Genomic DNA, 526,057 nt, shown 5'->3' with positions numbered 1-526,057 from the left:
CTGAGGCCAGGGCTTTTTTATTTTTTGGGGGGCAGCCCAAATTTTTTTTTTTTTTTTTTTTTGGTTGACAAAGCAACTATTCACCATTAAATTGTCTTCTCCAGCTTTGTTCATTAATAGTATCAGTACAGTATCTGCTTTTCCTATCCTCTTTTTGGAAACAACTTGTTCCTTAGCAGATTTTTTTTCTTTGTTTCACCCTTTCTCATAACTGCGTTCAAACCCCAGAAATATTTCCAGGTCTGAGTCCGTGACTATAGTGGGAAGTCCAGCTCAGAAACCTGCCTGGACAGGCTGCTTATTTGGGCTCACAACAAAGAAAAAAAACTCTGCTGCTACTTGCAGTGGTGACAATCAGCACACAGCACATCCCCAATAGGTGGTGCTGCATCTTTTTGATAGTTTTTAATTGCTGTAGTGTTTGCACTGATCACCTACAAAAGTAAGTCCTGCTTAAGTCCTGCTCGAGTCCTTCACCTTTTTTCTGATCTTGTTTTATATTTTCATTATGCAAAGCAAAAATATATTTTATTATGAAAAGGACATAGAGTATGTGACAAATCTAGTGTGCACACTCCAAAATAACAGCTTAAAAGTCCGGCCAGTTGAGAGCTGGAATAATGTAAGCTTGAATTCCCTTACAGTCAAGAATCAGATTTACATCTTTCTTCTCTGAGTAACATTTTTTGCCATTGGATCATTATTATAAATGACTATCAGGCATTATAAACTGTTTTTTTAATTAATTTGGTTTAAAAAGAGAAGGGTTGTGCTTAGTGAGGTCAAAATATGTTCTCTCATCAAAAAAAAGCCATATATTCTGCCACTAGCTTACTTGTATATAAAATATTTACCCCCAGTTACCTCTGTTTATATAAACGATTCTTAAAAGCCATTCATAAACACCACCTTACTTCAAAAATATTAGAAAATGCAAGGTTTTCCTCAAACCAGTAATTCCTTCTTTGGGAAATACCAGTTCTAGGAAATTTCGACTTGAAATCTAGCAGTTATGATAGGGTATCTATCATAACCGGTATCTGCCAGTCAAATTTTTCTCTAAAGAAACCTGATTTTGAGCATTTCAGCAATTCTTAATAATACTTTGTAATTGTTAATATTAGTTTATTAAGAGCATGTTGAAAAGAATGCTTTTATAGAGCTTTCAAACCAATCTAACCCCGAATCTTTTCAAAAATAGAGGGGGTTTTGTGTGTAAGGGGGAGTGAGAGGGTTGTTTTTTGGTTTTGTTTTTTTGGGGGATGGGGGCGAAATTGCTCATTAACACATCATTAGGTTTCAGTGTGCCCCAAAACATCATTTGGCAGTGACAGAAAGCATGAGAAGTAATGCAAATGACCTGTGTATGCCGTTACTACAAGAACAGGGGAAGACCAGAGCCGTAACTCTCCCCAGTAACCCAGAAATCTTGTAGAGAGTGTACAGTAGCATGAGAACAGCCTGCAGGAACACCAGGACTTCTACATGAAAAAAAAAAAAAAAACAAAACTGTTTAAATAAAGCTATTTAACTGATTTACTATTTAACTGATTGTGCAAGCCCGCAGTCATGTATACACAGCGATAAGCCCTTTTGCTTATGAAGTTTGAAACCCACAGAAACGAGCTCGAAATCAATACAAGTATGCTGCACTCTAGCCTGTTCCAGATATTCATTGCTGTTCTCCGGATCTATATTTTCCAGAGAATGTCTGAAATCGATTGCAGTGTTCTTCAGAACCCACAAGTAGCATTGGGTATGTCTTTAATGTCTTGTGCAACCTCCCCTAAACGTCAGCTATCTTCTGTTCCTTGGTGGCTTGTTAATTTCCAACTAATTGAAGAGTACCAAAACGAACTCTGTATTTTTTATTTATTTTTACTTTTGGCAGCTGGGTGAGGTATCAGATGAAGTTGCATGTCGGCACATCCTTTCAGCAATGACCGTTGTTTTCAGTCAGGTATTTCACAAGCAGAACGACGTGGAAAGGTGAGATGGGATTATCGGTGTTTGTGTGTCTGTTTGTTTTTTGTCCATCACAGAGGTGGTTCTTTTCCTGGAAGTCTGGATTGAACTCATTCCACACGCCTACCAACATGAGGAGCTCTTCCTTCAGGTGGAAATACCATAAGAAATACCACATCCTGCAGTGGGGGGCTCCAAGGTCCTGTTTCCCAAATCCTCTTAACCTCATATATAGCCCTCTTAACCTAAAATCTGCGTGTTGTGTGCTAGAATTTGTATAAAATGAGAGCTGTTTCTCACAAAATATCTTTAAGTGCAGTCTTGTGACTGAAATATTTGTTGTAATTTTTGACTGAAGTATATATAAGCTTTGATATTTTTTTTTTGAGTACTAATGGACCCGGTATTAAAATGCTTGACATGCTATTAGTGATGTATGCTAACTACCACATCACATCAGGTGCCAGGGATTAAAAGTCACAGATTTTGAAATGCCTTCATTACTTGTGATGGATTATTTTCATCTTGTATTCCCTGTGTAGCAAACATAAGCCGTGTTATTTCTCTTGCTAGAACAGTAAACAAACTGCTCATATGATGGTAGCCCTACTACATTTTTCCCCCAGCTCTTTCACGTCTAATTTTTAAACCTGAGTAGGCAAAGGTAGGTGCCAAGACAGGCATGTAGCTACATCATCCAGCTGGTGCTGGTGTGAGGCAGTAAATCTAGACTTAGCTGGGTGAGATGAGGTGGTGGGTACTGGATGCCAACTTCTCCATGATCACCACTTTCAACGGGCTTTTCTAGAAACCTATCTGTGGATTTTTATGTTCTCTTGTACTTAAATGCAGGAGGTCTAACAGGCACACAGGTATGCATAATGTTAGCGGGAGTTATCCTCCTAATCAGATTGGAGAGATTGATTTAAATATAGTATCAAAAACTCAGATGCTGCTATAGGGACTGCATGATTTCCCGCTGCCACCTCAGCATTTAGTACTGTCTGATACAGCAGAAAGGCCAAGGTTGCCTCAGATAACTCTCTTCTGAGTCTGGTTTGGGGGGATTTTGTTTCCTCTTTTCAGCCTTGACTAACCTTACTTAGCATAAACCAAGAAATCATGGGTGTTTGTACAAAAATGTTAAAGAACTCTTCACAGAGGGGATAGCAGCAACCCCTTTGCCAGCTGCCTTGGCAGACCATCTTCAAAGTCTTTCTTTATACTTGTGCTCCAGCCACTTGGCTTTTCTCTAGAAATGAATTTGACCTGTCATTTTGTCCTTTATTTGTTCATAATTGCTGGTAAACCTTAACTTTCCAGTAACATGAGGAGCCTGGAATGCAGACAAATCCAAAATCACTCCAGTGGAAACTAGTGGTGACAAGGCTTTCAGGAACAGTACACTTGCAGTGACAGATGAGCAGTTAACAGCAACCCCTGACCCAAAGGGGAGAGTAAATATCTAGCTGATGTCAATTTGGAATAGCTAAATGCTTCTATTATCACTTCATATACAAACTGATGAAGGAGGATATTAAATGGTTTGAATAACCAAGCAGCACGTTCACCGTGTCCCCTAGCACGTACAATTAACTGAAGGAATTTAGTTGACTTTGAAGGGGCTTGACTGTTCTGGGATGATTTTTTTTTTTTAAAAAAGTCACCCTCATCTAAATGGCGCCGCTGGAGGAAAGTATGGATCATAGCTGATGTAATGTAATTAATGTTTTCTGGTGGAAGTGAGCTCATGCTTTAACTCAGTCTCCTTAGCAGGTTTGTTTTTTATTTTTTTTTATTTTTTTCCTATTTTCTCCTCCTGAAGTGAAGAACCCATGAGGTAATTACCAATTAGTCCTGAAAACTCCTCCAGGAGACACCACAGACCATCTCCTGGGCCTCAGTGCATCACACTGACCAACATTATGCCTCCTTCACGTTATTTCAGTTGCTACTTTGCATCCTCCTGTACCAAACCTCATGTATGGATGGCCAGGAATTATCTTTGTGTAAGACAGAGAGGTACCACAACACAACCGGGATTCCTGGACGGGACAAAAAGTGGATGTGGCTTGGAGGTGTGAGGGAAATGAGGTGATCTAAGGTTTTCACAGCAGAGAGGGAGCCTGAAGCAATTTGCATTTTCCAAAGTCCTCTAGCAGCCACCCTACACTTTTATTTCAGCACAACTGCCGACACCACACCTGCCTAAAACAGAAGCTGAGGCAAAACACCCTTTTGTTTCGCCTCAGCGGCTGGCTGCGACCCTTAGAAACGCTTCTCCCCCATACGCTCCGCGCCTGCTCGGCCACACCGGCAGGCGAAGAGCAAAGCCCGGCGGTATGGCTGAGGAAGAAATCGGTCAGGGGAGAGGAAGAGGAGGAGGAAGAAGATGAGGAGGAGGGGAAGCGGCTGCCATTGGCAGCACACAGCCGGCCCCACAGCCGGGGCAGCGGGGCCCCTCAGGCGGCGCCCGCCCCGCTTCCCGCTCGCCGCGGGGGCTGAGGGAGGGAGGCGGGCAGCAGGCGGGGCGCCCCTTCCCCGTGACCCCACAGCTCCTCCCTTCTCCCCGCTCCTCAGGGCCGCCGAGTAACCTGGTTTTAACGCGGGCCCTCCTCCTTTTTTTTTTTTTTTTTTTTTTCCCTTTTTCTTTTCCTCCTCCCTTTCCCCCCCCCCCCCCCTCCTCCTTCTCCTCCAGCGTTAAGCGCGGCTCGGGCTGCTCCCTTTCCCTCCCTTTCCCTCCCCTCGCAGCCGCCTCACACGGAGACATGTACCCGGGAGCCACCTCCGCCGGACCCGGTGAGGCTCCGACCGCTTTCGCCTCCACTCTCGGGGGCTTTCTGGGGCTTTCAGCTCGGGCTCGCTGCGTGCCTGAGGGACGGGGACGAAGGGGGGAAAGGAGGGGACGGCTGAGGGGAGGCGACCGCCGGCGCACGAGGCGCCCTGAGGCGCCCTAAGGCGCTCCCCCGCTTCGTATTTTACCCCCAGACGGGGCCGTTTTGGAGCCTTTAGGCCCTGTTGGAGCCTCTGAGGCCGTGGGGAAGGAAGGGGCAAAGCCTCGGTGCTGTCCTGAGGCCCCGGGAGGGGCGGCTCGGTCCCCCCCCGCCCTCCCCTCACGGCCGCCGTGAGGCGAGGGGGCGGCGGGGAGCCCCCCGGCTCCGTGTCGGGGTCGTTCCCCGGGCTGGGTGAGCTCCTTTTCGCCTTCTTTCCCCTCTCCAGGCCGGCTGTGCTGCCAGCTCAGCCTCCTGCTGGCAGCTCTGGGGTCTCCATTTCCTTCCCTCCCCGCTCCCGGCAGCGGGCCGCATCCTCCTGGCCTGCCCCGGGGCTGAAGGAGGTCGGGGGGAGCCCGCTTGTCACGGGCCCTGCCTCGTTTTTGGGGGTTTTAGGTGTTGGGAAAAGCTGCCCAGACCCTACCCAGGCATCAGGTAGGGCTGGAAGAGGTTATCGGCTTCCTTAGGTGTCCTCAGGCTCCGTCGTGTAACGAGTACCAGGAGCTGGAAGATGAACGTGGGCAAAAGAAAGGTTGCCAGCTCCCTCAAGGACCCCCGATATTATTTAGGGAAACTATATTAATATCATAGAAGTGCGTATTGTTACTACAGGACAATGCTTTTTCTGATTCTGGGCTGTTTCTGTGAGGCAGTTTCTATTTTCATGTAGGAACTGGAGTGTTTGGACGGCTGGTGCCTCATAGCTGCGTGGTGTGTTTTTTTTTTTTTTTTTTCTTTTTCCTAGAAAAGTTTCAGAACAAGTCGAACTTCCTGTACTTTAATTTACTGTTCCTGACAGCTTTGCATAAAATCTCTCGCCCTTATTCCTGAATTCCTTAGCGAGGAGCAGCGCGGCGAGGTACGGGACCTGTAGCTGAGGTGGCTCCTGCTTCCCACGAACCATTCCCATCCCGGCACCCACGGCTGGCTGCTGCCTTCTTTTTTTTCTTTGCTTTCCCCTTGAGGGGCCAGGAATCAAGAAGGGCAGCCAGGAGGAGGATTGCTGCTGTGCTAGGAAAAGCAGAGGAGCTGTACTTCTCGCTTTTCTCCCTCCGGTGCTGAAGGCCTTTACTAGAAGCCCTGGGAAGATGGGGCTCTGCAGCTGAGTGGGGTTCAAGGCTTTGCCTTTCGCACGCTTTCGTTCCAATAACTGTGAGGAAACGTTGATTTAATCATTTCCTTTGTTTCCAGCGTCAGGTTCTCTTGTTTCCACGGTTGGCGTACAGGTATTCGTGGAGCTCAGGCTGTGCTGTTGTTGCTAAGGCTGCTCGCCTCCTGTCAATACATCTTGTTCAAAATTGGGAGAGCCAAATTATTGAAAATACTGCCAGTGTGTGGAGTGAGAGTAGTTTTACTACTAGTGTGGGGGATAATTGCTGGAGGTGACTTAGAAATTAAACTGATACTCACATCTTAAAGAAAAGACACAGCACTGAGGAAGGCTCCAGGGTGGAAGCCTTTTGCAGCTGCACTCCCTAAAAGTTCCCTAACCCTAAATATTGGGGGGTTTGAGGGGAACTTGGTGTGCTGACTGTGCGGAGGGTGGAGCGGAGTGCAGGCACCGCGGCCAGGCTCGGTGATAAGATGGGACCTCGAAGGTACATCAGAACCGATAAGCTGCCTGTTTGCTAGCCTGGGCCAACGGCCTGCCATGGTTTTTGAGAAAATGCTGCCCTTTTGGTGAACTTTGCCCATTATCATAGCATAATGATACCGAAACACACCTCCAGCCTAAAAGCTACGTGTATCCAAGGTGTAACCATGCGTCGCTGAGCTTGTGCTTTAAGTTTTTCCAGTCTATACCTTTAAAAGCAAATTGAGAACATTTCACACCAACCAAGGGTATGCGTGTCAGTCAATCTCCACCTAAAGATAAAAAATAGATTTGTTTAAGGGAGAGGGGATGTTGGGGAAGATACCTCCTGATGAATTGGGCATCACTCCCAATTACTTGAACCCTTAATGCAACAAGGTGGAAGTCCCTCTGTCTTCCTTCCTTTGCTCTCTGATCCTCCTGCTCTCCCTTTCACTCAGAGTGGTCTTTCCCCAGCACTGGATTTGGTGTGTAAGGGTATTTTCCTCGTAGTAGAAGATCCCTTTCTGAGCCTTGGGCTTTTGATGCCACAAATGCTGCACTTTTACTGAGTTGTGGGCTCAGTAAAAGTCTCAGAGGCTCAGCCCTTTCCCCTGTTCAGAGCTGGGCAGCAGCAGCGTCTGTCCTGGGGTACGAGCTGCGAGCTCTTCACACCATCAGGGTCTCTGCTTCCTTCCCCAGCCAGGCTTCCAGCAGTCCCAAATACCTTCCTGCTGGCAGGCAGGGCATTCAGCTAGCACTTTATTTGTGAAGAGAGCAGCGAAGAGGCGTGGAAACGGGGCCTGTCAGCAGGATGCTTGGCCGTCCTGCGCGAGGTGTGCCGTGCGGTCTGCTGCTGCCAGTGAAAGTTCCCTTCCACATGCTCAGCTGCTACCTGAGCGCGCGCTGAGATCCGCCTCAGAGGAATGAGCACGGGCTGTGGTTTGCAAACACGCACAGAGACGCGGCTGCTGTGAGTGCACGAGAGCTCCAGCCCCTGCGTGGCTGTCAGCACATCCTCGACGCCGTGTAAATGCTCCATTCATGCGCCTCCTCGCTTAGATCTTGCTGCCCTTTGCTCCTCTCCAGCCTGTGGATACATCCGAGCTGCTTCACTGCTCCAGCTCCACTTGCCAAAACAGGCTGCCACCACCCCCGTTCTGTCACCTTGGCCCCCTTGAGCTGGCTCCATTTGCCCGGGGTTTGCTATTTTCATCTTCATTCTTTCTTTATTATTATTTTTTTTTTTCTCCTGGAAATGGTAGAAAGCAAGCTGGGAAGGCCGCATCTGACTAATTTCACAAAATTGCTGTTGAACGTGGAAACTTTGTTCAAACACGCTGTTACGCTGGGGGAAGATACTTTTAGTACGAGAGCAGGATATCCCAAAATCACTTCTTCCATGCTTAGCAAAGCTGTGATCCCTCTTCCTTTTCCCTAAGTATTGACTTCTTGACTTAGTATTTAATTTGCTGTGTTTTTCAATCCCTACACTTTGTTGCCTTCAAGAAACTTAAAAGTAAGAAACGTGAAAGCATGGGTGGGATTTTTGCTTTGCTTCTTTAACACAAGAAACTTGATAGTCTTACATCTCGGGACATCTTTTCCAGGATGGAAAGGTGTAGAAGTGGTATAAAAAGAGACTGTTTGGGGCTGGAAGGGACCCTTAAGGATCATGTACCCCATGATCATCAACCCCTCTGCCTTGGGCAGGGTCATCACAATAAAAACTCTGTCTTTCTATCAATTTGGCTTGAAGAAGTGGTTAAAACTTCCATAAACTTCTGTAACTTCCACTGCAGAGCATTTCTCTGTTTCTAATTTCTCTCCTTTGCGTGCTGCAGGTGCCTTTCTGAGTCTTTGCAAGGATGTTTGATTTTGTCTGCTACCTGACATCCTAATTTGTTGTCGAAGCAGCAGTTGTCTGAAAAAGTGACTTTGTAAAGGGGGTTTTGGTTTCCATGTGAAACACAGACTCTGCTTCTTGTGCTCGAAACTACTTGGGAGTTCTCTGTAGCAAAGCAGTGAAACTCAGGCTATTTTATCAGTTGCTGTTTGGCTGAAAGTTCCCTCTTTAAAAGCTGTTAATAGACTTTTGAAACTTTTAAAATCTTTCTTGAGTTTCAATGCATGTGTACTCGCTTTTAACCTCCCGATATTTTCTTGACAACATGCCGTGGTTGCACATTCTCTCTCTTTAGTCCTAAAACATGCAGGGAAGGGTGTGCTCCCCCCCACACCGGGTGCTGGAAGTGGCAGCATCTTCACCTGGAGGATCTGAACTCCACCTGCATCCTCCCAGCGCATGCCCCGAGGGCAGCAAGAACGCCCGGCACCTCCTGTCGCTGCTCTTTGCGTTTTGGAAAGGTTTTTTGGGTCCTGCTCTGCATGTGCCAACTCGGCTGGTGGCACAGGGTTGTGTGGTTTCCTCGGCTTTGTTTGGACAGCGAGCTGTGTTGAAATCCATTGTAAGCATACATAAAAGAGGCAATAATTTAACGTGCACCTTCAGCTCTCCCTTTTTGCGTGAGATTTCTTCCTTCAGCTTAAATCCCTTTTGTCAGCCGTACCCACAAATCACAGTGAGGTTTTTTCAGGAGCAGTGTCACCACGCTGGGGTGTTTTCCTAAAGAAGACAACTCCTTACTACATTGGCTGAGCCTGCTGCGTAATCATAAGGGATCTTAAAGATGTGACAGTGATGAGGTGCAAAGCCAAGCGATGAAGGAAACCTTCTTTTCTGTAGCGAGCCAAGGTACACAAAAGATTCACGATGCGGAAAGTGGAAGTTGTTTGTCAGCGGTGGTTCTCTCCTTGGCTGTGCAGAAACGTGAGGTTCAGTACCCTCGTCAAGCAGTCTAGCAGGGAGTGTCCGTTCCCAAAAATATCCCTTCTGAGTTCTTCTGGCCCCCCAAAAGTTGTGGGGATCGGGCAGTAAACGTCTCCGTGTTAACTTGGCGTCGCAAACGGCCGCGGTTCGTGCTAATTAGCAACTTTGCATGCGTAACGAGAGTCATCTCGGGGTGAGCGAAGCATGTGCCGACAAATAGCTTTGCAAAACTTGCCAGACTCGTCACAAAGGGTGTCGTGGCTTCTTGCCGGCCTTCCTGCAGCTTTTAGCGGGGTGCTTGGTCTTAGTTTGTAGTTCCAGAGTTTGTAGTGCTCAAACGACCTGAAAACGCTGCTCGTTTTTAAATTTGATCCTTGCCTTCAGCGATGATTAAGAAAAGTCAGCCCTGAGCAGCTTGCTTTTGGGAAGTTAAGAAAGAAATCAGCTGATGGAAAATATGATGTGCGTTTAACTGTAGTGTCAGTGGGCAGGGACCTGCTCTGTGTGTCACTGAGTGAATTTCCCTTGCTGCTCTGCTTCCTTTCTGATGTCCACGCAGAGCAGCCAGCTGCTACGAAAAGTATGGCCTGTCCATAAAAAGTGCTGCACTTTTAAACTTAACACAAGGTGTTTTTTTGTTCTTTTCCCATTTATGTTAGTACCCAGGGATGGGCTGAAACGTTTCCTTGGCAGCTTTATGCTCGCAAGATGGGGAAAGTAAAAGACAGACCCGAGTAGTGCAGTCCCCAGGAGTGTCACACAAGTCCAGCCTTTCCCAGGTCTTACACCAGAGCAGTAATTCGTTAGCGTGATGATTTTTTTAGTAGCCATTTCTAAGAAGTAGAGCTTGAAAAGACCTTTTAGAAGCGTTCAGGAAGTGTTGTTGTGACCCCGGGGCAGGGCTGATGCCCCTATTTTTGTACACACGGGGCTGTTTCGGTAGGTGGTGCCTCACAGCGCGCTCAGTGAGCCTCAGAGGTTCAGCAGAGGCTCGGAATAAAATTCTCCTGTGAGCATTTTGACAAATTTGCGTGGTCTCTCTCTTTCCTTGCATTAAGGAAAAGCATTTCTTGTAGATACCCTCACAGCATTGCTGCAGCCGAGAAGCCAAGTGCTACCTGGTGACATGACTCTTTTTTTTTTTTTTAAACTGTGGGACTTTACAAAGTGACACAGCCAAGGCAGAAGCAACCCATTGGCTCGGTGTGCTAATGACATAATTAAGTCACTCATTAAGTTGGCTTTCCCCCTCTCTCTCTCTCTGCTGCCGTTAGTGCTGTCTTTCGGATTCAGTTCTCATTGAGCTTTCCACAGGGCTGCCAAATCTTGGTCGCTTTTGGGTTGTGAAAGTGATTTTTAACCACAGCGCCTGTGAGAGCACTTCATTCTCTCTCCCCTTGCCGTTTGCTTCCCCTTTTCTGTTTTTGCCAGCGCTTCTCAGCTGCGTTTCGGCCCTGCTGCAGCTTTCAGTCGTCGTGCAGCCTTCACCAAACAGCCTCCCGAGAAACAAAGCTCCTCACTGCTGAAAGCAGGTCTAAAAGCTGTCTGTGCAAGCCAGTAAGTTTACCTACACCCCAAACTAATCCTGCAGTGCTGGGGAAAGAAACAGTCGGGCTGACACTGGCGTGGGAGGCTACACGAGGCACTGCGGGGCAAGCTGATCCAAACTGAAACCAAAGCTCCCTCGTTCGTTGCCTCCACCTTCTGCCCCGGGAAGTTCTTCCTGCTCTGCTCCTCTCCAGGAACGTGCACGACAACGCAGCCTTTGGGATCCCGGGCAGCTCGGCCCCGCAGAGCTTTCTGTCCTAGCAGGGCTTTTTTTTTTTTTTGCGCCTCTAATTAACACGAGAAAATGAAATCTGAATTTTAATTTAGCTCTAGGAAGCGTGCGGATGTGCCAATCTCGATTTATTTAAAACAAGCCAATTGGAGAAGAATTCCCAAGAAGGGAGGTTTCGCTGGCTTAGCTGGATCAATCTAGGAATTGTTTGAAGTTAAACTTGTCATGCAGATGAACGAGGCTTTAAAACTTAATTATTTCTGGGGCCTTGGTGTGTACTTTTTGAAACTGGCTCAGCAAGCGGTTGCTATTAAAGGACAGGCAGCTGCTCATGCAGAGGGTGAACTCCTATCAAAATATTTCTTGGTTCTTGGCTTCTCTTATCCTTTGATAATGAACTTATTTCATTGTCCTTTCATACGACAGGGGGATTGCAGTGAATGCTCCCTTTTTTGCTGTTTTTTTAATATATTTATTTTTCTCTGCTGGTTGTCCTCTCCTGCCCTCAATCGTTTCTGAAATCTTTGTTTGCTCCCATGTGGAGGACAAATCTGAGCGGGGGGGTCTCTTGTTTGTGTGATTTGTGACTTATTTTTTGAACTGCTGGTGAAATGTGAGGTTTCTCAAGCAATCGGATGTCTCACCTTCAGCTCTTCGGGCTTTCTAGCTTCCTCATTAGAAATATTTATGAGACATAGGTTAAAAAAAAAAAATCAGCCCAAACCCACCAGCCCTCCAAACCCCAAACAAAACAAAAACAGACTTGGAGACGCTCAGATGCAGGTAGGAAAGCCAGGACGGAATGGATGTCGTGGTGAACCAAATGCGTTTCTTTCGGGGGATTGCTTCATCCTGTAGTGCTGGCACACTCGGGAACGATTCGCACTGATTCAGGCTGAGTCAGGGTGTGTTCCTCAGAAAGTGAGAGCTTCGCTCAGAAGGAGGAACCTTCAAAAGGAGTTCCCGCTGGGGCGAGGAAGTTGGAGCTCGGTTGTTTGGATTTTGCTGTGTGATTAGAGTACAGTAGTGGTATTTTTTTTTCCCCAAGTGTTTCTGATTTGCAAATCTGTAGTCATGTAAAACTTCAGTGGAGGTATCGGCTTCCTGCTGGCATTTACACCTTTTCTGTTTTCACTTTTACACTTCTTTTTATATTTATAGATCCCTTAGAAGAAAAGGACAGCCCCCAGATGAAAATTTATAGGACTGGGTGTGACGTTGAGTAAGGTTTTCCTAGTGACACTGCAGGAAGAACTGAATAACTTAATTTTTCTGCGGGGATTTGATCTCTCTGTAGTAAAATGCCGTTATTTACGGTCTCCTCCCCTGCTTTTGCTGTCATGGCTGGGGTGGCGTGGTGCCACGGCCGAGCCTGAATTCGTATTGACTGCTTGGAGAACCCGAGCTGCTTACAGGAGGCAGGTGGAGGGAAAGCAAGCTGTAACGGGGTGTGTGTGGGGGGGAATATCACAGAGGCATCCTGCTGGAAGCCTACACTCCTGTCATATCGCAATTATTCTGTTCGTACAAACCTGTATTTTACCACTCGTCCCAGCAGCGCCGAAAACCACAGCCCTATCTCTCCAAACCGCATCGCATGCTGCTGGATCTCCTAGTAGGGATGCTCCCGCAGCTGCTTTCACTACCAAAAATGATAAATCAGTTGTGAATTTTCTACTTCCAAACCGAGACACGAGTTGTTTTTTGTTTTTTGTTTTTTTTTTTTTAAAAAGATTAATCTGGTGTGGGTCTGGGCGAAGATTTCTTTTCCGAGCAAAGTGTGTCTGCTTCTGAGTTAGAGCTTAACAGCTGAGCTTTGTGAAGTAAAAAGATTTTTAGGCATGAGACTAACTCAAAATTCCGATTTGTAGACTTCAGGCAAAACTACTGCTATTCAAAGCGTGGGGTGGGTGTGAATGTACTCGCAAAAGGACAGAGCAAATGTGTCCATCCCGGTCTGTTTCTCTAATAAGCTGAGGACAAATCACTTCTGTGTTTCATTAAGTTGCACACAATGTGGATTACACTGGGGACGGAGGTTTGGGGCCTCCGTGGCACCAGTCTCCAGCTGGTGAGGCACAGCTCGCCAGAAACACATGCCAGGGGCAGAAGCCCGAGCCTTTAGAGCTTGTTGGGCTCTGTGGTGCTCGTGTGCGTGCGGGAACCGATGCCTCTGATAACACGCAGCAGGAGGGAAGGAGCCAGGATAACCATGGGTCTGGATCTGTAAGTGTTTACTCCAGGCAAAAATCATACAGCAGCGGGCTTGAGAATTAACATAGTTCGAATTCTTTCGTGGTAAGTGACAATTATCGCATAAAAATCGTGTTTAGATTAAGTCTGCTGAACGTAAGGAGATTACAGGTTTGCAGGCGATGCTGTTTACCTGAATTTAGTAAAAAAAAAAAAAAAAAAAGTGTTTACCACTCTTTACCTGAATACTGGATTTCATGTGACAGCACTAAGAAATTAGAAGCAACGTGGCCTGGTGGTGGCCCTGAAGATCCCACTAATGTTGTACGAGGGCCTTAAAACATGCCTGTGGTGGTTTTAAGTTTCTTCACGGCTTGGGTCCAAGTGGAGATGGAGACGTGGTGGGACGAGCAGGTGCTGGAGAGGAGCTCAGGAGCAGACTGGATGGGACCCGAGTGACCAAACTGGAGAGCGTTTTAGGAGCCGTTCCAGGCAATAATGATTTAAAAACTGGATTATACCTGGCTAGGAAACGCGAGGAGAATACAGGAGGTGAATTACTGGGAGGCTTGCCTCCTCTCCACTCTTCCCCCCTTCTTTTTTTTTTTCCTGAGGAGATCTCTAGCAATCTGTTTGCCCTCCACCCACTTGAATGCTTGCCCAGTTTGCTATATAGGTAGGACAAGAAGTGGTTAAAGGAGCTGCCCGAAGCAGCCCTGGACGTGCTTTATTTGCATAAACGGGTAGGAAGAATTGGTTTCTACCCTTTGCACCTTACCTCTTCCCATTCCTTCCAGATGCTTATCGGGTTGTTTGCCCCGTTGAGCCCCACAGAGTGCTGTTTTCCAGAGGAGGGATCAGCAGAAAACCTCAGGAGATCTCGGGGCAGTCCCACCTTCGTGTGGGGCCTTTCAGGAGGTGATGTTTAAGATAAAGCTGTCGCAGCTCCTGGATTCAAACCCACCTGCACCACCTCCTCCTTCCCTCCAGCACCTTCCTCGTGGTTTGCTGAATTAATCTTATTCCTAGGGATGAGGTTAAGCCCGTTACCTTTCCTCGGTGCCTGAAATCTACTCCAAGAGCCCTGTGCCTTGAGTGAGGAGCTTTCTGGACGCCAAGAGGCACTCGGTGAGGAGCAGAGACAGTCGTGTAGATTCCTCTGCCCTCGTAGTATCAAGGGACCGTGAGCTGCAGCTTGGAGTTCTCCTTATCTCCTAGAAAACACCGCCAGCCTCTTCCCTATCTGCGGCTAGCGGTTCTTAACAGACAGTTTGAAAGTTGAGCTTCTCTCCAAAACACGGACCGTGGAAAAACCTGAAGGTGGTCCTAAGTGTTTTTAGTTAGTTTGGGGCGGAAAAAGGGAAAAGCCAAAGCCCCTCTGACACACAAAAATGGCAGAATTTGATTCAAGAAGCAGTATTTGCAGTTGTTTTGGGGTCTGTGCTGCCTGCGGTGTGGGGTGGACGAGCAGGGCACATCAGGTGCTGCAGGGGAAGCGGAATTAACATTAAATTGCAATTCTTTATGCAGGCTTGAAGTTTGGACTTCTTTTAAGACTTGGGTGTCAAGTAATTAGTCCATCTGATATCCTTAAAAAGTGTTTGTTGTGCCTCTTCTGTTAGCACAGAGAGAATTTATTCTGTCTTCAGGTTAAGCTTTGTTGCCTGTAGCTTGCTTTGTTTCAAGTCCTGCTTAAGATGAGTCAAACTGCACCAGAAAATGTTTTTGAAGGGCTTAAAGCATCCTCTTCAAACGGCAGCTTCAACATCTGCAAACGCCCGTCCTGATGATCCAGAGGAACTGCCTCGATGTCTGCTATCAGCGACTTGGACCCAAAGCAGAGCTGCCAAACGAGGGGCTGTATTTTTAGAAGAATAGTTTAAAAGACTTCCTATCGACTAATGTGGGCTACGGGAGACAGATGCTAAAACATTTGTGAGTTGTGCAAACATCACCTGACTATTAAAGATGTGTCAGGGCTTGCTACGCCGGGAAACTTATTGATATAATTACCCTGGTCTAATTACGCTCAGACGATCTCCTGTGTCGACAAGCCCTCGGATGCAACCAGCTCGGCCCCTTCTTATTTAGTAACTCGTTAGGCTCTGATATTATTACCAGGGCCTAATTAGCTGCCGAAAATCTGTGATATCCAAGCTTGGTGCTGACCTGCGACACCTCCAGGTACTGAGCAGCCCGGCAGCGAAGCTTTACAGCATTGGGAAGTATGAAGGACGGCGCTGGAAGCCTGCAAAGTGGTTAGAAATGAATGAAACAGCCCCAAAAACGCAGTTACACAACCGGCTGGATGTCAGAGCCACGTTGAGACGCGCGGCTCATTCACACCTTTCATGTGCTGGGAGTGTCTTGGCCAGGTGGCTCCCTGAGTCACTCTTATCTCGGGGTTGATCGGCGTTGTTTGGATGCAGAGGGAGCTGCACGCAGGCGGCCTGGCTTTGCAGGCAGGTTGTACATTTCAAAAACACCTAATTTATGCTAAAGTAGCATTTCTGGGCTCGTTTCCCTGTCGGTGTGTAGCTCCTCTGCTCCTCCTTCCTCTTCCTCCTCTTCTCTTTTCCCAGAGCAATGCTCTTTGAGGTTTACTTCCCTTCACAAGGATGGTATTTTTCTAATACCTGGCTTTTCCCAGATGTCTTTCTTTTTGAGAAATCACATTTCTTACGAGCGATAACTCTGAACATTCGGTCTATGTAAACTGGGTGAATTATAAAAGGAAGCGACTTCATGATTTAAAAAATAAGCCTGAAGATGCTCTGTGTGGGCACCTCGCTATTGAATCTCCAGCGTACCTTGCTCCAAACCCTTAAAACAGAGCTCTGCGTTTTTGTGAGGGCCTCAAGCCTCATATCAAGGCTCAAACACCCTCGGTATTCGGGGTTTTGTGCAGTGAGGAGCTTCTGATAGATATCGCGTGGATGTTTCACCTTTAATAACTCATCTTCCAGTTTGTTCTCCCCCTGACAGCGCTTTAAGAGTAAGGTCCAGGTATCCACATGGAGTTTTTGAAATGCTGTCTCTGAAGGCAGCGTCCGTGCTTGCGAAGGAGCCTCTGGAAAAGCAGGGACGGAGGAAAATAACAAGGAAAAAACCACGGGGGTGTTTGGAGAGCTGCCAGCAGCGGCCCTTCGGGCCCTGGCGGGTGGGTGCAGGGAATTGTTCGGGAGCTGGGCAGTGTGTTGGGACAGCTTTGAACACAGCAGCTACGTCTTGTGGGTTTTCTTCAACAAAAAAAAGAGTGACAATGCTCTGAACTCAGCGTGCTGTGCCTCTGAACCTCACAGATGGTTGCTGTAACGCGTTTCCCACAAGATATCTTGCTTTTTCTCAGCAGTCTTAGTCTGAGGTGGTGGTCCCTACAATGAGTTCATGCCACCAGTTGTCATTTTTGGTTTAACTTGGGTTTTCCCCTGCAGTTAGGTTCACATCCCTCAGTCCTCCAGCTGCAGCGTGTGCAGCGACGTAGGCTGCCTGCTTATCGGGTCAGCGCTGCTGTTTAATAAACAGGACTTATCTCCTTCAAGCACCACCCTGCCCTAAATAAGTTTGCTTGGTGAGCTGAGCCAGAAATAGCTTTTTTTCTTTTTTAATTGGATCATTTCAAAAAATAAAAATAAAAAGGTTTAAAAATACGTGGTGCAGGTGTGCTGTCAAACTGCCTCCCCGTCTTGCCCAGCAGCGTGCTACTTTGCAGAGAGGTGAAAAATGCTGCATCAAACCTGGCCCAGAAAAAAAGGAAGGGCAGGGAAATAAGGCTGGAAAATACCTGGGAAATAGATAAAATGTCAGAAAGCATAAAAATGGGGGGTGAAGAGAAGGGAAATGCTTCGTATGGATGGGATAACAGTTGAACAGGTACTAGTGGTAAGGCAATCCATGATCCAGCTAGGATGGAGTGCGGATAAAAAGAGCAGAAATGTTCAAAGGCAAACGCCAGGAGCCTGGACAGAACATGGAAACATTTTTGGAGTGGCTGGTGCTATGGGAATGATAGGGAACAACCCCAAAAATACAGAATCGTGTCAGTGCCCGGCCGCTGTGGTTGAACGGGGATGTTAGAGAAAAGTGGAAATGAAAATAAGGGCTTTAAGACGACAATAAAAGCAATAAAATGGCTTGTTGAGTAATAGAAAGCTTTGAAACGTTGCAGCTCTAAATGTTTGTGGGAGCAGCTTTCTCACCTGGTCCTGCAGAGGAGGGGCAATGACAGAGCAGCCTGGTGCCACGGTAAGGGGCAGCTTGGCCACATCTAGCCAGGTTTAAATCTGAAACCACAACCAGTGCTGAGTCTAAAAGGCCGTGAGGATAACCTGACCAGGATGAAATCAGCCAGAAGCAAGAGGATATTGCTGAGCATTACCCTTCTGGAAGCACTTTCCAGCAGAGAAGGTGACAGCCATGTGGATGAAGGAGGTTCTGTGTTGAAGACTGAGCTGGGTGATCCCAGAGCCCCACCTGGGTGCCCACATGTAGCGAGGAGCCCGCTGGGCTCGTTCACACCTGAGCATTTTGCAGCGAGCTACTGCTGCTTTAGACCTCTGGCAAGCTGAGCACTGCTGTCTGAGGAGCTTTGGATGCTCAAATTGCTCTCTCAGATCCTTTCTGGTGGATTTTTCATGGAATTCCTAGGTTAAAGCAAGCAGCTATTGCGCTTTGGCTGTGCCTTGCCCGATCTATAGCAGCCGGCTGTTGGTTGAGCTCAGCCGGAGGCTGTTTGCTCTGTTTGCTCTCTGCATCAAGGAAACAGCAGGGCATAGCTGAATTCTAACGCGCCGTGTTTGCCAGGGAGCAGAGATGTGCAGGAAGGGCTCCTGGGCTTCATTCCTGCTCCTGGCAGGCTGCGGTGATCAGAGCAAAATGCACACAGCTGAAATACGCCTGTGGTATTTGCTTTACGTGCGTACAAGCCTTTCAAATAACGACTTCAAAGGTGGCTTAAGTAGTGTAAACTCCATCCTACAGGTGTTTGCTCAAATAAAAGCGGGTAGGTGATTTGCTTCTGTATCTCTTTTGAAACTGAGACCTTCCCTGCAAGAAAGTGATGCTCTACTTCTCGCTTTTCCGGCAGTGCGTGCTTAGCATCTCAAAATCCTGTCCAGGGTAGGGAAATGCAACTAGTTGTAAGGTTTTTGGTCAGTAATCATGACTAGGAAATACAGCAAATAACGAACCAGCATTGGAAGAAGAGACTTACGGACTCCTGTTAGCGTGGTTTTTTTGTTGTTGTTCTTAGTTTGGGTTACAGGTTTGAATGTGCTCTACTTCAGTGGTCAACTAGGCTGTAAATTTGCTCAAAAGGCAGTTGAATGTAGCTCACGTGGCTAATTTTTTCTAATTTTTTCTTCCTTTTTTTTTTTCTCAGTGCTCGCACCTCCTCCACCAATGCCACCACCAATCCAGGGATATGCCTTCAAACCTCCTCCTCGCCCAGATTTCGGCTCTTCTGGGAGAACAATCAAACTGCAGGCCAACTTCTTTGAAATGGACATTCCCAAAATTGATATCTACCATTATGAGTTGGACATAAAGCCAGAAAAATGCCCTAGAAGAGTTAACAGGTAAATGGCGTGCTTTGCTTTTCCTCTTTTTGTTTACATTCCTGCGGTGATTTGAAAATGCTGGAGCCGTGTGCTGGGTTTTGTGGACAGCTCAGAGGAGTTTTTCTATCTATTCGTTATCTGCACTGATAGCTTCTGGCTTGGCACGTTCATCACCAGGAGTTATTTCTGAGAGTTTTTCTTCCTTTCTTACCAACTCAGTGCCAGTGGTCCCTTATTTTGATGCAGCTTGTCAGCTTGTGATTAAAGCCACTGTGTTAACTCTAGAGAGGTCAGGTCAGTATAAATTAATTTGATAAATACAATTTTTGGTGTTGCTTGGTTCAGTATTGGGATGCAGCTGGCTGGCAAGCTCTTCAGCAGGGAGTTGGTGTTGCCAGCTTGTTTTCTTACCTTCCCCTATGGAAAAAGAGAGGTAAAACCCATTTGTTTGTGCTGCTGCAAGAGGATCGTGGAGGGACTGAGTTAGGTAAGAAATTATCCTTCATCAGGAGATTCTATATAAGGGAAAGATATGCTCCTGCAACAGATAGCGAGATGAAAACAGGCATCAGTTGGCCAAGGAACCAGGCAATTAGGTCCCGCGTTTTGCATGTGTGCCCTATTAGTCACAGTGTGGCAACCTCGTTAACTTGGAGAAGAGTGGCGTTGCCAGAAGTGAAACTGAGAGCAAGACTTGGCAGCGACTGGAAACCACAAGTGTCTTCAGCGTAACTACCTACACGTCTTGACTGCAGGGGATCGGAATGGCGTGTTTATATATTCAGGAGCAGAAACTTTCCGTATGAAAAAAAGGTCACATGGGTGGAATATGCAGTCGGGAGCGAAGTGTGGAGTCAAAAAAAAAAAAAAAAAAAAAAAAAAAAGCCACCTGAAAGCCAAAGTTCTCCTACCGTGAAGTAATAAACTGGAGCGTGCTACCCATTGTTACCCTGATGAGGCCACTAATGGTAGGATGTCCGTAAAGCAGCACTGCTAAGCTTTGCTGTTCTATTTTTTTTCCTATGGCTAGCTGTTTAATCTTGAAGCTAGTTGAGAATTGGGTTTAGTTTTGAAAGCAAACGCTGCTTGGTAAACTCTCTTCAGGAGCAGGTACAAAAGTGCATGGACAAAATGCCTTTTGCATTAAGCAGGGGTGTCCTAAATGCATTTCATGATGCTACAGTGTGCGTTTCTGGTGCGGTGTGGGAAGAGTACAAATGGGATTCCCTTGATGAAGGGTGTGTTTTACTTCTTTGAGCACTTATTCGTGCTTTGTTACCCTGTAGATGTACATGCCTTTGCCCATGCCTGGGTTTTTGTTAGCTAGAACCTTCTAATCCTACACGTATACCTGTGTTGGTGTATGTATTTGGGTATATACGTAGGGTTGTGTGGGATGCACGTATAGTTCAGGACTAAATTGTACTTTTTTTTTTTTTTTTTTTTTTACAAGTGCATTAATACATATATTTATAGTAAATAGCTTCTTTATAATCTCCAGCAAAGATAGGAGGACATCTTACTTTCATTTACACCTCTCCCTCATCTGTCCTGGCTTCCTTCTTCAGTTTCCTTCTAGGATTTGCTGTGGCTTGGCCTGTGACTGTGCAGATACGTGTCCAGATCTATTTTGGCTGACAGTCAGGACGGGCAATGTGGCATCAGGTTCTGCACTGTGGATGCCCTCAGTTTAAGTTTTGAGGATAGCTGGGATTGTACAAAGCTCAAAATGAGCTCCACTTCTGGTCAGCGGCCTCAAATTCTTGCATGCACGCATGGTCTTTGCGGGATAGTAGTCCCAAGGGGCTGAAGTTGGAGAATGAGTAAATAACTCTTCTTTTAACTTCAGATGGAGAAAACACTTTCACTTTTCATTTAGATGTCTCAGCCCACAGCTGAGAAACACGGTTGCTAAATGTGGTTTGAAGTTTGAAAGCCTTAATTAAGCTTCGTTCATGTTCATAGAGTAGTTTACAACCAAAACTTGCTTAGTAAGAGAATGGATTTTTTGTTACTTGAAACATTTAACTTAAGGTTGAAATATATTTCCTTCCTCCCATCCTTGAAGTATGTACTTGTCCAGTCAGATACTGCAGATCCAAGGCAGAAATTACTGGGCCAAGTTTCATTCCCACTTCTCACAAGGTCAGACAAGTTTCTTTTAATGAACTTGTGTTGTCCTAAAGCCTTGGGACAAAGCAAAGAAATCGTCAGCTAAAAGTTTTCATTGGCTACAGCACTTGGATGAACTCAGCGTTTCTTCTCAGAGCTTTGTGCCGCTCCAGTATCCAAGTAGGCTAATTACCTTTCCAAGAAATGGTGTATAAAATAGCTGCCTGAGCAAGTTGACAGTGGTACTGCAGAAACAGCATCCCGTGGCTTTCCTTTCTGTGTCAGCTCCACTTCTCTGTGCCCTTTTGCTCGCAGCCATACATCAAGGATCTTCCAGGGATGTCTTTTTGGGACGTTTGGACCAAAGGCTTTTGGCATCAGAGGGCGGTGTTATTCCAACAAGCTGCTGGTGCACTGCACGGCCAGCGTGTAAACCACAGTGGCTGGACAAAAACTTGAGGTGGTTGCTTCATTCCTGCAAGCTATGCTTTATGAATGAAGATAGATTTTTAAAACGTGTGAGTCCCCGTGAATGCGAGTTTTGTTGCTTTTGTGGGGAAAAAAAATGCATTTAAGACATCTTTTGTAGTGTTAGGCAAAAAGCTTGTGTGCTGCTGTCATCGTAGGAGCATCGTGCTGGTGCAGCACCAAGGCTGCAAGGTTTAGTGGTGGTTCTTTGGCCCACCATCCTCTGGTGACATGCTGAAAGAGATCTGTAGGACAGGGGAGCAGAAGCCCCGGAGAGTGCCATGCATCTGCTGTTCAGAGCCTGAGATAGCTTTGCCAGTTCTAGTGAATCACAGAAAACAGGAAGGAAAGCTTCAATCTGAAAACGCTAAAAATAGCTGCTTTGAGAAAACAGTTCAGGCTGCGGAAAGGTTGCTTTCGGGCAGGTCAGTGAAACAAATCGTAGCTTTAATGCTCAGCAGTGGGCATCCCTTTCGTTTTCTTCATGCTTCCGCTCATAAATGGTAGCGTTCACTTGCTGCTTAACGTGAAAAGTTTAAAAAGTTGAATTAACGTCATCTTTTTGTGTTTCCAGGGAAATAGTGGAGCATATGGTTCAGCACTTTAAAACACAGATCTTTGGGGATCGCAAGCCAGTGTTTGATGGAAGAAAAAACCTTTATACAGCTATGCCGCTTCCCATTGGAAGAGATAAAGTAAGTTTTAAAGAGAAGAGTTTCCAGAGGGTGGTTCTAATGTAATATTTGCAGAACCTTTCTAATAACTGATAGCAGCTATTTTGTGTGTGTGTGAGTGCGTTCTGCTGCCTTTGGAGGCCACTTTACTCAGGGTATGGCTTCGCAGAATGGTTTGGGTTGGAAGGGACCTTGAGGATCATCTAATTCCACCTCCCTGCAGGGACAGGGACACCTCCCAGCAGCCCAGCTTGCCCAAAGCCCCATCCAGCCTGGCCCTGAGCACCTCCAGGGATGGGGCATCCACAGCTTCTCTGGGCAGCCTGTGCCAGGGCCTCACCACCCTCTGAGTGAAGAATTTCTTTCTTATATCTAATCTACATCTCCCCTCTTGTAGTTTAAAACCCTTTCCCTTCATCCTGTCATTATCTGCCCGAGCAAAATTTGCCGTCCATTTTTTTTGTAATAACTTTTTAAGTATTGAGAAGCTGCAGTAAGGTCACCTCAGAGCTTTCTCTTCTCCAGGCTGAACATCCCCAGCTCTCTCAGCCTTTTATTGGCTCATTTATGTCATCAAAGCCTACCAAGAGCTGATTATTATTATCCACTAATTGGAAGAAACGCCTGCACCACTTGGTTGGCACTATGGAACCTCTTCTCTCGTCTTTTGTGATGAGAGAGCCAAATTGGCTTTAATTGCCCAGGCAAAGACCTGCTAGCTGAGCACTGGGGCAGGCAAAGAGCGTTTGTGTGTCCTGTTTGCCAGCTGTGTCCTGGGGAAAGTGACCTCTTCAGTCACTCCGGCTGTCGTGGCCGAGTGTACTCGCATCGTTAGGCAGAAAGGAGCATATTGGAGCACGCTGACACACAAACCCTGTAAAATAATTTAGTCTACGCTTGCTGTGGTCTAATATCAGATTGAATTTTCCGTGACCTTTTTTATTTCTATGCTAAATGCTTGAGGACGGAGTCATGCTCGTTACTTGTTTCTGCTGCGGTAGTTTCTGGAGGCCATTCCAGCCTTCTGCTGTGGGTGCAAGGTGAGGCATGTGCAATTAGGGACAAAGCCTGTTCTGTCCTGTTGACTGCAACGAAAGGAGACAAAGTGAAATGCAAATGAATTTAGAGAGGGATACGGAAACTTGCTGCGTGCTCCAGCTGGGAGAACAGCTCAGGTCTCCCTAAATCTGGGAAATGTGCTGTTTAGCAGTTAGACTGACCTTCTGTGTCTCCTGCTGTGTGCCTGGGCAGTGCAGGACGTGGCTGAGGTTCTACCCAAATCAAGCTCTTGTTCTCCTAGCTGCAATTTATATTTCCCCGAAGCGTGCTTAAGTGAGTACAATTCAGTAAAGGTCAGCCTCTGCTCCAGGCTTAATTACTTTTCATTAACTGATATATCTAGGAAAACCATAAAGGAATTACTTAAGATTATTAGAGACTTTTTTGACTTTCACATATGGTGTCCAAGTTCCTACAGGTTTGCCCAAGATTGCAAAGTCTTTGCCAAAGCTGGAATGATCTTTGGTGTGTGTCTATGGGGGAGGTAAAACAGGTCCTCTGGCCACACGGGCTGAGCTTATAACTACAATACCAGCTGAGCTGTGCATGAGTAACTCTACATTTTATGACAAGCGTGAAGTTTGGCATTTAAAAAGGAAAAGTAAATGAAAAATGGTCCATCTGCGGAGGATAAAGGAACGTGGGATCAAAGTAATCCTCTGATCTAGTGTGAGCGTGTGAGATGCAAGATGACTTCAGTCGGAGTAACTGGCTGGGATGACCTCCAGCTGCTCTGCTCCTCTTTGTTGTGTGGCTGAGAGTTGTGCTCAGGAAGCAGCCACTACTCGAGATGCTTTGGGATTTTCGAACCCACTTGTGCTAGATCATAGATCTAGCAGAGAAGAGGTGTTAATCTCCAAAAAAAACAAAAAAACAAACAAACAAACAAAAAAACAACCCAAAGATGGTTTAGGTCTCTTTATTTGTGTGAGTGACTCACATTTAGGCTCACTTCTAACAAACTGCTCTTTTTCCCTTTTTCCCATCAGGTACAGGCCTTATGCAGTTATTAAAGTTATTACCCTGGAGGAAAGAGCTAATAGAGATAAACCTTCAGCTGCTTTAAATCAGGTGTTGGGAAATTTAGCTTAATGAGGGACATTTTTTACATGGATTCTTAATTGGTTTAAGCATGGTTTAAACCAGTATAAAGCTTGTAGGTATTCAGACTTCCTCCAGGGCAATGAGATTAGCTTTCTTTTGGCTGTTCTGTACAGAACAAATGTAGCAAGTTTACAACATGTTTGATTACGTTTAGGATCATATTGAAAAAATTCACGAACATACAGTGATTAATAGATGGCCCTTCATCTAAATGAGAGAATACCTCGATTATCTTTTGATGTATGTCAGTAACGGAAGAATTTCTGCTAATCAGAAGTCTGACACTAACTTCCCATCATCTTTCACCAGTTGCTCCTCAACTTAATTTACTCTGTTCTCATCTCTTGTTAGTGGTGTTTTTCTCACCTTTTTTTTTTTTTTTTTTCCCCTTGCTGATAACGTGCTTCTCTCATAACTTCCTCATGTACAGACTTTTCTGCTTGGCCTTTATGATAATTAAACCTGTTTTCATTCATTCCTTACACCATGTTTTCATTCTTCCTTCATTTCTTTAGACCTTTCAGGACAAGTAGGGAATAGGTAAGTGCTAACAGAGTATTTTCTGAGTTTTTACTTACACTTCTTGCTTCTGAATGTGTATAGGACACCATCAAGGTGTAAAAATCTGAATTGGGTCCTGCCATAGGGTTCTGATAGTGAGCCCAGTTCACCTCTAACTTCTTGCTTTTGTTCTTTTGAAGTATTGCTAACAACACTATGTGATAGCTGACCTCTTTTGTACATCCTTAGCTTGAATTTTCCAGCTGAGGCCCTGGCAGGTAGGCACACACAAATTTGACTGGAAACTGCGTATCGGTTTTCCTTTGAATCTATGGGAAGGAAAAGCTCTAGATTAAGAGAGCGATTATACATCATATACTCAAAGCATGACAAAACAATCATAGTGATGCAAGTTTTAAGGAAAAGAGAACTGAGAATTCCCCATGATTGTGTGGTTAGGTTTTAAGAGAGCAGCAACAGCACCAAAATTAAATACTGATAGGCCATTTTGTATGCATGAATCAGATGAGAACCTCAGCTACAAGCCCTGTTCTTTTTAAGAACGACTTTCCATTTTTCCCCATCACTACAGTAACGTCCCTTTCATTTGGGTTCCTAGCTGTCAGGTGATGTTAACTGCTAAACTGCAGCACAATGTCTCGAGCAGGACAGGTTAGTGATCGAGACTGTGAATTTTTATTTTCAGGCAGATTATGTTTGGAGAAACTGCAGGCAATCAGCTGTTAAATTCAGCTTTACAATTTAGTAAGTTATTTAGCAAAATTCTCATGTCAAACTACTATTTTGAATTTCCCTACATGAAGTACTACTCCTCTACTATGAAATACTACTCTGCCATAGCTTTTTATTCAGTTGAGATATTAGAGGAAGAAACCCTGGAAAGCTGGATTTAAACTTGCTTATTTGAGCAAAGACTCTTAATTCAACTGTTTTGAAGAGGGTTTAGATCTGACAGCAGGAACTGGACTAAATTCAGCAGTGCAAATTCACTGTTAGAGCTAAACTACGCGTGGTGGGTGTTTGGCTCAGCTGCTGCTCTGATCACTGGTAGGTTTGTCAAAGGTAGCTGAGCATATCTCTGTGTTGGGGTGTTATTACCAAAAAAAAAAAAAAAAAAAAAGGGTAAAATTCTTTCAAATTACAGATTACCTACTTTTAAAATTAAAACCAGGGAGTAGGACAGATACAAGGTTGTGGTCTGGTCATTGGCATAGAAATTCTTCAGTCCTGTGATTTTTATTTCCACCAGGGACACGGATACCTCAACACAAGTAGTCCAATTCTTTATCCTTTTCCATTTCATGGTGGTTTGGGAGCTTTGTAAACTGAAATCGGGGAGGGAAAAATAGATATATATCTAGATTAATGTACCAAAAACACTAATAATCACATTAGTTATGTTTTAACAGTGTCAGGAATAACAGAAATGATGGAACTTTATTTGGAGGAGAGAGAAGTTTAAAAGAGAAATGCATCTCATCAGTCTTCTATCTACTCTAACTGGTGTTGAAGACCTTTTGATGGCACAGTTTTTACTTTAAAAACAAGCAAAAAGTTTTTATAGAGAGCTTCCAGCCTGTGTCAGGTGAAAACCTGTGCCTTTGTATGCATTTTTCATGGAATAAACAGTCTTGGCCAGATTCAGACCAAGGGATCTCTGCTTTCCATTGCTCTCTCGTGTGTGGCTCCTTCCTGTACGTGACTCTTCTGGTGAATGGTGTTTGTACTAAAGGGGAGACGAGGCTGCAATTTTAATTGTCATTGTCTACTGTAAATTGTCAACTTGGTGTTTGGCTTGTAGGGAGGCTTATTATTTGGGCTTTATCATTGCTTCCTATTTTTTGACTGCAGAAGTTGACTGCTGTGAAAGATCAGCTGGTTGCATACATTAGCTCATTGTTACCCGTGTATTGTCTTCAGCAGCCCGCTAATTACAGTTTGTCTGTAAGTGGATGCCTTCTGTATTCAAAAAATAAACTCCCTAGGACAGGAAAATGCAACGTGTTTGTAACCAGCACAAAGGATATTCTTCTGATCGTGTTATTTCTTGTAGCCATTCCCACAAGTCTGAATAATTTCAGACAAGCCTTAATCTTTGTTGGTTTAAGAACCGTGCTCAGACTTTGTCTTTTACTAAAGATGAGAAAACAGCGGTACCAAATACTCCACAGCTAGAGTAATTCACGATAATGTAGTTTGGTTTGGGATGTAAAATTCAAAGTAGGGCCTAACACAGCGAAGAAACGTGCCTGTTTCCCACATGCTAATATCACCAGGATAAGGATTTGTACCTGAACTATGTGAATCCTGGCAGGTAATTGCAGACCACGTTTTATTTTGGGCATGCAGAAGCTGACGGGCATGTTGCTGCATTAGTTTGTGTTGGGTATCTGAAACAGGGTTATCAGATCTTCACGGGGACCTCCCTGTTTGTACACAAACACTTCCAAAATACAATTTTGTCTCGGAGGGAGATAGATGGCAGCTGGGAAGCCTGCCAGTTTTCTGAAATATATCTTCAGAAAAATCTGGCTGTAAAAAGAGGCTGTAGCTAATATATGTTGTTGCTTCATCATTGCTCTTTGTCTTCTCCCATGTTTTACAGCATTTTTCAGCGTGGTCCCTTCTAAGTCCCTCTCAGTTTTCCCTCTCAATAGAAAGAATCATCTTGGTTTGTTGTTTGGCATTGTTGCAGGTGGAGCTGGAGGTCACGCTGCCGGGAGAAGGCAAGGACAGGATATTTAAGGTGGCAATCAAGTGGATGTCCTGTGTGAGCTTGCAGGCTTTACATGATGCTCTTTCTGGCCGGCTTCCGAGCGTCCCGTTTGAAACCATCCAGGCTCTGGATGTGGTGATGAGGCACTTGCCTTCCATGAGGTAAGCAGCAGACATTGGCACGGCTCAGGAAATTTGCCTTACTGCTTAGGAAATGGCCTTATGGCATAAGAAATTTGTCTGAATCGCTGTAGCAGCTGTTTTGAGTAGGTGGACACAGATCAACCCAAATAATGGCTACCAAGTAGATTGTGGGGCCAGGTAAGAGGCAGTATGGGACTTTTCTGCTCATCGGGTGAAGGGAATAGCCTCAAGCCTGGATACAAATCCCTTTCCTCTCTGATTTTCATCCTCATTCCCTGCTGGTGTGCTCGCACCAGTGTGCCCTCCCATCTCAGCAGCCCCCTGTTTCTCTGGGGGCTTCAGAGAAGGAAACCCCCCGAGATGAAAGTCCTTGGAGGCTGGGAGACGTGGAAGGGCAGTTTTAAAACTTGTTGCCCTATTCCTGTGTTTTCTTTGGCAGATGTTAATTGCTAATTTTGTATATTACCGTGCTAGAGAGACGTTAGTGTCACACAGTACAGCTATTTTTATAGGAGAAAAAAAATATCCTTCAAAATCCTTTTTCCCAAGCCAGTGGGATCTATGGCATTTGTAGTTAACCCGAGATGCTGCGTTTCTTTAAATCTGCTGCCACGAAAAGACTCGCTTAACAACGCTGTTCAAATTAAATTCAGCTGGGAAGTAAAGAACAAAGCTTAATAGGGCTGAACTTTCCCATTTTAAAGGACTAAACAGACAATGAGAATTAAATTTATGCAAATATCTTTAAGCAGCCTTATATTGCATTGACTTTATCCTCACATTAGGGATAAAAAAAAAATAAATCACTTCAGTCAGCTTTTACAGTAAATAAAGCAGCCAAGACTAGTTTTTCATGCACCTCTCTTCAGAGAAGCATATTAGCACTGCTTTTGATTAGTTTGATATTAAATATATAGTACTGAATTGCCAGTGCAGTGATTTTGAGGCAGCTGAAAGATATGTCAGAAATACTTAGATCAGTCGTTCACCTGCACAAAGTTTCCATGGGTTTTAGAGGAAGCCATGCACAAGTACAGGGAGAGATTATTACGGTGCTGTTTTAATTGGAGAGGTCTTTAATTATTCTCTTACTGAAGCGTGGCTGAATGGTTAATAGGGTACCAGAAAGTTATTAATGCTTCGTGGGTTGAATTAGTGGGTATGTAAAGGCAGTATACTGAAAATAAATGTAAAAACCAACCTGACTACTAGTGCCCAATTATTTAATGTAACTAGATGGGTTTTAAGAAGTATAACCTAGAGTCCTGAAAGGGATTTCAGATTATTGTTTGAAACACTCGTATTTCTATGCTTTCGAGTACGAATTTATATTAGGTGTGTCCTTATTACTATTTTTTTTCCTTCTGCTTTAATTTTACGACCTGAATTTCTTTTCTTTTCTTTCAGATATACTCCTGTGGGGCGATCTTTTTTTACAGCATCAGAAGGGTGCTCAAATCCATTAGGCGGTGGCAGAGAGGTTTGGTTTGGATTCCATCAATCAGTCAGACCTTCCTTATGGAAAATGATGTTAAATATTGATGGTAGGTTCTGCACAAATTCCTTCTTTCTCCTATCCTCTCTTTCAGTGGAAAGGCCAAAATCGAATTCCCTCTGCTGGATTTCTTTTAAAATGTCCTCAGTACTTTTGTAATAAATCTTTACTGTTTTTGTCTACAGTATCTGCAACTGCATTTTACAAAGCACAGCCAGTTATTGAGTTTGTATGTGAAGTTTTGGACTTCAAAAGTATTGAAGAACAACAAAAACCTCTGACAGATTCCCAAAGGGTAAAGTTTACCAAAGAAATAAAAGGTAATAATTACATATTACTGCTTTATTCTGTCTGCTGATGTATTATCAACACATATTCAAAAGATTTTCCTTAGCTGTTGACTATTTGGGAGACAGATTATCATAAGGAACAGTGGATGTGCTTTTTGAGCAAACTAAGAGGCAAGAAACATTTTATTGCTTGCATATATTTCAAGACTTTGACAGAGTTCCTTGAACTACAAGCAAAATTGTGTCAGTTCAGAAAAGTCTATGGCTTCAGACATGATTCACTAGTATGAAAGGTTAAGTGAGTTTTTTGTTTCATTTATTTTTGAAGCAGGAACATTGAGAACTTGGGTACATAGAAGTAAATTATCATACATTTGAGAATATTCCGTAACTGTACATGCAAGTACATTTAGCCTGTGGCAGATAGAGTAATTTCAATTAGCTTTGCCCTTAATGAAAGTGCTGCAGTGAATCCATGAAGATGATAGATTTTAGTCTCTAAGTGTTGGGATAAACTCTGATCTTAACAGCAGATGGATCGTAACTTAATTACTGGGATCAGTTACTGGCTCGTATAAGCTTTTCCTCCTTTAAGTGTAGATTCTCTTGACATACCTTCCTTTTATCGTGCCTCACCGCCACCCAGTCACTTGATCAAGTTTCAGGTCAAAGTTACTCATGCATGCGGATGTCTGAGAGCATCTCAGTGCAGAGGAACTGAGATCCTTTCAGCTTGTGCAGCAGCATCCCTTGTTCTGTCAGTCTCTTTAGAAAAAAGTTATCTTAAATGAATTTTGCTTTTTCACCCTGTATTTAGAATTTGAATATTACTTTATGCTTTGCTCTTCTTAAAATAGTTGCATCTCTAGAGTAAATGCAAGTTACAATTAGACATGTGGAAGTGTTGCATTATTTTCTGTCTCTAATCCAGTCATTTCAAGTTGTTTGTAAAGACTGGGATTTCATTTCTTTTTTTAATTACTCAGTCTTTTTTTTTTTTTTTTTTGAGATTACTGCTGTAAAGATTTTCATATTCCAGCTTTTACTAATGCATTGACAACGTGTTTTTGCATACTTAAGTATAGTTTGTATGTATAATTTCCTGGAAGTATGCTAGTTATTCAAATACGGAAAGACTGAATCAAAGAGGAGAGGGGAATCGTGTTGTTTGAGTCCATACCCAGAATGTTTCTTCTGGAGAATCAGGGTCACTCTGTTGTGGTTTAACCTGGCAGGCGCTAAGCACCACGCAGCTGTTCCTTCCCTCCCTCTCACGTGGGATGGAGGAGAGAACTGGAAAAAAGCAACTCTGTGTAGACCTGTGGCTTGAGATAAAGGCAGTTTAATATGAAAGAAAAGGGAGGAGAAAAAAGAATAAACAAAACAAGTGACACATAACATACACCACCTGCAGACCCATGCACAGACCCTCCCTGAGCAGCAGCAGCCCTCCACGCCAGCCATCTCCCCCCCCAGCGTGACGCTGTGTGGTGTGGGACATCCTTTTGGTCAGCCTGGGCCAGTTGTCCTGCTTCTGTCCCCTCCCAGCTCCCTGTGCACCCCCAGCCCCTTGCTGGCAGGGAGTGTGAGAAGCTGAAAAGTCCTTGACTTGTTAGTGTGAGCACTGCTCTGTGATAACTAAACTGAGTTATCAGCATTATTCCCATCCTAAATCCAAAACACAGCACTGTACCAGGCACTACGAAGAAAACACCATCTCTAGGACACCTTCCTTCGTGATAAAAAGTAACTTTAGACAAGAAAAACAAGCTGCATAGATCTCTTCCGTGGTGAAAGCAGCTTTAGGTCTTCCTCATTCCTACAAAATCATCTTGAAAACATGTATTTCCCAATGAGAGGTTTGCAAGAAAAGTATAAATAAATCGAGTTTGTACCATTTGTAAGTGTTTTGGAAGAATAGCTTGCAATTCAGCATCTGGTTATTACTGTTATTCTTTTCCATGGGATTTGCGGTCTTCAGGAAGTAACAGTTACCTCAGATTTGTAGCTAAACTAGTTGTAAATTGAGGTATCGCAGTCAGTTGATCTTTTGATTAAAATACTGCGATGCAGACTTCACAGATCCTTTTGAAAACTTGCTATTTATTGATGGTTTCATAATAGATAGCACTTGGAGCCCCAGCAAATTACGTGGGAAGATGAGTTTGTTTGGCAAGTGAGTGCCTTTGACAGATAGGGGGAATGTGCAGTGTTGCTCAGCAGCAGCATGAGTTTATACACGTGTGCAGATACTGATGGAATTTGTATTTACAGCCCCCTCTTTCCTATTCCCACACATCCAACTTCCTAACTGTGACAGTCCACCTACACTTCTTTCTGTCTGAACATGCAAGTAATAAAAAAAAAAGTGCTGTATCCAAGCTTATGTTTGATTGTAGTGGTAGATCCAAAATACTTCTGTACAGGTAGCAAATGTTTGTCTTCACTGAGAATAAAGCCCAGCAGCCTCATTCTCATGGGCTCCTGGAGGCTGCATAGGGGCCTTTTGTTTCCAGATTCATCAGGTCTGCGTTGGAGGTCTCACAGACACTGTGTGTTTAGACAGAGTATAAACAAGCCTTTCATTTCATGCCCTTTCTGTCCTTCCACCACCATCCCTGGCTTCCTTAGAAGTACAGAATTAGAATTAATTATGTCCAGCTTTGTCTTTCAACTCTTGGGGCTGTAAGGTTTTGCCTTGTACCTAAAAGTCTATGTTGAACTTTGGCTGAAGGTCAGGGGTTTTGAACTGTAAGACTGGAAATTGTTTGAGTTCTACCTTAGATACCTTTCAAAGCTCTAAGAACACGCTAACGACTGAACTTTACTACACAACATAGTCTTGTTTGGTAGCTGGGGGGGCTGACACCTTGTTTTTAAAGAAATGATGAGACGTGTTTTCCAATTTTTAGGTCTGAAGGTGGAGATAACACACTGTGGACAAATGAAAAGAAAATACAGAGTGTGCAACGTCACCAGACGACCAGCAAGTCACCAAACGTAAAGTATTTTGCTTCTTAAGCAGATGTTTAATTTTATGCTGGAAGAGGGCCTGGACTTCCTTGCTAAGCTAGGAAAAGTCTTGCAAAATGGCACTTCTCTTTGCTCAATACATTTAAAATACACCTTAAAGTATTTTCACAATTATGTTGTTCCTTTTGCTCTATCTGTGCTTTATTTCTTTTTCCTTCATGGATTTCTTCAGCATTAGAACCGAACACCCTATGGGTAGCATAATGTTTCCCAGAGCTGTTAAGCAGAGGAGCGAAGGCAACTGGGATAAGGTTCCTAATCCTGCTTATTGCCAATCCATTTTTAGCCTGGAAAAATATTCATTAATAATCACTGTTGAAGGTTTTGCAGAGAGCTTAAACAGGCAGGTATTTTACCCGTTTTTAAGACAGCAGTCTGAGAAACAAAGCTGATACCAGCTTTTTTAACAAGAAAGTAACTCACTGATATTTAAATACAGTATTTAATTGACTTCATTTCCTACTCTTTCAATGACACGTTATATTAATGAAAGGACTGCTTGTGCCAGCTTGATATAACTGTATGCAAATGAGTGCATATGTGGTAATCTATTTGGAATACAAAGAGAGAAGTGCATTTGTGGAAACAATAGTTGGTTTTGTGCCTCACAGTAAGCTTACAATCGTCTGTGCATGGAACATCCTGAAATGCAGAACTGCAGGTATCACAAGCAGAAAATGTTAGCTTTTGCCTATAAGTACCCATTCTTAGGAAACAGTCTGCCTTTAGTTATCAAAAAAGTTATAGAAACAGCTTTCTGTTGAAAGCCACGTGGTAGTGGCTGTGATGGACTCCTAATTGCAGAAGTGCACTCACATCGTTTAAACAAGATAGTTTAAATCTCCAGCAAGTGTAACTTGTGCCAAGAAGTGTATTGAGCAAGTGTGGGAAAGTAGTTTATGGGAAATAACAGCTTGTTTTCATGTTTGATTTCCAATAGATTCCCGCTTCAGCAGGAGAATGGACAAACAGTTGAATGCACTGTAGCTCAGTATTTTAAGGACAGGCACAAATTAGTTTTGCGCTATCCTCACCTCCCATGTTTACAAGTTGGACAGGAGCAGAAGCACACGTACCTTCCTCTGGAGGCAAGTAAACCTTTAGATATTACTCTATTCTGGGAGTTGGGGAAGGCGGGCAGAGGGGAAAAAAGGAAGAACTGCTGTCAAAATTATGAGTAGCCAACTTAAAAATGTTCTTTATTTATTTTTTTTTTCCTGCTGCTTTACACACAGTTGCATCTTGTTTTTTAACTAGCTTTGTGTGCGGGTGTTTTAGGTGTGCAACATAGTGGCAGGACAAAGATGCATAAAAAAGCTCACCGACAATCAAACTTCCACTATGATTCGAGCAACTGCCAGATCAGCACCTGACCGTCAGGAAGAGATTAGCAAATTGGTAAGTGTTCTGTCAAAAATGAGTCAAGTGTAGCAGAGGATTTACTTTTTCTCTTACAATTAGCAGGTACTAAGTTGCTTGCATGCTGCACACAGGTTGTAACCTTGTTTTTCTAAAACTGTCTTTATTAACCACTATGAACTGCATTCTCTCACAAGGTTTAAGGGTTGTTGTTGGGTTTTACTACTTTACTGAATTTGGAGGCATCCACGTATCCAAGAAGAATTAACTGAGGTTCTGAATGCTTGACTTCACCTATATATAGGGGATATATGCCCAAATACAGTTACCTCAGAAATGTTATCACCTTTCCTAAAAAGGACCTCTTTTTCTTCAAGTAATATCTCAGTCCTTTTAATTTCAGATGCGGAGTGCAAGTTTCAATACTGACCCTTATGTTCGTGAGTTTGGGATAATGGTCAAGGACGAAATGACAGATGTGACTGGTAGAGTCCTGCAGCCTCCATCAATCCTCTACGGAGGCAGGGTACGTTGAACACACGCTGTACAATTACCTGTGGTTGCTTTGATTACTGGCTGTGATAATTTTTGTAATATGCTCGCTTGCAATGAATGACGTTGGGTGTAACGGGATAAAGCCATCATATGTAGCACTTAAATATTTTAATTTTAGAAATCCTTCAATTCAGTGGCCATGTTATGTGTGACAATGCTTTCTTCAGCGCTCCTTTTTTATATCTGAAAGCAAAGCTAGGGTAAAATGCCTTTCTATAAACCAGAGGAAGATGTTTGCAAGCTGCTTTTTTCTTTGACACACTGTTTTATTGCGTGTTGCAAGAAGAAACCTGCACACAGTGGTTCAAACTGCAGTGCATTGAAAAGAAGAGAGATAAGGAATGGTAATAACTGAAGTTATTTTTGTCTCCCTCACTAAAGCTAAGCTTCTGGGTGGTTTTGAGTGTTCTGGGTGAAGCAGCCATGCTTAGAACAGCTATATTAAGGTATACTCTGTCTCTCAGCACATTACTCTCTAGAGACTCCTCTTCCTGTCACAGTATTTATTTGCAGGTTTTTCTTTACAGTGGGTTTTCAGATGTCTGACATAGTCATCCTACTTCATTGTCTTTAAAAAAAAAAAAAAAAAAAAAAAAACCTTAAAAGTAGTATTTTCTATCAATGACACAGCATCTTGTTTTTCTGCAAGATGAAAGCCTTGATGTTTAGGATGACTTAATTTGTGGAGGCTTCTGATGAACCTTTTCTACATCATGCATCACCGGCTGAAGACAATTCTGTACCAGTGCACAACTCACTGTTAACTGCCATAAACCTGCAAGGGGCAGGGATCTCATGTCTTAAATTGTGATTCTGTCTTCTGCCTAATGCTCTTCAGTCAAAATCAGCCAGATTAGCTCAAACCTTCCTCCAGTGTCAGGTTAAGGTAACCCAGCTGCCATTGCCTGATCTTGACGAGGGAGAGTGCTCTTAGGAACTATTCTGGTGCAGGAACAGAGGGGGAAGACAATGGCAGCTGGGGGAGGTGCTGCTTTCAGCAAACCCAACTCTTTGCAAAATGAATCATCAAATTTGTGTCTGTGTCTTGAAGATTTTTGGCCTCGTCTGCTCAATGAGAAGGCAGACGTCGTGATAACTTGTCTAAAACATCTACTACAGACTGACACTTATTAAGGTAATTCATGTAGCCAGAATAAGTTTGTTGTCCTGTATCCATTATCCTCCATCCTTAATGGAGATAATCCATCACAGTAATACCCACTTGATGGGAGAAAATGGTTGCAGAGGTCAGAGTTCAGTAACCAGTCATCGTTTGTCATCTCTTTTGGGTCTTTTCTGGAGTTGAGTTGACACTGAACCACTATTTGCCTCTACTTAGTGATAAAATGCTGATAGCACTTGGATCGAGTCATTCTTGGAAAGTTCACCCAGCAATTGTGAAGTTCCTGCAGAAAAAAAAAAAAGTTCCTGTAGAAATGTACATTCCTGTTGATTTATATACCACCTGATAGCATCTGTCTTAACATCCGTGTATAATTTCTGTCTGCGGCTGATTTATGTAACCAAAGAAAACCATAAACAGGAGAAATGAACAATGCCTGCTTGATTTTTTTTACAAGCTTTCCTTTTCACCAGCCTGGCCAGCTGTCTTGTTAAAGTGATAGAATGATCTTTATAAGGTAGGATAGGTGTAAACAGTAGAGAAAGACCTCGGACTATAAATAATCTGCTGGTTGGAGAGAAGCACAAACGTAACTGATCTTTGTTAGCATGAATCATTCTGTGCATTAGTGTTACTTTACTTTTTTCTTTCCTCTTCCAGAATAAAGCAATTGCTACGCCAGTTCAAGGAGTCTGGGACATGAGGAATAAACAGTTTCACACTGGAATTGAAATAAAGGTTTGGGCAATCGCTTGCTTTGCTCCCCAGCGCCAATGCACTGAAGTTCATCTTAAGTAAGTGATAAGTAAGCATAAGATGATGATTTTATTGCTTACATGTATGGAAATATCATAATTTAATTAGAATATATGGTTTGTTTAACGCATGGCAGTACATCTTTAACAGTGCTTTTGAAGTTCCTCTTAGTGTTTTGAGTGATGCCATCATGATTTCAATGTTGGCATGATGAAATCCTCAAAATCAGACTAAGCAAAACCACCTAACACTGAATGACAAAGTTCCTACCACAATGAGGCCTTAAGTCTGAGTTTCGGATGATCCAAGTGATGTTATGAAGGATGTTCAGCACCAAGTATTTGGCAGGACTGAAAGCTAGCTTGTATTTTTCTTAGTTCTTTTCCTCCTTATATGGAATGGAGTAATTTATGCAGAACTTACTCAAAGGAATATTTTCAGAAGTAATCCAACTTCCTCCAGCTTTCTGCCCAGATGCAGGAGTACAGCAGTGTACAAGTTACTGTAGTCACAAGTTCAGTAGGACTTGCAGTTATTTTATTGACTTTCAACATTAGAATTAATTTCTTGGATGTCGTTTCCCTACCTTTTGTCACAAACAAATGGAAGACTTGTTAAAAGTGACCTCAGCCTTTCTCAGATCAAGGAGAAAGTGTGCGTGCCTGTGTAGGTGGATTTGCCTAAATCTTTTTGTACACAGTTGCTTGCCCTTCGTGCACGGGCAAGTGTGGCTCTTAGCTGCCCTGGCAGGTGACTCAGCTGCTCTTTGTCAGGTGAATGCAGGGCCGTGGTTATTCATCGCAGCGGTATTCCCATAACAAGCTTCTGGTAGATAATTTGCCAAATAGCTTGGGAACCTTTCCCTAATAAGTGGTGAGAAAACAGTGGAAATGTTACCTTTTAGTTCACATCCTATTTTTTAAAGCTAAGGACTTGTTTTTTTCCAGGTGTTTGACAGGAATTAATCTGCCAGCAGATTTTCCCTTACACATGTTGCTTCTAGTGGAACTCCGGCATAGGAGAACTCAGTTTTTGGGAGGGTATGAGACAGATTAGAGGGATTGTCGGGTTATTAAGATTATTACAGTTCAGATGGGGTTTGTCCTTGTAGTGAAAGGAATTTCCTTCATACTGGGAAAGTGGCTGCATCCAGCTGCACCTTGTTGCATCTTGTTACATCCTCAGTTAACTGGAACTCAACTGCTGTAGATCCATCAGAAAAAAAACCTTAAAAAACCTTAAGTCTTCAAAATCATCCTGCTTTTGGGGATGTTGAGTGCACCTTTCGTCTCAGGCACTGTACCTACAGACAGAATCCTAAAATGAAAGGCTCAAAACCTGCAGCAGTGCAGACTTGCATGTTCTGCCACTGACTCTCTCTGCTTAGAGTGGCAAATACTCGTTTTGCCAGGGAAAATGCTTAACGTGCATGTTTTCTGCAAGAAGTCACAAGCTGCAGGGCTGAACCTCACGCTCCTTTATGATTCACGAGAACAGCAACGGGGTTGGAAAAAATCTTCGTGCCCTCTGTGGGCAAGAGAGTGCTACGTGGCGCCTCTTGGTGAAGGGGAGCAACTTGTTACGCACCTCTGGAGACATCCACTCCAAAATAATAAAGGTGGTACCAAGCTCTCTGCTCTACAGATCCGCACTGTGGCACCTCACTGCCTGCTCATCTTGCCTGTGTGGGACTTACAGGCATCTAAGTTGGACAAGCTTGGACTTTGAACACGATTTCCAGACTCAGTGTGCTTTATAAACCTCCATCATGCCACACTGAAGTGCTTTCTGTTGTCTTGCTCGCAAGAGGCGCAGTAAAAAACCTGGAGAAGGTTTGTCTGCACCTCCAGGGTACACATTTTCTCTGGTGATCTAGCAAGGTGATTTTTTGTGTGTTACTACTGATGTTAGATTAATTCTCTGAGATGCAATTGCTGCTAATTTCTGTTGGTCATTTTTCTTACCAGGACCAAAAAACAAGTTCCTGTAACTTTTATAGTGATAAACACGAGTCTGGTGTAGCGGGCTATCCAAGCTATCATCCCTGTAGTTTGTTTTGCAAAAAGAAGCTCATACTCTTTCTCCCACAGAAAGATCAAATACAGTAGAATAACTCCTTTGCTTTGAAAGTCAAATTTTCAGCAATGGCATCGTCTACACAGTGTGTTTCCTTATCTTCTCCTACCTTCCCTTCAGTGACTACCTAGGCACAATAAATTGAAGATGTGCTTGGGATAAATTCCCAACTATTTTGGGCAGTAAAGCACTGCAAGTCTAGAGACCACTCCAGCAAAAATAACAACAAAAATCTGATTTTTGTTCTTTTCTTTTTCTGAGAATCTAATGTATTTCCATCCTTGTAGGTCCTTCACGGAACAGCTGAGGAAGATTTCCAGAGATGCAGGAATGCCAATCCAAGGGCAGCCGTGCTTCTGTAAATATGCCCAGGGAGCCGACAGTGTGGAGCCCATGTTCAGACATCTCAAGAACACTTACACCGGCCTGCAGCTTGTTGTGGTGATTTTGCCAGGAAAGACACCAGTCTATGGTCAGTAAGCCAAACCCACCAGCATGTTCTAGTCACAATTTCATGCATTTTTTTTTCGAATTATTTGAAAAACAAATTAATTCTGGTTCAGTTGTATAAATTCAATTTAGAAATAGCCTATGAATTAAATTTATTTCTCTTCTTGTGCTGCATGATGCTTTGTATTAATACCTTAACGTATGTTCGTATTTCTGACTATGCTTTTAATTCGCTTTTGCATGTTTGTCCTGTTGGTTGCATTTGTGAGTGAGAAAGGTAAAATCGGGGCTTTTCAGAAATTGATTGAAGTGTTATGTTGTGGATTAAAATGAACTTACTGTAATTGGTGTCCTAAAAGTCCCAAGAGGTTGAAGTAACGAGCTCAGAAGCTGTGTAGCTTTTAGGACTTCTTTGCTTACTCATGCCATCAGCCTTTGGCAAAAGAAGTTGAATGAAGTAGAAAATTTCTGCCTGTGGATTTTTCCCGTTTCAATTTTTAACTCCTGAATCACGAGGGCACAAATGTCTGGAATTACACGGGTGGAAAAAGTCAGCAACTTCAACTGATTTTGACAACAGATTGACAAATAGAGCATTTTACTTAACACACAGACATAAGTTTTAATGTTTGAGACAAACCATACACCTCGTCTTTACCTAGCTCTTCCTAAACACAGGACTGCTCTTTTTCCTGTCCTGCCTTCCTCCTTTTCTCACTTAACCCTGCCTAATTGCAGCACCATCCACTGTTTTTCTCCCATAGGTTCCAGGACTCTTTTTCTCACAGCCCCGATCTACCAAGCAGCTGTGGGTTTGTTTTCCCCATCCCATCTCTCACCGATTTAATACAGTAGAAAATAGGTTCCTAATTCTTTTCCCAAGATTATCTGATATAAACTCAAAAGTGAGAGAGTTAAGAACAAGCCTCCACAAAACAACACGTTTTTTTTTTTCTCCTTTTTAGTTCAGCCTTGCAAAGAAAGCTGTCTGTCTCTAGGTTGTTCGGTACAAATCCAGTGCAAAATGACATCTTGCAGTTTTCCTGCTTGGCATGAAGAGGGGATTCTTTCCTCCCTCTGACTACTGAGAGGATGTGGTATCTCTCTCATCTGCTTTCCTTCTCATTATCTTCAATTATGGTTCTCTCTGCGCCCTCTAATTACCTCTCATTTTCTCCCTGTGCTCTTCCATCCTCTTGCACGTCTATACACACACTCTTGTCTCTTCTCCTTCTCTCCCCCTGCTCCTCAGAAAGTCTCTTTCCCTCTCCTGATGCCAAATGGTGTTGCATCTTCTCCAAGAGTAGTATTGATTCTATTCCTTTGGGATAAATGGATATCTGCTGTCTTGGAGCCTACATTTCTTCTCCTGAGTGTAAGATTATACACTTCCCTTAAAGCTTTTAAGTTTCAGTTTTGCTGTTAACAATGGGATTCATTTTAACCTTTGAGGAGTGTGGCTCTTAATGAGTTATTTTGGAGTTTTTATGGGCCATCCTTTGCTAAAGTGGCTGCTTTTTATGCAAGTCAGGGCAAAAGATGATAAACTGGAAGGACATGACCATGATTTTCTCAATATTATTTAGCACACTAATACTAATTTTGTGTTACTAGTCCAGTCTTTAATAATAAAATGTGCATCATCCTAATATTATCCCTGTTACCTGACTTCATTAGCCAAAGATTCTTCGATGCTGCTAAAACACTGTAATTCTGAAATTACAATTAGTCTAATTTAAAGTAATTGGTAGTTAAAATTAGCCAGCAGTGCCTTTAGTGATGTCTAGGACTGAGGTACTGTGTTGGGAACTGATGGAAGCGGTAGAGAACTGGGAAGAGGATTTCTGGAGAGCAGGGTTGGGTCAGGGAACTTTTTCTTTCTTCTCCGTAAACAATCATTTTACTAAAACTCCAGGTGTCACTGACTCAATGTCTCCTACATTTATTTGATCTGTGATACACAAAATATATATATATAATTTTTTTTCTTTGTTTTGCAGCGGAGGTGAAGCGTGTTGGTGACACCGTGCTGGGAATGGCCACGCAGTGTGTTCAGATGAAGAACGTGCAGAGAACAACACCACAAACTCTGTCCAACCTCTGCTTAAAAATCAACGTCAAATTAGGAGGTGTAAATAACATTTTACTGCCACAGGGAAGGTAAGGCATCCTTCACAGAGGAAGAGGGTATAGTATGGTAAAAGAACATGCATGGTATAAGATAACTAAGTAACTAAGTGCTTTTTTTGATAGTCAATCACATTGTAATTTAAGTGAGTCTTTAGTCAGACTATATCTTTTGGCTTCAAATGCAGTTTTGCACGAGCTGGGTTACAAACTGTAGAGGAATACATTTTCCAGCTGAAATTTATTAAAAAAAAAAAGCTCTTACTGCAATCTGGCCATTGAAATACACAGCTTCCACTTCAATGGAGAAAAAAAAAATAAAATTTTGTTTGTTTTGAGTTTTCAAACAAATAGAAAACATCTTAAATAATAGCACCTTTTCCTTTATAGATTAGCTGTGGTGAAGATTCTTTATTTTGTTGTACATCTCAACTTCAACAGATATTTTTAAAAAAAAAAAAAAAAAAAAAAAAGAAGCTGGGGGCACAGAACTAATTTATTTCCAGGTTTACCTTGCAATTTCTTATTAGTATTACAGTGAGAAGCTTTAGTTCTACATACACACACAGACACTATTACTAAGAGTATCTTTAATCAAAATGAACAGTTGGGTTTCTACATCAGTGAAAACATGGCATTTTTACACACATTGCATTTCAAGTTATAGAGAGCCCATGGAGCAGCCTGCTACACCATTCTTGGACTCCTGTATCAAAGAAGCAAACACTGTTTTGCGTAGATAAGCAAATTTTCACTTGATATTTAGGCTAGTCAGAGGGCAGCTGCAGAAAAATAATCCAAAAAGTATCTGTTGGGAGGGAGAAGGGGGCACATTATGAGAAGGGATGGGATGTATGTTTTGTTTATCTTGTCAAATTCTGTTTATTGCACTAAATGTATGAAGCCTTGGCAGTGTGCACTCTGTCAACCAGTATTAAAGCAACAGAAAATCTTTGTATTATGGAGACTGCATTTAAAAAGGCACAGTGGTTTTTAGAGCAGAGTTAAGATACTGCAGTGGAAACAAGACAGAAAGAGCTGCACACCATGTAAGCAGGCTTCATAAACAGAAATACTATGTTAAGTGCATGTGTTAACAGCAATGAAAAGGGCAGAAAGTTGAATTCTGCTCCTCGTACCAATAAACTATGCATTCATGAAAATGGAGTTAAGGGGAAAAGGCAGAGCAGCAGAACTGCACAGAGTGCCTAATGCTCCAGAAAAGTACTTTTTTGGGGGTATTTGGAACAGAACGCTTCCGTCATTATTTTCTGTTGGTTGCAGGGCAGGACTAGAACAGTTATTTCTATAAAAGAACAATTCTCTAATTGCATTACAAGTTATATTGTTATAATTGCCTTCAAATTCATTTTTAGAGGAGGTCTGAGAACAGTTGAGTCTATCAACTTACCTAACCATCCCTTCATACATCACGAACACCAGAAATACCAGTGGCCTAAAATCTCCCGTTTAAAATCCTTTTGTTGAGGAATAGAGCTGAAGCTTCACATTTCGAGCACAGTGTTTTGGAGTTTTACTTCTGAGGCAGTAGACTAATATCTTAAGGGTTTAATTAATCTTTGAAGCACAGCTTACCAAATCTAGTTCTAAAGCAGTAACTGATTGCACTGATAAGGAAAAATGTGGTTGTCTTTTCATTTGGAAACAAAATCATAATCATAAACATAATCAAAATCATAACAAAATCATGTGTGCAGTTTAATTTTATCAGATGCTATTTGATGCTGAAGAAGCAACTTTTGATCCTTCTGTGTGGTTTAATTAATAGAGGCGGTGACTCTACGAGTTAGAAGAATCCTTTTTTCTCATTTTTAGTGAAAATGAACTATCAGTTATAAAGTACTATCAGTACTTTGTACGTAGCATGAGAGCCCTGATCAGGACAAAGTACTGTCTCATTGCTTGTGACCATCTCTGATTAAGTTGAAATTGTTGGCTAATTCATGGCAAGAGAATAGAGAGCTATTTAGCTGGCTTCTAATGTGCTTTATTAGGCATAAGCCATGCTGCTTTTATAAACTTGCTTTCTCTTTACCAGACCACCAGTATTTCAACAGCCTGTCATATTCCTTGGTGCAGATGTAACTCATCCTCCAGCTGGGGATGGAAAAAAGCCTTCCATTGCTGCAGTGAGTAAACTGTGTAGTTATCTTTAACCCCTGCTTTCTCCCACTGCTCAGTTCTGAAGCATTTATTACTTGCAATTCTTTTGCGGTCTATTTCTTCTGATTGCCTAGTTACGGTATTACAAATTATTTCTCTGCAGAACTTAATGAAACTTTGGAGAGAAGTCTGATACTAATTACTTCAATGTGTGTATTGCTTTGTAAAATGCCCGAGATGCTAATGCACAGAGGAGCTTTTCTATTAGCTGATATTTATCAACCTGTAATAAGCTGGTGTGTGTCTAAATCTGCTTCTTCAGATCTTTTTAACCTGCAGTTAAGAATGTTAAAAATGTATCCATTGTTGAATAGGAATTTGAGATCTTCACTTATGTTTTTCTGGGGGGATTCGAGCTTTCTGATGACACATACTGTGCCGTAATCTCAAGTATTCTTAAATAATTCAAGTAATCTTAAGTATAGGGAATGGCATGATTTGCATTATGTCCAACACCTGTAATAGATGCTCTGGCTTCATTAATAATGAGAATCTTTGCAGGCCGTATGTGCAATATTCATCTTAACTCTGGTGCTAAATAAACAAATACCTGTTTTAAAAAGCTGCACATGTGTCCTGGAAAGCCAGGTGGAGATGTGTTGGGATTTTTGATGTGTAGAGTTCTTGTTTGTTTATTTCTAAGTCCAATGGCAATTTTAAAAATAACGAACTTTGAGGTTTAATAAACAGAAAATTGCCTGTTTAAAAAAGCAGTTCAGTTATTTTCATCAATTACCTTTATTAAACTGCTTTTAAGTTTGGTATGATACTAAGCCTTTTTTCCCCAGGTTGTAGGAAGCATGGATGCTCACCCTAATCGATACTGTGCCACTGTTCGGGTCCAGCAGCACCGCCAAGAAATCATCCAAGATTTGGCTGCCATGGTCAGGGAGTTGCTTATCCAGTTCTACAAATCAACCAGATTTAAACCAACTCGTATCATTTTCTACAGAGATGGCGTTTCCGAGGGGCAGTTTCAACAGGTTACATTTTTCATTTTGAGGTTTTTATTCTGTTGGTTTCTGGTGGTAAATGTAGTTTTGTGTGGATGGAGCTATGAAAAGTAGTGTACCCTCAACAAATCTGTTACATTCTGAGCAAGAGGAGCAGGGAAAATGATTTCAGTTGTTTTAGGAACTTTTTTTTTAAATACCTGATCACCTTAACGTACTTAACTTTGCAAAAATATAAGCAATAAAGTATAGTTTTAGAACTCAAGTCTGTTCGACATCTGTGACCTACTCAAGATACGTTAGTCAATTTGGATCACATAGAATGTGAACAGTAATGAAAAACTGAAGTGTAAGCTCATTTTCCTACTTCTAACCAGGTGTAATAGTCTCCATTTTCACACTGTCATTTCTCATTTGTTCTGTTTAAAACTCAACAAATGTATTTATTTTGTTCGCTTACAAATGCCATGCTTTATTAAATATTTTTATTTATATCTTAAAGATATTAAATATGCTTTCCTTTCCAATATTCTTACATGTAAATTTAAAGATAGAGGACTTGATCTACTTCTCAAAATCAAAGGGGAAGGGAGGAAAGGTCACTTAGTAAACATCAATTAATAAAACTCCTCTTTTATTTTTTTTTCCATTTTTTCATTGAGATTTCAGTTTATAGTTACCATAAATCCCAAATTGTTTTTCACTTACTGCATTTATCTTTGTTTTTGTTGATCCCTTTAGCTTTGCTTTACACAGCTGGAAAAGCGTACACAGTTGAGCAATTCTGGATTTTTATCCCTTGTACTAGCCTAAAAAATAATTAGGCTGTTGTATGTTCAACAGCCTAATTAAATGTTCATTTGTCTTTGGCAGTTGAAAAGATTTTGACACACAGCTTTATTAGCCCAAGCCTCATGCTTGGAGCTGAACAAATATGGAACCAGCTCCAGCCTGGCTCAGGGAACTGGTGATCTAATTTGTTCTCATTAAGTGGAGAAATTGAGGTTTGATCCTGAAAGCTTTGACATCTCATTGCTCTGAGTGACAGTGCAAGAAGGAACACGATAAAAGAGTCATCTCTAAGCTGTCGTTCATATTTATCACGTATCTTTATGCTTCTGACTCAGGTTCTCCATCATGAATTGCTGGCTATCAGAGAAGCATGCATTAAACTAGAAAAGGATTACCAGCCTGGAATTACATTCATAGTTGTGCAGAAAAGGCATCACACCAGACTCTTCTGTACAGATAAAAATGAACGGGTACGTTCTGACTGTGACCAACGAGTATCTAGCACGCAGCCAAACTGCTCAGGTGCTATAGGAAAAACCTGCTTTGTTTAAAGAGCTACATCATGTATTGGGTGAAATATTGTGCCTGGAAAGGAAAGCCTCTGGGTTTTATCCCATATCATAATTGGCAAGAAGATTTTATGAAAGAGCAACAGTGTGCATCCTTGAATAAGTCTTTACATCATCTTTTAAAGTTAATCAAATTGTTCCTGTTTCTTTTCAGTTTTTCTCCTATCTGGAGATCCATAAGGGTTGAGGTTGACTCAAGTAGTGTCAGGCTTCTAATGTAGATACCTAACTCTGAAATAGTTCAGGTACTTTTTTTTTTTTTTTTTTGGTAAGCAGAGGTCTGTTGGATATTTCCAACACAGTTTAAGGTGTGCTTCCTCCTAAAGTAGTGTTAGCAAGCTCACTGATTTGATTCCTGTTGACTGTAGAGTGACTCTTAGGTAGCCAGCTGGGATGTAGACATGGAAACTATTAGGTGAGATGAACTCTTTTCCTTTAATGATACGTGTAAGATCTCTTAGGTATCTAATCTCTTGGGTATCTGGAATTTGGTGTGGGCATATGGAGTGTCATAACACGTTATATGTAGCAGCGTACATTTGTAGGTGTTATTTCTGGAAATGGAGAATTCTGAACCCCAAACCTCTTTTTCACAGACAGGGCTTTTCTTGTGTTTGTTTTCCGGCTGTCAAGCTTCTCTGCCTAAGCAGAGAATTACTTCTAAGGCTGACATGCAGCTGGTTTTATATTAATAGTGTGATGTGGTTGCCCTTAAACTGCTTTTAAAGAGTATTTCTAAGTTCTGCTTTCAAGTAGAATATTTTTAAGGGGAGGTGAGGCCTGTCTTACAACCATGGGTTGTCCTCTTTCAGGTACAAACAAGAAAAGTCACAGAGAAATAATCTCTTCTGGAATGGGAAGGTGAAAAGAGTGAAAAATCAGTTGTGGGAAAGTCTTTTTGCATTAATCAGAAAAGCTAATTATTATACAGAAATCCAAAGGTTTTGCAGCTCATCTCTTCTTTTTTCCCCCACTTTTTACATTTTTTTTTAAATGTTTTCTTCTTCCTTACTATACAGCTGAAGAGAAAAAAAAAAAAGTTTGTGCACCTTAATATATTTGCATTTACTGTTCACGCAGGTTGGAAAAAGTGGAAACATTCCAGCTGGCACCACAGTGGACACAAAAATCACCCATCCATCAGAGTTTGACTTCTACCTGTGTAGTCATGCTGGTATTCAGGTACAGCACTTCGTGTGGGATGAGAACTTCAGTGCTAACACTGGCTGTTGGTATTTTATGTGCTCTTTACTCCAGAGACAAAGGACACGACCTCATTCTACGTGTTTCTGCTTTTTCCTGTGCTGTCTGTAATGCTCTTCCATCACTGTTAACATCTAGAAGAAATAATGAACCCAAACACCCAGGAAGCACACGGTGTGCAGTTAGTTTAATGTGCTTCTCTCCTGCCAGCGTGCTGCTTTGAATGGTGGTGAGGTAGTTGGGCTGTTTTTCCTAGCTGCCTCTTATGTTAAATTCTCTTGAAACACGCACAGGAAATCTCCGGTACGTTCAGACAGCACCATTATAGTTTCACTTTTTCTTGTGATTTCTTCTGAACCAGAAGTGGAAACTATTAATCAACAACAGCACTGGAAGTTTAATACTCTTCTAAATTCAGTACTCCCTAAAAAGAAGTGCATGCAGTGAAGGCATGAGTTAGGTTACTGTTAGTTGTGAATGTTTTGCATAAAGCTACTTTGCCTGGCTTCTTTGTAAGATTGTAAGTTTCACGAGGTCAAAGTGCACTTCGGTGTGATTATTTAATATTAGTAACGTGGATGAAATTCTAGAAAATGCAATCCTCTCCAAAAATGCGAAGGGATTTGCTACACAAGGAGCAAGGAGGGAAGTTCTTTGCCTTTTGAAAGGAAAAATTTGCCGAAGTCTAGAATTTCACACGTAATTTTGGGGAAGTAGCAGGTTGTATTGCAGTTCACCCGCAGAGATTTGAAGAGATGTTCCCGAAGTGCTTAAATCCTGTGTGATCTGCCTGCAGGGAACAAGCAGACCTTCGCATTACCACGTCCTCTGGGATGACAATCGTTTCTCTTCAGATGAGCTGCAGATTCTCACCTACCAGTTGTGTCATACGTACGTACGCTGCACCCGCTCGGTTTCCATCCCTGCGCCTGCCTATTACGCGCACCTGGTTGCCTTCCGAGCCAGGTACCATCTGGTGGATAAAGAACACGATAGGTGAGTCGCACGGTTTGAGATCGCTACCCAATTTCCCAGGAAGGGAAACGGGCTTGTTAATTCTGGGATCGGTGGCATCCTCGCTTAGCGGTTTGAGGGCGAGTTTGTTGGCTTTTTTCCCCAGTGAATTACGTTGTGGGTGGGGAAAAAACTGAGGACAAACAAAAACAAAACAACAACAAAACAACCAACCAAAAAAAAAAACAACAACCCACAAACCAAAAATAAACAAAAGAACCAAAGCCAGCAAACAGGAGATCTTCCTGTATGCTTCTGTGCTGTTTTTTCAGAACTTCAATAGTATTTTAAGGGCAATGAACTGTTCAGAAGAAATAAATGACGTGAAAACCTTACGTGTGAGGAGAGGCAGATTAAATAGGGTTTCTTTTCGCCCTCCCTTTTACCCCCCCCTCCCTTCTCTTTCAGTGCTGAAGGCAGCCACACTTCGGGTCAGAGTAATGGCAGAGATCATCAAGCACTTGCTAAAGCAGTTCAAGTTCATCAGGACACGTTGCGCACTATGTACTTTGCTTGACATGTTTTAATGTTTAGCGACTCAGTACAATAGAGAGTTGGATTCACATGAGACCAGCTGCACTTAGACCAACAGTTGCCCAAGCTACAGTGACAGCCAGCCATGAGGGACGCCTCTTAATTTCTTTCCCATTTGCAAAGAAAGCCTTCCGTCCAGAATTTCAGACTTGATTGTGAACTACGTTCTTGTACCAAACCCCACGATTGTTGGAAATGTGGTTTGCCAAAATCTCTAAGCTGTCTGTTATAAAACAGACCCATATTTTATAATTGAACCAAGAGCTGTGATCTCAGGGCTTAGGGAAAAACAAAACAAAGAAACAAAACACCGACCTCTTCGTTCAGTTTGCTATTCATTTAACTGCTTTTAATAATTTGGAGAGATCTAATTCATACTCAAGTTGGTGGGCAAAAATGCTGTGAATTAGCTTTTAATACAAAGAAAAAGCAAAGCGTTTTTTGGCTCTTTATGAAGCCTCGATTATTCTAGATGCATTTACAAAATGTTTATTTTCAAAAGAGTGACAAAATCCTGGTTTTCAACTGTCTTACAAAGATTGTTCTCTCTGTGTCTAAGGGCAAATGTATTTTCTGAAGCTTGTTTCTTGAATGTTTTTTATTGTGCTGCATTTAAAAATGTTTTTTCATAGACTAAAGAAGAATTTAAAAAAAAAAAAAAAAAAAAAAGAAAGAAACAAACTCGTACCTAAACTTTTAATAGGTCCAGTTAGATTGGCAAGAGAAGACGTGCCATTTTTGAGAAACAAAAATTGTAAAGGATTTTTTTAATCACACTGACAGCTAACTTTAGAATTTGTCATACAGGACTGTGACACTTACTTTCCAAAGTCTCTAAGGAATACGGGTCTGTGGTGATAAAATACAGTACAATCCTCTTTCACTGTTATGTTTGAATTAATGTAAATTTTATATATGTTTCACAGTATTAATGTGATAGACTAGATGCTATTATTTATTTTTATTTACTAAGGAGTGCTCATTATGCTTCTGTTAACATATCAAGAATGCTTTGGATTTAGAAATTAAAACCTTCTCGTGAGGACATTACTCTTCAAATGCAAAAAAAAAAAAAAATATGCAACTGACTTTGTGAGAGCTCAGAGATACGTGCAGTGTGTGTTGTGGAGCTTGTAATGTGTAGAAGGGCTTTTCGAGCGTGCACACAGCAGAGCAGGGTTTACCTGTGCCGTTCAGAGACGCACACGAGACCAACATTCTGTATTTTCAAGCACAAAACACTTGTTTTTTTTTTATTTATGTGTTGGTTACTGGCAAAGCGGGCGCTCTGGGAGAGGAGAGTGGTTCAGTGTTGGTGATTTAGACAGAAGTCAGAGAATCTATGCAGTAAAGATAAATCTTAGGAAACTGAAGTTTACTTGTGAAGGGAGGGGAAAGCTCTCTTCATTATGCATAAGGTCAATGGTAAATGTGAGAGTTTTGCCATTCTCTTTGGAGAAGCATTAATTAAAGCTGATAATTGTTAGACAAACGCTTCTGTTAGTTTGCACACTGGGTTCAGAAGAAAACCATAATCCATATGGAAACCATTGCACTAATTACGATGCCACAAGCAGGTTTAGGAGGAAATGGTAAAAGCCCAGGAAATGTTGATGTTGACTTGATTTTGTTCGTTGTCATAGGATAACTTAAATACAGTGGTAAGAGGCAGGTTGTGAAAATGTCCTTCTCTTCCATTTTGCGTTGTCTTTTCCCCTTTTCTCTTAGCAGAAGCTCAGTCACTGCTCTGAGTCCGTTTACCTCTAGCCACTGAGGCGGGCGCGTAGCTTTAACCCCCGCGGAGCTCTGTGCCATATAGCAGAGGGACTAAACCTGGTTGCTGTCGAATAAGCTAAGAAAATGCCCGAGCTGTGCTGCAAAAAGAGCTGTAGGTACATAACTTCGTGCACCTCGTAGCAGTGTGTTGATTTTCGGTGGTGTTTAGGTGAAATAACGCAAATCCTAGTAACAGAGGAGTGGTGTTTGTGGTGTTCTCATTCCTTGATTGGGCTGCTGGGTCGGATTTTCTTCTTGGTCAGTTTTGTAAACCTAGATTTTTGTTTTTTTTAAATGACGCTGGTGTAACAGAAAGCAAGTTCCAGGTCGCATCATCTGTCTTCCTGTTTCCCAGCCAGGTTGCACATACCTCCCTCACAAGCGCTGCTAAGCTGCAGAAGCTTTTCCGTAAGGGACACGTTGCACTTCTCCGTCTGCTTGCTTGAGAAGTTTCAGATTTCAGCCAAGGTTTGAATTCGGCAGAGTTTTATATCAGAATTATTTTTGTACGGATTATTCTTAACAAATAGGAGAGATGGAACACTTTTAAATAAAGCGCCAGTTATTTTTGTTTGCTGTTCTTCCTGCAGAGACCTCTTGGATGTGAATCTCATCCTCCTCTTCCCTCTCCCTGCAGATCTGGAATAAAGGACTTGATCCAAGGACTTTACGGTGGTCAGGTCAGGCTAAGAGGGCAGAATCTGTCTTCACCCCCAAATCTTATTTCTGAAGCAGACTGGGGGGCTTGCCTGCACCCTATTTAGGATGCATTCTTTGGGCTGTTGCAGAAGGGCTATCAGGCAGACCCTGTAATCTCAGTGTAGCTCTCATCTCTGCATCCTCTTGGAAAGACCAGGAATTTTGTGTAGCTTTCCTTCCTGGAGTGTGAAGAACTTGGGATGGTTGCGTGCATTTCAGGCTCGGCACATTTCTACCTTGCACAGGTTTTTAAGCCTCCGGTGCCACGAAGTCGACAGCTTGACTTCTCCCTCCTTTCCCCGGCTGCCCCTGCCCCAGTGGTGAATTAATGACTAATTTAGAGTGTTTTTTCTAAAAACTTTTTGATGAAGTATTATATTTGGAAAAGCAGCGTGCTGTAAGCCCAGGAGCTATTTTCTGGCAATATTTGTCATACTCAAAACCTCTCCTGCCCCTCACAAAAAGGGAAGGGGGCGGACAGACACCTAAACCCCTACATTTATTTTTATTTTTTTAACCCCTTTCTCCTGTTTTGTGTTTTGTAAGAGCAGCAATATCTCAGGTAAACGCAACGCTGAAGACGTCTCCATCTCTCACGTACTCCTGCTGCCGAAGTCGTGGCTGAGGCGGGCAGTTATAACCACTAAGTCACTGTGCAGCTCAGGCCAGCAATAACCCAAAGTGTTTTCCCCCCTGGCAGCTGTTCTCCGAGGCCGTGCAGAGCAGTTGTGTGACTGCAGTTGCAAAAGAGCACTGGGCAGGACCTCTTCCATTGCATTTGCTCCCCGTTATGTCCCTGGCAGTGACCTTTTGCTGTTGGTGCAGCCTGTCCAGGTGCTCAGCGGGCTGAAAGCTGATCCTGATGGCACCCTGGTGAGGAAAATATCTCCTTCCCCTTCCAGGCATCGGCGCCGTTAGGGACAAAGTGACGGGTGGCAGTCCTGCAGTATTTATTTTGGTGCAGCTCATCTTTAAAAGAGGGTGCTGAGGAGGTGAAGAGGTATTATGAATGAGTTGCCCGCTACGGATTGCTTTGCTGGCTTTGTACTGAAATGGTAACACTATAGAAAGAGAAACAGCCAAATACTGGAGCAGGTTGTGGATCTCTGTCCTTGGGAGGGCTTCGATCTGCTGGGCCTGCTTTGGGCAGGGGCCTTGGCATCTCCAAAGAGCCCTCCCAAAGCGTGTGGTTCTGTGACAATCACAACGTAGTAACAAAGACTAAAATACTTTAAAACTCCTCTCTTTTAATGTGCTAGCTGTAATGCAGTATTACCTGGTGTGAGAAACTTCTGCTCCCTTGGCTCCATCAGATAACGTCCGCTCTGCCTCTTCTTCAGTCAGTCCTTAGGAGCAGATGTCCCACTGTGAAATGTAGGAAGGAGGGGGATTTAGTAGGGGGATTTCTCTCAGCCTTACATCAGTTTGGCCTTCCAGATAGCCCTATGCAACCGTACCTGCTGGTATGGCCGCGTGCACTGATCACTTCTTTTTATTAGGACTCCTCCTCCTGGCTTGCTTCGAGTTAGGCTGCTTCAGTGTTTGGCTTGCTGACTTAAAATCAACGATCTTCCACGTTGCAGAAGCTTTGGCATATTAATTTCCTTGGGTTTAGATCTGGCAGGTGGGAAAGGTTTGGGATTAGTCGTTGACCTAAGCTGTTAGGGAAGGTTTTGTGTGTTAACCTGCTGCAGCCAGCGTGGAAAACCTACAGGTACCTAAGTTAAAAGCAAGAAATCCGTACTACACCTTTCTGATCTTCATCCAGGCATTACGTTCCCTGATTATTAAAGCCAAAATGTTGCTAAGCTTTAGTTTGAAATCCAACTATCAATAACTCCCTGCAGCCTCTGTCCATTTTTAACATCTCTTGTCCAGGCATTAATAGACCACTTGTAAAACTAAGACCATGGAGGTGCAAATGGGGACATAGTTGCCTCTTGATGTCACCCAGTTATCATTTCTGGTGGCACAGGTAGCCCACAGGGGATTGTTTTTTCTTTTAAATACCTTTTACACCCAAAAAAGGAATGTAAAAAAGTTTCTTGTTCTGATTTTCACACTCAATACCAATGTAGGAAAATAACTTTTTTCCCTACCTTTTAATACTCTCCTCCTACAGTAGCATCTGTTTTTATTTTATGTTGTTTTTATTTTTTATGTTTTATTTTGTGTGGCTTTCTCTCTCCCTAATACAGGACAGTACTATGTTTTTTTTAAACTTTTACATACATTTGGCCACATGCTTCTTGTTGCATATGTGCAGTCTTAAGGAAAACTTCAAGTAGAAGGTAATTGCACTGATTGTTTTTAAACTCCCTTTTTACTGTAAGACTTTTTTTTTTCCTCCCATCTGCTGTAGCTCTTTAAAGATACTGTAAATAGTGCTACGGACAGCAAAGCCTGCAGTGCTGTGGATGCCCTTCCTTGCTCTTACGTTGTAGGAATACTGCCATGTTTTACAGTGTTGAGCTATGAGCTTTGGTTCTAAACGTTGTCGTGCTTCGTTTGCGTTAGGGTGTGAATCCGAGGCCACAGTTGCTTTGTTAGGGGGCGTTTGCCAATCCTCGGTAGCAATTAGCTGATTAATTAATGCAGTGTCTGTACTCTCAGCTCCAGTTGTCCTGCTGCGTCTTCCCGGCTTCCTTCAGCGTTTGATTCCCGTGTCGTGTTGAGGAGAACATGGTCTGCGAGGCAGAATTAGCAGGGTAACAGGGATTTGGGCTGGGATTTCTGGATATAAAACCCAAATTTTTGTCTCTGGCGGGTCAGTGACCGGGGCTGCATCCCTCCGAGGTGTTGCGTTGAATCCCAAGGAGCTGGGGCTCATCGTGTGTGTGGCACAGAACCAGTTTTATCTCCTTTTGTGTGTTTCAGTGGCTGCTGCTTTGTTATTTCCTTGCCTGCAGCGTTCAGATGAATGTAACGGCTCGGCCAAATCACTACGGAAGGTGGTTGTTAGTTAGCGAGCAGATGCAGTTCAAGGCTACCTCCTCAATTCCTCCACAGATAAATGAATTTCTGAAGTGAGCCTACTACTCAGCAGCCAAAACGCTCCCTGAGGAACTCTTATTTTTGCTGTTTCGTGCTGGAGAACCAGCGGTGCCATACTGTGATCCCAAACATCTCCTTTTCGCTCCTCTTGTCTTCCAAAGGCATTGGCGTGGCTTAAGGTGGTGTTGAGCTTTCAGAAAGAGCCCGGCACATCACGCCTGGCACGTTTCTTCTTGTGCAGGGTCATCTGATAGAAGCAACTCGGTGTCACCTCCCCATTCACTTGCTGGGTTTGGACACTCTTGCTTCCAAACGAAGCCTCTTCTCGTCTTTCAGCTGTTGGCCAACAGATGTCACGCTTTCACTGCAAGTGACATCAAGGTGCTTGAAATATATTTTGAGTCTGAAGTAAAAAAAAATAAATACGTTTTGTTACCTGCCATTTCATCACCTTTAATCTTTGGCCATAGACACTAACGAAGCCTGTTGGTGGTGGGGATGAAGTTGTGGCTTTTGGGAAGAATTCTTGCTGAGCGATGGCGAGTGACGGAATAAATAAGCTCGGTAATGATTGAACAGGGTAAAATCCTGAACATTTTGTTCAGTTCTTCATTCTAACTTCACAACCCCCCCCCCAAAAAAGCATGAAGAATAGGATTTTGCTCTAGGATAAATAGCTGCTTTTGGAAAATATTTCACTACACCCTGGTTTTGTGGATCCATAGACACTATTGACGTTGCTGTGGCCTGGAAGAGGTTTCCCTGTGCAGGCAGGGGATTGTGAGCACATCCCCTTAACATGATGAGGGAGGCCAGGTGAACCATTTCTACCAGAAATCTGCCAAATACGCACTCGTTGAGGTGACAGTAAGCTTTAGTTTTCCTTCTGGCTTCCCTGCAGATTCTGCTGGCAACTTCCAGCCCCTTCCCCCTTAACGGGAAGGCTGGCGGGCAGTTCCCAAAAGCTGCCTTCTGCTCTCAGCATCGCAGAGCACCTCGGATTTGGTCTGGATGTGTTGCTGGACCAGGTTGCTTTAGTTTTGCTCTATTTTTTTCTCCCTTTAAGACCTGAAATACCTGCTGGAATAGCTCCTCTGCCCAGCAGCAGCAGTTACAGATACAGCTAACCTAGGAACGAGCCTAATAATTGTCCCTGAAGCATTAATTTAAACATTTCCAACCATTTTATGCCTGCCTGTGCTTGGCAAGCAGGAATTGTGAAAAGGTCAGCAAGCAACCTTGGGAGTTCCTACTCCCCTGCCCACTCCTCTTTGTCTTGACTTTGTTAGCTTACATTTCCTAGCAGGAAAATAAAAAACCCCACACTGTGTAATCGGGATCCTATTCTTTTCCTATCAGCTTTTCCTGTTTCTGCACCAAGGGAGGAAGCTCCCCTCTTAGCATAAATAAAACTGCCTGGTTTTGCTTGGTCCATGCTGGGTGGGCACCCCAAAATCTCACCTCTGTGGCTGACACTTGATCGTGATTGACCCTAATTTTTTGACCCTCTTTGACCCTGATTGACCCTAATTCTCACTTTCTCCTGTGACTGACCCCTTGAACTCCTCATCTCATTTACACGTGACAATTTTGCCGTCTTATTTTGATGTAAATAACGCGTCTCTAATTACCTGGCCAACTTGAATCCTCAACTGATCTGAAATTGCCTCTCAGTGTTCAATCCCCAGAATGTCTCCAGCTTAAGTGAAGGTTGTTGTGTTTTCCCCATCCTTTGCTGTCGAGCTTGGGGCAGCAAAAACAGTGGTTTTTTGATTTTATGGGGCTGAAGGGTAAGATAATGGATGGATTTGCAGATGGCAGATATACTTAAGGGGTGATTACTAGCGAGCACCTGGGAAAGCCGTGCTTTTTTTATAGGGAAATGCAAAATCAAAAATAGAGTGCTCAGACACAAAGGTGTGAAGGCAGAGCTTTTTGGGGAACAATAAGCACAATCTCACTGGCTTCCGTAGCCCTTTGTTAGTCTGTACAATCCCAAAACCTCCAATTTTCGGGGCAGTTTGTAAATAGAGACCTCATCCCAGGCATCTGTGAGGCCAGGTGGTTGACTTGGACACGGAAGGGTGAGGTGGAAAAGAGAATGTATTGATTAAATCCCCCCCTCTTTTTTTTTCCCTTAAGTTTGGTACATTGCAGGTTTAACTGACATCTATTAAAACCCCTTTCCTGGAAGATTTTCGTTTCTTTATTTTTATAAAATAACTCAAAACCAACCAAAAAAGGAACTCGGAAGTTTCCCGTTGGACGTGCTCCCTTGAATCCGAATGCTTTTATGACCGTGTAAAGTTTACTATTTTTGAAAGAAGAAGAAAAAACAAAAAAAAAAAAAGAAAAAACTAAGATGTTAAGGGCCTCATTTCAAGTGGTACTAAGTATTTGTTGGCTAGCTTGCGTGTTGCATCCATATTAAAACGTCTCGTGCTTGCGGTGTGTAAATGATGTAGCACTGTTGGGGTAAGCACTTGTCACACACTGCCCCCTTGACTGAGTTTTAAACGCATCAGAGGCATTGTAGGGTTGCTGGTGTGGCTGAAGTGGTGCTTTACGTTCCCCAGAGCCGGCGGGGTTTTGTGTAGATGTGTTGGGGAGACGCGTTGGCCGTGGCTCGGTGTTGGCGTGACGCTGCGTGGCGGCGCCGCTTTGAATTAAGCCTTAACAAAAAAAAAAAATAAAAGGATAAATTCATCAGATTTTCTCAGAGCAGGCAAAAATACTGTTTAACCAGAGTAGGATCTTCCTCGAAAGCTAAACTCGGATAAAGGAAGGCTCATCTGAGAAGGAAAGGGAAAAACCTGTAGATCTCTATACTGTGACCGAGCTCCTCGGGCGCTGGCGTTGCCCTACAGGAGCCGGGCTCTCTGCGTTTCTCGGGCAGTCTGCCCCAAAAACGGGCTTTCTGAAATCTCAGCTCCTTGTGTTAGGCGTCTCCTCCTCCCTCCCCCTGCTAGGAAATCTCTGCCCGAAGGAGGATTGCTGAAATTTTGCAGTGAAAAGGGACAAAACCAACCCAAATCCAACCGTTCTCGAGATCCGTGCTTGCTTCAGGTAGTGCCATCGCTTGCGCTTCTCCGGCTGACATCTGATCCTTCCAACGTTAGGGGACAGGGGGCAAATCACGTGGCGGGTTGGGGACCCAGCTTTCTTTTTCGATTTGGATCTACCTCATTTCAACAGTTGGGTGCTATGAACTCAAATTGTCGACGAGATTGGCAAAAAAAAAAAAAAAAAAAAAAAAAAAAAAAGGCGACCAAACTGCGCGTGCCGGCCGACCTCGGGGCGGAGGCGGTCGTCTGCAAACCAAAACCTTTTGGGTTTCTTCTTCGGAAACAACAACGTTGTCGTTCAGTTTTTATTCTTTGTGCCTTTGTGTTTCTTCCCAGTGCGTAACAATCAAAAGTCATTGCTCTTGATCGAAAACAGCAGACGAATTTTAACCGCAGAGCTTAAAAAAAAAAAAAATAGAAGAGAAAAGCAGCATATTTTTAGCAAATTGGAGAATATTTTTCAGTGTATCGAACCGTAAAGTGTACAGTATCAGAGCAGAACTAGGCAAAGAGAAATACCCAATAAAAAAGTTTTTGAAATTAATAATTCCCACCCGAGATATATACATTTATATCTCTATATATGCATATATATCATAGGTGCATATACAGCATGTAGCTGTGTGGGTACCTCTGTGTGCATATATATAAAAAATATGAGTATATATAAAAAAATGAAGGGATCCATGGGTAAGGGGAAGGGAATAAAATGTAATTTGACTTTTCCACACAGTTTTATATCTAACAGTTTACAATTATGTATAAGTTTTTCTACTATGTAAGCCTTTTTTACTTAAAAAATAATCCTTTTGGGGAAATTTAAGTTGTGATATACTATCATTTTTTGAAGTTTAAAAAAAAAATAAAATAAAAAATCGACTTTCTACCAATACTTAATACAGAGGGGGAAATCTTTTTTTTCTGTAGAATTGTATTTAGTTTAAATATTAAAGGCAAATCTATGTATGGAACTGTACAAGTGCTGACAGGCCGGGCTGGCAGGACTTCAAAGCTGTTTCCTACGGCTTTCGGCTGCAGAGAGACTCAAACAAAAGGAAGATGCCTCTGTTAAATGTTTTTATAAAACTGCTCCATCAGGTCTATACTTAAGCTATATTTTCTAAAGCCTCTACTCATCCTTTAATATGCTGCAGATAAATTATCAGCATGGTTGCACTTTCTCAGTAATAATGTATGCCCTGCAATTGGCTCGAGATAAGGACTTTAGTTTTTTAACAAAACCGATAGTACTTTGGGCAGAAGGTAATATTTATATAGGTACCTCAAGAAAAAATAAATAAAAAAAAAAAAAGAGCCTGAATATGCTGCATTTTGTTCCTTTCACATTTTTCATGTAGCATTTGTTTGCTTTTAATTTTTTGTATTTTTATTTTTTAGTAGATTTCTAGCTACCTGTTTTGCTTCGGGGGACCCCGGTAGCATTTTTTTTAGAGCGGTGTTTTCTGTCGAGCTCGTAGGGTGTAGCGTCCGTCCTTGGTTTCATGCAGGAGCTCGGGGGGGGGGTTGCCCTGCATCGTGTACGCAATGGGGTGGGGGGGGGACCACGAGGAAATTCGCTTTCCGTAGACTTCAGGAAAAGGATTTTATCCCCCGAAAACAGACAATAGGTGTTCCTAGCTTGTACCGCTTTCGGGACTCTTTTCTCAAGTAGGGTTGGGGAGAGGGGCAGCGTGTTGGGAAAAAGCCAAAGGGACCAAATTTCCCCTGTTGGTCGATGTTTTGGGGGTGCCGAGCTGCCCGAATTAAGGCTTGGTGAGCATCGGGCCCTGGCATGGAGCAGGATCCCACCAGAGGTTCTTCCACCTCTGCCTTTCCCAGCCAGGGGAACCCGAAAAACGTGCAAAGAGGGGGAACTGCTGTTGAGAACCATTGAAGGAAGCTTCAAAGGCTGTGAAGTGGAGCATTTATTGTCGTGTTTTTAAGCTTCGGTGGGTCCTTTTCCAAGTTTGTTTTACAGCTTGCAAGGTAAAATAGTTTTGCACTACTTTTGCAATAAACTCATGAAAAAAACCTAACAGTTTCTGTTCTGGTTTCTTACTGTATATATACAACTAATACTAAAGATCTAGCATAGTGTTTCTCACCTCAAAACATAAGACTCGTAACAAGCTCAGAATGCTGTAATTCCTGACAAAATAATGATGTGAATGATATTTTATAAAGTTATTTTGTATGGTGTCAATTTTGTTTTGCCTCATAGTATGTCAATAAAATAAAATTCCTCATCTTTACGGGCTTGTTTGCTGTCTTTCTTCGATTTGACTTGTTTTTTTCCAGTTACTTGTGCACTGTGAAATCTAAAACTATCGATTGCTGCAGTCTGTAGCTCAGATAAAAGTCCTGGTGGCAGAACCAAGGTGATGTCCTCTGTCAAATCATGATTCAGGTTTAAATGTGCTGGTTTTGGGCTGTTTTTTTTGTGAAAAATACAGCTGCCAGCACACAGCCCTCTGTGCTGAGGCTGTTTCGGAGCTCTCCATACCCCCCATCGTGGCCCACCTGAGGTAAATGTGGCTCTTTAAGACAACTCAGGTGTTTTTTGGGGTTCCCTAGTGATACATCTCATTGCCCTCTACCTAGTTCATGCTGTAGAACGACCATTCTGGTTTGTTCTAGGCTTTGATCTTTTAGAGTAAGAACATTTCTTTTGTGGCTCAGCAGCTTCTCTTCTGCCAGGCTCTGAGCTTAGCTGTCTAACCCCCAATTTTGCACTCTTTGTGCCCTTACTTTTCCTTTCTGGAAGGAAGGAGGGTGAGCACACAAGGCTTGCGTGTTACTCATACACACAACAGAAGCTGGAAAGGACCATAGAAAGTTTCTGCATCAACTGTCACTTTTCATAAAAAAAAAATGTTTATTTCAAAGTCGCATATAAAGTTGTACACAGGAAAGTTACCTTTATAGTGTAAAAAAAAGTAATACTCCAGCTCTCACTTAAATGGTGAATGGTTCACTCAACAACCCACCTTTACCAGGCCTCAAACAACACGCGTTTTGTCAGACACCACAGACACACTGCAGATGTGGAGAGCTGGGTACAGAGCAAGGTTCTCCATGTACATATTTACATCATTTTCTAACGTTATCTATCTATTTTGTTACCACCACAGCCACCGAACCACACCAGCTCTCAGAAGGGCTCTCATCCTCTCCCCGTTTCTGCACGGGGACACTCCCAGGGGCTGCGTTGCAGTTTTACACAACACTTTTCAGAGAAGGCCAGGACAGCAGACAGTAAGATACTGTGTAAAACACCTCCCCTCCCCTCATTTTCCCACTCTGAGGAGAAAGAAACCAGGGTAGAGCCCCCTCCTAGAGAGCTGAAACAGCTTTTGGACTGAAAGCTGCCCTGAAGGACTTGTAAATTTGGTAAGGATTGTCTGAAGAAGTCCCATTGCGAATCACCTCAGTGAGTGATGTCAGATTTACATGAGCACTGCTCTCCCCACCGAGTTTTCCGAGGGAAGAATTCCATTCTTCAGCAAGGACCAAAGTTCAATTTCTTTTCAACTTCTTAAAGCAAAAGCAAATGGCTCAGTATATAAATACATCCAGCTTCTGGAATCTCAGTCACAAAAATAACATCCTTTATACAACAGAGAACGGACCGGCTACGAAGTAGCTCTCCTCTAGCCTTAAGATCCAACATCTTCACCCACAGCTTCGTCTTCATCATCTTCCTCCTCATCCTCCTCTTCGCCTTCCCCCACTTCTCCGTCTCGCTTCTCTTTTTCGAGCATTTTTAGGTATTTGCTAGCTAGGATCTTCTTTGGCAGGATATCTGGAAGGCAGAATTGCTTCTGTTAGAGTCAGTTTGAAACCTCAGTTGGCTCATTCCTAATGTTGCATTCATACCATTACTGAAACACCCTAAAAAAGGCTTTTTTTGATTGTTTTACATTATTATTTAATAACCAGATTAATTAGTCTGACAGGTATAATAAAATCAGTCTATACAGCTGTACTAAAAGAAGGGAATTACCCACGTGCGGTACAACAAATGTTATTTGTTTGATGTACAATGGAGTGCTCAGTTACTCAGCCACCTCTGATGGATTCAGTAGGACAACGATCTTATGTCCTATAAAAACAGGTTGTCTCCATTCAGGACAATAAAAAGGGCCCTGAGAAAGCCCAGCCTAACAATGTCTCGTTCTCACTTCATATCCTATGCTGATAACTTTTCTGAGCCAATTGTTACAACAAAATTACCAGTTTGAAGCATGCACACGCGTGTATACCTTGTATATACAGATTAAAACAGGGAGAGGAAGCATACGATGAATCACTCTGAGAAACAGGACTCACCGATTTAAAGGTATAATTTGTGAGCCATGTAATTTGTACCCAAGACGTGCACTGATCTTGTTTTATAGGCTGAGCGCTTTCAAATGTATTTGTGGAAGGCTTATGGCAATATGCTGAGCACTAATTAGCCGTGTATAAATTGGAAACACCACAAAAATCTCTACTGCCAAAGAAGGGTTGTCAGTGACGCAGCTTTTGAGTTCCATTTTAACGTTATATAAAAGATTAACAACCAAGCAGGAGGGTTGTGCTCTCACTGAGTTGTTTTATGAGGGCAAGGCTTCATTTTTTCCAGTTTGATTGGATTTACTGTCACTCCATAGATACCTGCAAGGAACTGGAAGGTTTCACACTCTTCTGCAGTATGAGACAAGTCACTGTAAGTCAGAGCATTCTTCTCCTTGCCTCGGCCATGTTTATAGGAGTACGATGCCAAATATTGGACAAAAAGCTCCTAAAGAGTTAAAGCAAATAGTAAGAACTCAGGTACAGAGCTGGCAGCAGTTCTCTTTAATCCCCAAAGGTAAAACCACCACATTTAACTGTACACATACAGGGCACCCTGTGCAGAGACCCACTCATTTGAGAAGGGCTTGATACACTTCAGAAAGTCAGGATATGGACTCATAGAATCATTAAGGTTGGAAAAGAACTCTAAGATCATCTGGTCCAACCATCATTGTATCACCAATATCACCACTAAACCATGTCCCTAAGCACCAGGCCCAACCTCTCCTCAAACACCCCCAGGGACAGTGACTCCACCACCTCCCTGGGCAACCCATCCCAGTGCCTGACTGCTCTTGCTGAGCAGAAATGTCTCCTCATTTCCAACCTGAACCTCCCCTGGCACAACTTGAGGCCATTCCCTCGGGTCCTATCACTGGTTACCTGTGAGAAGAGGCCAACCCCCAGCTCCCCACACCTTCCTTTCAGGCAGAGAGCAATGAGGTCTGCCCTGAGCCTCCTCTTTAGACTGAACACCCCCAGTTCCTCACAGGACTTGTGCTCCAGGCCCTTCCCCATCTTTGTAGCCCTTCTCTGGCCACTTTCCAGGGCCTCGATGTCCTTCTTGTAGTGAGGGGCCCAAACTGATCCCAGCACTCGAGGTGCGGCCTCATCAGAGCAGAGCACAGGGGGGCAATCACCTCCCTGCTCCTGCTGCCTGCACTATGAGCTCCCCCAAAGCTAATTAGACCCTGCTGACCGGGCAGGAGGCAGCAGCAGCCCCCAGAGCCCCGGGGCTGACCCCGAGCGGCCCCTCAGCGCCTCGCCTCATGGAGGAGGAGGAGGAGCAGCGGGCCCGGGAGAGCACAGAGAGGGGGCAGCCGGTACCGTGGCCTTGGCGGTGAGGAAGAGCGCGTCCTGGTTGATGCTGGAGACCTCCGGGGAGCTCTTCATGATCACTCGGATGCGGGACAGGGGCAGCGACACCAGCCGGTGCTCCCCACCGCCGCCGCTCAACCTGGCCGCCATCTTATGCCCGCCCCGGCCGGCCCGCCGAAGAAATGGGCGGCCGCCGCCGCGCGGCCCGCTGGGAGTTGTAGTTTCCCGCGGGCAGCGGGGGAGCGGCGCGGCGCCGGCAGCGGGCGCCGGCGGGACTACAACTCCCGTGAGGCCGCGCTGCTCTGCCCGCCCGCTCGCCCGGCGGCGGGAGGACTACAAGTCCCGTGGTGCACCGCGGGCTGCCCGCGGCGCTGAGGAGATGGCGGCGCCTCTCTGAGGCGGCCCGGGGATGGCGGACACCCCCGCGGCTCCCTCAGTGATTTGGGCGGGTTGCTCCGGGCCTAAACTGGCCACAGCACGGGCAGGAGCAGCCCCAGAACTTCCCCTTTATCAACTTCCCGTTGTGGGCCGCAGTACAAGCGTGGGGAAGCTGTGTTTAATGGCAAATAGGCTCATCCTGTGTGTAACCCAATTACAGGCCGGTGGCTACAGAGTTATTAACTTAAACCGTAATTACAAGCCGCTAAACACCTCTTTAGCTGCTGGTGTACGGTGGTAGGGAATGCTGTCTGGTGATCCCAACACCTGTCAGAGCTACGTTGGGGTGCGGAGGGCACCCAGACTCCACTACCTCATTATGGGACAGTGGCTTAATTAATATTATTAACACGTTCCCCACATGCACAGCATTCACCCTTATTTTTCCTGAGTGACCCGAAAGTTCTGTTTCTGATGCCATTGGAGCCAGGAGTCCCCATGGAAAAGAGCTGCTGTGCTCCCACTGAGTGGCAGAGCACTTGGTTTCATTAACGGCTTTAATTAAGGGTTTCCAGTGTGCTTCACAATTGGTTTGCCTGATCACTTGTGGTGAGAAATCTGCAAAGACCACTAATTTGATCTCTACTTAGCATGAGAGGGATCCGTGGGAGCTTGTCCATAGCATGCAGTAACAGTTCACGTTACAGAAAGGGATGCACCTGCAAAGTATCACATGAAATGGAAAATACAGGGGATTTTTTAACTCAGTATTATGAGCTGATAGAGAATTTGGCAAATACACAAGGACAGGGCTTTCATACAGATGACACTGGATTATTAAAGGAAGGGAGCACCTTCAGCAGCTGCCAGCACCTCAGATGTGCTTCTTGGCACTGGTTCCAGCACTACTGTGTCTGGAGACAACTTTTACAGCTACTCAGTACTGACACTCAAAATCCCTTAGACTGCATAATTACTTTGAGGTTACAGCTTTGGTGAGGCTGCTCTGTAACTTATACCTGAAGTGAAGCATAATGTACAGGGATGCTATATGGGCATCCAGCAGGCTCGGTTCCTTTGATCCTTATCGTCTTGTGACATCTTGTGGAAACAGCTGACATTACTGTGACAGTGAATTTCTTACAAATACTAGTGGGCTGCCCACAGGCAGCAGCTTTTCAGGAACTGCTCCCACACGGCTCCGTCCCACGGGGTCCATCCCCCAGGAGCAAACTGCTCCAGCACGGGTGCCCCACGGGTGGGTGGCAGCTCCTCCCAGACCCCCTGCTCCTGCGTGGGCTCCTCTCCACGGGCTGCAGCTCCAGCCCGGGGCTTGCTCCTGAATGTAATCTGGAGAAAGTGTCTGTTCCCTAGATTACTAAGAGAAATTAGAGTACTGTTAGAGAAAGAGCAGGAGGTTGAGGCAATTCTAGCTGCACTGAAGATCTTCCATTTACTCTAGAGAGAATATGACAGACTGTAAATTGTTTGGCAGAGCCAAAACAAAACAAACCCACCAACCAACCAACCCAAAACCCAAAGGATAAATTTTCTTTATTAAAAAAAAAAAAAAAAAATCTATGCACATTTAAGAAGATAATAGAAGATAATAGACTAATGATAGATAATAGATTTATAATTATTTATGCTCTGTAATCACACACACACACACAAAAGATTATAGAAATTCACCATTATTGTATAAAGAACAGTGGATAAGTGCTGGACTGAGGATAGTGGATAAGTGCTGGATCTGCCTGTATCAGCAACCAAGGGAAGGAGCTGAAGTCAGTCTGACAAAGCAGAAATGCAAGATGTGGATAAGTAGCTGGCACAGACAATAATTGTAAGGTTATATTAAAAGAAAGAGGTGTTTAGCACAAGATGCATACTGTCACAGAGGAAAACAGCTTCTGTAGTAGTGCTCTCTAAACTTGAAGCACAAATATGAAATACAATACAAAACAATACAAAAGCTGCATTTACAAACAATGCAAACAGACAAGTTCTTGATGAAGCAGCAGTACTGTCTTGTACAAGGCAAAAGAAGTATTCTGAAGGGATTTGATGAAATGTTACACGGTAAGGAAAAGAAGGTTGTGTAGTTCAAGGTGTGAGATTGGTAAATTAAATGCTAATACACGAATGCAAGCAGAAAATAACTGGACTGACAATGGTCATAGGATATATACATATTCATATAAATATACAAAATAAAACTTCCAGACGAGGAGTATGGTTACCGAGTGTTTATTTCTCTCCCCATAGCTGTAGGTTACCAATGTGCAAACAAGTTTGTAATATGTGCCTTGTGTTTTCACGTGGCTCTGTAAATCTAATAAATGCCGTGCATTTTAAACAGAGGCATCCAGCTGACGGCTCCTTTTCTTTTTAGCGGAGACTTCTGACCTGTCAATGAGAAGTATGTTGCTTACCAGGTTATTAAAGTAATGATTATCCTACAATGGGTTAAGACCTATTCATTTATCTACTTTTATATTTAATAATTGTGTGTTGGAGGTAGGTTTGTGATCTGAATGACCTTTCCCAGACACTTTAATCTTTCCCCAGCAATACACCTGTAACAAGGTCTCCTTAATAGTGAGCTTTGAGGGAGCTCGCTCTTAATTGCCAGCTCAAAGCTGATATTCTATATTATCCCCAAAATGTTTGTGTAGGAACTAGTTTTAAAATTGTACATTTTAGGGAATTTGAAGACTTTCTAAACACAGAAGTAACACATTTTCTTCAGTCTACTTTTTGGGAAGGCTGCACCACTTCCATTAATTGTCTGTGAGATGGCAATGTTCTTTGTGCTGTCCTCCTGAAGAATTTCCCCATATCAACAGTGAATGCTTTATCAGATCACTTCAGTAATAGAAGGTCTCTTAATTGAGTATCATAATTAAGTTGATTATCAGGGTTCTGGATTACAGAAAATCCCTCAGGGTGCAGTCACACAGAGTGGACCTCAAATGGGAAGAGATATAAATTCAGAGGCTTGGCACCACCTGAGACATTTCAGTTTGGAGACCAATTTGGGAAGGGAAAGCCGGTATTTGGGGCCAGAGGTGCCAAGTGGCGGGGAACTCCCATCACCCTTGCCCATAGTGGAAAACAGACGATTCACTGGGTTCACTGGGACGGGTTGCCCAGGGAGGTGGTGGAGTCCCCATCCCTGGGGGTGTTCGAGGAAAGGTTGGACGTGGTGCTTGGGGTGACATTGGTGGTAGGGGGATCACCCTACAGGAGAGCCGGGGCTGAGGCGCCGGGGCTGAGGCGCCGCCACCTTCCCGCCCAGCGCTCGGCGCCTGCGCCGCCCTGCCCGGCCGGGGGCGGCCATTGCCGTCAGTTCCGTGCCGGCGGCAGGAGGCGGCGGGGGCGGCTCCCGGCCCGGCTGTGAGTGCCCCCCCCTCCTTCCCCCCCCTAAATCTCCTCAGCGCGGTGCCCCCTTCACAGAGCCGGCAGCTCCTCGGCTCCCCCCCCCGTCACGCTCTCAACCTCCAAAAAAAAACCAAAACAACACCACAAATCCTGTTTTCCGCCATCTGTTTTGCCTCAAAAGTCTTTGCTTTCTTTGCGGGGGGTCAGCCTGCTGCTTGGTTTTGGGGTGTGTGGGGGGTGCTCGGGGGTACAAAGGGGTTTGGGACCCCCCCACACCCCGCAGCTGGGGGTTTGGGGTTGTGAATGTTTCCGTGCTGAGGCAGAGCTGATGGTGTGGTGCCCCCTTCTTGTGAGAGCTTTGAGAAAATGCTGATTTTGCTTCCTTCACCCAAATTTAGGAGTTGGGAGCTGACTGTCCACAGCTCGGGCTGTGTGAGGGCAGTGCCAGGTTGGCTCATCCCCACCTGGGCCATCCCCACGCAGCTTCCACCTTCCAGGCAATTATTCCCTGTGTTTTTTTCCCCTTGGTGTGAGGCTGGAGACCGAGGCCAGGAGAAAGCCGTGTGGAGGTGGTGGTAGGTCAGGAAACATTTATTCAGCAGCCCTGAGCACGATGTTGGCTTGTGCACCACGTAGCTGCACCATGAACGGGACAGGAGAACACAGCCAGGTGGAAAAAAACCCACAAGTATTTATTTAAAGCACAAGGAATGAACAAGTATGTCTTTAAAGTCATGCACAGGGTGCAGAAGTGCTTAGGAGCAAAGTCCTGGTCTCATTTGGCAGCCGCGCGTGCTTCCGAATGTTAAAAGAAATAATGCACTTTTATTTTCTTCTCCTAGCCTGCAGTTGATGCAAAATGAGTGTTCCTGACTACATGCAGTGTGCCGAGGATCACCAGACTCTCCTGGTCGTGGTTCAGCCGGTCGGCATCGTACCCGAAGAGAGCTTTTTTAGGATCTACAAGCGAATTTCAGCCGTGAGTCAAGTGAACGTGCGCGACTCGCAGCGCGTGTTGTACATCCGATATAGGCACCATTATCCCCCCGAGAACAACGAATGGGGGGATTTTCAGACCCACCGGAAAGTTGTGGGCTTGATAACCATCACAGACTGCTCTTCTGCAAAGGACTGGCCTCAGACTTTCGAAAAATTCCATCTCCAAAAGGAGATGTACGGTTCCACGCTCTACGATTCCCGCTTGTTTGTCTTTGGCCTGCAAGGAGAGATTGCAGAGCAGCCCCGCACGGATGTGGCGTTTTATCCCAGTTATGATGAATGTGAAACCGTGGAGAAGAGAATAGAAGATTTTATTGAATCCCTCTTCATTGTGCTGGAGTCTAAGCGGCTTGACAGAGCCACTGATAAGTCCGGAGACAAGATCCCGCTGCTCTGTGTTCCCTTTGAGAAGAAGGATTTTGTAGGTCTGGACACAGACAGTAGGTAAGCAGCTATTTTTGGCAGCTTGCAGGTCTTGAAAAATCTATGCGGCAAGTGCTAGCCTCTAGAATAAGCCCATTAGAAAAAACAAAGCCTGCTTTTTTACCACAAAGGTCGTGCCCCTATCTTCATGTGTATTTCTGATGTAGTTTAAGAGAATTTAATTAGTAGTCGGACTGTATTTGATGCTGTGAGTTTATATATATATAAATAAATTTACTTTATGAGGCAAGTCAAGTAGCAGGAAGTATTCACAGGAGAGGTTTGGTGGATTTCACTGTAATGAGACTTTTTGCTTGAAAGATTCAAATGGCTTATAGACATACGGTGTTAATAAACAAATTCAATTAACATCAATTGAAGTAATTTGATGTTATGTTGAGGAGTAGTGCACTAATCCTGATTTTTTTTTCTAAGCTTCTGTTGTCTTTTTCATCCCACGAAGTAGTGACCTTTTATTCTGGTGTCTGGGTTCAGTGCCTTTCCTTGTCTTTTTAATTATTTGATGTTCTTGACCCATCTTGTTTTGCTACTGTTCCCTTTTGTTTTGTCAGTTGCTTTTTGTAATTTTTATTTTTTATTTTTCCTCCTCGCGTTGCATCTTCCCTTCCTAACCACGTGCACACTGAGCTTTCAGCATTGAGAGTTAAACATTTCTGGTGTTAGGAATTGGCAATTGTGGCCTTTTAGCTTTTAGACAGGTGCAAAGCCTGCTTGACTGTGCTGCTTGAACTCCAATGCACCATCCTTTGGTCCTGCAGAAGATAGGAGTGTGGAAGTCCTATCAAAACACATAGAGTGCATGAAAATAACATCTTTCATGTCCATCTCGTACAGCTAGGGATGCCAGTAGCGGTTCTTGCATGTGGAAGCTAAGAGGCATCCAGGCTAGGCTGCCAGGAGCTGTACAGGCACGTTTGTGAAGCTTTTTGATCATGTTCATCAGGTCTGCCTGGGTAATTAATCCCAGCCTTAGAATTTCTGTGTGAGAATGGGATAGACTAGAAGAAAGTGTTCAAAGTTTCTAAATAGTTCAAATTAAAAGTATTAAATTATCCCTGCTTGCTCTTTGCTGGTGTGCAGCTGAACTTGCTGTGTACTGAGTGTGCTGGTTAGCTCCTGCAGCACTCTGCTTTCGTGGGCAGGAGAATTTATTTTACTGTTATTTTTTTTTTTTTTTAAATGTTCTGTGGGCAGAAAACTATGAGTTTTAGCCCCAAAATCTTTGCCTTACTATCCAAATTAATTACGTTGATCGTGTCTTTTAAGTAGCACGATTCCATGTGGTACTTTGGAAATCAATTCCTTGTTCACAGCCATTATTTCTTAGGAGCAGGGGGTGTGCGAAGCCAGTGGCCAAATTATTTCTGTGAGATACTCTGACTAGGTGGGGAGCTCAGTAACAGGCAGGATGTTTACTCCTACCTGCCCAAGAGCTTACTTTATGCTGTTGAGCTGAAAAGTTGCTGCAGATCTAGTGTTGTACCTGAATTCTATACTTTTAAGTGCTTGCTGTGCTTTGCTGTTCAGAGAAAAGGTGATAAATATTCTAATTTTTCCTTCTTTGGTTCGTCAGTAAGAGCATTTTTCAGCTTTTCTTTTGCTGTGGAGTTTATTTATATATAAATAGGGCAAGCAAGCTGAATAAAGAGATCCTTCCAATCAGTTTTTTAGTGTTTTGTGAGACCGAAGAGATCAAAAATCCCAGGACTTTTTAAAAAGTTTTTGAGTTTTTAGACAGAAAGGAGAAATCTAATCCCAAGTAAAGATCAGTGCGTGGTGTGCATGAGCTGCTCTGCACTGGCACCTTTCATGTAGCAGGACAAATCTCAGCTTCTGCGTTCCTAACAGAAATTGAGGACCAAGGAGAGTTTTTGAACTAAGACCAGTTTATTAAAGTAACCTGCACTTTCAAGTGTAGCTGAAATGTGAAATGCTGGCATATTTCATTTTATTTCTTGGGTTGCAATAAAGTGCTTTTAAGTGAAACAGCTTTTGTGAGAACAGGTGAAAATTGTTAGAGGTTTAGAGATAAAGATTGTCCCTCTGTTTTCAACCTCTCCCCCTTCTTACTCTATTTATCCTGACCTAACCAGTTGGTGTGTAACTGGTTAAAAACAACACCACCACAAATATTCTTTATTAAACTGATGGAAGCTAGCTTATAACACAGAGAACACGTTTTGCTGCTGTAGCTGAAGATGCCTGCTTAGAGTTTTCCTGCAACATCTAAATTTAAAGGTAAATTTCCCAGTGTGTAGCGAAGGTCTCGTTAGAGTTAAGAGTGCAGCTGTAACACCCAGCTAACGAATGGGGCTGGTGTATGGAGGGAAAATACATTAAGAAGTTAAAAGGGACATATTAATTAAGATTGCATGGTTTGAAAACAAATTAAAACGACTGAAGCTTTTTAGTCTCTTAAAGTAGACTCTCCTCCAGCAATTTAGTGTGAAATATTAAGGTTAATACTAACGAGTGGGACTAGATAGATAGGATTGATGCTCTCTGTTGCTTAGTTAGGTGACTAGCATTAATGTCAGTATCTAATTTACATAATAAATGCAACATTGTCAGCTTGTTTTAAGAAGCAGAGTTCATAAGTTAAGAACCTGGGTTATTATGCTGAACTTCAAATAAGAGAATTCTCCGAAAAAGGGGAGCTGGCCTTTGTCTTCTGCAGGGTGCACGAGACAACGTGCCTGGGCTTTGTACTGTGACTATGACACCCAGAAAAAATCAGTGTGGCTTGTGTAGGATCTGTTTTTTGGTTGGGATTAGGTCCTAAGAAGTCTTGAAGAAAGTTTGTCCTGTTACCTAAAAGCTGCAGGAGCGGGAGGCTGAAATAGGTTTAATTCCTGGAGCAGCCAGCCAGCAGGTCATCTTGGCAAAGCTGTTGATTTTTTGTTTGTGTTTCTTTATCTGTAAATTAGATGAAGTATTTGTGGTCTTGGAGCTACTAAGGATAAGTGTAAAAGTTTCTGAAATCAGATGTACCTGGTAGTTGTTTGTAAAGGTCGGGAGATCGATCAAAGAGAATGGAACTGCAATTTCTTGTGGGGATACCAAAGTCCTACAAGCTTCAGGCTGGGAAACACTCCTCAGAAACACCAGAAAACATCTCTTTAATTTTCCTATTATATTTCTGTTTTCAGCTAACAAATGAAACATGCTCATTTTAATGTATTTTATATCAGTTTGTGTCTTAGGACCTTTTTTATTTCCTACTGGTAAGGCTTTCACGTAACAGTACTGAGTGGGGAGGAAGCAGGGGTTTACAGATGTGCATTTCGCTGTACTGTAGCGGATGGGATTTGTTCACTGATTTGCCAACCTCTGTGATATCTCAGGATGTGTATGTGGCTGTTAATTTTCTTTCTGTTCTCTGTCTTTCTAATTTTTGTTCTGTTCCTTTCTTTTTTTTTTCCCTCCTTCTCTCATACTGCCCTGTGAGTTTGTTATTGGGTCTAAAAAGGTAGGCTGTGATTGCGTCTGTTTAAAAGTAGTTAGCTTTCCTCCATGAACCGCCTTTCCACTCTGCATTCATTGCATAGTTTAGCGTTGCTTTTTTCTATTTGTTTTTTTTTTCAGTACACACAAAAATAATTGCTGCCTGGAGCCTCACTACCGTGCTTGACACTTTTGGGCACACTTGGCAATTATCTTTTGGTAGCGATGCTGAGTTTTTTTGTAGGGCACACATGATTTGCTTAGGCGGCTGCTGGCCTCTGGAACTTGCTTTCTTTTTTAAGCTCCAAAGCCATGAAGCTGTTGCTGCCCGTGTTTCGTTTCCAGATTGAAAAGTCCTGGCAGATGATGAAATGCTGTAGCTGTCCTTTAAGTCCAGACACTGGTATGATCGGTGAAGTCTCTAGTTTTGCATGCTAAGCGGGGTCGGATGGAACTTTTCGTTGAAGCATTCTGCATGAATTTTGCCAATTCATTTTGCATGTTTCTCGTTCTTAAATTCAGCCGTTTACGAAATGTGGAGGATTCAGAAAGTCCTTCAAACTTGTTGCTGGATGGTTTGTAGTGAAAATAAATTATGTTTTAAAGTATATTACTCTGCCTTTTGCATAAAATGATGCTGGTAGCCTAGAAAGGAGTTGAGGATGTTGTATCCTATATAGCAAATGAAGTAGAAAGGGACATGAGTAGGGCTTTCTGGGACCCGGAACTGGTTCACTGCCTCCAGCTTGAAGCAGCAGTCACGGTTACTGGTGCTGATGGTGGGCAGTATTATTCTGAAGAGCACATAAAGAGCCTGTTAGGTAACAGCGTAGCACAACCAAGCAACTTCAGAGAAGAAGAATTTAAATTTTGTAGTATTTTTTTGTATTAATTCGATTTTGTGTTGAGGAGAGGATCTTCGGGAGATGGGTTGGCTGCCTGCATGCTGCAGAATCCCACATACAGCTCTACACGATGTGGTGTTACCTTCTCTGAGGGTATTTCTGAGTGCATGACGCGCTCCAGAAGAGCTTTTGGGGTGTTTGGGTGAGCCATAGGTGTGTCTGGGGTGAGATTTCATGTCCTAAATTCTCCTTTAGAGGAAGAAAAGAGAAACGGCTCTTAGCAGCAGGGTGCAACAAGGACCTGACCTTGCAAAAATTGTTGTCCTGTTGTAGAAAAAGTACCAATTCTTGCGTGTCAACTTCCTGCCACCGAGTAGGGTCAATGGTGGAGAGCCAAAATAATTAACCAAAGCTCTGATCAAAATTAAATTGGAGAGAAAATATCCATAAGCTTTCAGCTTTGTGGCCTGATTCTGCAGGTGAAGCTGTGAAGCAAAGCCAGCTAAACATTAAAATGAATAATCTGAATGTTATGCTGGGATAAATATGCATCTATAGTTTTTTTTTTTTTTTTTTTTTTTTTTTTTTTTTTTCAATTAAATTTGCGATCCAATACGGTTTGAAGAAATTATCAATCAGTCTCATCATGCTTTTAATGACTCGATGTTGTAGACCTGGAATTTCTAACCAAGCTTCCCAAATACCAACGGAGCTGAGTTTTACTCTCTGTGGAGAGTGGGTTTAGTTTCAATGAAATCTTTGCCTTCTATCTTTTTTGGATGCCCTAAATTAAAAAAAATGGTCAGAAATCCTCGTGTTTGATTGTGAGAGCTAAATGTAGTTGAATGAATTTGAATTTTTAATAAATAGTAGTATATTTCTTCATCATTGGGAATAAATTATCTTTTTTTTTTGGTTTAGAAACAGGAAATCTTCCTAAAAGGGGAATGTTTTGAATGAGCAATGCTCGCTGACACCCAAGTTTTACTGTAATGAATAGATGTGTTCACGTTTTGAATATATTGGAGTATATAAATACATGTGTATGTATAATATGTATAAAATCTCAGCAAAATTAGGGATTGGTTAGGAAGAGCTGTTGGTGAAGCAGTGCTGTTGAAATAATTTGGGTATTAGGCTCTGATTGAGGAGTCTGGAAATATCCCTTTTGCTGTCTGACTCCTATTTATGAAGTTAATAGTAGACAAGCTAGAAAATTTGGAAAAAAACAATACACCTTAAAACCTACAGTTTTGAGAGAACAGGGAGTGTAGTTTGTCCATAAAAACACAGAATATTTGAAAATACAGGGGGAGGAAATCAGAAGTGTTAGCATCTTGGAAAGGAAATGTAGCTCTAGAAGGAAACTGTTTCTTAATTCCACTACTTGTTTTGTGTTAAAACTTAAAAGTGATGTAACACTTCACTTTTTTTGATGTAACCAGTAAAACCTGACACTAATCAGGGTTGTATAGCAGAGTGTAAATTGTTTACAAGGTTACAAAGCACATTTTTGGCCACCTTGTTTTTCTATCACCTAAAGCTCAGGCTGACATCTTGCTAAGGTTAGAAAAAGTAAAAGATAAATACTTCAATTCGTTGATGTATTTGAAAGATAAAGAGCAGCTGTTGTATTTAGTTTCATCTAATGTCACCTCCACATCAGTTGTGAACATGATGTGATAGATGAGAAAAGTGGGACCGTACATTTATATTGAGTTAATTTGGAGCATTTTAGTTGGAGAGGAGCAATAAAAGACAGACTTCTTGCCTCCTTTTAAAATTTCTATGTTTTCTTCTAAACAATGACACTGGTTCTGACTGTTTTTCTGTTTAATTTTTATATGGACAGTGCATGTGTCCGAATATCTTCTCTTTTTAGATTGGTGTCCTCCATCCATCCATCCAAATCAGTTACTCTCTCTTTGTCCTCTTGATGAACGTCTTTTCTTTTTGAACCAGCTACAAGGAGTAAGACATTGCTTGATGGCTGAACGCAGGATCTACCCTTAGCACTTGATGGCTGTCTTTGATGTTAAATCACAAAACACACCCAAACCCTCAAAACAAAACCCCAGTAATCACAGAATCACAGAATTTTCTAGGTTGGAAGAGACCTCAAGGTCATCGAGTCCAACCTCCAACCTAACGCTAACAGCCCTCCACTAAACCATATCCCTAAGCTCTACATCTAAGCGTCTTTTGAAGACTTCCAGGGATGGTGACTCCACCACTTCCCTGGGCAGCCTGTTCCAATGCCTCACAACCCTTTCTGTAAAGAAGTTCTTCCTAACATCTAACCTAAAACTCCCCTGGCTCAACTTAAGCCCATTCCCCCTCGTCCTGTCACCAGGCACGTGGGAGAACAGGCCAACCCCCACCTCTCTACAGCCTCCTTTAAGGTATCTGTAAAGAGCAATAAGGTCGCCCCTGAGCCTCCTCTTCTCCAGGCTGAACAAGCCCAGCTCCCTCAGCCGCTCCTCGTAGGACTTGTTCTCCAGGCCCCTCACCAGCTTCGTCGCCCTTCTCTGCACCCGCTCAAGCACCTCCATGTCCTTCTTGTAGCGAGGGGCCCAAAACTGAACACAGTACTCGAGGTGCGGCCTCACCAGAGCTGAGTACAGGGGGACGATCACCTCCCTAGCCCTGCTGGTCACGCTGTTCCTAATACAAGCCAGGATGCCGTTGGCCTTTTTGGCCACCTGAGCACACTGCTGGCTCATATTCAGCCGACTGTCCACCATCACTCCCAGGTCCTTCTCTGCCTGGCAGCTTTCCAACCATTCCTCTCCCAGCCTGTAGCTCTGCTTGGGGTTATTGCGCCCCAGGTGCAGGACCCGGCACTTGGCCTTGTTAAACTTCATGCAGTTGACCTCAGCCCATCGGTCCAGCCTATCCAGATCCTCCTGCAGAGCTTTCCTACCCTCAAGCAGATCGACACACGCACCTAACTTGGTGTCATCTGCGAACTTACTGAGGGTGCACTCGATGCCCTCGTCCAGATCATCGATGAAGATATTAAAGAGGACCGGCCCCAGCACCGAGCCCTGGGGGACGCCACTAGTGACTGGCCTCCAACTGGACTTGGCTCCATTCACCACGACTCTTTGGGCCCGGCTATCCAGCCAGTTTCTAACCCAACGAAGCGTGCGCCAGTCCAAGCCAAGAGCAGCCAGTTTCTTGAGGAGAATGCTGTGGGAGACGGTGTCAAAAGCCTTGCTGAAGTCAAGGTAGACCACATCCACAGCCTTTCCCTCATCCACCCAGCGCGTCACTCTGTCATAGAAGGAGATCAGGTTCGTCAGGCATGACCTGCCTTTCATAAAGCCATGCTGACTGGGCCTGATCGCCTGCTTCCCCTTCAAGTGCTGCATGATGACTCTCAGGAGGATCTGCTCCATGAGCTTTCCTGGCACTGAGGTCAAACTGACAGGCCTGTAGTTTCCTGGGTCTGCCCTCCGGCCCTTCTTGTAGATGGGCGTCACGTTTGCTAGCCGCCAGTCGATTGGGACCTCCCCCGATAGCCAGGACTGTTGATAAATGATGGACAGCGGCTTGGCCAGCTCCTCTGCCAGTTCCCTCAGTACCCTTGGGTGGATCCCATCCGGCCCCATCGACTTGTGCACATCTAAGTGCCGTAGCAGGTCACCAACCAGTTCTTCATGGATAATGAGGGCCACATCCTGCTCCCCATCCCCTTCCACCAGCTCAGGGTACTGGGTATCCAGAGAACATCCGGTATTGCCGCTAAAGACTGAGGCAAAGAAGGCATTGAGCACCTCCGCCTTTTCCTCATCTCTTGTAACTAAGTTTCCCCCCGCATCCAGTAAAGGATGGAGATTCTCCTTAGTCCTCCTTTTTGTGTTGATGTATTTATAGAAACGTTTTTTGTTATCTTTAACGGCAGTAGCCAGATTGAGCTCCAGATGAGCTTTGGCCTTCCTAATTTTGTCCCTGCACAGCCTCGCTACTTCTTTAAAGTCCTCCTTAGTGGCCTGCCCACTTTTCCAAAGCTTATAAACCCTCTTTTTCCTCCTAAGATCAAGCCACAATTCTCTGTTGAGCCAGGCCGGTCTTCTTCCCCGCCAGCTCGTCTTTGGGCACGTGGGAACAGACCGTTCCTGCGCCATTAAGACTTCCCTCTTGAAGAGCGCCCAGCCTTCCTGGACCCCTCTGCCCTTCAGAACCGCCTCCCAAGGGACTCCACCAACCAGTGTCCTGAGCAGCTCAAAGTCAGCCCTCCGAAAGTCCAATACAGCGGTTTTACTGGTCCCCTTCCTGGCCTCGCCAAGAATAGTGAACTCCACCATTGCGTGGTCACTCTGCCCTAGACAGCTCCCGACGATCACGTCCTCCACCAGTCCTTCTCTGTTTGTGAAGAGAAGGTCTAGCGGGGCACCTCCCCTGGTAGGCTCACTAACCAGCTGCGTCAGGAAGCTATCTTCCACGCTCTCCAGAAACCTCCTAGACTGCTTTCTCAGGGCTGTGTTGTGCTTCCAGGATATGTCAGGGAAGTTGAAGTCCCCCACGAGTACAAGAGCTGATGATTTTGCAACCTCTGTCAGCTGCCTGTAGAATTCCTCATCCGTCTCCTCATCCTGGTTCGGCGGTCTATAGCAGACCCCGACCAGGACACTAGCCTTGTTGTCCCTGCCAATCCTAACCCAAAGGGACTCGACCTTGTCATTCCCAACCTCGAGTTCTACAGCCTCGAAAGACTCTCTAATATAGAGAGCCACACCACCACCCCTTCTATGCTGCCTGTCCCTTCTATAGAGCTTATAGCCAGGCATTGCAGCACTCCAGTCATGAGACTGGTCCCACCACGTCTCCGTGATGGCAACCAAGTCGTAGCCTGCCTGCCGCACGATGGCTTCCAGCTCCTCCTGTTTGTTACCCATGCTGCGTGCATTGGTGTAGATGCACTTCAGCTGGGCCATTGCCTTATCCTCCGGCCTTGCCATTGTTCCCCCTGGCACAGCCCCAACAATCCTAGCCTCAGCCCCATCCCCCTTCCTACCTAGTTTAAAGCCCTCTCAATGAGCCCTGCCAGTTCCTGGCCCAGGATCCTTTTTCCCCTAAAAGATAGGGACCCGTCTGCGGCCATCAGGCCAGGTGCTGAGTAAAGTGCCCCATGATCAAAAAACCCAAGATTTCTGCGTTGGCACCAGCCCCGGAGCCACGTGTTTAACAGGTGGGCTTTCCGTGTCCTCTCTGAACCCCTCCCTGCCACCATAGGGATGGACGAAAACACCACCTGCACTCCCGCTCCATCCACTAACCGACCCAGTCCCCTAAAGTCCCTTTTGATAGCCTTGAGGCTTCTCTCTTCGATGTTATCACTGCCCGCCTGGACTATCAAAAGGGGGTAATAGTCAGAGGGGCGTACCAGGTTAGGAAGCTTCCTGGCAACGTCCCTGACCCTGGCCCCAGGGAGACAGCAGACTTCCCTATGTGTGATTGTTCTTATTGTACCCATTTCTTCTAGCCTTTTTGCCTTAAAATCTGAAGGATAGAAATTAATATGCCTCTGAGCCCTTTCCTTAAGCTTCATATATTCTTCCTTTTACTTTTTTCACGCGTCAGGCTTCATAAAAACAGCAGTCTGTTGAAATTGCAGTGAGAGATTATCTTAGTCAGTCAGTAATTCAGCTCTGGGAAGCTCTGTGTGGCAGGGAAGCACCACCTCGAGCCCCATTTCATCGCCTGGTCGTGATGTTTCCTCGTATTTCAAGTGTGCTTTAGGGTAGGAGAGAGAATGGATGTTACCTGTTTGGTTTTTGCTTCAAGTCGCTAGATAGGTTCACATACGCTAGGAAATTTTGTAAAAAAAGATATTCTGCTGGGCGTTTTTTAAATGAGAAAAGCCTAATTGCAACTATTACAAGCTAAAAACCTCAAGCTATGACAGGCAGTCTGAGGTGGTCGTGTAGTTTTGGAAACCCTTGTTGTCCAGATTCTTTGGCAATCCTTCACGTATATAGAGAAGAAGTGACATCTACAAGAATTATTTTAATTAAAGCTTCAGTCTCAGATAACTTCATTTTATTTTAGTCTAAACAACAAAAAAAAATCTTGGTGTGAAGTTTGGAACATCAAATATACCGTGTGTATGTAGGTATTTATATCTCCACGTACTTGGAAGGCATTGTTAGAAGGATACACAGTTGCAGTAACGTAGATAAAATAATAAATTGCCTAAGCTGAGGTTTGGTTCTTTAAGAAAATAAGGTGAGGTTGAGCAAGGCTCTTCTGGCTAGGGAATACTTCTGCAGAAGGGGAGATCTGAAGCACTGCTGATGAACTTGAGAGTAGTGTTGGCCTGAGCCACGACTGATCTCTCCTGTCTTAAGAAGGAAGAAGGTGCTTTGGAAGTATTGTGTCTTACATTGCAGCTGTTACCTTGCTTTAGATGCAACTTAAAATAAACATAAATAAAGAAAAAAGTAAGGTTAGTGTCTTTATCATGCTGATTGATGTCCCGATTCCTTTCTAGTTCCACCTTGGCCATTGGTTTCATTTGGGAAAGGAAAGGAAAGAAACTGTATTGCTGGTGCTGTCTCAGCTTTTATTCAAATAACTAAAAAAGGAGTAGCAAGAGAAACCCAGTCAGTGCTTGCCTGAAGTGACAGTGGTTTTGTTGGGTCTGTAAGTGTGGAGTAGGGTAAAAATATAAAGGAGACAAAGGCATCATCAATTCTTTCACTCATCGTTGCTTTGAAAGAAAAATATTCTGTTCTTGTGACATAACATTTCTAAACAGGTCGTATTTCTTTACAAGCGTAAGCAATTCTTTACTTTTTACAAATGTGTTTTGCATTTTATTTCTTTTGTGGCACACTGAAGGGCAGTCTTTTAGCTTTATCTGACTCCATAAATTCTGTCTAGCCCAAGTTTGCATTGTTTTTTCCAACGTCTTCTCAAAACGTTGGTTCTTTTACATCTGCATACTATGCTGCTTAGAATTCATACTGAATATTTGGTCAGAGAAACAGAATAAATAAACGTTGATCTGCTGTTAAGGAGGAAAGAACATTGTCTTTACCTCAAATGGGTGTTTCTTGGAAATAACTGCAAATTGCACTTTTTATTTTGCAGACACTACAAGAAGCGTTGCCAAGGCCGGATGCGGAAGCACGTTGGGGACCTGTGTTTACAAGCTGGGATGTTGCAGGATTCCTTGGTGCACTACCACATGGCGGTGGAGCTGCTGCGGTCTGTAAATGATTTTCTGTGGCTCGGAGGTAGGATTAATTGATGATAGTGAATCAAATAGTTAGCTGCTAAAATCCAGAAAATGAAAGTACCTTCTATAACTTTCCTTCTGTGTTATGAAAAGTAGGAGCAGCTTTGGTGGCCAAAATCTGAATTTCAAGAGTGACTAAGAATGAAGTCAAAAAATTAGTAAGAAATGAGAAAGAAAGGTGTTTCAGAAAACCTGCAATGCAAAATGTAATTTTGTAGTAAAGCTTTTTAAAAATATTTTTAAGAAAAGTGCTACTTTTTAATACTTTTTTTTTTAATATTTATTTTTTCAGTGGATAGTACAGATGATTTTGAAGTCTTTCCTGCAGGTATTACTGTCGACTATTAGCCAAAGATTTTTGCCTTTACATCTACCAAAGCCACAAGTGTTTAACTTCCACTGGCATATCTTCCTTCTGCTTTGAACTTTCCCATTCTACTTGGAAATCCTTTTAGCTTTCTGTGTGCTTTGTGAATTACATATGAAAACTTTAACACCTTCTTCTTCTTTCCTCCTTCTCTTGCAGAAGGTTAGATGGCTCAGGATTCTTAAAGCACAAGAAAACTTCTCTACTTGTGCAGGGCATGAGGATATTTTAAGGCCCAGCTGTCGCATTATAAAATTATACTCCTAGAAATTACAATAATTGAGGTTGGGAGTGACCTCTGGAGGTCCCCTGCTCTGACCTGCTCAAAGCAGCCTGGAAGTCCAGTCCATTTTTTTATGTCCTTACTGCCCACCTCTCCACTTTGTATCTCATCAGTTTGGCTATAAAGATGCTACTGGGAGACTTGTCCAAGATATACCACATGCACCGCTTTCCTTTGTCTTTTGTTTCCTTTGTGATTTCTACTCAATAAATCGATGTTTCCTGTTCCCAGTCACCTCCCCGATCTTCGTGTGCTTGGAAATGGCTTCCAGGATTTTTAATAGCCTTGTCAGAGAGCTGAGATTGCCCTGCTTGTAGACCCCTGGTAGCTTCTTCTTGAAGATGGGTGTGATGTTTCCTTTTGTCTGTCATTAGAAACCTCCCCCTGCTCAAGGTGGTAGAGGGCAGATCCTCAGGTGCATCACATAAAAAGGACACAGAGTATCTCAGCCTTTTCCATGGCCTTTTTCACTCCTTTCCAATTAAAACATACTTTGTATTCATGTCAATTAACTCAGCTGCATGATAATTCACTTCTTGAAAGTGTCTCTACTAATTTGCTTTTTTTTTTCTTTCCCTTTTATCTCTAGCTGCCCTCGAGGGGTTATGTTCAGCATCAGTCATCTACCATTACCCTGGTGGCACTGGAGGTAAAGTTGGATCTCGTAGGGCACAAGGAGGTTCTCTTTCTGCTGAGGCAGGCAACAGGCACAGACCAGGTAAGCACGGGATTTGGCTTTTATTCTGGGCTCTGAGCCTCAGGGCTCTGCTCCAGTTGTTGGTGCTTAGATATCCACACGCAAATACACACTCCCCCCTTATTCCTCTAGTTTTCCATGCTTCTTCCTCCTCAAATTGCTCTGTCCCTCCTTCTCCCTGCCTTTGGTCCATCCCCTGTATCTCCCATGAGAAGTCTTGCACAGTCCCAAGGTATTTTTTTTCCTTTTGTCCTATAATCCACGCCCTGGTAGGCAGTAACATCCCTTTGCCTGTTCAGGTGATGTGGAGAGCAGCTCAGGAAACCCAGCGAGATGAGATAACACCCCTGGACAGCTCTGCTGACTCCAGGTTATTGGGGTTCAGCTGTCACAGTTTCTCTGTGCTCTTTTGTGACTGTGGAGTTGAACCTTTAATTGCATAACGAACACTTCACAAATGGTGCTCAGGCTCCTGAAAGCTTCTGGGACCTTCCAGGAGAGGCTGGAAAAAAAAAGCTGTACACAGCTGTACAGTACAGTTTGTATGTGTGTATTTACGGGCTTCCACAGTGCTGAAACAAACAGAAATTAGGTTTACGTGCTGGTTTAAATATTTCTGTGTGCAGTGAGATCAAAATCAAGTCCTTCCTTAAATAAATAATAATAACAAACCAAACTCCACCCATTTTTATTCATCTGTAAATCACAATGTAGTAAACATTTGCTTTGTATTACCTTTAATACATACTGTGTGTGTTGACACCAGATGATCTAGATAATAAAATTACCTTATTTAAGGAGAAAACACTAGCTTTGCAGGAAATATTTAGTGGTTAAAATCTGTCTGTTTGGTCCCAAGACTTTTAAGTTTATTTTTATTGCCTGCTAGGGTAAAATTTCCTGCAGTTATTAATCTTTCTCCACTTTTTAACAAATATTTAACATTATATACTGCAGTCTGTTACTGAAGTAGGTAACAAATAAGTCACAGCTATGAGAATGATTCAGTAAAATACTTTTGGGTGCATTACTGCTGCTTTTGTGCAAGATGTTTTATAGCTCATAGTCCTTCTGTCACTTCACATAACCAGATTTTTCAAAGGGCTATGAACCAAACATTAGCGTCAAGAAAAACTTATTACAGACTTTCTGTTATCCCTTGCAGATGAAAGTGTTACCTCGTGGCCCACTAGATATTGTTCTCTAACACCAGTTATGATCTTTTAACGTTTTTGAGATCTGAAATGCTAACCTCTGTCTAGCCAAACAGCTGTTGCTGTGATGCGTTTTTTCCTCTACGGTTCTCCGAAAGTTTCTTTTCACTACCTTTTATTTGACCCCTCAGTGCCTTTCATTTCAAATCTCTGCAAGGCACCCCCTGGCTTATAATCTACTATATTTTAATTCATTTTTGGGGACAATAATTAATATGGAGAACTACTTCCAGTGTACCTCAGTCCAGATGCAGAAGGGCTTCCCAAATTCTAGACAAATCAAGAAATGGCATATGTGGAATTGGGCATTGAACTTGTGCCGAGTTTTGAGGGATGTAGATCCGAGAGGTACCTGGATTGCTTCCCGATGTGCCTGCCTGGAATTGCTCTCTTCTTGTGCCTGTAGCTCAGCCTGGCCACAGCAGGGTTCCTTGGTACCATCTTCGTGCTCAGACCTGGTTGAGAGAAGCATCTTTGTCTTGAATCTTGTGGGATTTCCACCATTCTGAGAGTTGAATGCCAAATTTTGGCTGGAGCACCTGGAGTGTAAAAGTCAATTTTACACTGGGAGTAGATTTTTACACCTAGAATGTAAAAGCAGATTTTGAATCTCTATTTCACCCTGAGACTGAGCAAACGAATTGAAGGGAGATCCTTCCTCTCATGAAGCGTTGTTTTGAACTGCTTAACCCTCCGTCTTAATTTTACTGCTGTGCTTAATCAGCAAGGTGTTATCTATCTGATAATCCTCCTTCCGTGCAGCCGTCTTGTCTGATGTTTTATGAGAACAGCCTGGCTCGGTGGCTTTTCTGCCTTTACTCAGTTATTCAGAAAATGTGATGGAGTGAAATTAATGGCAATCAAAAAGGGATATGTTGGGTACAGTTCTTTGAAAATGTTATCACAGAGTATTTTGTGAACTAAAGGAGCTCAGACGGAGAGGTTTAAGCACTGCAGGACCTGAAATTAAAATACCAGAGGATTGTGACAGGAACTTGCCAACTAAAACAAGAATGGAGAAAAAGCATTTGCCTTTAAATTGTACAGTGAAATTTCTTAAATTCTTTACGTGCTTCAGAATTAATTGCAAATTTACAGGAATTTTCACCTTGTTTTTTTACAAAATGATATTTAACGTATTGTGACTACTTGAAGTGTAATTGGTAGTCCTTCAAAACAGGAACGATGATTCTGATACACTTTGTAATTTGGTTCAAGCCTGATGATCATTATAAAACATTGTAAGAGCTTATTCTGTTGGCTTTCTTGAAGGCTGAAAAAAAAATCAATTTTTGTTCCTCCTTTTAGGGGCACAAGAAGTTCTCATTGATCCAGGTACATTATTTTCATGCATGTTTCCGAAGTATTTTCCTTTTATTACTTGCATTTGTTTTGTATTTGTATAAGTAGTGGCTGCCACTTGCCAAAACCAGTCCTGATCCTCCTGCTTCAGGTTTTGGCTCAAAATCTTGAGGAAGCAAAGAGACTGTGAAGGGTAACCAGTACAAAATAAAAGGTGTAATTCTATGATTGTGTCCCTGGAAAGTCTGATCAAGAGTGTTCCTTCCCATGAGTAGCAAGGTTTTTAAAATTTTTTAATGGCCTGAATGGTTACATTTAGCCTTACACTGTTGTGGTACTCCTTCAATCATCACAAACAAAGATTTTGCAGTTAGCTTCCATAAAACACCCTAAAGCTTTAATTGCAGGTGTTTGTGGTCTGATTCTTTTAAGGTTGACAGACATAGAAAAAAGTTCTTTAGCGTTTGAGGATATAAATAACATATCTGAATATACAGAGTGAGTAGAAAGTATCTTTCACAATTTTTAACTGTCCATTAAAAGTTAGGTCCAGCTCTGAACCATGAAGATTCCTTTGCCGTCCTAGTAAAGAAGCCTCTTGGAGAAATAAATTACTGTCTAAATTTAGGCGTGTAATCGTACAGATTAAATAACACGTAAGGAGATACAGCGCCTTTCTAAACCTTTGATGGATGTTTTCAATTTTATTGTTAACTCTGCAATAAAATTGAATTCTAGAAATAAAATTTCCAGGTGCTTATTAATACCCCAGATTTCCTTGGCTTCTATTTTAGATTCTTATCCCTTGTAGACATGAAGATTCTCTCTCTCTTTCCTTTCTTATATAAGAAAAGCAATTTTGTACTATTTTACTTGAGCCTCAGGTAGTTTTCTGTTTTAACGTGGAAGGCTCAGATTGGGTGGCCTTTAGTTATGCTGCTGTAACAGTTGTTTTTCTGGGATTGGACATAGGGAAGAGAAGCATTTGTCTTAAATGATTGGAGGAGGAGATCACTGTTCTAATCATCAGTTTATAGAAGAACTTGCACATTTTTTGTGTGCGTGCTTTAGAAATAAAATTTGTAAGTAAAACAAAGAAAAACTCAGATTAAATTTGCAAATCCAGATGTGGCTGTGTAATCGAATTTTAGCAGCCTAATATCTTATTCATAGCCTAAATACTCAGATACTTAAAACCTTAAAAGATTGAATAATTTGGTTATTTCCCATTTGCTGATTGGTGATTGAATCCATTTTTTTTGTTTTCCCTCTAACATGACATAGTAAAACAGAGCTAGCTAAAAAAGGTAGGGCAGGTATTCTTTGTGTATGCCTTGGTCAAACCTACAGCATATCCTAGTGTTGTCGTCGCTGTTTTTCTTAAATATTTACTACTTGCTAGAAGTCCTCCTGCTCATTTCTTCCCCTGTCCTGTTCTAGGCGCGCTGACTTCGAATGGTATAAATGCAGATACCAGCGCTGAAATCGGACGTGCCAAGAATTGCCTGAGCCCTGAAGACATCATAGATAAATACAAAGAAGCCATCTCTTACTATGGCAAGGTAATTCTACCTAGCTTTAAAATTTCACTCAAATTCCTGTATATAATGAAGTGCTGTGGTTTTTGGTTTGAGAGTATCTTCTAAAGCATTACAATTTTTACAAATTGCATTACACCTGCAATAGCAAGGCACTGAGTGAAATATTCACTGTGCCTGCTTGTACCTGGAGGTTTTGGATTAATTGTCCTAAATATTTAAAGCACTCTCAAGCAGAAGTATTGAATGTTGGGGAGGTTTGTTAACTATTAGGTATGTTTATAGTTTTTATTACATACCTCAGCAACTTTATGGATGCTTTTATGCATTGTGGGAGCTGAATGTGAGCTTATTTACTGTGCCTGCTGGAATGATCTCTGGGGAATTCAGGAGTTTATGAAGGGGTTGCTGATGATGGATGTGATTTTACAGGACTGTTAAGGGAAGCTTGTATTTAACGTGTGTGGTCATGAGGAAAGGACAAAGGAAAGGCCACGAGAAGGACAAACACTCATTTATGAGGATTTAGAAAATTAAATAGTTCTCAGCTCTACAGGAACTTTATTGGGGGATTTTTTGTGCAAATGTTCAGAGCTTAAGGTAGTAAGGTAGCTTAATATTTGCATTGGTAGTATAGTATAGAGGAAAAAATTTGATTTCATACTGTGATAAGAGTAGCTCAATATCCTCATCAACACTAAAGCTGAGTTTAATTGCGTTATGATGTAGTTATATACGCTTTAATCACTTCTTCATTTCAGTTAGGCTTTGATTTTAGAAGTATGTTTAAAGATGAGATGTCATTCCCACACTTGTATTGAAGGGAGACTCTCCAAATGAGACAAGATAAATCATGTCCATGAGTTAATTTATGAGCAGAAGCAAGAGAATGTGGTAGTTTGGGGGGCAGTTTCACCAATACAGCAGTAATCCTCAAGTATGTATTCAGCTTTTTATGTTACCTTAAGTTGCTCATTTAGGATGGATATGATTTCTTTAAATTTTGGACTTCGTTTTGGGGAGGTTATTTATATTTTGATTATAATCATATCTGGTATGCTCTCAGCAAGTAATAATAAGCTTCACTTGCAAATAACAAAGACCTTTGCCTTGGGACTGAGCTGTGGCTGTTCAAGACAAGTTTATTTAGCTGTTGTCTAAGCCCTACAGGCAGAACAGCTCTCAGCTGTAATGCTGAGGAAGCAGTACTTTCTACACATTTTTTGATGTCATCACTAAGCATAAAAAACTTTCACATCAGCTTCTCAAATGGATTCGATCTCCCACACTTCGCTTTTGCTGATGTCTTGAGCACTTAAGGAAGGAAGATGGATCTGTGCTTCTCTGGAGCTATTTCTGTGTTTCATTCAGGGCTTTATTTCCCCCCATTAAGCTCCAAACATACAAGACTTTAAGTTAAGCAGGAGATTCACGAGTCCAATATGGGCACTGTTTGGGGAAATAACGAGATCAGATTGTTTGTCTGGAAGATTGCCTGTGATGCCTGAGCTCAAACGGATCAATGCGCCTCTGTGTTGTTTCTGGCCTTTCTTAGGCAAGCTGCGTAATGAAAATAAAACATTAATTTACAGAAAACGGTATCAGCTAAATATTAGAAGACTTGGAATGGTTTGTAATTCACCTGTGATCAATGATACTGCTTTAACTAAAGAGAAAATCGATGGAGTAAAAACTACAGTTCTGTTGGTACAGCTTCCTCTGCTATATAATACATTTTGTGATCAGTAGAATAGACAAAATAAATCCCCCATTTACCTTGATAGAACAGTTTTAGGTGGTGAAGAGTAATTGTAAAACTGACCTGCCTATTACCAGCCTTGAGCTTATAGAAGTATTATCCTGTGCAGGTCGAATCTGTTACTTTCTTGTAGACACGCACCGTGTGTATGAGGTTACCTAAATTGATGCCCATATTCCCAACTTTTCTCCTCATCTGAACTCAAAGACTTGAAGCTCTGCGGTGTCTGAAAATAATAAAAAAGAGGGAAAAGGATGAAAACTGTTGTTTTGCATAATTACATTTCAGATGGCACCTTAATTTTCACTTGGGCACGTGTTGATAATTTAAGTGTAGTCACTAGCGTTAGGGAATTGCTGGGGTTTGGAAGCTGTGACAGCTGATTTACGTTCTGGGGAGAAATACTTATCAAATCTAACAGGTGCCATACTTAATATTATTTAAACTTTCTCTCTCCAAGTACAAGAATGCGGGTGTGATTGAACTGGAAGCCTGCGTGAAGGCAGTGAGAGTCCTCGCAATACAGAAGAGGAGCATGGAAGCCTCTGAGTTCCTTCAGAATGCAGTTTATATCAATCTTCGTCAGGTATGTGCACAACATCCCATGACTCTCCTGTTCCTGTTGGAGAGATTACACTCAGATGTTAAAATTACAGAGATTTAGGAGACTCCAATTTCATTTCTGTATCACAGATGTGGAAACCATCTACTACTTGCTTCTCAGTAGGACTTCTGATGGTTTTCATATCTCTGAGACTGCTTTAAGAAGGTATTTACAACTCATTTAAAAATAAGAGGACTTAGGTTGAGATTAGAGACTCTAGCAGTTATTTTCTCTCCTGAAGACAAAATGTGCCATTCTTATTCTCTTGAGTTGTTGTGCTAGGGAAAAATAGCTGCTTAAGGCAGATCTCCAGCCTTGGATTTCTTTCTTGATTGTATCTTGTTTAATGAAACTAGGAATGGCCTTTCACAGAGTGAGCTTAGAGGATAACTGTATTGTTACTCAGTTGAGTTTTTGTTGTGCAGTGCTGTGTCTGGGTGATACCAAGTCAGAAAGGAATTCAGAGGGGGAAAAAAAAAGTATTGGGAACTGTGAGAAAAGTGGGGAGCATGGGGAGGAGAAAATTAGGCGTAGACCTTTTCACTTCAGGGAAGACTTGAAAATGTTTATTTGTAATCACAAAACTGGCTCTATAACACAATTCCTGCAGAGATTACCCAGAACCTCTCCAGTCTGAAATGAAGATGGTGAGTTTTGGTGAGCTCACTCTCATACTGAGAAGCTGATGCTCAGTACTACAACAGAACAAGATATTATCAGTGTCTCATGCTTGGTGTAACTGGTTACCAGAAAAACCCATAACAAAATCAAACCAAACTGGTGTGGTGGAAACAATTCATAAAAAAAAATGTTACATTTCTTACTATTTTTCCTCTTTTGCTCATTGTGTCTTGGTAAAACCAGCAGTTGAAATCCACACCACTGAGCTAAAGCCCAGATTGGGACAGAAAATTTATAAGGGGGGTAGAATAATTTCTTCAATTTGTAGATAATGTTTTGCTTATTAAATCTGTTCAATGTCTCATTTTTTTTTCTAACCAAAGAAGAATGAAAATTTAATTGGTTAATGAACTATCGTATAAATTATGAATTTTGTCATGGGGTGTCTTAACTGCTGCAATCTTTGCCTTCCCCTTTATTCTCCAGTGGCTTACACTGGCAGCTCATGCACGCTGTTGTGGCAGGATTTTTGTGAAGCTGCTGTGCCAGTAATTTTCCCTTGTTGTTGCGTTGTCATTTACCTGGCCTGCAAACTTGAGTATTGCTCTTAGGCTGTGTTGATTAAGGGAGCAATTATTATTATGAGAATCACTTGTTCTCCTCCTCCTTCCCACTGATGCTGTAACTTGAAGTTTATATTAGAGGAAAAAAAAAATAGGATTAACTTTACTAACTGGCAAAGTCTATAAAGGCATTTAAGTAGCTGCTAATAATTACCTTGTAATAAACATGCACAAAGCTCGGCAGCTGCTCAGAATGCAGCCCCTGTCCTGATCAAAGCTCGCACCAGCCAGCTCTGTAGTGTCACAACCAGAAACAACTCAGGGATTGAGCAGGTCCTGATGAAAAGGCCGTAGTGAGAAAGCACGGCGAGAAGGCATCGTCGCTTCTGTCACCTGCTGCGTTGGAGAGAACAATCAGAGAAGGGCATCCCGGAGGCCCTGCTGCTTATCTTAGTAGCTAGCTGCTCTCTCTGTCTTTCTGCTTTGTTTTTTCCCTAGAGGAACTTTGAACTCGATGTATGGCAGCTGTTTGACCCCACAGATAAATCTCTGTGCACGTACACACTATAAACATCCCATCTCCCACTGTCTGGGAAACCTTGAAATAAAAATGGAGAATACTGTGTATTTTTGTTGTAGCTCAGTCTGAATTTAGGGAGCTAAGGCAGGGAGTGTTTGCATCATGTGGGAGATGAAGCCAGATGGTGATGGTACTCAGCAGGATACGTTCTGGGAAAGAAACAGGTTAAATTTTGATACTAAGGAGCATGATCATTTTTGGTTTTGCTTCTCAAGTGGTATTCAGTGATTCTTTTGGAATCATATTAGTAGTTCAGAGTAGTATTTATTGTATTAGGAATACTCTTTCCCACTGTATATTCCTTTCTGCACCATATGCCTGATTATCCCTTGGCCATTTCCTGATGTCAGCTGTCAAATCATGGTGATGCCCCTCTGGAAGCGTTTTATATGACAGGTTCTTCAACAACAACACGTCACCGTGATGATACTGGGTTATCCAGTGCTGAGAACTAGCCTTAAACTGCCTTGATTTCAGTCAAGGATGACATAACTCATCATTCATCATACGATCATATCTGCTATTTTGTCATTTTCTCAGGTGGAAATATTTCTGAAGCAGTATTAAGATGTGAGTAATGGGATCTTGCCAGTGTTGGGGGATCAGTTTTCCATATAGGACAGTGTGGCTGGGAATTATATTTCTGCCTTTTCAGGATTTATTGTGCACAGCCTGGAAGCAGATAACAATTGTACTTCTAATTTGGGCTGACCTGAAAGAGGAGTCATCTTAAGTTAGAGAAGCAAAGTGAGGGCTGTGTCTTTCTCTTGCAGGTAGGCAGAACATCAGCACAACTAACGGTAGGCAAAAAACCACCTCCAAATATAAAGCATGTGCCTCTGATGTGAAGGAAAACTGATTTCTTTCCACATAGATCCAGTCTCCTGAATTGTAAAATTCAGGCCTGTCTGGTAAAATAACGTAACTGGTGTTTTCTGATGGTAGGAGAGCTCCAGGACAATAAGACTTCTCGTTGCATCCAGTTGTGAGGAATGAATTGTAACTGCCAATTACAAAGAAAGTGAGGTTATAGAAGCTTCTTTGAATGTAGCAAGGGATAATTAAAAACCCATGTAAAAAGCTTCCCTCTTGAAAGCTTGTCTTAAAACTGTGGGCTCGGCTGCTTGGATAGTGAAGTACGGCCTTCACAGCTGTGGGTGCTAACTCGGTTTGTTACAACAATCAAATGAAAATGAACCAGGTTGAAAAGAAGCTGTGCCTCACGTGTTGGCTATCTCATATCCATGGAGTATCTTTCACAAACCTGTAAGGCCAGGAAAGATGTTGTCTGCTGAACCCTGCTGCAATCTTCCCCAAATTAATTATTTGTTGTGTCTGTGTGGGATTGTTTTCTTCTTTCTTTTAAGCCCCTAGGTGGTAACACTGAACTATTTATGCTGAGGGAAAATGCAGCCTCGCTATCTTTGTTGCCAGGAGGAAACACAATTTCCTGCAACTGCAAGAAATGTTTGAGTAGCTGTACGGACAGCCATTGAGCCACAAGCTAGGGCAGTGTTAAAAACTTACTCAAATAGGACAAAAATAAAACTTGCAGAGCATTTTTTATCTGCTAGCTGTTCCAGTTAGCCAGTGCTCATGTTCATCTAAAGAGCTATCGTGGCCCTTTCTCTTCCTATCTTAAACTTCAGTTTCCATAGTTTGTGAACACAGATTTCATATTTGAGAAATCGTTTTGATAATTTATTTAAGCTTTTCTAACTGCAATACTTGATCCGCTCATGCCCATTTCAATTCTGCTGCCATTTTTTGATTTTCTAGCTTTTAAAAAATGACACAAATAGGGAAAAGAAGAAGAAAAAAGTTGGAGCAGCTTCTTCTCAGCTAGAGTAGGTGAACTTAATGTAACACCTGACGTTCTTTCCAGATGCTAGCTTTTGGGGATTCTGATAAACTGCATTAAAATTGATCTGTGTCATACTTTTGTGCCTTGTTTTCCTTCCAGCTGCATTTATTGATGGTTTTCAGCTTGGTGCAGTTGCCTTTTCACAACTGCAGTTACAGGGTTGGTCTGTTACGTGGCTGGCTTTGTTTCTGCATTGTGCATTAGCTTGTGTTGTCAGGTCTGATGGAAATATCAATTTCAGCTTCAAAAACTGTCCAAAACCACCCCAAAGCATTTGCTAGTCTGTCTATGTCTCTTAATCTTTTGACCTACTAGGATTTGAGCTATCAGATAAGGTCATGGTGCGCCCTGAAAACTCCAGGTCTCTTTGGGCCTTTTTTGGTCCTATCCCTGTGCCTAAAATTAGTAGTGACTTGTGAAAACAGATCAAATTTTTGTAATTCTGTCAGGATTTACAGGACTAAAACCACTTTGATATTTCATAAAACCTAATGATTTCTGCAAAATTTACTAGTGTGGCTGGTATCTTTTGACTTTGTATGTCTTGAAGTATCTGAATTTAAACAGAATTCTCAGATTGATGCTTTGAATTTTGCAATAAGAGTGGCAGAAATAGTGTTTCTTGTCCATTAGTGCTATTTTTGTATGAACTTTGTGCGTTCCTGTAAAGCTGCTAACCTATTTTCAGGAATAATTCTTAGTAATGGGAAATTTTGTAATGCTTTTGGTTGTGCGTGTTGGATGTTGTGCACTAGATGTCAGCATGGATCCACTTTCAGGACTCATTAATGCTTGTTGCTGGGACATAGACGTGAAGTAGCTGATAACTTCAAGACTCTTGCAGAAGTTTCTTCTTTTGCATAGAAGAAATAGTGCATGCTAGGGTGAAGGAATGATTACCTGGGACTTGTGCCAGCATATTTACAAGCCACAGTGTGTGTTGGTAGTTCCTTACCAAGTTTGTATGAACTTTAAGCTTAATGACACTTAACCTTTCACTAAATTCTAGCTCGCTAGTTGACAGTCTGCATATGTATGGTATCATGCACTGCATATTTTGTGGTTTACAAGATTAGAGACTCATAAAAATCGAGGCATTAAGTTTCTTTGCTTTCATAGCCTGAGATTTCAAGATTAGCTATCAGGTTTTCTCTTAAACTGGTGAAGACACTTCACTTGTTAAATCAATTGAGTTTGGTCGTGGTGTATTTTGTGTTCTTACCATGCACATGAATATCATGCCAAATATCATCCCTAAAATACGGAGCTGGTTAGGTATGTTTAACTGCTTTGACTACTTATTTGTTAGTACAAATGACTAATTGATAAAGAAATGCATCTTCACTGTTCTCGGTAGCAGTTGAACTTGAAGCAAGTGTAGATTTTCCTGGCAGTAGGAGCTGCCAGGACTGGCTATGTGCGAACTCGCTGGCCTTCTGGGCTCGTGGAGTTGCCTGCTACATTTCCCCCTGCCACTTTTTTTTTTTCTGTTACTCAGATATATGGTTTTTTAAAATGATTAAAACCAATTATTTCCTATTTTCCCTTTAAATTTCAGCTTTCAGAAGAAGAAAAAATCCAGCGTTACAGCATTCTTTCTGAGCTGTACGAGCGTATTGGTTTTCACCGCAAATCCGCTTTTTTCAAGCGTATAGCAGCGATGCAGTGTGCTGCTCCCAGCATCCCAGAGCCTGGCTGGAGGGCGTGCTACAAACTGCTTTTGGAAACTCTCCCTGGCTATAGCTTATCCTTGGATCCTAAGGATTTCAGCAAAGGTAAGTGTCACTGGGAAAGTGTGTGTTTGCTAACTAGGTCACTCAGTTGGCTTTCTGTAACTCATTTCCTTGAGATATTTCAAATAAAACTCAAATCCTTTACCTATCTGTCACTAATTGTGGCGAATAAAGCAGTTCTTTAAAGCAGCACCTTCACTTTTTTCAGTAGTTCTGAATTTCTGAGTGCCACTGCTGAATGTCTTGCTGAATTCATCTGCCTGCAGCAAATGCATTTTATTAGTGAGAGCTTCCCTTCCACTGTTTCAAAAATGTCTTGTGATGATACATTTCTCAGTACAGAACAGGTCATGTTTTATGTCTGAGTATTTTTCAATTAGCTGCTTCTGACTTGGGTCTCAGAAATTGTATTCCTCTTGGTATTTGTTGGCTTTTACTTGAATAATGAAAGATTCTTTTACGTCTTTATATATAGACACATATACATTATATACAGGTATAATTACAAGCATGTACGTACTTTATATTATATATATATTTATATATTATATATATATTTTGTATATATCTATATCTGTATCAATGTCACATTCTTCCACAAGTTAAGTTGGTGTGACATTATCTGTAAGACTAGCTCTTGGTTAAGACATTCAAGCAATTTTTAGATGCTATATATTTTTAAAGTTGCCATTTTTTTTGCATTTATTTAAAAAACAAACACTACCCAAACCAGCCTGCAACAAGTAACTGTTCTTGTTGCTGTTAAGTACTGTGTTCTCCAAGTTTTTTTTAATGTCTGCTGTCCTTTTTTAGGTAAGCTATATTTGAACATTTTTTAATTTGGCACCAGTGTTATCTAAAGCTGTATATAAAGTAATCATTTTTAAAAATGTCTTAATTTGAAAATACTGTGCCGCATTTTCCCTGTAAAAAAAGAGACAGATAATGTGCTGCTTGGGAACTTGGGGGTCTTGAGTAAACTTTCCTGGGTTGCCCAAAATCTCGAATTCTTTTTGTGTAGAGTTTGTGAGCATTCACTAAATGATGTTGCTGCGGGAGTGGAGCAGCAAACAGGGGCTGAACATCAATGGAAAAGGCAGTGAGGTTCCCTAGTAATAAGACTCTGAACTGGTTTAAATCAGAAGAAACTGCAGCTGGAAGATTCTTCTCCCTTTTGTGCAAATTCATTGGCTATCAACTGTTGAGATTCCAGTTTGAAGACTGGTGTGGGTTTGTTTTGGGTGGAGAATTTGTAGAAATTTTGCGAGAACTGTCTGTTAAGGAAAAAAAGATGATTGGTGTTTATCTTTCATTTTTACCTTGCCTTTATGTTGCACTGAAGTGCTTTGTCAGGTTTTACCCCTAAAAATTGTCAGATCTTGCCCTGGCTATTGCAGAGGCATGGAAGGATTACTGCAAATTGTAAGCAGTGCTTGGTAAGAATGGCATTTCACACGTGAAAAATAACCTCATGTTGATATAAACAATAAAAACTCCTTAAGATTTGGTTCAAGGAATTTCTAGAAAAGTTAGCCTACTGCTGAAGGGTAGTCCTAGAAAGAAGACTGTTTAGAAGTTTATGAAGTATTGCACATCTTAGAATGTGTCTTATTTAACGATTACTGCTTTTGTTTGCTACTGATCATAGAATCACAGAATGGTTTGGGGTGGAAGGGACCTTAAAGCCCATCTAATCCCAACCCCCTGCCATGGGCAGGGACACCTCCCACCAGCCCAGCTTGCCCAAAGCCCCATCCAGCCTGGCCTTGAGCACCTCCAGGGATGGGGCATCCACAGCTTCTCTGGGCAGCCTGTGCCAGGGCCTCACCACCCTCTGAGGGAAGAATTTCTTCCAAATATCCGATCTAAATCTCCCTTTTTTAGTTTAAAACCATAACTCCTTGAATGACCTAAAAGCAGGTTAAGTTTCATAAAAAAAAAAAAAAAAGTGTACTGAATATTACATTTTCAAAAGAAAGCCTACATTATGATGCACTGCTTATTGTTCTCATAGAAACCTGGCAAATTTGAAATAATTTGTAGTCTGAAACTTAGTTTTTAAGACTAATAGTCAGGAGATGTGCCTCGTGTCCTGTAGTCTAGGGCTTTTTTTTTTATCTGACTTTTAAAGGTGAGGAAAGTATTGGGAGAAAATTTTTTGCTTGATCCTTGGAGAGATTTAGGAAGTACTGAATTTAGATGAAAGTGAAGTTTCTGTCTTAAATCTTGAATGAATTTCTTGTTCGGAGAAGTTAAAAATTGTATATTGCATTATTTTTTCTTTATGAGAAGTGTTAACTTCGTTTTCTCAGTTCTAATGATAAATTTAGTCAATAGGCAGGCATATGAAACAAAAATTGCTTTACGTTCAAATATACAACAAACCCAAAGCCCCTATTTTTTTTTGAGTCCAAGCTTTGGGTTCTGTAATTATTGGTTCTATTGGGTGATTTAAATCTAAGTATCATTAAATTGCTGCTTAGAATATACAGAAAACCAAATCTGATTGGTTTTTGATGACTTCTAGCTTAAAAATTGTTTGTTTTATAGGAACTCACCGAGGCTGGGCTGCAGTACAGATGCGTTTGCTTCATGAACTCGTGTACGCCTCCAGGAGAATGGGCAATCCTGCACTGTCTGTCAGGCATCTGTCCTTCCTTCTCCAGACCATGCTGGATTTTCTTTCTGACCAAGGTATGATTTTAAAAAAGAGGAGAGTTTCCTGCATTTTCTTCAGTCCTACAGTCAAATAACGTGACTTTGTTTTGAAGTATACTTAATTTGAGAAGTAGAGGAGAGGACAGAAGTTAGAGTTCTGTTTGATGGCAATCAATCAAGCATACAGCGTTATTAATTTTAAATATTGCAGTGTCCTGACCTTGATATGTAGCAGCTAAAAGAAAACTTTTTAAAATGTTTTCCCTCTGCTGATTGACTGCCTCAAGCCTAATGCTCAGTTTCCTCTGTAAATATTTGGTGTATGATTGGAGGGCTTAATTTGGGATGTGTGGATGTGGTGCTAGGGACGTAGCTTAGTGATGAGGCTTGGCAGGTCAGCTTGTTGGTTAGACTTCGATGGTCTTTGAGAGTCTTTTCCAATCTAGAAGATTCTCTGCTAAAGAAGCCCTTGAAGGAAGTAGGCACAGTCATTGTCCCTGTGTTCATGACAATGAATTTGTAGCAGCTGAACAAGATGGAATTGAATTGAGCAGTTGTTTTTCCTCCTTTCTTCTTTAGTAATGTGCAAATGTCTCTTTTTGGTGACTCCTGCAACCAAGAATTTTGTTGGCAGGCTTCAGCTTTTTGCCTATTCACAAATTCCTTTGTTCATTTAGTGGCTCAAATCAGTAATGGAGAAAGGAGAGGAACAGAGAGGAGCTGGTGGAATAAATTATCTGCCTCTCTGTAGGTCGTATTTGCTGTTGAAAAGGTCTTTGGGTTTTCCTGGGCTCTTCCATGAAGCTTCATTGATTTATGTATGGGAAACTTCACTTAAGAAAAGGCTTTGAGCAGTTCCACAGATGTCCACATGTTGTTGCTAATCCCAAATCCTAAAAAGTTCCTAAAAACAACATTTTTTTTGTATTTGCCACGAGGTTTTGAATCTCATGAATGTTCTGTGTTTCAATTTCCTCTGTATGGAAAAAAAAAAGCTGAAATTCAAGTCTTTCTCGTCTTCAAACATTGCATGTCTGAGTATAGCTTCATAAGACCTCTGTTAACTCTGATGTTTAGTGTCTTTGAAAAATTAAAACTCAGTGTTTTCCAAAACGTTTGAAATGTAGTTGAATCTTTTTAGCCATTTCTGCTGAAGGGGTCCAAAATAGAGCTTGCTATTGTGTTTGAAATCTTTTGCTGATAGTGTGGTGCTCAGGCATGGTGAGTATTCCAAACTAGAGTACCAGGGAGCACCAGAAACATATTTCTGGATTGTAACTTTTTGGTTAATTCTTCTGGGACTGTTCTTGTGTGTTATCGTGCAAGGGTTCATTTAGCATAGAAAATTATTGTGCATTTATAGTGGTTTTTTTTTTTCTTCCATTATCATTAAGCAAAACAAACCAAAGAACCCCCCTTGAACCTTGGATTATAGTAAAGGACTAAAGCAAGATGCTTTGGATGCATAAAATTTTGCTACTTACTGCTTATTTAAAGTCTGTGAACGTTTTCTATTATATCATGAACTTCTTACAAAGTGTTATAACTATTTAGAACTTCACACTTTTTAAGATATAACTAGTATTCTTCTCTGATAATCGTGAACGAAACTTCAGGGTTTTCTTTACCAAATAAAGGTTTCATTATGAAATTGAAATAACACGGTAGCACCAGGGAATACTAAGATTTTAGTATTATTCTCTATGGAAAGTTGCCACGTTAGAAGTTAAGAGGCAGAGGAAAATTCACTCTTTTTAAAATGAATTTTTTACCCAGAACGATTTTTTTCTTAAATAAAACACACTTCCTATTTTTAAAGCTTTTAATTGAGGATACATGTTAAATCCTATGCTTACATTTAAAATTCAGAATTTGCAGGCCATCATCTTTAAAACTAAAACCAATGGAAGTGAGAACTCTAAACTGGATGGAAGTTACCAGGCAAACTTTTGGTACTGGAACATAATGTAAGCCTTTTATGTCAGAGGATTTGCTTCTTGTAGACACAGAAAATGAATATTGGCTCATTCTGTCTTCTTAATCTACTTCTGTTCATTTACTGCTTCAGCTGAAGTTGAGAAACTGGGATTTCAGCAGACAGAAGAATTTGATTTCTTTCCGCTTCAAGTCGAATTTAAGAGGATGAGATTTTGTATTTGTAATGAAAAATCTCATTAGGAGCTCTTGCTTCTATTCACAGAACACAAATGCATTGTCTAATAGTCTGTGTTTAAAACAAAGCTTTCTTGTATTTGAATTAACTAAATGCCACTGATAATTATTTTAAGAACGCAATTTTTGTGTATATTTACTGGAACTACAATTTCCAAGCATGCAAATCCAAGTAACAGTATCATCAAATAAATGGGAGTTATCAGAGTCTGATTTAAAATTAAGCTATTTAGTTACATAAATCTGTAAAATGCAATTGTCTGGTTAGCAAAAAGAGGTACCAAACTCTGCTATAAAGCTCTGTGATCTCCAACCATTATGTTTTAATGTTAACAACCCCTCGAGAATCACTTCTTTCAATAAGAATTAAAATGTGCAGTTGCAAAGTTGCTTGGAATTAAATCCATCTCTTTTGCATAACACTTTTTGAAACATTAATGCCACGTACAGCTCACGCTGAATTTAATTTGTGTGAGGTCAGATACCTGAAAAACAACATTTTCTGGTGGATTTTTATTGATTCTGATAGTATCCATAGTACTTAGAAGGACTGCAATTTATATTGCGAACAAATGATTCTGAGAGGGCTTTTCTAAACAGAGAGTTACTTCAAAACAGCAGTTACTGGAGCATGACCACCTGCACAGCATTAACCTACAGAAAGCACATGTGGCACCCCTGCAAGTTCAGGTTCTTCCAGGTGTTCAGTGGGTTTTGAATTCCATCAGACCTGATGCTTTGGTTGCTTCTCTGGTGACAAGGACAAAAGTGCACAGAAGTGACCTTTTCTCACTGTTCGTGGTATGGCATGCAATGAGGGATGCTTTGTGCCTTCTTTGGACCAGTTCAGTTCATTAAAAATTCTCAAAGTTGGTCTCTTTTATTGCTTGGGGAAATAATAGCCACCTTCTGTTGCTTCTTAGTGTATCTCAGCCATTAAGATCTTCCTGTCCTCTGGCTGCTCTCACGCTTCTCAGCGTTCTGATAAGATGTTGGGCTGTACATCCAAGATCTCTGCTGATCTGCCTGTCTAATACTTCCTTAATCAGTAGTGTAATTACTGTGCCTTGCGTGAAACATGCAGGGGGTTATGTTTCATCTCTTGACCAAGCATTTTGGATGCCCCAATTCTTGAGGTGAGTGACACGAGGTGAGAGACAGAACAAGATCTGGAAATACTTCCCGTAACGTGCGAGGATGCCTTTCTGTCATCCCTCTGCAGCACTGATTCTTCTTACATCACTAAATACAGCTGCAGCCTCTGCTGCCAAACTGCAGATTTGGTAGATTGGTCTCCAAAGCAGTTTGAGATCGTGGTAGTAAATATGAAAGTGCACACTGACTTCTTGATGCTGGTTCTATCTTCTGATCTTGGATAACCAGCAGGCAAAGGTAACAGGAGAAGCATTCCGTTTTGTCACGACAAAATTTGTTTTAGCCCTAGCTAAACTGCAAGTGATATCCTGGGCTTCATTACAGACACGCTTTGGACGCAGGCGTGCCCTCTGCACAGCACGTCGTCATCGCTCTGGCCACTGTCAGTGAGTCTCTGAAGGACGTGAAATCTTCAGTGAAAAAATTGTTTTGACATTTCTCTTCAGGCAGAGGACAGACGAAGTCCTGCATGTGATGAAGGACATTGGGGGGTTGCTCTCGCAGTAGCTGGGTGTTTTTTTTCTGCAGAAACGAACTTTATTAACGGAGCTCTTCAGTGTCCTTTAAGAGGGTTTTCTGTGTGTGGAGTTTCATTTGCAGTGTGAATGCTTTGTGCGTCTTCATACAGCCTTGCACAGGAAATACCCCAGTGTGGCTGGGGATGAGAGAAATGGGAGGAGAGAAACGTGGTTCTATCGAAGAAAAAAGTCTTTGCTCCTTTCAGAGGTCCCGTGTTGATTTTTCAAAAATATCCCGAGTTGTATAAATGTCAGGGACATGACTCTGAACCCCGAGGGGGCACGATAATGTCCCCGTTGCAGGGCTGGCTGTTGCTTGCCGCTTCAAAATCACGCGGCGTGTTAATCCGTGCCATTCAAAACTTCAGGGTTTGCAAGCTGGGCTCCGGGCTGTTTGCTCATGCAGATAATTTCTTGCTGTCCACAAGCTGCTTGTTCTCCCCCGGTGCTGAGATCATCCTCCTCAACGGGGAATTTCTGCCCAACCTTATGCTGAATGCTCTTTCGGTTCCCCTTGTCCTCTGGATGAGTCGTGCTGGACTTGTCAGTGCTGGCTGGCAGATGGCTTTGATAGAGCTGGGGGTAGCTGGAGGACCACGGACTGCGTGACAATAATCTGAGATCACTTTCAGACCCTTTTCTTTTCAGAATTTCTTTTCAGAACCTTCTCGTGCTCCTTTCAGCGCTGTCGCGTTCAGGAGATGACACATCAACCGCCAAGGGTGAGGTCTGGCCCTTTTGCAAAGAAACAATGGGCTAAATCTGGGAAAAAATCCCCAAACCGTGTTTATCTCTGGAAGCTGTGGTTAAACCTGGGCCGATCGTAATTTGAACATGTCAAACCTGGCATCTGACAACCCTTAAAATACGCCTTCCTATCTCATGGCTTGAAGGAGGAAACTACGTAGTATTTTGCAGACATTTTTATTTATGGCACAACTTGCATATGCATTCGCTTGGCGATATTTAAATTTCAAATGTAGAAATGCACGAAGGAGTGAAGAATATTAAACCAAGCTCGTAAAAATTGACAGCTAGACCAAAACCAACTGTGCAAATGCCCTTAGGTGTAACCCTTCTGCCAATATATTGGCAGCAGTAAAGGCCAGAGTTAGTTTCTGGGGGATCCTTACATAAAACATTGTCTTCAGTTTGCCCCTGAACGCTGGGGAGGATTAAATCAAACTGCATCAGCACTCAGTGAGTTGTAGTTCCCCACACGGATTTGAGTAATGGCATCTCAGTGAAGAAAGGGATGCAGAATAACCTACAGCCCTCTAAATAACTGCTGCTCCTCTTGAGCACGGGATAATTTAAAGCCACCTCAATTTGCAGGACTGTAGGAGCAACTTGTTCGTGTGTGTTCACCTCGCCATGTCCTGCTCTCTTGTTTATGTCTTGCTATGATGTTCTCATTCTTCCCTTTATAGACAGCTCTAGTAGGAGTCCTTAAGAGCTTCAGTTTGAGCTGGTTGTTTGCCATTTCCCCTGCCTCTTCCCAGTGTTCCTCTTTGTTTTTTCCTTTCTTCTTCATCATATTCAGGTCATAAGCAGCAAGACGGTAAGTATTAGAAATAAAAATGAGGATAAACAAGTAAGAATGTCTGATTTTTAACAAAAACAACCCTCTCATTAGCTCTGAACTCTGAAAAGAGGAGCTATGTAGAAGTAATGAAGCTAAGTGGAAGAAATGAGGAGTGGTGTGTTTGCTGCTTGCAGGGAGACCACTTAAAGATGTCATAGTGGATTCTCTGTGAGTGTATTCTCCCTCTTCTCCATTAGAATAAATCCGAAAATAGTGAAAAAGCAGGGCAAAATAAATACAAACGGAGAAAACGTACACTGTAAAAGTGGATGTTGTGTCCAAACGTGGGAAGTAAAGGGGAACGCAGGAGGAAATTTAGGAGGAAAGATTCCAAGGCAAAGCCCCTCCTCTGCAGAGAATAAACCCAATGAATTCTTTCAAAGAGTAACTCGGAACGGTTTTATGATGGGGAGTGATCCGACCTGTAAGATGAATGTTTTGGTTGACAGAGCCCATGCAAGAGGGTTTTGTGAAACCTGTAAATCTTTCAAACAGGAGCTACTCTGCTTGGTATTGTAACGCTAAAATAACCTAGTTTCACTTAACTCATTCATAATGGTACTCTGCATAATCAGATAAATGGAGGGGACCTGGAAACGCACCACAGACAAACCCAATGGCCAAAGTTTTGTTTTTTCCTCCAGCTCTTCCATCTCTCTTGCAGTACTGCAAAGAATGACGCTGCATGCTTATCCTCAAGTTTTCCCATACGAGGTTGACATATAAAGGCATCAGTAACGTGGATGGTATTTAGGATTTGAAGATTTGGAGTTAAGATTTGAGTTTTTCTGCCTTGGTTCTAGTGCTCTTTTGTTCAGTTCTGTGCTAAAAAACTTCAGCACTGTTACCTGCTCCTGTTGCTGGGAGTCAACAGCACTGAAAAGCACTCCTGAATATTTTAAAATCTTTTTTCCTTTCGTCTTATTCTTATTCATTTTCCATTATTATTATTATTATTACTTTTAATACAGAATAGTAGCAGCCAGGTAAAACTCTCTGGGTTTATTTTACTCTTTTAAAACCTCATTTTGGAACTGGTGTTTTCTAGAGGAGCTGGCATGTTAAACAACTTCACTCTAAAACCACGTTTTAAAAAAAGAGGTAATTGATTTTTAATAAAATACACGTCTTGTAGACTATGCTGAAACTTCAGGTTGCTGAGAGGAAAACCAAAATGCCTGTAGTAGTTCCTCTGTTTCAGATAGCAATCTGCTTATCCCTATGTGGCTGGAGGAACTCTGGTGCAGCCCCCAATTCAGTGAATTTTAGTAATTGTGGAGTAAATAAATGAGATTGACTAAGTCACCAACAGGAATACAAGATTTAAATTCATTTGGCTACCACAAAATATGAAGGCTAGCAGTTTGAGTCAGTGTTACATGAAGGAAAACCTGCTGTAATGTGAATAAAATGAACACTGACTCAAACTGCCTGGCATTACACACAAACCTGAATGTCTTTCACACGATTTACCTTAGTTTAGACTTCGGTTGGACTTGGTGAGGTACAGACAAAACCTCCAGCCTCTGCCTTATCCAAATTGTTATGTGAAACAGCAAATCCGTCACTAAAATAAAACGGTGCATTTCTTTATGACACAAAGTTCTTACTAACTTGTTTTGAAGTCATTTGCGAATAAAATGAAATTTCCAAGCTGTACGTCAGAATTCCCATCTCCACGTGGTTGCCTCTGTTTTTGAAGAAGCCTGATGTGATTAATTGAGAGATGTTGAAACGAAGACAACTCGCCAAGCTGTTCCAGAAAAAAAACCTACTTTGAGGAAGACACGCTTGAATTGACAATATGAAGAGGTGAAGAATTTGTGGGGTATTTGCTAACGTTTTGTGCTGAAGGAAGGTATTTTTTATTAACTATTTTACTAAAATCCAAATACATTTTATATGACAAACTCAATGCCCTCCTAATCAAGGCTGCTACTGAAAGGAGCACTTTATATGTAAGTAGAAATACGGGTGTTTAAAAGACCATCCATCTGCTTTGGTGATCTCCCAGTATGATGTCCATTTGAGTCCATTTGATGTCCATTTGGATGTGCTTCGAAAAGAACAAAAAGATTCAGGAGTGCTGCTGAAAAAATGCTTTTTTGAAAGGATTGGAAAACTCAAATCTGTTAGCTGAGAGAGCTGGCATGTTTTCGTTATCAGCTTTCAGACAGTTTGTCTCGTTCCTTAAACAATGAAACTGGCCTTTTCTCAGGCAAGAGGAGCCTCTTCTCTTTATTGCTATTGCTCAATATTACAATATTACTGTATTAATACTGCTCAGTGGTTTACATCCTGATCTTGTCCATACAAAATAAATTCTGAAATGTTTTTCAGAGAGCACAGACATCTGGAGTTAGCTCAGGTACAGTGGAGGACCAGGTGCTGAAATTTTAATGGCGTTTTTCTGAACTCTCACTTGGGCTGTGTCAATTTTTTGAGATTCCATCCCAAAATATTTCTGTGCCGGGCGTGAATTTCAGACTCACTGTGACGTAACGTGTACACGTTTTATGTGATTGCTAAAACATCTTGTATTAAAAGACCAAATTTCCAAAAAAACTTGGTGTATTTAGGCAGCCTCTCCCCATTCTTTCTTCCTCTGTGGTGGTCTTCAGAAGCAGAGAGCATTATCCTGACACAGACAACTCCTCTGCATTTCGGCTGTGGTGAAACCAGGTATTTCTCTTTTCCCTCTCCCCTGCAGCATTAGGAGTAAACCAATGATTGCTCTTTCAAAGATGAACTGTTACATGGCAAATAACTGAATCCCCTCGTACTCAGTCCTTCCTTGTAAGGATGGAGCCACTTGCATGAATAGATCATTATGAAAAGCAGCAAAGTGGGTCTTATCCAGCTCTCTATGGCACAGATAAATTATTTTCCTATCGTTCCTTCTCTTTTCCATCTCAAACTGTGAATTTTATTAGTTTTAGTCCCGCTGTATTTATTTAGAGATTTATTTTGCTTGATTTCTCGGGTTCATATACTATACTGTCTGCCAGCGCTTTCTGCTTTTCCCCGTGAGAATATCTTCTGATTTTTTTTATAGACAAAAAGTGGCGTGGGGATGTTCAATTTGCTCAGTTAAACGCGGAGATCAGAGATGGGAAGTTTGTTCCAGGTGACACTTGCAGTGTTCCTTTCAGAGCAACTTGCTTGAGACCCATGAGCAGTTCGAAAGCAAGGTTAACTCGCTCCAAGTCTTGCTCTTCCGAAAAATATTAGAGGTGCGATTTGCTACAAATGTAGAAAATGCTGTCAGCTAATTCCTCTCAGACTTTATGTAATGGAAAAACTGGTGATGCTTGCCTGCAAATTAGAGGAGACCTGCTCTGTTCTGCTGAATTAAACAGCTGAAATAGTGAATAAGTGGGTTGATCGGGCAAGTCTTGCTAAGATGCTTCACTTACAACGTTAGCTTTCTTGTAGCGAAGAGGGATGCACTGAATGTACAAATAGGATCCTTAACTGTCCCTCGGCATCTCTCCCGAGCTAGAATTTGAGGGACTCTTTGCAAGGTCATGAAGACCTCTGCACGTGTGCTGTAAGCTAGCGATTAACTTCAAGGTAAAAACAATTTGTAGCTGATTGTTCATGAATACTCACTGCTCCAGCTTTTGTTGAGGGTCTTGAAGCATTTTGTGGCCTTTCTGAATTGCTTTTTTTCTTTGAAGGATCAGCAGCATCTCGATGGCACGGTGGTGCAGATCGCCGCAGCAGCAGGCACTTTTCTATCTCCTCCAGTTGGAAGGTGGCTCATCAGGCAACTTTCTGTTATGTGAAGGGAAAAGTTGCAGTTTCTGGGTACAGAAATTACCGTTTCTTGTGCTTCTTCTGCTGTCAGACTGACTGTTTTCTGTCTTGTTCCTTGTAATTTGTCAAGGAGAAGTCTGACACTTTGTTCCTGAGAGCGGGGTGGGCCAGCTGGCTGCCACTTGACGGAGCTGACTGCTGCATGAGGTCTCCTCTGACTTCTTCTCTGATGCCATTTGCTGTTTTCAAGGGGGAAGGAAAAGCTCAGCCAGCACAAACAACCCTGGGTACCAGCTTTTTTTTGTGTTAAAACTCAGATTCTGGGCTTACCACCAGGGGAAAATTGAAGTCGGAAGGCTTGTAGCTGTTTGTTTCCTTCCTTTCCTTTTCAATATTTTAGCAAGTTGTGGAAGGAACCAGAAAGTCATTCGTCTTTCAGTGCAACTGGCAGGTCAGACATAAACCGTTCCCTTTCCTCAGTCTGCCTTGCTGCAGATTGCTCTGCGAGGGACAGAAAATCTTCATCAGTACAAGACCCACCACGTGCTTGCCAAAATACACTGTATGTTTAATATTTGACTCCTTTTTAAGGGGTAGTGGCTGTGGCTGGGTATATGCTACATTTCTTGAGTTAAAACAATTGTTTTCTTCTGATTTTCTCTGTTATTTGTTTGTGTGATATGGTTAAACATTTGGTTACCAAAGTCCTTAAAAATGTTCCCATATAACCGACCTTCTTCCCTGTCCTCTTCAGATTTTTTCAGTGGCTCCATAATTGGGAAATGTTGCTTCACGTTATTGTGAAACTGGCAAAAAGACTTTTTTTTTCATATTCAGTAGCTTTTAGTCACAAATGATTTCTAACTCTGCAACTGAGGCTTTCAGATTTTTGCGTTCTCATCTTAGAAAAAGGCTCCAAGCAGGTTTGGGACAAAACCAAGTTGATTGTGTTGACGTGAAGTAGTTAAGCAAAAAAATTACCAATAATATTGGTGGACTTGCAAAATTTTCAGTTATCAGAAGCGGCAAGAACATGGTAAGGAAAATAATTCAGTATGAAATAGGGGAATTGCATTATGAGGGTGTAATGAGCACACTGAGATGCTTGAGTGGCAGTCCTGACCGTGGCTTTGTGCAGCTTTGTTTTGGTTGCAGCCCTTTTATGATCCCGAGCTTTCAACAAGCCTGCAGAGAAATTGGAGAAGAAGATCGGGAACAGTTATTCCACGTGAGAAAATAACCCCTCATTTCTCACTCAATAAATCAACCGCCCTAAAACCTGCACAAGAGCATTCAGGGGGGTTTCCGGGTGCGGTGCAGGCTTTTAAAGCTGTTGAGGCTAATTCACAGGTCAGAGGATCAAGTGGCGATTGCTTTCCTGCTGACACACACAAGCACGAAGATGCTAGATGGGCAACCACCTCTGAGTGCAGCCGTTTTCCATCCCTTCTGTCCAAAGAGGAAGAAAACTGCCAATAGGACGGATTTTTTTCAGGTGCTTTTCTCCTAGAAAACGGCAAATAGCATCCTCAATGCTGTAGCCTGAAGTTTGTTATGAAAATAGCCTGGAATTGCTACAACTCCTGGCTGTGCTATGGTGTTCCGAGTGTCTGTGTATGTCTAAAACATGTTTTCTGGAGTTATTTCGTACACCCCATTACAATGTGGTGAGTAGCCTGAGACATGTCAGTGGAACAGAGACATAAGCAAGGCAATTTGTCATTTTTATGGAAAAAAAAAAAAAAAAGCAAGCATAGGTGTGGAATGGTGTCAATAGCATGTAAGCTTCAGCATCTCATTGCTTGGTCTGACAGGCAGCAGACAATCTAGGAAATAATCAAATGCCTTATAACAATAAAAGGGGATCCTACTGCTTAGTTCTCACTGGGCTTTATGACTCTGCATTGAAAATCCTTGGATGAATCCTGAACCTTGACGTTGCTGAGCTGAGCGTGTGGGATTAGCTGTCTCGCAGCAGCACCTGGTGAGATGTGCTCTTCCAGAAACAGGTCCAGGACCTCCCTGAGCAGTTTAACCTTAAAGGAGAAAATGATTTGGTTCTTTATTATTGAGCGTGCTGTTTCTATTTACGGTGTTTCGCTGTTATTACAGGTTTTGAGGAAGATCAGGCAGGCAAAACCGAGCAAGTTAAGAGTATTTCTTCCCTGCCATGTCCTGGTAAAGGAGAGCCCCCTGTTTGTGTTGTGAAAGTTGCTGATTTTGTATTTCCTGACAATTCACACTGGGCAGGAGCTGGATCTGCAGCTGTAAAGGAGCAAAGAAACGGCTTCAGGATGTTGTAGAATCATTCACCGTTTGTAAATCTGACAGCTCACTGCTGTCCTTATGTTGAAATGAATGGTTCAGTATCTCACACTTCACTCTCCCTTTAAATGAAGCCCTCCTTTATCTTTTAAGGGGAAAAGATATGAATAAGAGAATCCTTTGTGTGATCTCCGTGGCGTATCTGGCTGCCTCTGGAAGTTGCTCTGCTGCATTTTGCACTAAAAAGGAGTGAAGTGGTAAAAACTTGGAAGGAGGGTGAGGTGCGGATGGCCAGGAGGCAGCAGCAACTGCTTGAAATAATGGAGCAGTAGAAACACTGCTCTGACTTTACCTCTGATGGCCACCTAGTCCAATTTAAGCCTGGACTGTCACCAGCTGTGGCTTTATTTAGCAGCATCTTGAAAACCTTCAGAGATGAGATTCCACAGCCCCTGGGGCAGTTTCTCTGGGAGCTGCTCTTGCTCTGCTCTGCTGCAGGTTTTCCAGATACCCAACGTGAGCCACCCAAGCTGCTGTCTGAGGCTGGTGCTCCTCGTTACACCAGCTGGCCCTGCTGGGAAAGGTTTGGATCCACCAGCTTAGTGGAGGTGCTGATTAGTTTCCCCTGGATGCGCCTCAACTTCTCTTCATGGCCCACGGGCTTCAGATTACTGATGGTAACGTTCCAACCGTGCCTGATTGCACCTCAAACATTTTTGTGCTTCTGCACCTGGGGATCTTTGGGACTTCTTACTGGGTTTGCTCCTGAAGGCACGCTGTGCTCCTCGTGGTGCCTTTTCTATTTTGTTTTATCTTCATATATTTAGATTTCTGGGTATTTTCAAGAAACAATATAGCTATTTAATAGTTATTTGTACTGGCAGCACATGTATAGAGGGACGTGTACACTGTACCTTAACCAAGGTAGGTCTCAGTCTTCAGCTACCTCATTCTCACATCTAAGCACACAGTTCCAGGTTTGTTTCTGTTTGCAGACTCTGGTCTCATCAGACAAATACAATTTTATCCTCAGCTCATATATATCCCAATAGACATTTTTTTTTTCCTGGAGACATACTCGTATAAATTGGTGGAAATAAGGGATGAAATTCAGAATCCTTTATTGTATATTATTGAAGGTGACGTGAATAATGTATGTTGGCTTGAATGTTCTTGTACTTTTACATAAAACTAAAGAAAAAAAAATTCTTGTCTGTTACAATTTAGCAGCATAGTGTAATTGTTTTAAAAATAAGGGAGTCCTAACACAAGATAGCATGAAAACTAATTTGTTTCTCCTTTGCAATTAGTATTGTTTCAGCTGGTGTTTGAGGACAGGGCTTGTTCATGTAATATTGTTCCTATCAATAACCTTTACGTGCTTGATACCGTTTGCTGTGGATATTTAGATTTTCTATCTCAATTATAGAAATTGTTGTCTTGACAATGAAAAAAACTAACAAAGGGTAGGTATATGCTGATACTTTAAAAATTCTGAAAGTCCATAAAACTATCTTGCTCATTAAAGACCATTTAAGTAGCTTTGGTCCATCCGTTGAGGCTTCTGGTGCACAATTTAAGCATTGTAACGCAGACATTTCTTGGCATTCCATTGGAGATATTTTGTAAAAATGCAAAAAAAGCAAGTAACGCTTCAGGTTCTAACTTCATCTTTAACTTTTGTTGCGTGCAAGTTGAAAACGTTTCTGACTCTCTTTGAAACAAATTTATTTTCTAGAAAAGAAAGATGTCACGCAGAGCTTGGAAAGCTACACAGCAAAGTGCCCTGGCACAATGGAATTCATCACTCTGCCAGATGGTTTGAAGCTACCTCCTGTTCCGTTCACCAAATTGCCTATTGTGAGGTAAGACTCCAAAATGCAATCTTTAACTTTTCCACAGGACCTGTCAGATTTTAAAGGATACTGGAAGGATGTAGTCTTCTCAGTTTACGTAAGCTGTTCACAATAACATGAAAAAATGTCAAAATGTCAAATTGTTTTGAGAAGTTCTTAAGCAAAAATAGAGCCTTTGAGTAGAAAATACTTTCCGTGGTCTTTAGTTTCAGAAGGAGAGAGAATTAATTTTTTTAAACTGTCAGTCAAGAGTTTCTGATACAATCTAAGAGAAAATATTTTATAATTGCAGCTGAGATTTAAGTTAGATACCTGCTTGGAACTTGGCTGGGACTGAAGCCTGTTGTAGCTGTTCCTTTTCAGATGTTGCATTTTGAGTTTGGGCCTTTCAGTGGCCTGTTCTAAATCCACATTGCATTTCGTGCCTGTGTTCCAAAGCCCACCACGCAGTCACTCCAGTGAGCAATACCTGGTTTAGACTAAAGCCTGGTATTTGAGAGAGACACAGAGAGAGAGAAGAAACAGCCATTTGGCATCACTGATAACAAAATCTTTGTCAAGAAGTGGTTTTTGGGAGGAAGGGTAATTGGTATTCAGAAGAAGTATGGGGGAAGTTCCTGAAAAGAGTTCTTGGAGAGATTTGAGTTCTCTGTGGGATGTCATCAATGTTTCATGAAGCAATGTTCTGGTATCACAAGAAAATAATAAAATGTATAACCGAAGAGTGAAAAGTCCATTTATTTGCAGATTACTTTCAGTAAATGTCTCTGAAATGAAATCAAGGTTTTACACCAAGACCGGTTTTCATGCTGTAGCTAGTTTTACCAGATCCTCTCTAACTTTTACTGAAGAAATACATGCTGTCTAACTCTTTGTAGTTCATTTGCAGTGATGTCTGCTCACATGAGCAATTTGTTGTGTGGGAGTTGCTCTCTGACGGCACAAATTTAACCTGAGCACATACCTGAGGTTGGATGCACATGGGCAACGCACTGGCGGAGTTCTTAAAAGTGTTTTGTCCCCTGCTGGGACCAAGCACAAAGCTGTGCATTGGTTTGCCACCTAGGCCACGTGTTATGTCTGCTCCTGGGGGAAAAATGCAGCTTCTCCAAGGTCTTCCAGCTTTGTCCTCTCAGTGCCTGGGCAGGATTTCCTTAGCCGTGAGCAGGTATTTGGGTTGGCTTTGCTGGTAGCTGCTTTGTTTTCCCTGCTCAGTGGCACAGCACACGTTTTGGAGAGGCAGCTGATACCAGCTTCTTTGCCACATAACACACAGGGTGCACTTAGGATCCTAAATCTGTAACTGGCACAACCACAGTTACACGTGGGAGTGGGGAAGTTGTATGATTAATTTATTTTCAGCTGACCTTGAGGTGGATTTAATTCCACTGTAACTCTATGGATAGTTCTAAACTAGTCATCCTGCATACTTGCAGTCATGAGAAGGTGAGCACATTTAGGTTTTTCTGCCCAAATTTGAATTCCTGCTTAAGGATGAGCTGAATGACTGAATCCCATTGCCTGGTTTTCTGTTGACATTACAGATGGTTGATGGCAAGTTCAGGTACCTGTCTCTTAGACAATTTCCCTGTCTCCATTCTGAATATATAAAATAGATCCCTAAATACATCCTGAAGGTGAGTTTCTGAAGGCCAGTCAAAACTTTTGCCACCAGATTAACAATATTTGAGCGGGGAAAGGCTCTGCCTTTCTCCCTTAAAATGTTTTCTGCTTGGAGAGAAGCACATTTTCTATTTTGAGAACCACGTTACATTTCCTTGCTATTCCGATGCCTAGCGTTAAGAAATTGCTCACCACCCAGGTGCAGCGATCAGTGTGAGCTTTTGCTGACCTGGCTGCCGTTGGAGAGCTGCTGAAAATAGTTCCTGCAGTTCTGCCACGGGGCAGAACTGAGGAGACAAACAGCAGGGCTGCTTAACAGGGAATTGCGGATCACTCTCCTCTTCCCCTGCCCCTTCTTCTTCTCTTTTGGAAATCCTATAAAAGCCATAGTGATAAAAATCTGTTAGCTGACAAACTATTTAGTTGCATTTACATATAAAAGCCTCCAGTTACATCTACGCAGCAGAGCTCATGTATTTTACAGCTGTCCAGCTTGTTGGAAAACAGCTCAGTGCAGGACTGCAGCACTCTTTGAGCTCAATCCTGCTAATTTTCGAGACACAAATGATAAATGTGTGGCAATGGGGTTTTGGCCATGGTTGAATAACCCAAGCTTATGATTCAATCTATGCTAGAGCCCTCTAGAAACAAACTTCTATTGGTGCTGAGGTCTATTTACTGTTGGCGTTTTGTAGCCTATTAGTTTCTAATCCATTCAATGTGCGGTGCTTATTTTGGATGCAGATTTCTTAATCAAAGTACTGTCAAGCATTGAAATGCCTTGGTGAGGTCAGAATGTAGTAGCACTGTTACCTTTTTTCCCCCCACACCTATAAAAGAATTGAAGAGATTTGGCTTGGAAAAGTCTTCATAGCTCATTATTCATGTTAGTTAGCATTTAAAGCCTAGAGCTGTCCCTTATTTAAGTATTTACTCCTGATATTCCATACAGGCAGATTCATTTCTATTTTTTCTACCACATCATTTAACTAGAAACTCGGTCTACTATTTACAGACTTTAAACGTGTTAATATTGTTATATATTGTCTTGTAACCTTTGGATTTTTTTTTTAACATTTCAAATGTTGTAGTGCAATATAGAAAGCTTTTTTTTGCATTTTTAATTGTTTTGACGAAGCTCCAGAAATTAAGAGCACGCAGGATGGGAAGATTTCCATTGTAGCATACTATGAAATCATCATCTAGGATTTTTTTAAACGCAAAATAGGAGAATTTAATGTCTTTCTATTCTAATAGATGCACTGTTTACTTATGTAGAGTGTTTAAAAAGTATTTTCATTTCCCCTCTGAGCAAGTTTGTTCTCAATTAAAACATTTTTTTTTCCAAAGAAAAGATTTTGTTCTTCTGGGTGGGTGTTGCAATTTTTTGTAATTCCCAATTGTCACCCATCTGAATTCATTGGGGCTGGGCCCAAGGCTAGGAAACGTATTTTATTCAAGCTTTTCACCCAAAGGAATTAAAGAAGTTGCTGTATTCGGTGTGTGACCTGTGAGTTCTCCAACAGGTGACTGAAGGACATTGCTTCCCCTGCTCTGCAGTGAGATAAAAAAGCTTACACAACGGTATTTATGGAAGAGGGGTGGGTGAGACAAAGCATTTCTACACGGAAAATAAAATCCAAATGTATTGTTCATTTCCTCAACAAAGTGTCATTCACACGTTTTGCTTTAAATTGCATTCTAAATTGAATTAAAACCCAATCCAAGAGGTATTGTGCTTGCTTCGAGGAGCAATCTGTGATAGTTTCTCTTTATTCCCAAAGTCTGTTGGTCTGATGCTGACCCGAAGTGTTCCCAGCTGATAATGTGTGTTACATTTCTTGTTCCAAACTACTTTGGGTGTTCTCCAGTAACTTCTTATCAGGTGTTTGATATCAGAGAGAACTCGTCTTGTGATATTCCTCGTAGACCTTCATCATTTTTAGCAATAGCACATCATCTGGGATGATTTGGGTTATTTTAGAAGCAAATTGCTTTCTTGTATGCATGCGCTTTTTATTAGTGAGGATGTTGGTTGACAGAACCGTCCTTTATTGTTCTCAGCTCCCAGACGTGCCGAGGACTTGAAGTAGTTTTGTGTTCTCAGCATTAGGTTATTGTTCTGAAATGTAGTGTGATTCTGTGACTGTGGTGAGTGACTTCAGTTATCTCGTGTAAATGTTACAAAATCATTTTAACACGTAAAAAAGAATGTGCTTTTCAAAATAAAGACATTTGATTTTGTTTCGGTGACCTGTACAGCTGAGGATGGCAAATCTCTTTCATAATCCTCCAGTGTACTTGAAAAACTTCATAAAACACAAGAATTTAATCACATACAGCAACATTCATAGCCTCTTGGGTTTATTATGGCATTATCAAAGCAGTCCAGTGAGATAAATTTCACTGTGACAGGTGAATGGGGGAAAGGGGGGAAGAGGGGAGCTTGTCTTTGAACGGGTTGGGGTTTTCTAGGATTCCTCTGCGTGACTCCTCAACTGATTTCTGGTCTCCTAGGGTTTGGGCTGGGCTCTCTTCCTGCTGTTACTTTTGCTGAATATCCACTAACATCTCTCTTGTTCATATTTCTGATATTTAGTCTGTAATTTCCCACCAGCAGTGGAGGGCCAGTGGTTTTCTCTCTTAGTATCACAGGGATTTTGGTCTAGCAGAGAGATGGTCTAATAAATCATCCCCTTCCTGTCTATTTGTGATTGCTTTATGGGCCTTCAACAAGGCCACTCCAATTCCTGTCAGATTTCCTTCCTTCCAGATGCAACTCTTCACTCCAGCTGTTTGAAAACCTGTTTTATTCACCTTGAGAAGTTCTTTATTTGCATTACATTGTCCACTGAAATTTTGTTTGGCTTTTGCCTTGGGTTTAAGGTAAATATTTGATTGCTTTCTGCACTGGAGTTGTGGTGTATCTGCCATCAAGATGGTTTTGGTGTTCAGATACCTTTCTGAGGCCTTCCCTTTAGTTTTCTGGGAGTGGTGTTACTTTCCTTTTGTATTGTAGCTATTTACTTCATGTTTTCCATTTCAGGTACTTTAATCAGTATTTACTGAGTAAGTCACTTAATATTTATCAGCTCACTTTTAATACAACCTTCTGTAAAAGCTATTTTTACTCAACAGATCTGTGAAGCTCTTGAACCTCCCCACCAGTCTCCGACCTCACAAAATGAAAAGCCTGCTGGGTCAGAACGTGTCAACCAAGAGCCCCTTCATATACTCTCCAATTATCGCTCACAATCGCGGGGAAGAACGAACTAAGAAAATAGGTAAGGATAAGAATATTTCCCAGGATTTCTCATTGTTTTAGTAAATCAGAAATTCTTTCTTGGTCAAGGAAAGCAAACCTGAATTTTTATTTGATTTAATCATTTTTTTAGCCTGTTGTGCTGAAGGAGCAAAGCTTTGTTCTCCCCAGTGATTTTGAACCCGTGGGACAGTTCAGCCTAATTCAAAGTGAGGATTGAGTCACGTAGGGGATCAAATTCATTTTCAGAGGAGGTAACTAGTTGTTTTCTGCTCAAACAAAAGAGAATTCATACAAAACCTAGTTCTAACATGTTCCGGTGGCAGCAGGCAGCTTGGCTAGTTGTGTGTGCTGCCATGAGCTAGCTGCAGAGTTGGGTTTTTCTCTTTTCTGATAAGGGCATCAAACACAAAGACATTCAGATGAATAAGCTGCAGTTTTGGGGACAAAAAACGCAAATCAGCTTGACAGTGGTAGTTCATCACCCCTGTAATTTTTATTTTTGGTTAATAAATTGTTACTTTAATAACTAATTGATAATTGGGATTTTAAAATTGGTTTTCAGCTTTTTTCTTTCAGAAGAAAAAGAGAGCGTCTAGTTAATATCCTAGTTTGATTTAACTTAAACACAGAATGATTAGCTGATTAGTCATTTTCTGCCAGAGGATTATTTAATTTATTATAAACAAACTCTTCAGCACAGTAATTGTGTCACTGGAAATAGATTAAAAGGCTTGTTTCAAATCCTGGATTAAGTTACAAATATTGGTAGTCCTTTTTGTTGCTTTTGTGCATATCACAAATGCATGATAATTTTTAACACGGGCATTAGTGTCAGCAGAGGAGAGACTCGTGTGACTTTGGAATAGAACTGATTGTGAAAACCTGAATACAGAAATGTGCAGATGGGTGTCTTTCTTAATTTTGGCTCATTATGATATTCTTTTCAGTACTGTGCAATCGCAGTACTACTTTGATTTCAAAAAATTGCCAATAAAGGATAAGAAATTCTTAAAAATGTAGATCAGAAGGTGTATCTTATGCTATTTTTTTTTGGAAAACAGTTTGTATTTCTCTTAATTTGATAAAAAAATAGATTGGGATTTAAATTTTCAACATTCGATCTCATAAGTATACCACTTTTTTTTTTCTTTTTCATTTAAATAACATCTTATTGCTGATCCTGTCAAACAGGTGCTTTATGTAGTGTTCTTGTTCCTGGATGGATGCAAAACAGAGCTTCCAGTTTTTGGTAGCAGCACCGGTTGCTTTGTTCATGTGCAGTGGGTACCACAGGAGTGTTGCATTATACAAAGTAGTTTCTCCTTTTAGTTTTTTATTTAGCATTAGGAGATGTCTGAACTGCTTGTGAGCCTGTGAAGCTTTTGTCTTTTGAAGTACATATGCAGTGCTTTCACTTGTAAAAGCCTCTAACGTTTGGTTCTACAAACAAAAGAATACAGAGAACAAAAGCAGATACTTCTTTGTAAGAAGCAGAGGAATTTAATAAACTTAGAAAATAATTAAAATATTTAAAGACGTGTCTTTAATCTGCTTTAATTACAAACAACGACAATAGCAAATGAACTGTTTGCTGTTATGGAAATATGTAAGCTGTATTCTGGATAACTCATTGTTACAGCAAAGGAAATCAAGTGGTGCTGACAAACCAAAGGGAAACAAAGCCCTTTTGAAAAGTCTTAAAGGAAATGTTTTTTGGCTTCTGAGCTTTCAGCCTGATAAGCTTTTCTGATTGGAAACAAGAAATTGGATTATTACGTTCTGGTTGAGTTGCTTTGATACTACGCTAGTCGCGAGAAATAAACCTCAAGATTTATGACATAAAGTGATTTTTGTTGTGAAGTGCTGATAGTCAAAACGGCACTGCTTGTACTGTAACAGCTCCAGTAGTGCAGGTGGGCTAAATACTGCTCTGAACCATCTTGCTGGGTTTTACCTGTCCTTTCAACAGCTTTTCCCCTAGGGAAGCAATTCTGTAGTGTTGTCCTGGTGTTTTTTCACAGAATCACAGAATTTCTAGGTTGGAAGAGACCTCAAGATCATCAAGTCCAACCTCTGACCTAACACTAACAGTCCCCACTAAACCATATCCCTAAGCTCTACATCTAAACATCTTTTGAAGATGTTTAGGAAGGTCTTTAGGAAGGTCTTCTGGAAAGCAAACCTGAGGTCGCTGGTGGGAGCACCTTTTTGGTGCTGCTGGTGACCAGCGGGGTTTTTCTGCAGGAACGAGATCCCACAGTGTGTCCCATTTGTTTGCCTGAAAATAATCATCAACGCTTTTGTAGGGAGGTAGCTCACGGAATATTTGAGGGGTCAAACCTGCATAAACCAAGAAATGAGCCTAGGATCCTTTCTCTTTGAAAGCAGGGAGAGATTAAAACGTTGGACAAATTAACAGGTTTGTTGGTTTTGAGTAAAACTTAGATGAAATAATGAGTTTCCAACAGATATATGTATATTTTTTTCAGTAACTGACCTTTTTAGGATCACTTTTTCAATGTGTTTTCATTGAATGCATGTCAAAAAAAGGCATTCTCATCCCATGGTAGCTCAAATCCAGAACTGATACAACTTTGAGGACCGAAGTGCCTTCTTCTGGTGACTGTTAACCATAACGGGGGGTCAGTGCTCAAACATCTCTGCAGCTCTGTGCTCTTTGGAAGAGTTCCTTTGGGGACTGCAAAATGCATAAGATTTTGGATGCTCATAAGGAAGTTGATTAAAATAAAATTGTACAAAACATTCCATACAATTGTGCTTTTGAACATTTGGTTTTAATCGACTGTTTTACTTTGCAGGTTTCGTAGTAATATAACCTGTTAATATCTCGGGATGTATGTTTTTAATTTCCAGTAGCATTAATTGGAGTTAGACATTTGCATTAAGTATGTGTCCCTCGAGCTATCTAACGCTGCTTGCAAAATGTAATCAGATAGTGATTGTGAATGTGCAATTAGAGTACAGATGGTTTTAATTGTGAATTACAGTCTTAATAATCCCGTCTTTTTACAGAACTTTTTCTAATATCCTGGTAAAAAAGTGTTGAGATTGTGTTAAAATCACTGAGTAGAGTAGTTAAAAGATAATCAGTGTGTGTTATAGATTAGGTTATGGCATGATTTATTTAATCTGTTTAATGAATATTTGTTGGTGAGGGCTGCATGTGGGTACTGTGAGAAATTTGGAAGGTAGACAGAAGCATGCGGGCTGAAAAAAGTACAAAATGGTGCTGTAAAATAATCTTTCTTCATTGAGAAGCTCCTCAGAAATCGTATCTGTGCTGCTGTCCTCGCTTTGTTAAATTTCTCACCTCCTTAAACAAAATAAAACTTCCCAAATGTTACGCTTGGCAGGGTGAGATGTCTTTAAAGCTCAACCTCTGTTATCTGCAGTGAGATATAAACTGAAAGTGCAGCTTATATCTTGGCCTGTTTACTGGCCGTGTCTTTCCTAAATATTTCCAGAAGTCGCTTAATAATTGGTGTTATTGCTTAAGAGTCTCCCTTCTGTGAACCTCAAAAAATAAACGCATAAACATCGGTATCAACGGATCCTCACAATATCTTCCCCTCCTACAACATTTCCCAAACTTCCATAGAGAATTAGGAGGAGGAAGTGGAGATGGCATCTTAGGATCCTAGAGTAATTCGGGTTGGGAAAGCCCTCCAAGATCATCGGGTCCAACCATCCCCCTACCACCAATGTCACCCACTAAACCATCTCCCTAAGCACCACGTCCAACCTGTCCTTAAAGGAAATCATCCTGCTGGTGAGCAGATGCTTTCCTCATCCCTGGAGGTGCTCAAGGCCAGCCTGGATGGGGCTTTGGGCAAGCTGGGCTGGTGGGAGGTGTCCCTGCCCATGGCAGGGGGCTGGAATTAGATGATCTTCAAGGTCCCTTCCAACCCAACCCAACCTAACCCATTCTGTGATTTTATGATTCTCTAATTTCTTCTTAATGATCTTTTATTTATTAATATTGATTTATTATATATCCTAAGCTGTATGTAGATGAAGATTTGCTCCCATTATTGTTAATATCCTTTTTCCCGTGGTGTTTATTCCCGATCTGGTTGCTTTTTAACCAAGTCTTGATGATGCGCGGTGCTGTGTACCTTGTACCTGCCTCCAACCACGGGAGTGTTGAAGCTTTCAAGTGGCCAACATTTGGGATATCTTTAAGTACTATTTTGAACTGATGCCTGAGTTAATTTTGTCGATGCAATGTTGGCACGCAGGGGCTCTGGAGCACTACTATTATTAATATAATGAGTGTATTAACGAATGCTTCCGGTCCTTTAACCCGTTGCTTTGCCTCTGATTTATGGCTTGTGTCCCTTGGTGCACTTGAACGGAACTGGGGCTGTGCAGCTTACAGAGAGATGTTAATTTAGAACATAAAGCCAATATAACAACCTGACAGCTCAGCTGATGCTAATTTTTGTACCACTATGATTAGGCAATTCCTGCTTTAATTCTGTAATCCTTTCTCTTAGACTTCCAGTGGGTCCAGGGAGATGTATGTGAAGTTCAGTTGATGGTGTACAACCCTATGCCTTTTGAGCTCCGAGTAGAAAACATGGTATGTATCTTTCTGCTTTTCATTATTTTTTCTCATCTCTTTCCTAAGTCAGAGTTTCAAATATGGTTTTCTAGTAATCAAATAGTTTAAAACCTGGTTAAGTCAGTCCAACCTCAGTTTAACAGTGCAGTCGTGTCAGTTTTATCAAGTTTTGCTGTGATGATGAGGTATTGAAATGAAAACCTCTGCCACTTGGAGTGTGTAAATGCTTTACTGTTACTGATCTGTAAATTAATTCTGTGTCTCTCTGCATTGCCTCGAACTCGTGCTGAAGAATGTACTGGTTTTCAAGTAATAATCATATCGTGAAACCTTAAAATCAGTGTATTCTTCCTCCTGTTATTTAAAAAAAATTACATTTATCCTAGCTTTTCAAATTCCCACCTTGATTACATTTTTTAAAAAATGAGGAATTAAGATAACTAGTTCTGGGAAGCTTTGATTTGTTAATAGAAGCTTCAGCTTATGGATCTGCTCTTCCCAGGGACAGATGTGATTTGAAAGCACTGGAAGCTAAAGGGATCAGAAGGGAGGACACAAAAAAAGGCAAGAATACCAGAGTAGCATTTAAGGTTGGAAGGTTCAAGTCCAAGCTCTCTGCTGCTTCATGCAACTGTGTAATACTGCTTTTGTGGACTGCTTCCACTGGATACTGAAACAAAGTGGATCATTTTCCCCCCCTTAATGCCAATTAACAGGAGTTTTTTCATTGTTAACCATTTAAAGGTTAAGACTCCTTAAACTGCTAAACCAGATTAATCTCCAGCCAGTCCTAATGCAGTGTTAGCCTTTACGTTAAATATTTCCACCTTTTCTCCAATCGTTACTATTGCTTTAAAAATAAATCCTGTCTCACAAAGCCCACTGTTCTGTTGGGCTAAGTGAGTTAGGGTATATTTATTTGCTCTTTATTATTATTATTATTATTATTAACAGGTCTACTTAAAGGTTACTTAATATATTAACGTATATGAAGTAACTGTAAAGCTGTGCATCACAAGAGACTCTGTAGAAATCAGTTTAAGAGCATTTTGATTTATAGTCTAATTTGTATCGTGGAAGTAATGATGTAATTATATATTTCAATTTGGGGGGGATAATTTTTTAATGAGGAAATTTCCTGTGAGTGGTTGCATACCCTTAAGAACTTGGACTAGTTATTTATAAGGGTGTGCGCTCCATCCATTCACTGGATTACTACAAATTAATTGTAGGAAGGATACTACAAATTAATTGTAGTAGCACGACTCCTCCTTTTTTTCTGTTAGGATGATAGCTGTGTTTTGAACTAATACTGAATTTCGGTTTTATTGGTAAGGATGAGAGGAAGGAGGCAAGCAGACTGGACGTTTAATAGAGACGACTAACGTAATTCTGTAGTCAGTGATCTATAAATAGAGTGCTTTGAGATATTCTGCTTTGCTCTGATGTCATCTCACTGGGGAGGGAACGTGGGATCTCCATCTCCTAAATTTGAGTGGACAGGAGAGTGAAAAACCTGCACGAACATGAAAGCTGGCACTGTTTTGAGCAGTGGGTTGGACACAAGGACCTCCAGCATCTTCTTTCAGCCTAACTTGCTCTGATTCTCTGATCTCATCTGTGGGTTCTCTAGAGTGTGGGAATAATTATTACTTTATCACAAGAACGAAATCTTTTGTTTTTATTTTAATAATTCAGGGTGTTTAATATTTTAAAGTATTTTATTTTATTATTAGTGATTTGTTTTATTATTAATGTCTACTTATGCCTCATGCCTCCTTTTTGTCTTTTTTTCATGTCACGTTCTTTCACATTATTTAACCTCAGAATCATTTGTGTAGTGAGTGTCATTTGCACTTCTGTCATTTAATGTCAGTTTTAGCTTGTCTGTCCCACAGTTTTTTTCCTTCGGACTCAGCACCTTACCTGTGCAGTATGACTGCTCACTCAACCTTGTTTCCAATGCCTGGCAGTCCTTTGAGTTCTCCATCACATGGTTTCCTTTGCTCTTTCCCTTTATCATGGCTCACCATCAAAACAAAACGGTCTTGAAATCCATCGTCTCACTCCTTTTTTCTAATTTTCCCTTTCTGTCAGCTTTCAGTTTAGTTTATTTTGTTCTTTTAGCTTACTTGCTGCATGTTAAATAAACCATGGAAGCGTTGATCCAAACTTCTATCAGGATAGTTTTCCTTGTGACATCGGGTAAACAACTTAGTATTGAGATACAGCACAAGTTGTTAAGGAGCACGATTCCTCATTGAAAGGCTCCTCTAGCTTTTTTCATTATTTGAAGCATTAATGTAAAATATATTTAGTTTTATGAGACTGTGGAGGCATGACTTTGATCAGTATTATTCAGATGAGAAGCCCTATAAAGTTGGAACAGTTTATTTTTGTTGTTGTTTTTCTTCAAAACTCTTTGCCCATCTTCCTTGTTCTTGCTGTTTATTCCTTGACATGCATATTCATGATTTGGGAATCTATTTAGATACTTCTTTTTCATATTTTTCATGTGTGTCCCATTTCTTAAAACTTTCCTGTCTTCTGTATCCCGGTCTTCTTTTGGTCCATATAGCAAGAAGGCCAATCCAATGAAAGGTGCAGTAGTGTTTTCAAAATGACAAATTAAAATGGCATGGACTGTTGAGGTGGTTAGGTCCAACAGCTGCATATTTTGGTCAGTAAAGCAAAGCAGGAGAGATCAGAGGCATTGTTTCCGTAGTACTTAGCAGGTACCTTCAATCAGCATAGTGAGGGAGAGGCAAAAATGAGCCTAATTTTCTTTGTCTGCAGCAGGTCAGGCAGAATATTTTTTGCTGTCCTTGTGGTCTAACCCAAGTCAAGAGTAGATTTGACGTTCAGCTCTACATAAGTACATGCAGCACTTCACTTTTTTCCAGGAATATCGATTTCTGTTTAGACTTGTTCAGGTACCTGAATGGTCGCCTTTATCTCTCGTACAGTTACCAAACCCTTTTTCTATCCAGGAAAAAAATGACCTTTGGATTTCAGACCTTCAAATAAAAACCCACAAAACCAAGCTGGTAAATCTCCAGTGTATTTACTTTGTATCTTGGAAAAAAAATGTTTAAAGCAGTGCGAAGTGTTTTAAGTCCTGTAAGATTTTAACTACTTTTTCCTCTTTGTTTCTCAAGTTTCATTTCAAAAACAAATGAGCTGTCTTCACAGGCTGAGAATCGTTGTGGGAGTGTTATTTATTCAGTGAAAGCATCTTTTTACGTACTTTCTGTAGAAAATGGAGCCTTCTTACAACCACCATTGATATATACAGAGCAGTGGAAGCTGTATTGCAGTAAGTCAGTATTGACAAACTGAAAAATACTGCCACAACACATAGGGTTAATGTAATTTAGAGTATTTAAAGCTCATAACCCAAAAAGAAAGTCTTTTTTCTATAGGTCTCATTCTGTTTGGAGCATTTGAAGACAACTGAAGTATTTTGATTAATGATAGTTTGAGAATAGCTGCTGCTTTTTATTTTGTAAACTTCAAAACTATGCTGTTAGCCAAGAGCACTTTTTATGTTGATATTTAAAAATAACATCTAAAATTTCGATAGATCTTTTTGTACAACCTGTCCATGAATTTAGCTCATGATCATTCAAAATATTTCCATGAACTGCTCTTTGGAGAGTTCCTATCTATGTAGTCTTGAGAGAATATTTACTTACTGATGGGCTGCATGTCATTGAAGCTGTCCTGGACAAGAAAATACACAGAAAAGGTTGGTGGAAGAAGGGTAAAAATGGTTGTGGTTGAAAATTCCGAGGTCTGCTTAAAACAGTCTCGCTGGAAATACTGGGAGAAACTTCCTTTTAAATTAATATTTGGTAATTTTCATGTGAAGTATTTGACAGCGTTGTATAAAGTATGTTCAGTGAGAAAACGAACTTTGGCAGTGGTACTTGGGGGAAAAAACAGCGATTGCATATCAGGATTGGTAAGTAAAGCCTAAAAAGGCACTTAGATACTGATGTTGTTTTAAAAGCATCCCCAAAAGCTACCATTTGCATACAAGTTTTTCTGTTTCTTTGAAACTAAATCTAGTTTGGAAGTGATTGAAAGGCAGGCTGTAGTAATAGCGTGCATATATCCTCTCTAAGACAATTTAGATAGTTTTACAGGAATACAAGGAAATAAAAATCTTTTTGCTTCTGATTCATATATTCCCTGGAGGAAGCCTTGCATACAGATACAGTTTTTCAATTTGGTCAAAAACAGCAGTGATTACTAAATATTATTACTGAGATCAAGTACAAGACTCTGGGGAAAAAGAAATCTGACACTTGCCTCCTTTTTCTTTTCCTTTTCTTCTTTCTCCACATCAGATACCTTTAGGTAAAGGATATAACAGCACTTCAGCCTTGCTTTCATTGTCTCCATAAAATTAATTTTTTTTAGGCACCAGAGGGCAATGTTGGGCAAATATTGCTGAATCCAGCACGTAGCAGAACTGGAAGTGTCTTTCAGACATTGTAGATATGTCACTGTCATGTAAAATTTATTTGTGTGGGTCAAGTTTTCAGAATAATTATCTTGATTTCAATTCATGCCTGGAACACTGAAGACTTGTTGAGCTTTATATTGTATTTTTTTTTTCCATTCGATGAGCTTTTATGCTTTCTTGATGTCTATTTTTAAAAGCTTGAAGTTTCACTGGAGAGTAAAACTCTCAGAATGAGAGAATTGGATTAACGATGTTTTTTCCTTCATGTGTTAATGGACTTGAGGCTCTTAATTTTTTAGCCCAGGAATAGTTTTGCTTAGTGCAGATGCTTTGGCATTTCCATTGCATTTGTTCTCTAAAGATCTCTTCATTTTCCTTTGCTAAAGAATAAATTGGGAATGCATTTGTAATACATTATAAGAAAAATATATCGTGCTGAGCACTTTTTGTTATCAGTTACCCTGTGATCAGTGTGGATAACGTCAACATTTTCCCCCTTTTTTCCCCCCATGGTTTCAATTTCTCCTTGACTGAGCCAGAAAGGCAATTAGCTTCCCCCTCCCCCTTGGCCCAGTGAAAATTGGGCTAATTAGGACCGCGTCTTAATGAGAAGCTTCCTGTATTTTGGAAAAGGGACTGGGCCATAGTTTTGCAGTGGTGTTGTAGTTTCTTAGAGTTTATGTGCATTTGGGGACATAGCCAGGAATGGAAAAATGCTGCTGTATTGTTCCAAGGTAGGTTCAGTGTGGTCATTAGGAGAAAGACTGAAGTGGGAAGGCTGCTGAAGCACTGTGTTGTTACCTAATCCCCTCCTAGAAACTCCCATTGAAGGAAATTGCAAAATACCCTAGACAAAAATGACACCTTAATGTGACACTTTAAATGACACCTTATTTACTACGGTTGATACTAAACAAGACTTTGGAGGGTTTTTTTAATAGTTGATTTTTTAGGATTTTCAGTCCTTGGATGACAGGATTTAGTTGAGGCGAATCCTAAATGATTCCTGTGTATATGAATATTTGGCCAAGTGATAGCTCAGTGCTTTGGAGACTGAAATAATTTCAGAAAGCCTTCTATACCTGTTGCAAAGGTGAGTTCTGGAGTGTGTGGGGGTTTTTTGTGTTGTCAGATTTGCCTCACTCAAAGCAAAAGCAGAAGGATTACGATGAAGAGTGAGCCTTAGTGTAAAGTGTAAATGCTCACCCCTCTTCTGGGGTGTGGATCCCTCTGCAAGGATTCCTTCAATCAATTACATTGCATCCTATCTAAAATTAATTTGTATTGACCGCTTATTGCAACTACAATTTTATAAGCTTTATTATGAAATCGTGTAAAGAATGCAGCAGAAAGGACTGCAAGCAAGGCCTGGTTGTGTTCCTAGCTACATAAAAGCACCCTTTTGGAAAGCAGCGCCCACTCCTACGCTGATGAGGTGGGAGTCACAAAGCATCGATGCTCTGCTAGACCGGCTGGCGAAAGCAGAGTGAGACAGAATTTGATTTATGAGGTTTTGTTGTGGGGATTGCTTCTTAGAACAGAATTCTGTAGGAGAAACTAGGGGAAAAGTAAAATTCAGTAGAAAGGAGGGTTCAGCAGGATTTTCTTATAGCATTTCAAGTGAAATGATTATATTGTGTGCAGTGGTAGAGAAGGATACAGGTCTCTGAAGAACCTTTCCACAAAGACAGCTTGGTTTGAAATCAGCTTTGTCTCACCAATGTGTCGTCTACAAAGAAGTAATCGCTGGAATGAAGGATTTAAGCTTTTGGGTACATTAGGCGATGTGTGAATAGTTAATTAGGAATTTGTCGACGAGGTGGTGGTGGTTAGACCCGGTGCAAATCAGGTCATCGAAGACTTAATCAACAGGTCAAGACTCAGTCATTTCCTGGATAATCCAGGCCGTGCCATTTTCCTTTCCTTATTATATGAGTAGCAATTAGGATCATTTCTAATTGAGGAGGAGAAACAGAAGAGTGCTGGTCTGCCTTTTACAGCAGCTGCGAACTGCAGAGGTACGCCATTCAGAAACCTCTTGAAGGAGAAAGTAGGCAATCAGACGTTTGCAAAGGAAAGCAGGGCCAGTGCTCTGGCACTGTGCAGGTACCACTGCTGCTTCTTCACCTCCTTGTGTAGTCTGCAGTCTCTGTGGTTTTCTGTCTGAAAGTGTAAGTTTTCGCATCTGTCTTTCCAAAACTAGCACCTACCTCTTATAGAGACTCTTGACTTCCTGTGAAGCATCTTAATGGAGCTGAAGTTCAATCCAGTCGTACTTACTGCATTAATAGTTGGGTATCATCACTTTTAATTAATAAATATATAGAAGCAGCCATTAACTTAGTCTCCCGTGTTTGACAGCAGTATTTATATTACTTCTAAGCGCATACTGTGCTCAAGCATCTCAAACTTGTTAACTGAGCTTAAAAAAACCAATCAGTTTACTCAAGAAGGTAATGCTGTGGTTCTTAGCACATTAAATAATTTATTTTTTTGGTTCCACTTCATATTTTGTCCCATGTTATAATTTTAGGGTGCTCAGAGATTTCTCCATCATCACCCAGTCTAGCTGCAGGCACCTAGGCTTGTTACGTGGTCAACTGAGAGAGGTGAATGCCTTATTCCAACTCCTAATTTAGCCTTGTAGGTTAGCTAATAAAACTAGACTTACTCTATTTTCTGTAAATACTCATTTATTTTCTCCATATAGATAAGTCCTTTCTGGACAGGAACTTTAATTAAAGCTAAGGAAGCTAGAGACATTTGATTTCCACTGTCCAAAATGTGTGCTGTACAGGTGCAATTAAGTGTAGATAAAAAACAAAACACCTTGCAGATAATATCACTTGCTCTTTTTACTTACTATTTGTATTTCATGTATCTTTCCCGCCTTAGAAAGATCCTGAAACACATCCTTTTCTCTACTGAAGACAAATGTTGCAGTAATACTGGAAGCATACTTAAGTCACTGGAACTTTAAACCAAAGCAATTGCTAGGAGCAAATTTGAATAAACCGTAAATTCTTGGATGATATAATGCAAGAGATTGGAAGTGTATATTATAAATGGATTTATCTGTGTAATATGACTTTTTGCAGGGTCTTCTGACAACAGGAGTAGAATTTGAATCTCTTCCTGCAGCCCTTTCTCTACCTGCAGAGTCTGGTCTCTATCCGGTAACTCTTGTTGGTGTTCCTCAAACCACTGGACAGATTACTGTCAATGGTAAGGGATGCATTTCGTCACTCTCCTTCTAGCAGGACAACATTTTATGTCTCTGTGAATTACACGTTTGTCTGGCCCACTTTCAACTGGTGTGCTTTATATATTTGCTACTCTGAATTCTCCTCAGTGTGTAAAACAAACAAAAAGTCCCAAACAAATAGAGCTGTTTAATACACTAGACTTCATTAAAACCACAGCCTGTGATGCTGAAAATTCACTTGGTTGCGACAGCAGCAACGAACACATGTTTTCAGTATCTCCAGTGTGAGAGGGAAAGGCTAATGAACTCAAACTCCACCTTATTAATGTTTTCATTGGAAAGCTTCTGAGAAAAATGACGAACTTTTTCATGAGAATGCAGAAGATAATCTTGCAGCTCATTTTTCTTAATCGTGTTCATCTAAGATTACAGAAATGTTTGCCGATTGTTTGTGTAGAAACAATTTAGCTGCTGTGTGTAGTCTGTTGCACTCGAGATGTCGTTTCATTAATAAGCAAAAAGAGAATTGTGTTCATAGTAAGTGGAGAGAATTAAAGAACTTTTTTTGGAAGACCAGCAGATCAGTCTCCTAGAAAAGGAGGAGATGATAGATGCAGAAAGCAGTAGTACTGAATCACATTAACAACACACAATTTTAGGTACATGCTCCTGGAATATAGAATTTCAGGGAAAGAACTGTTTTAATAAAATTAAACACCAAAAGAAGATGAATTTGAACTTGAAGAAACTCTGTTCTCACTGTGTTTTCTGCTCATAAAAAGAATCTTCTTCATTTCTGTTTTTTTTTTTTTTTTTTTTTTTTTTTTTTCCCCTCAGAAACTATTTCAGTAAATACAGAATAGCATCAAAGCATTGAGGAACAGTTGTGCTATAGTTGTCTGTTTTTAGTTTCACACACTAAAAATGTATGGCAAGTAGAGGAGTTGATTTCTGTATTTGGCCGTTACTTGGGTGTCAATGAATTAAATTTGACTTGAGATACAAGTTGTATATATTGCTTGGCAATGAATTGCTGCTGAGGTATTTGCCTGCTAAATCAAACTTTTGGAGATGACCTGTGGACTTGTATAGCAGGTGCATACATATATACATATTCAATAATGTCTATATATATCTGCAGTCTTTTATGGCAGCAGTATACATACATAGATATTCAAAAAATAAATTTAAATCATTTGCTTTGGGATTTTTTTAATAGCTTCTGGATGCTGTTGATACTCTTTCCTAACAATTTCATTTTTTTGGGAAAAAATAAGGGGCTCTCAACATATGTTGAAGGGTAGCAGGTATATGTGCAGTGGTGGATTAGGCGATATGGTATTGTGAAATGCTGGTCTTTATAATACAACTTGTGATGTTGATCTTTTAAAGGTTCCTACTGAATTTAATGCATAGTAGAAATTATGGAGTCTAATTTTTAAAATAATTGTGTATGTCATAGATCCAAAGGCATAGATGTGCGTTGTTTGTATGATGTCATTTATTTAAAAAAAATTGTTATATATGGTATTTGAAAATCTTTTTAATACATATTTTGTGTCCTGAGAAGATTCTTCTGTAAAGAAGGTGGTGTTTTGCAAAGCAAAAGCACTGGCAAGATCTGACTAGTAAGGTTAATGTATTAGACATCTCAGCAAACAAAAAAACTTGTGCAATATTTGTGTTTTCTTCCAAAAATCAGGTTACCATACGTCAGTTTTTGGAGTCTTCAGTGATTGCCTTCTGGACAATCTGCCAGGAGTGAAGACCAATGGCTGTACTGTTGAAGTCATTCCAGCTTTGCCAAGGCTGCAGATCAGTACCTCCCTTCCAAGGTGAGGAATTTAATAAAATCAGGCTTTTATTTGGTTATATTGCTGTGTGAGTGTTCATAAATGTTTATAGAATGTTGAAGTAAAGAGGTAACCCACAGATTAGTGTAAGCTGGAAGGGGGAGATCAGCTGGTCTAGGACCTTGGTTGAAGCAGGACCATCTTTGACAAGTGATACATCTTTAATGTCAGACCAGGTTGCTCAGGGCATTATCTAGTTGTCTGATCACACTCAGAAAAGTTCCCTCTACCTCTCCCCTTCTCTTTTTCAAAATGGAACAAACAGCCTTTGAACCTGTCCTGTGTAACTCCTAATCATTTTGATACCCCTCTTCTGGACTTGCTCCAACATGTCAATATTTCTGTTGTATGGGGAAGCTCCAAACTAGATAGATACCATACTACAGAAAAAACACGTTTAAGAGGTACAGGAAGAATTAATTAAAATAACTTCATTATACACTCACCAAACGTGTCACAATTGTTACATGGGGGCTAAGTGTTTTTTTGGGGAGGATTGTTGAGCATTTTTGTGGGTGAAGAATGAGACTGACTACTTCCATGTCTTTAGAGAAAGCTCATAAGACACCAATTCAATTCAGCTTCTGGAACTTTTCCAGGTTCAAGAGCATCCATGTACCATTTTGCGAATAGTTACAGAGTTTTGGTTTTCTTTTTAATATTCCTTTTAGCTATGGATCAGCAAACAGCCTTTTGTTTACTTACTTCTTTTTTTACTGTGTTATTCAATATAGCATACCAATAAAAAAAAAAAAAAGTCTGGTTCTGATATTTCCATAATGAATTCTACTTTTCTAATGTGGAATAGCCTGTCTTGATGGCATTGTATTGCAAAGATATGAAAGAAATACCCTGGTGAAGACAGCAAACTAATAAAACACTGTAGTTGAGTTGCATGTTGGTAAATTGTCTATAAAAATGTTGCTAGATATGGAGTCTGGGTGGTTTTAGCTGTAATCAAAATTAGTATTGGATAGCCGAAGTTATGAATATATTAAAGAATATGATGAGTTTGAAATACAGAGGGAATTGCAAATATTCTTAAATGAGCATAATATCTGCTCTTTTTGGATATATGTTCAGCTGATAATGTGGAGCAGTAACGAGATTGTCTTTGTCTATTGGCGTATGTTTCCCTGCTCACTGGTGTTAAATTTGCTCTTGGTTTCTTCAAATGCTTTAGTTTCAGTACTCAGTCTCAGTTCCTGGGACATCCTGGGAATTCAGATGTGCTTCTGGCTACCTTGCAGTGTGCCAGAGAGGTCCTTGGTTACCATCACTTCTTCCTTCTCCTGGCCTCTATGATATCTGTAAATTGACCCATGCAACTCCTGTCAGCTCTGTTTTATCCTTCGGATCCTCTGGAGAATGACCTTCTTTTAAAAGACGTGGTAAAGAAATGACAGAGAGAATACTCCTAATTTACAGGCAGCAGGATTAAATCTGAGTAATTTCCCTTCTTGCATCTTTCCAATTTGTTTTACGTTCATGTTCACAAACCTTCTTCGTAGGCTTCCCAAGCTGGTGAGTTGCTGCAGGAGGGGAACCTCAATCCATCCTGCTCCTCCCGGTTTGATGCCAGTGTCAGTGGCAGATGTCCAGAGCCTAAAGGGTCGTGGGTCAGCAGGAGAGCACCTGAAGAGCAGCCCAAAGGAATTCCAGGCAGTAATGCAGCTTTGTGAGGGGCCCAACTCAAATGGGTTTCTTCCTTAATGGAAGAACCTGTGTTAAAGCAAAAGATGTGCAAGCTGAATTAGCTGGATTTTGGTTTCACATGTACACTTGTATGGAAATGAAGAGTAGTCATTATTTTGCTTTGTTAGTGTGCAATTCCTACTTTTTCAGAATATGAGGAGGAAAAGAAATGAAGAAATTCTCTTTTTATTTTCCTCCATTGCCACTTCAGATGCCCACACTTCAGAGTGCTGCAGTGATAACGATATATGTCTGTAGCATTTAAATGATCAAAAAGTGTGGTTTTTGTTGTCAAAGCTGCATTCTGAAAGATTAAAATCTGCGGTGATGTTTTTTTTTTTTGTGGAGGCTGTTTATCTTGAGTAAGGAAAAAATAGGGTACGAAGGAAGGATAGCAGAAATACCTGCCACAAGAAGTTACTGACCGTGGGTTTACCAACAAATTTATCAGCCATTAATCTCAATAGCTTTTGCCCTTGTGTCCTTGATCCCTTCTGACCACTTTGCATTAGCGTGAAAAATACAGTCAGAAACTGAACCTCTGCCCATCTGTCTTGTTCTGCAGTTCTCCTTCCCTCATTCACGTTCTAAAGAGTTCATTTATATTCACTATTTCACCTTTTGCTGAGTAAATTTCTTCCAGGATCCACTCCCATGAGGTTTGTGCTTCCTGCTGTCCACTAGAACTGCACTCTGCCAGCTCCCATATTACCTCTTCCTAGCAAAGTTCAAGGTTACTGCTGAATTCTGCTTTACCCACGTGTTGTCACAGCACTGTGAATGTCTCCTATTTCGGTAATAGGCTGGTTTGCCACATTTGTTATTTTAAAATGAAATTTTTGATACTCATGGAGATAAATTCTCAACCTTCTGAAGCTTTAGGTATCCGTGCATTTTCTCTAGCACATATAATTCTGTAAAATAATTTTTGTTTGTATCATCTCGAAGTTCTTCGTATGATGTATTTTGCTGTTGAGCATATCTTACCTCATATTTCTCATACTGCTTATGATCCCTGAAGTAAACAGTTTCTGTGGGTGATCAGCTGCTTAAATCAAAGGTGTTTCTGTCTTCATATTGCACATTGACAACAAGCTGGTGAAGTTTGGGAATGCTTAACAATGTAAGATAATGTATCCTCCCTTGTAAGTATAAAGGTTTCATCTCAGCTGAGGAATCTTCCTGGTTTGTGGTTTTATGCTCATTTTTGTAATTCTGATGGGCTGATCAGAAAGCGGCATGAACTTCAGGATCCTGCAGAGGACTTTCACCCTGAGATCTCCTATGTAGCATTCAATTTATTCTCCTTATTTATTTGTTTTATTTTTACATTTTACTTTTACATTCAGCTCTTGACACTCGTTAGTATTCAAGCCTAGTGTTCAAACTCTTGGTAGATCACATGTCACTTTTTTCAAGTTTGCTCTTTCTGATGACCTGCTATTAGTTTTTTGCCCTGTTCCCTTCCGTATGATTTTTACAGCGATTTTTTAACGAGCTTTCAGTCAGGAATATATATCTCACATTGTTTGAAATCTGACTTGTATTATGCATAACATTAACTTTTGTCCTCAGTGGTTGTTAAAAATGATCCTTGCTAAGCTTAGAACGGAAAATTATGTCAAATATCTTCAGGATTTCAGAGGAGTGGTTTCTGAATCTTCAAAGGATCTTATATTCTGTTGAAGATTTATTGAATCTTCAAGTTTCTATTAAAATCTTCAATAGAATATAATAACTTGGACAAGATTTACCATGTTTATTCTAATATTGCATTTTCACGTTTGTCACTTTTGTAGGTCTGCTCATACACTTCAGCCTTCTTCGGGGGATGAAATCTCCACGAATGTATCTGTCCAGCTCTACAATGGAGAGACTCAACAGCTTATCATTAAGTTAGAAAACATTGGAACGGAACCATTGGAGACACTGGAGGTCACATCGAAAACAGTCAACACTAAGGGTAGGTGTGCTGGTTTATATTCGGAAATAATCGCTGCTTGTTCTTAGCTAAAAGGGGGTCTAGTTGTGGTATATTTATTTTAGGTCAGTTTAAAGCAAATATCATAATCCCTGCTAAAGAACTGGATTCATTCAGTTTGATTTTTTTTTTTTTTTGGTAGAAACATAAAAATGAAAGAGAAAATAAGAAAATGCAGAAAAGAAGTGAAAGAAATTGTAGTGCTATCTGTGTGTCAAGGGATTGCCTGCTTTTTTGGGCATTTAGGGTTCCTCTTCAAGTTCAGTGGAAAGCAAAATAATAATAGTAATAATACATAAATATATATGTATATATAAAAAAGGAAAAACATCCTGAAGTAAAAAAAATTAAAAAAAAAAAAAAAAAGGAAAAAAAAAAAGACATGAATCACAGGTTGGAATTACTTTCTCCTTAGATATAAGTACAGTGATTAGTTAATTAAATAAATTGCCATTAGCAGTAAAGTTTTCCTCCTTGAAAGAGTGGAATTAAATCAGCCTACTTCTAGCTTACTCAGTAATCAATAAGAAAAAGTGGGATAAAACACTAAAAAAAACACAACACAACAACACAGCAATAGATGAAATGAGGTATTATGAATTAAAAGGCAGAATGAAAGGTACAAAAGAAATAAAGTACATCTCCTGCTTTCACTTACTTCTCCTAAAATGCTCTGTACCTATTAATATTTAATAACTAGTCTGATAGGTGAATCTCACTTTTTCATGATGTGTTTTATTGGTTTTGGTTTTTCCTCTGGGGAAAAAACGTTTCATCACCATGAAAATGATATTAACAGAAGAACTGCAGATGACAAGCAAGATAATCTTTACTTACAATAGAAATACCTCATTTGATTGTAGATTTTATTGTCAGTGCTAGAATATTAAAATGGAATGTGATTTTTGCTCTTTTCAGTATTCAGGCTCATATTTTTTTTTCAATAGAATATCCTTTTCTCTGTGATCTGAGAGACAAGGAGTTGCCAATCATCTAAGAATAGGTTTTCTATCAGAGCCTTGTTACCAAGAATAATTTTAAAAGCCGAAGTGAAAGGACTTTCTGTTCTTATTTCAGTATTTCCAAGGTGCTCCCACTGTGCTAGGTGCTCTTTGTATGTTTTGGAAAGACCAAGTACAGCACGTGTATTAAATGATGGAGTTGTTGCAGTGAAATGTTGGAATATATGGGCCTCTGGATCACAGGTGTTTAGCAGACTCTTAGTATGTAACATTACATAGTTAAAATGGTTCAAAATTTAAAAAAATAGACTCGTCAACATTAAAACCTTCATCACATCACTGTTAGAACTTCTGTTAAAAACTGGGGGAAAAAGGGGAAACGTTGGTGCATTCAACTGTGAATTTTTACCCTGTCTCCTTACCTTCTCTTTTTGGGGCCACAACTATTGGAACAAACATCGGTGCTGTAAATAGGAGCCATTCTCATTTTGTGGTGCAGTACCCAGGACAGAATTAGTTGTTGCAGTGCACTGACCAGACCTTTTTCTTTGCTGCAGCTGGGAAAAGCTCCCCACTTTTCCTGGGGAAGCCCACTTCTCCGGCTTTGTTTCTAATGGTGTCTTGTTAGTAAGGAGCTCTGGGGATCGTGTTTTCAAACGTGCTTCCCTCTGATTTCCTCTGCTTCTTTCAGCTGCAGCTCTTTGACTTTCCCTCTCTAGCCCTTGGATTAAATGAGAAGAAGTCACAGCTCACCCTGTGCAGTTCAGAAGGTCAGCATAGGATTTTCGAGTCCTTTAGCAGCCACGCGTTCTGGAACAGATCCTGGGGCAAATCAGCAAAAGGGAATTGTCATAGCGCCACAACGAACGTGTCTGTCATTTCTCTTAATGTCTCATTATACCAGGCTCATCTACCAGGCTGTGGTGTCTCTAAGTTGGACATCACACGCATCCCATCAAGGTCAACTGTGTGTCACCTCCCTTTGTCCCTACCCGTGTCAGATGGCCCGATGCTTTTTTAGGATGATGACGTGCGAAGGGTTGCCTTTCCATCCTCTGTCTCCAGCCAGCTCTTGTCAGAGCCTACCTGATGTCAGAGTTCACTCCAAAAGCTTTGATAACTCAACGATTTAGTCCGTGCAGGGTGAAGTGTGACCTTGATGTCTTTTTGAAGCTTGAAGCATTGAGAGGAGCCTGCCAGGTGTTCTCACCAAACTCGCAGGCTGTAGTAGTGAGCACCAGCTGCACACACTGAATGAACTTGGATGATGAAGCAACAAATCCTCATTGGTTTTTCTTAGAAGTGATTGACCTCTGGAATTTAAACAGAGAGAAATCAATTTACCTGTCTGGCTCTATTCTTTTCATGGTCTTCGAATGCATCTGCTTGTGGTCTCAGCTGTTTAACCATGCTAGACCACAAATGAGAAATCTACTCTGAGGATCAGGTTGTAAGAACTGTGAGTATCCTAGAATAGATCTATTTACCTTTTTTTCCAACCAAAAGTGCAAAGTTTTTTGGATCTGGAGTTGGGCTATGGTTGGAGAGCTGTGAATGTAGACACCAGTTCCACCAGTTAGTGTAAGCATCATTGCTAGGGAAGGACAGTGAGTGTTGGTAGCCCAGCCCCACTCTTATCTTTATCTGCTGGGTTTTACTATCAGGATTTCTCAGCTCAGGTCTCTTTCTTTCTGCCCACACTAGCTGACACAGATATTCAGGAATTTGTATGATTCTTACTAACTCTTTTTTTCCCCACTCATAGGAAGAATGTCAAATGGTTCATGATTTTACAGCAAGTTTTGTCACCTTTTAAGGATACTTGTTAATTGCTCAGAAAAAGCTCTACAAAATACATCTGCACTGCAAAGAATATACCAACTCCTGCAAATCTATTTCTGTCTGCTAGGTCTGAATCCAAAATATTCTATTACTGTCTCCTCAGTTTGAAAGCAGGCTTCAAGGAAAATTAATAACAATATTGATTCACTGCCCGTGAGTGCACAAACTATTAGTATTTTTAACCCTGTAATTCTAATTTACACACTCCACAGTTCCACATTTTCAAAAAAAAAACAGTAAATGGTGCAGGTTTCTCTGCAGTGGTAAATACACAACTTCTATTTTCACTAGAATTTCAGGCACTCGAGGTCAATGCATATGAATGCCGATGTCAATGCATTTAGAACTGATAGCTGCGTTGGGGTCCTGTGTATTCTTCCTCAGCTGGTGAAAGGCATCAAGAAGCAGAGGTGCAGATTACCTTAAAAATCTGAAGAGTTTTGTTGCCTTGAAACAAAGGTTTTTATCTTCAGGAGTCCGATCCTACTTGCATTCAGGGTACCTTTGTGCATCTTGAATTCATATCAGAGGCATGAAACACTTGCCTGACTCTTCTCTGCCAGCTGGTGAATGCTTTTGCATTTCCATTTCCCCTCAGCAGCTCAGCTTGAGGAGCAGCAGTTGTTTTGGCTGTGCTTTACCCAGACTTCACCTTTCAGCTCTAGTCTGTTAGTTTTTTTCTTTGTTTTTGCAGCTTCGAGGCTGTCTGCAGATCTTAAGGTTACAGTTAGTAGAGTTCAGTGCCCCCAGCGACCTCCTCCTGCCACAGAAAGGAAGACAAAGGCATAAGAATTTAAGAAATGCCCTCTTAGGGCTTATGGTCCACCTAGCCAAGAATTCACAGGACTTTAGGAGATGCTGCTTAGAGAGAGAGCACGCAAGTCATGGTTGTGTTTCTGTTGTGCTTGCTCAGTATCCTTAGTTGCCCTACATCCCAAGGAACATCAGAGATGCTCCTTTTTTAGTAGCCCATTATGAACTTGTCCTTTAATTAATCTAATCACATTTTGAAGCCTCCTGTACTGCCTGCCTCTGTGGATTGGCATTTTAGGTTTGTTTTTTAAACTGGTTATAAGCAAATAATTTTGATAGAAATATTAGCAATCCTGCTACAGGCTTTTTGGGAACTTGTGGTGGTTGTAAGGTAGAAGCATAGATACAACTCCTCGCAATGGCTTTAATAGTTATGCAAATTTAGATGCCTCCACCCAAAGTAAAATTAATTCTGTAAGGAATTTTATAGACGTTTGTATGGTAAGTCATGGAAAAAAAAAAAAAAAAAGAATTGTCTGGGGGCTTAAGTTTGGAAAGAATTGAATCTTGAAAGACTTACAATTCTATGGAGTTTGTATAAAGCGCTAACGTGGAATCGCTTCTACAGATCTTCAAACCTGTAGAACTTAGAGCGAACCCAAAGTTAGATTGTGGGTGAATCGCAATTAGATATTTTTATGATTTTAGTGATTTAGTCTCTAGGTAAAAGATAAAGCAAGTCATTAATTTCCACTCTTTACTAGAAGTTGCTTGCAAATTCAGTTTGTTAAACACGAATTTTGGACTCTAGAAACTGACTGCAGACATGCCCCACACCAAGAATTTTTACCACTCAGCTAAAAGGTTTGAATCCCCATGCAATAGTATAATTCATTGGGATAATGGCTGCTAAACAAGGTAAAGAAAACAACAATATTAAAGGATAAACCAGTGACAGCTAAGTATTAACTGGATTTTTCTCTGCAGTTAAACTTTGAGCTTGAGCATTCAGACTTTGTCTTGTAATTACAAACGTTAAATTAGAGAGGATCTGTTGGGTACCTTAATACCTGCAGGGGCTGTTCTCACTCAAAGTCTTTTCAGTCCAATATCTTCAGATAAGTCTCCTCCTTAATGAAAATACATTTTGGAAACAATTTGTTCATCATGCTGGAGATACGCTCAGGTGCTTGGGATATGTCATTCTGCTTTGCTTACATTGGGGAAAAACATCCCTGTAGCACATTACAGTTTTACTTCTTTAGAAAAGGGAGATAGAGATCGCTCTACTCGTTAAACTTCTTGAAAATAAAATCAGAATGAAGATATGGTTACAACTAAATCATGAGATGAAGTGGAGGTGACTTCAAGGAAACAATTGTTAGCAGGATTTTTTATTTTTTACCTTGTTGTTCTTCTAGAGAAGTTTTAAAATGGATTTGATGTGGAAAGAAAGAAGATCATTATCTCAAGCAGACCAACTGTTTAAGTTGTGGTTAATGGAAAATGTTTTTCTTCTAGATGCAGTTGTTTCTGGGCAAATTAATAAACTTCTGACTGGAATTCTAATTACTTTTCTTGCTAGATCCTTAATGCTAGGCTGTAGTTTATTGAGGCAGCCTTCCCAGCCTGGTTTCTCGAAGATGGGTCTTAGAGGATGGTTTTGGAGAGGCTCTGAAGCGCCAACACACCGATGTGCTGTTAAAGACAGTAGGCTGGTACGAAGCAGAGATGAGCTCTGTGACTTTCTGTGGTCCCCCTGTTACCTTGGAGCTTGAAATAGCACAGCTTAACTCACCCCTCCTTCCAAAGTGGACTTGATTTCTGCTCTTCATTATTTCAAAATGGATCTTTGGATCTTACTGGAGCACTAAGGAGGCTGCAGAGCTGGTTAATGGACCTCAGGCTATTGATAAGCAATAAATAATACATTTTTTCCTTGTATTATCCCTTCTGGCACTTCAGGCCTAGGACAGAGGAGCTAATAGTGACAGATGCCGTATCTCATGTGGACCACTGGTAAATCATTTCTCAGATCCATATGTTTTAAGGCAGGCTATTCCTTAAGGTCTGGGTCTTGTGTACTTTGTTTTTCAGTTTTGAGAAAGGACTTTATTTTATAAATAACTGAAAGCCAGCAATCTTCCTAGTCTTCTCTATTGCTTGAAAAGGAATTGTATAATGATGTCACGGGTGTTTCAGAACTGTAACTGGTTTATTTTGGTGCAATATTTTGATGTGTTCTTGAGTATTTAAATTGTATATTTAATACCGCCTATTGTGCAATCTATAAATTTTTTCTTGTTAATGTTCTTCACCTAATTTTTTTTTCAGCTCTACATGCTTTCAGGCCAATCTCAGTAATCTCTCTGATGTCATTCTAGTGTTACATTCACTTTCAATGTCTTAATTCTAAATATTTTAGAATTTAAACAGAAGATGGCAAATCAGTTAATGCTCTGTACAACAGCTATAAAATGAAACGTTCTTGGCATGGTGGTTATGCTAATGAAATATCGTTTTTTTAATACAGAGAAGCTGTATGGTGACTTCTTGAGCTGGAAGCTAGAAGATACGCTCTCCCAGTTCCCTCTAAGACCTGGGAAGATTGCAATTTTTACTGTAAACATCAAAGTGAAGCTGGACTTCTCATGCCAAGAAAACCTTCTGCAAGATCTCAATGACGGTGAGTTCTTAATTTCTTCTTGCTTAAAAAGATTCTGTGACCTTCTGAGAAGCACTTAACCAGCTGTTGTGCTGTTCTTTTTAATACATTATGTGTGATGTGGCTACACGTTTCCATATTCTGTCTTGTAATGCAAAGGCAACTAACTCTTCAGTGAGGTGTGTGGACTCAAGACTGAGTTTTTGTGACGATGTGGGGTGTGATAGTTTGACCAAAACTTCTCACTATGAGACATCATCTTGCTATATTTTTAAATCTTTCATGATTCTTTTTAATTCTTCCATTTATGCGTCCCTTTGTATCCTTATCTAAAGAAAATGAAGAAAAATTGAGTTTACAAACAGCAGTGGGCTTAAAGAGAAATGAACGTGAAGTTGATTATTTCATTATCTGAGCTTGTAGAATTGTTTATAATGACTGACTGCAGTTTTGCCAGAAGTGACGTACTCATAGGGCGTAATCCTCCTAATAGTTATATTTTAGAGAAAGTGTGCTTAAACTCGTAGCTTCTTTTGAATCAACAAAAAAACCACAAACAACAAAAAGCAAAACGACAACAACAAAAAAACAACAACGTTTGCTTGTATTAGAATTATCCAGAATTACAAGTACCAGATACTTGTAATAAGGATTTCCTCTTTATGATGAACACAAAGTCTTACTGGAGTAATTGCTATACTCTGTATTTTTTCAATTGCCTGCTATATTTACACTAATTGAATTAACTTGCCAAAACAAGATATTCCTGTATTTTAAAGAAAACCATATCTTAATTATTATTTGGACTCTTTCCCAGGATTCACTTGCAGGTGTGCATTATTGGTGTAATTAAAATACAAATATTTTCAAAACAGAAAAAATAGAACAAGATGGTATGTATAGCTTACTCAGGGCAAAAGGGACCAAATTCTGCAGCGAGTTGCCTTGCAAATGCATTTAGACAGAAGTTTTATTGTGTTAATAAAGTTTAAAAGACGTCTTTGCTTTTAAACTTCACTGGTATAAAATGCATAAGTTAAAAAACAAAACAAAACAAAAAAAATTAGGACTTACTAAAGCTATGGGTTTTGTTCAGTAACAATAAGATCTACTTTGCAGGACATAATTTTTCAATTATTTTTATGCTAAGGCTTTTGAAATGGTAAAGAAAATGGTATAGGCCAGTTGATTCAAAATTTTAATTGAACTTCAGAAACTTCGGTTTTATTTGTATTTGTCCTTCTAGTTGACATTAATAGGAAAGGAATCTGAGTCATGGAGATGAGAAGGAACTTGATCAATGTAATCAATGTAATTTGCAAAATAATTTGCAAAAAGTCAGTATCTTAAAAGGTAGACGTTATGCCCTTTAGTGCCAGTTCTGTTATTTCTCTTTATTTTTGTAACTCTCAGAAAAAGAAAACAAAATCTGCCATTGACCCGCTGTCCGAAATCTTTAAAGGCGCTGCAAAGCTACATGTTCCCAGCAGTTTTTTAGGTGAAATAATGTACAAATAAAACATGCTGTAGAAGGAGAGGATAACATGGTTTTGTCTTGTTACTGACATCAAGCAGTTATGGAACAGTGGATTTGGGCCTCTTTTTTAAAAATAAATAAATAAATAAATCCTACTTTTATGTGACCAGCTATGAAAAAAATCCTGGAAGAACATTATTACTTTGTTATTTCTGTCTACAGCTTCTTCACAGCTTCTTCACCTATAGCCTGGAAGGAATTCAGTGTTTTCTCCTTCAGTAGTGATAAAGTAGCAAGATCCATTAGTATTTGTTCAGAGCTCTGGTGTCTTTGGGGGACGTGTACCACGTGCAATTTGAAAGTATTAGTAGAAATGCTAAGTACATGGACATTTTAACTTGCTACTGTATTTTTTCTGTGTTTCTTGAAGGAATATATATATATATATTCATACTCTGAATGAATACTGTACTTTTTAAAGAAGCAGGTAGCATCCTGATATGAAGAACAATCGAGAGCTAAGAAAGTCAGTGGCAACTCTGCCATGGCTTTTAATCATATGGTAGCTATGGTACCTTTTTCTTTTGAGGACCAGATTTACAACGGTGATCAAAATACTTCTGTCTTTTAAAAGTAATGTCCTTAGCCGGGCATCTGTTACTTTGATCTGTTTTCATTTGCTGCTGAAATTGTTTCCTTTTGTTTGTAATCTGAAGATAGGACGGAGAGGATAAATTGCAGATGTTTGCGATGATACACTTATCCAATTGGAAAGTAAACTAAGTTATCAATCAGAATTGCTGATCTAATTCTTGTGTGTTGATGGTATACTGTCTGGTAAAGAAAAATGTTAGATGTTCTTCTAGATTAAAGGAAGCAAAAACACATGAGTGGCTGTACAGGATCAGATCAATGACCGTCTAGTCCAATATCCTGTCTGATAGTGGCTAAGAGCAGATGCCTGTGGGAGAATATAGGGAAAATTTTGAACATATATGCTCCTTGCCTTTAGGTGTTTGCGTGCTGACTTGTTAGCTGTGGAACTTCCAGAGTCTGGTACAGTTTCTCTGTTTTTAGGCACTCTTACTCATTCTCAGTGGGTTTCTTTGTCATAACATTCTTTGCGCTCTCTGCCAGGCTGGTACAGCAAGCTGTGCCACGAGGATTCACAGTTAAATTACTTTTATCAGCTTTCAACCTACTGGCATCCTTCTGATATTACCTAGTGTCTGCCTTGCAAGGAACAGCTAACAATCCATCTCCTAAACATCGTGCTGACACTTGCGATGTTACGTGTTCTCCCAGTGTTATTTTCACAGTAGTCTCTTTCATAGTCTGAAGATTTCTATCTGGCTTTGCTGTCCTTGTCATGGAAAGAGTGCCAGCTGTTTCTCAGTCTTGTCCCTTTTGAACACCGTCGGCTCTATATCCTTGAGGTAGTCTATGTACACTCTTTGAAAGGTGATCTCTGTGAATCTGTACTGACCTAATGATGCTCCTTACTTTTTCTATTACTAGCCTTACAGTAATGCAGTAATGCACACCTGGGTTACTTTTTTTTTAACCGTTCCTCAGTGTTGAATTGGTGGGTTCATGAATCTGTGAATCAGCTCCACGAGCTTGCTTCTGTACAATAATATTTACACTTAATGTTAAGATTGTTTTTGTTTTCCATATATTTATACAGAATTTCATTTGACATTTATCACCTAGTCACCAAGTTTTATAAGATCCTAGCTGTTACGTCAGGAACATGCCATTCTCTTTGTGTTTCATAGGCTTCCACTCTGGAAGTTGGGTTTGTGCAAATACAGCCTAATAACATGCAAGATAATACCACAGAAGAATGTGCATCCCATTAAAACATGACATTGTCTTGGCTTACTATTTTTAGAAATAATTACTTTGCAAACACTTCGAACAGCTGGGCAGATGTTCTAGAGACAACTTGTATTTGTTAATGATTAAGAAATCCAGGCTTGAAGGTACTTGCCCAAGATTTTGCAGCAAAGAATCCTCTTTGCTGCAAATACTAATGAGGTTTTTTCCCTGAACTGGGTGTTTCAAGGTTCCTTCTGTGTACATTCTTGGTTCTCTGGCCAAGAAATCCAGTGTGTGTATTTAATTCAATTTTAAGGTTGTTAGAATCACAGAGTAAGACAGGAGGAAGCACAGCGTTGCTTGGTACAGCCTGGCCTAAGGAGCTTCAGCAGTAAGGCCTCTCCCTGCTGTTAAATGAAAGAGGTCAACAGGATGCTCACATCATGAGGATAATTAATTCTTCCAAGTCATTATAGCGTAATTTCTGAAATCCATTTTTTCCCTGATGCTAAACAGGAAAAGAACAATAGCTGCTCTTTTTTGATTGTTTTATAATTGGTAACTTGTTAGTGGGAAAGAGGCTTTAAAAAAAGCTTCTATCAGATGGGGATACTGTTTTGCAAGGTAAATTAATTAAACTGCAATGAGTGCTTCATTATGTAGAAACGTTAGTGTTCGTTCGTTCTGTTTATAGGGAGCCTAAAGACAGATGAGAGAATATTTAAATTCATAAACTCATCAAAGGAACTAAGTAACTAGATGCTAAGAGAAGCAAAACCATGCCTGAAGTCTCTCCTTCCCTTCTCTGGGGGAGGAAGGTTTGCAGACAAATAATAGCTTATTTCTGACAGCAGTGATCTTGAATGGTTTTAATACTGGTATACGAGACCATTGTAAATCTATTTCGTAATTACTTTGTTGCTTTTCTGCTTAAATATAATACTAAAGTCTTCTTAAATAAAATACAAAGGTAGGCTTTATTCATTTAATGTTCCTATGCTTATATAGCTTATACACAAGATATTTCTTTGTTAGAAAGATACCTGGTTATGAGTTTAAGTGGGTTCTTGACAAGTCTGCAAAACAACATAGCCTGGAGAATTCTATTAGGATAATATTTCTGAAGTCCTCAGGTATTTCAGTAAGATCATTTGTGTTGGTACCTTTGGTACCTTTATTGCATTATGTCATTCAGAATATTTTCTCATTTATTTCATTCCTAACTTTTTTGTCTTTACAGTTTGAAGATATCAGTTTTCATTTTGGTTGCAGCAAGGTTTTTTTCTTTACCTACAAACTCTTCTGTCCTCCATAAATTAGTCACCGTGTTACTTTTAAAAAAAGTTCTTCATTTTTTTGAGAATTTTTCTTGCAGATTTCTTTTTTGAATTCCAACTTCAGTGCTTACAGAAGATAAGGTGCCTTTTTCTCTTCCAAATGTCTTTTAACCTTTCTTGTGTGATAATTAGACTGATAAGGATTTCTTATTTTTATTTTTTTAACAATATATAAACACCATAAGACTTTAGCCTCTATCAGTTGTACAAGCTTCTACAGGAACATGTAGGAAGAAGTATTTTAGGCCTCAAATCTTTACAAAGTAAATAGTAAGGCAGACATGAGGCAAACAATAATAAATTTATTATTGAGACTTACAGGCTATTTAACCCATCATCCTATTAAGTTTCCTGTTGTGCTGTTTCCTCGCTGAGGCTCTTTAATTTGGCATCTAATGTAGTGTGCATAAATAATCTCTAGCCTTTGACTACATTTTTTTTTTACATTTCACTTGCTTCCTTTGTCTGAGTTTAGCTTCTCAGTACGAGTTCATCAACCTCAATAATGTATCCTTACTTATACTATATTCCTATTGTCAATTATTAAACTTCAAATATTATGTCAAATATTATATGTCAGATATTAAACTCTTCAAATGTAACGGAGCTTCAAAGAAGTGCTCGCTCTGCTATGTGTCATCTCTGCTCTGGCCCTGGGAGCCAGAGAGCTGATGCATTCCTGGTAGCATCACCGGGTGCACTGATAACTCTTGTCTCCTGTGCTTAGTTTTAAGCGTGTTTTTGAGAGGGAAGGAATAAATACTCTTGACTGCTCTTGAGTTATTGCCCTGTTTGTTGTGGTTTAGTCACCATAGGCAACCAGTTATCCCTCTGCCCCCAAAGAGCTGTTATTGCTGAGCACGATGCCGTGTGGTATGGAATATCCCTTTGGTAATTTGGGGTCACCTGTTATGGTTGTGTCCCCTCCAATCTTCTTGTGCACCCCCAGCCTCCTCGCTGACCAGACAGTGTGAAAAACAGAAGACACCTCGTGTGTATGAGCACTGCTTAGGAACAACCAAACCATCCATGGGTTGTCAACACTGCGTTCATCACAAATCCAAAACATAGCACCACAGCAGCTACTCTGAAGAAGATTAACTCTATTCCAGCCAAAAGCAGGACATTGTTGCAGTATCCAGAGACGGCAAGTTCCTGGAGTTCTGCAGACTTTTCACTTCCAGCTGAATACATGATCATTTGTTCGTTTTTCGAAGAAAAAAAAACACACGTTGTTTGGCAAGCATTCTGTCTCTCCCCTGTCACGAACTACTTCAGTCTTTTTTCTTTGTGCTGAAAGTACTCTGAAACTGTTACAATATTTTTCAGAGAGGCTTTTCGTACTGAAATTTCTATCAGACAATTGATGGACAAAATAAATGCCTGGGCTCAGAGGACATTTAATTTTCACGTCTTATATTTCAAGTTCAATACTTTTCAAGAACTCTGACAGATCCTCTTGGCTTATAATTTCATACTGCCACAGCACTCGTGTTACAAAGGTGTTACTCTATGTTTTTATAGTTTTTAATTTCTGGCAGGTTAACTTCAGCTAAGGGCCAAATATCCACCCAGCTACTTGTTTGCTGCCTCTCTTCAGCAAGATGGGAGGATGAAACAGGATGAAAAAGCTTCTGGGTTGTGATAAAGATTGAGAGATCACTTACTAGTTACGAAAATGGGCAAAACAGACTTAACCTCAGGAAAATTAATTTAACATAAATAAAAACACCACTTTCTCCCTCTGCCCTGGGCTGCAGCCCTTCAGGAACACCCTGCTCCCACAGGGGCTCCCCACGGCCGCAGCTCCCTCAGGAAATGTCCCCCTGCTGCGGCATGGGCCCTCCCTGGGCTGCAGGGTGGAGATCTGCTCCATGGGGGCTCTGCAGGGCTGCCGGGGAATCCCTGCTGCCTGTGGGCCTGGAGCCCCTCCTGCCCTCCTCCTCCTGGGGCCTGGGCCCTCTGCTGCTTCTCCCTCGCCCTGGGCCTCCTCCTCAGCCTGTGCCCGCTCTGCCCTTTCTGAAGTGTGGTCTCCCTGAGGCGCCGCCAGCTTGGGGCTGGGCTCAGCTGGGCCCTACCCACAGAGGCCCCTCCAACACCTGCAGACTCCCCACGTTTTACCTTTCACGTATATTTAGAATACATCAGAGTTTGATAAAATACCAACAGAGTTTGCAGCTCCCATGGTTATGCTGTACCTGTTTAAAAGTATTTGTATTTCTGTCACCTGGATCAGCCCAGTGATCACACCACCTTACTGCATTGCCACGGGGCTGTGGGTTTGTACACGAGGGAAAGTGCCCCGCGGCAGCTCGTTCAGTCCCTGCCTTGTAAATCGAGAAGTTTAACCACCTTAGTAAACTTTCCCTCATTCAATTATAAGATTGTGTGGGATTCGTCTGCGCAGCCTACTGCGAAAGTGGCTAATGAAGTTAAATTGACAATTTACTTAACATTTGAGAGGAGAGAGGAAATGCTGGGAAGAGATTTCGCTCTGTTATGACAGAAATGCCTGCGATGTTGGAAAAGCAAGCTGCTTTTTCGCAGTTACCATGGAAAAAGTGTTGGTCATGTGCTGTTACCATGGAAATGTTCAATGTGAATTCCAGAAATTAGAAAGATTTCTGGACCGAGTAGCAAGACAATTGTTCTTTTTATAGTGAAAGGCTGCTCAAGCTGTTTGACATTAGGAACGTGGAGGATGTAGCATCTTCAAATCTCTAAACCTCATGAGAGAAAATAAAATGTATTTCCACTATGAAAACTCATAAAATATAAATGCGAAGTAATTTAAAACTTCTGGTGAATTGCTTTAAATTTTTCAGTTACCTTTTTTTTTTTTTTTTGTCTGTAGTCACCAAGTTCAGCAACCTACCAATACTTTTGACAGAATTTCCCCATTCCGTGATGAGTGTTGAATGCAATGCAATGGAGCGGTTTGTGAACTAGCTAGCCAACTTTGCTGCCCGGTCAGACACCTGAAAAGGCGAAATAATCTAAAACAACTGGCTATCAGGAGAACATTAATTATTTTTGTCCTCTGGCAAAGAAGTGTCCTTGTATAGTCAAAGTCGTGGAAGGGTGAGCCATTTGAAGTACATGCAGTGCTGTGTGCTGGACCCTGTTATACACAATACCGCAGTGCCACAAACTAGAAACGGAAGTTTGAATACAGTGGTGATTCCCTAAGACTTTCCTTTGAGCCTGAAGCAGGATCAATGTTCTCTTTGATGTCTTGCCTCCTTTTGCCCGAAGGTGCAATTTGGAGATTAAAAAAATTCCACTTCTCCCCTAGAAATGGTTTAAACTAACTTCTGTCTTTTCATTTTTCGGATGAAATGAAAATAAAATTGTCTTTAGGAGACAAAATAGCTTACAAAAGGCATTAGTTGCAGGTCTATTGCATGTTTTAGGTATTAACTAGTCTTTTAACAAAGAAAGGAAACCTTGGGTCTTATATAAAAATGGAAGATAAGGCGAGCGCTATATTTCATATTTAGTTGTTTCATGGTTTTGTGTGCAAATGTGTGCACCAATCACCTTTTCCTTTTCTTCTGAATATGTAACTGATGAAATTAATTCATCCATTTGAAAAGAGGATTTTTCTTCAGGTAAAATTACTTATCATCATTGAAAAGAGTGGATTTCAAAGCTCTCAAGTGTAGTTATCAACAGTGTTGCTGGCAAACTTAGAATCACAGAGTCATGGGATGGCTTGGGCTGGAAGGGACCTTAAAGATATCTGCTTCCAACTCTTCTGCCAACTGACTTGAATGTTTTAATGTATTATTGTCTCAAACGTTAGTCTAATAAGTAAATTCGCTTTGATATCACTTGGCTTTAAAGAGATGTTAAGAGCTGGTTTAGGATTGTTTTGATATCTCGTTATTTCTTATACAAGTTAGAAATAAAAAACCCGTTAGCACATGCAAAATTCATTCTTGTTTTCATGACCCTTCCTTTTCCCTGATGTCCATGGGTACACTCCTGCATGATGTAATGTAGCAGTGTTATTAGAGGAAAGGCTTTCTTTTGCTGTTGCTGAATATATCTATATATTTAAATACTGTTTAACTGATTCTGTTTGCAGTTCTCCAGGATCATCATATAACAGCCCATATGATTGTCTTCTCCATTTGTAGCTTGCTAATCTGACTCACCCCTTCTGTTTTCTCATCAGTTAGATGCTGCTGATTGATTTTCTGGAGTGGACCCATGTGGAACAAATATGTCTTTTAATTTGAGCATTTATAGAGATTACCAGAAGAATTCTAACAATGAGGAAAACCAGGCTTATGGCGCATAAGTTTCAAAGTAGTGCCATGTGTTTTCCTTGCACTCTTGTTGCTTTGCCCACATGAAGAACGTCACTGCACGTGAACACGTCTTTTGCTAGAATCTGTGAAGGTTATCGACCTTTTAAAGAAGTCTTGAGTGCTCTGATTTCATTGAGCAGATGATGTTTATGACAGCTGGTGATGGAAATGCCAGAGAAATATGAATTGTTCTTTGCACTGATTTTTTTTTTTATTAGTTAATTGTCAATTAAATTCTTCTTTGTTCTTTGACTAGTAAGTCTCCCAAATCAGCACCGTCAAATCTGATGATATCCATAAAGTAGTTTGACATTACTCATATTCTAAAGGAGTTTGGAAGTAAAGAAACATTGGAGATTCCCATGTTTTCTCACTGGGATACATGTGAAATTTAATAGGGCAAAAAAATTCATGCTTTATCTTGCTCTTCTGGTTTTGAGCCTTTGAGGAATGTACCTGCAACAGGTCCAGATTTGAGGCCATCCGTGGAACCAGAATGGGATCTAGCAGAAAAAATTTGATAAGGACAGCTTCCAAACAGGAAGTATGTTTGATTTTTGTACAGTAATTTTGCATTTCCCCTATGTTTAGTTATGTGTGTTTGTTGACATACAAGATTTTGTTTGTATTTAATTGGATTTTGTGGATTGCATTTGCTATGCACAGCATAGGGGAACAAAATACTACTCTGGGCTTTGAATATAAACCTAAATAATAAGAAACCGAATAATAAATTTTAAGTCTAATTCTTAATATATGTTAAAACTCCATTATTTTATTTTTTTAATTCCCCTGATTTTTTTTGATTAAACATAATTATGCATTTTAATGATTTAGTATGTGGCTCCAGGAGGTTGACACACCCAAATACGATGAAGTGTCTTTATTTACCTTCAAGGTATACAAGCTTAGCAGCAATAAAGATAAAAATATAAGGATGGTCTATTTCAGTTAAGCTTTTTGTTGACTGTTACAATGTAAAGCTTAGTTTCCATTCTTTATTATACAGAAGAAATATTGTATATATTTGGTGTCAGTATATGGTATGACACATCAATTATTTATATTTTTTCTTATAAAGTATATATTTGGAAAATGAATCCTCAGACCCGATATTGGAAGTTTTTAAAAGATATTAAGCATTTAATAGGGCCATTATCATGGCAAAGCACAAACTTTCATTTCGTTCTTTTTTAATATTGCAAATATTAAAACTAATTTTACATTATGAACTCTGACATCTCTATTGTGTTTTTTTTCAAATGCAGTTCCCTTCTTTTTCTCTGAGTCGCACAGTTTTATGTGTAACTCCTCTTTATTTTTTGGCTTCTAGAGCAGAATATAGCAAAATAATCTTTAATTTGTTTTTCCTTTTTGTATAAAATATTAATGTTTCCTTTCTTTCTCTCCCTTTAATAAAACAGATACAGATTTGTTGGACTAAAATATAACATTTAAAGAGAAAGTAATTTCATTTATTGTTTTTCTAGATGGAATCAGTGTCAGCGGACTTCCACTTTCCAGTCCTTTTCGGCAAGTTGTCAAACCAAGAGTAGAGGCGAAACCTGTTAATCCACAAGAAAGCAGCAAAGCTGGTGACTTCAGTCACGTGAAGGTAAGAAAGTGACGTAAAAATAAGTGAAAAATTTAGTTTTCATTATGCTACATTACGGTTTGTTCTGGGATTAAAAAGTAAAGGGTCAAAGGATCAAAGTCTTACCTTCGCACTTCCCGTGCTTAGCATTTTAGAGGTGCTCATATAAGTAACAGAATAATTGAGAGAGACAAATGAAAAATAAATAAATGTAGCAGGATGAAAGAACAACTGTGTGGGTTAGGAGCTGCACTCTGAGAGTCTTACCTGGAGTAAGCTACTGTGTGTTTTTCTTTGAAAACAGAACAAAAAGTTCTTACCTGTTCAAAATAAAAACTTTGTGTTTTGAGCAGGGAAATGAGAACAGTTGCAGTTTACTGGCCTGATTTGCAGGAGATATAATTTAAGACTAAGATAGCAAGGATTATCAAAAACGTAGCCTATTACTTCATTGGTTTCTTTCATAGCTTTGGTGTGTGTTTTACATGCCATGTAATATTTGATATGTTTCCTGCATGACTTCTGTGTTAATTCATTCCCTCTGAATTTCTCTCCACTATTGTGCACAGCAATTTTGGCTTGGCAAGTCTTCAAGACTGAGAAGCACACCTAGGCTTTGCTTTTTTTTCAATAACACACTTTGGATCTGATTTACTTTTTTCCCAGTGAGGTTATTTACAGTTCTATTTGACAAATAAACAGGGGACACTATTAATTTATAAATATGTTTCTTTTGAACCATTAGTACTACTAATTCTCTCTCATTTGGTTCTGCATTACAAAAAGGATGATGACAGCATATGAGATGATTAAAAAACCACACTAGTAAAGGCTTTCTTTGTATTTTTTTGACATAGTGAGGTACTTCCAAGTTGCTCATAAAGATAAATCACCATGATTGAGAAAACAGTTTGAAGCTAGTAAAATGTTCACCATTAATTTTCAAGCATAGAAGTTTGTGTAAGAATTTATGTTCTACAGAACACTTAGGATTTATGCAAGCAAGGAGAATATTATTGTGAAATGGGAATAAAAGTCCAGAAATGCAGAATTTCCACGTACCAAACACATGGAAGAGTCCCTTCGGTGCACTTTCTGGTTATCAGCCAGTTGTCCTGGCAACTGCGAAGTTGCAGGTTCACGGTGACCTTTGCGATGGTTTTGTAAGGACCCTGGAGCCCTGTAAAGCAAGAATGTGTTCTTTCAACAGTCTGGTGGGAATGCACGAACTTGTTTCTATTGGTGAGTTTGCTGAATGCAGTTTGAATTAATTAATTGGTATTTTGTATGGAAGGACCTTGCAGGTAGCCAGAACTATGTTGAAGAGAGAACACAAATTCTGATAACATTACGGGGTTCCTTGCTTATTAAAGTTTTCTGTGCATTAAGCCTTTTTTTTATATGACTGTAGTACAGCTCCCATAGCATGCTTGAAATTATTAATTTAGCATGTTAACGCCTCTTCTAGAACTCTTTTAATGACTGCATTTTTGTAAGTTTAGAAGAGATGATTTACAGAGAATCAACAGGAAAAACAAAAAATCAGGGAGTTGAAGTAGCCAACAGAATAAAATTCTGGAGGAAGTCTACAAAATTATCTCTAGTTACTTAAATTATACCATTCAGATCACGTAATTGCAGGGGACATTAATGGGAGGAAAGATGTGATTCCTTTTTTTCCAAAATTATTAAGACTGACATGTTTTGGTTGAGGAGAGAGAGTACCACATTAGGGTAACACCATCTTTGCAGCGTATACTGTCATGGCTAGTTCCATATTAACAGATCACCATTTCTGTAACTTTCATTTGCATTTACCATGTTTTTATGAATAATTATAATATTATTTCAGCTTGTCCCTATTAAGCCACTACAAATCAACCATTTGATCTACCTGAATCTGTGTAGTTCAGAAGTATTTAGAATATCTCAGAAATATTTTTAGGTTTACCAGCCTATCCACAAAATCAACTCTCTGTGCATATGGACATACACAGGTACTGGCCAGACAACCAGGAGAAATTACCTGTCACAACTAAATAGATTTATTTGTGTCCTTCTGGATGGTTATGTTACATTTGGCTACTTGTCATCTGTGGTAAGGTGTTATATCCAGCTTTTGCCTACTACTTTTGTACATTATTGTTTACTTCTCTTTGCAACAGCTCTCTACTTTGACAGAGTTCTTCATCTGAATAAAAAATAATTAATATCCAGCAGTGGAAGATTCCAAATTAAAACATCAGGCAGTTATTTTTATTAATTGAGTCAACTGACTATTTTTATTTAAAATCATAATCAGAATGTATCTTGGCTGGGTTCTGAGGAATTCGCTGTTATTTTTGTTTCTGACTTTACTTGATTTCAGACAGGATATCTTTCAGAATACACAAATAGAAGTTCATTGACAAATGTAAAGGCTTTTTCTCAGTAGGAACATTGTTGTATGCATTAGCAAGCTGGGATATATCAAAGAGAAATGGTCCAAGATTCTCTTTGAACCTGAATCTTAAAATATTTCATATTTCTGAATCTCTCTGACTGCCCTAGAACCTCCTTAGAAGGTACTTCAGGTTCTCTCAGCTGCTGCATGATAGTTCAGTGTGTGTGGGCTATGGGCATGTCCTGCATGGTAGGAGAATTGCTTGTTTATGTTTTAAGGTTAATCTTGTAATAGTCTGGGCAATTAAAATTGTTTAACAAGGACTGTGGTAAGAAGCAAGTGGGAACTTTTAAGTTGAGAAAAAAGAAAGTTCTTAAAGAATTTGGGTATGCTGTGGATATATTCTGCTAGCGTTTATACACGATTTAGCAAGAGATGTCCGTTGTGAATATGCAGGAGCAGTAGTGATTTTTCAATCCTCTGTGTCGTGCATTAACCGATCTTCCTAAGACAGTATAATTTTTGCAAATGAAAATTAATAGAAATCAATGCTTCTCCTGATGCTGTTTCTGAAATGTCATTGTTGGTTTATTTATAAGTCTTGATTCTTAAATCTTCCCTTCGTATTTGACTTCCTTCCTTCTTTTTTTTCTTTCCGCTTCAATATTGGATATTGCCAGTATTGCGTTTGAACTTCTTTGCAATCTTCGTTTTCAATTTTGCTACGGGCTGTCTTCTAATAAACCAGTCACCGGCTTCTGGAAATGACTGTTATAATGATCTCATAAATTTCCTACAAAAATTGCTGCATGATCTCATCATAAAGCTTGCTTACACCCTCAAGCTGAAAAGCATATCACAGTATAACGTTATGTCCAGATGTACTCTTTCCTACTGCTCACCACTGAGTAATTTGGTAAGCGTTGTCTTAAATCCCTTGGTCCTTCTGGGGTGCATCTCCACGGCAGAGCGAGTTAGCCCATGCTTGGCTCTGCGTTGCTGTGGTTATACTGGTAGGTGAAATGGTCTGTTTCATGGCTGGAGCTGGTACTTTTCTGAATAACACTGCAGTGTTTTTAGATGCTCAGCTGCTGAGTATCTAAACTGCAATTTAAAATTTTAAAGAAATATTGTCATCTCTCAGTAGAAAATGTGTTATTTTTAAACCAGGGAATTCTGTACTGGTTTTCCTGCTTGGAAGCTGAGCTTATTTGGCCTAGACTAGTTCAGCTCAGTGATGGAAGATGCACCCTCTTACTCAATGCCACATGTTAGTGACCTGAGCCTTATACAGCAATCTGATCTGTGGAAATTTGGTCCTTAAAGTCACAGTGATTACCATCAGGTAAAGATAATCCACTGGTAGTTCCTTTTTGTCATAAGGTGAAAATGAGAATTATCCATCAGGACATATTGGTTCAACACATTGTCCCTGGTTTCTTTGGAAGAAATCTGGGATTAAGAAAGGCTGCAAGACCCTACGGTTACAAAGGACCAAAACAGGAGCTGAAATGGAGAAGTCTTAGTTGGGCAAAAGAAGACTTTGAATGCATTGTGTGGATTTTTATTTTCAAATCTTGATTTAAGCAGTTAATCATAGACATCAATTAATGGTCAGTTGTATGGCAATCTGAGGACCACCTTATAATTCATAGAGCATTAGCTCACAGTTACTTACCTGTTTTGAAACTTGTGTGTTCAGGAGGATTTGCTTTTGCAAACCGAACCTGAGCTGTGATTCTAGAGATTCAACTGCTGAGGTTTAAGTAATCTGGATGTGTAATCTACTGTGTTCCTCCTGTACTATCAGTAAATGGCACAAAGTGTTAAAATACGATATGTAGAGATAATCTAATTTCATACACCGTTCGTGGTGTTTCTTTTCTGATCTAGTGTATTAAAATAAGATACTGGACTATTTTTTTCATGCCTTTCTCAGGCTATGCTCTTCATTTTTAATGAAAGTATGCTGTTAATTGAGATAAGGTTTATATTTTTAGTGCTTTAAGCTCAAAATCATTTGATGTTTGAAACCTTGAAGCTATTCTATGTTTAACCCTGTAAACAAACCGTTTGATTTTTCTCAGAATTTTTGAATAGTTCTAGACCCTGCTGAAATTAGTGGAGATGCTGAATCTGCAGAGCACTCTTAGTATTTCGATTACTTCTTTCTATTTGCATAAATGTGTATTTAGCAGTGAGATTTTAGGCACAAATGTATAATGCAACTTAATGTTCTACTTCAACATTGTCCTACATTGGCATTCAGTGCTGTGCTTGTAACTTGTGTGCTTGGGAGTTCTCCTTTGGTATTACACACATTGGATCTTATGAAGAAAAAAGAAGGAAGACGCAAGTCTCTCTACTTATTTCCCTAATAACTTTCAAGCCTGTGGTAGATCATATAAAATCCTGGTCAAAGCTCTTTCACTTACCAAGTTAATTTCTATTGCAAAGAATATTTTTTGATTGGTTAATAGGAATTTCTGAGTTAAATACCAGAAAACAAGTCACATTTCCTGAAGTCTGCCCAGCAAGTAGCCATGAGCCAAATCAACGTTCCCTAGGTTAGCAGCTTGGTTTTTGTTTGCTTTCTGGCCAAGGATTGCTGTTTCCCCTGAGATAAAGAGAATAATGACAGTAGATTTTTTTGGCAAAAAAGAGTGAGATCTGAATTCTTGGTCATTGGTACGTGGCTGACAAAACGTGATTATGATCTAGGTTTGAATGAAAGCCTGTAGTTTTTGAGTAGTTTGGGTCTCATCACACTTAACTTTCCTTCCCTGCCGAGTTTGGCAATATTCCTTTGAGTGCTTTTCGTTTTATTAATAGTTGAATATTCAACACTATTTCTGCTCGCCAACTGTATCCTGTGAATAGTAACATCAAAAGATGAACACTGTTGGGCTCTAGAGAGGTTTGTACTTCAGAACACGAAGAAAGCATTTTACTAATGCTATTCTCTAGAGCCATGGGAGGAAAAAAAAAGCTTCCCCCCTGGATTTGAATAAATTTAGTTCATTCATCTCATCTGCTATTTTACGTTCAGTATTGTCAGAGTAGTAGCTGCAATTTCAATTCAGAATGTCTTACAACTTTGACTACTTCCTTTTTGCCATTTTATTTGAAGGAAGCATTTAAATTTTGCATTGTATTGATGTAGAAGTTTTGGATAGATTCACTACATGCCTGTCGAAAGCACCGTTTTCTCCTGACTATATGCTTCAACTCATAAACCCTTCCTTTCACCAGTACTTATTTTATTCATTGTGCTATTCGTTGGTGGCAGCATGTCTTCCAGTTCCTAACGGACTCATGTTAAGTCAGACCAGGCTCTAGACAGAGCATACTCAAGTATATTTAAAGAAAAAAAAAAAAAAAAAGGTAGGCAATATTTAAAAGATCTATTTTCACCCCAAGCACACAAGTTTGTTCTGCAACACAGGAATTCTTCCAGAATGACTTATCTGAGAATGTGGAAGAATCTTGCATTCTCTTCTAAGTGGAGATGTTTTCAAGCATCTGATATCTAGATTTCAATTATAAAAAAAAACTTTTTTTTTGTATAATTTCTTTGATTCTGAATATTATATTAACTTTATGGCCAAATGTATTTCCACACCTTATCCTCACAAAAAAATTATGCAGTATTTTCATGCAGTAATTTATGGTTATTGATGAACATTTTGTGGTGTTCATTTTCACTAGACTTGTCATTACAGTTTCTAGCATTTTAATTTAGCCAGAAGTGTGGAACTGGCTGGGAGGAAGGCAGCTGCTCTGGTGGGAAAATACGGTGGCAGAAGCTGAAATGCACAAAACGTAGATTTGGGGAGACCAAGAAAGAGGGCAGCTCTGATCTCCTAGAACTGTGAAGGTTCTCCCATACCTAAATATATTGATCTAATATCCAGTGAAGGTATTGTCATGGTTTTAAAAGTACAATCAAGATTTTAATTCAACCTATGTGAGCATGAAATTAAAAGTAGTGTGTTTCAAAATCCTATTGCTACTTAGTATGACACAAAGTTGTCTTGCGTATGTGTTCTGTTTAGTAGCTTTATATTTGTCAGTTGTTCTATGTAATTTCACTTAAAATTCAAGGCAGCTTTTTCATTTTCAGCTAGTTATTCAAATCTTAATCCCTCTAAGTGTGCTGTAATGCAATCAATATTCTCAGATCTTTCTTGAACAATTTTTGTTTTACCATAATTGAACTTCTGTAGCTCCGTAGGTGCCTTTACAGCACTAAGGACCTTCTGTCTGCAGTTCTCTAGCTTGCCCTTCACCTACAGTTTAATTCATCTTTTCTTCTTCCATTTCCTCTCTTATTACCTTGTAGCTTTTAGTTTATAACTCCGTAATCAGATCTCTTCACCCTTGTCCTCATAGCTGCTAGTTTATAACTTCAGAGCCTGGTAAATAACATACTAGGTAAATCACTTACATACCAAATAAATACTACCCATATCTTATTTACTTCTTTTTATCTCTTTTCTTGTTTTGTCCTTAAAGTGAGGCAGACTTCTTTGTTACAAATCTGAAAAGCTCATACCTAGAGGAAATAATTTTTCTAACTTCTGAATGATTTACTCAGAAAGGTAAGTTTACATGTAGCATCATGAGCATGTTATATCACCTATGACTTGAGATCCTAATAATGATGTTCTATTACTGCTATAAATCTTCCCTCAGAACGGTTACAAGCAGCCTACCTCAAAAAATCATTCTGATGTGATAGATGTGACCAAATGGGCTTGTAAACAATTGTTTAGGGTAAAAATGATGTGTTGGGAGAGTAGTTTTTGTAGCTCATGTCTTCTCTCTCACATTATGACTGGAAAAATTACTCCGTAAATGAAATGCGTTTAGCACGGCTAAGTGCTGGTCCTGCACTTGGGTCACAACCACCTGATGCTGTGGGATGGGCTTGGGGAAGAGTGGCTGGAAAGTTGCCCAAAAGAAAAGGACCTCGAATCATAGAATAGGATCAAAGAAAATCCTGAGTTGGAAGGGATCCAACAAGGACCATTGTGTCCAACCCCTGGCTCCACACAGCACCACCCAAAAATCAGACCATGTGTCTGAGAGCGTTGTCCAAACACTTCTTGAACTTCATTAGGCTCGGTGCTGTGACCACTGCCCTGGGGAGCCTGTCCCAGTGTCCGACCACCTCTGGGTGCAGAACCTTTCCCTAACCCCCAGCCTGACCCTCCCATGTCCCAGCTCCATGCCATTCCCTCGGGTCCTGTCGCTGTCCCCAGAGAGCAGAGCTCAGCGCCTGCCCCTCCGCTCCCCTCGTGAGGGAGCTGCAGGCCGCCATGAGGCCTCCCCTCGGCCTGCTCTGCTTGGGGCTCAACAAACCAAGGCACCTCAGCCACTCCTCATGTCTCTTCCCCTCTAAACCCTTCACTATCATTGGTGCCCTCCTTTGGACACTCTTAACAGTTTTATGTCCTCCTTATACTGCGAACATGAACCAGCAGTGTGCCCAGATGGCCAAGAAGGCCAGTAGCATTCTGGCCAGCATCAGAAATAGTGTGGCAGCAGGACTGGGGAAGGGATTGTCCCTTTGTACACCGGTGGAACCTCACCTTGAATATTGTTTGGTTTTGGGCCTCTCGTTACAAGAAGGATATTGAGTTGCTGAAGCATTTGCAGAGAAGATTTGCAAAGCTAGTGAAGGGGCTAGAAAATAAGACTTAGGAGGAGTGACTGAGGGAACTGGGGTTGTTTAGTCTGGAGAAAAGGAGGCTGAGGGGAGACCTTATTGCTCTCTACAACTACTTAAATGAAGGTTGCAGTGAGAAGGATGTCAGTCTCTTTTCTCAGGTGGCTTGATATAGGACGTGAGGAAACTGTCTATAGTTACACTAGGGGAGATTTAGATGGGATATCAGGAAGAATTTCTTCACTGAAAGAGGGGTCAAGCACTGGAACAAGTTGTCCAGTGATGTATTACAGTTGCTGTCCCTGGAAGTATTTAAGAGATGTGTGGATGTGGCACTAAGGGGCATGGTTTAGTGACAGGACTCAGTAGGTCAGGTTGAAGGGTGGGCTTTTGATGATCTTAAGGGCCTTTTCCAACCTAGATGACACAGTAACACTTGGTACTGTGCAGGATTTGCATCCTGATTGTCTTTCTTCACATCCCAAACTGCTTGTTTAGGCTCTCATTTCATTAATCACTACTGTTGGCAAGCAATGTCTGCATCCTAATTGTGCTCATTTCTGTAGCTGCTGCTATTAGCACCTTCTTATTTACAGTTCTTCTCTGGAGCTTATTGCCAAGTGCCTTTAGCCTGTTTGAATGTAAGGAAGAACAGGTGGAAAAGAAAGGATAATCCTAGGTTCTTTGCCCTCTTCTTGGAGCATTCAGTTATGATCAGTAAAACTCATTTCTTACTTTATGAAATAGTCAAGTTCAAAATATAATAATCTAGAAATTTGCTGCTGAAGGTATTTAAACCTCATGTTAGATTTTTGTTTAAATATGAGCACATCTTGGAGATGATAATCTCTTTTTGCCAAATGTTCATTGGATTTTTTTTGAGATTTCATAAATGTTATCAATTTAGTCTTTTGCTGTGGTGTATTAACCACGGCAACCCAGTGCATTGACAGATAATGAAGAAGAGCTTTTTCTGAAGGCTGAGATAAATGCCATTTAAAATCCATGCAGGCCTTTCTTAGCTGCATAACCTTGATTAGTTTGAAATTGTTAAGGTTTTATTCTGTTCTTCGTTTTAAATATAGATCAGTTTGCTTTCTCTCTATTTGTGAATAAATAAATCTGCAAGCAAGTTCAGTTTCTTAAGCTTTGACTTAACATTCTTCTTGAAATATTCTCGATATCTCCATCACAGGTGCGGATCATATTTATCCATGGAAGTCTGTGCTGCGTTGTGGCCAGCTAACCAAAGGAGTTGAAGTACATCTTAAGGGAAAAGTAGAGCCTTCAGTTATACTGTTTGTTTCACTAAAAGTGGCTTTCTTAATAGCCGTCTTACCCAGGAGTATAAGAAAAGAGAAAGAAGTTTAGTAATTTATCACTGTAGGGACTTCAAAAGAGTAGGTCAAATGCTGTAGCTTTTCGCAGAAGAAACTGGAAGCGCAGGATGTGACAGCTGTAACTGATGCTAAGCCATTTTTGAAAGGGCACATCAGAATCTACTTTACCAACTTTGTTTCACCTAGGGAAACAACTGGGTAATCATCACAGCGAGCTCCACGTTCGCTGCTTACGGAGCAATACAGGATTTAAATATCATACTTCGCAAACTTTTAGTAAGATGCTTTGGATTAACGTTCTTGTTGAGGGATTGCTTAATGTAATTCCGTTTGTTTAAGTTTCTACTGCTCTCAGTAAAAACAGGAATCAAACCAATACATCCCAAGTTTTAAGGAAGGCAATTATATCTTACTGCAGTATAAGCACAATTATATGGCAGTACAGCACTAAGCATAACATGTTAACTTTTATCATCAAGGCTGTCTTTGTTATCGTGAAAGTACAATTCTGGATTCAAAAGCCTCAAATTTCTGGGAAATAGGAAGGGTGTAAAATGCCCAGAAGTAGGGGAGAAGTTCTAGGACAAGAGGAAAAAAGTGCCAAGTAAATAAATAAATGTATTTTTAATGTGTTATATAAAATAGATCTGAATTATAACTTGTGTTGTCAGCCAGTATATGAACTGGTTTCTCTGTGTTGTCATTAAACTGCTGGTTCTGCTGTGTACTGCAGTGACTGATGAGGTGAGAGGAAACGCAGTTAATGAAAAAAATTCTCATATGAAGAGGTGAAAGTGCAAGGATTTTGCGATGCTGTTTTGTTCTGGAATCAAATCGCATTATTTCTTTGATTTTTTTCCCCACTACTGGTTTGGAACTAACTTTCCGTAGGTGTAAACCAATAGTGTAATGGATTTCTAATGTTACCCGATTTAAATTGAATAAAAATCTTGTTCCCTGGTGGTGGAACACAGCAGAGAAGAATAGTACAGCTACTGGTGTGGAAAAATTACTCCTTTGCACTGGTGCGTGTTGCTTTGTGCCTAGAATGTTTTTATGCCCCTTGACTTAGAGATCTGTGGTTTGATGATGTATTGGTATAAATATTCCTGGTAACTGACTTGGCTGTGCATCAGTTGTAGCCATTAAGTACAGTGAGCACAATATATCATTCTCTGCAATTATATTTGTGAAAGTGGGAAGCTCGTAACGACCTGCTAATTTTAAACCTGGGGCTCTTAAAACATATTGATCTAACTGAAATAGGACTGAGCAGCAGGGAAAGACAAATGGCAAGACGCAATTAAAATGCATGCTTTTTAATAAAGTCATTGTCAGGAGCAAGGAGGCTTCTAGATGACTTTGTAGGGGTTGCTAGTTTATATAAATTTTACCTTAACATTTCCCTTCAGGTATGTTAGATCTTCCTACAAAATGACCAGCAAACTGGGCAGCACGTTTCAAGTACTGTACAAGGAACTCTATTAGGATTAAGGCATTTTGTACAACTCCACTTATGTTTTTGTTAGGCGCTATGCAAATACGAGACACTTTTATTACCGTTGCTGTCATTTCATACAGTGGCTGACAGAGCAGAACAAGGAGTAAAGGACTTGCACAAGATCGCACAAGGTGTGCAGTTAGGAATATTTCCATTATAACCACCGCGTGTTCCTCACCATGAATAGGGTAAGAAATAGACAATGTGAGCCCATTTCTCAAGATACCCCCCTCTTTTTACATCCTTAGAACAGTTACCTTAGTGGTGGCATGCTCGTTTCCTTTATTTTACCACTAGTCTTGGTTTGTCCACATCCATTTTCCAGCACTGTGTTTTGAAGCAAGTAAAGGCCCTTCTGTGCCAGGCATCTTTCCACTACTTTCTGTCAGGGAGTACGTGTAAGACCAATTATTTTTATATTCCTATTAGAAAATTTTGCATATGACACAGTTGTCAGTCAAAAAGAGGGGAAGCATTACCTTTCCAGCACCATTGTGCAGCTCATTGATGATTTTCCAAAAAGATCTATTTTAGCTGCTACTTAGATTTGAACTGAAATAATAATAATAATAAACACATCCTGGGATTACCAGATCCTGTGCCACTTAATTGGGTGTTATTCAGATTGCCCGAGAAGCCAGAAGAGAAGAAATAGCTGTCCCCACATCTGAGCAGTTACAGCCCTGCGTTTAAGTGAATAATAACTTTGACTATGATTTCCACGCAGAGGAAAAAAATAAAATAAAAACACTCAGCCATCCCCAAACCAAGAGCCCTCAGATGAAGTAGTGGCAGCTCTGCTTACCTTCCTTCTGTTTGGAAAGTCGCTCGCTCTGAGAAGTCCCTGCTGTGAAAGCCAGCTCCTGTGGGTACGTGAGTCACACTTCACCAAGTGTAACCAGTGGGGGCTATTTCTCACACTTACCTTGGAGCATTTTTTTCCGTGCATATTTTTTAAGACATTTGAATTTAAAAGCATGACCACAATTGCATGAACACGGTCTCTGTATATACTATGTCTAGCCCAGGGGATCTTTTTTCTTCTGAAAATTAAGGGGTGATGACACAACTGCCTGCAAAACAAGGCATGGCATCTCTGCACCGTGCAGTGCCAGGCTGAGTCCTGTTGGCTCGCGTGTACATCACGTTAGGCTCTCCTGGCATCGGAGTTGTGTGCTGAATCCCCCCCTGGACCAGCAAGGAATAAGAGAAGGTATTTATATTCCAGGAACAAAGTTCTAGGGGAAGATGAAAAAGGAGAAATCCAAATAGCAGCTTGCTAATCTCACTTAGAAAAACACCTTCTGCATTCTGGCCAAACTTTACAGGTGCTCCTCTAAGCGCTGGTGCAGTGATATCCAGCTCACAGCAGGGGCTGTGTCAGTGATGTGGGAACACCTTCCTCCACTTTGATACCTCCAGGTTTTTATTCAGCACTTCTGCACACCACTTGCCTTGTGCTTCCATTTGGCATTTCCCTCCACTGTAGCCATTTCTAGAGTCGTTTATTTATGCTGGGTATTAAACTGTTTGTAGCTTTTTGGCTTTTTTTCCTCATCTCTCCTATAGTATTTTCTACTCACTGAAGTGCTTTGCCATGTACAAAATCCTGGCCTTCTTTTTCAGGAATCTTGCCATCTGTTTAGTACCTTGTAGTAGCCTAATGTGTGAAAGTTAGTAAGATTCAACTCATGTTCTCTTCTCCTTGTTTGTTCAGCTTACAGGCTTGCCATCTTACTCAGAAAATCAAGCTGTATGAACATTAGGCTTTTTAAGGATATGTGAAAGGATATCAAATGGGAATAGGAGTCGGTCTGTAATGGAGATTGCTCTGTGTTTTCATTTTGCATCTTAATTTTTGGCTTTCTTTCTAGGTTCAACAAAGTCTCCCTGCTTGTGTGTGTGTTTTTTTTCCTTTTATTTTTCCCATAATGGTTGTGATGTGTACATTCCTAGACTACAACACAATGAGACCATTCACTCCAGGGATCAAAATCAAAATTTTCTCATGTATTTGAATATGCTCAGTTATAGTTGAAACTCACCTGAATAGGGGGTAAGCAAAAATGTACTTATTTAAACAAACAAACAAAAAGATTTAGATGAGTCAGCTTCTTAAAAATCTTTAGATGGACATCTAAATACTGAATATTTTTTTCCTAGCTGGTGTAAGAGTGGTATAAAATACCTGATCTGGTGAGCATGGTGAATGTAATGCATTCTTATCAGGCTCATGGCCCTGCAAAAATGAACCCCAAAATAAAAATGTAGCTGGAATCTTCTCAGTGATTAAAAATGTAATTGACTTCACAAGAGTTAAAAAGCCATTTTTCATGTCTTAGTGAAGAAACTGTTACTGTTCAGTGTGCTTTCCCTGCAGGAAATCTGAAATTTTTAAGAGTGAAATGTTCTTTTGGAAGCAGAAACCTTCAGGCCAGAGGATGAGGAAGACTGTGGAAAATGCACTTTGTAAACTTGCTCTCTGAGACAAGGAGAGGGCTTCGAAGAGGGTGAAATTAACAACTCAGAACGCTGCAGAATGAGGAGCTGGTAGTGGTTTGTGCTCGAATGGTTGAAGCCTGCAGTGTAGTGAAACACTTCATTACAATTTTGTCAGCCAGGCTGAAGTGTTAGTCTTGGACTAACCTAAACAAATGTGATGGATTGGCATATGAGTATCTTGCAATGCTACATCTCAACACAGTTTCACAGTTTCTCTAACCTCTTTTTTTTTTTTTTTTTTTTTTTTCCTGCTGTATGTAAAGGAAGGGATGTTTTATTTTGACCATTTAGTTCTTTTTTCCTACTTTTGGGTGGCTACTTCTTAGGGCTTAAAGATGGCCTTTTAAGTTCCTGACCTAATATGCCTTGAATTTAGCTCATTGTACAGGATAACCTCATTTTACCTACTTCTTTGTGTAAATAGGTTGCTGGATTTAGTTTTTCTTGTTTATGAATTAGGAAAACCTTGAAGAACAGTAGCAGATTCTGTGAAGAGATTTCCATATCATCTTCCGTGTAACTGGAAATGCATTTCCGTGCACTTTTTCTGGGGGTTTTGCTCAGGGCTATGTTTGATGGTAAAGCAATGAAACAGAAGGTAGACATGCCAGGTTTTTTTTATCTACTCTGCAGGTTTCTGTGCGGCGTTTTACTTCTGGAGTAGGTTCGGATCTGGAGGGGTTGGCTGCAGCTGTGGCGAATGTCAAATGTGGATTTTTAGTATAGGGCATGAGAAGCAGTGGGGCTTGGGGAGCTGAGGATATCTGGGAAATCTGCACTGAAAGGAGTACAGGTTGAGTGAAGTCTGCCATTAAATGAATGTTTAGGTAAAGAATGAGGGCTATCTTGTATGTCTTAATGAATGCTGTACTCTATATTGTGAAAATATTTTTCTTTTTTTTCCAGGAAGAGAAACAGGAGCTAGGATTGACAAGACAGGAAGTATAAGGGAGGGTTTTCTGATTATTGTCACATTAAATAGGGTTATACCTTTAAGTTTTGCTCCATATCTGACTTCAGTGTGTGCATGGTTACTAATTTGAGTAACATTTATGTATCGTGAGACAAGGGTGCAGCTTTCTCACTGAACCGGCAGTGTGGGGATGGTGCTGCTCACCTACTTGTTTTACTCAATTCAGGTAATCTGTTCTGTGCTTATCCTTGCTTTAGCCATCATTAACCCAGTAGCAATCGATGACAGTGCAAAAAACTATCGCTGCAAAGCAAAGAAAAAGGAAAAATACTGAAATTTCAATATTATTTGCCTTTTCTTTTGTATCCCACAACATTGTCCAAGTTCTTAGAATGACTGTGATCATTACTCTTTCAGCAATTCCCCTACTTCCCCGCCACTGGCATTTATTCAGGTCTTTCTTTCAGTTTATGTTCGTCTAATCCATAGCAAATTGCCACCCTGCATCTTTAATAAATGTTTAGGGCAAAAAGTGAAAAGAAATCTCTGATCTCCTAGAAGGAATAAAGTTTATTGTGCAGCTAGAGGCTTTTATCTCTAATACAAACAAAATTAATTTAACTACAGATAAACATAACCGTGAATTGTCAACATTTCTCCTCCCTTTCCCCTGCGTAATTGTGTTTGCTTTTTCTTGGGTAGGATTTCATATTTCCTTCACTTTTTGGTTTAGGAACTTGAAGGGGTTGAGGCTCTGAGACGTACATCGTTCTGTATCATTGTTGTGATAACAATGTCATGTTAAAAATACCACCGGTGTCAATAGATGCTGGAGAACTGTCTATTTATGTCACTGGCCTTTTGCAAGCAATCTAGTTAGGATTGATGTGCGTGTCAGTGCTCATTCTTGAAAATCCCTTGAAAAAGTGATGCACCTGCTCTGAAATTAATTCAAGAGGACATTTCAGTGTTACGGCAGTCCCGGCAAGTGTTAAACGCATTAATCCTTCTGTCGTCCCCAAACTTGCATGCTATTTGGATAAAATTCAGCTTAAATTATCACAGCATCCCAGCAACTTCTGGTGTGTTTTTTTTTGACTGGAATCCGAGCCTCTTTTAAAGAAAGCTTTTTGAAAATCAAGCCTCCTAACATGTCCCCAAAATGAAAATTTCCCAAAGTTACCACCAAGTTAATAATTTAATGGTTGGCAGGCAGGGGGCAGGAATTAGATGGTCTTTGAGATCTCTTCCAACCCAACCCATTCTGTAAGTCTACATTTACACTTTGCAGGAAAGAAGCCCAAGGAAAACAAAGGTTTATAAGCATACAGTAGGAATACATGGGTAATTAAAAAGCTTTTTAAAATTAAAATGTGTAGCAGTAATATTTGGACCTGCTGATATTCGGAGGGATATTCATGAAGGCTGCCTGCTTGGTAAGCACAGATTATTGTTGGATGGAGACTTCAGATTCTATTGCTTTGTGCTTTTATTTTTGTCATATGCTTAGGTTGTGCATTCCCTGCAAAATTATGCTACTTTCATTGAATGTATATAGCAGTGCCTTTGGTGTTCTAACCTGTGGCTGAGGTTTTGGGCCACCGAAGCTACAAATAATGTGAAAATTGCCAGATAAAGTGAATGAATTCAGCATTATGGAACGTACTTTAAAACTGATTAATGCCAGTTAAAATTGTGTACAAGTAGGTAGATTTAAAATAAGAAAAATACAGCTAGCTTTTATAAATGAAACTGAAGATATTCCAGTCTTGTTTTATATATAGAAAAAAAATACTGAGCTCTACTACTTTCAGCTGTCACTTTTGTCAGTTCTTAATTTACTTCTTTCTGAGTGAGTTTACAAATTTGTTCATTTAAAATTGAAAGTTGGCTGCTGCTGTTTCTGTTTAACACATGCTTGAAAATGTGCTACTTTTGTAGATGCTTATTTAGGTGAAAGCTGAAGTCGAGCATTTTAATATGTTTATTTTCAGAAGTCTGTTTCAATTGTGTGCCTAACTAGGCCTGCCAGCGTGCCTATTTTCTAGTTTCAACTTGGTAATGGGATTAAAAACAAACGAACAAACACCATTATTTGTTTAATGTGAATTTGGGGACTATTTTTTTTTAATATGGAGTAAGATAGTATGAAGTTTTACAGGAATATATAGCTTACAGGTATGTATTGTTTACAGGTTATGGATGGTTTCTACACACTTTGTACTGAGTAGAAGTATTGAGAGCTGAATTTTGACCCTGTGCTGTTGTGTTGAATGTTCAAATGTTCAAATTCTGAGAGTTTACGTGAGTTGTAGTGGCTGGGATGATGCAATAGCTTTGTGGTAAATTTCTCTTGTCAAGATGGAGATTGTTATTATAAGTTGACACCAATGCCTTGGTACAGTGAGTAGGTTGGTCGTAATGGCAATTGCTGGGAATGGCTCAGTTTGAATTAAGCAGGAGAGGGATTTTGAAACAGGCTTTTCCTTACTAGAAAAGTAACACCATCAGCACAACAGGATCAAGAGTCTCACTTTCAAGACCATACTCACCCTGGCTCAGGGCAGTACGCTCTTACACACATTTTCCATTTTAGTATGGGCTCCTACATGCCATGGCAGCACTTCACGCAATGCTACCAAGAATACCATTGCCCCTCTTAGCAGCAAGGGCACATCACATGCAGCTTGGTATCCCCAGGTCCCTTTCTGCAGAGCCAGTTCCCAGCTGGTTGGCCCCAGCACGTCCTGGTGCCTGGGTTTTTTCCTCCTCAGGTGTGGGACTTTGCGTTTTTTGTTGTCTTGTTTGTTATCTTATTGTCTGCTCATCTACAGCTTCTCTATGAGGATCTTACTGGGCACAACATTGAAAACCTCTCTGAAGTCCAGATATGCAATATCCACTGCTCTCCCCTTGTCTACTAAACTTGTCATTTCCCCCTAGGAGCTCATGAGGTTGGTGAAGCATCACTTCCCCTGGGCCTTGCAAGCTCAGTGCAGTGCAGCAGCAGTACAATTTCTGGCCTGTTGTCAGTACAGTGGTCAGAGGACTCCACATTTCCAGCTCAGATGAGATGAAGTTTATTGTAGGTGATCAGGACACGAAAAAGGTGGGCATAGGTTTCAGGGACTAACCAATGTTCAATCAAGTGAATAGAAAATCATTCTCTGGCACTCTAGAAAATTAACTTGAAAGAACAGGTGAATTGAATTAATATTCCTGCAGAAAGATGGGTTCTCCCCCCAATTCATCATGTAATTTTGCATGCTTGTTGTCAGGACTAGGTTACATTCCCCTTGAAAAACAAAACTCGTATCTTTGGGTGTGAACCATTTACTAGAAAGCCTGAAACAATGTCAAAAATTTTAATAATTTGATACACGGAAAGAAAATTATATCAGGACTTACTGACCTGCATAGCATGCTCAAAATAATTCAACTTACTGAGTCAGTGTTTGGAAATTGGCAGCTTCTTGCACTGAAACCTTCAGAAGTAGTGGATTTTTTTTTTTGAACAGCATTTCTGCATGACTGAGAATACTTCTGAGAATTGAAGTAGTATTAATAATTAGTAGTAATAATAAAACACCAATGAAGCAAATTCATTTTCTAACTCATGAAGTACCCACAGCTTGCTTCATATGAAGTTGAGATTTGATTATTATTGAAAAACTGAAATGTGTTGCGTGGCATCTTTTTATACAAGAAGGAAGGAGAGCGAGAAATCTGCTTGTATTTTTTGTTCAATAGCTATTGTCTTTTTCGTGTAACAGTTAACGACTGAAATGTTTCTACTCCCTTACTTTCCAGCTAGGTATTTTTCTTACAGCACATTTGCATTGTAGAAAAACACTTGAGGAAAAATGTTACCAGGTATCACCAAGTATTTCCCTTCAAGGTCCTCTTTCATAGACAGGTATGAAAGGACAAACGCAATATATTTTATAGTCCTGTTGCTCATTCTGTTGTGCAAGGGGTGAAGGGTGAATAACAGTGGGAATATTTGTTGTGAGCTTGGCAAAGGGGACAAAATAGAGGTCAACACACATATGAGAAGTCTTTCTCCCATGTTACTGTCTACATCAAAGCGTTAGAACTGCACTCATCAGTTCTATAAATTGTTCTAAAAGAAATTAAATATATAACGAGCCTGGGAAGTCTACTTGATTTTGCTTATGTGAACACAAACTGATCAATACATTTTATACTTCAGATTCTCATTTATCTTCACAAAAGTTATTATCTGCCACTATTTTTTGAGTGAAAACTATGCTAATTTTAGCAATAGAACTTGCAAAATGAAGTCCAGCAGTGTTTATCCTTTGCTTTTAGAGGCCAAATTCCAGCGTATCTAAAGGATACCTTTCCATTTATCTTATTCTTGAGATCATGCTGTTCATTATCAACAGAAAACTCATTATTATTAGCAATATTCATATGATTTAGTGGTTAAAGTGTACTTTGACCATGTAGTGCACTATGTTCCTAGCACTTTTAAGTTTGCAAGAAGAACATCCAAATTGGAATCTTTGTACCATTTGGGTTCATGGAGAATTGTTTCTGTCCTCTCCTTCAGATAAAACATAAGACAGGAGGGGTGTGGGGGCTAACATAGGGTAATGGATGACAAGAGGTAGTTGGATGAGCCTAAAACATACCATCTATTTAAAATGTATGAGTATAAATAGTCACCAGATGGCACTGTGACTGAAATTTAAATCAGGCAACTGTAAATATAGTCAGCTAGATCTCGGAATAAATGTTAGTTGTTGTCTCTGAAGTTGTGTTATCGAATAGTGTTTTTTTTTTTTTCCTTTGTTGAACTTTAACTTTTTTTAGCTTCAGCACTAGTGCTTAGGAACTGCTGGTTTATCCAAGCAAAACCATTTTGTAAACTGAGCCATCTAATTGATACTTGCTGAGAATTAATTTGAGACTCTCTGATTAAGTTATAATAAATTCAGAAAACTTTTAATCTTTTTCTTTTACTTCTGCTCAGAGTCAAATGCTACCTGATCAAGGATTTATACCAGAACAGGGTCGTACAGTAATATTGTAGTGTTTGGTTTAAGTTTGTTGCACAAGTCTAACTGGAACTTGTACCAAACCCTTAATCTCCATTGGAACAAAACTATTATTGTAGTAGACATTGAAGTTAACGTGGAAAAGAAATTGCTTTCTTTCACACACAGGTTTTGTATAATTTTTGTTTTACTTGTAAGACTCGGTTACCCAAATAATGTTTTAAAAGAAGGCTAGTGAGGTGTTGCTTATTCTAATGCCATATTTTGTCATGATTTTTGCTGTTTGAAAAAAGACCTAACCAGATCAGGCATTGCTTTCCTGTTCTAAGCATCACACTTTGACTTGTCCAGGAAGAATCCCTGTGGCAGTAACATCACTTGGCAGATACACAAATGTCCTAAAGAGAGCTGGAGTAGTAGAGTCAGTACTTGCATACATTTTCAGAAGCTCAGAGTTGTAGTGTATGCTATGTGTTGTAATTCCTGCATGATACATGCTGAAAAAAGATTGGAGGTGGTTTAACTTAGAAGAGAGGACCGATGTATAATTGATAATGTAGTTGATAAAACCCATGTAGAAGTTTTAACGTTATTTGCACCCTACGTTTACTGCAATGATCAAGTTGATCTTTATGTTTTACGAAAACAGTATTTTAATTATCCTAAGAGAGCAATTTCCTTGCCTGAATATTAGTCTCTTGCTACAGTATAGCTTCATTTTCAGTATTTGAGTTTTCATGACAGGTTGCCTTACCAAAAATAAGGCTTTCAGAGGGATACATACAACTCATGGAAGTTGTTCTGTGTAAACTGTAATTCATCCTCAAATAATCTTCAAAAAAGGTGTAAAGGGTAATATAAACCTGCTCTAAAATATGTATTTCATTTGGCTGAGAGATGCTTTTTCTTTCCTAGTGTCTTGTTTTCAGTTGCATTTTTTGGAGTGTACATTGAAGGTGTAGCCTTTACCAATGAAGAACAAAAATTCGGTGGCTTTCAGCTTTGTTTAAATTTAATTTCTTACTTTGAATTTAGGTAATACCTGCTAAAACCCTATACCTGAAACTTACTTCTCAGGTAGACACTAAAATTAAATTAAATACTTACACCATAGTACTCCAGGCAATAGAGTTCAGTGCTTGTGAGACCACAGCTGGAGGATTTTGGGTTCCCTGGTGCGAGAGAGACGTGGACATGGCTGGAGTGAGTCCAGTGGAGAGCACTGCAATCCATGAGACATGAGGAGAAAGAAGGATTTCTTCCATCTTCGGTGGTAAAGGGAGTTACGTGGTAGGTGAGTGCAGAGGTGAGGGAGCCAGGCTCCTCTCACAAGTGCACAGTAAAAAAAAAAAAGAGAGTGAGAAAGGACAGAATCATAAATTGCAACTGAATATTGGGAAGATTCCTGTTCACAGTGAGGGCACTCGAACACAAAATGGTTGCTCAGAGATGCTGCACAGCCTCCATCTTCAGAGACGTGTTCAGACTTTCACTGGGCTGAGCCCCTAAACAGCTTTCATCTAACATTGCCCTGCTTTGAGCAGAGGCTTGCACCAGAAGACCTCCAGAGATGACTCCTCAGCTAAAAAATTCTATGATACGTGACATTATTTACTCTGTAGGCACACTTTTATTTGTGGAAATCATCATTTATCTTTTTTTTTTGGAACTTCCACACTTTCCAATGTACAGTTGCTCGTGAGGAAATTAGCAGCTTCTGTTTTCATTTGATAATATAAAGACATGTAAATATTTTCCTGAATACTAAAGGAAACTTGTTTATTTATTTTTTACCAGCCCCATCATGATTTTTGTTTTTGTCATGGCCCCATTGGTATTACTGCACTGCTATCAACCGTGGGTACCAACATTTTACGGTAAGATGATTAAAACGCTGAGAGAAGCAAATGAAAAATACCTAAAAATACCTTTTTTTTTTTTTTTTTGGACACTGTGTGTCTGACTTCATGACTACTGAATACCGAAATCTGTTTTCAGACAGTTTTCCCTGCTTAATATTGAATGCTGGTTCATCCAGTTGTTAGCAACCACTGCGTAAGCATCATTTCCTTGTTGCAGTTATCTGGAAGTGTACGAGAACGGAGCCGAGCTCCAGCAGCTCCGACACGTGATTCGTCTGCAGTTGATTGCCACGTTTGTGTTTTTCCTTGTAAAATGTTTTTCGATTCTGCCCTTGCTTTCGTGTGCTTTGAATTCCAGGCATTACTTCGTGTTTCGGAGCAGCCTTCTCAAGATTTCGCCGCGCCGCTTTTATTTGTAGCGGTGCGGGGAGGAGGGAGGTCACGAAATGTCACGCTGTCTGTCTCTTGTGTGCCACAGATGTTCATTTTCAGCTTCGCGCAGAAAAAAAACACATTGAAATTCGCTCTGTGTGTGTGTGTGACAAAGTGTTTCTGAGGACAAGTGCTCAAATGCAATATTGTCGAGCTATTTTTAGCCAACTGCTGTCCCTATAGTGCTGTTTAAAGATTCAGCTCAGGCTGCTAATAGATATATTTATAACCATTCTGTCAACTGCCACAGCATGAGTGCTGTTACAGATGATAATTCTATTCTTGGAAGCAGCACCATGGTTACCATTCCCCTAGCCGCTCAAATAGAAGCTATACATCTGTATACGCTCCGTAACATTTCAATACACCACCACGTTTTTACACGGCGAGGAAGAAGAAAGCTAGACGTGAGACTAAAAGAAATCACACATGCAGAAAAAGGCACCAAAAAAATATGAAAATCAGTGTGTTTACTTATTTAGGCAAATACAATAGCTTCTTTCATGTTACATGTTGTGAAGCCTGGGTGTGGGAGATGCTCCATGAGGCTATGTTTTGCCTGCTTTTATTCTTAATGCTGGCGGTTTGGCTTTCCTGATCCTTGTTTCGTGTCGGATTGCCAATGTATAGGCACTTAACTGAAGTATGAATGTGCAGCCACGCGCTCTCGGTTCTGCTGCAAGTGCTGCTGCTGAGGGTGGCGTTTTGCTTTCTAAGAAACGCAGGATCTTCCTAAATTTGAGGTCGGTGTGCCGAGAGGTGGAATTCGAGATGAAGAGGTTCATTTGGCTTCACCTTTGGGTGCTGTGTCCCGAGCATGGGTTTGGGAGGCGCTCTTCTGTCTGGACACGTCCCGCGGTGGTCACACCTGGTGGCTGGTGGCCCAGAGACTGAGTGAGCCCAGAAATCCTACAGAACCCTTGGGTGCACCTTTAGGACCTAAAACCTAAGCAATCCAAGCTCCTGCAGCGTGCTTAGGGAAAAATTTGCTGAGCAGTGACACGGTCTGGGACTCGACTGTGTTATTCGTTCTCTCTAAATACGGAAGGGGTGTTAAGTAAATATGATGGGAGCGATGGCATTAGGTCCCTGTTTGAACAAAACTGTGGTGATGTGCCTGCACCATGCCTGGCAAAGGCACTAGAAGACAAAATGTAGAGCTTTGTGGTAGGGGAGCTGCAAGGCTTTGGGTTATCTTGGCTTGGTTGGGTTTGATTTACTACATGGTTGGACTGTAGGGCCGTAAATAGGAAGCAGTAAAAGACTGAATGATGTCGGTGATACATTATGGGTTTGGGATGATGTGGTATCATCTACCCTGCTGGGAAAGAGGTGGTTAGGGCTACTTTTACTCTCTTCTAGGGGAAAGAGCTTCTGTAATTCATGGAGAGCAGCTGTGAATTTTTCTTTGCCTTTAAATTCATTAAGCACAGATCGAAAAAAAAGCTATCTCGACTTTTATACAAGTACTCTAATCATAACCAGATCAATATGTTTTTTAGTACATCTTCATTGTCATCGAGTGCATCAGTTTTCTGCTCAGTGTTGGCTTGAATTACGAATCATTCCTGGCTGAAAAACTGAATGTGAAGTGAACTTGGTAGGGAAATGTGTGGAAAGATTAACATTTGGGGCTTTTGAAGAAGATAATATCAGCATTATCGATCTCTGCAGCTGGGGGAATTACCAGGTGAAGTTCTAAACAAACTTTGTTTTCATAATGTGCGGAATTTAAATTGTAAAATTCACTGCTACCAAGTGGTAGGAAGGGAAGGAGAACAGACAGGTCCAACGTGGAAGGAGTGAAATGGAAAGCTGGATTTGGTAGGCAGCTATTGTAAGGATCAGGGAAGGGCTCGGGTTGGAAGGGACCTTAAACATTGTCTAGTTCCAGCCCTTAAGATGACCCTAATGCCATGTCTGTGTTAAAAACTTGGCTGAATATTGAGGAAAACATGAGTAATGATCACTCTGTTGCTTTTCTTGTCACAATCCTGTTTAAACAGGCACTGCTGTCCATTGCAGGATGCAGAGCTACTTGAACATTGGGTTTGTTCCAGAATGATAAGGCTCGTATTAAGAAAAAGAGCAACAGGGCTCTGTTGTAATGAATAGATGTTGTTACAAAATAAGGAAAAGTTCACAAAATAGCCAGTAAATCATAAAGCAGCTTATGATCTATCTTAAATGCAAAAGCCAAGGTTGTTTGGTTTGGCTGCTTAGAGAAAACTTTCAATTTTCCAGGTTTTTCATAGTTTTCATTTGCTACTCCACTAAGTGTTTTTTGTCAAATCCAATGAAGTTATTGAAAAAGAAGTCCTGTGCTATGTTACTTAACATTTTTACTTTCTAGCACAGTTTTTCAGCTAACGTTCAGAAAGTTTTGAAGTAATGTGGATGCTTTCACGGCTGGTGGAGGAACTGTTTTGCCAGCGTTGCTGAGGATAACTTTTGTCATAATCGGTGCAGGCAAGTAGTCGGTGTCTTCTAATTGTGAAGTTGATGAGGAACGAACAAATACAAATCCAGATCCTTTTCGCTGCTCAAATTTTGCACCAGAAATGTCAATCATCCTGAAAATTGTCTTTCTAGTTTTATATTGGAATTGCGATGTGCCTCGTTGTGCACACAAATGAAGCAGTTATCCAGCTTATATTTGGGATGTAAATTAGTTCAGGGAAAATGATGTTTAAAAGAAAAGACTGAAATCCAGTCTGAGATAGACTGCATATGGCTTGGTATGCTGAGATTGCTTGCTCCTCACAATTTTGATGTGGTTTCTAGAACGTGCAAGGCCCTGGGTGAGGTGTGTGAAAACCAAATAAGCAAACGGAGCACATAGGAACCTTATATCCTGTTTTTTTGCACTTGCCTTCAGATGGAGGAAGAAGGAGAAAGAAAAATGTCCCGTCGGTGATTAATAGCGATTCTGCTTCGATGAAAAGAAAAAGTAATTGATTGGCAGGAGAAGAATTTTTGCATGATGTATGCCTCGAAACACCTTACGTCTGTGAGATTTACTACTCCTAATCATATAATGCCATCAAACCTATGTTATATATTAGGGTGAAGGTCACTGATTAAAGCCGCCCGTGTGCCAAAAACGCTTGGAATGAAAGCACACGAGGATGTGCTGCAAAGTGAGGGGTCTGCGGGGCTGTGATGTCTGACCTGTATTGCAGACCTGCTGGGGCTTTTTAAATGAGATGGGAATATAATAATGTGTTGACATCAATTAGTAGGACGGCAGGAAAGCATGTGTGAAGGGATGGTCAAAGTGAACTTGATCAGACAGTGAAGAATCATTAGTTCTTGGCTTGTCATGCCCACAATTCTGAACATATACCTATATACGTTACTGACTATATAAACCTCTATGTTGATGTAGGCATTTGGGATGCATGCACCTGTAAACAAGTGGGAGAACTGGGTGTTCAGTCTTGGCACGTACAGAAAAAGAGAGGAAAAATATCTGAAGTTACGGTAAAGACCAAAAAGCTGTAAAGACAAGGCTGAAAAGCATGAAAATTGTGTTGGTAGCCAAGAGAACTTGGAAGGAAAGAATGATTTTATTGTTGAATACCATTCTGTAGGTGGCATCCAGGTGTGGTTTTGAAGTGGCAGGCTGTTGGAGGACACGGTGTTTTTCCTGTTAAAGGGACACAGAGAGAAACCAGACTGGGATTTCAAGAAGGTTCCTGATGTAAGAAAGTTAATGTGTCAACCTAAAGGACAGACAAGAAGCAGATTTGGGGTTTTGTAGGCTGTTTGGCCTCATTTCAGTTCCTGTGAAGATAACGGAGACTGTTCCAAGCACAAGAATGACCAGAAGCTAACTGAGCATGGTCAACGTGGACTTACCAAGTGTAAACCAAGGCTGACCAACTTGGTTGCCTTCTGGGATGAAATGGCTGGTTCTCTGATGCTAACGAGGCTGATAGTGCCCATTATCTAATTAGCAGTCCAGGAGCTGAAACAGAATCCATCCTCAGCAAATTTGGGAATGTTGGGTGGACATTTTAAGGTGGAGATCGAGTTCAGAAGTATCTTGGGAAAATTCCTGCTTCTTCCTCAAACCACGTAGAAATCACACTGGTTTTACTGTTTAATAACATTGTTTTGATAATGAAAGATGTCAAGCACGAGTGCTGTGTGTAGTTTTGCCGGCTGTAAGAGTTGGTGTTTGGTAAAGCCATGCTTTAATTATTCCCTTTTTATTCTCTCCCAGAAAACAGAGTTGTTTGAAGCAGTTGTTCTCTTCCAGAAGTTTTCCCATGGAATTTTGGAGACTCCTGTCAACCTTGCCTTTCATGCGAGACTGCAAAGGAGAGATTGTGACAGATTGGTTTGCAGTTTCATCAATATGTTGCTAATACTCATTTTTACATCTCCTTTTCATGAAACACAGATGGTCAGGTTTTTTAGATGATCAGCGTGTGACTGAAATTGGGTTTTGGCTAAGAGTTTGTTGGCTAGAGCTCATCCTAGCTGAAGCAGATGAAGCTAGTTGACTTAGGGAAAAGATGAGAAGGTAGGGATTTGTTTCTTCAGGAAGGTGGAGCTGCCTTCAGTTGTGAAGGCATATGATGTTTGGCTTAGATTGCTTTTGCTTTTTGGATATCAAGAAAGAAGAGGCGTCCAATCATATTTCCTGATGTTCACTTAAAATGCAATTTTCTGCTTTAATTTTATGGACTAGATGCTGACTTTGATTACGACAAATGTCATATTTGTGGCTTTGTCTTCAGACGTATTGAATTCCAATGACTAAGAGTGTGTCTGTGAGATGAAATGGATCTTCCTCTATTTAGTGTTCGGCGTAGAACACATATATAGCCTTTCAGAAAGAACACCATCTTTGAGATTTTTTTTCTGTTTGGAATCCTAAAAACCCCTTTGTTTGTGTCCCTCAGATAGAATTCTTAAGCATTGTGCTGAGAGCTTCTGGTAGACATAGTTTTTTTTTTTGTAGCACTTAATTAAATGCCTACAAGTCTCTAGCAAATACCTGGGAGAACCTCTGGATTTGAATTAAAATTTAAAAGAGAAATGAACTTATATAAAAAAAAACACAACACTTTATAAGGCTAAAATCTTGTTTACTCTTTAAAATAGGACTCACTTCATAAAGGGGTGTCCAGTCCCATTACTGGAGCTGCACATCAAAAATGCCACCTGGGTGTGCACAGCAATCATACATTTCCACGCAACTCGCACTGAAACGTGTTTTATATGTGATGAGACAAAGTAGAAATCGGATTTGCAAAATACTCCTTGGCAGGTGCCACTTAGTTCCTGTGCTGATTTTCTGGGGATCTGTTTTAAAATTGATATACAACGTGCACAATTATGAACACAATTCTAACTTTTAAGAAAAGTCTTTTTACTTCCTAATGCTGGTTTTCTGGTCTTGCTTATTTAGAGATGGCCCATCCCACAAAAAAATGGAACAGGAAAGAAACAGGTTACATGTCCTTCAGATGAGAGAAAGATCTGTACTGTGAAGTGGCCTCTGCTGTCCTTTTCTCCATTTTTTATTATTTTAACAGCAGTTGGAATTTTTAGTCTAGCTGTAACTTGTCTTGATATCTGTTAGCAATGATATAGCATATACAAAATTTGGAAAGCTTTCCTCCATGAAAAATGCAGTTCTGTTAATCTGAATTGCTGATTTTTTTCTGGTAGTCTGATTTGTTATTTGTGATTGGATTTTTAAGAAAATATCAGTGGTGCAAGAGAAGACCGTTCTTTTTGTCTCTTGTTTTCAGAGTTTCTTTAAAGAGACTTTCACATAATTTTTAAAGCTTATTGTTATTCCATAATGTGATGAATCCTACACTAGTGTTTATTTATCATGGCCTTTCCTTTAAACTGGGACTGTAAGTATCCTCTTGGGTATGCTGCCCATTGCCCCAAAAGCCTTTCACTTTTTTCTGGTCTGCTAAAACAGACTGATGGACCGCCAGGTCTGATTTCTTTAAGATCACTGGTTATTTAATGTTTTTTGTAAAACTTTTGACTGTACATCCTCTGATATGGACATTTACATTTTGACATCCATATCCTCACTCCCAGAAACCTTGAGTTCCTCGCTACATTTTTATCTCACAGAACTTGACAAGATTATCTAGCAAGAGAAATCCAGCAAAAGCAGGATTATCCTTCTGTCCCATGCTCGATGGTTTCAAGAATCGATCATTAGCAAGTTCTTGTCTGTCTGAAAACTTGTGGCCAGTTCAGCATCTATCTGCTCCATCAATAGTTAAGAGAAGATAATTGCTGCTGGGCTCCTTGGAAGGACTCATCATGGTTTTTCGACTGTCAGTTTTAGGATCATTAGTGGTAGCACTGCTGATGAAAGCTGAATGTTCCCTTATGAGAAAGAGGAGTAAGCTTCTTTGGAAAGCTGTGAGTCATAAGTACAAAGAACTAATTTTTACAGCCTTAACATAAGGACATCCATCTTTTTTTTTTTTCTTGATAAAAGAACTGCCAAGAATACTCTATCTATTCAGAACTGCTGTGTAAGCAGATCAGTGCAAGAAGTATTTGTTTTACCAAGGTAAAAGTAATTTATTTGACAGAACACAGTAGTATTTTTTTGGCAGACAAATTCTTACAAGGTTAGAGAAAGCAGGCCTGTCCACCACCTGTGTCAAAAAATGATCCTTTTTGCACTCCAGAAATCTCCTCGTGTAATTGTTTCCTTCCCAGCAGATGCTGAAGGTTCTTAGTCCTCCATCGGAAGAGAGACTGCAACTGGGAGACAGCTCGGCTTTGTCAGAGAAGGCTTTGTCTACTCCTTGGTCAGGCAGGCTGTATCAAAACCTTCTAATAACACCAACCAGCAACTTTCTTTTGCTGCTCTGCCCTTTGCTGGCTGGTTATCCATTCTGTCTCATCCCATCTGTCTTTGGGAAGGGGTTCTCGTTCCTCAGACACATCCTGTAGCTGCAGAGGTCCAGCTGCCAAAGCCAGTTGGGCAGTGATCTGCTGGATCCCCTCCTATGGGAGCCCCCATCCCATAGCTGCCAGTGATCTCTGCTCTGACTCTCCCTTTGCAGCTCAATTTGTGCCCATGGAGAGGCAAACGGGGGGCACAGATTTAGCAGTACATGACCCTTAGCAATCCTTTTGGCATTCCCACTCAGGACCCTAAGCAAACACTAGGTTTCCAGGCAGATGGCTGCTTCTGTCCTTCACAACTACAAGTTCTGCCACCACGTGCACACTTAAAACTCAATAAAACTGTTTTGTTTCATTTACTAGGGTATCTAAAGCAGTCCCGCAGAGAGATGTGGGAGTTGTCATCTCGTGAATTTGCCAAGCATGCCCTTAAGTAATCTCTCCGCGCTTCGGGTGGGTATTTGTTGGGTGCAGTGACAGATGACTGGATGTGTGATCACTCAGTGTGGAAGTTCATGTGGAGCAACAGGAGAAGCTGTGGGGGCTGCACACAGCAACCAGATTTCCAATTTTGAGATTATAATCTCGTTAGTACGGCAAATTTGTGGTAAGCAGTAACTTTTCAACTGCCTTTTCTTGCTCCTTGGTTTTCTAGGTTGGCAAGTAATATATAAACACACACACTTCATACAGTCTTCTTTAGGACTTTTTTAATGTCATTGGTAAGCATGTTAGGCATACCCCATTCAAATGTTGTTTACTAGTTCATGTTTTATAAGGAAGTTTACACATGCTATTAATAAAGCAGAAAATGGGAAACTAGAAGAAAGTAACAATATGTTTTCCCATTTAATGAAGGCAAAGCCACAGGAAAGTGCTACTGCCTGTACAGCATTTTCAGGCTGGTTCCTTCCAGGGCTCTTTTTTTTTTGTGCTAAGTTTTGTGATCAGTAGAATTACTTAATTCTTAAATCATATATAAAGTTAAACTGAAGTTGGCAAGCTTTGAGAGGTCATTTTCTCCCGGGAAACGTGTCCGGGAATATCTAAAGATCAGCTTTTCACAAGAAGCAGACATTCAGGCCGAAGCAGGGAGATTCAACTCTAATTTTTTAATAATTTCATATATCAGTCTGTTTGGTTGTTACCTACTGGTTTTGTGCTGTGAGTTGCGCCGTGTCGCAAGATTACAAAACCAGAAATTCTTGACTGCCATTATGTCACCTTTTTTTTTTATTAACGGCTTGGATTTTCTGTGCCAAGCATCCTTGAAAAGAAGGTTGCTGTCGGGATGGTTCTGAAGAATGTATAAGAACAGCCGGAATTAAGGAAGCTCCACCTAGCTTGGCATTGCATCCGTAATACTGGCCACTAGTAATGTAAGTTATTCACAGAAAGCTTATGAAAAGATAGGAAAAAAAAAAAGAAGGTTATTTTCTGCTTCACTTTTTCAGCTTTTAGTGTTCAGTGGGCTGCTGGCCTCATTAAGCATAGGGTATAGCCAATCAATCTTGTTTAAACCCTACCATTTCGGCTACATTGCCGTGAAAACTTCAGATCCCTTTTTGTTTTACAGCCTCTGAAGTATTCTCCCGAAATTGTTTTGTGTTGCAGGATCTGTTATCTGCCAAATAATTACACCAGTTAGCCTCCTTCCCCCCTCACTCTGCTTCCCAAATGGTAGCTTAGTCATTCCATATTCATTTTCTGCACAGGGTTTCTTATTTGACAGACTGCTTTCATACCACGGCCCGATTGTCTCTGTCTACCTGAAGAGTCCCGGTCTATTTAATCGCTCCTTTTGGAGCTTGCTTTCTACCTCGCAGGTGTTTTCGGAGAGCTTCCCACAATGATCAAGCTGTAATTTATAGCCAGTAATTGCTTTTAAATACTTAATATGTGTTACTCTTTTCTACGATAAGTTGCTTTGCATTCATCATCACAGAATTTCCTCATTTGATTCGTTCCTGATGCCGTCAGTGGTGTTAGTTTCTCTTCTAAATGGCTGGTTTTCGGTTCATCTGGAGGGAATACTAAGCAACACCAACATATTATCGGTAAAACCTACACTTTTTGCAGCCCCGCTTTGTGTCCACATGACTGCATCGCAGAGCATTTGATGGCATAGTGCTGTCTTGACCCACACTGGTTGAAAAGGGCCTTTTTGCACCTCCATGGTGTTTGCTGTCTGTTTTCTGGGAGGAAATTCTTTTCTTGTACCCCACGTAGTTTGGTTCCTGAAGTGCTTTTTAGGAAGCTATTGGAAAACTTGCCCAGACTCATCCTTATTCATGCCAACAGGGACTTCTTTGGAGAACCAATTGGGCAGGCGTCAGTTGTGCCTACAAACATAGGTTTGAGCATTTCCAGTGTATCACATTTCCAGTGTATTGCTGCAGTCCGTTCAGCCTGCTTTTGGAGCCCATGACTTTTGGAGGTCCCTTCCAACTGGGTTATTCCATCCTGTTCTAGCCAATGTTTGTCCACTGATAGTGTTTTCTGTTAGGGTTCCTGCCCATTTGTCCAGTTAGAAGTTCTTTACGGATCTGTAATTTCCTTCATCGTTTGCCCCGAATCTCCTTCATTTAAAAAGAAAACAAAAAGGCACCTGGGCATCCTGTGTTGCAGATGGTTTGTACTGGTAGGTCACCAGTTTGGAATAGGAGTTCATGTAGGACACGAACGTGGATTTGAACATCATGGAGGATATTCAAATGGGAATAACCACGGTGGCAATTTCTTACTGGTCCCCTTACTTCTTCTAAAATTCCAGTTTGGTTTGAAGGTAATTCTAAAGATTCATCCTATGTAAAGGAAGCTGTATTTATCCTAATAAATAAATAAAAACGCTGCCCATCCACTGGGTGGGATGATACATTTATGTTGGCAGTCTTGCTTCCTATTTACCTTGGTGGAATATGAATGACTGCAAGAATGCTACTGAGTAATGTTTAAAGTGCTCTGTACTGGAAATGATAAAGCCTTTTTGATTTACACCTTGCTCAAATGAGCTTAGAAATTGCAAATGTTATTGTGTTCTGGTTAGGCAGAGGCAAAAAGTGAGGAGAAAAGGGGTGTTTTTAAAACTTTTAAACATTCTCACGGATGCTTTGTGCTCAAAACTATCTGCAAAGAAGGTTATTTTCTGACCTAATTAAAACGAAGGGAAATCACAGGAGCTAGTGAAAATTACTTTTTTTGCTCGCTTCTTCTTACCTTTGTGTGTATCGCTCTGCCTTTTAAGAGTATTTGTTTGCATACATTGTTAGTAACAGCTCTAATAGCAGCACTTCTTTCAGGAAAGGCTGGAGGGAGAAATGCCACACTTGTCAGTGAATGATAAATGTATTGAATAAAGGTTAATTACTCTGCGATTCACAGACCAGCTGAAAGCACAGATGAATGCACCATGGAGACAAGCCTTAAAGTGGGATCAGTGCTGGCCTTAAACGCTGGAAGAAATGGTGAAAATGCAGTTTTTCTAGGCTAAGAACTAAGGTAACAGTGCTGGGGTAATGTGCTGTTGTTTGAAAAGCTTCCCAATCTTTGGTATTCAAAGTAGTGTTTTTTGTCTCCTATTTGGGAACCTTTTGTGTGGGCCAACCAGCAGCTACGTCTCTGTATTTACGAACAGCATTTTCACACTGCTTCATCTTGAAAATTCTCCAATTGCCTTTTGCACTGGATAGGTTTTGATAATGAAAATAATAAGACAGTGCTCCAGTGCTGTATATATGTGTGTTTATCTTTATACTGCTCAGAGCAATAATAGGCTACCCCATTAGTGATTAAAATAATACCCATTTTGTGTATTTGATGAGAAAAACGTGCGTGCTGGTTGTATTAGGGCGGTTATATTAGTTGTTCTGTGAGCGAGAGGTATAGGGCAGGTATGTAACGCTATCAGTAACACTTGGTTTTGCTGTTTAAATTTCAGATTCGTGAGATGTTTCCCGGTACTTGATGTTACTTTGATCTTACGAACGTTAAAGCGTAGTAATGCATTCAAAGGTTAGAACTTGAAAAATTGCAGCTTTCCTCACACACAGTGGATTATTGATGTGGAGGCAGCGTTACTACAAAATGCTTCTCATTATACTTTACTCTGACTGTCTCCTTTCTTCTCCTGAAGAGGCAAGGTTATCTGCTCTGGAGCTGCTGAACGCGTTGATGTTCTTCCCGTGGCTGGCATCTGAAAGGCAGTAAAACCCAAATTATTTTAAAGTTCCTGTTTAACAGAAAATGAATATGCTGTTCTTTTAGCTGCGTGCCATTAAAATAAAATAGCTTCGGTTATTAATGCTGCTTTGTGATAAGGGCTTTTATAATCAGAACCTTTTTAAAAAAACCCTTCCTATTCTGCCTGAACAGAAAGTACATTTTTAGGAGAAAGTGGGATTTCAGTTAGCTTGTGCTCAATTTTATTACTGACGTCTTAAATAAACATTCCAGTTGCAGATGATAAATTTTCCTGTCCATGTTTGTACAAGAAATGCTAACCAAATCGCAGAAAGGAGAGCTGGAAGGGGGGCGTTCAGAGAACATCCAGGCTCTACTTGCTGCCTCAAAGGTCAGGTTGCGGAGCAGCGATGTCTCGACCATGCTGGAAGCTGATCTACTGATGGAAATTCCACAATCTATATTTAATCATCTCTAGCACTTTGCTGTCGTGGAAAGCTGTAGAAAAAAACCAAACAACTTAATTCTTTATTTCAGTGCTAATGCTTTTCATAGTTTTCCTGTCCTCTGTGCAAAGTATTCCTATCCTTTGTGCATCAAACTTTTAATTAATTCAAACCTGTTGCTTGGTCTTTTCTGTTGAGTTTCTTAGTGTCTTGCTAGTTAGGAGAAAAAGTCTGTAGCCAGGGAATAGCTGGAGTTTAATTCAAAGCTGAATAACTACTTAATCGGATGACTTTTGGAGAAATGTCTCACTGTCATTTTGGGGAAAATCAGATCCTAGATGAAGATGCCTGCTCTGTCTGGCTGAGCACAGCTAGATTCATCCTGCTTCAGTTATAGTCACCAAGCTGTTTCAGATGGAAAAAAAACCCTAAATTTTTAAGAAACAACACTATAAATAAAACCTGTGGTCCATGGAAGGAGCAGGTTCAGAGTACATCTGTGGACTAAAAAGCCTTAAACCAGCTTCTGGCGTTCTGGAGGTGGACGGCTGATTCGGCAAGTTTTTCATGTCAGAATGATTTTAAGTTGAAACATAAATAATTGTGTGCTTCTGTGCTGTGCCCTGTCAGCTGCAATGAACTTGTTGAGGAAATGGTGACAAAGGGATTATGGCAATGGTAAAATTATTTGTAAAATGTTTATAATTCTGGTATTTCAGAAGAGAAATAGTTAATGTGCACTATGAGCATCCAGCTTGAGAGTGTGGGCAAACTCTTCGTTTGTGATTCAGAGTTTAGCATGGGTTTATGTTCTTGGATGCTATGTAGTTGCAATTTATTTTAAGGCTTTATTCAAAAGGGCATGTATTTGTTTTCTTTAGGTTTTTATAGACTGAAGTATCCCATGCCAGAAGGGTCACTGATCAATAGAAGAACTGAGAGAGTAAATACATGTTGAACTGAGTGGAGCTTACATAAAAATACATCATTTTATTTTTATAAATTACTTACTTTTTATAAATTGTTCCACCAAACTGTGAGAGGTAGGAAATGTGGACTACTCTGCAAAAAATCAAAACAACAAAACAAAAACCGTGATAGACTGTGTTAATTACCTGGTGAAACAGCTCAAAATGCTGATGTGCAGTCCTTGACAAGGATTGCACTGTGCATGTTTGAACTAAGAAGACTGGTAACAGGATCGATTAGGGAATCTTAACTCAACATAGTGTCTCTTAAACAGTTTGGTCTTGAATCGATGAATTATTTATTCAGAATTCCTTTTCATTCAGTGCTTTTTCTAACTTGCATGATCAGTTTTGACTGCATGAAGTGTTTGCAACTTGTAAAGCTCCAGAGCTAAACAGGGATGTGAAGCTGAACAATACTTCCTCCCACTTTTCTTTCCCTTTTTCTCTCCCTTTCCCTTCTTTCTGAAGGTCCCTAGGTATTGTTTAAACGAAATGCTGAATGCACTGACTGTTACACGGGGCTGTTCCTTGCAGAGATGCAGCTGGCTAATAGGAATATAGGTGATTCCTGTATATATTCGACTACCAACACTTTGAGCAAGGCCAAGGTAGAAGTGTTACATGTACTGAAGATAACGTGAAGGAGCAGGGTTTGTTTTATTTATACATGGTATATAAGTTTCCAAAATTGTTTTTTTTTTTTTTTTTCTTTTTTTTTTTTTTCTACTTGTGAAAGATTTAATATACACTGAGCGCTGGTTCAGTTATTTTTGATAAAAATTGGCATATTGATGGAGACATTTTAATTCAAAGAAGACTGATTTTTTTTAAATTTGAAAGAAGCGTGACACACGCGGAGCTGGTTATTCAGTTTGCCTGAGCAGTTATCTTATTAAGCTGTCACCTTGGATGGAATATATTAAGTGATTTGCTGCAAATGAAAACATTCTTTCATAATTACTGTTACAGTTATAAATATTTTAGAAGACACTATATGTTTGTTTTCTCTGTGGACCCGTGTACTCTGAACTAAAAGTGCTGGTGTAAGTCGGTTGTTTTTAACTTGCAAAATTGTGCATCATAGAGGATTTTGGGGGGGACTGAGGACAGAAAATGGGGATAATACATTCCTCAGCTTGAAACCTGTTGGTGAACTTGAAAACAGAGGAAGAAAAGTCAGTTGCTGTTTGTGATGGCTTTGTCTTCTGCATATTTTCTTGCAGAGAAGAAAGAATTTATGAAATACATCTTTTAGTGATGTCGAACTCCTCCAAGTATAACTGATGAGATGAGTGTTTCTGCAGAGTTTTGAGGCTCAGCTACATATTTTGGTGTAGGTGCTAAACCATTTACATGTTGTTAAACATTTTAAGCTTGGTTTGGGATTATATGAAGGTACTTACTGTCCTGTACAGTCTCTAGGGTTGTTTGAAGTTGCCATCCCAAACTTCAGCTGCCACCTGATTTGCTTATCAGTTCCTGATGTTCTCATACATAGTTACACAAGATAACCAAGAAAAATGGAGAGCTTTTTCCTGTATAGCTAGGTGTTTGCATTACATATGCTGTAATATTAATGCAGCCTTGATTTGATGTTCAGATGTAAAATGATGATGGTTTGGCGGTTCCTAAGAACATATTTAGCTAGGTTTAGTGGACTCAGCTATAATATTGTGCTCATAATTGAGTAATGAAATTTTCCTTCTGGTTGCTGATATGATCAGGTAAACAGTTATTACCATGAAGAAGCAAAAAGGTTTTATTTTCACTTATTTGCACGTGAAACAAATGGAAGCTCTCTTGAGATTCTTGCTATTCTATAGAAACAACAACAACTAAACCATGATGAAGCAGGCTTTGAACAAAAAAGTGTAAAAGCACCTTCATAACATGGGCTTCTAAGTGCCAAGCTCAAGGCTGGAGCCTTCTATAGACAGAGCAAGATATGGAGACAATGAGACCCCATGTTCTTCCTGCTTGCATGTTTGGTATGTGTGTGAGTGTTTTTATTCCTTGGGACTTTGTACCCCTCGAAACAAATATTCAGGCCTTCTTTCGCTGAGGTTATTTTTGTTTGTTTGTTTTTCTGAGACTGCACAGTAATGTACTATTTATTTGCAGTGCAAGATTGTACAGTGCTGCTGGGGTTCGTTCTGTAAAATCCTGCTTTAGGCTGTGACTTCTGCAAGGTACCATGACATGTCACAAATCCGCAAACTTAAACAGGTTTGGGACTCAGTTTACTCCCAGATTCCAGTTTATTGTAGACGTGAGAGGTCAAGCAAACTCCAGATGTGAAGAACAGGACTGGCAGTGGAAAAACTCAAACCAAACTTGCTTTGAAGATGAGTACCTTTAAAATAAGTGTGACAGCATGGCAATATAATTTTGTTGAGTGATGTAATTAGAATTTTTCAGTAGCCTGCTTAATGATGAGCTGTTACATCAGTAATACTCCAGATATTTTTTTCCTTGTCTGAATTTCAAGTTTCCTAGCCGTATTGGACTAGGAAATCCATCAGAGTGATGCTATGAAAGTGCCCACAGGCAGAAGATGAATTTGCTTCTGTCTTCATCAAAGCTCAGTGACAAACACAAAATTGTTTTAGAAAGTCCAGTGTTTTGTGAGCCTGTATCTGATTTTTGGAGTCGTACTCTTTATAATCAAGGTGAGCATCCCCAAATCATTTTGTGTTCACGTAAATATCCTATCAGAATGCATGAGTTCCTTTCAGGACTTGAACAAAGCACTATAAAATTCATTTCTTTTCTAAGTGGTGCGTAGGTACTTCTTATGAGTCTCAGATGAATGAATTGCATTTACAGCAAATACAGCATTAGCATGCTTTTTAAAAATGGATATAATAAAAATGTAAAATGCTTATAATAAGAGATATCATATTGCAGAGCAATCAGTTTCGCTGTCATGCTGCAAATGTTTAATATAACTTGTTAGAAGTGTTAAGAGGGAGCTAAGAAATATATTCAAATTTTGTTTATAGTCTTTCTTGTTAACTCCTTCTTTACAAGTCAATCTAGTGTGCCAGGAATAAAATGTGTTATTCATTTATTATTGAAATGTTTGACAGAATAAGGTGTTACTTACTGAAAATACAGGTAAGTTGTCTAAGGAACAAGGTGAATCTTGTTTTTGATGGGGAGAGACCTTAGCCAGCAAAGAAAGATCAATTTTAGTGAAGTCTTGAAAGGATGGCTTTATGTATGTGATATCAAATGGAAGTGTAAATTTGAGGTGCATCGAGAATAGAGTAGTCACAAAACAGAGAGATGATCTCTTCTGTACTAAAGGAAACCAGCCTTTTAGAATATTACATTAGGTTTTAATTTATTCCCAAAGATAAGCTGGATACCATCTTACTACTTCAAAGCGAACAACATACCTCCAATACACCCTGGGATAAATGTATTAACTTCTCAGAGAGGGCTTTAGAAGCTGCTTCAGCAAAATGATTATAGCTTGAATAATGAGCATAGTGGGATGACAAGTACTGCAGCACTGGTTCAGTGGGTTACATGCGTTTTTCAGATGAGTGATGGGTTATTTTAGTAAGATATGAACAATGCCAATGCAAAATGTAGCTTAAAAGTAATCTCAAGTAAATAAATTTATTAAGATTTTTTTTCTTATTTCCCTGGTTTACACCCTACGTGTTCTTTTCAGATACAGTATATCACTGATAACATTAAGAATTGTGTTGTAAATTCTAAAATTTCCTGTTGTATTTCAAAAAGAGAAATTTGCTGTTACTTTTGTTCTTGCCTTTTTCTTTCCTTAATACAAATGCTAGTTTTGCCCTATTTATTTTAAACAATAAAAACATTCCTGTTCTGCTGCAATGTTAATTTAAACTTACTGAATTCCTGATACAAAAAATACCTGTGATGTGAAAATATCATTTCCTATTTTGTCCCTGTCATTTTACCTTTGATATCATAGTTTCAACTCTTCTGTGAAGCTAAACAGATTTTTTTTTTTTCCCCAATAGGTGTTAAGCAGCTGTGTTGCTTTTAATTCAACCATTTTCAGTTACATTTCAGTTACAGTTCAGTTTGTAACATTTTTAGTTCTTGTCCATGGTCAGTCATTAAAATATATTCTGTATAATTTCTTTTAACATGATTTGTCTTCTTTCTGTGAAAGAAGTGTAGTACTTCTTTGCTTGTGGTTTTTCCTGCAGTGCATGGGAGATGGAAGAGAGATCCTTATTCCTCTCTCTTCTTTCTGAAAACAGAGATTATGCACACGTAAGAGCATTTCCTTTGGCCAAACTGTAGAGGGCAACTACACTGGGAAGACAGCTTTTGTATCATGCACTACTGTTAGTAAATCTATAATAAATCCTGTAAAAGGAGCCACTGTCTAAACTAAAACTCAGATTTTCTGGGTTAATGAGTGCAGTCTACAGACTGCACCTGTCTATTTGCAGACATCTCATATACTTTCAAGCACTGTAAAAACATTGTCTTAGCTCTTTATTATTTTTTATTATCCTACACAGAATTGCTTTGCTGACATGTAATGTTGTCTGCCAACCTGTGGCTGTTATCTCAGTGACCTAGTTCCTTGTGCCTAGTTCCTAGTTCCTTGGTCTCAGAGCTAAGGTGTAGCGTGATCTGTTTTGGTGACTCCTGGCCATTTGAAATTATGGGAATGGTTAGTTGGAATATAATTATCCGAATGAAATTTGGCAAAAACATTAAAGCTAACACTTCACTGTTTGTGAAAACTACCAGGTTTGAAGAGCAGGGGCCTGAGTTCCAGTTTTGCGTTTCATCAGCAATAAAATGCTCAGCAATTCAGCAATGTATTCACCTACTGCATGAGGATATGAAATAAATGCCTCATCTCAAAGAAAGCGTGCTACCCTCTGAAAGATGGAGAGTTTCCTTTCTTTAGGCTGTATTTTCCCTTTTTAACTATATACTGATTTTTCCACATCTCAAATGCAATTCTAAAACCTTTCAGCGGCTTTGGCCCCTTTATAATTCTGTTTTCTGCCTCCTGCAAACTTCTGCTACTTCCAGCGTGTAAAGCCTCAATTCCTAGCAAAAATATACAACATTAATAGTTCCTTTAAAATTTGGAACAAGAAAAGGTGAGTGCTATCTAAAGGCACATTTCTTCTGGCTCACCACTTCTATTTAACTGCGATTTGATGATGTTTTGGACAAGCTGGTTGTCTTCAGGCTGAGTCAGCAGGTCTCCATGAGGACAGGGTCTGGGACAGGAGAACAAATGACCTGAGAAGGACAGAAAATAGAGGATCCAATGACAGAATATTAGGAAAGGCAGTGTGAATTAAATATTGGAAGCAATATTAATTTTAATCTGTCAGTTTGAAATCTGTGAAACTCAGTTTGACATCTGAGTTCCCGTTGTGATTTTCAGTCAGAACTTCTCTGCTTGTTTTTCTGGTTTCTCTAGGCTATACGTTATCAGTGAAGAAGCACTCGAGACTGTCAAGAATTGTGACACTGAATGAATTTAGTTCATAATATGAACAAATTAGGGGAGATAGTCTGTAGCACAGTATTCTGAATTTCTGACTGCAAATTTTATGTAAGGTCACTGTAAGAGAAAAACAAAATATCTTCTTTTTATGTCTTGGTGTTGTGAAGCTTTCACAAAGGTTTCACGTTGAAGCCTTTGGTTTCAGTCCCGCTCCTGTGGGGACTCACCACGGCCGCAGCTCCCTCAGGAAATGTCCCCCTGCTGCAGCGTGGGCCCTCCCCAGGCTGCAGGGTGGAGATCTGCTCCATGGGGGCTCTGCAGGGCTGCCGGGGAATCCCTGCTGCCTGTGGGCCTGGAGCCCCTCCTGCCCTCCTCCTCCTGGGGCCTGGGCCCTCTGCTGCTTCTCCCTTGCCCTGGGCCTTCTCCTTGGCCTGTGCCCGCTCTGCCCTTTCGGAAATCTGTTTTCCCTGAGGCGCCGCCAGCTTGGGGCTGGGCTTAGCTGGGCCCTGCCATGGCGCCGTGTCCGGCATGGGTCAGCCCTCCAGAACCTGTAAATGGGCACAGCAAGCATCCAAAACCAGAAAAAGTAACGTAAAAGAACCTTCAGTCAGAACTTTCCCTCCAGTATTTGATTTTCCTTCCCTCTCCCCCCTCACTGTTTGCTATTTTCTTGTCAGAGCAGTCTGGTAATGTTCCTGTCAGACTGAGCTGCGAGTACCACTGGAAAAATGGATCCTTTGGTAGCTGACAGGGAAAAACATCAGAGGAGCTCTACTAAATATGTGTGTAATTAAAACATGAAAATATTGCTATGCAAAACACTTATTACAGTATCCATCATGGTCATTCAAATGAACTGCTATTTTACCAGCAGAACAAAATTTTACTTTCTGTAACCGTGAAATTAACAAGCAATTTGCTGTTGAAATATTAGGAAAATTTGAAAGGAGGACATTTGCAGTTCATATGTTGAATATTGGGCTTTTTGTGAGAAAGAGGCTTTATCTTTAAACGAAAAGATTTTTAAGTAGTACACACAAAACCAAACTGCTGTCCTGTCTCTCGTTTCTGGTGCTCTCCTCCGTGTGGTGCTGTTTGTCTGCAGCAGTAGCAAGCTGGAGTTTTTTGAGTAGCTTTTGTAATGCATTAAAACATTTGACACAGACTTCACAGATCATTTGAAATAGAAGAAAATATTCTGTAGAGAAATCAGCGACCTGGAACTTTGCGTACCTGAATTGTCTGTCACATCTCTTTATGTTTTGACTGGTATAATAGCTCATAAAAGTGCAGGTATATTTGTGGGTTCCATTAGTAAAAAGTTAAAATAAGTTAATGATGTATTTGTGAGCTATCATGTCGTTACAGGCTTATTGATGAACACAGGTCAGATATTCCAGAAGTGAGGTGTGGTGGTGTGAGGAGTTCTTTTAGCCAGGACTGCAGATATTTGAGGTTTGAAGTCCACTACTGCCCTGCACCAGATCATTCTGTTTAGCAGAATTGCAGAACATTACATATTTTGGTAGCATAATTAAAAATTTCTAAATATTTCCTCCGCATTACAATGGTGGGCACTCGAGTGAATGCACAGTAGGTTTTTTTCTGATAGTGCTGTGGTCCTATGAAGTAGGGGATGCTTTAAGCAAATGAGATTAGTGAACCAACAGTGCTGCTGAGTAACACAGAACGTTTTTGGCGACAGCTGCAATGAATACTATGGAATTCCAGGGCTGAATTTTCCATCCTAAGTAGGAAGAAGTTGTAGTGAATCAGTACTACAGACTGGCCAGCGTGATGCTGATCGCAGGATCTTCAGCGAAATTAGTGAGGCTGCGAAGTTTGGATACAGCAGTAAGAACTGTAAGAGTTGCACTGGGACATGACATGGACTGAATTCACAGACCCATTGGTTTATGGATCAGCGGATTAGAAAGGCAGTGAGAGAAAGTTGGTCTTGACGTTTTTCTGGGGAACATGTAGGACCTGGTTCAAAATGTCAAGTTGAAGTGCTGCCTAGTAGTAAGGACTGTGGTATGCTTGGATACAGCAACAGCAGCAGATGAAATGGCGCACAGCCTCTTAAAGCTATTCAAAAAATGAGAAAAGTTGTTAAAAAGACATGAAACAGCAACTGAGAGTTAAATATTGGTAGGTAGCCTGGAAAGCTTTAATACCACCCTATAAAAGCATTTCAGTAAGAAGAACCTTTTACCGATCAGGAAAGACTTAAGAAGAGGGACAAAAGAAACAGGCATGTCTAAACAGGGAGCAAGGGAGCACATTAAAAGCAAAATGACATGTTTCAAAAGTGTCCTGGAAACATTTTTTGTTAGGATTTTCTCAGGTCCATTTTTTTTTTTTAGAAAATAATGTGGTAGGAATAAACAAAGTTAATAGTACTGTCAACAAGAGCGCCTTTGTGAACTGAAGGGTGTAATGGTTAAGTTGTCAACTGTAGTTTGTCAGCTCCTGTTTCAAGCCATCCTCGTGTTCGAGGATTGATAGATGGCAGATGTAATGCCAATATCTGAGCTCCAGATCGGAGACATTGTGTACTGCTAAGCCTGATGGCTCTGTTGGCCACTTGAATAGAAATTGTAATACAGAATTAGTGGACGCATGAGCGTGTCTTATATACTGGGGACAAGGCTGTTTATTTTTCTTTTCAAGTCAGTGCTTCACAGTCCATATGCTTCACATATTGGAATTCTTTGAAGATGTGAAGAAACGCTTGAATGAGAGAGACAGTAAAAGTTTTTCTGGATTCAGAGAAACACTGAGTAAGATCAGAGAAGAGAAGTTCAGTGGGGGTTACTAAATACATAAAATCCACCTTTGTTTCAAGGAATCTCATGCTATTTGTGACTGGGAGAGTAGTTTGGGAAGTACTTTGTGTGCTTGTTCTGTTTGGTAGGCATCCTGTTTTGTTTACTGCATGAGGCCACTCTTAACTAGTATGAAGTCTTAACTTTTCTTTGCGGTGTGTTCCATTGGTAACGTTGTGTCTTGGTTATGGTACAACTTGCCTTTATATCAATTCAGTGAATCTCAGTAACTTCAGGTGAGCAGGTGTCCACCTAGGGAAAGCAATGGGTTTGCTATATAACGGTCTTGTTTAACTGAAAGAAAAGTAAATAAGCATTAAAAACACACAGTCTGAAATATTTTTTTGAAGAAGATGTAGCCTAGCACGTACTGAGTGACAACCAGGAGCTGGCTCTTTTGATGCAAAAGATCTGAAATGGAAAAGTATCTATATTTTACATTATTGTACTGATCATTAACTTTTTAAAATGTGGTTTTGTATCTGAACTGTTGGTGCAAACCAGTGAAAACATATAGCTGCTTCTAGCACATTTGGTAGTTTAAGTTTATATTATTATCCCCATTATATGGAAAATGGCTAAAAAGCTACTTATTCTCTCTCCGGTTACCAAGCTTAAGTTGTATGTTGGACTGGCTTTTCTTTATATTTTAAAGTTAGTATATTAGAAAGTAAAAAACTTGATTTGTATGACATGGGAGATGAGAGAGCAAGGCTTGAAGCATCTGAGTAATATGGATGGAGGGTGAGTAGCGTGTAATAACTCACCATATATTTGCTGCATAGAACAACATTTTCTCCTTGACGTCATTCATAAAGCTGTCATACCAACACCACAATAGAAAGATAGTTCCCTCTACAAATTTTACAATATCTTGCAAGCTTGTTTGACAGGGCACATGACAAGTCTATCAAAACTGGGAGTCTCCCGTGACAAGATTCAAGACAAGTGGCAATCCTGTAAATGGAGAAGGTGGAATTCTTGTATGTCAAAAGCAACCCCATTTTTATTTAAATTTCTGAGAGTCATCATTTTTCCTTCTCATTTTCCTGTCTATAGGATCTGAAATATTAAAGTGACAAACACTAAAATACTGCCTAGCTGTACCCTGCTTTTATATAATCTTACTTGAACACTTCCTTCTCTCATCCTTAGATCTCTTCCTTTATCTCATCCTTAGATGTGGAGAATATATCTTTCGTCAGAAAGAAATAAACTAGAAGAGAGCAGAATTAAGGCATAAAGAAAGTTTTCTGGTAACTTTTCCTCAAAATATGAGAGGCTTCTGGTCAGTGAAACAGTTGGCTCAAACCTGACCTGCAAGACTGCTGTATACTTTCAAAGGCTTGCGAGTTCTCCAACCCGAGTGGGTGCCCTAATGAAGCTAACTAAAAAAGAGCAGTGAAGCAGAAGGCAGCGATGGACGAGGAATTCATAAATCAAGCACAAATGCTGTATTTCCATGCCTGAGGACATGAACGATTTATTTTTATTAATTGAGGATATATTTAGAATGGTGCTGACTGTTTTCCATGCCATTTTCTTGGTGTAAAGTGGTGAGGTCGTAGCACATGTCATTTATAATACTTAAAAATGCAAAGTCATTGGCCTGTGTTACAAAACCCAGCACAAGTATATTCAGGTACGAGTAGTTGGAGATTTTATTGCTCTACAAGGGTCTGGCTGGGTCGGAGCGAAGAAGGTTAGAAGGGCCGTGCTTGCTGTGTCCTGCCTGCTGCGGGCTGCGTTGTCCCGAACCTTCTGGAGATGGAGAGGTTTGGCTGTCTGGGGAAGTGGGACAGAAGGCTTGAGGAGGAAAAAACTGCAAGTGAGAGGTGAGAGAGTAGAAAATGGGATGGCTGAAAGGATGGGAACTCTGCTGTCAGGAAGCCAAGACCTCAGCAGCCAGGGAGACTTTGGGGAATAGCAAGGATCAGATCGCCAACTGTCTACTGACTGGGTAGACCGTATCTACATCAGAAACTAAATTGGCCCAAAAAAATGCTGCTATGCAAAGTGAGTCGGTTGTGCTAAGGATAGGATGTCTGTCCTAGCAGTGCTTCTGAGGAGAAATGGGGGATTTTATTTCAGACTGTCTTGAATCTGGTACTAAGGACTTGAATGGCTACTAGTAGATGGAATATGTCTTCCGATTTCGGTAACTCCGTCTTGAAGTTCTGGGTGACTTGTGGTCTCATCATAATGTCGTGGTTAACTTTATCCATTGGGACTTTAAACCTCGGTATTTTCCTTTTAACATTTTGTGCCTACCGTGGTTGCATTTGCACAATTTTAGTACCAAATATTTTAAATATTACATATATCTATAGTAAACCATATTTTTTCAGAGCAACTCATTTGGACTTATCTTCTTTGGAAAAGTTAATTTCAATTTTCTTTTTTTAAATCCACGTAGCTCGATTTTTCTCTGATAAGTGTTGAATGCAGATAGGTTGCCTTAGGCAAACAACTACAAATCAACCCTCCAGCACAGTCCGTAGAGTAATTTACACTTTTCCCATATTAAAGCTGTGAGGCTTTTTATATTTAAACAGAGTTCTTATGTGTCTTTATTTCAATAGGGAAAACTTACCCTCGTGTTACCTGGTAAAAATAGATTATAAATTGCCAAACAGATTGTTTACCATTTGGTGTGATAAAATTAAAATGGTAGAGATGGACAAGAAGGACTCGATTCTTTATGATTTTATTATTTCTCAAAGCAGGGTGTGACACTTGTCTGGATGCAAGAACATGTAGTCCAGTAATTACGCTTCATGTTTGATTGACTTTGAAATCCAGTTTTGACCATAATTTATCTTCTATTAAAGAGAGAATAATACAGATTTATTGATAAATAGTTCTTGACTTTAAATGTTAGCGGTTCTAACTGCATTCGGTAAAAAGTTATGCTTAATAGAGCATGGATGTGTCATATTCTGTGCTCATAATTCCTCTCAGTAGGCAATTTAAAGAAATGAGTCTCTGAATCAGAAGGGAGCAGGAGCATATATTTTAACAGAAACGAAATCGAACTATCATCTGATTTTAATCATTTAGCCTAAAAAAGAGGGGTGGGGGCATAAGAGGGCTTCTGACTAGCTTAAAGTATGTATTTTGATACTTTAACCAAACCCAATTTTCGTGTAATTATTCCTGTCTTTAAAAATATATTATGTGTGTGTGTGTGTATATATATTTTTTTTTCTCATTTGGTTTTGAATGAAATGAAGCACCATCATTCAGTTTGAATGAATTTGAATGATAAAAAAATGTAAATCCCATTCATCACCATTCCCAGTCATAATTCTGTTACTTGCCACTTTTTATTTGTCTCCAAATTGGAATTGTTGGTTATTGGGTATGTTTTATACATTTTTAGAAGTACGGGGTAATATCTGATCCTTTTGTCTAAAATTAATCCCTATGAATTTCCTTGCCTCAAGTGCAGTAGTTTTGTCATTGCAGTGACAACGGGATGGATAGATGTTTAGACTTCTATGATGGTGTGGTAATATTAATTTACGTTTGTATGGTTTTACATTGTGCAAACATGAAGTTGCCTTTTGGTGAAATGATAACTAATGTTTCTATAAAAAACAAACAAACAAGCAAACAGTATTTTACCAAGATTTGGAAGGAAGAGGTTGAGGCGTTCTTGTTCATTTCACAGAACTCACTGTCTTTATAGTAGTTATGTATATTTTTAATACGGTTAAACTTTAAAAGGATGTTTCTTTTTTCATTTCAAGACCAAATAGGAACACTATGATGATATTTAGAAAGAAGCCGTTAAACATTTATTCTAAATGAGCCAGCAGTGTGACTTGGCAGCTAGGAGAGCAAGCCATGTCCTGGGGCTAGGCTGTCAAGGGAAGAGATTGTCCCGCTCTGCTCTGGTGTGGCCTCACCTCAAGTACTGGGTGCAGTTTGGAGTGCCACAATATAAGGAGGACATAAAACTATTAGAGAGTGCCCAAAGGAGGGCTACAAAGACGGTGAAGGGTCTGGAGGGGAAGATGTTTGAGGAGCGGCAGAGCAGCCTAAGGGGAGGCCTCATGGCGGCCTGCAGCTCCCTCACGAGGGGAGCGGAGCGGCAGGCGCTGAGCTCTGCTCTCTGGGGACAGCGACAGGACCCGAGGGGATGGCATGGAGCTGGGACAGGGGAGGGTCAGGCTGGGGGTTAGGGAAAGGTTCTGCACCCAGAGGTGGTCGGGCACTGGGACAGGCTGCCCAGGGCAGTGGGCACAGCACCAAGCCTTATAGAGTTCAAGAATCGCTTGGACAACACTCTCAGACACATGGTCTGATTTTTAGGTAGTCCTGTGTGGACCAAGGAGTTGGACTTGATGGTTCCTTTCCAACTGGGATACTCTATGATTCTGAATATCATGCAACATATTCTCCTAGATGTTAGCTGGAAGATGTCAGTGCATTTTCTAACTAGGAACTACACAGGTTTGTCAAGCTGCACAATAAATAGATATGAATAGATTTCTGTGGAGAAGAAACTTCAGGATTGTTGCATGTCCTCTGATCAAGTTTCATTTTTCTCTTCTCTAGAGAAAAGTTGGTAAAATAATTTTTTCAGACCAGTCATTGAAAGTAAGTTGAAGACAAAATCCACCCACGCATCAGTTGTAAGGGAAGCAATTATTTTCCAACGTATATTTATACGAAACAATCTTTCTATGTAAGCTGTTAAGAATTAGCACTCATTTCCCTGTTACATGATGTTTGTTGCTTTTCCCATAGGACTCTCACTTCTGTAGAACTTAATGGATGGTCAGGCGGGATTCACAGAAGCAGGATGGTTTTGGCTTAGGATTTAATCAAGTATGACTAACAGTTGGAAATTTCATGATTATTTGTCTGTTTTAAACCTCTGAAGTTATGAGTCACTGTTGGGGAGTTTCCTGCTGCATATTTATGAAGTTCTCTGAGTGAGCTGAGTCAGTGTGTTTTTTAAATAAGCATTTGTAATCCTTTTAAGTGTGTGCTAACCACTTAGATTGGGAATCAAGTTAGCGTCCCTAAGAGAATCAAAATAGTGATTTAAAGATCAGGCACCAGTTGCTTAAATATATATGTATTACGTTTATACATCTTTACTTGTACAGAATGTGAAAAAAAAAAAAATATATATATATATATTATATATATATATATATATATATTTTTTTTTTTTTTCCAGGAAAACTTTGAAATTTAAGAATTTGTCTAGGTCAGTTCACCACTGACCCAAGAGAAGGAAGTGCTATCATGGCACCGTTCTGCTGAATTTTTATGTAGTGTGGGTAGTGCTTGGAAGGTGGAGGAGCGTGTTTCTCTGAGTCTCTCAAAGAAAAAAAAGAGAAAGGAGTGAAAGACTGACCTCTGCCTTTTCACACAGAAAGGAGATTTTGTGTTTCTTCTTCTCTTGCAAAGTGGAGACTTCTCCAGATTTGTTGGCGTATGATGGCATTACTTGGTTTTACAGCTTAGATTCTAGAATTAGATTTGTCATGTTTTCTTCAGGAAAAGATGTCTGATTCAGCTAATTAATTCTTTTGTTCACGGTGTTATTGAACCTAATTATAAAGACCTCCAGTTGATGTTGAGAAAGTATTTCTCAAAAAGGAAAAAAAAAAAGCATCAACATACATTAAAACCTGTTTTTTTTTATGTTATTTTAATAGGATATTCTATTACCTTTCAAGCAGAACTAGTCTGTGTGAATACAAATAGGTAAATAGTGGCAGATTGAAACAGTGATGGTCCAGGTATTGTTTGAATTGCAAGATCGTTCTCAGAAATCAATAATAAACACATACTGCAGACCAGTCTGACACAGTGCTCGAATTGCCAGTGACTAGCCCTTTATAAATCTGTGTTTCTGAGAAAACATTTTGCGATGCCTTTCATCTGCTTTAAGACCTTTGCCTTTGTAGAACTTTATTTCTGTTGTTGTGCCATTCGCAGAATTTAAAGTTTGTGCTCAGCCTTCAGGAAGCTTTAGTGAAGATGGGACACGGAGCAGGAAGTGGTGCTGGAGCTCATTGGCCTTGACCACGTTTACCTGGCTGAATTATGGCAAAATGGGATCAGCGAAGAGAGGAAATGAGTTTTAGTGTCATCCCTACTTCTGATTCATGTCTGCAATTATCTTCTAGTGTTTACTAAAGAGCTAAGTCCAAATTCCCTATATTGAAAAAAAAAAAGAAAAAAAAGTGAGGAAGTCACGTAACACTGTGTTTGTTGAGAGAACTGTATGTTTTAATAATGTGAGTGAATGCTTGGTTGCTTGGCATATTAGCTGCGGGATAACATGCCCAGCAAAAGAAAGCAGATGGATTAGAATGGAAGGCATTGCCGTTCTGCAACTCTGGGACCTGATTTCTAGCTAGAATATGGCGTGTTTGATTTCTGAAGCTTTAATCTCTGAAAACAAGTTTCATTATGTTTTCATTTCGTTAGTTTTTGCCATCGTGTTAAGAGTAGGAATTTGCAATATTCATTCCAGATAAAACTCATTAAATCAGTGATAAATTTAGCTCAATAAGTTTACAGATTTTAAAAATGATTGTGCTGCTAGAGCCTCTATTTCCAACCCGAGGAGCAGCTGAAAAATCTGAAGTATTCAGTCTTCCATATTTTTATGTTAATGGCTGTGCTGAATAAACAGATCTATTGATTAAGTTGTTCAAGCATCCCAGTTTTAAAATCCCTTTTTCACTTGTTCCTACTTTTGAACAATCAATTAATTGGGCTTATCCCTCTTAATCACAGGAATTCCTGAAAAAATTGAGGATTGTTTATCACAGGCATACAGAAGAGCTCTCATGTGGAAATCTGATCACTCAATTTCAAGGATCTTTTGTTGTCGAGTAGAATTTTTCCGATGTTCTAGATGTATGCATTCTTTTTAAGGTACTTCAGACATTGCAGCAGCAATTTGTTTTGTCTTTTGAGGGTGTAGGTATTGCTTTTATTTAGAGTACAATACAGCAATAGTCAGAATAAAAAGTGAGTGTACGGATAGTGGATGGAGCTGGGTTCTTCAGACCATCATGAGCAGCGAATGGATTTGGCATCTTCAGGAAACCATTTGTACTTCTTGCGTGCTCTTTTGTGGGATGGATTTGTGTGCTGTAAAATAGAAACTCTAAATTTCTCTTGGACCTGTGTCAGGCCATATGCCCATAGGGGGATGCATGGAGCTATTCCTTCTTTGACATATTGTATTCATATCTAAGGTGTCTTGACAGTTTGTTGACTTGGAAAAGTTAAGCTTCATTGTGTAGCAGCAGATTTTATGATAAGGTATGTATGTTGGGATATTGTTAAGGTATTTCCTTTGTGAAAAGCAGTATTGGTTATCAAATCTATCAGAATTCTTCAAAGTGTAGGCTGAGCCCAAGAACAAAGGGAAATTTGTTGATTACTGCTTAGTTTGATTCCTAAAGTACCTAAAGCCTCATGAAAGGCTGTTTGAGAGAAACAGATATTCTGTGAGGTAAAAGAGAAGGTCCCATCAGGAGTCAAGAGCTTGGTAAATGTAAAATTAACGGGCCATTTGCTCACTAAGAAGTCGCCTCCAGCATGTTTCTAGGGATCATTATTGTGCCTTTGTCATTCATATAATCTGGGTAATTTGGGGCTGAGGATTTTATCCAGGCTATTAAGAGTAGCATATATGATAACCAACTTTTAAGGTTGACGGGAGTATCCTGTGATAGAGGTGGGTTGTTAAAATTTGAGGTGAGGGTCGGTACTGATCCACATGTGCCTGGAGAAAATGCAGCCTTAATTCCAAATACACAATGATGGGCTCCGAGTTAACGATCACCATTCAGGAAAGAGATCTTGGAGGGATGAGACAGTGTGAAAATGTGAATTTAATTTGGAATAGCAATGGGAAAATGCAGATGGAATGTTAGGAATATAAGAAATAAAGGAATAGAGAGCAGAACAAAATGTGGCTTCTGGATTTACCCCACTGCTTGTGCAGTCTGGTTCCCGTTTCTCACAAAGAACATGGTAGAAGTAGAAGGAACGGAGAAGGGATGGGCTGGCGTTGAGGAAGTGTGAAACAGCAGAAGTGTGCAGCTTGAAAAACTGAAAACTGTGTAACTTGGTAGAGTTACCCTGAGGCTCGCGGGCTTTGCAGCCCAGGCGGGCTGGGTGGTGGCGTTTCCATCCCCTGGCTGGTGGGAGGCTGGAGCTGCAGCCCACACTTGTGAACAGAGTTGTACAACTTTCTAAAATTCTCATTTGCTTGGTCCAAAATCCACACTGAAAGTTAATACTTGATGGCTGGGTCTGCAGAAGCAAGATGTGGTGGATGATGATTAAAAAAAAAAAAAAAAAGCGGTGTGCTCGGTCTCTGTGAAGTGAGAGGGAACTTGCTGGTGGGTGAGTAGCAGCTCAGATCAGATGTGTCACTCTTAACTAGGGCGTCAGTTGTGCAGGGCTTGTTTTCCTCCTTGTGCTGATGTTCTTTCTGGGGCTGTGAGTGTTTTTATCGCATCTCATTATTTCACAGAATCACAGAATTGTAGGGGTTGGGAGGGACCTCAAGAGATCACCGGGTCCAATCCCCCTGCCAAAGCGGGTTCCTCAGAGCAGGCTGCCCAGGTAGGCGTCCAGACAGGCCTTGAATATCTCCAGAGGAGACTCCACAACCTCCCTGGGCAGCCTGGCCCAGTGCTCCGTCACCCTCACCATGAAGAAGTTCTTCTGTGTGTTGGTGCGGAACTGCCTGGGCTCCATTTTGTGGCCACTGCCCCTTGTGCTGTCCCCACAAACCACTGAAAAGAGGTTGGTCAAATCCCTCTGTCTCCCACACTGAAGATATTTGTAAACATTGAGGAGATCCCCTCTCAGTCTTCTCTTCTCAAGGCTGTACAGGCCCAGGTCTTTCAGCCTTACCTCACAGGGAAGATGCTCCAGGCCTCGTATCATCTTTGTGGCCCTCCTCTGGACTCTTTCCCTGTCTTTTTTGTACCATTTTATCCACCTCCCATGAGGGAGCTTCTCATACCTTTCCATTTGGGGACCTGCTACAGGGCGTAAAGGACTGGTTTCAGTGAGGAAATGCATTCAGAGATGTACTGTAGCTTCTTTACAGCAACTAGCATCTTATATGGCCATTGCTGGGAGAATCAGGCTGAGTTGTGGGTCTTCAACTAGAAAGCATTTCCCTTTCAAAGGGTGTACGTGTGGGAAGCTGTGTGTCAGCATCCATCCCTGCACTTAACTCTCCTTTTGAACCTTCCTACTTTGTGTCGATGCAAAACTCTGGGTGGGAATGTTCCAAATCAAAATTATTTGCATCTAAATTCCTTTTGGTTTCTCATCCACGTCTGGACTGAGAAGGAGATGCTGTGACAGCCGTGGTCAGTGGTCTTACACCTAAGTTGACAGAGGTCAAACTTTTGAGGCAGTTGTGAAGATGCATCAGCGTTTGGCTGCTATATTATTGCCCTGCAGGCCTGGCTGCAGGCCTCTTTAATTAAAGGGAGCAGAATTCTGTGATTAATATTACAAGAAAAAGTAGGCATTGTATTGCTTCAGTGTTCCCAGAGGGCGACTGAGCCCTAGGAGGGAAGACTGTCCAGAGAAATAATGCTCTGTGCTCCTATCTTTTTCCCGTCTTTTGGAAGCAACAACTTGTGTTCTAGCTAAAAATGCAGAGAAAATAACTTGGGGACGTGTAGCTGGAACAGGCGATTAGGAAGTGCATGGTTTAGCGTGAGATGAAGGCTCTTCAATAAAAGGTGGTCGAGTATTATCGTTGGTCTGTCCCTCTCCCTATCTGTTTGTTGGGGTGACCTTTGATTCACCCTGTTAGTTAATGCAGAAAGGCTATAGTGTGCCTGCCTTTAGACTTCATCTTATTCTGCTCACATCTCCATTCTCATTATAAACACGGCTATTTTTAGCTAGCACAGATTCAGAATATGCCTTGTAAGCTTAAGGGGGATTTATTGAGCTCCTGTGTGTATTCACCAGAGATTCCTTGCTGCAGCTTACTGATTTAGGATTGGGGAAGGGGAAAATGTACTCTTTAATTCCCGGCATGTGCCTGCAGGAGCTATATTTAGCTTCAGCTCCTTGCTGTTGCCATTGTGCTATTTTTACAAAGGGATGCAGCAGTTTCATTGTTCAGGGGCTTAACTAGACATAAATGTAGATGGATGAGCTAGATAAACATCTGTGTGCCGCAAAAATTGCTCCTAAAAGTCACTGTATGCAGTAGGTGTGCTGGAGTAAAACTGCACCAGAGCACGAGCACAACAGGCACCTTGTTTCATGGGCGAGCTGTGTAAATTCACCTGATTAACACGTGCAAAAAAAAAAAATTGTACTTAATATTCCTTCAGACTGAAAAAAGTGGTGTAAGAGCACTAGCAATTTGGGCTGGGTTCGTATTTATACACGTAAAGATCTGATTTACTGCAGTGGCATCATTTCTTTCGTTGCTTATCAGTTCTTAAGAATTTTATCATCGCTTCTGTAATTGCCACGCGTGTGCTTAATGGAGTGCATGGAAAAAAAAAATTAGTATGGAGACTGCTTGCTGCAGCTCGGTCCTACAGGCTGATTACATATGCACTACAAGATGATTACATATGCACATCCTGCTCATAATGCATGTAGCGGGGATCTGGCTATCAGTTCTACTCTTTGGTGCTTTAAGGAACATCATCTCCTTTTCCCGTTTGGGGAAGATTAGGAATTCTGATGCGGTCAAATATTCCAGTAGGCTCGGATTTGCTCGATCATTTGCAGTCAGAAAAATGGAGAGGTAGTTTCTTCCCTTTCATGGCTTTTTACTTTCTCCTTAAAGATACAGAGTTTGTTTATTTTTAGCTGAAAAAAGAAGAGTTTTGGTATCATCTCGAAAACCCAGAAAAACATACAGCAGCTATAGTTTGTGTATCAGAAAATCAGACAGGGTAGCCATAAGTGAAAAGACTAATATTCTCCAGAGAGAGAGGGAGCAATGAACAGAATTCTTGCTGCAAAGTTGCATGATATCACTGAACAATTTTCTCTTTGGTTATTTCAATTTAAAATTTCAATTTATGATAGAATGCAGTATCTGTGAACTATGATATGATGTTTTCTTCAGGTAGAAAGATTTCATATGTGGTTGTTAAAGTATTCCATTAAGGATCTTCAGTTCTTGTCCTTGACCTTTCTCAGGTAGCCTCAGAATTGTGTTGCTGGCCTTGCTTCCTAAAGACATCAGGGAGGACTAACTCATTCCCAGTTTCGGAATATTACTCAGCTTGAAAGAAACCTTGTGAGGTAAAGGCTTAGTGCTCTCCATATCACAAATAGCACACTGCACTTCTCCCCTCAAATTTCCTTTCAATACCAGTATTTCAAGTAAAGGAAGATCTCAGTGGAGGGAATAATGTGGATTCCTGCATGGAAGAGGCTTTGAAGATGCCAGTACCTGACCCCTTGCGGTCTGCATCTTGCAGTAAGAGACTGGTCAAAATTGTGAGTGTTAAGAAGTGTGTGTAGCTAAGAAATCATTAGGTGTGTCACAGGAGCATTGAGATTTCAGTAATGCCGTTCTTTGCTTAGCTCCCATCGACAGAAATTAACAGAAACACAATACTACGGATGTTTAGTTGGAGGACTTCTTTTTTTGATTTGATTTGAGATTGTTGTCCTGCCGATGAGAATTGCAGAATCTCCCAGCTCGTCAGCACTCTGCTTTTCCTGTTTAGTGGTGTGCAGGTGAATTTTTTTTTCCTCCCTGAGTACAGGTGGGCAGGAGAATATTCAGCTTATGTACATAAAGGCACCTGGTATTTCTCCCAACGCTGCTGTTAAGTCTGACTTTTATACATTCTTTGTCCTTTGCCAGGTTACCATGTGAAATCAGGGACTCAGTGATGGGAGAGAGAAGCAAAAAATGATGAGCATTTGTCTTTTGTTAGACTACTGTTAATTAAAACTCAGAAAGTGCTAATTTAAGTAAATTCTGGTAACCAAATCAATGCAGAGGCAGAACTGGTGTGCTCTCTGGGTGTCATCTAACTCGAGGGTTGCAGGACTGAATCTTTTCATCAGAGCAGGCCTAAACCTGGACATGATGTTTGCATTCACCACCAGGTCCAAGGACTGGAAGCTTGGTGTGTTCGGGTCCTGTCTTTCTTGGGTTCAGCTGCGTAGGTATCTATGCCCCCATCCCCTCCCAGTGCTCACATTCTTGACTTTTCCTGAAAAAGATCCAGCTGTGTTCAGTGTCTGCCTTTCTGTATGAATCGTGTTGGTGGAGCAGCATGTTCCAGGTACTTGGATTCAGAAGCTTGCAGTCTCTGATTCTGTTTTTGTCCAGCAATGCTTAGGCTAGGTAATTTTGATGGCAAAGATGGGAACGGTGCAGAAGAACTGCTGCCCCCATGCAGGTGAGGACATGGGAACCGACTCAGCAGCGCTGCCCCTCGAGCTTTCAGCTGGCCAGCTCTTTGCTCTTCCCACTTCATTCATTGCCAGGGTCCTCTGCTGCTAGTGGAAAGAGCGAGGTTAATTTGAGAAACTTGTTCTCTCTTTGTCACTGCCAGGTCGTTTAATTAGTTACACAACCTTCTTAGGCGGCTGAAATTCCCGATACAACTCTGTGTAAGTAAAACCAAACAGAACAGAAAACAAAAGGCATCCAGGCAGCCGAGAAAAGGGGCTGGAAGTCGGGCAGATTGGCCAAGCAGTCGTGAATTCATCCTCTCCTTCTGGAGCGTGTCCTGCTATTGCATTCACTGATTTGGCTGAGATGCAGGAGATCAGGAGCATGATGGGATCCGGGAGGAAAACATGTTTACTGTTGTGCGTGTAATTTGATTTAAAAGAGAAGAAGGTAGATGTGAAGATTACACACCTAGAATATGTTACTTTTCAAATGTCAAGCCCTAATCCCAGGAGAAATTATGCTCATTAGTAGGAGTTGTTTTCTGTAATGAGTTCAGAAACCGAAATGGAAAGAAGATTATATTCGGAATTTAAATATTTTTAGTCTCCTCATGCTGCTTTTTTAAAAGTCTTAATGGGGAGCCTGCGATGTTACATTCTGGTCTTTCTTCACGGTTATTGCAGGCAGTATCTGCAGAGCCTCAGGAGCAAACTGCCTGTAGCTAAGTGCTGGCATTTCATCTTGTATAAAATGTTAAGATCTGTGTCGTGTCATTTTTGCTATCCTAACAGAATTCAGAAAAGACCTGAAAATGCAGTGTGTGTGAGCCTCTGTTATAAAAGCTGAGGTTTTGATTTAATTATGTAAAACATTGCTAATAAATATTTATAAAAACATTAAGGTTCCAGTTTGGGGAAAAAAAAAAATAAATCGACAAAATAGATCTGTGCTGTCTGAAACACAAAATGCAGCATGTGTGGTGATGCAGTGCTGTGGGTAAGGAGTTATAAAACAGAATCCTCTGGTTCTTCTAGTAACAAGATACAGGGATAAAATCTGAGTTACTGCCGTTGCTAGTACAAGGGCTTAGGAATGAAGCTAAACTTTTGCTTACAAAAATAGGGAAAGACAAAATCACGAAGCAGAAGAGGTGATGGGAGATAGAAACCCAACCCGAAACAGCTCCTGACCTGTTTCACACTTTCTAAGTTTCATGAAAGCAAAAATAAAGAATCAAAGAAGTGTTTTGCAGCAGTGAGGAGGAAAGGATGTGAATTGTTTATTGATTGTTTGCTCATTAAAAATATATCACTATGGATTCGGGTTTCCTGAGTACTCATTCATCTCCTGCATGTATCATTTCATCATTGGTAACTTCCTTGGTGATTATATCAGCTGCTTCTGTTCAATAGTGGTTCTTTTTTTTTTAAAGAAAATGACTCTTTTAACGTTTCTCATACCTTCAGGATTTGTCTTTAAACCAGACTTGGGATCCCTTCCCTTCCCTTCCCTTCCCTTCCCTTCCCTTCCCTTCCCTTCCCTTCCCTTCCCTTCCCTTCCCTTCCCTTCCCTTCCCTTCCCTTCCCTTCCCTTCCCTTCCCTTCCCTTCCCTTCCCTTCCCTTCCCTTCCCTTCCCTTCCCTTCCCTTCCCTTCCCTTCCCTTCCCTTCCCTTCCCTTCCCTTCCCTTCCCTTCCCTTCCCTTCCCTTCCCTTCCCTTCCCTTCCCTTCCCTTCCCTTCCCTTCCCTTCCCTTCCCTTCCCTTCCCTTCCCTATAAATCAAAGAAATTCTTTTATATTCATAAACTTTTAATAGGATGTGCAGCTTGGACTATCAGTGCAGGTTTGACAAGGCCGCTGGAGTAAGCATACAACAGTAGTTAAATCCATGGCTGTAGCATTTAGTGCCTCTTTCTCTGGAGGTGCTGTGGGAGGGAATGGGAAATTGTTTTAAATTGGAGCTTTGTAAGCTTATGAAAGTGTAGGATTTTTTTTTTTTTTTCTATCCTGGAGATAGAAAATCGATCCTTCATATTGTGTGTGGAGTCCTTTCCAAGGCGTGTGTGCGTAGAGGAGTTTAAAGGAGATTTAATTTTTTTTTCTTTTACATCCTGTTGATATTAGATGAATCCTAAGTAATAAAAACTTTCTCGGATCGCCTGAAGGCACCAGAAAAAAATGTTTTCCTCAATCATGCTCCCAATCTACACATCCGTATACACCCGGGCCGGAGAGAGCAGGGGGTTCAGTGCTCTGAAATTCTCCGTGGGACTCCAAATCTCTCAAGTGCCCCGCTTGCATCTTATATTTTGGGTGAGAAGAGATTCCTCCTGCTCTTGAGGTTGGTAGAAGACCTTTTGGGCATCCTTGCCCTGTTCTCTAGCATGGGGTGCGAGATGCACCCAGGGTCACCAGCAAGGTTCTGCGACCAATTCCTCACTGCAGGAGGGACCACGATGATGATGATGATGATGACGATGATGTCTTTGAAGCCTCGTACTAATTGATGGCACGTAATGCTTGTAATTTGTGGCCTTTCCTTGAGTGTTTTCATTTGGTATGGGATGTTGGGAAGGGTTTTGCATGGGCAGTGGTAATACCCCAGCACCTTTCAAACCAACCCTGTCTCTTTACCCAGTCCAACGCAGAATGAGCCACGGACCCAAACCACGGTAGCTTCCCAAAGCAGGATACTCGGAGTGTTACAGCAAGAATACGGGGCTTTTCCACAGAGTTTTCACAGAAGATTTCCTAATTAAACTTGAAATCCGTTCTTACATTCCACTACTTACATCGGTAGTGTCAGATCCCCGTGCTTGCGGAGCTCTGGTCTGTAGGAAATACACCAGCAGGTTAATTGGAATGAAGCCCGTTTTGAATGGGTTTCTGCTTTTTTTTTTTTTTTATATAAATAATTTTTGTATTTAATATTGATTAACTCTCCTGACATAACGTAAACCAGAGTTCATTAACTGCAAATTAGGAGTTGACATAAACAGAGTAGACGGGTATGTCCAGAGTGCCCGGTGGACATTTTTGATTGTGTTGTAAGGTGACTCTTGTGAATTTTAATCAGACTTAATTAGGAAGTAGAGTTACTTCAAGTTACTTCAAAGCAAGCTGGAAATGTGCAAACCATTTCAGCCCTCGCATGCCATAAAACATTAAACTCTTGATTTTGGTGTTCCTCAAAGCGCTGGGTTATGGTTGTTTTAAGATGGTGATTGTGTTAGTGCTTCTGTGCCTTCAGCCGGGTTTAGGAATCCAACTGACAGGTTTCATAAATGTCTGGTAAATCTTCAATTGAAAGGATTTTTGATCATCTGAGGCTTGATGGCATCTGGTAAATAGGAATGGTTTCTAGCAGAGGGTGTTGTCTTGGAGGGTTTGGTGGTGGTGGTTGTTTTTCTGGGGTGTGTGTTTGTGTCTGTGTGCTGTATTTTTGTAAAAAAAACAAGCTAAAAGCTAACCAGGGAGGAGGTGGACATTGTTTCTAAATCTTTTTTAGAAACTGCTGTCCTAGCTGACATAAAGTTCAGCATACAGTGGTAATTCTCTAAAATGAACACCAGGGAAAGATGAGGTCCGTACGCTGTGTCAGGGCAACAGTTTTGTTATAGGCTGTTAGTGGAGATGAGCGAATACTTACATGTATCAAGAGCAGATGCTTTTAGTTTTGTATAACTTCTCTCCATCTGTCTACAGGCAAAAACTTTCTAAGTTACCCATTTGATTAAGAAGGTAATGAAGTGATGAATATTTTTAAGAGTGTGAAAGAGCGGATCATTTCATAAACTCCAGGAGGAATTATGTCCAGCTGATTTTGTTCTGTGCTTGTAAGCTTGTGAAAGGATTAAGGCAAAAAATCAACTGAGGGATGCAGTCATTTGTTTGATTGCCTTTTTTTTTTTGGATACAATGGAGTGGATGGATTAGGAAGGCAAATTCAAATTCTTGATGGCATAGAAACTTTGTTGCTCTATCACTTCTGTGGTGTAATTTAATTGTACTTTTGAAATGCTCAGCAGCGAAACATAGCTAATCAGTAATTTACTTCTATTTCTCTAGACACTGGAAGCCATTCTGAATTTTAAATACTCTGGTGGACCAGGACACGTTGAAGGCTATTACAGGAACCTTTCACTGGGTCTTCATGTAGAAGTAGAGCCGTCTGTTTTCTTCACACGTGTCAGTACCCTTCCAGCAACGAGGTAAGCCTTACTTTGACTCTTGAATATGTGACTTATCATCTCTTTTATATTGGCTATAACTTAAAGGGCATGGTGGAAACTTTCAGTGTCATCATCATCATGTAGGCAAAGAGTTTTGTCAACTAGTTTTCAAAATTCCTCCTCTTTGGGGATTTACCCTCGTTTAACTGCAGACTGTAATCAAAGCACTTCGTATGCATTTGAAAGTTTCTGATGTTCAAATGTTCTTTCAGTAATGTTCATTTTACCAACAACAGCATATTTCCTCTTTATTATAATACCTGATGACTTCTTTCTGTATCTCTCCACTATTATGGTGTGGTCTGCATCACATAGGTTTGTGTTTGCCTGGCTCTTAAAAAAAAGAAAAGTATGTGTAAATGATTGTCTTTGGATGTGAGGAATAAATTGAAATCATTCTCTCCTTCAGTGCTTAGTTTTGTAAACCACAGAGTAGTTTCACATGTCCTAGTGAGTTTTAAAAAATTAAGGGTCAATGTATGTGTTTGCATGGAAGTTCACACATGCTAGTTGTTAAATACTCTAAAATCTTTAAATATTTGTGATGTATTAAAACTCTGGAAGTTCCAGAGATGACTTTTGAATAACTCTTGTTCAAAATCTGAATAACTAAGCTTGTTTTTTTTGGGAAGAAAGAAGACTGAGAGGGGACTTAGTTTCAGTACATAAGTACTTCTGCAGTACACATATTGGTATGGAGTTAGTACATGAAAAATGTGTTTTATGGTGGATAGGAATGGCATGAAACAGCGTCAGGGGTAGTTCAGGCTGGGTGTTAGGGAAAGGTTCTGCACCTAGAGGTGGTTGAGTACTGGGACAGGCTCCTCAGGGAGAGTGGTCACAGCACCAAGCGTGCCAGAGTTCAAGGAGTGTTTGGACAAAGCTCTCAGCCACGTGCTCTGATTTTTGGGTGGTTCTGTGTGGAGCCAGGGGTTGGACTTGATGGTCCTTGTTGGTTCCTTCCAATTCAGGATATTCTGTAATTCTAAGTTTGAGAAAACCTCTTCCAATATACCAAAGTAGCAGTATTATTGAAAAGCTTGCCAGTGTGCATTGTAGAACTTCTTGTTTTCAGGTTTGAAATTATTTCAGTGCATTTCTGTATTACTGCTTTGATAGCTGAGAGTGAACTTAATTGATCAAAGAGATTCATATTGGTCCCAGGACCTTTTTCATGACAGCCTTCAGAGAGAAACCCCAAAAGGTAGGCAAGAAAGAACTACAAGTCTCAGAGATATTGGTGCCATATTTCATTTTTCCAAGCAGAGAAATGAGTCACCAGTATCATACTAATGCAAAAATGTCAAAAGATGGATGGACTGCAACATAGCTTGCAAAACATGAAGTGTTTCTTTTACTCCTGTTTTGTTCTTCACAGGAACAAAAACAATGATGTCTCAAGAAAAGTACTGAGTCTGGGTGGGCTTTTAACTCAGAGAAACTTGAAGCAAAAGTGGACAAGTTGGAGAAAGTCGAAAACAAAAAGAGTAATAGAAAGTGAATGCTAAACCATCAAAACTGTTGGTATTAGTGTGGGGGTAAGGAGAAGGCTGAGTGTAGACTGAAATTTGTAATTACATAAATGGCATTGCCAGCGGGATAGGTATCTGTTTTTCACAGCAGGTAATAAAGCAAATAATGGTCTTTGCATGCAGCAAGGAAATTTTAGGTTAGACGAGGCTAAGGGAGCACTGAAATAGATTGTGCAAAGTATCATTAAAAATTAGACAAATGAGATTGTCTCAGACTGATTTCTTTTTGAGTGTTTGAGTATTGTGTTCGGCTTTTAGAGACCTAAAACTTCATACCCTTATCGGCAAGCAGGTCTGCCAAGCATTTTGCTGCTTGAAAATACAGCACAATGGGCCTAAGTTTATTCCTTTAGGAGCTGCTCTAGAGGAAGTAAATCTAAAGCTACCTGCCAAGTCAGAGCATGATATTTGGAGAATTCCAGGAGCTTTATTAATGATGGTCGGAGTTTCATACCTGCAGTGGCACATCGTTCAGTGTGCAAGGCTTTCAAGCTTTAATAAATGATCTCTGTACCATCCTGGAAGTACCACAGCATCTACGTTAGGTAGTTTTCAAGAAGATTCGGTGTATAGGTTGAAATGCTTAGTTTACATTTATTATTTACGTGAATAGTCTCTTTCATTCCTTGTCAAAATCTCCTTTGTACTCTGAATATCCTATATACACTTTCACATGGACAACATGAAGGCTCTTTGGTTCACCGCTCTTACTTTACTGTAGTGCTTGGGTGAACCTTCCAAAAAAGCCTGAAATACAACACGATGCTTTTATTTGAAACACTGCTGTCGGCTGTTTGTGTGAGGTGTCCCCAGCTGTGGTTTGTGTAAGACACGCTTCTCCTCCCCCCTGCCTTGTCAGTCTCTTCGCAGGAATTTACTCTGCTTGGAAAATGCTTAATCCCCAAAATCTATAAAAATAGATCGAGGTCTTAATTCAAAGGGAGAGTCGCCGTGTTGCTCAGCTGTGCACGATTTCCCTAGTCATGTAGCAGCAGTGCTATATATAGCAGCTCCGCTCCAGCCAAATGCTGCAGCCCTTGCTGTCTGCATTCGCTTCATTCTTTGCCTGTCCGTCACACAGACCAGCATTTAAGGCAACTTTAAGTGATCTGCTGATTAGAGATCTGGTTAAAGACGTCATTGATTTTATTTCAGAACCCTCAAAGATTTGTTACTGTTTGGGGGCAAAATGCCTTCATGTTTAAATTTCTTTCAGAAATGTTTCATTGCGGGAGCTGTCAAATTGCCATTCAAAACTTTTTGTTGTTGCACAGGCACACACTGCCTTATCAGTTATGAATGCATTTTGTTTTTAGGTGCTTGTGCTCTCGATTTTATGCTACTGGTTTTAGTGAGCAGTAATGCTTTTCCTTTACTCTTCCAAGGAGCCTCTTGTCATTCCTTCACAGCGGTGATTCTCCGTCAGAAGTCAGCCACCGTTCAGCATTGTGCTGTAAAGTGACAAAGAGTAGAAGTGTCATCTTCCAAACTGCTGGGGATGAACGTTTATTACTAGATAAAACAAAGTTTGTTATGTGATTGTTGAGCATCTCTGCCAATATCTGAGACTCAGCGACAGCAAATTATAAGTCAAATTTTGTACTTTTCCTTGCTGTTAAAAACTTGAACCAAGTCTCCTCTTGAGTTGCAGCTGAGGAATCATTGCTTAAATTCTTTTTGAGGCACTGAACTATTTTTGTTTAGTCATTATATGAGAAGCTGTGCTTTATAACTTACCTTCTCAGCTGTCATTTCAGAATGAGTTAGCATTGTTTTCATTTTCTAGATTCGATTTTTTTTTCTTTTATTTGTATTTTTTGTTATTATGTTACGTTTTACCTCAATAAAAGTAAGAAACAATAGCTTAATAGCTGCTGGGCTTAAAATCAAAGTCAAATATAAAACTTTAAACATCGATTCTTCCCTTAGGCCTTCATTGGAAAAAAAAAATCAACAGGAAAAATGTTAATGAAATCACTTTTTTTCCCCCAGTGTAACATAAAGATTATGGTTTATGTAAAAGTCTTCCAAACTCAGTTGGCATTCCTTTTATTTAGTTGCTTGAGCAGATATGCATTGGAGATCTCACTGGAACAGACTTCTTCTTTTGTTTATTTTTGCCTTTTTTACTGTCTGTAGCCATAATTACGTCTTCTGCTCATGCACGGATTTGTGCTTTAGAGGGAGAGGTTTCATTAACTGCACCTTCACTATATCTTGAGATGCATTTAGCTCTGACACAGCTCCTTTTAACCTCGACCTGGGCTAGTCCATAGGGGCACCCCGGCTTAACTTGGTGCAGCCCTCGATGTGCTGCAGTGTGCTGGTTGTTGCCTGCTTCTCCTGCAGACACCAGCTCTCAGAAGGTGATGTTCTGTCCGTAAGTGGCCCTCTTCTGCTCCAAGGATTTTCCCTGACCATCTCATCCTCCTCTCACCGAACTGCCTACATCCAAAAAGTCTTGTGGGATGGCCACGTGTTTGGAAATAATATGCCTCTGGCTGTGTCACTTGTAATCCCTGATTCTGCATGTTTGTCCTTGCCAGCAAATGCTGGTCTTGTCATGCATAATGAAAAAATGAGGTGTTGGAACTAGCCCTGAAATAGGGTAGGAGAATGAGTTAATACTGAAAGTTTTCCCAGTGTTTCCCACAGCTCACTGAAGCCTCGAAGGGCTTCAGGGATCTCCTTGCTTGACACTATGTACCATAAAATGCTGGTAAATCTATATAATAATATTGTTTTCATGGTCTTGTGACTTGACTCCTTATCAGGTCTTAGCCTCAAAACTACGAGGGTGATTCCAGGCCTCTGAAGAGCTCAGCTACCAGCAGGTTGTCTCCTAGGTCTCCTTCGGAGCTGTGATGCTGATGGGTCAGAGTAAGGGAAACGTTCTGTTGGCTGGTTCATGTGAAACACCTCTTCATTTTCCCATCTTGATAGCTCCAAGAAAGTCTGCCTTTGAAGCTTCTTCTAACTAGATTGTCTTGAACACTCCCTCAGAAATGTTATCTCGCAGTTTTGGTGGGCACTGACTGTCTTCCCCTACTGCCTCTGTCAAAAAAAACACAGCTTGAAAAAAAATGCTAGAAAAACTGCTGATTTACTCCACGTGTTTAGTAAGAACTGAAATAAGGTATGCTCTGCGTGCTTTGTAGGGTGCTTTTTATTCTCTTTGCATCCCTTGCCATTGTGCCACCTGTACAGAGATGTTTAAAGAAGAGCCATCTACAAAAACTGGAAGCTCTTTGCCTTGCTTATTGCACTCTGAATCTGTGGATGAAGTCAGTCCATAGTGCGACAGGGTTGCTGCAACTCCTTTTGGGACAGGTTAGGAAATCTGGTATGTAAGAATATCCTTACCTTTCAGTTCTACAAATTCACAATGATGAGCAAAGCGATTTTTTTTTTTTAATTTTCTTGAGGCAGCCAAGTTTTCTTCTCATCTCAAAACCACCTTACACCATCAGCTGCAGATCTTTTTTGGCGAGATCAGAGGCTTAGACTCTCTTCTTGTAATTGAGTCAGAGAAGGAAACAAAAAAAAAAAAAGGAACTTCAGCAGGTCTGACACTGCTACTGTCCAGAAGTGCCAGTTCAGTTCAGCATTTGGGTCTTGGTAAAATCAGATGTGTTTTTCAGAATTCGTTTCCATGGCTGCCCACATTTTCAGTGCAATAAATGGCAACGCAGCCCCTTCAGCAGCCAGGCTGGGAGTAGAAATCCCGATCCTTATTCACAAAAGACAGAGGAGGAATGGCAAACAGCGTGGTTCCTCGGCCAAGTTCCAACAAACGTTTTGGTCATGCAACAGAAAAGTTCTATAGCATCTTCTGAAGCACTTCTGGGTTTTTCTGTAGCTGAATTTTTAAAGTGAATGTTCACACTTGGCACATTTCGAATGAGAATCAGCTACCTGCTGACAGGCAGCTGTTTCTGGTCTCGTGTTTTCCAATATTTCAGTGCTCAAATGCCATTGATTGAAGGGTGGAGAAAAACTTTTAGGTGGCTGCTTGAAGGGCAGTCGTTTTGATTCATTGGGAGGAAGGCCAGGATAAGACCTGGTTACAAGGAATAGATGTTGCCACGGTGTTAAACTCACTCTTTTGTTAATGAAAAATAATAATAATAAAAAGTGGATGAAAGAGAAACCAGGCAAACTCGATTACAGCTGAAGGTCTCCTTTTGATCAATTAGGCTGAATAACCATTTGTAAAACCTGCCAAGGGATGGGTTTAGTAACTTTTTTTTGTAATGTTCTCAAGACTGGATGTCTTTGTAGAGTACATCCTTTCTTTATACATACACCATTGAGCTCGGCATAGATGTCACTGAGTGAGAACTCAAGGCACACGGGAGGTCAGATCCAGTAGGTAAATCAGCTCGCTAACCCCAAACCCTGCTCATCGTGTGATGTTGTAGTGGGTTCAGGGGGGGCAAGGAGGAGCTTACACTTGGAGGGAATTGATTTTTTTTGAGATCAAAATGTTAAATATGCACGGTTTGGCACATGAAGACGTGCGAACATAAATCTGCAAGTATTTATAGATGTGCTGGGAATATTTAGCATAATCGCAAAGGTTTACAACCAGGAGAAGTCAGATGAGGACAATTCTTGGAAAATGTGGAAAAGGCCTTTTAACAGTGAGATGTGTAAACTTCTGAATTAAGCATCTGGAGCTAGCGTGGAATGCTTCATGTTCAAGGGAGGTAGTGAAAACCAAATGGAATTAAAGAAACCCTATTCAAAACACAATAGTAACAGCAGAGATGCTCCAGATCGTTGTTGTGCTGTACTATACGAAGTGGTCACGTTCATCAGTGGATTTTGGAGAAAGGGGTTGACTTCTAGTGTGCTACAGCCTGTCATCATTTCCAAGTGCTTCTCTTCACTTTCTGGTGTCTCGTTTTGAGCAGGGATGTTGGGCGTGCCTGGTTACAGAACTTTTTTTTTTTTTTTTATGTTTTACAGAAAGCATAAAAGAAGCAAACCAAAGTCTAGGTGTGAAAACGCTCCTTGATGGGAGAAACTGAGCTGAGTCAGGATGTGGATAACTTGCCAATCCCCCTCCGAGTGTTTCTTGTTGCATCTGACTTCAGAACAAAGCTCGAAACAGAGCTGCCATACGATTATTCACTGTAGTGAGCTGTCATTAGAGCGTGATAGCTGCATCTGGTTTTTAATTTTGTGTTAAATGTTGCTGAAGTGCATCCTCTGATGTCATTTCAGAGTAGACTGCAATACCCCTGAAAGAAATTTCCAGATTACAGTATAATTTCCTCTTCTCTTAAGTTCCCACAGCCCCAGTTTTGTGATGATTTCTGTCATCAGAGCAGACATTGGAAGGTTTTTACAACATAGTTTGTCACTAACTTTTGTTTGCCTTATATCCTGGATTCTGTAATGGAGGATAACAGAAATTAATTTATGCAGTAAATCTCCAAGACACTGTAGAAATAACTCTTTCTGTCAATTAAAAAAAAAAAAATCTTTTTTAGTGTTTGAAATAAGTATTGACTTAATTTGGCATGTTACTCTGAGACCTTCAGATAATAAATCACCCAAGTGAAAACAAGCCAGCCTTTGTAATTCTAGTTTTGGCATGCACAACCTCCTGAGCTGCAGACTTTCATGTGAAATGTGAAAGAGAATCTTGAACCTGAAATTCGTGATAGATTTTTCTGAAGGAAACACAATAGACAAACAAGGAAGGTAATTGAAATGGAAAATGTTTTCATGATGTGATTTTTAGTATTTTTCCACTTAGGCTCTGAAACTGTTTGTTTGACCCAGGCTTATTTCCTTTCCATTAGCAGTCCGAATGATAGATGGAAACAAAAGTAAAATCCTTTCAAGCACTGATATTCTTTATCCTGGAGTCTATAGACAGTCCCGTCCAGCTTTAATTCAGCTTTGTTTAATTTGGGCTTTTAACATAATGCAATAATTTGTGTATCATTCCGTTCAGAAAAGACGCGTGTTGTATTCGCAGTGTCTGGTTTTAGAGGAAAGGGAAGCTCTGTGCTCTTTTATGCTGTTTCCCTACATTTTGGTACATTGTGCCCATAAGTATATGGAATAAACCAAAACTTGATGAAGGTTTAATTGGGTGTGTTAATATGGGATGATACCATGCTATCTGTTTATGTTTTGGAGGAAACAAACAAACAAACAAACAAACAAAAAAAACAAGCAAAAACCACCAAAAGCACCCAAACCCACCAAATGACTTGCTGTAGATGTGTCTGACCCAAAGTTTAAGAAGTAATTAGTCTCAGCAAAATAATCCAGAACCTCTAGAAAGACTGGGGAGCTACCAGTGACCCTTCAAGTTGTGTGACATCTTGCAAAGACAGTTCTGTCCCTTCTCGGGGAGGAAAGAAAGGTAACTCACCATTCTTACCTACATTTAGAGGTCTCAATGTAGTGGATTTTCTCCCATTGACTCAGCCAGTACCTCCCTTCCCAATTCACTAACCTTTCAGCATAAACTGTTATATGGTGGTACATGGTGGTGGCTAGCTTGGAAAATGAAGAAGAAATTGGGTAAGTGAGAATAATCTTTCCTAGGTCCAGGAGATAGTGGCGTGACTGTTTTTTCTCAGCCAAAAAATTCACTAGGCTGCTATTGCCTGTAATTACATCATCTTATACCCATTTTTTTTTTCTTCTGAGTGTTTAATTTTTTTATAAGCTTTCAGACTCTTCTTTAAAAAAATAAAATAAAAAATGGAGACCATAGCTAATTTTCTCAATAGCCTTGAAATCCATAAAACAATACGACATTTGAAATGTCTCCTGTACAGAGCTTAGTTAAAGCAACAGATTAGTGACTTGATTTTTATGTAGTAGTTCAGCAAATTCATGCTGAATTTCCTTTATCACACTTGCATGAATACAATTTACTTCTAAAATCTCATTTACTGACACTGATACAGGTCCTTTAATTCCTGTCTTGAGGAGGACAGTTTTCTGTAAGTTCACCTGTAGTGAAAATTGATATAAAGAATTAATTTGGCTTTCTTGCTAATTGTTTTTCTGAAACTTTCACCCAGATTGTAGCTCAACATCATCAGTTCTACACAGTCCTACAGATTGTGACATGGTTAAAAAAAATAATTACATTTTTTAGGTCTTTAAACAATTTGCTTTTAACAACTTGTGTGTTTTTTTTTTTTCTTTTCACTTCATTATGCTATCACATCTTATTTTCCAGAGTTTATGCTTTGTCTTATTTCCAGTATTCGAAGCTTGCTCTTTCAATTACTATATTTTTGTAACCTTAAATAATAGGTGGTTTGGCACTGATACGTATTTATTCTGAACTTTTAATACTATGTTTTCATATAGCCTTAATGTTGCCTATAAGCTTTTTATACCTGTATCTCATTCTTATTTTTCAAATTATCATAATTATTCTATAACTTTGATTTTTATTTTATTTTATTTTATTTTATTTTATTTTATTTTATTTTATTTTATTTTATTTTATTTTATTTTATTTTATTTTATTTTATTTTATTTTATTTTATTTTATTTTATTTTAAGATTTCCCTGGAGAGTTAACTCAAAGCCAACAAGGACATTCCCCTACACACCTAAAAAGTCTCACGATGATGAATAATTTTCCCTACATAATCTCAGAGTTCCCATTCAGAAATGTTCGTGTTAAGGGACAGTGTCCTGTTTGGAAAGACTGATGGTTTTATAGATCCTTTACACTTACAGCAGTTGTTTTATTTCCAAAACTTCAGTTCTCCTGCCAAAAATACCGCACAGGGCTTGTCTGAGTGCAACTTCAGACAATTGTTTGATTTTTGCTGTGGGGTAAATAAAGAATTCCTTCTGCATTGAACTTTGTAAACCGACTCAACCCTGGCAGTCTCCTTTGCAGGTTTTATCTCAGAATCTCCTTGAGAGGCAGAAGTTTCTTGCGTCTTTACAGGTCTCGTCCCTCTCTCCCAGCTATGAGGTGGAAGCCAGGCTTCCTTTTCCCTCTTTTTCATGCCCGGCTGGTAACAGGTTAGCTACCGACTCGAATCCTGCCCTTCCAGTCATTTCTTCCTTGCCAGTTGTTAATTAAGTTGGGGAGTTGCTGCTGCGAGCTGGGGCTCCTTATCTGGTCCAAATTCTTGAGTTTTGATGTGTTTGCTTCAGGCACTCAGCCACCTTTGTGCATTCCTCTCTATATGCAGTATTCACCGGGGCTTTACCCCAAAAGAGTGAAAACCCTTAAAATACTAAAAAAGCACGGCACGATACTGTCTGCTGGCAGCATTCGCTTGCAATTCAGTGCCTGACTGAATTCAGGGTGAGGGTGTTGGGGTTGTTCAGCCTGGAGAAGAGAAGGCCCCGGGGAGACCTTCCAGTGGTCTTACAGTGCCTAAATGGGGCCTACAGGAGAGCTGGGGAGGGACTCTGTCAGGGGGTGTAGGGATAGGACAAGGGGGAATGGCTTTAAACTAAAAGATGATAGATATAAGGAGGAAATTCTTAACTCAGGGTGGTGAGGCCCTGGCACAGGCTGCCCAGAGAAGCTGTGGATGCCCCATCCCTGGAGGTGCACAAGGCCAGGCTGGATGGGGCTTTGGGCAACCTGATCTGGTGGGAGGTGTCCCTGCCCACGGCAATGGTTTGGAATTGGATGGTTTTTAAGGTCCCTTCCAACCCAAACCACTCTGTGATTCATGCGAACTCCCTCTCAAATTAAAGCTGCTGATGGCTTTTACTTCTGACATTCAATACGAGTTATTTTCCCCCACTTATTGATTCTGGTAGCAATTGCATGGGTTGTGATGATCTGTAACCTTTGTACAATGGCTTTACTACTTTATTCTGTAATTCCCAATGGCGAGTCACCTAATTCTGTTATACATGCATTTAAACTTCTAAGTCATTTATAGCTAAAGCTAAATTGTAGTGATGCTTAAGGCTACGATATTTCCCTGTTGTTAAATAGCTTCTGAGGAAGTTTTGAATTTGAGTGGTCTGATAAAGCATTATTGGGGCTGTCTGGTTGTATCTGGCATTTTACTGTCTGGTTCTGTTCCTGATTTTTTTTTGTTTCATGTGAATTATATTATAATCTTCATCCAGTGCTGCTGATTGTGTTTAGTTTCACAAGGAAGAAAAGTTTACAAATGAGAATAAAAATGTACAGGAAGAGTTTATTTTCTGTATCTTTGTTGGTATTATTTCCTAGGTTTACCAGAAACATGGTTGGTATATTCATAGTGAATGCTTCTAGGGAAATTTGGATTTGAAGGATGGTAGCTGGTGAATACAAGAATTTCTGTTAAGCCTGCCTGTGTTTGCCTTTCCTACAAAAGGGACAAAGTTGTCTCTCTTGAAGTACTTGGTGTATGGGAGAGAGTGCTTCAGATGCCAAAAAAGAGTTATTTCTAGTAAAAGAGCAAGATACTCATATAGTTGGAGTAGGGTATAAAATATATATATGTGAATATATGTATATTTATATGCATCTAAATTTTTATGTATACATGCTTATTCTGATATATTCTGATATATAAGTTGCAATATTCCTTTTTTTTTTTTTTTCCCCCCTGTCTGAACAGCACCCGGCAGTGCCATCTCCTTCTAGACGTCTTCAATTCTACAGAGCATGAGTTGACCATTAGTGCTCGGAACAATGAAGATTTAATTCTGCATGCTGGGGAATGTCAGCGGTAAGTCCTTTCAGTATTAAAAGGGCCCTATTTGTAACAATACCATGTATTTCTACCCTCATAATGGTATTTGGGGCCTGTTTTTCCTTTGAACATTGTAGAGTTGGCAAAGAATAAAACAATTAACAAATCAACTGAAAGGTATGCAACCATGAAAAACAAATACAGAATATGTAACAGTACCAGCAATATACTGACAAAGGGCAAAGTATGACAACTCAAAATAAGGCTGAATTTTGTCAGTGTTTATTTATCAAGGAATGGACAAAAATATCAGTAACATGCAGTTCTTTTTACTTTATCTTATTCAGAAAGAATTTGTTCTTTTCTTTGTCAAAATAGAAGTTAAATACTCACCAAAATGTGAATATTTATTTTGTATCCTGTTTCCCATCCTTTCTGTAGTTGGTAAACTGCTTGGAATTCGTTGCTCCCAATTTTTGGGATGGTATAAAACAAACATAAATAGTGCTACAAATAAGGTTATAAAATCATTTTGCATCTCCTTGAATGAATTACTTGTTTTTTCCTATAGGCTTAATAATTGAAGTTTAAATACCCTTAAATTTGTATATTGTAATGCACATAAACCTGTTCCATAAGTCTTTTGAAACAGCCATTTATCAATGTGGTTTTTGCAGCTCTTTCTTGCAAGGATGGTGAGTTTAATCTTAATGCAAGATATTTTACCATTTTATTCTTGCTTAGAAGTTGCACCAAGTTTTCTGTCACTTCTAAACTCATTTGTTATCTATTTCTTGAATGATAGCACAATTGTTCCTATGTGTTTGTAGCTGTGTGTATAACTCCTGTCTTAGAGGGTTAATTTTTATTGGGATGGATCTGCTACGGTAACTTAGGTGGAACATACACTTAGCCTTAAAATTAGCAAACTCTAGCTAAGGACTTTTATTAATCATGAAAAAAAAAATAGGGGAAAAAAAAAAGTAGTTTTCTCTTTTTTTTAGAGCAATGATTCAAGATTGGACATGGTGCTTAGGGACGTGGTTTAGTGGGTGACATTGGTGGTAGGGTGATGGTTGAACCAGATGATCTTGGAGATTTTTTCCAACCTTAATGATTCTATGTGTTTCACAGGTGTTTGCTTTTGAACCAAGTGTTTTCAGTCCAGATGCACAATGTTTTTCGACAAGCCCTACTCTTAAATTCTTTTTATCAGTTTTTCCCAGCTTCTGACATCGATTTTTTGTTAATATTTGAGTAGTATTTGAAGTGAGGCCGTTCAGACAAGTCCAGTTGTTTTTCCCCTTGCTTGTACCTTCTTGATATCTTCCTCATTCCTAATGCTTTCCCCATTCCACTTTTATTTAAATTGTATTTTTTTCTCCAGCTCTTACTTTGGTCACTCACGGTTCCTTTTGTAATTTACCATCCCTCCATTCATCACCATCATTTTGAAATCTCCTGTCCTGACAAAGTGTAGATAGCAGGAAATTGTTTTCTTCGTTCCTGTTCTCATTGCTCGAGCCTTTCATATTTGCTGCCAACAAACCTACAAAGAAGGATAATGCTGCATCCTGCTCACTGCTCGCCTCTTTGCTTCCCCCTTTGTATGTTTAGAAAGTAAAATAACTTGGAAGCCTTTGTTGTGTTGTTTCTGCTTTCTGTATTATGGAGAGGTCACTGTAGGATGTAAGATTTGCACTCCTGTGCCTAGTGGGAAGGAATTTGCAGGGAATTCTCTTATATTTGCTCTTGTAAAGTTCAGCTCTCTCGACCAGTGGAGCCTCCCAGCTGCAAAGCTGTTTCTTCAAGTAGTCGACTGCACATCATTGATGGAGCTTTGCTGTAAATTAGAAATGTTTTCAGTGTCATCAGCAGTCAAACTGAACTTGTTTATCACGGTGATGCGGCATCCAGAAATGAAACCAAAAGAATGTAGCAGGCAGCTCTGGGAGGGAATTGTATCAGGTACGTTCACAAAAAAAAGTGTTGCTGGTAGCAGTGATTTTAATTTATTGAAAACCTTAGGTATGGTAATTATTGTGTTTCTTACTTGATTATCAAACCATTAAAATGAAATTTCACGACAACCCTCATTTATGCGTAAATCACTTCATAATTTATGGTAATAGATGTTATCTCGTTATGTGCCCCAGGATATCTCATTTTGTGCAACATCCCCTGTGTTACCTTTGCATTTCCATTCTGTGCACAGTATGTCTGGCAGTCCGGAATGGCAAACATCAGCAGCAGCACGAGATTCATCAAGGTGATGCTCTGAGTTAGATGAATCCTCTCACATATCTTTGTGGTGGGACACAACGGAGGTTTGAGAGACTTTTATGTAGATGCGACTCCACAGCTGGAGGCCAGAGGTACAACACATTTAGGTGTTGGAGGTTTTGGCTGGCTTTGGCCTTGGTGTGAGGACCGTGAGTATTAAGGCTTGAACTGCAGGGGAATAGGGCTGGGCGAGGAGGTGAGAAGTGAAGAACAAACATCACCTGGGTAAGAACAGGCTGGGAAAAAAGGGACAAAGACTGCCAGTCATGGAGGAGCTGTAAAGGATCAGGAATGAAATCCAAAAGTTTTTGAGAGCTGTGTTTCCTTCTGAATAGGAAGTACCTCTTGAAGCTGTCAGATAGATGTATCGCTGCTACAGGCAATCATAAATGAGTGTCCTCGTATTGGTCATTCAAGTAGCAGAGAAATATTACAGCAGCAAAGCTAATAATCAGAAATTAAGAATCGCAAGCCAGGCTTCTTTCTGGGTAGCCAATTCACGCCCTTTAGCAGGGCTGGAGGGCTAAATGAGTGAGCTTTTGGGTAAATATTCACTAAAGTTGAGCAGGACTTTTCTCAGTTTTGATAAGTGAACTTCTATACATATTGACTCAGCTATTTTTATTTTTATTTTTATTTTTATTTTTATTTTTATTTTTATTTTTATTTTTATTTTTATTTTTATTTTTATTTTTATTTTTATTTTTATTTTTATTTTTTTGTTAAATTCTATTGACAATCAGAAAATAAAAGATTTTTATTTCGATTCCTGTCATCATACAGGATGGTGATTTTTGTTCATGAAAAATATGGTTATGTACAAAATTCTTTGTATGCATACTTCCTGAGCATTGGCCATTGACTATTGCTTAGTTAAATACATCGGTTAATCGAGCTGTGAAGTCTGGGAATATCTGATTAGAGCTAGTTCGCTAAATGTGGAGTTTGCAGAAGTGGCATTACTCTGGGAGCTGGTTATCAGACTGGTGTTAAATACTTGCTGTTTTTTTTAGAACTGTTTGTAATAAACGTGGCCTGAGTTATCAGTGTTTCAGTGAAGCTTTCAGTTGAATGGAAGTGTTGTATATTGCTTTTTTGGTAGAGTTACTTAGGAATGCACAGGTGCATTGAAAACTTTTGGACATAATTTAACTTCTCCTTCCAAAGGTTAGGAGAAGTTAAAAATTCTTACCTTTTCTAACCCATCAGTAAGTTCCCTTAATAAATGTATTGTCTATGTGTAAGTAAATCCTGCTTGTTATTGCTCACAGCTGCTAAGTCAATGTTTAATTTGTGCTTTTGATTGTGACAGGGCATGTTGTCTGTATGAGAGATTAATTATGTCTTCCTCATGTCGCTGTTATAGTTTGTTTTTTTAAGGACAAAGCCACTATGATTAAGGCCTTGCTGTCATCAACTTCACAGCAGTTTCCCCAGCTCTTCACATTAAAAACATGACAAGCTGGAAGTTTTTGAGGATGCTTCAAGCTGATTTTAAAAAATACCAAAGGTTGTAATAACCCAAACATAAAAAAATTACCTACTGTTTTCAGGGTAATAGTGTTTGTTTCCTTGACAGTTGTTAAATACATAGCTCAGATGCTTAAAGTTTGCCATTTTTATTTTATTTATTTATTTATTTTATTTATTTTATTTATTTTAACTAATAGCAAAGAAATATTACTTTGGGTAGGGAAGGGTGATGTGTCTAGCACTGCTCAGATCAATATCAAGGTCCACTTTTAATGTTAATATTTATTTCATAGCACTTATCAAAAACTGGAGACTTTACCTAAAAGATATGCAAAAATTATAGGCTGGCAAGTCGTAATAATAAAGAAATAAAAAGAAGTAAAGGGAACGATAAAGAGAAACTTAAATTTGGATTGCTTTGTGGTTAAAGCACTGAAGAAATCCCTTCTGTGAAAGGAACCTGCTTCTCTGGTAAGGTGTGAGGGGATGGTGGGTGATATCACACGATGGTTGTGAGTCCTCCATGGGAGTGTGCTGCAAAAAAACCAACAAATGTGATCGGGGAATATGACTGGCAAATAGAAACATGGAACAGTAGTTGAGAATTACAACATTTCTGGCCACATGAATATAAGAAAGACGAGATCGCATGGTAGAAGATGCAGATAACTGGTCAAAGTGATGTAGACCTAGAATTCGGTTTGATAAGAGCAGTAAAAGTTAAAAGGGTTTATTAATGTGTTCTGTCAAGCTGGGGACAAAGACGGGCTCTCTTTTAAATGTCAAGGGAGGTGAAAAGCCAGGAAAAACTTGGCTTTGAGCTATCTATGAATAAAGCTAGAAACGAAGAGACTTCCAAGCCTCAGACATCAGATCATCAAGCAGTTTTCCTTGCTGAGAAGTAAGAGGCAAAGGACCTGGCTTTGTCGAAGGTGTCCTCAGCTGAATGGCTAAAGACTTGCCTGCAATTACTGCACCATCCAACAGGAAGACCTTTTCAAGTGCTGTGTCCCTGCAATTGTCAATGAGAAAACATCAACATCTCTTTCTTAGGCTCAACATTTGAATTTAGCATTTCTGTGTCTGTCAAAACCGCAATAACTTGGAGCACAGATAAACCCCTCTTGCCTAGTTGTTACGGAGAGAGCAACCTTTAGGTAGTCTTTCCTTTATTTGTCTACTCCAAGGCTGTTTTCTTCCTTCAGCCCCATCTAAAAACCTCGGTGTATTGCCTTCAGCAACTGGAGGGTGCTGTGCTGGGTAGGCAGCTGTTTTGGTGGTGTGTGACTCCTTGTAAGGTCTTTTTGCTATTCCCACTTTCTCAAAAGTAGGTGTAAGCGATTTGACTGCTTTTCTAAGTCAGCAGCAAACCAGCTGGATCTAGCCTGCATGGCAGTTTTTCTGACATCTTTGAACATTGACTTGACCTTAAGAGACCAAATTTGCACCGTTCCTAATATTTTGTGTACTCAGCTAGGGGAACAGGAGGTTTGTGAGTGTAGGCCAAGTTTGTCTCTGACAGGATTTATTAAGTTTAATAAGATATAACATAAACATGGTTAGATAGGTTGGCCTCTATACAAAATATCACTTAGGTATTGTATGAGTTTTTTATCCTAGTTTTAGATGATCTGTAAATTACTCCAAATCTGATATTTATCTTTATTTCTGCCTTAAATCTTAACTAGAGCACTGGCTGTAGGAAACTAGGGTTCAAAAAAATCTCTCTTGAAAAAAACAATTGATTTCAGAATTCAGATTTAGATTTTTATTTATTTATTGGTAAAGGAGCTTTTTTGTAGGAGAAGCCAGGGTTCTTCCTGTCTTCGTTTCATCAATACTTGGGAAAAAACATTCATTTATTGAAGTTTGTGGATGCTGGACACTTACAGAGGGAAACAGAATTTGGTCCTTAGTAACTAGCAGTCTAAGTGAAGGCATCCAACAATGTACATGTGTATTAAGAAAAAGAGTGAAGTGCTAGTACTTCTTCATTTATTTTTCATTTTTGTGCAAGATACGTGGGGAGAAGAGGGAAGAATGTAAGAAAATTCATAAATACTTTTTTTGGTAGATAAGAATGGATCAAAAAGCTAAACAGGAAAAAAATACTGCTTCCTGTAAATCAAATTGTGCTTGCTCTTAATTCGCACATATTGGTGCCTATAGGTTTGTGTGGTGGTTTTAGAAAGACCATGTTTCAACACTGAGGGATGATGGAAAAAAGCGGAATTGAAGGCTGACCATTATGAGCCTTTCACTAGAAATTAGTCCCCTCATTAAATGAAAAACAGCAATATCCATGGGAAGAAATGAATCCACGGAAAAAAAATTGGGTTGTCCATTCTTGTTTTTTAGTGGATTTCCTACTTGAAGGAGAAGGGTCAGTAGTGCTAACAAACATATTTTTTCTACCAAAGTTTGTCACTAATTCTGTGAGACGGAAAGTTAATCAAAATTTCTGTTTTGTCCTGAACCTACTCAGTAATGAGCACAACTGAGATAGGTCCTTGCTGTCTCTCACCCTATAGTTCTGTGTTGTCACACATCAAATTTTAATGCACTATTACAGTGAAGTCCAAGTTAGAAACCTAGGTGTGAAGGAAATGATGATAGACAACCATTAAGGTTGCAGGTTTGTAAAAATAAATAAATAAATAAATAAATAAAAATTAAAAAAGTAAGTATTTCTTGTATGCTATTGGGCTGCAGATGTGGATCTTTAGGGCCGACTTCCAGGCTAGCTGTGCTTTGAATGAAGGTTTGAACCTTACAGCCTCCATTGGTCCCTTCCTACCTAAAATATTCTTTGATTTGCAAATCTAGCTGCTCACTGGAAACTTGCTTATTCTTCCCAAAGCCAACAGAATTGTGTTGTTCTCCCCAGGCAAGTGCCCATATAACTTCGTTCCTCTATCACTTTCTCTTGTCCTCTAAGACTTTGTCTTACCAACATTTGGCCTATTCTGTCATTATTATTATTGCTTCCAGACGATTAATCCCTTTCCTTACCCTTTCTTCCCTTATTTTTCATCTGGAACAGAAGGCATAGTGCCAGTTTACATTTAAAGCTCTTGGCCTCCAGACCCATATTACTTTAAGTAGTCTGTTATTGAAAGTAGCGTGCATTTACGTGGTCCTTCTTTGTATGTTTGATTACTTCATATTTTATTTAGAGACTTGTAAATACAGAGGGAAGGGTATCTTGCTGTAGAACCTTTATAGGCTGTAGGTTCAAACTGTGAAGGGAACTGAATAGTTTTTGTCCATTTCCTACTTAACCATCACCTCTGTTTTTAGGGGAAAAAAACTACCAACACATTTCAGGACATTTTTCTTCTTTCTGCCAGTGGAAGAGTGAGCATTTGGGTGCAGGTACAGCTCTAGGTCACACCGATACCTCTAGTTAAATAGATGAATTCAGCCTATAGCACTGCCTGTATTTAGGAGCACTTGCTGTGTTTTGCGGCGGTGGTGACATGGTGACTGCGTTAATGGGATGAAAGAAGATTGTCTTGAATGGCTGCCAGTTAGGCTGGTTTAACAGCCAAAGGATTTATTAAAGTTGCACTTCAGCGTTGCACTGATTTGGCTTTCTGCCTGCTCTCTGATCTTCTGCAAAAGATCACGATGGTGCGGCGTCGGCTTCCTGAAGTTGAAAATGAAAATACCTGATTCCTATTAATTTATTTTAGATGATCAAAAGTGTAATTAAAATAGCTGTTTTATGAGTCTTTCCTTCAAAGAGAAAAGTCAATCAGAATTAGTGCCTCGGTAGTTTGAATTTATTCTTCAGTCTTGACATCCATTTCCTTCTTCCTTCATTAGCTGGAGCCACAAGCTAAAACAACAACAATCTGAAGAAGTCTGAAAGATGCTGTGTAAATTCTCTGGTGTATAAAGCCTACGGTTTTTTTTTTACGATGTTTCATTTTGCTGTCATAGAGGTGTTTTCAGAACTTTGAAACAGAGTCTTTCTTTTCTTTTTAAAATCCTTTTAATGCAATTTTTACCCTTCAGAAAGTTAGACCAATCCTTCCTCACCCCACTGAAAAATACCCAGTGCTTTAGGAAAGATGGCCAAAATAAGAACACGCAAGACGCAAGACAAAGTAGCTGTCATGTTGTATCACGATATTTGCTTATGCCGATACCTCCGCAAGTGAATTTGATTAAATAACAGTAACAAAACCTGATTTCTTGGCTGAGAGTTTCAAATGCATTCATTTTAGGTACCGTCAGCTCCAGTATTAATCTGTCTGCACGATTGCCGTCCCTGGCAGTCACTGGAGAAGCAACATGAAACCTTGGCAGGCAGTGATGTGGTGTGAAGCCCAATATCTTCCCTTATTTTTGTTCATTTAGTCTCTCCCCTCCAGCCACCTTTTTGGTGGCTGGGTCTTCCCAAGGGAGACGTCCCTCTTGGTGGCTTGGTACGCTGTTAAGTCAACAACGTGGCCTTCAAAGCGCATTTGCTAAGTTTTGGAAAATGCCTACTGCTTCTAATTTGATTCCTTATAGTTGGAAAGAGCAGTAAAAATAAAGAATTCTGCTCTAGCTTTGGATTTTTAAAGAATAATAGTCAGTTCTCGAATGAAATCTCTGGAGTGGTTTGTCTGTCCCTCAGAAGGAGCATTACTGAAGGTAGAGTAACCCTAAATCAGAATCCCGTGGTGCTGTCATCTCTGTCCAGTGCTGTAGGTGTGTTTGAAGCCTCCATATCTGCACGTTTAAAATTACTCCTTGTCTTATACAGTGCTTTCGGGCTATGAAAGATGCCAACATTTTGGAAACACTCCAGGTTTGACATGTTGAGTCGTGAGTACGTACCCTCAGGGAACTTGTAAAGAAGGTTAATTACAGGTTTCTTCCCATTTTTTTTTTCTGTGTACATCTGCAGTGGATAAGTGCTGAATTAGAAAAGAGTAAACATGTTTTTAAGCAAGGAAGTTTTAGCTCATAAATCCATTTAAGTTCTATTAAGGCATTAACAAGCTTGTGGGTAAGGCTGACCTAATTAATGTACCTGTTGGCATGTGACAACGTTCCTCACCAAAGGCTGATGGAGAATCGGAGCTGCTGTGGGGTAAGAAATGAGAGTTATTACTTGGTTAAGAGAAAGGTGACAGAGGAGTGAATAATCATTTTGTTAATTGTAGAAGTAAAGCCATCATTGGAGTCCTTTTGGGATCCATGCTGGGCCCTGTGCTGCTCGGCCTTCCTGGAAACTGAGTGGGAAAAGGAGCGAGCAGGGGGCTAGGAAGTGCCCTGTGAGTAAATCGGGGGCTGTAGAGTGGGAAGCCAGCTGCAAGGAATTACAGAAGGACGAGGTGATCAAATAGCAGACGAAACTCAGAGGTAATAAAATCCAAAGCAATGAACAGGGTGGAAGAAGAATCCAACCTTTAAATAGTGAATAGCTTCAAACAGCCCAGATGAGCTCTGGGCTGTCTTTTACCTCTCAGGAACGGGATGTGGATTTTAATACGTACACCTACAAAAACCTCTGCTCAGCATTCAATAGGAGTCGAATGCAAACCAACCATCCTTTTAAATAGACATTATAAATACACATCAGCACGTGGTAGGATGTTTTCACTTCTCTGGGAAATTATTTCCCCTTGAAATTATACTTTTTAAATCCAGAATGAATTGTGTTGCACATTAATATTCTGTCACCATTTGGAATAGAAATTTTTCATGGGGGGTTGACAAACAGTGAAATGTACTGTTTTTTTTGTTTGTTTGTTTGTTTGTTTCCTTTCTTTTAGTTTATAATCCTGCCAGTTTTAAGAAACATTATCACATCGTCATATTAAAGTATAAAAGCAGCTTCGTTTCATACTTTGGAAAGATTAAACTTTCTAAAAATCGTAATTCTTTCTGAAAATTGAATTTTACTCTAGGCCAGTTGTTCTTAATTTGAAAAGAAACATGGGTGAAAGCATTCATTGCATCTGTAATTTGACCTTGTTTTCTACACATTCTGCAATATTGTACCGTATTCTGAGACTATATGGTGATGATTGTCTTTTTGAATTTGTTTTCCTTGTTACGTTAATCCTCTAACATGCTTCTGAGATTTAGAAATACAAACCTTTAATATACCTAAGTGTTGGGTTTATAAAATAGGAATGTCCAGTCAAAGAGTCTCAACTAACTCTTCATGCTTTTGTTTATCAATACCTCTTTTTATAGTCTTTTCTTTATTCTAACGTTTAATACCTCTTTCTGTTCTACTGATACCTCTGCTACTGGCATCTTAATAATTGCTGTTTAATTCTGTTAATAATTAGTTAATAATTTAATAGTGGGTGGAAATTACACAGTCCCATGCTTATCTGAGGTTGCTGAGTATATCCACATGGATTAACCTGGTCGTTTCTTGGGTTGGGACCTTCATCATCCACCCAGCAGAGGAGCACATCCGAGAAAGCTCACTGAAGTTAATGTAACAAGTTCTTTGCCAGATAGCATGGTAGGAAGAGCATAGAGAATTGTTGATGCTATTAGACTTGAGAAAAAAATAAATAAATAATAAATAAATATATTAAAAAAATAAAAAAAATAAAGCAAGCTGGCACACATCAGAAATGTAAGAGGAAAAGCAGTGGACAGGCAGGAACAGCAACCTTTAACGTTTTTTGAATCTGTTGAAAGTATTACAAGTCACGTGACAAAGCTAAAAATTGCAGTTTGGATAAATTCAGGTATGTCTTGAAACTAGCTACACCCAGTACAACAGCATAGAGTTTGACCAGTGGTTTAGTTTGGCTGAATGCCACAATTAAAATACAATTAAAATCATTTTTCCTCTGTGTAAGTCTTCAGGAACTAATTTGGTTTTGGAAAGAATCTACCAAGTCATCGTTTGTAACAAGGATTTTTTTTTCTCTTTAAATTGTTTCAACTTACAGCTTACCAGGTCATCTGTATTTTTTTTCCAAAATGTTTATTCTTTATCTATTTTTTGTTTTTTTTCAGTTCCAATTGCAATTTAACTTCACAGAGCACATGGCAGAATAATAATTCTGCTAACAGTTGCTGTGAAGCACGTGTTATAAAATCCTGGCCATGGATGCATCTCAGCTAAAATCTTTCCCTTTGATTAATGAGGCCCCAGCATCTCAGCTGATCGCCAAAGTTTCCTTCCAGGTTTACCTCTGTTGTCAGCCTTATCTTTTATATCAAAAAGGTGTTAATGAGTTGTACATCTCCCAGTGAGCTGGCAGAGCTTTAGCAGCTTCAAGGAGGTCTAACACCTGCTAATGCCAGTGCAAAAGCTTGGCAGGGCCACATTTAACCTACTTGAATCCCCAACTGCCTTTGATCTGTTGTACTGTGTTCTTGAGTGCTTAATTTTAGGAGATTTATTACTTAAAAGTTTTAGTATTAAACTCAAAATGTTTAAAATGAAAGCTGCCTGTTTGGGATTGATAAATGATCAAGTACAGTTTGATGATGATCATTATGATGATAATGATAATTCACAGCGCTTTCTGAGCTCTTAAAGTCTTTGTTATAGGATTCTTCAGGTTGGGGTGAATGAAACCAAGACTGATCAAGGAGAAACTTCAAATGGTGTAGAGAACAAGGTTTCTGGGAACATACCTGCATTGAGAGTGGGGGTAAGAGCAGTGAAGGACAGTTCATATAAACCAGCTGTATCCCTGTGATCCTGGCGTGGTTGAAATACCTCTTTCAGCTGGCCCAGGATTTGAGAATGGCAGTATATTAGAACAAGCCTTTCCATCCCGTCCTGTAGTTCGTGATGCTAAATCAAGGAGCTGTGGCTGCACACACTTGGTTATTTCTCACGATCCTGAGAAATGCACTATTATGATGATTTGCCATGTTTTAAGGCCCTGATATGAACTGTATTACTCTGTGGGTGTTATAGTGCCATGTTAATGGAGGCTTGTCTTTAAAAAGGGAGTATGTGGTGGCAGTGGCAGTCCACGTTTGTGATGGTTTTTCATACATACCAAAAGTGGAAGTGGACTTTGTGTATAAAACAGAGAAACCTCTGGTTTTAAAGCTGTTCACACCGAATCCTTGTTTGTGTGCATTTGGGGAAAATATCAAAGCTACATCTGAAATAATTTCCAACTATATTCTGTAAAAATAACAGATGAACACTGTTATCAAAACAGGCAGTTCTTAATGAATGTATATCTTAATTTCACAATGTCTGTCTCTTGCAGACCATGAAACTATATTTTCTAACTGTAAGGCCTGTGACCGTATCTTTGGGGTACCTGGGCGAAGCGTTTCACGTCTTGCAGCTTTGTGCACGTTGGGAGCGAAGTTAATTTTGCCAAAAGTAGGCAAAATGTGGGTTACGGCCGCAAACACGATCTGTTCAGTTTGAATAAAGCTTACATCGAGGTCTGAACAGTTCAGTGACTGGAGGAGTGGCAAGAGAATACAAAATTAGAAAATTACACATAATAAAGCTACTTGAGTAGTAGTTTATTTTCCTGCTGCTCTTTGAAGAAAAGGGGGCAGGGAGGAAAACAGGATCTTTAAATAGCCTGCCAGGCTGCTGCTGCATCTCGTTCCTTGTGTGACAGATACTGCATTTCTCATTAATGGTACCTTGCAAGTGCCTCTGGTTGCCATAGGAACTATCTCTGAGCCCTATACATTAAATTTATCCTGACAAAGGTTATTGTGGCACTTCTTACTAATTGGCTTTTTTTTTTTTCCTGCTATTTTTAACTTGTCGCCTCCCCGTGTGTTTCAGTTACACATCCTAAACGGAGTGAATGGGCAGAGGGGCTGCAGGTGAGGAAACGCTGGGCAGGGCAGGGCTAATTGGCAGCCAAACTCTGGGTTTTTGTCTTCAGTGCTTGGTCAGAGAACTCTAAATCACAACTTGCAGTGGGAAATCAAACGTTATCTGTTTTGTCCTTCAAACATTTTGATGTAAAATAATTTAGGTGCTCTTGAAACATAGTTTTAGTTCACGCAGGCTGCTAATACTGTTTATCACCAAATATTAGTCATGTTTATTACCAGCTATTACTACCAGCAGAAATACCAGGAAGTAAGCCATATCCTGAAGAGCTGAAAAGCTAATTTAAAGTAAGACTCCAATAAACAGAAGATAGCCCAATGAGAGGAATGAGCCTTGTGCTATTTTGGCACCTGGGACAGGTCCTGTATTAGTACGAACGCAGTTACCTGGCGTATGCTGGTACAGCAGGTTGAATTAAAAGTTATACATAGACTGATGATATCATTGTTTAATTTCCTGTACATGTTTTAGGAGACTGCTGCTACAACATTTTCAATGGATAAGCACTCTCAAATGTAATTGCGTGATTGACTTCAGTTACATTTTCCAGGCTCGGCATTGAGGCAGCAAAGCAGTGACTTGATGAGCAGTCCCACAGTATGCATTTAACGGGTACGGAGCATCAGAGAAGAGAAGCTGTAGGTAAAATAGGGGGGGCTGTCAAGCACCATGACTTTTTACAGTGTGGAAAGAATAGTCCGATTCTGCTGCTCAGCAAGAAATGTGATTACAGCTGTGATAAGACACAAAAACGTGGCCATAAAGAAGACAACATGACAGGAGTCGAACACACCGTGCCATTAGAGGAAGGGAAGGGAGGGGCAGAGGAATCCAAACCTTGCAGTAAGGTGAAGGAGACGGATGCACATTCAGCCCATTTCTACACTCAACCAATTTCTGGGGCAGAGTTCACCCAGAGGTGCAGGCAGCAGTCATTTCACTACCTGCTTTCTTTCTGGCCGTATGAGAAAGAGAAAGGTGCTTAAAGCTGCCCAGCCTTTAAACACTGAACTTCCTGGTGTTTCAGTACTGATTGTAGACCAGAATTTAAGGTTAGGGCACAGCAAACTTAAAAAGAGAAATGTGGAAGTTAGAAATGTTTGTTTATAGTTGATTCCTGCTGAAACATGAAGAGTAGTGCATTTAATTGCCTCAAAGCCCAGAAATATGTCTGGTTTTTAGAAACTTTAGAACTTTTTAGAAAGTTTTCTTTCCATGCTTTGTCAGAATGAATTTACAAGGACTACAAATTCATCTCTGGGAATGGGAATTTGCTACAAGAGCTAGTAAAGTCCCCGTGGAAATCTGAAGGAAATGAAAGGACGTTTGGGAATTATATACCTCATCAAGGGCTATGCAGGGGTATGTTTCAGTCAGTATTGGTTTTTGTGATGTATAACTTTGACCAGAAGCTTCTTGTTCCATATAAAAACAAAATGCAAAGCTCTAGAAGATTGGCATTGACTTTCAGTTTTTTTTTTTTTAGTTTTCCTCCTTCAGATTGAAAGAGAAGGTGGAAAGCAAACCTCATTCTCCTCCATATTTGGTGCTACAGTTCCTAACACTGTTGAACTTTCTAGATTTTCCTTTGTTCTTTGCTGGGTATGAGGGAACAGACCTCAGAACTGATATTTGCTCGCTTTCGGAAACTTCAGTCGCTCAATGTAACAGGTAGTGAACTGGAGTAACGAAGTCTGTCTCGCATGTTTTTTTTTTAAATCCATATGCTAAAGTACGTTACAAAAGAGGTGTGTGTTGTGATTTGGGGCCTGAGAGACTGAGTAGTAAGCGTTTCTCTGGCTGTCACTTCGCAGGAAAGTGCCAAGAGCTGAAACACAATCTGCCTCTCCGGGTTTGCCGTAGCCGTCGCTTTTCAGTGCTGAAGTGCCCTGGCAGCAGCTGAGCATCTGATACGTCCCTTTTTATCAGATACGTAACTTTTTATATGAAATACGTCAGCAATGGTGGGCTGTAATGTAAATTATGATTTACAGTCACGTAGAAAATTACAGCAGTGGTAGAGACATTTTTTTTCCCCCTGTCCCGTGGTCAGCCCTGAAAATGCCAGAGCCCTGCTGGAAATCTAAAATTAAATACGGAGGGAAGAAAACAGCGTTCAAATGCTGTTATAATGTCTCAATATTTTGAGGCATTTAAACCTAAATTTTATGTAGCAAATTACATTCATTTGCTGTGTAATTGAATTTCTAGCTGAACACCTACTGAAGAGTTTTTCTTCCCGTGTTGACTTCTCTATTGTGTTGACCATTAACCATAATTGTTGTTCCATCTCTTCTCGGGTCTACCCAGCAATTTTATATCTTTGTGTTGTTTATAAATTCATTGACAATGGGCTGTCTTTTTCCTAAGCGTGTGTTCTCCCCGACACAAAGTGATTCTCATCAGTAATTAAGACTTATACTAGCTGCTGCAGGAATTACAAAAGATTAAGGAATAATACAGAATTATGCAATAAGAAGAAAAATACTAATTTAAGTTGTAGCAGTGCATGTGTTCTCAGATCTTTCACTTTGGTATACCAAATATATCTAATACAGCACAGATTCTTTGTTATTCCAGGGGGGACTACAAAATATATTTCTGATCCTGTGGTAGAATATGTTATTGAATTTTGAATCATAGAATCACAGAATGGTTTGGGTAGGAAGGGACCTTAAAAATCATCTATTTCCAACCCCCTGCCATGGGCAGGGACACTTCCCACCAGCCCAGGTTGCCCAAAGCCCCATCCAGCCTGGCCTTGAGCACCTCCAGGGATGGGGCATCCCCAGCTTCTCTCTTTCTTCTTCATAAAATACTCTTCCATCCTAAGATCACAGTCAGTGACTCGTGGAATTCCACAGAAAAGAAGGAAATGAGAGAAACAAAAAGTTATCTGTAGTAGTAGTCTAGAATCTGGACTGGTTCCAGGTAGGTGACACAATTTTGGAAGTACTGCTCTTTTCTTGACCAAGGAGATGCTGGAGTACCTTAACCAGTGTACATACAAAACAGTCTTGGAGTTGGATGTAGGGGGAGAGATGTTTAGCAAAATTTCTTTGTGGTACCACAACAGAAGACCTGGGCTAGAGTGGAAACCTCATGAGACTACTTTTCACTAGAACATGGACCAAACTTTTGACAAGCTGAGGTGCTGAAGGTGGTGAAGAAAAGTCTAAGGTAACAGCGAGTTTCAGTGGAGGTTACTCATTTACCTGATTTTTAAAGGATTTTAAGTTCTAAAGAATTTAATTAAGTGTACTTATTTTTTTTCAAAATCTGCCTTGCAGAGTGTATGAAGTGTAAGTTCCAGATAACTAAGTGGACTTAGAAGCTGAGTGGATTACTCATGCAGTTAACACATTTCTCTGCCTTCTTGCCATCTGAATCCAATTTATGAGTGATTCACCATAAGAGGTTTGTGACAGCTCATGGAGGGTAATGGTCCAATAAAATCTGCCACCAAAAATAATTTGTTTGAAGTGACGTTAAATTTTATCTTCATGCATTAAAATATAAATCACAATCTCATGGCAGCTTGAGCCCTTCAATTTTTTTTTCTTTGTATTATTAGTGACAATAGAAATGGCTCAAATAACCAGGAAATTCATTTCAGACCATTTTGTTTGGGATGCAATTGCTCCATCAAAAATTGTAATGAAATACGTGTTCATGGAATCACAGGATCCTTTAGGTTGTGAGGGATCTCTTGAAGGGATCTCAAACCCTCCTGGAGTCCAACCCTGTTCCAGGAAGGCCACCAAGTGCCTCAAACAAGTGCCCAGGATCGTGTCGAGTTGGCTTTTGAATATCTTTGAGGATGGAGATTGTATGACCTCCCTGGTTAACCTGTCCCAGTGCTTGGCCATCCTCAAAATGGGAGATGAAAAAAAAGAAAAAAAAGATGTTTTCTCATGTTCAGATGGAATTTCATGTTTTTTCATGTGTCCAGTGCCTCGTCCTGTTACTGGGCACTAGTTGGAGGAGTCTGCCTTCCTCATCTTTCTGTTTTATCATGTATTTATCCATGTTCATGAGATCCTACCTGAGCCTTCTCTTCTCCAGGCAGAAATTTCAGCTCCCTCAGCCTTTCCTTCATCCGAATGATGCTTCAGTCCCTTAAAAATCCAACTCTATGCTGGACTTACTCCAGTAAGTTTGTATCTTTCTTGTACTGGGGAGCCCAGCAGCAGACCCAGTGCTGCAGATCCTTCTCAGCAGTGTTGAGTAGAGGGGAAGGATCACATCCTTCGACCAGGAGTTTGCACGGAGTTTGGGCTCATTTTCTATACAGTTTTGTTAGGCCACTGGGGAGACAGCTCCCGTGACATACTGTGTGCTGTGGCCTCTCCAAAGCACCGAAGTGGTGGCGAGGCAATTCCCAAATCTGGGCACCTCCAAAATGCTTTACAAGAACCAAGACTCAAGACTTAAATTAGATCTGATTATTTTACTAAGAATTACCTAAATCCTGTAAAAGATAAGTATTTTTTTGTGCTGTGAAGCAACACACATGATTTAAACACTATGATTTTCTTTTTATCATCAGAATCTGGAATCTACGGGTTATAGTGAGGATTAATGCTCTGCCTGACCTTGTCAAGCTCTCTTTTTAAATTTGCAATTTGCTTTTACATTGAAATGTGGTTGCTGCATTTTTTTTTTCCTGTTTTGTCACTACTAAGTTTTGAATTCACCAGTAAGTTGTGAAACAGAAGTCTCAAAAACAGATTTAATTCTTAAAAGTCCTGTCAAAGTCCTGGATGCTGGAGTGGGATGGTTCCTTGCACAACACCAGGCAAGCAGCTGATGAGTGAGATGTGTGAGATTCTGAAATCCTCCCTTAACTGGCCATGGTCTGGGAAATATTGGTAGATTTTTTTTTTTCCTTCAGAAAGTAGAAGAATATTTCCAGTTTTATATTCAGTTTCTTTAAGCTGTTCTCCTTCATCACTTTTAAAGATGGCTTTGCTGGCTGTGCTGATGGGATATGAAATCCAGCCACTCTTCCTGCCCTGATCAAGAAAATCGGGATTTCCTTTGCTTTTATCACGGCATTCATCTTAGTCATGGGTCTTCTTCACGCTAGCAAAGACACTGTACTGTTTTGGATCATCTAATGGGAAATTTTCATTGTGGTCAGGTTTTCTCAAAATTTGTATTGGCAGCTCGTGCAATTCTCCTTAATCCATTCTGTTCAGATCTGACCTGTCAGAGATTTGTACCTCACTGATTTGCAGATAATATGTGTATCATGGGAAGTATGCTGGAAAATCACAGAATCACAGAATGGTTTGGGTAGGAAGGGACCTTAAAAACCATCTAATTCCAACCCCGTGCCATGGGCAGGGACACCTCCCACCAGCCCAGGTTGCCCAAAGCCCCATCCAGCCTGGCCTTGAGCACCTCCAGGGATGGGGCATCCCCAGCTTCTCTGGGCAACCTGTGCCAGGGCCTCACCACCCTCTGAGTAAAGAATCTCTTCCTTATATCTAATCTAAACCTACCACTTTTTAGTTTAAAGCCATTCCCCCTTGTCCTATCGCTGCACCCCCTAACAAAGAGTCCCTCCCCAGCTCTCCTGTAGGCCCCCTTTAGGCACTGGCAGGCTGCTGTAAGGTCTCCCTGGGGCCTTCTCTTCTCCAGGCTGAACAACCCCAACCCCCTCAGCCTGTCCTGAAAAAATCAGAAGTTAGTTGTTCAGCTCAGATTTTTTTTTTTAATGCTATACGGTAATCAGAAACTAATTAGAGGTTCGTAACCGAGAGCTTAATTTATTAAGTGTGGATACATTTGTAATTTTCAGATAGTGGCTACGTTTGCGATTGATGTATGATCTGTGAGATTAAAAGTTATTAGGGTTTAAACTCTTTAAAGTCTAAGAGAATTCCCTCTCTCAGTACCATTAAAATTTGGTTTGGATTTAAATTGGTTTGTACCCTCTTCGCAGGAAAAATATTTTGCTTGGTTTTGCTGAAGAAAAATTACAAATAGCTTGAGTCCATCTGCTCATGCATGAAGGCTGAATAGATGCTGATCAAGAGTAGAATACATGGATCTAAAAGAAGTTAATAGGGTTTCAAAAATGCCTTGTTTCCTAGAAGGTGTTTGTGTTGCTTCCAAATTACAGCTAAGCCCGAAGGTCTGGATACTAGAGGAAATGCGAGCATTGGAGGTATATTTCCCTTTAGTGGTGGTAAAATAATACTTAAACATTACACAGTACCAGAGTGATCAGTTCTGCATACCCATTCTGAAGCAGAGGCACCTGTGCAACTAATTTGCTTTATTTCAGCCCTACATACGGTCTGAAAATGAGTCCATCCATGTTCTAGATCATAGGCAATGGCAAGAGTTTCCCAGTTGTATGTAGCTGATCTGTGTATATCAGTATATAAAGGGGTTGGTTGGCTGCTTTTCCAACAGGAGGCAACCCTGCTTTTCTTCCACATCTATCAAGATAAGGATCCTGATAATTGATGTTTTCCAGATGTGACTTCCTGACAACCTCAGCACATTTCAGTCATGTGTGGCATTGTGTGAGGGTCTCTGAGTAGGTCACACATTTGATTTTCTTGGAAGATTGAACTCTATACATCACAAGTTCATCACAGGAGTATGTGTGTATAGGTTTTACACCTGTTTCTTACAAATACCCAAGTAGTTACCGCAGTGTCACTAGCATGTTATTAAACCTGCTGACTTAAACTCATTAAATATGTTTAAACCCATTGAATATGCTTAAACCCATTCAATTTGTTTCAGGTTACAGCATTAGAGGTGAGACCCCGATGCCTTGCCTGATCTCTACAATATAACACAGGTTTTCCTTATACAGCCTTTACTAAGATACGTTTGACTTGAGGGAACAAGAAGCAGGTTTTAATATTTTAAAATCTTAATATTTAATTTTCTTTGTGAGTTTAAAAATAGTTTTTGCTTGATTTGGAACCCCTTGGTTATTTTAAGACCATTCAGATGGAGAGGTAGAAACTGCATGACATCTGATGAATTAATTAAATGAATTTCAGACATCTAAGACATAGTAGAAATAAAACTTCTCTTGCACTTTATCCTTACTTGGATGTGGAGTCTTGTGGAAAGGTTCATAAGCAAAAAGGTAGAAGCTGTAGGAATTATTCCAGGGACATGGGATTTTCTTCTTGACATTAGAAAATTGAGCCCAACCAGGTATTCTCCGTAGTACTTGAGTTAAAATTATGGCATGTATAATGAAAAGTAAAAGGGAAGAAGATAAAATGTAATTTTTGTCAACTCTTAGCTGTGTGAGATCCCTCCAATGCCAGTGTGCTTGGGGAGCGTTAGGAATGTAATGTGTGCTGACATCTCCCTTCGCGTTCAGAAGAGGACGAGGTTCTGCAGTCCGGATCTCCGTGCTGTCTTCTGGTGAAAAATCCAGCCTTGGCACCTCTTCTCACAGAAATGACCAGGTCAGGTCCAATTAAATGCTGGTTTAGCCAATATCCTGTGTCTAACCGAAGCCAGCAGGAAAATGCCTCAATAGCATTTATAGGAACACAGTGCGTGCACTGAATCTGCGAAAAAGTTGAAGCTTTCCATTACCAGATGTTACCCTGCTGAGCTAGTTGAACACTTAGACTGAAGCATGTTTAGCTTTGATTTAGGCTCCCAAAACTTTTCAGTAAATGGCAAACCTACCAAGGGTTCAACGATGCCTTACAGACCCCATGTGGGCTGCCTGTGGCATGTCGTCATTTCTCTTTTTAAGTACTATCAACAACACTAATGCAGTGAAAAAGCACAGAGTTACAGTTCTGTGGTTGAAAATTCACTGCATTAAAACTAACAGTGAATCAGGTATGTTTCTCTGAACCTATACTGCAAAACATGCTGAGAGCTGCTCACTTGCAAATTCATCATTTTCCACACCTGGTTCAGGTCATACGAAGCAAACCTATTCACATTTAAGTTTAGTGTCTAATATATTTACCCGGATCCAATGATTTAACACAAAAATAATCATTACAGGGTTTTAAAATCATTTGAAGTAAATAATATATGTTATGACAGTATTCTGCTGCTGTTTTCAGATTGTTTAAAGCACCATTATGCATATTTCAGTGCACTTTTTTTGTTTGTTTGTTTTTGCTTGCTTTAATTCAGAAACGCCTAAAAAATTTCTGAACCCATATTTGTTATGTTACTGTTGATAGCAAACTTGTAAAGGTTTGAATGATGTGCAGAACATGCTGATGAAGCAAATGGTAGAGACTAGGAGAAACAACACTTTCAGAAGCAGTTTTAGAGAAGAGCAGCAACATGCACAAGCTACAAAAGCGGTGATATGCTCAGCCCAAGTTCTCTGGAGCCTCGGCTGTCACCCAACTGCTTTTGTACCAGCCAGGTAGGCGAAGCTGTAGAGAACTGCCTTTGGCTAGCAGGTGAGTAACGACCTATTTTAAGAAGTCCTAAGCAGACGGTGTCACCTCTGGGGTATTGTATCTGGGTGATAAATCAAAACCAATTTTTCAGCCCAGTAGAAAGTTGGGATTGAGCAAGTGATCCAGATCCAGAAGGGTGTTCAGGGCTGCTGGGCCCGATGTGTAGAAAATCAGAGATCCAACATCGTCTGCAGGTATAGGAATTGGGGGTGAGCATGGCCAGAAGTGGAGATGAAGGCAGGAGCCCGGGACTTCACGCTGGAGGTTTGTGGCAAGAGCAAGAGCAGAGTTTGGCTAGGTTGGGTCAGAAGTAGAAACTGGAACTGGGGCAAACAAACCAGGCAAAAGCATGACAAAAAAAACCACATAGATGCCACAAATTGGGCATTTTCTAATAGGAATTGAGCCCGGTTCTCTTGATTGCAATGTAAATAAAGAGGACCAAGGGTCAGCTGGGTCAAACACAGCACAAGTACGATAGACGCTAATGATGTGGCCATACAGATTTGATCTTGATGAGATATTTGTAATCCTTGTTAAGACTGTGAAATGGAGGAAGCAGGATTTAGGATGGAGAGCATCAAAAACTGATCGAAAGAAATGAATTTGAAACAGTAAGTTTAGATAACATTCAGTGATTTCAGACCTAAGCGTAGAGGTTGTGTTTGAGGACAGAGAATATAAAAAGAAAGGATTTCTCAGGCTGCAAAAAATGCATTGTAAGGAAAGAATGTAATAAACTAGAGAGAAAAACAAGAGAAAGAAGGAAAAGAAGTTGAGAAGGTGGGAAAAGGATATGGAATAGGAAAGTTAGTGCTGGTGGAACAGCTAGAAGGTATCGGAGGAGTGGAAGATTCAGGAAAGAAGAATTAATCTTTGCGTATAAAAACCCCAGACTCTTATTTCATATGGTGTGTTGGTAAGGAAGAGAACCAAGAGGAGAATTACGCTCATCGCCTCTCCAGTTCTCAGTAGTAAACCCAGTCTCTCCTGGCTGCAGATGCCCCTCTGACACCCAGCCTTTGTCTGTGCGGGTTGTGTTTGCCTGCTTCCTTAGACGCTGAGTTCCTCGGGGTAAGTCTGAGTCATCTTCGAGACCTTGGTCTGCTAAAGCAATAAACCAGCTCTCTTGTCTATAAAATAAAGGTCCAATTTTGCATGGTGTGCCAGAAGAGAGATTATATTTGACAGTTTCAATATTTTGATTTCACACCGTGCCCCATTTTGAATTGCATCTGTCAAGGTAAAGGAAAGGTTTGCTCTTACAGGGACTGTTGTCTATAAGGCATGATAGTCTTATTATGCTGCTCAGCAAATTTGGGTATTTGTCTTCGGCTTTGTCTTCAGAGGGCGAAGAATCAGTTTCACTTTGGGTATGATTAAAAAAAGAAAGAATCAATAAGGAATTAAATAGTCATAAGTCAGACAGAGGCTGATTATGATGGAGAGCTGTAGTACAGGTTTCTAACTTTTTTTTTTCCCCTAGATAATAAAGTGAAAGAGCAAGAATTAGAAGTAAAAGTTACTGAATATAAATAATAATAAATTCCCAAATGAGCTAAATTATAGTTATTTAATGTTTGGGGTGCGAGGCCTGTCATTAGTTCTGTGTTTTCTGCTTGCATTCACTAGCAGCAATTAATTTTAAAATAACTTGTTTTGAGAATATCGGCGTAACCTTAGAAAATTGTTTCAATTGTTTTTGCTAATTTGCTCCTTATTCATACGATTTTAGGCATTTACACTGGAGCACACTTATTAATACATAATGTAGCACCTTGGAGATAAAAGCAATAACGTGACAGGTCAGGGACGTGGTAGCCGTGGCAAAGGCAGGACGCTAATTAATTACTGTGACATTATTTAGACTCTTCAAGCCTCTTCAAACCAATATAGACTCTTTCGGGTTATTGTGGAGTCTCTTCAAGATGCTGTTGGTTTGTCAGGAGCGTGTTAATGAAGGTCTTGTGGCCTGGTAAGCCAGCAAGGACTGCAGTTGTGGAAGGAGCCCCAGGGCTTCTTTGGTACCTGTGGGTGTAGAAGGAGATGGACAAGGAGCATCAGGTACCAACAAGCACATCTTCACCTGATTTAAGCGCTGAGAGTACCAACGAACAGATGGGCACACTAAAAAATCTGCTTTTATGACTAATCTTTGAACTGTTTCAAACTGAGGAAAGTCGTATGGAGGAAAATGCAGTTAATGGAAACAAGAAGTGTAAAAACTGAGAAATGGGCTATTTTTTAAAAAAAGATTTACAACCATTTGACGTCATCCTGAAATTTGTATCATTTCCATAATAATAGAATCTCGGATAGTTGCTCTTACGTCACGAAGCGTTATCAGGACAAGCTCTACAGCTGGAGACTTCGAATTTCACTGAGAATCTGTGAAACAAGCAAAAAGTCATCCCTGAGCCCCAGTTCAGGACTGTGCTGAGTCTTAGTGATGCTCCCAGAAGATAAATGAGACTGAGCTTGGATGCGCTAACTCCGATTCTTTTTTTTATTTGAGAAGGTCACAGGACTTTTAGTTACAGCAAATTCTTCATCTATCTGAGGTTTAACGATGCGTGTTTCAGCTGAGCTCCCTTGCTGTATTCCGGTTAGTTTTAGCCATGCCTCTGAACCATTCCCTTCTCCTCCTCCTCGTGTGAAACCAGCACTTAGGAGATTCCCACACATTTCTTAGCCATTATGTGCTCTGTAAATAACGCCTAGTGTTGCTACAGAAAGTCATTGAGTAAATGGGCAACCTTAAACAAAGCTTGTCTTCATGTTACCTGTGAGTTCTGCAGCCCGTGTCCATCAGCTGGACCTAGGGTACATCTTCAGTTGTTCACCTTGCATGTGTATCACGTCTGCCCCGTATCACTCCTGGATGCATGAATAGTCATGTATAAAAGCCAGCATTATAAAATTCCTTCCAGGTTCTCTTTTGTGCCTTGCTCCCCATCACTATCTCACATATTCCCATCTTCTTTCCTTCTCCCACCTCTGCCTAAACCCCTCCCGCCTCAAATGAACAAATTTCCGAAGCAAACCAAGGTTTTGCCTTTTTTTCCCCCCCTTCCTTCAGGCAGTGTTTTCTGTAGAAGTTGAGGCTAACCAAAGGTTGGAGATTTCCTTACAGCGAATCCAGTTTTGTGGAACGAGTTGAAACAACGACACGAAACGTCTGTACGAGGAAACTTCCAATTTTTGTGCGGGCAGAGATAATGAGCAGATGATCCCACAGCTCCTTGTGTGCAGTTCTCCTCCGGTGCGTGAACATGCTTTCTGAGCTAACTATGCCTTATGCAAACAATCTTTCAAGTACTTGAATATAAAAAACAAAACAAAACCAAACCACCCCAGCTCTGCATAACTTCACCTGATAAGCAGGAACGCTCTTCTGCATATGACATAAATATTTATTTCTGTAGAGCAATCTTTTGGCCTGTGTTTTCTAGCCATTGATGTTTGAGAATTATTTATTTATTATCAATTGAAGATTTTTTTTTCCCCCCCTTGCTTTCTAATTATTTGTTAGTAAGCCTAACCTGGAAGCAGGAACTATTAGAGGACTGACGTTCTGGAATAGCCTTCAGACAGGCTTTTTGCCCTTTCAGTCTTCCTAAATAGCCTGAAGACAGAATTAGTTAATTTTATGAATAAGTTTGCGGAGCCATGCAAATGATCACACGCTGCACAGAGACTGCACAGTCTCTCCAACAGTTTGTTCTGGTGTTTGACCACCCTCAGAGTTAAAAAAAAAAAAAAAAAAAAAAAAAAAAGGCATCTGCTATGTTTAGCTGGGTTTTCTTGTGTGTTGCTCTGTGCCTGTTGCCTCTCGACTTGTCACAGGATGCCACTGGGAAGAGCCTCGCTCCATCTTTGCTCCCTACACTCAGGTATTTAAGCACATGGAAAAGATCCCCCTGAGCTTTCTCTGAGCAGTCCCAGCTCTCTCAGCCTCTCCTCACACATCCCATCCCTTAATCAGCCTCGTGGCCTTGGTCTGGGCTCTCCCCAGGTCTCTGTTGCACTGGAGAGCCTGCAACTGGTCCCAGCACTCTTGATGTGCCTCACTGGTGCTGAGCAGAGGGGAAGGATCACCCCTCTCCACCTGCTGGTCCTACTTCACCAAATTCACCCAGTTTTACCAACTTCAGAGCTTCTCTTGGCCTCCTTCTCTGCAAGAACATGCTGCTGGCTCATGTGCAACTTCTCCACCAGGACCTCCAGCACCTTTTCTGCAAAGCTGCCAGCCCCAGCCCCTGCTGGTGCCTGGCTTGTTCCTCTTCTGGGGCACGACTTTCCCTTACCTGATGGAGTGCTTTTTGCAGCTGGAAGCTGGACTCCATGCCCCTGGAGAATTTTTCCAGCTAGAGGTTTTAATTAGACTGAGGAAAAGAATAATGCTCATATCTGCTTGTTACTATCTTTTTTTTCCCTCTAGGAGTTTAAACTGAACCTTAAGGATTTTCTCCAAACACATAGGATGCAGTGGATCCACAGAAGCACACTTTTTTGCATCTTGGGAAATAGTAATGAGTAATGCAATAGGTCTTAATTTCAAAATCTCATTGTATTTACATTAAAGAAAGAATACAAAATAGTGCACTTTTTTTTTTTTTTTTTCAATGTAGCTTCCTTTTATTTGGTCCCTTAGTGTTACTTTCAAAGAAAAAATGAAAAATCTGTTGTTGATGTGAGATACCAGCTCAAACCTCATTCCCCCCCCTTTTTTTTTTCTCTTAGTCCTTGATACAGATCTTATTTTTTTATAGGTCTATTATGGCTCTAGCTATAGATATCATGGTTTTAAGAGCCTCTCATTAGAACATGACCGAGTATCTCCTTATCGTGAATGTAATGATAGTCAATCTCAAAACTATTTGCAGGAGTTATTCACATTTCAGTTAAAGTTTCCAACTTAGAAGAACATCTTGACTTGCAGGAAGCACCGGGGAATTTGGACAAGGTTTTCTGTATAGGTAATTCAGCTGCAGTTGGGAAGTGCTTTAAAGCTTGTCTGCGGGGTGCTGCAACTTAGATTTTCTTCTCAGAGACAATATTGTTTAATTTTTTCTTCTGTCCTGACTTCTGGTAGCATCGCTTTGATCTCACCTGATGTTTGACGAGTCTTCTCCCAGTGAAGAAAACAAATGGAAATTTGACATCTTGTGGGAAGAGTTTCTTTCTGAGTTTCGGTTAGCGGTAAATCAATTCAGCTTTCTTGCTCTTGTCCCTAATTAGATAAGTATTCTACAGAGCAGGAGCCATTTATCTCTATTGCATCAAGAAAATAGATTTATTTGAAAGCGTATTTGCTCTTTTCAATATTTTGTTAAGATTTCCACCCATGTAAATATATGAATTTTCATATTTTTAATAAAGAGTCGGGCATTTTCCTTGAAACATCATCCTAATCAGTAACGAAAAAGTAGTATTTATATCAGGTGTTATTAGGTGGGTGCTGCAGATGCTTTCAGTCCTGAAATGTGCTGGAAGAATTTTGTTATTGTGCAGCAAAAAATCTAATTTATTTTGACATGTATCGGTGTTTGACTGCATTGTCTTTCTTCAAGGATTTACCAGCCAAGTTGCTCTCATTTAATTTAATACATAATTCTTAAAGTGTTTCATAATTTCTCCCAGGAAGCTATTCATCTGTCCACTTGAAAAGAGATTCTTCAAACAGAGAGAAAGAAGCTGTTTGAGTGTTCATGACTTGTTTTAGGTTGTATTACCCAAACTTAATAAATCTTATCAGTAACAATGAAACTGAAAATCAAATAGAACCGCTGAGGAAGGTAAGCTTTCTGCTCATAGTTTTAGCTAAAAACACGAAAGAACCTCAGGATGCCATGGTGGTAAATCTATTTTTAAAAGAGAGCATTGCTATTTAATGAAATGCTGACCCCAGGGAATGCAGCAAAGAATAATCAGAGGCACTCATCACCTTTGACAGGCTGCAGTATTTCTTGTGGCTTTGTTGCAGCCTATGCCTTCCTACTTTGGTAATCAAATACCTTCTGTACCAATTTCTAGGGAAAACATTAATATTTAAGAAAAGCACAGTAAGAAAAAGAAGTATAACTGGACGTGTTGGGCGAATGCCTGAAACGTCAGATATGAAATATTTACGCTCCTTAAACCAGAGGTTCAGATCCCAGGGGGGTTGGCTTCGTCTTTTCATCTCTTCTCATCTTTCATCTTTTGCAAGCTAGATAAAGTCAACTCGATGTGGAATCATTGAAGTCCCTAAATTGTCATATCAGTGAATCGCTTTACCGGTGCTCAGAGTGATATTGATAGTCTAAGACTGTTCCTTAAGGGCTACAAATAGGAGCTTTCTGTCTTGTGATATGATACGCTACCAGGTGTGGACCTGCCAAAGCCAAAACCAAGAAAAAATCTCAAACAAATCTGAGCCCCAGTCATTGTTGCTATTTCCATTACACATTTTAACTATGAGAAACGTGAAGTATGTGAGGGTACAGGCTGTTGTGTGCTAAGGCTGATTTGGCTTTCACCATGGTCTTTTTTCCATGGAAAAGTGAAATTTTGTTTGGTTTCCTAGTAAGCAGCAGTGTGGGTTGAGGTGTAGCAGACGTGCATTGCAAGTTAACCAGGATTTGGGAAAGAAACACTGGAAAATGCACGTGGACAAGGTTTCTGATGTAGTGTGGTCAACACTGTTCGTGTTATCTGCATTCATAGCGATGGGACACGCTGGACTACACTGAATTGTTGAAAATGACTCCTTCATGCAGCTAAAATATGTCTGTCTTTATTCTCCTTTAGCACATAATTAATGAAGAACAGAAAGGACACGCTCCAGAGTTTAATTTCAATTAAAGTTCAAGTAAGCGTGCTCTGAACACCCGCTAAGTGGTTCACTGGTGAGAGCTGTATGTTGGGATTGCTTCCTACATCTCAAACCATTGTAGCCTGAGTATAACTCAACATAAATTGACGCTGAAGAACTGCATAGAAATCGCTGCGAGCTGCTGGCAACACCTTCACTCTTGTCAATAGTATTTTCTTTACTGAAAGCTCTTTGTGGAGCCTCAGTTCTTTGTGGTTTGGAGCATCATTTTCTACTTTGACCTTGTGGCTAGGCAGCTTAAAGTTATTTTTAGACCATTTGTGAGCATATTTATGTGACAGTGGCTTTTTAAAATTTGAAAAGCCGGGTAGCTTTTTAGAACATTGTGAAAGAGGCAGTGGTCATGGCTCAGTAGTTAAAGTTGAATTCTGTTTTGCACTTAAAAGCTGAGATTTATCCTTTTAAGCCCTACGCTGGCTTAATGATTCAATATAACTGTATGCCTGGCTTTGCTGGAAGTGGTTTCTGGCTGCTTTGCTCTGGCTGTGTGGATTTGTCCTGTAAAAAGAACAGCTACAGCTTGTACTGTGTGTCTTCTTCATACCAGCTTTTCCTCTTTTCATGGATATTCATTGCTGACATTGCATTGGTTTTCAAAAATATCTCCAATTTCAAGAGAAAGCTAAACCCACAACTATTCTTTAAATAGCCAAAAATTGGAATGAACAGATCAGCAATTTAAACCAGGAAAAAAACCACAAAAGTTATCTTTATTATCCCCACATTAAACACTACAATATTAAAAAAATTCACAGTTAAAACTTAGCCCAGGGAAAGACTGATGTGTTGGGTAGTGGAACTCAATAGAAGCTTCACCATGCAATGACTTGCATTTTGTCTTATTATATATATATATTTATTTATATTTATATTATATATATATATATATATATATTTTTTTTTTTTCCTTGATTGAATTTAGAGAAGCTTGTCTTGGAATCTCATCAAATGGCTTGCTTCATCTGTGTGTGTTATTTGATCAAAGTCTAAGATCCTCTGGTATTTTTCTGCTAATGAATACTGGCTTTGGAAATAGCGCTATATAGCAACTGTGTCTGTTCTCTTTGTATACTGTTTGCTTTTGATGTACTTTTTTGTTAAAATACTTTTTTTGTCTTTGAGTGGTTGCCCCACATACACTTTCCAACAAGGATCTGTGCATTTCCAATAGCTTGGCAGCAAATACTTCAAGTTCTGTGCATCATGAATGAACTAAAGCACTTAAAATTCATGTGTACCTTCTGAAGGAGGCTTCATCCACCTTTAGTGTAACATTTATCAGCGTTTTGTAGGTTTTCTTGCCATTTCTTTCAGCATAGTTCTTTGCACAAAACACTAATAGGCAATTTTCAATTTTGGATGGGGACTTTGAAGCGATTGGGCTTTGAGGGTCTCACTTCTTTCAGCCTGCTTCTTCCGCTTGAGTAAATCTTGATTTTTGATGTCTGATCCTGGAGCACGTAGATTTTATTTTCTTGATTTCCTCTTTTATAATAAAAATAGAAAAACCAGCTTCAGAATACTGTCTGTTCCATCTAGAGGAGGATCATTGGCTTGTACGCTGTCATCAATAGCAGAATTATGTCCTCTATTGCCTTGTGGCCCTGTAGGTACGTATATACGGTGTGGTTTGGAGCAGACCTCAGTCGAGCAGCCTTTAATAGCCACAGCATCTGCTATGGTTGTGCCCAAGAGCATTTCAGCCCTTGATGCCTTACTGCAAGCCTCCGTCGGGCCCCGGTGTTCATCAATGAGCCACACGTTGCACAGTCCCAGGGAAATTTGTCTTCTCTGGCAGCCTCCACAGCATTCAAACGTCCAGGCCATCCCAGGAACATCTTGGCAACTTCTCATTGGTACTGCAGCTACCTTAATAGAGGTATGTGATCCGTCTGCCCCCCTGAGGTGCCTGGCATGACTCCCATCCCTGACAAGCTGTTGGATGTACCCACTGTTACAGTCGGTGTGCTGAATTAAGGCAACCTTTGTCATTACTTGTCACAGGCTGAGGCGTCTTGCAGCTCAGACACTATTTTCTCAGAGGCTTAAGAGATAAAGTGCTGTGTTGGCAAGGAACCCTGCTGTGGGAGAGCTGGAGAACAGGGGGATGCAGTCCCCTGTGCTCAGAGGGTGCCCCTGAGGCTTGATCTGGCTTTACTGAGTTCTTGTTTGTTCTGGATGCCTTAACCAAGCTCCAGAGAGGAGCTTTATCGTGACAAGGGAAGGGGGTTGAATCTCCCTTGCCTGCTTTGCCTGCAGTTATTGATAGATGCCAATAATTATCATCCTCATGGCATCCCAGATCTTCATGAAGGGCCCATCTTCTTCGTCTCTTCTGTTGCGTGTGATGGGAGTTTAAACATCTGTGCAGGGAGCAGTAGAGGTTTCCTAATTCCGAAGTATTTCCTTATTCCCACCTCTAGTTCCCTTGCCAGTAAGAATGATTTCTCTGCCCACCCACCTTTCTCCATATTTTTTAGGATCATTCCTCACGCAAGCCTGCTTAGAAGCACTACTAAATGCCTTCCCCACTACTTTCCCTCTCATTTTAGGAGAGTGGGGCTTTACAGCAGCTGTTTTCTGACAATACAGAGAAACAGAGGACAAACTTACTTTGGAGTTCAGAAAATGGAGAACAGCTTTTGTGGTTCAAATTAAACGTGGTATCTGCAGCTGAAATAGAGTTCTGTCACTTCATGAGGAAAAACAGCTTGCTTCTCTCCATCTTCCAGGGGTGTGCTTTTCATATTTTACATTAGTTTAGGTAAAAATCACATTGTTACTTGTCAAGAGTGCTGTCAGTGGAAGGATGCTCGGCCTGGATTCTCAGGAGCTTTAAGGCCCTTCCTGGGGTTCTGTGTACCCATAGATGTGTACGCTTCCAGTAAAGTGGAGCTATTTTTTGTCATTTCCGAAGAGGTACAAAGATGCCTAGAGATGATTGTGCAGCTATTTCGCTCCCTAGAGTTAATTTGAGCCATGCTTTTTGTCTGATGAGACGTGGCCAGCATCTACAGCGAGCAGCCTTTCATCTTCAGCCCCTGCCCTGCTGTGTCTGGTCCTGGCTGGGGCACGAAGTCTGGGATGCGTGTAAGTGCTGCACAGCTCCAGGTCTATCAGCAGTGCTCGCGGTGCTGATGCTTACTAATGGGGCCGTGCGATATCTAGTCGGGAAATTAGTGTAAAACGATGCACAAAGGGTTCTGATTTGAGTAGTCGATCATGTCTGACTTCCAAATAAAGAGCAGCAGTAAAGATAATCTCCTTCGGTTAATTTTCAGCACCGAACATGTCAGGAATTTCATTTGTGTTTCATTCACTGCTGGTAACTAACAGTGGCTGCTTTTCCCCAATTCCATCTCTTACTGAAAATATCTTAGGAAGAAGGCATTGAAGCTGCTTTAGTAATTACATTCATACTTATCATCACTATGTTTCCAAGAGCTGCTTGTTTTTTGGAGTTATAAAATTGTCCCAAAGCTCAAATCAAACATTTCTGATCTGGGGAGCATCACTGCAGTGAACTGAGTGCCTCACTGCACTACAGTGGGGTTACCCTAAACCAGCTAGACATATAGTTCGTTGGGGGCAGGAAAAGAGAGAATTCATCTCTTCTCAAGGGTGGTGGAAAGGCCAGAGGCTAATTTTACACGTAGTTGATTGCAAACTCTTTAAGACCAGCAGATTATAAGTCAGCTAACATTTTCCTTTTATCAGTCTCATTTGTGATGTTGAATTGAGTCTGGACACTGAGGGAGACTCAAGGAGGTGAGGAAAGTTACGCTGTCCTTTTTGGGCCATTTTCAAGGAGCACGTGGATGGTTCAGGGCAGCGGTGAGCTGGGAAGGCCAAGGCTAAAAAAAGTATCCCACGTCATGAAGGTGAGCTCAGCCACTACATAAATACTCAAGCGGAGCAAGACATCATAAAAGAGCTTCCAATTTTTGGTGAATAATCTTCCTTTTCCATATCTATTAATATTTAACACTATTTAGCCACTGGAGTGGAAGAGCATGATAAAGGGTTTCATTATTATCTGGACCGTGTATTATCTACAGAAATGTTAACTGAATTCTAATGGCTTGGCCAAATTCTGACCTTCCTTTGCACTTCAGTCTCTTCCAAGCGTAGCAGAGACTTTGAAAAAGCTTGTTAGTGAGGGTGATGAATGGGACAAAGATTATGAACATTAATAATCTGCTTGTCGGGGATTAGAAGAGTGGAAGGGGGGAATTAAACAATAAACTAAAATATGATTTGGACTGTTACTGACCCCCAAAAAACAGGATATTTTTTTTAGAATATAAGTGCACATTAAACAAGGGATTATTATCCCCCAGGTTAAGTTGGTTTAGGTAATGAGGATTTATAGACAGGGCTAAGATTCTGTCTGAAGATTTGTCTGTATTGCTGAGAAAACTTACCTGGTACAAAAAAACAGCTATTAATGGAAAGGAGATGGAGAATAGATGGCTTCTTCACTGAAATAAGGAGGATACAGCAAAACACAGAATGTTGTTGCATCACACAACAGAATAATCTGTCTCTTTTTTTTTTTTTTAAGAAAGCTTTATGGCAATAAAAATCATGCAACAATAAACATTTTCAGCCTTAGAAAAGAAAGCGCGTTATTCAATCTTCTGAACTTTGGAAGACATGGGAGTAAAAGAATGCAGCAGCATATGCAGATTTAGTGAATATTTTATAAACACTGCTTCTTTTTTGCAGCAAAGAACGTAAAATTAAAAACTTCCATGCACTTGCAAATATATTTTTAATAATAAAATTTTTTTCTTCTTCTTTTTTTGGCTGATGTATATGATAACCATTATTGTCGTAAGTGTTGTGCTTTTAGCTTCTTGTTTAGATCTCTTTGTTTTGGACCAGAACATGAATGCAACTGTTTAGTTGCATTTCCCCTCCTGAATTCACTTTTCACTTCTTCCTGGGCATTGCACGATACATTGTGCACTACGCATTATTCACTGGAAGGAAAAAATAATGTACATAAAATGAAAATTACTGAGCTTCTAAAGCTGAAAGTTAAGAAGTCCAGAAACATTCATTTAATGATAGGAGAGCATGTGCACCATGCTTGAAGTTGGGAGCTGAAGTCCTGTAGTTTTTCATTTGAATTTCTACCTGTAAGTATGAAAGTAAACTTAGAAAGTGAAGTTTGTCTGAAGTCCTTGGGATGTTTTCACAAGTATCCATAGGCTTAAATAATGGTCTGTGCTGTGTTGTACAAATAACGCTCTAAATTACTTATTAATAATGTGGTTTATATTAATCATGAGCAGCCTTTGCCCCATCTCACCCTACAGCAACTCTGCCATGCCCAACAGCATCACGCACAATATTGCATTGTTCTTTACCAGTATTTCCATTTTTTTCCCCATCAGTCTGTTGATGGAAAGCTTATTTTAAGGTGGCCGTCACTAGCAGCTTATTTCAGCTGCTGCTTATATTTGTTCTGAACACACAGTGACTTGAGGAGGACGGGACTTAGTGAGGAATATTCAGAGTTGTGACCTCTTCAGTATGAAATGGAGAAGTGCACGAAAGAAACTTGGGGAGTGATTTACAAGCCCTGATAAAATGATGACAACAAAAGGGCAGTTAACAGGCAATAACTGCATATACACAGGCTTAATCATGGAATTTATATCTAGATGAGGAGCATGCTTACGTCAGTACTCCTCGCTGTTTGTTTTCCAGGCTATTTGGTGTGTTCAAGTCCACTTCTTTCTTCTATTCACTCTTGTATCTTTATGTTAGGGCTCCTTTTCTGGAAAGAGCTGGTCTTCTGTAATTTTGAAGAAGAGTTTCTTGTCTTTTATCTGGGAGTGTGTGCAGGCTGGACTCCTGTACAATGATATTTTCAAGCACACAGTGACATTAGACAGTTGGTTACGTCTGTACTGCTTGTCCTGAATACATACTCACCAAAACAAGCCCTGGTTTTTGTCTTTTGTATCACTGCTTGCTGGTTCAGGACTGCCATCAACTACACAAACTCATTTACTCCTGAGCTTTTGTACACAAGCACTGATTTATACAAATAAGTAACATTTAAAAAATATTATATATATTATTTTAATCTAATATATATTTATTATTATTATTATTTTTTGTAAACCACGCGGCTATGCTGTTTCTGCATTTCCATTTCAATTGAGAAAGCAAATCACATTATTTCCTTTCCAACTCTTCCAGGTTAGTTTGTGTACATTGAAAAAATGAACAATAAATGGTGTGGCATTTTCAGTAATGAAGTAATGGTAATTATTTAACCAGGGTTTGTAAGCTAGGCAAATGAGTTCCAGTGGGACAGGAACTTTCTCAAGACAGAAGGTCACAGATTTGCTATTAAAATGGTATTGTCTGAAGAAATATAAAAAGAAAGAGAGTGAGTTATTGGGAATTCCTTGAAGGGAAATACTGATTTTATGGTATAGAGGCAGACCTGGGTTTCTGAAAGCATTTGCCCACTGATTTGCAGAGGGACTACAGAATTAATTTAGTTCCAAAAAAGCAATTTGTGCTTAGAGGTGTTAATCCACATCTGATATCGTGATGATCAATTTTATTAACAATTACTGGTCTTTACTGGTCTGAGTTAACTAAGTTGTATTGAATAGTTCTCGAAAAGGAGTGATGATGTTATCGTTTTTGACTGGTTGAGACAATTTTCAGAAAGAGGGAGTTTGGAAAAGCACCGTGGCAAAAAGTAAGTGTTGCTTCTCCTCTTCCTCTGGCTTTCCTAACCCTGGAGATTCACTCGTCTGGCCCTCTGGAGTATGTTTTAATCCCAAGCTGGATTCCAACTCTGAAATAGGTGCCAAGGGCTGGAAAAAGTACCAGTGCAGTAGCACGAGGGCAGGGCAGTGAGCAACAGTTTGCTCAGCACTGAGAATGGCTCGAGAGGAAGAGCCCGAAGCCTTGCAAATGAGAATTGATTGCACTGTTGGTTTTTCCCCCCCACCGTGTTAGTCGTTTTGATGGCGTTTGTGATTACGAGCCAAAACTATCATCCCTTTTTATTGTCACTCACATTGCAGCCTGCAGTCAGGGTGGTGATTTGATTTGGTGATTTTCTGTGTTGATGCATGGGCGTCTGCAAAAGAGCGGTCCGACCGACAAAATGTGTGTAGATAGCTAGTTGAACAATAAAATAACTAGGAAAAAAAAAAACAAAACAAGAACAAACCTAATTTTTTTATGACTTTATACTCAATTATTCATCATTAGAGTCTGGGATATATAGGAACGAAGGCTGTCATTTAGCACATTTCCTAACACCTGGAAGTAACTTGATTTACAATTAAGAAAACTGCCTTTTTTTTTTTTTTTTTTTTTTAGCAATGCCAAAACTCTTAACGTGCTATTTTAGTGACATGTCGTACAATGTGTCATGTGCTGATTAAAGTGAATTTTTGTCCTTTTTGGGAAATTATTCTAATGCAGTCTAGTCAAAGAATTTCATTTAATTACATGTGTAATACAACTTTCTGCCTTTTACTTAATTGGTCTCGCCTACGTTGTTTCTGCCTATTAGATGATAATTTAGCAATTTCCAATTTGTATATCCCTGAGGGAGGCTCAATGGGAATAAATGGGAATAAAAAAATCTCTGCAGCTTTCTTCCTCAATTTACTGCTTGATGGCATCTCCTTTCTAGTTGTATGGGAGATGCGAGAATAGTAAGCAATAAAAAAGGAAATCCGCTGTATAGAAAGCTTTGTATAAAGAGCTTGCTTTCAGAACAAAGGAGATTATGTAATATTTTACACATTTTTTATATATCAGTGTTATCCATATTTACTATTTTCCGAGAGGATAGAGGGCAAATTTCCAAGCAGTTTTTAAATGCTGCATCTGAATGGCAGGCTTGGGCATGATTTTACTTATAATAATGGGGCAGTTCTTATGTGAAAAGCAAATGCTAAATCTAAATGCTGCTGATTGTGGCTACCTCTACATCTGACTTTTTTTTTTTTGTGTTTGTTTACAGTGTTATATACTTAGCGTAATATATATAAACCCAATTTTAATTATATGTACGTATAAACTGTATAATTGAGTAACTGAAAGTACTTTAGTACATCAGAAGCGTGAGGACTTCTCAGCTGTGAATGGGAAGGTTCAAAAAACTACACAGTTCTGGGGCACAGTTGGTTTGGTAGTACTGGCCTGGTGTTTTGGGATTTGCTGTGTTAAATGGTTGGGGAGGAATTTATTTTTTCATCTATTTATTTGTCCTACCATTGTGTGTGTGAGTGTCTGTGGCCTTCTATGTATCTGGGCTTTTTGGCTTCTTTACAAGATGGGGAACAAGGCAAGACATGATGGTTTAAGAAATAAAAGCGTTGGTTATATGTATACACAAGTGAATTTCAGCCTTCCAATTGAAAAGAATTGAAAGAATTGAAAACAATAATAATTTCTTTTTTTCTGAACGTGGAAGATAAGACTGTGATTCCTAAACTGGGATTCAATTTCAGATTGATGCCTGAATGTAGGTATGCTTCCATATGTTTTTATTATACTCAGCAAAATCTGGTCAACAAGGGGAACGTATATGCACTTCTCATAAAAGAGATCTTCAGTAATTGTTTTCTGTTTCAGAACCTTTGAATTTTACCTTGCAGTTTGCCTTTTTTTTTTTTTTTTTAAATAAAATTCTCTTGAAGAAATTTAAATAACATCTGCTCCTTAGCTTTCATTGTCCGTAAAGCAATATTACAAAGAAACAGAGATTCGTATAATTTTGATTAAAATGTGTTCTTAGTTCATAAAATTAAGATTAGAGGAATGACAAGACTTTGTATGTGGAAAGTAATGTATGTGAAGACTTTGTATGTGGAAAGTAATGCTGAAGAAAAGTTACTTCAACATTTACATATTTTTTAGAAATGTTACCAAAACTTCTGAATAACACCAGGACTATTTTTACTTGAAATAATTGTCTTGCACTTTATGAAATGTTGAAAAGATTAATTTAAAAATGTACATGTTTAAAGCCAGTCATTTTGGAAACACTTAGATGGAAAACTCAATTTTTTCTTAATCCCGATACTGTATTCCTCAGTTTAGGAAGAATACTTTCTCTTAAAAACTAATTAAATTTTTGAAAAAGCTTAATAGAATACATGAAATGATGCCTTCTAATGAACTTTTAGTTGAAATTGTTTTGGTCTTCAAATTTTGAATTGTTCTTCATTGAAGGGCACTGCACTGGCCATGGTAACATGGACATGCTGGACGTAAAGAAGTTCTTCCTGAAGTTCTTCCTAAAGAAGTTCTTCCTTAGGTTGGATGTTAGGAAGAACTTCTTTACCGAGAGGGTTGTTAGACATTGGAACAGGCTGCCCAGGGAAGTGGTGGAGTCACCATCCCTGGAGGTCTTTAAAAGACGTTTAGATGCAGAGCTTAGCGATATGGTTTAGTGGAGGACTGGTTAGTGTTAGGTCAGAGGTTGAACTCGGTGATCTTGGAGGGCTCTTCCAACCCAGATGACTTTGTGATTCTGTGATGTCCGTTGAACCTGAAGGGTCCTCATCTCCAACACCATGACTTGGCTGTTCTCAACTTTATAGTTGTGCATTCCCTTTCACTTCCTTAGTGAAGAAATCCATAGTTATTTAAGAAACGTGTGCATCTGCAATGGTGTCAGTCCCAAACATTGGTGTCGCTGCCCTTTCCCTTGGGGGCTGCAGCTCACGGCTCCCTGGATCAGAGGGCACCCGGCCGGGCGGTTTGATGGGATGCGGCAATTTCCCAACGGGAACTCACACTGGTTGAGTTTGGGCTAAAATAACAAAGTTCTTCAGATCTGTCCTCGTTTTTTGAAGTGCTAATAAGGGAAATCTGTCTACTTGTGCCACACAGCAATGTACGGGGTGAAACGCACAAAGGCAGCTCAATACCAATGTGAGATGCAAGGGAAGGCAATCCCAGCTCTGGATCCAGGGCTGCTTGAGGCTGAGCGATATTAGCAATAGAAACGGCGCCTTGCCTTATAAAACATTAACTGCCGGGCAGAGGGGAAGCGCTTTGAGGCTCTGACATGAGCATTCATTAAGGATTTAAGTGTTGACAAGACTCGGTAAGGCCAGTGTGGTCTTCCAGGCTGCTGCAGTGCTCAGGGGTTGGTGTTATTTTTTGAAAATAGCCTTCCTTCGAAGCCTGCTTCTAAATGCACACGTAGGTGTTTCTGGGGGAGGAAACATGGAAGGAAAGTCTGATGTATGTATTGTTTTCTGGTGGAAAAATATTGTTCATGGAGAGGGACATGGGCACGCTTGTAATAGTGCTGAGCAATTGGCTGCATGGCTTGCAGATCTGCCCAGGTGAAGCTTGTTTGTGGGGAAGTGAATTTTAGGGATTTTGTGAGCATAGAACCTGGCACTAGTTATAAAATAAGCTCTGTAGGTCAAAACTCACAGACCTACAATGTCAAATGTTCTCTATAGTACTGGTGCTTTGTATTCCTAAACTGGGTATGTGCTGATTTGGCCCCCAACTTTTCTTTTTGGCAGGCTAGTGTAAGGATGGTGTCGCTCAAAAAACTTGTTTCTGGGACCTGAGAGTCTCTAATAAAATTGGTACAACTCCTTTATGTACCAAAAGAATCAACAAGGCTGTGTTAAAAGGAACAGTTTGAAGTCCATAGTTTGGGCTGCCTTGCCTAGAAGAGTCTTCAAGGAGCTAACAGAGGAGGGCTCTGAAGAGCTGTTGTTGGTTTGTAAGAAATCCTGAAAATGTGCAGGCCACACCTGTGATTGAAGTATGCAGGTTATAGATCTGTAAAGGGAAATTGTTTGGGAAAAACAGACTTGGAAAAGAATTTGGGTATCAGAGCAAATCATCTCAAGGTGAACTTCTGCAATGATCCAGGGGAAAGGGAAAATGTTATCTTTGTATATTAAAAAACAATAAATAAATAGTAGAATATAAATGAATAATTTACTACAAATGTGGAGTCTAGTTGTATCTTGAAGTGATAATCCACCTCAAAATGTGTACACTCGCACACTGAGCATTCATGCATGCTATCACTTTACCCCACGAATGTTTGAATCAGTTCCTTTATGAAAATCTGGTATGTAAAGCCATGCATCATTTCATTTCCTCTTGAGTGTCACTGAGACGGACTGCTTCATGTGTGAGTGATTTCTCTATCGGTTTTCTGGTGTTCTGAGCACTCGGTTTCTCTCGGAGTTTGGTTTTGACTGGCATCTCAGTATCTTCTTTGAAAATGACATTTCAGGTGTGTCCCATGTTCCTTATTGCTAGGAGTGTGCAGTGTTGGTAGGAAGACAAAGCTCGGAGCAGGTGAGTGCCTGTCCTCTCTCTGCAGCACTTCTGCACATCTCTCCTCTGCTTCAACCTACAGGGAAAAGCTGCTCTAAATATTACAGACACGTGCCTTATTCCAGAATATCTTTCACTTTACTTTTTGGGGTGGCCAATCTTCCTGATCTCCAGCTCCTGCTGTGCTCCCAGGAATGAGAAGTGGGCACAACTGTAGAATTTTTGGGTCTCATGCATTCCATCTGGCACAAAATTACACGTTTTTAAATTTACACGTTCTCTTGTGAGCCTTCTGCCCCAAAACAGCAGTACTGAATTATACAAATGAGTAACTGAATATGAAAATATACCTTTTGAAATGTATTTCTCTGATTATTAATATTGCACTGTGAGAGATGTGGGAGGTACAGTATGACATTGTTTTGGGTAATGATAGGGTGACAATCCATGCTTAGTTCAGATTTGATTAAAAAAAAAAAAAAAAAAGAGAATATTCAACCCAGTCTTTAAGCATTATCATGGCTACAGTTTTCTAGATTTCTTAGCTGAGTAAATGGTTATCGATTATCAGTCTCTAATGCCCTGTATGGAAGTCGGTGTATTTATAGAGCATGCTATTACCATTATAATTATTCTAAATTTCTTATTTCATTACGTACCTAACAGTTTTGCTGCGTGGCGATTGCCATAGAAGTCCAAATCATTTAAATGAGGAAGTGGGAAAAAAAAAAAGAAAAAAAAAAGATTCAAGTTGAAGTTAATTGTTATGCCTCTTCATTTCCAGGTTATGGTTTTCAAATTCAGAGCTAGGAATTGAAAAGTGAGATTTGCAGCATGCACAGAATAGTCTCATTAAAACAGAAGATTTATGTAGCTAACTCTCTCTTAACACTGTTCTATTTTCAAATATTAAATTATATACAGAGGAACTATTCTTTGCCAGTTTAACTTTTTATCATCTGAAATGTTGTGGATCAGATAAGTATAAGCTGCTGAATTTTACAGACTTCAGCACTACAGTTTGACTTTCATCTCCTCTTCAATTATTTTAAATAAATATTTAAGTTCTAAATGCAAATTTTTTAATTTAATTGACCTTTCAAAGATTAATGGAAAAATTTATCTTTTGCTCTGCATAGTTCAGATATTAAAGCAATCCTTTTTCTTTATGAAGTCAGTTTTAGGCCAAGAGGAGAGATCATTACTTATGGGTCGCTTGAGCTACTTAGTTTTACAGTTGTATTTTATCGTAACGTATGAAATATAGATGGCACTTGTAAAGCATTGAGATATTCAGAAGTAAATACAAGATACATGTTAATTTGGGTTACTTTCTCATGTTCATCTGGTGATACATATGTATTAATTTCACAGGAGATTTGATGCTTGAGGTCCCTCTTAGCCCATAACTTATTATATACTGGGGTGTCACTACTCTGCCTTACTTTATATAGAACAGAACATGGAATGGGTTGGGTTGGAAGGGACCCTTAAGGATCATCCAGGTCCAACCCCCTGCCATGGGCAGGGACACCTCCCACCAGCCCAGGTTGCCCAAAGCCCCATCCAGCCTGGCCTTGGTCACTTCCAGACTAACACAAGAACCCTAACATGCTTTCACCTCCTTGAGAACGTAACGGTACCATCAGCATGTGATGTACGGAGCAGAGAATGAATATTCCCTCTTTACTATAAAAAAGTGATGTTTTTTATTAAAAGAGGTTACTGGCAAACATCAAGTTAAGGAGAACAACTGAATGTCCCTCTGACACATTAATTTCTAGGGTGCCATTACCTGTATACCTGATCCAGTCAAAAACTGTCAAGCATTTGGCTGTACCTTTGATAGGATATACACTACATTTGACTGCCTAGCTAAAACCAGGGATTTTTCTACATTGTATATAGGGTAAAAGTGAAATAAATAATGAACTAATATCAGCTAATAATAAATAATAATAATAAATTCCCAGTATCTGTTGCAGTACTTTTATTTAGGGTAGAATTAGGTACGCCTGAAACATGATGTTATAAAAACTGTTTTAGTGAGACTGTACAATGGAAGAATCCTTTTTGTTTGTTTGTTTTTGTTTTTATATATATATATATATATGTATATATATATATATATAATTTCCTCTTGAAAGTGAGAAGCAGTGGTATCATCCTCACTTGCAGCTTCTCCTGAAATTTGAGGTTACTGACAATAGAGGGACTATTCGCATACATACATATTCACATACTATATATATAAATAAAGAAATATATATATATAATTCTGTGATTCTGTATGATTCTGTATGTATATAAGCATTTTGAGTACGTAATAGTAATCTGGCCTGGCTCTTTGTCCCTGCTGTCTCCTCTGTAAGTAAGGAGAGTGAGCAGGAAGCATAATACTGAATAACATCTCTGACTTCCTCCTTTCAGCTTTATTACTGAAGCAGCTTGCAAACTCATCTGTGGGTGCTACTGTTTAAATAGTAGTTAGCCACGAGGAAGAGTTTTTGAGTTCCTGTTACATCCTTTCTTCCTAAAGATAATTGAATAAGGGCTATCTCTAGATTTTGATTCTTCCAACCTCAGCAGCGATATTTTATTTATTTAAAGAAAGCTGAAATCTAGTTATGTTACCAGATTGCTGCGTTTCTTTTAATTCCCTATCTGCTTTTGCCCCCGTTTTATTTGTTGAGCATGACAGATGTCATTTCACTTCAGATGCTCGTCCTCTTAGAAGAGATGAGGACATCAGCAGTGCCAGGCATCATCACTATGGTAGGGGATGGCTGGGACCTACATGGACCTACAGGGGTCTGCAGCACTGCGGGTGGCTCTCCCTTGCTGACTTCCCTACCTCTTAATTTCATCTGCTGCTTCTCTGACACTGTGGGGGGTGCCTATTTTTAATGAGGGATGGATGTGTACGGCACTGCCTCAGGATTAGGCACACTGGCATTTGCAGGAAGTTTTCTTCTGTAAATAAAGTCCTTTTTGGTGTGCATTTTGTCACCAGGATGGGGTAGTACTTCCAGTAAAGTTGTAACTCAGGTTATGAGAAGCGGTGAAATGCACCATCCAGTGCCTTTTGCAGCTCTGTGCTGGTGCTTTACCAAGACTTGGGATAACTGTCATTGAAATGGCTGCTGTGTGTGGAAGGTTTGTCATCTTTCCCCTGTAAGTCATCCTGACAGGTGACGTGAGATGATACGGAGCAGCCGTATCATCAGCATTGCCAATGAGCTGACCTTTTCCTCTTCGTATACTTAATTTGTATTTGAATAATTTGCATCCCTGTAAGGATGCTTCCTTGTCTGAGTAGCTGTCACAGCAGCTTGGGCTCGTTTCATGACAAAACCCAGTAGTTTTAAACCACGATTGTTTCATTATTCATGAAAACTTGGGTTATTTTATCCCTCCTCCTGCACCAGCAAGGTTAGCCGGAGAGAAACAGAACCTGATTTGCATTGCAGGATTGCCTATTAAATATTTTGATATAATGCAGTGTTTTTATACAAATAGCTCATGATTTATTTAAAACTCTCCTTGTAGAAAATGGGGATAGCTACCCATGAGGCAGAGCAGGTTAAAATGAAACTCCAGTCCCTTTTCCCGAAGCAAGTGTATGTTTAAGCTTTTGGGTTTTAAGATCTTGTAAGTTTTCCCTCACACCTAATTACTGTGAAGGGCAAGGTACCGGGTATGCAATTACCCTTGCACAGTGTGAGCCATCGTTGTCATAGCTGTTGACAATAAATTGAATGCCTGTTTCAATCTCTATTGTCTTTTTTTTTTACTTTTCTCCGTAGAATCTGTAGGTTCTGGTACATTGCAACAAGCAAGGACAAAAATGGGGAGAAAAGAGGTGCAAAGAATTCTTGACAAGAAACATAGATTGTAAAGAACTGGAGATAGAAGTGAGAAAAGACCTTTACAGCTAAAATATGTTTTAGTTTCATTATTTAGATGCACATAGCACAGTGGCAAAGTTGGGTGATGTTCAAGACGTTGCCTTTCACTGCCTTCTGCTGCATTTGGGATAAAACCCATGTGATCTCTGCAGATCACTTAAAAATGAAACAAATCTTTTCTTACTTGGTGATTGTAACCCAATGGCCAGCTTATCTGTTTTCTCCTTCAGTCAGCTGTCTTCAGGCATTGTTCGTCCCTTCGTTCATACCTCACCTGCATCTCCTCGTAGGAGGAATCACCATATAAAAGTGAAGAAGCTGGCTTTGTGTAGGGGTAAAGTTTTAGGGATGAGTGACTGATTTAGGTTAAGGTATTTATTTTTCATTTTGATTTTTAGGTAAAGCCTTTCAATTTATTGCACATTCCATAGGCTGAGGAATAAATACTTGACACGAAATTCAGAGACAAAGCTCCATATGAATATTTTTTAGGGAAGCAGGAGGAGAATACCAATGGTGAAAGGTGTATATGCTTAAGAAATACTTAGGATATAATTTTGTCATGCTGCACCTTGAGTGTAACCATACTCTTGCAAAATGTTATTATGTTTGTTTTCATATATTCTGCCTACAGCTGTATTTGTAATATTGTTTAGTGTGATATTTTCTGCCTGTAGTTCTCTCTCTTTTACTCAGACCTCTCACTTTCCAGCAGGTGGGTATGTTGGGGGTGTTCTATTTTTCTAAGTGACGTGAGGTGTGTTAAAACACTATACACAGTATAAATAAAAACATGTTTTTTAACAAAAACATTGAGAAATTAATTCTAAGTACTAGGGGCCCTATTTACTTAAGTTACCATACCTTTGAGCTAATACAAGTCATTTCAGAGCTGTACAATGAAGTGTTATTAAGAAAAATCTAGCCTGTATTCCTGAAGCTGATGTGAATTTGTTGTAGACTATCGGGGGAAAAGTGCTTACATGCATATTTCATTTCCACACACAAAAAATACCATAGTGCCAGTAATGATTCATTAACAGAGGAATGCAATCTCAGTGCCTTCAATTAAATATTATTGGGCAGAAATGTTTTTCTACTGTAGTATTTACTTGGAAAAGTGTGGCATGGTAAATAAATGAGCTGTTCGCCAGGTCCATTGGCTGATGCATTCTAAATATGGTTGACTGTTCAGAAACTGTGATAATTTGTTGTTGAAATGTGAATATAGGTAACTACCTATGAGTATTTATGGAAGAATTTATGCAGTGCTGTATGTGTAATAGAAATTAAGTGCCGGGTTTGCATCTGGTCATTTACCACCAAGTGATGAAGTAATCTCAGAAACAAAGTTCTTGTTGCATCTCTGTTTTCTGCATGCATTGCCCAAAACAGAGGAAACTTCACCTGCATTTACAGATTCGTATCATGCTTAAAAACAATAAGAATTGTTGTTGTTTTCAGGTCTGATTTTTTTTTTTTTTTTAATGCACAGATTGTGTCTAGGTGTTTTTCATTACATTCTTTATTTCTGGCTTGATTCCTGCAGTTTCTGTGATATACTTTTGGCAGCTCATTTTAGCTTTTTTTTTTTTATATGCCCAGCACTTGATGATCTTTGCATGCAAATGAAGAATTCGCAATGATCTCTTGCTGGAGAAAAAATAGCCAAGACAAAAACACCCCTTAGAGAGGAATAGATTAATTTCTCTTACTACTTTGATTTTTAAATGCAAAGATGAGCAAAGACACAGTCTTCAGAGGAGGTAGCTTATAGAAAGTAATTTTGCCACCTTCGTCTCAGTGCTATATTTGTACTTTTTCATGATGAAGGTAGAGGAACGTTAATGTCTTCTTCTGAGATGTCAGTTTTTGCTCAGGGTGAAGCATGATGGGCCTATTTTGTTTCATCTTTCCGCAGTAAACCTGATAAGCTTTAGATTATTCCTTGTTTTTTTGTAATTACTGTATCTTTTCTCACTTTTTTTTTTTAAGGTCAGCATTCTGTTAAATTAATGCTAATTATTGAAAATCTCTTCTGGTCTGGTGGGATTTCAAAGTCCTTTCATGTTGATTTCTGTTACTAGTATTTTCCTTTTGGCGACGTTTGGAATTGGTTTCCATCTTTGATATCTGCAGAAATAGAGAAAAGGAGTAATAGTAACCTTGGGTGTTTTGTGAAATGCCCTTCTCATACCCCTTCTTTGATAGTAGTTGAATTTCCTCATGAATGGTTTTAAAAAAATAGTTGCTTGGTCTTGTGTTTTCTTTAAGAGCAAAGTCATCTCAAGAGCAATATCTTTTAATTCTTCCCTAATTATTTTTCTATTTCAGACGATTCAGGAAATTAAAGCTGTTTTGGCAGCACACTATATTAGATCCGCTATAACCACATTTCATGTGATGTGAGCTGCTCTAAATTCCCTTTTATATTAGATTAGTGATTCTAGTTTAACATATAAGTATTTAGTATGCATTATAGCATAATATATTTAATTTAATTTGCTTTTATGCCTCACCATACATTTAATAAAGCAATTATTTAACCATTTGCTACTGATGAATTAGACTATGATACTGAAATCAATATCGCCTGTAATTCATTAACATACATTAGGCAGGATTCAAGTATCTTCTCAAAGGAAAAGGGAAGGGTCATATTTGAGCCCTAGTGCTGACATCGTTTGGTCATTCCTTCCTGACTTTTGTAAGGAAAAATTCCAAGGAAAAATGGAGGAAATGGGCTTGTAAAACCAGTGAAGTACACATGACTTTCTAAGTGTGTTAGTTTTTGTGTCAGGACACACTTCTATATAGAATCATAGAATCAGTGAGGTCGGAAAAGACCTCCAAGATCATCTGGTCCAACCATCTCCTACCACCGATATAACCCACTAAACTATGTCCCTAAGCACCAGGCCCAACCTTTCCTTGAACACCCCCAGGGACGGTGACTCCACCACCTCCCTGGGCAACCTGTCCCAGTGCCTGACTGCTCTTGCTGAGCAGAAATGTCTCCTCATTTCCAACCTGAACCTCCCCTGGCACAACTTGAGGCCATTCCCTCGGGTCCTATCACTGGTTACCCGTGAGAAGAGGCCGACCCCCAGCTCCCCACACCTTCCTTTCAGACAGTTGCAGAGAGCAATGAGGTCTGCCCTGAGCCTCCTCTTCTCCAGCCCAAACACCCCCAGTTCCCTCAGCCGCTCCTCACAGGACTTGTGCTCCAGGCCCTTCTCCATCTTTGTAGCCCTTCTCTGGACACGCTGCAGGGCCTCGATGTCCTTCTTGTAGTGAGGGGCCCAAAACTGAACACAGCACTTCACTTGTGTATAGGTTGAGATTAATAAATAACTTTTAATAGTACGTTCATCAGCATTTGGCCCAATTTTGTTGCTTTTTTAGCACCTGTTAAGCACACCAGGAGCATTTACACACCAAGACTAAAGGCAGACGGACACCTGCACAGCCACAGTGAGTTGCAACAGCAAAACAGCTAACTTCTGCACTACTCACAAAGGCATTAAGATGCTAATTGATGATTTTTTTTTTTTTTAATCTTATGATCTTGAATGGACACACTTCTGTTTTCATTAGCATAAATCATGGGGGTTATCAGTCCATAGGCCACATGCCCGCGAAACAAATACAGTATAATATTGTAGTGCTTGGTTTTACAATGCTCTGCCTTTTCTGCAGAGGTAATATTTGTAAAATTGTCATAGTGAGACTCCTTTTTTCCCCTCTTTCTTTTCCTTTTGTTACAGTATGGCTATCCAAGTTGACAAGTTCAATTTTGAGAGCTTCCCCGAATCTCCTGCTGATGGGACACAGTTTGCAAACGAAAAGCAGCTGGAAGAAGAAAGACAACAGGCAAAAGGTCTGGAGATTAACAGCAAGCTGGATATTTGCTGGAAAATTATATCCTTTCATAAATACTTGCTTTAAAAATACATAAATAGATGCCCTATGACATCTTATTTTATAATTCAACTCACTTTATAGCAGTGTTACTGAAAAGAAAAGTAATTAGAACGATGAAGCTTGTAATAATTATAGACTGTTTAAGGTTAATTGTGCTGTATATTATTTAGATGGTGTTTGGGTCTTACTCTAATGGCTTTGCCTGAATCATTGAGCCTGCCACAAACCCTGTGTGTTTCTCCTAACATTTAGGGAACTGAGGAAGCATAGTTAGGGTTGATGAGTAGTAGTTTCATAGGGTCAAATTTTTCTATGCTCTTCCCCACACCATGTAAGGGAATCATAAAGAGAGATGTGAAGCTGGTTTAATGAGGTTTCATATATTTAATTAAATATGAGCAAATCAGAACACATTAGAATAATTTATTTCCAAGTCCTTTAATAGATGCCGTTGTATATCTTATCTTGGGTAGCTGTTTTAAGGCTTAGAAAGGACTTCAGTGATGACTTAGTCATCTTAAACATCAAATCCTCCTAATCGTTCTAAATGCAGTAGGATATTCCCTCATTATTAATAATAAGAATTTACAGTAAGAAGCTTTCATATACGTTCAGTTTAGAGTGAAAACAAACCAATGGTGTTTCTGTAACTTACATTACTTCCCTAACTCTAAATGCTTTGCTTGTCAGAAATACGCTTTTTCATGATTGTCATCAGGGAAACATTCTCTGCAGCCAACAGCCCCCCCAGCCATGTGTTGATACTCGGCATCCTTCAGGAGATTTATGTTTTTCACTCAGATCATCCTCACATTAGTGTGATAATGGCTGGCAGGAAATGAGAGAAGAGTGGCAGTCAAATCATGGTTTATCTTTAGGGATGTCTTTTTGTGCTTTTAATTGTACTTTTATCTAGTGATCTGAAATGATTTTTTTCTATTCCTCATTATTAAGGCGGCACAAAGCCGTACAGGATTAGTCAAAGGCAAAACTTGAGATATAAATGAGATTCCTAGTGCCTAGTTCCATCCAGACTCCCCAGGCAACATCTCAGAAAGAATTCCATTTATGCAAAAATGTCAATATTTAATCAGAACTCACTTAGAAAATTTCTCTGTTATGGAAAGATATAAATATTCTTTGATAGCATAGTTGAATTCTTATGTCGGAATTGAGTGCATAGTTTTAATAATTTTGTCAGGGTGTAAAACTACATTCTCATTCATTTCTGTTGCTGAGCAACACTGTTTACATCCATGCTGTGTTCTGTATTTGAACCCAACTCTCGATACCCAAACCATCATGGCTGGCATGTAAATCTGCCCTTAGAAAACTAAGAGAATAACAAGTGAATTCTCTGTGTTAAATTCAGTGCAAGCTTTAGTTTCTGTGCTCTTAAGATTTATTATGAATGTTTAGTTTGTTCCTAGAACCAAAGCTATTTTGACCTAAGGTACTGAATTACACACATGTATGCTTAAAAATTCTTGAAGAAATGTGTGTGTTGTTTTCACAGAATCACAGAATGGTTCAGGTTGGAAGGGACCTTAAAGCCCATCTAGTCCCAACCCCTTGCCATGGGCAGGGACACCTCCCACCAGCCCAGGTTGCCCAAAGCCCCATCCAGCCTGGTCTTGAGCACCTCCAGGGATGGGGCACCCACAGCTTCTCTGGGCAGCCTGTGCCAGGGCCTCACCACCCTCTGAGTGAAGAATTTCCTCCTAATCTCTAATGTAAATCTTCTCTCTTTTAGTTTAAAACCATTCCCCTTTGTCCTGTCATTATCTTTCTGAGCAAAAAGTTGCTCTCCATTTCTATTATACGCCTCCTTTAAGTATTGAAAAGCTGCAGTAAGATCACCCCGGAGCCTTCTCAGCCTTCTTTAGGCTGAACATCCTCATCTCTCTCAGCCTTTTTCTACAGGAGAGGTGCTCCAGCCTTCTGATCAACCTTGTGGCCCTCCTCTGGACCCTCTCTTAGCACATCCGCATCCTTCTTGTGCTGGGGGCCCCAGCCCTGGATGCAGCACTCCAGGTGGGGCTTCACAAGGGCAGAGTACAGGAGGACAATCCCCTCCCTACCCTGCTGCCCACCCCTCTGGTGATGAAGCCCAGGATGCAGTTGGCCTTCTGGGCTGCAAGCACACACTGCTGGCTTGTGTCAAGCCTTTTGTCCACCAGAACCCCCAAGTCCTTCTCTGCAGGGCTGCTCTCAATGAGTTCTTCTCCCAGCCTGTACTTCTGTCTGGGATTGCCCCAAAACATTTAGGTGTAAACAGGTGAAAAAAAATGTAAAAAATAAACCAACAAACAATTCTCCTCACACTTCTGCTAAATTTGAGAAACTTAATTTCTCACATTTATGAGCCAGCTGTCCTTCCACCAGACTAATTTGATGCTGGCCAGCAGATCTTATTTCAGACACACTTGTGGAAAGATAAGCTAAGAAATGGACAGATAGCTTAACTGTGTAAGCTTTGTTTTCCTTCAGAGGCCTGCGGCGAAGAGATAAAAAGTATTTGCAGAAATGCAAAGGGATATAGTTGTTTTTATTCCTTACTAGAGAAGGAGTTCTTGCAAAAGCCTTTAGAAAGGTAAGAAAAAGCAATCTCTTTGGTATCTGCCATTATTGAACTACGTTGAACTCTCCGGCTAATCTTTCTGTGCTAAACATATGCATGAGAATATAAGTGTGCTTTAGGGAACACAGTTCAGACATTTTTTTTACAAGCAGTCTTGTATTGTTTACGAGGGAAGGGGTATATTATTTAATTTATTAGAATGAATAAAAACTGATGTGTGCTTCTGTGAATACAGCAAAGTGGAAAACTGAGTTGCCATGGTTAGAATTTGAGAGATTCAGTGTTCGTAAGTAACCACAGAAAAGTTGGTAAGATTCTCCTGCATCAAGTGTTTTTATATTTTAAATATAATTAGATATGTGGTAGAAATGATATAGAAGGAGAGTAACTCAATTTCTTACACTTTTTAAGGAAACTAACGTCTTGGTAAGAAGCTTACAATTCCTTAAATTATTACAGTATTTTGTAGTTATATGAAAGCATCCCACAAACAAAGGTTTCAGATTTAAATGTGTGGATGCCTTTGAATAGAGTGGAATTAGCTCAGTTGGAAGGGATCTACAAAGATCATCAAGTCCAGCTGCCCCGGTGCAGCTTCCTGCCATTCTCATGTATCCAACTTTGTTGCCCTCCTCTCCTTGCTTTCAAGGACCTTTTGTTCAGGATGTAGCGAAAAATTATACAGAACCCCTGTAGGGCCAAAAATAGTTCCCAAATAATGAGGACTTCAAGTTGCGTCTGAATGTCTTGAGGAGCATCAGGAATATCTTCCAGTATGAAAAGCACATTTTATTCATTGAAATATTCATTGAAATATTTTATTCATTGAAATATAAAATACATTTTATTCATTGAAATATTCAGGGTTTCGAGTGATGTTTTTTTTTTTTTTCAGTGCTTCATTTGTGAAAGTATTGTAACGCTTGATCAATTATTATATATTTTTGGAGGGCTGAAGGCAGGAGGTAAAGACAACACGGTGGTATATTATTCAGTGTAACCTCTGTACATTTTAGATAGAATGAAAATTAGTCAGAAAATAGACCTTCTGTGAAAGCTTACTGCCATGCCGTTTCAATTAAGAAAAATTCTGAAGTAATTTAATTTAGAGTGTCATTGAGATTATAGGTGTATTGAGATAATTTAAATTAAGAACACGCTGTCTTGTTTTTTAGCATCTGGTAGATGGCATCTGGTATCAGCTTAACAACCAAGGTTTGTTGTTTTAACACAGGATTCGAACAGATGGAGTACATGTAGTATTAAGGTGGCTAATATTTTCAACTTATGCTTCTCTTCATGTTTTCTAAATATTTTTAAACAAAATTTATGTTTTCTGCAAGGAACTTCTATGCATTCTGTCTTAAGGATCTAGGCATCTGTACTAAGAGTTCTTTAAAGGTTTTAGAGTGCTATATCTGTTGCTGAGTGCTGTGTCTTTTTATGTTCATACCGCTACTCTGTACCTGGTTTCTTCAAACCCTTGAGCTAAGAAATGTCACTTCTGCCATGTGGAAGATGAAGGGTAGGTTAAATTTCTCTTTGTGCTCTTTACCACAGTCCTTGTTAGACCCACCATTGACTATTGCTCATCAGGATGTTGGATTAATCTCTACCAGCTACGTTTTGACTGAAGAAATTAGGATATGTTCAGACTCATTTCAGAGAATTTGGTCATTTTCAAGTGATCCTTGTTTTCAGAAAAACACATGAGAATTTATCAATGTTCAGCTGGCTGAAGGGATTTTTTGTAGGGATCACTGAAAGGTTTGCCTAGGGGCAACTTCGCTAACCATCAAGAGGTTATTTATGCTTTAGTTTTATATCTAGTGTTTTTTGGCATAATTTGCTGCTGTGTTTTGAGTGGTGTATCTCCATCCTGTAGCGCTGGGTGCCTCTTCTCAACCCTCTCCTGATCAAGTAAGGTAAGAACACCTTTGCCAGCAGCCTGTCTGGTCTACTGAGCTTGGCTTTAAGCTTGATACTTCACAAGATGGACACCAAAGCCTCTAAAATAGTGGGAGAACAACAGAGAAGAGACAAGCATGTGTGGGAGAATGTGGATGCCTGAATGCCAAGATGTGGAAATACCTTGGAGGGCACGGATGTCACTCAGAGCGTTCTTGACAAGGTGGAGAAGTTGATTGTAGCAACCCTACTGGTTTCAACAACAACAACAACAAAGGAAATTCTTGCAGCTGGAGTGGAGCTATTCTGTGCATCAATATAGGCTAGAAACGAGATGGCTAGAAAAAAAGCACGTTGGGTTCTGCTGGACATCATCATGTATGGGTCAGTGTTGCACTCGTGTATTGATGAAGGCTCACTCTGTTCTGTCTGGCACAGGTGAGAGTATAGCCAGCAAGTCAAGATAAATGACTGTTATCAACCCCTTGTGACTTCTCTGTCTGCACCTGGAATACTTTGTACTGTTTTGATGTTTGACTGTGATGGAGATACTGAAAATACGATGTAGGAGGCCACCAACATGATGAAGGAGCTGTAGCACACAAGGTGCAAGAAGAAGCTGAGAAAAATGGCCTCTTGGGCCTCCGGTTTCCAGAGAAGCTAAGACTGTGTTGGGATCTGGTTGTTCCCTTCAGGTTCCTAGGGGATGGCTGTGGAGAAGACCGAAGCAGACCCTGCAAGATGCCCAGTGCAAGGATGAGATGACTATAGCAAGGTGCAGCAAGAGAAATTCCAGTTAGGTACCGGGAAGAAACCTTGTCATGGTGATGGCAGTCCAGCAGTACAACAGGTTGTCCACAAGTGCTGTAGAATTGCTATTCTTGATGATACTGAAAAATTCAGGACAAGGCCTTGAACAACCTGATATAATTTTGATGTTTTCCACCCTTTGAGCATAGACTCGGACAGTAACCTCTAAATCTGGCTTCCATTTTGTGATTTGCACAGCCACGCGGTGGAAAATTCCTCTTCCTCCCCCTGTCTCCTGCTTCTCCCAGGTTTGTTTTCAGACTGAGAAAATTTCTGATCTTCCTAAGAAAAAAATGCTGTTTCAGTGAAATGAGACGGTAAAGTTTTGGATTCACATTGATAAAAACATCTGGGACCTCACACTAGCAGCCTTTACAAATGAAACTTCCAGTGCTACCTTAAATATCAAGCTCCATTTTTAACTTTTCTAATAGTTAGACTTTTTTTTTTTTTTAGCATTAATTTCTGTGATTTATATGAAGCCTGTCCTATTTTAAATGTTTTCTTACAGGTTTTGAAATTGCAGCCTATGTCTCCTCCGATTTTTCTTTTCTATATTTAAACCTAATTGCCAGCTTTTTTTTTTTTTTGTCTTTTTCTTCAAACCACATTTTCTTTCCATCGCATTGCTATGTTTTTCTCAATATGTGGAATCCAAAGCTGGAAGCAATACTTCAGGTGAGGCTTCTCATGAAATAAAAGCTGCATCTTCCATGTTTCAGAAGCAATGCTTGCTCTGAGAAAAACATGTTTTCTTTTCCAAGTGTCCGATATCTGATTGATTTTGAGCATATAGTTCCACCTGAATAATTATTCCCAACTTCCCTTTATGAATTTGTTGACTCCTTCCAGTTGATACTTGGAACTTTTCTTCCTTTAATTTCATCTTTTAAAAGTCCCACTCATTCATTAGGTTTCCACATCTATTAGGTTTTCCACATTTTTAAAAGTCTCACTCATTCATTAGGTTTCTGAACACTGACATCTTTTCCAAATACATCAATTTTATGAATGTGTTTGTATTTCATCATCTAAGTAGCCAATCAAAATTTTGAAATGATTATGTATTGGACAGAAACTTGAGTCATCTCATTTGATATGCTGTCTGGGTTTGACAGCAAACCCCTGGTAACTGTTACTGAAATTTACTTTTCTATTTGTCTGTTCTGACTTCATCTTGATCATAATTATGAATTGCCAGTTAGGGGAATATTGCATGTTGTGGCATTTTTAAATCATTATAGATAGATTTCCTAAGAAAAACTTTATTTGAATGGAGCTTTACATTCCCATACAGCTTCTTAGCATCAGCAATTGTTTGCAATGGTAACTTTTAAATTTAGGTACCTTAATAACTGCATGTAATTAGTCTTAGTAATAAAATACCACAATAATAGTACAGCAGAAAGCTTAAAATATGACTAAGGCTACTGCTATAAGTAAACTGTGTTCATTAATCATTTAAATCTGTTTTTCATTAGTATAATCTTATTTATGAACATTTGCTAATTTGTTTATGATCGTGAGCATGCTCCCACCTGTATTTATTTGCAAAAGAACTCAGAAATATGTTAGTGAAAATAAATCTTTGTAGAAAGATGCAAGGTGTGGAGTGCTGCATAGCAGAGAGAAGAAAAGTCAGTAATTTTAATACAGAAATGGTTTTTAAAACTCTCTTGTATTTTTAAGCTGCAGGTTTTAGGTAACAATGCGGAGTTATAAATGGAGGCACCCAACCACACATTAGGCAACCAAGTTGGTATAAAAATCTAACGTTTTCCTAGGGGAAATAACCAATTCATTTGATTGTCATTCATGTTTTTAGTATGAAACAGTTTACATCATACACAATCTGTTGTTGCTAAAAAAAAACAACATGAAATGAAGGTGTCTACTCTGTAAAATTATTATTATTTTTTTTTCCTCAATAGTATCTGGTTGTTGTGTGTTCATTGCATCCGAGGCCCACATTGAAACTCTTTTTCTTGGCCAAGAGACAAAGTCTTGAATTGCCAAACGTGAGTAGTTGCAGCGGAAACTGGAAGTCATCTGTTTCATTCCAGGCTGATGCGTGTGCTGTTAAAAACAAAGAATTTGCTCTTAGAATTGAGGCATTTCAAAATGGGACTGCTATGGAACAGCAGGTTTCTGATCACTGTGGCAGGTCACGAAAATGTGTGGAGGCTTATTTAGGGAGATTTAATCTACAAAGTCAGACTTCAACAGCCTGTACTTCTGTTTATCTGAGCATTTTTTTTTCAATGACTTTTGCATTCTAGATCATGACCTTGTCATTCATCAGGTTGCACTTTGAGCAAAGAGTGGAACCAGCTGATTTGCTTTAATTGGCAACCAAAGGCTTGAAATTCAGTGCTCTACGTGCCCGCTAGGCATGCTCAGACCATCCCACCACACCGAGTTTCTTTGTGATTCTTCAGTGATTTTTGTCTTTGAGGCTGCCTGGCAGCAGAGTTTTACCTGGTCTGGGTATTTAGGGAACTTTGTGGTCAAGATCTTAGGTGCCTGTTAAAAACTAAGCACTTTGGGGATTTGCTGCCAAGGGAAAGCACATTTTCTGAATCAGTTTGTGCAACTTGGACATCAGTATTGTATTTGAGTCTATTTTGTCCTGAAGACAAAATGGATTAGGGAATAATTGAGGTTGGAAGGAACTTCTCCAGGTCTGGTAGAACACCATGCCCTGCAACATGTGTCTGTTGCCCCTCTTCATACTACTGTGTTCCTCCAAGAAGAGTCTGGCTCCATCTTCTCTATACTCTCCCACTATGGCACAGAGCAGTAAAATTTCTTTTTAGGCTTTATTCTCTTCTCAAGACCACACAAACCCTGTTCTCTCAGCTTTTTATGTTGTGTGCTCCAGCACTCTATAATCATCTGGGCAGCGCTCCAGGGAACTTGATCCAGTGTTTTGGTGTCTTGTACCAGGAAGCAAAAACTGGACATGGGGCTTAAAAAGTGTGTAAAGGTAATTTTTATTAGTTGATATGCATATATATATTTAAATCATTGTACATATTTGCCAGAGGGTGGGAACAATGACCTAAACATAGACTTTCTTCTGAATATTGTACTCATCTGGAGGAACTTCCCATAGTTTTATTGGTCTGTTGCAGAACTATCACGTGCATTGCAAAATATTCTGCATCGAGTTGAACAGGTCGTTGGCTGTAGAAATAATCTGTGGTGGCTGTAGAAATAATCTGTGGATGTGTTGAATTTGAAATTGCAAAAATGTGTTTTCCTTATGAATACATGGATCTGTTTTGATAGCATTTACCAACAATAAACTTTGGAGAATCACCTTTTTTATAGTCATTTCATAATGGTATCTGAGGCATTAAGCTTTCCATGGAGCTTTAAGCAGTAAAAATTTGTAATATTCCAGGCACCACTGTGAGCCAGTTGTAAGTAAATTACAGTTAAGTTAGCTTAACATTACGGGTAATGGCAACCGCTCTGTTTTAAAACTTCTTTAAAATACTGCCTTTTTATTAGTGCTTTCCCTCGCTTGTATTCCTTAGATTAAAGATGTGATAACAGAATTATTTATCTGCTGCGTCTATAAAGCCCTCCAAATATGTATTCTCTATCTCACAGTTTGGTTTATGGCAATTATTCTGTTGTGCTGGTGGCCTGGCTTTTATTTTTCAGCAGCGATGTTTTTCTGAGGTGGCAGTCTGCTGTCCTGAACTTCCCAAATAGGTGGGTTTCTGCAATGTTGTTTATAGCTTTTCAAATTCTTCTGGTAAGATTTGTGATTTCTTTTTTTAGTCTGAGGTTTCAAGATTATTATTTTTTTTGAACCTTCTGAAGAATACATAATTTTATGTCCTGTGGTAGAAATTAGTTGTTTTCAGTACCTGTTAATTTTCTTTTAAATGACTCAGATGAGAACATACTTCATCAGTCTGATGATGAGCCACCCTTTTCAGAGTTTTGCAGAAAAAGAACTGATGGCTTTAAGGAGTTGTTTATAAAAATTCATAGATTTTTCTATCTTTCTTTATCCATTTGTGGGAAAAATGGCTCCAGTTCTTTTTGGAGTAGTTGGATAAAGCCTCGAGGCATCTTCCTGGGAGTTCAGCCTGTAAGGATGTTGGGACAGCACTTCACATCTGGTTATTATGTTTGGATAAGGAGAATTTTTGAGAAGCTCATGTGCAGAGCCCTGCTTGCTCCACATCCACTTCTTCCTGAAGGTGAAATACCTGAAGGGAGGGCACAAAGAAGATGATGCCTCTCAGCTGACCTGAGACAGGAGCTTTTTGCGGTACAAAATTGTGCCAAAGCCAGTCAATACAACTCTGGCTAAATACAAAGTGGTTCTAATGTTTGTATGTCCTTCAAGGCCCTTTGAATTCAGTGGTCTTCTGAAATCAGAGAATTAGGAAAAAAAAAATCCAGTGCTCTTTGACTTAAGTTTCCTGATGCACCCCATTATATAGATATCATTTTAGTATATTATTTATAATTATTATTATGAATTCGTTTAAATGGAAAATGATACCTTTGTGTTCCATTGGTTTTGAAGCCCTTTAAATGCAGAGATTCTCTTTTTCCCAACAGGTGATTTCAGTTCTCTGCTGTCCTTAGAGTAAGAATATATTTTCTCATTTCAGTCTGAGCTTGTCACTGGGTTCATACAGGACTGAGTAGAAGGGAAGCTTGCAGGTTACATGCCCGTGTGATTATGGTTTGATGTTTGCCCTTCGTAGAATCATTGACTGGCTCAGGTTGGAAGAGACCTTAAAGATTAAATAATGACATTGTCACTAAATTCTCTACCCTTCCTCGTATGGCCACAGAACTTGCACCAAGCCAATATTCAAAACTGACCTACCCCACATTTGTTCTGGTTTGTATTTTATCTCTTTTTGTTTCCAAATTGTTCTTGTCATTTTGAATTATGAACCTGCACCACATACTTACAGATTCTGCATTTTTTCCGGATTTTTTTCCCCTTGTGCTGTACTATTGTTCAGACACTTTTTACCTTTGCATATTTATATTTAATGCTCCTCAGTGGAATTAAATTTTTATATTCCAGAGATACAAATTGCTCTAATTATTATTGTTAGCCAATTTACTGACTAATACGACCAAATATAAAACTTGAACCTTTAATGAATCTTGAAGTTGCAGTTTTGATTTCCAGTAATAAAATTTGTGCGTGCTACATGCTCTTTTTCTCTCTGAATCAAAGTTTTCCTTAATTCTAATTTACCCTTCCTTGAAGCGTGAAGGAGAAGCAAGCGTGGAAGGCGTTCTCAATCAACTGGTCCTGGAGCATCTACAGCTGGCTCCTCTCCAGTGGGGTGAGTAATGTCAAAATCTACTGATGATCTCTTCTGAGGACGTACTGGTTTGTAATTTCTGGCTGCATGAGAATGGTAATGTTTTCATTTTCTGGTACTCTGTGATACAGAAGAATCTGCTAGGATTTTTTTTTTCCTTTAGATGTTTTGCTTAGCTGAATATAACCGTAAAATTTATATCAATTTTATTTTAAGTATCGCTGTTCAGTGATGGTGTATATGAAACCTGAGCATGCACTTTTTCCTGTAATTTGTGGTCTGAGTTGTTTTGCAGGAGAGGTGGCTGCTGCTTAAATTTTCTCTTTGCCTGACAGTGCGTGTTTTTAAAGTAATTTCTCTGAAACGTTTTCATATGGAATTGCAATATTATTTGTGGTATATTTCTCACCATAATCTAGACGTTTGCATTAGTATCTTTTCTAGTAATCTTAGTAAATCTTAACTTTGTATTTACAGTGATGTTCCACCAGCTAAATATTTAATTGATTTAATTTTGAAGAGGTGTGATAATTTGACTAGTGTCTGAGGTTCTCAACAAGGCTTGTGTAGAGATTTTGGGATGTGGGGTGTTTTATCCCCAACTCTTCTATTGCAATGATCGGTTACAGAAGAAGTGCCGTGTTTGTAAGAAAACTGTTTTCAAAGTCTTTGTTTGAAAAGCAAATTTAACTCTATGCTCCTTGTTCTAATTAATTTGATGACTCAGAGGGGACCACTTTTAAGGAGCAATGGTCCATCAGCATTGTCTGAGCTAATTATTTAAACTTAAAAGACCCCAAATGCTATTATTTGCATACATTTATTCTTTCAAAAAAATTTTTTTTCAAACATACAGACCATCGTCAACTCATATGTCAAAATGTGTATGCACCTGATGTATCGATAAGAAGGCTAAAACTGGTAGTATTTTGAATCTGGTGTGTTGCAAACATGTTGAACTTTAAGCATCTGTCTCTGAAACCATGCTTACCTGGCAGCTGTTCTTCAGAGGATTCAAAGATTTGGTAACACTTGCTTGAATGTCTGTCTTTGGTGATTTGGTCCTCATCAGTAAAACAGGCAGCTTGTGTCAGATGTTGTCATCTCAGGTCACTTGGGAGTCATCTTAGTTCTACCGAGTGCTGTTGACCTTCAACAGGTTTGTAGTCTGGGCTCTGGGCTTGGAAATCTTTCCTTGGCATTTTTGCACAGGAGATTATCTTAAGGATGAATTCCTCTTCTTCTTCTTCTTCATTATTTTTCTTGGTTTTCTTTTAGTTTTCAGTTAACTGCCAAAGTCTACTAGCGTCTAAGTCAAAGAGACTTTTAGAAGCATAGGGCTGTGTTTGCTAATCCTGCCTAAATGGTGATTTTCATTGATATTTTGATGAATTATTCAGGAATCATGAATGTAGGACCGATTTACAATAAAATGCAATTGCCTGTGCAGTTGGTAATTTCTCATGTGGTTGCTTAATTCAGTTAGAGTTGCAGTTGCTGTAGTTGTGAGAACATACAAACACCAACCAACACTCCATGATGTTCTCTGTCTCATACCTGTAAAGTCTGATTTTACTTGAAAACAAAAAAAAAGAAAAGAAAAGAAAAAGCAATGGAGAAATTTCAGTTTCAACTCTAACTTCCCATATTCAGTAGCTGAATCTTTGCTACCTGGTTTCATCACTTTGTGGCCAGGTAAACCTACCTGTAGTCCTCCTGAGGAAAGCTACTGGGGTCCTTCAGAAAGACCATGGCATTGGCAGGGTAATTTTGATTTTATTAGTGTATGGGATGGAGGAGGAATTAAAAGATTGTCTTTTGGTTTGGGAGGTGGAATAGCAAGAATTTGTTGGAATGTCTGGACAATCAAAAATGTGTATGTGTACACATCTTTAGGCAATGTGACACATTGTCCTTCAGACTCTAAATTTTAGCCAGATTATGTTTCCTACTCAGCTGTTAGAGGCATAGGAAAGTGTTTCAAATCGTCATCAAAGACGCAATGCACATTTTGTTTTCCTGTTTTTTTTTTTTTTTTCTCCTTTTGCTTTGAAGTGATAGAAACAGTGTTTGTGCTTTCGTGTGGTTTATTACAGACCTTAACTATCTTGTACAAATCCGCTTTTTTTAGTGGTGGTGGTCTGTGCTGAATACCAATATTGAGATAATCTTATGCAAGCTGTCTTAAACGTTCTTTGACCGTTACCACTGCTACTTAAAGACCTGTCATCTTAATACGTATAATTAAAGCAGCAGTATTTTACAAATGTTCTTTTATCATCCTGCCTCTCTGATTTTTTTTTGATGTTATTGATAAGTTACTTTTAAGAATAATGTAATATGGCAGTGTCGGCCACTTGAATTTCTTTCCTCTTAATCATCATCCTGTTTGTAATCAGAACCTCGCTTTGCTCTAAGCTTTGCCTTTCTGTAAGAAAGATGAACTTGCGTTTTAATATAAACACTATTTATATTAGCCATCATTGTAATACAACCTTTGAATGTATTGGCTAAGAAATGTTGCCTTCGTGTTGTATAAAGAAATTGATCCTATGATTACTCAAAGCTTTTCCTATATTGATGGTTACACTGAAGGGTTTACTTTATTATAAGGGCTCACATTGAAACACGAATGAATATTTAACACGGTTTTGATTTAAAAAAATGGCTGGCTCTTGTTCAAAATTATAAAAGCTGGACTTCAAAATTTATTTTAAATTTGATGTAATTTATATTAGAGTTAACACTACATTTCTAAAATTATAAAAGCATATTGAAATAATTTTTAATGTAAACTTGACAGTCCTGTCTTTGTTTCACCAAAGGCAAGGCAAAGAATAAAATTAAAAGTTAGTGGCGGTGAAGTTTTGGTCTAAGGGTCAGAAGTCAGCTCTGAGAGTTGTCAAATGGAGGAAAAAAGTGGCTCTTAGTGGACAGTGTGGGTTGTGATTTCATATGATTAAATGACCGGGGAAGGGAACAGTATTTAAAACATAAGGAATCGTAAAAAAGAAAATATGTCATAGGCTAGAGAGGGAGAGTTCTTAATGTGTTGTTAAAATTGATTTTAAGATTTAGGACATCTCCGTAAAATGAAGTTGTCTATTAGTAAGGTTAGTAAATCACACGTAATTGAAAAACATGATCTTGCTCAACACCAGCAAGTTCAATGTTCTCTAAAATTTATGACATATTTTCTTTTTATTGCTGGGCAACAAACCAAGTGTAGGAATAGATGTGGTTTTAAGGTGCATATATTAATATGATCAAATCAAGGAAACATAGCCTGCAAAGTTTAATGAGAAGAACCAAGACTCTTCCAAGGCATACATATGTCATGCAAGTCCTGGGGTTTGATTTGCAAACGATCAGATGGAGGCAATTGTAATTGCTTGCAGTGAGATATTTTTTCGATCTGTATTTGATTTATGTTGCTACGTTTTGCAAGCAAGCAAAATTTGGAGACCAAACACTTATCAGTTTGATGGTACTCTTCTGCGTTTTATAGGGAAATAATCATAGGTACGAATGCCATACACAAAATGTTGTTACTGAAGTTGAAATAGACTGAATTTGAAATGGGCTTTTGATTGAACCTGGAATAGGTTGGACCCAGGATATTCCTGCATTCAGATTTGACAACCACATCTAAAGGGAGAGGTTCCCAACTTTTTGCATAAATTTCACAACGGAAAGTTTTTTGCAATTCTCCTCCTTTGTAAAGCAAAAGAAACCGAACTTCTGTTGCTGGCTGCAACCACAGGGTGAAGATGTTTTTCCTGATGGTCCTCATACATGATAGAGTGAAGATTCATTGAAGAAGTTTGATTTAGGAATTTAGAATTGTAGACAAATCTTGAAGTGCTGCACGTCATAATATATAGGGCAAACATTTAGCTTTTCCTTCCCTGTAGAAACTGGCTGAATAACTGAAAACCAATGATTATAAATAAGCTATAAAGGCTGTATTTGCAGTAATATTCTAGGAACCATGCGATGATTGAGCATCACCCCAGGCAAAATCCAGAAATACCTTTTGCTTTCATACATTCTTTTATTTCATTTGCTCATTTCATTCATTCTTCACTTCTTACTTTCTAATAAATAGGAATTTCAAGACAGCTGATAACAATTCCTTTAATTTTATACACCTTTTCACAGTGCAATGTATTTCATTTTCATGTTATTGAAGGGAAAACTAACAATATTGCTGTTAAATGTTGTTTCCAGATCAGAATTAAGGAAAGTGGTGGTTGATAGCCAAAGTCTTAGTTATTTACATATAGGTGGAGTATACTACATTTTGTTGTGGGCCCAGAATAAATTGTTGGTTTACTTGCATCATGCAGGCATGTTGTGCTTACAGAAAACTCAAAAAGTCAGAACTGAAGGATGGTGTTAAATTGTCCCTTGCAAGTAGGAAAAGAGGAAAGGTAGATTTTAAAGTATGTTGATGTGTTTTATGAGGATGCAGTCCACAACAGCTTGTTTGGAAGTTCTGTCTGGTGATGTTTCACAAAACATCCTACAAAGTATTACTTTTTAAAGAAATTATCTCAATAACATATTGTTTGTTTTAAAGAGCATCAAATTAGAATAATTTTTCACAGCTTATGTATTTAATGGATCTTAAAATTAATTACTGAAGCTACTCGCCCATTTTATTTTGTATTTTCCAGTCTGACCTTAGACCATAATTAAATCTTCCTTTCCACAGTTTATGTGATTAACTCCGAGATTGCAGCAGTGTCAAATCTCCATGTCCTGAATACAGAGGAAAACATTTTGAAGTATTTGTCAGTGAGTAGATGAGGAAGTCGTACATCCTTAGCCTGTGTCCTGGATGCTATCTTGACATCCTGACAGTTTGCTCCTCCTCCAAGAACTCACTTAAAAAGAGCCAGATCTCTGCAGACGTGATTACTGCTAACAGTTTGGGTTTAGTTGGGGCAGTCCTACAACGTTGCTCATCCTCCATCTTTGAATCACATCTTGGTATTTGTTAAAAGAATAATTTTAAGAGGAAACTGCAAGGAAGCAGTTTTACTTTCTCTTTTAATACACAAATCACTCATTATCACAGGATCATGTGGATTACATAGGGATAAACTTGGGAATATGGAGAGATCGGGTGGGTATATCAGGGTCTGTCCTTCAAAAATATTAGTTATTATTCTAGTCATTTATTAAACTATAATACTCTTAAATGTTTTGTACTTCAGAATTACAGCAGGCTGGCTATTACCATCAGAAGTAAGTTGAAACCAAGAAAATGGTAGCCAGAAAATTTGAAGAGAAAGTTGTCTATGAGAGAGAGAATCGCAGTGTGATTCATAGCAAGGCAGAAACCGAGAAACAGTTGGGTGGTAAATGAATTTCACTAGGTAACCAACCTTTCTCATCCATTTAGAAAAACCTTCAGGTTTTTCATTTTTATTTTTAAGAATTAAGAGAGGTGGGAACACTTTCGTATCTTAACAGCTTGTGTGCAGGCTGCTTTGGAGGATATTTTGGCAATGTCAAATAAGCAACATGCTTTAGTTACTGGGAGGTGTTAAGGGACTGGGGTAGTACATTGAAAAAAAAAGGACTAACTTGATAAAACTAGGGCATCTGGCACAAAAGTAACATTCTCACATGTCAAAACATGCTATTGTGTGAAATGCTAGGAATCAGCTGTTGCTTCTAATTCTTACCAAAGCCTTGGTTACTCTAAACTGAGGGGAAAAACTTGCAGAGAAAGGGTTTCAGACATAACTTGCCTAGTAGCGATTTCAAAGAAAAGGTACTAAGAATAAAGAGAGCACCAAAAGGTGAAAATAAATGAACAAAACCTCCTAGATTGGGTAGAGAGCCAGTGGTTACATCCTTCTTGGGTTTCTGAAGGAACCGGTAGCTGAAGCTGCAGGCCCAGAATTTCTATCAAAGCAGGGAGAAGAGGCTGGAAGGGAAAAGGAGTAATAAATACTAATGGAGTTGTCTAAGCATTGGTCTAGGACCATTCTTTTACGACTTTGCCAGTGTGAACTGATAGTGATTTTTGCTTTAAAAAAAAAGAAAAAGGAAAAAAAAGACGAGGAAGAAGAACATACTGATGAAATATGCTGTTGGCTCAAAGACAAGCACCACAGTCTCTTCAAAAAGATCAGGCTATCACGCAGGAATCAATAGATAATCTCAAAAATCAAAGCACCATAACCAAAATGGATGAAATGTAAGTCCAGAAAGGAAGATTATCTGTTCTGAGCCCAATAACACAGAAATCTGCTCGAAGTTCAGCTGTCTGAAGTGACTGGAGAGGGATTGATTGAGTGTAGCTCTGAGCTACCAGCGTGATTCAGCTGTGAGGAAAGGTGCATGGGATGTCTGCACAAGTCTCTAATGAAACCTCCCATGGGAAGCTTCTTACGGAAGAGCTCTAATCAAACCAGAGCAGGAAAAAGTAAAGTTTTGGAGGCGATCAAATAATGAAGACTTATTGTTGGGTTTACGATTATGGGGTTATGTTACCACACCGAATAAAATCTGCTCAGATACCGAGTTGAGTAAATCTGGCAGGTGGATTCTGTGTTCCCAACTCAAACATCTGAGACAGTCTCTCTTGCTTTGAACTCCACTTTCTCTGATACTGATTCTTTAACTTATCAAAATCAGGGTATAGGAAATAAGTGGAATTGCTGGAAATCTGTCAGAGGACCAGGTTGCAAGGAGGGGAAGAAATTGCTGAAATCAGGCAACTTTTGGCATAAGAACAAACTGAATAGTACCCGTCTGTTACTAAATGCAGTTTTTTTTTTTTTTAATTTTTAAGATGCTTAAGGATTTTAATACAATCTTAGAGCAGGAATACTGGCAGAGAGGAAACTACCAGATGATGGTATTTGATCAGATACGAAAAGGAAGGTGAAACCCAGAACTTTGTGGCACACACACCTAATACCTTTTGTTACAGTGAGTTAAGTGACTTACTTTGTTTTCAGTATTTCATTTTACAAAACCTTATTGTCTTTTTACAGAAAAAAACAAAAAGGCATACATAGGTTACTTCTTTGTAGGAATATTGCTTATGAGATTGCAGTTAAGCCACAACAGGTGATTGAGGAATACCGTAAGGATGATAAATTGTTGCACAGTCAGAGCAAGGTGCTTAATTTTCTAGGTACTGTTAGAAGCAAATTGAATAATAGATTAATTGAACATGCAAATTAAAAAATGAAAAGCTATTGAAATAATCAAGAAAATGGGTTATATTTCCAAAAAGAGGTTCAAAGACAATTGTAAGGAAGAAGATTGAAAGGACAAAGAAGCTGGCTTGTAAAGCAGTCAGTGAAAAGTATCACCGAATCTGCAGAGAAATAGATTTCTATTACTTTGATGGACACAGAAGATACCATTTGAATAAAATTCAGAAAAATATAGTTCAGCTTGTGGACAATTAACAAAGAATAAAGGAAAAAAAGATCAGAAGATGTATGTATGAACAAGAGAGGCAAGAAAGATGCTTTGATCAGGCAGGATTTTAATTACCCAGCAATTAAATGAATTGTACAGTTAAGTGTGCAGAGAATGAGAAATTAAAAATAAGCTGATTCTACAATCAGGAATATTCTGAATAGCCTATGTAGGACAGGTTCAACACGTAATTGGTTTCGGGCAGTAAGCAGGAAAGGAGGCCTTGTTCCAGAAGGCATATGCTCAGCTTTCCTTATCTAGCTTCTGGTTTTATTCAGCTTTTATTTCTCTTTAAAAAAATAAGTAATTCGCTTGGAACCGAATGGCATGAGTGCTGTAAAATGAAAGCAGTCTTTTCACTGACTACCCTGGACTTAGATGAGACTCTTTTACGGAAAAAGGGCGTCCTTTGACTGGATTATGACATCTTCTGAGGAGAAGCTGTAGCTTAGAAGTTCATAGTTTAACAAATTCAATGGAAGCCTTTTCTTTTATTTTTGTATTTTGCTAAAAGTATTTGCATTTGGGCACACCCCCCCACACCCTTAATGTGTTTTGACCCTTTACTTAAGGGCAGCTTGGTCTATGATCAGTAGAAATGTTCTGGGGAACAGACGATCTGGGGGGGAGGCAAGGTGGTTTAATTTGCTGTGCTCGTTCTGAAGTAGTCCCTCATTTCATCAAGGAAGCAGAAGTGAATTAATGACTTTAAAGAACATAAATCCACCTCAATAAGCCTTGTAATGCTGAAATTAATAGCTTCCAACTGTCAAAACCTCAACAGTACGAGCATAAGACTAGAACAGACAGATTTGTATGAGGAAATACAAGCTTTGACTGAAGTCCTCTCTTTTTCATTTTCTCTCTTCTTCTCATTTATAGTGTTTTTTTTTTTTTTTTTTTTTCTCTCAAAATCGGCTGCTAATTGTCTCTTTTCTAGCTTAAGAGATTTATTTTTCTGTCTCTTTTTTCTCCATTTCTTTCTTAGCCTGTTCTTTCTCCCCATCGTCTCTTTGCTAAAATGGTGTTGAAACTTTGTGATTTTACTTTTGTTTTTATTTTATATACCTGAACTTTGTATTAAGTCATCATAATGTGTGTGTGTGTATACATATATATATACACTTAGATATTACAGTTTTAGGCAAGGAAGAGGTTACTTTGATTTGATTGATTTGAATAATTAACTTGATTCTTACAAAGGAAGCCAAGCAAAAAGAAAAACCATCCCAAGCTATGATTGTATACTCAGTAGTGATCTTATTTTACTCTGCATTTCCCTATCAAGCAAAAATTCAGACTCACTGCAGTAGCATTTTTGATTACCTTTGGATACATTAGAAAAAGTTACAGAAAGAGATTTGTTGTTGTTGTTTTAATTTTACTGTATAAAAGAGCTGAGCAAATGTCTTCTGCAGTATGGCTGCAGTAAGGGCTTTCATCAAAAGACACTGTATTTGTTTTCTGTTATTCATTACATTTCAAGTGGTGTCATAGAAAATTGTGGCTCAATGGTGTCAGACATGTACAGAGTTGTTACAGAACTTTCATATCAAGGCCAGAGACAAGAGATGAAATAAGGGAGAGTCTTAATTAAAAATGTTAGTAGTATATAGAAAGGGTGAAATGGCTCAGCAGTGTCTGGAATTACACAGAGAGAAATAATTGGTTGCCTCATGTGAAAACTTCAGGGAAAAAAAAGGCAGCAGCAGCAATCCTCAATAATTAAAAGAAGTGTCAAGGGATAATTACATTTCTGTGCTTTGATAAACAGTCAAGTGTCAGTTATCTGAATCAACGGTGGGGTTGAGTTATTCAAGCTAAAGGAAAAGTGCAGGTATTAAAAGCATTGGAAACCTTAAGTGAAAAACTTCAGAGCAGAAACAGAGGTCACCAGCCCCAAATGTTTCTGCCTGGAAGCCTTTGAACAGCACTCCCAAGCTGTGGGAGCGTTAGTGAATTTATTATGGTGGGACTTGAGGGCTCAGAGCTGCAACCGAGCTCCAGCCAAGCACTGCTGTGCTGGGGACATTGGCAGCAGGGCTTCTCAGCGGGGTCTTTGCCTTCCTCACACTCGGATGGGTAGGTGGGGTAAAATACGATGTTACACCTATATATCATGTAATTTGGATTCATTGGCCCTCCCAATTACTGCATCCCTGCTTGCTTTTCTATCACACTTTTCCCCATATATCCTTCACCTGCAGAAAGAAAACACGTTTTTTTTTTTTTTTTTGCAAAGAATTGTGAACTAGTGGTTGTGAAACAAAGAAAAGGAAAAATGAGTGATAAATGTAGTCAAAGGTTTGAGATTAGATGAAAATAAGACCAGTAAACAGCAGTCAGTTGGAGTGAAGATCCTGAACTTTGCCTGCTTAAAGAGGCAAAATGACCACTTCTGGTTTCCCAGTGACTGTAATTTCTTATAACTTGTTGGAGCAACCAGCGAGTTTGTGAACGTCTGTTCCTAATGAAGGTATTAATCAGCAGTGCTCTCACTATTTGCTATTTATTTGCTATTTATTCTTGTTAACTGTTAGGATGTATTTGAAATAAATTATTTCTGTTTATGGGTACTTAACAGATCGGGATTTGTATTGCCTGCATGTTTTTTGAATTAATATCATAACATGAAATATACATCTCGATGTTATTTAATTCAGAAGTAGATTGCAGAAAGTGTCTCAGAGTAATGTTGTTTGGAGAGCCTTTTATAAACTTATCGAGCTGCATCTCAGAACCATACTGTGAGTAGGAATTTCAAGATTAAATTTATTTGTGACTCATTTCCAGCCCTTTTGTTCTCATGTCAATAATGTTCTTTAGTTTAAATAGCTTTTCTCAGTCTCTGAAGTTTGCCCTTTTTTACTCTAGCTTTTTATTTGGTGCATTTCAAGACAGCAGTCAGGACTACCTCTCCTAGTCTCCTTGATAGCACAGTGCTATTTTATCGCCTGTCTCACGGTCATTTCAGTAGCCTTTATCTGTGTCTGTTGCAAAATATATATATATTTTTTTCCTGAGATCTGCATGACAAGACTAGCTCTTCAGAAGGATCATTCCTGACATAGATCCTTAATGATCTCTACCTTAAAAAAGTAAACATGCTTTCCTTTTCAAGATTATCTATCGTTATCCTATTAGTTGCTGGAATTGTAATGAATATTTAGTATTTCACAGAACATGATGTAGGCTATTGAGACTAGCATCGCCTCCCTCACAAATGTTAGTTTGAAATTGGTGAAGATGGAGCAAATCCAGCCTGTTAAACCTTCTGGCACTTTTCAAAGTTTATGTACTAAGATCAATGTGAATTTTGTTGATATCCTGCTACAACGCAGTGATCAGCAAGTGGCTGCAGTCTCCTCTAGCCTAACGGGATCTTCAATGTTTAAGATGGATAATAATGAAATTCCTCTGAGTAAATACGAAATAATTAAACCGCCAAAACTTTCAGATGAACATTTTAATTCCATTTCGCGCTTTGGCTACTTAACTTCCTAATCAATGCTATAGTAAAGCAGTATCTGGACTTATTCCTGTCAGAGATGAATGCAGTGCTATGAAAAAGTGTCTATATTTCAGTCATTGTAAGGTTTATGAATTGATTTCAAATTCCTTTGTCACCAGCATTTTTCATCCCTTAGTCTTCCTTAGCAAACCCGGGCAGATGCTCCATGGCTGACAAGTGAGAGCTGGATTGATGCCTGCAGCTCCACTGCTAAAGAGTCAGATATATAACAACTTCTTTCCTATTATCTTGACTAGCGTTCTGAGTGACAAAATGGCATTTGTCTATCCAGGTGACTTGTGTTGTCCTTCAAAGCATGGAATCAAACACGTGTTTCGTGCAGTGTTGCTTCCCAAGCGCTTGGTTTTGCTAGCTGGATGTTCAGCAATTGTTAGAAAACCCACATATATGTAGGAGTTTCAAGTAATAGGTTAGTTTTTGTTGTAACTAAGCTTTTCTTCATATTCACATGCAAAATCTTAGAAATCAAAATGTATAGGATGTCCTTGCCCAGGTGTTGGCAGGGGGGCTGCAGGGCCTCTGTGGGCAGAGGCCAGGGCTGCCCGGTGCTGGACACGGCCCCATGGATGGCCCAGCTGAGCCCAGCACCAAACTGGTGGTGCCTCAGGGAAACCAGATTTCCAAAAGGGCAGAGCGGGCACAGGCTGAGGAGGAGGCCCAGGGTGAGGGAGAAGCAGCAGAGGGCCCAGGCCCCAGGAGGAGGAGGGCAGGAGGGGCTCCAGGCCCACAGGCAGCAGGGATTCCCCGGCAGCCCTGCAGAGCCCCCGCTGGAGCAGATCTCCACCCTGCAGCCCAGGGAGGGCCACGGGTGAGGAGGCAGGGGCTGCCGAGAGGGGCTGGGGGGGCTGCGTGCAGCCCCCATCCCCTCCCATCCCCTCCCATCCCCTCCCATCCCATCCCATCCCAACCCAACCCATCCCCTTGCTAGTTGCGAAGGGTGAGGTGAAGGGGGACGTTGGGACTGGGAAAGGTGGCAGGTGGAAAGTAGTATTCTGTCTTGTTTCTTACTGCCCAAATCTACTTCAATTGGTATAAAACAAAATCACTCTTCCCCAAGTGGTTCATATTACTCATGACAGTGATTGATGTCTCTACCTTTATCTCAACCCACAAGGTTTTTCATCCTTTTTTTCCCCCCCAGTCCTGTTGAGGAGGGGCAGGGAGACAGTGCTTGGGTGACATCTGACAACAGCCTACCAAAGCATGTTACTTCAATTTTTTGATATTCTTCAATTTTTGCCTTTCTGAGATGCAGTAATGCAGTCCATGCAGTTCTTTGGAGCCAATAATACTCAGAAGTCTCTGCAGAAGGAGTAAACACCAGACAAAGACTAAAATATATATATATATATAAAATGCTAGCTTGATGCAAGACAAGGAATGAAAACGAGAAGTTCAGGACTGTTTACTTGTGAGAAATGTTTTGGCTTTCTGGCTGTCACAGCGCATAGTTTTGGAGCAGGACGTCCATTCAGAAAGCTGCACACAACTCAGCCAAGTGAAAATGGGAGGAGGTGGACGAGCCCTGTGCTATGGGGCAATGCATGCCTGCTAGGGAAGGCAGCCGTAACGAGGTTAGAGATGATAATGTGGAAACTGTTCTTCAAAAGGCAGAGTGGCACACAATGAAACTCTGTTATTTTGAGTGTTTGAAAAAAAAATCAGCTACTTGATTGTCAGGCCAAACCTTCCCAGGTTTTCTTCTCTTACTGTAATAAATTGTTTGGAAAACAATATATTGTGTGAGATTAAGAACAGCTCTGAAGTACTGTATAGCATCTCTCTTAATCATCCTTGTTCCTTTTAAGGTATCTTTTGCATTGGTGCTGGCAGTTTGGTAATAATCCAGAAGCATTACCTAATTGATGGAAAAGGCCACAGAGGGCATTTACCCTTATCCTATACCTGGAGTATTAGTCTGCAAAACTGTGGATGCCATACGCTGTGCCATCAACGAACCTTTAAATGAATTAATTTGGATAGTCCTATGATACGAACTCACCATGGAGTTGCTGCATGGGTACATTTAAAGATGAAGGGACCGGTGCTGTGCAGAAACCCAGACATTTCATTTGGCCGAGGAACTATGTTTTATTTACATCCTGCTCTCTGTTACTCATTTATTTATTTATTTATTTTCATTAAAGTTCAAGCTAGCAGCATGCGTATTCCCAGTAGGCGAGTCTTCCAGATATCATTGAGTAGCACTGTTTATACCGAACCTTGCAGTGATGAAGTCTTTGAACTACCTTGGGGAAGAAGCTTTAAACTCAAATAGTGTAGTGATGACTCCTATACTTTTCATGACATGCTATAATCTAGAGAGGAGGCTGTAACGAAGGGCTGTTCTATAGATAATGCTAAAGAAACAGGAGATGTAAGTGCAGGTTCAAATATTTTCACTGCTGAAGTGAAATTGCCCTGAGCATTTCTCTAGAAATTAAATCTCAGTACATAGTATCTGGCAATTAATAGCAAATCAAAACTGTTTTATATGCGGTGATTAGTCAGTCTTTAATTGTCATTACTTCGTGTTCTGATGGCAAACTGAGTTTATTCAAGTTTGTAAACACTGAAATAAATAGAAGTAAATATTTTGTTCAGTAAAAATTCTACTGTTGTATAATAATGTCTAGGTGAAAAGTCACTTGGGATTCTTTGTATTTTGAAAATGAATCCGAGTCATTTTTGCTATTCATTAAGCAGTGCTCTCCTGCTCCATCATAAATAATAAATGCTATGATGGGAAGACTCATCACTTGTTAGTGAAATTTGAATATCAGCAAGTAAGTTAATAGATACAAATAAAAAGCAAGCTAATGTCATCACAAAATATCTTAAAACATTTCTAAAGCTGTAGCATGAATGTCAGGCTTGGATACCATCTTCTGCCTAGGAAAGTGGAAATTAATCAAAATTATCTAGAGCTGTTTCCTGTGTTTTTTTTTTTTTTTTTTTTTTTTTTTTTCTTTTTTCTGTTCCCCATTCAAACCAGCCATAATTGGCACGGATAAAGAATATTTAATTTTATGTGCTTGCCCACGAAACTGGGTGATTTTCAAATGTTTGGAGAAGCTTATTCTGTAAGATCCCATGATGCCAGGAATAGCTTCGTAGTTCTTCCTTTCAACCGCCGTTAGGAGTGGATCTTCATTATGGAAGGTTGAGGCATTATAAGTAGATATCCCTTGATACCTCCATCTCCCAAAATCCCAAACCCCATCCCACCCCATAACACCCCTCACACGCATCCCCTGCGTTCTCTACCCCCATTTCTGGGGTCGGATATCTGAGAACATTTATGGGAGATAATGGGGATTTAAAAAGATGGTGCTGTAAGAAGAAATGCATCTTTCATTCTCCTTTCTCCCCGTCCTCTCTAAGTCAGTGTTCCGTGTGCGGAGGTCTCTTCATGAAGACAAATCACATTTGTGAATTTATGTGGCTTAAAATATTTCCAAGATGTGTACATTCAAATATTAAAGGCTCTGTTGGGTGCCTGAAAGTAACAACCGCACTAGGAAATTTATATTTTACCCCGCTAATTGTTGGAAAATATGAACCCTTGATTGGTAGGCAATTAGAAGTGTAACATTCTGTTAAACATATCACACGGCATATGGCATGTTAGTAGCAAATCCTCTAATTTGAAATGAAAAAGCTATGTAGTTCTGCATATTAGAAATTTTTGCTGGGGATCAAAATTTGCCATTTGTCTAAATATCAGAGGGGAAACATGCATCCGTAGTTATTTTTGCCATCTATATTTGGTTTGTTGTATTAAATTTCTGTTCTCTAACAATAAACAAATATCAAAGTGGGAAACCCGCAAAGTATTTAAGTGTGCCATTAGTTCCAACTAAATCAAACTGTGTCTTTTGTTAAATAAATAAATACCGAATTACCTTACAATGTGTGCTTTAATGCAAACGGATTAGAAACGCTGAGGCAAAAATATCTTTGCACGGCCACAGAACTAAAATTCAAAGGACTGGAGGTAGAGTTTATTGGGATGCATCGATGGGCAATCCAGTGGTGCAGTGTTTTGTCCATTGAAGTCATACAAGAGGGCCGTAGATGGCCACAGAATAACAGATAAACCTCAGTGGTCTGAAGGCTTGATACGTGTTCTAGGCTTTTGATATATATTCTCTTATCAGTCTTCCTTAGTGTTGTGTTTTGGGGCCTTTTGGGATAATATTGCGAACAAGTTGTCCCAAGTGAACCTTCTGCTTGTGGTCAAAGTCCTCATATGGTTCCAGAACTAGCACTAGAAAATGCTACCCCCGTTTATAAGACTAATTGTAAATGATGCTAATTGTAGGCATGGTTCATTGACAGATGGCTTGGGAGTGCAGGTTAGGATGGGAGCAAGTAAACCACATCCAAGAACAGAACGGTTTCCTTTCCCTGTGCTTGTGTGGGGTTACTGCGTGTTTTCAGGTGCCGTTAATCTCGGAGGGGATTGCATTTCACTGATTGACTGCTTATACACCCCAATTTTAGTGCGTGCCGGGGGAGTTGAAGAGATCTTTGGATCCTTCTGAAGTGTGTTTGTTAACAGGGTACTTGACAAGCTTGTTATCTCCAAGAATTGGAAGTGCTAAATTTGTGTCACGATTAGCAAGTAATATTTACCTTCTTCCTCAAAATTTCTGGCTTCCTCGTCAGTCTTTCTCCGTTGCTACGTTAGGATAACTCATCATTTAACAAACGTGCCTTCTTTCTGCTTTAATTTACATCTTGTCTCTGGTCTCTTTCCCATGGCATAGTATTTGTGAGACATCAGTCTGATGGTGTAAGTGCCAGCACATCTGTAACGCCGGCTTTATTAAGTGTTGATCCCAAAATGGTGAGTAGGATCCCCATTCTGCTCACCTCCTTGCCCCTGCCTTTGTCACTCTCCTCCTTCAGTCACCGAGAAGGACTCCTACCAAAACGTAGCTGAGTGCTGCAGCCCAGCCTTGGGAGAATTCATGTCCCTAACTCGAACTGGGCAGGAAAGAAAAAATTTTTCTGCTCTACCAGATAACTGATCGTTTGTTATGCTCAAGTACAGACATCGGCTTTGTTGCGACTTTGTGCTTCATTATGACATCGCATTATACAGTCGATTTGGCATTGAACTGGAGAAGATGAGAGCACTAGGAAGCAGATTCCTCAAAATATTAATTTTGTATCGCAGACAGCTCTCCAAAATGTTGCATGGGGAAGAGAGAGCTCTTCTGCTTTCTGCTTTACTGACCAAATTACAGTGACTTTGGAAATCTTCAATCTTGCACATTTAAAATCAGTTTGTGCTACAAAGCCTGAGGTTTGGTATCGGTTGTTCCTGTTGTGTGTTGTAGTCACTAATCCTTTTAATGAAGAGCTTTTAGCATTGAAGAGATTCTATTTATAGTAAAGCCATTAGAGCATAAAGCTCCTCATTGCTATTCTGCAGCATGTAGCTGTAATGTTTGTCAGCGGAGAAAAGATATTTTTAGCTGCAGCATTCAAAACCAAGGCTGAAAGGTCAAGAATCCTCGCGGGGATATGTTCTGCTACATCAGTGCTATCACACAGCTGCTGTTTACTGTCTTATCGTTCTTCAGTAATAAGAAGATTTCTTTATTGTGACACTAAAGGTATAAAGCATCAAAAGGATTTTGTGCATGAAATGAATACTCGGGGAAGGATGATGTATCCAATCACATTAAATGTTCTACTTCTCCTTAAGTGAATGATTTTATTTTCCCGAAGACTATCTCAATGCCTATTCATCAAAAGATTCATTCTAGGAAAGTTTTTTTATTAAAGGGGATAAGACCTAATGCAAGCAAAAGGCAATCTGCTGAAATGGGGAAGAATTTTAAGCACACGCTATTCGGCCTGACGTCTCCACCATTCATTTTCTGAGCAGCGTACTGCAGGAGCAGAAGACATAATACCAACGTGTAGTTTGCCAAAGGGAAAAAAAAATAATAAAAAAAAAGGAGTCTGGAGATTGCTATTGGTAATTCGAGGAGCAGAATTGTGGGTGGCGGGGATGGTATCTGCTACAGGACAGCGCGGCGAGCACAAAAAGCTCGCGTGGTCCTATTGAAGCAGGTGGAAAAGGGAGAAGGGAGAAAAGAGGAGGGGAAAAAAGGGGTAATTATAGGAATACAAGGCTGGCATGTATCAGCCGGGTGTACAACGTGGAGCCTTCAGAAGGCTCTCTAATAGCTTTATATAAAAATCGGGGGAAAGATTAATTGCCGCACTGAGAAAATTAGGGCTGTGTGATCAAAGGAGAGGCAGAGAAGAAATGGCCTGTTGACAGATGGCTTAGGCAAATGAAAAGATTTTTCAGAGCATCTGAGTGGAGTTTTTTGCTGCTCGGGAAGACACAAGCGGTGTCATATTTTAATAATAATAAGCTGCTGTGTAACCCTTTTTGTTCAGAAAACGTTATGTAGCATAAGAAAAGCATGAGTAAAATAATACGCTGATGGGTACACTTTCTTCTCAGGGTATAATAAAATTAATTGTGCTTTTTCTCTAGGAATTTCTTCTAGGTCTTGCTGCTGGAGGTTGTTCTTATCTTCTGACACATAGAGGCCATTATTCCACACTGTTTAAAACAGGTTCTTTCATATCAGGAAATCATTTTAATTCTGCTCTTTTTGCATACCCCAAACAGTTTTTAATACCATTTTTCGGAGCTTTTTCTCTGGGCAGCAGTTGAGTTAGTCCATGTCAGTATAGCCCACATTAGTAGGCAGCTCCTGTCTCCAGGATCTCGTAACATAAGCCAAAAACTGAAAGATTATCAAAAAGAAGAGGAAGAAGAGACTGAAAACATCTAAATTCTATATTTTTTTGTGTGTAATTGAATGAGATTTAGGTAAATGGGCATTGTCTGAAGGGAAGGACAGACGAAGGAAGGCTATGGGTGTAGGAAAAGACTCGTAGCGCATTGGTGGCTTGTTCCTACTACAACCGAGCACTGGTCCTTAGTTCTCTTATCTCCTTCTCTCTCACTCCTATGTGAAAGAAATTCATGTGCTTCTGGCTCTGTCACCCACTTCAAGGCACAGTGACTCAGTTCAATTCACTAAAATAGCAGAAAAGAAACCTTGGGGTAGAGGGAAGTGTTTTGGTTTGCTTTGGTTTGAGTTTTTGCCAGATTAGCGAGCTGAATCAGCGTGCCTTCTACCGGGGATGAGGAGCCAGAGGAGGGCAGGTGGGCGAGTCTGGGTCCCCCTCCCTTGCATGGGGTGCTGAGCTTCTGATTGCATTTCTCTCTCGTGAAGTCCAGGAGCAAGTCAGAAGGATGCTGCGAGGAGCAGGGGAGAGAAGTTGAGTTATGCAGGAGGAGTTGTGTGAGCAGCCGGTCCCCATGTGGAAGAGAACACCCTAAAAGGGCTGTCAGAAGCCATTAGAATAGAGTCTATATGGGATGAAGGAATTTATCCTTTATTCTTCACTTCATTATGGTTGTATACACACTTTCATAATGAAAGAGGAACTTTATAAACATTAGTGACAGGTTTGAGATAGAGGGAGAATGGGAAATGCCTGGGATTTTGATAGTAGAGGAAAGAATTTGGGATGTTTTTTTTTTTCTTTCTATAACTGCTTGACTGCAGAAGGGACCATCAGAGAGTATGATTAAAAATGATGTAAAATCATAATCAGGGATCTTAACTGCAGATCAAGAAGTTAGTTATTCATAGCTTTCATAGCCTACAGAGGTGGTCAGGGTGTTGCTGGAAAAAAAAAGGTCTAGATCACAAACTGATAAAAATGAATTGAAATCCTGATGTACACCCCAGTTTTCCTCAATTTCCCTGGTTAATCTTGATGCTTTTTATACTCACTAGGCATGTGAAATCCTGTGTAGGTTTGCTATCTGTATTCTGTCTTGCCTTTTTTTTTAGGCGATTTAATTCTTATTTGGGCTCAGACCAGCTGCAATTACTTTAATGGTGGTATCTTTGTTGTAATTTTGCCATCACTGCGACGTCTATTTTATTTGCAGCTGCTTTTTCTTTACAGTTAGCTGTTCACATACGACCTAATTTGCTTTATTAGCTAAGCATTCTTGGGAGAAACAGAGGGTTTTTTTTGGTGTTTTTGTTGTTTGGTTATTTCCCTTTTTTTGTTTTGTTTTGTGTTTCTCTGGTGGCTTTTGTTATCATCTGTCACTGATGTTTATAAAGCTTCTCTTTCATTACGAAGGTGTATATCTAATGAAGTGAAGAAGGAAGCTGAAGGTCAGTCATGCGTTGGCTGGAAGTTGAAGACTGGTGCATTTTGCTATTGATTGACATTCAGCTTTGCTGCTCATTTGTAAAATTCAGAGCTAATCAGTTCCTAGAACTCTTTGTTTCCATTAAATCCTCCCATAGATCTCCTCTGTGGGCAGAGAGAGGTTAAAAATAATTGCCAAGTAGTCTTGCATAGCCTTATTGACACACATTCAGTGAACACACAGCAACTGACAGTTGCCATTTACTAGTTTCATATTTCCACTTTAAATACATAGTTTCTGTGAGAGAGTGGAAATGTCAAAGCTGTATCTGTAGTGAAGACAAAAATACTTGCCTGTAATTACTGTTCTCTGAAAATGTACTTTGCGAGGGGTTTTATTTGTTCTCCTTTCTGCTGCATCTGAGACTTGGCTCCCCTTTTCTTGATTTGCTTATCAAGCAAGGGGAATTTTCTTATTCTCCGGTGGTTGAGATTTATTGTGTGATTGCCTCTAATTTGAAACCTGGCAAGTTTTATAAAGTATGGAAATGCGACCCAGATCTGACCTCATCTACCTCTGCTGCGTTTTGTAGCGATGCCCCTGGCACATTCGATGGCCCTGCAAGTCCTTTTATTTGCAATCTGTCATTGTAAAACGTATTTGGCTCCTGGTTGCTGTATAAAAGGATTAACAATCCCTGACACGGCTGAAGTTTCAGTTTAGGAATCTCAGTGTAAATCTCCTCGCAACAACTGAAATATCAAGGGTTGTTGTTTGAGGAAGATTGAGTTGCTTTGAGAGATGTGGGGAGGCTCGTACGGAGCATCTCATCACTCTAACTGCAGCTTCCCCAGCTGCTGCAGAGTGGTATCGGGAGAGTTCAGTTGATCTACTCGAGCTAATCCCTGCCTTCAGTTTATTGTACAGACAGAGCCTCCGCTGCACATCCAGTCCAAATTAAAACAAAGCACTGGGTCTCAGCGGCTCACCTGAAGCAGCAGTTGTCTGCTGGTAGCACTTCTGCAAATAAAGCTGCAGGCAGTGGTGAGCATCTTAATGGCCCTGTCCTTTCCGTTTGCTCTGCTTGGGACTCTTGTCAATGCTGATGCTGCCTCTGTAATACAAAGTTAGGATGACTTGTGATTCCAGACCTGTTTGGGAAGTGGATGTATTTTCTGTGTAAGTAGTGACTTGTTGTAGTGTCTGGTGGATGTGTAACTACTGACTCGTTTCCTTGTCTGTTTAAAGCTCACCACGAGTCCTAAGACACATTTTTGCTGTGGTTTCCTCCTTGTGGTTGGGTTCCTTGCAAGATCTGTAAGGAGTTAACAGTTGTAGGTAACCCTGTCATCTACATCTCTTCCTATAAACCATGTCAGCGCTTGGATCCGGTGCAATTTTGTGTTAACAAAATCCTAACCTGGTGAACTCATGGGCAGAGTGTTTGTGGAAATGCACTTTGTAGTTCTTGCTGTCAGTTCAATGACTAGGTCTGAGTGTAAAATCGCCCTTTCCTGATTCTGTTCACGATTCTGACTTTGCTGCTGACATGCTGGAAACACCGACGTGATAAAAGGTACTGCTATTATTGCCTGCCCACACATAGCGTGTTTGCCACACAAATACTCTTGTGGGTTTTTTCCATACAGAAATCTAAGTAACCACACAGAAACATGTATTTGCTGTCTTAGTTCACTGGATTTTTCTATGATACGTTCAACATAAATATAGATAAATAAGTCAAGACTTCATCAGGGAAAACCACATTTCTACCAAATTGCCTTATATTAGGCCAAAATAAAAATCTTTCCTAAACATTCCTGGATACTTGTGAAGGGAATACCTCAAGCAGCACATGTGACTTCTAAAATCATCCGTCTGTTCTTAGGGAGGAAATGCTGAAAGTGAAAGGGTAATTTTGCCTTTTCAGCCAGTAATCTCTAGTCTAGGTCATGGAATATAAATAATTGGAACTGGATTTAAACATTTCAAAGGAGAATATATGGGGTAGCCAAGGCCTGTGAAGATGTCTAACTTGGCCATTGTGCACTATGTCTGAGAATAGAGTGAAATAAGAGCTAGAAACATGTCTACATAAGCAGATAGCCTCTTTAATAGCTCGTTTCTAACTAGTTCCCAGAAGAAAATGCTGCAAAATTATCATGCAGAGCTTCTAGAGCGCTTCTTTCAAACTGAGGAAATATTGTGTTGTCAGTCGCTGAAACTGCATCACCCACCACGACTCCGGCAGCCTTTTAATAAATAAAAGAGCAGGTCTATTTAACCAAAGGAGCAAATCCTGCCTTTGTTGGTTTGTCTGGTTCTTTCCCTGACCTCTTCCTCACGTCAGCTTTCCAACTCAGCGTGTGCTGATACGTTATGCGGCGGCTCCTTCACTTTTCTTGGCTTCTGTTGTCCTCCAGAGCTGGCGGAGCTCCACTCGTGCTGATCCTGTTCCTGAGGGTTCACGGGATGACGTGGAAGATCTCATCCCTTCGGGCTCTAGATCAGAAGGCCCTCTTCCTCTGCAGGCAGAATGAACTTCTGACTTCTCTGTTTATAAGGCTGACTTGGGAAGCTAAAATAATTTTTTTTTTTTTTTTTTTGAAAAAAAAAACCCTTGGAGGGCTCAGTACCTGAGGATGGTGTATCTGTAGGTAAAAAGTTTGTTGTAGCTTTAAGTTGCCCAAGTGCACTGGTACGGGAAGGTGGTTGTTTTCACTGTTGCTTACCTCTCGTGAGTTTATGATGCTATTTTTCTGAGAACTCTGAAACGCTTCTCATCATCAGTGAGCGGATCGTATCCCTGTGAGAAGCATAATGTGCATATTACATATAGACAGGCTGAGAAAAGATCATTACTCTGCCTCGGGCTCCAGAATAAGACAGTAACATAGTGGGAAGCTCAGTGTTGCAGCCTCTTGGTTTAACCAGGGAATGACTCATTTATGAGACTGCCCCAAAACACGCTAGGAACGGATGGGGGTGAATAAAGCTTGGAAAATGGTTGGTCTGAACCATGTCCCCTTTTGGGGTTTAATAACTCGTGGCTTCCACACCAGTTTGGAAATTAAGCTAAAAATATGAGACTGTGTTTTGCTTCTGGCAATATCCCTGATTAATAAGCAAAGCAAATGTTTTTCTACACGGAATTACTTCCAGTATCTTTATTTACACATCAGTGTGTCAGAATAGTCATTTCACTTGTAATTTGGCCGTTTTGCCAAACTTTTTTATTATTCCCTTTAGCTGCCACTGGCTTGGCAATGAGGTGGCTTATGTTCTTCTGAGCACAAAGACTTCCAGATATCCTTCCCAGCATCCCAGCAATATTTCTTTGCAAAGACCTTCCTTGTAATTGCAGGTACGGCATCCACAAATCTACCCTCAGTGTGTTCCAGGTTTGGTATCAAGGCTCAAAGGGACTTCAGGTGGGATTTCAAATCTGTAGTGTCCCGGTCCTGCAATCAGGGCTTTCCTTCTCCTTCCTCAATGTTTGGATAAAAGATAGAGACACTAAATCAAAATGGAGTTAGAAGGACGAAATGGATTTATGATAAAAAGGGTTGCAACGCTCACAGTGAGAGAGCCATGAAAAGTTCAAAGCTGTCGAAAAGCACCAAACAGGACAGTGTGGAATCAAGTTGGTTTAGCTGGACCAGACCCCTGCCATCATCTGGTCTAGACTCCACTCAGAGCAGGGCCAACCTAAATACTGAACTAATAGTAAAGTCAGGGCATGTGTGAGGGCTGTTGGCACCATTCTGCAAGTTCCCCAAGGGCAGACGGGGCGATACTGGGATTTGCCTGTGCCCTTCCACCCCAACTCCATCTTCTGGTCAACTTGCTTATAAATTGCTGCACAGGCCTCTTACGTGCACTGTAATTTTCCTTCAGTAATTATGTTAATTCGATGTAGAATTTAAGGTGAGATGAAGGACACACGGATGTGATGAGGAAAAGGAAAACAGATTGGGAAGGCTGAGTAGCCTTGAGAGAAGGAGAGCCTTGAATCTGTTGCCTCAGTTAAGATGTCAATAACGTTCAGGATTAACGCAGAAAATCTTGTTGGCAGGTAACTGTTTTCTATTCGTGTCATCTTTTCTTCTAAAAGAACATGTGTTTAAAGTTGTGACTGGTTGAGCTTCTTAGCATTTCTGTTCATCTAGATAAAGTATATGATACCGTCTTTGTTTGAAATGTTGTAACGTGATCTTTTTCCTATAAAACAAAACAGAAAACCAACCACCAAACCAGCATGTACGTATATTCAGTGCTTATTGTACTGATCAGTATGGTGTGAAAGTAATCCAGATCTGCTTGAGCACGTTGGAAAGAGTTGTGGTATCTACCCGTTAACATGCTTGTGTTCTTCTTCTCATCCCCAAACTTCAGGATGAGCTCTATTACAAGTAGAGTAATTAATATGTATACATAAATCACTGCTGCAAGTGAAAATGCTGGAAGATGCAAGTAAAACGCTGCAAGAAAGTTGCTCTCCATTCAGTTGTGTTCATTGTGTTCAGCCAAAATGGGATCCTGTTGGGGTTAAAACATCTAGAATTGTTATTAAAGTGTCACTACTAAACTTCCATACGCTAGTATGATACGCTCAGGTTTGATAGCACTGACTCTTAGGATTCCTCAGTTTTATTCCTCAGTTTTATCTCATCTATGATAAAATACGATAATTTTTCATTCATTTTAATTCTTTTTTTTTTTTTTTCCTGGGCACCCCGAGAATATTTCCTATCTCCATCTTGGAAATTTTAATGCTTTTCTCTAATATCTTTCTTTAGGGAGAAGGTTCTTTTCTGGAAGCTTGTTGCCAAGCTAATTTCATTATGCTATTATTATTTAGTGCTTTTTTTCCTCTAAAGAACAGCAGAACTTCTAAGAACTTAATTTTGGGAGAGTGGTTGACCTTTAGTGGTCTTGAAAACCCACACATTTGCTTTGGGAAGATGGTTATATTTTATCCGTAGGACATCAGTCTGGAAAGAGACTGCTTGAAGAGAACTTATTTCAGCTACTTTTCTGTGCTGATGCCTAAAATAAAATTGGTAATAATTACCAATGCCTCTTCACATGGCTTAATAATAGAACCTATGATATAACATCCTATCAACTGAACATTTTAGATATCATTTCAAGAGATAACAGACGTGGATCTTAACAGCCTCAGGCCTTGTCAAAAAAGGTGATTTTGAAAACTTTAATTTTCTGTCGAAGATGGTTCGTTTGCTTCAGAAATAGCAATATTTGGGTCACTGACTTGCGCATTCAGCTGACGGTTCAAGTCGTTTGCAGTCAGTTCTTATTCTGAACCAACAGATACTCAACCACTTAGTTATTAGCTAGAGTTGAGTGCATGAAGTCATCTGAAGAGGGCTTTTGCCTCCCAATTACGTACGTTCTTCCATATTTTCCTGCAAAAATAATTTTTGGAATCGTTTCTGCCCACCTTGTCCAGGAGCATACTTCTTTTGTGCCTGTCCGGAGAAGGTGAAGACAAAGCATGAGCCCAATGGGTATTTGACTTCCTTGGGAAAACAGGATTTTACTACATAATGAACAATTTATTGATACTAGTATTGCCTGAAATTGTCAGTTTGCAGCAGAGATTTCTATTTCTGCCAGCTAAATCGGAGTGACCAAGGGAAAGGGAGTTAAATTGGCTATTTGCAGGATTTAGTGGTGTTTGCTCCTTCATACAAATCATCTTGGTCTCCGTTCAAAGATGTTCTTATTTTTAGTCTCAGCGTTCACATTTTTTCTCCAAAGCGTGTTTGTTGCTGCTGCTATTTCTAGACCCAGCTCGATGTGTTGATGCAGCGAGCGTTTCGGCACACGTGTGTTTATGTGCATGTGCAGAGAGGGTGCCGAGGCTGTGTGCGGGTCACTCCAGTTTCCACGATGAGCAATTCTGCCAAAATACAACATTTGCAGGAGCCAAGACAAACGGACAAGATGATGAAATTCAGGCTACAGCAACGTGCTAATTCGGTCTTTGAAGGCACAAGTGATATTTTCACCCTGGATCCACTTGCTGAATGTTCCACAAATAGACTTTATTCATATCCCTCTAGGACAGACGTGGCTGCAGTTTATGGAAACCTCATCATGCTTCATGAAAAAGCTGAATGCCGCAGTTTTAACCAAAGCACGCTGGTTCATAAATGTTGCAATGCTCAGAGCAGTAGAAAAGCTTTTTTTTTTTTTTTTTTTTTTTTTTTTTTTTTCCTATCTGGCAGACGATAAGATTTTATTGCTTGAAGTTGATTCCTACGGAGTTCAAAGAGGAAATAAACGATCTCCGTAAATTTTGGAAAGAATTTGATGCCAGCTAGCAAAAAAAAAGGTTTTCAAAATAATCTCCCAGCCTCGTTGGCAAGTGGACCATGTGCCCCTGTTTCTGCTTTGACCTGCATACAGTGTCACACTGTCCTCCTTTCTTGCTTTGCCCATCGAGAACTGATGTTCAGAGGGAAACCTGTGCTGGAGGGCTGCAAACCCATGAGCTTCCCCATGCTAGTGGTGGTAGAAAAAAATGATCAATAGAAAAGCACCTTGCTGTGCAGTGACGCTTTCTTTTTCTGAAGATGAAAGCTGTTAGTCACAACAAATAATATTCTTGCCTTTTACCAACAAGTGCATGCATGCTGAGCAGAAATACTACCGTGGTGAAACTGGTGCTTTTATTGTCCCTGCAGTGTCCTTGGCAAAGTGCTTGATGGATTACCAAGAGAGAGGCTCTATTATACAGATTAGGGGCCTCGTCCTTCATAATAACTACTGATTATGTTGCATTGTTATTTACCGTGCCCTGCATTCAAAATTGAAGTTTTAATGTAATCATATTAAACCCATATATTATAAAAAAAAGGAAGAAAAAGAATGAGATGGATTCACTGTACTTCAAACTTGCTAAATTTTGAGCTTTGTGCAGCAGCCCCAGCTCCTTGGTGGGGCGACAGCTCAGTATTTTTGGACACCTCGGGGGACAATGAAGATTCTCAGTAGTTCTCAGGTACTCATGGCTCAGCTCTTCTGTTTCTGGGTGTAAATGCCCCTGTGTAGAGTAGATGTGAGAGTACAGATGGAGTACAGAGTTTAGCCTAATAAAGGCTACACCCTAAATTGGTTACAGCCTGTAACTGTCTTCCCGTATTCATATGACCTGACTCCCACCTCTGTTCCTTTCCAAGCTGAAAATAGCATTATGTACTCACTACTCACTGCAAAGAAAGCACGACGGTGTTGGATTTGGGCTTCTCACTAAACAGAACAGTCCAGACTATCAGGAGGATGCAAGAAACCCCTAGAAAGCCCTAAGGAAATATTGAAATGAACAAAGATTTCAAAGGAAGAAACTTTTTTTTTTTTTTTTAATAATTATGAATCACGAAGTTTTTGGTTACTCTGCAATAAGCAAATCCTTTAGGGATGAAAATGTGCTCTAACTGGCTGCTTTGCAAATGTCTAAAATTCATAGCGTGGTTGATTCTAACTTCTGTATTGCTTACTTAAGCTTTTCATTGAATTTTAGCAACATTTCATGAAGAGTAGTTCATAAATCTTATAAGGCATGCTTACAGGCTGTCAAAATCTGATGTAAGCACTGTTAAGAATTAAAAAAAAAAAAAAAGAAGAAAAAAAAGTGTTTGAAACTTAATCGGAATTTAGAAATACAGCAAGGAAAGAATTGTATTTTCTGTATTACTCAGACTATGGGCAATGCCAGGACTTGATTCCCTTGTAAATTTGATGTTTCACATATTCTTAAGAATTCTAGAGATGTCTAACAAATGATGAATGGGAAAGCAATGCAGAAAATAGAGCAGAATTATGGAGCTTCAGTTCTAACTTGGCAAGAGACTGTTGAAAGGACTTCTACTTGTTTCATTTTAATATTTTTAAAATAGCAGATTTAGGGCAATTAGGTTTTCCTTTCCTGAGAACCTTTAATAGGCTCACCATAAAATAAAGATTTTTTTCCTAGTTGTGAATCTGTGGGTGAAAAAACCAACGTGATCCTCTCAGTACAAACACAAATAAAGCCAGCAAATTAGCTTATACATTTTTTCTGCTGACTACATGAATTGCATAATAATTAGAGTTTTAAATCAAATTTTAACTGAATTTATCTAAATAGTACAGGTGCTGCAAATGCTCTTTATCTACTGGTTTTCAATAAGTATCTGTTTCTTCAATGATCATCCATATGACACCTGAAGTACTCTTCTTGCCTCTTTCCTTGCTGAATTTTATTGTATTCCCCAGCAAGTTTCCAACTCCGAAATAGAAAAGGGCCATAATGACATTATTGCTGTGGCTTTTGTTGCTGAAATTTTCTCAAAGCCCTTGAGCAAAGTGAAACCAAACCAAAATTGGTGGCATTCATCAGCACACAGGGAACAGCCAGGATCATTCTTCGCATCAGCAAGAAGGATTGCTCTTCATGTCAGAAAGAAAGGATTTCTGTTCCATTGCGATCCATAATTATGCATCTGCTCTTTCCTCTTCTCCCTCTCCCCGACTTATTTACCTGGGCATTCATAATCTTGACATTTATGCTGACCTCTGCTCCTTAAAATTATTTTCTAGGTCTTTAATTCCATTTTCCAGAGTGCCCTGAGGCGAGACTTTTTGCGGTTCCCTTCAATGGCAGAGGCTGATAGAAACACCAGCTAGTCTCCGGGTAGCCTTTCTCTCAAAATCCAGTTCAGAAATCTTCAAGAAGAAGAAACACTGAACAGAAAAAAAGGGAAGGTTGTATGGAAAACAATCTATGTTTCAGTGCAAGAGAAAGAAAAATCAATTGGAGGTTTTCGTGTGTTGCGATACCTGGAATCTGAGGTGGTGCAGAAGAAAATCACAAGTTCTACTTTGAGAAGTAGTTGCTCTTGTAAATCATACGAAGAAAGAAGGATGACTTCCATAGTCACAGTGTCCCTGACAAAGTAGTAAATCAAATAAAAATCAATCTGCTTGCTTTTGAAATTAAATTAAAAAGAGCAAAAGAGATGGACTTGAACCAACTTTTAGAAGTTTTTGAAAATCTTTGTAGTTAATTTTGATCATTTAGCATACTAATTCTATACTTTGATTATAATACAATCATCATATTTGATAAAATGACGTGATAGGAATACAGCAATGAGGTTTTGATTCCCAAGTGATGCTGTACTGCTGGCCTGAAGGTACTCCAAAGTGTCAAGGAGAAAAAGAGAAAAAAAAAGTATTATTTTTTTTTCTCTTTCCCTGTTCAAAATGAATCACGGCCCTCCTCGCACACTGCCGAGCGCAGCACTTAGGGCAGCTGCTTCTGGTTTTCACTTTGGTGAATCAGAGCAAATTACATTTGGAAGCTCCAAACCTGAACTTCTTAATATAATTTAATGTGTGGTTCTCCCTTTGAGCCAAAGTATGACGAACAACAGCGCCATGAGGACTTGCAAATTCAGGAAAGTTATGATGCAGATTTATGAGATATTTCTTCCACCCCAAGAGGCACACTATAGCAGTTCATTTCAAGTTACACTTAAAAATCTGCAGAAGCTGATGTTTGCCCATCCACGCAATCAGAGGGTACAGCTAGAACATTCAAGGCCTTTTTAGGCTTACATTTTATTTTATTTTTTTTAATCTATGGCCATCAACCTAAAAAAAATCCTTCCAATTACCAGTTTCAAACAATAGGGTACGTTTTATTTTAAGGTAAGCAAAGAGAGGTTTTAACCCCAAACTTTTTTTTTTTTTTTTTTTCCTCAGTTTTATGGTGATGCACAGAAGCTTGGAAAGAGTTTTATGCTAGTCAAGAGTGATTTGGGCAGGCAGATCATCTGCAAGACAAGGACCCATCTGATTTTCATTGAGAAATGGCAGGTTATTCTTAATTTTAGAAACCATGGTATTTGCCCATTGATATTATGGAAAAGGTGTTTTCATGTGTTCATAGTTTTCTCCTTATTATCCTATTTCAGCTGCGCATTGCAGCTTCATGAGTTCAAAACTGTTACTAGAAAAAGAATGTGGAAAGCTTTTAGGAATATGTGCCCATTTTTGAGCAGCATCGATGATGATATATATTGGAATAATTCATTTTCTGTGTGTTAATTTTAAAAATCCATCTGAATTTAACTGATTTTTTATTCCAATTTGGCGATGCATCTGTAATGATGGCCTGAGTGTTTTTGAAAATAAAATCAACTCGATTAACAAGCATTTAATCCAAGGGAGATAGTTTTCTGAACACTTTTTTATTTAGGTGATAGCTGTCAGTATTTTAACAGCTGTTCTCTTTGGGTGAAATATGTACGCTCTTGCTTTTAGTGAATTTCCAAAAAATAATTTCACAGTGCTATTTTTACAAAATCAAAATATACAGGGCTGCACGTAAGCATGGAAAGTGAAAATATTATTTAAAGTATGACATTGGAAAAGGGAGTTTGAGTAGATCATCACCCATTTCAAAAATTATTTTAAAATAAATATATATATTTTTTTCCTAATGTGTTTTCTCCAAAAATTTTCAAGGCAAGGCTTCTCTAAGCATGTGCTTTGAAGGTTTAGTGCAGTTTATAGTTAGGACCTAGTGTTTTGGCTATTCAGTGTTTCTAACCAATTTGATTTGTCAGTGCTTTTGGTTATCTATTCCAATTTAGTATCATCGAGCCTTGTTTTAGAAGAGGAGGTTAACCGCAGTTTTCTCCGCTCACTATGTACTTTATATTTAACTTTCAACTAATTCTGGTGGAGTGAGTGGGCACTGCTGTTTGTTACAGTTCCTCGTGTGGGTACAGGAGAGTAAGAAATGTAAAACTAAATGCAGCGAAGTAATTCTCTAGGAATACAATTTTTGAAAAGTGCATTAAAAACAAGGTGTAAAGTGATACGTGTGCTGAGACAAACTGTTCCTCCTTGTCTTTAGCTGCAGCCTTCCTCCTCCAATGTCTTGTTCCTTACTGTGATTACTATCCTACCTATGAGGGATGGCCACATAAAGCTGTTTTCCCTCAAAATAACTCCCCATGCTAGATATGGCCCTGGGCACCCTGCTCTAGGTGGTCCTTCTTGAGCAGGGGCTGGACCAGAGAGACCCAGATCTCCTTTCCCACCTCCACCAGTCTGTGAATAAGCTGCCAAACTTTCGTCTTTTTGTTTCTGCCTCCATAAACTTCTGCTCCTTTGAACATCCGTGCACGTGCCTTGCTGCCTGGTCACTCAGAGCTCTTAGCATGACCTGGCAAAGGCCTTTTAACTCCTGACTGCCTAGTGAGCAATAAAACCATCTTTTCTCTCTGCTCTGGAAGAAATGCAGTGAAGGTCTCTTCAGCAGAGGTGAACGCACTTTGACAGGGCGCCCTTCATGATGCAGCAGTTTTCATGGTAAGGACTATTTAATAATTACACAGCATCAGTCCTGTGCCATCAGAGAGTCTTCAGGTTGCACAGGGTCTTGGTGGGGCTCTTAAATAAAACAGGCTCTTCAATAAAATAAATAAATTCAGACCCCAGTCCTCCTGGGGTGCTGCTGGTGTTTGTAATGGAGAATCCCAAGTTTGTGTGGCAGAAACTTGCCAAGAAATCAGGAGCACAGTAATAAAGTCCTTATCTGCCAGCTCCTCCGTCTATGCCTCTTCCTGCAAGGCCAGCCCTTCTCTCATTTTATTGGAAAAAATGCTTTTGCCCTTATATTTCTTGCAGGACAATTGACCTTTATGAAGTCTCCCACTGCTTGCCCGATTTATATATCGCTGTTTGACAGCGTAGTTCTTCCTGCTGCCTGCAGAAATGGGAAGGAAGTGGAGACAGACCCCGAAGGGAACCTGATCCTTCTTTCTTAGGGATGCTCATTCAGGCACCCTACTCTGGTGCGTGCAGAGCTGTTCTGTGGCTGGTGTTGGCTTGGACGACTTCGTAGGCTGCCTGCAGTCTGTCACTCTGCAGCAAAACTATCACAAAAGGTATTACTGTAAGCTTCTCATTTTCTATTTACTTGTTGCTTTCTGGGTCAGTAAAATAATTTCTGGGTTTTAATTTTTGCCTCTTCTCCCTCCTATGGAAAGTCAGCTGACTGCTTGGGTGTAGGGCTCATAGGCATGCAAAGGGCAGGAAGCAGTGGTCTGTGACATTCCCCACTGCTTGTGGGAGTGGATAACCACATCCAAACCTTAGTTTTTAGCCCAACCTTGCTTCCTTTGGCATTTTTTTTTTCCTGCTTTAGCCTTTATCAGCTGCTTCTCAAAAGAATTTCAGTCTAGTGGTTTAGCGCACAGTTTAGATGTAGGCACCTGCCTAACATGGGAAACTGGGAACAAAAAAACCCTGTTTATTACCTAAATGGTTCATGGGTACTAAGTTACTCCTTCTTCAGTTTCACATTCTGTTCTTTTCACAATTTTTGAGTTAAACCAACAGCCTCCCAGACCTTGCTCCAGAACAAAGCAGTTTGGAGGCCCTCTTACTTCTGCTGAGAACCTCTGCTACCTCCTGACGTTGCTCGATGCACCCAAGTCCAATGTTCAGGTACCGGCGAAATGATCTTCAGCTGGGATGTTCACTTCTCTGAGGGAAAGCAGGGCCGCCCAAACTTCACATTTCATAATTTCATAATAATTTCATAATTTCGTAACAGTGATAAATAGAGAGAACTTGGGAAAGAAGAGCAATTGGAGAAGGCAGCAAGGCTTATTTTAACCTCTGTTTCCATCTGGTCATTCCAAGTGAGCTCTATTTAAATTAATTTCTACTTCTATTGTAGGAAAACGTGTTGGTGGCAATTGCAGCACAAATTCTGGGGGCTCAGGGTTGTGTCCTGTCTCGCTGCAGGGATGTGTTTGCAGTTGTGTTCCTGCTTGATTTCCCTGCCAGCTCTTATGGCAAATTCTTCTTGGGTTCCTACAACATGTTCTTACAAGCTTACAATTTTCTGTAGTCATACTTCATCCATGACAAGAGATTTAACCTGAAGAGGCTTTTAGGAAAAACAAAGCAAAAAAAGTTTTCTCCTCTCTCCTATACCCCTGTGGGTCTGTGTTCAGTCCACGTACAAAACTTTACATTAGCAATGGGTTTAAGTGATACCTCTCATCTCAGTGTAATTACCATGGCAAATCTACAAAAGCACCCATCTGTTGTTCTCCAGTTATTTCTTTAAAAAATAACTTTGTTGGTAGATGAATTTGTTGTATTTTTGTCAAAATATTGGGTGCTGAATTTTCCAGGCAGTCATCATGTCCTGCTGCTTGTAGTAACACGCAGTGCAATGTGTGGAGGGCTGCAGAGATGATTTTATTTTGGTGTCAAGTAATTGTCCCATTCTGGTTTGTTAGGGAAGATTCTGTACCCAGAAAAATGGTGCAAAAATACTGGAAACGGTTAAAAACTGGCCGTATTTCAAGCAGCGTATGTGTGTGAAGCTGTGGCACTAATGTGTGCTTCGAAACTCAACGGTGGCTCCCTGTTGGAGCATCCCTCAGCTGTGAGATTGAGCTGTGATTACTGCCATACACCTGCGATTTACTTGTGGTCCTTGCTCGTGGTGCTTGGCCGTCCTCAGACAATGTGAAAAATACAGGGATTTTCATTAAAATTCATTTCTGTATTTATTTATTTGGCTTAAACAAGCCTGACCATCAGAGAGCACGACACCATTCCCTGATCCATTGTCATGCTAGGGACATGCTGATACAACGTGTACGATGCTCTTTGGCAATGTCTGCAAAAGTAGTTAGAGAATTTTCTTTAAAATTCAGAAATTCCCCCAATGTTTGTGGGGTCAGCTTTAGGTTACTGTGCTGCACTGGCTAGCTTCCCTCATTCCTAGATGTTAGAAATCATCAGTATTAAAGGAAATTTTAGTTTTCAGAATTGGATTTGAAAATGAACAGTTTCTTAACGATAAGTGTGTGATATTTTATTTCAGAAACTACAAACATTACTTGGAGTAAGTGTCAGTAGTAGTAAAAACGATGGTCCTATAAAGTCAAGGTGGGGCTTGGTTTGTTCTCTGTTTAATGCATGCATTAAGCTTGTTGTAAGGGGTATCAAGCAAAGGGTTACCAAAGCAAAAACCAAAATATTCCTGTACATAAAATATAAATAAGTTATAAATATTGTTTTGTACTCATCCCCATGAATGTTCCATTACATTATAGGAGTTCATCCATTTTTTATTAGTTATATCTTAAATTTGTCAGTGTATTTGCTCCCAGGAAATGGATGCTCTTGAAAGAGGAAAAAGAAACAATTTTCTATTCCAAAGTTCAAATGCTGATGGCAAATAGAAACGGACGAGATGCCCATTAGGAATGGAAATAGTTTTTATTCAGCTGTTTCAGACCATGCTTCAGACCACCAATGAATTTACCGAGGATTTTGGTAGCAACAGGAGTGGATAGTTTTGGAGGTGCTGGGGCTCTGGTGTAAGTAGAGAGATCTGGAGTCACAAAGCGGGTGGTTCTGGTGTGCATTAATTCAGTCTTTTACAAGCAACACGGCAACTCTTCAACCCAGGGTGTGGTGACTAGATGAGATGGACCAGGGTTGCTGGCAGCGCTCCTGGCTTTGAAGTAAATATCAGGTACAAACACTATTGTAAAAACAGCAATTGCAGAAAAAAAAATATACCCATTTATCAGTATGGGGTGTCACAGTGAACCTGCGTTTGCTTTCTCATTTAAAAAATCAATTTTCAGAAGACCTGGAAGAACAGCCTATAATTTCAGCTTGTTTTCCTAGCTATGAATTTGTATCGGTATTTTTAATTATGGGAAATTTTTACTGACAGTCTGTTACAGCCTGACAGTGCTGCTGGCTGTTTCCCCTGGCGATAAGAATTCTTCTGGGAAAAGAAGTGGTTCTGCACATTTTTCAGGTCAGTTGGTAGTCTCACCTCCTGGAAGTCATTAGTTAGCCCGGGTCAACTGGGTGTGCAGACAAAGGCAAGGTTAAATATGATGGTCTATTATGTGTGTGGGTGAAGCCTAATCGCTCGTAACATACCCACATGGCCTCAGTTGCAGTAATCCCTCAGCAATTTGCAGGATCCCGAACCAGTGACTTGAAGTTGTCGTTTAGAGGGATGATGAGAATGAGCTTCATCTGCAATTTTTATTTTAAACATGCTCATTAATACCACAAATTCCTATTGGAAAAAAAAAAAAAAAAAAAAAAAAAAAGAAAATGTTGAATTGAGAATTTTCTAAGGTGGAAAACCCGGTTGGGGTTAGAAATACGGGCACTTTGTGTTGAGCGCCCATGAAAATATTATTATTAACCTACTAGAGGATGTTGAAGGAAGAAATCTCCAATCTGCAAAGGGTATCTATCTAATACATCAGCAGAAAGGTCACCATCAATCACAGCAGAAGGGAAATTATCAATGGAAAGTTCTGTAAGGTTTCTTTCCCAAATTCAAGCAGGATATTGGCAAATGTGAGCTGGCTCTGAGGCTCTGCTTTGAGAAGAATGTGTCTGCTTGTTGTAGGCTGCCATTGTAATGAGCAGTATTGCATTTTCTTTAAGACTGCTTTAAAAATGTCCAGATTGCATTCATTTAGTAAAATAGCTTAGCTAAGTGAATTTATTTTGATCTGTTTATCATAGTTCATAGCGATATGGGTTTAAATAAATGGGGCTTTATCATGCTGAAATGACAAATGAAATGCAAATTAAATTTATTTATTTTTTTTTAAAGGCAGAAGAGAGAATTGTAGTTAAATACGTTTATAATAAATACTTAAAAAGAGCCCCCAGATGAGTATGCAAGACATATTGTTGATAACTACCAGAAGGTAGCTAGTTAGTGCTCATTTCTGCACAGGAGGAGACAGCTGGCAGGAGGCCGGCGGAGGAAAACTTTCAGGTCCCATATTTCGTGTCTTGTTTTTCTGTTGGTTGTACCGTGGAAGCTTCAACTTAGATTTAGAAAGGAGGTACTGTGATATCGAGATGTTGAAGTTTAGAATAACATAAGGAAGTTTTTTTTTTTTTTTCATTTACTTTTTTCAAAATATTCCTTTTCTGTTTCAATTTAGTCCTGTATGAGAAGAGGAAAACTGAGCACCAAAGTTGCCAGCCCCTATATGCAGGACTTGCAGTGTTTCAGACCTGAACAGCCTCTGCTATCTCCCACTTCTTTTTCAGTTCACATGTTAGAAAACAAAACCAAAAGCCCACAACAGCTTTCATTTGCAGTCCCATAAAGTTACATTTGCTTTATCTTGCAGCATAAAGCCAGAGTGCTCTGCACAAACAGTACTGAGATGTATCCTCTGGCCAATGTCTTAACATCATACGGGAGCAAAATCCGAGTTTTGGGATGAAATGCAGGTATTTGGCAGGGTGAGGCAGAGTGGAAGAGGTCTGGAAACCCCGATACTGTAAGGAACAAACCTCTCTGAATGGTGGGAGCCCAGGTTATGGTTCAAGTACGGTGCTGAAAGTAATTCTTAATGAAATCTGCTTGCCAAAAATACAGTATGTATTTTGTTGACATTGTGTAGATGTGCATAAACCAACTTCTTCAGTCAGTTTTCTTGGGTTCATCCCTCACTGTCACATAAATTGACTATTCTGGTATGGATCTGAGAGATATTGCACTCATTCTGCTTACTTGGGCATGAAGGCAAGGGGAGAAGAACAGAATAAAGACAATTTCCTTGCCTATGGCCTCCTGCAACCTTGCTGCATCGCTGCCCTGTGTGTTATCCCTCTCTAGACTCTACCCCTGCTGTTTCATTACCTACATTTATGTCATTCCTTCACCATCACCACAGCCATGACAAGAAAAGAAATGTGGTCTGCTATTGAGTTTGAGGAGCTTAAAAAAGGGGGGACAAAAAAAAACACAAAGTGAATGACCCAGCTGAGCTGTTTTTAACTTTTTACCTTTTTGTATTAACATCGTGAATTTGTTTTTTGAAATGTTGACCAGCAAAATTTGTCAAATTTGGTTGAAATAGTGAAAAAATACTAAAAAAAAACAAACCAACCAACCAAACGAAAAACTAGAAAGGGAACAAGTAAATATGGAGAGTGTGTTGAATAAACTTTGTTTATTAAGAAACCTGGTACATGTGAGCAAGCCTGAGCCAGATGCACTGGGATTTTTGCCTTCTTTGCCTGCAAGCATTGTCATCAAACTCAAACTTAGCTGGATTGTCTCCATATTTTCCCTCAGCCAATCAATTAACAGAAACATTAATTTTTTATAAATGCCACACTGTTATAAAATTACCTTGTGTCAGTTGTTTTTCCCCTGGAACTAATTTTTGTAGCGCAGGGAGAAGTACTAAAGTACAATTTTTTGGAGCCGAACACGATTTGTTACAGGAGGATAATAACCGTATGCTTTTAAACAGATGGGGTATGATTTCTTTTCTTTGGACCTGCTTTCTTTCATCACAAACATTTCATGAGAAATATGACTGTTTATTAGTAAAGGTTTTCTTCCCACCCACCCTGATGAGATCTCACCATCAGGTATGAGAAGCGCATCCCTGTCACGGGTCATCCTGAGCAAGTCCCGAGGGATAAAATTCTCTGTATTCTTGCTAATCCTTTCCTGATGGAGTTTTAACTTCTGAGATTCCAGCCAACATATTTGGCATTTTCTTATGACTACAGTGAAATGTACTGATCTTCCTTGTGTTGTACCTGAATTCTTGTCAGTTTTTACAGTTGCAAAGAGAAGTTGTTAAGAAGATTCCTGCTTTGGAGCACTTTGGGCTAAGTAAGGAAAAAACACAACTGAGGACTAATTCTCAAGTCTTGTAGACTAGGGAAGTGTGTTGCTTCCATCAGAAACACTTGCCTTGAAGACAGACTTTCTTAGAAGCTTGTTAAGTTTTTCTTTACAAATGCTAAAGTTTCTTTTCACCTTGGGCTTGCAAATCCTGTTGAGTGAGCTGTGTTAGAGGAGACCTGTGCTTGTGATGTAAAACTCTGAGTATTCCTGTTCTCTCGCCTCTTAAATGTTTGGAAAAAGCAGGGAAAAATCTTTTACTTCTCATTTTTGTTGTGTTTTTCTATCTCAGGAAGGAGACTGCACTTTCTAAAATCTCTGCTTTTGGAGACGACCTGTATATGAGCAGTAAGAAGAAAGTTCTGAATAATTCTGCTGTAACATTCCCAATTTCTTTTTAATATTCTCATGCAAATTTTGCTCTACAGTGAATGTAGGGCTACACTCAAGATTTTTTTTTCTGACAAGGGGGCAAAAGGGATCCCAGTTTTTGAACTGGAGCGTGGTTACCTGTTTGCTCTCCTCCTGGTTCTCATCTCCTTGATTTTCTGTTTCAAACCAAGCAGCTAAAAGGCGTTGGGTACTTGTGACTAAAAAGCTGGTGAAGATAAGAAAAAAAAGTAGCATTTCAAGAATGCTTAGCTGCTGTCCTGGTGCATATTTGCCTTCAGATAAGGTAGCTGTATTTTGTTGTTATTGTTTGTTTAGAAAACATAAATCTGTATCCTTTTTTATAGCAGTTTGTTCAGATATGATGTATCGTGTTCTTTCTTTACGACAGCTATATCAACTTCGGCTTTTGTGAGGGTACATAATTGGAAAAGTAGGCTGTTAATTGTACACTCAGTGCGTTTGATCTACAGTCATTGGCAGACAAGAAACATTGACTCACAGAAATACCGGTGTTCCTACAAAGCCATTTATTACCACCTTTTAAAAAGAGACGCTTATCTCAAAGCCATAATGCAGAGGCAGACGTAAACCTGAAGTCCACCAAGAACGAATGCCGTGCTCAAACTTTGAGGTAGTCAACGACTTGTTTTCTGTGATTGAGTTGGAAAGAACATGATGTGTGCCATTTCTCTGCTCTTTACAACAGCAAGGTTTCCTGGTGGAGTTGTTGTTTGGCACGTCTAGTGAGTTTTGAATGCATGCTGCTCATCAGACTGATCGTGCTGATATATTGCTATGTCCACTTCATCACTTGGAACTATTATAGAGTATTATCCTTCTTATTTATTATCCTTTAGAATTAAAGGGAAAAAAATATCAAAGGCACTAACATCCTCAAATGAACAGATAAAGATCAATCAACAGGAAGCAGTCAAATGGTGTCAAACCAATCTGATTTTTCAATGAGAAAGTGGCAAGACTTAATGAGAGAAAATAATTGGTGGGTGACATGTTTCGGGGTGTTTAGTAAGGTCTTGGACTTTCCTTCTCGTGATGCTTGAAGCTGAATAAAGGTGGTTTAGGTCATAGTGAATGCATAGCTCGTTGGAAAACCATTTTCAGAGAGCAGTTATGAGTGGCTTGTTGTGAGACCGGGGGGATATTGAATGGAGCTCAACAAAGACTTTTGCTGATTAGTTGTTATTACCAGCCCAGATGGTGGACTAGAAGGGATTCTCATTAAATTTGCAGATGTGAAGAAGGTGGGAGAGGCTGTGACTGTGTCAGGACGCGGAATGAAAATTCCAAATTACTTCAAGAACTGAACTAAAAAAGTAAGATTTTTTCTATGAAGAACAGGCAGGAGGACTTTGTTAATGCTCTGGTAATGCCTTTCCAGCAGGGTACAGACTCGTAATAGAGAATTCGAAGTACGTTCAAGATGTCATGGTTATAACATCTACACAGCACGATCTGAGGGAATAATGAGAGATTTGGGGTTACTTAACCTGAGAGTGGACCAGGAGGAATACAACAGATCTCTGTTATGTCTGCTGTAAAAGATAAGAACAAAAATAAGACCTTTTATGTTTCTGGTTAAAACAGGTGTTGAAATAAAGTTGCAGGAAAAGAGATGTAGGCAGGGTATTTGGAATAATAGTGACTTATTGCAAAATTACGGAGGAGATTGTAAAGTGAGGACCTGGTAGTTCTGCCATGAAAGCCTGGGAGACCAAACTAGGCAGAAATGCCTCAGGAATGATGAGGTGTAGCAAGAGCCTCTTGTGGGAAAAGGAGATGGAGCAGATGTCTTCTTCAGGATCAAGATCTTCTAATTTTCATGACAATCTCACAGGGTTGCCATATGTGGTACACCAGAAATTTACGTGATCACCCATCCTCACCATTTTAATTGGTGTGTGTGTGCTCAGGCACATAAACTTGTCAAACTATATCCTCCATTGCTGATGAGTGAATAAATTAGATCTTTTATTTTTACATTTATGAGACTATAAAGGCTTCCCTTGCCTATCAAAACAGAAACTTACACATTTACTAATGGCTTGTAGGAAGCAAATGAAGCTTGAATTCAGTTCTTTTCATTTTGACAACTGTTATTGATATGAAGTGTAATGAAAACAGCCTGCCTGTTGTTAGGCTTTTAGTTATTTGGTGTGCTGTTTCCAGTCTTTAATTTACAAGGATGAAATAATTGACCTTGTATCCTTACAGGGCTGACTGGGAATTACCGACCGCAGTTATGTTTTATTTAACCAGAAGCGTCGTGCCATTGAGAATAAAGAGACGTGTGTCTTTGGTAAACATCGAGGGAGGTCTGGTTCAGCGTTCTCCTAGAGATTGTTGGTACTTCATAGACTTCTGACTGCACAAATATGGGCTGAAAAAGCCTTGTGGATGATGAGCAGTGATACACTCAAAGGCAATGAAGCAGAAAATATACATGAATATCACTACTGCTGAGTTTTCTCGTGGCAAATGTAGAATATTCTGCTTTACTCACCTACAATGAGCCCCAAGGTACCTGGGAAGTAGCATGCTATTTGGTTCAATAATTAGAATTATTTTAATGTAATTATTTCTTCCTGCAGCTGGATCTGATTACCACAAAAGTTAAAACAAATTGATTCTTGTTTTTCACATCATAGATGTAAATAGCCTTTTGAAACGAGTTTTAGGAGAGCTAATGAAAATAAGTAAGCATTGCAAAGCTCCGGAGTCCACATCCATGGCATCACAGCTAGTTGCTGGTGTTTTTTTTTTTTTTTTTATTGCAATTAGGGTCAATTCTGTCAGTGTAAGAAACTGTCATTGCATGTCAGCTGAATCACAGCTACATTTTGGGGAGAAGACTACACGAGCTCCTTGATTGACGTAGTGAAGGGTCTGACCTGGGGAATTTGAGAGATCATAAAAGGCAATAGCTTGACACCTCCACCTCCTCTGTACATTCAGAGCTGTGCCCCATCCCACTGCTCTGATGCACGTACCATATTTGGGTATGTCTAATCATAATTTGTAATTATTTTTAATTATTAATTTAGAGAGTTACGTAAAGAGCTGGTTTTCCTGAATGAGAAAGGTTATTGGCAACTGTCAGCAAAGAGTTTTGCTAAATATGCTACCAAGAAAGCCTACTTTGTCACTTGGAAAGGAATAAACTAATGTAGGTTAAAAGCCTGAAGATTTTGACTGGAAGCACCGAATTGGTTTTTGCTATTCTATTACACCAGCATTGTCATACAGCTCTTTATTTTTGACTCAATATAGACTATGCCAAATTGTTCATCCTACAGAGTTTACTTTCCTGTTTGAAGGAGCAAAGCAGTATTGACAAATGTGTTGGTAGTTGCCTGCTGAAGTTTCTTTTCCCATCTACTTCCCATGCATCCACTCTTCCCCTTGCTTCAAGTCTGCCTGGTCCCTTACATCCTTGCATAGTTTTGCAAACAGATTTATTGTTGAGAGTATATTATTAGTATGGTGCCGAACACAGAGCCTCTGGGTGGCACCACGACATGAATAATGATAATTATAATGAGTCGAGTCAGCCATTAAATCACTTCACCTTCAAATCTTGGCTACGTGTGGAAGCCTTTTTTATTTCTAGAGCTGACTTCTTCCAAATCTAAAATTCATTACTCTGTGCATTTTTCATCTCCGCAGACGTGCTGCTGCTCAGTGAAAATTGGGCTGCAAAAAGAAACCGCAAAAGCTTTAATTAAAAAGCAAATAGCATTTTTCAGCAGGGAAAAGCGGTGGTGAGATCTCCCCCAGGCTTTTCTTACTAAAAAAAGACTTCTATTTCTGTTTCACTTGCCTTTTTAAATCCCCCACCTACCTTATTTGTTCATCCCCGCTTGGAGTTTACTGATCCAGTTGTAAGAGAGGTATTCAGAATTAGCAGCTGTGCTGTGGCAGCCTTGAGGGGTACGTGGCTTTCCTCTGTAAAACAGAAATTGCAGCCACCGCACATTACCTGCACAGCGATGCAGCCAGGGGGATAAAGCTCTAATAGTGTCAGTACCTTTTATTTTCAATAGTTAATTGCCCCATATTTAAAAACAGCTTATATTTGACAGTAAGTTAAGCAGGTAATACGTGCTTTTTCACTTTGCAGAGTAGACCAGGTTGGTTGGAGAAGGCAAAGGGAAATGCTGTCGTTATTCCATTTAGCGTGCTATGAGTTAGCAATTGCACTGTTGAGGCTTTTGGATGCCATTAATACCTTTAGCATACGTATCTTTTACAGTATTATTTGCTTCTTTGAATAAATACCGTGCTCACTACATTTCCAAACCTTGCAGTTGGGTTGAGTGGTGGTAGAACAGCTCGGAAAGCTTGTGCGTGCAGTTTATTCTTTTGTATTCCAAATCAAAGCGATGAAAGCCCTTTACAATGTATTAGCTATCTGACAACCACTTTGAAATCAACTACGATCTTATTTTGTGCTGCACAAGAGCATATCTTGTTCTGTTGCATGTAGTTGTAATTGTCATCTTTATTGGCAGTCTTAAGATGATGAGATGGTGAGTTTGGCCCTGGGAGCTGGTTCAGCCCTTTTAATTACTGAATATTTGTACTCCTGGGAGACACCAGAGGTAGCTGTGGTGAAGGGGAACTTCACCCTGCTGCTCCTTCATATCAGTTGCTCCTCACTGTCCTTCATATCACTAAAATACGAGAATTATTTTCTTAAAATGAAACCATTCTGATTTCCTTTCAAATGTTGGCCGGTGCATTTCTAAGTACTTCTACAGCTGCTGGATGTTTCTGTGCATTGGAATGTCTCCCATCCTGTGGGGAGGTTTGATCTTCCCAGAGATGAAATTCTGGTCTTACTTTAGCTGGTAAGTGTTGGGTTTTGGTTGGGTTGGCCATGTTAAGACGGCCTTGACGTCACGCTGTGGTGAGTTGATGAAATGGTGTTTCCTGGAATTAGGGAATAAGCTGTCTTTTCTTAATTGCCACCTAAAATTATTAATCACACAGCATAATGTTATACTGTTGAAAAGTTCTGTGCAGAGAATGTGTAAAACGTGCTTATTCTGGTAATGTGGGAGTTGCTCTGAGCTATATCGACAACATCACATCTCTGAAACTGCTGTTGGTGAAGTTCAGTACTGACATATAAATATTGACTGTAAAATGACTACAAGCTACAGCCTAATTGTTCAGAAAACTAAAGTGCTTTTCAAATAAAACGTAGGGACTTAGAGAATTTTGTCATTAACAGGCACAATTTGGTGTCTGTGGCCTGTAGGAAACCTCTACTCTCCACGTGAATGTTTTAAATCGCTCTGTACGCAGTCTCTCAAGATAAGATTTGCCTGGTGGATCATGCCTCTTTATGCTGTATTGAAATGGAGAATTCACACATTCACATTTTCAAAGTGGTGTGGACATTTGCATATGAAAACTTCTTTGTATAGCATAAACACAAAATCAATCAATTAATATTTGCTTCTACCTTAGGGCTTTTCCTCATCCTCCTAAGAACTGCCTTGATCCTGATGCTAACTCAGCAGATGCAGTATGATAAAAAGGCAGCTGGAGGTGATTTGACAGTCTATTTATTTTAATATCTTTTTAACTTCATTACTTATCACAGTCATATGTAAGAGAGCTTCTCCTCTTTTGTCAGGGTGTAGGTATCAGGCAGTAATCCTTCAGAACAGTCTCTATATATCTGGCTAGCTTGCTTTTGAGGGAGCATAAAACCATGAAAGTTTGCAACTGTTTTTAACCTTCTGCCATCAGATGTATGCATAAAACTTTAAGACTTATGTTTTAAAATCTTTCACTAGTATAAAACCTTTTGAAGTCATCAATTTTATTATAGACTTCTAGGTACCTGTTAACTCTTCTGAGAGACATTACCTTTTCCTTGTCTGGCATTCCTAAGTACCTCTTCATCTAGTCCTTTAGTACGTAGTTATTAGTGGTTGCAATGAAATTTACATTGTGATTGATCTTATTAAAGACTACTGAAAAAATGAACTCTGAAATTGTGTGATGAACAATTGCGACCCAGATAAGCCAAATTGGAAGCTATACGTAGAATTGTTGTAGTATTGGAAAACAGATACTTCAAAAAGTCATTTTTCTTAACCACATTCTAAGTTGGTTGACCTTATTACCATATAAATATGCCAGTACAGAATATTTTGAATGATAGTGGGATTTTTATGAATAGAAGTAGATTTGCTATGTTACTAAACTTAAATATTTGAAATTTCACACTTTTAAACACTTAGTGGAATTCATTTTTAGTGAAGTAGAACTTTGAAAGACTGTCTCAGCTTGAATCACAGTTACCTTCAGATGATTGGTTTTAGGTTTACATGTGCCTGTGATTTTCTTCCTTTTTGTTTTACTGTCTTATAGTTTATATTTTCTGGCTATATTATTTTTTCCTCTTGCATCTAGGAACAGACTGTTCTGCATATCCTCTGATTTTTTGAATCCCTTTGTTCTTATTTTTTTGGGCAATGTCCATTGCCTTTGTTATATCAAGTTTCTCACCATTGTCGTTTTTTCCTTCGGATCCCTTCAGAAGATATATTTCCATTAGGATGCCAACAAAATTGTAAATAAATTCTAATGATGCATTTTAAAGGCATTTATTAAAAACAGAAGCATAACCACACTGACGCACAGATATGGTACCATCATCCCTACTTCTTTTTTGTTACTTTGCCTCTAAATTTGCACATTAATTACAAAGAAAAAAAAAATTGGGGATTTGAGCAGTCTCCAGGTAAGTGTCCTTTAACTGTCATCTTTCTGAAGTAGTTACCTACAAATTACCTACAGATTGTTTCAGCATCTGTGCTTAACTGCTACATCAGAAACAAATCCTGAAATCATCTATAGAATATTGTCTGCAGACCTATTAGGCATTAGCAATACTTTAAGCTTTGAAAACTGATGCTTTGAAATTGGCCTCCATAATTAAAATACTATTAAAGAAAGAGAGGGGAACAAAATACTGTCAACAGAAGTTAATGACGTGTGAGGTGTCCATGTTACTGAATGCGTCTCACAGTTTTTACATTTCCTTGGAAACTGTGGTTCCTGAAGGTGTCACAATGAAAGTGCAGAGCACCAGAATTTTATAGCAATACTTTAAAAAAGTATTTTTGACTTGTTGGGAACAGTGATGGTCTCTTATAGGTTTCATCTGTTAGAGTTGGAGACTAATAACAGCATTTCTTCTCCATGATGAATGACCACTTAGATTTTCCTTTCAGTTAAAATTACTTCTGTGTAAAATGCTGTAGATTTTAAATTGGGAGAGGAGACTATTTATCCAGCCTTCACTATTTGTTATATTTATCCTTTAATATTGCATGGAAAAATGATCCTTCTACACAGAAACAGATTGTAAGTATTAGACAATTTGGTATCATAAAGTATATTTCTACCCTTAAATATACTGTTGGGAAAGAAGAAGCGACCGTCTGGAGCTCTCCAGGAGGGGGAAGATATATCTGTGGTATCTGAAGTTCAGTAAATTGAATAGGAAAGTAAAGGGATTGTGCTGCACTTGAGTATTAAACTAGAAGGAACTCTGTGCTAACTACAAAGTATATCAAGTCACGTTCTCCTTTGCAGGAAGATGGGAGTGGGAAGGAGGACGGCAGTTTATATATTGTGTCCTTTCCATTTTCCAGTAAATTGTATTCCCCTTGGGATGCTCTCATCTACCTGTGACCTACATCAGGCATTTGCTTACTTGCACAGAGAAGTGATAGGAGCAGCCGTGCAGGACGTGGACTTGTCTGGCCCACAAGTTGTCTTATAAAATGGCTGGTGGCTGGGGAAGGAGTGCAAGGAGCAGGGCCATTAAAGTCATCCTCCCCATATACATGTCCTGGATTTACATTCCTAGCTTCTGGGAACAAGCAGGACTTTCTCAGCTGCAGCTACAATGAACTATTAATAGCTGCTAATGGTGTAATCCTACACAAATCAAAGTAAACTCCTTTTCAGCTCCTATGCTCTTGGCCCCTGCAGTATCCTGTGGTGAAAGTCCTTCAGCTGGGCTTTCTGTGGTTTACTTTACATTTCTCGATAACTTCATTCGTGCCCCAGTTGTGTTGTGTGGAACTGTGAAAGAATTGTTCCCTCCTCATCGTTACCTTATAATTCGTGATATTATACTTCTGTGTCAGATGCTTTTGTTGTCTTATTTTACCAGCTGCAATATCAAAATACTGTTTTTTTTTTTTTTCTTCTCCTGTTAGATGTGCCATATTTCATATTTTTTGTCACCCAGTTTTTTCTTGTTCAGCTCTATTTGAGGTGGTATTGTCTGCAGAGCCTGAGATATGGGCACACCATGGAGTTCTGTGCAGTGACACACCAGTATTTTCTCTCTTGCTCTCAATCCCATTCGTTATTAATGTTTTACGTGCTGTTTTCTTTTGGTATTTCTCGCACTTCTCGTAGAGCTGTCTAGTGTATATCTGAGATCTCCTTCTTGGGTGGTAATGACTAAGAACCTGTCATTTCTTACATTATATTTAATACCTATTTTCTTTCCTTTGACTTTCAGCTGCCATTTTATCACCCCATCATCACTAAATTATGCAACACTACAATTTTTCACAATAAGCTTTTGATTTTCATTATTCTGAAAAAAAAAAGAATTTGCGATGTCAGCCAGGCTCATCCCTACTCTACTCAGGCCCTTCCCAAATATTGTGTTGCTCTATTCAACTGCACAGGTCCCCTGGGTGTTTTTCTGCTGTGGAAACTGGTGAGCTGTACTTTGAACAATCGTTTTTCCCCCCCTACAATATCGCAAATTCATTCTATTTTAGAAGCATTTTAGTGATCTGTAGGTAAAGAATTTGGTCATTTTCTGTCATACCTGTGAAAAGAGCCTTGATCAGGGGCTGAGGATGAAGACCTTCCTTCCCTTGCTGTAGGCTTCATCTTGGTTAGGCTCTATGAGGCCGTGGGTTGTGAGAGATTTGTGTGGCCATGGCCTATACGGTCCCTTTTTTGTGGATTTAATGAGGATTTAATGATGAATGGCCATCAGCCGTGAGATATCGCTCATAAATGCAAATTGACATTTTTAAGGAAAGTTTATGAAGCTGTGCAATGATTTTTTTTTGCTGCAGACATTACTGTGTTATGAATCATTAGACAGAAAAATAGCAAACAAGTAACTATTGATCATCTGATATTCCCCATATTTAGATGCACATAAGAGCAATTTCCCTTTGTCGATTTGCTCTATGGCCCTAGTCTGGCTATCAGAATGAAGTAATGGTGACATGTTTCAGTTTTATGATCCTTTTTTTCAAAGCTAAAACTTTGCCTGATCAATGCTGCTGTATTTAATGTCCTTTGCTGTATTTCCTTAAGTAGGACAATAGTCCATGCTACTGTGGCAGAATAAAACCATAGACAATTTATCAAAAGTTCATATTGAAATAATTTTTAGTAGTATTGCAGCAACAGATTTTAATGGCTATGGTGCAAGCTGTTTACCAGATACATCAACATAATTAGATTGCTATTTTTTTTTTTTTTTTTAACAGAACACCAAAATCTGTCAATCTGAGGACGACTTGTGTAGCAGTGCTGGTAGACAGGGTAGGGTGTCCTATCCTCTGAAACACTGCTGCTTTTTAAGTGTGCCTCCTGTGTGATACTTGTTTTTCAAAAGGACAAAAATCTATTAGAGAGTGTCCAACGGAGGGCAACAAAGATGGTGAAGGGTCTGGAGGGGAAGACATATGAGGAGTGGCTGGGGTGCCTTGGTTTGTTCAACGCAGAGCAGGGCAGGCCGAGGGGAGGCCTCATGGCGGCCTGCAGCTCCCTCACGAGGGGAGCGGAGGGGCAGGCGCTGAGCTCTGCTCTCTGGGGACAGCGACAGGACCCGAGGGAACGGCATGGAGCTGGGACAGGGGAGGGTCAGGCTGGGGGTTAGGGAAAGGTTCTGCACCCAGAGGTGGTCGGGCACTGGGACAGGCTGCCCAGGGCAGTGGTCACAGCACCGAGCCTGAGGAAGTTCAAGGAGTGCTTGGACAACGCTCTCAGCCACATGGTCTGATTTTTGGGTGGTTCTGTGTGGAGCTGGGAGTTGGACTTGATGGTCCTTGTTGGGTCCCTTCCAACCTTCCCCATGATTATTTGATTAATCTACCCACATACATTTTAAGTAAATACCTCATCATTTTTCTTAGCATTCCTACAAACTCTAAAGAAAAAAAAAAAGGGTTTTCTATCACTTTGCAGAGCTGAGTATGGCTCTGTAAATGACCATAAGGAATATGCTGTTTAGAGCTGGACAGAGGTGTTTGTAGTACTGTAGGCTTATTTTTGTTAATTTCTGTGAAGCTTTCATTGGTGACAACAGGGGGAAGGTCCAGGTAGCCTTCATTTCAGTACAGGCTATCAAATGAATTTACCCAGGCTTACTACAGAGTTGGAATCTGAATCTTTGCTGGCCCTGCCTTTGCTTGCTGCTGTTACCCTTCCTTGCCAAACTACAGATTTACCGAATTCAAGATGTTTCGGTATTCTTGATAGATCAGGTGCAGCGTAGCAGTTACTCAGCAAGTTCTTTGCTAGCTAAGAAACAGAAATATATGGCAGCTATTTAATAATATGTATTTAAATTTAAGGTATCTCACTGAATATGTGAAGTTTGGCTGCATGTGCTGGCTTTTCTTTCATCGTTTCCTTTTTGTGCTAGGAAGATTTAGGTGGAACCCCTGGAGGCTCCACTTATTAGTTTTAGGACTTGAATTTATGTCATCTTGGAAGTAGTTAAAAGCCAAAATAACAAAAGTTGAGGGCTTGAAATATTGCTTATGCAAAAGATTGTGTCATATGGCTATTCATTAGAGAAAAATCCACATTAATTTTGAAGGCTGGTACGTTTCTTAGGATTCTGGCACAGAGGAACTTCAGTGTGGAAACAGGTGTTTTAACATTTACGAAGGTAATACATCACACCTAAATTTGGAGAGCTTTTCTGTAATGCACAATGCATTGAGTACTTAATGGCTGTATGTTGAAAATTTTGGGGAAGTCTGATCTTAGTCATATGCAGCTGTGACACACTGGAAAATCCCAACTGGTATTCATGTTTCCAGCAAGGCTGTGTTACTGTTAGCTTCTAGTAAGTACTTTTTACCTTTACTAGCACTTAATTTTGGTTTGCTAATATACTTGGATGCTCTTACCAGCACTGTAGGTTAGAACTGTAGCATATTGAGTAAGCTTGGTATGGGTTTTGGGCTGATGAGCTGTAAAGAAGATTTTGCAGAACAATTTTGAATCCAGGTGGGCTTTATTCCACTATTGTATCTTCCCCTGGTATGGATGCTAATTCGGTCCTCTCTCTTCTAGAAGCTCTGAGCTCCCAGCTCTATAGAGCTTCTGAAAGAAGGGCCCATGCTGGATTTGAGGAAGAAGAGCTTCAGCAGTACACCAAGGACAAAGTAAACCTGCACTCAAAGACATGAACATTCCCTTTAAATGTTAAATAGGAAGACAGTGCAAACGTTGTATTTTTTAAAACATACATTAAAATTAAGACATAAATGTCTTATTAGAGAGGTGCAGAGACAAATTAGAGGTGGCGCCTTTCTGGCTCAGTAACGGTTGTTGCTTTGTAATGAATGATTGTAAGATTTATAGCTTTTAGAGCTCTTCATTGCTGTATGGACTAGACTTGTGAACTACTCGTTGTGCTGCAGGTCAGGCAGATGTGTTGCTGTGGCTGTGATTCCTGTTACAAATGCGGTTGGCACTTTCTTCCCGGTCCTATTAGCAGTTATTTTCCAGCAGTTTCACTCTTCTGTTTACTCAGTTACTGGTAGCAGAGTTGGCAGCTCTCATTTCCCAGGACCCAGTGCAGCATTATGTGACTGCAGGATTTATTTCAAACTGACTTTCAGATGCTTTCAAGTCTTTCTTTTTTTTTTTTTTTTTTTCTTCTCACCAGTTGTCTTGCAGAGCCATGGTTAACAAACCTCACTGCAGATATGCCTGGCAAGTTGTCGTGTACTGAGAACAGCAGCAGTGAGGGAAGGGAGGATGGCCCTTGCTGGTTATACCTATTAATATATTTTTTTCCTCAGGTGGAAGACTGCTTGGAGTGATTTCCACACTTCTGGGGGAGGTTACTCATTTCCAGGTACTGCAGAATTACTCCTGCAGTGAACAGCATGGCAGGGAAGCATGAAATTTTCCAGAAAATGGCTTTTTAAAAACCCTTTGGCATGCTCCAGATTGCACACAACATGGAAGGGAAAGAGGAGAGGAGTAGAGGGGATCCTGCTGTAGTTCCTTTCCCATCCTGCAAATTGCAAAAAATGAGTATTGAGCTGTGCAGCAACACACCACAAATATTTCCCATACACTGTATCTCATATGCATTTGTTTGCAGAGCAGGTCCATGGCACTTTCTGTATGCAAGGTGTTGGGCTTCTGGGGTACGAGATGCTGGCTAATTAAATGGGAGGTGATACTAAATTTCCTTCTCTGAAATCCTGGTAAAAAACATCGCTGTTGTGACAAAGCGCCGCTCCACAGCTGTAATGTACAAAGCAGTGTTTAAAAAACTCACATACAACAATTAAGACCAGCCTTTTGAGATCTGTGGTTAGCTTAGGGCCTGAAGAAACCAATATTTAGGTACCTAAATAAACAAACAGTTTTCAGGGATGCTAAATTCCAGTGGTTTCCATTGATTCAATAATGGTTTGGGCTAAATTAAGCGGCCTGTAGAGAGCTCCATGGCATTGCAGATGACTCAGACCCCTTAATTCATTAAATACCAAACCTCAGAGAAGATTCAGCATTTAATAATATATTTGCAGAGCTGGATGAAATTAGTTGGCACTTGTGTTTTATTTTTTTTCCCTAATAATTCAGAAATTAGCAAGTATGACATATCCAAAGACCCTCAGGAGAAAGTATCCTGAGGAATAGAGCTTTACAACAGGGGATGTTCTTATTTAATTTCTCACTTGTAGTGTATTCAGTGGTGGTTTTCTCAGAACTTTCTAGGCCTTCGCAGCCAGGCTGTAGGTACTAGAGATCGGTTTTTGAATTATGAGAAGTCTGCAAAGAGCAGAGGGAGTTTTCATGAATTTTATCAGAATGAATATGCATTTAGATGTAGATATTAGAGTCAGTGCTTGCAGAAACCTGCTAAATTTGCCAAGAAGCATTACCAATTAACGTAGTTAATTAACAAGAAGCTATGTTAAAATTAGTTTGGGGTTGGAAGAGGGGAGAGGGAGTGAATTGTAATTAGAAAAAGAAATCACAGCTGCTATTTAGAGAACTGGTGGGGAAGTTTGCAGGTCGAGCTGTCGGAAGAAGCACTGCATTGCGGCTGTGCCTCATTCATTCATTCATTCATTCCATTCTCAGTTTTCTAGGAAAGAAACTACTTTGGTATTATGTATCACAATTTCCAAGCAATATTGATTACCCTAATCAAATTTAACTTTCTGCAGGCGAACATAATAATAATAATAAAAAAAAAAAAAGGTCTAATTTTTCACAATTTCTCAGAAAGGTGAGACTCCCAGTGTTTCTTGAGCATCTAATGTTCAAGAAATTATGCTGATTTTCTCCAGTTAAGGATTTCGCTCCTGCTGGGTAGAATTTGCTCAAAGAAAAATGCTGACTTTCCCAGCTTGTATTACCCTGCATGTTGTTACTAAGCAAAGAGGAGAAATCAAAGCATTCATCTTTGCAAATCGAAACAAGTTTCACACTAGAAATATATGAAAGTTACCCATGAAGTAGTGAATGTCTCACGTACGTCACTTTATTTTCTCAATGAAAAATTTACTGCAACTTATTTAATGGATTCATGAATAGGCCTGGTGTTAGCTGAGGGAATTTTCAGACCCTTTTTGAATATATTTCTTTATTTTAAAAATGGGGTTGGGCATATGGATTAGGATGAGAGAAGCAAGACTGAATCTTAGTTTCATCATGGTGCAATGAGACCAAAGGCAGACTACAAAGGTTTCAGCTGCTCCCATCACGTTATAGAGGAGACAGAGTTTAGGATATTAAAAATTATTAAATAATTAGGCAATCAGTATTCTGATTTCTCCAGTTGTTGGCACTTTGACTGTCTCAAGGCGAGATAGTCTGGTTCTAGGTCGTCGAGGCTTTCAGGGTGCCTTTCGCATTTGCCAGTCATTGTTAGCATTCAAGTAAATCTAAATCTTGCTCTCTTTTTCTTGTGGATGTGTACTGGGATCCCCATTGCCTCACTTTACCTGTATTGAAGTTTGTCCGGTATGTGAGTACACCTGAACTGTATGGGAACTCAAGAAAAAAATCATTGCTCAACGACCAGCTTGAAATTCAGACAGACAAAAGCAACATCTCTACGATTTCCCTATTTAGAAGGTTTTCTGGAGGGTTTTTCATCACTGAAGGGTCACCAGGTGAGGCAGGGGTTTGTGCCAGAAGAGACCCAGGGCAGACTGTACACTGGGTTAGCCAAGTTATTGATTAATATTTTGTAAAGATAGGCTAGCAAAAGTTCTGTAAAGTCACACATTTTGACTTTAAATAAAGAGATGTAACCTGGCCACACAGGAATGGGACCTTCTGGTTACACCCAGTCAGTTTATTTATAACAACTGCGAGGAACTCTGTTGTAGATCTGTTGTATGCCTTTGCACAGATGGTATTTGTGAAGAGCTCTGGTTACGTTTTTATATCTAAAGCATGTGTGAGGCATTGTCTGATGGCCCTGTGGCTTTTGCAAAGTGCGTTCATGGGTAGCAAAACCAACGTGGTGTCTTCTGAACACCTCACATCATTCCTTATTGCTCTGCTTGTGTCCAAGAACGGTTAGAAGAGAGAATATTTTTATTCTTTCTTCAAAAGATTTGCTTTTTGGTTCAGCATAACATTTCTCTGACTTGTTAATGCAGTCAATACATCCTGAGAAGGGCTGTATGTGCAAGCCGTTCTATTTAAGGATTATTGGGAATGACATTAATAGCAAATCTGGTAGCTTCTGCTTCCCATTCTCCATTAGAAATCACGATCCTTTGTTTTTGCTGACATAATTATCTCCATATGAGCCAGTTCTAACAAGGCAGAATTAAGAGTTCACTTTATAAATGAGCAGCAGGACCAGATGGACTGAGAAAATAGGTTTCATGCAAATATCAATAAAGGTGATTAGCAAAGCAATAAAAGCATTTGGCATGCGTGTTCCTTCATACTAATAAAGAGGCCCTAACGGGAAAGGTTTGGAGGCCGTTTGGAGATCTGGAGCGGTTTAGATGCTCTGCTTCCACACGTTACAAAGTCTTGGTTTGTGAGAAGAAGGCACTGCCGTGAGCAATGTCACACTGCCAGGCCCAATCTTCAAATCCATGATTTTAGCAGATTTGTACAGCATTACATTTCATCCAGATACTGAGTCCACCAGATACTGAGCTGAAGGGCTTGAATTTCATTAAAGCAGCACCGTGGCCAGGTAAAAGAGAACCTCTGAGGTTTGCCATGCATTTTCTCTTGTTCCTCCAACTGCCAGAGACAGAAAGCAGCAGAGCTTCTGACAACGTGGCAGGTAGGAGAGAGCTGAAATACATTTAAGGTTAGATAAATAGCACATGCCTGCATCTTCCTGTCCAGGATTTTTTGGAGAAAACCTGTCCTACATTGTGTAGCTCTTGCTTCTTGACTCATCAGAGCATCAACACAGACATTTGGGTGATATTAGTTGGAATTGCTGCCCATGTTTGTGCACACGTGCACCGTGGGTTGAGTTTTTGGACAGCCCAGTGGAGTCAGGAGCTCAGACTTTTCTATCGACCTGTCAAAAACCTGGAATCATCTCAGAAGTCCTCAGAACTCGTCAGAACATCGCTTCCTAACAGAAATACCTGGGGAAAACTAGCCTTCCTCTTCTTCTCACATGCTCTGAGCTGCTAAGAGTTGTGACAAAGTGGTCATCTATTTTATGTCAGGAATGATATATATATGTGTGTGTAAAAGCTGTATTTATTCTGAGAACACAAATGATTTCCCAGTCATGTAAAGTGCCTTGTATAGGAGGGCATCCATCTTAAACTGGAATATACAACAGTGATTTTGTTCTTGCTTACTAATGAATGAGCACTTGGAAGAAAGTAAGCCTTCCCTTAAAATTCAGTTAGTTAACTTCTTTCAGTAATAAATACAGAAAATGTGTTTTTCTCCAAGAAAGTCCTTAGGGAGGCGAATACCGTGAGATCTCCAGCAATGGGTTTTTCGGTTGTATTTTTCAGGTTCGCCTTCCTGGAAGAAAATCTCTCGTGACTCTCCCTGACTCTTGTAGATGTTTCTGTCTCTTAATTGGGTTGTGATAAATTCAGAGATGCCTTTGACAAAGAATATGGCAAAGTATTTGCATGTAGTAGATCTCTTATCTTTGAACTGTTTGGAAATACTGTACATTAAATTATTTTTTCTTCATCTTAATAATATTTTGTGTCCTTGGTATTAATAATGGATACAAAGCCTTGCCTGTAACCTTGGTTTTCTTAGTTTTGCTCTAAGCATTAAGCCTGAGCCCACTCTCATTTTTTCTGTGGTCTGCTTGGGGAGGATGAGAGAGCTTTCTCAGCGAGAATCAAAGCTTCATGCATTTCACTTAGCTTCTGATCAATTTTGTTGCTCTTCGCTGTTGGTACTGTGTTGAAGTTGTATTTTTATTGTTTTAAGCTCCTGTGTGCTGTGCTGGTTGGCAATCTAGAAATGTGTTAAATAATATTGATCTCATTTTTTCCCCACTTGGCAAGCATTTTATTTTTCTCCGTCTCTAATACTATTTTAAGTAACATGTATTGGTTTTATTTTCTTTTATTTATGCCTTGGCATGTCGTAGAGCAAGGGGCCATAGCAGTGCCTGGAGAAAAGTCCCGAAACAGAGGATGCTCATGAGAATATACTTCCCAATTCTCTACCTTTAAATAATGGGAAGAGCTTGCATATTGCATTCTGATGACATAGCTAAATAGTTTTTGCATTATGATTCAGAAAAATAAAAAAAAAACAAACAATTGATTTTTGTTGCAGTATATGTAAGCTGTCAGGTAATCACCCTAAATGGACGTTTTTGGTGAATCAACTTCCAGAAAACATGCTCCCTGGACCTCCAAGAGCCAGCAAGGTGATATAAGAAGTCTACTGTCCATGTCTGTTATCTTTCATGATAAATACATGCATTCAGGTGGTTTTCACTCTGGGATAAAATGTAGGGTCCAATCTATCAACGCTGACTCCTTCTGAGTTCTCTTTATTTGTCAGATAAAGCTACTGGGGAAATGTTTTCAGGAAAATATCTGTCCTTCACTAGGGGAAAATAAGGATTTTCTCTGAAATGCCCGCAGTTAGAGGAGTTGGTACTGCGTCTTAGAGAGCTCCATAACTTTCTTGTGGTTTCACCTTGAGCTGGAAACCTCTGCTGGGCCATAAGGCACGCAGAGGAGGAGAGGTACAGAAAGCAGCTGGGTGATAAAGTTGCGGTTTCCAGCAGTGGTTTTCATTGCAGCTATTAAAGGAGCACAGTGGCCTTTTCAGATATGGTAATTGTCTGCTTCTGTTGAGACCTCTCTTGAAATAATAACAGGAGGCTAGCCTTTAAACCAAAAGAGGTGTTGTGGTGGCTTATCGTCACCATTTAGCTATTTCACTTCTGCTCTGTAGAGATTCGCAAAGCTCTGAGTTGTTTCTGGTGTTGAAAATGGATATTGTTGCTATAAAAAACAGTGCTTCCATCCATCTTTTGCACAACTTCTGAAGTATTTCATTTGGGAGGAAAAATTTCTGTAGACCTCAGGTCAGGCTGTTATCTTCTCTAAAGCCTTGTATGTGCTTATGGGGAAGAGGTTAACTGTTTATTTGTTTTTCTTAAATATTTAAAAATTCTGAACATTTTTTTTTTCAGGAGAAATTCCAGAATTGTGGAAAACTATTAACAGTTCTTTTTTTCCCTTAGAAAAGTTGGTATCATGCTGTATGAAAAGGAGTAAAAAGAGAAGCAATTCATCAGCTTCCAGTGAATTCATTTTCTTTCTAAGAAAGTGTTGAAAAGGGTAAATTAGAGAATGCTTGGAAACCCCTCTATGGGAATGAGCATTCACATTTTTCACTTTTTTTTCCCTTTGTGAAGACTCACAAAGCCTGACATTGAACCCAGTTCTCCATAATTTGACATCGTAGTTAGGTGAGCACGTGGATTTCCACGGGAATGGTGCAATTTGCATCTTCCCTGTGGGCAAAATTGAAACACCCCATGTCTGTGAGGTCAAGAATAAAGAATATTTAAAGAATTTTATGAATCCTTTGGCCTCAAAACATTTCTTCTGGCCTCAAAACAGTATCATAGTTCATAAAGATATTACATTAAATGATTTATTTTGTATTTATTATTTTTATGAGTTCCTTACAGCCATCCAGCATCAACCCCTGGGCATCAGCCTTTTCCTTCCATGCCTGTCCTCCTGTGCCCCGTGTCCCAGCTTCCAGAGGCCTCTGCTGTCATACCAGGCTCGTATTCCTCCATGCTGTGTCATTATCTGAGAGTCATAAATACTTCATTGTTGTCCAAATAATTACTTGTTACTGCTATTATATAGAAATTATGGTTATAACGTACAAAGATAAGTTAAACCAATTAAGCACAGACACCTGCTCATTAGTAAATTTGCTGCTAAAATAAAGAAGCTCAAACAAAGCTTCGTGCAGCCCAAGAAGAGTTGGGACCACCTTGCCTTGCCATTGCATTGGACTGCAGCACTGTGATGGACCGATGGTCTTGGTAGAGTCTGAACAGTGACAAGAATTTACCTTTACATAGAAAATTTCTCTAGAAAAAGAGATTTCCCAGGCTACTTTGGCTGGGAGTCAACATTAATGGCTATTTGTCATTGGTGGCAGCAGCAGCTCTTGGTGTTTTTCAGTGTGGAGCACTTTGGGCTGTATTTCCATGGGTGTTTGTACCTAAAACTTCCAATTATTGTTCATATAATAAAGACTGTGGAAAACTGAAGTGAGAAGAGAGCAAGGCCATTTCTCCTCTGGTGGCCCTGTCCATCATCGAATGTAGACACAGGGATATGGCCAGTTGTTGAGGGAAGCAAAGCGAGGCACCAACAACCCAACCATGACCATCCAGGGGATATGGAGCACCTGCCATGCTACGAACAAGGAAACTTGGGGTCTCTCCAAACCCAATGGTTTGTGTCACAGTCCTTTGATAGACTTTCCTGTCCTGGAATAAGATAATCCTTGTCCCGTCAGCCTTACAGTGGCCATACTCTGAGGCTTACACTTGTTGGGAAGCCTTGAAGCAATGCCACCTGAATCTGTTGGCAGCTTTTGTCCCTTTTTTAATTTTTTTCTTTTTCTTTTTCTTTTTTTTTCTTTGAAGCACATGCAGTTTCACTGCACTTCTGTACATAGGCACCCTGTCAGGTCTCCGGGCTGCTTTACGCAGTTGGAAATGAAGGAAGCTTTTGTGCTTCCCTCTGGGATAGCCAGTGGCACCACTGTGTTAAATGTAAGTGAATGCCAGCTGATTTATAACTGCACCTCCTGCATCCAATCTTCACCTCCTTGTCTTGTAAAATCTGCATTACTTCACGACACAGAAATAGGCTGTATTTTTTTTGCATAGGTTAACATTAGTCGGTGTGCTACAAATTGATCTCAATCATCTGAGCAATAAAACAGACGTTTCCTGCCAAATATCTCTTTCTGCTGGACACTGTACTATATCTTACTGAGCCGTAGTGCTATCTTCACTTGACTGATGCCAAGACACTGCTTGGACAAGTTTGTAGCATCTCATTTGTGTAACTTACCTTCTAGTTATGTTGATATCCCGACATCTCTCTCCTTTTTACTAACATAAAGGGAGCTTTCTTCTCAGATCCCTGACATAGCTCATTTGCAGTGTTAGTTGAAGGCATGTTGGGGGAGTTAATATTTGGAGATAATGTTCGTGCAATGTATTATTTATCTGTCTAACACTGCAAGTGTATGCGTGACAGTTTGCAGATGAAATAAGAGGTGAATCCTGATTCATTTCTAACCTGAGCTGAAGGCAAGGCAGGGTACGGCACTGGGGCCATAAGTAAAGGGCGATGGCAAAGCGACGATGAGGTTGCAGTGGTAAAATACTGTGAAAAAGCCCTATTTCTGGTGTCAGCTTCGATTTTAGTAACCTGTGTTTCCAAACCAGGTCTGCCCCTGGTTTGGGGGCAGCCAACTCCAAATGTCAGCGACTCCCAACATCTGGAAAAGTCTTTATTGTAAAACCTATTTGATAACCTAATTCTCCACACTCAATTGATTTCTGACCTGACTTTCATTCTTGATTCAAATGGTTTTCTTAATAGCTTAGCTAACTACAGTTACCAGTAATTGATCCTTATTAACTATTTTTTTTAACGTATCTCAGCATTTTTGCCACCCATCTGTTTTTAAACTGCCCATTTGTATGGATTCTTTGCATAAATATTTTGTGGCTCATTTGATTCTTTGCATAATTAATTAATTGCTTCTCATTTAGTTTTCTGCATAACTAATCTACTGCCACATAATTAACAAACTCTTTAATTCCTTATTAATTATTTACTGTTCTTTTGAATATATGAATTAATTGACTGTTTAAATTTGCTGCTGTGCTGATTTGACATCTAGTTAATTGTTTTGATTAATCAATTAATTAGCTGCTTAATCTCTGCTTAAAAGCATAACCCCATGACTGCCTTGTACATGTTCTAGCACCTTGCTTTTTGTGCTCAGCACTATCGTCATCTCATCAACATCTGGATGCACAACTCAATGTCCAGGCACACGTGGACCTCTTGGGCTTACATATATCCCTCCTGTAAGCCATCTCTATAACCCCAGCGATGCTCCTTATACGTTTTTCTCCCTCTAAATGTGTTTTTTTTTTATCCACGTCACACTCCTCATGCACTTGAACCTCAACAGGGCTTTAACTCTGTTTAATTCTGCCAAAATGAAAAGGGCAGAGTCGGGAAGAAGGGCACCAAAATCCTTGCGAGTGGAAATCCAGCAGGTAAATGGGGTATGAGAACAGATTTGGAAAATTATGCATTTTTATGGCATACAGGGAGAGGGTGTTTCAGATGCAATTTAACTACTGCAGATGTTTGTGGTAATTCGATGTAGCTGATAAAATTTCGGGAACTTTTCAGAAAGCTTTGTAATTATGTATAGCTCTTCCAATAGACTCGTTGAGGCTGTTTTTCTCTGGTTCTTCACTACAGAAGAATTTTAGTTGGAAAGAACCTTTTTTTCACACTTTGCTTTATTTATGTGCTAATCCCATACTTAAGTTTTCACAACTGGTTGCTGTAGAAACTGTGTTCTTGTGTTCTCCTTGGGGAGGAGGCCTTTGAAAGAGGTGTTGCCTTAAAAACTAGTTTGCTGCTGTATACCGCAAATAACCCAACAGAAACCATGACCGCCGTGATGAAAACTTCATTGGAAATGGAATGTTTTTTTAAAGTTTTCCACAAGGTGTCAGCTGCTCTTCGAAGGTATTAAACTGCGGCTTCTTATGCAAGGGGAAGTTTGAGAAGTGAAGAGACTTTGTCAAGCATGCAGCATGAAGCACGGGAGGGTTCATTTCCTTCTTTAGAGGAAGGTGCTAAGCCAAATGTTGCATTTAATAGCAAGAGAATAACCAGGTCAGGACCAAAATTGGCTGGACCGGCTCTTATTTTTGACGGGTACTCTGCTGATTTGCTGTGTGATGCTGATCAATCTCCAGATTTCACAGTGACGGTCATTGCCAGATGTTTCTTGGATCATACCAAATGTATGAAAACTGCATCAGCAATGACACGTTTCAAAGACATGGTGTGATAGCTTATACTGTTAAAATATATATTAAAAATTACAGTATGGATAATATGCATGTTTTAATTTATCTTAAAAGGACCACTTGGCATGAGTGCTGGACCATATTAGACAGTAAAATGCAGGAGCTGGTAGAGTATTCACTGAGTTGGAACCATCAGCTATGGCAGTTCAATCTTCATTCCCTGACACAGGTCTGTAAACACCGAGTGCACATGGACATATACACATGCAACTGACTCAGTTTAGGTGTCTTGATCGTGAGCTGAATCCTCCCCCCCAAGTATTTTTGGTGAACCAATGTGGTAGGAAGACTCCAGCTGGTCCGTGAAAAGTCACCTGTAGCAGTGGGCTAATGCCCATATCTTTGGGACTCAGTTTTCTGGAGAAGGACGCTGGAAAATATGCAAAAGTTGTTAATATTTCAAGAGAGTGGATGGAAGAGTCTGCTAATCTTTTTTGTCTTTGATTTCTATGAAACCGATTATCATGAACAATTGCCGTGAAAAAGTGCTAGGCGGCATGCACAACCTACTTGCTTGTCTTTTTGCTGGGAGTGCAGTGGTGAAGAATTTAAAATAGTTTGCTTTTCTTTGTTTACCTTAGGCGAATTAACTAGAGGCTTTTTGGGGCTGTTTTACAATACTGAGTCTAAATAAGGAATCTGGAAGAATTAGATTCACTGAACATGTCGTGAATACTAATGACACACACAAAAATGAAGTTGTTGTTATTGTTGTTTCTTCTGATGCTACTTTAATTAATCTGAGATGCAGTAAGGGTGCTGCAAGGTATAGATCATCTCTTAGTCTATATGTATCTCTGAACAACGAGGCTTCGCTCTTAAGGTTTCCAGGCACTGCTTGATACAAAAGCTATTAATAAGTATGACTAGCATTAAGCATGTATTACATTTCAGGGAGAGTATTCATATGATTAAAATTAAGCATTAAAGTTAGATAACTCAGTGAACCAAAGCCCTAATAATATTCACATTGGAGATGTGCCATTGCAGAAATTTATTTTAAAAAGAGGTCCAATCTGAATGAAGAATGAGCTGTTCAAAAAATTAAAAGATAGAAGGAGATGTCTTGTAAGGTGATGTAGAAGAAATATGTAAGGAGGTCATATAGGTGGGGAGAAACACAAATTTTTATCTCCAGGAAATATATAGTTATTGTCAGTATTTCTTAATAATGAGGAAAATATGTCAACAATCCAACGGCCTATAGGAATTATTAGTGGTGGTGAAAATAGCTGAACCTGCAGGAATATAGTTCCCATTCAGCTCTGTCTCGTTGCATTTTTTATCAGCATAAATCCACTGACTCAGTGAAATTCAACCCACACCTCGTGATTTCTGTGTCTAACTGAAACTGTGCAAACAGCAGCTCCTACATTTTAGAGTTGTTGTTTTATTTACTGCTGGGACAGCATTGTGCCAGCGTGGTACACAACAAAACATGCTTATCTTTTTAGTATTTGATTTTTTTTAATTTTTTATTTTTCTAGAAGTGAAACAGCATCCCTGCCTGTCCATATGTTTGGTAGCTCGCTGCCAAATTTTCAGTAAACTCTCACAATAATTTATTCAAATGAAATGTTAGTATTCCTTTTCTCTAGCTTTGTTTCTTAAACTTAGAAGAATTGCGTACTAAAGCAGGATGCTTTTTTTGTTTAAAAGTCTGTCCCAATCATGTATGACGCTGCTGGTTTCATCGGTAGACTTGGGAGGCAAGGTTTCAAACAACACACTGGCTTCACATGTACGTAGAAATGCTGAATCCTGAATGATCTCTAGTTTTGGGGTGTTTACCTGTCTTTTTACTGGAAACAAAAGGTTATAAAACTAGGCAAAATAGATAAGGTAATCTAACTGTTTTTTGCAGGATTAGGTTTAATACTTGGCGATTGAGGAGTTGTGGATGACAAAAAGGATGGAGGCAGAATACCAGAAGCCATTGATCCGTCATGGGCTTGTGTTGTATCTCCATGTCAGTATTTCTGGGTTTTAATGATTATATTTACTTGCTAACCTTTGAGAGCTGTAAGAGAGGAAGCAGTATTTATCAGATATCAGCCTAAAATTGGCATTGTTTTAGTGAAACTGTGAAAAAATAACTGTAAGTACTACGTAAGGAAAGCTGGCTTCTTTTGCTGCTTTCTCTTCAGTTTAGAAAAGCTGTGTGCATTGTTTGAAAATATGATTTTGAGAGAAGTTTAATTTTCGAGAATGTAATGCTTTAATTACCCACTATTAAGTTTTGCTTAATTAGAAAAGGGCATATAGAACTTTTTGACATATCAGCAAAACATTACCAGCAGCTTCCTTTTGAAATCTAAAAATCCTCAGGAAAATTAGGTGCTGAGCTGTTTTGCACTGCTCAGTCATTTTACAAGACTCATTTTTTTCTACAAGACAATGGAGTATTTGAATGGATTAATTAAAAAACATTTCAACATGCATTTACTTCAACTGTTATTTAACTTATTTAAGAAGCTGAACAGCAAATTATTTTTATGTCTGTGTACCTGTCTCAATACTTAAAAAAATAAATAAGTAACAAGTCTTTCTTTGAATTTGACTTGAATTTGTATGGTGGTGTCTTACAGCTTTTCAGACAGTTGCCTGTAAAGGCAATCCAGCATCCTCTGCTCTGCTGTACTTGACTGTTTGAATTAAGTAAACCTAACAAATAGGTTCAAACATTTACACATTAAGCCTGCTGTCTAGAGGCTCAAATTGTCTAGAATTTCTTCCTGATGTCTAATCTAAGCCTACCCTTTTTTAGTTTAAAGCCATTGCCCCTTGTCCTGCACTCTGGAAATCTTTTCATTACCTTTACAGCTTAACAACTCCCAGTAATTCATTGGTTGTCTAGTTTGGACACACAGGAGGTAGGTGGGTTTCAAATCTGTGAAATAATACCAAAATATTAGGTTTACCTTGTGATCTTAATGTTTTGCTAGACTTGTGGTTGCTTGCTCGTCTATAATACTGGCTGTCAGGGTAGACCTGTAGGTTGCTTCTCTATGAGATGTAATATTGTATTTGAATAAGAAGGTTCTGGAGTAACATTTATTAGTACCTTCGAGATTCAAGAAATGGAGAAATCCATTTCCCTTTAATTCCTCTTTCCCGTTGTCACCTGGGAGCCCCAGAAACTGGAACCAGGTTGGTATCCAAAGGCAGCATCAACCCTAACTCCCAGCTCCCTAATTTTCCCGGGCTTATTTATAACAGAGATTTTCAGAGGCTCCAGAATGACAACATTACACGCCTTGGCTATGTGTAAGCCGTGTTAAGACAATTTTGGTTCTGTTGCTGCAAAAAAAAAGGAAACATAACACGGAGCACATCTCCCTACCACGATGCTCAGCAGTTGTACCCTGCTCCTTCCTCGTGTTGGCAGAAGCCACACTGGGAAAAGGTGTGGGAAACAATTTAGGACAGAATTGTGGATTGAGGATGCTTTTGAAGGGGAAAGGAAAGAACATCCTTTGGGAAAGGTGAAGGACATGAGGATTTAAGAGTTGTTTTCACAACCTGAATGTGTGCTTTACGTTACCTTTCAGAAAGAGATTTTCTTCTTAAACAGTTCTGCTACCCAAAGCATGTTGCAAAAGTTTAAATTCCCTTTGATGGTAACATCCAGCCTTCTGATCATTGCCCTGTTTTTCACAAACTGGAATTTGAGCCCGGAGCACAGGGGTGCAGCCAAGGTTTGGTAGCAACAGCTTGTTCCTTGTCCGAGGCAGCCTTTGTGCTTCGGCAGAGTCCTGGGCTGCCAGATGTTGTCTTCGATCGGAATCGTTGACTTTGCCCTTAACAAATCCTTGAGTGTAGCACCATGCCCCCAAGCCAGAAAGTGCCAGCTTGCTTGCGAGGCATATATCGAGTGACTAAATTGAATTTAGGAGGATCAGAAACATAATCTTGTCCTTCTTGTGTGTCAGAAATAAATTGGTTCTAATTAATTTTGGTCTTTTAGATGAAAAAAGTATTTTGGGAGCAGTTTCCTTGAAGTAGTCCAAGAGTGGACCTTTAATCTGGCCTCATTTACATGTTGCAAGCAGATATCAAGATTATCTCCGTAAACACTGCCAAACCTTTCTTTTTCTTTTTCTTTTTCTTTTTCTTTTTCTTTTTCTTTTTCTTTTTCTTTTTCTTTTTCTTTTTCTTTTTCTTTTTCTTTTTCTTTTTCTTTTTCTTTTTCTTTTTCTTTTTCTTTTTCTTTTTCTTTTTCTTTTTCTTTTTCTTTTCCTTTTCCTTTTCCTTTTCCTTTTCCTTTTCCTTTTCCTTTTCCTTTTCCTTTTCCTTTTCCTTTTCCTTTTCCTTTTCCTTTTCCTTTTCCTTTTCCTTTTCCTTTTCCTTTTCCTTTTCCTTTTCCTTTTCCTTTTCCTTTTCCTTTTCCTTTTCCTTTTCCTTTTCCTTTTCCTTTTCCTTTTCCTTTTCCTTTTCCTTTTCCTTTTTCCTCTTCTGTATGTCTATAGTTTCCAGGTTGTGATAGTATAGAAAAGTTCATAAATCAAAATATAGGAAGTGACGGTAAGCGTATTGCTTATAGATTATTTCATTTTAAAAAGATCGCTTACAATAAGATAAAACCACTCTACATCTATTTCTAAAAGCATTAAGTTCAATTTAATGCACTGTTAAGAATCTAGAAAGATTTTCTTTTTAAATATTTCCTATTTAGACAGTTCTTTTGCTAGGACAGCCTGATTTTGGGAGTGGAGGAGGAAAGCAGCAGCTGGGAGGCAGCGACCACCTGCATGCTCAGCGCCTCTCCTGAAGGGCAGCATTGTCCAAAAGGGTATTGAGAAAGTAGAGATTTATTAAGTAGAGATTTTATAAGTAGAGAAAGTAGAGATTTATTTCTAAGCCCTGAAAAGCAAAGATGCAGAAAGGTCTGAAAGCAGCACATGAGGCAACGTTGTCTCTTAGTACTGCTGGAAAATGAAAATTGAAGCTATAAAAATATAGGGAAAATGGAAAATGTCTTCATGGGGAAGATATCATGCAGTTAAAAACAGAGAATTGGTGATGCCACAGGACTTCCTTAGCTTCCTTCCTCGCATATAAACCAAGTGGTTTCCTTTACTTTTGACTCAAATAACCTTTCTGAAATGTATCTTAATTAGGATGTTCCTTACACCTGCATATTGTATGTTACGGTACAAATCATGCAACATGACAATGCTGGAAATGCCGTCCTAGTTTCTCACGTCTGCATCTTGGTGAGCTGCAGCTCAAGAAAGCTCAGCTGCTGTTTGGCTTTCAGTTCCCCATGTGATCTGAATGTCAGTTCTTGCTCTCCTGGGATTAGAAATAATCACTGCTAAATAAACTCGGCGATGATGAATTTATTTAATGACTTTCTGGAAGCTGATGGAATCAAAACGGGATTTGTTTAACTTTCCATGCCTTTATTCTTTATTGATTCCTTATATGATGAAAAAAAAAAAAAGAAATGAAAAAGAAAAAGATGTCAAAAGGCCTTTATTTTGTTAAATTAGTGAAATATGAAGATATAAAGCAGAGCACGTAAGATACCTTCTCATTTAACAAACAAAAAGCTTTTCTGAATTTTGTCACATGATTATGAAAATTCTCATTACAGTCCTCCTGAACGAACACCATTTTATTAGGACATAGTTGGCTCTTTCAACCTCTTCAAGGAGTTTGAAAAACAGGTAGATATTAACAGCATGTCTACTGCATACAGAAGGAGATGGGGTTTTTACTCTTATTCAGATAAATAGTGTTTGGCAGGAATATCATCCAGAAAGATGTTGGTTTTGACGTTGGCCATTAGGATGATCAAATTGAGTTTTTTAAAAGATTGTAGGTTTTTCTCAAAATACCTTTTCCGTCCTTGAGTGACTTCTTGAACCATGATGATTTTAAATGGAAGCGGCACAGCAAAGCTGCTGCTGTTCCAGCTCACTGATAAGTATTCAAAATCTGCCTTTTGTAGCTGCTCTGTGCAATTGGAATAAACTGAAGCACGAGAGTTTAATGCTGGTAGGAGCTGTTTCTTTGCTTTGACTCATTGTACTAGCAATTTCTGATCCTTTTTTGCTCTCTTTCCAGTAGGTGTCCTCACACAGGTTCTTTGCCAAAATATCTCCTAGGGTTCTGTTACCCAGTAGGTATTTTCTTCATAGGCAAGTTGACCTGAGTGATGGGAACCCTGGTTCCTTTCCCGTATGCTTATTTCTGGTTTTGCATTTTATTAACACACAGGCTACATGTAAGGGCAAGGAGCTTAGTACCGTCAGCTTTCCTACTGCACTCTAAGTGCCTGCAGAGTTGCAGAACATGGATGTCTTTGTTTTCAGCTGTTCATTATCAGTAGGAGCAGGATGTGTGCTAAACTGCATGGATTTAACATAGAAAGTCTTTATTTTTATCTTTTCTTCAGAAACCACATGCTAAGGTTACAGGAAAACATCTGAGGATCAATGAGAGGGAACAGGAAAACAAAACTGCTAAGCCTGGTGTTGGAATCTGGCAACCCGAGGGCTTTTCAGAAGGCTTTGGGTTTTAGAAGCTCTTTCCAGTAACAGTTTAAGACATGCTGGGAGCAAAACCCTACATCTCTGGAAGCTTGTGTTTGAGTAACAGATGAGGTTTTAGAAGGTTGCTAAGCATTTAATGGTCTTCCATGTTCACACTTGTTTATATTTTTGGTTAAAGTAAGCTAACTGCTGTTATCTAACCTATAAAACCAAGATAAGGTGGTGAGAGGATTCCAGGGAGAATGGGGAATTGAGAGGACACTCCCAGTACCGACGTGGATGAGCCTGTGGCTCCCTGCAGGGCCCAAGGTCTTCTGGATCGGTGCTGCACATGTGAGCCTTGGGAAGGGGAACAGCCCTGATGCCTATGGATAAGAAAAAGAAAAACTGTGGTTTGCTTTTCAGATGATGGAGATTATTCTCTAGCTTCTGGAAATGTTTCTTTCAAAGCTGGCAGTCTTGACTTGGAGCCCTAGTCGGTTTGGAGCATCTTGCAAAAGTCACATCAGTTTAATTCCTTGTTTTTTAATTCCCTGTGTGCATGCAAACTGGCTTTAAAGTCACTGAGTGGAGTTCAGAGACTCTGTGAAAATGTTAGGGGTGGGTACTTGAGTGTGTTTTATTCACTCTTTACATTATTTGTAAGGTTATGGCCTCTAAGAGGTTCCTCAGCCCTTCTGAGCTAAAGAAGGGCTAGTTATTTTATACCAAGATCGACTTATTGCACTGTGTTAATATGTGTGTGTGGGTGTGTTTGTACAGCAAACAAACCAGCTTCATTCAGTCTTGTTTTCCCTTTCTCTTCTTGTTGAGCTGAAGCTTTGCCATCCTTGCTGTTTCAAAAGCAGAGAGCAACTAGATGAATCTCACATTTCTTTGAATTTTTTTTTTTTTTTTAAAAAGAAGAAAGGGGAGCTTGTAAACTTGTCTGCTTGCAAAGAGCTCAGGCGACATACTTGGTGAAAAATCTATTCCTTGTTTGAAAGCTGAATTTTCCTAAGGGCCTGAGAGCTGTTATTCTCATTTCCCCCAACCAGGACCAGATTTAAAATTCCAAAAAGATGTCATGAAAGAATTTTGATTTTGATTTTTCTCAGGGGGGTGGCTCCAGCTGCTTTGGAGGTGTTGGAGTCCCAGCTCTCCTGCAGAAGGTAAAAGCTGCTGGAGGCAGACCAGCTGCCAGCCTCCTGGGAGGGTTGGTTCCACCTGTGATGCTGACCCCCTGTTGTCCTTTGGTTGCCTTTGTCAAGCTATGCAATATTTTAAGATTACTGTTAAAATTAAGTCTATTATTATTATTATTTTCTAACTGATACTTTAGCATTTGTGGAAGAACCCAACTCCAATCATCATACGATCTTATTTGCCTTGCTTACTACATGTGCTCTTGCACCGGATATTCCAGAAAATGCATCTGTCGTGCACCTTGTTAACATCACTAGGTATGAAAACACAGGTCAGGTGTCAGAAATGGAGTCAAGGTTCCCTTTCTGCTCTTCGTCCAGAGACAAAAATCCCTCTAGTGCCACGTGCGGGGGTGCATTCACAAATTCCTTCTGCACCACGTAGTTGCACAGGAGATGCTCTGCACTAGCCCTTTTTACAACAGCTTCTCCTGTTGATTTCAAATTCCAAAAAGTAACTTTTTAAAAAAAATCACTTTCAAGTCATGATGGTTTGAAAGGAAATGTAGGTTTCTGAATATTTTTGTCTTTCCATCTACAGTTTTCCAGACTTGCAGTGTAATAAATCAAACTTCTGTTTGTATTTAAGGTTCCTTCATTTTCCTGCCACCTCATAAAGCTAAATACAAGAACAGTGTTAATAAGTTGAATACATTGCTGGTACATTAGGAGTGCTTGTGCAGGTGTTTTCCAGGTAGGTGTGAAAATAATATTCTGGGTTTGGGATTCTCAGTGTGAAGGACCCCGGAGGGACCAGATGTCGGAGCTGTTCTTCCATCAGGTGGCCTGGTATTATTTTATCCTTCATGCTTTTTGTTGCTGGTACCCATTGGCTGTTGTGAACAGTTCCCAGAGCTGCCTGGTACAGCATGTAACAAAAGCATCTCTTCATTAGTCCTCGATGTTAAGTCTTGCCCCCTTGGTGTATTGAAATGGCCGTACTTGCACCAGGACAGCAAGTTCACGCAGTGTGTGGGCGTCAAGTATCTGTCGGGTGAGAAGCCAAAAAGCACTTCTCTTGCAATGAAATGGTTTGGTATTGAACTGTGTCTTGTTGCTGCTGGAAAAATCTCTCTCTGGATGGTCACTCATTTCTTTTTAATGGTACAGAAGGCCACACTCAGACAGCACTTCTGCTTTGGATGTAGAAGAGGAGCTCTTGGCTCTCTGCTCTTGCTGAAGCCATGCTCTGATCCCGCCGGGGGGATACGGGTGAACCAGCCCGTGGGGTCAACTTGGGCACTGGTAAGCTGGGAACTAGCTTTGGTGTGTTTATATTTCTTTATGTTGTTCTTCTGGGCTGGTGGCATCGCCTTTCAGTATGAAATAAAGCCGTGGCAGCCTAGTGTTAAGCATGGTTTCACAAGAGTTTGGGTACACGGCTTGCTCTGCGGGCTGGAGGAGCAGGTGTTTTTCCATGGGAATGGAGCTCTCTGCCTCTACAGGAACTATCTTTGCTTGTACAAATCCTATAAATATCTTCTGAAGAGACAGTTTAATGACCCGAACGTGCATCTCGTATCCTACCTAGCCTAAATGAGATCTGAATATTAAAAATCCCTTATTTTTGATGTTTTACTCTTGAATAGCATCTCGGTCTTCAAAATAATGCTGAGCCATCGTAGAGCTGGTGTTCTCGATATCTGGGATGCAGCTGCTCCATAGAGGACTGCTGGGAAAACAGGCATATTAGCCCCAAACTGCAAAATACAGAGAGCTGGCACCAACTTTAGGATTGAAGAACTGTCCCTTTCTCCCTCTGTTCTCCATAAGGCGGAGAGGGAGAAAAACATTTGCTTTTGTGTGATAGGCTGGATATTTTTGGGCTATGTGAAATGTGGTTCCTTCCAGAGCTGTGTGATTACCAGAACGATAATGAAAGATGGAAGTTTTGTTTAACTCTCAGCAGGTGGATGTTGAGTGCCCCCAAAAAGTAAATCACCTTGAAATCACAGAGTTAGGCAAGCACAGTCAGCACACTGCTGTCACGGACTGTACTCTCAGAAATGGGAAACAAGATGAGAACTCGCCTTGGTTCAAAGCTGAGGCTCAAACTCTGAATGTTTCAAGGACTTCATATGAATTTGTGAATCTTTTATGTGTAAGGTAGTTAGGGATGCTTGACACTTCATAAAGGCACGCTGCAGTCCCTGAAATATTCAGCCCCTAAGCTAGAAGGAAGCTATAATAGAAATGCCACAAAACTCAGGTTCTTGTCCAAAAAATTAAAGTGGACAACATGAGGAAAGAAGGTGGAACAGGCTGAATTAATAATGTGGGCTGGTAATGTTCGCTTGTTCCTCATGCAGGCTGCCACTTTGAATATCAGGGACTCGCTACAGCACTGTAGAGGATGCTTTCCTCCTGCCTGGAGGTACAGGAACAGTCTTCAAGCCTGGTCTGAGCAGGACTTTAGTGATAATCACAGAATCACAGAATTTCTAGGTTGGAAGAGACCTCAAGATCATCGAGTCCAACCTCTGACCTAACGCTAACAGTCCCCACTAAACCATATCCCTAAGCTGGATAAGGATCCTTCCAATTCTGGAATCACATAGGGATTCCCCATAATTTGCCATCTGACCTTGCTCAACAGTGAAAGGCCAAGTAAGGCTGTTGAAGAGACCAGCAAGTTTTCTCTTCATCTATTCCTCTGAGAAAACAGTGAACTCTTTTAATATTAGTATTTTTCAGAACCTGAAGAATGAAGAGAAGAGTGGTGTTGGTGCTGTGCTTGCTGGTGATGGCAACTGTGGCTGTTCTAAGCCATATGAGCTTTGGTATCTCTACTGTGTATTAAATAGTGAACATACTAGGTAGGTCTGAGAGTATTCAATCTCATTATAAACTCTATTTCTAACCTGTTGCATCCATTTATAGCAAACCATGTTATATACCAAACCATGTTTATACCAAGCTACTGTTACAGTGGGATGGAGTGGCCACCATCATTGTTCTTTTGATGGAGACAGCACCTCTCTGTGGGCTCAGAGCTCACTGCCATTAGGTATATAAAATATCCTTGCTGGTTTTGGCCCCTGTGATAGCAGGGAGTTAGTTCTGTGCCTTAAAACTAATAACCTAAATCCTCTTTCAAAGCTTTCAAAGTCTCTTTCAAAGCTTTATCCACTCTCAGGAAGATCCGTGGGTCCTCCCAGTGGAAGTGATGCAGGAATAATTCCTTCTGCTGCTGTTTCAGGGTGGTGCCTGCAAGTCACGCTCTGGAGATGCTGATCCCCTCTCCCTTGGTACAGAGGGACACTTGCATAGCTCCTCAGCTGCATCATCTTTCACGTATAATGTTTTTACTTGCTGGTGCATTTTATCTAATGATCTTGTGCTGAAATGGATTTTATTTAGTCATTAAAGCCTAAAAGAGCAAAAAGTCTCAAAGCCAAGCAGCCAGCCAGTGGAAATGTTAAGTATGCTTGTTTTACAGAAGGAAGCAGGTTCCTGAGGCTTGATAGTTCCTTGCCTAAGGTCAAAGTGAATCAACAGCAGATCCCAAACCAGGCCCCAGAAACATGGCTTCAAGGCTGGAAAGGGAATAGTTGTCTTAAGCTATTCTATTGCATTGCATCTTTGACCTGAAAGGAGTCCAGAAAAAATCAATATTTTCCATAGACTTCTGGAGATGGCTTTGTGGGTGGGTGAGGATCGGCTGCTTTATTTAATGAAGCCGCTGGCAGGAAGTAAATACTGTCACCGAGTTCGTGGCTGCAGATTGGAGGGAGAGCAATGATTTCTAAAGAGGCTGCTATTTGCACATTCATTGATCTTTTGGTGCAGCCGTAGTTACCGATCCTTCTGTGATGCCAGGTTATTTTATCAGTGATACATCATGTGTTTCCTCCTTAATTCATTTATAGGCTCTTCAGCCGCTGGCACAGCATGGCAAAGCAGTCTCAGCTTTCTGGCAGAAAGTGGCCTTCTCCTTCTGCATTGGATGTGTCCCCCCTCTACCATTGCTGTGCTAAAAATGTCTAATAATTAAGAACTAATGCCACTTTGGTTATAAAGAGCCTGTGTGCTCTGACTGCAGGCTTTCAGGTTGTTGCTTTATGTGCTGTGTGTCTACCAGGAAAAAGAGTGCGATGAAGCAAACGCTCCCCCGAGTGTCCCAGTAAGTCCCAAAAGGCTGAAGATGAGAATCTGTATCACTGGTCTTGACAGCAATAAAAGAGAACTTATGGTTTGATTTGCCTCATGAATTTAAACACCAGTGAAATTGTGAAAGCCTTGTAGAGTGTTACCAGAACAATGATTGCCAGTTGCAAATTACAGGGCTTTTTAGATCTGCTTACTGTGCGCTTCGAAGTCCCCTACAGAAAGCTTGGCTTCGTGCTGTATACTAATATTGCTAAAGTGCTGTGTGCACCATATAATGAGTCCCTAACCTTGTTTGATAGAAGGGAACCAAGCAAATTTGTTAAAAGTCCGTAAAGTCTCATACGTTTAAAAATGATTTTAAAAATAGAGTCTAATTGAGGTACACATCGCCGTTCCTATTACTTCGTGCTCTACGAAGCCAATTAATTCTCTCAGCAAACCAGAACGTGTGACAAGGAGGAGCTGAGCACAGCCCAAGGGTACGCATATCTTTGAAAGTTTATTTCTGCCTGGGTTGCAGATAAGAAACTTTTGAGCCTGTGAAATGGCAGAAGTGTCTACGTAGTCATGCAGGTGCCGAATGCCACTGATGGCTGAAATGGGGACAGTGCCCAGAAGGGGAATGTGAGAGGCTGGCTTGGCGTCACACCTGGTGCTGGTGGGTGTTGTAGGGTGTTGGAAGGTGACCACCACTGCAGATGTTGTTTATAAGTTCATAAATTCTCGCAAAATCAGCTTTTTATCTTAAGCAAGCAAATGCGGGGGTTTTCTGTCACATCTCTTTTAAGGGGGCTTGGAGAGACACAACCCAGGTTTTTGTTTTCTTTGAGAGTTTCTCAGAGGGTTGTCAAATCAGCAAGAACTTGCTTCCTATGGAGACAAATTCTTTAGTTTATTTTTAATATTTTAATACTCATAACTTCCAGATAGCTTAGGTCAGTGCTCCTAACTCAGAGCTGAGACAAATAAAATCTTTCCGCAGTGGCCCATTAATGGCTTGTGGCTTCTACTTAAGCCTTTTCCTCGTCTGCAGTTTCATTTTTTGAATACCCAGGTCCCATAAAACATTCGGCTTGTGCTCGGTTAATTAGCTGACTTTAACAATGGTATGCTAATAAATATTTGCTTTCAGTTCCTCTGTGTCTGTTACTTGTGGATATTTGCATCTAAAACGGGAAACTGGGCTTCTTACAGCTCGCAGGATAATTTGTTTCCTACCTTGCAAAAAAATATGAGTCTTTTAAAGTGGAATAAAAGAACCAGTTGCTCCTCTCCCCTCTGGTGCCCTTTAATCAGTTTACCGTCCTGTTTTCCAGCCACGATTTTCTTAGTACTACCAGTCTGATACTCTGAAGATGGATTTTTTTTTTTCCTAGCGTGTCTGTAAAGAGCCTTGAGCACAAAGTCATTATCCGAGAGCTACAAACTAGAATTGATCTGTTTCAGGCTTAGCATAATTTCCATGTCTGGGCTGACCCGAATGTTATTGTCCAACAGGTTTCTGAAAATGTCAAGAGCCAGAGGGGAGGTCCCGATGAAATTGAAGTTCTTCCTTCCCTTGGAGTAACTGAATTGTAAAGTCACCAAGCCCTGTAAATAAAAGGGAAAAATTGGTAATGAGAAGGGGAATTAATAGGATAGTCTCTCACATGATTTATACAGCTTTCAAAAACTGTTGCATTATTGTGTTTAAAAGTGCTGGTCTACAGCACTTTCACACCAGGAAGATAAGATTAAAAAACTGGAAGGGGCAGCTCTGGGAATTAGAAACTAAAAGAGCTGATGGATTTGAAATGAAATAAAAGCTGCTATTGGGGAAAATTTATTTTGAAGCTAAAATAATGTGGCTGCCAATAAGGTATTCAGAGGACTCGCGTGTTTACCTTGATAGAGATGTCACGTTTCAATTTACTAGACAAGTACTTTTTTTTTTTTTTTTTTTTTTTTTTTTGCAGCTACTGTTGTCATTATGGAAATCGCCTGAATGAATCCCTGCCATGTAATACATTATACCCTAAATTGGAATCTGAGGCAAAATTACCGCTCTGCAGATGTGATGTCCCGTTGAGACGGGTGTGCAAAGTCATGTCATTGCAACCCCCCGGAACATACTGCGCTTGGACAGGGAAATGGTCAGCCAGAAGTTTGAATGGTCTTTTAATTAGAAGGGAGAAAAATGAACAGGCACTGATGCATCTGCAGAGCATCTGTCTTTATTAAAGATTTCTTTTTTGGTGAAGCCATTTATTTTGAACTCTTAGTGTTGATAATGAAATACATCTTCGCAGTGAACCTTATTTTAGTGAGACAAGGACATCGGTTATAGTATCAGAAGGTGATATTCACTTCTAATGCACTGATTTCTGTACATTTCTAAACTGTGCTCTCCTTCCTCTCAAATATATAGATGTTAACTTCATTCTTGCTGCAAAAATGTCTGAATTTGTAGGTATAAGCATAGAAGTGTTGTCTTACTCATACTGTTACTGCCTCGTTAATGCATTCAGGATGAGATTAAATTGATTGCTCCTGAAGTAGGCTACCATCAGAGCCATCCAAGTTCCTACAGCTTTCCATTTCTGTACCAGAAAGTCTTCTCTTTAAGCACAGCTCTTGCAAAACAAACAAAATTTTCAGTACTTTTGCAAATCAGTTGCATCTCTGTTCTAAGTCTTTGGCTGATAAGAAATGGTGTTTCTCTGTTGATCTGAAAAAAAAAAAGGTGGTACACCAAAACCTGGCTTCTTGGAATATGATCATTTAGGTGAATATATAGGCATTCATTTAAATCATGTTTAAATGCTAGTGTTTGAATACTTTGATGATAATTTCCTTGATGAAAACTCATGCAAAAGTGGTCAATGTTGCTGAAGTAAGGATGGGGAAGCTAATTATTGTTTAATTACCATTTTAATTGTTGTTGTTGTTTTTTTTTTTTTTTTTTTTTTTCCTCCCCGCAATTTGCTATAGGGAGATTTTGCTAAGAATTTCCATCCCCTCATATTGTTGAGTTGTCTATCATACTTTTCTCTTCCCTTGAAAGAGCTTTAGAAGTTTCCTAGGCAAACAAATTGATTGTTACACTGCAGTGTAGGAGGATTTAGTGCTGCATTTGTTTGAGAATGTTATTGCTCCTGGAGCTTCGTTGTTAAACCGACAAACTTGTGTAGTCCCTGCTCTGTTTTCTGCTCCGCTTGCACCTTTTTTATTTTATTTTATTTTTTCAGACTGCATGGAAATAATCTACAGTAGTGTTAAAAGGAAGTTAATGAACATAAAATAAGAGTGCTGTAGGAATTAACGGAACTGAATAGGAAATGCATATTCTTAGAAGAATTTTTGTGTCAGCAGAAGCCAGGATCACAGGATGAATTATTTCTTTTCTTTTTTCTTTGTTCTCCGGCTATTTATCTACAGGATTTAGTACAAGAAGAAAGAGACTGAAGATTCTACCAGTATTTCCAGGAAAAAAGAGAAGTTTTATTTTACTTTTTATTAGAAACAAACTGAAGCAAAGGCAGATCGTGCCTAAATATTTTTAAAAGTTATCTTTTTCTAGTATATAATTGCTATGCTGTTTACTAGTAGTTAGCCTATTAAGATGATATAGCATAATTACACGTTAGAAAGACATGTCTGTAGGTATGCCAGACAGATAACAATTCTGGAGATGCTGTGGATGACATAAAATAAATGCTTTGCAAAACCCTGCCTACCTGAACATGACTTCTATCTGCCAACAGTGGTCATCCAGAGACCTCAGCTGCATCCCTTGCTGTGCATTTCTTGCGGTGGATGAAGTGCCTTGTGGAGGTTGGGGTTGGAGGGAAGATGAAGCTCACACAGCGGGATGTGGTCACAGACCATCAGTCAGGCCAGAGCCCTCTCGTTACTGGGAGAATAACTTTCACACCGCTGTTTCCTTACTTCTGATTCCCAAGAGGGAAATAAAATACCTGAACCTGGCTGCTAAAATTCTTAAGATCTGATGAAAGGAAAGGTTGCTCTGACATACTGGTTTTATGGCCCATTCCAGTTTGAGTAAAGGGCACTTTTTGCCTACAAAAGTAATGACAAATCCCAGAATCATAGAATGGTTTGGTTTGAAAGGGACCTTAAAGCCCATCTAACTCCAACCACCTGCCATGGGCAGGGACACCTCCCACTAGATCAGGTTGGCCAAGGCCCCATCCAGCCTGGCCTTGAGCATGTCCAGGGATGGGGCATCCACAGCTTGTGTGGGAAGCCTGTTCCAGTGGTAAGTGAAGAATTTCCTCCTGATGTCTTATCTAAATCCACCTTCTTTTAGTTTAAGACCGTTATACCTTGTCCTATCATTAGCTACCCAAGTAAAGAGTCCCACTCCATCCTTTCTATAAGCCCCCTTTAGGCACTGGAAGGCCTCAATGAGGTCTCCCCAGAGCCTTCTCTTCTCCAGGCTGAACATCCCCATCTCTCAGGTCACTTCTTCAGGCTGCCCTACAGACAGCAATAAATTGCTCTTCCCATTGAACTGATGCTGTCTCCTGTGCATTTATAACATCTGCAAGTTATTCCCTTAGCCAAGCAACTTCGGAAGGGATTTGACTAAACCAGCATGGACCATAGGCATATGAGCAGGTCACCTGTACTTTGAATGGCGTAAGAGTTTTTAAGTAAATCAAGTTGTTGCATATTAGGGTTTCTGGTGGCATAGAGGTCTGATATCTTTTTCTGATTCACCAAATTATTCAAGTGGGTCTTTTCACTTAACCTCAGAATATGACCATGATGCCGTAACTTGTTTTAGATGATTCATCTGCTCTCGGTAGTCAAATGGACAGATGTAGCAATCCATGCCCTTCAAGGCTATAGAAACCAGAAACTAAAGGACCGCTTCTTCTGGAAGACGTACGAGGAACGGCTGAGGTCACTGGGCCTGTTCAGCCTGGAGAAGAGGAGGCTGAGGGGAGACCTCATCGCAGTCTACAACTTCCTCGTAAGGGGTTGTCAAGAGGCAGGAGACCTTTTCTCCATTAACACTAGTGACAGGACCCGCGGGAACGGGGTTAAGCTGAGGCAGGGGAAATTTAGGCTGGACGTCAGGAGGGGGTTCTTCACAGAGAGGGTGGTTGCACACTGGAACAGGCTCCCCAGGGAAGTGGTCACTGCACCGAGCCTGTCTGAATTTAAGAAGAGATTGGACTGTGAACTTAGTCACATGGTCTGAACTTTTGGGTAGACCTGTGCGGTGTCAAGAGTTGGACTTGATGATCCTTAAGGGTCCCTTCCAACTCAGGATATTCTATGATTCTATGATTCTATGATTCTTCCCTTTCAAGAACTTTTTTGGCATTTTATTGGCTTGCTTTTATTTTATCAAGGTAAGAGGAACCAGCATAGTGACCCAGGGTGCCAAGTAAGAACCCAAAGAAGTTTTATATCCTTCCAGAACTTCTGCCCAAAAGGAACAGCTTCCTTCTTCTCTCTGTCTGGGTTTATTATTTTTGCTAATATGAAAATAATGTAGACTTGGTGTAAAAGTTGTAGTTCTGTCATTCCAAGTTTGGGCATCACTCCCATAAGCCATGATACTGGAGGACTGTTCTGGGCCGGTGTCCTTGGCAGCTGAGGACGAGCAGCACAGTATTGCTCACATATATATATATATATCTATCTCCATGAGCTGGTGTTTTTACAAAGACAATGTTTTCTTGAATAGTTTCAAGCAAAATCCATTTAAGATATACTTTTAGGGGTCAAGTTTAGGATTGTTACTGCCTATTGCCTTGTCTTAAATAAAGAAATTTGCAGATGGCAATAACCCCTAGAACCTCCATTTGTACATTGACTGCTTAATGTTTTTTGACAGTTGAGTACATTTTAGGTTGGATGAGGGGAAATGGCCTCAAGTTGCTCCAGGGGAAGTTTAGATATGAGGAAAAATTTCGTTACTGAAAGAGTTGTGCGGCATTGGAATAGGCTGCCCAGTGAAGTGGTTGAGTCACCGTCCCTGGAGGTCTTCAAGAGATGTGGAGGTCTAAAGATTGGACCAGCTGATCTCAGAGGTCTTTTCTAACCTGAATGATTCTGTGATTTTATTGCTGAGCTTTTTTCTATTTTTTAAAAAGTTTGAATGTTGATCTTTTTGTGTTCCCCCTCACCCCCCCAGTTTTCAAATTTGGAATGCAGCCCCAAACCTTAAATTTCAGAAAGAGAAAAAATAATGTGTTGATCACAAAGATTTCACTCATGACATTGTTTTCATTGTGTTTTTTTTTTAGATTTATTAATAGATTTGTGTAAAAAATGTTACCAATATGGCAGTGCTAAATGCTAAGTAGTAAAAATTCTATGTATGATGAGTTGCCCAAGGATTTAAAAAATCAAAACCAAAACCCCAACCTCCCCGAAAATCTTTTCCTGAATTCATGTTGAAATGATGACTGATGCAGTACCAACCAATGTTTTGGGACTTGCTGGATGCTCGAGTCTTCAAAATATCAGGCTATTTATCTGGATGCTTGAATATAACACCAAAGCCTTTTTTTTTCCCTTTGAATTTTACTAGAAAACTTGGAAATTTTCTGCTCAGGACTCGAGAGTGAGACAGTTAAAAGCTGCTCAAATATCCAGAGGAGTGCGACATTCTCTTCTAAACCCACTTAGGAATTTCCTCCTCTCTTCCACAACCACCATTTTATACCAGCGACTGAAGGAAGGAAGCAGGCTTTGTTTTAACTCCCTTGTGGACACAGGGAAACTCCCAAGAGAATATGATTGTGTCTCTTCTGCACAGGCAGGTAGCTGTCATCTACACGTTGAATGCAAGCCTTGAAATTCGGCACATCACCTCTTGATCGCATGGCTTATGCAGCAGAATAGCCCTGGCTGCCTTTATAAAGGTGGTGCTTTGCAAGTATGAAGGGAAGGCCAAAGTTTGCTTTATAGTTTGTGCAGTTTGCAGTGCTTGAAGAGCACCTGTTCCAGGAAAAGTCCCCATAAATTGTAAGAATGCTGTCATTAGTTGCTTTGTCAATAGCCTGAGAAAATGGTAAAGAAGAGAATGAGTACTTATCTGACGGCATTCACACCTGAAGAGCCAAGAGGCCAAACTGATTATTTTCTGTTTTCAAGACCTGAACACCTGGAATTCAGCAAAACCTGATTTCAGAGAAAATTTGTAGCTGTACGAAGCCTGAAGAAGTAAGAAGAAGACACGTGTAGGCACAACATTGTGTTCCTGCAAACCTGGCTGGGCATCTTTGTGAAGCTCATATTTGTACCACGGAGATGTTAACCCAGAAAATCTGCCTTTATGGTAACTTCTAGCAGAATCAGGGTGGTTGCGCAAGATGGGAAACAAAAAGCCAACGTGGATTGTCATAGTTAAAATCCAGGATAAATGGTCTGATACGTTTCGTGCTACTGTGGCATGCATAGCTCTGAATTACTGCGCTGAGATAAGGAGGGTATTTATTGTCTAAGCACAGGTGAAGTGTGCATCTGAGCACATTACCCTCAGAGCATTGCTGTCATCTGATTGTCAGATGCTACGTGCATCCCGGTGTTTCCCCAAGCAGTGAGTGCCTTACAAAGGATAGCATTAACGACACGGAGGCTTCATTGGTGAAGGGATCACAAAAGAACTGATAAGAGGAGTTTCCCAGGAGAAAATTGGTTTCACGGAGAATCTCACTTTGCAGGAGCTGGGACAGAAGGGCCAATCATGTCTTAAATATTTACTGCTTCCCAGAATGAGGTGGGAAACTGAATGGCATCTTGATGATGTGACACACGTAGGTGATGCGTGCGTAGAAGGTAAATACTAAGTGCAGTACTCACACTGGTATCTTGCAGTGTTGCATTCTTACAGTGGAACAGTAGAAAACATACTTACATTCAGAGTAATAAAAAAAAAAAAAGTTTTTCTGTGTAGTAAATCTGACATTCTGAGATGCAAAAAAAAAAATCTGGGTAGGAAATCTGGGGGTTCTGGGTACCAAAAGTAAGCAGTGAGGCTACAAAAAAAAAAAAGAAAAGAAAAAAGTTGCACCTAAGGCTGTCAAGCAAGCTGTGCCCTTCAACCCTTCCTGCCATGAACGTACTCTGTATTTGAAGCCCCAGGCATCCATCTAATCCCCAGAAATTGTTCTCATATCTTGAAATCTTGAGTCCTTGCTGCTGGGAGGAGCTGGCATTCAAGAGCGGAGGATGATTGCTGTGCCTGGATTGTTTAGTTTAGTTTTCAGTCTTACGTATTCTGTGCTGCATGGCAGCAGAAACAATTAGTTGACAGCACAAATGCAGCGATCACTGCTTGTTTTTCCAGCAGTAAACCTGCAGCAGAATATTTCCTCTCTGTAAACAGACCGTCTTCTGATTCCCACCTCCCCTCTAGTAGAGACGGGTAGGATCCTACCATGATGCCATCCCATTTTCTCTTCTCTTGGTCTTCTTCCAAGTGAAGTTCGGATGTTTCACTCCTGAAATCTTCCCTCCTTCTTCCCTTGCTACTTTTTATGGGGATTGTGCCTACAGTTGTTTTGGTAGTTTGGGTTTTCCTTCTCTCGTTTAACGAGAAGAGCAGAGTTCAAAGTCCCCTTGGGTGTATCTGCAGGGTTTCCAGTCGGCAGAAAATAATCAGGCTTGTGAGCTCTGGGGACCGCAGTAGCACTGCTGTGCAGCAGACACTGCAAAACAAGCACAGCTGAGAAGAAATTGAGGTTTTCTTTAAGTACAGCAACAGGGAGCACAGCAGCACGCGAGTGGGCAATGTGGCCCTTAGCGATGATTTCCCAGGCATCTCCAAAGTTTCCCAATTACTGAACTTTGCAAACTATGGGTCTCCATAAAAAGCAAATGCAGGTTTAGCGTTTGTCTCACGAACACTGCCAGATTGGAAAGCCAAGAGGGGGATAGTTCGCTTCAGAAATGTTACTGTCCCAAAATATTAAAACTCAAAATTACCAAGTTCCTTGTGTTATTTGAAGCACCGTGATATGCTAAGGCTGATAAAGGAAACCTGCTAACTAAAAACTCCCAGGCTTGCACAGTGTAATCTGTATAGAGTAGCCTCTGCTACGTGACCTGGCAATAATAGCAAAACGTAAGCATGTATTTTGGAAAGAAAAGGTTTTATTAGTGAATTAATCCTAGAGACATCATGATGGACCTGCACCTTCTCCGACAGGAGAGCAGCTTGGCTGGTCCCTGGAAATGAGCCTGCATGCACGATGTGTCCCTGGCTGTGTTGGAAAAATGCTCGATCTGAATGTGGTGGGTTTTAAATAAGTGATTGTATGAAAATAGCTTTTTTTTTTTTTTTTTAAATGAAACTAAAGCTTTAATTAGCTTTAGCAGAAAACAAAGGCCCCAGCATATGTATTCTGAAAACGCACAAGGGAAATAAAATGCCTGTCATGGAAAGAAACAAGAGAATCATTTTCTTCTTAGTTGATACAGTAAAAATTGAAAAAAGCCTATCTATTGATGATTTTTTTTTTTTTTAATCTACCCTTGATAATTTCAGATTTGAACAGCTGGATGAACTGTGTATCAAGCTAATGGTAGTGTTAATCCCCCAAATCAATACAGAAAATGCTTTGCTTAGATAGCAGAAATGTCTCAACTGGGACATTTGGGATAGAAAATGAGATTAACCATTTCCTTTCTGAACATTTTGAAAGGAATATTTTTCTGACTAAGATGATTTATGGGGGAAGGGGTTTCAGGTAATGTCAAATCTTTAGGCAGTTATCTTGTCTGAGAGCAAAATCCAAGTTTTGCAAGTCAGTACAATGAATTGAGATGCGATTCACTGCATTTATTTGTATTTTTAGGCTGGCTTCTGTGCTCGTGCTTATCTCTATCACCCCTACTAACTTTTTAACCTTTTGGACAACCTAAACCAAATTTAAAAGACTGGGAGGGCACTTAAATGTCATTTAAATTTCTACCAGATCTACAAGAAGGGTGAGATAGCGAGAGCCCAAAGGTTAGCGAGCTCAGGAAGAGGCTGGAGGATTTGCCTATTGTTGTGTTTGGCAGCAGCTAATTTAAAAACCCAAATTAACCCCAGCACTTGCTCCTTTGGCTCGGTGGTGGTGACCTTGTGATGGAGAGGAGACAGCAGCAGAGCTCAGTGTCCTTGGGGAACCAGGCTTTAGCACTGATGCTCTTTGCTCCGGTGGCTTTTGGCACTGCTTTGGCAAATGACTTGGTAGCTTCAGGCATGCCTTGGCCAAACCAACACGGGACATGGAGGTGGTCTGGAGGGGACACCCGATGTACATTGAGGGTAGTAGGACCCTGCTTGAGTGCAGAGTGAGCAAACCCATGGCTATGCTGTATTTCCTCCTCAAAGTCTCATTTTTAAACCATTTCACCACGTTATTGTTGTTTTACTTGATGATATTTTTGCTTCTGTTGTTCAACATAAGGAGGAGTTATTGTTGTAGATCATTATTGGAAAAAAACCAAACTCGCTTGAGCAATAGTAGCAAACTGAAGTCTCTCTGTGAACTGTCTTTAAGAACCTTCTATACCCTCCTTAAAAATTGGGTAAAACAGTGTAATTTCCATGATGTGTGGGTTCATGCCAAGAAATGTCTTTTTCAGTGCCACCCTTCAGTGCAGACTGAACTAGCTGGCTTTGCTTCCTCGTGCTCCTTTGTGCTAGGAGAAGGAGTGTGATTGCTCCCTGGCCTCCAGTTCTTTGGGAAGGGGACTTCTCCCCTATAAACCAGTACAAGACGATCAACCACGCTTCAAAGAGTGCAGCATCCACAAGATAATTTTAGCAGGAAGGTGAGGTGAGCAAAGGGTTTGTTGTGGTGGACATCCAGTGCACGGTAACAAAAGGTATCTGCACTTAGCCAAAACACTTAAATCTTACTGTTTGCTAAGTGCTGCCTTTAAAAAAAAAATCCCAAACCCTTAGCAGGTATTTTGAATTTTGGTAATCAAATTCAAGCTTCGACCGAGATTGCCGTAAGCATTGCTGGGCTGGTGATTTACATTAATTTCTTGGCTGGTGTAATGAGGCATAGAGTTCTCACGCGGGGTCACTCTGGGCGTAGGAAATCGTGCCAGTCGGAAGTGATAACTTGCATTCTGTCCTGCCCAGGTGGAATCACAAAGATTTGGCTGCACCAGCCCAGGCTGGAGCCAAGAGCTCATCATGCATGCAGAAACTTGAAAGCTCAGATGGTGCCGTATGTGAATGGCGGGGGAACAGCGACTAGGCAGGAGCAGATACAGTTCGTATGTCAGCATATTTTATGTTTCCATCTATTCTTGACTTCATAATTCAACTCCATTGATATCTATTGTGCCGCCTTCTGCTTATTTCCTTAGCTTATTTGACTACATTTTAAACTTCATTGGTATTGCAGTCCTTTCACTGCTGTGCTCTTGAAACACGCTGAGGATGCATCATTTAGCATGATCCTGCTTTGCTTTGTTCAATGAAATGACGACAGCGGGATGATGTATGCTGTACTAAATATATCCTCGGGGTTTAAAAATGGCATTTGGGTGGACATATGGGGCAGTGCTAAACAACATCAAAAGTCATGCTTAAAAAGGTTGTTTTTCCATAAAAACCGTACATTTTTGACAGCTCTCAAGGTGTGTTGTGTAGCCAATTATTCTTGTTACTGATGTGTTCTTCACAACATGTTTCTTTGGGGTCTGACCTGCACTGTTGTATGTAATAAAAAGATGTTCCAACCCATATGTCTAACACTGGAAGGACGTTCACATAATCTGCAAGAGCTCTTTATAAATGAAAAAGACTTTCAACAGCAAAGCAGAATTTTTTTTTTAACTACCCATTTAAAAACTTGGTCAACAATTAACTGAAGGACCAGTAATACCCACTCTGATTTGTAAGGGTGCTTTATTTTTCTTGCCTGATTGACCAGATGACTTTGAGCTGTCATTGAAGGGCTTCTTTGCTGGAACCAGTGACGTAGTGAGACGTAGTGCAATATGTGTAACTCCGTTTAGCATCAAAATGTAAAGAATTGTTCTTGTCACCTTTCACAGCGGAGTGAATAGAATTGCTGTTATTTCAAAGACATTTTGTATTATTGATGGCTAATCACAAAAAGCTATTTCAAATTAAAAAAGAAATTTATACGAAAAAAAACAACCTGTAAAGCCATCTGCCCGTAGAATGCAGATTTAATCTGTTCACAGAATCACACAGAATCACAGAATTTCTAGGTTGGAAGAGACCTCAAGATCATCAAGTCCAACCTCTGACCTAACGCTAGCAGTCCCCACTAAATCATATCCCTAAGCTCTACATCTAAACGTCGAGAAGAGGTTTCCTTTCACGGGCTGCACACAACTAATACCAGCTCCTGTTGAACAGAAATCACATTTTGCCAATACCATAGATGATTGTATTTGCTTAAAGACTGGTGTAACAGTAAATGCAATCAGGAGGAGCAGGATATCTGTCATATGCCAGATTGTCAGCATGTGCAAAGTTATCTGGAAATACTGTTTTGGCCTTCAGTTGTGTGACTGGGCAGTGGTGAAAAGGGAAGGGGAGGAAAAACATTTTTTCTTGGGTAATCCAGAATCCGTGATCCCGTTATGATGATGGTTGTAGCTGTGGGTCTTGCTGCTGTGTGTGTGTGCAGCCTCCACTAGAGGAGTGACAGGGTTCCTGTTCCAGCTCTGGCATGGTTTGATCACCAACTTTCCCCACTTTTAGATGCTCACACATACAGCAGGGGCTTAATCTGTGCAGCTGGTAGATAGGCACATAATTCAGCTCCAGAGAGTATGCTGACATTTTTATTCGAAGGGTACCCATCTATCCACCCTGCTTCTTTAAAGTCAACTTTAAGCATCGTGTTCTGCTCCTTTAGTTTTTGTATCCACAGCTGTTCCTCTGCAACCTGCTGAAATCATATCAAGACATCTGGAGCTGAAGAGAAAGCTTTATTATCCCCGAAAACGGGGGGATATATGGCATACCTGAATTAAAAGGGCATTGAGCCAAAGACAAACACTCATGTGTGCCTACATGAGGAGGACAAAGGCACAATGAAAATGATGAAAATATATATACATATCTTCTGTTTTTATTTAACTTGCAGTAGCAGAAATGAGTTAGTACAGTGCTTCAGGGAAGATACTCTGGTGGACTGGTTGGTTGATTGAGTGTAGCTGACAGGATGGGTTCATTTTAAGAAGAAACAATCACATCAATGGGCAGGAAATAGAATTAAGTTGTTCTTGGCTTGGTAGCTCTCATCACTGGAGTTGAACCTACATTTGAGACCTCCAAAATTCAGCAAAGAAGTGGTATCTGGTGGCTACCAGGTGAGTGGGATGTAGCACCTAGTGTGTGGCTTTTGGTGATTTGTTTTCACCCAGAGACCTCTCCTTGAAAGAGATGCCTGTGCCTAGCTGATTGCCTCAAACAGCAGACTGAGGAGAGAAATATCTGTTTCTCTCTCCTTCCCCTTCCTCTGCAGTGCCACACGTATTAGAAATACTTGTATAAGGATTTTTCCATTTTTAATTTCTGCCTCTCGAAGCAGATAATGATAGATTGTTATTTCATGTGCAGAGAGCAGGTCAGCGTTTTGCTTGAGCTGCTTTGTCTTCCATTCACGTGGAACAGGGAGAGTGCAAATGCAGGCAGGTTTATCCGTATCTAACAATAGAAACTGTGGTCCTGTGATGAACTGAGAAATCGTTCAGTCAAACTTTCATCTGATGGATTTGCCCGTGATTTGTTATGCTTAAGGGCTAAGGGAAGAGGAAACAGGAAGGCTTTAGCGCATGGACTAAACTTAACTTGTGCATTCTTAAAAATGGGGAAAAAGTTCTCCGTCAGCCTTTTTGTGGGAAGTTAGAGAAGCCCCTGGCATGTTAAGCAAGCTGTTGAGATTATGTAGTAATGAATAATACATGTGTACCAGTGGAGAGATCTCACTGCTGATTATTTAAGTGGATTTCTTTTGTGGCCAAACTACTTGTAAAATATGCAGAGAATTTCTTATTGTTAGCAGAAGAGAGATGATGGAGATTGGACAAAGCTGCTGAAGGGTTTGTTATAGGAAGTGGTTAACCACACCGCTTGCATGGTCTTTGGATGATGGGCCACCTGTATTTGCTAGCAAAGTTGGGAGCCTGACCCCACAACGTCAATTTGTCCACCCCCCTGGCTTTGAAGAACTCATCTGGAAGGTATCACCAATGTTGCCCTGAGCCCAGGATGTGGCTTATGACCATGTTGCTTCCTAGCCCATATCCAGCAGGTTTCATAAGTCGGTGAAATACAGATCCAGGCAGCTCACGTAGGAGGAAGGTTTTAAACATCTTTGGAGCAAGGCTGCAAGTCAAGTGCTTCTGTCGTCTTCACCTCATGGTGTCCTCAGCCCTCACAGCCAATTTCACTGACAATTTCACTTTTCCCTTGAGTAACTGATGGTGTTCTGATGCAAAAATGTGGAATAGCAGAAGTGTGGGGCTCCTGACATGGAGTTTTTATGCTAGAGGCAGTGTTGGAGACAGATTCCCACATTTTGGGAGCATCCAAGCGATTTGCTGAAGGAAGGTGGAAGCAGTGCTTCATCTTGTGACTATTTCTTTAGGAAGGTTGACACTTGCACTTCACTCAGAGACAAATCGGGATTGTGGCTTTCAGGGAAACGAAACTGCTTCCCTGCTGTTTGAAAGGATTTTGCTCTCAGCGAGAGGCAAGACGTGAAGATGCACCTGTCACCTCCGCGTTTCCTCCCGGCTGAGCTTGAAGTCTCCTCCAAAGCTTGCCCGGATCTGCGGAGTCCATCTGACAGCAACTTATCTGCCCCAGTGCCCTTCACACTTCGGAAGCTGGGTATGTGGCTTCAGCTACACTGAAATTAGGTGATGAGAGGGAATATTGTAACATCTAGCTCTCTTTCTGAATGCAGCTGTAGCTGCCTTCTAGTACTATAGCAAACTACAAGGCTGGCATCTGCCCAGTGTCTTGTTTTCTGAATTTATTTGGGCTTCTTTTAAAATGAAATGTGCATACTAAAAGGAATAATCAGTTGAAATCAAATATTTTAATATGCTGTGGCTGGAGTTATATGCTGTCTTACTTGCTGTGTCGCTTTTTGACTCATGTATCTCTTATGGAAAGGAGAAAAAATGCACTTAGGGCCTCTTATTTAAGAACTTGAAGCTCATTTATAAATGTGTTTCATACACAGTGTTTGCATTAGACATCAACTTGTTCCAGTAGCTGATGACATATTCCGGTAAACAGTGATCTTATTGCTAAGAATTAAGTCTAAAATACATTGCATGTGATTTTTCTCACACTCTTCACAATAACGACCCAATTCTTTCTACAACTGCACTTTGACAGTGTCCAGGAGCTGGAAATGCAGTACTCTGCAGAGATACGGTTCTTTGGTGCTCTTTATTTGCCATCACATATCATTTTTAAAGAAATAAATGCCACCTCGGTTTGCCATAGCTCCTACCACCACTGGTTTTTCTTTGATTTCCATTTTTTCTTCCACATATTTGAAAAGCATTGTGCAAGTAAAAGCACTTTATAACTAGAATGAAGTGGAGATAATTAGTGGGACCAGGGGAAGAGTTTTCAGTATTCCTGTGACTTGGTTCATTGGTGACTACTAGATTTTAGCTCAAGAAAAATAATTTTAATGAGCATCTTTGCAGTCTCTGCCCATTGCTGCTTGCCCCAGGAAATACATTTTTACTCCAGAGCTTTCATGTGCTCATCTGTGTCTCGCTTTTGGGGGACTTAATGGAATTTACCCTGTAATTTCATTGAGCAGATATATTGCTTTTCTGTCGTATTTAGGTTACATGAAAGAATTGAGGAAGAAAAAAAGCTGTGCAAGTTTGTTGGTAACAGCAATTGTTAAAGGCACGAATGTTCTTAGAATTATATTATAATAATAGCTTATTTAAAATAATGTGTCAATTATAATGGAACCATGATAATATTGCATGCTGATTTTTTTTATGTGCTGGCACATCATTTAGAATGGCAAGTTCATGGAGTTGTTCAGAAATATACTGTAGAGAGATGGAGACATCACCATTAGCTCAGCCTTTAACGGATCTAACTGGGGCTGGCCAGAAGGATGAATTGAAATTAAGCCTTCAGGTGAGATTTAGGCATGAACATAGAGGGGAAAAAAAAAAGAGTACTTTGGTGAACAGTAACGACAGAGCCAAAAGATCAATCTCCTCTGGGTTTTACCACTTACGTTGTCCTCCTGACCTTCCACGTTACGTGTTGGTGTGTTTAGAGCAACCTTTCATGTAGGGCTGGAAGAAGTTTGTATGTATCGTCCTTTTATAGCATGAATATCTGAAACCAGTAGTGATTGTATGTCTATATAACGTAGTTCAAGCTTCCATAGAGTCACAGAAATTTTGTTTGGCCTCTGGTGGTCATCTGGACCTGGCGCTTAGGAACATGATTTAGTGGGTGATAGTGGTGGTAGGGTGATGGTTGGGCCAGATGATCTTGGAGGGCTTTTCCAACCCTAATGATTCTGTAATTCTATGGTCCCAGCTCCCCTTTGGAGAGATGCTGTTGCCAGCAGGTCTATCAGGATGTAAAAAGGCTCCAAGGACGGAGATGCACCGACCCTGTGGGTGAGCTGTTCCAGACCAAGGTTACCCTAACACTCAGTCTTAAACCTTCACCTCCAAACCTTGTCAGTGACCAATCTCTGACCCTTTTAAACACATTGTTGGATTATCTGTTCTCTAATTGCTAACCACTGATTGAAGTGTTAATGGCAGCCTGCATGAGGCCAGCTCTGTCATCTGAATTTTGAGCATTTCAGCTCTTGGAAGGCCAGGCAGTGTGTAGCAGGCAAAAGTAATAAACATCAAGTGTCACTACTGCCAAGATTGGCGCACTAGCAAGGAATTGATACAGCTGAGAAAGAACCAGATCATTCGAAGAGACAAATTAAATCCTATGCTAAAAAAAAAAAAAAAGTGATAAAAGAAATCCAAACACTAAAGCTCTTCCTTGCAAAAAGTTCCTTGGTTCTTGCCTCATTAGAAAGTCTGATACATGATCCTGTGTACACTGTAGCCAATGGCTAGAATGCTCCCATGCAGCAAATTAAATATTTTTATTAAAAAAAAAAAAAAATCAACTGTTGAGTTGGTTTTTCCCTCTTTGCAGTATCCCAGTTTTGCTCTTTACATGTAACCCTTCAGACTGCAACTGTCCAGCATCTTCCAAGAGCATCTTCCAATCCAGCATCTTGCACCTCCCTACTGGCAGACCAGGACAATGGCAGTCAGGCTCCAGGTTTAGAATTTGCCATAACATAGCAAGGGTTATGTAGATCCACGTACAGCTCAGGGTTATCGGCTGGAATGGGAAGCCAGGGACACTCAACTTGTCTTGACCGTGAGAGCAGAACGTGCTGGCTCCAAGAGGACAGCAAAGCTCTGTAGGGATGAGGATGTGTTATTGAAGGGGTTATTCTCAAGGAGCAGTAGCTTCAGCACTCTGTGGCTGACAGCTGGGCTATACTTAGGAGAAAGCAGCTGGGTTTTGTCAAAGTAACATGCTCCAGGATTACTGGAAAACCTATTTGGTATTAGGTGAACATTCCTTGGCTGCTGGTGGAACATGGTTATGAAGCTCTTTGGGGGTTGGAGTCAGATGATCTTTAAGGTCCCTTCCAACCCAAGCCATTCTGTATTTACCCTGACAGGTAAGCAAACTCATCACTTTTAGCTGCAGCAAGCTGGAAGCATCCCATTGACTTGGAAGAGGTAGACTGAGCAAGCTGAATCCTTCAGTGCTGCCTGCTGCCCTGTGCCATGGTTAACCCAGAGCCATGACTGAGATGCTTGCAGGTCATAGCTGAAGTCTTCGGCAAGGCAGACACAGGTCGTGGTTAGAGAAATCAATTTCCTTCTAACAACAGGCAACAAAGTGAAACACCCCTTGCAAAAGCCCTCTGTGATCTGTAAGCATCCTGCTTGTCCATGCTGCTGGTTTTGCCATGGTACACGCAGGAGGCAGCACTTGAGATTTTAATTTTGTGCTATCAGGAGAGTGCAATCTGAACTGGCTTGGCCAAAGCGAAAAATTATGACGAACCTGCGACGGCTGGACTGATACTGAGAAGAAGCAATTGTTAATATTTTTAGATCAGTTTATATTTAGAATCTGCATAAGCTAAATCCAAGATGAAGGATTACAGCAGACCTTTCAGATGGAACATTGTGACCGTCATTTTTGAAGAGATAAAGACATCTTATTTCTGATAAGGTCTGCATGAGGAGCCCTTGAATCCTAATACTGTTGCAAATGAAAACTCAGCTTATAGGAAAAAAGGAAAGGGTAATGTGAAAAACACTCCCTATGTCATGAACCTTTGAGAGCAAAACATTTTCATAGCCATTCACAGCATTCAAAGGAATACATGTGGTATTTGTAAGTTGTCTTGAAGCTGGGAAAGATTAATCTGTGCAGCTCTTGACCGTGCCCGACTCATTGGACAGACGTCAGAGTTTTCCACTGACTTCATTTCTCCCTGTCTGCACTTTTGATGGTTTCATTTCCTTTAAGGTGAGCTGCAAGTCTGAATTTCCTGGCTTCCTAATATTTGGTTTTTATTTGGTTTATCATTACAGACTATTAAAATTACTGAAGTTACCAAAGTGTGCCTTTAGGCTTCACTTCCTCTTAGGTTTTATATACAAGCATGTAGCATATTATGCTGTGTCCTCATGGTACTATAAAACTCAACTTCTAGCAAACACTGTAAGCTTTTATTTGTAAACATCTCGCTGAAATGACTACACGAAGAGTGAAAATTTTGAGTACCACTTGAACTTTCACTGTAATTTTGCAAAAAATGGATGAGACTGGGGAAAATAATAGGTGTTAAGAATTACCTCTGTCAGATTTTCCCCAGAAAATATTCTTGCTTTGCATGTTTCTGAAGGGAAGAATGAGAATTTCTTTTCTTATCCCTAGTCCGTATCATTTAATCACTGCTTGTTGTGTGCTGGCTGTTAGAGTATCAGTTATAGTTCAATAGCTTTTGTCTAGAGCTCATTATCTGTAATTGAATGTATGCACCAAGCTGAATATGTTTATTTGTAACTTGATAATTAAGCTGCTGCAGACACTTATTCTGGGAGAAGGGAAGAAAGCAGACAGGCAGCCTGTTATCCCGCAGACACCGCGCTGGCCTGAGATGGAAAACAACTGCCACGTGCTCCAAGGTGATCAAAGTCCACGTCTCCGCGTTCACAACCACTGTTTAAATTTCACTGGGGCTACTCTTGTTTGTTTGTTCATTTTGCTGTCTCCAAACTAAGTGGGCACTGAGGAAGAGCGGCTTTATAGTTCTTTTTTATAGCCAGTGTTGACCCAGATGTTGCTTCAGACCGCTCTTGTGAGGTTGTTTTTGAGACTGCTGCTGCCCAGTCCTTACCACGGCAACTCCTAATTTAAAGGTGTGAAGGTTAAGAAGTGGTGATTTCACTAGTTCGTAGGCAAAGGAACTTCCCAAATAGGCCAGGTGGGTGACAGCACCTTTCTGTGGTGGCAGCTGATGCCAAAGTTTGAGAAGCTTCTCTTTTTGACATATTAAGAAGAAGTTTGATGGGAGATTAATACCTTTTGGTATTTCTCATTGATGAAAATGAGAACCTACTGACATCTAGTAGCCATGGTTGGAAACATTTCAGGAAGCAGAAAACCAGGGATCAATGTAAAAGTCTGTCTTTCCCAGTTCCTAATTCCTTTCTTATGAGGTTTGAACAGATCAGACATATACCACCACCTTAATTTCTTCTAAATATATCTCAATTTGCTAATGCTTTCTCAGAGCAGACCTGAGATGACATCGCAGAATATAACTGCTTTGTTTTTGCTCTAGTTATCCTTATGCATTTTTTAAAGTAGAGCATGTTCAGTTGAATTTTTATTTTCTGTCAAATGTAAGAGCCAGTACTCCATTATGTCCCATTAATCATGTTTTAAAAATAAGCCCAGATCCTGAGAGGAAAATCACTCCGTTCACTGATTGACTCTTTTAGGTAACAAAATAGAAAAAATGCATATAACTCTCAGAAGAGTTACAGTTCTGCACGGTCCTAATCTTGCTGTACTCTTGCAGGGTGCTCAGGGTATGTTTAATGCCCGTGCTTAAGTTGTCCTAAAGCCATTGGGATCAGAGCTTTTATGAACCTTGAAGAGAAAAAGAGAAGCAACTCTTTGAAGGAGCATGGTGCAGGAGAGATGGGCCTTCCTGTTGCTGAATTTGAAGCCATCTTTTTACACAGGGGAGAGATTAATCCAAGAATGAAGTTCTATCTTGTGGTTAAAGACCATTGATAAACTCCTTGATAATCTCATTGATAAAGACCTTGATAAACTCCTGCTTGAGGTCAGTTGAGTGGATTGGGTTTGCTTTACCAAGCAGTCTACTTCAGTGTCCTCATACAAAGTTAAAACTTATCCGAGATGAGTATTTTAAAATGGTCTCACAGCCAGATTGTAAAATCACCAGTGGTGATTTCAGAGCACGTGACTGAATTCGGTAGGATTTTTTGCCTATCAGTTATGGTGTGCAAGTATAAGTACACACATCCACGAAGATACCCCTCTTTTTTACCCCAATGCAGGATTTATTATGTGGGTTGGGTTTATGTGCTAGTTGGTTTGGGGAAGGTTGAGGTGTAGGGTACATACACCTTTCCATACACCTTTAATCTCTTGAGTACCGCAGCTATCTGTGGTGATGCCTTTTCTCCTCTGAGTTTTAATAACATGATGGCTTTCTCCCTTCAGTAACAGTCCTTTGGGGATGTTATCTTTGCGCCTTGATGTAGGATCACAGCCTAGGGAGGGCTGTTTTGTATCTTGCCAAATTTTCTAGTATTTACTTTAGTTTTTGAGAAACAATGTACCCAAAAGCCTCTTTGAATCAGCACATCTATACAGATGTCAATACGAAGAGCAGTTGTATGAGGCTGCGTATGGTGTGGTGGTTTAATTTCTTCACCTTTTTCTGACACTGTTATTAGAGACGCAAGAAATAGACATTACTATTACATTTTTACATTTATAACCCCTTAGAATTAGTGTTGTATTCTGGAATAAAATGGACCATGAGGGAGAAATTGCTGCCTCCAAATTCTGTTTCTTGCTTGAAGCTATGTAAGTTGAGTCTCCGTCTGGAGCCGTGTTTGAAGACCATTAGAATCACCCATTTGATACAATCTTGTGAAAGGCCCCTTAACTCTGAAAGGTTGCCTTAGTGCAAATAGATGAGCTTAATGTATAAAATGAGGAAAACTGCATGTGTAGAATCTTTGAACGTTGCAGAAATTTCCTTAGAGTGACCAGTGCATCAAGCTGCTATAAATTATTCAAGGCTACTGGAAGATGTGTTCTTGGTAGGGATTTACCACCCTCCCTTCATCCTATAATGTGCTCAGTTCTTTTCCACAGAATAATTTAAGCATGAAGGGAGAGGATCTCTGGAGATCGTATCGCCCACCCTCTGCCCATACAAGCTAACCAATCTTCAAATATATCAATGCATAATAAAAGTATCATTTCGGTTTAAAAGATACGGATGAGAAATCTGTTTTCTTACACCTCAATTTCATCAATTTTATTTTTGCTAATCTGCAGAACTTCTCGATGAAATATTTTTGTGCCTTTCTTCCGTGCTTCTGACATTCCCCTCATGTAAAACAGTTTTGAAGGTTAATTCTCTGATCGTTTCAGTGTAACCTGAACTGTGGCTGTGGCTTTGTTTTTTAGTATTCTTTTCTGCTTGGAAGTGGGCAACAGTTAGGATTTATTTGTGGGTGGGAGGATCTTGGTAGTTAGCTGTGGTGGATTTATTTTGTCTTTTTGAATGCAATGAACAATAATTCATGGAAGGATTGCTGGATGCTCAGAGAAAAAAAATAATTAAACCTTTTGAATATTTTATTTCTTTTCACAAGAATACCATTCTAAAGACAGAGATAAAATGATGCAAACAGCCTCTAAAAGCACCCCCAACCCTTGCAGCATCTAGAGCTGAAAGCCAGCCGTGCTGTCTCTCTCTATACATACATACACATATATGTGTGTTTATTTGAAATTGTGTAATTCGCCTATTTGCTTTCCCGGTCTCATTTCTTATTCTATCCCTTGTATTTATTATTTATAGCATACCATTATTTTAAGTGCCAGCACACACTATAGATTATGTGGTGATCTCTGATGCGGTGGGAAGTCAGTGGAGCAACCGTGTTCAGCATCATCTATCATCTTTTATTATAAAAATCCAAGAGCATCCCTGAGCAGCGTTGTTTACCATGTTTTCTTTTATTGTTAGTTCGACAAGGCAAGGAGGTGAAGCTGCCTTTGGGGTAGATTTTATGATGAGGGAGCCTTGTTCTGTAGTCCTTTCCATTTGGGAAGGAAGCCGAGCATGCCACAACTACGGCCTTCAAACTTGGACATTCTCTGGCAAATGTCCTTCTTCTGCCAAAAAAAAAAAAAAAAACACAAACACAACAACATTGATTGAGACAGTTTCTAAATTAGTTATGTTTTGAGACCATGACACAGCAAACTTGAGTGAAATTATCCAGAGCAGGGCTAACAAAACTGGTGAAGGGCCTGGAGCACAAGTCCTGTGAGGAGCGGCTGAGGGAACTGGGGGTGTTTGGTCTGGAGGAGAGGCTCGGGGGAGACCTCATTGCTCTCTGCCTGAGAGGAAGGTGTGGGGAGCTGGGGGTCGGCCTCTTCTCACAGGTAACCAGTGATAGGACCCGAGGGAAAGGCCTCAAGTTGTGCCAGGGGAGGTTCAGGTTGGAAATGAGGAGACATTTCTGCTCAGCAAGAGCAGTCAGGCATTGGGACGGGTTGCCCAGGGAGGTGGTGGAGTCACCGTCCCTGGGGGTGTCCAAGGAAAGGTTGGACGTGGCTCTTAGGGACATGGTTTAGTGGTGACATTGGTGGTAGGGGATGGTTGGACCAGATGATCTTGGAGGGCCTTTCCGATCTTAACGATTCCATGAATCTATCAGGCAAATACTTGAGCAGTGGCTTTGTAGACATCTCGTAGCCAAAGACCTGTGCAAAAACTGTGGGTTTGGTATTTTTTCCTTCTGTCCCACGTGTGCACTAGTTTGTCTGCTTACTGCCTTTTGTTTAAGTCCCAGACTTATTAATTCTGTGCAAACATAAACTGATAGCAAATGAGCTGGTTTTTCGTTCTTGTAATTACACTGAATAGTAATGAAAAGTTGGAGCTATTTTATGATGCCTGAATGGGCATTTTTGGCTCGAATACAGTGCCTGTGATTTCCATAGTGACTGCTAGTGATTAAAAAAAAAAAAGAAAAAAAAGAAAAAGAAACACAAAAATCACGTGAACAAAGAAACGTTAGGTCCTGTTTGGGCCATTTAGGTTATAAATTACGCAACTTTTAGTGTCTCTTGCTGTGCGTTGTGGCAGTGAGCAGAACAAGGTGCTTCGTGTTGACCTGGGTGGATGGATGTTGCAAGCTGGGATGTGGCTGAACAATGTTTTCAAATGGGGGAGAAGAGCAATTTCCAAATTCCCCAGGCAAAGTTGGGGTTCCTCTTGAGCTTCTGATAAACTGCTAATGCCTTCCCCGTCTGCCTAAGTTTGGACGTCTTTGATAGGTTTGTTCATACCAGAGTTTACACCACATTTTCCAGTCCTTTTGGAGCAACTGTCTGGATTTGTCTTCTTGCTTGAAATGCAAATGTTAAGATGTATTTGTTGCCAACTGACAGAAAGGAAGAAAAATTATTTTAGGAGAAAGAAATCAAGCAAGCAAGCATAGCCATTCATTATTTAAATGACGGTGTTTCATGGCAATTTTGTCTTGAAATAACCTTCTGGTTTTGTAAATTGTGCAGCGCTGTTTATCAGTAGCCAAAAATCTTTGTCACTCACTCAAAACCCTTTGTGATACACACATTACTATCTCAGTAATGGAAAGGTGGGAGCAGATAATTGGCAAATAGCAATAACCAGCAGTTCATTCCAGTGAGTGCAACGAATCAGTGCTTAGCTTGGTGAATGCACGTTGGTATCCAAGCAATTTGGCAACCCTTTAGATTTGACCTGAGAAAATAACTAGAATAACTGGATTCTTTTTTGTCCAGTGTCAGTATCCCAGAAACATTGCTCTCATCCTGCTCTTCCACCCAGAAATGTGGAATTGAGAGCTTGTTCCACTGTAAAGGAGGATTTTGTTGGCTCTGGCTCTCTCATTAGGGTGCCCAAATAATGTGGGCATTCTCTGAGAGGATCAGTCCCTGAGCTGAAGGCATGAGATGTGCCAATTTTTGGAGCTGCCAGGGTGTTTTGGGAGGTATGTTAGAAAGTGGGCATGTTGCACGTTCAATATTTTTCTTTGCTATCTGCCTGAAAGAAGTATCTTTAAGTAGATTTGATTCAGGGAAGAAATTGCAGTCATTGTTTCCAAATGCCCCATTTTGTGCAATTTGTTTGGCTTACAGATACGGCCCTTTACAGCTTCTCTATTAGAGATCCTTGGCTTCATCTGTTCTCCTTTTTCCTACCCGAACAGCATTGCATGGGTCTCTAACATAAGAGCAGAAGATTATTTAAAGGTAGGTCTAATTTTGACTAGAGCTACACAGTTGATTACTCTCTGATTTAATTTGTTGGATGCTGACCAGAAGTCACTGCCGTGGGAGCCAGTGATGACACAAAAGGTGTTGGTTCTCCCTGACCTATTTGTGTTAGAAAAGAATTGCTATCCAAAAACTATTCCAACATCCCTACGTGCCGCCGTCTAAGCACTGCATTTGCTCAGGTTTTGAGCCCATCTGGCTTTTAAAGCCGCTTCTAGATAACAAAATAATTGCCTTAGGCATCTTGTTCTCTTCTCAGATGATGTTCTTCTGCTATACCTGGAGGAAACTTTTATTTTGTTCATAACTCAGCTGTTTTGTGGTCTGGGTGATTTTCCTCTGTGGCCCTTCGGCTTGCAGCAAGTTGCCATGTGTGTTATTAGTAAATTCTTTCCGACAGTAATCTCTGTACCTGTTCATGATATGGATGAGCCCTACAAAAGCTCTCATAAGAGCTCTCATAAACCTTCACCGTGTGAGAGTACAGGGCTCCAGGCTAGGGCTCGGTTAAATGCCCGCGTTGCATAGCTCATGAGCTGATTTTCAGCCTCTGAGTTCAGGAATTAATTTTATTGTATCTCTGGCATGAACAACAATAAAAAATTGTCACCGGCTATTATTTTATTTCTTTAAGTAGGCATTTATTTTCATACTTTAAATATGGAGGGGAGGAAAAAAGCCATGATAGAGCCTGTGTTAGAGCCCCCAGTTATCTATGATAACTTGAATGCTAATGTCTGCTGGCACAGTCCTTGCTCATCGCTGTTCCCTATAAAATCAGCCTCATTTTAATGGGTTATATTAGACATTGAGTCAAAGAACTTGCCATGACTCAGCTGTTGAGGAGGAGGAACCGCAGCTGCCCCTGGCCCTTCCTAAACTCGGGCACGGGAGCATCCACTTGGTGCACAACGTTGGAGCCACGCAGGAGCATTTGCCCCCACAAAATAATAATAAATAGGGTTTGTGGTGTACTTTCTTGTCTTCAGCAATGCAACTCTTTATATTGGCTTCAAGTAATATTGTAATTATAAAATTTAGCTACCATTATTTTTATATTTCGAGATAGGGCTACCCAGAAGTATAAATGAAGGAGGCACACTGAAGAAAGGGAAGAAGATGGCCTTTAGCAGAGGCTACACTGGTACTGTTGGTAGCCAGCACCTCGAATCACAACTGCACAGCTGTTATCAATAGGGTCTCTAATTAAAAAATTAAATAATCTTCGTTGGTCAGTATGTCAGTCTTATTAATTCAGTGTTTCATGACCCTATACTACAAAACCTACTGTTGTCTGCTGACAAGCGGGATACATTTTAGACCTAAAAAGGGAAATTAAGTTCATGATACACAATTTTATGTTGTCTTTTTTTTTGTTGTTTTGACCTGATGCTACGTCGTATGCAGGTGCATCAGAAAGCACCTGGTGCAGCAGCTTAACGAAGTGCGTCCTTAATGTTCCCCAACAACATGTGACTAAGGCAGGCCATGAAAGAAGATTAGCCCGTTATTGGCAAAGATTATGCAGACAAAAAGCATTTCCTTCATGCAGCGGGAAGGAAAAACGCCAGCAAGGATGATGAAGACTTTTTTAATAAGATTTCTGTTTTCAAATATTCCGCTTCAGACCTCTTAATAAAATGAATGCGTTAGATGCACAGGGCTAAGATCACTGCTGAATGAGATTATGCTCTTGTCCATTTAATCATGATGCAGTTGTAGCTTTTCCTCCTACCTTTTCTTGTAACTTCTAGTGTTTAGCACTGAGCAAATTTTGCTTAGATTTGAGTTTATTGGATTGGATTATTAGGATTATTTATATATAATATAAAAAATATAAAAATATATATTTATGTATTTTTTTCTAAATAACCTTTTGGTTTATGTAATCTGAATAGTCCCTGATCTCATAAAAAGACTAAACATATTTTTTCCTAATCATCTTGTGGCTTCAGTGTGTCTGTTTACTGCAGAGGCCACATGGACAGGAGCCTTTTTAGAACAGCATTTGAAAATTGAATTTAAAGAGAGCATTTTGGTTTAATTTGCTGGGTCAATTTGTTTAAATAGGCAATAATGTCGTATTTGTCCCCACGAGACCTTGGACAGAGAGTACATTTGGGCGTCAGTTTTGTTGCTCTAGAATATAGCACTTTTGCTAATAATTGATGGTAAACTGATACATTTATGTATTTTTACTTGGAATGACTGATTTTTGGCTTATGTATTATTTGTGATTGATTGCAGGTTGTCTATTCATTTTCTTTCTGGCTGTGCTATGGAAAGAGGAATTACTCTTTCTCTTTCCTTCCTTACTCCCCTCTGTTCTCAGCCGCCTCCCCAAGAGATCAGCTCCAATCTCGGCACCGCGTGACAGTTAGCAGTTGTGACAGGCTAGCCTATTTTTGGAAGTCTGTCCCCACTCTTTCCCCGCTGGAAAAGAAAAGCAAGTTATCTTTAAAAATTAATCCATCTGGAAAAGGAGGAGAAAGCTTCACGAGGCACTCGCCACTCAGGGCTTGGACTGCGGGTTTGCTAATTATTTGTGTAGTTTATGGCATGGGACTGGGCCGGTTTGCACTTCGCCTGGCATTGATCACCTGCCCTTAAGCTCTGCAAGAGCCCTTCTGTTCTGCACGGAAAATGAGACAGACTAAAATACAGCATGGAGCTGCATGGATGTTGTCCAGTCATGTCTTATATTTCACACATTTCTGAGCTGCTTCTGCAAAACCAGAAATACTACTGCTTGTCTCCAAGGAGCAGAAACAGAAGTTCAGAATTTGGCAGTTAGGGTGGAAAGATTTTTTTTTTCTCATTTATTTTGCCCCTTCTTTAGACTCTGCAGGCTCTACATGTAGTAAAATAAATGCATTAAATCATACTCGCAGCAGGGGTAGCATCCAGGATGCTGTTCCACGTGAAGAAATAACTGCTGTGCGCTAAGCGATTGCATCTCTTATTTTGATATGGTCTCCTTGTACCCAAACTGCTACATCTCTGTGCATTGCAAACCCAGCCCAAATAAGGCAGATGCAGTCCTGGAGCTTTCTCAGGATTCTGAATTAAAAAATATGAAGCAAATGTCTGGTGGGGAAAGCTTGGCAACAGAATTAAGCTATCAATGGAGAGCTTGTATTGTATCGAGAAAGGTAGACTTCCAAGTGTGTGAAACTATGACCTAAATGGCTTTAAATTTTTTGTTCTGTTTTGTCGGTGTCCCTAAAGCTCAGGAACACGCTGGACAGCTGGTTTGAGTTTTCATCTCCCGAAGCACTATTATTTTGTTTTCTCATAGGTGGTTATTATTGGAACTTTAAAAATAGACTCTGCTGTCTGTCTAATCTAGTCGTTTAATCTTGTTCTAGATGCTTCACTTTATTTCCTTAGATATATGATGTGAATGCCTCTGTGCGTACCCTTTATATACCTGTCATCGCTAGAATATCAGAACACCTTTCCCTGGCAAGTCAGTGCTGAGTCATCTTCAGAAAGTGCTCGTCCTCCCCACATCAGCTTGGTATACAAGAAATTAAATGTTCAAAATATTGTTGATATAAGGAGCACAAATGAGTGGGGGTCACTTGGCCATCAGTGGTTGAGCCGATCTTTTTGAGGTCTGTGGAAGCCGTGTCCTTTCAGGCTCCCGAGCCACGAGGCACAGATTTATATGTTTGTGGGTTGATAATGCCATAAAAATTCCCCAATTTGGAGACAAAACTGTGATGCTGGATCACGGTGCTCTGTTTACATGGATAACATTTCCTGGATATGGATTTTCCCTTCTCACCTTTAAATAATATTGTATGGCTGTTTCTGTCACCTATACCCACTGAAACTCAAATGAACATAGGCTTGTCTGGGTAGAACAGGTTGAATTGAAAGTGAGTCAGTAAATTAATTTACAGCTCCAATAAAGCCTGTATTGATTCCTCCAACTCTACCACTTTCCTTCTCCTTTCTCCCTCTCAAAGAAATAAATGCATATGTTACACAGTTTAATCCTTCAGGTTAAGACCTTCTAGAGGAATACAGCTCAGTTGATTATACTCTCACCTAGAGGCTTTTTAATATTATTATTGTGCTGCATTAAATTCATGTGTCTCCTTCATCTAGGCCTTCATTGCCAGAAGGCGATGCCCACGCAGGTGCAGGTACACGCCGTGTTTATGCTGATCCCTATTGACAAGCATCCTGCCCATCCATAATCTGCATAAACACGGCCTTACACAACCACAGCTGAAAAATGGCAAACCTCTGGTGTGCACGCTGTGGTATCTGTGGCATCAACCGCGTGTGTGGGATTCTGTGTGGTTTTGGGAGATGTTAGCATGGCAGGTAGGTGTTTTTATGGGACAGTGTAATCGTGAAAGACAGAGTTGGGAGAGGAGAAAAACATTTTAGGATTATTTGGGGTGTGTGCGTATGTATTTGTCACCTCGTGTCTGTGAAGGTGGATCGGTAAGGGGAAACTTGCCTTGGGTGTTGCATCGAGGCCCTGGAGTGTGTCCAGAGAAGGGCTATGAAGGGCCTGGAGCACAAGTCCTGCGAGGAGCATCCTTACTCAGTATCTTCTGTAGAAGAAAAACAAAACAAACTTAAGGAGAGACATTTCTTCAATAAGAAGACATTTCTTCTCAGAAAGAGCAGTCAGGCACTGGGACGGGTTGCCCAGGGAGGTGGTGGAGTCACCGTCCCTGGGGGTGTTCAAGGAAAGGTTGGGCTTGGTGCTTAGGGACATGGTTTAGTGGTGACATTGGTGGTAGGGGATGGTTGGACCAGATGATTGTGGAGCAATTTTCCAACCTTAATGATCCTAGGATTCTATGAGTCCTGTACCATTTTGTGCAAGGAGGGAAATGTTTCCATAATTCTTCCTTTCATCTCACAGCTTCTAGAAATGAGCATATATTCTGGGTAGGCGTAATTAGGCCCATAAATTGATTGCTCTTTCATATCCATCATCACTAGAATGCCAATTTTTTAAAAATAGTTGTTTAAAGCACATGTGGACTATGAAGTAATGTAGGGGCTGTGCCTCTGGACTTTGTCTTTTCATGTGCTGGGCAGTAATAGTTAATCAGCATTGCTTTGTGGTACGACATCGGATAACCAGACCAAAAATATCCATCTGCTTCTCTTGAAATGAATCACCATTCTAGCATCCTTCCTCAATATCTTCTGCAGAAGAAAAACGAAACAAACTTCTCTGAGCATAAAAAGTGTTTGCTTATTCCAAGTAAATGTCTAAGAGGAGTGGAAAAAGAATTGAAGTGATACATGTATGTATTTTTATAAGGCTGGCTGATCTGTAACGTTTTCTCTACATCATTTCTATCATTTCTATCAGTCCACCAGAAACAAATGTGCTTCTCTGCACAGCGGCTTGCCTGGGCGTGTGGGGAAGCGTCCGTCCCTTGAAGGTGTCTTGAAGGTACTCTTAATTTGTATCCGAGGGAGAGACTCCAGTCATCCTGTCTTTCTAGTTCGTATACTTCAATTTTTTTCTCTCAAATGTGAGTTAATGTAATGTAGTTACATATATATCAGTTAGTAGCTTTCTGTGCATGGTGAGCAGCAAATCATTCCTTCTTTTTTTTTTTTTTTTTTTTTTTTTTTCTGCATGTGTAGATTTTATCTTTTTATCAGCTTTCCTCCAAACATAGCTGTGGTCTGAATTTCTGAAATCTGTTCTGTGGCTATAAAATATCATGACAAATTTCGAGTAAGTCTATATTTGGACACAGAGAGTGAGTTCCGTGGAATCGCTCTGAACTATCCATGTGTTCAAACTCTTGTCCTCTGCTTACAAAAGGCAGTCTTCCTGGAAAAGGTGAGGGCATTTGCAGCCTCTTTGAGGATGTACCGTGTGTTTTCTTTGCTGGGTGCTCCTTTTGATTTTTTAGATAATTAAGACAGATGACTGAAATAGCTCCAGTTTTGTGTTACCGAATGCCAGTGAAACCTATCCAGACATTTCTAACAGTCAATAGAAACTTTCCTGCAGAAATGGTTATGCAGAATAGGCTTTTGCATGTCATTAAGATATTTAAGAGATGTTTCGTACCTAGTGAAGGTATATCAATAGTGATAAATCATGCATGTGCTGGGGTCATCACATAGGACCGTGGTCAGCTGGATTAGATCGCTAAGCAAGACAGTGGTTGGAGGAGTCTCTGACTATCTTGCACAAGGAAAACTGCAGAAAAAGGAGGCAAAGTATTTATGTAAGGATGTAGGTTTGACTTTGATCATTGAGATCAGTTCAAAGAGATGTATACTGTGCCTCTGTAGTCAACCAAAAATGTGTGATTACCACTTGGTAAAAGTGAGAAAGTCTACCCAAAAGCATCTAGCAGAAGAGAGTCAGGTTTCCTCCCCTTCCTCACAACTCATCGGTCTTCTGCAGTGTCATCTGCTTGGGTTCCTTGCCACAATGAGGACAAATCTCCTCACTCTCAGTCCTGCTACTGAATGAGGAGTCCACACTGCGTTTGATATCACAGGGGAAATCTCACTTCTGCCAGCCGGGTGTTAATTCTCTTTTTGGGCAGAGCTTGTTTCTGTCCACAGACACGGTTGTGTGGTTTGAGTGTTAATAGCTTCCCACTTCATTTGTTCTCTTTTGGTTCGTTGTAGTCTCATTTAGGTATAAGGCAATGCACGCCTTTTTTCCCCTCCCTCCAAATTCTGCTACTAAAGTGGCTTTGCAAGGGCTGCTTCTGCATATAATTGGAATTCTGTAAATCATTTGTGTCACTGAGAATCCAAAGCATGCAAATTTAAGTACTTTCATACAGCCACCTTGGCTTTAGTGCTTTGTTAATCAGTAGAGGAAGGGGTCTAGCTGAATTATTTTTTTATTTATCGGTGCATGAACATCCATCTGTTGTATGATTGCCTTCATCTCCATGGTTTGGCATTCTCGGTCTTTACCCTGGCAGGTATCTGATTGTAAAAAATGCTTCCTTATAGATTTGGTTGCTACAGTTGTTTCTCTTTGATTACCAGCTTGCAAGCTGGTCAGTGTCAAAAAGCTTCCATAATATTTATTACAACACAGCGTAAATCAATATCTGTGTAATGGAACAAGAATATATCCATTAAGCTTGTGAATTATAGTGGTGTCTCAGATATGGCTTAGTGTTTCTGGACTCTGGCCTTCCAGATGTCCTCAAAGGCTGGGATGATGCAGACTAGCAAAAATATAAAAGATGTAGAGAAGGTGGTTCACAAAATGCTGACAAACTTCTTAACCTGAACACCCAGGTAAAGAGACCTATTGCTGTTCATGTCACCTGTTAGCAGGGTACTTTACACTCTCATATCTAAAGCTCCCCGTGTAAGTAGTTTATTTTTAATTTATCACAGAAGAATACTCCATTTTCCCCTCTTACTGATTAAAAAGCATCCATGTTTGCATGTCCGTGAAACTCATCAAATCACAATTGAAAGCACTAATTTCTAATAGCTAAATGTCACAATGGTAACGTGCTTTGTTTTCTGCACTACAGATTAATGGTGATGAAAATTAAAATGACCTTGGCATACTTAAGTAGTAGTGTGGAGAGTGTTAACTACTATTTAGGGTAGCTGGAGTTACCATACTGGATATAAGAAGAATCAGACACTTGATTTCACCCAGTTACCTAGAAAGGAACTTCATTCTGCCCTTAAAAGCTTACTCATGGCTTTGCTTTTCTCCTAGTTATATCTTCTGGTGCTGCTTATTGCTCAGGACCCTGGAAATCAGATCCCCAGGGACAGCCAACCACTGCCTGTGCATCACCGTCATGGGATTTTTACATCCACACTAACGGAATTGTGTCACGGTTGTTGCAAAATGTGTTGTGTTCCCAAGAGAAAATTGGAGTAAGGGAATAGAGGAATTAATTAAATAATTTATTAACACACTATATTGTCATTAGCAAAGGCAAAACTGAAGAAGGTGACCTGTATTTGGAAGGGGAGGATATGGCATGTGGCATCTAGCATTTCTTTTAGCCTTGGACCAACCCTCTCCCAGGGCAATTTTCTCCAGGCTCTGTTGTATCTGAGGAGTGTGTTTCTTCCCCCAAACTGGTGGTCTTTGCTGATGTTTTGGGCATCTTGACTGAAAATCACGTAGAGGCATTGAGAACTGTAGGACTGTGTGATGCGACTCGTAGAGAGTTGGGTTTCTGAGGTCTTTATTCTTGGTGATGGTGTGTGAGAAGGTTGTAACACGGGCTGGCTTTTGGGTCGAGGCACACTCTCTTTTAGGGGAAAGCAGAACTGGTGCTTGAAAAGCAAATGCATTAAGTGTGGCATTCCAGATACTTAACATGGAAAGCTATAATCTTGTTTTTCTATGATCTTTTTTTTTCAGTGCAGAATCTTTTTTCTCATCTCCAGTGTCCTTCATATTGTGCAGTTTTGCTAGATATTCAAATTACAAGATCCCTACCCTGCTAATTTGGTCTCCGATCTTTCAAACATTTCCTTACATCCTTATGTTTATTCATGTGAGCTGCTCATTTGACTAGTCTGCTTGCAGGAGAAGAGATGCATAAATAGTGCATTTTGAGTTTATTACACAAAGTTCAGTAAGATAGGGGAAAGAGTATATATGTCATTGCAAGCTCATTTATTTCAGTGTACTGTACAGAACACGCCAGCATGGTCTGCGATGAAATTTATCCTTGTGCTGCTGGTGGTACAGAGGAGTGAATAAAATACATTTGTTATAACATAATAAATCATATTAATACCAAATAAAATAGCATAGGGATCTTGTTATAGATACTGTGGCAGCAGTATAACCCAGGGCAACATGCGAATAAGTAACATTTATTATTAAGTGTAATTCTTAACGCTGCTTTGAAAGTGACAAACATTTGACGTGTTCAGTTAATAGGTTTAATTAAAATTCGGGATTAATTATGAAGATGAGTAACTCTCCTTCATTACCTTGTAGGAACAAAAGATACTTACATTTCAAGAAAGAAAAGATGATTAACCCAGTAACATGTATCAGAAGGATTGCAAATACTCCCTTACAGGAGCAGGGATCATAAATATTAAATTCTGCCTCCCCCAGCAAAGAGGGAATGAGATTCAAAGCAAATTGGGTTTGCAGAACTGCTGGGTTTCGAAAAATGGATTTAAAAATCACTGTAAGTGCACTTGTCAAGGAGGTAAACCGTTGCTCCAGACAGATCAGAGATGATGAGAACAGGGGAAGGTGTTGGAGGCTAGCTCTGAATTTCAGCGCTCTGTTGAGGTATAACTCGGATGTAAAGCACTGGGTGTGGGATTGCTTTCTTGGGCTTAAGTTTTCAATCCCACGGCCATACAAGACACTTGAAAAGAGGGTATTAGACAACTATCCGAATTTCTTCCACGGGTTCCAAGAAAGTGGCAACACCAGCTGATGCATTGTAATGCGGTATATTTATAGGTCAATTTAGCAGCTTTTTCTATTAAATCTTGTCAGGCTCTGTGATTTATATGATATTTGTTCAGCATGCCTGTAGCAGATACGACTGGTAATTTGAAATATGAAATGTGTTAACCTCTGAGTTAAGCTAATGATAAAGTTGAATTAGGCTAATAACAGTTTAAAAAAGCCATATGTTTCCTTTCAACTTTATAGACTTTCAATCTTAGATATGTTTTTGCTCGTATCAAATTACAAAATGTTATTTCTTTGTAAGTACACCGTGTTGTTCTGAAGGGTCACCTCTAGGTCTTTTTTTTACAAGGAGGAGAAAAAAAGATTTTAATTTGAATATGTTCTGGATTTCCAGTTTTTGAAAGATTCCTGCTTCTGGTGTTTCCTGTGTCAATCATCAGTACTTCAGCTTAGACATTGAACCAATTGTGAAATCTCAGCATCGATTTAAAACCACCAGTAGGGTTGTTTCATCTCCATGGCCTTTTTTTACTGGGTCCTTTGAATTAGCTCAAAGTAAGCTATGAGCACTGCAGCCCTCGTGCCATTTTATGGATTTGATGTACAAACAGGGTATTACTGTAGAAGCTCTTGGACCTCGTCTTGTGAGAGAAGAGCATCTTTTGATCGGGATTCAACTCCTCACTTTTAAACTCAATCAGCAGCTTCAGCTTTCCAAAGCTGCCTTTGCTTCAGTGCCACCTTAGATGCTTGGTGTGTCCAGTCTGCTAGCGTGTGCTGCAGCTGAGCTATTTTAAATGTAAAATACTATTGACTGCCTTTTTGAAAAATGGAGCCCTATTTTTTGCTCATAAATCACAAAAATCAATTTTTAGGAGTAACATTTGTGTCAGTGTTGGGCCTTGATGTCGCAGCTCATTTAATGAAGTCTCATCATTGCTATTCCTTTTATCCCAGTGTTCCCACTTGTGCATCCCACATGCTCCTGTTTACATACAAATTCGTAAGGACAGCGAGATTAAGGGTTCACTTCGACCTTGCTTCATCCTTGGACAGAAAAAGTTGATGTCTGGCAATGTGGAGGTACTAGACAGGGACAGGGCAAGGTGCAGATCTGAAATAGGTTCCTTTTTTTTTACAGCTTCAGAAATTCTCATTCAAATTAGGAAGGTTGTGCCTGCAGGTGACTCCTCAAGCTGCTGTACAAGTATCCAGATGCTAGAAGTCAAGCTTTTTGTGTCACTCCAAATAACCAGTATCGATTAGAAGACGTCTCTTCTCCCAAGCACCAAGTGATCAGACAAGAGGGAATGGCCTTAAGTTGTGCCGGGGGAGGTTTAGGTTGGATATTAGGAAAAAAATTCTTCACTGAAAGGTTTTGAAGTATTGAAACAGGCTGCCCAGGGAAGGAGTTGAGTCACCACCCCTGGAGGTGTCCAAGAGACGTGGAGATGTGGTGCTTAGTGACATGGTTTAATGGTGGGCTTGGCAGTAGAGGTCTTTTCCAACCTGAATCTTTCTATGATTCTAAGTAGAAAACTTAGAAAATTATTCTCTTTCCCATTATTCTCTTTCCAACAGTGAATTTATCTGCAAAATTAACCTTCTTTGTGTCTTCTTGGTGGACAGCCATTTCATGTTTTTATGCCCAGTAGTTTTGCAGGCAAGTTTTTATATTTAGGGCTGGATGCGCTCGTTATGTCCAGCCCTGCTCCCAGCACCGAGAGTCCAAGGCACGTGGTCGTGAAGATTGGCTGCGATATCTGCTATCGAGGCCATCGAACATAATGAAGTTCCTGCAGAAAAAGAATCGCCTCTGTTAGCTGACTCATCCAACGCCTAGAGGTAGCCCTTAAAATCATACATATTTGGGTTGTGTAAATGGTGCCGATCAAAATGCTTCTGTCGAGGGGATGTGGGTTTTTTATGTGGACAAAATTACTGCTTGGGTGCATCAGCAGAGAGCTGTGCTTTGCCATAGGCAGTGCAATAAACTTCCAGATCTTGACTGTCACAGCAGAGGTACCGATGTAGGGTGAATTCGATTGCTTTTCAACGCTTGGTGGTGAGATCAGGCTGGAAAAGCCCAGGAAAATCTTTAGATGGGGTAGATTCAAATGAAACAAAATTATCTGCAGCAAAAATGAAACCGAAATGGAAACCCACTGGTTGGACACAGCCGTGCTGCAGGTTGTTGAGACACCTTGTGTGGTGTTGTGCCCACTTCTGTCTGATGTACATCACACACAACAGGTTAAATGATCCCTTGGTATCTTGTGTTCATTCAGGCCATCATGAATGTAGAGGTTTCCAAAATGAAAACAGTGGTTGTAGTCTCTTATTTTTTTGCCAAAAAAAAAAAGCTTCCTTTGTTTTCTTGAAAAACATAAGTCCTAGCCTGGTGTTGAGGTAAGACACCAGTTTAAGAAAATGTAGATTGCCAACCTATAAAGGATCACCATAGCCTCGTGGAGACCTTCCCAACGCAGGTGGTGAGAACCTTCTGCATTTTCTGGAACCTTGATAAAAGCTGCATCCTCAGTCTCTCAATGAGGCCAGTCCTGTTGCTCACGGGATCATTATTGCTCTTTGTCTGCTTTTTCTTTAGGATCTGAATAAGAGCTTCAGACGTCTGTGTCAGACAGTTACAGTAGGTGGTCTAGCAGAAGTGATTACCTCTTCTAGAAAACCTGCCCTAATCAAAAAATTATTTCCAAGATTGAGAGAGGCCCAGCTGCTGTGGGAAGCTGTTGCCCTATGCTGGAAGTTCAGCTAGAGAAAAAATAAAAAGGAAAAATCTTCATTTGCAGGTATGTGTGCTGCAATTTGCAGTGTTTTGAGGAAGAAACAGAAAACTCGTATGTTTTTTTTTCCAGTGTAGACAATTCTGGGCTGAACACAGGAGATTGCAAGGTTACGTGATTAGACAGATGTTTTGAAGAAGGATGACAAATAATTGCTTTTACACACCATTCTTCTGTAGATATCTTTTGGTGTTAGGTAACAAACACATTTAAACCCCAAGCACGTCTGGATTTTTTTTTTTTTTTTTGAGTGCCTTAGAACACAGAGCTAGGCTGCATTTCGGTAGCTGCAATGCATGGTCCAGAAATTTGGCTACTATGACAGATGGTGTTAAAATACGCTTTTAGCTCTGAGGATTTCTCAGAACGTGGCACAAAGAAAGTTTTCAGAGATGGAAGGAGCTGATCCCTTTCACATTTGAGAAGTTCATAGTCTACCAGCAAGGAAAAAAAAAACAAACAAAACTCGTCTGTGCATTTCAGTCCCTCCAAAGAGGGTCTAGAGAGAGAGAACTCTTCCATGTTTATTCTTCCCTTTTCCTCAGAAAGCACTGCAAAAGAAGAGTTTTTATCCCATTTGGGTTATTGTAGATTTCTTAGTAAGACTTTTATGTACTTTTTTTTTTTTTTTTAATATACTTTTCCAGGAAAGTTTGGCACAGAAAGAGTTGAGTCACATCTCCCTTAAAGCTGTTGGTTAGTAGGGAGCTATGAGAAGATCACAACTTCTCATGTTTGAGTAGAGATCCGAAGGCACCTTGGAAAGTAAGTGGGTTTTAATTTATTCTCTAGTCAGAGTGATCTGAATTTTTCAGAACTGAGATGCCCTTCTGCCATTCTTGTGCTCTGTCTGGTGCCTCCCTATAAATAAGAAGCAATTTTCTCTTTTCCCGTTGGAATTCTCAGTAGCATCCCACTGTGTCTGAGCTGGCAAGACACCACGTCTCAAAAATCTCACCTGTTTTCCCATCCAGCAGGTCTAAGGCCCTCAAAGAACTCAGAAACAGGTGTCCATAAGTCACACTAAAAAGTAAATTCTCTTGTAGGACACTTCGATATTTCCTTTCTCTTCCATTACCGGCTTTTGGTGGAAGGGGTCAAGAAAGACGAAACCATACCAAGAACTGTTTTAGAAGGGACCAGCAGTCCTGTTCTAACCCAGCATCCTCCTGACAGTAGCCACTGGCAGAGAGAGCCTTTTTTAGGGAATGAGACATCAGTTCTGAAAAAAACCACCACTTTCCCTAGCGTGCCCTTCTAGTTTTGGAAAAGAGCATCCCAGGCACTTTTTGAGCCAGAGCTTGTATCCACAGCTTTGTATCTATTAGGTCACGCTGAACTTTCTTTGATGGATTTATCTAATTAATCTTTGAAAATGTTTGTACTTTTCAGTGCCTATATCACAGGGAGTCATTTTTTATGCGTGTTTTATAGCAGCTTAAAGGACCTCCTACGATTACCTACAGTTTGTTTGTCTACCATAAATCCTTTCCTGGGTGCATAAATCCAATTAGCGCGCCTTTTATTCTATCTGTTGACATTTAGGTAAACATCTCTGCATCAACATTTTTATCAACAGGTTTATATAATAAGCCATTATTCCAGTCTCTAAGTATTACAAATATGCTTTCTTAGTTGTAGGAGAAAGAAATATTTTTACTTCGCCAAATTTTGTTAAATAAATCAACTAATAATGATTTAAAACTAATATAAAGCATGTAAAATTCAGATATAAACTCGTATACAATGGGATTATCCAGCCTTATCCTCCCTTCTTCTTACTGAAGCCGGTGTCAGTCTACAAGACAGTTGGTTATCTTTTGTGTGAAGGATGTATATCTTTTATGAAACATGTCCAAAAACTTTTACTGTTTATTCTGAACTAGTTATCAGATTTTTCTCGCTATTCCTAATGAATTGACTGACCTTATTGTCCATTTTTTCCTTAAGCTTAGGATCCTATTATTTTTTCTACATTGTCTCCTGCTGTTCAAGAGACGTGGTTTCTCTCTCACTTCACTGTTTTCTTTAAAAAGTTTTAGATCTACTTGTGCTTTAATTCCAGTGCTAATGAGATTTTGTCAGATAGTTTTCAAGCCTTGGTTTTCAGGACTGGAAACTTTATTAATTAAAGGTGCTTTTCATCACAGCTATGCTAGCAGCCAGTCGTGTTTTTATGTGCTTCTTTATCTTTTCCTCTTAGTTCTGAAAAACCTGTTAATATTTTTTAAATGGAACCAAGTAAAGGTGTTCTGAAACTCAGAGAATATTATTATTTTATTATATATATATATATATATATATATTATTTCCAGCCTTTTCACCTGCAGTTGGTGGGCGATCTTGTATCTACAGTGTTCAGTGCATTTCTTACCAGCCAGAAATGAATATAAAGTCTTGCTTTAATGTTTGTCAGGATCTCTCCTCTGGAAGCTGTATAACTCTGTGTTGCTCTTTCATGATTTTCTTATCCTCCTCGTTCTCTGCAGGACACTTTTTTAAAAACAATGATCTTTATTTTACTGTCTTGTCTTAGTTGTACCTTTTAAAATGTATTTATCACTAGCTCAGATTGTACTTCCAGTTCCTCCTGTCTCCTGTGTTTGGTTTGGGAGATGTGACTCTGCGCTCAGCTTGCTGGGGACCTCTCTCCTCGCAGGGGCTCTATGATATCTCCTCTTCTGTCCTGCATATTCACTTTCCCACTTGATCAACCACATTTTATTTGCCAAATTCCACGTGGTATCCAGAGCTGTGATACTCCCTCAGAATTTCTTCTGGGAAATAGTGTTCGTAATCGCCCCCCTCCATAGAGTATCAGTTTCATAACCAGGCAGGGAGTTAACAGGCCAAGTTAGGAGTGGTATTTTTGGAAGATTTTGATATTTCCCCCATCAAACGCCAGCATTAAGCGACGACACTGCAAACTCCAGGCCTCTTAGTGTTTCTTTTCCTTTTTCCAATTTTTGCAAGTTTAGCAACAAGGTGATTTCACAGATTTTAAAACTGTGGGTTTGGATGCTACCAACAGTTACTGTTATTAAGAAGGTGTAAAAGATGAAGAGAAGGGAGTGTGTGTGTGTGTTGCAGATTTTACAGTACCTGAACTTGCTTTTAAGTTGTTGGCCACGTTGCCAGTGTTCCTAAGCATCAATCCCTAGATGCCAAGAACAATAACAACAGCAAAGGAAGCGTTAAAAGTTGAGCCGTTAATGAAGTCAGCAAGGAAGAAAAATGGGAAGAGTTTTTGAAGCCAATATTGGTTCTTGTTAGAAACATGAGTTTTAAGGTAATAACGTGATAAGTGTTCCCACTTTTTTATTTGAAGTCCTTTGCTTGGAAATTCTTGAGCTTGCTATGTAATGAAAAGTCCTTTAACAAAAACCCTGGGGTAAGGCACAACAGTGATGGGAGCAAAAAGTGGGGAGAAAATAATGGGTGTAGGTTTGGTTGATTAAAGAATGAGCAAGGGAAGAGTAAGAATTTTCTTGTTTTCTTCTCCTCACCATAAGAAATGAAATCCAAGGTGCAAGGGAAGGGTTTCTGCAGAGTTGGGTGTGCACATGCTGTTAGACATGGGGTGTTGGGTGGGAGGGGAGGACAATTAAAGCTTATGTGTATCTTGAGAGAAAGGGAAGGATGTTTCCAGACTTATCAGACTAGGAAGATAATTTTAGCAGCTGCCACTTGAACAGGCTGGGAAGGAGGGAAGCAGGTGGGAACAGGACAGCAGGTAGGAAGGATTGCAGTAATTGAGGCAGGAGCTGATCAGGGTGAGGATGAACGATTCAGCTGGGCTGATAGGAGGAGCGTTTGATCCTCGGTAAATTGCAGGGCCGGGAAGCGATGTGACCTGCTGAGCACCCAGATGCTGCGCCGAGGGCAAAGCAGGCAGCCGAGCGGATGGCGAGCTGCAGGGCTGCTTGGGCACGAGGTCGGGAGCAGCGTTCTCAGGCGAGGAAGGAGGAGATGTAGGAGGGAAAATAATTCACCCGCCGCTTGCATGCAATGTCCCCTCCTGGTTGTGAGGTCTGGAGGCTGAGCTGGGAGACGAGGCAGCGATGCTGAGGTTGAATTTGCAGGTTAGCTGCATCGCCGTTGTTGCAAGCCCATGAATGAGTGAGCAAGGGGCGAAACGTGGATTGGAGAACTCCTGCACACAGGCATGTTGTGGGTGGTTGAGTGCAATGAGAGAGATGTCAAACAAGCCTCAGAGAGGAGGGTAACGTTTACCAAAACTTATAATTACACTATTACCCCACGCTGGAGCAAAGAAAGAGGCTTTGTAGTGACATCTAATAATTTTTTATTTTTTTTTTCTCCAGCGGGTTTTGATTTTGTCACAAAGCAACCGTATGCTGTGTTTTCAGCTGGAGGGAAGTGACATATGGTGTTGTTTAATAATTGAATTTATTTTAGAGCATCATGTAGCATAATTGCCCTGGAAGTACTGTACATACTGCTGAAGCTGCCTCCGAGAACGAAGAACCGTGCTCATTTCTTGCCTGCAACTGTGCTGTTGCGCTGGTAGGTGGCTGTGAACATCAACAAGTCAAAAAGTGATGTCAAATTATGGAAAAGATTGTAGGACCTCTTCTGCTTGGGGAGGTCAGAGATTATTTTTGGCCTTCTCTCTGCTTTTTTTGTCAACTGGTTGGGGCCCTTTGACTTAGATGATGAGACCAAGCTAAGGCACCAAGTTGTCACAAGCTGCATATATAGTAGATATATGCTTAAGCACGTTTTATTCTTGACCCTTTTTTGTCCGTCACTACTTTTATTTCTGAAAATAGGTGGAAAAATGCCATTTGCCCCACTTTTCCATTCTCTGTCTACACATTTTTCAGGGCATTTTTGCCTTGAAAATGAATTTTTGCCTCCTTTTATTGGGGCTGGGTTGGCAAATGGGAGCACGTAGGAAGGCATTTGTAGAACTGTCTTGGGCAGTGATGTGGTGGCAGAAATGCTTTCACAGCAAGGCTCCTGCCCACCTCTTTTATCTGTCATTAAAAGACAGATATGCAATGGGGAGAATCTCCCACTTCGTTCCCAAAGGGAGAAAAATTTCTGGAAACACTGGGATGCTTCTAATGTGAGTCCCTGATGACATTTTTTGGTCCTGGAAAGAAAAAAAAAAATGTTGTAATTGAGCTGTGCTAGTGTGTTACTCATGAATAAGTTTTTAAAAATCTTCATTCTGTCTCTTCATCAGATTGAATGTGAGCCAGAAGCAGCAGGATTGATATGCTGCCTTGGTTAGATGTACATGTTTTATCATATTAGTGATTTTGTTGTCATACCGCTTTTCACTTTCATTAGTACTAGGCGTTCCAATTTTTGTTTTCCTTTTGAGTTCTCTGAAGTAAATTACAATTCAATAAACATAAATAGCTGCATAAAAACAACATTAGGACTGAGGGGGGAGAAAAGTAAGAAATAATGGATATAGAGGTAAAGATCGTGGTTTCTCTCCTCCTCTTGCTCCCACGGGGTCCCAAAATAGACATTCCCACTGCAGACTCTGCTTCGTTTTTTTGCCATGTAAGAAATTTCCCTGTGGAAGTGACGGCCACAACACAATCCTTCTTCACACTGCTCTGAACCAAGTAGGGACATTATGCTGTCTGTCGAGCGGTTTGCCACCTTTCTGGATGTTTGTCTTGTTTGGATTTATCTGGATTACATATTATTAAAGCAAAATACAGCAAAAAGGTTCATTCTTAGCCTCCTACATTGTGTTCAGGTCCACAGATCCATAGAAAGGTAATTCACCTTTTGGGGGGACCATAGTGGAGTTCAAATTTGGGTCTTTGCAGCCTCCATTAGTTCTCACAGTTCTCCTGGCTTCTAGGTTTTCTCTTTTGAAGGGAAATTCCTTACTATATTTGAATCTACTGAATAATTATTTAACCATTTAACCATTATTTAACCATTTGGCTCCATAGCATGTTTGTCCAGCTCTGAATGACATCTGCAGTGGCACTTGTTTTGGGGGGATGAGAGTCCTTTTGTTGAGCTTTCTCAGAAAAGTGTTTTTACCAGCAGAAGTTTCAGAAAAGAAAGCCAGAAAATCAAAGGCATCAGTCTCTGTGTCCATTATGAGTCCATTACCCCAGTGTTACACTGGGTTACAATTTTAGCTTCTTGGTTGATGAAAGAGGCAAATAAGAGAACTGGAGCAGCTGGCTCCTGCTGAGGAATTTCCCCTTTCTGTCCTTCCCTTCCATTTTATTCAACAGAAAATGAGAAGGGCTATCTGAAAGATAATACCTGTATCTGTAAAAATCTTCCAGGAGAGACTCATACATGGCTTCTTGAGAAGGGAAGACCATAAACCCCAACTCCAGACTCCCTTGCAGGGAGGCTCATGGACGAGCAGAAATGGCTGGAGTGTCAGTGGGAGAAATGAATGAAATTGTACATCCTGGGAAATAACGGGAGGTCAGAGAAGAAGATATAATGTTCCCTCTTGGTTGTAATGTCTATGAATCAGGGACAAACTCCCAAAGGACACAATAATAAATCTGAACTAGTCCCTCTGATCAATTTATTTTAAGCCAAACTGACAGGTTGGTGGTGCCTCTTTGCATCACAAACGGCAGCAAAGTCCCTTCTCTCCACTTGATGCACAGGAACGTGAAATATCAGTTATCTTATCAAAAATGATGCGTGGTTCTGCCTGATATTTTCCCACTGATCTGCATGGCTATGTAAAAAGCCATCAAAGAATAGAGAACATTCATATAATTCCTTTCTTACTGCTATTACTTACTGCTATTTCCCTGTTCCCTCCTTCGCAACAACAAGAAAACCCCAAAACTCCCTTAAAACTGAACCACTATTTGTCATCAGAGTTCTAAAAGAGAGTTACTGGATGAAAGGCATATCACTGCTACAAGCTCGAGGCAGAATGCACAAATCAACATTTTTTTTTTTCCATTCAAAATATAGTTTGTGATTTGAGCAGTTAAGAAGCCAGTAAATAATAATGTGTTCGTTTGAGAGACTTCTCATTTGTGTGGGTAAGCATCCAAGGAAAATTATTTTTTTTTTCCAAATTATCTCGGTAGTATTCCCTGAAAACGAAGATGTATTCAAACAGAAATGATTAGCACTAGATTCATGTTACTTAGTGTAGGTGTCTGTGATCCTGTTGTGCTAGGCTACCGTTATACTGAAGGGATAAAAATACAGTAATACGTGCTTGAATGTTTGGGGTTGTTTGGTCTACGTAGTTGTCTAGGTCAGGCTCAGAGAATGCCTATTTCTCTCTGTTGAACAACGAGGGAACAAAGAGAGATGCAAAACAAGTGAAAAACAGCTACATTTGTTCAATAGTTTAGAAAAAAAATCTTTTTTTTTTTCTAGCTCAGTGGGTTATAGAATACAACCTTGGAACGGCACCAACCACACAGCATGCTTTAGTATGACGTATGGATACAATCTTTAGAGTTATTAAGAAGTCGGTTAATATTTGCACTAACTACTAATCCAAATGTTGCTTTACATCCTGCTAATAGGCATTGACATGTACGCCATGCCTGAGCAACACCAGTATATAAATATTTAAATGTTAAAGGAAATACGGAAGCATTGTGCGTATAAGCTATAAATAAGATAGGATCGATAATACCTGAAGGCAATATCATTTGAAGAAATCTATTTAAATAGTTGCTTTGTAAATTAAACTCATTTGGGGAATGTTTATTGTCACAGGCAGAATTTCACAATGGAATCTGCTTCTAGGAAACCTTGAACATCGTGTAATATTCCACAGTACTTCTGGAGGCAGGATACGAGGGACACGCAGACTACTAAACATTGTGAAATGCGAACTTGCTCTTGATTCATAATTTTGTGAGTAGGAAGGGCAAGACACACATTCGTTTTGCAAAGTTATCTTTAAAACTCTGGCGTGCTGCATTTAAAGGATATTTGAAGGACGCAGGTTAGTTTTCTTGGATGAGACCCAAGCCAGATGGGTTGCTTAATGCTCAAAATTGAGAGAAGGAAAAGATTTCTAGTGTGTCTTGAAATCTGACAGCACAACTACTGTAGTTTGTCCAGGGAATATTAAAAAGTTAATTTATTTGATTAAAATGTAGATTAAATGAGAATGGCAGATAAACTATTGATTTTTCTTTGCTTTTCTTTGTCTGCTTGAGGTTTGATTTTTCAAGGTGTTGGTGTTATTCCAGGTTTGAAGTTGAGTAATCTTTGTGATAATTCGTTTTAAACACAGAAATTAGATGCTACTCAGAGAAAGAGAGATACTTTCCGAAACAGATGAGGTCTCCGCAGTTGAAGCCTCTGTTGACAGCCCTGTAGGGCTCTTGCTGGAGCACTGCAAAAAGTAGCAGTAATGTATGATACTGAATTTTGGTAAATACAGTAAGTAAAAATTTCTGCTTTCAGTTTGTCTGTAATACCTACTTCTCGTTCTTGCTATGTTGCTTTTCTGCATTGTGTGCCATATATTGTTATGTGATGCCAAGGAATATAAATCAGAGCAAAAGGAAAAGGAAAATTCCTCCTTTTGGGAAACCTTTTTGGGTAAGGCTATGTGGCAGCTCTTCTCCCAACAGGAGTGATAGTTGTCCTATCACTGCAGGGCCTTTGTGGTTACTTTAAAAAACAAACAAACAAACAAACAAAACCAGAAAAATATGGACCAGCTCTTTTGTTTCATATACCTGAATGTTTCAGCCTAGTTCCCAAAATGAAATATTCAGCTAAAAGTGTCCCTTTCTCACAAAATCCTATTCTTGCTTCCAGTTTCTCAGCATGGCATTCTTTGATGAAGAATGTCGGATGGAGCGTGATTTAATAAAGTGGTTTTTTCCTTATTTCCTAAGATTTTTTTTTTTGGTCGGAGTTAGTGCATGTCTATGTTTTACTGGGCTTAAAATTACTCTTTTAGAAGTTAATTCAGTGAACAGTCCTTGCAATGTATACCAATTGTAAAGAAATTGTTCATTGTCAATAATGACTTATTTCTAACGTATAGAACAATTTCAGATATAAAGATTTCATATTTTCAATTTAAAAGAGAGTAGATAAATGACAAGAAAGTTAAAATATCTGAGTTTTGAAAGAGTAGAGTTAATGAGTGCAAGTATGGGAAAGTAAATTAGGAAACATGATCCATGAAAAATGGCCAAATGACTTATTTATTTTCCCAAAGTCCTAATAAGTTAATTATTGTCTATTATTTATGTTAGTGTAGAACCTATAAATCCTGCTAATGCTGCTGACTAACTGGTGCATTGCAAGCAACAGGACAAAACAAGAGACCTTGTCCAGAAATACCCATCCATGTAAAAGATGAAATAAATAACTGAATGAGCTGAGGAAGAGAGGAGATGCTGCGGTTCAGTGATAGGCAGTGATCTCTAACAAGTCAAAAGCATCACCCTTGTGAAGCATTTGTAGGCGTCACATCAAGGAAATGTTTTAAGGAAGAAGGAATGCAACATAACTCTTCCAAGAGCCAATGGGCAGCATAAGCAATGGCTTGAAAAAAAGCCTTCTTTGAAATCAAACAGGTGGATGATGGATGTTTCCCCATGCCTGGTAGAGGTGAGTTCAGCCACCCAGAGAAGAAAGAGAGAGGAAAATACAGGGGAGAATAGGCTGCAGGAAAGGCTGGGAGCAACAAAATGTGGCAGGCATTGCATTTCTATACTATGACTACACTTCTTATGTGATGGTATGAAGTCAGAATTCATTAAAGCCTTTTTATAGGCACAGTAGCAACACCATATGGAATATTTCTGTGTTGGCCATGGCCACATGATAGTCTCTTAAGAATGCCATGTGTACTCTGTATATAGTCTGTGACACAGTGGATGTGTGTGGAAGGAATACATGCAAAGAAATCAATTTATCTGGTAGTTAACTCATATATAAATTCTATTCTTACTATTTACAGAAATCCACAGGTAATTTATTTCCTGAGAGGGCTGAGGGGATTAACCTTAGCTGGCTGCCAGAGGCCCACCCAGTTGCTGTTTCCTTGCCCCTGTTCAACAGGATGGGGGCAGAAAATGGGATGCAAGAGCCTCTGGGTTGAGGTAGAGACAGGGAGATGATCTACCAGTTACCCTCATGGGCAACAAAGGCCTGCTTGGGGGAAATTAATTCACTTTATTGACAGTTATAATCTGCTCCAGCGGGGGCTCTGCAGGGCTGCCGGGAAATCCCTGCTGCCTGTGGGCCTGGAGCCCCTCCTGCCCTCCTCCTCCTGGGGCCTGGGCCCTCTGCTGCTTCTCCCTCGCCCTGGGCCTCCTTCTCGGCCTGTGCCCGCTCTGCCCTTCTGGAAATCTGCTTTCCCCAAATCTTGGTGCTGGGCTCAGCTGGGCCCTGCCATGGGGCTGTGTCCAGCACCAGGCAGCTCCACCAGCACCTGGGCATGGGCACTCAATACAAGGGGACATGTAAAAGGTCCCATTTAAGCGCAGAGTTTTAACTACATTTCATAATTGGGTGCTACTGCTATGTTGCTAAATAAAGACAGCACAAATTACAGGAATTTCCACCTCCAAGTTTGCACTTACCTGTGAGAACTTGGAGAATTGCACAGCAGGGCATTGCCAGTGTCACCTTGTATGTATTTTATCCATGGAGGGATGAATGTGAGACTTTCTAATTGCTTTAATTCAAGAAGAGGCTGCTGAACAGCATACTGTTAAGCTACAGAATGGGTTTCCTTTCTATTTGTCCTAAATATTTATTTTTGGTATATGATAGCAAGCTCCTTTGGTAAAGTTTGTTTCTGAAGTGAGAACAAGCAGGCCACGTTGCCGCTGTCTTATTAACAGATCTATGCAACTTCCAAAAAAATACATATTGCATGTGATGTTCCCTTCCCAAAATATTCCCTTACCAAATACCCACTCCAGGGAGGCGAGAAGCGACAGGGAAGCCGTTCTATATTATATTCTATATCCTATATATAGTGGTTGCACTGCCGGTGTCAGGTCTGTTGGATCCCATTGGTGAATTAACCTCTTCAGTCTAAACAGGATTTAAGAGCGTGGAGGAGGCTAAAACTCCTGTTCTCAATTTCATCTCTCTAAATAGACAAAAGACCTATCTGCCTAAACATCAATAAACAAAGGAATGCAAATAAACAAACATGTCAGTGTGGGTTTATTACTGCCATTGTTAATAAATATTGAAATACTCGAATTCTACCAAACTAAAGAGTGTTTGCAGTTCTTGATCATGTGAAGCTCGTTTCGGAGTGTAAGATAAAATAAGCATGCTGATGCAAATCTCGGTGCAGATTGCAGATCTGGGGCTGAAACCATTTCCATTTTCAGTTTAGCTAATTGGTTTCCAATTGCCTCTTTCATTTCACTGCACCCAAATGCTCATTTTCAAATCTGGAAGCAACTGTATTACTAACTCCATAAAACGGAAATATTTTTGCTTGGCTTGTTGATTATCTTAAGCATTTTTCTGGTATCAGTGAATTTCAAGCTACTTATGATGCTGATAACTAGAGTTACTTGGCTTATGTTACTTCCATGAAACATAAACTTAGCAAGGATCAAGTTGATTCCTACTCTTCTGTTGTATCTGTGTCATGGATAAGTTCGTTACTTCTTCCTATCACTGAGGCAGGACAAATGTTTTTATATCAGAAATGTTTCAGATTTTAAAGAAAATTACAAGGAAAGTTGTAGGTTTAGTAGGATGTCTAAGCCCAAATGGCATGGCACATATACATCCTCTGTCTATCTTTGATACACACATTTTTTTCAGCTAACCCTTGCCAGCCCCAAATAAGAACAATTGGCAAATTAATTATGGTAGACTGTGGTCATTTTTATTTCTTTCTTAAATGTTTGCATGCTAAGGAAGACTTTGTGATGTGGTCCAGAGGTTTACCCCCATTTGCATGTTCAGTAAGATGGGCTGAGGTGGTCTATGCCCATACTGCACAATGTGGAAGGTGCACGCACCATTGCTCTGAGCATGAACATCTAGAATTTGTACTCCTTGAACCAGTGAGTTGCTGACTCCATTTTCAGTAGCATCCTGCAAGATAAAAAACATCAATTAAGCTTGATATATTTCATGTGAAGCAAAGTTTAGCACTGGTAATAACCAAGGTGGCATTAATCACAAAATTAAGAACAGCACTAATACAGTTTGTGAGTTGAAAATTGTTAATGTTTCCCTGAAGAAATTCTCAATTTTTTGTTTGCCTGATTTGTGATGCTCTCCTCTGTCATTTTAATATTGCAGGTTTCTCTCTTACTTGTCTACTTGGAGAATGTCTGAGAAACCCCTGTGTGTTTATTTCAGCATTTAGAAGAATTAATGCTGGTTTACTCCTCTCAAAGATAATTACATTTCACAATTAGCTAGATTTTATTTTAGTTCTCCTGCCTAATTGTGTAGATGGCAGCAACAATAAAATTGTCATGGTCTTTCATATCTCCTCTTCTCTGAGTTGGCCCAGGTTCATTGCAAAGAAGCCTTTGGGAAGATATTAACCAGCAAAATTTCCCTGTTTAAAGGCAGCACACATCAACTACAGTGCATTCAATTCAGTCATTTTCCAGTTCTTATATAACAGCAATATGGAAATCTTGATAAAATCTGAATTTGGCGATGTAAATATATATATATATACATATATATATATATACACACTCTTTACACATTTTCATTTGTAAGTTATTTTTGTTTTCCCTTTTTTTGTAAAGTAATACTTTTATTTTAAACATTTAAAAATGTTGTGTTAAATATATACTGGTTCCAAACATACGAACAGACTTCGATGTACTTGTATCTTCAGACCATCGTGGTTACACCATCTCTGTTGTTATAAAGAAAGATAGCTATGGTTTTGAAAAATTGGACGAGAATTTGGAATGCTCAGAGGACTGGAAAAACACGTTGAAAGGACTGAGCGCTTAGTGTATTTTAGTTTTAAGACAGGGTTATGAGATATCGATCACAATCTATGCAGATCTATTTGAGGAACAGAAAGCTGGTGATGGAAAGAAAAACCTGGTAGCTGGAATTTGAAGCTAGATGCCATCAGACTGGAACCAGGTAGCTTTTCTGAACAGGGAGGATAACTCACCAACCACAGAAACAGTCACGTGAAGGGTGCTGGATTCACCTTTGTTCAGCACCTGGTGTTCTTCTGAAAGCCATTCCTGTGTGAACATGGATGAATTGGGCCAGTCTGGTGGCATGGGTCACACTGCAGGGTCTGAGACAACCTCTTTTTTTAGCTAGAGCTAACATGAGTGAAGATGTTGAGGTGGTGCAACCTGTAAGGTGATGATCTGTGGATGGGAGTATTTGGTTGCAGTATTCTCAGCACTGTGATTGCTGTCTGTGAACTTCAGTGTTTTCCTAACTTTACTAATGCCTATAATTCCTTTCGAGAGAGACTGACAGGAGCAGGACTGCCTATATCATGAGAAGACGGTGAAGTTCAGTTAGAGGGATGAAGTGTGTGTGTTCTTGTTCTCCTTTTCATTACTAAGTAATAATCTTGGTTTGACATGATTGTAGCCAGCATACACGGGTAATCATTTTCCAAGTGACAAGCTTTTATGCTTCCCTCTCAGGCACATGATTCATCCCTTTGCATGACTTAGACTGAAAATAAGCATGCTACAGTTTGCATTTTTTTTTTTTTTTTCAATACAAGCTTAATGCCATAAGCTGAGTTTTCCAGAGGAGGTTAAAAAAGTCAGGGCTTATCAAATTGTGCCTACTGTGCCAAGGCCCTTTGTAAATACAGATTTGATTTAGTCCTTCTATTTTATTTTCTTTCTAAACTGAGATCTTCTTCTATGCAAGTCTGCAGTGATCAAAGAAGAGTATGTAGGATTGCTTTAAAACTTTGTTATTTGCACCTCAGTGGAGCTAGTAGAATATTGGACGAACATTATAAAAATTCAGACTCTCAATTGGTTATTGATTGTTTCCATGCTAACCTGCTTTTCTTAAAACTTTGCTGTTACTGTGCGTTTAATTTTTGTTAATTGCTGGGAAGAATCCAGAGCTCAGGATGAGTAAGTTGGAATATTAAGCATTTAAAAGGACATCATAGGAATTTAAGTCATGCTTTTCTTTATTACTAGTGCAGAACTGGACAGAAAGAGAAATGATGTTTTTGGACACAAAAAGCTTAGAGATTCTTCTAGGTAGATGGCTGTGTACATGATAATTTTTTATGTGAATAAAAATGATGTCACTACTTTGAGAAACTGCATTTCTGTTTCACATATGGGATTTCGGCTCTGCAAGCAAGAACCTGTGGCAGTGACACACACGTGTAAATAAATCTGTATTTGTGTCTGTGAATGAACTTGAAAGTGTTCTGGTGTATGCATGTAGTACTGCTATATAAAATCATATTAAATATGAAAATCATTACTGACCAATGAATCATAGTAAAATACGTATTTACTAATCTTTGCTAGTCGGAGGTACGTGAGATACTGTTTTGTCTGTACATTGTGTTCTCTATTCTAAGAATATCTCAGGTACTGCCGTGTTACAAAGTCCAATATTGACTTTAATAAAACGAACACTTCAAAAAAAATTATAGCAGTATTTCTACCTTCAAATCCCACACCTGGGCTACCCGTGATCAGCTTGCTATCATGGAGTGTTAAACAAGAAATCCCAACTACACTCCGGAGACAAGAGGTTGGCAAGTGGTGGCTGGCTTGCAGGCTCTCTGGAGAGGGGAAAATCATCTTTTTGCAGAGGTACAGGGAGGAAAGTTTGATCTGATTTTTAACAGCTTCTTCTCTTTCTCAAACCCTAGTTAATGTTAGCAGTTATTATCCTCTTGCGTGTCTCTTTGGTCTGTTATGCATGTATACATTTGTCTTATAGTCTAGGTGGAATGGTGAAGCCAAGAGTAGGAGCTGTTAGCTGTGTCAATTAGAAGATGCACTGAAGTTGGAATTGATCTTTTTGGAGGAGAAGTACTCTAACAGTTTGTGTATTCTTAGATTTCTGCTTCGAAGTGCTAAGTCATACTGATCAGCAAGGGCTTATTGCATTATTTCACCAGTGGAGATAATTAAATGAATGATGACTAAAAGAGGACGTTTATATGACATTCAATTATTTAACGATGTAAGCTGTCAAAGTGTTTTATTCCAAGATTCTAAAAGCTGAATTTAGAAGCTGATCCAGTGGAGCCTTTGGAACTGAATTTTTCATTAGTTTTAATGGCTTTTTTTCAATGGTTATAGTATGGGTCATCTGCAAAACGCAGTAATTAATGCACTGGCGGTAATTGTAACTTACAGAACATAACTGAGGCTGAGTTTGAGTGTAATGTCTATCTTTATGCTGCAGGACCAGACCAAAGGCAGGCATGCATGCTTTGTTTTCAGTTACCATGCCTTCCTTTCTGTGCTGGAAGCCATTGGGAAATAATTGTTCAGAAACTGTGAATACCTTCCACCAATAATATTTAATTTTCTCCTAATTTTCTCCTAGTGAAATGTTAAAATAAGCTCCTAGCTGCTAATATCAGAAGTGTGTTTCTGTGCCAGATGCTCCTTTCTCTCAGGCCTTGCACTTTCTTTACATACACATCTTGCACACATTCCCAAGCATTTGACCATTGATAGATGTGTGAAAAAGAGTAGATGCCCATTTTCCCTTAGGGCCTTAACCCTCCTTTGCTCTTCAGTCTGGCCTTTAAAGGGTATAAATATCAGAGCATGCTATAAAGCTCTTTAGCTCAAGATATATACCCTTTGATTCTACAGACTTCAATGATTAAGTTCATTGATAACCCTCAGCATATGTTTTTATGTTTTAGTTTTGACCCAATTTATTGTGTTTACAATCCTTAGTACTGGGGGACAGTCCAGTGGATAGGGTGACTAAGTGTCAGGAGACCTTGGTTTCCAACATCTCTCTGATTTATTGGATGAACTCTTTTCTATCTGTAAAAGAAGGGGACATCTTCCCCAAGAAGTTTTTTTTTTAAAAAAAAAAGTTGAGTTTTTAAATTACTATTTTAATTTGGACTTTTCTGCAAAGTAATGCACCTACCATTGTCTTAAATATACTCTTACGTTGATTTTGTTCTCTGCCATTCATTTAATTTCAGTTGGAAGAGCCACTTAATGGTACGTCTATTGGTTTATGCTTGTAGACCAAGGGAGGTCATCCTGCACGGCTCTGTGGCACGTATTTCCTGATGAAATTACTGATGGATTTTCAGTAGGGATGGCCATAATTAGTGTGCATTAAATGCCCTTCAGCATAGTGTCAAGGTGCTCATCTGGGTATTAAAATCAAGAACAGTGTTTCCCCTACTGGAATAACTCTTCATGTCTGGGGGCAAAACGTCCATTTCAGCATCGACTACAGCAGCAGAAAAAAGGGCAAGAAGAGGCTGTTCCTGGTGTTACGTGCTCCTGGCCTGGAGCTTTGCAGAGGAGTGCTGGAAGTGACTTATCAATTGAGGTGATAAGGTAATTAACCTGATTGTCCTGCTTAAAGATGCTTTGAGACCCATGAATATGCATAGTGTTCCCTTCCAGGGGTTAACCAGAAAATGCACAGGTATATAACATGCTCAGAGGATAGAATTGGGAAGGCTAAATGCAGCTGACATTGTGATTTTTTTCTTTCATTTGTTCTTTCTAACATCTTGAAAACAGATGAGATGTGTGTTGTTTGTTTCATTAGTGTGCACAAGTTATAAATGTCTTAGCTTTGGGGGGGTTCCTCAGGAAATGCAGTTATTGTTGTTGTTTTTTTTTTTTTTTTTTTTTCTTGGGTTTTGAATCATCTGTTAAAGTCACAGGTCCTTGTTTACAAATCAAGATCCCATATGTGAAAGAGAATTGCAGTTTCTTGGATGTTACTCTTATTTGTGTTCACATTTTAATGAAGCACTCTGGGCTCTGCAAAGGGGATTATTAATACTTCAGGGTTGTTTTTGTTTGTTTGTTTTTGTTTTTGTTTTTTTTTTTACTATGTGGCTTCCAGAGTAAGTGCGAACTTTTTCCTGGGAAAGCATATTTTTAGTTTATAATAAAAAGGGATTTAAAGTTTGCAGATGTTCCACTTTTGGAAGCAGGCCAGCCTAGAACTGCAAACTTGGTTTTATACCCTATAAGGGTAAAGACATTTGGAGAGTTTTTACCAAGAATACTTTACTCACAGATTACACATTGATTGGGCTTCACTTCAAAGAAAGCTGCCAATTAAAAAACTCCCTCCAATACTTATCTATGTAATTTTTCTTATAAAGGGCAGAAGTCGTGGGCAGGAGTCCAGTCCTGTTCCTGATGAAGTTAAGGGGATCTGCCCATCATCAGTGAGTAGCATTGGGGTTGGGAGAAGCATCTCCTTCTGCCTGTGTGTCCGTAAGCTGCCAGGAGCCCACTGAAGATCAGACTCAAAGCCTACCTCAAGCAAAAGTATTAAGCGAGCTGGAGGAACGACTGACTATTGCATATGGGAATCCTTAGGATAGAAAGTGATTTGTAGTCAATGAAGGGAATTTGACTCCTCATGAACTGCTCACCCAGGGATAAATGAATTCTTCCTGTTGGCTCTTGCAAATGTAATGTCCACAGACCTTTGAAATGCCAGCTCCATGCCACTGGGGGGTGATTGCTGGCTTCGTGCTGCTGGTTGGGAAGGAGTGCCTTGGTGCATGGGAACATTCATTACATTTCATGGAAAGCTGAGTGGTAGTCTAAGAAACCGTGAGGAATTGTAAGAAAAAGGGGAGAGAGATGGAAAATGGCTACTTGCCTTATGTTTCTTGGGCTTTTTGTGAAGGGGCTTCCAAAAGTTGCGGAACCATTTTCCAGCCGTTTATTGGAAATTTCAAGTTTTGTTAAGCATCATGTTTCTCGAGGTCAAGACAGAAGAATTAAAAGATGTGTTGTTTGGTTTTTGTCCCCACTCTCTTTCACAGTACCAGAAGGTGAAGCTCTTTGCCTTCCTTCTGAAGCCTCTGGTGCCGAGGCATCATTGGACCAGGCCAAGTCTTGTGTGCGCTTCGGCACAGTGATTTCCTCAAAACCAAACTACCGTGTAATTACATCACTGATCTATCAGAATAGATCAAAAAGCATCCCATTTTTATGACGTTTAAGAAAGGTACAAACCCTTAGCAGGTGTCGTTTAAAGTTAGGACCATTGGTTGCTCCTGACGCAGCGGATGGGAGGAGGCGGCGGTCGCAACATCTCCATGTCACAGCACTGACATGTAGCAGGGCTGGGTCTGAGCTGTCAGCAGCTGATTTACAGGCCTTGGTAAGGACTTCACGAAAGGATGAAAATACCCATCACAGCATCAGCATCGCTTACCAAACCTGTCCAGCGTTTAGAGCCTTCTAGGTTCCCCTGGTAACTAATGGAAATGCCGTTTTGGTGGTAATAGTGAGTTTTGACAACAGCAGCCTCTATTCACATACTAAGATAACAGATTTCTTCAGACATGGCATGTGGAGATAAGTTGAATTGGGGGGTTTCTGAGTCATACTGGAGGGAGGTTGTTAATTTTTCCTGTCTTGACTTGGCAGAAGAGATTTTAAAGAACCAGCTGAAAGCTTGTTGAGGTGTTTTTTGCTTGGGTAATGATAGGTTCAACCCTATCCTGCAGCCTAGATCTCCTTTGATTTTTTTTTTTTGTTGGCCTGAATTGCTGTCAGGAGATAAAAAAGAGCATAAGTAGCCTTGTGACTAGTGTCCCCAGTGGAGACTGCCTTGAGCAATCTGTCTTCATCTAAGCTGTGACCGAGTCCTCCTCTGGAAGAGCAGCAAGCAGTTCCCAGGACAGAACCAACAAACAAACAAGGGCTGGAAGTATGAGTCAGGGTGCTCACCCTACTCCACTCCATGGAGTCACTGATATATATGCCAAAAAGGATGAATAACAGCAGTTTTGTGAAACTCTGACAAAGGCTATTTTGGGTAGAAAACACCCCTATCCCTGAATGCCCTTCTGTTCCTGTGTCCATAGTTGAAAGAAGAGTTGTTTGGCCACCAAGTTCTCAGATCAAGAAGACTGAGGTGTAATTGGAACCTCAGTTCTTTGGGATGATTTTCTCCTCTGCAAGTACAAACTGGCAAAAGTCAGGGTTTGAAGTCTTTGAAAACTGCTTTCACTTGATATTTGGAACTGTCTTTGAGCAAAGGTAATATTTGTGTTCCCATTTAAATGTATAGATTTAGATATGCAGTTTCTTAATTTACAAGGTAAATTTGCTCTGCAGTTATGACTGCTTTAAATCTATCTGCTAAATGATTTTACTTGCTTTCAGACTGTTCTTTAGAGATATTATTTTGTGTTTTTTTTTTTTTGAGAGAGAATGATGATAGAGTTTATGACTGTGTTCTCTATAGCAACATCAATTATTCCAATAAAGGCCAAATAAAAAGAGCTATTTACTTGTTTTCTCAGACAAAGACTTGCTGGGACTTTCAACTAGCTCAGATGTCTGTATCACAGCAAGCCTCTGTAGCACAATGAATTCTCCTGCTGCCTTCACATGTGCTCCTGCACTATTCAGCAGAGAGGTCCATGAAAAGGCACTTGTCGATACCTTAGAGACTAGCTTGTTATCACGCTTTTTTTAGACCGTTTCCCCAAATAATGCAGTTCAATGCAATCAAACTTAAAATAGGAGTCAACAGTGTTGGAAATGGTTCGGGTCTTGCATTGAGTGAATGGCCCTTTCGCAGGAGCCTGCCTTTGGTCTGACGGACTGAAATAACTTTGGTGCTGTTGAATGCGAACAACCAGGAAGCTCCCTGCTGTTTATTTTGCAACAACAAAGGTGGTTGTTGTCTTTCTGTTGGAATGGGCTCTACCCTTGTACAGAACAGAGGGGCACAAAGTGAAGTGTGTTTAAAGGACGGAGAAATCTTCACTCCTGTTCCTACAAAGCAACCATGTTCTGTGTGAAAAAGGGAGCAGAGGTCCGGTCCTGTGCACGTGCCAAGTGAATCCTAGAGACACAGAGCTGCTTCACTTGGGCTCTGCAAAGTTACTGCTTTTGATCTGTTCATTCCACAGCTAGTTGCTTGGCATCAGTTACAAGTGAAATTTCTCAGATGGCCCTTCTTAAAAAGCTGAGAAGAATGAAAATTACCAAGGGATATGTTTGGATTTTTTTTTTCCCTATGGAACTTCATTTTCATTAAGTCTTTCTCTTTTTACTCTGGCCATGATTTCCCTTAGCCTAAAACAAAGGGAAACAATCTCCCCAGTTTAATATTTTCCTTTGATTAAAGTTGTTTAACTCATGCTGAGAGTAGTATCACGTTGCTTTTACAGTCATTTTCTTTATCAGCACCACTCAAAGGGCTCCGTAACGAGGCAGGTGGTATTAACACCATTTTGCAGATAAGAAATTGAAGCAGAGAGAGGGAAATGCCTTTGCTGAGATTTCAATCGAGCAGACCGGTGTCCTCGGTGACAACTTGTCTTTTGTCTTTTTACAGCCTTTTGTCTGTAAATAAGTCAGTTGAGTACTGTTGAATCAGATTGTTTCGTGCTTCAGCTCTGTCTTTGGTGGTTTAGCAGTTTGCTGGCGTAGTCTTGCTTTGCAGACAGTGTGGGCTGTGACACGCTGGCAGTGCTATTGCTGGGTCTGGTAAGAGAAATACGTCGGTACTTAATTTTGAGCTGTTTTATTCACCTGTAATTGTAACAGAAAACCGCATCTTTGTAGAAAAATCACACCACACAGAGCTGCTAAAGTATCTCCAAGTTCAGCTTCAGTGCTGGGGCATTACAGATGAAGACACAAGGCGAGCAAGTCTTGAGAGGAGTATCTGTCATCTGGAGAAACACACACAGAAATGACAGCTGGGGACATGGGCATCTAGCAGTACCCTTGGCAGCACCACAGGTTTCTGTAGTCACCTTTCCATTGTCTCCTCATAACGGCGGAAATTGAGGTACCGTTGTTGTACCCATGGCTTTTGGTCTGGTCTGGAGCTTGCTGCTGGATGGTGCTCAGTGTTTCTACTTGATTTCCAGTCCTGCACTACTTAATGCTGGGAAAATGTATTCACTCATAGTGTTTTTCAAAACACCAAGATAAAGCTTGAGTTTGTCCAGCTGCATTATTTTCTGGAAGTAGAAAGTGAAAATTTCGAGCAAACAGTACAACAGTACATAATGAGTAGCCCAACTCCTTTCAACTCAGATGAGTTTCTGTTCATAGGCAGCTGCATGAAGAACGATCAACTGCATAAGATGGCTTGCAAAAGGGGACGTCATTTTACAAGTTTTCAAAGGCAACACTTATTGTTGACTCCCAAACTCCGCATCCAGCTTTGATTAAAAAGAAAAAAAAAAAAAAAAAAAAAAAAACAACAAAAAAACACCTTCCTATTTGACTGCTTGTACTAATGTGAAAAAAAAAAGTTCATCATAACTTTGTTGTACCCTAATAGCCTAAGGACATAAATGAGCTGAAGTTTGTCGGAAGAGGTCATCTCTTCTACTGCTTCTCTCTCCACACCCTTCACTCTCATTAATATGCATTCCTGATCCCTCTGCTATGGCAAACATAATCATGCACCAAAATGATTGTTCCCTTTGAGCTTTGTCACCCCAGGCTTTACAGTGTGATTTCGTTGAGGTTCTCATTTAAGAAATTATTCAAGTACTGTTTCTAAAAGAGGTTTGGAATGTTAATTAGGTCCATTAGGTCTATGCTGAGGCCATCAAATTAATTTTGTGTCTGTCTTATATAGATATGAATCTCAGCTTCCTGAATTGAAAAGGCCATTATATTATATACAGCGGGAACTTCTCTGTGCTGCATTTATAGTACTTATCTGCCCCAAAGAAGTAGTTCTGCTCATTCAGGATGAGTTTAAAACACCAACTTTGCAGCAGAATGCAGTCTTCTCTGCCTCTTTTTACGTCTGATTTGTGGCAAACTTCTGACTGAAGTTAAACCAAAATAGTAAGTATGCCTTTATTTAAGCCATAGGACATTTAGCATACAATGATGAGGAAATTCTGCATCCTTCATTCTAGTAGCAGTACTTATTTTGTGTGGAGTCGTGCATACAAATTGCACCTAAAATACTTCATGAATTTGAAGAGTAGCAGATTGAAGGCAAATTTGTGTTCTTGATTTTTTTGAGGGAGGCAGAACTTGGGTCATTGGTGTCCCAGATCTATTCCAATCCTACCAGAGAGGTGGGCACGATATTAGAGCTACTAAAAGATATTATGACAGGTTTGCATCTGCCCAAGGTTGAAAACGATGATAACCATGAAGGACTGATTAAAGCAAGCATTATTCATGCTGGCCAGAAAAATGCTTGTTAAAAATGTTACCCATTACAGAAATGATTGTAATTATGAATTTCAGCCGTTCACAGAATCACAGAATCACAGAATCACAGAATTTCTAGGTTGGAAGAGACCTCAAGGTCATCGAGTCCAACCTCCAACCTAACGCTAACAGCCCTCCACTAAACCATATCCCTAAGCTCTACATCTAAGCGTCTTTTGAAGACTTCCATGGATGGTGACTCCACCACTTCCCTGGGCAGCCTGTTCCAATGCCTCACAACCCTTTCTGTAAAGAAGTTCTTCCTAACATCTAACCTAAAACTCCCCTGGCTCAACTTAAGCCCATTCCCCCTCGTCCTGTCACCAGGCACGTGGGAGAACAGACCAACCCCCACCTCGCTACAGCCTCCCTTGAGGTACCTAAAAAGAGCGATAAGGTCGCCCCTGAGCCTCCTCTTCTCCAGGCTGAACAAGCCCAGCTCCCTCAGCCGCTCCTCGTAGGACTTGTTCTCCAGGCCCCTCACCAGCTTCGTCGCCCTTCTCTGCACCCGCTCAAGCACCTCGATGTCCTTCTTGTAGCGAGGGGCCCAAAACTGAACACAGTACTCGAGGTGCGGCCTCACCAGAGCTGAGTACAGGGGGACGATCACCTCCCTAGCCCTGCTGGTCACGCTGTTCCTAATACAAGCCAGGATGCCGTTGGCCTTCTTGGCCACCTGAGCACACTGCTGGCTCATATTCAGCCGACTATCAACCATCACTCCCAGGTCCTTCTCTGCCTGGCAGCTTTCCAACCATTCCTCTCCCAGCCTGTAGCTCAAGTTGCGTTATTGCAACTTTCCTTGTGAAAGAAATCTGGACCACTGGGCTGTTGTACATTTTATGCTATCGGCAGGATTACATTTTGTCTCAGGACTCCTTTGGTTCACTTTTCCACTGTGCCTTTGGCTGCATACCTCAGGTGCTCACCTCCTTTGTGAGCCAGCTCATGCTTCATATCTGACTGCTTTGCATGAGGCTCACAAGTACCTCACATGCCTGCTCAGGAAACTGAATTTGTTTCTAAAAGCAATGCCAGTCGGGAAGGACAGATTTAAAATCTTCCTTTTGAACATAAAAATTATCTGTCCCTGTCCTCAATTTGGGATTTACTAAGGGGAGATAAGCAGTAATTGCTTGATGACACTGGGGGTTCTTACAGATTAATTAATAACTGTAGATGCACTGAGAACATCTGATAAAAGAGACTCGAGATGTGGGTAGCATACTTGTTTAAACATCTCATTGCAAGGACCCTTACTTCAAATAACTATCCCAGAGATAATATAATTGTCATGATAGTCAATTAGAAGTCCGTGTGGTTCCCCTCAAATTTCTTTTTTCTCTTCTAATTGTTACCTTAGGAAGAAATTATTCCAGTTACATTTTGCACAGCCAGGCTGTAAGCTGTGAGTTCAGCTTAAAGGCAGCTAATAAGGGAATGCAGTAAGAGGATGCGGTTTTATGCATGATGTCAGGAAATATAAATAGTATAATAAGGGTTTTTGTCTCAGAGGGAAGAAAAATAAAAAATGCCAGTCCAGGGGGGCGAAAATCCATTTCTGATACTTCAGATGAGAAAAAGATTTAAAAAAACCTCTAAGATGGAAGCCCTTTACTGAGCCCTATGCTTTGGAGCCATGCTGTCCGGTGATCGGAGATGCAAATGAGAGCTTGTCACTGATGTATTCTCTGGCCTTTAGCAAGCCATTGAGCTGTGCCTTGATTTCTTCATCAGCAAAATGAGATTAGGGATTGACATTTTGGTTCAGAATATTGTGATGAGCATAGGTGAATAAATTTGAATAGTTTTCTAAACATGTTTGCTAGCGAGCTGAATTTAACCAACCAGATAATTGCGGCTGATATGAGTAGTATGTTAAATCAATTTTATTTCATATATTCCCCTTTAAGCAATCAAAACTAAAACAATGTACTGTTTGATTTAATGCCCTTGAAATCCTCCTTGGGGACACAATAGTGTTTTGAGCCCACAAAGTGCCCTCCTATTCTGCAAAAGGAATCAAAGCTCTTGATTCCCAGAAAGTTTACGCAGTAAACACCGTGGCGAAGTCAGCAGTACACACATATTTTGGTTTCCTATGTACCTTTTCCCCACAACCTTTGATGTTAATTCTGAAAACAAATTTTTAGAGGTTCTTTGGGGGATTCAGGGCTCTGAGGCTCGATTTTCCCAACAGCAGATGGATTTTCATTTCTTTGTTCCATTTAATTCGTTGTTCTTATTAACCTGATCCCTGAAGGTATGCAGCAGTCAAGAATGCACCATTCCTCATTGCTTTCCTTTCCCGGTGGTGAAGTAGAAAAATACATCTTCACTAAAAGTTGTTTTTAAACAGTAAGAATCCAGGGAAAGTTAAACATTACTGGAGTGACTGGAGATGGATAGATTTCTTTCCCTTTGTGTATGTTATGACGTTAGAAGCCTAAGATGGCATACTGCTGTGTCATGAGCTCGGTCAGCATTCAGCAGATAAATGCATCTGTCACTGGCATTGTGATTAAAAAGCATAAAGTGGCATAAATCCAATAAATTATTCCAGAAGTTTGTGAGGATTTTTGCATCTTTTAAATATGAAAGCTTATGGTGACAGGGGTTAAGAAATATCTCAGCGAACTACGGAGTAATAGATTCTCTACTTAAAAATTATGATCCATATCATAATGAATATATGGCCAAAAAAAAACCACAACCCAGAGCAGTACAGGAAGATGGCCAAATCCAAGGCAAAAAAACCTGAAAATGTGCCCATTAATATATCCAAAACAGTACGTGAATTATCGGAACTAGAGCATAAAAACTGAACTGGCACTAATGAAAGTAAATGGGTTGCTTGAAATAATAGCAAGGACTTGGGTAAATGAATGCTTTGAGATAAAGCCGTGCTGCTGTGCCACATCACTCCATGCCCACACTGCCACCAGTGATTTGTATTTTGACTTTTTGCTGACGATGCTTGTAAAGGCTTCCCAGCAGAAAGAAATGTTGAATATTCTTCAAAAATTCAAACTCGGAGTGTCTGGGAGACATGGGGACTGCTGTCGGCTGCCATTGGTATTACTACTAACCCCTCGTGCGGTGAGAGGGTCTTGACCATAGTTACATCATTCAATATTCCTTTGCTCAGAAATAAGTGGAGAGACTTATTTCTGGTTTTCTTAGACTACATGACCGCAATATGGATTTTACCTTTTTTTTTTTTTTTTTTTTTCATATGTGATGAAGTTGGGATGTCCCGACTCCATAGAAGGGGTGTCTGGAGTGGAAAAGAGAGCAAGTGCAGCATGGATTAGTTATTTGGGTGCTTTGGGCTCCTGACAAATTGCTATTCAACAAATAATACGTTTCAAATGCACGCCTAATCGTCAGGATTAAGGCATTTGAGCCTTGTAAAAATAATGTCGTTGCTATAATGGGGGGGGGTCAAAAAGTGCTGGTTAAGAATTACGCACAGTCTGAGCTGTGGTGGTAGAGGACTGCACATATGAGTTTTATGAGGTCTGGTGACTGAAACACGTGTGGGAAGATGATGAGGAACACCTCTGTCTAGCCAATGTGTGATTTTTAAAGAAGTATACACACAGTGGTGTTTGGCCCTTACAGGGTTTCACATATCCAAGGCATTGTTAAGCAATTAAGGGATCCTCGTGACCTGTCTGTGAATGAAGAATAATTGCTGAGAAATTCATACTCCATGGCATAAATGCGTTTGTTTTTGAGAAAATGCCCATCTCCCTGTTGTTGAGTTGGTGGCAAACCATGGTTTTAACTCAGGTGTTACATATGCAGGATCTACCTGCTTGTGTATGTCAAGTTGTGTATGTCAAGGAGCCACAGAAACCTAATTGACACTGAGGAAAAAAGAAAAAAAGGATAAATTAATAAGCCCCAGGGCAACAACCCTGCATGTTCATTGCTGCAAAAGTAAGTGTGTTTAGCAATAATCCTCTTTTTTCCTCTCTTGTTTTCATTATCCTGGATACCCTCAGATCTTCCTTCTGTGTTGAATGCCTGACTTCAAGGGGAGTATCTGCTGCAGTCTGTTAAGGATGTGAGAAGGAAGCAGGGTGAAAGCTTACTGGGACCACTAAGTGCAATTACGGTGCAATTCCAACATCTTTCATTCTGAAATCTAGAAAAAAAAATAATCCCAGAAATACCAAACCATGTAGCAGAATGGTTTGGCCTTTTATTTTGTACTGTTTCTGTGGTAAATGAACGTGGTTATCATCACGCCCCAGTGATTTTTCTACATCTCTTTTCTGTTTCTATCATAAAGGAGTGCATATATTTGTCGTGTGGGGGAACAGGTTGTTTAATGCCCTGGAAACCTCGCGTGATTTGATTGCTGTAATTTAGTGTCACTGCTCCAAAGTCAACCCCACAGCCACTGCTCCTTACCCTCTCCTCCACATCTGCTTCAGATAAATCTGAGGTCTTGAACCTCGTCATGTCTGAGCTGCTGGTCACAGACAACATCTCCAGCACTGCTGGCAGACCCAGGAAATTTATACGCTGAAATTGAGGCCAGCAAAGAGCATTGTGTTTAATGTCACCTACACCTTGCAGTATTGCTGCCTGTGGCCAAGGGTAGTTACCTGCCCTGTACCTGAAGATCCTGAATTTTTTTGTAATACCTTTCAGGAATCACGCCTTCAGCATGTGTTATTTTGTCCTCTCAGTGCCACGACAATGATTTCAGGGCTAAGCTTTAATGAAACAAAATGCTACCCAATTGGAACAAACCTATCCCCTATATATATTTGGGATATGCATTGGAGATATATATATATATAAATTTCCATGTGTATCTCCCATATATATATAAATATATAGGATATGCATACATCTTTATTACATATATATATATATATATATATTTTTTTTTTTTTGCCAACTGACCAGATCAGTCTTGTACTCAGTTAATCAGGAGGAGCATTCGGGTAGTACTTTTCTTGAATGATTTTCTTGAATTCCTCCAGAAACACTTTTTGAGGGGGAGGGCAGTGTCCCACAGAAAGCCATGTGGCTTCTTAGGGATTTAGATAGAAATTCTGTTGCTAGGAAGCCTGTGAAGAAATATGTAGTATGAATATCCTGAACACATCCAGTCGTCCTCAAATAGCGCTCATATCCATCTGTCACATGTCAACATTTGTTTATGGAAATATCCTTTCCCAAATCTCAGTCTACTCCATTCAAAACTTTGTGAGTTTGCTGTAAAATCGTCATCTTCACCTATCCAGATAAATCCAAATAACTCTTCTGCAAATAATAAGCTTTGACCTCAAGCAAAGCACTTTTGTTGTTGAGTTGCTGCATTTCTCCTTTAGCTTTCACTTCCTTTGCTCAGCTATAGGTGTACTTTTTTCTTTATTTAAGCTTTTTTTTTTTTTTTTTTTTTTTTTGGTACAGATTTCATAATTGCAATTTAAGCATTACACTAGGACAGGGCAAAGATTAATTTGATTTTAATTCGGTTTTTAATTGCAGTTTTCTCCAAAGCTTGAGTTGCATTTCTCAGTGCACTTAGAGTGGCTACATTGGTCTAACATAAATATTAACCCACTTAAAGCTACATATTACTTTTAATCTTAGAAAAATTGTTCCTTCAGTTTAGTAAGACATTTCAGCTCCCTTCACCATGAAATTGCCACAAGCGAGCAAGAACAGATCTGTGCTGTTAATTCCGTGTGCGTGGCACCACATTATTCTTTAAAGCATTTGTAAATTATCCTTTGAATAGGGAATCTAGTTCTCAAAGACATTTATGGATTTACAGTTATCTGATCTCAGCAATATGCCTGAATTTTCCATGTTCTGTATCCGGACTAAGGTCTAGGCAAGGGCTATCTGGTGCTTCTGGGGTCGCAAGAAAAGATTTAACTTTTGTGCTAGAAAGAAAAATAGGTCAGAGCATCTGGAATCATTGTCATCCCCAATGTGTCCCACTGTCCTGATGCACTTTGCAACTCAAAAAAAACATTTGCAATGCAAATTTATAGCAGGATCTGCATCCTTGTCGCCAGGTACCTCGTGTTAGAGAAAAAGCTCATGTGCTCTGCGGATTATTCTCTTTTCTGGCACACTGATGGGTTGATCATATGGTGGTGTTGGTCCTTAAAATCTTCTGGTTTTGTGTTCTGACCTGTTGTTCTTAGAGGGAAGATGTCCCCATTGCACGTTGCTTTCTTTCCTGGAAAGCTAGTTTGGCCTGGGTAGATAGCAGTGCCAGTACCCTGACCCCTCATAAAAGCCTTGATAGATCAGTGCTTTACTCCAAATTTGTCTGAAGAATTCAAACAGCAAAATGATAGTCTGTTACAATTACTTATGCCATCTTGGAGTTTTGTGGCTGCAAGTGTCTCTGATTTGGGATGTGGTGCATGTGGGACATGTGCGTACCTCTAGCACACATCAGAGGACCACCAGCAATATGCACCTTTTCCTTCTTATCTTAGCAATTGTGCTGCTCTTAAGAATACCAATTCAAGCAAAAAAATGCTTGTTCCAAGCACGGGCAGTGTTTAATGTTACCTCCCGAGGTCTGTCGTCTCATTAAATGAGATCACTTTGAAGGAAAAGACTGAGTCTGTCAGCCCTTAATCACGTAACCAGGCTCCAGCTGCTGTGTCACATCCCAAGCCCGATGATACGTGTTCCTTGGCTTTGTTTTGTTTTCAGCAGCAGCTTTCCAGGAAGACTTGTGAGCATTTCAAGCACCTCTTGATGAGGAACGAGAGCAGAGAAGCTCCGGAGGTCAGGGGTCAGCAGTGGCTCCTCTGCCTGGGGATGGGTGATGGTGAGGCACATTGGGACGCTGAGCCAGTGGGGTGGCAAGTCGGGATGGGGTCTGGAGACTGATTTCTGGTTGAAATCAGTTCTTTTGTATTTTTATTTTTTTGATTGCTTTTTCCCCCTTTCACCACCTCCCTTTCCTGCAAAGCACATCTCTCAGCATCCTGGCAGAGCCATGCCCCTGTCTATACACGTGTATTTGCCAAGCATGTAGTCTACAGGGGAGCATCCAGGATCGTAGCTCCAAAAATGAGCTTACAGGAACTTCGGACACATCATTTTAATGGATTCACCGCATTGTTTCGCCCTTGTGACAAATCTCAGAACTTCATCTCTTTCCCGGCATATTAAGAGCCATTTATGAAGGTTTCACTCAAGTTCTTGCTTGGAAAATGTCAGCTAAGCACTGGCCCTGCATGTGGAGCTTCCTATTTGCTGACAATGATGAAGCATTGTAATGTTGTTGGGAATTAGAATATGAATTCATGCTTTAATTCAAGTGCCAGTGTAGTTCCTGTAATTTTTCTATGGATTATATGTGGGTACTGGCAACTTCAGCAGTTTTATGGCCAGTTGACATTATGACATAGCTGCCACTATGACAATAAAACACTTGGAAAAATTTTTGGTGAAGCTCTGCCCAGTGCTGTGTCCACCTTTTTCAGAAAAGCTTTTGTTGGTCTGGATGAAGAAATAATGAAGGAACCTGCAATTTCCATATTTATTTGAAATACAAATATATTTTTTGTCAAGCAGGTAATCAGAAATCATACGAAGAGGTCGTCTCAATGAACTTTCCCTTTCCAGATGAGGTGGCCTTCCATCAGGTGATAATAGGTAATGTTGCAGAGGTGCCCCTCCACTAAATTTCACTTCAACCCTGCCAGTGTTTTAATGAGGTAACCAGGAACTGCTGGGTTTGTACAGTGGTTTCCAGGTATGTTTTGAAGAAGAGAGGTGAAATAGGTAAGGACTTGAACCTATTAATAAAACTTCCTCAACATCAGGGAGCACTTTACTGTAGGGGTGATGGAGCGCTGGAACTGGTTTCCAGAGGGGTTGTGGAGTCTCCTCCTTGGAGACCTCCTGGGCACTCTGGAAGGTGTATGTCTTCTCCAAAATCCTTACGATCCATATTTTTTGCTGTACTCCTTGGACCTTTTGTGCGCTCATGTGTGCTTGTTCTGGAAAGATGACAAAGACTTCTAGTAAGAACCAGGAGATAAATCAGGACTGTACTTTAACTGAGGTAATTGCAGTCCTGAATTTGCTCAAGTGTGTAGCTTTCCATACTACTTTATTCTAAACTTAGAGGTGATTTGAATGTTGGTTATTCAGCAACCAGGAGGAGTGGAAATACTTACGTAGGTGGCTGGCTACGGGGTTTTATCGCGTCTCTGAAATAGAAACAATATTCCTTTTCATTTGTGTGGAGACTTTAGCCTGAGGATGTTAATGCAGCTTTATAACGTTCTTGGGAAGAAGAACATGATTAAATCTAGTCTGCCAGTAGAGTAGATTTAGTCACACGCCAGCAGAGAGGGTGTACCCCAGTGGGGAGCAGAACCGTATTTTCCCCATCTCCTGAGTTTAGAGCCTGTATTGGCCAAAATCACATGCTCATGGAGGCAGATACCTATTTATTTGTAGATGAATGAGTCCTTCACAGTATTCATTCTTTCTCATCGGTATGGTCCTTCAGATCACAGCAAACTGCTTGCTGAGGTTTGGGATCAAACTGGGGCTGATGTACATGGATCTGTGCTATCCTAACACAGTAATTCTCCACATTTTGCATAGTGATGAAATCTGACTTACATCAAGGGATGTCTTTTGTATGGTATGAATAAAAAGAAAACAGTATAGCACTTCCACAACTTCCATTTGAAACTGAGAAACTGATAGTCACGAGCCAAAGCTCATGGCAATCCATTGCCAAAGGAAAACACAGGCTTTCTTACGAAGTTTCAAGAGCCTCAATAGAGTTTATCTTTGGCAATCATGAAGCAGAAATTAGCATTCTCAGCTAATGTTAGCTGGTTGATGCTCCGGGTAATTCCCTTACAAAAATACATTTCTTTTTCTTCCTTTGAAATACTTTTTCCTCCTCCCCCTTGTTCTTCCTCTGCTTATTTTTCCTGTTTGGCACATGAAGAGCGATGGAAGTTTTGTTGATGAGGCACCGAGATGCTGCTGCTTCTTTGGTAAATTGCTCCTGGCAGCTCAGTGAAACTCTCCTTTCCCCAGTGCTCTTGTCCTTTGTCCTCCTTTGGAGATATATTGGTTATTTTTGATGGAGGAGATGGTCCTGGCTTTGTCCCCATCAGTCTTCTCAGTGGTCTAGTAACTGCTCTGTGAGTATGATCAGGTGAAGCACATAACGAAGCTGGAGGAACACGAGCTATTTAAGGCGGTTACCAAAGACAGTAAAGAAAGCACGTGGAAATTTACACTCTCATGGTGTTGGCTGAGCTTTTGCAGGACTGACAACACCAAGAAAATAAAGTGACTGCAAGGGAAGGCTGCAGAGAGGGGCTGGAGGGCATGGCAGGAGGAAGCCAGGCAGGTTCAGCGCTACCGTGCTTCAAAGCACTTGGCCGTGTGCTTGCTCCATCAGGGCAGCCAAAATAGCTTCCTTCATCTTCTTCACTCTCTGCTTTCTGGAAGCTTCACACCAAGTACCTGCCTTAGAAACTCCTCGTTGTTTGCGGGCAGGGTTTATAAATAGATGCGTTTATGTGGCGGTTGATTAAAAATAAATAAAAATCCCAGTAACAGAGTTACTGTGTGATGAATTCTCCGTGCTTGCCTAAGGAGTTGATACCCTCCTTGATTCTCACAGTATGGATTCAATTTATATGTGCTGAGGGAAGCAGGAATGCACTTTTCTAAAGGAAACAAAATAATTCTTTAAGTTGTTTATATAGAGTATTTTATTTGCAGATGAAGAATATCATGTGCAAGTGTAATAGATCTGTCAGTTGCAAATGATTTCTATGTATATAAAAAGAGATCAAAGATATAACCTTCCCAAAATAGACCTCTTTATGTAATCATTGTAAAGTACTACCACAGGCAAGATAAATAGAGGCTCATCATGGTTGTAATGTATTTAGAAAGTGGAGTTCAAGCCTAATAAGGAAATTATTTTGATATTATTGCTGTTCATATATTTTAATCATTTATGAGCATAATATCAAGAACGAGAGAGGTTTTATAGGCAGAAGCATTAGAAAGCAGGTATCTTGTTCTTTTTTCTTTCTTAAAGATTTGGACCAATATAATTTTGTGCAAGAAGTGCTTTTTTTTCTCTTTTCTGGGCTATCTGATGTCAGTTCAAAGTGGAAAGGAAATGAGAATAATATAACAGAGGTTTGAATATTTGACTCAAGTGAAAGGAAACCAACAACTAAATTATTTTAAGGCATAAAACATCATTTCAGTTGCTTTTGCTAGGGAAATAAGGTATGTGCTCCTAGTTTGTGTTTTATGAGCAGCTTTAGAAATCCCTTACATTTTTTCAGCAGAGATGAAGAGATCAGAGTCAGGATCCTGGAAGCATTTTTCTCAGAAACCTTAACTAGGATGTGTATAAGCAGAGAGCTGGTGTGGTTTATAAACGTTTCCAGGGCTAGGGCCTAGAAGGAGAAAAGAATTAGTGGAGCTTTTAGTTCACCCCGTTGCCAGCACAGAAATGTGCAGCAGAAGAGGGGAGCCAGCAGCTAGAGGCACTTCTGCTGGTTCCTGGAGCCCCCCCCTGAACAAAGCAGTCTGTTTTGTCTTGTCTTTTTTTTTTTTTTTCCAGTAGTCATTTAGTTATTATTTGGCCAAGCTGCGCTCACTGCAGTATCTTTCATACTAATTTAGGCACTCCAGCTTTTGAATGATTAATGTTGCCTGCGCTCAGAAATCTCACCGAACCTTTCCAGCGCTGAGCTGGGTTGAAGTGTACGGGCTGGGTTTGATGTGAACTGCACTGCGCTGCACAGGAATAACTAACTCGTGTCTGGAGTAGGCTAATATATATATTTATATCCTGTAAGCAACCAGCTGACCTTGCTGTCTTGGCCAGCCGTAAGCCCGTGTCTCAGTTACTGTCTGTTGCTTCTCCGGGGGCTCTCTGGTGTTGCTGCTTTCAAGGCTTTTCTCTCCTCTCCCCTCAAATATCTGTTTGCTGTTATTCCCCCCCAATATGTAATACTTGCTATATTTCTAATTCCAAACCCACTATATTCACGCCTGCATTTTAACCTCTTTCATTTTGACAGCATTGGCAGCGTGCAATAATGACATATACAAGGCTGTCTCATTTTAACTAAATCCAGGTCCAGCATTTGCCTGACAGCCCTCGTTTTCATTCAACAGCCCGCTGCCACCTACCATCACCATTTCTTATCTGCCCTTGGACGATTTCTGTTGATAAATAAAAAATGGAATAAATGTTTCATTTCGGGTCTAGCAAGCGGCAGCGGTGAGTGCTTTCCTGGAGTTCACTCAGTCGGATGCAGCGCGTGCGAAGTGCGGTGGTGAATGCTCTCCATTCACTAACTTGGGTAGGTTCATCAAAATTGCTTTCTGCATGAAATGAAATACCCTGGGGGAGAGGATGTTTTGAAGGCTGTGTGGCAAGAAATGTCCGTATAGAAATTAATATTCAGCGCCGAAGAGAAGTTGGCTGTTAATTTTCACAAGTGTTTTATGATGGCAGTAGTACTTTAATACAGAAAGCACTTCATAGCTAGAGAAAATAGATAACTCTATTATCTGTAAACAACAATAGAAACTATACATCAAGTTGTTTATGTAGCCATCCCATTTTTAAGATTTAGTGAGGCTTACTTTTAATTTTTGTGTCTACCAAGCCTTCCTGATTTATCACTTCAATGTCTCTCGGTTTATTGTAGAGCTGAACTAAGCACGGTCTCCCCTCCATAAATAAACACACCCCATTATTGTAGTGCCTGTTAGCACAAAACTCAAAAGTAATATTTAGGCAATAAACTTGCATAAAATTTGGTTGTTGTCTCCTCTGGTTTGTTCTGTCTTCTCATTAGCAGATCTGTTTGGCAGTAGATGGCTGCCTAATAAAACAGGAACAACAAAAAAATCTGTCTCACCAGCTCAGACTCGTGGTCCTTGCCACCCACTGTTCCTTCTCCAGGACCAGGCTGTCCCAGGTACTTTGGGCAAAGATGACTGGATCTCTGAGAGCAGGCATTTCAGCAAATGCTCGCCACGTCTTTATTGATTTCCATAAAATTTATTGCTTTGGTGGGGAAAGGAATCTTTTATAACATCTCGCTGAGCTATTGGCCTTATTTGTGCTTTGGAGAAATGAGTTTAAATATTTAGATGAATTTGCCTTTTGATTTTACACCATCTAAAATACCAGTCAGATAATTGGTATCAACATCGTCTGTTTTCGTCTGCGTAAAATTTGCATTTGGAATTTTAAAATTTCTTTTGAAATCCAGCATGGTTGCTAAATGGCTGCAGAAAAGGCAGAGGCCACTGTACGCTTGGACTTATTTTAATTACTTTAATGATCAGCTTTTAACTTTCAAGTGTGCTATACAGCCCTCATAGCAGACTAACTTAAATGGCAAGTGGGAGGTTGAGGGGAGGGCAAAGCCCACTAAAAGGATTTGAGAGAGAAGGAGAAAGAAAGGCACAAATGACTACTTGTGCTGCCCTCCCACACACCCGCACACTTTCTGCTGATAATTTCTGCCCTGAGGCAGGGCACATCCATCAGTTTGGGGAATTTGATTTAGGTTATGTTTCTGCTCCTTAACCTCTGGAGAACCGGTGAGGTCAAGCCCAGGGGAGTTGTCCTGTTCCTGGTGGGAACCCATCGGTGGCACAGCACCACAGAGGTGAGCTGAGTGTGATGGGTTGTATTGTCACATACAGGCTGGTGTTTCTCAGAATTGAGGAAAGAGCCTGGCAGTGTAAATGAAAGTGGGTTTATTGCTCAGAGAAGTGAATTTGTGGTTGGAAATGTTTAGGGATCACTTCTACAAACTGTCATGGCTGTGCACCTTTGTCTCCAGTAGAATCATAGAATCATTAAGGTTGGGAAAGACCTTCAAGATCATCTGGTCCAGCCAATATCACCACTAAACCACGTCCCTATCCTTGCAAGATACTTGCAAGGGCCAGAATTACAAGATAAACCAGCTCTTTTATCACCCTTATGCATTTTGGTTGCTGTGTCTGCTGATGGCAGCGTAATGACAGTCTCTTCTCAACCCCAAACGTTGGTCCTAACCTTCCATCTCATCTTCCTTTCTAAATGCTCTGGAGCAATACCATGATACATTGCCACTTGGTAGGTTGACGTTTCAGACCATAACCCTGGGAATGAGCAAAGCCTCGTGTCAGCAGTGCTGGAGGTCGGGCACCTCCACACATCTCCTGAGAAGGCTGGAGAGAGGGCAGGTGGTGTGCACCCAGACCTGCAGGCTTGTCTCTGGCTCCTTGGAGAGTCCACCTTGATCATCTCAACAGAAACCCTCTCCTGAGGGACCAGGAGGTGACATTATTCCATTCGTGTTTTCACCAAGCCTGTTGAACATTTGCTGGAGGAGGCAGAAAGGTGGGAAAAGCCAGACGTATCAGACAGTAAGGCTGGGGAGGCTTCGTGTGAAAAACTAATGTTTCAAGAAGAAAAATTCTATACGAATCGTAACTGAAGATTATTTTTATTAACACTTGCCTAGACAAAACCATAAAAAAAAAAAATAAGACAAAAAGCGTTGATCCAGCTTGCATGTTCCTCAAAAGAACAATAAAAAAAGTTATGGCCTCAAAAATGTTATGGAGGTAAAAGCAAGCCTGGCTTGCGTTAAAGAAATATTTGGTGGCACATGGGATTAAATGCAGATTTGAGTGCATGCCCTAGCCCTTGTGCTTGTGGATGTACAAAGTGTGGAGGCTGTATTAGGCAGCACCAGGCAAAGGTTTGTTTCAGGTCAGCCCCTAGGTAAGAGGCTGACAGCCTTGTTGAAAGTGGGAGAGTCATGGAAATCCCAAATTTGTGTGGATAGAGAGTGGATATTAAAGAACGTAATTATATTTGGTGATCTATTAATTTTTGACAACTGAAATTTTGAGACTGAAGTAAAAACAGGCCGTTTTCCAGGCCTCTGTGGAGAGCTGACTTCTTACTCAGTATTTATTTTTAATGTGCTCCTGAGATCCAGCAACTGGATTTCTACCACTTCCTCAGCTGATACTTTTGGGGATGCTCTCTTATTTTCAAGATATGTTTGCCAGGACCTGGAACAGTACTTGTAACCTTCCCATTCTTCCATGTATTTAATTCAAGTTATAGCTAAAGTTTCAATGGTAATCACAGAGGTTCTGAAAAAACAGAAAGAATGAATTTTTAAAGCAGCTGGGCTAGAAAATACCCACGAAAGGAAAGAGTGAGGAAATGATCAATATTTTATTTGAAATAATGGAGAATGTCCCCGTTAATGATGGTAAAATATCCATATTTGCACTCTGTTGATGACTGTTCATTTTAGAATTCATAAAACAGGAAAATATTTAGATTTCTCTTGTAATTTGTGTAAACTTTGGACTGAACAGCATTTGGCAATGGCCCTTCAGTTACCGTGAATGTTTTTTTTTGGTCCTCCCTTGAGAGAAATAAAACCACATTAGGAAAAGCTGCGGGTACTCATGTTCCTCCTAGCCAAGCACTAAAGCATTCAGCCTCGTAGCTAGCTCCGGAGATGGACCAAGCTATAAAGCGTAGTTACCAAGTTGTGCTGTAAAGCACTTTATATCCTACCGGCATGATGTCCTATTTTGCAAAGCAGTTTATGGGACTGCCTGAGCCCGGCCAGGGAAAGCACATCGCCTCTTTTCAGGTGAGAACCACGTCTTAAAGCATGTCAGCTGGGACAGTTTTGAATCCTGCTGTAATGAGAGCCTTCTGTACGTACCAGAGAGATGCTCAATGTATCTCGAGCGTGAGGTGAGTCTTTCTGTAGTCTAGGGAGGTGGTATTTGGTATTTGATGGAATTGCATCTGTACTTCCTCGTGTTATTTATATCCACTGATACTGTCTTCTCTGCCCGATGTAATCTCTGTTATCTCTAGTACATATAGCTTCCCTCAGGCTTCTTATGAAAATGAGGCATTTATGATTTCCCTGGAAAATTAGATTTTACCTAAATACATCCACACTGATTACAAGAAGCAGTACAAAAATCTTCACATTTAAGCTTGCGTGAATGTTCCCATCCAAATTCCGTGTCTGCAGTATAAACCTTTCAGATTTTTTCCTCCGAGGAGAGTTTTTTTTTTCCCTTCCTGATTTCTGCCTGAAGACTAATATATGTTTTCTGAACTTTAAGCAAAAGTTGTTCATCTGCTCTTGAACAGAAAGGTAGACAGAAATGTTCTTATTAAGCAAAAGCAAATGCATCTTGCAGCTCAGTTCATATCCAACACCAAGAGCTTGAATACTTTCGGAGTCTTTAAAGGTGTAATTCAGGTCTGAACAATTTACCCATGGTGTTATGGTAGCTGCTCCTTGTTGTAGCTTTTGCAGTTCCCCTAAAGAAAGTTTGCTGATGGCAAAAGAGAAAACATACACATTTTTAACTATGTATTATCTAAAATTTGACTGCATGTGAAAGAAAAAGGCTTTGGGGTAAAACTTGCAGTAGCTTAGCTGCAACTTAGTAAAAAATAATGTCGTTGATAGTCCTGTAGCCCACAACATAACAATTAGAAGGCAACCTTTTAGTCCTGTTGCAGCAAAAGCATTCCAGCTCTCCTGCTCTCCCAACCCATCCCTGCTCTGTCTCAGACATCCTTGAAGTGTGATAGAGTGAAAGTGCTCTAAAAGAAAATGATTCATGATATAAAATTGCTTCTGTGAAAACACTTACCGTTGGGAAATTATTAATCTGTATAATTTTCTCTCATGATGGCTATCAGTGCATTAGGGGACAACAAGCGGGACAAGCTTCCCCGTGGCTAACGCTCGTCTGTTTTTCTCCTTTGTTGTTCAAACTTAAGCTTTCTTTGACCAAAATGCTTTCTAATCATGCTGAAATCTTTGCAAAGTCAGGCAAGGAAAGCTTTTCGGTTCGAACTAGTGAGCTGAGATTAGTCAGCCTGTTTTACCTGCATTGAAGTGCCACCTTAGGGGAACACAGAGAGGGGCTTGTTTTAGGATTTTGTTCTGTTATGTGTCATAATAAATACACCGCATCATTGCAGCACAGAACTGGGGTAGGTACTTAGAGCAGCAGCAGCTGAGATTTCTAATAGGAAACCATTTGGGTTTGATCACTGGCAGGGTGCTCAAAATTGACAAAATGCTTGCAAGTTACAGGATTCATCTGAATTTGTAGTGCTTTGCTCTGCAGAAAAGGGGCCAGCAAGGAGATTTCTCTTTGTTTCCACATAAGGAGGAAAAAGCACGTTTGGCCAGGCGAGATGACTGGTGATTGCTGCTAAAAGGAGGCACACACGCCAATGTCCCATTCCTCATGTTTGTTAAAATGCAAGTGAACAAATTATTACTTCACTTCTTCTAAATCAGCAGTAGCACATGAAGTCTTAAAGAGAGGATGTATTTTGAGTTTTGGCAGATATGGACGGGGAAGGAAATTGTTTGCCAAATTTATATTATCTGCCGTGGTTCAACCTTTCAGATTTTTTCCTATTTAGCTCTTGTGAAGAAAAACAACCTTTAAAAATAAATAAGTGCAGTAATGACAAATACAAGGGTGGAAGAGAAAGGAGGAGAGAATAGTTTAAAGAAAAACTTGGCAATCATACAGGAACACCCTTAAGCAAAAACATAGAAATTTTATGTAAATCAGACCCGTGCATTTAAAAACTCTTGAAGCAGAGTCTACAGCCCAAGCAACTGAAATTTAATTTTTATTTTTAGCGATTATCTTTCTGAAATTTACTGAGCAGACCTATGCATAGCCTTTTTTTTTTTTTTTCAAAAGTAGTATCTACTTCATCCTTAGTATATGGTCAAAAACTTCTCTCTGCCTGCTAAGAGAGAGATACGGTAGTGATGCCTGTTGCTGAGATGCTTCTACTGGTCTCATTCGATATAATCAGAATGTGTTGGGGGTTCTTAAATAGGTTCTAACAATTAAAGCAAATCAGCACCTTCTAATCTCATATATGAAATTCTTTGAAGTACTAGGGGAAAAAAAGAGGATTGGAGATGTGTGTTTGTAAAGCAGAGGCATGGTCTACCAGCTATTGCAAAATTCAGTAAATTTGCGTGCTCCAAATAGTTGAAAAAATAAAATATCTCTAGCTAAGTTGTGAAAAATAAGTGTTTGGTAGTCCCTTCAGTATATGTAGTAGAGTCTGGTTGCTAGTTCTTAAATGAAAAAGATCGTCAGTCTAATTGGACAGGGAAACAAAATGCTGGTCATGGTGAGTCGAAGCGGAGGTAGGTGAATGCCACGCAATAAATCTGTGCACTGTGGAGACAAATGGGCGAGGTGTGATGGGTTTCGAGGGCGGGATTTTGAGGGCAGGATCAAATTTCTGAGCAATTCTGAAGGAAAAGTGAAAAAGTAAAATGCCAAAGTTGGCCTGGCTGTCTGACACAGAGAAGGTTTGAAGAGTGCGCTTCATTTGCAATAGGTTGGCTTGTTTTGACCCAGCAGAAGTCGTCTCTGCTTCCTTGCGCAAATAGACGTTAAATAACGAGAACCTTTCACCCCTACCCCTAATTATGGGAAAATTCACACCATTGATGGCATTTTGATGAGTACTTTGTAGAAGGGTGTTTTCATAGTCCCAGGGCTGGTGAGAGTTCATCAGGCAGTTTTCAGGGGGCATCCTTCAGCTCCTCTTGCTCAGCTCCCTAATGGGGTCAATTCAGTGGAAGTCAGATGCTTGGTCCCAGATCAAAACACGATGTCTTAATACCCCATAACTTCAAACTGGGATTAGAATAGCGTCTTCAATTCTATTAGCTAAAAACTATCAGTAGCTTTCTACTCTTGGATCATGTATTGGAGAGAACTTCTTCAGACCTCATGTTTAAAATAAATTATTATTAATAATATTATAAAAGAAATATTGTAATAATTTTGGATTGCTATTGTATATTTTTTGTAAGTGGTACACTGAGGAGCTTGCAGCATCCCCGGGGGATCCCAGATGTGTGATCACCTCTGGGGTGCCTTTTCTGTTGGCCTGAGGAACCCCAGTGCTCACAGATGCCTACCTACTCCTTCATGAGGCATTCACGGGGTCCGAAATAATTCCCTAATGAGAATCAAGCTAAAACCTATGACTGGCAATCTATTGTTTCATACTATGGAAATGACTAACTGAGCTGGGGTGTGCTCAGAGTTGGCATGCCCCCTCCTGTGTTCCTTATACCAAATGAAAAGTGCTTTTTGACGTTGGTTAACTTCTCCTAGGTAGTTTTGCCTACTCTGAAGACTTCAGTGAGCACAGCACAGAGGTAATGAACCAGCAGCGTAAGAGACAAAAGAACTGAGAGTGCTTAGGAAGCAGTATGGTATATTTGTTCCCTGAGACACTGTCATCAATGTGCCTGGGCAGAGATTTACGGCGTAGGCACTCATCACTTTGGAAGTAGGCAAAGGCCACTATATTACATGAGGAAGCAAGCTGGAAGGCTGTGGATTTTATTCTTTAGATCAGTGGTTTTAGTTATTGCAGAGCAAAGAAAAACGCCTGAAGCCTGTAATTGAAGCCTTTGCACTTCTGAAGTACACCAGCTTGTATTACTTTTGAAACTTGTCCCATTATTGTTAATGGAACCTGTTCGTAAAATCTGTTTCCCCAAATGCTTACCAGAATGAAAGCATCGCACAACAAAATTTAGAATTAGAGGTGTCTCTTTTCTCTTTTGTACTTCTTATTTTATTTGTACTTTCTCTATTATATAGAAACATACGGAGGAGAATAAATAGAAAAAAAACACAACATGTGATAGGGGGAAGGTAGAAAAATTAGAAGACATAGGCAAAGGAGAACAAATGTGTTGTCATGTATGCCATTCCCATCACTACAATATATCAAATTAGCTTATAATCTGTCTCCTTGTTTATCAGAGTATCGGAGTCTTGGCCAGAAGATGACAAACTGAAGCAGGGCACTCGAACTGAAAGGCCGAATCTGTGCCTCGCATTGGCGAGCTCCCTGCTGCCGCTGAGATGCTCCAGCTGGCTTTTTGGGTCCCGTCCCAAACGACGTGCAAACCACAAGCTGAGTGGAGCAGTCTGTGGCAAAAGGTTGTTGTTTTAACACGAGATTTTATGCTATATCCAGTGACTGCATATTCCTGAGTCTTTGCGGCTTGCAATTTGACCATCATCACGAGTTTGCTTTCTGAAGATTTTGCAGATTGAGAATGAAGGCTAAAAGAAATGTGAGGAGAAGAAAGATGAGGTATTTTTGTAGCCAAGAAATGAAGCACCTGCTCTGCACTGAGTTTTCCTGGCAAGCCAGGCCTGGTCAGTCCAAATCTCTGGGAAATTAAAATACCTCTTTGTGACTGATGTGGATTTATAGCTTTCCATCAGTTCTGTTTTAGCTTATAAATATATTCTATAAAAACACTTATGAAGACACCTACTTTGAATAAAATTGGGCAAATAATGAAATATGTCAAATATGTAGATAAATTAGAGCTTCTTCGTTCAATTGCTCTGCATTGCTGAAGGACAGTAGCAACCAAGAGAATATAAATAGGTTGAAGAGAAATCCAGAAGCAAGTTTTTATATCTTCCTCGTCAAATATAGAAACTCTTGTAATATAGATCCCTTGGTATGTATTAGTGTAAGCGGCAGAAAGGCCCCTTATGAAAATTTATGAAAGCCCTTTGGAAATATCTCGTCAGTTTTCAGGACTCGGCTATCAGGTTGTTGTTACCATTGATTAGACTTTAAAATGACTCATCTGCGTCGCTGTATGTTAAGGCGTGAGCTCTCTTCATTTCGTACACGGATCCACTTCCCAGCTTGCAGTTGATGAAATCCGTACCCTTTGCCTTAAGAATAAAGAGGTGGTGCGAGGCATTGAGCGATAGCTGCAAAAAAAAAATAGCTTCTGCGCTGCTGTGTTTAGGGCTGGCTTTGTGAAAAATTGTTTCTTTTCTTTTCACTGCAATTTTGCTACGGTACAAAGAAGGAAGATAGCGGCACATCAAGCCATAACAGGGCAGTCTGTTAGAAAATTCTGTCTTTGATCATAGTAAATGCATAACTAATTGCACCGTCTCTTGCCACCCGATGCACTGAGGCACTTCACTTTCCAGTGGCGTCTGTCCTTTTGAGTCGTGGTGCGACGTGATAGAGATCCTTTCACTTCGAATAAGTGGGAGAATCTTCCCAATTAGCAGTTGGGAATTGCCACCTGTAAAATGGCAGTGATAATTGTTACCTAGCCAGGAGGAGTGTTACAACTCTAATTAGGGAGTGTTTTAGTGTTCAATGGGGAAAAAAAACGTACAAACTCCGCTTTGATTTTTCTCTTTTGAGGCTGTATCTATTAAATCTGCTATTGTGGAATTGTTATGAGTGCTTTCAGGTACGAGACTGGTAATCCAACAGGGCTTTGCCATTCTGTAATACCGTGGTTCTTGACCAGCCTGAGATACAAAGGGTTTTTCTCACTGATGTATGGAAAATAATGGTTGAGAACTCTTTGCTTCCTTTCAGTAGTATATTCTAAAGAGAAACTATTTTAAATAGCAATGCAAAGCAAATCATAGAACTTCAATAACTGATTAAGGACATGAATAACTTGGCACTTGTGAGTTTTCCTATAAGTTTGCAAGGGATGCTTGAGTAGAGTTGTTTCCAGGACAATGTTACCTGCCTTTCTGACAAGGTTTGATGATTCTGTCTGATCTGTTATTGGTGTGTTTTGGTTTCATTTTTAATTTAAGTTTCTGTTTTTTTATCAATATTTCAGCACTTCCTGGGTAAATTAGACTTACCACAGCAAGTCTCCCAGTAGACTTCCTGGACCCAGTAGACTTCTGAATGGTTTTCTCCATACATATATATATATATGGTCATTAAAGTACTTAGTTACATAAGGTATGGGGATGCTTCTCAAAAAAACAAGCAACCAATATAACATAGTGTAATGTCAGAAGACCTTCCTACCACGTTTTGACTTTGGGATTTTGTTCACAGAAAACATATGCTGTTGTCCACTATTTGGTCTGCCTGCACATTTCTGGCTAAATGTGTCTCTCCTGTACTTTTTCTTACTGAAATGGAGACCTTGCAAGGACGTCTTGAAGTTCAGTGAGGTGATTATGGTTCCAATTTAATTGCTAGGCAGGCCATAATGTTGCTATTATTTAATTATATAATTAAATTTCATTAATTTTTTAAACCATTAAAGAAAAAAAAAAAGCGTGCTTAAATATTTGACCATTATTTTGACAGACTAATCCTTGCCTGGAGCAAGGGCTTCTCTTAGCTGTTCTGACATTCTAAGATTATGCAAGCTCCACCTTATTTTTAATTTTACACTTGATTAATTCTATTTTGTTTATGAATTTGTTATTTGCGGCTGACTCCCCAGGATGCTAATTGCTACTGTAAACTACAGATACTGCTGAGCTAATGTATTCTGAAAATATCAGGAAAGGAAAGGATGTCATGACTGCACGGTTCAAAAATGAGCCACTGATTTGTAATTTTGAGTTCTATGCAAAATAAAAAAAAATCCCCTATTCTTTGCTTTTGGAGAAAATGCCCTTCCCCTCTGTATTTATATCTCTGGAAGGTGACAATGGATCTGGTAAAAAGAGAACTTTTTCTGTACTTGTTTTTTTTTTTTTTATTTTTTTTTTTTTTATTTTATTTTATTTAATGTGTTATAGTTATTAAGAAGACCATTCGTGACCTCCCATATTCCAGTGGAAGGTTCTTCTTACTATTATATTTGGGGAATACATCCTGGGTAAAGTCTTAATCTAAATGAAAGTGATACAGCAGTGACATCACAATTTTAAACTTATTGCATTTTTCTTTCCTAAAGAAAAGGAATTGAGATGATCAGTGGTGTGCAGAGGTGCAGAGTAGCTACAAAAACCATAAACCAAGACATCATAGACATCGATTGTTTCACATGTAGAGTTGTCCTGGTGGGTACGTGGGGAGCTGGGCGAGGAGCGGAAAACCTCCCTGTTCCTACACTGATCTTCCATTTGGGGTCCAAGGCTGAGACCCAAAAAAGCAGTTCTCCATGCAGAGAACTGCTTTTGGCAGAGGTCTCTGCATGGATTTCCAAACGTTGTGAAACTTCTGAATGGCCTGAGGCGAATCAGTTTAATGAGTTGGACTTGAATTTCTCATCTTAATAAATGTGGGCATTTGTGTCTATCCACTGCTACAGGAGGTCCCAGGGCTCTCCTCTTCCCTGCCAAAGGTCAGAGAACTTTTCAAAGCTTTTCCCTATTTCTCTTAGGTTATAAGGTGTCACCTCATTTTCTCTGTTCAGGACGGATTTTCCCTGCCATCTCCACATTTCAACAAGGTACGGCTCATCTTTTATCCCACCCTCAGTCACAGCCTTAGCTTCGTCCACTGGGCAATACAGAGATTTTATTTCCTCCTTTGTAGTGGCAGAGCAGTGGTCTACTCTGTGGCAGTAGGAGGCACGTGGTAGCATTTTCCCTTCTTCAGTCTTCATTAAGTACCTTAATTAACATGTCTCTGGCTTCAGGCTGCCTTTTTTATTTGAAGCCTACTGAAGAAACACTGGTAATACTTTATATGTCAGATTACCTGAAATATTTAGACACGCTTGTCTTCAGTGTATGACTGTTTTCTCTACGTGAACACCGATTAAAGGAAAAGAGATGCTTAGACCAAGTGCAAGATCTTCCCCCTGGATAATTCCTCTGATACAGGATGAGTTTTACTCTGGTTCTTTACAGGACTCCTCTTACACCCACGCTTTGAGAGCATTTTAAGATCGGCAAGCAAACAGTTACAACTGAAAGCATGGTGTTCCTTCTTAATGGGGAACACGGAAATTAGTCATAAAATAAATGGAAATCCTTATAGGAGCTGCTGGATAGACCTGGCTTTCCCCAGCATGAGGTATAGAGTTTGAGAGTCCGGATGGCCAAATATTTGGCTGCAGGAGCAGACAGACCTCTCCAACTGCAGAAATTTCTTCTACAACTTCAAAGAGCTGTTCTGGGCCAGGTTTTATCAGTGACTATAGCAGAGGTGCTAATTGCTCACTGTACTGCAGATTCTTGCTGTTGTCTCCAGAGCAAGTCTACAGAAATGTGATGTTTAACTGGAAAGGTATTGCTGGCCACTCTGGATTTTCAGCAGTTTCTGCCATACTGAAGCAGAATATTACTTGTGCTGTTTGCTGAGCAGCAAGGGCTGTGCACCGTATTTTTGTGTTTCATTTGGGCTGAGACTTTGAATTTTCATTGGAAAGCATTAACATGCTGTAACATCCTGAGGATGAAGCAATTACTTTAATAGATGCTTCTGTCTTATTGTATGGTCTAGAGCGCGTTCCTTGCCATCCCTTTCTCAGTGTTGCCTTCTAGAAAATGAAAAATTTACCAGCAGACTCCTGCAGTCTTCAAAATGGTGAAAAAGTATTGCATTGCATATTAATGTAGCATAATAGTGGTAGTCAGAGAGTAGAGGCTGACTTAGTCTGTGCAGAGAAAAAAAAAGTTATTTCATTACCTTTTTATTTAATCTTGCAAGTGCTAAGTCCAAACATGTCTGTGTGGGCTAGCATTCATCTCTCATCTCTGGGTTTTATCTTTAGCTCAGGTGCAAATGAACTCAATTTTAGACCCTTGCTAGCTGATCCTTCATTTTTATGATACTGGGCTCTCGCAGCCTCTGTCCTCCTCTCATTTGACACCATGTAGTACTTTGAAGCTCAGTTCTAGTGCCCAAACGTGGAGCTTATAGGTACTGAAATCAAATCAAACATTAAATCAGGATGTTTTGACTTGATCAGCATTTCGACTGTGTAGGGAACCTGAAAAGTTCTTGATAGGCACAATATAAGGCTGTGCAGTGGCAGCAAAAGATATTACTTGTTTAATGTCAGCACTAAATAATGTTATGTTTATACTGTTGTCAAATGTCAATTTTCATTGCTATTTTCAGTGCGGCTTGATTGCTGGAAAATTAATACATCGATGTTTTAGAAATACTTAGAGCTTTTCCATGAAAAAAAAAAAAAAAGAGTGAGTATTCCAAAGAAAAAAAAGATGACTTCACTCCAGACGCCAAATTTTAAAATTCATACTCAGTTTTTATTCATTAAGGTCAATGGATGGGAGAAACCTCAGATTTTCAGATTTTAAGTTAGGATTTTTAAAATCTTATGATCTGAGACTACTTCGTATGAAAGAAAAGCAGCTTTCTCCTTTGCTTGATTAATGAAGTATCAAGCTTCTCGTATGAATAATATCCTGGCTTAATTGAAAAGTAGTTAACCAAATATTTAAATCAGAGCAAAAGTAGGAAAAATAGCATCCTGGTTTAATTAGAAAGCAGTTAAGAAAGATTTATATCACTGCAAATCTGAGAGGTGAATGAAGTATTAGAAAGTATGGGCTCCCACCTTAGACATGTCAGAGCTTTGAGAGAGGCTGTCACAAAATACTAATGACTGTAGTCAATAGACATCCTTGTCTTCTGTTCCCTCTACCACCAGAAGTCTCTCTGTTTGTATGTTGAGCACATACGATATATTTTGTCTGAAAAGAAACCCAACACTACCTTCTCCGATTGCAGTCTTGCTTTAACATTTGTGCAGTTGTTTGTGTACATGAATCATAAATATCTCTTCAACATCTTTTATTCTGACATAATTCAATGGTTTTCTTTTCAAGTAAAAGTGAATATTAGTCTACTAAATTGTATTAGTACTCAGGAACTCTCTTTGGTAGTTTTTCTTAGTCATTAAATGTACCAAAGCAGTCTAAAACTGTGTTTCACTTAAGCATAGCTAAGAAGTTTTAATTCTCTGCAGTGGATCCTCAGCTATAATGTGACCTCATACCTTTCTGCAGATGGAAAGTGTTTTAGTTTCTTATATTTCAGACACATTCAAGGTGAGGCCAGATCTGTGAGAGTTTCACGGTCAGCTTGTCTTTGGAGCGTTGTTAAAACGTGTTGGTGATGACACCCAGAAGCCAGTTTCCTGCTGGATTCAGTGTGTGGTCCTATCATTTCTGACAATGACACTGAAAGAATCTTAAGTCAGGAAAGTTAAGACTGAATTGCAGAGTCAAATCCTCAAGGAGACAGGAAATGTAAAAATTAAGGCTTCTTCTGTGACTTTGAATCGTGATGGACATTCAAACCTTTCACAGGTCCCAACTATTCAAGGGCTTAAAGTATGAACATGCAGCGTGCCATGGCTTCATAATAGTTCTTATTATTTCACACCTTCAAACTCCTTTACAGGCAGGAACTGTGGAGGTCATCTGTAAAAAGCTCAGCAAAACCATTACCTGGCATGGTGCTTTTTTTTTTTTTTTTTTCAACTCCCCAATAAACTTTACATAGCATGACATGTTTTGCTTGTGATGTCCTTGGTTCTCTTTCATTCCTTCAGATGTTGACTTTACGTTGAAAACCACTCGGTGTGAGACTGACAATGGCTCCTGGGCATCCTTACCTGTGACTAATTGTGTGTGTAAGTGTGGGAAAGCACATAAAAGAGGAATGGACATGCCTAACAGTCATCCTGCTTTCTTTCCACTCCTCTGACATTGCCGAGACCTTGTCTACAAGCGTCCTTTTCCCTTTTGTAATGCACACACCACAGATTTGGTCCTGAAGAGAGGCTTGGATGTGAAATATTTTCACTTCCCAAAGCAGTGCATGGGATTGACCTATTTATTTGTGTATTTGTGCTGTGGAGATGCTGTGTAGGTCTCCTAATTGCTTTTATCCCTCCCAAAGTCATCTTAACAAAAATCGGCGTACTTCCCTTCGGCTTGAGCTTGTGAAAAAGAGAGGAGCAAGAGAATTCGAGGTTCCTGCTGACTTGCATGGCAACAGCGATCTCCTTCCAGTTGGAAGTAATCAATTGTGTAGCTGAGTGAATCAATTTGTCTGCAAAATTGATTTCACACAGCCAACGCAGAGTTGACTTAATATTAAGGAAGTGAAAATGAGTGCTAAATAATCACTTCGAGCAAACGACTGAAAGGGTTAACTGCAGGTTTGGTAGTCATAGAAATAAAATAAAATTGTGGGAGAGAGAAGTCTTGTTGACGTGCCACACGGTTCTGTGTGGGATGCACTAATGGGCCAATTGGCCATGCTACAGAGCTACTCACCATCGGTGCTAGGATATTTTTCTCCAACTTTGAAGAATTTTATGCCTTTAAGTGAATTCCGGGAGAATATGTTGACATGCATCTCTGAGCAGCTTAGGGTTGGATGTTAGGCAATGCATTTGAAGGAAAGCATGCAAAACCAAGAACTACTTGGGACAGAAAGGGAACAGAGGTTGGAAGTGACCATTGCATCTGCACAAGGCAGCATTTTTCTTCTTCACACTGTGAAGGTGCAAAAGTTTATTGGGAAAAGCAGTGCTCTAGAAAAAAGCCATGTGTATTACAAATGAGCAGGTCATGACTTTTTATTGGTTTTCTTATTCTGGTTTCGCTCAGTGAATTGTACAGCAGGGCACTTTTTTTTCTTTTTTTTTTTTTCCCTCCAAGTTTTCCTTCCCTTTGAGACTGATCTTAGAAAATAACTTCTCGCCTGGTACCTTGAATAGTTTCAGTCTGCGTCTCTCTCTGCAAGGAGGATAAACAAAATAAAGAAATGCAACACAGGCAGTACAAAGACGTTAATGATGGCTGAAGGAAGACTAGTAATTTCACAGATTCATGTGGGAAAATGCTCTCTAGCTGCCATTACCAAGGCATTCCCCTTCTTGATTCAGGAAATTTCTCTTCAGGGTGTACCGGAAGGCTTCCCACTTATCCCAAGGTAGTATATTAAAACTTGTTTCATAATTGTCATTTTTATTTCAGGGATAAGTTCCTAGAAAAACAGCATCTGTGATTTACAAATAGAAACCGGATGGATCGTCACAAAATCTCTTGCGAGGTTTCAGGACTATTCAGTCAGTCAGATGATTCAGAAGTTTTGTTAATAATGGGAGAATCTCTGGTCTTAAACGTTGAAAATGACACAGTAGAGGAAAATCAGCCTCTTGGAACATATAGAAAGCAATCAATCCCCCCCACCCCCCCAGTGTTTTCCACAACATGAAGTTATGCAATGTAGGGACTCTTTGTCCAACAGCTTATCATTCCTCCTTTAAAACATAATAATTGTAATCAAGTGTCTGTGACATTAATGGTACAGAGAAATTTTTCATGCGTGCCGATAATTCACCAGAGCTGGCAGGAAACCTATTATGCTGTATCAATCACGGTAAGTATAATATCATCAAAGGCTGGGTAATGAAAAAGAAGAGGAACTTGAAGAGAAATTGGAGACAACAAAAACTCATTACTACTTCTCAACTTAGCATGTATGATTTTTTGTTTAGAAAGGGCAGTACTACCAGAGGGGAATTATAGATTGGCCTTTTTTTTCTGTTCTTTACATATTTAGAGAAAGATGTTTTATATTCAAATACCCAAACCATGGCACTGCTCCATATTCTGACACTACAGGAGCTTGCTGAGCAAATGCCACCCAGATAGCATCACACAGTGATGGTCTCCTCTGATTTAACAGTGGCTGTATCCATGCCTTCAAGAGAAAACCCCACTGGGACTGATCCAAAATATTACATCCTGCATTTGAACTGGCGCCTTTTGTAGTTAATTAAAAATGTTGTATCATAAATGGTTATATGGCTCTGCTAGCAGGTACTGCCTGCGTGTAGGATATGGGGCAGTGTTTATGTTGTGAGAGTGAGTTAAAAATCTGTGAACCCTTCTCCCAGCCTCAAGCAGCCTGACAGTGTGCCTAAGGTTTCTTTGCTAGCTTATCACTGATGAAATGTGTTTTTTCCCATTTTGTGTATGTGTGATTCTACAGAGCTAACCTACTCTAGCTACTGCTAACCAAAAGTGAAGTCTTACATTGAAAAGAATGTAGCAACTGTTAAGATATCAGGGCTATCAGACAAACACTCCGGCAGAGATTGTTTACAGATATGTATGAAATAGCCAAAAAGGAAAAAAAAAAATCCCCAAAACATCATTGCTAAGATAAATCCCATGTTTGTTTTTGACTACAGAAGGTTAAAAGTCCAACAGGCATGTGATTAAAAAGTGAAGGACACAAAAACACTCCAATAACTTCACGGCTGGCATGTAGCATATGAGATTAAATTTCAACGGTGAAGAGCAGATATAAAAATATTTACCTGTCCCTCCGTTTTGATCTCCGGTTGCTGGGGCTATCCTTCAGCAATTGAAAAAAAAAAAAAAAAAAAGCAGATTGGTTATGATATATTGATGGTTTAGAAAATGTAATTTGTGATCTTTTTTTCCCCTGTTTCATCCAAGTGAGTCACAGAAGAGTTGAGATTACACTTGGTTTGCTTTAGGTATGAAATACTGAGATAGCTTGCGTTACACTTAGGTGGGAAAATGATTTATAGTTTAGAGAACAATATGAATTTTGGTACCAAAACTGTATGAAATCGTTGCGGTTATTTTTACCCTCTCTTAAGTTCTTGTTTCTTTTGTGCTAAATAAATCAGATTAATTTGGAAGTTCAACTTGTCTTTCCTGGACTCCTCTCTGCCAGTTTTTCCTTTGGTAATTGAGCATCTTCAGGAATTAATGAGCATGTTTGGCTGTATTCAAGAAGTTTATCTGTATTTAGGACAGTTCATGAGAATGTGCTGAAATCTAAGTGCCCCTAGATTTTTATTATTTCATAGTGATTTAATTAATCTCTTTTAGCACGTATTTAAGCATTGTTTTAATTACAAACTGAATTTATACTTTTAAGAGTTGACTTTTTAGAGCGTGGTTATGTCTGAACAGCCCTGATTTTTTGGCTGGCAGCTCTCTCCTAAATTAGGGAGGGACTTTTATCTCTGCTGTGCAGCTGAGGAGCAAGGGGAGACAATTCATGGCGTGTCTCAAGGTGTGCAAGAGTACTGTGGCAGAGTAGGGAATGAAGCCTGGCTCTCCCAGGTCCTTGACTACAGCAAAGTCATTAAATCTTGAAACTGCGAACTGCCTTCTTGATTCATTTCTTTTCACGCAGCTGCTCAGTCCCACTTGGACCAAGGAATGAGAACTGATTTTAGGTATGAGCTTTTACTCCTCTACTCTGAGTGATTAAGGGCAAGCTGGAAGTCTATGGCGAGTATGAACAATTGCAGCCAGCACTTGAAACCACTTCTTGTCTCCACGCTGGAAGGAATTGAGCTATGGCTGGCTGGTACTGCTTTTTCTTAAGCTTTATAATCCCCATTGAACTCAGTGTCTGAGTTCCCTGGGCTAACATCTGTTAGCCCAACACTAGGCTAAACTATCCCTTTTCTCCAATTATAGGCCTTGGCTTTGGTGGTTTTTATAAATCATCTCCTTCAACAATTTTTTCCCCATGGATAAGGTTGGGATATTGAATGACTACCTTTCTGTAAGCTAATCTAATAACACAATGATTTTCAGACTCTTAGGTACAAAACGAGAGAAAAGCCTCTTTAGACTTCCTGCTTAATAAGATTTATGGTGTATTCTATTAACCACAGACATAGTTTCATTCCTAGCTCAGAGCGTGCTCACTTCACGGGCAGGCTTTCTAAATGAATGACTGATTCTTTTTCCAGGAGTTCATCTCTTTTAATTGGCACTGCTCGCAGTCCATCCTTGTCACATCGTGCTGCCTCCGCTCCAGCTCTGTCCGGCTGCTGCTCCCTCAACTCATCTGTTCACCTCAGTTCTTCCTTCTGTCCTTCAGCCCTCCCCACCACTTCCTACCTGCCCTGCCTTCGTTTGGCGATGTGAGACTTTCAGAGCTCCTCCTACCCTTTTTCATGCATACTGATATCTGAGAAAGAAATGGCTTATTTTGTTCAATTTCCTTTGTTTAAGAGAAGATACCTTAGAAAAGATGAGCAAGGTTCAGCAGTCTCTTATTTCAGATAAACCTTTGATCTTTTTGCAGCTTTTAGGATACCAAGTGTTGAAATTAGAGCCTTAAAGGCAACCTCACCATTGTTTAATTTTGAACTTCTATTTCCAGCAAGCAGAAGATTTACCTACAGGAATAACGGCGGGTGTGTGACCTTTATTTTCAATGATGTAATAAAAATGGCATAAATTTATGATATATATTTCAACACTTAAATTTTCATATAAAAAAGTATTTGTTCTAGACCAGATTCTAACTATTCTTAATAATAATCAGCACATATCTACTCCACTTTTCTTCATCTAAGTAATTGATAGTGCCCTCCAGCATAAAGCCTGTGGTCTGTTTACTTCCATTTTACGTATCACCTATGTTTTAAATGAGTGCTTTAGACTTTATTCCAGTTTATTTTATGTTCCACTGCCTTAACTACATTGACTTCAACAGAGTTAACCATAATCTTCATTTACGTAGGAGGTAAATTGTGCACATTTAGCTAATTCTCTAGGTGTCTGGGCTGGAAATGGAGTGTAATAGATCTTAGTCACTGTTATGTTTTCATGCAAACTGTTAAAACAACACTTTATTTGCAGATTTTCCCAAACCAATGGAAAATAAAGAAGTTCTTGAACATGCTTTTAGCTGAAGAAGTACAAATTTAAAATGTGCTGATTTCACAGTGGGAGAAGGGGAGGAATTATAGTAGGATCAGGGAAACTCCAAAATATCAATGGCCAGCAAACCTTTCCAGCTGTGACTCCTAACTAAATATTTCCTTAATATTTTATTAATGAAGTCTTTTCTGCTCTAATTTTTGTTTTCAATTTGAAGCTTATGTAAGTTGAGCATGGTGCCTGGAAAGGTAGTTAGGAGGAGGAGAGTGAATAGGGAAGATAAACCAGAACACTTTGTCACTTATTTTAATATAAAACATAGAACAAACACATAAGCAGTGCAAAAGCTTCAGACAGAAGGATATGAAATAACAATGAGGCAGCTGGGAGCTGATGGGTCAGGGTCAGAGGACAGACCAATGCAGGCAATGATGTGGTGGAATTCCCCCTACTAACTTACAGTTTAGGGAGAAATAGATGAGACCATCTTCAGAAAGCTGTAAGAAGCCTCACATTTGTAGGTGCTCGTCCTCATGGGGGACTTTAACCACCCCAATAACTACTGGAAGAACAATAGAGTTAGACACAAGAAATTCAGGAAGCTTCTGGAGTGCATTCAGAACAGCTTTCAGACAGGTGATCAAGGAGGATGTAATCTGCTCGGACCTAACACTTGAAACAAGGAAGAGCTGGACAGGGATGTTAAGATCAGGGTCAGCCTTGGCTCCAGTGACCATGGGATGATGGAGTTCAAATCCTGAGGAGGTGAGAGAAGCAATAGGATCACTACCCTGAATTTCATCAGAACATTTTTGGCACCGTTTCCGTAACATTCCCATAGACAACCTGATGAAGTCTGGTTGGAGAAATGGAAAGTGAGGTGGGCTGGAAACTGTCAGAAAAGCCCAGCTTGAGTGATTGTGATCAGCGGCACAAAATCCAGGTGGAGACCAGTCACTGGTAGTTTATCAGGGATTGCTCCTGTGGCCAACACTGTTTTACCTCTGCAGTAGTGACCTGGGTGATGGGATGGATGCACCCTCTATAACTTCGCAGTTTATATGAAACTGGGAAGAGTGTCTGGCATCGTTCAAAGTTGATCTTGACAGGGTGACAAAAACCTCCTGAATTTCAAGAAAGGGAAGGATGAAGTCCTGCCCCTGGGGAGTAGTAATCCCATACACCAGCACAGGCCTGCAGCCAGCTGGCTGGAAAGCAGCTTTGCAGAGAGGGACCTTAGGGTCCTGCTGGCAACATGCCCTTGTGGCAAAGATGACCAGTGGTGTCCTGGGCTGCTTTGGGCAGAGTATTCCCAGCAGAAGGAGGTGCTCCTTCCCCTCTGCTCCCCACTGGGGAGACCCATCTGGGGCTGTGGGCCTAGTGCTGGGCTCCTCGGGATGAGAGAGATGTGGGCTTAGGGAGTGAGCTGGGACTGTTCACCCCAGGGAGGAGGTTCAGGGGATCTTGTCCATGCTTGTAGATACCTGGAGAAGTGGGACTAAAGAAGATGAAGCTAGACTGCTTGGTGGGGCCTGATAACAGGACAAGTAGCAGTGAGCACGGAGTGAAACGTGAAGTTTCATCTGGATGGAAACCAGCACTTTTTCACTCAGGATGGTTGACCACTGGGACAGGTTGCCCAGAGAAGCTTGTGTGTTATCCAGTTACCCCTGCCCACTGCTGAGCTGTTTACAGAAATTCATCAAAGGTACATGGGCAGCTATAACTCCACACAATATAACTGCACTGGGAAAAGAAAAATGAAGGAAATAGCCGATAGTGAAATCTCTTGGTCCACAGACCAGCCTGCCGGGAGATGCACTGGATGTAGTTATTTAAGATGACAAAAAGCAATATTGGAAACATAGCATGGTAATGGAATAAGAGGATGTAATTTAAGTTTCACTTAGCAGTGGCAGCAGCACTGCCTTCAGACCCACGCTCTGCTTGCAAGAGGCACAAACTGTTTTCGACTTTTGCCTCCTGCATGAACTAGAGATGAGCGTACTGCTTTTTCCTTCTGAGAGAAAGCACCTCTGTTCTGTAGCACAAGTTCAGAGTAGTCATATCCATCCCGGCTTCCACATCAGCTCTGTCTTCATCCTGCCCTCCTTCCTTTCTATAACTCCCATTTGTTTTTCGATGCCGCCTTCTTTCTTGGTAATGAATATTTTTGTATTCTCCTATTTGTTTTGAAGAAGTCTAGATGAGGCGTTTGCCATTCCATTCTCACACTGTCTTATACGAGCGAACATCCATCGTTCCCTGTTTACCAGCTTTTGTCTCTGCTGTACAGGCATTGTTGAATTGAAATAGCCTTTTGGGGAAACTAGTCTGCCAAATGAGTAAATATGTGAGATAGTGAGCAGTGAATCAGTTTTATGAAAACCTCCGAGTCTGAGAAAATGGAAAAATTCCTAGTTCTTGCAGACATCTGATTCGATCTCTCCTCCCTTCTATATTAAATACAAGCAAATATATATATGTGGTGTCTCCTTATAAAGCCATACATTGAAGCAAAATCTTTGGGAAATGATCTCCTTTTCTGTAGACAACTCTTTGTTAATGGCTATTTTGACCCAATAAAATTAGATCCCTGCCAGAGACTTCCCGCTTTTCCAAAACAACTCAGTTGTCATCTATTTTATATCTAGAAAAGCTATAATTTCTGTTCTTGTTTTATGCTTAATGTTTTGTCTTTGTCTTCCCTGTCTTCCGTGGACATCTTTATGAGTGTGCGTTACCCCAGGCTCCTGTCCTCCCCTGCCGTTTATCTGCAGAAGGTGACAGAGGAGTAGGAAAGCACTGAATGCCACGAGGGATTGAAGCCATACCTCAAGCCAGGGGCTGATTCCTCGTATTCCCTGGCTTACCTGAGCCACACCAGTGAAAGTCACTCTTGTCCTTCCCAGCTTCTCTCCCACTAACCACTGCAAGTAGATATCTGTGAGTCCACGGGATTTATGAACATCTTTAGTGAAAAGATACCACTCAGCCTGATCTCTGGAAACCCCCATGTCACTCCTTGCTCAAACATTGTGCTCAGCAACTTGATTTTGATTCCAGCAAGGCACCAGTCTTTACATGAAGAGCTTGGATAGGATTAACCCCCCTCTTCCCTGCCTGGTTTGTGTCACTGCTTGACCCACTCTCTCAGCTTTGTTCCTAATCTGAACTTCTCCTGCTCCAGCTTCCAGTCTTTGTTAACTAATGTGTTTCTCCACTAAATTAAAGAGCCCTTTATTACTCTTCATTTTCACTCCACAGAGATGCTTACACACTAATCAAGTAATTTTTCAATCTTTTTATAAGCTAAACAGATTAAGGTTTTTAAGTCTGTCACTGAAAAACATTTAGTTGAGTCTTCCGTTATTTTTCCACCTTTTCTACAACCCCATCGTTCTGCCTTACCTCTCAGAAAGGGACACCAGAACTGCATACTGGTTACAAGGTTAGATTTACCAATGGCAAATACAAAAGTTTTTTTTTTTTTATTTAATTTCTTTTTGCCAGCTTTTGTGGTTGCAAATTTTTTAATGCAACATGTCAGTAGAAGCAAGAGTTTATTGTCTTCTGTGTCATTTATCACAAAGGACATACAAAGGCCATTTCAGGGTTAGATTAACGATCCCTCTGGTCCAGGATTTTGTCTCTGACAGTGCTCAGCAGTAGACCCTGGGGAATGGTGCACGAATCAAGTGAGCACAGCACTTCTTAGCAATTGTCATAGCAGTTGAAAGCTCACCCAAGGACGAGCAGTGCCGTATTTAATAGACCTCGCTGAACCTCTCTTCCAATCCTTTTGCCCAATCGCTTTTTTTGAACTCGAGGAAACCTTTTGCATTGATAACTTATCTTGGCTTAACTGCGCTTGTGTGGCGAAGCATATCCTTTCTTTGTTTTCAGTGTGCCATCTGCTACTTTTGTTTGACTTTCTCCATGGCTTCTGATAGAAGAGCTGGTGAACAGTCGTTCCCTGTTCACCTACTCCATGTCACTCACAATTTTATAGATCTCTATCATAACCCTCCTACATCAGTTTCTAAACTACTGATTTTCTTGACAGGTCTTCCACTCTCTAAGAATAACCTTTGTTACTTGAATAAATAAAGATGCATCCATTTGTATGTATTCTAATGAAAATATGTGCTGTTGGGAAGAGCCCATTTCTGTGGTCTGCAATGTCCTTAGCAGTTCCCTGGCCCTCGTTATTTATTGATGTCAGTTTGCTAAGAAGTAGAAGGGGTATACTGTTATTTCTGTTTAATATTTCCTTTGTGAACCTCCTTTTAAATCTCTGACATTTGGTCTTTTTTATATTATTTTTCCAAGACAGGTTGACAGTAACCGTAGCTCAGTAAAAGTAATGACACCTAATTAATTCCAGCTTGCAATCTTAGATACTTACACAGGAATTGCCAAACAACATCGATCTATTTGTGAGTTTTTTGGGATGAGTTTACTTTCAGATTTTTACTGCGAAGGTTTACTACACCTAATACTTTAAAACTATTAATTCTCTTCTAGGGAAGCTGATTAGGAAACCGTTAATGTAACTCTGTAAGGCTTTGGGTAAACTTAACTCCCTGATGTGCTATTGCTGCATTTTTTTTTCTTTTGCATTCTTAAAATGCATTCTTATTCATATAAAATATTGAGGATTCACTTTTACGTGGTAAGAGCAGCTAGTCAGTAGCATGAATCTTTGCAAATGCTGACTTGTATGGAGAGGATCAGATATGAACTTATTGTCAAAAAAAAAAAAAAAGAAAAGCAAATCTTGTCTGTTCTTGCCTGCGTCATACACTGGCACAAAGACAACCTCCCGAATGAGTAGCCTGTTCCATATGCTTAGCCTTCTAAGCCAACAGCATTGCATAAAAGTTTTCTTTTTTTCTTCTTTTTTAAATTATGCTGATGCTAATTTGAAAGAAACCAACCTGCTTTTTCATAGCCCTAAAAGAGTCTTGCAGTGAAAATCAGGTTACTTCAGTCTGATACTCTACTACAACAACAACAACAACAACAAAAATCTGATGAAGCTAGGAGCATTAGGAAATAATGGGTAACTGCTTCACAGTGGTCTTTTAAAAAGTGCTCAGATGGTAACATTTAATTCAGCTTCCCAAGAAATTAGATGGGGACATTAGAGGAAAGATTTGGAGAGAAGCAGGTTTTTGCAGTCTTGAAGAAGCAACATCCTGACCTGGTAATGACAACAATTTCTGTGTAGAAATAATAAAAAGCATTAAAAATACTTCAGGTGTCTTTTCAGATACTCACAGGAGTTAGTCATGCCTAATGGTAGCCGCCTTTTCCCAGCTGTTTCTAATGGACTTTATTCTCACAAATTATGACGTTATTCGTGGTTCTGGGGATTTTATCTTTAAAAAATAGTGCATTTAGGAACCATATTAGAACCATACCACTTCTCGACCAGCTCGCCCATTCAGAGGACGGCTGGTAATTCAGTGCTCTTGGGACAGTTTCAGGATTTACATTATCCAGAAGCTATCCAGAAGCAATGAAGGCATACTTAAATGGACTTTTAGCTTAAATACCTGTGAGTAGTGGAACAGGGATTTTACCAAAGCATAATGTAGGCTCCATGCTGTTTGCCTCTTGCTATGCTACTGATACAAATAGGACTAGATGCCTCTAATGAGAACCTGTACAAAAATGGGAAGAAACATATGTAAAAGCTTGGAGCAATCCCTGAAACATGCTCAAAATGTGTCTAGACCCTGACCATAGCTCCCTGCCAGAGAGAAGATGACTCTCTCAGATACTTGTGGCAGGTATTTGGGGGAGAAAAAGGTTTAGCAGTACTATCAGGGATGGTGACATGTGAGTGAAGCCACAAATCTTGGTATTTCAGCAGTCACATTGGATCTGTATTTACTTACAAACCTCTCAGGATTTGCAGAACCATATATCTAAGGACTGCGTACTCTATAAAACATCACTTAACCATGGGCTACATCAGCATAATTTTATGAATCTATAGTGAGGATGGGAGGTCCAGATGGATCATGGGACTCAATACCATTACTATCTCAAGTAGTGACTTTTGTTGTGGTATTGAGAAGATGATTTCACTTCTCTGCACAACGAAATAACACCTTTTTAGAATGATTTGAGTTGTTGGGAAAAACAATTGATCTGTTGATCCAAAATTAGTCTGTTGATCCAAAATCATATGCCAATTTGAGAATGAGAAAAGATTTGTGTGAGTGATAGTCCACGGCAAAAATATATGATGTGAGAATTGAATTCATGGTTAACTATTCACAGCATAAAATGTTTTCTGCATAGAACCACGCAGGGAGTATTTTCAAGTTCCTTTGTGCAACTAGATGCATATCAGTGTAGTACGAGGGACTCAGACTGTTCTTCCACTTTTCTCTTAGGTCCTGTACTTCTCTTTTACCAGGGGAAGGGAAAAGCAGCAGAATACTCATTGTATGAGCTCTCTGTTTCAATTTCTATAAATTAGGGCTGAAAATAAGTGATGAAATATTATTTTTCCATCTTTTCCTTTCCTGTCACATCCATACACATTCATACTCTCAGAAATAGCATGCTCCTTATGCAAAGGCTCCCTTCTTTTGAAATAATACTAGTATAATTTTTAAACATTTCATAGGCATTTCATAAGCAGCAGGGAAATTGATTACCTCATGCTCCTAAATTCAGCTGTTAATTATTTATTTGGAAGTGCTGGGTGGGCTACCACAATTAGCTTTGACATATTAAATAAATATTTTTTTTATGGTAATTGGTGGTTCATACCATGCTGCTTAGAATAGGTTTCAATATTTTGTGGCTGTCTTAGAGCTAGCTGTAATTTTTAATTTCGTAAAACACTTTAGGACACCGTAAGAAAAAAATAATCGCATTACAAGTGAGAAGTGTTGAGTAAATTCATTTCAGAAAAACGCATCCGTTATAAATTTAGCCCTTAATTGGTAGCATTACAAAGTGCTGAGATGGAAAACAAACAGGAGGAAACCTAATAATCTGTCACGTCAGGAGTCTGCACCTGCAGCTCGGTCGTGGTCTGCTTGCCAGTTTGGGTACAGGCTGTTGAAGAGGTAGAGGCTTTTTTAGTAGCAAGACAAAAAAAATCTTCAGATACCCTGTGCCTGTGGTGGAAAGGTGTCCAGCTGAGGAAACAACAGGTAGGTGATGACCTTTCGGTTCTTATTTACCTTTATAGACTCAGCCAAAGGGCTTCCCTGTGCTGTCGCTTCCAAGGCAGCAGGGCAAGTTGTTGGTTCCCTGGGTTTGCTTTCTGCCAGGCTGCTCACTCTCCATGGGCAAATGGCTTCTGCATTTCAGCCGGTCTGGTGTTTGCTTTCAGCTCTAGGCAGGCAGCTCGGGCCTCTCGCATCACCCTCAACTGGATGGATGGATAGAAAGTCCCAGATCTGGCTGCGTGGTGATACAATTGGGCTGGGCAGACACACAAATCTGCCTCTGTAATCTCTCCTGGCTGACTGGAAGCTGTCCAAGCTCAAAGACGCCTTCTCCTCTCGCTCCAAGGCTCCTGACAGAACAAGGGAATAGCGGGATTTGCTTTTGCATAACAAGGCTACCCGTCCAGGAGCTCACTTGGCATCCCTCTCTCCTTCCATCACTGCCAGGTAGTGTGTATCTTGAAAGATGCACAAGGATGATAAAGGGCACTTGGAGAGCTGTGCTTGACTGCATGCTTTTATACCTCCAAAGGGGTAAGATGTTGTCAATCTATCTTAGTTGATATGTTTTTCAGGGAGCTTCAGCACTTCGGTTCTTCCTGTTCTCCCTGGGATACATCAACTTCAGAAACTTCTTTCAGTTTAGATGTGAATTCATAGTTTGATACATTTGTCTGTCATGGTGGGCCCTTCCAGTAGCAGGTTCTTCTGATCCTTTTATTCCATGTTTGGGTCCAAGTTGCAGATATATAATCCAGTTTGAAGAATAGTTTTGTCTTCTGAAGTTCTCCAACCTGTCTTTCTCCAGGGGGCTACTGATTGCCATCTGTGGATGTTATTTGAGCAACTGGCTGCAAGCTTCTATAATGAAAGGTGCTGAGGTGTAGTTAAAAATCCCAGAACAATCATTTTGTACTGAAAGTCTGTAAGTCACAGAGAGCTGATCATATTTCTCTGCTTATGGGAAGATGCATTTCAAAGGCAGCTGTGAGAAAAAAAGGTGCGCTCCACAGTGCTGGAGGGCTGCTGGGTGCACATTTCCAAATGGTGAACTTTGGGCAAGGCAATCTGTGTCTCAACATGCTTAGAGACCACTTCTTCTTCATTACCATCCCTGAGTACTTGGCATTAGGGCGGCATTTGTAGCCTTGTCTTCCTTTCCCTACCAATCAGAATTTTGTTTCATTTTGCAAAAGCGTAATAATTTCTCTGCACAGCCAAAGCAATTGCCCTTGTTGCATTTAAGTCTTTAATATAAAAATATTCTGAGAGGCTGAGAACAGAGGCAGTCTTATTTTTTCCCCTAATATCACATTTGCTCTGCAGTGCCTTCTGTTAAACTTCTGTCTTCATTAAAACCTTCAAGAAATGGTAACCACAAGCATATCTTACAAAGAGCAGCCAGATTTTGGGGTGGTGGCATGTGAATGGGAACTATATATATAATAGATTAAGGGGTCTATATCAATTCTCCTTGGAGTAATGAACTTCCTGACTTCCCAGGAGGCCTACAGTTTACTTTTTTCCTCGTCCTGTAACAGGTAAGAAGTTTTGGAGGAAGAGATATGTCAATATGAGTGATGAGTGATATGAGTGATGTGGTGAACCATGATAGACTTTGCTGCTTATTCTGCACTTCCACAGGGATAACGTCTAATGCGGAAAGATTCCTCTTACTGTAAATCCCTGCTGCACCCCTGGTCTGTGGTAGTATTCCTGTAAACCATTGCTTACATATTGGAGGGGACAAGAAGAATCCTACTTTCTTTCCTCTTTAGATTTTCTGAGTCAATTATGTTGGCCTCTTACATTGAGTTGTTTCTTTTCCTCTGCTCCCTTCGCATGCCAAGCTGCCCTTTTCAAAGGGATGAACTTTTTATGAGATAGACTTGTGAATTGACTCTGACAGACCATTGTTTTCTAATACTGGAGGAGATAAGCCTTTTTTAGCCTTTATCTGTTCCTTTAGGCATCTGTGTAAATTCAGACAGTTGTGTTCAGTGTCAAGATTGGTTGAATTTTAGTGGAAGTCTGAATTGTATCCGAATAAAACTTTTATAGCAGCAAATAAGGGCAGTTGCACGTACAGGTCAGGAAGCTGAAGTCATCTGTCCATTCGTGCAGGTGATGAACTAACCTGTGCCCCGTGCTCAGTGAATCTATTTCCCTCCTAAATGGAATCAGTTATGTAAATACTTATTTCTCCTTCTTAATACTCTATAATCTATGGGAGGTAATTTACATAGTGGAAGAATATCTAACTGATATACACCTACCACTTCTGAATGACTTTGGTAACCCAGTGCCAGCTGGTTTTGTATACCCAAACTCCTATGCTAGCAGTAATTATGGGCTATTGCGCATTGTTTAGTGTCAGTTTTAATCCAATTGTCACATTCAAACAAGTTTTCTGGTGTTATTACTGTAGAGCTCCCAGCCCCATTGCAGTAGACACAGCGTACGTGTGTAACAGAGCAGACACAGTGAGCCTATCATCTAAATACCAAAAAGAGACTCCAGTTGGTTAAAATAAAGCAGAGAGGGGAGATGACAAAGATGAGCATAATCTGCTCTTTTGCTGTGTGCTCATGGCCTGGCACGGGCATTTGGGTGAGAAATCTCTGCGACTACTGCTGTGAATGGGGACAGCTGTCACAGTACAGGTTTGCAAGACTGCTTACTTTTAATTCAAAGAGGAACTGAAATATGAATGAATTTCATAAAAAGATGATATAATCTGTCTCCAGTGTCTTATATCTATTATCCTTACACTTTTCTGTAACCATTTGGGAATGAATTTCCCAGTGGACTAATTAAAATCCTCCTGTGACATCCTGTTCTCTCACCACACTCCTGCCTCTCTTTGTGATGATTTGATACTGTCACTGGGAGGATAAATTTGGATTGTGTGGACTATATGGGTTAAACATACAGTCTTCTTTAATCTTGGTCTGATTTTGCCAGAATGTGACTGTATTGATGGGCTTTAAGAACATGTCTGAAAAGAAAGCAATGGAAAACTGATAGCGGCAAAATTTCCTTAAGTCAGAAGAACAAAACATGATGTCTATGACTACCCAAAGAGACAGAATCTAACTAAACCCCAAAACATCAGTGAAAATTGAAGTAATGTTCCTCATTCATTTCTGAACTGGGTTCTGCAAACTCCTTTGCATTCCAGCTTTCTGCACATAACTCAAATCATTTAACTTAATGCTGAAGTATCCCCAGGTAGAAAGAATGATACATTCTTCATTAAATTGTCTATTTATTTATTCATTTATTTATTTATTTTTAATAGTGGGTACTGTTTTGGGGAAGGGAAAGCAAAAGTTTCTCCAGTAAATCATGGGAGCGTATTTTGCACATTCAGTTATTCCTATGGCGTGTTGCATTTCCCTTAATGTGCTATAAGTTAGGCTGGTGGTCTCAAATAATAAAACCAAGATTTTTTCTTCCTTCAGGTATACTGTAATTGTCAGGTTTCCTGTTTCTAGTAGAGTAGTGGTCCTTTTGGGTGAGGAGAAGTTAGTATGTTGTCAAGAGCTCTTAAAAAAAAATCTGGTGTCTCTTTCCAGGCCTCCTCACTGGTGAGGTGTATTTGTGTGGCAGTTGTCTTTGTCTGATGGGGATCAATTCCAGAGTAAAACTGACATTTTAACACATTGTGTAGGCTCCAGTTGTGTTTTCAACGTCTAGATGATGAACAGGCATTACATGCAACTTTACACCCCAAAAATCATCTTGGAGTTGCTCGAGAGCATAGCCCTTTTTTTTTCAGAATGGTATTACATGTATTGAAGTATACTGCATGAGAAGAAAGTCCGGTTTTCTGTAGGAATGCATTGTTTTTTGGAGCCTTAATCTCATGGATCACTTTTACGGTTTTCCATTATGTCCTTTTTCCGTAGTCTAAACAATAAGTCTTGTTATCCATGGGCGGTTTGTGTTGCTTCCTTGGGGTCCCCATTCTGGGGATTGCTTTTTACTGTGTTTTATCCTGCAGTAAAAATGAAGATAAAATAAACTGTCCAGATGGGGCTTTAAAGATCTGAACTGTGGAGATGTACAACCTAAACATGCAGTGAATAGTTTCTGGTAGTCCTGCAGTGTTGTAGGGGAAGTGCATGTTCTTTGTCCTTATTTTCTACCTCAGAAGCAAAGTATGACAGAAAATTCTGTTATAACATCACCATTGTTGTTTTCATTTGATCCAAATCTAGGACTGTGGAAAGAGCGAAGGTAAAAGAAATTTAACAGCACAGGTTTAGGCCACAGATAGGACCTCCTGACCCAGATAGCCAAGAAATCACCGTGATCCCTGTCCTGGGTTGTTGAATCTTCACATCTGCTGAGGTAATACTGAAGGGGTTTTATGTAAGGAGAGTTTCTATGGTGGTTCACGTGGAACAGCATGAAAACATCCTCAGTATTTTCACACTGGGTCCTGGAGTTGCCTGACAGTGTTTTTAAGTTGGTCATTTAAAGACCGAAGTCTGCTTATTATCATAAGCTTCCAGATACCCAGCTCTTCTCTGGCAATCTGTGTATGTACATTTATGCCTTAAAATTTCACCTTTTAAAATGCTTCCTGACTAATTAAGAGTTAAAATATCACGACTGTCATAAAGCCGTAATCTAAGTTTCTCAGGAATACAATTAACTTGCAAAAAGAGAGGGAGCCGTGGTGTGCTCACAGGACTCTGGTTGGGGTTTTTGGGGACCAGGACTCTGGAGCAGAGCACCTTTGTCCATCAGCCAGAACATAATCAAGATGCACATCGAAAAACAAGGCCATATAATTCATATTGTAGGTGCAGGGTGACATTCCTTTCAAAATATAATACAGAAGCAAAATCTAGTGGAACAGCACTTATGTCACAGAGAGCAAAGCTGAGCCTTATGTTTTGCTAGAAACCTAATTCTTCAAAAGCTGTTTAATTTACACTAGAACATTTCTTAATGCAAGGAAATATCTCTTTGTATTAAGAGTGTATTCTCCTAAGTGCTAAAAATCTTGCTTTTGCTTTGCGGTAAGTGCATCAAGGGTTTTAAGTACAGTACGTGTTTGAAACAAGGATAACAGAAAAAGTGTAGATTTTATTAATCACATTAGGTCATAGATTGAAAACCTTAAAATTTGTTGCCGAAGTTCAAACTTTTGACTGTTGTTTACAAAATCACATAGATGCAGAGAGCTATAACAGAATCTGAAGTTGGTTTTATTATCAAAAGGGATATAGGTTCTGTGACAATGTTAACATAAAGGTACAGTACAAATAATGTACAGGCATTCAGCAGGTATTTTGGCTGAATCTTGGTTTTACTGAATCAGATGGGATATTCAAGAAACAACCTCACATTGGCATTATCATTTTTGTCATTGGGAAGATTGCATAGGTCAGTAGAGGCACTATTGTAATCTTTATTATTGGAGACTTCTTACAAAGATCTTAAGGAATAAGTAAATAGTTAAATACTACTTAGCATCATGACTTGAGCAATTAAGCTTTTGTTCTCACTACCTTTATTGCTCTTTCATTATAATGTAATCTAATCACAGGAGTTATACTGCAAACATACTCTTATGCACAGCCTTAACTCAGAGCTCTCTTTCATAAAATGGCTGAAGAGCCCTTCTTTTGAGTCTCTTGCCCCAAATCATCAGTCTGACATTTAAAGGGATTCAAAATTTCCTACCTGGGATTGCTTTTTTTATGCACATTTTTTATCTTCTGCATGGGACTAGCATGTCCCCCTATAAACAGAGAGAGCATTAAGAACTCTACTTTTCATCTGTCTGGGAGATGACTTCATTTTGTGAGTATAAGAGCACTTTTAAGTGCTAGCATTTGTCATATATCATTTAGTTTTATTTCCTGCAAATTTGGGCTCTTCTGTATTTCAAACCCACGTTTATGCATTCATATCAGAATTGCATCATGGCTAATGTTGTAGAATTTTGATAAGAATAACAATATATTGCCTTATTTTGCTCCAGTATGCTTGACCTGTCAATTAAGCATATGACATGTGGACCTCACAGCAGAGTGATCCAAGTCATTTGTTTGTTGAGCGGTACAAATCCTTGCATAACTCTTGTATAGGATGGGCACATTGCTCACAGTATCATTTATCTCATGGCTTTTAATGTCTGTCAGTAAACTATTCTCAGCTACACTGATGTAAAGTTGAATAGTAAATAATAAATGAAATTCCCAGCCTAATGGATGAGGGGACAGCAGTGGATGTTATCTTCTTGGGCTTCTTCAAAGGCCTTCCAGTAAGATCTTTGACACTGTCCCACATAAGATTTTCATGGGGAAGCTGTTGAAGCATGGGCTGGATGAACAGTGATGTGGATCAAAAACTGGCTGATCAGCTGGGGTCAGAGTACCCTAGGGGTCAGTACTGGCTCCAGTCCTGTGTAATATCTTTATGACATCGTTAATGACATGGATGAGGGGTAGAGTGCACCCTCAGTAAATTCTCAGTTAACACAAACTGGGTGGAGTGGCTGACACACCAGAGGGCCGTGCTGCCATCCAGAGGGACCTCAACAGGCCAGAGAGGTGAGCTGATGAGAATCTCACGTTCAACAAGGAGAAGTGTGAAGTCCTGCATGTGGTGGGGAACAACCCTAGGCACCAGGACATGCTGGGGGCCACCCAGCTGGGAAGCAGTGCTGCAGGAGCGGACCTGGGGTCCTGTTGGGCACCACGCTGGATGTGAGCCAGCAAGGTGCACTTGCCACAAAGAAGGCCAATGGTATTCTTGGCTGCATTAGGTAAAGCGTCACCCTCTGGTTGAGAGAGGTGCTCTTTCCCCTCTACTCAGCATTGATGAGGCCACACCTGGAGTGCTGGGTCCCCAGTATAAGAGGCCTGGACCTACTGGAGAGAGTCCAGTGTAGGGCTACCTAAATGATCAAGGGGCTGGAGCAGCTCTCCAGTAAGGAAAGGGTGAGAGAGCTGGGACTGTTCAGCCTGGAGAAGAGGAGGCTCAGGAAGATCCCATCAATGTGCACAAACACCTGAAGAGAGGCTGCAGAGAGGATAGAGCCAGGCTCTTATCAGTGGTGCCCAGTGCCAGGACAAGAGGCATTGGGCACAAACTGGAGCTCAGGAGGTTCCCTCTGAACATCAGGCAGCACTTCTGTGCTGTGTGGGTAGCTGAACCCTGGCACAGGTTGCCCAGAGAGGGTTGTGGAGTCTCCTCCTTGCAGACCTTCAAAAGCCACCAGGGCATGGGCCTGCGCACCCTGCTGGAGGTGGCCCTGCTTAAGTAGGGGCTGGACCAGATGGATCCAGAGTTACCTTCCCACCTCAACCAGTCTGTGAAAATAATGTTAATTGAAGAATTTAGTAAGTGATTTTTGCTGAAATTGCCGCTATATCTGTGCTCAATTACATAGAGAGAGAGCTGTTATGGGCACATCCTGTCAGAAGGTGAATTCACACAGTTTTTTTATTCCAGTGCTGATTTAAAGGGGCCTGAAATAATCTTCTTCAAGTTTATTTTACAGTCTGGTCAAAAGGTTGAGAGCTAAAGCTTATACCGATAATGAAAATGAAAATTCACTCATTATATCCCACCATTTGTTAGGTAGAATACAAAGCTGTATTGGAAAGACATTTCTAAAATAAGGAGAAAAAAAGTTGTTTGAAACAAAAAAATTGTAAAAATTCTAATGAGTTGAGAACTAACACTTTACCAAATGTTCACTGAGTGTGTAAGAGCATGAGGAAGAGGAAGATGACCTTTCCTATGCCTGTTGCCTCTCCTCAGCCATCCCTTTGGCAATCTGACGAGGAATCTGGGTTTGTAGGGACTGTATCAGCAGGCTGGCTGGGCAGTACCCATTGCACCACGCGATGCTTTACCCTTCCAACACACTCAGATGAGAGGAGCCATGTTGCCAGGCAAGCTGTGCTGCAGGGAACCGCAGCAGCCTCGGGGTTCATAACTCTTGTTTTCTTCCTGAGCCCGGTGCTCCTGCACTACGGAACAACACGAGCAAAGAAATTGGAGAAATTTACCATCCTGCTGTTTCCACGGATCCATTTTATGAGCATGCAGGGTGGTAAATTCTCCCCATTTCCTTTCCTGCTTCTCTTCCCCTGGCTGTCCCAGTGATTTGTGGGAATTAATTATTTTTTAAATTATCTTTTAAAAAAGTCATTTTTAACTTGACACTCTTCCTGTCAAGCACACTTGAGCAGAAGGGACCACACAAGGCACTTGCTACTACCCAACAGATCAGAAAAGATGAAAGGAGGGAGTTAGAAATCTTGTATGTTAAAGACCTTGGGGTTTTGCATTGTTGTTTTTCCACATGATTTATTTTTTATATAAAGTCTCTGACTAAAGCAGTGTTCCAATGTTGAAGTCTTATTTTTTCCCCTTTAACATGCTTTAAAAATAGTAAGTGGTGTTCTGCTTGTCTCTTAATCTTTGTAAGGGTCTTCGTCAGAAGTAAAGATACACAAGAAATGCAGCCTGATTGAATATAGTTAATTTGGTGTCTTTTGCAAATGGCAGCACAAAATTTGTAGATGAACAGGACTTTCAAATCTGCTGTGTCCTGCAGAAAGGAAGGAACCATTGTTAGGTGAGAAAGAGCATATCCAAATTCTCACTTGAGGAAAAAAGAGGACAAGAAAGAAAATAGTACCATCTCTTCTATTTTTTATTTTTATTTTTTGAAAAAGATCTTTTTTCTTTTCATTAGAGGTGGATGGGATCAGCATATTCCTTCACAGTGATAATAAAAGATGTTCCCAACCTATTGTCAAATTTAGTGCTCAGTCATGGAGCTTCTCCCATTTCATTCAGGAATCCCTATTTAAATTCTAGCTTATATTAATAATGATTTTCTCTTTGACAAAGTGTGCAGTACTCAAAGAAATCCACACTTGTTTTGTTTCCTTTTACCATATAAGAGCCAGTTTCCTGAATCACTGGTAGAAAGAACTCTATAAATATCTGTGGCCTTTGGAAATAAGAGACCCTTTTCTGCAGCTTATATATCCTCAAAGTATGTACAGAAGCCGAAGTGCCTCCATTTTGGACAGTTTTGCTCATCGCACATTTCCCTTCCCATTTAGCAAGATATTAAAAAGATATCCTTGAGGGAAGGTAGTGAAATGTAACAGCTGAAAGGTCACCCAAAGGGCAAGAAGATGGCCATAGAAGAGCTAAATCTGCAAGAAATACAGAAGAGAAAAAATCACTTTCTAAAATTTTATTTCAGGAATAAGAGCTTTTACTTTTTGCTGATTTTTTTTTTTTTTTTTTTTTTTTTTTTTTTTCAACCTAGCACTGTCAGTTTTTCCCCTCGCATAGCTTAGCAGTTGCTCTGGTCTTAATATTTTAGGATACTTTTCTTCATGTTGTGGATACTTTATAAGGGCCCAGAGCATTATGGATTAAAGTTTTGCCCAGTGCATCTGCTGTTGGGTTGTACTTGAAAGGCCTGTTTTAGCTTGTGGAAAAATTAGTAGGGCTCTGTTTTCCTGAAATGTCATTACTTTTTATAGCTTTGAAATAAACTGTCCTGTCTGATTGTGTCAGGAAGAGGATGAGTCTTTCTAACTCACAAATAAAGGAGTGTCAACAAGGACTGCATGTGTAACTGGCATCGGCTGGAGTATTAAGATTAATGGTGGCTTGTTTGCCCTCACAAGTCCTTTCTTCGTAGGAACGAATACTTGTTCCATGGTCGTGTTAATCCTTCAGTTTAAAGGAAATCCATCAGACTTCTTTGTATATTGGTAGAGGAAAGAAAACAGTGCACAGGAGAAGGAATCACATCTGTGCCTTCGGGCTTTTTTAATTGCTTTGGTTCAACAAAGCATTTTAAAGATATTATTGGTGTTATGTTGGTTCAGAACTGCATGTCTGATTTTAGTCTAAAAGTTTTAGAGGTCACTGAAAATGTTCATGTTATCTTTCTTCCTAAATTTCCATCTCTCTTTGATATTATTGAGTCCTATTAGGGAGATGAGTTACTGGAAATGTCTTTCCACAGGTGAAAAATTGCAGATTTTTTTTGGTCTGAATGAAGGTTTTGGGTCCTTGGGTTCCTCAGAAAATGAGGTGAGGAGTGCAGGGGAGAAATTCAATAGAGGAGTTAATACATCATTTACCAAAAAAAAGTGAGAAACGGAAATTAAGCTTTTTTGATGGTCCAAGCAGATTAGTCAATCAAACAATGACACTTCTCTGACTCACCACTTAAAATTAGTAAAGGAGTTATCGTAGATTGTGTATATACAGTAATAAAAAAAAAGGAAGCTTTTCATTTCATTTTTACACTTTGATTTTTCTTTCTGTTTTCTGTTACCTGTATAGAAATAGCATTCCTTGGGGTGCTATTGAAGTGCTCTGTTATTATGAAGAAGTTGTGCTTGTGTCCTTATTGCTGTTTTCAGCTCGCCTCTTCAGGAGTTTTTTACTAGACATTTGTGCGTGGAAGACCTGTATATGTGATGCTTTATGGCCAAAATTCAGTAAAGGTTCCAGCTGCTAAATTTGTATCCAAAAATAAACACTTTCAGGTCCACATCTCTGCTAAAGGTCTGTCTTTCATAAAAATGGGACATGTTTCATGATCCCAGCATGAAAGATATTACAAAGAAATGACCAACTCTTAATTCAGCTGCTTCTTACTTCACTTCAAGTTTTAAGGATGGATGCTGCAAGGTACTAAAAGTGGTGTTTTTATTTTATTTTCCTTTTCTGAATCGGCATTCATAGATCACATTAATGCTTCAGGGACTTCTTTAAAGCCCAGAATAAAATGAGATGTGCTGTTCCTATGGAACATAGTTGCGGTCTGATGAAACAAAGAAAAGGAAATTATATTTTTGCCACCCAAAATTATTGTCCAATAAGTAGTGTTAGGAGAAGGTGCACAAATACTTACAGAGTTGTTTCCTTTGTTACTCTATTTTCTTGATCAGCATATACTACTTCCCACTGCTCGGTGGCAATTTCCACAGCAGCTTTGCTGTTCTTGTGTTTTGTTTTGTTTTTAAAGGGATTAATCTAGCTCCAGATAGTCTAAATTCAGGACAACTTTATCATTTTGCTATGTATAAGTTCTCTGCTAAGACTTTTTTGAGGTCATTAAGATACGAATATTACTGAGACAGAATATTGAAAATACTCATGAAAACATTTTTCCTTTTCATGTTCTACTGCTATTAGAGTAAATCTTCTTCTTTGTCAAAAGGTTGTTGACTCAGCAAAGCTTGTACTTCTGCAGATGCTGAATTAATTAAATTTAAAAGTACAATATAGGAAATCTTGTCTCACCTGTAGTACAGTTTAGAGCTGTTTTTCCCCAGCCTAGCCTTTAGTGAAATTGTTCATCTGGAATAACTTAACTGTACTGCTTTGTATTTGTGATCAGGTTTGGGTTCCTGTTCTTCATAACACCTTCTGTCATTAGTCGTAAGTCCTGGAATCTGTCACCATTACCTAGAAAAAAAAAAAAAAAAAAAAAGTTGTCTATTTCTTCAACTTGAAAAGCAGGAGTGATTTTCTAGATCTGTTTGGCTGCTAAACTGAGATTGCTGTACGCTGAGCTTACAGTGTGCAGCAGGACACATAGCAGGGGTGCTAGTTTCCAAAATGATCTAAGCATGACGGTGAAATAGAGGCATGGTTGTTGTTAAGAAGAACAGGAGGCTTACCATTCTCCCTGTGCTTGCTTGAGAATATTGCCCTCTGTTTTTTCTTAATATCCCCCAAAGCAGAAGCTGGCAACTGAGCCACTACAGATCAGCTGCATTTGGTACCCTGAGATCCCCTGGCTGCATGGAAGCTGAGGACACACTTTCTTCTTTAAGTCCAGCAGAAACAGGGAAGCTGCCTTATCTCTTCTCTAATGCACAGTCAGTTTTGGGTTTCCTCCCAGCTTCCAGCTCTGGAGTGGTTCAAGATGTGGATAACTGGTGCCAAATGTAAGACGTACCCCTGTCTTCACTCTCCTTGAAACGTAATGATGGAGGGCTGACTCCTTTCTCTGCTGTTTCCTATAACAGCTATCACAAATAAATAAATAAGTAAATAAATAACTAAATAAGTAAGTGCTGCAGTCCACACAACGTTTCTGGTTGGAAGGGGCTTCTGGAAGCCATCTAGTCCCACCTCCTTCTCACATGAAGGCTGACCACCAAGTTAGGCCGGATCACTCAGAGCTGCCTCCAGCAAGTCATGAGGGGATGGATGGAGAGTCCACAGTTTCTCCTACTGTGAATATTTTTCCCTTGTCTCTGAACAGGATCTCCCTCACTACAGTTTGTAACCATTGCCTCTTGTCCTTCTGCTATGCACCTCCAGAAAACATCTGGCCCTGTCTTCTCTGTAAGCTCTCTTCATGCAGGGATGTTGGAAATGAGAAGGCCCGAGCCTCCTCTCCCACTTTTAGTCTTTCCACGTGTATTAAGTGCTCCAGCCCCAAACCATGTGAATTCATTCTTATTTGTCAACATCTCCCTGTACTGGGAGCTTCCCAAAACTGGACACAATGTCCCAAGTGCAGAGGGGAAGAGTCACTTCCAGGTGCCTCTGCTGAGGTTGCTCTGTACTGAGTACAGGATTTTGTGCATTTTCTGGCAGCCTCCAGTTCCTGGATGTGGCTTTGACCAGCCAAACTCAGCATCCTGACATGCAGAAAAGCATCTTGACAGCTCTCCCTCCCTGATTTGAGGTCATCTACAAATCTGTCGAGAGCACATTGCATCCCATCAGCCAGGTCAAGATGGGAAATAATGCCAGCTCCAGTCCTGGCCCCTGAGAAACATCCCTGGTAACCTCTTCTTAAACGTTTAAGCTCAGTACTAGTACTTTTTGGCTACAGTCAAATATATATATATATATATTATGCACAGCAAAAGAAAATGGCTATAGCAAGCAGGAGCTCTTTTTCCTTTGAAATAAGGAAGATGGATTCTTAATGTCAGTTTTCTCTTTGAATGAGAACATTTTTCGCTGCTTTTTATGGCAATGTAGTAGGACGGAATTAGTACATTAAAATATCAGAAAAGGATCATTCTTGTATTATTTTTGTATGCGATGTAACATTCAATTTTGTCCTAATAGGCTTACTGTTGCCCCTCATCTATTTCAGTTCAGCTGCAAAAAGTCAAAGCCCCTACTGCAGATATTCTAGACAACGTGCCCTTTTGAAAACCAGCCTATAACTCCCCATAACCAGTGGTACGGAACTGCCAATTCCCCTCCTGCTCTGCATAATATTGATGTGTCCCTATGCCTGTGGAAGATGAGTGTGCTGAACCTCTGATGAGTTTGGCTGCCGAAAGGTTACGTGCGCCGAGTTGAAGCTTTTTTGGGGAAAAATAAGGGGGACTTCTTCAGCATGCGCTTGCAGTCTGGAAAACAGCCCTCACACCATCACGGTCTCGATTCCCTGTGATTTTTTTTTTCACTTACATCAGTGTAATAAACTGACAGGTACAAATTTCTGTTGCTGTCAGCATGGCATAGCCAATATGAGAGCGAAGCATCGAGCTGTGTGCCTGCTCTGCTTCCCGTGGCAGTTGTGTTCCTGGGCAGGATAAAGCTGGATGCTGGCGGGGAAGAGGTCTCTGGCTGATTTTTTGGTGCAGGCTGAGCTACCTGAAATACCTTGTTTTGATCTGTAAACTGAGCAAGCCGAGGATGAGACCCGCTGGGTCTCTGAAGCCACATAATGCCATGGCTATTCATGGCTTTGATATGCAATGAGAGTGCTTCTCCCTTTCCTTTATAAAAAGCTTTTCCAAGTAGACCCAAGTTGACTTTTTCTCCTCCCTAATGCCACCTCCCCAAATGGTGGACTTTTCCCAGGAGCCTCACTGTTCGGTGAGGATTATATCCAGAGAAAATCCTCCCCATATCCATCCCCACAAACGATACCGCCTTCTCTGGGGTAAGCACGTCTGTCTGTCCAGCTCCCCTCCTTGGACTTGATTCAAGGAGGGAATTGGCTGCCTGGATTTCTGTGGATGCTGCTGCGCAGTTGTGTTCCAGCGTCTAAGCCCAACATGTGGCTTTTTCATATTTTTTTATAATGCAAATGAAGGTGCTAAATAACAGTGCTTCGCCTCTGAGGAGTGCCCGGAGATCATGTTAGCTTTAGCCCAGGCTGGTTAATCATTGACGGAAAGGCAATAGTTCCTCACCTGTCTTCTCCTTCCTTCCCTTGCTTTCATTCTCTCTTCCCAATATGAAGCTCAATTAATACGCTACATTATTTCAGGATAATACCTGAACTTAAAATATGCAAAATAAAGTTTTCAATTTTATGTCTTCAGTCACCTTGGCAGGGGGTATTTTTAGCCTGATTTCCACATGAATATTATATTATAAAAGGGCTGATTAAAACAAGGTAACATGACAGGATTGGCTCATAGTGAATGGATATATTATTTGTCCTGTTGAAAGGGCATCACTGTGACCTTGCCTGCAATCCTGCAGAGTGGTTCCCCTTAAGTTATGTGCCATCTAACCGTCCCTTAAATTTATTCCTAACAATTGACATCAATGCAACAAAAGTATTTTATATTCTCTTTGGAGCAGGGGGTGGCAAGTAACCAACCTTTCAAAGAAAAATCCAAAGCTCCCATTGATAAAACTGGAGATAGACAATTTAGATTTTTTTTTTAAATTCTGGATTTCATTAGAGGAGTAAAAGAAAAGCATTGAACGAATTTGGCAGTCAGAAAAGTGAGCTTTTTGTTCTCATTTCAAAGGGTTTTGCCTTCACTTGAGTAAGGTATTTCATTTTTAAAGCAGATACTTGTTATAATGTGAGCCTATTATTTTAGAAAAATGACAGTGTTATCTTTTATATGGAAGATTTACAATTAACCGATGAAAAAGTTTCCTGGGTTAATAATAGCATCACTTTAGTAGAACATTCTTCAGCAGCAGATCTTGAAGTAGAGAATGAAACCAAAGACATCAGGGTCCTTATTTGCACTCTATGGATGGGGAAACCAAGGCACAGAGTGAGCCACTGGTTTTCTGAGCATGCCAGTGGCATGGCACTGATCCAAACGCAGGTGTCCTAATCCTGCTCCAATGCTGTCTGCTCAACAGCATCCCTGCTTTGCATGCAGGGGGACAAGGGAAATCTGCAATTGGTCATCTACTGTTTTGAACAAGCATCGAGGAAATAGTGGAAATTACCCTTGGACAACCTGGTGCCAGAGGTTTTCACCAGAATAACTCTCACCTTTACGGCATCCCGTTTCTCTTCCCTCCCTTCTTTTCACAGAGCTTGTGATTGAAAGGTCTGAAGGAGAATTGCTGTGGTCATCCTATCATGAATTATCACAGATGCTAGGACTTCACTTCTTAATTTCTGCACTGATCCCTGTAAATCCCAGTTGAAGAATTGCGGGATTTTCAGAAAGTTACAAGATTAATCTTTGAATTTTCCACATTCTTTAAAAATCAACCACCCCTATGATCCATTTTTTTTTAATTATTTCCCATTCTAATTTCTGTAGGTTTAACCTCCACCACTGGATGTCATTCTGCCTTTGCTGGAGTGGAACACCTTCCAATATCAAATAAATTAAAGTAGCCTCCAATATTGGTTCTCTGAGTGGATCTAGTGACCCAGGTGGTGCTTCATTTTTTTCTGCTTTTCAGTTTGTGCTCAGTGCCCAAGAACAGTGGAGATAAGGACACAACCCTTTTACGTTTGCAGTGTTAGAAGACTTTGAGAAAGTGGCTTCTCTGCCCCAGCGTACTGAACCTTTCCTCAAAAATGTGACTTCTTTCTGTGCTGATTTGAGGATTAAAAAAAGGCCGAAGGATATTTGCAGTCCTAGCGACACGTAGAAAAAGCGGATGTTTTGCACTGATGCTATCAGCCCCTGTTATGGTAAGGATTGATGTGATTGAGGCTTTGACTAGTTTCTATAGCTCAGGCACAAATTAGGATTGCTGTAGATAGAGCTAGAGAGCTGAGGTTAAATACCTGTGTTGTGCTCATGAGGTGTGGGGAGTTAGGAAGGAGGACTTCTGTCTGGCAATTTGAGCAGGAAGCTACTTCCTAGCTTCAAGAAAATTGGGTTTCTGCTATACTTCTGCACATCTTCCCACCCCCTGTAATTGTACGAGATGGTGGCCAATTTCAACAGCATTTGAAATAGGACAGAAAGCTGCAAAATTCAATCCTACACATCAGCTCAGGTGAAGATCTCAAAGGATCAGCCAGAGATGGCTTCTTGTCCCTTCAGGGATCTCAAGAGACAGAGCAGGATCTGGGGCGATTTGCAGGGGCGATGGTGTGGGACATGGGACAGTGAGCACAGGTTTTGCAGGAAATTGGCCTTTTTTTCTTCTGCTGCTTACGGGAAAAGCTACTTTTTGTGTACACATGGGCGGGCATCGTGCAAGGAAAGGGTGCAGCTGCACATTGTGTTGGGGCCACTGCACAGGGAGCGAGAAGGGTGAATTTCCTGACCACGTCCTGTGGTTTTGAAGAGGTTGTGGCAGGCTTGTTGGCTGGGGCTTGGTGGGGGAGAAAGATTTAAGCCCTTCAGCCTACATGGCAATAGGACACAATGTAAAATTCAGCTCAAATTTTTGTTTTGCTGTTGATTCCTTTCATTTTCTGAAGGAAAAAAGTGTTTGCAGCAAAGGATTTGTTTAATGCAAGGTTTGTAGCTGATGAAGCCAGATCATCCTAGGGCTAACGAAGGCTGAGGCCCCTGGTCAGGCAGTGATGTGTGGTTTCTTTTGGCACAATTATTTTTGCTCGTTTGGTTCCACACGCAGGGAATGGAAGCGAGCGCCAAAGAGACGGTTAGGACAAGCTGTTTGTATCTGGCTTTAAATAGGAAACAGTTTCTCCATCCTTGATTTCTTTCTCACTTTATTTGAGCTATATTAAGTGAATGCTATGCACAAGCTATTTTCAGAAAGTGGTAATTATATTAAATTTTCTTCTTCCGGTATTCTTTCATTTTCTAATGTATTCAAATGCTGGTAAGATATTGTCCAGACAAGATGATGATAAAATCTGATCATCTGTTACTGTTTAGTAATGAAGGCAAAATTGGAAGATTGTGTAGCAACTTTAAAAAGCGTACTTTGACAGTTTTTATTTTATTGAAGTTGTTCTAGTCTATTATTTAACAAACCATCTCTTTATTGCTTAAAGAAGTGATTGCAATATTTCACAAGGAGCTCATTTTTCTTCAATTTCTATTCACTTGTGCAGCCTTCTTCTGATAGCTTTGTGCTCTGCTTCTCATGCTAATTCCTTTTACAGCAGCTGCTAGAGCATCTTAATGATATTTGGCATTTCAGCCCCCTTCACTGCCTGCCACACACAGTGCAGCAGCACAACCTGGTCGAGCATATGTGTAACCTCTTCAGCACAAGCTGGTGGTAAATCTGGCCACTCAGCTCCTGAGCCTGCAAAACTTTGCTCTAATATACTTCATTTATACGCATACCCCTTTTTCAGTCACGGTGTGTAGTGCAAACACGACAGCATCTTTTTAAGACCAAATTGGTGTTGGTCCAGTGATGGCCAAAGCAAAATGTTTGTAGCAGAGGAAGGATGAATAATGCAACTAGAGTTTAATGGTGGTAGAGCATTGGTCCAGCTGTTTGACCAAAAGTGACAGTCAGTTTGCTCTCTGGTGTTTTAAATCTAGTGAGCAATATGGTGAAAACTGTATTAATTCACGTGAAAATCTGCCTTGATGTGATACTCTTGGCAGGGAGCTCCGTGGGTTAATTGAGTCGAGTTTGTGTGTGCTGCTTTATCCTATCAGTTTTTATCTTTTAGTTTTATTGATAGATCTTTTGCTTGCATAGTCAGGAGAAAATGAACGCCAACCAACTTTCTCATTCTTTTTCTGCTGTTCAATTATCGATGGTTTTTCTTTTGTCCTCTATAAAGAATCTAACGAAATGGTTTTCTGTGTTCCTGCAAACAACAGCAGGGAAATTTCATTTAGGCTTCAAAGGTCCGTTGGGTCTAGCTCCAACCCTGCAATTGTTTATCTCCTTTTCTTTACACATATGGATATGGTGATTGTCCCCCTCTGCTCTGCCCTCGTGAGGCCCCAGTTGGAGTCCTGTGTCCAGCTCTGGGGCCCCCAGCACAAGAAGGATGTGGGGCTGTTGGAGCAGGTCCAGAGGAGGGCCATGAATAGGATCAAGGGGCTGGAGCATCTCTCCTACGAAGAAAGGCTGAGAGAGTTGGGGATGTTCAACCTAAAGAAGAGAAGGCTCCAGGGTGATCTTATTGCAGCTTTTCAGTATTTAAATGGGGCTTATAATAAAGATGGAGAGCAACTTTTTGCTCAGTCAGGTAATGACAGGACAAAGGGGGAATGGCCTTAAACTAAAAGAGGGGAGATTTAGATTAGAGGTAAGGAGGAAATTCTTCACTCAGAGGAGCTGTGGATGCCCCATCCCTGGAGGTGCTCAAGGATGGAGCAACCTGGGCTGGTGGGAGGTGTCCCTGCCCATGGCAGGGGAGTGGAACTGGATGGGCTTTAAGATCCCTTCCAACCCAAATCATTTTGTGATTCTGTGAAATGTTGGAATTTTACAGTTGCTAATTTAGGGTGTAACAACTTGTATTTGCTACACAAGCTGTCAAAGGAACTTGTATATGGGCTAGAAATGGAAGATAAGGAGTTATCCTTTCTTAGTACGTCCTGTTATTGTCTGTGGAGGGCATCCCTTATGAAAGGATGCTCCTCTTTATATCCCCCTCTATTCCCCTAGGAAAATCAGTCCTGAGCAGAGGCTGGTGGTCAGTAGTTGTAGACAAGGAAAGCTGAGCTGTATTTCCCCAACCACCTTGTTTATTCTCAAGCTGGCTTGAAAACTTTGCCACCAAAGAGCCATTTTACACTCAGTGCCCCATTCACTTGTCTGAAAGACAAACCCAGTGCACGGGGCATTTGTCTGCCTACTTTCTGCTCTGATGTTGCTGTATGCTTCTCTTAGCTGTCATTTCTGAGATTCTGGCTTTACACAAACTAAAAATGAATGAATTTTCTGTTACATACTATGGTCTGCGTGATCCATAGGTCGGTGTATCATTGGATTATATTTGTTCTCACAGCCGCAAGCCTTCCGATATTGCTTTTCACTATAGCTCTATATTAGGTTTCCCATTACTATTACTATTATTATTTTTAATATTGGTGCTGATGCTGTGTTTGTCAGGTGGTCTCTGCGCAAGACGCTTTTCCCAGTACTTTCCTGTACCTTACAATTTCCACATCATCACCACACATTCGGAGTCAGATTTTAATCGTGGCAGATTTTAATGCCCAGTGCTTTTCTTCAGGTAGACAGCAATATGTTTAAGCTTTAATGTGTTCAAAACTGTGTGACAGAGGTGAGTTTTCCCTGTCCTATCTTGCAGGTGACTTTGGGAGGGGGAAATCATGCTCCAAGTCCTCCTCACCTCTTCCAGACCTGCTGCCCAAGGTGTGGGGGTCTATTTCCAAGCAGAGCCTAGCAATACATGCAGTATTATGATGTTACCACAATGCTCACTAGCATTTCTTGTGGATGGTGAAAGGCACTTTTAATAAAAAAGTGGTTTTTTTCCACGTGCTTTTTTTAGCGTTGCCACTGGGATAATCACTCTAGCGGAACCGGAAAGGTGTTGTGCTGCAATTATTTTCATATTTATGGGCTGCTCTCTTTGGCTATTATTTTACTTTTACTGGGTCCACTGTTGTATTTGCCAATCGGAGCTAAACACTCCTGAGCCCTGGGGATTTTTGCAATTATTGCTACTGACAGAGCAAACAGGAGCAAGGAATCCGAGCCGTTGCTATAGAGGCTGTATATAACACAATACCCGGGGAGCACTGGGCATAATAACCATAACATGAAAAATGAGCTATTGATTCTCTGCCCACTTCGAGGGAATGAAAAATTTCCTCCCAGTCTGTGAGGCAATGCGCCGACAGCATCCCCCTCCTAAGTGCTTGTCCGCCGAGGTCTGTCTCCGTCCTCTGGTCACCATTTAGTTTAGGCTAATGAAAATGCATGTGCATTTGAGGAGAAAACTTGCCATATGCTTATTTTGCAGTTGTACAGCGTTACCCGTGCAAAGGTTTCGTGGCACTTTGAAGGCATGCAAGGCTCTGTCTCGACTTCGTTGGGTACCGGTCCTGCCGTACATCTCAGGGAGGAGCGAGGGCTGAATCACAGAAAGCGTCAAGAGGCAATTCTGGCATCCTTACTCATTCAGAGCATTGCTTCAATCTCTGCACAGTCCCACTGTGCATAAACGTACTAGTTGATGTGAGCAAAGATGTCATGGGTTTAGCGATCGTAGCGTAATCACACACGAAATCTTTGGCAAAGAGTAGCCCCCGAGCCTGTGTCATAAAGAGAGACAACAGCAGAAGTGATTTCTCCCCTCCTCATGAGCTGAAATTCAGCTGTTTCCTTTGGAGTGATAAACTATTTACTCAGGCTTGAAGTGTTGCTTTTGTTCTCGTTATTGGGATTCTCAGCAGTGCCCTGCACAGTTTTGCTCCAGAGTCTTCCACGTGTGGCTTGGGGGTGATGTCCCACGGACACCTCTGCCACCAGAACTGCTAGCAGTTTTCCCTTCCTTCATATCCCCTCTCGCTGGTTTTAGGCACCAAGTATAGGGCAAAGAGCCTGCACAAGGCAGCATTAGCTCTTTGTGGGCAGCTGAAAGCCGTGTGTATATCAGTAAAACTTGGCCGCTTGCTTTGCCGGCGTTGGTGCCAGCGTTTTCTTTGGTTTGCTCCATGCAGATTTGGGACCTTGTGTTTCATTTGGAATTTTGCTCGGGACCGAACCCAAGTTCAGGAGACAATGCTGCCAAGTTTTCTCCGGTTTTGTGTCAAGAGCAACTTTGGATTAAAGCTGGCACTGAACCAGGCACGTGATCTAACTCCCATACTGTCTCGTACATTGAGGAAAGCTTGCCTCGTCTAGCCAAAATGGAGTCAGACAGAGGGTGTTATATATGCCTGGTGTAAAACCAAAGTAGCTGCCCTGGATGTTTTTACCCTCCCTTCTACTCCTGTTCAGCAAACATCTCACAGAAAAGCATTTGTGGAACAAACCTTCAATGCGAAGGTTGTCTATGGCTTTTTCTTTCTATCTTTCCATTTCTGAAGTAGCATGTTGAAGGATGACTCTGCCCTTTTCAAGTGATGGTTGAAGGAAATGAACACAAGAGAAGTAGATGAAGCCCAGTGGTTGAATGCCATGTGACTGGAGCTGCTACATCCCTGTAGACTTGGGGACAGGTTCCCAAAAGATGCCTTCGATCCCCTCTTTGGAAAGCTTGAAGCACTCTGCTGGGCACTGTGCTGTAGGCTGTCACCTGAGGGTAATATATAAGAAGCCACTGGAAGTGTTTGATGTGTCAGCATTTCTGTTAATACAAATTATTAATAAGAAGATTGATTTTTGGACTGAATTCCTTTTTCCCTCTCAGGGAGAGAGATGATCTCACTAAAGGTATCTTGCTCTTTATTTAGGTATTTCAGCACTATTTGTCACATACCGAAAGAGGCATTGCTAAAGAGGTTTGGGATGGCATTTTTAAATGTGTCATCAATGAAATTGGTAGTGTGAGACTCACAAACATGAGCAGTGTGTCTATGTAACCCCACGAACACTAAGGAGGAATGGGTACATGACCACTCTGTATCTGCAAACACTTTGTGCCCTGCTGTTACCTCCCCTAAATGATATATCTCTACAGCAACTCAGGCCAAAGCATCCGTGTGCCACCACGCTGAACATCTGTGCCCAGAAGCTGTATCTCCAAAACTGGAGAGCCCCTTCCGTGGTCTTCTGTTGAGCATTGCACAGAGAGGAGACCTCAGGCATGGGCTGTTAGGTTTTATGGTCCCGGCAGTAGTGCCTGCAGCTCATGCAAAACATCCGTGCTGTTGGCAGGAATGAATTTGCCAAAATCAGGATGACTGAGACAGATGTTGCAGGGTGTATTTTTGTTTTGGATGGAGATCCAACACCCACATCTAACCAGCAAGTTTTATTTTTAGCATTTGGATGCGGAGTGATAAACAGGCAAGAAAAAAATAACAACCTCAAGCTCCACTTTCAAATGTATAGAGATACCACGATATTTCATGGAGTTTCTGCCCTCTCTTGTCCTGTTGGTGCGTGTCCCTGAGCTCAGTGCTGAAACCTTTTGCTTTCCCTCTCGGGCTGCTCAAACCACACCTGGGCGATGCTGATCAGCGGGGAGAACTGCGGTGTGTGACCTACCTGCTTCGCTTAGAGCAAACCAGGTTCCCAGAGTTTTCAGAGTCCTCAGGCACACTCCTCAGGCTATTTTTAGTCTGATTTCTCTGTTAGGATCCCGGAATTCTGTGCTCGCTTCATCTGGAGTACGACAAAAGTCTTTTGATTAATTTCAGAGGCAAAGCTCCTTGGAATAAAATTTGGATTAATAATGGAAATGCATTAAAAATTTATACGAGAAACAGGAATTTATGTCTCTCTGGGAACTTAGATTTAAATACAGTCTACCTGAAACAGACACTCAGAATGTAATAAACACAAGATTCACGTTGAATGTACGTGCCCTGTTGAGTTTTCCAATCCCATCCTGCCTAAAAATATTCCTATGTAGTAGTCGGTTACCACACTTCTCACTCACAGCCTTTTTATATTTTCTGACATAAATAAACCCACTCCCTGCAGGTTTTTCATTGGTAAGGTGGAAGCCCCTGTATCTTTCTTCCTACCATCTTCTGACCTTTTTTTTTTAGACCAGTTGGCCTGTGCTGAGTCTTGAAGTTCGGGCCCAAACCAAACCTGCTGTCGGTGCTGAATGTTGCTCAATGCAATGGAGCAATTTTATGTTGCAAGGTCCAAATCATCAGTAGTTTCTTCTAGCTTGAATTATTTTCCTTTACTTTCTAATATTTTTTTTTTCATGAAATGTTATTGTCAGTGAAAATAGGGGCTGGACATTCAGACTCACCCTCATGGGAGATGTCTTTGAAATATTCTCTGGGGGTTGGACCTGATGATCTCTGGAGGTCCCTTCCAACCCCTACAACCGTGTGATTCTGTGATTTTTGGCAAAAGACACCAGGTTATCAATGATCAACCTCTCTGAATACAGATTTCCAATGGTCTTTGAATCACATCTGCCACAGACAGTTTTAGGCCTCAAATGGAAAGGTAGAGGATGAGTTGGTATGGAAAAGGCTGTCACTGCTGTTCTTCTATCCCAGCTGGAACCAGGAAACTCAGGGATTATCAGTAAATATCTTCTGGTTCAACCCTATTTTGTAGCCAGCCTTTGGGCTCAGAGCAATGATTTAAGAGAAGCTAACCCACAAAAATTGTGTATCTGTGACAATATGAAACCCTGAGGTAGTATATATTTTAAAGCTGGGTGTAAGAAAGTGAAAACAGATGATGTGATTTAATTCTGGGGTATAAACACAGCCAAGTTGAGAGCTTGAGAGCATCAGAGCCGGCTCAGTGACTCGGCATTGCAAAGGGGAAATTGTGTTCTGGATCAATATATATATATATATATATATATATTTATTTTTTTTTTTAAAAAGGGGGGTTGTGTGGGCCAAATGTACTAATTCACCACTGGGAAGGCACAGCATTTTTTGAATTTCATTGTGCCTATGCAAGTTGAAATGGAAACTATCATTTTAATGTCAAGCAGTACCTTTTTTGTTGCACTGCAAGATCTAGTTTCTGCATGCTTTTCCAGTAAGTGCTGGACTTAAATCAGATTTGAATCTTACATATCAATCTTGTTCCTTCTTCCAACTATCTTTCATTCCAGTTTGCTTCTTGCCTTTTATATCGCTCCTAAAATCTATTTAGTTTTTGTGCTCTGCTTAATATACTCTCCCAATATTTAATTTGTTGGAGGTTAACAGCATTCTGATTGAAACTTCCATCAGCTCAGAAATAGTATCAAAGGAGAAAATGATAGACGAGGGAAATCTAAGGTATTTTTAAATCTAAAAGGCTAATTTAGACTAAATGCAAAATGGATGTGAACAACTGCCCTAGTATTTTCACAATAGCCAACCAGACACCATTGGAAGAAAAAGTACTAATATCTTCATTTCTTTTTGTGTGACAACATTGGCAGGTACTGATATAGGAGGCAAACTAACTCATTTGAACTAAATTGGGTAGTTCAAACTGAACAAAAGACATTCAGCTGCAGTTTCATAATACATGGTACAGAGACCCTGGGATCCTGAACAGCAGTGTGTGAAATTGCCTCGGAACCGCATGTGTTTGTCAAATTATTATTATTTTTTTTTTCCTGCAAATACCACCCATTTTTGAGTTTGTTTTCACTGAGATTTTCTGTCCGAGTTTCCTCTCACTTCCAGTATGCAGACTGGAGTGATTGCATCTAAAATTTGGCAGCGAAGGACTGGAAGTAAGGAGTGCGGTGCTGTCTGCACTGAGCAACCACTCAAAAGAGCTCATTTGACGTATAAATATATATAAAAAGTCACAGCTAAAAGCTTTGAATATTTGCCCAGAGATAAATTTGTGGGTTTGCCATTGCCATGGCGGTAAGAAATTTGGTCTCCTTGAAAACCCTGGAGATTAAATTCCTCTATAGATGTGATCGTCATCACAGCAATGAGACTCCCAAGATTTTCTACAGAAATGAGTGAGAAACCTTTGAGTACCAGGAGTGCCTTTTCTCTGATATATTTTTAGCATTGATCGTTATCTGTTAAGAACAGAAGTGAAACATCGGTAGGATATACCAACATGTTTTTATTTTCACTAGGTATTAACTTCTTCCTTTTTATTTCTTGGAGAGAAGCTGCACGGAGCAGAAGGCCAGCTGGGATTTCTATACCTTATGAATACATTGTGTATGTAGCTAAAGGTTCTTGCACTGCTCAGCTAAAATCCTCTCTGAGGACCAGTCCTTACACCACCGACTATGTTGTAGTCACTTGTCAGCTTCTCTCTGATTTTTCCCCCATAATATACCCACCCCCAGCTCCACATCCTCCTCGAAATGCTCATCTTCTTGCTAAGAGCCCAGCCTGTTACCCAGTTTGGTCCCTGGATGGGCAGGCACGGTGAATAAGAGGCCTGATTCAGCCCTGTTAATTCATTAAATACACGGGTGTGAAGAAGTTGCACAAGTACATCAAGACCCAAGCCTCTATGAAAGCCATCCTTCCCCCAGTAATTGGAAGATTCAGCCACTGCATGCAATTAGTCGATTCCATCAATAGGTATCTGAGGTCATTTAGTACCAGGAAAATTCACTACATATGAACTTCTTGAAAGTTCAGTCCCTTTCTCATCTCAGGGTTTGATCCTAGCCTCTTTCTTAAAGAAAATTTAATTGGTTAGTACAAGTCACACTGAGGACGTTGAGCATTAATTGTCTTTGTCCATGAGCTTTTTTGATCTGCAAAATGCCTTTGCAAGAAACATCACAAGAAGCACACACACACACACACACACAAAAAAAGGCTCGAAGAAATCAAAAGAAGGAAAAAAAAAAAAAAAAAAAGAGCCCACTATGTGGTCTTTGAGATTGTCTTTTGTGGCGTGATTTATGGGTCTCTCAGTTTTGTTTCAGGCCCCAGCTCAGAGGCAGCAGCTTACAGAACAACCAAGTGGGCTGGCTTGACAGAGATGCATGTTGGACCTGTAATATGGAGAAAGCTGAAAGGAGAGGTGGCTGAGAGTTTAGGGAAATAGGACAGCCTTTTCACTCTCTTTCTCTTTTTCTTCTTCTTCTTTTATTATTATTTTTTTAAGGCGTGAACGTATAACATCAGGTACTTGCTAAACTACTCACTTTCCATAGGTCCTTTGAGTGACAAAGGTTAGATCTGCTTGTCCTCATTATTTTTCCTGCGTTGCTGACTACTTATACAGAAGTTTAACTTTATGTCATTGATTTATTTTAATGACCAATGGACCATAAATCAGCAGCAAGATAAACAACTTCCAGTAGTATCTCCATGAATTGGTATTTATCTTTACAGTGGATGTGAAACAAGATGAATTACAGAAACGCCACCTACGCTTGCAACACCTACATGTTTCCCAACTGTTTTTATGCCCGTGCTATCTGAAAGTGGATTTGGCATTACAAATGTGCCTTCAAAATATTGATAACAATAGAAAGGCATCCCACTGAATTGCTGCAAAGTTGTGACTGTAGGAGTTAGTGCATAATTATCTCTCTTGTGTACTATAGGTGATATTTGTCTCCCTTAACTTGAGTTACCTCAAAGTCTTGGCTGTGTCCGCCATCAGCAGGGATGAGTAGTCCCAGTAAAATTGTCCCTGCCTTACACGACCTGCCCAAGACAGGAGGATCGTGTTCACCTTTGGAGGTTTATTTTTCTCCGTGAGCTTAGAGAGGATCTTGCTGTCATGTCTGTGGTTTGAGGAGGTGAATTCTTGTTGATGGAATTGCTGTGTTAATGCTGTCTGATGCCTCATGTGTAGGGGACACTGTAACAGTACTTGTTCTGTGGGGCAGGTATGAGGAAGAAGTATATTGTACCCGGTTAAAGAACTCTTCCGTGTAGAAATGCAGGTACAGATTCAATAGAAATTAAGGACAGATCATTGACTCTTTTTGTCACAGGCCATTAACTGCCATTCAACTACACCATTACCAGCCCGGAGACATTAGGGATGTACGTTTCAGTCTTCTAAAAATTCAGTTGTGGGTTTCAGGCAGGAAAAGAAGCGAGAAAAATCCTAGTGCCCTTGGCCCACGTTGAATCACTGCGTACGTGTAGTTCCATCGGAAGACCCTGTAGGTGCTCCATGCCCTGCCTTCCAGAGAAAGCTGAAAAATCCCAATGGATGGCTCGTTCAGTTTCTGCTCCAGCATCGCTGTATTTTAAAAATAGCGATAGCTGTCTCACGCGGTGCCCTCCTGCCCTTCTGCCTCGTGTTTGCTGTTCAAATGCAGAGCTTGTTGTTGCCTTCCAAGCTGCTCGCTGCGACGCCCCTTCGAGGAGAATCTGCGGTTGTTCTGTGTCTCCCTCGTCCTTCTTGGTATTCCTAGCATGCCTTGTATGGGATGAATAAGTCGGGGAGGCAATTCAACTGGAGTTGTTTGAAGCAACGGATGATTATGATTTTCCACAGCGAATGTAAGTCTTGGCATTGTCAGACAATAACTCATCCTGGGTTCTTCTGATAAATTGGCTCGATCATGGCTGATGAGCACTGTATAGCCACAGTGGCTGTGGCAGCGAATCTTTCAGAATCATTGCAAATGTGTTCAGCTCTGAATAAAGCGACAGAGGCATTTTTTTTCAGGGAAACCTTTGTGACTGATGCCACAGACTGGTTTGGCATGACTGAAAACCCACTCTGTCCATTTTCATTCAATATCTGCTATTCAGCCTCACAATGTCCCTTTAATGAAACCATTTAGGAAAATGATTCTATTTTGTGGTAATACTGGCAGGCCGGGGAAGTTCATGCTTGTTAAGCAAACTGGCTCATACACTGACCAAATCACTGCTGCACTCCTCGCTTTGAGAAGGCATTTACCGCTAAGTGTTTGTTAGCACAGAGAGAGCCCGAGCTGTTTCTCAACCTTTGCAAATCTAATACAGAGAAGTCTTATCCTGGAATATCTTTTTAGCAGGTGAACTCAGGAGCTATTAGGAGGCCAGGGTATTGTTAGCAGAGAGGAGAAAATAAAATACACGCTGAAAAGAGAACATAAGATTAAAGATAATAGTTCTGCTGTAGGGGCCCCTTTAGGCAATCAGGAGAAATAGAATAAGGTTTGTAATATTCCTCTCTTTCTCTCATAGCCTAGAGAAGTCTTCATGTGCAAAATATTTTTAATCTCGTTTTCTATTTCAAGACTCTGTTTCACGAAGTCATTTTTATACATCCCAGCATAAACACTGCAGCAGATTTAAGAGGGATTTTGTGTCTGTCAAAATTAAGTGCATCAGTCTGTGTGCGAGGCTGGGAAATGTTAGGAGGCAATCACAGTGAAAAACAAACATACAAAAAAGGCAAACATCAAGTATGGAATAGTTTTATGTTTCAGATAAGTGACTTTATTCCCAAGGCTGACTAATGACGGAGGAAAGAGAGGTTATTCAGTGGTTATCACAGCCGATGGATGATTGGGGCTTTGGGGTTCTTTTGCTTTGCTGACTCATTTTCTGGCCTTTAATGAGTCAAACTCTGTGTCATTCCAGCCTGTAAAAATGGGTGTAATAAGGATGTGTGTCCCAGAAGCATTCTGAGTCTTAATTGACGTTGGTAAAATATTCTGATATATTTGTTTGAGGATGCTAAAATGAAAATAGTATTGCTAGCAGCGGCACCAAGTCTTCTCATGTGAACATTTCTGCACAGAACCTATTCCTGTGGACCTAAATCTTTCGGATTTTCTTGCTTTCCCTTATTTTTTATGCTTCACGAATTGTGCAAAAAGCTGAATGTTTCCACCAGTGCATTTAGCAGTGACGTTCAGTGGCACGTGAATCTAATGTTCAGGTCTCTCTCCGTTTCTCTTCCTTTCTCCAGCATGGAGATTTTTGTATTGAAATTCGAGGTTCATCCAGATTGAGCTTTCTTCTTTACAGTTGTCATAGCTTGGCTCTTGTATGCACTGCCAGGTCTTTGGGCGTGTAGGTGTGCTATGTCCCTCTCCCATGAAAGTCCCGGACAAAATTCCATTGATTTTCAGTAGGGCAGGATCAGATTCAATATTAAGAAAACTCCATTTCCTGCTAATGATCTATTTTGGTCTCCAGACAATTTGCAGCGTTGCCTTTAAAGCAGATGTCTAAATCTGATGGTCTGCTTGTTTTGTTCTCTCTAAATAACCTGGAAAAAATTACATTTATTAAGTTCAGCCCTGCAGATGCTTATCAACGCTGTTGCTACTCATTCAAAGGTGACCCTTTTATGAATAAGGATTACTTCTAAGAATAGAGGCTGGCAGGATCAAGCCCTAAAATTCTCCCAGCCATTTGTATTTCAGACCAAATTTTGTGTCAGTCAGCTGACTGCATTTGCTTTGACTTCAGCGAAGCCTGGTAAATAGAAAGCAGACAAATGAATTAATAGTGAACTCAACTAAAACAGGAAAGGTTAAAGGGATGTTTAAAAAGGAAAAAAAAAAAGTCTTAGGCAAGTAGAGAACATGATTTGAATGAGAGGCTGTAGCTGTCGTGTTGGAGGGCACTTGGATTACACGGTCAGGAATTCAGCAACACCAGCCCTGTTCTACGCAGTAGTCCGTAAATTTTTTTAAGCAGAATATAAACAAGGTCTACAAATGATTTCCTAAAAAGGATTATGTAATGCAAATTAAGAGAAGTACTAATAACAAGGGAAAGAAATTGTGAGGCAGAGGCGTGGTGATGGTACGGATTACAGGAAAGAGTCTTTGCAGCAAGGCTGAAGTGCTGAGCTTCTCTTGCAGCATCCTTGATGAGATTTTGAGAGGTTCAGAGCTGGGCAAACACAAATCATAGGAGAAAAATTGGCAGAGCTGCAGGGCCACATTCAGACTGTTTTTCTACCGAAACCTATCTTTAGCATCTGAATTTGAGAAAGTGATCAGTGATTCAGGCCACCTACAATCCAGTGCTGCCAGACCCGGCTGTCTGCACCGTCAGTGGAGGAAAGCAGCCGTGATACCTAAATTAGCTGCTGGGAGCAGATTATTCTGAACACACCCCTGAATTTAGGAGTGGAAGTTAAGTTTTTGTAATGTTTAGCTAAAGATAGCTGTTGAAGCAACTGGGGACCCAATAGGACAAAAGTGTCTGTATCACTTGGCTCTGATTTCCTGATTTTATAGCTGTGGAGGAATACTGAAATTCCGGTTTATTTTAAGGTAAAACTTAGGGGAGTGGGAGGAGAAAATAACATTGGTTTCTTCGGTGCCCCTTTAGGTTTTGAAAGTAGTGCAGAATGGGAAAATTTTAGGTATTCAGTGAGGAACCTTAAAACGGAAGAAGTGCAATGAATGAACAGGGCAGCACAGCAGCCTTTAGCATGAAAAAACACAAACACATTTAATTGCAAGTAGGTTTGTGCGTATCAGGAGCCACGTATTCACTGTTTCTCTTTATCTTTTCAATATGGTTGCTCATTTTCAAGGTGCTTTGGCATTGTTTTGCTTTTTGGAGCCCCATTTTGGATTTAACTCATTGGCATGTTGTAAAAGTTTAGCACTAATAATAATTACAGACAGATTTTAGTTGTCCCATGTGGGTCCATTATGCTTACTTTTCCTTGTTTTGTTTTGTTTTTTTTTTTTTTTTGTTTGTTTGGTTTTTTTTTCTTTTTTTTTTTTTTTCTTCCTGATTTATTTGGTACGGTGTGCTTAGAGTTGTGTACAATAATGCCTAATGAATTTCATGGTTAAAAAAAAAAAAAAAACAACAAAAAGCAACTCATGCAAATGAGAGGAGGAGACAGGGAATAGAGAAAAGGGGGAAAATGAGGATACTTCAACTCAGAAGTGTAGGAAAATACAAGAAAATTGTAGAAGAAAGCTTATATTACACAATCCTCTTACCTACCTCTGACAAAGATAGTATTAGCCTCCTCGTTTAAAAATAATAAGAAAAAAATGGAAGTCAGTGGGTGGCTTTTCTAATGGCTCAGTGGGTTTTGGCTGACTAATGCTCTCAGTCTTCAAGAATGTGAGCAAAGCACTGGTGCTGTCTGTCAGAGAGGACCTAACATGTGCCCGAGAATTAGCCATGGTTAGGGTGGCATTTGCTTAGCTTGATGTTGGGGGGCTACATCTGAGCCCCAGGCTTGTCTTAAATGCAGAGAAAACCATCTCTTTTTATTATTTTGTTTCCTTGAGTGGGGCACCTGAGGTCAAGAAAATGAACGCTGCCCATCTCTTGATCTCATGTTGCTTCAGATAGATGCAAAAGATCTGCCTGATTTTTAATGATGTAACCCACCGAGACTCCTCCAGGTTCTCTGTGCTGTTAAGTGGAAGGAGTGGGGTGGATCAAAAAGCCTCGGCCACACTTGGCTCTGGGTGAGGGATTTGAGACAGTCGAGAACCTCTGGAACAAGCCCCCAGGCGCATGGTGTGTATCCGAGCCTTGATCATTGCTAGGAAATTGTGCTGAACTTCTTTTGAAACAAGGAAATATATGAACAGCACTCACAGTGCTGCTGCTTTCCCTTTCCAGGTAGAAAGAAAAAAACAATTGTGTAAAGTAGCAAAACCAAGGAAGATCAAAAGATCAAGAGAGTAAATGGACAAAAGCTCAAATTAAAAGTTTTTTTTTTTTTCTTTTTTTTTTTTCCTTTTTCTTTTTTTTTTTCATTTTGAGTTGAAAGAGATTGCTGTCAAGAAACCCTAAGGAGTTCAGATATTTGTTTTACATGAAAGGTTTGGGAAGTTTTTGGTAAAGGGCGGTAGTAAATAAAATGAAATGCATTTTATGATAGATGGAGCAAGAGCTTGGAAGACTCACCAGAGTCCTGTTTGCCTTCTTTTCCTTGCCCACTGAGCCAGCATCCCTGTCTGGGAGTGTAAAATGGACAGCTGATCTCCTCCAGGCAAGCCAAAACCATCTTTTTGTAGGCACTGGGTGTAACAGCTGGTACTTCAGGGTGTAGGTGCACGATGTGGGTTGGAAAAGAACAATTAAATATGCAAGGTATTAAGAAAGACTTTCAGATTCTTTCGTTAACTTCCCAACATGGGCAGCTGAACTCACTGGCTGAAAATGCTGGTATTTGGGATGCTTGGTAATGTCTGCCCCTCACCACTCTGCTAACTTGGATTTCAGTGTTGGCGTCTTGGAGAGCCTGACATCGTAACTGGCTTTCTCAGCTCAGTCAATGCATTAGGAGAAATACCACTCAGAGGTCGTAACACACTGTTCCATCTGCTCTGTCCTGGCCTATATCCTCAGCTGGATTTGCAAATCAGGTCATGGACAGAAACGTTACGTGGGAGCCAGAGCGCAGGAATTACAGTACCAGGGCAGAGCACTTGTCTGCCTCGCCTGGGATTAACGCTGGCAGAGTTGGCACCGTGTGCCTCGGGAAAAGGAGCGTGCTGGAAAAATCAGCCCCTTCGTGAGTTGTTGGGAAGATGGATGGTGGTTTTATGCCTTCCTATCTCTGGGTTAAGGACGTCCTGAAAAGGACAGGAATTCCTGCGTGCACGGGGCTGTGATGATCTTCCCTGGGGCATAACTTTGTGAGAGCGAAACCAGAAATACTTCTTACTCTTTTTACTCTGCTTTCACATTTTTAAAAAAGTGTGTGATCACTCCTCCGTGGAAAGAGAAAAAGAGAGAGTGTTTTTGCATCTCTGACATTGTGTCTGTCTTTTCTCCCTGCATTTCCCTCAATTCTTTTGAATTTACTGACCAATATTTTATGCAATTTGATAAAGAGCTTTGTGAATTCCTGTGAATTTGTTAAAATAAAGCAGAAAGGAAAGATCACAGAATCATCCTGAGTTGGAAGGGATCCACAAGGATCATTGATTCCAACTCCTGGGTCCCCAAAGGACCACGCAAAAAATCAGACCGTGTGTCTGAGAGCATTATACAAATACTTCTTGAACTTCTTAAAGATACTTTAAATAAGGGAAAAGCACTAAAAAGCAGACTGCAGTCTGGGCACAGGCTTTTTCAGGCACCATCAAATCCATATCACAGAAGCTGGGAATGGCCCTGGGCAGGAGCTGCTGGATGCCTCCTGCTGAAGGGACCAAACTACATCAGGGCAGCTTTGCCAGGGCCTTAAGTTTTTAAAAGAATAAATAAAAAATTGAGACTTTGCTGAGTCTCAAATGCCTCTAAGAATGGAAGATGTATTTCAACAACCTGAAATACCTTAACAACCACCCTGGACGACCATATCCACTGTGTTACTACTCTGCAAGTGAAGAATCTTTTCCTAACGTCCCATCTGAACTTGGGGCCACCTACGCTTTTTAAGATTGAGAAGTGTTTGGCTCCATCATCTTTACAACTCCTGTTCAGGTAGAGGTAGACTGAGACTGGATTCCCCCCTAATCTGCTCTTTTCAAAATCAAACAAGCTGATGCTGAGTCAATTACCCCCCCCCCCCCAAAAAAAAAAAAAAAAGAAAAAGTTGTAGGTAACCAGTACCCTTAGAATTACTCTTCATTTTATAAATGAGAAGATGGAGGGATGAGAATTAGATGTTTCTGCACTTTCTACAGAAATGTATAAATGCAGCCCTGCAATGTATTGATCTCTACTTCTTCCTATAGTCTTTGAAGAATAACAGCTATTGCTGCAAGAACACTTATGAGTGCTTTCTCTCTAAACAAATGATAAAGTATCTTATGTCAACATTAAAGAACTGAAATCAATTGTCTGTCTGCCAGCATTATGTATTTCATGAAAAGTTCTGACACTCCTCTCTCGTGTGGTTTCAAATCAGTACCTCATTTACAGAATTAATGTAATGCCTCATTGGTCTACCGTAGTGCTCCCTTAATGTTTTCTAGTTTGCACTTAATACCTGGGTTTTAAATAATTTCAAAATTACAAACATTGTTTTGCTATTTCCCCCCCTTGCCTCTCAAAAAAATCACTAAAACATTTCCATTTTATTTTTCCATAAGGAACTGTAATGGCTGTCAGTAACACAAGAAAACCAAGGCATCAAGAAAACAGGATCATGTAAAAGGAATTCAGAGATTTGCAGTATTTACCAGTAAATGTCAATGTACATCATTTCAGCCAGTGAGAGGCTAGGATTTAGCATCTCATTGTATCGAGGATTTAGTATCTCATTGCAACCTAAGAAGTTCCACTTGATAGCTCGTGTATTTTTTATCCGTGAAGTTGTGCTCTTCTCTGTACTTCCACAAAAAAAGATGCTGTGAACACGAGCTGACATGGTTCACAGCATTCATCAGGCCCGTAGTAAATTGTCAAAGTGAGAGCAGCTGACGGAGGCAGCCAGCAGGCTGGCGGTTTCTGTGCTTTGCTTTGAGATCTTGGCACTTCTGGGGCTGGTGGAGGACTCCTGGCAACTCCTTGAAGAAGGCCAGGGTGCCTCCTGAAGACAGCTTCAGGAGGCCCCAGCAAGCTCTAGCAGGCCACCATTGGGAGCAATGTGGTGGGGGGGGTCTGCTGAAGATGGCCAGGTGATGAAGAAGTAAGTGAGGCCTTCTTCAGACAGCTGAAAGAAACCAGCATGGAGAAGAGACATCTCCCCTGAGGAAAGGCTGAGAGACCTGGGTCTGTTCAGCCTTGAGAAGAGAAGACTGAGAGGGGATCTTATGAATGTTTACAAATATTTTCAGTGTGGGAGGCAGAGGGATTTGGCCAACCTCTTTTCAGTGGTTTGTGGGTACAGGACAAGGGGCAGTGGCCACAAAATGGAGCCCAGGCAGTTCCGCACCAACATGCGAAAGAACTTCTTCATGGTGAGGGTGACGGAGCACTGGGCCAGGCTGCCCAGGGAGGTTGTGGAGTCTCCTCTGGAGATATTCAATGCCTGTCTGGATGCCTACCTGGGCAGCCTGCTCTAGGGAGCCTGCTTTGGCAGGGGGGTTGGACCCGATGATCCCTTGAGGTCTCTTCCAACCCCTACAATTCTGTGATTCTGTGATCTCAGGAGGACCTTATCCATGTGTGCAAATATCCAAGGGGAAGTTGTGATGATAGAACTCACTTCTCAGTAGTATCCAGCAAAAGGCCAAGAGGCAATGGACACAAATTGGTGGAGTCCCTTGGGAGGCGGTTCTGAAGGGCAGAGGGGTCCAGGAAGGCTGGGCGCTCTTCAAGAGGGAAGTCTTCATGGCGCAGGAACGGTCTGTACCCACGTGCCCAAAGACGAGCTGGCGGGGAAGAAGACCGGCCTGGCTCAACAGAGAATTGTGGCTTGATCTTAGGAGGAAAAAGAGGGTTTATAAGCTTTGGAAAAGTGGGCAGGCCACTAAGGAGGACTTTAAAGAAGTAGCGAGGCTGTGCAGGGACAAAATTAGGAAGGCCAAAGCTCATCTGGAGCTCAATCTGGCTACTGCCGTTAAAGATAACAAAAAATGTTTCTATAAATACATCAACACAAAAAGGAGGACTAAGGAGAATCTCCATCCTTTACTGGATGCGGGGGGAAACTTAGTTACAAGAGATGAGGAAAAGGCAGAGGTGCTCAATGCCTTCTTTGCCTCAGTCTTTAGCGGCAATACCGGATGTTCTCTGGATACCCAGTACCCTGAGCTGGTGGAAGGGGATGGGGAACAGGATGTGGCCCTCATTATCCATGAAGAACTGGTTGGTGACCTGCTACGGCACTTGGATGTGCACAAGTCGATGGGGCCGGATGGGATCCACCCAAGGGTACTGAGGGAACTGGCAGAGGAGCTGGCCAAGCCACTGTCCATCATTTATCAACAGTCCTGGCTATCGGGGGAGGTCCCAATCGACTGGCGGCTAGCAAACGTGACGCCCATCTACAAGAAGGGCCGGAGGGCAGACCCGGGAAACTACAGGCCTGTCAGTTTGACCTCAGTGCCAGCAAAGCTCATGGAGCAGATCCTCCTGAGAGTCATCATGCAGCACTTGAAGGGGAAGCAGGCGATCAGGCCCAGTCAGCATGGCTTTATGAAAGGCAGGTCATGCCTGACAAACCTGATCTCCTTCTATGACAGAGTGACGCGCTGGGTGGATGAGGGAAAGGCTGTGGATGTGGTCTACCTTGACTTCAGCAAGGCTTTTGACACCGTCTCCCACAGCATTCTCCTCAAGAAACTGGCTGCTCTTGGCTTGGACTGGCGCACGCTTCGTTGGGTTAGAAACTGGCTGGATAGCCGGGCCCAAAGAGTCGTGGTGAATGGAGCCAAGTCCAGTTGGAGGCCAGTCACTAGTGGCGTCCCCCAGGGCTCGGTGCTGGGGCCGGTCCTCTTTAATATCTTCATCGATGATCTGGACGAGGGCATCGAGTGCACCCTCAGTAAGTTCGCAGATGACACCAAGTTAGGTGCGTGTGTCGATCTGCTTGAGGGTAGGAAAGCTCTGCAGGAGGATCTGGATAGGCTGCACCGATGGGCTGAGGTCAACTGCATGAAGTTTAACAAGGCCAAGTGCCGGGTCCTGCACCTGGGGCGCAATAACCCCAAGCAGAGCTACAGACTGGGAGAGGAATGGTTGGAAAGCTGCCAGGCAGAGAAGGACCTGGGAGTGATGGTTGATAGTCGGCTGAATATGAGCCAGCAGTGTGCTCAGGTGGCCAAGAAGGCCAACGGCATCCTGGCTTGTATTAGGAACAGTGTGACCAGCAGGGCTAGGGAGGTGATCGTCCCCCTGTACTCGGCTCTGGTGAGGCCGCACCTCGAGTACTGTGTTCAGTTTTGGGCCCCTCGCTACAAGAAGGACATCGAGGTGCTTGAGCGGGTGCAGAGAAGGGCGACGAAGCTGGTGAGGGGCCTGGAGAACAAGTCCTACGAGGAGCGGCTGAGGGAGCTGGGCTTGTTCAGCCTGGAGAAGAGGAGGCTCAGGGGTGACCTTATCGCTCTTTTTAGGTACCTCAAGGGAGGCTGTAGCGAGGTGGGGGTTGGCCTGTTCTCCCACGTGCCTGGTGACAGGACGAGGGGGAATGGGTTTAAGTTGAGCCAGGGGAGTTTTAGGTTAGATGTTAGGAAGAACTTCTTCACTGAAAGGGTTGTGAGGCACTGGAACAGGCTGCCCAGGGAAGTGGTGGAGTCACCATCCCTGGAAGTCTTCAAAAGACGTTTAGATGTAGAGCTTAGGGATATGGTTTAGTGGAGGGCTGTTAGCGTTAGGTTGGAGGTTGGACTCGATGACCTTGAGGTCTCTTCCAACCTAGGAAATTCTGTGATTCTGTGAAATTGAAATATGGGAAATGTCATTTAAACATAAGAAAGCTTTTCTTTTTTCTTTTTTTTTTTTTCTTTTTTTTCCTCTGAGGGTGTATGGAGGTTGGAACAGCATCTCCATCCCTGAAGGTATTCACACTGAGCTAGACGTGGCCCCAAGACTTCTGCTCTGAGCAGGGGTTGGAGCAGGTGATCCTCAGAGGCTCTCGCCAGCCTCTGCAATTCTGCAGCCCTAAGGAACCATCTTCATTCTTCTCCTTTACGTCAAAGCAGCCTGCAGCAGTGAGAATAAGGAGCCTGATTTCTGGGGATGTGCTTGGAGTTTGCTGAAAAAGAAAACAAGTGGGAATGGTTGGCAGCACAGCTTCCTCGGGGTGTATTTGCTTAGAGCAATGCAAATTTTCATGAGTGAAATAATTCACCTTGAATTGCTTAATTATCGGCAATAAAAGAAACCACAAGGCTGACCTGCAAATTACAGGGCTAAAAAACTAAGTGCAGGTTTAGACTTCAGCGAAGCTTTGTTGGAACTCTGTAGGTATTCCGAGTGTATGTTTAAGAATGTCAAATGAATAAATAACAGCTACTTGAGCCATCTACTCTCTTTAACTGCAATTAGTGGTACACTACAATCTGCTTTCTGAAAGAACTGGAAATTTTCCAAAGAAGAAATAGGCCATACGGGATTTTGGTAGAGTTGGTAGAGATGAAGTGACATGATGTCCTTGTAGGTTGGAGGAATGAAAGCCAGAAGAGAATGACCAGGCAGATGCTGAATGGTAAACGTCAGGATTTCGGCTCAGGCTGGACAAGGGAAAAGATTTCACAGGCTCACAGTTGGAGAATAGCTGGCGTTACTCATAGCACAACACTGTAAAGAGATCTTGAACATCTCTTATGAAAAGAGCAGCATAAAATGAATAACAAATTTGTGTCTTTCAATAGCAAATGATATTCAATATACGTCATTTGCTAAGTGCTCGATTCCAGTAATTCACACATTGTGAGTGATTAAATATCGCTAACGACAGGTAGATTTAGCACAGAGACCACTCAAGTAAAGTAGGAAAAGAGGCTGTCTGGGTAGAGCAGAAATGGTAACAAAGGGAAAGTCAGTGTGTTGCAAAGTAAACTTGGTCAACCGAGGGGAGGCATGTTTTGGACTGAAGATGTCCTGGAAACAGAGTCTCTTTAGATCCAGAAATTCATCCAACCTACCTGCAGTCAGAAGCATGTTGCCTGGTAGATTAGGTGGCCCAAGACTCAGCCAGAGCAGCTGTAATAGAAAAAGTGTTTGCCAAGTGCTTCAAAGCTGCCCTATAGATAAATAAGGTCAGTTCCCTGCTGCTGTGCCAAAGGAGGAGGTCCATTCCCATGTTCTGCCTTGGGGCTCCGGATCACCAGCAGCGGAGAAGTGATATGAAATTGTGTACTGCAGCCCTGGCGGGTGCTGTTAGCATTTGTCCAGCCTGCAACAAAGCTCTAGCTAGCACTGTCCAGCACGCCAGTCTGTGCCCTCCTCCTGCGGTGCACATAGTGCAAATTGCTGCTGTGTAAATCACGACTTGGCCCTACAGCCTCTCCTACCTCTTGTTTCTCCAGCATGCAAGATCTAGCCGGTGTTGAGGTAAAGATGGGCAAGGTCTCCTTCTTTGCTTATTTTTCATTCTTCCACTACTGTGTCACTGGCAGAGGTGCATCACTCACTTTTTCCCTCTGGTCTCCATACCTGCCTCTTTGGCCTACATTTGCAAGGTAATTTCAGGGTCTGTTCCTTATCTTCACCTTGATGTCAAGATTTCATCTCCTTCTCTTCTTCTTTTTGTCAGCCTCATTTCATGAAGTCTGCTTTGCGCAGGGATGCATTTCCTTCCCTCCACTTTGTCGATTCCTAGAAAATCCATTCATATTTATTATTGTGTTGCTTTGAAAGTTAGTCGTAAAAATAGATACACTACGAAACTGCAGCTATTTGCAGGCACATAGCAAATAATATCCTAAACCTATGCCAAACACCTCTATTACAATTCACCCTTCCCTATTGAAGGGGAGAGGAGAATTGTCTGTGTACCTACTGCCAGCGCGGGAGAAAGCAAGCAACTTCAAAGGAGTGATGAGTCTGTTGGTTGCAGTGAATAAAATGAAAACAAACCTGGAAAGGTGACATTTGCCTGCAGAAAACCAAATAAAATTGCTGTGCCCAGCTGCAAGTAAAATGATTCCTTTGCTTTTGTGAAATTTGGAAACAGTTTTTTCTTACATGTCATGGAAATGAATTCATAGAGACTGCATCGCTGTGAGCAGGGCTGAGGAGTTCAAGGTCCTGTTCCCACCTCTGTCTCTGGCATATAGTATAATTGTGAGCAAGATGTTTCACCTCTCTGTGCCCATTTCTCACTATTAAATAGGGCTAATGATGCTCACTGTCTTTGTAAAGTGATTGCTGGCTGACAGGGGAGAGCCAAGCTATGAAAAGTATGTAAGGTTGCTGTATTACACAGGAAAGTATCTTGAAGGCTTCTTTTAAAATTTAGGGGAAATGTCCGTAAATCCAAGATCAGTGTGAAGCATTACGCTTGTAATATTAGGACTAGGAATACAAACAAACTAGAGTTCGGTGCCCAATGTATGTTTGTGTGCTTTACATTGCTGGTTGTTCGTATGCATAAGAGGATATTTCTTCTATTACCTGACATCCTTCTTTCTCTGCTTAGAGCTTTTTGAATTGCCAAGAATAGAAATGAGTACATAAATGGATGTATTTCTAAACCACCTTCCCCTTTGTACAGAATCTGAAATGAGGAGGATATTTCTGCTATGCCATAAAACGTGGAGTTGCAGTGGCTTTGAGAGGCTTCACTGCCGTGAGCTTTTCAGTTAGTTTAAGGAATATGGTTCTGTTACTGGGACACTACAGCATCAGCCAAAAATAATGAAACATGCTCCCTTTATTTCTCCAAGGCATTGTATTTGTATTACAGTACAGAGTGATGCGATCCGATTACTTCAAAGGCAGTCTAGCTGCGAGCTCCTTGTGTTCATAACCATTTGGTCATCACACGTTGGTCTCTCTGCAGGTCTTGTAAAGATGTTGCCATCAGAGCTTTTATCCCTGGGTTAACTATTTTAGGGAATTCATTCAGAGCAGCTCTGCTGCAGCAACGGCATTGACTATTTCCCTTTTTTGCCTTACTGTTTGCTTTCTGAGCTAACTGTATTTTGAGAGAAATTCTGTGTGTTTCTAAACAAAAGGCTTGGTCACGGTGAATGTATGCAGGAAGAATCAGATCTGCAAGCAAGGAATACTTCTCAACATGACTTCTTTCTTTTGAGACAGTCCTCGGGGAGATAAATGGTGGGTAGACGTAAAATGCTTCTCAGTACGTTGACTTTCTAGAGGGGCTGTAGGTCAGCCTGACTAAGCCTGGGGTCTCGAAAAAGGAAGGATCTAGTGGTAAGGAAGAATATTCCAGGTGATTTTGCTGAAAGGGCCTGTGTACTGACATCAGCTGTCAATCATTGCTTAAGCTATGAGATCATATTCAATGCAGATATGCTATGTGTTGTCTGAATAATGGTTGAAAACTTCTCTCCTGGTTATCCACCTGACATCTACACCCTCTTTGGTTGCCATTTTAGCAGAGAAAATAAGACTTCAGTATACACAAATGCACCCTTCTGAGAGCTAACGTGAGCTTCAAATCCAAATAGGGCTAATAGTGATCACCTTCCTCCTTCTGATGCAGACAATAGTCGTTAAGGGATTCATAACAAAAACTCATCTATAATTTGAAAAAGCACCTTGGGATGTGTTTTCATCTTCAAATTGTATCTGCCAAAACAGAGAAGTCCTTTACACGATTGTTCAAGGCTTGAATTGAGGGTCTCTGCAATCCCCCATTGGGATGATTCTTTGCTAGGGCATGCAATAATGTTTTTTGTTTGTTTGTTTGTTTGTTGTTTTAATCCTTTATGTTTACACAGTAATCAATGAAATACATATATAAAAAAAAAGGTATTTCAAATGGCACTTCTGAAGAAGTGAGGGTTGATGCTTTCCCAGTGGCCCCCTCTCTTCAACAGGTAAAATAAAAGTTAAAATTCTTACCATGAAGTGTGTGATGGATCACTATTCTTGGTCAAATAGGGGACAGTTTGGGAAAGAGAGAGAAGGTTAGGAGATTTGTAGTCTAGTCATGCTAATTGCTTTTGGTCATATTATAAATCTGTCTGGAAGCAAAGAAGTTGCAGAGCTGCTTCTTACATTGGGTTGCATCCGTCAGAGATGAGATAAAGTAGCTGGAAAGTGTACACGTGTCCTTTGTCAAGCAGGGAAGTGTCAGTGTCTCTTCTTGTCGTAGGCTGGACAGCCCTCCTGATCTTGTTGCTGGATTTCTTCTGGAAAATGTAATTTTTGCAGCTTAAGCAGGTACAATTGTCAAAAGTCGATCACAACCGGCATGTTGAGTTTTCAAATTTAGGAAAAGTGGGATTGAAAAATGCATCCCTTGCCTTATGGCTCTTTTAATTGAAGGATTATCATGTGTCTTCGGGGGTAGCTGGTGGAGTCCTGAGGCACAGTATTTAGGGGAGAAACCCTCCCTTGCAATGTTGGAAATGGGACTGCTCAGTGAAGGGAACACAGGGGGAGCATGAATAAAAAGTCTTGACTACAAATACACAGGCCTTATTTTGCAAAGCTTATAATTTGCATGAATTTGGGTTGAGCAGCAAAAGTATCACGCTTAACATGCAGGCAACTGCACCTCCCCAGCCAAATTACAGACCCTAGCTATATATAATGCCTGAAAACGCTGGAGCTGCTCAGGAAAAAAAAAAAAAAAAAAAAAAAGCTGTGCAAATTCTAAGCTGATATTAGAAACTTTTGAGTCATACTAGAAGCTACGCTAAAAAAAAACCTGCTGTAATTGTGCCCGAACTAATTCATCTCAATGGTGAAAGACAGAACTGGCATCTTTGGTCAATATTTATCCAGGAATATTGAAAAGAAAGCTCTCGGCTGTCACTCAGACCACTGTATTATCAGAAGGAATCTGTGGCAGCATTCAGAAAGCAAAAATTAACCAAAATATCGTTCTCCTTTTGGAGAAAAGCAATTTAGCATTTAATAAAAAAAGTAACTTGACTCAAGGGGGGTGAACCCACAGCCTATCAAGCCTGCCATATCATTTTAAAATTTATAACTCTCATGATTAGAAAATGTCAAGATAATCAAAATACAGGGGAAATTACAGCTGCAATTGTAAATGAATGCTCTGAAAGCACTCAGATTGTGCAGTGCTATAATATCCACATCGCGATCCCAACTTCTAAAATACTTTTGTCACACACAGCCTTTTGCTTATGCACTGCTTGAAGATAGCAAAGGCTCGGGTATGATTTCATTGTTGATCTTAAGAGCGAGTTATTAAATCCCATACATGTGATACACCGCTCAGATAACGAAGCTGCACCGCGGAGAAAGCGTCAAAAAGTTTAATTTCTTTTGTGCTCCTACCCTCCTTGCAAATCTGCGTGGGTAATGAAAACGGGATCGCGTATTCACACCTCTTTGCAAAATAAATGTAACGATGTGTTGTATTCCCTCGGCACCACATCTCCCAAGTTCTTCAGGGACTTTGTGAGCGGGGATTAGGATTCGCACCTCTGCGCCCATCTCTGTCGTGGTTTGGTGAAGGCACTGCCGTGTCTCCATCGCTCCGCAGCCACCTTCTGATTGCTTCAGCTTACCCATGGGTAAATTGAGGCAGAGAGGTTAAATCCTTAAAATTAAACAATGAAGTTCTGGCAGCACATCGGTGGGTGAGGTGGGGGCTGCAATTAAGGGAGGAGATTCGTTTTGCACTTCCCTGGTGTCACCACCAGGCTTAGTCCTACAGGGACTCAGGGGGATTTGCGGCGATTTAAATCGCTTGCCGTATTGGAAGGGACTTAATTCGTGGCAGGAATAGGCGTAGGGTTGTTAACGCCTTGTCGCTTGGCATCTCTGGAGGGCAAACGCCTGACAGCGGGGCAGCCACGAGGCGTCCCGTGGCACCCATTAGGGGCTCTTTTCCCATAATAAACTCTAACAGATGAGCAGAAGCTGTGCTTTGTTGTGGTGGGGCTATGGCTCATTTATGACAGGATGACTAAACCCCTTCGCTTGGTCCTTTGCTTGCGATGTGCTACTTTTGCCTCATTTTCCAGTCAAGAGAATTGTACCTTCCTCTCCTGGAAGCAGCCTTTCTCTCCCCTCTTGCCAAAGGCTGTTTTATTAACTCCCGGCTGACTTCTGTTTCCTGTCATTTTCTGCTGCTTTTCCATCTGAAGGAAGACAGTGGTCACGTCATAATTATTTTCTTTAGTAATTGCCACAAAGATGCTGAGTGGTTCCTAATTAGATCAGGCAGCGCTCACGGTGAAAACCTCAGAGATGCTGTCCGAGGACGTGAGTTTCCTTCAGATCTGGGTAATTGAGTTGTACAGCCCGTGCTGGTGCAGCCCGAGCACACCAGAGGGCTGGGAATAGCGTTATTTAAAGAGAAAGAGCAAAAAAAAGAGCTTCCTCAGGGAAGTAAAATGCTGGGATTTTTTTTTCCCCCTTTCTTTAAATACTCCTTAGCATGGAAATGTAGATGATTTTATCTCATCGCATTTACATTTTACGTATAGCAAACTGGGGCTAAAATACTTTGGTATAGGAGGGGGATCTGCTAAAAAAGTAGATTTTGCATTGTTGAGCCTGATAGATAAAACTTGAAAAGCTATTTTTCAAATGCACAGTCCTTTTTATGCTAAGTAATTTTGCAAAATGTTCCGAATAGTGCCTTATTTTGCTGTTAGAGGGCTGGAAGGTAGTAGATCATTGTGCTGTAGATGAGATGTTAATTTGGAGGACTTCCTGAGTGGTACAGAAATGCAGGATATGTTCACTGTGCTGCTTTCTTTCTTATTCATTAGTCAAAATGAATAAAAAGGTGGTCAGTGTTTGGGAGAACCTGCAGAGAGGATATGCCACTGGCAGGATTCAAGTTCAAGGTAAATGCCAGAAGCAGTGGGAGCGATGGGGAAATGCCCTCCCCAGTGGGGAGGACCATTCCCTTTGCCCTTCCCTTTGCATTAAGAGCATCTCCCTTCCCAATTTTGTTTAACAGAGAGGAACAGGGCATTTATCCCATGCTGGGAATGGGGTGGTTTATACAGAGGTAAACCCATGGGGCATTGAGGGGCTGGGATTTGATCCTTCCTGTGACCACTGCTGTGCATTTCCCCTGCCATTTCGGCCCATGGGCTGCTGGAGATCTCCTACGACCCCTCAGCTCTGTGTTTCCCTTGAAAATTGTGCTTTTAATATTAGGTTCTGGAAAACAATTGCAGTGGATCAGCATTTTGGATTCATATCTCGCATGTAAAACCTGCAGGGACACTGTGCCCAGGCATTTTAGGGGAAAAAGGGCATCTCTGTGCCTGTAGCATGATGCTTCTCCAAGCTTTTCTCATTGAGTGCTGGCCAGAGAGGGTTGACTTGTGACTCTGACAGAGCTTTCAGCTCCCCCAGGCTAAAAATTAATTTACTGCATAGAAGAGAGGGTTAAAAACCAACAGAGTCACTTAAACCAGGAGTATGAAGTGCGTTGTGGGGTTTGTTTGCTGGCAGGTAAAATGCTGGAGGAAAGGTTAGGCAGGAAGTTTTATGTTAATAGCAGTGTTTAATAATAGTTATGCCAGATTATACTTTTCTGCTTTGATGATAAAAAGACAAAAACAAAGCAAAAAACATCAAGCAGCAAAAAGCAACGACAAAGAATGGCCAAGTCTGGAGTGATGGCTAGATACCTTGCTTATCATGGATATTAAACCCCTCTTTTGATTAGCTACTTAGTGGAAGTGCTTGCATGTAACATCGGAAAATGACTGTCAGGCAGCCAGAACAGGGCCAGTTATTCTGCGAAAGAGGAAGAAAATGTAACCATCTCCTAGAAATAGAGAAAAAAAGGTAGTAAAAAGGCACGGACCATCTGCTTCTCTCCTATCAGTACCCATGGTCTAATGTTTAATGATAGAAAATGCTACTGAAGGAGACAGAAGCAAAGGAACCTTTGCTTTATCCGGCAGGTAACAGAAAATGTTGCTGTCATTTCCAGGGCTTAGTGGATTCATTATGTTTACCAAAATTTCAGCCTGATGCTGCGGATACAATACAATAAAGGAGGAAAGCTGTTGCATGCTATGCGAGGAAGAGACACGTATCGCAGCACCATTCTGCTTTGGTCTGCTGGCAATGTGATTCAGTCATCCGAAGAAAGATTAGGAAGGAATTCAAGACACATGCTACATCTCACAGGCAGAAGCCCCGGTGATATATAGGATGGCAGAATTTCTGCGTATTAGCAGGGCTTTTATTATTATTATTATTATTTTCTCCAGATAGAATTCACATAAATAATTCAACAATAAATAATTCAACAATACAAAACCTGGTTCAACCTGGCTGTCCAGCAGAAGAGAAGATAAATATTTGCCAGGTTTTAAAATGTATTGTTATAAAACAGACTCGGGGCTGGATTCTTCCCAATGTTTTGTGGTCTCTTTGCCATTCCCAACTGTTTTTGCCAATTAGATTCTCCCCAGTGGCTGTAATATCATGTGCATGTTCGAGGCTTTTAAGTTCTCACCTTGATATGAAGATAGCAATCACTTAACTAGGAGTGACAAAAAAAACCTCAGTTTTAGGATGTGTCCCTGCAGTGTGTGGCAACACTGAATACAGCTTTATAAACACAGCCCATGACTCAGGATGCTGTTTGCAAAATCGGAATCAAAAGAGTTGAAATTGCCTTCGAAATTATGCCAGTCGGACCTGTTTTAAGGGTTTGTTGCAAAAATAATTGTCCCACATTAAAATTCAGAAAGCAGAACGGATCCCTTTGTGTTTCCAAAGATTGGTAAGCATCTCAACCCATGTTTGGGACATATGCTTCCAGCCATGGTCTGTCAGATCTACCTTGAAATAAAGAACTTGTTTTAAAAAAATAGATATTCTGGACACTCTAGGCTTTTATCATCATGAATAAAAGGATTTTTCTTTATTCAGAATCCATCATATCTTTTTCATTGCCATCTCTGAGCAGAGGCTGTCGTAATTGCTGCGGTAGACACTAGTTCTTCATAAAAAGCAGAACATTGTTATTCAAGTGCTTGCTGCTTGTGGCATCCTAAAACGAAATGCCAAAGTAACGACCACCTTAAAGCAGGTGCTGAGGAAGCACAAAGCAAAATGTAATGGCTAGACAACCTTGTCTAGGCCATGAGAGGTTGGACCAGATGCCCTCTGCGGTCCCCTCCAACCTGATTTTGTCTTTGATTCTCTGATCTTTTCCCTAGACTACAGATATTGTGGTTCAGATGTGGGTCATTCTCTAGTCTTTAAGAACAGGTAAAGCCATTACATTACACATTTTGAGCATTTAGAAAATGAAACTGGAATATCTGAGTTGGACATGGGAAGGATGTACATGTAAGGTCCAACTTGGAGCTTGAAGCCTGTTGTGCCTCATGTTTTCCAGAGACAAGGCAAACGGGAAGACGTGAACTCAGCCTGGCTTCCTTTGTGCCTTGTGAACAAAATCAAAGCATCCTTACTGGAACCATTCACATATGTCAGCAAATGTCTCTGATATAACAGGTCTGAAGAGGCTGGTAATAAAATAAAGCAAAGTAATTTAGCAAAGAGACAAGGCACATTGGTTTTCCCCTAGTGGTTAGCAATGGCTGCAGTTTTTCCTACTTTACTTGAGTTGCTAAGGAACTTTATTTCCTCGTGAATCTATTTTTAATTGACCCAACAAGGAGGAGTTTTGTTGCAAGAAAATGCTTTCTTCAATTTAGATACTTGAATCAAGGGGATTCAAAGAAATAAAGTTTATTCTAGACCAAGATGCCTGATATTTGCAGAACCACTCATCAGTCCTTAGGCCAAATGTGTATGTGCAGACTGTAACAAACTGAAGCCTGGTAGATATTTTGGGGATTAACTGGGGTTTATTGTTTAAAAAAGTTTAGGAACAACTTTATTTTGCTCTTTCCTTGAGGGACTTCTGTTTGAGCAGTTAAATGACTTGTGTCTTGAACTAGTTCAGGCCTACTCACAAAGAAAACAAAAAGAAAACAGAACTGAAGTAGGGCCTGGTGATCATGGTAACACCGCATGTTCTGACTTCTGCAGCATATATTTAAGTTTATATTCCCTTTAAAATAACTTTCCCAAGACTTCCAGGTTTGAGATTTTGATGTATTGCTGTTTCATTTAGACCATCTGTCTTCTGATACCCTGAAATGGTATTTCGTGTAACACAGTTCCTATCAGAGTTGTGGTATTATTAAAAATCAAATTTCATCTTTTTTTATTTTATTTATTTTATTTTTTTTTCCAGGCAAAGCTGCTTGGCATCAACATTGTTGGTAAACAAACACAATCAAATATTCTTCCAGTACTGCATTCCCATGTGTGTTTGTTGAAACTGCAGCTCAAATGAGGTTGGATGCAGCAGCTCTACCTGACTGCAGACAGGCACAGTAATTTTTCCCTTTGCACTCAGTTTGAAGAAGGCACAGTCTTGACAGGCAACTTGAGTTATGCCCTGTCCAAGGTTTTCACACTGGGGATAAGTGTGCTGTAAGACGAAGGCCATCATTTTCTTCAGAGAAAGAAATGAGTTGGATTTTTTGAAAAATAAAAATTAGCACACCTCAAGGTGCTGCTGCATTAGCACTTTGAGACACATTGTATAAAGGCCAAGAAATTATAAATTAAAGAAGATATGCAAGATTCTTCGTGACCTTTTGGCTTAGATCACATTTAATATCAGATTAATTTAAGACATCCTGCATTCAGGGACTCATTCAGTAATCTAATAGGCCTTCTCCATTTTTAACTACTCTAATTGTATTTATTTTTAAATGATCTGGCATTCATTTTTTTTTCCTGACAATTTTAATTTATTCTCGTATATTTTTCTAATGTCTTCCAAGGGTAGTGGAAGCTAGAAGTTTTAGAAGGATACCAACCCCAAGTGGGAGTGGAATTATTTCAAGGCTAGAATAAAGGCTATAACTAAGAGTAATGGGATAAAATCAAGATGGGAACATTTAGACTGAGACTTAAGGAGCCTTGACAGTAAGATCTATTGAACTGTGGAGTTATTTCCTAAAGGATACGGTTAAAGCCTCATCATTTTGAACAGTTGCAACCAGACTGGATAAATTAGGAGATTTACTATGCATGGAGCAATCTTAGACTTATAGATTAACTCTCTTTTCAGTCTAAATTTTGGGTTATTTCTCCTCCTTTGTTTTTTCTTGCTCCTTGAGGAAAGAGCTTTAGCATAAGAAAGTATTCTGTATTTGAGTATAAGATTACCTGAGAAAGCTATACAGTATGAGACAGCTGTAGTGGAAGGAGCCTTTTCCAGTGCAGCCAAGGAGCCAGCAAAACTGATTTTTTTTCTGTTTCTACGTACTGGTGAGAGGACTGCTGTGGCTGTTCTTTGCAAGGACCTGTTAAGACTAGTTTGCATTCTTAATATTTTTTGAAGTGAAAAATTCAGAATGCAGAACAAAAGATCTCTTCCTTGAATGCCTATGATGGCATCAATAATATGGTAAAAGTGAATTTTGATAGTTTATTGCAGAGATGTGCGTTTCTGAAGTGCTGAGTTGAATTCTCACTGTAAACTTGTATTAGCAAGATGAAAGTGTGATGCAGTGGTGTGTGGCTGTGGTGGCATCTGAGCCACTCTAGTATGAAGGTGCCTGCGCCTGCAAAGGCCAAATAGTAGTCATTTCTTTTGGTCATCTCCCAAGCCACTATCTCCTACTAGCATCCCCAAAAGTAAGGTCCCATGGGAACCCCATGGGAAGTAAGGTCATGCTGCTACCCAGAGGTCTCATTTGGAGAGACCATCACGTGGTTGATTGGCATTTTAGGAAAAGGCTGGAGATGAAAGATCAAGGCTGTGATCATGAGTGAAGATGGAGACAGCTCAAAGAGCCACCAGAAGTAGCAGCTGGAACTTCTTTTGCAGTGGAGAATATGCAGCCAGGAGTGGGATCCAAAGAAAGTGTAATATGACCGAACGATGGCCCAGGAAATAAAGCCGGGCTATTTTGTCACTTTGGATAAGCACTTCAGAATCTTTTTCTTTGAGCCTATTAACTGTCTAGCCTGTGCAGTGATCACTGATTTTCGGAACATTAGATAAAGGGTGTCAGCTTAAAGTAGGAAAACCATTTCTGAAGCATCTGCCAATTTAACAGAAGCGTGGCAGCAAGCTACTGAAGATAAAGGAGGGAAATATAAGAGAAACCAGACAGACAAGTAAACAAATTTTCAATTTTTTGAGTTTTTGGAAGGGAGTTGTTTGAGTCCCCCCCAGCTCAAGAGATCTTTGTGAATAATACCAATTTCGGAACTATTAGGACTCATTTCCTATAATCACCGTTATCTCCTTTGCTACAGGTCTCTTTCTGCTCGGCGCTGCGGTAACTTGAAAAGTGACAACCGTAATACCAGCTCTGCTCATTAGTATAAACAACCTGCAGACAAACTTGAGCTATTTTATTAATTAACAGCTGCATTGTTCTCCCTTGAAACTCCCAACAGAAAGGCCATTCATGGGACTGCCCAGCAGAAATTGCTCAGCTGTCAGAGCCAAAGATGGCAGGTGGTTTATCAGGGCTCTCAATAAAGTCTGTGTCATACTTTTATTCTTCCCAGGGCTCAGCAAGTGGGTAGTCAGGGAAATGGCGTTTGCTGGCTTCGATGGCAATTCACACTATGGCCAAGTAATAAAGAGCCTTGCCTGCAGATGATCCAAGAGAAGATCCCAGTCCCAGACAATACATATTCTCATACAGAATTCAAATACTTTGGATTGTTTTGATAGCATGAAAAGTCTAGGTAAGGTAAATTGTTTCTCAATATTATTAACATTAGCAGGCAGCACAGATCACAGAACAAAGATCGATGTAAATATTTCAGTGGATTGCAAGGAAGTGAACCTACCACTAATCTCAGATGGATTTTCCAAAGTGATTCTGCCACGATGTCTTTCAAATACTTAGATTTATTGTCAGGGTTATTGTGACTCCATGGATTCACAATGCACAAGAAAATACATGCATGAAATATTCCTGTGTTTTCTGGGGAAAGGCTGACTGAGCAAATGTAGACTTTTTTCCATCTCAATGTCAAATAGAAATATTCCAGATATAACTAGCCTTCATACTTTTGGGCATAGAAAAGCTGTTGCTGGCAGAGGATGGTGTCTTTTTGGACAGGCATGATTTGGGAGAAAATTCTATACTTAGTGAGTTGTGGACAGGGATGGACAAGGGATATATGAAAGTGCACAGGATTTGAGTGTTGTAATGACTCTCAGTTGGGCAAAGGAAGCTGACATGATAAAAATGTATCATGTAGCTGTATGTATAGATAGATGCTAGCGAGTAATAGTTTTACCAACCTGTTCTATGGTACCTGGAGTAAGCACTTACATATATTTGTCTATAAACCCAGAGATGTATGCATGGATAAAGATACCTATCATGAATTTAGCAAGCTCTTAATACCAAATTTATTTAAGTGCAGGAGGCCTGAATGCCAAAGCAATACAGAATGAGTATACAGGTCATATATATTAATTGCAGTATGTTGTGTCTCATAAAGCTGGAACAGGCTTACATTCTAGACCATTGGACTGTAGGCAGGACAGAAATACATTAGAAATTATCCCTGTGGATCCCCATCAGAAAGTATCTCCATGAATTTTTGACCAAGTTAATTACTGTTTGCTCACAGAAGACATAACTACAGCTTATATTTTATTAACCAAACTACAGCTTACATTTTACGAACCACTGGCAAGTTCCTAGGTTGGAAAGAGGTTGACTGCTCCGTTAAATTTTTCCTCATTCTCCCTTCTCTGAACTTTTTAATCATGTTTTCTCATTAGCAGAATATACTTGATTAACTCACTAGTTTAATGAGGTGCTTTGGGATGGTAAAGACAGCAGTCCATTCTGCAGAACGACTTTGAGAAGTTAAAAAATAAATAAAACTGCGCCAATAGATCTCCAGTTAGCCTAGTAGTTCTTTGATGTCAGAAAGCTAGTATCCCCTGTCAGCAAGTCAATTTTCGGATTGATTTTAATAACAAGTTTGGCATACTTAGCTAATACTGACTTCTTTACTTAGATAAACATTTTAAGTAAGAGTAGGTCAAGATCGTGTAGTTTTCAAGTAATTAACAATTTTTATTTTTTTTTATTGTAATTTTTAGAGAACACACTTAAGAGCTATTTATTTAAACCAGATCTCAAAGAAAAGTGTCAGAGCAAATGGACCTTGATCTTACAAAGCAGTTTTCCATGAGGCTGCCATGCGCCAAAATGGAAAAAAAAAAAAGGTTATAAATAAAATTTGGAAAACAACGGGATGGATGCTACTGTTGGGTTTTGTATGATTCAGGTTATTAAGGACAGCTGGAATTAATCTTGCCTGTCAGACAATTCTCCACTCTTTTTTCTAGGATTTTTTTTGTGCTCTGTGGGTTTGTTGCTTCTGTACTTGTATAAGAAACTGGAGAACACTATTAATTCTGCTGCAATTTACAGTAACAAAGATCTTGGCTCAGCATTTTTAAGACAGGGAGCTGCAAATTCCATTTTTATTGAAAGGTCAACTGTATGGAGTTTGGTGTGCCCAACATCTGCATATAACTTCAACAGCTGGCAAACTCCTGGAACATCTGTTTTGTATTACAGATACTTTTAATTGAGGCAAATTGAGTCTGGCAGCTGAAAAGGCTCTTTGGATATGTGTAGATTTCACTGGTCATTACATGACAAAGTGATTGCTTAAGGACAGAGATTTTGCCTGGTTTTGTGTTCATACAGTGCCTGGTGTATCACTGTCAGGAGTAAATGCAAATGTGAGAAAAAATGGTCAGGAAAACCATGGGTAGAGGACAGCAGTGAAGAAAAGAGCATTCTGCTACATCTGCAGATACTAATGACTTTCTAAAAATGGTTAAAACTTAATTTTATAGATTGTGAATATTTTTATAGTTTTGAATGAGGTGCTTCACGTTAACAGATCTTACTGTGATAGAGGTCTAAGACTGATGCTATTTTTAGAAAACTTCCAATGTCAGTCCTGCCATGAAGCTAGGTAACATTTTACCTCTGATTTTTGTTTTGTTTTGTTTGTTTTGATCATGGGTACTCTATTGACCGATTTGGTATCTAAATCTCATTAAATCTCATCATGTTTCTGCAATATTAGACTGTTTCTATGTGCTCTTATCTCTAGACGTGACTCAGGAACTCAGTGATACCTTTATGGAAGAAGTAATAACTTTGATTTGGCCAGTGATCTTTCCATATTACAATCTTATGCTGCCCATCATTGCTGAAGAAAGGATTTTGAGAGATTCTTATTGAGTAGGCTCAAGCCAGAAATCTGTTCAAAAAAAAAAAAAGTGTATGAATACTAATGCAGGTCACGATGTAGCTATGGACAATAGGCTGAGGACACCTGCACTGATACTGTATTATATTGATAACATCTGACACTATGGATCAGAACATTTTGTAGACTCCTACTAACATCTATGAAGGTTGGATACACTTCTTCCCTTCTTTAAAAACATTTCTTCTCTGACTTTCCTGTGCGGGATAAGGCTGGATGTCCTGTTTTTACCCACGAACGTAGTTAGAATCATAGAATTGTAAAATGGCTCGTGTTGGAAGGGACCTTGAAGATCATCGAGTTCCAACCCCCCCGACTCCAAAAGTTAGAGTGGATGTCTCCTCCTTGTGCTGTGCTTATTTAGGCAGGATGTCTTTTCTTCTCAGACCATCTGGGAATAGCATCTTTCTTTGGGGACTAAAGTAAGAGTGCTCTGGATGCAAACGCACACCAGCAGGCTCTTGCACCATGACCTGCTGAGCCTGGTGCCAGCGTTGGGTCCCTTCTCACATGGGCTTGTATCACAAGTGCTTGGTCAGTGAACCTCAGGGGAAATACGATGTGTCACTGAAGTTCCTTAAAGCTCATCTCTGCTCTACGTGAACATGAAGATCTAGGAAATGACTGCAAGTTCTTTTCTTCTTCCTCCCATCCTGACATTTGCTGTTCATTCCAACAATGTAAGCCAGAACAACGTCATCTCTGTTCTCCAAGTGAGCTGAATTGTATGCCCTGCTTTACAAGGGGGACTATAAAATCCGTTCAGGACCTTTATGGAAAAATAGTTCAATTCTATTGTCAGTCGTAACTGCTTCCTCATAGCTGTTTATCCAGTTGTCATGTCCTCCCGTGGTCTTGCCACTAATGTCATTAATGAAAATGGATGAAAGAGAACTTCATTTGTTTTAGAGAGTTTTCCAGGAGAGGGCAGCCATAGTTACTTCTGGGTCAGTTCATGTAATACAACGTGAATATAGATTACTGGCAGTGTTTGGCTGTGATGCTCCATTGCCCAGCATGGTTTGTGTGCTTAGTTCTTTTAATTTGTTCTTTTGTTTGGATTGCAAGTGCTTAAAAGATAGACTTTTTCACAAATTAATGTTGGAAAAGACAAACCACATAATGCAGCGGTTAACTCTCAATGTCCTGCGCTTGCTGAGATTGCAAATGCTCTTGGGAATACTTTCCATTATATGTCACTGTTTGCTTTATATATTTTCCAACCAGCTTCATTCTCTTTCTTCAGAAATATTTATGGAAAAGCATAGCCCAAACTCTTGCTAGGGACCTAAACATTTCTGGAAAAAAAAATCCCTTGCACTGAAAGCTTCTTTTACTTCTTCAGGAGCTTAGAAAGGATCAAGACAAAATGATCCTCTCTCTTCCCCTGTTTTACGTGATGAGGCAACATACAAAACCTCTCTGAGTCTGGATGTAAGGATGATAAATTAGCGTTAAGGGACATACCCTGCATCCACAGTTTGGAGGCTGTACTCATCTAGACAGCAGGAACAATTTAGATGGCAGCAGGGGACAAGTTCAAGACAGCAAAAGCTGTTTTTCTTCTTTGAATCTTTTTTTTTTTTTTTAAAAAAAAAACACACAAAACTCATGTCCATGGACCACCAAATAAAAACCTCCATGATAAACCTTTTGCCAGATCTTTAGATAATGTAAATCCACAGATTTTTACAAAGTTAAATATCTGGTCCCTGCAGATACAAAGGTGGTGGGGACAGGGAGGATTTCTCTGTGTATTGTAAGAGGGAACAAGATGCAGTCAGCATCACTTCACATGTAAATCCACAAAATGACATTATTAATGTCATTAACTACTTAACTGTCATGACTAAGGAAGACATGCAGTTGTTCGATACATTGGGTTTTGAAGATTTTTAGCTTCTATTGTCTTCAAGTTTGTCAACTTCCTATGCTTTACAACCTCTCTTAATTTCCCAGCAGTTCCACTGCCGTGTGTCAAACACAAAATCTCAAACTACATAAACCATTGAAAGGTTGCACCAGTCCAACCTTGTCAGACGTTGTTGCTTTGGCTGCTGTGGTGGATGAGGAGTTAATAACAGCTCTTCTCTGCTTATGCGTCTGCAGGTCTCTAGAAGGTAGAGCAGGCACAATACTGTTTCTGTAGATGAGCTGATAGCTCTGGCCCGTCTGCTCGCAGAGCCTTGTGCAAATAATTCTTAGAAAAGAGACCTAATCAGCTGCCACACTACACTGATTTGCACATAATTGTATCTGTCTTTTAAAAGCTGAAGATAAAAGGACAGAATTTGACACCTGCTCATTGCTCATTTTTCCAGCAGCTCTGCAGGCTGGAACAGGGTTGCAAGTTTTGAGCAAGGAATGGTTTTGCCACCCAAATAGCCAATTAAAAGGAGGGGGGTTTGCAGGAATGCTTTGCACCACTTGACAGGTGAAGCTCAAGGCATAGCTTGCAGCCTTGGGTGTGGGGAAGATTTAATTTTTCAGTCTCTCTAGCTGAGCTCAATGTTCCTTTTTTTTTTTTTTTTTTTTTTTTTTTTTCCATTCTGATATATTTCATTTTTAGTTTTATTTAAACCCAAAATTTTCATCTTCTCTGCATTTCACTGTGGTGATATCGGACGTCTCCATTCCTTCAAAATGCAGTGATGGCGAAGAAAGGGTTTCTAGGCTCTTACTTTAACTCTCTTATCAAAGAGTTCTTCTTTAAGTAGCACTACTTTATTTTTTTTTTCTTATGTCTGTCTTTTAGCCTCTTCCTTCCTCTGTGTCCTACAAATCCTCAGGTTTTACCTTCAGTTTAGTGTTAAGACTCGTTCCTGTAAGGAGTTGGTGGACCAAAACACATCCCGATGAGCCAGCACAGGGATTTTGAAAGCTTACAATTCAGATTTTTTTTACTCTGTCCTCTGGAAATCACCTTCCCCTCTTGCTCTTGCTGAGCAGCTTATGCTTTTATCTGCTACGTAAAAACTCCCGACTACTCCTCACAGGTTAACTCATTCCTAAAATGTCCCAGTGTCCTGTTTGGAAAACTGTTGCACTGCTCACATACATACATACATAAATTTATATTAAAAAAAGGTTAGCAGGTAAGAAGAATGGGGAAAATAGAATGACTGTATAACAGGAGAGCAGTAGTTCTGCCTGCAAGTTGTAGCCTGTAAGAAGTGGTGGGCATAACTTGCCACCCATGTAGCAATTAGCAAATGTCTCATTTCTGTGTGTATTACAGTGGTGTCATGTTGTGGTGAAGGAGCTCAGGAAGGGTGAGGTGAAGCTTTGTAGGTCCTACCACAGCAGGAGCCCAGTTCAGGAAAACTGGGATCTGGATGTGGATGATGTTGGCCTGGCAGCCTTTCACAGAATCATTGAGGTTGGAAGAGACCTTCAAGATCATCAGTTGTAACCATCACCCTAGTACCAATGTCACCCACTAAATCATGTCCCCAAGCACCACATCCAACCTTTCCTTGAACATCCCCAGGGATGCTGACACCACCACCTCCCTGGGCAGCCTGTTCCAATGCCTGACTGCTCTTGCTGAAAAGAAAAGACTTGAAGACTGCCTTTGTTGGTTGGCATATGGGATTTAGTCATGGGAGGGCTAAGCTGTAGAAGGAATTCAAGATCAGAACAAGAAATTAGAATGTGGAGAACTTGGAGAGAGAAAAGATGTCTACAGCAGGCCTGAAAACCCGCAGTAGGCCTTTTGTACAGTAGCTAAACTTAATCAAGGCCTGATCTCAGGAGCAGAGCTCTGGTTAGGTTCAAGTTGCCCAGGAGGTGGGGATTTAGCCTGGGCAGAGCTCTGCTGCTGTAGCTACAGAGAAGGCGAGCCATTCAAGGTGCCCTATGGACATAACCAGGCTGTAGATACGTTTTTTTTAAGCAAGAAGCTCAGTAGATGAGAAGGCAGTAGTTCGGAGGTGTGTCAAAAGCAGAGAAGAGATTTTAATTGTTAACGCTCACAGTTTAATTAGATCTAAGGCAGGGCTTTGGCAATGTGGGCAGCACGAAAAGGTCAAATTTGAAGAAATTTTGTAGGAAGTGGCATCAGGATTTAATCACAGACCAGAGACGTGAGTCATGAGAGGAAAGCAAGTCAAAGAGGAAGCTGAGACTGGCAGGAAAGGTTCTCGATTTATTTCTGAAGTTAAGATAGGTAAGGAAAGGAAAGGGCTTCTGGAAAAATTCAGGAGCTTGGATTTGAGCATAGTAAGTTTTAGCAGATTACTAACAGAAAGATCTGAGAGAGGCCAAAATTTTGGGGGGTTGATGACTAGGCTTAAAGATTTCTTGTTTTCTGCACATTTGATTATCTTTGTGTGTTCTGCCTAACTAGAAGGAATATGGATTTGTGTCACAGAGGGTGTCTGAAAACGTCCAAGTACATATATCTATTAGTGTGGTTTTTATTAAAGGACTTAGACTAGATTTTGAGACAGGCTGTGATGCAGAAGAAGGATGTGATCAGAGTTAAGATGTTGCAACACCATGGTAGGGCTTGATAGTTTCCATGTCATATCTACCCAAATTACTGTTTCTTGTCTTAGTGCTCAAGTGACAGAATGAAGTAACCATACCCAGAGCAATTAGTAAAAGTTTAACTCAATCCACTGGCAATTAAAACAACTTAGACTCATTAGACCAAAATATGCTGTGACTGAAATTCAAAGAAACTTCATTAAGACTGTGTCCATTTTAACGTGCACCTCTGCTTTTGAGCAACTGTGGTCTGTAGACATTAGCCACATGTAGTCTAGTAACCACACGTCACATCTTCCCTGTACATAAAGTGCTGTGAGACAGCGTTTGTACCTGCAGTTGTTTAATATCTCATATTTAGCTCAGCTCATTGCGTTTCAATCGTGGTTGGGCTGAAGGAGGCCCATGAGGCTCAGTGTCCTAGTGCTTGTATTTACACAGCGACTGAAACGTGGTAAATCATCTACCTGCCTGTTAATAGGGGGTTATATATTATCTTGTACCAGGCTTTGGCTGCTCTACGAGGATATACAACTCTTCTGGCCTGGACATCTCCTCGAATATTTCATGGTTCCTTTTTAAGACAAGCATGGAAAATGGGTCATGTACCCATCATTTTTCTTTAAATAATGAGTATCTTTTTTTTTTTTTTTTTTTTTCCTTTTCTTAAAGCATTTTGCCCCTCGGTCTCTATAGATACCTGCTGTCTTGCCTCTCTTCTCCACTTTCTTTGAGTTCCTTCTTGCTTCAGACAGCACACAGCATATTTCATCCTACAGGAGCCCCAAGTACTCAAATATGACAGTTATATTTCACATAGAAATAATTTAACTAAGAATTGAAAAAATAGCAAGATATATGAAAAAATAGTTAGGTATGATCCCTTACATGGGATATATATAGGTATGATCTCCCTATAGAGGAGCCTAGACCACCGTTATATGCCTGTTGACCAGATAATGCAGAAAATGCTTCTTCTACTTGATATTGCCATATTCAGTGAGAGTTTGGGCAAGTAGATGGTGGAATCTACATATTTGACTTTGAGTCAAACACCAAACTTACTATGAGATCAGACAGGCTCCCATACCAGCAGACAAGGCCTCAGAACTTTTTTTTTTTTTTTTTTTTTTTTTTTTTTTTTTTTTTACCATTAACTTTTCAGCAGCAAGTCAGAAACTCTCACAAAGATGGCTGGAGACCTTTAAAAATCCCCTCTGCAGAGAGGTTTGTCTCCCATCCATCATTGCAGGGTGGCAGAAAGAAGAGGAAATTTTAAGTCTCATTATGCAACCAGTGAGGAATAAGGTGATTTTCTTTCAGTAAGCTGTAGGTTAAGCCACATGTTATTCATCACCTGCAGCAGTTTTGCACAAAGCTGCTAATATACAAAAATAGTGTAATGTGATATATCCTGATAAGGATTGGTTTTCTTTAAAGATAGTATAGGAGTTTTCTTCCCTTTGTTCTGTTCTTTGTTTTTTTGGCAAAGCAGGGCAAGAATGCTCTGAAAGTAGTCCTGCCACAAACAAGCTGTAGAAATAAAGTTTTTAATAACCAAAAATAACATGCAAATCCTGGGGTAGTGAATTTTCAAAATACAGGCATACAGCGTATGCCAGCCTGACCTTCTGGCGGTGTAGCAGATAATCAAAAGAAGTCTTCTGCAAGCCGGCTTGTGATGAATAGATAAAAAGGGTTGGCCCATATTCAGAAATGAGACTATTTAAGCGAACTGGGGCTACGTCATGGAGCATTTTCAAATAAGTCAAAAGGAGCTCAGGCGCACTGGAAAGCACAAAGCTCTGAGAATTTTAAAATTTCAGGGGCCTGCCTTTGAGTATTTACATGAGGACCGGACATGAGCAATACAAATGCTGAAGTGAATTTCACTTTGATAGCAATTTGGGCAGATGACCAAATGATGAATTATCTTGGCTGCCAGAGGAGAAGTGAGACAAGCAGGTGCAGTCCACGTGCCAGCAATTTCACAGGGCAGGAGAAAAGTCTATTGTAAAAGGCAAGTGCAGAATAAAATAACTCCCACCACCACCAGGGAGGTTAAACTGAACAACTCATTTCTTAACTAAATCTGTGGTTAATGGGCATTCAGATTTACTGTTTTAAGATCCCCAGCAAAAATTGGAGGCAGCCAAACCCCAGAGCACCAGTCGTGTTAGTACGTCTCATTTCAGTGAGTGCGACCCTGGTATTTAGAGTTAATTGAAGAAGATTGTACTACATCTGAATGTTTACAGCTGAGATCGAGTAGCACCAAAACTGAATGCTGATCACATACCTGCCGAGGACAGAATTGGGGATTAAAATTGGACATAAACACTGCACTGATTTGGAGGAAGAAAGCTTACTCACTCCGGATGAACAAGGTTGAAAAAATCCTTTTGCCAGCCATTCCTACGGGATGCTGCAGCATCCTTACTCCGTTGTCATCACAGAGTTAAGAGCAGACACAAACTCGAAACGATTTGGCAAGAACGGTCCTCGGACCAGTCGGGATCTGTCATCAGCATACTGGCCACTGCAAAAGAGTGATTAAATAGGAAGACACAGACAATTATCTAAGACTAATTGCTTATTGTTGCTAGAACTATATTTTAAATGTGTTTTTCTTTTTAATTGCTTTTGGAGCGAATAAAGTGTCCTTAATTCAATTGTGAAATGTTTGGGAATGGGAAGCCTGCCAGGAATTGAGCAGCTCAGAGGTCTTGCGAAAGCAATTGCCTCTTTCAGTAGCCTGTATTCATGTTCAGTCATCCCATCCTCTGCCAACTTTCCTGTTTTCAGGTCCGTGCCCCTGTGTTAGGTGTGAGTCTCTGCCTTGTTGGGACTTGCAGGGAGTTGCCCTAGTTTATGCATGTGTTTTCCTGTATTTTTATTCATCCCTGTCCAAGGATCTCGACCCAAATTGGAGCTGAACTCTTCAGGTCTGTGGGGGGTTTGAATCAGCAGGCTCTGAGTTCACTGGGCACTTTCCAGGATGGGGCTAGCAGTGGTAGACAGGGTGAAATATTTGTGTTATTTGAACCTGTTACAACACAAACATCTGTATACCTCCGTGCTCTCTTGCTTTTGACTGCTATGAAATTACGGAGGGGATGGATTTGGCTCCGCATCGTGTCAGAATAACAATGAATGAACAGGAGGCTGCTATTCCAAGCAAAGATGCTGAGGTCTGGTGCGAGGAGCAGATCCAAACCACATCCAGAAGATTTTATGCAAATAGCTAAAAGGCTCTCATGTTATTGAGTAACCATTCAGCTTTTTCATGATGAGAGTCACAGGGAACACGGTTTTTATATTCACAGAAATATCGTTTATATGGATGTATTCAGCTCTGAAAATACTGCAGGACCTCATAACGGACAAGCAAATGTAACCAATGCTATATCTCTGTGTGTAAATAATTTGCATGAATGGCTTGGAAAATGAAAGGGAACTGGTCTACGTGACAGAGAACAAATGGGAACAGGGGAAACAGAAACAGAATTTAGGCTCATTTATTGGAGGAGATACGTTAACAAAATAATCAAGGAGCCTGTTGTCTTAAAAGAATGCCACATGTTGTCTGCCAGCTCCTGTGAGCAGCTGACTGAACCCCAAATAAAAGGCTGCCAAAAGTGCTGCTGCCCTGATAAGCACATGAGAGGAGGTACAAATGGTTTGGAAAAGGGCAGGATCAGCTTGCTCTGTACACAGATTTGGCCTGTCGTACAGGTTTTTTATCCCATTCTGATTTTTCTTCCATCAATATAATATATAAAAACAGAAATGCACAAAGTTGTTCAACCTATTTTTTAAATGAAGGATTTTATATTTATTTTAATTCCTCTTTGCATTTTTACATTCCTTGCAAAGTCCTAAGCAAACGTGCTTGCAGAAGAGGACAGAATAAAGAAAGAAGAAGCTCCAGACATCATCGCAGGCCCTTTCATTGCTCTTTCAGGACAATTGGAAGCAAAGCTGGCCTGGGCAGACATTTTAATCAGCACTTTAGGTTTGATGAACACAGAATAAGTGAACCACTCTGCGAGACTTTCCCTGCAGCAGCTCTGGCTTGGGCTTGTGGACTTTGGCTTTCCTCCATCAAAGTGTCTGATGGACAATGTCTAGAGACATCAGCGTTGCTGCTGCTCATCTCCCCTCCTTAAACCACGTCTCTCTCTCCCAGTACACTGACCAGGCTGAGTAAAACTGGTATTTTGGAGCACTTCTAACAGCATAAAAAATGCCGATTGACTGAAATTCCCCAAACTCTTGCAGTATGGCCGAGCAATGCTTGCTTTGCTGGGCTCGAAGATCTCTTTTACCACTCGTATGAGATTTATTTACTTATTTAGGCATCTCTTGCCTTGAGTTTTGCTCACTGAGTTGTTTGGGTGAAGCTGTGCCTCTGCGAGGTGTTTGCAGGAAGCCTTGAGCCAGGTTCCCAGCTGCAGTGAAGGGGAGAGGCCGGTGCCTCTGCACCAGCTGGGGATTCAGCATCCTGTTGAAAAGCAAGAATTGAACAGGAATTTCTGTCTCTAAAGGTGAGCGCAGACACCTCTGCAGCCTGTTTTCTTAGAATCAACTCAAACTTGAGCGAGGAGCATAAGCACTGCTGGAATATGTGTTTCCGTTGAGATTAGGCACGTATTTGTATGCGGCTTTCCAAAATTAAACTTTCAGAGTGTCAGATGGGGAATTGGGTGTGGAAATGCAATTAGCTCTGACTCAGGACTCTTCACGTACAGGTGGGCCAATGTGTGCGGGTGCTCACATGGAAACTGAACCGAGTTGCGAGAACAACTTGCTGTGTGTTAAAATGAGCGGAGCAAATAAAGCAAAATGTTAATAATAGTTGTTATTTATTTCCAAGCTGCTCCTTTGGGTGATGCAGACAGAAGCGCGCCTGACAGGTGATGCTAAATGATGTTTTTCTTGCGGAATAGGGGCTGTCTTCCCTTTAGGAGCATTCATGCCCTTTTCCTGAGAGTTTTGAGGTCCCGAAGGAAAGATGTAATATAAATTCTGATGCATTATTTTCATACAGCTGTCTTCCAGCCTTCCTGTGAGGCCAATAAGCATTGTCTATCAGGTGGGCCATGAAATAGTTTTTCCAACAGAAAGGTGAGTTCACAGAGATCTTAAAAGTCTTGGTGAAGGCTTTCCTTTCTTCAGTGGCTTTCAGGCATTGTAGGGTGATGTTGGCACCCAAGGATGCTTCCCATAGGGGACATATGTAGGTAAATAGGCAGGAGAGAGAAAAGAGAGGAAGACGAAAAAAGCAGCAGCATTGTGTTGGCTTATTAAAATACTTAAAAGGACTTAGCTTTTAATTAGAAGGAGGTTGAAGGAGATTGCTCGGTCTTTTTTTTTCTTTTTTTTTTTCTTTCTTTTTTTTTTTTTTTTTTCTGGGACTGCCAGAGTTTCAGCTTCCACCTTTTTTTATGCAGTTTATTTATGCTGTTTGCGGTACAATTGAGCCTCCTAATTTTCTGAACTAGTGTTTATCTTTGTGTCTGAATCCGGGGAAGGCGGGGATACGGCCACCACTGTCTCCTGTGCTAGCGACTGTATCTTCTGCTTCAGAGCTACTGTATAGTGAAGCCAATAATGATTCACTCTCACAGCAGTGGTGTGAGCAGTCTCAGCTTTTACATGCCATCTGTGTTACTGAGCTGAATCTGCAGAAATGGAACCCTGTGCACATGGCTTTTCCTCTGTTCATGGATGAAAATATTAAAGCAAATCCGTATGGTCCATGAGATGTTTTCTGTGTCAGGAAGGGAGTAAAGCTGCCTGTCAAACCAAGCTGTTCTCTCTGATGAAAGGAGACTGTTTTTAAACACTCCTTTCCATAGTATTTTGCACGCCAGCCATGTGTGTTTTCTCATCTGACATCTCATTGAGATCCTTGGCTGCGGTACTGCAAGAGGGAAGGGTGTGCTGGGAGGGAGGGAAGCAACCTCGCAATATGTACACAAGCGCCTGTGAGCACATACCCTTAAATCAATCCTAAATGAATTGATTTTTTTTTTTTTTAGGAATATGATAGAAAATTAATCTGGTTGAGTCAGGCTTAATTGCTTCCCCTTTGTTTGGATTTCCTATTTTTGCACAAACATGTTGGGAAGCGATGCTCTGAGCTATTATTAGACACAAAGGTGCAGACAGAGGGCAAAGGGTTCATTTATAATTCCTACAGCAGAGCATTGAATTTTCAAGCTAAAAGACGAGTTGATGAGCAGCTTGAGAACACAGATTCATCCACTTAGCTCACTGAGTATTTCTGAAGGCTCATGCTGGTCCTGGGAGCTAACTGTTCTCGCAGCTGTAAGACCTGCTGGCTGGAGGAACCAGAAAAAAAGAGACGTATTCTTGAATGAAAGTACTTACTTTGCAGGGAGAAGCTTGAAAATATAAACTAATCTAAGCTTGGAAACTGATATAAATGAATTATTTCTGAAAGCAGCAACTGGACTTTGCTGCTGGGGCAGGATGTTGGAAGCATAGATCATATAGACACATATATACATTTTTGTGTTTAAAAACATTCAGTTTTGTCAAGTTTCATGCATTCCCCAGTTAATGGGATACCATCACAGGCACTATCTCATCTACTTGAACCTAGGGCAATCCTGCAAGAAGCAGTTTGCTCATGTTGGGCAGGATTAGGGTGTGCTGTTGCAAAACAAACCCAAACTTCCTTTCCTTCTTGTCATCATAAACTGGGCATCTCCTTTGGAAAAGGAAAAGTTTTGGCATGGATACTGTTCCAACTGGGATGCCAGCATGAGTTTTGGATGACTGCAGCTTGAGCTTTGTAGGGTTTCCTTGTGCTCGCTCTGCCGAGCCTCTTGAATCCGGGACGTGCTGCTGCATTGGGGTGGCTTTGATCAAGGAGGGATTTTCAGCTGGGGAGCTCCGCTTTGCAGCCCCCACCTCTGGAATTAATATCCCTTTCTGAACTAGTTTTCTTCTTTGGCACTAGCTATTTATTTTTATTTTTTTTTAGATGCTGCACCGAGGCTTGTTCTGTTCACCAGGCTAAAGGGCATCAGGCTAACATGCATCATTTTGTAGCTTTTCTTTTGAAGCAACAAAATAAAAACAAGTTAAAAACTAATAATAATCACCTTGGTGTATTTTTGCCTCTGAAAGTTCCTGAAGTGTAAAAAGAGCATCTTTTCCTGAAAGGGGGATATTCCTAATGTAAATGCGGTGCTCTTGGCAGAGGAATAATGGGCTGTGCATCGTAAGGCAAGCGACCAAGGAGGAGCTGGAGTGATCGAAATGTCTCATGGGCACGTGAGATTGCGGGGATAGGTATTCACACAGAGGACTCTTTCTTACACGTGCCCAGGGCTTTCTCTTATCTCTGAACATGAACCCACAGCGAAATAGAAATGTTCCTCTATTAATAGTGCGTTGGAGATAACCCTCATCTGAAAAATACAGTATTACTGCACAACTGGGAGCCCTTTCAGAGCAGGGAATTGGACTAGCAATTTCATAGTGTGTTAGTAATGAAACATTTTGGTTCTGTATGAGCAAATGGGCAAGGTTAGTGGACGCATTACTCCGGCTGTCATTGTCCCAGCAGTAACCAATTTAGAGCTTTACATGTTTCTGCTATCCCAGTAAGAGAAAGAAAAGTAGAAAGTTAAAAATAGAAATCTCAGAATGAATTAAAGCACAAAGAGTGAACATGCTTGTAGTACTGCTGTATAGTTTTAAAATCCTTTTTTTCCTTATTAGCTGGGCCATTCTATGTGTATTACATTGCATATTCTGGCAGTGTCTGTCCTGTTCTGAAAGGTCACCTTTATATGGGAGGATTTATTTCTGGCTGTAACACGTGAATATGGGCATCCAGCCCCAAATCTCTCCCGTGTGAATATGGGCATCCAGTCCCAAATCTCTCCAGCCACAACTTTGGAGTTCCCTTCACCTGATGCTTCTGATGTGCAGGAGAACCAAGAGAAGGCGTCTGTGGCTTTGGCCTGCCAAGGAAGAGATTAAAAGGAGCTATCTGGTTAAAAAGATATGTTCCGGTGCCTGTCTGTAGAGCACAGACATTTTTTTCATAGCTCTCTCAACAGCCATGGACAGATATTGGACCTTTGTGAACTGTTTGTTGCAAGTCGTTTCCTAATAATCAGGATTAATACGTTTTTTATTTTATTTTATTTTTTAAACCAGGATTAATAGAATTTTTTAAGTAGAAGCCCAACATAATGTGGAATGATTTTCTTGCTTTGCAGATATCCTCGTCGACGGCAAGCTTTGCGACTGTGATGTCGTGGTGGACTGCCAAGTGGGCGACCCCGTCCCTCTGGAGGTGAAGCTGACCAACTGGAGCAAGCACAGCGTGGGGCCCTTCGCCCTCACCGTGACGCCCTACCAGGATTACCAAAATGGGGTGCACAACTATGAGCTGCAAGACGCTATCACTTTTGTGGGATCCAACACCTTCTACATCGATTCCGTAAGCTTTTCTATCAAATACGTCACAGCTGGATGATGCATGTTTCCAGAGAAGGGGTTCATTTTTCAATTGTACTTTTAAAGGCAGATTAGTTTTTTGGAAAATGCTATGATTATGGCAACTATAATTTCCTGTAATGTAAGCCACTAGCAAATTCTTGCAGCCGGTAACTTTTGGTCACTCCAGATCTGATGACACGCGAATGAGTAACCTAGATATAATGTTTAACACCATATTGCCAATCCCTTGAGCCATCCGGTGCAGTCTGCAGGAATGGATTTTAAGTAACTTCTTCTCTTTAGTGCATGAGAAATATTCCCCAGGCTGAGCCAAGGAACTCAGCAAATCAGTTTTAGTTAGATCCTGAGGAAAGACAAAAGGAAATGCTAAACATTAATGACCAATATGATGATCTGGTTCATTTCCTAGTTGCTTAGCATGCTGTTATAAAAATAAAGAAAAATAGAAAGATAAAAACCCTGCTTAAAATAGGACAAAGAAGTCTCTTTTAGAATAATTGAATTTTCAAATTTTGCCTCAAATCATTTTTTAGAAGTTTCAAGTCCAAGAGCTTTTTACTTCTAAGGCAGGCACTGGAAAGACTTCCTGAATATAACTACTCTCTCCCACATCCTTCCGTGAAAAAGAGCAACAACGAAAAATCAGAGGAATGAAAAACATATGGACAATGTTGCCGAGTGGAATAGACAGTATTTCTGGTAACTTATAAAATAAACATGAAGAAGAGGATGAATGTTTGGGATAGTGCCTAGGACCTTTGCTTAGGTCAGCTCTTCAGACAGATAATAAAATGTACCTGTCAAAACTGAATATTTAAGTGAACCTCAGTAAGAAAGAAATTAAAGGTTAACCACAGGGACAGTCACCATGCATATTTTTCAATTGCGCATCATAGGAAGAAAATATTTCCAAAAGATAATGAGCACGCAATAAACCATCAGCTTGAATTTTAATGGGTACTAACTATATTCTGAGCTGAATAATTTAGATATGTCAACAGAAATAATCGGGAGACGGCTTTCTTTGAATCCCTTCCTGACAATGTGGATTTTTTAATGTGAGTGGCGGTGTTCAGATACCCAATTGCCAAAGGGCTGACCCTTCAGGCTAATGAGGGAAAAGGGAGATGACAGCGTGATGTATTCGTACCTTCTGATTGAGTCTCCTATGGGGCAAGAAGTCAGGAGGTCACATCTCTTGTGCCTGCCTGGGCAGCCTTCTCATACATGACAGTCCCTGCTTTTGCCCCGTTACTCAGTATTTAGCCATTTTTCCTGAAAATGCAGTCCTCCAAAAGTTAAAAATAGAGTTGTTTTCTGATATTTTGTCCTCCTTTTTATCCAAAAGGGTGAAATGAAAAAAAAAAAAAAAAGTTTGCTCCTAGACAAGAAGTGCTGTATTTCACAATATGTAGCATTGATACATGTCCTACACAAGCTCCCAGAGAAAATGCTTAGTCATTTTTCTTTGAGGCATAGAGCCCTGATCATGGAAGAAAATTCTTCAAACAGTGTGTCTAATGCTGTCAGAGGCCCTTTCATCCCACGTAATAACTAATTCAGTAATGGAAAATGATTTCAGAAAGCAGCACCTGTTTTGGGGACAAGAATAAAGTCCTGGTTTGTGCAGTTGATGCTTCGGGGAGGAACGAACATACTCAGAATTGTGTTCATGCTCTGAGTTTGGCAGAAACAACAGACGCTGGTTAAGAAACTGAAGAAGCTCGTGGTTGGGTGTGATGAAAGAGATTCATAGTGTCTCTTTTTTATAAATTAAAGCTGAGACACTGGACGAGATTCCCAGCTGGTGTAGCTCCGTGCTGCTCTCTTGAAGCTATTAAACATGTGTTCATTATTTTTATAAACTGAGGTCACGGGCACACAATTATTTCTCTTGTTTAATGGAGGTGCCTTGAGATGCTGCCGTTTCGCAGTTGCTTGTTTCTGCCCCTCTGCAGAAAGATGCTCCCCTCTATAGCAGCAGACCGTGCAGGAGAGATGGCCTGAGTATTTGTTTCTGTGCAAAGTTGGCCAGTTTCGCTCAAACCACGTTCGTCAGCACTTTGAGCTAATTGGGCTGACATTACACTGACACTAGCAAGGAGGTGGTGACATGATTTATTGCACCGCTGAGCTGGGTGGGAGGGAGGACGGAGAACTAGTGCATGGTTTGGCGTAGCAGTAGCGGATGGTCAAGAACAAGTGGGAGCATCAGGTGCTACAGCACAAAAAGATGCTTCTCATGCCCTGGAAATCTGGTCTGTTGCCGCGATGATGCTACGTTACTTCTGCTCAGCTGAATGTGATCTCTCTGGAAAACCAAACCAAAACAACCCTTGGCTTTCTTAAGCATTAACTTCTTATTAAACCTGATGAGTAAATGCTTAGCAAATCACAATTATTTCATTTCAGACAACAAAGTTTCAAATCAGTTTCTGCATCTATCTGGAAGGCATGGAATATATACAGGAGTTTTCAACACGCACACACAGCTTCACAGAATGAGTAAAAATGTTTAAAGGGTAAAAGTTGTAGGCTTTTGTTTTTCTCTTTCTTATGGCTTGAAGTCAAAGTTAGATGATTTGTCTTGGAGGTAACAGAGCGAGATCTTACTCACCTTTCTGTGCTCCCCTTTCAATTCAGTGCACCTGTCTGGATTTGTGTCCAAAGATCTCTGCTGTACTACCTTTAAAAGCAACATTTTTTACTGAACATTTTAGAGGATAATGAGATATTTCCACGCGCTTTAAATTATGTAAGGCCTTTATTTTTAAGATTAACTTTTAATTTGATTAACCTCACCTTTCTATGCCCATAGTTAACAGAAAAAGCGACTTCCTCAGTTATCATTTAGATAGAAGATGAAAGTGTGGTTTTGAAACATGAGATAACCTGGCGGACCCCTACCAATTAAAATACCTTTGCATTTATTTCTTATCTCACTTCACAACCTGAAGTTTAGCTTTAATCATATTATTAAAGATTCTTAGTTCTTACCAGTGTTTTGACTAATTAGTTGATCAGACAGAGCTGCTTCTAGCCACATTAAAAACAAAAAATTATCTGCTATGGAGATTCCTGTAACTATCAACAATTCATCATTCCTTGTTTTTCTTGCTTTTGCCATTACTATTCTCAGGCAGGTTTTTCTTTTTCCTGGGTGTGTTATCACTCACTAGCTCAAATGATTGCTTGCGGAAGATGAGGAGAAATTCATTAGGAGATGGTCATTTTGAATCAGCCCAGAAGCGATGATGAACATTTGCTCACTTCTGGCAGGTCCTCTGTGGCCCATCTGGAACAAATTAGTTTTCTTGGCACTTGTACTCGCACTGTAAACTCTTTGGGGCAGCGTACAGTAGCTGGCACTAGCCCTAATCTCTGACTGAGCTCCCTAAGTACTACAGCAGTATAAATAAGTAGTAATTAGTTCTCAGGAATTCGCAATCCCACATGGTAGCTTGAATCAGGGAAGGATTAGGACAAAGCTAGAAACTTAATTTTTCTTCTCTCTCGGAGGAATGGAGGAGTAATGTAGTTTTTTGTTTTTTTTTTTTTTCTTGATTCTTCAGTCTTGTTTTCCTGGGGTGGAAGCTTCCTGCCTTTGGTCTTCATGCAAAGGACCTGGTGTGATTTTAGTAAAATCTCTTCCAACTCCGTAGCTAGACTGAGCTACATGTGTGCAACATCATTTCAGATTGGGACAACCAACAAGCATGCATCTACCAGTCAGACTACCAGACCTGTTTGCTGGTAGATCAAAGGACAGTACAAATTTGGTCTGGATCAGGCATGAGTAGGTCACAGAATCATAGAATATCCCCAGCTGGAAGGGACCCACAAGGATCATCGAGTCCAACTCCTAAAGAGTTGGATTTCATGTTTATCTTCATGTTTTTTTCAGTTTAGCAGGATCATGTATTGCAGTCACTGGGATGGCGTATGCCAGGTACGGTGGGGTACGTCTGACTTGTATCCACATTTGAACAAGTCATACTGCGTTCCCTTCACAGCCAGTGAAGAATGAGTCATCAGGGCTGATAGAGTTTAAGGAATATTTTACTTCATTCTCCATTCGACACCTCCATTTGATCAGATAAACGCTTTTGTTGAACAGCTGGCTCAGGTGTGGACATCCACTTTACAGAGATTTGGGTTGATACAGTTCCAGATTGAGACATCTGAACGAGTAGGTGTCTCCATTGATGCTGGCCAGCTAAGCTCTTGTGAGACAACGGAGATGTATTCTGCTGCCCTTGGGGCCTGACTCACCCTAACATAGACACCAGGGATGAGATCCAGTTGCCTAAATGTATCCCTCCAGCTATTGCTTCAGAAATCCTCCTGTAAATCCTGTGCCGCATCTGCCAGCCCTGTGTAGATGTCTCAGTGCCTTAGGGCATCCCAAATCTCACCAGATGCCTGTGGTTAGACAGCTGTGTCCTGCCTCTGTAGGCCAGCCATGTAGATCATTTTGTTAGCTCCACTGCGTTGACTAGATGTCTGCTTACGGTAAGAGGAGCTTGGGTACCGAGTGTGTGTAGAAAGACCTAAAAGTAGGTTGTTTAACCTCAAAATGAATCCTGTGCCTGATATACCAATCGGTTTGGATCTGGCTCTCTACTGATCCAACTGCTGCTGATGGTCTTCTGGGAATGCCATACTCTGCAGTCATTGCTTTGGAAGAAACAACTTCTAACTTTTGCAGGGCCACTTGCATCTCAGCAGTGGAAAGGTTTCAAGCTGGTTTTGCTTCCCTGGTTTTTCCTCAAACCACAAGTGCTGATGAGAGTTATGGCTGTACAAGTGACAATGAGGATATCCCCACGGCAGGAAGGTTGTTGATGAGGGTGTACTGGCTCTTCTCCCAAATGTGGAATAAAGGCAGGGAGAGCTCCTACATAGGCAGAACAAGTGAAAAAGACTGCGTTGATGCTGCTGTGCCTGAAGTCACCTTTCTGCTTGTCAAGAGCTTTGATAAATGCTATTTTAGATGTTTCTCCATGGTGCAGCTAGGTTAGGGAGAAATGGACTGGGGGCTTCATTTGCTGCTCACCTCCACCCCTAACTTGCATTAGTGCCTGGCTCTGTCTTTCTGTGGATGCAAGTGTGCCTCAGTTGGAGTTAGGCAAAAATAAGGCAGGCAGCCCAGGGAGGGGGGGACGGAAGCGAGCGGGGAGGCTGCTTGATGTTGTTCTGCATGTCCAGACGCAGAGCCGGAGGGCAGGAACTTGTACCCAGCGAGGAGGGGAGATGCCAAGGACACGGGTCAGGAGAACAGCTGTGACCGCTCTGAGCGCTCACGTGGATGACATGATGCTGCCACAAGTTTGCTGGAGGTCAGCAGAAGTGATCAGCACCAAAGCCAAAGGGAGCCTGGGCTCTGCCACCCCTGGTGATGTTGCTGCTTGTGAAAAGCCGGGCTCCTGTGCAGGAGCAGCAATTCAGGCAGGTTCAGCAAAGAAACCTGGTACCTCTAAGGGCTCTAAGAGGTGTGTGTCTGCTGGCTACAGGACCCAGCAGAGAAAGTCCAAAAAACCACCACCTGGAATAGGAGAAAACAGAAACAAACAGCTCATTCCCCTCACATCTGACGGGTACAGACAGATTTCCTCACCAGGGGTGGTGGCAGCTCAGGCAATTTTCAGCTTTTTGGCATATTCTTGAGGTGCTGTACACTCCTGCAAACCTTTTCCAGTGGTTTGCCTCCCCACTCCCCCCTGCCATGGGCTAGTCATCATGATTATTCTTGTCTCCCTAAGTAAAAACACAGTGCCCTTTCAGCAAGGGCTGTCCAGAGCATTTCCCCAGTTAACCCACAGTTGTTGATGTCCTGGTTTGCCATATGACCAAATTCCTCATAGCAGGCAAGAATCCTCCTGGTCCTTGACTGTGTTTGTAACCCATATCAGAGCCTTAACCTCATCCCTTCACTGTCCCGGTGGTAATGTCCCATCATTTCCCAAGGATGCCCCTGGCAAACATTTTTCTTCCCCCAAATCCAATCAAGTCCTGTACATTCAGGCAGCTTGGTGCCTCTGGTTGTAACACTAGAGTTTTCTTTGTGGTTATGTTTTGGTCTCAGCTTGGTGACCAGTGCTGTGTCTTGCTGCCATTTGGAATCAGCTCTGGGCTCTGTACCATGATGGACACTGAGGTGTTTGGGGATGATCAAGAAAAGGCCCATTACAATGAATATTAAGTAAAAAAGAAATCACAAGCCTACCTGTGAGAGTAGGGATGGCCCCATGAAGATATTTTGAGAAGATGATTTCAGGGTCTCCAGGGAGCAGAAGGGAACTGGTAAGATGGTCTTGCTGGAAGGAAGATGTACTGAAGAGCATCAGGTGCCCTTTGTTGGGTCTGTTCTGGGACTGAAGTTGCCTCTTCACGATTTTTCAAATAAATTCCATCCAATGGCTTTGTGCTGATTCAGTATTTTGCATCTGCAGTGAGTTTAACCCAGATGTAGTCACTGTAGAAATGGATTTATCATCTTGTGGAAGCAGACATTTATTCAAACATTAGCACATGTTGAATAGTGATAAGACTGTTGAAGTTAAAAATTACTCGAGTGTCTTGCTGAAATGGCGGAGCAAGATATTTGTTGTAAAGATATGGATCATAAATGGTTCAGTGATGAAGGGAGATATATAAACGTAGAAACAATGCAAATTCTGTGTTTAATTTGGACAGGTTAAATCCCACTTTTCATGAGATGTTTCTTGCTAAATTTAATTATTTCAATGAGAGTGAATATTAAAGATTCCTGATTAGAATTTGCAGTCAGATTGTGTCTGAATAATAAGTGGGGATGAATTTAGTTATTGCGAAGTTGTTAAACGGTGTTCAACCATGCGTTTAACAAGAGTTCACAGCCATGATTTAGACCTTTAATATAGATGTTGATAAATGCAGTCCAAGGGAAGATGTTCCTGGTTATTCAGGACATTGTGGGGGACTTTTGCCTTAAACCAAATCTGTTCTGAAATCAGTGACAGCTGCAGATTTGTCTTCTGGTTTGAGCTGTGCCACGGCTTTACTGCATGACAGAATAACACAGAATTTCATTTTCAGTGCTCCCATTTTATCACTGCTAGAATAGGGACAAGAAATTTACTTCTTCTTATGGGATGTTTAATTTCTGAATATTTCTAGAGTACTTTGAGATCGTTTCAAGGAGCTACTGAATTGCAAAGTGCAATTATTTTGTTTCGTTGCTTCTTTAATTTCACTGATTTTCACGTTCTCTTTTGCAGGTGAAGCCGACCAAAGACTCTGTGTACTTTGGAGCACTTCTTTTCCTCTACACGGGCGATTTCTATCTGAATATCAAATTCCATGAAGACAACTGCAGCAGGGAGCTGCCTCTCTCCTGGTTCTGCCTTCCTAGTGTCCACATCCGTGCTATGGAGCCTGTGGCTGGAACTAAGCTGTAAATGCACAGTGTGCTATTTGATTAACAACAGTGCACAAAAATGCTTGGCACATCCTCTGCTTGACCCCAGCTTGTTTCTGTCCAACCCCAGGCCACAGTCCCTACTTTGGAGGAACAGCTGAACGCTCTCTGAATTGGCTGATAGTCATTTGGGCAGCTGCTTTAGCTAATTTCAGAGAGAGAGACAGATTATAACTATGCTCGAGTTTTCCTCTGTTTCCAAAAAACCTTTGAAACCGCTAATATATGCATCATACTTTCATACACCCCATTGATACCAGTGGATTTGAAAGGGACTCGAGGGCTGAATTTAAGGGGGCTGAACTTAACCACATGTTTGAAGGTCTCAGCTCCAACTCAAACAGTTTCTTTTTAGCATTTCAATACAAGTTGAAATTTCTGAATGAAACTCCTCCTGGCTTAGGCTGGACCTGTGGCATGTAGCCTTGAAGTGTAGGTTCTCTGTTAGAATTGTTCCCAGGCTTGGTCTTTTTCACTTGTTTGCTGAGTATTTGGTGTCTTTGGTGGTAAATAGCAGTAGAGATACTTTTTCTTGTGTAACTGAAAGTAAGAATAGCAAATGTGCCACTCCAGTTATTCTGTTCCTCCCCCAAGTCCAGTGCCACATGCTCCTTGTGGAGTCACACTGCCTTTACTTTGGTAGATCTGCGAACAAATGAAAAAAGGCAATGAAAAGCTTAAAGAGTTTTGTCCTTGAGAAGGGAAATAAGTCAACTTTTGGGTTGTCTGGGGCTTGCCCGTGAATTTGGGTTTTCGTAGTGCTCTTTAATACAATCACAACCGATTGAAATGTTTGCAGACACTTAAAGAGCCACCAGAATTAATCAGCTGGCCATTATTATCACTTTGCATCAGTTTTTGCAAGCTCTTCTCATCAGGTTTTTCATACTAATAGACTGGGTTTGATTATGTGGTTGTTTTGTTCTTTCCTCTCTTTTTTTGTTTCTTTATATTTTTTGGTTTGTTTTGTTGGAATGAGTAAGCTTAATTATTAGGCAATTAAGAGCATGGAATTCCCAACCATAAAATACCTGATGAACATATTGGAAATTTAACCTCTTGTCTTTCAGAAAAAAATGTTTTTGCATAAAGAAACACAAATCTACCCCAGGTAAAGCAGGGAGATGTCTGACATGCATGATTAATACAGGTTTCAAACCTGTCTGAATCTTTTCTGAAATTTACAGCCTGCAGCTCTTCAAGTTTATGGTAGAATAATTGCAGGGATGCATACACCAAGATGCAGTAGGGGCGCTCAAGTTAGCTCTATATGTGCTAAACCTACATGCACAACCTCTTTGCAGATTTTTTTGTTGTGTAGGGTTCAACCAAAAGTGGATGCACTTGCCCTGGTCCATGCTGTGGAGCATTAGGCTGGATACCCACTCATTCTGGCTCTCTGCACTGTGCTCATTTATACTTTTAGATGTGACTGGTGTTTTCCTTAGGAATGTGACACTGCTCCAAACTGAATCCATTGCATGCTTGGAAATTACTGTGATGTATTCATCCTAAATATGTTATCTTTAAATTTAGGAGACCTATAGCTATAGCATGATAACTGTATTTCCAGCATATCCAGGGTATTATCTCTAAAACCGTACTGTGGTAATGATATCAGTGTTTGTTCCGGGGCTGTGTCTCTGTACGCAGCTTCCACACAGAGTGGAAGTCTTCAGACATAACGTGGTGGAAATCTGAGACTGACTGAAGATTTACTTGCAGTGATGTACTGCTCTGCCAGCTGCCAGCACACAATGTCCACTAACAAAAGTGCTCCTTTGATTGCACAGTGGCTCTGGGCCAGAGGCACCCTTGGAAAGAGGGGCGAAAGCAGCCGAGCTGGGCATGTTTTTTGTGTCACTGGAGTCCGGTTCTGTGCTATAAGGCTGAATTCTCTGTCACTAGATAGACATATACACAGAAAAATAAGATCCCAGGAGAGCAGGAATTAAACCAGTTAGTCTTCTCCATAAAAGCTTGCTTTTGACATGTGTCTCTGTACTGTGTTACACAACACTGTTGCAGCAAAATCCAAATTGGGTTTCATTCAGTATTCCCAGCAGGTAATCTGCAGATGCGAGGCATGCAGCTAAGGCTTTGTAGGGATCACACTGCATCCGAAACAAAAATATTGTGAAGCAGATAATGTTGTAGTGAGGATCCTTCAGCTTACCTGGCTACGGGATCGTTTCCTCATATGGGTTTGAGAGTATTCTCTGAGAACAGAGGGAATGGTTCCTGTGAAGCCTATGCTGAGGTGCAACTCTACCCTTCACTTACAAAGGGGGCGATTCCTAGCCTGCTGAAGCTGCTGGAATGGGAACAGGTTTTATTAGAGCAACAGATAGCTGCATATTTCCTAGGTTTCCAATATGCCATTATAAATCTGCCATATGTGCTCATAAATATAAGTTTTATGTGTGAGCTGACCCTTAATGGTCTATCTGTTCATTATACAGTATACCACTCTGTCCCTTGTCAACTTTGATGCTTAGTTGCTTTTGGCATTTATGATACCTTTCCCAATTTTCTTACACTTCTACTTGTCTTGGAGAGAGAGATGGAACACAAGAAATTCTTCCTTCTGGGGATCATTTGTGACATGTCCAGAAGGAGAATGTTTAAGTGTCAGTGTAATTTGGCAAAGGGGGGGGGGATGGCACTTGAAATGAGAACACTGCATCACTTTTGGTTTTCTTTTTAATGGAAGCTTTCACTGGAATTGCTGTCAGCTTTGGTCCTTGCAATGGCTTGAATAAAGGATGATACTTTTCTGATCTGCTCTCCTTTTCTGGAACTGAAAACTTGTTTTTCTCTTTCCAAACCACCCAGCTATTATTTTGAACATGAAGAGCCAAACTGTGCGTTGTAACACAGCTGTAAATCTGATATGATCCCACTTGGTTGAATTAAATCATTCCTAATTTAAATCACTGTTGCTGAGAGCAGAAGTTGGTCCAATATATGTATGCATTGGAGAAACATAAGTTGTGTAAATTTAACTATCTGAATAAATACTTATCCTGTGTTATTTACACCTCTGCCTGTCTCTTCTGCCTACGATTTGTGACAGTGCTGTGTGTTTTTACTGGTAATAATAATGTGTCCCTCGACGCTGCATTCTTTCTCTGAAAGGAGAATGTATTTGTGGCTCTGAAGCTTCAGCTTTGTTCAAATTTTCTCTTCCTAAATGAGCTCAGAGCTGATGAAAGATAAATGCTGTATAGTGTGGCTCCTGTGTCCTGTCCTGGGTCAGTCTCCATTGACTGTCAACTGAGGGGAAAGGGGTGCACTCACATGAAGAATTCCTTATGCCTCATCATCCTTCCATCCTCCACAGAAACAGCACAAAGGCAGGACAGAGGACCAGCTATGGAGGTAGTATGTTTAGGAAGACTGGTTGGAAGCACTTGTTTTGTGCACACAGTCAGATATCCAGCCCTATTGGAGTTCCTTCTGCCATCGGTCCTGAGGCTTCCACATCTGGGTTCCCGACCTAGCAGCCCTTAAGCTTTCCTTAGTGAAAGCCAGGTGCACTCTTCCTCAGGCTCCCTTTCTGGATGTGGACACTTTGTCTCTTACTTACAAAAAAGAGACTGTGCACCCATCCTACTCCACAACACAGCAGAGCAGTGCTATCTGCCAGGACCCAGGATGTTAAGCGTGCCCTGTAGTGCTCTGGGCTTGCAGTTCAGCTCTTTGGGCTGGGCTGGGATTTGAGGTCTTTCCTAGAGAAACATGCTTTGCTGCATGAACCTATGGATAGCACTAGTGCTCTTTACTTGGTGCAGAAAAAAACACAGATGTGGACAGTTTTTCTGTTCAGTGTTCATTGATACATTCACCTCTGCAGGTTAGACCATTCTGGGGCTTAGCTCAAGGTCCTTGGGTTGTCCAACATCTTTGTATTTTAGTTCTTGGTTTCTCGTCTCTCTCACCTCATCCTTCCCACCAAATCCTCTAGTCACCGCTTTTCTGCTTTCTTTCATTTGGTCCCAACAGAAGAGATTCACATATCCTTTTCTTTTTCTCTCTCCTTCTGTGCTGCATTCCCATCAGACCCCACCTAACACTTGGATCATTTTCAGGCTTTTTTTTTTTTTTCTTTTTCCCTTCAAACCATATTTTAGTTGTTAAACTGGAGTTTGGCTCTCACATTCTGTGTTAAAGCATCTTGAGATCCTTCATTTGAATGGGACCTTATCTATTTTATAACCATCTGGTTGCTTGTTGGAGTTATACTTAGGTTACTACTTTCATGATGCATCAGTTCCGTAACACCAATGGAACTCGTGCTGTATGTAGGTGAGACGTCATTTAACATACACTCATTTTGTCTCTATGTTCCTGAGTCAGCAAGACATTTAAACACGTGCTTAATTTGAAGCACATGAATAGACCCACTGATTGCAGCTAATTCAGAGTCACACATCTGCCTGGAGAACTTGCTAAACCTGTGCCCAGATGCACAATCTGTATCTGAACCTGTACATTTGAGATTAAGGCTTCTGTTTCATTATGTTGTACAGACCATCATATTCTTGTGGCACCACTGGCTCCCAGAAACCGTGGTCTGTAGAGAAGATATCAAAATAGGGCACCATCATGTTAATGCTAGGTATATACAATGAGTCTGGGAATGCAGAAGAAACTTCTGAGATTGTACATGCTCAGTGCATACCTACACCAAAGACAGTAAGGAGCCTTTAAAGCATAAATCATATGAACCATTTGCTTTGGGGAATCGTATTATACCCAAATCCTGTGCCCAGTAGCTGCATAGTTGTAGTAGGGCAGAGTGCTCCTCAACCTCCTGCTTACAGCTGTGCGTCCAAGGGCTCCTCTCCCAGGGGCTGATACCAACCCAGGCTGAGTCCACATCCTCTCTGCCTCTCCATCTCTGCATCCACAGGAAATCTTTCCCTGTTCAGAAGTCACTTTGCAGAGGGACAGGTATATGTTAACAGTGAGGACACACAGCTAAGAGGGAGTGCTGGGTCCTCTGAAGAGAAAGATTCCTTACAGCCCCATGTTCTCTGATCTCAGGAGTGAATTAGGGCAATTTCAGCCCCTTTTTGGCATGTGGTTGATTTGAACAAAACAACACTGCCAGAAAGAAACTAGGGCAGCTATTGAAATGGTTTAACAATGAGGATCTTGAAATGGCTGTGAGGATGCCATCACTCATCTGTGTCAGAGGCAGGGCCCCTGGGCCACCCAACGTCTGCCCACGTTCTTACAGAGCGGTCCAGGCCTGTGGCTGAAGTCATGCCATACTAATGATGCATTGGTGTAGGTGTCTGCCTCACAGCTCCTTTCCCAAAAGATCACATCCAGAGCATGGATGCCATGTTGTAGCCCCTCTAAGTGAGGCATTTCCAGTGAGGACCTGAGTTGGGGCTGTAGCTGCTTGAGGCTGTGGGGAGTTAAACATCTCCGGGACAAAGCCAAGATCTGCATCACCCTCTTCAGGAGCATATTTTGGACACATTCCTAATTCAGGATGCCACTCATGTTGCTTTTCTATCAGGTGTGTGGTCATAGACTTACAGAATCATTAAGGTTGAAAAAGACCTCCAAGATCATCTGGGCCAAGTGTCCCATACCACCACCATCACCCACTAAACCATGTCCCCAAGCACGACACCCAACCTTTCCTTGAACACTCCCAGGGACGGTGACTCCACCACCTCCTTGGGCAACCCGTCCCAATGTCTGACTGCTCTTTCTGAGAAGAAATGTCTCCTCATTTCCAACCTGAACCTCCCCTGCCACAACTTGAGGCCATTCCTTCTAGTTCTAGACCCTATAAAGGTTTTCCGCTCTCCTCAATCCCTTTGCCAGATTTTCCTCTCTGTGTGGCTGCACCAGACCAAACCCCTGAAATGATTTTGTTTGGAAAGGGGAAAGAAAAGGCAGAAGACCATTCTCATTGTAGTGTGTGTATGTGTGCAAGGGTTACTGGTGTGCAACTTGATCATTGCGCAGACTGTGAAAACTTTTGAGGGCACAGCATCCCTTACAGACTTGTATGCAGTGCTCTTTGGGCAGCAGTGGGGTAAAGAAGGAGTGGGAGGCTGGGAAAAGAGAAATTTCAGAGAGAAATGGAAGAGGGCTTCAGCCACAGACACCTCCACGAGGTGCCCGAAGTTAGCCGAGATGAATCAAGGCCAAATGGATTATGTAACTGCCACAACATTAAAAATAGGTTATGCTGTATATTAAGATTTCATTTATAAATTGTTTATAAAGCGTTCATAAATGTTAGATGTGGTAAGCACGTTATGCACACAAATACTTCATGTTCCAACATTATCGATGGCTGTACATACGGCAGCAGCAGGTGTTATAGATGGTTAAGTCACTGCTCTAGAGACCAACGGTTCAATAGCAATATACAATAAATGATTCATCAATCACTTAAACATGTATTAAGCATTTATGTGTTCTTTATAAATGGAGTCTTAATACGAAGTGTGACCTTAAGAAGTGTGGAACAGGGAACTTAACCTTTTTCCTTTTTTTTATTTTTTATTTTTTATTTTTCCTCCTTAAAAATTTTGAAATCTCTCAAATTGCCCTTTTAATAATGATTATGTTTTCCTCCACCTCTGCCTTGATCCAGGTTATTGCCTCCTGAATATTAGAAATGGTTCAGGGGAATGAGTGCAGCATTTGGATGTGCTCCCCTCTGCCATGAAATATGTCTTCTGTAGGCTGGGGGTTTGGGCTCCAGGGATGCAGAGGGATGTCACCTCAGAAGGATGTCACCTTGCCAGCCTTTGGCCTTGCTCAGTTGCGTGTCTGCAGATCCCTGGGGGAAGCACAGTGCAAAAGTAATGTGAGTGTAAAATAAGTAAAGAGCAGAGCAGGAGAGACATGAAATGAGACTTGGACAGGATAATTTAATTCATGACAATAAACCTGCAGCCAGCTCTGTGGGCATTTACTGGCCCATAGATGGAAGGTGGAAGATGCCAATACCACAGACTAGGGACAAGGCAGATTCAGCAAGAGGTTTCCTTCCCTACCGTGGTGACTGCAATGTAGAAACCTGGAGGAAATGGTAAGGGTGTAAAGCCTTCCTGCCCCATCCCAGCTCTTGTTCATTTGGGCTGCTGAGTCCCACAGGCCTCCTCATATTAATGGAGGAGAAAAAAGCTGCTCCTGCCTTTCTACACCTGGCTGAAGCCCTTTACAAGTCTCTTTGGAGGGCATTGTGGGAACCTGGCCCAGGGCTGCAGCATGAAAAATATGAAAAAATACAACCAAATGCTTTGGGATATTTTTGTGTATAAATACTGAGTAAATCGACCAGATTTTCCCTTTTGTATATCTCTCCAAACATTCCTGCTGTTAGTTTCAGTATAAAATCATCTCCTCTAGAGCTTGTGGTCCATCCATAGTGGGGGCTTGGGGGTCACATGAGCTCATTTGGAAGAAAGAGCAGAAGGGATCGATGATGTTATCAACACAACCCTCTTTATTTAAAACCACTGGATAGGAACAAGAGCCACGTGATGAGCTGTTCTGATTTACAGAGCATTCATCCACTGAGAGGAAGGGACTCTACGAGGAAGAAATCCAGCCATCCTTATGCAAACACCTACCCTTCATCGAACGAGTCATGCTCCCACCCTAAAGGGCCAGTTCTTTGCCAGTGGCTATAAAGAGAGGTCAAGATGAGAAGCTGGGATGGGATGGAGCTTACCAGAGTGCTGCATTGAGGTGCGATAGATGCCCCTGCCCTCCAGCACTGCTGTGCTATGAATAACAGGACAGTGGCTTGTGCCCAGTACTTTTCCTTCTTGCTATGTACACCATCAGCCAGGTGCTCAGTGACCTTCCGGGCATCACGCGGCATGTCAGCGAGGAGCCACATGACGGGGAAATACAGCTCCCCTGGGGCCAATCGGTGTGAAATGTCCGGGGGAAGGGGGAAACCTGCCGCAGCTTTACATTGGCTTTGTGCAAATCTGCTCCAACTAGCCCCTTGGCTGGGAGGAGCCGGGCTGTGACCAAATGACCACAGTCATATATTTTTCCCTCTCCCTTTTCCCCACACCTCTTGCTGTGCCGTAGATAAGGCGGCAGTGTTTTGGCAGCTGGGAGGCAACGTGCTATCTGTTTGCACATATAGGATGCTAATGGAAATGTGCTACCCACCACCCTTGCTGGGGTTTAGCTCATGCTGGTGACATCAGCTGGGTCCGCTGGTGGCAACACGGAGAGCAGCTGCTTGCAGTGACACCGGTACAGAGCCTTTAGGGATTTTTTATTTATTTTTTTCCCTGATGTCGGGTCTATTTGTGTTGTAATCCTTCATGCTTCTTTGTGTGGCTTTTCTGCAGCTGGACCACATCATTTTGCCCAGTTGACCTAACCCTTGGTTCTGGGCTTGGAGCAGTCAGAGAGAGTCCCAGAGTCCATGAAATCCTCTTCTTCTTCATGATGAAGAGTGCAGGAAGTCCTCTTCATCTTCAAGTGCATCCTTCACCTGCTCAAGGCTTGTTCACCCGTGTCCTGCATGCTGCCGGCCGTATTTCAACGTGCAGGCATAGAGAGGACAACACGAGCCCTTCCTGGCTGGCGTCCCCCTTCAGACCTGATGTATCTAGTCTGACTTATCCCACAATATGGTTGTCCTTTCTTTCCTGATTTATGGGTGCTCCCAGGCAACACGGTGGTTTCTAAATCCCCTTTCCTCCTCCCTTCCCAAGGTTTGTGCACTTCAAGGTGCATTGGGGGAGGAAAGGAGGAAGAAAGGTTTGGTATCACCCTACCATCTCCTGCAAAACCCTCGTTTTGTTGCTTAGTGACAACATCTCAGTAAGCCATCCCAGTGCTGTGTGTAAAACACCAAATGTGAAGCACAAATGTGGCAAAAGTTGAGTGCCCCTACATGCCCCGTCTCCCTGCCCCTCCTCCAAGCATGGCAGGCCCTGCACCACGGGGGAAATGGGCTTGTCCACAGCTCCATGACATTTTGCCGAACCAGTGGAGGTGGGCTTAGGGCCTCTGCTGTGTTTGGGACATCCCAAATGCCCCCATATTGCTGGTGTAAAGTGGGTGAGGCCTTGGGGCAGGCTCTGACAGCGTGGGAGGACAACGTCCCCCATGCGGCCTGCAGAGCCTGGCCCAGGCGGGCATGATGGCCTCCAGTGGCTCAATCCATAGTTACACGCCACAGTTTTTTTCCCAGGAAAACTCTTCAGCAGCTGTAACTCTCTTTTCCACCTGAAGATACATAGCTGACAACTACCTGTTTTCAAGCCTCTGCCTTGGTGACAGAATAACAGCAAGAAAGGCGGCCCTGGGGCTACAGATGTCCCAATCCTATGGCACCAAGTGCAGCCTGCACCAACCCCAACCAGCCAGGCACCCATCCCTGGCTTTGTCCACCTCCTCCTTCTTCTCTGGAGTGAATCCAACAAAAAAAAATCCCCCCCCCCCCCCCCCCCCCCCCACCCCAAAACCATGCAATGCGAATTGTCAGCCGCTGATAAATAGAAATCAGGCTGATGCTCCACTATGGATGGTGGCAGTGAGAAGGCAAGAGGGTTTTCCTTGCTTCCCCAGCATCTCGTCTCTGGTAGGAGCAATTAGT

The 526,057-nt window shown here is 40.5% G+C and overlaps 3 protein-coding genes and 1 long non-coding RNA gene across 8 annotated transcripts; 3 read left to right on the top strand and 1 right to left on the bottom strand.

Moving 5' to 3' along the window:
• Positions 1–4,648: 4,648 nt before the first annotated feature.
• Positions 4,649–48,900, top strand: AGO2 (argonaute RISC catalytic component 2). Of its 2 annotated transcripts, none has more exons than XM_084510069.1 (19): positions 4,649–4,764; positions 18,712–18,907; positions 22,044–22,164; positions 27,524–27,705; positions 29,095–29,231; positions 29,368–29,502; positions 32,385–32,472; positions 33,446–33,593; positions 33,784–33,903; positions 34,268–34,390; positions 36,203–36,336; positions 38,662–38,846; positions 40,825–40,984; positions 43,011–43,101; positions 43,924–44,118; positions 45,216–45,350; positions 46,530–46,631; positions 47,449–47,648; positions 48,075–48,900. In XM_084510069.1, exons 1-19 carry the CDS (start codon positions 4,734–4,736, stop codon positions 48,181–48,183), a joined length of 2,592 nt encoding a protein of 863 aa, XP_084366195.1. In that variant the 5' UTR covers positions 4,649–4,733; the 3' UTR covers positions 48,184–48,900. The 2 variants fall into 2 exon arrangements, with proteins under 2 accessions (XP_084366195.1, XP_084366194.1); XM_084510068.1 differs by having other exon boundaries at positions 27,521–27,705.
• Positions 48,901–59,585: 10,685 nt separating this feature from the next.
• CHRAC1 (chromatin accessibility complex subunit 1) lies at positions 59,586–62,572 on the bottom strand. Its single transcript, XM_084510070.1, has 3 exons — positions 62,399–62,572; positions 61,391–61,517; positions 59,586–60,536 (listed from the first exon to the last, which is right to left on the bottom strand). Exons 1-3 carry the CDS (start codon positions 62,537–62,539, stop codon positions 60,391–60,393), a joined length of 414 nt encoding a protein of 137 aa, XP_084366196.1. The 5' UTR covers positions 62,540–62,572; the 3' UTR covers positions 59,586–60,390.
• Positions 62,573–66,092: 3,520 nt separating this feature from the next.
• On the top strand, positions 66,093–519,487 carry TRAPPC9 (trafficking protein particle complex subunit 9). Of its 4 annotated transcripts, none has more exons than XM_084509337.1 (24): positions 66,206–66,377; positions 66,550–66,648; positions 66,994–67,594; positions 78,982–79,127; positions 80,369–80,497; positions 82,999–83,025; positions 84,433–84,554; positions 86,750–86,875; positions 92,080–92,296; positions 94,805–94,948; positions 108,105–108,231; positions 112,984–113,129; positions 117,628–117,713; positions 125,265–125,391; positions 127,074–127,206; positions 130,719–130,882; positions 136,991–137,143; positions 147,564–147,688; positions 206,574–206,716; positions 217,845–217,955; positions 264,767–264,920; positions 275,468–275,558; positions 508,745–508,968; positions 516,248–519,487. In XM_084509337.1, exons 3-24 carry the CDS (start codon positions 67,011–67,013, stop codon positions 516,425–516,427), a joined length of 3,459 nt encoding a protein of 1,152 aa, XP_084365463.1. In that variant the 5' UTR covers positions 66,206–66,377; positions 66,550–66,648; positions 66,994–67,010; the 3' UTR covers positions 516,428–519,487. The 4 variants fall into 4 exon arrangements, with proteins under 4 accessions (XP_084365462.1, XP_084365465.1, XP_084365463.1 ...); XM_084509338.1 differs by having other exon boundaries at positions 66,227–66,353; XM_084509336.1 differs by lacking the exons at positions 66,206–66,377; positions 66,550–66,648 and adding an exon at positions 66,093–66,166.
• LOC311431613 lies at positions 443,389–444,187 on the top strand. Its single transcript, XR_014689549.1, has 3 exons — positions 443,389–443,565; positions 443,748–444,030; positions 444,159–444,187. It is a non-coding gene; the product is annotated as an uncharacterized lncRNA (long non-coding RNA).
• Positions 519,488–526,057: the final 6,570 nt, after the last annotated feature.

This window comes from Aythya ferina, assembly GCF_964211825.1.
Source record: "Aythya ferina genome assembly, chromosome: 2".
Lineage (NCBI taxonomy): Eukaryota > Metazoa > Chordata > Aves > Anseriformes > Anatidae > Aythya > Aythya ferina.
This window is presented reverse-complemented; position numbering and strand designations above follow the sequence as displayed.

What these genes read in the sequence shown, in the direction of transcription:
- AGO2 (XM_084510068.1), top strand. Translation starts at nt 4,734, where the DNA reads ATGTACCCGGGAGCCACCTCCGCCGGACCCG. An exon ending in AATGATGTTAAATATTGATG is followed by an intron (nt 29,232 to 29,367) that starts GTAGGTTCTGCA and finishes TTTTGTCTACAG; the next exon opens with TATCTGCAACTGCATTTTAC. An exon ending in CCGAGGGGCAGTTTCAACAG is followed by an intron (nt 44,119 to 45,215) that starts GTTACATTTTTC and finishes CTTCTGACTCAG; the next exon opens with GTTCTCCATCATGAATTGCT.
- TRAPPC9 (XM_084509336.1), top strand. Translation starts at nt 67,011, where the DNA reads ATGAGTGTTCCTGACTACATGCAGTGTGCCGAGGATCACCAGACTCTC. An exon ending in CCATCTCTTACTATGGCAAG is followed by an intron (nt 84,555 to 86,749) that starts GTAATTCTACCT and finishes TCTCTCTCCAAG; the next exon opens with TACAAGAATGCGGGTGTGAT. An exon ending in TGGATATTTGCTGGAAAATT is followed by an intron (nt 264,921 to 275,467) that starts ATATCCTTTCAT and finishes ATTCTAATTTAC; the next exon opens with CCTTCCTTGAAGCGTGAAGG.
- CHRAC1 (XM_084510070.1), bottom strand. Translation starts at nt 62,539, where the DNA reads ATGGCGGCCAGGTTGAGCGGCGGCGGTGGGGAGCACCGGCTGGTGTCG. An exon ending in TCCTCACCGCCAAGGCCACG is followed by an intron (nt 61,518 to 62,398) that starts GTACCGGCTGCC and finishes TTAACTCTTTAG; the next exon opens with GAGCTTTTTGTCCAATATTT. An exon ending in AACCTTCCAGTTCCTTGCAG is followed by an intron (nt 60,537 to 61,390) that starts GTATCTATGGAG and finishes TCTGCCTTCCAG; the next exon opens with ATATCCTGCCAAAGAAGATC.